General features: G+C 46.9%; 1 protein-coding gene across 2 annotated transcripts; it reads left to right on the forward strand.

The window, feature by feature from the left end:
* Positions 1–28,645: 28,645 nt before the first annotated feature.
* On the forward strand, positions 28,646–342,190 carry GRB2 (growth factor receptor bound protein 2). 2 transcript variants are annotated; one of them, XM_086930763.1, is made up of 6 exons: positions 28,646–28,921; positions 42,048–42,343; positions 186,181–186,278; positions 222,039–222,161; positions 296,688–296,856; positions 339,365–342,190. In XM_086930763.1, the coding sequence occupies exons 2-6, from the start codon at positions 42,266–42,268 to the stop codon at positions 339,548–339,550; spliced, it is 654 nt and encodes a 217-aa protein (XP_086786889.1). In that variant the 5' UTR covers positions 28,646–28,921; positions 42,048–42,265; the 3' UTR covers positions 339,551–342,190. The 2 variants fall into 2 exon arrangements, with proteins under 2 accessions (XP_086786889.1, XP_086786890.1); XM_086930764.1 differs by having other exon boundaries at positions 28,788–28,921; positions 339,368–342,190.
* The last annotated feature ends 234,526 nt before the right edge of the window (positions 342,191–576,716 follow it).

The raw sequence follows: 576,716 nt of genomic DNA on the forward strand, positions 1-576,716 counted from the left end.
TCCGGCCGCCCCCGCTGCCAGCACCACCCCCCCGGCCAACCGGGGCAGCACCCCGGCACGACCGGGATATAGGGCCAATGTCACGTGTCACCGATGCCAGCGAGTCGGCCACTACGCAAACGACCCAAATTGCCCACAGAACCAGAGCCCGAGACCCCGCCAGGTGGCTGCTGCTGCCCTGGGGGAAGAACAGATCTCCGAGGAACAAGAAGAATATGAGCAAGAACATCAAGAATGGGAGCCAGCCGCCATGGCTCTAGCCTGCTTAGGGGGGAAAGACATGGTCCCGCGGGTCCCCCTACCCGCTAACACCCGGAAGTACAGTCAATGGGTGAGCATCAATGGACGCCGGGCCGAAGCCCTCCGTGACACCGGGGCCAGTGTAACAGCCGTCCGCTGTCACCTGGTGACCCCAGAACAATTCCTACCAAATATTCTCTGCCCTGTCCGTTCAGCTGATAACTCGGAGAGTCTGTGTCGGATGGCCTGCGTCCCTTTCGAATGGGGAGGAGTCTCCGGCATGTTGAAGGTGACGGTCCGAGATGATGCTCCCGTAGACTGCCTCCTGGGGAATGACCTTGAAAGCTCTCCATGGGCAGCCGTAGAACGAAGAGAACACCTGGGGATGTTAGGCATCCCGGACTGGGCGTGCGTCACCACCCGGTCCATGGCTGCCCGTGCCAATCCCCGACCCGAGGAACCTGAATGGCCGGCGCCTCCTCCCCCGGTCGCTCCAGTAGAAGACGCCGACCGTGCCGTCCCCCCAGAACCAGCTCAACCTCCGGATCTCTCTGGCCTCGACCAGTGGCATCAAGAGGGGGGGCCCACACAGGAGCAGTTTCGCCAAGAGCAGAAGACCTGTCCCTCCCTCGAGGGACTCCGCCAACAAGCCCTCGCCCAGAGCGCAGGGGATACCTCCGGAACACATTGGGTCTATTGGGACAATGATCTGCTATACAGTGAACAAAGGATCGCGGAGTTGGGGGCCAGTCGAGTGCTAGTGGTGCCCCTCCGTTTTAGAGACTTCTTGCTAAATCTGGCCCACGATGTCCCCCTGGCTGGGCACCTGGGTCAGGATAAAACTTACAGCCGCCTAGTGACCCACTTCTTCTGGCCTAAAATGAGGAACGATGTACTCCAGCATTGCCGATCTTGCCCCACGTGCCAAGCCAGTGGGAAGAGCGGCCGCAAACTAAAAGCCCCCCTGCAACCATTTCCAGTGGTCACCACCCCGTTCGAGAGGGTCGGGATAGACATTGTGGGGCCCCTGGACCCCCGTACAGCACAAGGACATCGGTTCATCCTGGTACTGGTGGACCACGCCACCCGCTACCCCGAGGCTGTTCCCCTGCGAACTGTGACAGCCCCGGTAGTCGGCCGGGCCCTGATGGGGATCTTCTCCCGTGTGGGCTTCCCCCGAGAAGTCGTCAGCGACAGAGGCACGAACTTTATTTCACAATATATGAAGTCCCTCTGGCAACAGTGTGGGGTCACCTACCGATTCACGACCCCCTATCACCCTCAAGGAAACGGACTCGTTGAGCGGTTCAACCGCACGCTCAAAGGGATGATTGGGGGGTTGGAAGAGCCCCTCCGTCGCCAGTGGGATGTGCTACTGCCGTGCCTCCTCTTCGCATATCGAGAAGTCCCCCAGAAGTCCCTCGGCTTCAGCCCGTTTGAACTGTTGTATGGACACCCCGTACGGGGGCCGCTCAGCCTAGTCAAGGAAGGCTGGGAAATGCCCCCTCTAAAGAACCCTCCAGATGTCTTCAAATACCTCCTAACCCTCCGCAACCAGACCAGACGATTCAGGGAGATAGCGAAAGCAAACTTGGAGGCCAGTCAAGAGGACATGAAAAAGTGGTATGACCAAAATGCCTCCTCCATCGAATTTGAACCCGGCCAACAAGTATGGGTAATGTCCCCCACCGAACCATGCGCCCTGCAAGACAAGTGGACGGGGCCCTTCAAAGTAGTCGAGCGCAAGGGCCCTGTCACCTATCTCATCGACATGGAATCTTCACGAAACCCCCTCCGGGTCCTCCACGCTAATAGACTGAAACCCCATTTCGTGCGTTCAGAACTCAGCCTCCTGATGGCCACAGACAATGGAGCCGAAGAAGACTCCGAACCCCTCCCTGACCTCCTACGGACTCGGGAGAAAGACGGCTCCGTGGACGGGGTCCGACTCTCGGAGGCCCTCACCCTGGAACAACGCCAAGAATGTCAAGACCTTCTGCTGCAGTTCGCCAGCCTGTTCTCCCTCACCCCAGGTGTCACCTCCTGGTGTGTGCACGACGTGGACACGGGGGACAGCCCCCCTATCCGCCACCGGGCCTACCGCGTACCAGATCGGGTACGGGCCTGCATCCAAGAAGAAGTAACCAAGATGCTCACGCTCGGGGTCATTGAGCCCTCAGACAGCCCCTGGGCCAGCCCAGTAGTACTGGTCCCCAAAGCAGCCACCCCCGGCACCACACCGGAACTCCGGTTCTGCGTCGAGTACCGGGGCTTGAATGCGGTCACCAGAACAGACGCACATCCCATCCCCCGGGCAGATGAACTAATCGACCGCATGGGAGCTGCCCGCTACCTCAGCATTTTCGACCTGACGGCGGGCTACTGGCAGATCGGCCTCACACCCCGGGCCCAAGAACGATCTGCGTTTTCCACTCCTGACGGCCATTATCATTTCAAGGTCATGCCCTTCGGCATGAAGAATGCCCCAGCAACGTTTCAGCGACTCGTTAATCAGGTCTTGGCCGGACTCGAAGGATTCAGTGCCGCCTACCTAGACGACATCGCTGTATACAGCCACCACTGGTCCGACCACCTCCGCCACCTCCGAGAGGTGCTACAGGCCCTTCAGCGAGCTGGCCTCACGATCAAGGCCAGCAAATGCCAGATTGGTCAGGGGTCCGTGACCTACCTCGGACACCAGGTGGGAAGCGGCCTGGTGGCCCCTCTGCAGCTCAAGATCGCCGCCATCCAGTCCTGGCAGCCCCCCATCACCCAGACCGAGGTACGCGCCTTTCTGGGACTCACGGGCTATTACCGACGGTTCGTGAAGGACTATGGTAGCATAGTGGGGCCCCTCACAGAACTCACATCCAAAAATCAACCAAAGAAGGTCAACTGGACCCCAGATTGTCAAACAGCCTTCGAACAACTAAAGGCCGCCATGTGCTCCGCCCCTGTGCTCCAGGCCCCCGACTACATCCGGGAATTCGTCGTCCAGACGGATGCCTCCGACCACGGCATTGGGGCGGTCCTGTCTCAATTGAACCCCGAAGGCCTTGATCAGCCAGTGGCCTTCATCAGCAGGCGACTCCTGCCTCGAGAGCAACGCTGGAGCACCATCGAGAGGGAGGCCTTCGCCGTGGTATGGGCCCTCAAAAAGCTCCGGCCCTATCTCTTTGGCACACACTTTCGGGTACAGACCGATCATCGACCCCTGCAGTGGCTGATGCAGATGCGGGGGGAGAACCCAAAACTACTACGTTGGTCCATCTCCCTACAGGGGATGGACTTCACTGTGGAACATCGACCTGGACAAGACCACGCCAACGCGGATGGCCTGTCACGCTTTTTCCGCCTCGACGAGGAGAGTCCCCAAGAGGATGGGTGACTCTCCCCGCCTTCAGCTGGGGGGGACGCATGTTGGACAGGCCACATGAAGGGCCCGCTCCCCCTCTGCCCGACCAGGCCCGAGCCCGGTCCCTCAAGTGTTACACACCACCACTCCACGTTTTCCGTCCCCTTCGGGACCCCTGCCTCTGAACATCTCGACCTCTTGGGCCCGATCCCCTACTGGCCCGCGCGCCCGACCTGGGCGCCATCTTGGACACTGCACCACGAGGCCGCGTGGCCTCCGATCGACCCTAACCCTGGGCCTGGCCAGGCCTCAGACATCCCGGCACCACCATCCACCCAGGAGGTGAGCGGACTACTTGGCAGGTCAATGGGAGAAAGAGGTGTCGATGGCTCTCCCCCGCCAGGTACCGCTCGCCCCCAGCTTCCCCGGGCGCTGGCTCCACCCCCCTGCTGGGTGTCTGGACTCCCTCATCCTGGACCCCCCGACCTCCAAGTGCGAGGGTCCGGACATCAAAGGGCACCAGCCCTATAACTGAGGCAGCTCCAGAGCAGGAAGGCAGTTGTATCCTGGAGTCGAGAGACGCAGAGAAGAACTCATCCTTGACGGACTACTGGCGCTGCCGTAGCCCTACCTTGTGAACTATCGTCCTGCCTGCTGGCGCTGCCGCAACCTCCGTAAACCTTCATCGTCGTCGGGACCTGCTGGCGTGGCCGCGGACCGTTTGTACCACCATCTTCATCGGGACCTGCTGGCTCCGCCGCGGACCGTCGCTACCTTCAACCACCTCGGGACCTGCTGGCTCCGCCGCGGCCCGATCATCTAGAACGCCGAGCTCGAGGATTGAGAGCTTTCCATCCACCCAATTGGTAACAAGACTGTCCCGCTACCCCTTTTCCCAACCAGAGACCCGAACCGAGGGGACCCCTGAGTCCAGACCTCCTTGTATCATTTGACCGAACTCGAAGAATTGCTGATAAAGTATCGTTTAACCTTATCCTTGTGTGGTGTCCGTCTGTGGGGGGGAAGTTACTTGTCTGTACGATCGCTGGAGACGGCTCTCCCTGGAGACCTCTCCCCTTATACTCGGCCGACCCTCCCGGTCCGTCTAACAGGCCACAAGCATGCTCCAGGGAGAGAGTATGCTGCACTCCTCTTTCCTATAAATGCTCCCACTCTGAAGTCAGACGAAAGCAACATAAACACCATGCTCCCATGAAAACACAGCTTGACATTTGATCTCGGTCTTTGAATGCCCAGCAAATGTAATGAGATAAGAGCAAGATGTAAAAGCCTGCCTATTAAAGAAAATGAGTTTCTGAGGAATATTGTGAACATGGCTTTAGCATGGGGAGGCACAAATTGAAGCAGCACAGTCTAACGGAAATAAAGCAAGCAAATTGGAAGCCAGGAAATGTGAGTTGCAAACCACAAAGCTAAAAGCACGACATAGGCAGAATGAATTCATTCCCAGGTCAACTTTCTGAAAGTGCCCAAGATGTCTTTTGCATACCAGACTAAGCGGCAACCTAAGAACACCAACTGTGGTTATCTGGTTGCACTGGACCGGGACAAAGTCACAAGTTTAGATCAACCCCGATGGAGCATGGGCTGGATACAGGGACCAGATTAGGCCCGCTGAAAGTTGTACCCTATATCCAGGATGTGGGGGGTTGTGCCCCACAGCGGCAGTTCCGAGGAGCGATGGAGGGTCCTGCTTCGAGTAGAGTCATACTTGTTCAGTTCCGATGAGAAGCTGCATGGTCTGCAGTGCAAAGGCTGTGTGGAGTTGTACCACAAAACGTCAGTTTCAGTGGGGAAGTGCGAGGGCTGCAATTCGAGATCCTGAGTTTAGTTGTTTTATGCTGCTATGCCCTGCGTCAGTTTGGATAAGCAGCAGCATGGATTGCGTTGTGCAGCATCAGTTCTGATGGGTACCACAGCTGGGCTGACAGGGCACCTTTATTCCTACTCAGAAGGGTCCATGACTGGGGAGGCACCACTTGGTGGCTTAGGACTCACAGTAGGCAAGTCCAGGTGCAGAGTCCAAGGCTGTTAGAGCCCTTGGATTCCCTCAGTGGTCCTGGTGAAAAGGTGCAAGTCAGTTCTTCTTCCTTATGCAGCAGAGTAGTTGAGCAGTCCATCTTGCCGGCAAAGCAGCAGGGCAGCAGAGCAGCTGGACAGTCCATCTTGCAGCACAGCAACAGGGCAGAAGAGCAGTCCTTCATCTGAGTCTTTCACAGGTCCATATGTGATCTGAAGAGTTAAGTCTGAGGGTTCAATATTTATTGATAATCAAAAAGGTCCACCTCGAAGAGGGTCAGTGTATATCCTGTTGTTTATGGAATACACACAGTGTGTTAAAATACCCCTCACACACCAAAAGGGCCCTTGGTGTCATGCTTCATCATTGGGGTCTTCCCGCCCGGCTGCCGGACGGGGCAGTGCTGCGACAAGCGACTACGCTGGAGCACCTTTTAAATGTGGGTGCTATGTGAGTGAGTTGGAGTGAGTGTCAGTAGGGTCAGGGGTGATATTGAAAAGTGATGTTAAAAAATACCTGGCCTAGTGATAGAAAAAACTATTTAATAAACACTGGCTGGTATTAATAAAAAATGTTTGGTGTCGGAAATGTTAAGCGGGTTAATGGGCTTACTTTCCTGTGCGGGTCAACATGTTTTGGGGCGCCATGCCACTTTGTCAGGACCGGGGTCAGATCCCCCTGTCACTCACTAATGTATTTCCACAATAAAACGTGTATGTACAAAAAGTGTAGTGGTGATCTTATTTATCAATGTGTATAGATATACATTTTATATTTATACAATTCCCTTGCTAATGCTAAGATACTGATGTAGTATGCCTGAAAGACAAGAGCACGGTATTATTAATGCGCGGATCCCACAGCGCTATTCTCTAAAATACCTGTGAGAGAAAAGGGGGGAAAACACACGTACAGCAGTAATCTGGTACTAAGGATCCTCGAAGAGAATCACTAGTTTTTGTGAATATTGAAGTGATCAACTAGGCATAGTTAAACACACACAAGGTTAAGCACACACACTTGTTGTGAGCACAGTACAGTAGGTTAAACTAGAAAGGGTATGTACTCATTTTCAAATACATACTTAGGAAGGTGAGGAACAATGCCCCATGAGCCAACTCTGGACAAAAGGGTATTTGAGGGTCCAACTGCAGGTGGGAAAGAAAAAGGGAAAAGAAGGGGAAAAGGGTTTCTTGTCCCAGTATTCTGATGGTAAGTAACTTAAAAGACAAACCTGGTTGAAAAACCAAGTGTGCCACTGTTCTTTAGTCTCTCCCTTACGGCTATGCCGTACTTACTTAGCCCCCAGCCTCGTTGTGCTTCCTCCTCCGTCCGTGGCTTCCGTGATTGTGAGGATGGAAGCTTGGGCGGGGGTTTATATAGTAGCGTTAATTGGAAAAATGCTCGCTTAATTAGTTAATGGCTTGCGACTCCGGACATGTGTGCCCGAAAAAAGAGAGTCCCAAAGTTAGGTTAATGTGGTGGCCATTGTTAGCTAGTCACGGGTCTTTGTAATGTTGGCACAGGGACTGGTTGTTGGTACCGATGCCCCCCGTAGCTAGCCGCTATGTATATGATTTGTTAAAGATTAGTACAAGCGGAGCGGGAGGTAAAAAGACCATCGTCTTGGTGCAGCCGCTGTGCGGTGTGAACTGCGCATGGGCGAAGGAGTGTATTCGATCCGCGCATGCGCGGTGGAGTGTGGGATCTCCGCGCATGCGCGGAAGGTAGAGGCGCACTGCGCGGGTGAAATGAAAGACAAATGAGAGTATTAAGCGGCTCACTACTTCAGATATTTAGCAAATGTTAGCAAAATCGTGATGGATACATCGGGAAAATCCTAGTGCTGTATCTGGGAATTATTACTAGGTACAGGGTACACTGAGATTAGTCAATCTGCCAAGGAGAGCCTGCAGGTATAATAGAGATGGTGGCTACAGCTGTATTTACAAGTGTGGCATGATTGTGTATTTAGGGTCTAGGTACTTTTATACAATCTTTTTACAGGCACAAACAATGTCAGCTGATTGGGCTAATCCAGTACTGTTTTAAACACCATAAATGGGCACTGGGACTGGTCAGGAGTTCAGTTGGGACCAGGGTATATCATCATTCAGGCCAGTTTGATGTGTACCCAGCCGGTACACCCACCGTTGTTCCTTCGTTAGAAGGTCCTCGTCACTCTTGAAAACCTCAATGACCGTCCATTTCAGATCATGAATGCTGTGTCCCTTTGTCACATAGTGTGTCGCCATTTTGGTGGTGGTTTTTTTGCAGCGTACATTGCTGCGGTGTTCACCCATGTGAATTTTCACCGGTCTACTAGTCATACCTATATATTCTTTTTTGCAGGGGCAGGTGATTAAGTAAACCACGTTGCGACTGTTGCAATTGGTAAATGAGCGTTGTTCCCATGTAGTCTGATTGGAGAATGTGATGGTGCGTCTTTTTTGCGTGTATTGACAGGACGCGCATGAGCCACATGGGTGGTGGCCTCCAACTGTTGTAAGTCTGGAGGGAGCGTTGGACTCCATGTTCCTAGGCCTTGTGTGAACCAACATATCCTTAAGATTTTTGCCTCTCCTATGCGAGAACATGGGTTTAGGGAAGTCAAGGTTGCCACAGTTAAGCATTCTCCAATGTTTGTTCACAATTTTAGTGATGCGGTTGGAGTTAGTGTTGTATGTTGTTACACAGATGGGTCTTGGGTCGGGCTCTTTGTTACATGTTTCTTCTAGTAAGGCCTCACTGTTGTTGTTGCGGGCTCTTTTTTGGCCTTTCTTAACAATGGCTTTTGGATAGTTTCTATTTAGTAATTTACATTCCAAATCCGCCGCCTGGGTTTTAAAATTGTTGATGTTGCTGCAGTTGCGTCGCAGTCGAAGAAATTGCACATAGGGTAGGATGTCGCGTAGGTGTCGCGGGTGAAAGCTGTCGTAAAGTAACAGGCTGTTCTTAGCCGTAGGTTTGAAATGTGTGCTTGTTTCTAGTTTTCCATCAATGGGGTAGATATTCAGATCCAGGAACACAAGGCTCTCTTTGGAAACAGTATGGGTAAATTTTAGGAACCGATCTTGTTGGTTTAGCCATGTCATGAATAGGTTAACTGAGTCCTGATCGCCCCTCCAAATCACAAGCACATCGTCAATGTACCTCTTCCACGTTACCACGTGGTTTCTGTAGGGATTCTGGTCGCTGAGGATCTTGGACGTTTCTAGGTGGTGTACGTACAAACCGGCCAGACTAGGGGCGCAGGTGCTCCCCATGCTCGTACCGTGCTTTTTCAGATAGTAAGTGTCTTCGTACAGAAAGTAGTTTTTCTTCAGTGATAGAGAGATACACTCAAGTACCACCTGCCTTGGTGTGTGATGTTTCCAGGGTGTAGAGAAAAGAACTTCCTCTATTATCTCCAAAGTTTCTTGGTGGGGGAGGCTCGTGTAGAGACTCTCCACATCTAAACCCATTAGGAGGTGTTGTTCTGGATCGAACTGTATCTCTTTGACCAACTGTAGGACAGCTTTCGTGTCTCTCAAATAGGTATTGGTTGCTTGCACAATGGGTCTGAGGAATGCGTCAGCAAATTTTGACAAGGGTTCCAGGATTGATTCGATACCTGAAACTATAGGGCGTCCAGGTGGATAAGGGGCATCTTTATGGATCTTTGGTATTGTGTAAAAATAGGGTGTTTTGGGGTTGTCTTGAATCAGAAATTCATTCTCTTTTTTCGAGAGCCAATCATGTGCTATGGCTTCCTCGATCATTATCAGAATACAGATCCTGACCTCTTCTGTTGGGTCATCCCTGAGTACTTGGTATTGCGCCTATCTTACAACAACTTTCTACATTCTCTATCGTAGTTTGCATAGGTCTGCATGCGCAGAGATCCCACACTCCACCGCGCATGCGCGGATCGAATACACTCCTTCGCCCATGCGCAGTTCACACCGCACAGCGGCTGCACCAAGACGATGGTCTTTTTACCTCCTGCTCCGCTTGTACTAATCTTTAACAAATCATATACATAGCGGCTAGCTACGGGGGCATCGGTACCAACAACCAGTCCCTGTGCCATCATTACAAAGACCCGTGACTAGCTAACAATGGCCACCACATTACCCTAACTTTGGGACTCTCTTTTTTCGGGCACACCTGTCCGGAGTCGCAAGCCATTAACTAATTAAGCGAGCATTTTTCCAATTAACGCTACTATATAAACACCCGCCCAAGCTTCCATCCTCACAATCACGGAAGCCACGGACGGAGGAGGAAGCACAACGAGGCTGGGGGCTGAGTAAGTACAGCATAGCCGTAAGGGAGACGCTAAAGAACAGTGGCACACTTGGTTTTTCAACCAGGTTTGTCTTTTAAGTTACTTACCATCAGAATACTGGGACAAGAAACCCTTTTCCCCTTCTTTTCCCTTTTTCTTTCCCACCTGCAGTTGGACCCTCAAATACCCTTTTGTCCAGAGTTGGCTCATGGGGCATTGTTCCTCACCTTCCTAAGTATGTATTTGAAAATGAGTACATACCCTTTCTAGTTTAACCTACTGTACTGTGCTCGCAACAAGTGTGTGTGCTTAACTGTGTGTGTGTTTAACTATGCCTAGTTAATCACTTCAATATTCACAAAAACTAGTGATTCTCTTCGAGGATCCTTAGTACCAGATTACTGCTGTATGTGTGTTTTCCCCCCTTTTCTCTCACAGGTATTTTAGAGAATAGCGCTGTGGGATCCTCGCATTAATAATACCGTGCTCTTGTCTTTCAGGCATACTACATCAGTATCTTAGCATTAGCAAGGGAATTGTATAAATATAAAATGTATATCTATACACATTGATAAATAAGATCACCCCTACACTTTTTGTACATACACTTTTTATTGTGGAAATACATTAGTGAGTGACAGGGGGATCTGACCCCGGTCCTGACGAAGGGGCATGGCGCCCCGAAACATGTTGACCCGCACAGGAAAGTAAGCCCATTAACCCGCTTAACCTTTCCGACACCAATTTTTTTTTATTAATACCAGCCAGCGTTTATTAAATAGTTTTTTCTATCACTAGGCCAGGTATTTTTTAACATCACTTTTCTATATCACCCCTGACCCTACTGACACTCACTCCAACTCACTCACATAGCACCCACATTTAAAAGGTGCTCCAGCGTAGTCGCTTGTCGCAGCACTGCCCCGTCCGGCAGCCGGGCGGGAAGACCCCAATGATGAAGCATGACACCAAGGGCCCTTTTGGTGTGTGAGGGGTATTTTAACACACTGTGTGTATTCCATAAACAACAGGATATACACTGACCCTCTTCGAGGTGGACCTTTTTGATTATCAGTACTTTCGCAAGAGGAGGACGTGCCCACCTCGGTGTCACCCAGAACTACCTCTTCCTCCCCTCTTTGATTTCTCTACGGTTCAATATTTATACCTGGTTCCCACTTTGAAGTGGAAGAAGCTTTTGGAGTTTTCCCTAAAAGATGTGTGAGGAATTTCCTGCCTCCCTGCCCTGGTCCAAGTCAGTCTGGGGCACAATAGGCCAGTGTGAAGTCAGAGAATGCTGGGCCTGTGCCTTTGAAGTGTAAGTGTGGTAGGTCCCCTCATTAAGCCAGGATGGCCCGTCCTGCCAAAACCCAGATCCTCTATTGTGACACTGTGTGGGAGCAATTCACAAGGCCAACTGCTAACTACATCTAGTCATGTGGCCCAGGAACATACTTCAAGCACCAAATGGTTAGGACAAAAAAAGGCAAATTTTCTAAAATTGACATTTTCTGAATTGTGAATTAAAATCTGACTTTACCATTAAAGAGGGTTTTAAATGACAATTATTTATAGACCAAAGTTGACATTCTTACCTACTCCAAATCAGCACTTATTAAACGTAATAATGTAACCAAATGTTTTCTATGGGAGAGGTAGACTTTGCAATAGTGAAAAGTTAATTTGAGAGTTTTTCACTACCAGGACATGCAAAACTTAAAGGTACATGCCCAACATTTTAAATACAATGCATCCTGCCATGTGGGTTGTTTAGGGTCTACCCTAGGATTATCAAAACAGAGACTTAAACACTCAATCACTTGACATTACTTACAATACATAAATTGACTTTTTTCATTTTTTTTAAAATATATTTTTATTGCAGGAATTAGTACAACAATACAGTAACGACCAGCATCATATTATAGCCAACTCTTTCAAGATACAGCCCACCGACCCCCTTCCATAGTATTGCTATATAGCCAAGCGGCCCGTGTTCTAGGGGTTAGACGGTGAATGTAGCTGGGGTCAGTAGGGTGCTGGAGCTGGTCCGGATAACACACTGTCCGTCATCTGCTTTTCTAAACAAACCCCAACCCCCAAAAGGAAACCCCCCCCCCCCAACTACCAGACATTATGAAACTCCCCCCCCCCCCCCCCCACCATCAGCGCCAGGGAGTTTATCACTGTAGGATCCACTGTTTGACCCACGGGGAAGGTAATAGTGCTGTTAATGCTAGTGTTTAACGGGACTCAGGTCTAGGTGCTTCTTCGTTTTCGGAGTCGCTGGGGGTACAATAATCCCTGAGGGCCTGCACCAGCGTTTCCCATTCTAACGCGGCCTCCTGCGCCTTCTCATTGCTTTGCCTCCAAGCCAACTGATAACGCAGCGCGCTCTCACCCGCCGCCCATTTCAAAAGTTCACCGTGCCATCTGCTGCCCGTAGGACCAGCACGTGCCTTCCAATTCCTGGTCACCTCTCGCTTAGCCAGTAGGAGCCCCAGGTCTATAAATTTACTGGTGATTTTATTCCGGGGGGTATGGGGGAACCAGTGCAGTAGCCCTACCGCCGCATCGAACGATAAGTGCCTCCCCGTCACCTCTTCTAAAGTCGCCGTCACCTCCTGCCAGTAGGCCGTCAATCCGGGACAGGCCCATAGCATGTGTAGGAGGTCCGCCTCCTGAGCCGGGCACCTAGGGCATTCCGCCGAGGCTGTGGCAAAGTAACGCCTGATCTTAACCGGGGTCAGGTACGCCCTATGGAGAACATAGTAGTGGACCAGTTGGAAACGGGCACAACGCGTACCCTTCCATGCTCGCCTCACCAGCTGGGACCAGGTCGTCTCCGGGATCTCCCCACCGATGTCCTCTTCCCAGCGGGACTTCAGTGTGGTGAGAGGGACCAACCCCTCGGCAATCAGCCTGCCGTAAAGGCAGGTGACCGCCTTCACTGTTCCTGCCGACATCATTACATACTGGCCCACCTGAGACAACTGAGGTTCCTCTAGTCCGTTTCGCCAATACGCCTGGATCACTCGCACAATGGCCGAGTGCAGCAGAAAGTCGCCCCGGGGGATCCCAAAGCGGTCAATGAGATCCTGAAAGGACAGGAGCACTCCGTCCTCATACAGGTCTCCGACGAGCTGTAAACCCGACTCCTCCCAGTCCGCCAGTCGCGACCAGTCTCCTCCGTGGGGGAGGGCCGTCAGCATCCCCAATGGTATTTCAGGTGCATATGGGGTCCGCAGGTGACCTCTGTTATGAGCCCGATTCCAACAGAGTCGGATAGTCCGCTCCTCCATCGATAGGTCCCGAAGGACTAAACGCTGTCGCAACGCGATAAAGGAGAGGACGTGCCTGGCTATACCCGTCCCCCTACCGTCTTCCGGGCCTCTGAACTCCCTGGCTATCTCCTGGGTGTATGTCTGGAGCTGCGCCGCCAGATAGTACTTCTCAAAGTCCGGCACAGCGAGCCCCCCTTCGTCCTTCGGCCTCATCAGGGTATTGAGGGCCACCCGCCGCCGGCCCGTGCCCCAAAGGAACCCGATCACCATAGAACGCAAGCGGCGAAACGTAGCCGGTGGTACCCAGATCGGCAAAGTCCGAAAGTAATACAATAGTCGGGGGAGCGCCACCATTTTGAGCAGGGCAATGCGTCCTGCCACGGAGAGCGGCAGCGTGGCCCAAAAATCCATGCTGCCTCGGAGTGCTCGCATGCAACGGGCAATGTTTCCGTCTAGGAGGTCGGGCTGGTCGTGGTACACAAATACCCCAAGGTATTTAAAGCAGTCGGGTTCCCATCTGATCTCTCTACTTAGCGCCGGATTGGGGACACCCCTACGCATCGGGAAGAGGCAGGTCTTAGACCAGTTCACTCGTAGGCCTGAGACTTCCCCAAACTCCGTTAGCGCTAATTCCGCTCCCCGTAATGCGTCGATCGGATCTTCCAGGAAGAGCAACAGGTCGTCCGCATAGAGCGAAACGTAATGCGGGCCCGCCGCTGTCCATAAGCCCGTATAGTGGGCTCCCGAGCGAAGATGCATCGCTAGTGGCTCCACCGCTAGTGCAAAAAGAAGCGGGGATAAGGAGCACCCTTGCCGCGTGCCACGCTCCACCGGATAACGCGATGAAATCAAAGGGCCCGATCTAACCCTGGCGGAAGCAGAAGCGTAAAGAACTGCTGTCCATTTAACAAATCCCTCCCCAAGGCCGAACCTCCGCAACACCACGTCCAAATAGTCCCACTCCAGGCTATCAAACGCCTTCTCCAGGTCCACCGACAACACTACCGGGGACGGGGCATCCACAAACGGTTCCCCAAGCAAGCGAAACAACCGTCGGATGTTCATGGTCGTATTTCGCCGTGGGATGAAACCGGCTTGGTCCTCGTGTACTAGGGAACCCATGTGCCCCAACAGCCTCGAGGCCAAGATGCTACTCAATATCTTGTAGTCCACCGTCAACATTGAGAGGGGACGGTAGGACCCCGGGTCAGACGAGTCTCGGCCCGGCTTGAGGAGAGGAACCACCAACGCCTCACACATCGAGCCGGGGAGGCGACCCAGCCTCTTCGCCTCTCTGTAGACCACTAGTAAACGAGGGGCCAGAAGGTCAGCATAAGCTGCATAGAACTCCACCGGCAGGCCATCCAGGCCCGGGGTCTTGTTCCTCGCCATCCGTTTGATGGCCCCGCGGATCTCCCCCAAGCCTATGTCAGATCCCAGGGCGTCTGCCACTTCTCGTTCCACTGTACGGAGCTCCAGCGGGCGAAGATAGTCAACAAGCCGGTCCGGGTCGCGCGCGGAGCGACTGCGATATAAACATTCGTAATAATGCCGGAAGCAAGTAAGAATCTCCGGTTGGGTGCACACCTCGGTCCCATCCGCCCCACGCATCCTAGTCGTCGTTTGGGACTGGCGCGTAGGGTTGGCCAACCACGCCAGCAATGCGCTCGATCTGTCGCCCTCCGCTATAGATCGGACCGTGTAGGCCTTGTAATCGAAACAGCGGAGCCGCTCGACCTCCACCGCCACCCTCTCCCTCGCCTCTACCGTTCGTGTTTGCAATTCCGGGTGTCCGGGTCGGCTAATTTCGAGCTCGCGAAGCGTTCGGTCCGCTGCGTCTAAGTCAGCCAGGATAACACGCCGCATGCCCACCCTCTTAGAGATACAGTACCCCCTCACCACCACCTTGAAAGCGTCCCATTCGAACGCCCTAGTACTCGCGGAACCGCCGTTGGATGCAAAGTAATCCGTGATTTTCTCCCCTAGGTCTGCCTTGAAGACACTGTCCTCGAGGATCTCGGGGCGCATCTTCCAGGTGGGTACCGCTGGCGTCCCAGGGAACCAGCGAATGTCCAGCAGGAGGGGGTTATGGTCCGAAATGGTCCGCGATAAATACTCCGATCGGACCGCTGCCGAGACTAATTCGGACGAACCAAGAAAGCCATCGAGTCTGACATGCAGCTCATGGAGGCTCGAAAAGTACGAATAATCTCTAGACGCGGGGTGATGCGCCCTCCAGATGTCCGTCAAACCCCAGCGGGTCTGCCAATCTTGACGGCCCTTAGCCACCCGCCGGACCGGGGAGTCGGGGAGCGGGGGATGCGAGCGGTCCATGTCTACATCTACCACGGAGTTAAAGTCTCCCCCCAGCAGGAGGGGACCTGTGAAAAGGTGGGCCAACGAGCCCGATAACCCGGAAAGGAAGGCAGTCTGATCCATATTAGGGGCATACACACAACAAACATTCAAGTCCCTCCCTCCTAGCGTGCCTGATATGGCCACGAAGCGCCCCTCCGGGTCCAACACTGTCCTCGTGACTTGAAAGGGGACTCCTGCCCTGATCCATATTAGCGCCCCCCTGGCATAAGCAGAGTACGCCGTGGAGAAGACCTGTCCTCGCCACCTACGCTGAAGCGCCGCCCCTTCCGCCTTGTTCAGATGCGTTTCCTGCAGCAGCGCCATTTGCACTCCCCTACGCACTAAATAAGCGTGGACCTTGTGACGCCTAGACATAGTGTGAAGCCCCCTCACGTTCCAAGTAATACATTTCAAGTTAGCAACATCAGCCATTGTCCCAAAGTGTTCTTGCACAGTCCCCCCGTCCGGGTCCCCACAAAGAAAAAACATCATTCCTCCCAGCGCTGTCGGCGGCCATTTTCCCCAACCAGAACCAAACCCCCCAAAACCCAACAAACCCCCCACCCAACCACCCCAGAACAGGACCCAAACTGCACCATCTAGATCCCATCCAAACTTCTACGGAAAACAACCCCAAAAACCCCACTAGCCCTACGGTCGCCACCGTAGGAAGGCCTTATGGGCCAGGTGCGGGCTGAGCGGAGGCAGTGGGCCCTCGTCGCCCAGGCTACTAGGACTATCACAAGCCCCCCCGTATCAAAATCTTTCGGGGCAAGAGTAGAAGCCTCCCGACCCTCCCTCTCCCATTGTCAGCAATAAAGGACGGCAACCGCCACCCCCCTGCCGGGCCCCCACCCAAAACAAGGCAATCGATCCCATTACCCCTGTCCGTCCAGAAGGTCCTCCACCGACTTCGGTGTGATCACCGGTGTGTGGGTACTGTCTGCCACTGAGTCTTCCGAGTCCGATGGTGCCCCCGAGCACCCGGGTTTTCTTCCTCCTCTTCGATGTCTTCGCCCTTTGCTCCCGACAGTTCCGACAGAACCTCCAACACTCCCCTCCGCTCAGATGACGTCTCCGCTGTCGAGGGTCCTCCTGTGCGGCCGCGGCGGTTCCTGTCCCTTTTGGATCGCCTCCTTTGTTCCGGCTCCTCCGCCTGATGGGTCGAGGCGTTATAACCATCCTTCCCTGTTCGGTACAGTTCGAGCCAGTCACAGGCCTCCTCCGGGGTGTCGAAGAACTGGGTTTTGTCGTCGACAATGACTCGGAGCCTCGCGGGAAATAGGAGTGAATATTGGATGCCTTCACTCCTGAGTTCACGCTTAACCGCCAGGAAGGAGAACCGCTTGCGCTGCGTCTCGTAGGTATAGTCAGGGAAGATATTCACCTGGCTGTTTGCAACCTGGAACGGGCCATTGTGTCTGGCGGCATTTAGGATCAGGTCTCTGTCCCGGAAATGTAGCAACCGCGCCACCACCGGCCTCGGGGCTCGTCCCTGTTGCGGGGGTCGCGCTGGAACTCTGTGGGCCCGTTCTAGAGTGTAAAAGGAGGACAGGCCCTCCGGGACCACCGTGTCTCGGAGCCAGGTCTCCAGGTAGCGCACCATATCGCCTTCCTCAACCTTTTCCGGCAGGCCCACTACCCGAATGTTATTCCTCCTGTTTCGGCCTTCCGCATCCTCCGCCCTCCGTTCGAGGGTCTCGATTCGGGACATGGCATCTTTTATCGTCGCGGCCAGGGTTCTCTGCGCCGGTTCCATAGTTCTCACCGTGCTCTCCACCTCCTTGACCCGGTCCGAGAGCTTACCATGGTCTGCCCTAAGGAGGCCCAGGCCAGTCGCCACCTGGGCAATGTCCTGTTGTAGGGCCGACCGAGTTGCCTCTATGGCTTCCAGTACACGGTCGAATTGTTGCTGGAGTAGTGCGCCACCAGGTCTTTTAGGATCTCCATGTTCTTCCTTGTCCTGGGCCTCAGAGTCCGAGGTGGCCTGGCTGGATCCCTTGGCTCCTCTAGGTTTCCCCATGCTGCCAGGGGCTCTCCGCAAAGGTCCCGGAGTAGTCGCCTCCGTGTGCAGGTGACCAGCACGTTTTTCCCGGGATTCCGCTCTCCAGTCCAGAATGGGCGATCTCCTTCTCCAGAGCCTGTGGAGACTCCGCCGCTTCGGCTCACGCCACCGCCACGGCGTCCGAGGGCACCGATAAGGGGGCGGAGATACCCGTCTCCGGGTCGGGCAGGCCCGTTCACCCACTATAGCTCTGGGGCACGGGCCACCAACTCCCCCGGTTTCCCTGTGGCGTCCGAGCGTCGCGCCAACCATGTAGTTGGGGCGGCCAGGAACTCGCAGCCAGTTGCGGAGTCGCGGTGTCGACCACTACCTAGAGCTGAGTGCACCCGTGCCCGGCGCCCTCTAGCGCGTGGGCACCCGCCCGGACGTCCAATCGAGTATGGTCCGGCTGTAAAGGGTCTGAACCAGCCAATGTCTAATGTTTAAAACAACTGAGGCTGGTGAAGCTGGGTGCCGGGCGACACCCGCGAGACCTCCTCAACTCCGTAGGTCCGATCAAGGGGACAAAGGGGTCCGGGCGCCATATTGGGTTGCACTCCGCCACTCCGCAAACTTCGGCATTTCTTCAAAGCCACCTCCGTCCAAACTCCACCAGGGCCCTCGGGAGGGTGTCGTCGCCTCGTTCAACCGAATGCGGGGTCTGGGGTGCCCCTCAGCCTCCGATATTCAGGATAAATCCGGGCTCAGTCCCGGAGCCGAGCTCTCAGGCGACCATCGCCATCGGCGCCCAAGCCACGCCCCCCAATTGACTTTTTTCATATAATACTTTTTGTATCAACACAGATAAGGATCCACATGTAAAGCCACATAGTATTGTTTCAACAAACATGGGGGGCTGATTTCTTTTAAAAGCGTTCAACAAAAAGGATAGTTAATTTATATCATGTTATCATATTATTTTCCTCCAAGTGTGGGGTCCTACAGATACCATGAGGCCCTATATGGTTGAAGCATGGTGTTGTTTCCGTTATTTAGGTGTCGGGGAGGTGTAAATCCTCTATTTGACTGTCACTTATGTGATTATGCTTTGTATTGTATTATAAATACACTTTGTGGACTGATTAAAAAGATCCACTACAAGGAGTCTCTTTCTTTAAAAAAAATGTTGTGTTTGTCACATGTTTGCCAGTATGTCTTGAGATACATGCATGTCATGCGAGCATCAAAGGTATAGAAGTGTGAGGTGACACAGGAAGAATATCATGAGCAAATAACGAACTAAAGTTGGTAAAAAAGGCGAAGAACAATCCTGTACCCTATACATTGATCACATAAATCCATGGCACAAGGGGTACTTTTTTGTACACAGACAATTTAACGACCCCACACCCTACTGCCTCAACAGGATGACTCCTTGTCATGGCAGGCCTACTAGTAGCATTTAATTAACAGAACCTAGCACCATTTTACTATGGTCTTACGAGTAAACTAAATGTGCCAAACGGGTGTACGCCAATTTTACCATGCTTAAAGGAACAAGCATGAGCCATTTAGCACTGGTTAGCAGTAGTAAAGTGTACAGAGTCCTAAAAGTCCACAACAACGGGTTCAGAAAACAGGAGATTGAAGGCAAAAGGTTTGGGGATGACCCTGCAAAGAGGTCCAGGTGCAACAGAAGGATTGTAAGATCTTCATCAAAATGAATGCATTTTAACATACAGTTGCAAACCAAAATAAAGGTTTGGAATTTAAAATGTTAAACTTCACCTCGGCAGAGAGCAATGTCAGTTCTAAAACCTTCAGCTGCTTTTCTTTCTACAGTGGTGAATGAAAAGACTTCCCCTGAAAGAGAGCCAGAGGGGTAAGGGATAGCCAGCCGGTCTTGGTGAAGTGTCAGGGCCAGTCACGTTTTATACGTCGAGATAGAAGTGAGCATCAATGCTTTAGTTGGGAAGAAGGTTATCAGCCTCCAAATCCTCATCTTCTGCACAGCCATAATCCTTATCAAGCATAGCAATGGGATGTGGAGTCCTATCCCAAACAACGCTTCAATTTGGGTTAATTTCTGAGCCCAAGTTCAACCATGGTTTCATCACTGAAGCACACCTTTGCTTTCTTGTTATCACGCAGATAATGTTGTACCAGGTAGCTTTTGAGGGCCTTGATGGACAGGAGTTGCCAGCTGCAGCATTGTGCAGCAAGCTGAAACACCACATGCAGATGTGGTGTGGGTCTGACAATGGCATATTCCTGCGGCATATCTGATAGGGTTTTAAACATGAAATCTTTATAGGAAATATTTGAGCTAATTTGAGCTAATCAGTGTTACCAGCATACGCAAACTATAAAAAAGTGCATTTATCTCTCACACTTCTTCATCTATCACACCGTCAAGCCTGCATCCCATTTTAGGATCACTGCACCTTGATGACCATCACACGACATGGAAACGCTTCCAGCATATGCTCAAAGCAAAAACAACACACTTTCAACCACATTCCGGAATCGTTTAGTAGGCTATCCACGTGGATAATCACCTCAGTACCCCACATAAGGGTAGTAAGCATTATACAAATGCTTTAATGGAGTACGATATATGTGTAAGCAATGGGAGTGAAAACAGGTAGGTACACAATGTGTTCTCATTTTTAAACATACTTATACGGCAACCTGACCGGCTCTACTTTCTTTTAGCATAACCTTTAGTTCAACAGCCTTCTTTTTAACTGTAACTTGACGGGTTTCCATCTGTCAGTTTTAAAAATTTGGATAAAAGATGTAAATGTAGACAAGCAATTTCACAGTAGAGGACCCTCAATTTCTTTCCTGTCACTGCTCCTCTACAAATCATTTATTTTTTCACTGACAACCAACCCTCTCTAGCGTTGGCAGGGGTTGACCGTAGATTCAGTGAAGCGATAAATAGGAAAGGCGCAGCCTCCGTGGCAGGGGTTCCCATGGTGTAGCTTGTAAGTAACGTTTCTCACTACACCAAAAATTGTTGCTTGCACGGCGATTCTTACATCTATGTGTCTTTCAGTGCTACAGGGCAAGCATTTCTTTCTTTCCTTCTTTCCAGGAGGACACCGAGAAGGTTGTTCTGTTTCATATTCCTCTCTTCGGCTACTGCCTGACACTTGTTTCCTATGTATTCTCTGGAAGAAGCACCAAAGTTTCCGAATTTTTCTAGTCTGAGGCCGCAAAGTTGGATAATCTTTAAAGGCGGGTTGCTATCTCTGAAAGGGTACTGTAAGCTTTCTGCTAAGATCCCCAATGGAGTCAAGAGCAGGGGCCATCAATTGGATGCTGATGAGCTTTTTCGGAAAGCATGAACTATAGAAAGGCAGAGAAACAATTACTCTCCTCCTAATTCCTAGCTGTTAGCACTGGACCAGTTACGCAGTCTCTATTTTGCCACTGCTGATGCCTCCCCCTCTGCAGGTTGACCAAGCAATTCAATGCATGGATGTACGAACAACACAGAATTTCTGATTCTATTACAGGACCGGAGGCTTCAGATTATGCTTCTCTTTCATTTACTGTAAAACTCACAGCAGCCAATAAATATACAGTTTATCAAATTAAACTACATTAACCATCATGCTTGGCCCAAGCCACGCCTCCTTAGCCCTACAAGAGCCCTGGTAATAGTCCCAGCTTCCTCTTTCTTTGCTGCTCACAGCAAGAGATAAGTGCTCCGCTCCTTTACTCTTACAGTGCTTTACAGTGCCTTATTGCTTTATAAGAGTTTTCTTAATTATTTATTTGATTGTCGAGTGTTTAATTGGGGATTGTTTACCTGATTTGCTGACTGTTACACGGCGCTGCCGTTTATTTTCTGAGTTGTCAATCCTTGGGTTGCCTGGTGTGGAAAGCGCGCGTTCGCGCTGGTTGGGACCCGCTTCTGGGTCGGCGGTGTCAGCCGATTCAGGAGCGCTGCTGCGCTCATCTGTGGAGCCTTACTCCGGCTTCCTTCGCGCTTCGCGCCTGTACCGCCCCGCCCTGCGGGGGTCTCGCTGCCTCGGCCGGGCTCCTCCGGTTCCTGAGGGAAGGCGCAGGGCTCTCCCTAATCGCCCGAACGCCAAACAGAGCCGAGAACCACACGGCAAGCGCGTGCAGCCCAAGCCACGTCCATTGGGCTATTCCTAGTAGGATTTGGACTCGGTTGGGCTGCACACGCTTCGAGCTCGTTTTTCCACCAATTTTGACCGCGTTTATTAGTTAGAGCTGGTGGAGGAGACGCCTAACTGGTTGTAACAGCAGTTGCCTTACTTGAGAGTGTGCACACGCTCTATATATCGTATTTTCAACGGCTCTGACGCCCACTGGGCTGCAATAATAACTATACAGCTTTGCTGAGGGGGTCTGGTACAGGACTTCTGTGTGAATTTGGTGTGCAGTGGGGCTGACCCCCCCCCCCTCTTACTCCCCTTGTGTCTGCCTCATTTTGGTGGTGTCATTCCCACTGTGATTTGCAATGGAAGAGTGGGTGTATTTTGACGAGGAGGCAGTGGAAGAAGTTTATGGAGAGCAGCCTGCTGCTGCAGTTGAAGACAAGATTGTGGAGGCCTTAGACGCTTCGGTGCAGGCCTCAGTTAACAAGGCAGTCGAGAGCACAGTGCCTTCTACTGTGCATCAAGCATTGGCAAAGGCTCTTAAGCCTATTACTAAACAGTTGGAGAATTTTGCTAAGAGACATGGTTTCACTAAGGACAAGTCCACTAAGACCACTCCACCAGCTACGCAAGCAGGTAACAGTGACCAATGGCCACATTCAAGCGCTCTGCAATCCCTACCAGCCTCTGGGCAAGCTCAGGCTCTGCAGTTCATACCAGCGTCAGGGACAGAGCATGGATACTCTACAGGGGCCAAGGCCAAGAGCAAGCAACATTATGTAGACACGGACACTTCCACCACTACTGGTACTGATACCACTGATACGGACGAGGAGGCCCCACCGAAGAAGAGAGCAAAACAGGCCTCACCTTCGGCGTCCGTCCCGAAAGTTGCTACGCCTTTCACATTCGATCCTAACGAAATTGTCCATCCCAGGTCATCTGACTGGGTCCCGGCCGCTGCCGTGGCGAATTATCTGCAAGAGAACCTCAGGAAAGGTTTTGACAAAGAGGTGCGTAACCGTTTACGCTCAGAATGCCCTCGGCCTGATCTGGCCCATAAGGTGGCAGACACCCCTGAGATCGACGTTAGTCTGTTAACATTCTTGAAAAAGTTTGCCAAGGATCCGAAAAAGGGCATTGACCGCGCCTGGCGCGGCTGCCAGGATAAACTGTTGGACGTGGTGGGCCCTTTGGCCAAAATACTTGAGATGGCCCTTAAGGCCAAAGAATCCAACGTTCCCGTAGACCCTGATATCCTGGCTGGATGGACCCAGCGGGCCATCTGTTTATTAGGAAACGCTAATTGCACTCTTTCCACGGAGCGGCGAAAATCCCTACTGATGCGAATGGACTCGAACCTGACCGAATTGGCATCCGCGGAACCAGGACCCTTAGCAGAGGGCAACTTGTTTGGTGACCGCTTTGTGAAGGACGTCTCCAAGTACGTGGGGACCTTCACATCGCTGGACAAGGCTCAATCTGGAATCAAACGAGTATTCCATCAACAGGTTTTCAATAGGGCCGGACGAGGTCGGGGACGCTCGCCAGGCCGCTTCGCCAGTCAAGGTCCCCCCAGAGGCGATTTTGGTAGAGGTCGAGGAGACTGGGACTCTACCCGAGGAGGCACTTTCTACCCCACGAGAGGCAGATTCCACAAAGGCAGGTTCCACGGAGGTGGCAACAGAGCAGGCTTCCACAACCAGAACAATTCAGGTGAGCACACTCGATTGTTTTCCCTTTCCACTGGGGGGTCGCACGAGACACTTCTTTCACAATTGGGTTCTTCTGACACAAGATGCGTGGGTCCTACAAACTGTACAGGGTTTTCAACTGGAATTCTTTCAGACTCCTACGCAGAGGTCAACCCCGAGAACTCTCCTTTTTTCCCAACAAGAGATGACCTTTATAGACAGCGAAGTGGAAGAATTGCTTCAGAAACAGGCTATTGCGGTGTGCACACACAACCCGCAAGGGTTTTGCAGCAATATCTTCCTAGTCCAAAAGAAGGGAGGAGGTCACAGACTTGTGCTGAATTTGCGGGAATTCAACTACTTCCTAGTATACAATCACTTCAAGATGGAGGGCATCCATCTGTTGGCAGGTCTGCTCCGGCAGGGCGACTGGTTGGTCCGTTTGGATCTGAAAGACGCCTACCTCTCTATTCCCATTTATCCTCCTCATCGCCGATTCCTGCAGTTTCAGTGGAACGGACGATGGTTCGAATACTCGGCCCTTCCTTTCGGGCTTTCCTCGGCTCCTTGGTGTTTCACCAAGGTGATGAAGCCGGTTGTCTCCCATCTTCGGGAACAGGGTATTCGGTTAATAATTTACCTGGACGACATCCTGATCATGGCTCAGAGCCCGGATCTGGTGTCGCAACATCTGCAGACGACAATTTCGCTGCTCCAGAATCTGGGATTTGTTATAAATCAGACGAAATCCGCTCTGATTCCGTCGCAGACGACGGACTTTCTAGGATTCGTGATCAATTCACAATCTGCTCAGTTAAGCCTTCCGAAATCGAAACTGAAGGATATCAAGAAGGAGATCAGTTCCCTTCTCACCCGTCAGATGGTATCTCTCAGGACGGTCTCCAGGATAGTAGGTCTATTGGCGTCGTCAGTACAGGCAATATTTCCGGGGCCGCTTCATTACAGGTCCCTGCAGAGACTGAAAATACAGCACCTCCAGAGAGGGCTAGCGTACTCGGACTTAGTGCCATTGTCACAAGAAGTGAGGGACGAAATGCAGTGGTGGTTGCACCAGGTAGAGGCTTGGAACGGAAAAGCCATTTTTGGTTCTCTTCCCGAGGTGGTCATAGAATCAGACGCCAGCCGTTGGGGCTGGGGAGCGCGCTGTGGCGCGGTTTCCACAGGAGGACGTTGGTCCTCTCAAGAGCTAGATTTACACATAAACTGCTTAGAACTCCTAGCAGGATCCTTCGCTATCAGAACTCTCTCACCACATCAGACGTCTTGTTGCATTCTCCTCAGAATGGACAACGTCTCGGCGGTTCGTTATATAAACAAGTTAGGAGGGACAAGATTGTCCATGCTAGTACAGGTAGCCAAGGAATTTTGGCGATACTGCCTCAACCGTCAGATCACGGTTATTGCAGAATACATACCGGGACAGTCCAATGTAGTGGCGGACTGGAATTCGAGACATCTGAGGGATTACAGCGATTGGAGGCTGCTTCCCCGGATGTTTCTCTGGCTACAGGACCTTTGGGGTCCTTGCCAGATAGACTTGTTTGCATCCAGGCTCAACAGCCAACTGCCCCAGTTCTTCAGCTGGAGGCCGGACCCAGCGGCTGCAGCGACGGATGCATTTCTGCAGGATTGGACGGGGGCAGTGAACTATGCGTTCCCCCCCTTTCTACTCATTCCACGAGTAGCGTCATACATTCTCAAGCAGAAGGCGGAGGTGATCTTAGTGACACCTCTATGGAAGTCGCAACCGTGGTTCCCGACCTTGTTGGAGATGTGCTGCGACCTTCCACGGATGTTGCCCTGGTCGGAGTCCCTGCTGCTGGGTCCTCTGCAGGAGCAGCATCCGTTGATCTTGTCTCAGCGTCTAATGCTGATGGCATGGAGGCTTTCAGGCAACAATGGAGTTTGCCTGGAGTTTCAGGAGCGGCTAATGAATTCCTCAAGCAGGCTTGGGCCCCTTCCACGCGAAAGCGATACTCTTCGGCCTGGAAGGGATGGTTACGTTGATGCGTGGAACGGGATCTGGATCCCGTGGGGGCAGGCCTTTCACACGTCGTGAATTTTCTAACTGAAAAGGCGACGAGCGGTTTAGCCTATAGATCAGTGAACAATTTCCGATCTGCTATTTCGGCGGGTCATTCCCACATTGACGGGAAACCGGTAGGAGTTCACCCTTATGTGTGCAGACTCCTCAAAGGGATTCGGGCTGCGAATCCTCCCAAGCCCAAGTATTCGGGGCTTTGGGATGTTTCATTGGTCATCAAGCTATTTGATAGCTGGCCCTCTAACGATTCGCTTTCTAGGAAACAGTTATCAGCCAAACTCGCTATGCTTTTATGTTTATCATCGTGCAGGAGATCTTCAGACGTGCGGGCACTGGACCTTGCAGGTAGAGTATTTACTCCGGAGGGAGTTTCCTTTACTATTACAGGCCGCACAAAAACTATGTCTAGGATGATTGAATATAATGCCTTTCATAGTAATGATAAACTCTGTGTTGTCCAATGCTTGAAAGCTTACGAGGAGTGTACTCGTTCCTTGAGACCGACTGGTGTAACGCAACTGTTGATTGCAGTTAAGAAACCGTTTAAACCTGTGTCCTCTGCCACCATTGCCAGATGGCTTAAGTTTGTCATGAAAGAGTCGGGGGTTGATGTTCAACTGTTTGGGGCGCACTCTGTGAGGGGTGCTATGGCTTCGAAGTCATACTTGTTGGGAGCGAATATTCAGGATATTATGCACTGTGCTGATTGGTTGTCTGAGTCGACATTTAAACATTTTTACTATAAGCCGGTGGGTGACATTTCTTCTGTGGTATTTGATTCAGCGTTGAACTAAGCATAATCTGAAGCCTCCGGTCCTGTAATAGAATCAAAAATTAGCTAGCATTCGCGCCAAGAATTTTCAATTCTATTAAGCACACGGAGGCGAGGATTATCCCACCCGGCTATGTCATGTTATGATCATGCTTACCCACCCGTTGTTATGGTTGCTCCTGTCTATACAGACATTACGGGTTCTTTTATCTTTATTCTAGGTTCTGACAAGAAAAAAGAGTGATCCCTCTTCTATGGAAGACTGCAGATGGGACGCCATCCTCTATTTCCTCCAGTCGGAGATTTTCTGAAGTTGGAAGTGATTCCGGGTTATTCCACGTTGGAGTTTGTTAAGACTTTTATACTGAACTTATATTGCATGTTCGTGCAAAGAAAGAGGAAGCTGGGACTATTACCAGGGCTCTTGTAGGGCTAAGGAGGCATGGCTTGGGCCAAGCATGATGGTTAATGTAGTTTAATTTGATAAACTGTATGTTTATTGGCTGCTGTGAGTTTTACAGTAAATGAAAGAGAAGCATAATCCTCGCCTCCGTGTCCTTAATAGAATTGAAAATTCTTGGCGCGAATGCTAGCTAATTTTTGATCCTATTGAAATGACTTCACCCAGTGATTCACTGCCGAATTAGCTGGAGCAAGGAAGTGCAATATGCTTAGAAGTATGTTATAATGTTTGTGCGCATATTAGCAGCTTTATGGAAAAAAAGCAAAGTGTGCTGGCTGTGGCCATACAGCAAACTTAAAAAGTGTGATAACTAGGTCATTATGAAATTGGCGAAGAGTGCTTACTTACGGCACTTTGAAAGATTAAAAAGTGAATTTAAAGCAGACTTGTGGGAACAATGCAAAGTGATAGCTGGGATATTTTAAAAAATAGCCAGGTGTGCTAGCTGAAATTGCCAAAAAAGGTAAAGTGTGGTATATGGTGAATTTTGGAAACGAAAAGGTACGCCAATGTAAAGGAAACCGTTTACTCACAGTGAGAAACTCTAAGAATGGTATCTGTTTTTATTTTTTTATTTTAGACCTCTGTAGTGGGCTGAGGACTGCTAACAGATTTCTGGCACATCACTCTTCTATAATGGAGTGCCTTGGTCCTCCCGGTGCTGCTCCTACTACAGTGGGACTGGCCTGACTGCTTATTGTGGTCTCAGACAGGTACTGGAAATAATTTCCCATTAACATATAACCCAATGTAAGCGAACAGTGGTAGTGCAGTCAACACTGCCTCCTTCAGCTGGATCAGTTATGGGATTGCGGAACTGGATATTTTCCCTATAATTTAAAGTGATTGTCATGCAACTTAAAGCTCCACTAACCCCTGAGAGCTATACCCGTGTCACAGAAGAATAAATGTAGATTATATTTTTATTTAGAACTCATAAATAATGGACCCTGCAAGTGGATATCCCTACAGGATCATTATTGAATTTTCAGAATCTGTAGAGAAGGGTCATTGCAAAAGCTTGCTGTGGAGACTACGCAAAAACCTCTTATATTTTGATGTACTAGACTAATACAATTAATTAACAGTGTTGTCTTCTATATTTACTAGAGAATCAGTGCCCCCCACACCCCTATGTCAAAGTGATTTTTCAATGCTATCAATTTCGACGATTGTTACTGTCATATTATTTTTAAATGTATCATTTATCACAAAGTGGTAAAGTGCACCAGGGCTCTTTGTTAAATGTATTTAAATCCCAATTATGTGTTATTATATTGCTCGTGCATATTACAATGGTTATTAGTAACCTAACAATAAAGATGTAGAAAATGTTATAATTTATGCTTTTAACTCCTCAAATGTTTGTAGCAATGTTACCGATTTACTGTGGCTTGAAACTGTTCAAATTGTAACTAATGCCCCAAAAATCTATTTGTGAAGTGGCAGCTAGTGACCTTACAGAGTAGTCTTTAAATCATTCGAATATTCTCCAGTTTTATTTGCACAATGGTATTTAAAATTCAGAATGTGCCATTATTTTCCTAATATTCCTTCCGATATAATTTTGATCTCTTCCACTGGGCAATACCTTGTTTTTAAGTGAGTGTGCCTAACACACTCACTTAAAAACAGATCCCCTTAAAATACTGTTGCTTACTGTAATGTATGTGCTTTATTTATGCGTAATGTGTTTTTCATCAAAGGTATTCACTTAACAGTCCTTTTTTATACCACATCACTATCGGTATGTTCTCATTGCTGTTCAGATGGTTCAGATGTTGGACAGCAATTCGACCTTAATCGTTGCTCATTACTCACAAGAAGAAAACAGGCACCAAAGCTCTAGACTAGAAAGTAAAATATGTACTGGACATTGGCATCAGGCACGTCCTAACCACAGCCATGCTGGGGTCAGGCCAAACGTCATAGTTTCTTCCCTTTCGCCTCACGAACCTCCGTCCAAAACAACTAGGATTTCCTGCCTGACCCCAATATGTCTGTAAAGACGGGGGGTTTCAGGACTACGCCCACAGTCCTCACAGAGGCTGTTCCTATCGATGCATTTTCTGTCTTGCGCAGGAGCAGGCCGCAAGGAGGGGGAGACTGCTCGTCTCCCTTTTCCTGTGGTCTCGCGCAATCGGTCCAATTTTCCTACCAGTTCTCGCGAGAGCTGACGTCTCGAACTGTCTGAGACAGAGCGGAAGCTGCGACAAGAGGGAGCGGCGGCCGGAGAAGTGAGTCCCCCTGGGGGAGACGGTATGTGACTGTCTATGTTTACGCAGTGCTGGTGAGGGAGTTCTTATTATAGGGTAATGTGTTGATCTTAAGGGTCCGCACGACTCCTCCCAAAAAGGTAGAGAGTGCAGACTGATGGATAAATAGCGCCATGGGAGGGAATCGCGAGTGAGGGGCAGCAGGGTGATCGCGAGTAGGGACCAGGAGCTCATTGAGTATTAACGAGTATCCCTCAGAGGTGAACCCTTAGTGCCTGTTGGTAAAGTGCATTGGAAGGCGGTACGTGAATGCACCGGGTGGACGAGGAAACCGGGGGAAGGGGTGATGAGTCAGAGGAGACAGAAAGGGTTGCCGGCTTTATGAGCCAGGGCCCAACATTGAGCTTTACGTAGAGGAGACTTAACAAGATCCTTATTTAGAACCTTGCTTCCTCATGACACCCCAGCTCACACCCACGGATTCACTGACTTCCCTTGCACACATGAGCCCTCCCATTATTTCATGCCCGGCTTTAATGTCGAATTCAGCACCACTAAACTCCAGAGTTTGTGTCTCCCATCCCATTCATTGCCTGGGCCTTGATCAGTAGACCGCCACCAGTGTTTTCTTATGAGGACCAATGTTTTTAAGCCACATCGCCCCATCATGCTCTGTGATCGGTACACCCCTTGCTGTGTGCAGATTTCAAAATCGGACATGGGCCGCATATATAACCCACCCACCGGTAAGTGACCGCGGTTTATGTTCTGAAGTGATACATGTAGGTCTACCATTTACAATAAAATTAATCTGCAATCTTCGTTTATTTGTGCTTGATATAACAAGCAATGGTTGACAGTGAAATCTAAACAATTACATACTCGACGTACGTGCACGATTTGTTCACAAATCGAGACAAACGTGTGATAACGTTTTGAGTCAATGTGGTTGTCGGATTACAAATTAGAAACATTGTAAACGGGCGTAGCTCCAGAGGTGTACTTTCGATTGTGCACCCACAAATAAATGCATTCTTTGCTTGGTAGTTGGTTCTGGGGGCCCAGAATTGGGTTTGCTATGTATTTGTTGGTTTTTCCCATCGTCCCGATTTCACTACAGGTTTGAATTTTTTATTTTTTGTATCAGAAACCTAAACATATTTTGACCACTTTACTAAAAAAGTTGAAAAATCCATCAGGAACTTGTAAAGCGTGCTACTTACCTGTGAGGGTCTTAAGGCGCTGAGGGGAGGGGGTGCCGCTACTGCTCGAAGAGCCAGGTCTTGAGGAGTCTTCTGAAGGCGAGTAGGTCTTTGGTCTGCCGTAGGTGGGTAGGGAGGGTGTTCCAGGTCTTGGCGGCAAGGTAGGAGAAGGATCTGCCGCCGGAGGTTGTTCATTGGATGCGGGGAACAGGGGCGAGGCTGGCGGGTGGTGGTGTAGAAGCTGAGTCTGCTGTTCAGGTAGGCTGGTCCGGCGTTGTGGAGTGCTTTGTGTGCGGGGTTGAGGAGCTTGAAGGTGATCCTCTTGTCGACAGGGAGCCAGTGTTGGTCTCTCAGGTGGGGGGTCATGTGGGTGCGTTGACGATCAGTCGGGCGGAGGTGTTTTGGATGTGTTGTAGTCGTCGTAGGTGTTTGGCTGGGATTCCTGCGTAGAGTGCGTTGCCGTAGTCCAGTCTGCTGCGAGGGCCTGTGTCACCATTCTTCTTGTTTCGGTGAGGATCCACTTGTAGATCCTGCAGAGCATGCGGAGGGTGTTGTCACAGGAGGAGGAGATGGTGTTGACCTGATTAATCATGGAGAGGGAGGAGTCGAGGATGAATCCTAGGTTGCATGCATGGTCGGTGGGTGTCGGTGTTGTTCCCAGTGTGGCCGGCCACCAGGAGTCGTCCCAGGCTGAGGGGGTGGGTCCGAGGATGAGTACCTCCGTCTTGTCTGAGTTCAGCTTCAGACGGCTGTTCCTCATCCAGTCGGCTACGGCCTTCATTCCCTCGTGGAGGTTTGTTTTGGCGGTGTGCGGGTCCTTGGTGAGGGAGAGGATGAGCTGGGTGTCGTCAGCGTAGGAGATTATATTGAGGTTGTGTTGGCGGGCCACTTGTGCGAGGGGGGCTATGTAGATGTTGAACAGCGTTGGACTGAGGGATGTCGCACTCATATAGGTACTCCACCTTGAACTGATGGAAATTCACTACTGTCTGGAATTTACAAACATTGGCAGTAGTAGGTTTGGAAAGCCCACGAGTGTCAGGTTTCCAGACATACTACTGGCAATCAAACACCCAAAAATTAATGGGACAAATGCTTGCAACTAGTCTAACCACTGGCAATTAATCACTCTGGGTAGCATTCCAACCCATTGTTTTCCACCCACTGCACCACTCTAGACAGAGGGCCAGATTTAAGGTTTGTTAGATGGAGTGAAGGCAGACAGGATGGCAGATGGCTTTACATCAGCCATCCTGCCTTTACACTGCTTGCCATATTTAGATATATATGCTAGCCCCTTGGACATTTGTATGCATTGTTATGTAAGAAAGGTTTTATGACCGGCTCCATCAAACTCTAACAAAGTTTTTTATTTTTCAAAAACAAACTCCTAAAGTGAGGAAATTAGCCCCCCACCTTGTGCGATTTCTTCCATGGTGTGGAAGATCATTTTTCTTCAGACTTGGTTGCCGTTGTGACAGAGTTTCCTGTCCACCAAATTCAGTCCTCGAGACCTACTTAATGAAAATCAGTACAGACCTTGTCATGGGAATAGCCCATCCCGAACTTTGGTCATCTCACCCATTGACCCTGCAGCCCACTGCTTTTTTATTTGCGAGATTTGAAATTTGAACACCCCTAATCCTACCAATCAACGTCCACAAATTTAAACTACTGCTTTAGCTTCAACTTTTGTTGTATAGAGCCTTCATTAGGACACATGTTCTTAAGTTCTGTACTCTTTATATACGTTTTCTAATGGTGTTAACAGAGATAAAGAGAGAAACCCAAAGTAGTGCGTTAGTAATTTAGATCTACATGAGATAGTGACTGTGTAAGGTGGAACATTGAGGGCTGCTTTTAGTGGGCCAAGTAGATTTTAGGAATGCTGGACAGTATTGAGTTTCCATAATCCACCATTGTAAGCACCACTGATTGAAGTATAGTCTTAATGCCATCAGCATATAATGTCATCAGCATATATTTGAGACTTGATTACTCTGAGAAGTCTGATTTGGTAATGTTCTCCTTGGGCGAAGTAGTTTCTGTAACTGTATGTTCAGATTTGTGTCCCAAATAGAGCCTTCAAGATTTGACCTTCCTTACAATGAAGGGCATACAGTCGAGCATCTTTGAGATATCTAGCCAGCTGGAAACTGAATGTAGTATAATGCATAACATTAATCCTGAAAGTATTGAGAATATTAAACCTGAAAGTAAAGATCCCACTCAGTGAAGTTGCACACCTGGTTGTTGTAACTAAGTCCCAGCTGAATACACTTGCAACAATCCTTTACTAAATTACTGAGCAGTGTGAAAAGTCAGATTTAACACAAGATGAAAACATTACAGAGAAATTTAATCAGAAGATACCTTGATGAAGTAAACAGTATTTGACTTAAAATCAGAAGGGATTTGACTGAATGGGAGTAAGACTCAAGATACCATAATGCATAGGGGTAAATAACTCAATGCCTTTATGTTATGCTCTAATGCGGATCTCCCTCTTGATTGGCTATGCATTGCTGTATCTGTCACTGTTTAGGAAGAGCACTAAGATTGCATAAATTTGAATTGACTTTTGGTTTGCATTTCAGGTCTAAATCTACTCTGAAACATGGGTGCAGTTTCTTTGAGTGTATAACATATTGAGTCATAATTTGCATACTGCATCAAACTCTTGAATACGTAAAATCTACACTAACAAGTGTACTTTTGTCAGTGTGGTGTTAGGGAGATAGTATTGAAGAGAGACTTACCTCTGTCTAGATGCGAGGGTATGAATGCTTTCATAATTGTTCTGAAGTCAGTGTCATGGGGGAATGATTTTACTTTCAACAGTAATGTTCATACCAGACAGTTTTGGTTTTCTTGCTGACAAGTTATTTAAAGGATATGTAAATGTCAAAGGTGAATCCAAGGTATTTTTGCTTTAGTGTCAGCTAGGAGGTGACGCTATCAAGGTTCATTTTGTAGAGCCAGTCTATGTTTTGTTTTTGGTGAGTACGAGGACATTCAGTTCTGAATGAAATTATGGAAGTCTTGAGTTGCAGAAATTCATGAGCAGTGTAGATTGGTGAGAGCCTAGAGATGCCAATCAGGATGTTTGTTTATTTATTGTAATGAGGTGGCATATTTGAGGATGGTGTTTGGTGAATACGAGGAATTTTATCTTGGTCTTAATGAGTTGGTAGGCGTTCAACATTCATTTCTGAATGAGATTGTGGCAAGTTCTGGGTTGCTAAAATGTATAAGCTGTGTAAGTTTTGACATAGTTTTATGTTATCCACCTATTGGCGGATATTGATTCTGTGTTTTCTGAGTAGGGCTCCAGGCATTCCATGTAAAGGTTGGAGATGATGAGAATAGGATAGCCCTTGAGTGTTCTGCAGGAGGCCGGTAGTTCTGCAGATTGAGGTTTCTATTTGGATGAATTCATACTGGTTGGTGAGACCCCCTGGTATGCTACAAGACTCTGAGAAACCCATTTGTGTTTGTAAAAGGATGCAGAGAAGTAGTTGATATTCTTGTTGGCAATATGTTAAGCAGAGTTTACTTTCTGAAGGGTATCAAACTCTAAGCTGTAGAATGGTGTGATGTTGGATTGTTAATCCCGGGGGGAGTGCTTTTGCTGATCTGGTTTTGGCGTTCAAAGGAGACTGCGTTCTCATTTTGTTCTGGTGTTTTGAAGGTGGATTATGAGGTGCTAGTTAAAGAGATTGTTTGGGTTCAGAGTAGACTTCTTCGGCATGGATAGCATCTGTCCTGTTTTGAGTTTCTCTGCGAAGGTCCCTTAATTGAGGGGGTTGTTGGCAATGTTATTTCTGAGTGTAAGGGCATTTCAATGGCAGGATTTCACAGTTGGATGAAGATAGAATGCCATATTATAGGTGGTGGGCTTGAGGGAGTTAAGGATTTAGTTGAGATCGATGTGTGAGTAGAGGTTAAGTTCTGTCCATTTGGGGGTACTTTTAGGCTTGGATTGAAGGCAGAGAGGATGTCTGTCTCATGTTCTGATCTTGTTTATTTTCTGAGTGACAAAGTGATTGCTTTGCATTTCTTTATTGATTGTGCAACTAGAGTAGTACCCATCTTGGTTGTCGCTAGGTATTTTTCTGTGCATTAAGAGTTGGTGTTTGGTCATTATAGTCTTAATAGTTGTCTGCCAGCCCATGTTCTGAATTACTGTAACCAACCAGCACAGGTACCAGTGGCTAGGATTCTGTTTAGGAAGCTGAATGCTGTTCATTTATTTAGGATGTAAGTTGGTAAAGGTTATAATGTTTTCGTTTTCAGCAGTTTCCCTGCCGTTTTGTGGGGGAAAGGGAGAAAAAGAAGAGGAGAAACACAAATGTGGCTGCACACAGTCATTGTGACAGCAGACCACCTGTTTTTTTTTAAGTACTTGTTTCTCATAGCATTTCTGATTAGTTTTGCCTGCGTGTTAGAGGCAGGTCCTTCACCCCAAAGTGCCCCAACCCCCCTATGATTCCAAAGAACAAATTCCAGACTACTCTTTAATGATGGAAAATAACGTAGCAACTTAGGCTTAATTATTTTAAGAAGTGCAATGGAGGCTCATCTAAGTTGAGTAATTTGCATACTTTTTAATAGTAGTAGTCTTAGATGACCTGGTTCTTAAGATCTGCAACTGGAAGGCCTTTACAGATTAGTTTGTTAATATGCAGTGAGTTTAGTCATAATTTTAAGTGTTTGTAATCCAGTGCCAACTCTGTTCAGTGCTAATGGGGCGAAGAAGCGCTTCACAGACCACGTGTATTGCTGGACGAATATGTAGTGGTGCTGCAAATATGGGTGTGTGTGTAGGTAGTGAGTGTAATTGAAACCAGATTGAATAAATCAGGATGTAATCGCACAAGTACCGAGGCATAATGAGCGTGTGCAAGCCTGGCTTTCAGTGTTTGTGTAGTCGTTTGGGGGAAAAAAACTACGGCGTCGGCCGTGCAATATAGTGGAAACAATGCTCCATCATTGAAGTTGCCCAGCCCCCGCCCTCAGGCAGGAAGGCAAGATTGATTGCCTGTCACACAGAGTTAATCTTCTTTCTCTCCTGCTCAGTCTATTCAGGACCTATTCTCATGATCTCATTTGCATATCTCTAATAAAAAAGCCTAATTTATTGCTCCGTCCGGGAGCGAAACGCTTCTCCAAGGTTCAGTAAGTGGAAGGCAACTCTCTTATTGTATTTGTGCTTTGTGCCTGGCATCTTTCGTCAGCGGGCAGCGTTTTCATCTCCCGTGTAAGAGCCATGGGCAGTCGTTCCTAAATCGTGACCCAGTACTACTTCTACCCAGCCCTCCCCGTTGCCTAACACCGTGCATCCCAGGAACACTCTCTCCTGGCCTCCCCTCAAAATCTTCTGTCCTTTTTTTCCTCCCTGGCAACGCCCATACGATATATTTAGTAGAGGTCATAGGGCTACGCTAAAATCTATTTTAATTTCTGTAAGTGCTCGCAACCTCAGAGTATAGAGGTTGCTAATTCTTGTGTCATGTGGTTGTGCTGCAGCTGCGCCCCTCCTTATAGTGGGCACAGGGTATGTGGGTCTTAGTGGATCCTTATCTCCGAGGAGCCGTTTTAACAGCTGAGGCACCTCGACCTTAATGCAGAAATGAGATGTACATCATACTCTGGGTGTGTGGACGTTTGTGCTGCGAGCCTGGAATTCTGTATTGGACGCTGTGCTGGGAATGCCATCATTGCGTGTCTGGGTGTGCCCGCGGCAGATGCCATGTTCTTGTTCTCCTTCCATCACTTAAAAGTTGTAGCCTTGTCTCTTTCCTGGCAGCTGCTAGGCGAGGAGGGGACATCCATGTAAGCTTCTGCTCAAAGAAGCTAATCGTTTGACTTTTTTGACTGATAATTTATATTGCAGCTTTACTTGCGTCCTCTTTAATCTCTTTGCACGACCCTTGGAGTGGTTTTTGTGGTGTTTAGGCCTCCCCGACAGGCACCTTTTACCTGCAGGTTGCTGAAAGACTTGTTGTGTACCCTACCAAAACGTAGTCATCCCATTGCTTACCATTTTTTTGACTTTGTTTCTTTCATTTGGTTGCTTCTTAATCAATGATTTGTGTTTTGTCCTTCCCTGAACCATAGCCCCTTTACCATCATTTTATTGGATGTTTTTATCCTTTCACTGCTTAAATGGAGTTAACTGTTTTCTTTTAGTACTTGGAGTGCTTTTGTTCTCTTCAATTCCTTGTGCCCCCATGTCTCACTTTTCTGCTCCCCCCCATCCTTTGTGTTGCTCTCTCACTTTGACCTGTCTGCTATCTGCTCCTTCATGAATGAATGAATGAATTAATGGGAATTTGTATAGCGTGGACTAAGCCCATGGGCATCAAGGCGCTGTGAACAGACAAACCTACAGGCACAACCAGCATTACGCACTCAAACCTGTCTCGCCGGAAACAACCAGGTCTTGAGGGTCCTACGGAAGATTGAGTGAGCTTGTTGACCCGAAGGGGAAACAGGGAGAGAGTTCCACGCCTTGGCAGCAGCCTTTGAGACTGCTCTTCCACCCCATCTCATCTTTTTGTATCTGGGAACCACGAGCAGATTTTTATTAGCTGACCAGAGGTTCCTAGAAGGAGCGTACCTATGGAGGGTATTCTCAATGGCCACTGGGCCCTGTCCATAGTATGCATTGTGGGTGAGGCATAGGGACTTAAACCAGACTCTACGGTCCACCGGGAGCCAGTGCAGCGAACCGAGAGCAGATGAGGCTGAGTGACGTTTGGGGAGATTCAGCACCAGACTTGCCGCAGCATTTTGTACCAGCTGAAGGCGGCGCAGCTGACCCTTGTTAATTCCCAGATAAAGGGCATTACAGTAGTCAAGCCTGGCCAATATTAAAAAAAAAAAAAAAAAAAAAACAATATTAAGGCCACGTCCACCTTTTTACGAGCATCAAGTGACAAAAACGGGGACATTTTTCTTTTGACTCTAATAAGTCCAAAACAAGTGGCGACTATTCTAGAGACCTGACGAGATGTAGAAAGACAGTCATCGATCACCACTCCAAGATTTTTCCCATGGGAGACAGGAGGAGGACAGATACCCAGGGAATGGGGCCACCACTCGCTGGACCAGATGTCAGAGTTGTCCCCAAAAATCAAGACTTCTGTTTTCCGCCATTTAGTTTAAGGTAATTTTGAACCATCCATGATGAAACAGCTGTCATACAGTCTTTAAAGTTTTGCGCGGAGTCCCCGATCTTTTGTGTAATAGAGACCATGATCTGCGTGTCGTCTGCGTAAGACAACACCTCCAGTCCAAATGATTTCACCACCCTTGCCAGCGGGGCCACATAAATGTTAAAGAGGGTAGGGCTCAAGGAGGAGCCCTGAGGCACTCCGTAGACAAGGGGGAGGACTCTGAGTAAAAATTGCCCATTCTAAAGGTTTGAGACCGCTGACTAAGGAAAGAGGCAAGAAGGTCCAGGGCCCGACTGTGAACCCCTATCTCCTTGAGACGCTCTACAAGTCTCAAGGGAGATAGTGTCGAAAGCGGCGGTAAGGACGTGTAGGATAAGGAGAGTGGTATGCCCTGCATCCACCTGAACTCGAATATCATCCAACACCATGGTGAGAGCAGTCTCCGTACTATGAGCCTGTCTGAACCCATGTTGGGAGTCATCAAGAATCTGGTGGTCCCTCAGGTAAGCGCTCGGTGTGAGTTCAGATGGGATTCAAGGATTTTAGCAGGAAGTGGCAGAAGGGAAATGGGGCAGAAGTTTTTCAAATTTAGGGGATCTAAGGAAGGCTTTTTCAGGATGGGCCTAACCACCGCAGCCTTCCAGATCAAAGGATATTGACCCGAGGATATGGCTAAGTTGAATACAGTCGTGAGATGCGTGGTCAAAGCCACCTTGGCCATTTTCACGACTTTGAGAGGACAGGGATCCAAAGGTGACCCGGATTTGATACCTTCAAGCAAGATGTCTTCAGTTTCAGGTAATAGCATCGGAAAGGCACAAAAACTTGCCGAAGTCATTTTACTGAGAGAATTGCTCAGAAGGGTTTCGGAGGAGGCATCAGGTGTCTGCCTGGCATTCAGACTCTACAGCTGATCATAAATATCGGAGATCTTAGAGCAAAAAAAAGGAAGATAGGCAGTCACAAAGCTCCTGTGAGGGCTCCACTTTGTCAGAGACTGTAGGAGCCACCAGGTAGTTAAAGATGTTGAAGAGCTCCTTAGGAGTGGTGATATCCCCGGTGATCTTGGGGTAATATCTTTCCTTTTCCTCAATTATGGCTGCTTTGTATGCCTTTAGACATTTCTTTTGTGCCTCTCTGCCAGAGGGAGCTGAGTCCTTCCGCCAATATCTTTCTTTCCTTCCTTCTGCACGCTTGCCTAATTTTTCGAAGACGATCCGAGAACCAAGGAGTGGAAGGCGTTTTCCTGGCCGAGTAACACAATTTTTTAGGGGCAAGGAGTCCATCATAGCAGTGATTTTTTTTGGAAAGGTTTCCCGCAGCCATATCAACGTTATGAAGGTCGGATTGCTGAAAGTTGTCAAAAGTAGTGGCAACGGCTTTGTTTGTAAGCAGGGTGAGATTTCGTTTTTCAACCGCTTTCAGCACAGCCCTATGAGAGCTACCTAAAGTAGTGGCCCTCAGTTTAAAGGGAACTGCAAAGTAGTCTGACCACGAAAGCGGAAGAGGCGCGCACACCAAGATTCGGTCATCATTCCAAAAAATCCCATCGAGGGTGTGGCCCGCAATATGAGTAGGGGTATTCACTAATTGTGGAAGGCCACAGCCCTTCATACATTCAAGCAACATTTGGGTGTCATGGTTCATATTATTTTCTAAATGAAAGTTAAAATTCCTAAGGAGCGTGAAATTCATACGCTCGAGATAAGGCTCTAGGTGGTTGCTAAAATCATAACTAAACAAGGCCCTCGGGCCGGGTTGCCTGTAGCACAGAATTCCAGAGAAGCTTTCGGTGAGAGTGAAGTTTATAGAAAAATATAATGCCTGATAGGGGTCAAGAGCTGAGGTCAGCGGTTCTGACAGACAAGTGAAGGTGTCCCTAGACAGGATACCCAGACCTCCATCACGTCAGCCCTCCCTGTCCAGTCTAGTGAGGCAACATCCCGACGGAATGGCTTCTACCAGCTGAGGACCAGAAGAGTCATTAGCCCATGTTTCAGTGAGGAAAACCCAATCAGGGGCGTGGTGAAGAACAAAATCTTTAAAGGCGATATTGTTCTTGATCAGGGACCTGGAGTGGAGGAGGAAACCCTGCAGAGACCTCTGCCTTTGCGTGTAATGAGCTTCAGTAGGCAGAGAGGAGGGGCTGATCCCATCTCCCCCCTTAAGGCTGAGGCCACACCAACTACATGAGAAGGGTCCTTTCATGAACAGCGTTTCTTGTTTCAAGATGTGGGCACAGAGTGGCGGATTTCTCTTCCCAATGTCCAACAAGTCCCCCCTTGAGTACCTTCGTTTAGGTCCAAGTTCTGATAGCGAAGGGGCAGCATACCTGGCACCCGGCGGCTGACTTGGCGCAGACGGGCTTGCCTTTGGCGCGCCGGCGGCGCACCCGCTGCGCATAGCCCAGGGCATACTTCTTAAATAGGGGGGGAGGAACAAAAAAAAACACGCACTAGAGCGCTAACCCCCCAGGCTCGGCCCCTCGACCAGCCGTCCTAGGAGCAACTGACACCGCCTAAGCACCCTCTACATAAACGGTAGAGACCGCGGTGGACCGGGGTGTGCGGTAGACTGAGGCTTCCTGGAGGTCAGGTAAGCAAAAGCAGCGTAAAATGAACAGTAGAATGAGCACGTTAAAAAAATAAATTCACATCACACCATCATCAACTTTAAAAATACGTGGGGACAGGGGAAGTTTAAAAGAAATTATCAGGACACAGCAATCAGCTTTAAAATTTATATACATATTACATTTTTTTTAATAAAAATGCTGTTGTGCCGTTGGTGCATGTTTGACATTTGAATGCACATGCATCGTCACACTTGGCCACCCCAGTATCACGACGTTTAGGCATACACATCCTTGTTTTTTAAATTCTATTTTGGGAAATTCTACATGTCACTGGCAAAAGCCAACGTTAAAGCCAATGGGTAGAAAAGGTGTGACTTATTGGCTTTGTCAATGCTTGTTCTTTTTCAGGTCAACATTTTTAAATGCTTCTGGGAAAAGAGATTTAGAATGGGGGGATCTCAGGGAACTCTTAGTGCAAAAGAACAAGGTTTGGTTAATAGTGCTACCAAGCAGAACAGTTGTGCTATCTGGTCGAGTTGACAAAGAAAGCACAGTATTTTATAGCTCGCATGCCGTCAAGGTGCTGTATCTCAGCGGTTCCCTGGTTCCCAAGTACTCGGAGGTGCACTCTACTATTTCCTTTGTCATGACTACTGTTCGGGTCTGTGACACAGTCACTATCTGTCGTCCCTACTTAAGAGGTAGTCAGAATTTCTCCGAAAGGGCTAGTTAAGAGGTGGTGTGCGATCTGTTGCAGGAAGGGCGATTTTGTGATATAGTAATAATATTTTTTATTTAGAACTTTATAAACAAGTGCCATTTCTAAGCACTTTAAGAACAGACGCTACAGTAACCCGCTAATGTTAATAAATATGCCTTCTTTTGAGAGGATGGAAGGCTGATTCGACCTTGCCGGTGTTTGAACTCGTGACGTGGTGATCACTATAATTTTTTTTAGCAGGGAATGTTCAATTCACTAAGCTATCTCTCGCAAGATATTTGTGGGTGACCTATCATTAATTACACAATTGTCATTCGAGCTGATTAAAAGGGATCACTGCAATATATAGATGGTAATACATTCCATATAATGCATATGCTGTCAATGCTGACATGTTATAGATCATACATGTTCCAGCGTGCTGTAGAGGTTGTGGAACCTTATGGTCTGACACAAATCTGTTGTCGTTCCTAGAGTGACAGCATTCTGAGAGGCAATTCTGCAGATAGTAGAACAGAAAATGAGAGCTAAGTTGGTAACATTCCTGCAGGTAAAATTGTTGAAAAGCCCATACTAAGTGAAATACCCATCGTGCTACAGGAAGAGAACCACAATATTGCACATGTTACTGGCAGCTAAGAAGGTCCTTTTACAGCATCCGGCTCCACCGCATCTCCCACTGTAAGAATCTGTTTATTTAGACTATGTTGGGGTATTGAGGATTGAGAAGTATGCAGTCCGAGGCTAGGATGAACATTTCTTAAAGTCATTGAAATCACTGTTGATGTTGATGGTGCTAGACTTTTGAGATGTACTAATATACCGTATGAAAAAAGAAAATTTGAAGATCAAACTTCCCATCCAATAAGTGACTTAAAGGAGGGACTGAGGTTTCTGGGGTTGTGTGCGGGAAGATAGAGAAGCAAGTTGTCCGATCGAGAGCGCTGTTGTGGAAGAGGTGAGGAGTATTTGGCTGGCTACCGGGAGGAAGGCATTTGTTTAATTTGGGCGGTACTGGGCCCACTGAATGTTGAAATGTCATGGAACAAGTACAAGGTGGTATTGGCCATTGTTTTAGTTAAAAATATTCAATCCTAAATTTGCTGCTTTTGCGAATGTTTTTTAAGTAATTTTTTCCCTCCAAACTTTAGGCACTGAACCAATGAATGTTGATGGTGCTGGAGAGGTGCTCTTTGGCATTGTTTTAAGTAATTTTTTCCCTCCAAACTTTAGGCACTGAACCAATGAATGTTGATGGTGCTGGAGAGGTGCTCTTTGGCATTGTTTATCAGTCTTGCTAGGCTGGTGCATTTTTTTCTGCTTTAAGTTGAGATCTGGGCTCCTTATCGGGGTGAGCAGAACACACTGGAGAAGGGCAGTGTGGCCATGGACATAAGAACTTTGATCCTAGAAGAGGATCCCAAAAATAAAACTAATTTCCCAGGTTCAAGCCCCACCACCTCTCACCAGTGACTCTTTTCTTTTTCCAGACAAAACACCTCTTTTCTCTGATGTGAATCGTGCCTTGGCACAGACTACTGAGCACGAGAAGCTGGCCTAGCTGTGGACTATTCCCCAGCTAAGTTACGGAACCAAAACGGCCTTTGTTAGGAACGAGGTGCCTCTGCTGCCAGCCCAGGCTGTGGGGAGGGGCGTTGGCTCTCTCTGCCCCATCTTTGGATTTTAGGAACAGTGTAACGCTCCAAGAATGGAAGCAATTGCCAAGTACGACTTCAAAGCCACAGCCGATGATGAACTAAGCTTCAAGAGAGGTGACGTGCTAAAGGTAAGATTGTTTTGCTCAGATTGAGCCTTCCAAGTATAGGTGCTAATACAGATTGTAATTTTGAGTCGACCTACTGTATTCTAAAGTGCTCTTCAGCAAGTGACCTCTGGAGAGACCGTTTTATTCAACTGTTCTTTTAGTCTACGAATCACGTTTGTGAATTTGCATTCTTATGCCTTTTGTTACTTTGACTGGTTAGTTCAGGTTTGATATCTATCCAAGTGTGCGTTTTACCTGCTTACAGGAGTCATGCTTTGATATATTTTTGGGTGTGATGAAAAAATCATTGTACCATGATGTGAAGTGAACTTCTTTTTACACATCGTTCTTTGAACCAGAGTTCCCAACTTGTAGGTATTGGCTTACCTCTCCTACGTACGTTAGCCAGTTTGGAGTCTGTCACACACCAAACAATGCAACACAGCTTTGTGTTGGTTCTTTATAGCCAGTTCTATTTGCATCCCCTCTAATGAGTAGGTACCTCTGGACACTGACACCAAACACTGCTCCAGAAAACACCCTAGAAGGTATTTTAGTTTTCTGTATTTGTGGACATAAATTGGACCTCAGCATGCCTGATAGTATGGAGAGGTAGAAGAGCTCCCACATTTTCAAGGAAGTCCGAGCAGGTGGACCAAGTGTGTGCTCCGCCCACAGCATGAATGCACACATGGCACCCTACACTATTTCCTTGTATCATTTCCAATTTATGATTCCTATTGTATATCCGTGACTGGCCTGTTGAATATCATGTGAACTGTCTTGTTGCCCTCTATGTACATTTATATATATATCTCCAAATAGTGCCTTTTCAAGATTAAAATATTGCATACATTTTGCAAAAATCAACCAGGAAACCCTGGGTAGTTGAAAATCTTTAGATGCACTTTGCTCCTTTATATGGAGTTCATTTACAGCGCTACCAACACCATAAGACTGCTCATTCCAAGCATCTAATTTTCTAGTAGAATGTTTAAGTGTAGGGTAGGCTGAATGGCACCCACTCGGCTTGAAATGTGATAATGAATATTGTTCTTGATTTGTGAGTTATGGTTTTTATCGCAGGTGGGGCTTGTATAACGGGGATTTCAGGGGTTTTCGCATTTATTTTGGAATTATAACTGCATTTTAAATCTGTTTAAAAGTGAATTTATGTGTCTGTATTACCCAATAGCAGTTTCCACTGTGTAGTTACAGTTAGATCGAGTTTGCTCAGGAAGAGGGAGACTTCCTTCTGTTTTGCTAATAACTTTGGCGTCACTTGACAAAACTTCATGAAACTTTCCCAGAAAAGGTAATCCACATCCGCTACTTCCTGTTAAGTTTTGGGGTGATCCGTCATGTGGGGGCCAAGAAAATAGAAGGATCCCAAAACTGTGATTGCCCATTTTAACCCAGAGAGGGAATTTTGTGAAGCAAAATAGGGTAAAAAACATCAGAAAGCAATAATATCAAACTTGGTAAACATCAAAAACTTTACTCAGTCTGCTTTTTGGTGTAAATTCATTCCGACATTTTCGAAACATTTGTATTTAAACAGATGATCTGATGAGCTTGAAGAATATAAAAAGAACGTGATATTTGGACTGTTGGTGACCAGAAATGCTCTGGTTTGCCACTTTAAAAGGGGCTAGTCAATCTTGATTAACTGGCTATAAACTGAAAAAAATGCCGTGGCAGCTATTACAAGGCTCTGCAACATGGTCCCTATCTCAAAATGTACATAAACAAATATAAGGGTTAAGGTAACCACACCAAAATCCCAACAGGCATGTGGGGAGTCTTTGACCTACCACAACACCTGGACAACATGTTGTCTCCGCCATAACAGGACTTAGAAACAAGGTCCGCATTGAAATGCATTGTAGTGGTTTTGGGGGTCACAATAAAGAGACATACAATGGGTGATCACAGATTTGTTTCCACAATATAAATATTTTTTGTGGTATCATACTAATTTTATGATTTGTGGTTTGTTCTATGGTCATTTTTATCCTGTCAAACATGCCAACCCTATTCAGGGATTGGATGAACTGTGTTTGAAGGATAACTGTTTTCTCTCCTGATATTCTCATGAAGGTTATGGAAGGTGCTACATAAGCTAAAATGAGAGGACTATTCTATAAGCTGACACTATCTTCCTCAGCCATGTGTTATGTTATGTAACGTTATGTTATGACCATTTATTAAGCACACCTATCACCCCAAGGGGTCTCATGGTGCTCTAGCTGGCCGATTAGGGAAGAGTTAATAATGTCTGATATTCTGATAAAATATGCACTTCGGATAGCAGAGCAGCAGCCTATCAGTTCATTCCCCAGTGTTCTACTGCAGCTTCCTACAGAGTTCTAATGAACAACTAGAGCGTTGGCGTTCTGTTTTCATGACAAAACTGTGCCATGCCTGAAACCATCTTGGTGGAGTCAAAGTTATAAAACTTAAAATAATTTCCTTTGGAAATGAACAAAACAAGGCTGTTCTTTTTTTCATAGGAATTAAGGCCTTTGCTCTGGGAGGCTGAAATGAGGACGCATTTTCTATGAATGCTCAGATATCTTCCTCATCTATTTTAGCAAAACATTCTGACATGTAGACTGAAACTTGTACTTTCAACACCAGCTCATCTCTTGTGAACAACTGCAGACACCCATAGTGTAATAATGAAGAAATAAGTGTGCGCTCAAACAAATTAACAGGGCCACGGGTTGGTTCTGGTTCTTGGAGCCTGTGCTCGAGCATTGTCTTTAAAATATATGAAATGTAAATCATGCAACAAACAAAGTTAGAATATGATATGGTGCATTCAGAATTCAAGTGGAAGCATTTAACTTTAGTAGTGATCAGTTTATTTGAAAAGTATTTATTAAAAGTGAGTTACATTTTTAAACATAAACCGAGAAGTATAACTGCCACCCCACCACCTGCCCTGATGATGCCTACCAGTGAACTTGGCGGCATGTCAGGGGTCATGTGCATATATTGCTTAGTTTCTTATTGTAGATTAAGCAACATTACATGTTATTACATCAAACACTAGATCTTTTTGTACCCATGTAGGTGAAAGTGCTCTTATTTGTGATGATGAACAAAAATGAGCCTCAGTCAAATAATGTATTTGCCTAAGATCACACAATGTGGTAAAGTAGGGAAGCAGTGATTGATCCTAGACTTTTCAGGCTCAGACTGTGTAGTTCAGCTGCTAAATGGGTAAATCTTTCTGACATCAAAGGTTAATGCTTTGTCCTTATTTCTTGGTGGATGAGATTTGAGCATGGGCTACAATCAGAATTCACATTTTATTGATGAAACCAAAGCTGGAAAACCTTAAACATTTGTTTTAGAAATTAGGGTTGGTGCTTCCAACTATCCCAATTTGTAAAGTGGGGTTGGGTGAGGGTTTTAAGTCCTGGTGAGTTTAGGTTTTAAGTACTAGCGGCTCCTCCTGGCTGAGACCCTGTAACAGAAGGTACTCTAGGTGGGGGAGTCTTCCTTGTGTGCTCTGCTTTTGTGCAAAGTGTTCAATTTCTTTAACCAATCAAAGCAATTACGACTGATGAGTTTAAGGAAATTTGCACATCTTGGCTCACACGTTGTATTGTGGTGTGGGTCAGGACATCGTCTTCTTACACTGCATGACCTACAAGCAAGGTTGGTGCAATGATTTTTGTTGACTGGTGGACGTGTTTTCACCTGCTCATTCATACTGTAATAAAAACTCAATATACTTTGATGGCACCTTCTGCTGGTGAGTGTCCTTGGTCATTACCTGGAGTGCTTAATGGTTAAGGTTTGTGTCAACTTTGTTCTTCCACCCCTCAAAAGGCTGAATTAGCTGCTGCTGACATCATGGATTTTCCTGCAATATATGCTTTTTTTGCGCTGCCTAATTTCCTCTGCTGGTTTTTACTTCTCTTTTTGGGAAGATGAACACACAGTGTGAAACCTCCGCCTCTTTCTATGGAAACTCCCCTTTTCACTGATGCAAATCAGGCACTTCTGCACCTTTCAGGGCCCCTGAGTAGGTTTACAGTTCTCCAGCATCAGGGTGGGTGTTGTATCGAACTGCTTTCAATGTTATGGGCCCATTTTCATTGTGATCGATAAGTGATGCTCATACGTGACTCCTTTCAGAGACTCTGAAGCCTGCAGAGTAACTTCCTCTTTTTAAATCTTGCTTGACAGTGCCGCTGTCGCCAGATTTTATCAGTAAAAGCTTTACTATGCAGCACTGGGAGCGGGGGCCAATACTCTTCCCCACGTTTGCCTTCCCCTTTTACAAGATTGCGTCTGAATGGGCATAAGGAGTATGCTTCCACTGAAAAATATCTCTTCTATTGCATTCAGTACAGCAGTCTTAGTTGGATATGGTGACAGATCTATGATCAAGGCTGTAGGCCTAATTGATTTTAATGGAAAAAGCTGTGTCAAATGCCACTGGTCTGTTTATTATGAAAATAACAAAGACAGAAGGCCTGGCGTATTTATTGCAAAAAATATATATTAAAGCTAACAGTTATTTACAGGTTGCAAAACATAAATGTTAAAGCTAATGGGCATTTACGGCTGGATTGTTATTACACTGTCTTAAAGCCTATAAAGTGGTATTCGCTTACATGGAATCTCACATATGACTGTAGCAGACCTTGTCTCAAGAACAAAGGTCAGAATTCCACAAGTGATGGGATAGCCTGTGCTGTTGCATGGATATGAAAGTTGAACAGTGAAGAAACAGGGCAGGGTGAGCGCAGATACCTTTTGAATTGTGATGTTGGAGGAGAATTCTAAGAATACCATGGACATGTAGAAAAGCAAACCTATGTATTCTTGATTAAATCAAGCCAGGACATTTCCTTGAAGTTTTCCTTTAACTTTGGACACATAATGTATTAGTGATGCATGGACATAGAGGAAGAGGATGGCTACCAGCTTGGATGATGTGTTCAAACATGAATGCACCACTCAAAACAAAAAAGCCTTTTTATCTTTGGTCACCATGAATCAATATTAACTTTTTTTTTGTAATCTGTTTTTTGGCATTTAAAAAAAGTACATAGGAGACCAATATATAAATATATGTTGCCGGATATCACATTAACCCCTTGCATGCTCATGACGGAACCACGTCGTCATGAGCCACGGGCGGCGTGTGCTCCATGACGGTGTGGTTCCGTCATGCTGCTGCTGCTCCGCTTACGCAGCACTAATTAATGAGCAGGCGTGACTCATGACTGTGTGGTTCCGTCATGAGCATGGAAGCTCTGCGCACAACAATATACAACAAAACCAAAGGGAATCAGCACAGTTTGATCACGTTTGAATCATATATCATGGCACATATAGGAAAAAGAAGGCGATGTTGTTCGTACACATGTTACGCGACATTTCAAAATATGATAACCTGTTGTGAGGTGAGCCACAGTGTACTCACAATAAACATATTAAGGTACCAAATTAACTATTGGTGGGATCGTTAATCTAGTTGTGGGTAAATGTTGTAGCGTGTTCTTGAGCTGAATTAAAAACAGTCAGCCAAACCAAGTAGGGTCCCCGAATATGTCTAGATGCCAATAATTCCCAGTAAGTATTTAGTTGTTCTTGACAAAATGTAACGTCTAGGATCCATGTCGTAATGACGGGGAGGTATATTTGCCCCAGTATTTAAAGTGTATAAGGCGCAGTTTGTAGTTGGGTGTAAGCATCTCTAACTGACCACAACAGAACTGCCATTGGTATTCTGGCATAGGGATTTCCAAATCGGAATTACAACCCTCTAGGGCCTTTGGTTGTGTTACTGGGGATGTGCGTTGCATGGAGTTGTATAACCTTGTGATACGTTTGCATGGGGATGGATTGGAGAGCATTGATTCTAAGGCCGGAAGAGTGACTGAAGGGGACAGGAATATGTCATGTAGTTTGCGACATGTACCTCTGATACTGTAGTATAACAATAAATCACTTCGAAGTGAGAGTACACTGACGCCAAGACAGCTGTAGGAGGTGGAAAGTCTCTTTACAGATGGGGAGGATATTATACTTACTTGTTGTTGTGGGGTTATAGATGCCCCTGTTTTTCTGGTCATCTGCCTCTCTGCAGCTTCTACCCCCAGTTCTGCATCCTATAACTACAGTTCTGACTGAGCATTTTACTCTTCATAAACAGATCCATCTTCTACGTTATCTGTGCCTGTCCGGAGTGTGACTACCTCTGCCTTCAATTGATATGATAGAGTTAACACAATCCCACACATTACGTCTCCCCTGCAGGCTGTAAGAAACTTAATCAACCAGCAACTTGGAGAATTCGTGTCTTTTGAATACACTTGGCTCTCATATGGGACTCCCCTACAAGACTTTCTAGCCCTGACGAAGTTCCTACGGGAACGAAACGCGTTGGCTGAGGCCGTTTAAAGAATTGGAATAATAAAAAGAACTCTTTCTAAATATCACAACTCTCTTGGACTCCTACTTCTTGTGCACCATCCTTACCTATAAGAATTTGCATCTGTTTCGACAGTGGAGCTTCTCTGCGGCTAGCTCCGGATGTTCTTTGTGCACAGTGTCTTACGGACTTGCCGAGATTCGAAATTTAAGTGCGAAGCCCTGGTCAGCTGCAGTTGTCCTCTTTGAATCTAACAATAAATCAGAGAATCTGGAGTTCCCACCAAGATTCGCCGCGTGAGGACTTATAAAGTTATCATTCCGGTATAGCTTAGCGAATGTGTCCCAGCCCAAGCTGTGCGCACGCGCGTATAGTTTCCCCTATGAGTCAATATTTACTTGATGGCATCTGATGGCTTGTTGATTCCTGTTGGATACTTTGTGGGAAGTGCTGTTCAACTAAATTGGTTATTAGACTATAAGTCTGATTGGTCCATCAGTAAGAGGTATGTCCGATCCCCCAGATCTGAGCTGTTTATTATGAAGTTATGACAAAGGCAGTAGGTCTATAGAACAAGAAACCTCCTGTTCACCCCGTGTTGCTTTTACACAGAGAATTCATTCAATAATGATATGTGCTACGTTATTTATATTTATATACACAAAATGTGTATCTTTTAAAGTATTTTCTTTACAGCTAATCGTCTACACAGCCCCAAGATCTAATACCCGACACTCATGTGTTTGATGTTTGTCTGGGTGTTTTGAATGCTGGTTATTAGATCTTGGGGGCTGTGTGGAATAATTGTAAATAAAATGTTTATCACTTATTATGAATTTTATAATGAAGTATATTAAACGATGAAATGAAGATACTCATTTTTGTGATATTAACAAATAGATTTTTTTGTAAATATAAAGTAACATGTCATGGATCATTTCAAGGCTGTCTCACAGCCGTTGCAAATTGGATGCACAGTACTTGTCTGAAGCTGAAGTCAGACAAGTCAGGGATTTTAATCTTTGGTATTTTGGAGCCCCTGGATATTAGACGTTTATGGCAAATTGGCTTGGGGGAGCCTCCTATAGCTGCTGCTGTGGCAACCTAGATAAGGATTTTTCTTTCTTAGTGCAAGTGCGGTCTCTGATGGTTACTTGTTTTTTCTAATCCTGAAATCTTTAAGAAAGATTATCCAATTTCCCCGAGCTCACACACGGAAAGACCTTGTTCATGCATTGATTATGGCTAGATTAGATTATGCCAAAGTTCTATACTCGGACGCGGAAGGGTCTGCTAAATAAGCTTCAATTGATGCAGAATGCAGCAGCATGCCATATTTTGAACTCCCCCCCCCCCCCCCCCCCCCCCCCCCATCAGTGGGACTTAGAAGGCACTGCACTAGCTCCCGATTAGGCAAAGAAAACAATTCAAAGCTCTAACAATATTGCAAGGACCCTGCGGAAAAGAGGTCCTTGCTTTTTACAGAGCTCCTAGCTCTGCCAGTTAGAGACTTGTACTGATTCCTTTGATTTTCAAAGCTAGAGCATGGGGAATATCTTTTCCTGTCTGGACTACTAGGCTGTGGAATTCTTTACCCAAGAGTCTACGAGAAATTGAAGCAGAAGATGATTTTAAATCCACTCTTAAAACCTTTCATTTCTGAGAGAAGTACTCCAGTTTCAATTGTCTGCTTAGCTTAGTGCCGGGGCACTTCCTTGGTAATAGCTGTTTGTGCTCTATAAGAGACAGCTCATTCATTCATTTATCCTTATTGAATGAAATCGTTAAGATGAAACAATACAGGTTGAGAAGACGGTTTCTTGTTAGAAGTCGTAATTGCTCTTCTCACCAACCTAATCAAAATTTAGTTTGGGGGTTACCCTACGTACAGTGTTGAAAGGCAGAATGTGAGCAGAATGTCTAACTTATTGTGAAACCTTATGTTAAAAGCAGTAGTCCTTGAAGAGTAGTTTGGCATTACACCGTGCTTAAGTATGGACAGATATTTTGTTACATGGAATGACACATGTTCTTGTAGTAGGTGAGCTTTTTCGTGTTGGTTATGCCTCTTACCCACCTAGGGGATAGAACATTTTCCCTATCCTACTCCTTAGCAGACCCTTTTATGGGGGATTCATATTGTTCTTCTTTTACCAACTGTAATTATGTATATTTGTGCAATTTTATTTACAGTATTTAGCAGTGTGTGTTTTATAATGTAAAGTTATGCCTCAAGCAAGAGGCCTGACATACTTATTATGAAAAGCACGTGCTAAAGGCAATAGACTTTTTAATGGTGGATTGTTATTACACTGTTCAAAAACCTGTAGACGGGTATCCTGTAGAAGGGTGCAACATTTGCATCGTTTGATCAGGCAAATTACACAAAATGCAAATCCATCATTTAGTACTGAACTTTAGCACAAAATGCATACTATTTTTAATGAACATATTCCTTGTGAAAAACTCAAGTGCCGCAAACAAAGGGCGCATTGTTGTTTCCATGCTCCAGAATTATAATTTCGCCATGTATGGTGGTGTAGTTACGCAGTGTGGCATAATAGCATAATTGATTGAATTTCATCCAACAAGCATATAGCAGAATTCCCAAAATTCTGCAAAATATGCCACAGTCATTTAAACTAGTATTTTTGTTCCATTAACATAGTTGACAGATTTTGGTGATCCAACTGAACAAACCATGAGGGATTAAAGATTTGCATGTTGTTAATCCCTATTGGGCTCTATTCGTAGGGATTTCATATTGTTCTGCCATTAGTAATTTTGAACATATTTAGAATTGTATGTGATGTGCAAGATTGATGCCTAGTGGGAAGGCTTATGACCAACACAGTAGGTCTGAGTTGATTATTGTGGCAAGCTAATGATAACAATTATGGGCCTGATTGTTTATAATGAAAACTTACAATAAAGGCATTAGGCATTGTGAAAGCATATGCTAAAATCAGTAGGAATTTAAGGGCGGATTGTTATTACTCTGCATTAAAAATAACCAGTACATATTTCATTATATGAAACATCACACTACCTTTGTAGGGAAGAAATTTGTTTGCCCCCTCTTAAAACCCAAAGAGTTAAGTTTTCCACTGAATTACTTCTTGCCAGAATAGGAATGTCTGAGACGTAGCTGTCTACTAGGATCTTGTAATGAAATAATAAATCAGTAAATAACACATCACGCGAGATATTATATATATATATATATAGCCCGTCCCGACGTTGTCTGGGTATACACACGCCCACAACGGAGTCCTGTGAACGCTTGTTTTGCAGGATTTCCGCACCCCATTTTTGCAGAATGCTGTTGAATGCCGTGCCGATTGCTGTATGGCCACGCCCCCACATGCCCACAACAGAGCCCTGTAAACGGTTGTTTTACATGATTCGCGCGCACCATTTTTTCTGAATGCCGCTTGAATGCGAACGCTTGTTTTACCTGATTTCCGTGCTGAATATTTTTTCGAATGCTGCTTCAATGCCGCGACCATTGGCGTATGGCGACGCCCCCAGCACAACGCACATGGCCACAAAGAAGTACTAACGCCCATCGCTGTATGCTCACCCCCCCCCCCAGCACAACGCACACGCCCCCAGCAGATCACCCACGCCCACAAGGGACTACTTTGCCCCTAAGGTTCTTTTACCCTTCGAATGTATATGGTTGCCAGCTGTATAGCCTATGTCCATCTGCTGCAACTGTCCTTTCCAATGCTGTATTGGGTGATGTGATTGGTGCTGTGGTTCATGAGATTACCCGCCTCAAAGGTTTGGGCTCTCTCTTTATAAATATAAATATATATATTCACTGAAAAACCCATAGGTTTCACACATTTTATAGTTAGCAGGATATTTCACTCCTACAAAACCATTAAAATTCCCCCGTTATAGTTAGTTCAGCTAACTATAACTCGCGCGCCCGCAATGCACTGCTGATGACGTCACATATTACATCACTCATGACATGGTCAGTGACATCACTCATGACATCACTGGTGACATCTCAAATGACATCACTGAAGACATCATCCAGTGAATGTGTGAATTCTGAAAAATAAATATGTTTTATATAGGTATATCTACAGGTCGATGGAAGAATACATGTGTAAATAAGTGTCTAAATGGATGGTTTTTTTTGTAAAAATAATTGTATAACTGACTTATTAAGTGTATCTTAGTGAATACATGTATTAGCGAGTAATCCTCCGCAGCAGTGTGGGGTTTTGGACGTCCTAGCCCCTAGCCGTCATGGGTAGAATCTCCATCTCAAAGATGGTCATGCTCCCCGCATGCTATATTATTTGTTAATTTGCCTGTCATCCTCCCACAACAGATATTTAATACATTGAATACGATATTGATAAATCTCATCTGGGGATCAGGCCGGAGACGTATCAGCCTCCGAAAGCTTCAACTAGGGACTAGATTGGGGGGCCTCGGGGTGCCAGTCCTGCGCGGATATTACTATGCTCAATTCCAGTGGCTGGCGCAATGGGTAGCGGGCAGGAATCTGCACGAGATTGTTTTTACGGCAGACCGGCTGGCACAGGGAGAACTGCATTCCCTGTTATTGCCCAGAAGCAGGCTTCCTCCGGATTGCCATCCCCTCCTGCGCACAGCCCTGGTGTGCTGGAGGAAGGCACTAGCATATACATCAGCGACATTGCCCTTTGTGGAGAACGCTCCTCTATTGGGCATTCCAACACCGCAGGGTAGACTTACTCAGCGCAGACTACGGCCCTGGACAGAAGCTGGGGTGGAGGATGTGGGTGCCTTTTTTTGGGGACGATACCTTATTGGATCACGACTCCTTTATGCGGGCCACGGGTGCTCCCCAGAGGTTATACTTACTGCATGCTACAGTATCACACTACATAAGACATACCTGGGCCCCACAGAGGCTTAAACCTACGCAACACGAATTGGTTCACTTACTCTACTATATGGGAGCGGGTGGCGATTTGGTACGGTGGCTTTACACAGGGATCAGAGGACATGCATCTACTCCACTCACCACACTTAGAGACATCTGGACACAGGAGAGGTACTGTCGGATAGGGCTTGGCAAACTGTTCTTGAACATCCCAGGAAGGTATCAAGGAGCGTCAAATTTAAATTCATACAGGTTATGGTGTTACATAGGGCGTACCTTACCCCCCAAAGGCTGCATAGAATGTTCCCAGACTCTCCCCACTGTTGCCCACTTTGTAAGGAGGATGAGGCTGGCTTTCTTCACATGCTATGGGCATGCCCGAAACTGCGAAGTTATTGGGCAGGAATCTGTCAGGTACTGCGTACGGTCACTGCCCTGCCGGTGCCAGAGGATGCTCTGTTTTGTTTGGTGGGGTTTCATAAATGTCCCAAACAACAAAAGGCTAACTTGAAATTCCTAGACCTGGCTCTGTTTATTTGCAATCAGAGCTTTAACAATGAGATGGAAGTCCCCCAGATCCCCTGGAATATCATTGTGGCAGTCTGACCTGATGAGGTGGGATAGGGCGGAAGGTGCGGTGTTGAGACGGGAAGAGGAGAGAGGGCAACGGAAACATCCCATGGCACAAGATTGGGAAATGATGCTGTTAGAACTGGAAGAGATGGAATTGTCACCGTCGCAGGCAGATGGGATGTAAACTGAAGGAGAATACATTGTGTGTCTGTGTGTGTAGTCTAGGAGTACAAGAGCCCACAAACACACAGGATTTGTTTTTTTTGTAACCCTTACATTGTACCGAGTTAGCTCAACATCATCGTTAAGGAGTGGCACTTTTTGGATTTACTATGACCAGGAGATGTACAGGGTAGGGGTGGGAATGTTAGGGAGGGAGGGAAGGACCGGGGGCTTGGTCCATTCTATTCTCAATTGGATTAGGCTTGTTAATAACCTGCTGTAATGCATAACGACGTTTACGCAAACGATACCGTAACATAGCATATCAAAAAAAGAATGTGGGATATTAAGCTTTCCTATTTTTCTTTTAGATATAGTACTTGCCATGATCCTACTACTAATGACGGACGTGTTTTGTTGGGGAGAGAAAGTAAAAATGACTGTACTATGTATTAAGTGAAAGTGATATGCTGTATAGAATATTGTGCAGTCGACAAAGAGTTTAAAAAAACATGTATTTGCGAGTAATGTTTAAATACGTAAATATCTGTATCAGTGTCTCACTTTGTGTATAAGTGGCTGCATGGATTGGTGACTAGCTACATGAGTATCGATATGGGTTATTAGTTGGTTTTTAGAGTATCAGTATGAGTGTCTGTATGGTTTGGTGGGGGGTATTACTTACCACATAGATACATGAATGGGTGACTCACAGTTTGTATGTGTTTTGAAGTCCGCATGTGTGCAGGACTGTATGGGTGGATGAGTGTGTGTATGGGTGTGTTAGTGAGTGAATGACTATCTCAATAGTATCTTTATGAGTAACTACATATGTTTTAACTAGTATAAAGTGAGTATTGATGTATATAAGTGAATATATGTGAGAGCGAGAGATTGTAAGAGTTCCTGTATAAATAAGTATGTGTTTCTATAAGTGATTGTTTAATAGAGCAAGTATGTGTACGATTCTGTAGAAGTAAGTGTAGGGGTGGGTGTATAGCTGTATATGCAAGTAAATGGATGTTTGATAGTTTATTTGCATGTGTGAGTATGTGTGTGAGTAACTCTATAGATGAGTGTCGGTGTGTAATAAGATGTATAGGTGTAGGAGTACATATGATGAGTGAGTACATGTATGAGTGCCTATATAGAACTGTAGGCGAATGAGTGGATGTGTATGTAGATTTTGGAGTTACTGAATAAGTTGTTCTAACTGGTATTGGTATCTCCATTTAAAAAAAAATTTAAGTTTCGATTTTTGAATGTGTGCATCAAGGGTTATATTACGCTGAGAGGAGGTCTGCCACTCTTTCACAAGGATGATGTCATCAGTGATGTCATTTGAGATGTCATGAATGATGTCATGAGTGATGTAACTGACCATGTCATGAGTGATGTAATATGTGACATCATCAGCAGTGCATTGCGGCGCGCGAGTTCTAGTTAGCTGAAATACCTATAACGGGTAAATTTCAATGGTTTTGTATGAGTGAAATGTCCCGCTAAGTATAACATGTGTAAAACCTATGGTTTTTTTCAGTGAATTTTTAAGGTTTTTTAAATGCCAATTCTAACCATAACGTGGCTGAAACCTACGGTTTTTTCCAGTAAATTTCAAAGGTTTTGTAAATAATAATTTTTAAATGTATTAATTGTTATATTTTTTATACTGATTTACTACATTTAAAATTTATATTTAGATATTTTATTTTTTAAATTACATTACATATTTTTTATATAATTTGAAAAATATATATTTTTTAAATATTAAAATTGTAATAATTTTTTTATTACTTTTTTAAACATTTATATATATTTTATATATCAGGCAATGATATCCTATGGAAGGAAATTCAAGTTACTGGTAAGTACAGTTAAATTTACTTTTCAGGAATAGTAGTGAGCTGAAAGATGCAGCATTGAGGTCTCTCCTGATAACAAGTGAGTAAATCGGAATTCGTAGTTCGGCTGATTTTAGAGGAATTTTTTTAAGTTCCAAAACTCCACACTTAAAACAATTTCCAAGTGAAACCAGTCAATGTTAGCCTATGTAAGGAAATTCAAGTCACTGTAACTATGATTTGAATTACTTTACATGATCAGTTGTGCGCTCAAAGATGCAGCACTGACGTTTCTTGTGATAACAGGTGAGTAAATTGGAATTCGTAGTTCGGCAGAATTTACAGGAATATTTTGCTCAATAGTGAAGGAAGGGGGCGGAGCCCGAGGTAACATGTGTGCAAACACGCCCCGTGGCGCGTTTTAGATTGGGGAATTAATTCCTCTTCAGTCCTGAGGTCCTCTGTGAGCCAACTAGCCCACTAGGTACCTCCAGTATGCGCCAGGCAGCTGTGTTGCAGAGAGGTGTTCAAAGGGCACGCCCCCTTTTTACAACACTCTGCAACACAGCTCCGTGGCGCTTACTGGAGATACCCGTTGGACTAGTTGCCCCCTAGGGGACCTCTGGATTGAACAGGAATTAATTCCCCAATCTAAAACGGGCCTCAGGGCATGTTTGCACTCACATCACCTCAAGCCCCGCCCCTTACCTTCACCACTGTGAAAACGCACCCTGTAGAGTGTTCTAAGTTGGGGTATTAAGTCCCCTTGCATACTGGGGGTCCCTGGGGGCCAACTAGCCCACCAGGACCTCCAATATGCGCCAGGAGGCTGCGTTGCAGAGCGGTGTAATGAGGCCACGCCCCTTTTTACACCTCTCTGCAACGCAGCCCCCGGACACGTTTGAAGAGGGGGAACTAATTCTCCTTGCATACTGGGGGTCCCTGGGGGCCAACTAGCCCACCAGGAATCTCCAGTATGCGCCAGGGGGCTGCATTGCAGACAGGTGTAATGAGGCCACGCCCCTTTTTACACCTCTCTGCAACGCAGCCCCCTGCTCCCTACTCTGCTGTAGTGCTGTATGTCCGGTCATAAGCAGTGCGTGGCGGGGCCCTAAGTATAGTTAGCGTTGCTAGCTATATCTGGTGAATTTCAGGTTTTTAGGTCTCGTGACCTATCAATGCGCATGCGCATTGAGCGGAAGCGAGCTATAAAGGGGCCTAAACGGAGCTTACCGAGATCGGGCGATTCCATGAAGTGCCCGTGAAAATCTCGCTCAATGCGCATGTGCATTGCCATAAAAAGCGCGTGCAGACACCCGCCTCCCTCCCACAGTCATCCCCCAGCGTGCGCTGTGCCAACAAGCCTTTGAAGTGAAGCTTAGCTTCACTTCAAAGGTATCCGCTACCCCCGCCCACTGCTTCACACGTTTCTCGCATTTCTCCTCCCTCCCTCGCCCTTCAGCGTGCTAATGTCCAAAGAGTCTGCGGCTACGTTTCTCCTCAATGTCCTTTCTTCTGTTGTTCACCCTGCTCCCTTTCTTCCTTCGTTCTTTCCTTTCCTTCTTTTGGCCCATCAGGCTCCATCCTTTCTTTCCCTCTTAAGGAAACACAACCAATGGCGCTCCACTGCTTCGACCCAAATCTTGCCGCGCTCACAAAACTGCTTCTCAGCTGGCAACCGAGAGAACAAATCGTCTGTCTGCCACTGAATCCCCTAAACTTGTTCTACCTTTTTATACTTTTTGGCTCCAACATTTGCATTGTTAATTTACCATAATATGAACACCATCATAGCACAGGAATTGCAAGATGGCATTAAATGTACTTGCATGTTTCTATAACCATGAGTACAAATATGACCGACAGACCAATCTAGACGCAACTTTAATCAATGAGTGTACACATACAAGCAGACTTTTTCAACTACAGTTCAGTCTCGCTTAAGCCACTTCACCGGGGCACCCATTCGTCTGACGATGCTTCCTCTTCCCCTGCCCCCAACCGCCACTCGACCGACCCGCCCCATCTCTCATGTTTTCATTCACTCCTAACAAGCTGCTCGGCAGCCCCCCACTTGAAGAAAATTCCTCAAAAAGGACATTTATATTCCAGGTTTGCCGCTGGGGTTGCAGAATTAATGACATATTTTTCATAACTAGGGAAGCTAGAGAGGCTGTCAGAAAAGTAGGCTAAAAGCTGCACTTTCAACCCTATGTATTTATGTGCATAAGCGCAAGTACCCCCACCTTGAGACGACTCCGAGGGGCCTAATTAATTTGTGCGCACATATCTCCTACCGACTGCCTACGGCGCATGATTGAGACTTGCAGTTACAGGGGCCAGTAAACAACATGCACGTTGGCTAGCAGATTATAGCTGTAGTTCTGCATATATTTCAGGTCTGGGACATGGGCCGTATTCTAGTAATGCTCTTTACTTTTATTGGAAGGTTGGGGTGTGGAGGTGAGGTGCTCTGACCGGCGTCTTTCCTGAACTACAGGGAACTCCTACCCATCACGACACAACTTTTGCTGACTCTTTAAGTCCAGGCTCAGGCAACCGGGACGGGATCATTACCTACGAGCATCTGGGTTGAATTACCTTAGCTCACTAAGACTCGCGGCTCGAGGTCTGCCGGGACTGTGACCCTCTGGGGGACCGGAGGAATTTCTTGCCCATCTGGGGACTGTTTGCTGCTGTTTGCTGCCGTTTGCTGGCTCTGGGGAATCGGCGGGTGCGGCGGCCGGGGACTGCGAGTACCAGCATTCCCTGTCATTACCAACAGCTGGTACTCTTCCCCAGCCGGCCCCGCCTCCTGCCTGCTGCTGAAAACACCTCTCGCCGCTCCCGCGAAGCGGGGGCGACTCGCGGCTCGAGGTCTGCCGGGACTGTGACCCTCTGGGGGACCGGAGGAATTTCTTGCCCATCTGGGGACTGTTTGCTGCTGTTTGCTGCCGTTTGCTGGCTCTGGGGAATCGGCGGGTGCGGCGGCCGGGGACTGCGAGTACCAGCATTCCCTGTCATTACCAACAGCTGGTACTCTTCCCCAGCCGGCCCCGCCTCCTGCCTGCTGCTGAAAACACCTCTCGCCGCCCCCGCTTCGCGGGAGCGACTCGCGGCTCGAGGTCTGCCGGGACTGTGACCCTCTGGGGGACCGGAGGAATTTTTTGCCCATCTGGGGACTGTTTGCTGCTGTTTGCTGGCTCTGGGGAATCGGCGGGTGCGACGGCCGGGGACAGCGAGTACCAGCATTCCCTGTCATTACCTACAGCTGGTACTCTTCCCCAGCCGGCCCCGCCTCCTGCCTGCTGCTGAAAACACCTCTCGCCGCCCCCGCTTCGCAGGAGCGACTCGCGGCTCGAGGTCTGCCGGGACTGTGACCCTCTGGGGGACTGGAGGAATTTCTTGCCCATCTGGGGACTGTTTGCTGCTGTTAGCTGCCGTTTGCTGGCTCTGGGGAATCGGCGGGTGCGGCGGCCGGGGACTGCGAGTACCAGCATTCCCTGTCATTACCAACAGCTGGTACTCTTCCCCAGCCGGCCCCGCCTACCTGACCTACTTACACACTCCTTGTTCATGTCCCGCGGGACGAAGCGCGGGGCTAAGCCCGGGCAAAGGGCGGGCCCTCTAAGGCCCTCATAGGACTGAGGAGGACGGGAAGGCCACCCCCTTGGTACTCACTTTTTGGACAGTGTATTTTTCCCTGAAAGCCATCTTCATCTTTAATATATTACTACATTGTACTATGTCACGCAAGGGGACCAATAAGAAATCTCCTTTTATACGCGATCCAGGCCAGGGGATCCTGAACTTTCCAGCGACCAATCGAACACTGCCCACTCCCAGCGAAGATGCGAATGAGCTGTGACAATCGATAGTAACTAGGCAATCTCCCCCACTGATCCCGGTTAGCCCGCAGAACTTGTCTTTTTGGGAGGAAATAAATGCTCTATGTGGCACTAAGTATGCCCTAGTGGCATCTCCATCCCCCGTAAAAAGCATCAGCACTATTACCCCAATTAGGAAACCCTGTGACTCATTCCCACCATCTCTAATAGACAATACCCAAGGTATTGCCTCGTTTCAGGGCCCAAATGATAAAAGGAAGCATGACGAGACTAATGACAGCGGGAACCATTCGAAAACACCAAAACCCTGCGCTGGTCCTACATCGCCAGTCACCAACCCCACCTTAACTACGGTGGAGACTGGAACTTATGTAGACCAAGTACCTTCTCCCTATTTCCCTCTACTGTCTCAGTTAGTTACTGTTTAATTCTATCGTATCACCACTGGTAGTAAAAATTAATGCCCTGGGAGATACACTAACAGGTATCGAGAAAATCCTTCTAGCCAACTCCCCACCACTTATTAATGATCCATCTAATGTGGGAAGAGCCTTTCTGGCTACTACCATAACAAAAGAGATAAATACTAATAATAATTCTCCGTCCACCTCTAAGAAGGCAATACTCAATGGTTCTGATCTATTTACTGCCCCAAATGTTCCCTTGCCTATTAACTTAAGTAAACACGCCCAAACTTCTCCACAGCTTCCTGAAAAACCTGTCACAACTGTCCCTAAAGTCGCCCCTAAATCTGGGTTTACTAAGTATACTGCTGCTAGAGTGGTTCCAAACAGAGTAGCATCCATACACTTACCCCCAGAAGCCGCCCCATTTGTTCTTGTTCTTTCAGGAATACCGGCACCCTCCCACGGGAAACTTGAAATTCGCCAGGAACTTTTAAATAAGGTCATATTCTGGCTTTCTAAAAACAGACCACTCGCACCCAATCACGACGGAGGTATCCTGTGTGTTAGAAGGGTGGGCTGGCTAGGGTCTCTAATCAAAGACATCAGTGGGGATCTGGTCCTAGTGAAATTTAGAAATAGGAACATTGTTCCCCCTTCTACGATCCAACCCGCCCCAAAAAGGAGATGGCCCCATATCTGTCTGGGACTTACATGACTTCTACCCAAAATACACTTTATATCCGGTCAATAAGGTCAAAGGCGGATTATACCCATCTGTTGGGAAGTGGTCTCCATGCAGTCTAATGTGTTCATAAAATTACTGTATCCACAGCCAGTTTTCCTTAAATGCAATGCTATATTTATATACATTATGTATCGATTTTCTGATGATGTTGCTTTTATGATTTATTAATTCTACAAAAATCGAATCAATCTTTCTACTACTACTACTACCTTAGCTCACTACGACCTGGCTCAACTATTTCATTATTTATAGGCTCTGCTAAAGAAATTTAACAATTTCTGAGACGAGAACCGGCGCTGTAATTTTTAGGTCTCGTGACCTATCAATGCGCATGCGCATTGAGCCGAGCGAGATATAAAGGTGCTTGAACAGAGCTTACCGAGATCGGGCGATTCCATGCAGTGCCCGTGAAAAGCTCGCTCAATGCGCATGTGCATTGCCATAAAAAGTGCGTGCACAGACACCAGCCTCCCTCCCACAGTCATCCCCCAGCGTGCGCTGTGCCAACAAGCCTTTGAAGTGAAGCTTAGCTTCACTTCAAAGGTATCCGCTACCCCCGCCCCCTGCTTCACACGTTTCTAGCATTTCTCCTCCCTCCCTCGCCCTTCAGCGTGCCTTTTCCTAATGTCCAAAGAGTCTGCGGCTACGTTTCTCCTCAATGTCCTTCCTTCTGTTGTTCACCCTGCTCCCTTTCTTCCTTTGTTCTTTCCTTTCCTTATTTTGGCCCGTCAGCCCCCATCCTTTCTTTCCCTCTTCCTTGTTTCATCTTTCAGTTTACAGTAATTGGTCTAGAGCCCCTCTAGCAGTGCAGAGAAAGGGGCTGCTGCACCGAAGCCCTGTCTAAATTAACCCTTCATGTGCCATTGTTTCGTTTTTATACGAAACTTCCAATTCTTTAGACAGCGACTTGTAAACAAAATATGCCATTTAAAGACATCATTCACTTTCTTCCCATAGGAGGAACGTCTCTCTACATAGTTGTTGATGAGCTTATTTTTTTCATGCAGAATAGTTCCAAAATCTTATTTCAGTAATAACAAGGGTGGCAGACCTTAATGTATACGTGTGGTTATGGCACACATTGTAGTTGTTTGCCTAAGCGTTTGTTTTACAGTATTTTTCGAGTCTGACTTTTTACTGGTAGTAGATGCACCAGATTTGTATTCTGATAGACGGGCTTTCACCTTTTCCAGATTAATTTTATTTACAGTTTGTTCCCGTGCTAGACGGACTTTCATCTTTTCCAGATTATTTTTACAGTTTATTTATTTTTTACAGTTTGTTCCCGTGCTGTCAATAAGTGTGCGTTGTCTGGGGGATGGATTGAAGTAAACCTCTGATGCTAAGGGCCAAACCAGAATAGATTGCAATGTGACAACATGTTTATGGATGACACATATAAATGTGTATTCAAATTCATGTTAACATGTTACAGTACTCGTGTGGCCATATGCACTGTCTTTGCACCCGTCTTGGATTTCTGCAGTTTCTCCAAAGAGTTGCAGACCGTGAGAAATAAGTCTCAGGCAATGTCTTAGTATGGCTGAATCCTATTGTACACTCTTCTGTATCACATACTCCCCAGTCCCTCATTTGCTAGCCACATGCATTCATTTTTCCGCAACTTCTCGATGTCTCCCTCCAGTTTGTCTTACTGTTTCTCTCCCTTTCATTCATATTGTCTGCTGTCGTCTTTCTCTCTCGCAATCTCTCCCCACTCGTACCTTTTTCCTTGCGGGTGTGGTGGTGTGATCCACAGAGGCTTTTCAGGCTCGGGAGGGGGCCGTGTAGCCCCCCCTCCCCTTTCTAAACACAGACCCGTGGATAGGCTACCCGGGGCTTATACTAAATCAGTACGGCTACCTTTTCTTTTCTCCTTTTTTTTTTTTTATATCCCTTGAGAGTCTTGCGGGACTACTGCATTTGTTGCCTTTTTGCTTTTGTTGTTTTTGTTTAACATCGAGGGGGGATCCCTATGGGTTGTATGATAGAGGCATGCATGGCTGAACCACACACATGCCTCTACAATGCTGCCCTCACCACTAATGAGAACAACACATGCCTCTACCAAGCATGCCTTTACAATACAATTTCATGGTAAATGCATAACTGGAAAAGGGATATGTGTGGTAAAATCTGAAAGAGACCCGTTAGTGATAGATTCCTTACCTTAGAATATCCCCAGGCGTCAGACTGGATCCGGAAAGTTTTGCGTAGCAGTACCCTTGCGCGTCGGTAGGCGTCATTTGCGGCTCCGCGTCCGTCGTCGGCGTCGTGGGCGCCGTGATGACGTCGTCGGAGTATTTAGACGCCGCCTCCGCGTGCTGACGTCGGTTCTTCTTTTTTCCGCGCCAGCCAGCGCAGATCTGGAAAGAGCAGTAACTTTTGGTGATCTTTTGATCCAATTCGAAGTCTGTACGACTCCGACGGTGCTTGTAGGGATGCCCGGGTTCAAGCATTGCGACGAGTGCGACCGTACCATGTCGGTCACGGATCCCCACCGCCTGTGCCTGACGTGTTTGGGCGTCGACCATGACGACAAGGCCTGCTCCGACTGTCGGGCCCTTTCCCAGGCGGGAGCGGTCCCGCAGGCGACTCGAACTCTGGCAGTCGGCCCCGCGCTGTGTGAGGTCCCGGTCCCGCGGGATGTCGAGGGACAGGTTGCGGGGACGGAGCCGTCACAGCTCCGCGAGTCGGCACCACTCCTCCGGGTCCAAGTCGTCAGGTAAGAAGCATAAGAAGTCGAAGAGACATCATCGCCTTTCTGACTCCCCCCGACGCTCGCACGATGCGGCCGGGGGTTCGGGTGACACCGCCCACGCGGCTCCTCGGGAGTCGCGGGCGCCACGTTCGGCCCCATACCCCCCGGTCCCTGGACTGAACGCGACGCTGGAGGAGATTGAGCGTTTCCTCATGGCCATGAGGTCCCTTTCTCCTCAGACGGGTTCCGCGGCGCCTTCGGGCCCAGCAAACCCGTCTGGGGGCCCTAGTGGGTCGGGGGCTTCGACCCGACGCCATTGGGTAGTTCGGCCCCGCCGGTGCCCTCTGGCCCGGCGCCGCAGGGTACAGCGGCCCCCGCGTCGTCGGCGCCTTCCGGTCCGGCGCCGCAGGACGCCGCTGGACCTTCCTCGGGCGATGGATCGTCACTGGTGGACCTTACGACCCCCCTGGCGTCGGTCCGTGTGGTGTCTCCTTCGGCGCCGTCCTCGGGCGGCGACGTCTCCGATGCCTCCTTTCATTCGGTTCCGACGTCGGGACGACGCCTATCTGCGCCGATCTCGACGCCGTTTGGAGATTTTAGTTTCTATGAACCGACCTCATTCAATTACGACCCTGAATCTCAGGAGATGAGGGATGAGGAGGATTAGGAGGGGTCTGAGGACCCTCTGGCAGAGAGTGCCAGTCTAACATGGACTGGACAGGAGACCTTGGGGAGGCCAGTGGCCTGGACACCTCTCCAGACACTGGATTTGTCTCTCCTCCTACCGTGGCTTCGGAGGAGGGAGCTACCTATGGTGTGGTGTTGATGAGGGCTGCCAAGGCCTTGAGCTCCCCGTCGCGGCCGTGAGGACTAACCTCCTCACTGAGGTCCTTAAGCCGCAGTCATGCTCCATGGAGCCTCTGCTGCCGTTTAATGAGGCCTTGACGGACGTTCTTTTGGGCACTTGGTCCAGGCCCGCTACAGGTTTGCCTGTAGATAGGAACGTGGCCAGACGCCAACGCCCGGCCCCGGGCGACCCATGTTTCCTGTCCTCCCACCCCACCCCCGAGAGTCTGGTCATCCAGGCCTCTAATTCCCAGACCGCCTTCCCGACGGCCCCGCCGGACAGGGAGTCCAAGAGGTACGAGAACTATGGTAAGAAGATCTTCTCGTCCCTTAGCTTGGGACTGCAGTCTTCCAACACCGCATGCCTCTTGGGCCATTACACCCACTCTCTGTGGGAAACAGTGGCGGAAGTGCTGCCAGAGTGCCCGTTGGAGGTACGGGCCTAACTCCGCCAAGCCCTTGTGGAGGGCCGGGACGCAGCCAAGTATTCAATCAGGTGTGGACTGGATACTACTGACTCGCTGGGCAGAGCGATGGCTACGACGGTGGTGGTACGACGCCACGCCTGGTTGAGATCCGCCAATTTTTCGGCAGACGTCCAAAACACCCTCATGGACATGCCGTTCGATGGCCGTCGCCTCTTTGGCGACAAGGCAGACCACGCGCTTGAGCGCTTTAAGGACTCCAGGGCTACGGCCAAGTCCTTGGGCCTCTCGGCCCAGCGCCAGCAAATGGGTGCCTTTCGATCCTTTCGTGGCCAAGGAAGGGGCGTCCCCACACGTGCCGCCAGCAACTCGCCGCAAACTGTCGTCCAGCGCGGCGGCGGCCGTGGAAACCGCCGTGGAGGCGGTCGGGGGAACAAGCGGAGTCAGTTCACATCTGCCCCCGCGGCATCCACCTCTAAACCCTCCTAGTCCGTGCTTTTCGGCCCATGTGACGCCAGTGGGCGGCAGGGTTCGCCATCACCACTCTCACTGGCGCACAGTCACTTCGGACAGGTGGGTGCTGCAGATCGTCCGAAGGGGCTACTCCCTCCCCTTCGAGACGACCCCTCAAGCCATGCCACTGCAACACCACCGCGTATCGGGGGATCATTTGCGGCTCCTGCAGGAGGAAGTTTCGGCCCTCTTGGCCAAGGGGGCCATCAAGCGCGTTCCTGGGCCAGAAGTAGGACGTGGTTGCTACTCCCACTACTTCCTGGTACCCAAGAAGGGCAAAGGGGGCCTACGCCCTATCTTGGATCTGAAGAACGTCAACGGCTTCCTCCGGAAGGAGAAGTTCAAAATGCTGACACTGGCTCAGGTCTTGGCTGCCCTAGACCCAGGAGACTGGATGGTAGCGTTGGACTTGCAGGACGCGTATTTCCACATCCCCGTCCTGCCGGCCCACCAGCGTTACCTGCGGTTCACGGTAGGCCTCGAGCACTTTGTTTACCGTGCTCCCCTTCGGCCTTACCAGCGCCCCACGGGTGTTCATGAAGGTGATGGCGGTGGTCGCAGCTCATCTGCGCAGGTTAGGGGTCTCAGTCTTCCCCTACCTAGACGACTGGTTGTTGAAGGCGTGCTCGCCCCAGACAGTCGTCAGCCACCTCCAGACTACGGCGGATCTCCTGCACCAGCTGGGATTTTCCATCAATGTGCCGAAGTCACACCTGTGCCCCTCTCAGAAGCTCCTTTTCATCGGAGTGGTTCTCGACTCGGCGCAGTTTCGGGTTTATCCGCCCGAACAGCGGGCTCGGGATATTCAGGCTCTGATTCCGATCTTCGGGCAGTTATCCTGAGTTTCGGTCAGGTTGACGCTGCGGCTTCTGGGGCTGATGGCCTCCTGCATCCTTCTGGTGATTCACGCACGGTGGCGTTTGCGGGCTCTGCAGTGGGACCTGAAGTTTCATTGGGCCCAGCACCGGGGCAACCTGTCCGACCATGTCCTGATCTCAGAGGGCCCTGCGAGACAGCTGCAGTGGTGGCTCACGGACCGCGATTGGGTCAACGGCAGATCCCTCTCCCTTCCCCAACCGGAGCACGTAGTTGTGACGGACGCGTCCCTCCAGGGCTGGGGAGGCCACTTGGGAGAGGCAGAGATCAGAGGACTCTGGTCTCCGGCGGAGTCCCGGCTCCATATCAATCTGTTGGAGCTGCGTGCGATTCGTCTGGCACTGAAAGCATTCCTCCCGTCTGTCCGAGGGAGCGCAGTGCAGGTGTTCACGGACAACACCACCGCCATGTGGTACTGCAACAAACAGGGCGGAGTGGGGTCGTGGACCCTTTGCCAGGAGGCTCTGCGTCTCTGACAATTGCTGGAACATCAGGGCGTGACTCTGGTGGTTTAACACCTGGCAGATTCTCTGAACGCCAGGGCGGACGAACTCAGCCGTCGGTGCTCGATGGATCACGAATGGCGTCTGAACTCGGACGTGGCGCAAGTCCTCTTTCTGCGATGGGGAGAGCCTTGGTTAGATCTATTCGCCACCGAAGAGAACGCGCAATGTCATCAGTTCTGCGCGTTGGAATTTCCAAGGCGGCACTCGCTCGGAGACGCTTTTCTTCGCAAGTGGAGTTGCGATCTGTTGTACGCCTTTCCGCCTATTCCACTTCTGCCCAGAGTGCTGAAGAAGATCAAGCGCGACCGGGCCCAAGTCATCCTTGTGGCTCCAGACTGGGCACGAAGGTACTGGTATCCCGAGCTACTCAGTATGTCAGTCGATCCCCGGTTCGTCTGCCTCTTCAGGAGGACCTTCTGTCGCAGCAGCAGGGGACGGTCCTCCACCCGAACCTGTCCAGTCTCCACCTCCATGCTTGGAGATTGAGCGGCGACAGTTGAGGCCATTTGACTTGCCTCCTGAAGTTTGCAACATCATTCTGGCAGCCAGGCGTCCCTCCACAAAGTCGGTATACGCCTGCAGGTGGAACAGATTTGTGGCATGGTGCACAGCAAAGGCTGTGGATCCCCTCAATGCCCCTCTTTCTGAGGTTCTCCTCTTTCTTCTCTCTCTTGCCCAGCAGGGCTCCGCTCTGGGCACTGTCAAGGGCTATCTTTGAGCCTTTCTAAGGCTGCCTGACCAACCTTCTTTGTTCAAGTCCCCTATCGTTAATCGATTCCTGAAGGGCATCACTCATACCTTTCCTCCTGTTCCCTTCGTGATGCCTCAGTGGGACTTGAACCTGGTTCTAATGTTTCTGATGTGCGCTTTCTTTGAGCCACTTCACAACTGTCCTCTTCGCCTTCTTTCTCTGAAGACTGCCTTCCTGGTAGCCATCACCTCTGCCAGGAGAGTGAGTGAGCTCCAGGCTCTCTCTTGTAAGCCTCCTTTCCTTTCAGTCCATCCGGACAAGGTTGTTTTAAGGACTAGGCCCTCCTTCTTGCCTAAGGTAGTCACGGCCTTCCACATTGGGCAATCCATCACATTGCCCACCTTCTTTCCGCCTCCGCACCCCTCGAGAGAGGAGCAGAGGCTCCACCGTCTGGACCCAAAACGTGCGCTCTCATTTTATCTGAATCGCACACAACAGTTCCGGGTGGATGATTAACTCTTTGTTGGGTACGCGGGCGCTAAGAAAGGGAAAGCAGTGCACAAACGGACCATCTCTCTGTGGATTATCTTGTGCATCCAAGCGTGTTACTCCTTGGCTAAGAAGGAACCCCCTGTTCGGCTGAGGGCTCACTCCACTCGAGCCACGGCCACTACTACTGCCTTGGGCCGAGGTGTGCCCTTGCAGGACATTTGCCAGGCAGCTACGTGGGCCTCGCTGCACACGTTTGCAAGGCACTACTGCCTGGACAGTCAAGTCCGGAGGGGCGGCTACTTTGGCCGTTCCGTCCTCCGGGACTTTCTGGTGTGATTATTGGTTCGCAGACCCACCACCACGGGGATGGTATTGCTGGGGTATCTATTCTAAGGTAAGGAATCTATCACTAACGTGTCTCTTTCAGATGCACAAGTTACTACTTGTGTAACAATATATCTGTAAGAGACATTAGTTAGTGATAGATTCCTTACCGACCCACCCATCCTCCCCGTTCTGCGAACCGATATCTAGGGTTAAGGTCATCCCCTTTCAGGGCCCTAGTTTCTTGGCACCAGTGTTGGTTTTTGTCATGGCTCTGCGCTTCTGGCGCAGAAAAGCTGTGGCTAAGAACTGACGTCAGCACGCGGAGCCGGCGTCTAAGTACTCCGACGATGTCATCACGACGCCTACCGACGCGCAAGGGTACTGCTACGCAAAACTTTCCGGATCCAGTCTGACGCCTGGGGATATTCTAAGGTAAGGAATCTATCACTAACTAATGTCTCTTACAGATATATCGTTACACAAGTAGTAACTTGTGCGTTCACACCAAAGGTCCCCACCCCATCCCTAAAAACTACCCTGACCCCCCCCATCCTAAAAACTACCCTGACCACTCCCGAGCCTTGAAAACTACCCGAGCCTTAAATTCTACCCCGCTCCTGAGACCTCAAAACTTCCCCGACCCCTCCCTTAGCCCTAAAAACTTCCTTGATCGCTAAAAACAACCCCCCACCCTAAACACTATTCCCACCCCTCAAAACTCTGCCCCAGTCCCACTTTCCTCACGATCCTCTTGTTCCTGGGCCTGACCATTCCAACATCTAGGTTGCGCATATTCCTTAACCACGGATATGCGTGGTTAAGGCATAAACATGGTTGCGCTTGCGGCGAAACTGCACGCTTGGCTTAGCTTGCATTGTAAAGTCTGTTTCCTGTCTCTACGGGGCCTGGGGTGGATCAGGGTATCCCTACTTTGCCCTGTATATCTATTCTCTTTTTAAAGAACTTCAGGACAAGAGACCAAGTCCCTGAGTCCTGTAATAGCTGCCAGCAGCATTTTACTCATGTTACTGGCAGCCAATCGGAGCGCTAGCTCTCACAGGAGACTGACTCCCACAGGAGTGAGATAGATGGCCCAGGGGAAATAAAGCTCCATGGGCCAATCAGGATGATCTGTTTTTAAATTTGCACTCCCGCAAGAGATTCGGAGACTCTCACGAGCCCAACCACCAAAATATACAATCATTTGTAACTCTTAATATCTCAAGAATTGCTGAATGGATTTACACCAAATCACAAAAAGTACAACCTACGAACTAAGATCAAGCTTCCTGACGAATTTGGCAACCACCCCCCCACTCATGTCCCGTCCCACTACACCTTTGGGTCAGCCTTCTTCTGCCTTTGGTCTGTATGACTGTCATTTTTACTAGGATTCCATCCATGACACTGTATTGCCTGGGGTAATGGTTCAAACGAAGTCCTTCATTGGCCCGCTTGCTCTTTGAATGATAGCAGGTTCTCATCACAGATTCAAATCCACCTAAAAATGAATGCCCCTCGGTGTTGAGGCTATTTGGCCAGTCCCATCAGTTTTTTGTTTACCTCTTTTATAGTTAGTCTTTCATTTCTTAGCTTCTCCTGGTCTCTAACTGCCACTTGCTTGCTGCTTATTTCATCTGCAGTGCACTGCATCCCACGTGGTAACAGGGTCAGGCTGGCCTATAAGGCATTCGGGCAGTGCCCAAAGGGCTGGTGTGACAGGTAAGTCTGTGGGCCTTTTTTTATTTTGCTGTTTGTGGGCCTGTTTTGAGGTCTGCTGGGCTGGTTTTTAGGTCGAAGGCCTAAAAGGCTGCGCTTGCGCAGTCTTAGGCCGGAGATTTAATGAGTCTGAGTAGCGGCGAAGGTCCCGCCTCCGTGCCCCATCTCTCCTTCATTGGCTGGCTTCCTAAACGGAGGCCAGCCATTGGAGGAGAGATGCGTCACTCCAAACAAGCTCCGTCCTTTTCGGATTTGGGGGCGTAATTTTTGATGTTCTTTAGACAGTGACGTTGTCCGTCACTCAGAACATCAAAACCACGCCCCCAAATCCAAAAAAATCTCGGAGCTTGTGTCCGCCATTTTCGATCCTTCGCAGTGAAGGTAAGATCGTGGCTGTTTCCCTCCGTGCCTTCTTCCCCTGTCTGTTTCCCGCCCCCCTCCCGCTCTCCGTGTATTTTCGCTGTCCGTGTGTGTGTTTCCCGCCCCCTGTTTGTTTCCCGCCCCCCTCCCGCTCTCCGTGTATTTTTGCTGTCCGTGTGTGTGTTTCCCGCCCCCCTCCCGCTCGTGTGTGCATTTCAGAGCAGATACCCGCATCATGGTAGGAGTTATGATAATGCTTGTTTATTTCTCGTCTGCCGGTGAGGATCGTCATGGTCTCGTTCCCCATTTTCAATGAGCTTTTGTTAAGGAGTTATGATAATGCTTGTTTATTTCTCGTCTGCCGGTGAGGATCGTCATGGTCTCGTTCCCCATTTTCAATGAGCTTTTGTTAGGATTTCTAGCCCCTTCCCTACAGCGCCCTCCTCTGCACGTCAGCCTGTTTCGAGCATCCACCCGCCTTTCAGCCAGACACACTTCCGTTTTCCTCCAGACCAGGGTAAGAGCGTCTGCGTGCAAAGATGTTCGGAGTCGCCCGCAAAAATTAAACTGTGATGTCCGACCTATCCCTGGAGGCTCCTGTTGCTAGGCAGGTCTTACACTCCCGGTCCCGGGAGGGTGGAGAGGGTAAAATTACGGGTCAGCCTGCATAACGAGTGGGGATTATGGGTGCGGCCAGAGTGTGAGAGTTCAGTGGGGCTCCGTGAAGGTAATGTGTCTGAGGGCAAGAAAGGGCGAGGGTACAGCGCCGAGTGAGGGAGAGCGCAGCTTCGAGAAGCGCAATGTGACCGAATTAAAGCGTTGAGGGGGGCAGCGGGCATCAAGCGGGGGTGAGGGGAAATGTGAGGGTAAACAACAGGATCACAGGGAGAGAAGGGAGCGCGGCCACCCTACCTCACTGGCATATCCGCACCCCCATGACTCCTCAAAGCACCACTGTCCCGTCCGAACCCCCCCCACACCCCTCCTCATCGGGCCCGCACGGCCTTACCTCTTCTCACTCTCTAATGTCACTGCCCCCCCCCACCCCTCCCTTCACCTCACCCCGCCTCGACAACCCACGCTGTACCGTAAGGCTTTCTATCACCTCCGTCGCCTCTTTAAACCACCCCTCAGCTGTACCCTAACCCCTATTAGCGCGGCCACCCCTCCTCACCTCACTGGCATATCCGCACCCCCGTGACCCCTCAAAGCACCACTGTCCCGTCCGACCAGGGTAAGAGCGGCTGGGTGCAAAGATGTTCGGAGTCGCCCGCAAAAATTAAACTGATGTCCGACCTATCCCTGGAGGCTCCTGTTGCTAGGCCGGTCTTACACTCCCGGGAGGGTGGAGAGGGTAAAATTACGGGTCAGTCTGCATAACGAGTGGGGATTATGGGTGCGGCCAGAGTGTGAGAGTTCAGTGGGGCTCCGTGTTGGTAATGCGTCTGAGGGCAAGAAAGGGCGAGGGTACAGCGCCGAGTGAGGGAGAGCACAGCTTCGAGGAGCGCAATGTGACCGAATTAAAGCGTTGAGGGGGGCAGCGGGCATCAAGCGGGGTGAAGGGAAATGTGAGGGTATACAACAGGATCACAGGGAGAGAGGGGAGAGAAGGGAGCGCGGCCACCCTACCTCACTGGCATATCCGCACCCCCTCCGCACCCCCATGACCCCTCAAAGCACAACTGTCCCGTCCGACCCCCCCCCCCCCCCACCCCCCACCCACACACCACACCCCTCCTCACCGGGCCCGCACGGCCTTACCTCTTCTCACTCTCTAATGTCACTGCCCCCCCCTCCCTCCACCTCACCCCCTCCTCACCTCACCCCGCCTCGACAACCCACGCTGTACCGTAAGGCTTTCTATCACCCCCGTCGCCTCTTTATACCACCCCTCAGCTGTACCCCACCCCCTAAGCCCCACTAGCGCGGCCACCCCTCCTCACTGGCATATTCGCACCCCCGTGACCCCAAAAGCACCACTGTCCTATTTGACTTTATGTGACTATCTTGGAGCCCTCGCAGCGACCAGGCCCTCCTGGGCCTACGTTGGGCCCCCATGGCCTGGCGCGTCCGGACAGTGCAGTGCGTCTGTGTCTGGAGCGGGCTGGAGTCTGCGGACATGAGTGGGCTGGGCAGCGACTGCGAGGCCACTAAGCGCTCTCCAGCGAGACCGTTAGATAGGACCGGATCTTCCAGTGTTCGGTGAAAGGAGTTGTGTGACTCTTTCAGATGACTTACACTTTTGTGTGTGTGTGTGTGTGTGTGCGTGCGTGCGTGTGAGGAGGGCATGTGTTTCTTCACGGCCGCGATGACCATGTGGTACCGTGTGGTTATAGCTACTCTAGGCCAGGCTGTCTCTGATATTGAAACGGACAGTGTGAGATTTACTCGGGAAGGTGGACAGTGTGTCAGATACTTAGGCTGGAGTGCAGTGTGTCAGTTACCCGGGAGCGAGGGAAAGTGTCCGTTTCCGGGTGAAAGGGACGGTGTGTCAGTTACCGGGTGGGACAGTGTATCGGTTATCCGGAGGGAGGGACAGTGCGTGAGTGACCTGGGATTCAGGGACAGCGTGCCTGATACGGGGGTGTGCTATGGGCGGTCGGTGGGGTGCGCCCGGTACCTGGGAGAAGAGAAGGAAGGCGGGCAGTGTTTGCGTTATATCACGGTGGGCACTGTGTGCCTGCTGTTTGGGGAGGACAGTTTGTGTGTCACAAGGAGGTGACTGCGCGGTGTGTCTGTTACCTTGGAGGGAGGGACAGTGTGTGTCAGTTACCGGGAGGGAGAGACAGTGTCAGGTACCGGGTCGGAGGGACAGTGTGTCAGTAGCTGGGAGCGAGGGACAGTGTCAGTTACGGGGTGGAAGGGACAGTGTGTCAGTTACCAGGAGGGAGCGACAGTGTGTGAGTGACCTGGGATTCAGGGACAGCGTGCCTGATAGGGGGTGTGCTATGAGCTGGGCGGGAAGAGAGGGAATATGGGCAGTGTTTGTTATATCATGGGAGTGAGGGACTGTGTGCCTGCTGTTTGGAGAGGGCAGTTTGTATGTCACGTGTAGGGGGCTGCGCGGTGTGTCTGTTACTTGGGAGGGAGGCGGGAGGGACAGTTCGCCAGTTACTTAACGGGGCCTGGACAGTATCTGGGAAGGAGGGTCCGTGCGCCTAGTGGGGAGGGAGGGTTTTTGTCGGTTCTAAGGAGGGCCTGGACATTGTATCTGTAATAGGGGGTGGGGGGCGCGGGGCGCGGGAAGTTCTGCAGTGTGTGTAATATGGCGGAGAGGACCCGCTGCCCGGTGAAAGCAGTGTAGCTGGTACAAGGGTTAGCAATGTGTCTGTTATTGCTAGGAGGTAGTGTGTTAGTAGTACAGGGCTGTCCAGCGTAGGCGCAAGAGGGCTTGATCTACGCCTGATAACCACGGACTATAGACATTGTTGCATTTACCATAGACTATAGTTATTTGACTTTATGTGAGTATCTTGGAGCCCTCGCAGCGACCAGGCCCTCCTGGGCCTACGTTGGGCCCCCATGGCCTGGCGCGTCCGGACAGTGCAGTGCGTCTGTGTCTGGAGCGGGCTGGAGTCTGCGGACATCACATATGCAAAAAAAAAAGCTAATGCCAATAGAAATGACAATGCCATTTATTTAGGGATACAAAAAAGATAAAAAATGAGCAATACCAATAGCTCTACCTATAATATTGCCGAGACCATTGCATTGTAAATGCTTGTTACTGTTGATTTCCCTGATTCTAAAACCAATGTTGCTGCAGCAAGCTCAAATGCATGCAGTCTTCAATACTTCGCAAAAATCTTATGCAGCGTTTCTTTTCAAGTTCAAAAGTGCCCAGATTTTGATACATGGGCTACTTTTCTAGTTATCGGAGGGCGCTTTTATTTTGGTGCTGGGCTTATTTTTCATCCCAGTCCAACCTTGGTGCTAATTTAATCTAAACTAGGTTACTATCACGGAATAGTCGATCATAGTATATTGTTTTAGCATTCCATGATGTTTGAAATGTAATCACATGCTATGCTATTGATGGACACCCCACAGCTTTAATATAAAAATGTCTTCACGGTGGGCTTAGCAGATTCCCTACCTCGTGTTGCTCCACTTGCTAATGAACAGAGCGAGGAACCATTGCCCTCTTGATCACGAATCGCTGAATAGGGGGTGGATTAGTGAATGTGTGGGTTCCTGCGAATGAGTGTATGGTAAGTAACATCCATGTCTGGGATGTTTCTCCTCCCTGCCTTATACACATGCTCACTCCTGTATTACCCCCAACACCACCCCCAAATCTTGCTTTCTCTTTTGCTAGACTATGCTTACTGCATAGTGTTTTCTTTATGCGCTATCTATATTGGGCACCTTATCAATAATCTTGTGTATGCAACGGTAGAAAGAGCACCCCGCCCCACTTTGTTAATCACCATGTATTAATTTTAAAGCCCTAGTAAAGAATGGCCTGTGAGCTACATGGTGCCCCACCCTGTTCCTGAGATGGTGCTATATACATTTCTATGAATCTGGGGATGAGAACACTTATGTAAGTTTCATGAGATGCGGAAACAAAACTGTACTGTTTGCTCTGTCTTACTTTAAGTTCCCTATGTGAAGTGAATATAATTATTTGGCCTTGCTGTACATACTATCTGAGTAGGACCCTTGCCCACTTAATCTTTTAAGGTCAAGCCTACTGGACAACGCGTGCGCCGTCTATTGAGAGGCATATTGTGGCTTGGATTCTGCTCATTGCTTACCATTGGTTGGCTTTTCATTTCACTCTCATTTACCTGCTTCTAATTTGTGTCCCAGCTTCTCAATCTTGCCTTTGTCCCTCCCGTGGAGCATTGCCTCTTTACAGTGTGGAGTTGCCTGGTGTGTATGCTCATTATTAGGGAACAATTTTTTTTTTGTGTGAGCCCTCCTAAAGAGTGCATGTGTTTTCAGGCCATCTCCCTTGTGTCTGTTCTACCCCCTCCTCGTGCTGCTGGCAGTATCGATGTGCTTTACTCTGCACCTTCCACTGTGCTTCTCCATGTTGCATTCACCCACACCTCTTCCCCTGGTTTGCTTCCATGTCTCATGCTTCCCCATGTTTCTTCATTGACCCCCCCCCCCCACCCTTCCTCTGCTTCTATGCCCTCCCCATGTTGCTTCTGACCTGACCCCTTGTTGTTTTTGCTCCATTATTTACGCTCCCACAGCTCACTTTAAAATAAAAATAAAAATGCTCTTGCACGTTAGGTTTTGGTTTTAGTTACCGATCTGTATTTACTCCCTTTTCTACCTGCTATTTTCATGTCCAAAGTCAGCCGCAGTTGTCCTCGGCCTCTTCTTTTGATTTTGCTGCAAACAACTTGAACCTAAGGTCTCCCAAAAAGTATACAGTACTTTTAGGTATCATTACATTTTTATTTAATTCCAACAGTATAAAAGCCGTCATTATCAAACATAAAGATTAAGACTGTAACCTGTTCCCTTAACTTATGTATCTCTTACCCTAACCCTCCCACCTCTTCCCTTTCACTAGCATCCACTCTAAAGTACTCCGTCCTTTCCTCATAGTCAGTTCTCCATATCCAGTGGGATCAAACCCAACTTCTAAGGTGGAGATATACTGTCTCGTTATAGAGTATCCAATAATAATGATTGATTTAAAAAATTTCCAGGATCTTTAACACTTGCAGTCTCTTAGGGGAAGATAGTTCTTTTTGTCTTTGCTACATAAAGCAAAGATAGGGCTTTATTGCTTCGCAAAATCCTCCCACAACAGTTTTTCCATCTCCAGGAGCCACCATCATTTTTATTTTATCCATTCTCTTTAGGGGTTTATGTCCCCCATATGGAAAGGATTGTTTGCCTGCCTGCTAGCAATAGGTGGGAGATGAGGCACCCTTTTTTACCTTGTTGGGGGAAAGCTATCGACTGCTGGCCGACCCAAAATAACCACTTCCAGGTGTTTAGTCAGATCAGAGCTTGTAATTTGTTCTGTTATTGAAAAGACCGAGTTCCAAATATGTTTTCATTTGGGACAAGACCGGAGTATGTGTTAAAGTTCCATTGTTCCCATATCCCCTCTTTCAAAGGGGGTTCTCTCCCCCTCACGAGGGTGTGGTGCCACCTGTACAAAATCTTGATCATCGTTTTGCTACCGTCAGTATAAAATAAAGAGTTGGTTGTGCGATGCAAAATATTCTCCTACTAATCCGCATTGACTGCAGTGTGTAACTCTTTCACCCAAGATCGCCGGAATGTAATTTTTTCATCCTCCTGCCTAAGCATGATGTATATTTTAGAAATGAAATCAATGGCCGATGTGCTCCGAGCAAAATGGTCTGATGATAGCTGGGCCAATTATTGGTTTCGCAAAGTCTTGTCAAAGTTTTATGTCTACCGAAATGATGACATTGCTTGAGTGTGCTGGTGTGAAATTGTTGCATCCTCATGTTAAGTATGGTGTTATGCAGTATGCAGGCTCCTAAATCAATCAATTCGCTGTCATGTGGTAGCAACACAAGCATTCTACGGTGGGGGTCGGAGACAGACTTCCCCATTAATACAAACTCTCCTTAACTATGTGTTTCAGACAACCACGTAATTGACCCCTTTGCAGCCTTGCTGTAGTGCTTGCTGCGAGTGCACTTTTTTAACCCTACCCCATCATTAGCGGGCTGTAAGCATATCTTTTCTGAGGCCCGTTTGTTTTTGAGCGGGCGTTTTGTCAGTTTGATCCACGACCTGAAGTGTTGTCTTATCTTTGCGCACGCAGCACTTCTGCAGTGACGCCTCTCCACACGCAAGCACGCGCTGCTCAACAGAACAGTTCCGGGAAATCTCTCTATTCAAGAGTTAAGCTGCTCCTAGGCTTCCTGTTGAGGATCTTGCACTACAGCGGAGAGACGACCTATGTTGTGGAGGTGGGCGAACAAATGAACGGAGAGCATAGCGAAGGGTCTGGCTCGAACGTTAGAGCCCGTGTAAGAGCCGCTCCTTGAATATGTGTTATAAAATTACATAACAACCCATGTAGAGATTTCAACGAATTGTATTTATCATATGCATGTTTTGACATCAAAGGGGCGGGGCTATACAGAACTGACCTGCAAAAAAAACAAGCATTTACAATGCAATGGTCTCGGTATTGTTCAAGTTGGAGCTATTGGCATTGCTCATGACATTATTTTTATTTATGTTTTTGTTTTTATAACATAAATAAATGGCATTGTCATTTGCAATGCCAATAGCTTAATTGCTCGCAAGACCTATTGCATTTGCACCCACACAGAGCCACACACACAAAGCCACCCACACACACACATATAGAGCCACCCACACAGTCCTTCACACAGAGCCACCCACACACACACAGAGCCACACGCACACACACCTCTGCCCTGTAACGCCCTAGGGAACAGAGGCACGACAACCGGATCACAAGCGGGGCACAGAGGCACAAAAAACCGGATCACAAGCAGGGCACAGAGGCGCAAATTAGCATGCAAGAAGTTTTGCAAGTGCTAAACACGCGAGCACCGCTTGACACAAAGCCATTACAACAATCATGTATACTTAAGACTGTAAAAATACAAAACCAGGAGTATTGCTTTAGACTGATGTTTACCTTCATGATAAAAGTAACAGTTAACCACAGGTAAACAAAATTACCATCTAGCACATTGGTAGGACCATAAATGCTGCGGTGTCAACTTTCATATGCAAGTATTCAGGGAGAGAAGTGAGATAGTACCACTCGCTAAGAGAAGATCTGGCTGGGAATTAATAGACAGAAGGATCATGGTGTATTATGATGAATACGAGATAAAAGGAATAAGATGAACAGGTGCAGAAAGTTCTCGAATTATTACTGAGTTATGTGGTCTCCGTGTTACAGTTTAGACCAAAGTGTGAATGGATGCCAGAATCTGTCACCCATTTTAGCCAGAGCTATGCAAAATGTATGAAACAGACACATTTGCCATTTGTACAAGTTTATCCGATAGCCACTTTTAAATCTGTCCTCGGGAAATAACCAGTCACGTAAGGAAAAACTAATAGGATTATGACAACAAGCCTTAACTTCAACACCTTCAAATCGAGCAATAAGTGATGCGCTAAAGAAAAGATTTCAAAGTAGAGGAGGGTAAGAACAACCAGGATGTTAGCAATATGTTAAACCTGAGGCTCAAGAGCAGTTAGAATTAAATAGTCTGAACCCAAAGTCCTTCATCGAACAGTCTGCCCTCTAATTTCTAATGAAAACATTTGGAAATCCAAATTCTGAAAAATGTTAAGAAATTCATTTCAGATCGTTTACAGCTCTGTAATATCAATGCTGGATTCATGATTTTATATTCATTACATATGTCTACAGTTTCACTTAAACATTAGCATTGAAAGATAAGCCACTATAAGAAAACAAGCAACGGGGGGCAGGACAGCAAGCACAAGCAACAAGGGGGCAAGACAGCAAGCACAAGCAACGGGGGGCTAGACAGCAAGCACAAGCAACGAGGGGTCAGGACAGCAAGCACAAGCAACGAGGGGTCAGGACAGCAAGCACGAGCAACGAGGGGGCAGGACAGCAAGTACAAGCAACGAGGGGTCAGGACAGCAAGCACAAGCAACGGGGGCAGGGGAGCAAGCACAAGCAACGGAGGACAGCAAGCACGAGCAATGAGGGCGGACAGCAAGCACAAGCAATGAGGGGGTAAGACAGCAAGCACAAGCAACGGGGGCAGGGGAGCAAGCAAAAGCAACGAGGGGGGGCAGGACAGCAAGCACAAGCAACGAGGGGGCAGGACAGCAAGCACAAGCAATGGGGGGCTGGACAGCAAGCACAAGCAACGAGGGGTCAGGACAGCAAGCACAAGCAACGAGGGGTCAGGACAGCAAGCACAAGCAACGAGGGGTCAGGACAGCAAGCACAAGCAACGAGGGGGCAGGACAGCAAGCACAAGCAACAAGGGGGGCAGGGGAGCAAGCACAAGCAACGGAGGACAGCAAGCACAAGCAACAAGGGGGGGGCAGGATAGCAAGCACAAGCAACGAGGGGGGGGCAGGACAGCAAGCACGAGCAACGAGGGAGCAGGACAGCAAGCACTCACCAGAGGACTCAGCAGCTTCTCGACTTCTTCCGGCGGCGGTTGGGCAGAAATGGCGTCACAAAAGCGGCGCCATTTTCGCACTGGGTGTAATTTTTGCTGTTGAGTGATGGATGATGTCACGGCGAGAGAACGCAAAAACACGCCCCCGAATCGGAAAAAGACGGGGCCTTGAACAGTGACGCCCCTCTCCTCCAATGGCTGGCCTCCGTTTAGGAAGCCAGCCAATGGAGAAGAGGGGCGGGTTCAAGCCCCACTCTAGAAAACATTAATTCTCTGACCGAGACTGCGCAAGCGCAGCCTACGGTCCTCGACCTAAAAAGGCAACAAAGAAGGTGGACCTCTGTTGCCCACCTCTTAAGTTCCCAAGGGTCCAGCCCGAGGATTTCTTGATGACGCAGGGTCTCCGCTGGGGTGTTCCCGCTCAAGGCAGTGGCAGGAGGGACAGTTTACTTGGGTAGGGGGGAAACAACACTAAGTTTCTTAGATGTAAAGTCTTGCATCGGTCTGCTTCATAGTTGCTTATCGCAACTCAACAACTGCTTTAAATGTGATCTAAACGAATGCACATCACCGTGTAGGCAGTCATATCCTAGTGCAGGTTACACATTATCACAAAATCCCTCGAACGCGTTTCTCCTGAGCTGCCACGACGATTGGTTATTTGGCCCGCTGCTAAAGGTTTGTTTATCCCATGGTATTTCTCATCACTGAGATATAGATATAGATATAGATATAGATATAGATAGATAGATAGATAGATAGATAGATAGATAGATAGATAGATATAGATATATAGATAGATATAGATATATAGATAGATATAGATGTATAGATAGATATAGAGATGTGTGTATTTATATATCTATATATATATACACGCACCCCCCTCCGGGGATGCCCATGCTAAATATAATAAGTGTGATCCCTCCGCACTGGAGAGTGCATATGTTTCAGCCCTCTCCCTCTTGTGGTTCCCCTGCTGAATACTGGCCTCTGCGCTCCATGTTGATCCCTCCCTCGTGTGTTGGTCTCTTCGGTGTTTCTCCCTCCTGCCAGCCCCTCGCCACCCATGCTCGGTGTAGTTTTCCACCTCAAGTGAGCGTTGTCCCTTTTTGCTGGCTGATGCTGCTTTAAGCAGAGCTTTCACCTTTTTAAACATTGACAGTTGGCTGGAAGTGCTTGATTAAAAAAATATGGATTATCTGTTAGTCATATTGCATTACAGAATGGTCGCCATCTAAGGCACATAACACTTGGGAACATTTGCGGGTTGAACGATGTCCTGTAAGAAAAAGATCTCTCATTCAAAAACAAAATAGAGAAGATTTGGCACATGTTTCAATGTGGCAGCAAGTGTAGCAATGACCCTTTTATAGGGATATGGTACCTGTAGTTTATATCTCTAAGATTTCACTTTCTCCGCCGTATGTAAACCATACAGCGTGACTACCCAGGGACCATAAACAAGCAGTTGGAATGCCGGTGATTGGATTTAAGTGTTATCTGTAGTAATACCGTGGGTTCATATCAGTGCATTATGAGTGGGGTATTATTGCATCTAAGCATGGCTCTTAAAGTTGGTAAATAATCCTTTATAAAGATCCCAATTCATGGGGGGCGCTAGAGGGTGCACGAGTGGAATGGCCGCCATTTGGTGAGGCTCCTACTCCCCGGTTCAAATATCCTTCAATTATCCTCACAAGCTGGGACAAAAATGAGCTGCTACGCGCCGCAAAGCTTGCTGACCTTTTAAAGCACACTCGCTGTGAGTTTCGGAGCGATCGGATGCTGTATGCCAGCTGGCAGAGGCCCTGAAGTGTTGACCGGCTGCAGGACTGGAGCTCAGTAGGAGGTGCCGAGCGGCGACCGCACGCAGGAAAGACCGCGACTTGCCACGAGTGCGGTAGGCCCTGGATAGACGGAGAGGTTGCTGCCGGGAAAACGGCACTGGGGAAGGGCGAGGGAGCGCGGCCCTCTCGGCGCGCTACCGGACACAGACCTACGGTAATCTATGATAACCCCCCTCATACCCCCGCCTTATAGAGAGCGAGAAGGGTGTTGTTCGCACTATTCATAGACTTTTGATGCTCATCGGCGCATAAGAGCTGGGACATCCCTTGGGCGGCGCATTGTTAAAGGCGCGTTTCCAACCCCAAGGGGTGCGGTGCAGCGAGGCGAGGACATTGGCGCTGGGACCCCCGGATAGAAATACTTCCTGCATGTGGGCTGAGAGAACTGTAAATCCCCTGTGATATGTGACCCATGAGGCAAAATCCTGCGAGGCCTATTGGCGTGCGTCTCCCGACCCTGTACAAGCTGCACTAAATTGCGTGAGGCCCTTTAACCGCCGCAGTGACATTGAGCGAGAGGACTGAAGGTGTATGAAGACGTAAGGCAGCTGCCTTATCATACGATCCGGGCTATTAGGGTTACTGTCGGGGCGGAGAAGCGCCTACTGGAGAACTGCAGCAACCGCAGGGCGACAGCTATTGAAGCTCATTGGGGGCAGGTGATGGCGGACTGATGAAAGAGAGGAGCACAGGGCCAGAACAGTTGTATATGCAATATGTACCACCACCCGCCGACGCAAATTGCGATGAAACTACCGGGTGGGCACACAGATGGCGACCCGGGGTTCACTGCTAGAGAGGATACTTCTATCGAGGACTTCATACATTAGGAGTCGGCCTTAGCGGTCGGTGCCGTCCTGCCCGCCCGTCCTCCACTACTGAGCAAAGATGGGGAAGCCGGATACGCGTCAACCGAAGCTCACCTTCGATTCGGCAAAGAAAGGACCTAAACCTCCTGCTGGAAAGGGCGCCTCGGAGAGCTTGGATACACAAGGCGGGAACGAAAGTTCATCAGAGCTGGACATGCGCCAAATCTTACTGGAAATGCGGCAAGGATTTGCTACCGTAGTGGACAAAGTGGATCGTATGTCCTCTAGGATGGATGCCTAGTCCACAAGGTAGACCAGCATGATGACCGAATCAAAGAGGCGGAGAGGAGAATCTCGGAGGCGGATAATATAACAGCCGGCCACTCCACACAGCGGGCACGAATGGACAAACTCCTGCGGGATATTGCCGCTAAGAACGAGGATTTGGAGGCTCGTGGGCGACGCAACAACATCCGCGTCACGGGCATTCCCGAATCCACGGACACTGGGCGTATGGAAGACTATATCGAGAAGATTCTACTTGCCTCTATCGGTACCGACAAGTTTTCTACGCAATTCATAGTTGAGAGAGAGCATAGGTCCCTAGGCCCCAGACCAAAGCCTGGAGCCCCTCCAAGGCCCATTATCGCACGATTACTGAACTATCGAGACAGGGATGTAGCATTGCGGGCTGCACGGACCAAAAACAAGAGCTGACATACAATGGGGTTTCCTTTTCCTGGTGCAGGAACAACGGTGCAAATTCATTGAGGTGAAGAAAAAGTTGCGTGAGGCACAGATCGATTATGCATTGTTCTATCCTGCCCGACTCAGTAACACACCAAGGCAGACAGCATTTCTTTACGAACCTTCAACAGGTAGAGGACTATCTGCGGTCATGGCGGAGATGAAATAGGGGCGGATCGGCTAGAGATGCTGCACAGCAAGAACGTGAACAAGGCATGGACAATAAGGACTGATTACCACTGATGGACTGTTGGTGATAACGAGGACTGATCTGCTGTGGTGCACTGATATTGATAATTCGGATTGTAACTCACTCCCATGGCGCTTACAGTTAAGGGCCTATGCCTCGAAAGGATGCGAGGCGCAGAAGACAGCAGGCTCGAAGTAGGCCCAGTGGTAATGTATGCCGGCGAACACCTCCCCCTCCTCGATTGGCGCCTAATGGTGGTACAGGTCCGAAGGCGCGAGGGGGGGGGGGTGGGGGGGGAAGTGGTCGTGGTGCTCTTTGGAGGTTCCCCCAAAGGGTGTTCCTCCATGGGGTATTCTTTTCATTTTGAAGATGTTGGGGTAGGGAAGGAAATAGGGGTGGGGGGGAGGGATACACGAACTGGCAAGTTGGGGATGCTTCAGTGGGAGGGGGTGGTATTTTTTGTAATGAGAGGGGGAGGACCAGTTGACCATCATGGTCAGGGCATAATGCAGGCGAAACTCGAAGGTGGGGAATGGTGGGGATGTTGGGATGGTCCCAAAAGTGATGACATGGAGGATATTGGTGACAAATTGTACTAATGGATACCATAAGAGATACTAGAAATAAACTGTTGACGATACTGTCATGGTATGTTAGAGGTCTCAACAATCCTAGAAAATGTAGACAAATATTGGCTTACATTGATAGACATGGTGCGCATTTGGTGCTGTTACAGGAAATGCACACTCCTCCACATACCACTCCTTCATTTGCGAGCCGATGGGCAGGGTGCAGATACTTCTCGTCCTATTCCTCGTACTCCCGGGGAGTTGCAATACTGATCAAACGTACTGTTCCCTTCCTTTTACAGGGTGAGATAACAGATGCAGCGGGCAGAGATGCTATAGTCTGGGGTAGGTTGGGAGAGTCCACAGTTACGATAGTGAATTGCTATGCTCCCAATGTAGACACACCTGAGTTTTTTTGTACTACTTTGGGGTAAAATACTAGACATAGGGTCTGCACATGTCATTTGGAGGGGGATTTCAATGTGGCAATGGTTCCTACAGTGGACAGGGCGGATGGACTGGCACACTATCACCCTAAATCAAGAGAGGTGCTGCAGGGCATAATGTCGGAAGGTATGCTAGTAGACAGTTGGAGACCGTTACATCCCCATACGCTGGAGGGCACACACTTCACCTCACATACGGGGACCTGGGCGCGGCTAGATTATTGTCTTCTGACGCATCACCTGGCAGGCACTGTATCCGGTGCGAAACACCTGGCCCGCACGCATTCTGACCATTGCCCTGTGGTAGTTACCCTACAGGTTCTGGGCCTGGACTGCCCTAGACCGCCCTGGCGGTTACAACCCACGGCGCTTCTGGACCTAGCTTTTTGGGAGGAATTGCGTGACGACATTACTGAATTGTTTCCGCGTAATCGCGGGACCGTCGAAAGCGTGGAAACTATTTGGGAGGCCTTCAAGCTCACGGTGCGCGGATGGTGCATTTCAAAGGGTTTCGGGGTCTTACGGGACATCCAACGGACGATTAGCAGACTGGAGGGCGAACTGAGAGAATTGGAACACAGCATGCAGCGAGGTGACAGTCAGGGAGCGCAAGCCTTGTTTCGGAGTAAATTAACGGAATATGAAGCTGAGGCGGAGCGTGAAACGCGCTTCCGTAGCAAATATTGGAGTGCCAGACGATACGGGGAGGGAGAAAGGCCTGGAAGGACACTAGCCACCATTGTACCGAATGCCCGAGGTACCAACACTGTGCTGGAGATAGTTGATGGCCCTGGGGTTACGCAGAGAGGCAATGCTCAAATAGTGGAGACCTTCACTGGGCATTATACAAAGCTATATACTTCTCAAGCCGAGGGTAATATCGACTTTGATCCCTTTCTGGGAGAGTTGCCTCTCTGTTGGTTGAGCGATGTAGACAGACAATTTCTGGGCGCCCCTCTGGAAGTCGATGAAATAAAAGATGCTATTATGTCCCTGAAAAATTGAAAAGCGCCGGGGTTTGATGGACTTCCGGCGGAATTTTACAAGTGCTACATTGATATCATGGCACCGGTGCTACGTGAAGTATTTGAAGATTCACTAGAGGTGGGAGTCCTACCTCGCTCTATGCGTGAAGTGGTTATCACCTCCCTTCTGAAGCCCGGTAAGGAGCCCTCAATGTGTGATTCCTACCGACCACTATCACTTATCAATTGTGACGCAAAGATATTGGCTAAGGTGCTATCCACTAGGCTATCACTGCTCATGACCCAAATAGTACTTCCGGACCAATCGGGGTTCGTCCCGACGAGAGCTACGAGCCATAACCTTAGAACCCTGTTCTCCCTTATCAACAGAGTTGCACCGGAGATCCCACTAGCCGCAGTATTTTTGGATGCTTCCAAAGCTTTCGATTCTGTGGAGTGGAGCTACTTATTCACGGTGTTGCAAAGAATGGGGTTCCTCCCTATTTTTCAAGCATGGGTGAAACTGTTGTACACTGCACCCACTGCGAGGGTACTTGTTAATGGCCATCTGTCACCCGGGATAACACTTGTGAGAGGCACTAGGCAGGGGTGCCCCCTTTCCCCCCTCTTATTTGCCATCGCAATAGAACAGTCGGCGTGCAGGTTAAGGCAGATGCACAAAGATAGTGCTTTCCAATGTTTTCAAAGGCAGATATCTGTGTCACTATACGCAGATGACGTCACACTTTACGTTAAAGACCCACAAGTGCACCTGAATGCGTTATTGCACGAATTCCTGGTGTTTGGTAGGATCTCTGGCGTCAATATAAACTGGTGCAAATTTCAATTTTTGCCATTGACGCCTGCCGTAAGTAAATTCCCGTTGGACTACCCGATTGAGTGGTGCGATGAGGATCTGAAATACCTGGAGGTGCGAGTATCAAGAGATAGGGAAGAAACGTTGCGTATGAACTACGGCACGGCTATAACAAAGCTACAAGACCCCGTGACGCACTGGATAGCACTACCCCTGTCCATGGCGGGGCGCATATCCTTGGTCAAAATGTGGTGCTACCACGTTTTCTATATTTTTTCCTAAACATCCACTATTATCCGGGGCGCTTTTTTTTCACAACTTTAAGAACGCAGCTCATCAGACTGGTCTGGGGAGGGCGGCAGCCTAGACTTAAATGAAGTGTGATGGTGCAATCATATGCTAAGGGAGGGTTTGATATCCCTGACTTTGAGGCCAACTACCTCAGTGCCCAAGCGCATTTCCTGTACCACTGGTTGCGTCCCACTCCCTATATGCCACAACTGGCGTTGGAGGACTGGATAGTGCACCCCGCTCCCCTTAAACGGCATTGTACATGGGCCGGCTGCTGTACTGGATATGAACCCGACCACGGTTTCCTAAACAGTTGATGCGTGGCGTAGAATACTCTGTAGACTACGACTCCCATTACTGTACGCACCACACATGCCCATGACATATCACCCACAGCTGGCAGTGCTACAAGAGACCGGCTTCCAAAACTCGTGCAGGAAGCTGCAGAAGTCCAGTGGGGGGTCGTACTTCACAATGGAGTATTCTGCACTAAGTAACAGTTTTTTGACGGCACTGACCCTACCCCCCTGGAGGTTCGAGAAGGGATGAGAAATCTATTAACGGACTATCCGGCTGAACCCGAGGTTGTCCCTCCGTTGCTCATGCTGCTTAATAGCTCAGACGGTGCACATCTGTTTTCTGGCATATATGGAAGTTTACGGGCACACTCCTTGGAGGTTGGCGGGAGGGCTCGCAGCTACTGGGAACAAGACCTGGGGGAGGCTATACCTGATGCTACATGGGAATATTGTTGTACACTTACAGGTCGCATAACATCTAGCTGTAGATTTAAAATCCTCCACTATAAATTTCTCCATCGCATCTACTATACGCCTGCAAGGAAATATCGGTTTCGCCTGACAGACTCTGACCGTTGTGAGAGATGTGGGCAACCAGGGGCCGATTTTTTTCCACCTAGCCTGGCTATGCCCACAGGTTGCAGCTTATTGGGAACAGGTACACGATGCTTTGGAAAATATGTTGCCTATCAAACTGATCAGAGATCCACTGCTTTTTCTATTGGGACACACGCCGCACATACCTAGACCACACAGGAAATTTATTGATACTGCTCTTCTATTGGCTAAACGAAGATTGGCGTGTAGATGGGGGAGGGGAAGAGCCCCGAAATTCAAAGAGTGGCTCCAAGACATGCTGCATAGTCAGGACCAACACACAATATATGCTGAAACGCAACCTATGAGATCTAGACCAAAAGATATCTGGGGACCGCTCCAGGCCTACACACTACAACAGGAGGCAGACCATGAGAATAGTGGGGACCAACAGGATGCAGGAGCTCCGGAGGGTCATAGGGGAGGAGATGATGCACGAATGTCTTGAATATCTAGATGGATAACGCTCTCACCTAAGGCTATGGAGGATGATTACTGTCTCGCCATAGTGCACTTAATATTTCATGATACTAATGGATTGCTACCCTGCTAAATGAATACTAGTGTTATTGATGAGGGCTAAATAATGCATTGGTAGACTGTTACCCCACTTCCTGACGTTGTATGTATGGGACTGTCCCTTCATGTGTCACCCCACTGTATTGATTTAATCAGAACGTGCTGTAACGATGAAGTGCCTTGCTGAATGCCCATTTACTCTGTATGGAAAAATGTTATAAATAAACGTTAAAAAAAAAAAAAAGATCCCAATTCATTTTTTTCTCTTACAAGGTAAGACCTTTGTGGGTCCCGAATGTCTTTGGGTCTGGAGGTGATGGGTTGCAGAGACCGCTATGTCTAAAGCTTTTTGATTGCAGGTGACAATGGTTCTGTGGTGGAGTTGTCCTCTATATCTGGATTTGGCGATCCTGCTGTACTTGGCTAGTAGAGAGCCAGCGTATCAGAATGGCTAACTGTGCAAGGCATTAGCTTCACATACCCAAGAAGTGCGACAAGTGGTAGTACCTCTAATTAAAGTTGCAATATTTTGGGCAATTTTTACATTACTTGCTGCCAATATTCTTATATCGTGGGACACAGCGCTTCTGGGGTGGACATGGCCAATCGAAAGGTTGATTTTATGCTGTGTGTGTTTAATATGCTTAATCCAAACATTTCAAATACCTGCGCTCTAAACCGAGGAGGATTAGAATGAATGAATGAATGTAGTCTTGTAAAGCACAGACTTAGCCCAAGGGCATCAAGGCGCTGGTGCCGAGCAACCGGACCCAGGGAAAATAGAGCTTAAGAAAAGGTATCGGGGAAAAAGCCAGGTTTTTAAGGCTTGCGGAATAACAAAAGAGAGGCTTGGCCGGAGATCTCTAGAGGGAGAGAGTTTCACAGTTTGGGCGCGGCCGTGCAGAATGCTCTACCACCCCATTTGAACTTCTGAAACCCAGGGACCACAAAAAGGTTTCTATGAACAGATCGAAGGGTTCTACTGGGGGCATAATGCTGGACAAGCGACTTGATGTCTTCAGAGCCGGCATCATAAAAGGCTTCGTGGGTCAGACACAGGATCTTGAAAGTGATCATGCGGTCCATCGGAAACCAGTGCAGGCCTTGGCTGAATTGCGTATTGGGAGATTCAGTACCAGCCTTGCTGTCGCATTCTGTGTCATCTGGAGCCGGTGGATAATGCTCTTGTTAATGCCCATGTAAAGGGCATTGCAATAGTCCAGTCTCGAAGACACTAATGGCATAGTGGCCTGCTTACGTGCATCGGGAAAAAGATAGTGGGAGATCTTCCGAAGGGTCCTAATAATACCGAAACAGGTGGAGACAGTCCTGTTTACCTGAAGATCTAAAGAGAGGGCTGTATCCACTATCACACTATCACACCCAAGTTTTTCCCATGGGAGGCCGGGCAAGGGAACTCCCCGAGCACGGACGGCCACCACTCACCGGACCAGATTTCCTGATCCTTCCCAAAGATCAGGACCTATGTCTTCTCTCCATTCAACTTCAGGAAATTCTCCACCATCCATCGGGAAACAGCCTCCATACAGTTCCTGAAATTGAGGGCACAGTCCTTCAACGTATGTGTAATGGAGACCATTATTTGGGTTTCGTCCGCATATGACAACACCTCCAGCCCAAATGATCTTGCCACACTTGCAAGGGGGGCCACATAAATGTTAAAAAATCATGGGGCTTAAAGAGGATCCCTGTAGGACCCCACAATGCAAGGGTTTTAGGGCAGAAAGGAACTGGCCCATCTTCACCATCTGTTCCCTTTCGCAGAGAAAGGAGGTAAGGAGACTCCGAGCCGGACCCTCGACACCTATCTCTACCAGTCTGGAGAACAGAATATGGGGAGACAGGGTGTTGAAGGCTGCGGTGAGATCCAGCAGAATCAAGAGAGTGGTATGGCCAGAGTCAACCTGGGTGCGGATGTTAAGGACTGCCGTAAGGGCAGTCCCCATACTATGATGTCTCCTGAAGCCGTGTTGGGATCTGTCCAGAAGGTGGTGGTTCTTTAAATAAGTGCTGAGGTGGAGATTTAAATAAGCCTCCAGCATCTTAGTAGGAGCAGGTAATAAGGAAATGGGCCGAAAATGTTTCTAATCGTACATACTGTATGTTACCCGTATACATTTTGTTTTCAGATGAGTTAGTGTTATTATAATGCGATTTTTCAGTTGTAAGATAGCCACCATTTGTGCAGGACAATAATTGAGAATGAGATATTGATGGATCTGTGGCCCAGGGAAAGCTGTGAAAATGTCCTTCTGCACTGTGTTGACACCTCAGGGAATCAGACCAAGGAGAAGTCTTATTTTCTCCTTCTGCATAATTGGCAGGTGGATTTGCTTTTAACTGGGCACTACATTTGGCTGTCTAAAACCTGCTTCCTCTATTCAACAGAACGTGTTCATGCCAGCCATTGGTGATGCTTTGAACCACTGCTCATACAATACAACACCTTGCCCAACGTCACACGCTTTCTTCTCTTACAGTATAGACTTCACACAGTGTACACTATCCTCTTAGAGCAAATGTGCACTTTTCATACAGAATAATTTTTAGGTCGAGCGACCTATCTCAATGCGCATGCGCATTGAGCGGGAGCTCGATATATAGGGGCTTAAACAGAGCTTACCGAGATCAGGCGATTCCCTGGCGATTTCTTGCAGTGCATGTGAAAGCGCGTGCACAATGCCACCAGCCGCTTGCCTCGCATTACCACATCAAAGGCGGCCGCGTCTCGGGCCCCTGCTGCTTCACACCCTCATGCCGCTCTCCCCGCTCCGCCCCCTCCCCTGCCCGCCGTGTCACATTTCTCCTCGTACTTTATTCACGGCCGGCCGGCCGTACTTTCTCCCTCTCCCCATCTCCCCCTCTGCCTGCTCTCCTCTCTCTCTCCCTCCCCCCTCTCTCCCCTCCGTCCTTCGCACTCGCATGCTCAAAACATGACATTTAACTGTCACATTGGCAAAGATTCTATGAACCTACAGCAAGATATCTTCTGTTTATCAAATGTTGGCTATGTACATGCGAATGTCAATTAAAAAAAATACTAAAAGTAGCCAAAGTGACAGAATAAATTATTTCAGCCAAGATGATCTCACAAGAACGCCCACTTCTATTGCTCGTAGCTCCTTAAATGTTTCCTCTTTATTGCAGAGGCTAATGGAAACGCAGTGAGTTCAAATTACGAAACGTAGACAGGGTTCTTGGCATGGTGTTTACTTTCTGTTCTGCACTGCTTCTTCACCACTCGGGCCATGAGTATTCAGGGCAGATCTCGAGGTAAACAAACAGTAAGCCAGAGGTAACAACACCTGGTAACCCTGACGAATCTCAATTGTCGTCTATTTATGAACACAATCAGACTTTGAGATATTAATCGCATAATTCAAAGGTGCAATTTATATTTGAGGAAGGTCATGATTACGTGCCACAGGCAATACAGTGGAGAGAATGTGTATGGTGTATAGCCGTTTGAACTAAAACCGACTTCTGTGCAGGCATGTGCTTAAGAACAAGAAAGCAAAGTGGAAATGCATACTGCGAGTTAGAAGAGTGAAGAACTTACCCGTCTCATTCTCCCATTGGACATGATGTCTGCAATTCCTTTCGCTGCATAGTTTTTCTCTGCAACATAGAGGACTTTACAAATCTGAACTCTGCGAGCCTGCAACATGGCGGAGGACTGACCAAACCTACTACTACACTTAGATAAAAACCTAAACCCATAGGAGGCTAAAATCGCGGGCTGAAAGATCATCCCTTACTTAGGGGGGCGCTGCCAACTCCCACTGACTTCATGTCATATAGTACCCCTGCTCAATCCTAAATGATTCCTGATTCCTAAAACTCCCTCTTTTAGCTTATATTGCATAGTATGCTTATGGTAGCGTAGTGTACACCTCTATATCAAAATGGGATTCATTACTTTTGACCTGTCATTGCTTTCAAGTATTTAAATATTTGTGAACTGCAGCCATTCTAATTCAGTACTAACAGTCAATTCCGTCATCTTCTTGGGTCTCCATATCAGAGATGCACTGGTATTTTCACTAACACGGGCACTTGTCACCACTGCTCGCGGCTGTTACCTGCAGCACTAGATACAGAGGGGCAGCAAAGTTCAGGGCATACCCAGACACACACAACTACCCAAAATGTATTAAGGAGCGCCCCTCGTCCCAGCACACTATAACCTCAATTCTCGCAGTCACAAAAAGCGGGTAACTCTCCCTATTCCAAAACAAGGCATGCACAACCCACCATCTACCACCCTTACATTAACATCGGTCAGTGATTGGTACAAAATAAGTACCCCTCTGTATATAATAAAAATGTCATGCTACATCCACCACCACATCCACCATCACCACCACATCCACCACCACACCCACCACAACCGCATCCACCACCGCATCCACCACCACATCTACCACCGCATCCACCACCACATCTACCACCGCATCCACCACCACATCCACCACCACATCCACCATCACCACCACATCCACCATCACCTCCACATCCACCATGACATCCACCGCCACATCCACCACCGCATCCACCACCGCATCCACCACCACATCCACCACCACATCCACCACCACATCCACCACCACATCCACCACCACATCCACCACCACATCCACCATCACATCCACCATCACCTCCACATGCACCATGACATCCACCGCCACATCCACCACATCCACCACATCCACCACACCCACCACCACCACCACCACACCCACCACCACCTCCACCACCACCACCACCTCCACCTCCACCACCACCTCCACCACCACCTCCACCACCACCTCCACCACCACCTCCACCACCACATCCACCACCACATCCACCACCACATCCACCCCCACATCCACCCCCACCCCCACATCCACCCCCACATCTACCACATCCACCACATCCACCACATCCACCACCACCACATCCACCACCACCATATCCCCCAGATCCACCACCACCACATCTATGTGTGTGTGTGTGTGTGTGTATGTGTGTGTGTGTGGCTGTGTGTGTGTGTAGGTGCAAATGCAATGTTCTTGGATTTTCGTCACAATAAAATACACTGAACATAATCTTCACAAAAGTTATTTACAAACGTTTAAGCTATTTCCATTATAAATTACAATACATTTTATTTAAGTATTAATTATTTACAAAATTGAAAGCCATTGTTATTTGCAATATCAATACATCTAAGTCACGTAAATACAACACACATTGCATTACAAATGCTATAGGTGTGACATTTGCGGAAGTTAAAACTATTGACATTGTAACTGACAAAGCTATTACTTTTGCTATTTTCAAAACCAACACATAAATAAAAAAAAGTGTTATTTACAATACCAATTGCTCAAACTACCCTAATGCGAGACCTATTGCATTTCCAATGCTTGTTTTGGTAGCCTGCGGTAGGCATAGTATGGCTTAGAAGAGGTATGCTCCCCTTCTCTGTTCATTTTTTTGCTAACCTGCTCAGTTTTTTCCCACTGAGCTTTACAATCTCTTAAGTATGGTAGAGGTGCTCTGCGCTCTATTTAGATATTAATTTGTAGTGTTAAGACTGAACCGGTTAGTGAATGCACCATAAGTGTAACCTCTGCATAAAGCAGAGGGTGGCCCCAGTCCCTCAAACCAAGTTGTGGGGTGACTGATGGTTGGTGGCAGCTGAACACTAGTTTTACTAGTGGAGGTCTATCAACTACACTCCAGGTGGGACAGCAGTGCATCTACTGTCCTCTAGGATATGAGTCTTTGATTTCCTCTGGTGTGCAATTTGTTGCGTTGTATGTCCTGATGTGTATGGATCCAGGAAACAGATAGTTTGCAAGTTGAATGGGGGAACAAGGTCGGATGTGCAGCAAGTGATGGTACTCCCTCAAGCTGCCTTAGCCACCACAGGAATTGATAGCCTGCAAGCCCTGTTTTTTCACTGCGTTCCTGATCCAACACTGTAGATGACTAGTGGACTTGTGAAAGGGCATCTGATCTCTTTCCTTATCAGTTTTCCAATCGCTGTACTTCAAAGGTCAGCTGCTCTGTGTTTTGTTCTGCTGTGAGTTGCCTAGCAGTTTGTGAATTTTGCTTGATGCTTTCTGAGGCCAATCCTGTTTTTTTTGTTGTTTTTTTTTTGTTGTTTCAAATAGCATTAACTTGACCTGAAGGTGCTCATTACACGAGCACCAGTAATATTACTCTAGGTCAGATTCACTTTTTAGTCAAGGGGAGATGAAGTGATTTGCCTAGAATCATAAGCTGTTGAGCCAATGCAGAGACTGCATCCTGGTGGCCGGTTTCAAAGTTTGCTGCTCTGAGCTTAACACCACATCTATGAAACACATCATGGATGCTAGAGGGTGATGCACCAAGATAGCCGCCTTTTATGGAGGCTCAGAGGCATGGCCAAGAAATCTGCCAAAACTCTGAATAATCTTATTCTTAAAAGTTCCTGAAACGCGTTGAACTGATCTGCACTGGACTCCTGCATCTGGAATGGGACTATGCTCTTCCTGGGAGCACCTTGATTATTTAATGCTTTGCCGGGTGCTGAACTGGCTTATTGGTTAGGCAATGACCCCACCTCCTTGGGAAAATGAGTGATGAGTGCTCCTAGTTGTGGTCGTACCACACTAAGGAGGCCATCTTGTGGGAGAGTACTGCCTGCTTGGGTGGCAGACTGTAATTGGAGGCGTAGGTTGGGGTATATGCTATACTGCACAGAAGAGGAGTGTGTACACTTCACAGATCTCCCTCTTAAAGAGACTATGCTAAACCAAAGCTCCCACTAACTGAGTCACCTAAACCACCTGTCAGACGCCTCCCTTAGCTGCATGTAGTGTGGCTAGCCAGGCATAGCCTGGGTCCAGGAGAATCCAGTTATTGCTGAGTGGTTGGTACTCTCTGTTAAGTCCCTCCTGAATTACAACTCTCTGGGGGCAGAGCAGTTCTGCAGTATTCATTGGTACATTGATCATGTAAGACTTGTATATGGCCTGATGGGTCTACCTTCCAGTGGCCTCTGGTGGTGATTGCAGCGTGGCAACCTCTTGATGAAATACCAATTCATGAAGAAGGGAACGCTGGTCACTGCCTGTCCTACCCTATGAGGTTTTAATTATTTCGGCATTCCCACGAGTCTGCTTCTCCATGCTGGGGACTGTAAGGGTTACATATCTAGAGTCATATGCAGTGGTAGCACAAACACTTTATTAGGTGTATCTTAAACCTAGTTCAATGGGAATTTTTTTACAAAAATAGCAATCTAAATTCCAGTTTGCTGGCTTGAAAGGTGTTGGCAAAACAAGAAACAAAGGTTTGTGTAGGTCACAGGAGGCCGCACGGGTTTGGCCTCAAATTTCTAGCTGGATGTTAAAGCTGATGTCCTTGAGCTGGAAAAAAGTATTGGGGGTGCCAAGCTAGATGCCAAACTGCAAGGTGGATCGCATTCAGATGAGGTTGGACAAGCAAGGTGCTGGTCAACACAGACAGAATGGAACTGAACAGAACGGCAGCTGCACTTGGCACACTGCAGTCGCAAAAGATTGGAAGGCAGATCCAAGTGGAGGATCTAGAGCAGCAGTTTTTAACCTATTGTCAGATGATTGTTGTGGTGTACGAACAGATACAATTATAGTTTCGAAAAACTGTGACAGTAGACTAACATACCCCGGTACTGGAGGAATTTAAGGTGTACATAATGGGAGCTTATGTATCATCAAAGATGATGGAGTTCTCCGTAATGGCAGAGGTTGGCTGTTCACACTGGAGACTTACTTGAAGGAGTTGATGTCTATATAAGGGGTCTTGGAAACAGACTGAGTGGCTTAGGGGGACTGGAGGAGTTAAAGGAAAACGCTAAATGTGAGGCAGAATACCTGGGCCATCAGGGAGCAGTGAAAAAAAGGATATTGGGATGTAGAAAGAACTGCCCACAGAGGATAGGAACAGCACCTAACTCTGAGGCAAAGATCAAATACCACCTGATTGGAGTGTGCATGTGTGACATCTCGAGGTAGAGAGCCACCCAAGAGTCAGAGACCTTGCAGCCCAGCTGTTTGAAAATTGTCTGAGATGCAACACCTCTGCTGAAGGTTGAGGACCTGTGAAGACTTATTCCAGGACTGTGAGTGTGGAGAGCCTAAATCATCCCAGACCTGTTAGAGGCCTGCACTGATCCATGACACCCTTCTCTGTCAGTATCAAGCTTAGAGGGGCCAAGATCTCCTTTGTTTTCATCCTAGATCTTGAGATATTGTCCTATTACTACTGAGTGCCCTATGACTTTGAACAGTCCTTCAAGCCCTTATATTAACGTTGCAAGCAAACTACTCTTTAGAATAGAGGCGGAGGCTATATACTGCTGCACTGATGTTATGACCCAGAAGGGATTGAACAGAGTTGCGGGATTAGAGCCACCTCTAGCCTTCTATTTGTCCCTGATCTTATGTAGAGATTATCCTGATCCGTACGTACTTGCTGCCCTGGATGAGATGCTGTTTGGAAAGTTCTACTTCACATCCCATTACTGCAAAATGATCTCTTTAAAATACACATCTTTAACCGTTCTGGCGGCGCTATGTCTGTAAATAGTGCTATCCTATTAGTGAAAACGAGAACCCAGCTAATCTCGGCCCTCTTTGTCGACAAGCAGCCCTTCTCACACTACGGTAAATGCACACGCTCATTTATACAGCATTTCCATCTTTATGGAGAATTAGACCTTATACCAAGTAGACGTTTTGTATCCAGTTTCTTTCTGATATTCGTGCAGGGTTTTTTTCTTTACCTTCGTCTGTCTTAGGTTGTCTACGGGCATTAAAGTACTTCGAATCTTGTGTGTATTGGAAGCGGAGTTTGTTATTGGTGCTGCTAAGAACAACGTCTTCACAAGAGTGCGCAAAGGGCCTTCCGTAACATACGCTCTCAACTGCACATATGGTCTGCTGTACGCAACAGCAGTCCAGACAATTGAGAGCACCTGGCTACGCTGCAAGTCAACACCAGCTAATCCTAAAAATAATCGCCGCTCCCACATTTAACTTAATGCAGGCGGGGGGTTGGCATGGGGGCTAACACTTAAAATAATGGGGGCAGTGCCATCTTCGGAGATGAATTGAAGTCACTTGTGGGGTTCCCTTCAATTTTCTGGTACAATATCTGATATGGAGTGTCATTATTCTCAATGCTATTCGGCCAATAATGCATTTTTAGGTCTCGCGACCTATCGATGCGCGCAAGCGCATCGAGCGTAGCGAGAATTCATGTGGCGAAAACATCTTCAAACCAAAGGGCTTTCAGCCCCGCGGTTTTCATGCAGTGCCCGTGTACATGCACGCGCATCGCATCCAAGCCCAGCCCAGTCCTCCCCTAGCAGCACTCCTCCCACACCAGCACCTCCCCTCTCTCGCATTCGTGCCATCCGGCTTCTCCTCCCCTAGCAGCACTCCTCCCACACCAGCATCTCCCCCCTCCCACACCAGCACCTCCCCTCTCTCGCATTCACGCCCACCCACCAGGCTCTCCCGCCCCCATCAGGCTTCCCTCCCAATCCGCCTGCCTCCCCTCGCGCATTCACGCTCCCCCTCCAGGCTCTCCCGCCCCCCATCCGGCTTCTCGCATCGCACTCTCTCCTCCCCCCTCCCTTCTCGTATTTTCTTGTTTATTTTTTGCTGATTTCGCTCAACCTCACGTTTCCCACCTTCCGTCATCCCGTTGCTTGAGGCCATGAAAAGGACGCTGCAGGATTGCACAGCCTCGCTCGAGTTGCCCACCCCCTCCCTCTCCCCTTCCGTGACTCGTATATAACAACTGAGAACAGCACATTATTTAACGCCCCCATCAGGCTTCCCTCCCAATCCGCCTGCCTCCCCTCGCGCATTCACGCTCCCCCCTCCAGGCTCTCCCGCCCCCCATCCGGCTTCTCGCATCGCACTCTCTCCTCCCCCCTCCCTTCTCGTATTTTCTTGTTTATTTTTTGCTGATTTCGCTCAACCTCACGTTTCCCACCTTCCGTCATCCCGATGCTTGAGGCCATGAAAAGGACGCTGCAGGATTGCACAGCCTCGCTCGAGTTGCCCACCCCCTCCCTCTCCCCTTCCGTGACTCGTATATAACAACTGAGAACAGCACATTATTTAACGCCCCCATCAGGCTTCCCTCCCAATCCGCCTGCCTCCCCTCGCGCATTCACGCTCCCCCTCCAGGCTCTCCCGCCCCCCATCCGGCTTCTCGCATCGCACTCTCTCCTCCCCCCTCCCTTCTCGTATTTTCTTGTTTATTTTTTGCTGATTTCGCTCAACCTCACGTTTCCCACCTTCCGTCATCCCGTTGCTTGAGGCCATGAAAAGGACGCTGCAGGATTGCACAGCCTCGCTCGAGTTGCCCACCCCCTCCCTCTCCCCTTCCGTGACTCGTATATAACAACTGAGAACAGCACATTATTTAACAACTGGTCACAGTTGCTAATCACGCTCAATACCCAATAACGTCTGCTCAGTCGTACTTGGCACTATGCTTTATGCGATTTTTGACACAATGTATTTTGTGTTGTTAGCTCTTAGCGCCCTCGCCTTTTTCAAAACGCTCGCCATCTTCTGATGTTTGGAGTCACCGGAATACATCCTACAAAAGGAGCCCAGAAAGGCTGGGACTCCTGAGACAATTAAAGCCAGAGGCATTGGATGGCGAGCCGCAAAACAACCGGAAGACAATCGCACGTCCACACAGTGAACCCAATACTTGCACGGTCACATCTAGAAATTAAAACTCTCCTCTCGCCTGCCGTGGGATGCATACGTGTGACCTCGGCATAATTAGCCTTTGAAAACTTTGGGGATTACAAACGCTCGCGGGTCACCCCTTCCAGCTGAGCTAACAGACTGATGCGAAGCAGTGGACAGCACACAGAAGGCGGCGCTGGCCTCTCTAATTAAAATAAAAACACTTACAAGCATCTTTCAATTAACTCTTGATGTGCTGTAATGCGGTGAGTGCTTAGCGCCTAAAAGAAGCAATAGGGGTGGCTGTTTCCGGGAACGTTTTGCACGAGGAAACCTCAAAGGTTGAAGAGTAATTGCCTCCCTTGCATGACCTGAGCCGCGGCAGTGTTTTATTTATGTTTTATTATTTAAATCTCTGGTTTACTGCCACTTGGCTGTGCTTGAAGAATGGAGGGTCACGGTGATACTGTAGGTCAAATCACACCTTTCGGATTCATTAGAAACCAGGTGACTTAAGTGGAAAGGGGGTTCCTCGGAACATAAAAGGAGTTTTTCTTTAGCTATCATTAAACCAGGATTCACAAACTAACTCTGAAATACTTGCAGTTCAGGTGATGCTGCACCAAAAAAAGGCTCCTTCCCCCAGCGTGCGCTCTGCCTCAGGCCGGCATCTCTCCTCCCCTAATTATTCACTGCAGGGCCTGCGTCTCGTCACCCTTCCTCCCAGTCCCCACAAGCATGCTTCTCCAGTGGCTGCATACTTTACAGACGACATTTTGTACGTTTGGCTGGCTTCTCTTTTTTTTGTTTTGGTTGTTTGTATTGCACCAGGCATATGACGATAGTTGTGTGTCAAGTAGGTGGTTCCTTTGTGTCTTCCGTTTTTTTTTTGTGTTCACTTTAGTTCTTGGGTGCAGTTCATCTTGGCATGGTGGCAATGTAGCATGCTTAGAGCACTATTGATCACACAGGAACAGTAGGCAAATTGGTGATGGCAAATTGTAATATCGACTTTTTCATTTTCTTCTTCACTCGAGAGTAAAGAAAACGGTAGTGTCACCTATATCTTTTTGTAGTGAAACAATGGTGTCTCACTATTTTGGTAGCGACATAACAAGCCAATTTATTAATCTTTTCAGCACCTTAATGCATACATTTAGCATTAATTTGTATGTTTCTTGTTGACGCCATTTATTGTGCATGTGATCATATATGCAATTTCTGCTGTATGTAAATTATGTTCCATTTCTGGTGCCAGTGAGTAAGGTAGCTCTTCTGTTGCAAGTGAGCCCCTCTCCCCTCCCATCTTCCCTCTCTCCTCAACCTCAACCTCCCCTCCTCCCTCTCTTCTCACTCACCCCTCACTCTCTCCCCTTTCTCCCCTCCCCTCTCACCACGCTCCCCTCCCTCTCTCAAATCCCACTCTCTCCCCACTCACTCCTCTCTCCCCTCTCCTCACCCACCCCTCTCCTCTCCCTCTCACAAATCCCACTCTCTCCTCACTCACTCCTCTCTCCCCTCACCTCATCTCCCCTCTCACCACTCAACACTCTACCCTCTCAACACTCACCACTACACTCCCTCTCCAATCCCTCTCTCTCTCCTCACTCACCTCTCTCTCGCCTCTCTCCCCTCTCCTCACTCACCCCTCTCCTCACTCTCTCCAGGCCTGACTCTCTCCTCCCCTCTCACCACTCTCCCCTCTCAACACCACTCTCCCCTCTCAACACCCCTCTCCTCACCACTTTTCCCTCTCCTAATTGCATTTTTTCACGGCTGCCAGGCCGTGACACCACATCAAAGGGCTTCTCCTCCCCTAATTATTTTTTTACGACCGGCCGGCCGTACTTTAAGTTTCACGCCCGCCATACAACATACAACCACACATACAACCACACGCACAACCACACGCACAACCACACCGTCAGTGCACAGTTTCACCAGGCACAGACACCATCAGTCGTCAGTGCATGCTTTCACTGGGCACTGGGCACAAACACCACCAGCTGTCAGTGCACACTTTCACTGGGCACAAACACCACCAGCCGTCAGTGCGTGCTTCCACCAGGCACACACCACCAGCCGTTGGTGCACGCTTTCACCAGGCACACACACCACCACCAGCCATCAGTGCATGCTTTCACCAGCCACACACCACCAGACATCAGTGCACGCTTTCACCAGCCACACACACACCACCAGCCATCAGTGCACGCTTTCGCCAGGCACAAACACCACCAGCTGTCAGTGCACACTTCCACCAGGGACACACCACTAGACGTCAGTGCACGCTTTCACCTGGCACACACACACCACCAGCCATCAGTGCACGCTTTCACCAGTCACACACACCACCAGCCGGTAGTGCACACTTCCACCACAGCACCTCCCAGCACCAACACAGCACCACTCAGCACCACTACAGCATCACTCAGGGGCACCACAACATCAATATGCGCTACCAGAGCATCACTGAACGCCACAGCATCACTCAGCACACCCACAACATCTTTCTGAGCCAACAAAGCATCAATATGTGCAACAATTCAACAACTGATTCAAATATGTTCTCTCAATTTTTCAAAATGTATTAAAAATGTCACCCAAAAAATGTAATCTTTCACTTCTGTTCTTGGATTTTCATCACTATAAAAAAAATAAACATAATCTTCCACAAAATTATTTGCAAAAGTTCAAGCTATTGCCATTATATATTACAATATCTTTAATTTAACTAATAAATATTGAAAAAAAAAACATTGCTAATTTTAATATTAATACATCTAAGTCATGTAAAGACAACACATATTGCATAACAAATGCTATAGGTGTCACATTTCCACAAGTTAACACTATTAGCATTGTAAATGACAAAGTTATTAATTTAAAAAATTTCAAAACATAAATAATAAATTTGTCATTTACAATACTAATCCCTCAAACTTTACTAATGCGAGCCCTATTGCATTGCCAAATGCCAATAGGTCTCGTAGTAGGAAAGTTGGAGCTATTACAATTGCAAATAACAATGCCTTTTATTTTTGTTTTCATTTTAAAAACATAAAGGGCTTTGTCATTTACAAAACCAATAGCTCCAACTTTCCTACTGCGAGACCTATTGGCAACGCCAGTGCTTGTTAAGTGTACTGGGCAGTAAGGGTTGACTTATCATAACACGATTTAACAACTCCTCGAATGGTAGAGGTTTCCCTCAAGGCATTTTAGAAGAATGAATAATAAATGGTGCTTTGATGTATTACATATGAAGCCATTAGACTTGGTAGGTTGTGGAATTTCAGGTTCTACTTTCTAGGTCAAACAGCTGCTAATGATGGAATCTATCATACACTTTTGTAAAAAAACAATGCTTGCAAAATATTTGGGGGGCCACCACTAAATTAACACCTTGGCTGCTTCGAACGTTCAGCACCCAGTGCTGAACGTTCGAATAATGAGCGCTGGCCCGTCGGCCAACGGTCGTGCGCAGCACTGGGGAGGTAGAGCTCGTGACGACCGTTGGCCGACGGCAGCGCTTAAGGGGTTAAGTTTTGCCAAACGGTCACTGGTTAAGCACAATTTTGTACTTATTATTATGTTCATACTATATTTACCAGCACACACTACCAACACATTTGGAGGACAGATGTTAGCACAAGAATGAAATGTCTTGCAGTCAGGGGAAAGAATGCCTCTTGTCTTGGCTCAATAGCACATAGAATGTTCAATCTGTATTTCCATGTTTCCAAATGTTACTCTGGAGTTTTATATAAAGATCAAAAGTGCCACCAGAACACAGAATCAATGCCAGAACTTACACATACTCGTAAGCACTGGTAGCTGTAGAATATCAAATAGTAATACAATTGAAGAAACTATTGGGCAGCATCGCTTGAACTCATCTTCAACTCTGTAGAATGTTTGCAGATTATATAATGCATGTATGCAGCAAGAGTGATAGGACCACATAAGTAATGGAATTGAAAAAGGTTCTAGACCATCAGGTGTTATTACTGTTAGCAAAAGAGTAAGCTGCAGAAATACTATGTTTTACTGTGTTGCAGTAGACAGAGAAGTGGGAAAATATAGAGGACCAGTAATCCCTCTTCCAACTTCATTTTTTTTTCATAGGTAGAGCACTGGCACGTTTTAGCAGGAAATAAGTATTTCAAGACAATACATTCCTGCACTTTGCATCTACCCCTTTTTTTTTTTTAGAACTGCCCTGTTCGAGGCATGTGGGCTGCTGAATTCATATCTGTGCATAGATCGCCGCCTAGTGTTGGGTCCGAATGATTGCATTTTGTTGTCCTGGAAGAGTCTTCGAAGTATCACGAGGTAGGTGACTCTTCCCCTGGACTACAGTGCGCATGGGCATCTTCTCCATCCTCAGATTGTTTTTTTCCGCCATTGGGTTTGGATGTTATTCCTACACTCCAACTTCGGAATCGAAACAAAACTTTCCTAGAGGCCAAAAGGCCTTCGACTTCGACGGTATTGTTCTGGTTCGGTACCTCTTGAATCGATAAAGCTTTCCATCTTGATCCGGTCGTCGACGCGGGCCGTTGGGCCTTTTCGACACCACGTGGACCTACTGTCGATTGAAAGGAGTCCGTTTAAAAGGTGCCCACAATGCCACTCCAAGTTCCCGCATACTCACAAGCATTCAGTATGCAACAAGTGCCTTTCTCCAGACCACAAGGAAGAAACCTGCCCGGCCTGTGCCCAGTTTCGATCGAAGAAGACCATACAGAATCGACTGGCCGCTAGGCAAGAGATGCAGCGACAGGCACCGGAACCGGACAACATCTTCGATGATGAGCAGGAACTTCCAGAAACTCAAGACTCGGACCTAGAGATAGTCACCGTCGAGGACTACTCAGACTCCGATGACGAGATCCCACCGAGGAAAATCGTGAGTACACTGCCCCCGACACCAGTTACCCCGTTACCGAAGGCTTCGGTCGAGGCATCGCCAAAAGACCTTAGCCAAGATCAAAAGAAACATTGCCAGCCCCGCCATCCGGCTCGGCTCCGAAACCTAAGCCTTCAGAGACCCCAGGGCCAAGTACCCCAATCTCAAAGAAGGTTCCAGAACCTAAAATGGTTGTCGACCCGAAAAACATCGACCCGGACAAAAGCGTACAGCCCAAAAGTGGCGACCCGAATAAAAATGTCGACCCGAAGAAGGCCGTGCAGCCTCTGTGTCCGCCCCCCCCCCTTCGAGCCACACTTTGCACATTTTAGGGGCTGATATTAATGCCCAGGACACGCTAGTACCTCATCACTCTTCCCCGCTTCCCAGGTGGGGCTTGGCCGTCCTCGAGGCTTAGTTCACCGGGTCCCGGGTTGCTGTAGTTGGCGGCCATCTTAGGTTGGGCGCTATTGGACGAGCGCGCTAGTCGCTCTACATAAACGGTCAGTCATGCCTCCGCGCAGCGGACGCGGGCAGCGGACGCGCCGGACCTGCGCCGGAGGTTCGCCAGAGGTGAGCTCATCTTTGCCCATCCGTGACCATCCGGGGCCGGGGGCCAGAAACCCTGGCCAGAATGTGGTATACTCAAGGGCCGACCTACTACAACTTAATTTGGGTAAGTCCCTTCTGGAGCCGGCTACCCTACACCGGCTGGGCTGTGAGGGTCTGCTTATGTCACCTAGAGGCGCCAGAGGGCGCCAGCGCACGCCCAACATACATACCCTGAGCTACGGTCTACTGAATACTCGATCTCTGCAGAGCCATAGGTTAGAGGTATTCACACTCCTGGAAGACGGGGAGTTAGATGTCCTCGCGCTTACCGAAACATGGCTGGAGGATTGCTCAGCGCCCGACTTGGTGGCGACCCTTCCAGATAACTATTTGGCTATTCATTTTAACAGGGAGGGAGCTAAGAGAGGAGGAGGAGTAGCCCTTCTTTATCAGTCATACCTCCGTGCCAATAGGTTCCTCTCCGAAACTCTTGGAGGAGCTGAGGTTATGGGGGTTAAGCTCAGGAGGGGAGCAGTCTGTGTGGTGTTCTTGATGGTTTATCGGCCACCTTGGGCATCGCCTGACTTCCCTATCCTTTTTGTAAGAATGGTCCAGGACCTGTGTACAAGATACGATAAAATGGTGATCGTTGGAGACTTCAATTATCACTGGGAAAAGTCCCCTAAAGAAGGACAAGCATTACAGATCGAGGAGGCGGTTTCCTCCTTAGGTCTAATCCAACAGGTTAAGGGACCAACACATGAGAAAGGTCATGTGCTCGACTTAGTCTGGACCACCATGCCAGCCCAGGGTATCACGGAAATTCTTCCTTGTGCCTGGTCTGATCATTTTTTAATAAAGGGTAGACTCACATTGAGGGGCCCCCTGTCCAAACCTGAGGAGGGCTGGAAAACGGCCCGTAAATGGAGAAACCTTGATGGGGAAAAACTGGTCCACCTCTTAGAACACCATCCTTCAGACATAGAGCAGGATGCTAACGTTGACGCTCTATGCAGACATCTCCAGCATAAATTGGGGAGTGCCATTGATGTGGTGGCACCTCTCCGTAGGATGAAGAAGGTGGCGAGAGGAGCCGGGGCGCCTTGGTATAATGACTCCCTTAGAGAGATGAAACGCGGGGTGAGGAAGAAAGAACGGGCATGGCGTAAAAAGTACGACGCTATCTCCAAACAAGAATATACCTCATCCTTAGCTCAGTACAAACTAGCCATACAATCAAGGAAGGCAGCTTTCTTTGAGGAAAGAATAACTACTGCTAGAAATCCGCAAAAAGAAATCTTCCGGGTCCTGGCGGAGCTCAGGGTGAACAAGGAGCAAAGTCCCGAGTTCACCCAGGAGGACTGTCAGAGGTTCCAGGATTTCTTCGTAAAGAAGATATCTGACATCTTGGATGAAATTGCAGAAACTGCACCCCTCGAATGTCCGCACATACCTGACCTCACTGGCCCGCTTAACATTCCACCTCTAGCTGAGCTATCCCTTATTTCCAAACAGGAATTACTTAAAATCATAGGCCGAGTCAAATCAGGCTCCTTGGTGGACCCTTGCCCGCCTGACATATTTAAGATGGCAATGCCAGGATTAGAGGAAGAGGTTCTGCACCTATTGAACACCTCTCTTCGGACAGGACAGATCCCTTCAGTCTTTAAAGAGGCTCGCCTGATCCCCTTACTGAAGAAGCCTGGAGCAGACACAAAATGTCTGAAAAATTTTCGGCCCATCTCCCAGCTGCCTTTCTTGGCCAAGGTAATTGAGCAGCATGTGTTAGCTCTATTATCGGGCCATCTAGAGAGTAACAACCTGCTGGAGACCAATCAGGCAGGGTTCCGTGCTAATCATAGCACGGAACTAGTTATGTTATCCATTCTGGATGAGCTAAGGATGCGAGCTGATGTAAAAACACCGAGCGCCCTGGTACTACTGGATCTCTCCGCGGCGTTTGACACCGTGTGCCATAAACAGCTTCTGTCGCGGTTGAGATCCTTTGGCGTCGTGGGTACAGCACACGCATGGCTCACTTCATTTCTGCAGGGTAGGACACAACGAGTACAGCTGGGGGATCTACTTTCTACCCCTGCTCCGATCACCTGCGGGGTCCCCCAGGGATCTGCCTTGTCCCCACTACTTTTCAACATCTACCTGCAGCCACTAATTGCTCTCCTGAATAGGATGGACTGCCTAGTGTACAACTATGCCGATGACACCCAGATAATCATCCGGCTGGATGATGGCCCAGGAGCATCCACCAGGCTACAGGACATTTTGAAAACTACAGTCAATTGGATGTCCGAGAACTCCTTAAAAGTTAACCCGGATAAAACGGAAGTATTACCCATTTCCATCTCGGGTAACCCTTGGAGTGATAAATTTTGGCCTAGGGAGCTGGGTGTACCCCCAAAGCCGGCAGTTGCAGTTAAAAGCCTAGGCCTATATGTGGATAATAAACTATCCATGGAAAAACAAGTTACCACCGTAGTAGGCACCAGTATAGGCTTGTTAAGACAACTTAGGAAGATCGCTGCCCTACTCTCATTCTCTACCCTGAGACACGTGGTCTCAGCCACAATTCTGGCTAGGCTGGACTACGGGAACTCCCTTTATTTAGGTTTGCCACAGCAGCCGCTGGACAAACTACAGGGAGTCATGAACGATGCAGCTAGGTTGATATTTAAAAAACCCAGAAATGCCCATGCCTCTCCCCTGATGCAAGAGTTACACTGGCTACCAGTTCGCCAGAGAATTGTCTTCAAAGGGATGTGCATTGCTCACAAGGCCTTGTATGGCAAAGCACCAAAATACCTAAAATCCCGACTATCCCCTTACATACCGGGTAGGACTTTGCGTTCGTCGGACGCCACTCTTCTGTCTCAGCTCCGCTTTAAATTGACCACGGTGGGGGGCCGTGCTTTCTCCAACACGATCCCAGCTTTATGGAACAAATTGGATCCAGAGCTCAGGAAGGAGAGTAATTTACTTTCCTTCAGAAAAAAACTAAAAACCGTACTATTCAAACAAGCATGGAGCAGACCTTAGGTGTACAGCTGGTCTTAAGTGAATACAACATCTATCACGGAAATCTGGTCAGATAGCGCTTAGAGACCCCTGTGGTTATAACGCGCCATACAAATTAAATAAATAAAAATAAAATAAAGGCGTCGACCCCAAGAAAACAGTCGACCCAAAAAAGGCCATTGAGCCACAGGTCGTCGAGCCCAGAAAGGACACCAAGTAGCCAAAAGGCGCCGACACCAAAAAATACGTCGAGCCGAAAAAGAAAGCTGTGCCAAAGGTCGCCGAACCAAAGAAGGTCGTCGTCGGAAAGGGTGCCATACCGAAGCCTATAATCCGCCCGGAAAAGGCTATCGACCCGAAGACAAGTGCTCCGAAGACACCAGTCGATCCAAAAAAAGACCATCAACTCGGTAAAGGACAGCCAACCAAAGAAGCCTGTCGAGCACAAAAAGAGTGTTGAACCGAAAGACCCAAGAACACGCGCCGACCCGAAAAAAGGGCCAGAGCCAAAGAAAAGCACGAAGGCACCGAGAGTCGTCGAGCCTGAAGGTGGTATCGACCCAAAGGAGTCGCAACCAACAACCGTGGAAGAAGAACTCTTCCATCCTGACCCAGAAGACGACCAGGCAAAAATATACATTAATCCTGAGACTGGTAAAGTCACAATCCTACACAGGAAAAAGAGGCCAATAGACACTGATTCTCATTCCCCTATTCCATTGAAAAAGAAGGACTTTGGTACTTCATCTAGACCCTTCATTCCCTTCTATCCTATTATGCCTACTACTCCTTTTGCTCCTTACTCTCCTTCTCAACATGGGGATGATGAGGGGAACACTGGGGAGGATCCTCAGGCTGATTATGGATATACACAGGAGCCTGAGCCACAAAATTTCCCTTGGGAGGAGCCAACTAACCCTTATAACGCCCATCCCATCCCATCCCTGATGTCTCCTCCTATCCAACTAAGCCTTCACCCACTGATGATACCATTGTCTTCAACCAATTAAAAGACAGGGCAGCACTATACCACAATGTAGATATGCACAATGACCCTGTCGAAGAAGACTTCTTATTTGACACCTTCCCAACATCAGAAAAGAGCGTCAGAACACTTCCCATGCTGAAGGGAGTGCTAAAACACGCACATGACATTTTTAAAGATACAGCCAGGGCACGGGTAATCAATCCCAGGATCGAAAAAAAGTATAGGGCAGCCCCAACAGACCCTACCTATATCAGAAGGCAGTTACCATTAGACTCTCTAGTGGTAGCTAATGCACGCAAAAAGGCCAATTCACGGACAACGGGGGAAGCACCTCCCCCTGATCAGGAATCAAAAATATTAGAAGCCTCAGGTAAAAGGGTAGCAGCACAGGCCTCCAATTCATGGAGGATAGCCAACACACAAGCTCTGCTAGATCGTTACGACAGGGCGCACTATGATCAGCTTGAAAGCTTAATGCAACACCTACCTGAGCCTTTTAAAGCCCAAGCTGATGACCTCATACAGGAGGGAAAGTTCATCACAAACGCCTCCATCAAATGTGCACTTGATGCAGCAGACACCGCAACCTGGTCTATTAACACCAGTGTTCTACTAAGGTGACAGGCATGGCTGCGTATTTCGGGCTTTAAGAACCAAGTGCAGTCCACTATTCTTAATCAGCCAGTCAACCAAGACTTCCTCTTTGGCCCTGCTGTCGACAACATTTTAGACAAAATGAAAAAGGACACAGAAACAGCAAAGTCAATGGGAGCATTACAGTTTCAGCAACATAGAAGTTCCTTTCGACGCTCCTCATACAGGGGAGCTAAACGAGGCAATACTTCCCAGACATCATCATCATACAAAGGCTACACACAAAGTTATTTTACAAAAAACTCCAGCAGAGGAGGTTATAGAGGAAACAATAATAAGGGAAGAGGACGTGGAGGCAATAACACCAGAGCCTCCACTGCCACAAAACAGTGACTTCATCACGCTACCGCCAGACCACCTAACACCGGTCGGAGGCAGACTCCAACAATTCCTACCTGTCTGGAACGCAATTACCACGGACAGGTGGGTCAAACAAATTATCCAGTATGGTTATTGCCTGGAACTCACTTCTACCCCACCAAACGTACCACCCAGGCAGCGTCCTATGTCCAAAGAACACATCACCCTGCTACAACAAGAGGTGAAATGCATGCTGGAAAAGGGGGCCATAGATCCCGTCCCTTTGCAACATCAAGGGACAGGAGTATACTCCCTATACTTACTTATTCCCAAGAAGGACGGTTCCCTCAGACCAATATTGGACCTCAGACCTCTAAATCAATATATACTGTCAGAGCACTTCCATATGATCACACTACAGCAAGTGCTCCCATTGCTGCAGCAAGGAGACTTCCTAGCAACATTGGACCTCAAGGATGCGTATTTTCACATACCCATCCATCCAGCTCACAGAAAATATCTCAGGTTCACAATAAAAGGCCAACACTACCAATTCATGGTCTTGCCCTTCGGGGTATCCACAACTCCGAGATTGTTTACAAAATGCTTAGCGACGGTAGCAGCACACCTCAGGAGGCAACACATCCACGTGTTCCCGTATTTGGACGATTGGCTAATACAAGCGAAATCGTACCAACAGTGTGCAAAAGACATGTCCCGGACCCTTCAGCTGCTACACAGCCTAGGTTTCTCAATAAACTACCCAAAATCGCATCTGCAACCGTCCCACATACAACAATATCTGGGAGCCACTATAGATACCTCAGTGGCAAAGGCATACCCAAACTCAGCGAGGATAGCCGGCATGCAGATGCTCATTCAAAAATTTCTGCCACAACACTCTCTGCCAGCTCGAGTACTCATGCAACTCATAGGCATGATGGCATCCTGCATATCCATAGTCTTCAAACGCGCCCATTGCAAGAATGCCTAGCACGGCAATGGAACCAGGCTCAAGGAAAACTAAAAGACCTAGTGTTGGTGGACAGTCACGCTCATTACTCTCTGCAGTGGTGGAACCCACAATACCTTTCCAAGGGGCGACTGTTCCAAGAGCCGGTTCCACAACTATTACTAACAGCGGACGCATCACTGACAGACTACCTCCTTCACTACACTGTACAAGGGCTCTGGACAAACAAACAAGAGAAACTGCACATCAACCAACTAGAGTTGCTGGCGATATTCCTAGCCTTAAAAGCATTCCAGAAATACTTGTGCAGCAAGACCGTGTTGATCCGGACGGACAACATGACCGCAATGTACTATATCCAGAAACAGGGAGGAACACACTCTCCACAGCTGTCCCACTTAGCACAGAGCATATGGAAGTGGGCAATTCCAAAAGACATCTTTCTCCTAGCAGAACACCTTCCAGGGAAAGACCATCAGATGGCAGACCTGCTCAGCAGGCACAGCCAACAACTGCACAAATGGAAGATTCACCCCAGAGCTCTCCGGCCATTCTTCCAAAAGTGGGGTCACCCAGAAATAGACCCGTTTGCCACAAAAGAAAACTCGAAGTGCCAGTACTTTGCCGCCAGGTTCCCACATCCGTTGTCACAGGGCAATGCGATATGGATTAACTGGTCAAGCAGATTTGCGTACGCTTTTCCCCCAGCACCACTGATTCCGCTGGTGGCACGCAAACTGTGGCAACAGTCACTCACGCTAATCCTAGTGGCTCCTACATGGGCGAGACAACCATGGTACACAGCGTTCCTGGAGCTTTCAGTAGTTCTCATCAAAGGCTGTGTCTCGCACCCCATCTTCTAACTCGGAACCATGGACATGGAGAAATCAGGCACCCAGATCCCAATCAGATGAACCTAGCGATCTGGCTCCTGAAGTCTTAGAATTTGGATACCTTAACTTGCCTCCAGACTGCATGAACATCATTAGAGAGGCAAGACGACCAACTACTAGAGCATGCTATGCAGCAAAATGGAAAAGATTTGTTATTTACTGCAACAATAACCAAATCAACCCATTAGATACTTCCATACAAAACATTATGTTTACCTACTGCATCTTCAGAGATGCAACTTAGCATACTCTTCAATAAGACTACACCTAGCTGCTATAGCAGCATACCTTCAAAACAGGCAACACATTTCATTGTTTGGAGTACCAGTAATCAAGGCCTTTATGGAAGGTATTAAAAGGGTGATACCTCCAACACACCCTCCTTCCCCAGTCTGGAATCTTAATATAGTACTTACCAGACTAATGGGACCTCCTTTCGAACCTCTACACTCATGCGAACTGCAATTCTTAATGTGGAAGGTGGCTTTCTTGATTGCCATTACCTCACTCCGACGAGTTAGCGAATTATTATAAGCACTAACAATTCAAGAACCTTTCATGCAAGTACACGCTAACAGGGTAGTTCTTAGACCAAACCCTAAGTTCATGCCAAAAGTAGTATCAAATTTCCATATTAATCAATCTATAGAACTGCCAGTGTTCTTCCAAAATCCACAGTCAGTAGCTGAGAAAGCCCTACACACTAGATGTAAAGAGAGCTCTACTTTACTATGTGGACAGAACAAAATCATTTAGAAAAACAAAGCAACTATTTGTTGCTTTTGCACCACAACATAAAGGAAACCCAATATCAAAGTCAGGAATAGCCAGAGGGATAGTTGAATGCATTCAAATATGCTATCAAAAAGCCAAACGCACTTTAACCGTCCCCCCAAGAGCACTCTCCACAAGAAAAATGGGGGCATCCATGGATTTCCTAGGGAATATTCCTCTTGAAGGCATATGTAAGACATATGTAAGGCAGCCACATGGACCACCATACACACTTTCACAAAACACTACTATGTAGACGTGCAAGCAAAGCAGCAAGCTGCTGTAGGCCAGGCTGTCCTCAAAACTCTTTTTCAAACTGCTGCAACTGGCACAGGTAGCCACCGCTAGAGGAGATACTGCTATACAGTCTATGCACAGATATGAATTCAGCAGCCCACATGCCTCAACCTGAATATGCTACTTACCAGTATGCATCTGTTCTTGGCATGTAGGGCTGCTGACATTCATATTGCCCGCCCTCCTTCCCGGTGCCTGTCGCAGCTGCAGCATTATTTTTGGCATGGCCATCTCTTTCTTTACTATCTCCATCTCTGCCACAATGGCGAAAAACAATCTGAGGATGGAGAAGATGCCCATGCGCACTGTAGTCCAGGGGAGGATTCACCTATCTCGTGATACTTCGAAGACTCTTCCAGGACAACAAAGTGCAATCATCCGGACCCAACACTAGGCGGCGATCTATGCACAGATTTGAATGTTACATGCCAAGAACAGATGCATACTGGTAAGTAGCATATTCCTTTTTCACTCATTTCACTCAACTCACAGTTATCTCTAATCCTTGTATTTATTGTCAGCATCACCATTTCCTGTCACTAGCTCGCCTCTAGTTTTCTTTCTAACCTCCTTGTTACTTTCCCCTCCCCTCGCTGATTTTCTCTCCTGTTCTCATGCGTATCCCTTCTTTAAGGTCATTCTCTATTTATTCTCTGATGTCCTCCCTCTCATCAATTTACTAGTTATCTGTCTTTCTCTACCTCACTCTGTATAGCTCTCTTCTATTTTTTATGTTTTGCCTTTTCATCTGCAAAATTAGAATATCCGTTCTTGCAGTCTAATGTCATTGCCCATTCCTGGGCTATCAAATTCAGCAAAGCCAGAGCCAACAATTATCCGAGGAAGTGCTATTGCGTACATATTATGCCTTAAGCACATGAGCAGTGAATTTGAGTGTGCGGTGATATTATAGCTAATCATAACTGTCGAAAGACAGGGTTAAAAGTTTTGATCATAAATCTAACATTTAAAAATCACACAGGAATGTGTCATAAAATGAATTATTTATTCTTCATGATTCATGGCTATAGTGTATGAATGTTAGCCAATAAGAAGTCTAAAGGTTTGAATGGTATATTACAACACATACTATCTAGGGCATATCCGTAGTGTTGGTGTGTAACAAAAGAGCAAAGTTTTATTGAATGAGCACCTGAAAAATGTGAGGTGTGCTATGGGAAGTGGTGATGTTGAAGTTTGACAGGTCATAAAGGAGGCTCCTCTCATAGGTAAGTGTTCGTGGCACTCTTGCTTAAAAAAAAAAAACACTCAAACAAGCTTTTCTGAGAAATCCAGCATTGATCCACAGCACTTGAATTTCAGTTCCAAATTGACGGGGTTTAATAAAGAATGTTCTTCAATATTTCAGTATAATTCAGTTTAACTTGATACAACTGTGTCTACTAAGCTGCATCATCTTCACCTCTGGGGCTCCAAAAGCACAACTGCACTGTGCACACTACATGTATGAATTTCACAGAGCAACACCATTCTCACTTATGATTCTCTAGCATGATTACCTAGTGCTAGGGATCCCAGCTTGAACTAATGTAAACGGATGTCTGTCACAATAAGAGCATATTTCCAACAAAATCATTAATAACGAATTTTTCAAAATCGAAGCATGACACTCGTGTTAGGAATTCTGGGCGAAAAATCCATCCCTGCAGTTGTTGACTTGCAGGTTATTTTCCCATGGTTGGAGTCAAGCTGTCAAGACCTATCCACATACCATAAAATATGCTCAAGTAAGTCTTGACGAAAACCACCATCGGATTCATTCATACTCCACCTTCAGCAAAAACACCTGAGTGTGTTAGTGTATTTGTATCCAAATTACTCAATTTGCAGCCGTATGTATTTGTTGTTGCCAGGAACTGCTGGATTTTATCTGCAGTGGAGGCTGTCCCCCCGGACCGAGTGCATGGACTCCGATGTGGCATTATCTAGTGAAGACCAAGCTGGAAACAGGGGCCAGGATTTCAAATCGGTACATCTCTGCAACAATGTAACTGGTTGAAACACGGTTTGCAATTATGCCCTAATTGTTTCTTCACCTAATTACCTTTCAGACTTCTTCAGATCAGTAGATAGCACCAAGGGGGGCTCGAACCCTCCTAGAGGCAAAGAGGGTCATGCACTGGTTTCCCTGCAATGCTAAATAGGTCTGATCATGGTGACAGTCATGTTTGGCCTTGAGTTATGCAGACAGATGTAAGTGTTTTCACTGCACAGTACCTCTGCAGCGCATTGAGTTCGCAAAATTTCCAACAGGGCCTTATGCAGATGAGCTGTTCAGCCCTTTCTCTCTTCTACAAATTGAAGCTTCTGCAGAAGGAGGAAGAGTTGATGGGAGTGCTCTGTGAGGTGCTCTCCAAGCAACTTACAATGCTGGCCACTAATATCTTTTACCCAATGCAAGCCTGTACCAGTGTTGGACTGGCCTGCCAGTTGGCCAGGTTCAAAGGACCAATGTGAGTGTTATTCTTCTGACATGGGCTGGAAGAACCAAAAAACAAACCACACACTGGCCCCTTCAAGCTGGCCCATATGTCAATGTCAGATTGCCCAGCACTTTGGCATTGACATATGCTATGCTGCTTATGAAGTGACTTAAACAAAACTACCCTCTGTGCCAGGTTGTCTCACTCACATGGGAGCAAAAACGTATGCCCATACAAAGTGAACATATTCTACAATATGTTTTCTAATCATATGGAAACACGTTTTTAAGGGAGAATTGCAGAACCTTTCATATGTAACAGACCATTAGTCCCCCACACTGAAGAAGACCGATACAAATACATGTGCCATCAGTAGGACTCATAATTCTACTACCACCAGTTCCACAATGCCCCAAAGAGAGCACAGTAGTCATGTTGTAAATGCGCTGGGGTGTAGGACCATGCAAAAATAAGCATTTGCAATGTAATGGGTCTCGCCTTTGGGACCTTATATGTATTTAGCTATGCAGCAGCACATTAGCCTGGGTGCTGAAACATTTACTATTCTTTAACATGGAAGGAAAGTAAGCACCAAACTGCCTGACATGCCAGGTTTGGGGACACATGGAGGGAAATATTGCCTTTCAGCGGGAAATGGTATAGTCCAAAGCTCTGTTTTTAATATAAAAATGGCCTTTGGTGGTCATATCACTGAAAATACAAGATTTAAACAATATATTATTCTCTATGGGTGCTCATGGAAGGCAATTTCTATCATCTGGAATCTAGAGAATGCTAAAGTGATTCTGGTATCTTACTGGCCTCTCTCTGCTGGTCCTTTTCTATCAAGAAAGTTAAATAGAGGCAGTTGCTAGAAAAAATTAAAAAAGAAATTCCCTCAGCAGAAAGCAATTCTGGTATTTTACTGAACTCTGCTGGTCGTTTTCTATCAAGACGGTTATATATAGGCACTTGAACAGAAAAAAGTTCCTAAGCGGAAGCAGACAAGTACTAGGGATGATCTCCAGAGCCCACAAAATACATGCACATATAAGTATATACTAAAGTATATGCAAGAGGTCTCGAATGCTCGACCTTAAATAGACCGAGTATTACCAGAAAAACAACAAGGATCGGGTAGCATACACTTCAGAACCATGTAATAGACACTCTCTCCCAAGACGGACTTTCCCTTCTTGGTGACTTTAATTAAGCATATTAATTAAAGTTGTGCTCAACAAAAGACTTAGATGTATCCTCTTCTCTTTCATTTGACAACCAGATTTCACTTCTGGTTGTCCACCTATACCCTGGTACAAGTAGTGACTCTTGATTTTCTTGGATCATGGCATCTTGCACTCCTTTTTGGACCCGACACCTAATTCTTAGGGTTGTTGTACCCCCACCTCAAGGTGGGCAACATAGGCTCACATAAGGAGTGTCTCTTGGCTGGCTCATGCCCTCTCCAAACCCGCGTGGATCCTGTACACACATGTATGAATGATCATCTTGGTTCACAGCATCTCTGCTCTTCGGTGCACTATGTTTGGTGAGGCTCCTTGAGTCGCATCCTTCCTTTGCCCAGACTCTCCGAGCACAGCATAGATAGGTTACTAACAAGGCACAGCACAAATAAGTTACTCAAACAACACCATTATAAGTAATGATGGGTAGTATGGTAGGGGGACTGTATTCAAAAGCAACTTTACTTTCCAACATCTTTTCTGCTTTGTACCTTAGTTAAGTACAACAAAATATTGCCACAAGTTTGTAACATACAACTGAACACCAAAATACTTTCAATTAGACCACAATATGAAACATAGAGCCTACCAGCAAAGCATAACATGCTGAGTATATGCCATAACAAGCTGAGTATATGCTTACCCAACCACCCAGAAAATACTTTCAGGCATTATTACGGATATAAAATTGCTATAAAAATGCTGCAATAAAATACAGCAATTCAGTCATTACCAAAATCAGTTTGCTAGGTTCATTATTATGCAAAGAACATGAAATGGGCTTTACATATAGGCACTTGCTCCAAAAAATTCGGGTCAATGAATATACATTCAAAGACACAAACGTACATTAAAATAGTATCTGCACAGCACCGCATTAACAGGAGTCAACTAAACGCTTACAACTGACCTGACCATAAAAGTATCCATGTTAATTCAAGAAAAACATAAAATAATATGCATGCCTATCTGCCAAAACGATGGTCTGTCAGCTCTATATAGAGTCCGGCAGGCTGAATGTTTCCGATGGTGGTGCCATCTCTTGCATCGACTCTGCCATTGGAAACCTTGCACTGACTGCCTGACAGAGGGCTTTCAGTGCAAGTACATCAGACCATCCGTCATATTTAGAGTGGACGTCTGATTTACTTATTTTTCTGTTTGAGACCACCGTGGAAAGCCTCGTAGTCCAAAAACAGTAACAAAAAGTTACCCTCTCGCCCTGGGAGAAAATTCTCATTTTTTTTGTATTCCGGTTGGGAGTTTGTTTCTAAAAAACAATAACACTTTTGTAGAGTTCCTGCATGAAAGTGACGGCTCAGACAATTTCCACTCCCTTCAGAGGAGCTACAGTGGCAGAGGTCTTTTCCAGGACAGCGGTAATCTCCAAGTATGGTGGCCGGTAATCTGTAGGCAAGCAAATGTAAGTACCCCTGGTGGATGGTGAGCCACCCACCAAACTCTAAATCAGGATTGATGTCACTGTTAACATAATAACACGTTTCTAAGAGACAGTAGGAATGGTTCACGGGTTGTTAGTATCACTGGTAAACTTTGTCTCTGGACTCAGCAAAAGAACCTTATTTGTAGCTCCCTCCTGTGATATGGCATTCTTCGATGCCTGTCATGCTCCCCGTGGTGCAATAGGCCACAGCACATCACTTAAGATACTTTTGAATAAACTTGTTCTAGTTCCTCTGAAAACTCTTAAATAATTATGAAGAATAGCCAATATTGACAGAACATGTGTGTTGTGCGCCTGGTTACGATTGTAATACTCTCTCTATCAACCCATTGGGAAACGACCAGTAGCCCCATATCTTTGAACAAGATGGTGCCTCTACTTTAGTAAATAGTAACGTGTGTATGAGCACTGGGTAGGGTGACCAACCGCCTGTAAATTTCACGGACGGTCCGTTATTTCGGTGTCTAGTACGTTGTCGCTATAATTCTTTTTACAGACCCCTTTTGTCCGTAATTCTGTGGTTTGAAGGGATCTAGGATGACTCCTTTGAGAAGAGTGGCTGTGATGATCCCTTTGAGAAGTTTCAGGGGTTTCACAGCAGTTACTGTTGGGGGCCAGCTCGCATTTCTTTCAAGTGAGGAGGCTTTCACAGCTCCTCCCAGACTTGTCAATTAGCCCCATTGTCATCAAGTCTGTGCCGATTCTCTCATACAGAATGACAATGGGCCATGCTGCAGTTACAGCATGTGGTGTGCTATGCCTGCATCAGCCTAGGTCACCATGGCAGCTAAACTTTAGGAGACACTTTAAAAAGAAGTGACTACAATATAGCTAGCCTGTATTACAAATTAATAAAAAAATAGAATTTGAAAAGAACACTTTTAACCTCAACTGTAGTTTAAGAGAAAGGAACTATTTATAGGCAAATATGAACAGTGGCTGTGACTTTGTGCCATCGCTCACACAGAAGGGTGCAATGATAAAGTGGGGTGACCTGAAGCCCCTTGCTGTATGCTGTGGTGGGCTGAAGCAAAGTGTACATTTAATAATTTACAATTTAACAGGCCAAGGAATGATGCTGGCTCACCAAAGGCCCCTTTATGCATTTATACCAGGAGCGGCTCCTCCACGTGTGCGTCGGAGCGTCGACCCACTGCATTCTTGCAGTGCAAGAAGCAGATACGTAAAATGGTATAAATACCATTTTACGTTTCTGCTTCTCGCTCGGCGAGAAAGCAGAAGAAGGGTATGCTTGGTTATGGGTGGGCGGGTCGGAGAGGAGTGGCTAGCCTAATGTTATGGGCACTGACTGGTCGGCCCCTGGGCCGACCAAACCAGTCATAGCACTCTCCGTTAACTTCATGTAGGCTACAGCGCAGCCTGCATGAAGGAAACGGCCTCCCCTAAGACGCCTGTAAGGACGGCGTCCCAGCCAATCTCAACGCTGCCATTGCAGCTTTGTGATTGGCTTAGGGGAAGATAAGGAGGTTGCCTGCTTCTGCTTCCTGTCAGCAGAAAGTGCAGGAGATGCGACATGGGAGTCCGGGACCGGAGGTACATATTTTGATTTTATTAAATTTACTCCCCATCCCCTTGCAACCCCCCCCCCCCCCCTCGATTTATGCTGGCCAAAACTGATTTATACTACTGCACAACTTCCTCTATTGTGACTGTAAAACGTACCTTTTTATCAGCTAAGTTTTGTCCTGAATTTCGACCATGTGTACTGAATTTTTGTCCTGTATTTTGTCCCGAATTTTCACACTCGCCGTCCTAGATTTGCATGCATGCCAGTTGGTCACCCTTGCACTGGGAACGGTGTCTCTGAACCAATTGTACATCGTGTACACCCATAGCTCGAGTGGGAGGTACATGCGGGTGGACTGCGTCCATCCATTCTTTTCAGAGGGTGGACATTATCCACCCTTTCAAGAAGTTGAGCTCCACTCTAAAATATGCTGAACTCAACCCGGTGTAAGGGCGACCCTTGACCTTCCTGGTAGGTCGCTCCCCCCAACCGCTGATCGCCGCAGAAGTCGAGGCCCTCCACCACTGCAGGCTCCACATGCGCCTCATCCCTGATGGCCAGTGGTGGCCTTGGCTTGTTTCCGCTCTACTGTGCCCCTCTCTGCCTGTCCGCTCCTCTACGGTGCCCCCCTGGCCCCCGCTCACCGTTCTGTGCCCCATTGCTTGATTCTGTGCCCCGTTTTCTTCTACTGTTGCCCCCTCTGATTCTGGGCCCAGTGTTTTCCTGCTGTTGCCCCCTTTGATTCTGTGCCTCGTTTTCTTCTCCTGTTGCCCCCTTTGATTCTGTGCCCCGTGTTTTCCTGCAGTTGCCCCCTTTGATTCTGTGCCCCGTGCTTTCCTGCTGTTGCCCTCTCTGATTCTGTGCCCCGCTTGCTGACTTCCGTGCCCCCTTGATCCCTGCCCGTCTCCTTCCTGCGGTCGCTCCGCTTCCCTGCCCCCATCCCCAACACTGCTTCCCCTGCGGCCCGCGCCCATTCGCTGCCCCTGCAAACACACCTCCCGCCTCCCAGCTGCTCCTCCCTCCCCTCCTCCCCATATATGGCGGGCGCCAGAACCCCTGCCCCCCGCACCAGCCACGAAGTCCGCCTCCGCTACGACGCCAACACCCTCGTCGCTTTCAACCCAGGAAGGACCTACACCTGCTGCAAGGCCCCCCCAAAGGCATTCACGGTCCCTTCACCTGCCTGAACTGCAGCTTCTCCTGCCTCGAAGGCACCAAGACACCCGCCACGAAGGAACCCAACCGACTTAGATGCATCCTGATCAACATCCGCTCCACACACAAACACGCCATCGAGCTCTGGGACCTACTCGACACTCCATCCCCGGACGTCGCCTTCCTGACCGAGACCTGGATGAACGAAGCCTCCTCGCCAGACATCGCCATAGCCATCCCCGATGGGTACAAGGTCACCTACAGAGACCCCACCAACGGGGCCGGCGGAGGAATCGCCATTGTCTACAAAAACACCATAAGGGTCTCAACAAACACCAACGACGCCCTCAGCACCGCCGAACACATGCACTTCCCGATCCACACGGACCCGAAGACCACCCTAAAAGACACCCTCGTCTACAGACCGCCAGGACCCCGGCCTCAATTCTGTAACTCAATCGTCGACCTCATCAGCACGCACGCACTGACCTCCACGGACTACATCCTCCTCGGAGACCTGAACTATCATCTGGAGAACAACAACAACTGCTTCACCCTGATCGACAACCTCGCCAACCTCTGACTAAAACAGCTCGTCATGATGCCAACACACATCTCCGGTCACACTCTTGATGCCATCTTCTCCTTAAGCCCCCACGTCCCCTTCAGTCACGCCTCCGAACTCACCTGGACAGACCAGCACTGCATCCACTTCTCCTTCCGAAAACCCACCGCACCCTACAGATCCGCCGCTGGGGCAAAGTCACTGTGGAACAACTATAGACCAGTCTCGCACTCAACCCTCCTACCAATCCCACCAACCCCGATGATGGTGCACTCGCCCTCAAACGCTGGATGAACGACTGCGCCAACACCGTAGCCCAGCTGTAAAAAAAAAACACCAACAGAGACTCCAGCAAAAGAGCCAGCTAGTTCACCCCGGAATTTCTTGCCTCAAAGCGCACCTGCTGGAAATAGGAGAACATATGGCACAGCGACAAGACACCGGATAGCGGCGCAGCCCACAAACACGCCATCCGCAACCACCACCGCCTCATCAGGACCGCCAAAAGGATCTCCTTCACAGACCGCCTTGACAACCACGCACGTAACAGCAAGGAGCTCTTCAACATTGTGAAGGAACGCTCCAGCGCCAATGACATCCCGCCATCGCCAGCTCCCTCGCCACCTTCTTTCACCGAAAAATCACCCACATCCATGATAGTTTCAAACCCAGGACAATCCTTACGGGCCACGCAGCACCGGACCCACCGCACCCCACCATCTAAGACTTCCTGACAAACTGGGCCAACGTGAGCACCGAGGACACGATCAAGATCATGGGCACAATCCACTCCGGATCCCTGTCTGACCCTCTCCCACACCACATCTTCAACAAAGCCGGCAACTCATCGCACCCCACCTGCGCAACATCATCAACCTCTCCTTCGAGACCGATACCTTTCCTGAGAACTGGAAGCACGCAGAGATCAACGCCCTACTGAAGAAACCCAAGGCGGACCCGAGCAACCTCAAGAACTTCCGACCCATCTCCCTGCTTCCGTTCCCTGCAACGGTAATCGAGAAGATAGTTAACATCCAGCTCACCTGTCACCTAGAAGACCACAACATCCTGGACCCCTCCCAATAAGGATTTCGCAGCAACCACAGCACCGAAACCGCCCTCATCGCCGCCCCAGACGACATCAGGATCCTTCTAGACAACGGCGAGGCAGCGGCCCTCATCCTCCTAGATCTCTCTACCGCCTTCGACACCATCTGCCACCATACACTACGTACGTGCCTCCAAGACGCAGGGATCCGGGAGAAGGCCTTGGACTTGACCACCTCCTTCCTCTCTGGCAGAACTCAGAGTCCGCCTCCCCCGGTCCGGTCCGAGGCCGCCGAGATCATCTGCGCTGTCCCACAGAGATCCTCCCTCAGCCCCACGCTGTTCAACGTTTACATGGCACCACTAGCACGCATCGCCCGACAGCACGACCTCCACATAATCTACGCAGACGACACGCAGCTGATCCTCTCCCTCCCTCTCCCTCACCAATGACCCTCCACCGCCAAATCCCACCTCCACCAGGGAATGAAGGCAGTCGCCGACTGGATGAAGGAAAGCCGACTTAAGCTGAACTCGGACAAGACGGAGATCCTCCTCCTCGGGCCCAACCCCTCAGCATGGGACGACTCCTGGTGGCCAGTATCACTGGGGACCCCTCGGCCCCTACCGACCACGCATGCAACCTGGAAGTCATCCTCGACTCAAAACTCACCATAACCAAACAAGTCAACGCAGTCTCCTCCACCTGCTTCAACACCCTCCGCAAGATCTACAGATGGATCCCGACAAACACGAGAAAAACAGTCACCCAGGCCCTAGTCAGTAGCAGACTTGACTACGGAAACGCCCTCTATGCCGGAGCCTCGTCCAAGCTCATCAAGAGACTACAAAGAATCCAGAACGCCTCCGCACGGCTGATCCTCGACGTCCCGCGCCGCGACCACATCACCCCCCACCTGAGGAACCTACACTGCCTCCCGGTCGACAGAAGGATCTCCTTCAAACTCCTGATCCACGCACACAAGGCACTCCACAAAACCGACCCAGCCTACCTCAACAGCCGACTCTCCTTCTACGTACCCAACAAGATACTCCACTCCTCTGACCACGCCCTGGCAACGGTCCCGCGCATCCGTAGAACCACCTCTGGAGGCAGATCCTTCTCCCAACGTGCCGCCAAGACATGGAACACCCTCCCCCTCTACCTACGACAAACCGAAGACCTACTGACCTTCAGGAGACAACTCAAGACCTGGCTTTTCGACTAGTAGCAGCTTCACCCCCCCCACATCCCCCTCTGCCCCCCGCCAAGCGCCTTGAAACCCTTGCGGTTAAGTAGCGCGCTTTACAAATTAACTGATTGATTGATTGAATAATTCATTCAGCAGCGCCTGCTCATTAGCTGCTTTTCTTCCGAGCAGCAACGTGCAGACGGGGAGTTTTTTTTTTGTAATTTGAGACTCCAGCTGGGCCATAACAAAGGTCGAACTTAAGGGCCCATTTGGCCTTCTTTATCCTAGTATCTAGGCTGGGGGCTGGCTGCCTGTAGCCTCACACCTAGATGTAAATGCATAGGAAGGGAAACAAAAGAAACACCTTGTTAACACTTAAAAGGCGCATAAGAGAGGCAAGGTTTTGACTTTGTTCGGACCCCCATATATATTAGATATTCATGCACTGTAAGAATGTCAGATGCGTTACTCTGTCCTGGTGCAAAATAACAATTTAAATACCAGTATTTCTTATTTGTTTTACAGCACTGTTCATCCGAATGTAGGGTGCCAGGTCCCTTTACAGCAAACATACATATTAATTGTCAATAAATCACACAAATTTGTAAATCATTGTACAGGATGTTACATAAGACAGTGAGGCTGAGTGTAGGAGTCACATATCATCCTTCATAGCTCACTATGATAGAAGGATTACAATGCAACTGCATGTAACAAAAGGATCTCTGTGTTCAAGGCAGTAACCTACTTACCTATCTACATAAAATAAAATCTGCCATCTGCATCTTATATAATGTACTTTGCAGGAGGCGCATTAGCCATGTATGCTACTTTAAGTCAAAACTAGGACTAGACAAAAAAAGGATACTTACATCAAATGTGTTAACCAACAGGCAGCTAAAGCAATCACATTTACATGGAAATGTGCTGCACGTGGAATATTACGCCTGGTGGGGGTAGGCTGGCAGCAGAGTTAATTTGTCAATCGTTGGGTAAAGGAACCTGTTGCGCCGTGATGTCATTTCCTGCGATGTCACTTCCTGCAAAGCCACACACTGTGATGTCGCTTCCTGTGCTACTACCTAACTTGGAGAGTCCCCGCCGCACTTCATTTTTTTTATTTCTTTTTTTTAGGACTTTTGCCCTGTGTGCACCAATGTACGCCGTACTTATTGCGCGCCTACTCAGTATAATCAACCATTCCATTTTTCTGTTGCCACTTTTAGTCTGCGTTTGGCACAACCTTTTGGGCTGAGCATCCCTCCTCAGCCTATATATTCCAGTGTGTGCGATTCTTATGTTATCCCCAGGAATCGCAGTTTAGTTTGTGAAGTCCCCTTTAACTCTACCACACCGCCGACTTTTGATACGAGTAATATATATATATATATATATATATATATATATATATATATATATATCCCTTCTCCCTTATTATTGTACTTTATTGATCCGAAGCATCCATCTCCCCAGTGCCCTGGTAAATAATACGCTCCCAGAGAGAGGTTTATCACTGCAACGCCCTCTCGCGCCGAGCCCCGCGCTTCTTTCTGGGAATTCATCAGGAGAATTCCTGGAAAGAGCTGAGCTGCAGCCGCTAGCGCTGAGTGGAAATGTGCTAGGGAATGATGCACAGCGTGAAACGAGAACACCAATGACCAGCCTCGGGTTCCCTTCTCGCATGTTTTGAGATCTTAGCCAGAGACTTAATTTCACCGAGCCTTATTTGTCTTCATCACCATGTGAGACCGTATTCAGATGCGTGAGTTCAGGGCCTACCTTTGGGGTACATATAGTAAATGATTTGCGTTTTAGTTCACTAATGGCCATGTACTCATGGCGGGCAGGAATGTTTTAAAATAAATGTTTAAAAGCTAGATGTGTGCAAGCCAGAGAATTCAGGGGTAGGGCCGAGTCCGCGCCAATGATCTGGCTTGGCTCTACGAGCCTAAACACAATCCAAACCCGCAAATACAATGTCATGTAAATCCTCTTTTTTTAAGTCCCAGAAATGAAGCAAGGTATACTGTATAGATGTACAAAAAAAAGAGAAATAGGCAGTTACGTAGCATAAAATAGAGAGCAGCAACCTAACTTAATCAGCAGATACATAACAACAGGCAGTATGTGACAGCGGCTTCATAATTTGGACAGTAGCCATATAATGTAACATTCAGCAGCAACATACTATAACCTAGACTGCAGCTAAATCTTACATAACATAATATAGAAAGCAACTACATAACAGCTGCTTATTACTTATGTTAACATGACATACAGGAGCTTCATAGACCGCGCCTAGCTCTAAACCCTCGACTCCCGAGTGGTGCAGCAAACACTGCCACTGCACTGACCCATGCCCCTCGGTTAGGACCTTTTATCTGCACCCACTGCCAAAGCACAGACACACCAGCCTACCACGAACACATCGCAGACACCATCTGAACAAAAACACCAAGCCGCATGCACCTTTCTCAACACTCACTATGCAAACACACCACTGATATTTGGGACTTCATCTCCACCCTCTCGCCAGACGTCCTCCGTCACTGGATGAGGAAAGAACCATGATGCCTTTTACTGTTTCTGGGTGGACTCTGCCGGACATAAACTATGGCAGTACTACATGTAACACCTGCGATCCACAGCTACGGTTGATTTGGTTGTCCGTACAGGTCAGTACATGAGGTTCTGGCTGCCGGCTTTATGCCTTTTTGAACAACTCCTTCCATTGCCTAGCCTCTGTTTTGCAAACCAAATTGTCTATCCACTGAAATGTATTGTAATTGCATTTATATAGTACTTGCCACCTTTTAGGCTTTTAAGTGCTTTACAGCGAGTAGCATGCTACTGGGTAGCCAAGAGTTAGTGTTCAATTCCGTGGTGATTGAGTATTGAGATAAGTCATGTGCTTTCAAGGAATCCATTCCATGCATTCCATGCAAGTTCGTGTGAACAGTTGGTGAAGTGAGTAGATAGGCTTGAGGATACCAAGTATTGTTATATTGGAGGGCTATGTTTTTGAAGAAGGCGGGGTTGTGTTCTATGAAATGAGGTTTAGTAAATATTCAGAAATACAGTAATGGAGAGTAAGGCAGACAGGCATGCGACTCACAGTAGGTTATACTCAGACTGCAAAGCTATGACAAATGATACGATTGACAGCACCCTTTAATCGGTTTAAAGCTTACTTGATTTGAAAGTTTCTCGATCTGTCTGTTTTGTGTTAACAGAAACTCGGGCACAGAGTAGAATTAGTCCTACACGTGTTATACGATTTCATTCGTTAGTGCCCACCTAAATTGAAAGGAATTCTTGATCGGCCCTTCTCTTGTGTCAACATTACCTGTATAATGTATAACTTGCTGCACTACTATTAACATATTTTTTAATTTGTTTACTGCTCTCCCGAAATGAGCAATCTTGTTTTTTGTTTGAACATCCTAGTAGTTGTAATTTGCAGTGCTACAGGGATTACCAGGGCCCGTATTGGCTGTGTGTGTTTTTGTGAGCAACTCCACTGGTGTGAAATGTAACTTGCTGTCCGAACATGTCCTTCATCTGCACCTACAGATCATGCTCCCTTTGCCTGCGTCGCTCCCTCCAACTCCATTTTAGAGAGCTTCATTTGGCAACGTGAACTGCCCTCATTAAATACTATAATGCACTTTTACGCTGGTTCAATATGTGCCATTCTTGGAAGATCTCATCAAGATGTATACTGTGATTAGCCTACAATAATTACTCCTCTTTTCTCTCTCCAAAAGAATCCTCAAAGCATGCACGATTGTTAGGTATAGAATTCATTCTCTCTTGCAGTATTTGGGAGACTTCAAAGCAAACACCAGACTTGATCCAAACTGCTTCTCCACAGATAATAAAACACATCTGGGCACCTTCGTAGGTGCCGTAGTCTAAGGTCATACATTATTAAGATGCAGGTCGTTCCACAGATGGTAGGTATCTGAAAATAGGACCACATCTCTACTCACATTCATGCCTACATATATAAGTAGGTGCACTCACTTACATGCTTGTGACGAAAGGGTCTGAGCAGAGCAGTATAACTTTGCTTGTGTGATAGCAAAACACTTCCCGTATGGAGCACAATGTGGTCAGACTTTTCTCACCTTCAACATTTCACTGTTTAGAGCTTAAGTATTCCATTCTGCTCTACTTTTCGCTTCAAGTTCATGCACTCTGGGTGTCATGCACAATGTTATGGTTTCCTTATAGGCTACATAAGAGACACACTTTCATCAGTAGCACTCCTGTTTACCTATCCGCAAATGAATTTTGTACCTGATCTTGTACCTTGGGCTAGTGCTCTTGAAATACACAACTTGCATATAACTACTCGACAGCTATATTTTTCGGGGGTTTCCCCTAAAAAATGGCTTGATCAAGTTCCAACAAAAATGGAAAAAACAGTTCGACTCCAAGCCCTGTAGCTTTCGAATTTGATGGATTGTCATTCAGCCTATTTAGCTGTGGGGTTTGACAGCCAGCACAGCTGTCAAATATACCAGTTGATTATGATATATAGTGACGTTTGGGTCTGCCCCTTCAAACCCTTGTCTTTCTTCCATCAGCCTTTTTCATTTTTTACCTTGACTGGCAGTCACGTTTTATCGCTGCTCAGTGGAAAATTTAGCCCTCACCTAATTCTATTGGTTGCTTGTGTGTGTGTAGTTCCACCTTCACTCTCCTGCTCGCATTCAACTGCGTAATGGACTACCTCTATTTTTAGGTCTCGCCTATTCGATCACGTAAGTGATAAAAAGGACGTGAGTATAGAGGCTCAACCAAGCTCTGAAACCATTGCGGATTTCGTCGAGGGCATGTGCTCGTGCACGCGCTCCCCGAGCCGCCTGCCTCTGAGAGCTTGGCCTCGCACACCACATCACCACATCAAAGGCTTCTGCTCCCCCTCACTCACACCTCATCCCTATATGCTCGCTCCTTCCCTCCCTCCCACTCTTTGAAACTGCTTTGCCGCCCCATGCCGTGCCTTTCACGCGCACAACATGCCATGCCCGCTTTCACTTTAAAAGCGTCCCTCGTTCCTGTTAAGACGGTGCTGTAGAAAGTAAAAGCTCGACTTTCGTAACTGCTTACATGAGCACCAGTTTCGTTAGAGCCGCCATTTCTTGTCTTTGTGAAGTTGAGAGCTTGGCTGCGGTTCTTAATTAACTTCTATTGCCGTCACATTTTTGCACAACGAAGCCTATTAGTGTTCGGAACCGCAGTTGACTCAGTTGCAGCCAGTAAATCAAAGACTGAGACTTTTTCTTAATTTGACAGCTCGTGTCTCTTGAGCGCCTGCCTGCATTTCCATCAAGATAAAGTGACTCATGTCGACAACCGTTCTTAAGCTATTTCGCTGCGCCCTGCAAGCATACCTTAGATGGCAGCCAGTTGAACAGAAAAGCTGATGTCAGCATTTCCTCAGTCGGAATGTACATCGACTCTGCGGTGGCAGTCTACTGGCTTGTCTCTAGGTAAAAACGTGCTATCCACTAAATCACTTGCTACGAACGCTCATGGAGTACCACTTTTTTGCCATATTCAAAATATCATACTGATGCTGCGTAAGTGTCTCTCCCCCCTCCCCCCCATGATTTTTTATATAGTGCAAACTAGACCCCAGACATAGGGTATCACAGCGCTTCACATGAGCATCAGTTTCGTTAGAGCCACCATTGCTTGTCTTCGTGTGTTTGAAGTTGAGCGCTTGGCTGCGGTTCTTAATTAACTTCTATTGCTGTCACATTTTTGCACAACAAAGCCCTTTTGTTTGCTGTTAGCTTTACTTCACATGCTTTGTTTTCCTTTAAATGTGCACACACAAACGTACACTTATTAAATTGTTTAGCTTTGGAACTTCACGGTGCTTTGCTTTCCTTCGGTTTCCTTTAAATGTGAAATGGAACTTCACGGCGCTTTGTTTTCGGTGGTTTTCCTTTAGCACACACAAACGTATACTTATTAAATTGTTTAGTTTTCATTTGTATGTTTCGAGCTAATAAGTGTTAGCTTTCACAGCTCTTTGTTCTCCGGCGGTTTCATTTTAATGCCCAACGGGTTTCCTTCAATGCGCACAAACAAGCGTATCTTTTCCTGTGTTTTTCATTTTAATGCCGGACGGGCATTTAATGCACCACCATCACGAAGTATAGCTCCCGAGCCTAGCGCTGTTCATTAGTTTGCACAAATAGCGCCTTGCCTGTTCGGTGCCCTTCTCACTGGGCAGCACGGTATAGCCATGGTCGTCACTTTGCACCTAACTCTAGCCAAGCTCACCACTGTGCAGTGTGCCATGCTATGCTAATCGCTGTGCAGTGCACCATCACAGCCTTTCTCGCCTCGGTGCACTCAACCCAAGTTGTGTTATCGGTGTGACCCTTCAGCAGCACCTCCAACCTGAGGGCCCCCATTCAGCCCAAGGCCAATAAAGAGCTGGAAGATATGGGGGGGGCTTCTTCGCAATCAGCAGTGGCGGGGACATTCGTTTTCGTGACGCCACTGTGCAGTGCATTAGGAGTTTCTTTAAATAATTGAGAGTGTTACCCCCTAGACGTGAAAAGCACGAATGATGCAGGTTCGAGGCATGTGAGCTGCTGAATTCATATCTGTGCATAGATCGTTGCCTAGTGTTGGGTCCGGATGATCGCACATTGTTGTCCTGGAAGAGTCTTCGAAGTATCAATAATAAAGGAATCTTGTCGTGCGCAGACTTAGCCCAATGGGCGTCAAGGCGCCTAATTCCAAAAACCAGCTCATAACCGAAACCTGCAGTTCAACCTATGTAGGCTCTAGAAAAGCACCATGTTTTTAAGGCCTTTTTGAAAAGATCCAGGGAAGGTAGAGATTTGATCTCCATGGGCACGATGTTCCAGAGCTGGGGGGCAGCGACAGAGAAGGCCCTAGCTCCCCATCTGGTGAGCTTGAAACGAGGGACAACAAGCTGAAAAAGTCCCGAAGATCGGAGACACCTAGTGTGATGGTAGCGAGTAAGCAGGGAGCTGATGGCGCCTTTAGGTCCATCCTCGAGGGCTCTATAGGTCATACACAGAATCACGAGATAGGTAGCTCCTCCCCTGGACTACAGTGCGCATGGGCATCGACTCCATCCTCAGATTGTTTTTTTCCGCCATTGGGTTCGGATGTATATTGGTTCACTCTAGTCGTAATCAATATAAACTTTCTTAAGGCCAAAAGGCCTTTAGTTTTTTCGTCGGTATAGTCTTGCGTTCGGTGCCTGATTCTTCCAGCTCGGTTCCGAGCCGGATTCCAGAGAACCGCTTGCTTTCGACAGGGAAGGCCCAGTCAACGCCACAGACCCTATCGACTGATCATCATGGAACGGAGCCCATTCAAGAGATGTCCCGTGTGCAACTCCAAGTGTCCTCACATCGACGTCCACCCGGTGTGCAACAAGTGTCTGTCGCCGGATCATGATGAAGCCAGTTGCATGGCTTGTTCCCGTTTTCGATCCAAGAAGACGCTTAAGCATCGACGCGCTGCGCGCCAGGAGGCCCAGCAGACTGCACCGGCGCCTGTGGACATTTTCGATGCCGGGGATGATGAGGGAGCTGATCGGGAAGTTAGTGAGAACCTGTCGAATCCCGCGTCGGAGGTAGACTACAACTACGACGCGTGCGTTGAAATGCTCTAAGCGGAAGAAGTCGTCGACGAGGTAGGAGGCGACGATGAGGCCTTTGGGGCCATGGAAGATAGCTCGAGCGAAGAGCTAACTCAGACTGACATTGGGGCGGAAACGCTTCAAAAGGCTCAGGTTGAGGGATCGCCACTAGGCCTTACCCAAGATCTTCCAATGGGTTCTATGGCCCCGCCTTCGGGCTCGGCTACGGACATTGCTATTGAGCCGCACCCTGCAAAATCAAAACCGAAAGTGACAACAACGGTCTCGACGCAAGTAAAAGCACTAGTGCCCCCCTCAACCGAAAGTGCGCATAACTTTGGTCGGATCGAATGCCTCGGACCTGTCGGCACCGACGAAGCAAAAGGGTGTTGTTGGTCCGAAGAAACAGGTCAAGGGCGTCGAGACGAAGTCTGCCGCGCCGAAGACAAAGGTCAAGGCAGTCGAGCCGAGTAAATCGGCGCCGAAGACGGTCGACACCAACAAAGGACTCGGTGATCCGAAGGTTCTTGAGACTCAGCGTCAACAAGACAAGGCCAAGAGCGGCACAACCCACGAGTCCACGTCTAGTGGTGCCTCGAAGGATTCCGTCGACTCGGCGCGGCCGTCCGCCGCTTTCTCCTAGCAGGTGGCGGACTCCCTAAAGCGCATCAAAGAGAAGGCCTCGACTATCGGGCCGAAAGATCCCCCACCTTCAAAGCCTGTCGAGAAACCTCAGAAAGCGTCGACGCCCATTCACTTCACGTTGCCGCTGAAAGTGGCGCCGAAGGCTTTCACCCTTAGGATGGTCGCCAGCGTGCCCGAGAAGGTGCCCTCGGTGCCGAAGTCGACGACTGCGGTCCCGACCTTAAAGCATCGACAATCTTCGTTGGAAGAACAGCAAGAACATTTTATCGATGCCGAAACAGGCAGACTTTCCCTTCATAAACGGAAAATTGCCCCAGAACAGCCAATGGAGTCCTATAAAATTCCTTTAAAGAAAAAGGATTCCATTTCAACTCCTGTTCTTGTGGAACCACTTTCTCCACATGGCCATGATGTCTCACCCACTTATTCTGACGTGGACGCTGGGGAAGGTGATGATGATGATGAGTACAGCTATCCTGTCTACACTGACCCAGATGATACCAATGAACCCTGGGCAGCTGGTGCTGACCCAGGTGATCCTCACTCTACCCCAGACACAACTCTATGCTGTAAAAAAACGTCGCCTACAGAGGATTCAGCAGCGTTTAATGCCCTCATTGAAAGGGCGGCTAAAAATCATGACGTCCAGCTCCATGCTGACCCCATTGAAGTGGACTTTCTTTTTGACACCTTTTCCGTCTCGGAGAGAACTGTCAAGACTCTGACTATGTTGAAGGGTGTCTTGAAACATGCTGGGGAGATCTTTAAGGAGCCTACCAGAGCCAGGGTGATAAACCCTAGAATTGAGAAGTATAAACCAGCACCTACTGACCCTACTTACATCAAGGGACAGTTGCCTTTGGACTTTCTTGTTGTTTCTAATGCCCGGAAGAGGGCTAATTCACAAACAACGGGTGATGCTCCTCCCCCAGATAAGGAATCTAAGGTGTTTGAGGCATCGGGGAAAAGGGTGGCAGCTCAAGCGGCCAATATCTGGCGCATTTCAAATACACAAGCACTTCTAGCAAGGTATGACCGGGCACACTATGACACACTGGAGACCCTGTTGCAGCACCTGCCAGACGAATACAAAGAGGCATCTGAGATGCTCATCCAAGAGGGGAAGCTAATATCCAATGCTTCTATTAAATGTGCACTTGACGCGGCTGACACCGCGGCAAGAGCTATCAACACTAGTGTCATGCTGAGACGACATGCCTGGCTCAGAATCTCGGGATTTAAGCCAGAGATACAGACCACCATTCTTAATCAGACAGTAAACCCTGATCATCTGTTTGGCTCAGAGGTGGACACCACCTTGGAGAAGATCAAAAAGGACACTGAAACTGCTAAGTCCATGGGGGCCCTGCAGTCCCAGCAATTCAGGGGTGGTTCTTTTTGTCGCTCAAGCACTAGAGGTGTTTCCAGAGGCCAGCTCTCCCAAACCACACAGTACTATAAAGGCAACACGCAGACCACATACACCAAACAAAGTCGAGTTGGATATCGTGGCAACAGCGCCAAAGGCAGGGGTCGTGGAAACAACAACTCCAGATCCTCAGCCACTAACAAACAGTGACGCCTTGTCACTGCCCCCCGACCACGCAACACCGGTCGGGGGGAGACTTCAACAGTTCCTGCCAGTCTGGAAATCCATCACCACAGACAGGTGGGTCACACAACTAATACAGTACGGTTATTGTCTAGAGTTAACATCCACTCCACCCAACATACCCCCAAGACACTGTCCTATGTCCGCCGAGCATTTGCACTGGAGGTCCTCGTCATGCTGTAAAAAGGGGCAATCGAGCCCGTCCCTGTGGAAGAAAGAGGCACAGGAGTTTACTCACTGTACTTCTTGATACCAAAAAAGGACGGGTCCCTCAGACCCATACTGGACCTCGGACCCCTCAATCAGTACATTCTATCGGAGCACTTTCACATGCTGACCCTGCAGCAAGTCCTACCGTTGCTCAGTCAGGGGGATTTTCTCGCAACTTTAGATCTAAAGGATGCGTATTTTCACATTCCGCTGCACCCGTCACACAAAAAATACCTCCGGTTCACCATCCAAAACCTACATTACCAGTTCAAGGTTTTGCCTTTCGGGGTCACCACGGCACCCAGGGTGTTTACAAAGTGCCTGGCGACGGTGGCGGCGCACCTAAGGAGACAAAGCATTCACGTCTACCCTTATCTGGACGACTGGCTCATCCAGGCAAAGTCAGCCCAGCAGTGTGCCGCCCACATGTCCCACACCATTCACCTTCTTCACGATCTGGGATTCTCACTGAATTACCCAAAGTCCCACCTGCAACTCGCCCACATACGGCAGTATCTGGGTGCGACGATAAACACTCTGGCAGCCGCAGCACAGCCAAATTCAGTGAGGGTCAGCAGCATTCAATCGCTGATACAAAACTTCAGACCTCAACACTCGCTTCCAGCGCGAGTGTTCATGCAGTTGATAGGCATGATGGCCTCCTGCATCTCCATAGTCCCGCATGCGAGACTACATATGCGTCCGCTTCAGGAGTGCCTAGCACGTCAGTGGACTCAGGCTCACGGACAGTTGGAAGACCTAGTGTTGGTGAGCGGTCGGGCATACAACTCTCTGCATTGGTGGAATCCACAAAACCTTTGCAAGGGACGACCGTTCCAAGAGCCTATGCCACAGATCATCCTGACGACGGACGCTTCTCTCCAGGGATGGGGAGCTCATGTACTCCATTACACTGTGCAGGGACTATGGACCCCACAGCAAAGGAAGATGCACATCAATGTTCTGGAACTGATGGCGATCTTCATGGCACTGAAAGCCTTCAAAGTACATCTGTGCAACAAGGTCGTGTTGATCCGGACGGACAACATGACGGCCATGTACTGCATTCGGAAGCAGGGAGGGACACACTCTCCACAGCTGTCTCATCTGGCTCAGAGCATGTGGAAGTGGGCCATTCAGAGAAACATCTTCCTCATGGCCGAACACCTCCCAGGCAAGGACAATCAGATGGCGGACCTGCTCAGCAGGTACAGCCACCAAATGCACGAGTGGGAGATACATCCATCAGTACTCCACCCGTACTTCCAAAGGTGGGGTCATCCAATGATAGACCTGTTCACCACAAAGGAAAACGCAAAATGCCGAAGCTTTGCCGCCAGGTTTCCACACCCACAGTCGCAAGGCAATGCAATATGGATGAACTGGTCAGGCAAATTTGCGTACGCTTTTCCCCCAGCACCTCTAATACCGCTGGTGGCACGCAAGCTGAAGCAGCACTCGATGACTCTCATCCTGGTTGCTCCGACGTGGGCTCGCCAACCATGGTACACCACGTTTCTGGAACTGTCCGTGGTATTGCATCTAAGGCTGCGCCTCACACCCAAGTTTTTGACGCAGAGCCATGGCGACATTCAGCATCCAGATCCGCAACAGCTCAACCTGGCGATCTGGCTCCTGAGGTCTTAGAGTTTGGCTACCTCAACTTACCTCCTGACTGTATGGACATCATCCGGGAGGCAAGGAAGCCCACCACCAGAGCATGCTATGCGGCGAAGTGGAAGCGGTTTGTCATTTATTGTGCAGACCACAACATTAACCCGCTGGATGCATCTATTCAAAACATCATTTGTTATCTCTTACATCTGTACAAATGTAATCTGCCTATGCTTCCATTCGTATACATTTATCCGCAATGGCTGCTTATCTCCAAAACAGACAGCTCCTCTCATTTTAGGGTGCCTGCCATTAAAGCCTTTCTGGAAGGACTCAAACGAGTCATTCCTCCGCGGACGCCACCAGCTCCGGAGTGGAACCTCAATGTGGTCCTCACCAGGCTGATAGGTCCCCCTTTTGAACCACTGCATTCCTGCGAGATTCAATTCTTGACATGGAAAGTGGCTTTACTTATAGCGATTACGTCGCTACGACAAGTTAGTGAACTCCAGGCACTAACTATCCAAGAGCCATTTATTCAAATTCATTCTAACAGGGTGGTGCTTCGCACTAACCCTAAATTCCTAAGAAAGTGTCTCAGTTCCATATCAACCAGACTATAGAACTACCTGTGTTCTTCCAAAATCCAGAGTCACTGGCGAAGAGAATGCTCCACACACTTGATGTCAAAAGGGCCCTAATGTATTACATTGATAGGACCAAAGATTTTAGGAAGACTAAACAACTCTTTGTTGCCTTTGCTCCACAACACCAAGGTAACCCCATTTCCAAGGCCGGTATAGCCAGGTGGATCGTTAAATGTATTCAGATCTGCTATCAGAAAGCCAAGCACACTCTCACCATTCCACCACGGGCCCACTCCACCCGAATGTTGGGGGGCCTCCATGGCTTTCCTTGGAAATATTCCTTTGGAAGACATATGTAGAGCAGCCACATGGTCTACCACACACACATTTACAAAACATTACTGTGTTGATGTGCACTCCAAACAGCAGGCAGCTGTAGGGCAGGCTGTTCTAAAAACACTTTTCCAAACTGCTGCAGCTGGCACGGGCGGCCGCCGTTAATGGAGGGACTGCTATGTATTCTATGCACAGATATTAATTCAGCAGCCCACATGCCTCGAACCGAATATGCTACTTACCAGTATGCATCTGTTCTTGGCATGTAGGGCTGCTGACATTCATATCGCCCGCCCTCCTCCCCGGCGCCTGTAGCGGCTGCAGCATTCACACATACTTCTAGCATGGTCATTATTCACTTAGTTTCACTCCATCTTGGCCACAATGGCTAAAAACAATCTGAGGATGGAGTCGATGCCCATGCGCACTGTAGTCCAGGGGAGGAGCCACCTATCTCATGATACTTCGAAGACTCTTGCAGGACAACAATGTGCGATCATCCGGACCCAACACTAGGCGGCGATCTATGCACAGATATGAATGTCAGCAGCCCTACATGCCAAGAACAGATGCATACTGGTAAGTAGCATATTCGTTTCCAAAACGGCAATTGGTAAATGAAAAGGTCTTATCACCACAAGCATTATGTTTGGGTGTGTCTTTATACCCTGTGGCTCTCTATACCTGGAGAGTTTGTCAGCATTGCTATTAATAGGTGCAAGATCAACTACATATGATTCTTTTGAGAATAGTTGCACTTGAAGTGCCTGAGGAGTAGTTTAAATGTGGTTATTCATTTCACTTTTGTTTCTTTCGGCCAATTTAAATTCACTGTCATCACTTTTAATAATCAAGGCTGGCCACATCCTTATGCCCTCTGTTAGGCTCGTTTTTTGTGCCTTTGTGCCCTCTGCATCACCACATCATCACTCAGCGCCACCCCAGCATCACTCAGCGCCACCCCAGCATCACTCAGCGCCACCCCAGCATCACTCAGCGCCACCCCAGCATCACTCAGCGCCACCCCAGCATCACTCAGCGCCACCCCAGCATCACTCAGCGCCACCCCAGCATCTCTCAGCGCCACCACAGCACCACTCAGCATCACCACAGCGCCACCCCAGCATCACCACATCATCACTCAGCGCTACCCCAGCATCACTCAGCGCTACCCCAGCATCACTCAGCACCACCACATTATCACTCAGCACCACCACATTATCACACTCAGCACCACCACATTATCACTCAGCACCACCACATTATCACTCAGCACCACCACATTATCACTCGGCACCACCACATTATCACTCGGCACCACCACATTATCACTCGGCACCACCACATTATCACTCGGCACCACCACATTATCACTCGGCACCACCACATTATCACTCGGCACCACCACATTATCACTCGGCACCACCACATTATCACTCGGCACCACCACATTATCACTCGGCACCACCACATTATCACTCGGCACCACCACATTATCACTCGGCACCACCACATTATCACTCGGCACCACCACATTATCACTCGGCACCACCACATTATCACTCGGCACCACCACATTATCACTCGGCACCACCACATTATCACTCGGCACCACCACATTATCACTCGGCACCACCACATTATCACTCGGCACCACCACATTATCACTCGGCACCACCACATTATCACTCGGCACCACCACATTATCACTCGGCACCACCACATTATCACTCGGCACCACACATTATCACTCGGCACCACCACATTATCACTCAGCACCACCACATTATCACTCAGCACCACCACTATGCACCACTCTGCACCACCACAGCACCACTCTGCACCACCACAGCACCACTCTGCACCACCACAGCACCACTCTGCGCAACCACAGCATCACTCTGCGCAACCACAGCATCACTCTGCGCAACCCCAGCATCACTCTGCGCAACCACAGCATCACTCTGCGCAACCACAGCACCACTCTGCGCAACCACAGCACCACTCTGCGCAACCACAGCACCACTCTGCGCAACCACAGCATCACTCTGCGCAACCACAGCATCACTCTGCGCAACCACAGCATCACTCTGCGCAACCACAGCATCACTCTGCGCAACCACAGCATCACTCTGCGCAACCACAGCATCACTCTGCGCAACCACTGCATCACTCTGCGCAACCACTGCATCACTCTGCGCAACCACTGCATCACTCTGCGCAACCACTGCATCACTCTGCGCAACCACTGCATCACTCTGCGCAACCACTGCATCACTCTGCGCAACCACTGCATCACTCTGCGCAACCACTGCATCACTCTGCGCAACCACTGCATCACTCTGCGCAACCACTGCATCACTCTGCGCAACCACTGCATCACTCTGCGCAACCACTGCATCACTCTGCGCAACCACTGCATCACTCTGCGCAACCACTGCATCACTCTGCGCAACCACTGCATCACTCTGCGCAACCACTGCATCACTCTGCGCAACCACTGCATCACTCTGCGCAACCACTGCATCACTCTGCGCAACCACTGCATCACTCTGCGCAACCACTGCATCACTCTGCGCAACCACTGCATCACTCTGCGCAACCACTGCATCACTCTGCGCAACCACTGCATCACTCTGCGCAACCACTGCATCACTCTGCGCAACCACTGCATCACTCTGCGCAACCACTGCATCACTCTGCGCAACCACTGCATCACTCTGCGCAACCACTGCATCACTCAGCGCTACCACAGCATCACTCAGCGCAACCACAGCATCACTGGTTCAAATATGTTCTCTCAATGTTTCAAGCTTTATTACAAATGTCACAAAAAGATGTTAATATTTCAATTCTGTTCTTGGATTTTCGTCACAATAAAATACACTGAACATAATCTTCACAAAAGTTATTTACAAAAGTTTAAGCTGTTGCCATTATAAATTACAATCACTTTAATCTAAGTATTAATGATCTAAAACCATTAAAAGACATTTTTATTTGTAATATCAATACATCTAAGTCACGTAAATACAAAACATGTTGCATTACAAATGCTATAGGTGTCACATTTGCGAAAGCTATAACTATTGGCATTGTAAATGACAAAGCTATTAATTTAGCTATTTTCAAAACCAACACCGAAATAAAAAAATTGTCATTTACAATGCCAATAGCTCAATTTCCTAATACGAGACCCATTGCATTGCAAATGCTTGTTAAAAAAGCGATGAATACAGGACCGTATTGAAGACAAGCAGGCCTTTAATACAGTTCTTAGAAAAAATAAATAATATTTTTAGTAAACATATGCTCAGCAGCAGAGAAACGGTCATACATTGAGACTGAACGACACTGAGAACAGGAGATTCTAACCTCTGTGCTCGCCTAGTACAGTATGTTCAGATGTAAAGCAATATAATCATTTTCAGCATCAATAACTGTACCTAGTATTGCAAATCCCATAGTTCCCTAGCCCACCCACACAATCCTTTATCAAGAGGAATCCTCAGTAGCCCCTGTACTCTACCTACTGGACGCAGACCTTTTCCCATTTCTGTGGGCAACTCCCTGCTCTGAAATACCACCTTCTCGGCTGCACAGCACCAGTTAAGATCAGTTTTCTAATCCCAGCGGGGGTCGGCCCGCTCTCCAGGCCCTTGCTATATTTCTTTTTGCTTCCACAGCTGCAACCATCAGCCATATCTTAACACCATCCCTGCTGATGATATCCTTCTCCTGTGCTGGGCCATAATAAAAACGGGTGTGGTCATGACGAGCTCAGCTGGTCATGAGCACACAAGAGGTATACCTCATGACGAGCTGAGCTCGTCATGAGCATCGAAGGGGTTCAAAAATTTCGGCCATGTTACTTCCCCAGTCACGCACAGTTTATGCCATCTTGCTTTCAGTGGGATAGTCTGGCCTACTACCTCAGACATAGCCTTTGTTATCTCTCGCCAGTATTGCTACATTTTTGGACAGCTCCATAGAATGTGGAAGAAGCAGCCCACTTCCTTACAGCCCCTAGCACAGTGATCGGTGTTACAGCGGCCCTGCAGATGCATGAGGACCCTGGAGGAGTAGGATATATAAAGGATGCCGAGCTGTTTTAAGTCAGAACAGTGCCTTTTATAGCAACCTCCCTGAACCTCTCTATTGCCTCCACCCAATCGTCATCCTCCAGCATTCCCACATCTGCGTCCCGTGACTCCTGCAAAGTGCCTAGTGGGTCCGGTGTGGTGTTCATAATATTTCTACATATTAAGGTGGTTGCTTTATCTGGCATTGGGTCTAGCAAAAGCTTATCTTCCAGGAGAGTGTACTCCGGCAATTATCCGCCCTCAAGGATGTAAACCCTCAGCTCGTGCCCCAACTGCAAAAAGCGAAACTTTCCTGAGTCGTACATTTGGTATTCCGCTTGGAAATCCTCAAAAGAGATTATGGCATGTCTCCTTCAGACAAGGTGATCTATCCCAAGGAGACCCCATTTATGGAATCCATTCAGGTTTCCTGCTTCCTGTAGTAGATTACTGTTCCTTAGTGGAGTCCCCTCAGTCAGCTTGCCTCCCCACCCGAGAAATTTAGCAGCCTCCTGCCATGTGTGGACAACTTCTTGTGTATGTGTGGCAGCAGCGACTGTTGTTCCAACGTTTTGCGATACAGCACCGCAGTGTATCCCCGACGTCCTATTAAGTGGTGATCAACACTAGAGGCAGGTTCTTCCCGTCCCGCAAACACCCGGTCTTTAATTGTAACCAGTTGGGCAGCCCAGTAATAATTTCTAATGTCTGGGATCGCCAGACCCCGGCTAATGCTCCTCGCTGTAGTTTATGATGGACTATCCTGGAACTACCTCCATCCCAATAAAGTTTTTGTAATTCACTATCCACTTTGTGGGAAAAGTCAGCTGGTGTTCTGTAAAACATGCAACAGACGTGGCAGTGTCATCATTTTAAACAGGACGGCCCTTCCCATCAAGGACACAGGCAGTTGTATCCAATGTGCCACATCCCTTCGTAACCTGGCCAACTGGATTATCTACCGGGATCTCCTCACCATTCCTAGATATTAGTATGCCAAGGTATTTCAACTTATTTTCTATTAATCGGGATTGTCTGCTAGTCGGGAGGGATGGAATGGTTCCCGCTAAATGGAATAGGAAGTATTTATCCCAGTTAATTTTGTACCCAGAGTAGCTGGCAAACAATTGGAATATGTGTAGCAACCTGCCAACAGTAAAGCGGGGACATGTGGCATATAGCAATATATCAGCGGCATATGAGATTTGCTCAAATCCTACCCACCCACCCCCATGATGCTCGCCACCAATGGGTTATTCTGACCCCTATGTGGCTAGAGGAGCCACCTCGAAGAGCATAGGGGATAGCGGGGATCCCGGTTTCATGCCTCATGTGGGACAAAATGACTGAAGATCGTCCCATTTACCTGCACCCTTGCCAAAGGGTTCAAATACAGGAGCATTATCCAGACACAGAACCGTGGGCCAAAAACCAAACCTTTCTAATACAGAAAATAGGTATTGCCATTCAATACTGTCAAACGCCATTTGTGCATCCAGTGACAGCTGCAATACTTCATATAAACGTTTCAAATTCAGCCTGGTGCTTCTATGGGGCATAAAACCAGATTGATCAGGGTGTATTATGGAGCTTATCACTTCACGAAGCCTGGATGCAATGGCCTTCGACAGTACTGTAGCCTCCATATTCGATAGCGAGATTGGCCAGTATGAGTTAGTCCTCAAATGCTTGCCCTTCTTAGGAATGACCACTATTTGGGCCAACCATTGGTCCTCTGGAAGGCTACCAATTATCTTTGCCTCTTTGAACATGCTGAGCATATGCAATGCCACTGTGGCAGCTAAACCCTTGTTTAATTTGTCTGGCAGGCCGTTGGGCCCAGCAGCCTGGCCAGATTGCAATTCTCGGATAGCACCTTCTATCTCTTCAACAGTTAGATCCTGCTCCTGTTTATTACGATCGTCAATCGACAGTGTGGGGAGGCGTATGTCTCTAAGAAGTTCAGTACAATCAGCCTCTGTCCTAACCTAGGTGGATGTGTATAGCGCTTCATAGTGGTCAGCAAATGGAGCTGCAATTTATTTCCCTGGTCTATGAACTGTTCCCTTGGGTGCACAGATCTCCAGGATCCTGTTCCTTTCCCTGTCCCTTTTCCTCAACCAGGCTATCATTTTATTGGGCTTGACGCCTACATCATAAAGTTGTCTCTCATTTCTTGTTGCTTGAGCAGGATTTGATGGCTGAGTGGTCAGGGATATCGCGACTCAATGCCTGTGCTTTGAGCCGAGCAATCTCATTTTCCAGGGCCTCATATTTTAATCTCTGTTCCTTCCTCCCTCCCTTTCCCCTCCACCTTGGCTTGGGCATAACCCTTATCACTGTCTTATACACCTCCCATATAGTGCATGCCAAATCAACCGGATCCACATTGTCTTGATAGTATTGCTATGTACGCTCTTATCTTTAAATTGTTTATCCTTAAAGAACCAAGGGTCTGATCTGGGCGGCAATGTATTGTCCCTGACTGGTCCCTGTAGCAGCGCCTCCACAAGTGAATGATCTGAAATACCACGCGCCTTGTGAACTGCATTCTGGAATAAACCTGCACTAGTGGTATGTGTCAGGAGATGTTCCAGGCAGGAGTATCTGCCATGAACGTAGGTTGTGTCATATACTGACGACACAGAGATCATGGTATCCGTTCCTAAGAACAAAGGCTCGTTAGCTGAGAACGTTCAACGCTGTATGACTAAGGTGGCAGAATGGATGTCTGGTATAACTATATCATTTTCATATCTGTTTTATGATTCATTTCTCAATATTTCATTTATTGCCTATTTGCATATATATATGTTTCTGTATTTTTATCTCAAAACTTTTCAATAAAAAATTTCAACACAAAACTGAATGGGAATAAGATGGAGGTGAGGGTCTTTGGCTCAGGGGCAACAAACTGAAATAGCAGCTGTTTGCCTCGTTCTCTAGGAATGTGTCCTACTCCAGGTAACCAGGCTAAGAACCTTGGAGTTCTGATGGACCCAGATCTGAATTTTAACGCCCAAACAAACCGCACTGTCTCCACCTGGATCCTAAGGATGTTGAAGAAAATCTTCCCTCTTATTCTGCACCCGCACACAAGCAGCTTGCTCTCACCCTGGTAATGTCAAGATTGGATTACTGCAATTCACTCTACCTAGACTCGAACAAGAATGTGCAGTACAAACTCCAACTGGTGCAGAATGCCCTTGCAAGACTGGTTCTGGACATCCCCAAAAGACACTCAGCTGCCAGGGGTCTAGAAACCCTACACTGGCTTACAATTAAAAAGCGCATCAGCTTCAAATCTCTTTGTATGGTCCGTATGGCTCTCTATCTCCCCTACCCAACAAGACTAAACTCCATGTTTAGCTTGTACTCCCCTGGCAGATCCCTTCGCTCATCTTCCAACCTACATCTCCACGTACCCAGAACAACTAGGAAGAGATGGGGCGACAGAGCATTCTCGACTGTAGGCAGTAAGCTCTGGAATACCCTTCCAAAACACAAGGCCAGCTCCCAGCACCTGTACTTTAGAAAGGCTCTAAAGACCTGGCTATTTTGCATGTTGCCATCTCCTGCATCATTTTTCTCTCCGAAAAACTCTTTATGGATGGTAGTAAATTGCTTTGTCCCAGGATATGTTCACGCCATATTTCTACCAACCCCATTGCATCTACAAAGGCTTGCAGGGGCTCCGTACCTATTCCCTTGTCTGATCTTGATACTCTATCCCGTCACGAGTCCATGGTATAATTTATGCCCTCCCCATCCCCAATGGTACGGTGCCTGGCGACAGTTCCAATAATAATGCACTCAGTTTAGGTAGGGTGGCCGCATGAAGTTTTGGTGGTATTTATACCGAGCATGCCCTCACAAGTACCGTTCAGTGCGTCAATTCTATCCGACTGATCGTTCTACCCGGGGCAAATTGACGAGAAGATCTGACCAATATTCCCACCCCTTTGGAGCCCTATGTGAATCCCGCATGTGTGAGCAGTGTTCAGCCATATCTATTTAGGGCTTTATAATGGTTATCTTTGAAGTGGGTCTCTTGTAATAACACTATATCTGTCGCATGTCTGTGTAGATAATGGAGAACCACAGTGCATTTGCATTTTATCTTGTTACTAAGACCAATAACTTTCCACATCATGACTGTCAGGGTGTCGACATGGGATCTTTTATTGTGTGGTCCAAATGGGTCTGCCCTGTCATATAGATGGGTCATGATGTCTACCGTGGCAAGACCTTAATTTCTGCCTACTTGTATTATGGGTGGAGTGTAATCCCCCCATCCACCTCCTATGTCCGTTGCTGTATAGGTATGGTTGCCGAGCATAACAAAAAAGTGTGAAAAATAACGGATCCAATTCGAAATTTAAAACAAGAACCCAGATTATAGAGCTCCTCCCCGCTACACTGCTCTGTGGGTTCAAAACCTTACACCACCCAAACCTGCAGTGTGTATGTCGTTCCAAAAACGTTACCATCAACAGCGTGGGACTGCTCCATTGAGTATGCCTCACAGGCCCCCCTTCACCCACAAATCAGGTTGGAAGTGTGGTACCAGCAGTAACAATTGCATGAAACATTTCAACCCAAAGTAGAGCCAGTTCTTTCTTTAATTTATTTTCTGACTTTAATGTTGTTATGCTGTATTCGTTAGCACATTAACCCCAGGCCCATTGGCATGTTTGAGGAATTTTCTTTAGGAAAACCTCAACCAAAGGAGGTGTTCCCATGCAAAGCTATTCTTTTAATATGACACTCTTAATTAACCAGTTTTTCAGAACATTTGTCATAATCCCAGTGATGGTACTCTACTTTTAGGGAATGTTTAGTGTACATTGGTCCGCTGATGCTTTGGTGAGCAAAGTTTGTTTGTGCCCCTCAAACATCTAGTGCCGTATGCCAGTCTCTCTCTGCTGTTCTTAGAGACTTCCTACACAACACTTTCAAAATGGTCTGTACATTTCAAATTGTCCCAAAAAGAATTGTACAAAACCCCAAGGACAGTTACACTCCCCGAAATAGTTCTCTGATGTGTAGATGAGAGATCTCTGATGTGTAGATGAGCGTCTGGGTGGAGCCCCTAACGAGGGCAGCATGTGACTCCCCTGATGAGGCCTCATTTCCCCTGACATTTGAATTGTATGGAAACGGTGTGAATAGTGCACTGAAACCACAGACCTTCCTGTTTCTCCCCCAGAAATACGTTTATGCAAAAAAGAGAAAAAGTCGTTTATTCTTCCTTTCTGCTAGCCCCACCACGTACCAACGACTGAGGGGATGTAACGAATCTTATCTATGGCAGAACTAAATGTGGTATTGTTGAAAAGAGGAAGTTGAAGAGAAAAGCAGCAACACGTGACTTTGCCATGGAGTTCTCCATTTTGAGCATTAAGTTAACGCAGTCCCAGCTTAACCATTGAAGCTTTAGCGGAGACTCTGTTGCATGTTTTACTTGGTATTTGCTCTTGAGAAGAAAACTTGAAAAATTGTAGTGACCGTCCCAACCTGATTTTCTGAGTATTCTTTCTGGAAGACATGAACACGTCATCCAGATACACCAATAAACCTATCCTGTGTACCCTCAACAGACTAGTCCCCACCAGCTTGATCTTTCTTGTAATACATTGTATAAAAAACAGTGGTCCACTAGGAATGAATTCAGTTCGAATATTTAACATGCTGGTAATTTGGTTGCCAGTGCAACAAGTGCCATAAAATTGGCTGGCCAGTGCAAGAATATTTATATACAGGTTCTTACCAGATTTAGTGGGTTGACCTTGTTTACTTTAGTGTGCTTTCTTGTAAAGAATCCGGGGATCAATTAAAGACCGAAAGGAAGAGAAACTGGAAATTTGTGTGCCCCACTGAAACTGCAAGTACTGTGAACGAGAAAGCAATATTCACTATGAAATTGGAATCTTTTAAATCTAATGTCCCCTTCTTTTTGTCTTCTTGGAGGGAGTCCATCAGTAATTGATAATTTTTTAAAACAAATTTTATTAAATAGCTACTCTTGCATCTTACAAGCAGCAATGCAAATACATTAGTACACAGTTATCATTGAGGTTCCCTCGCGTCCCAGGATCCCTTCTTCCGACAGTTCTCTTGTCATGGAACCACAATTTGTGTAGTACTTCGTCTTTGTTAATGCCCCCCACTGTGCAGCAGTCCTCCCGTTATTATTAGCCTTCATTAGGACACGAGCTCTAGATTACTGCATCGCCTTTCCTGCCTCCTGCAAGAGGTCAGCAACTCCCCCTACCCAAGGTACGTCAGTTAATTGATGGCATCCATTTTGAAATTTTGTAAAGAGTAGGACCATTCATTAAAGCGTTCTTTCCCCAAAAAACAAAAACAAATCAGCTGACAAAACTGAAATGTTATCTAGCGCTACCTCTATTGTTTCCTTGTCTCACAGTTGGGTTTACTACCTGCTGAACCAAGGCCCTCTCCTATTTGGAGAGAGTTATGGGGTGGGTGGTAAAAGGGTAACCAAACTGGGTGAGTATAAAACTTGTATTTTGTACCTCTGCACTGCTTGGTCGCCCCAGGGGGTCACAGGTAATTGATCCCCATTGCTGGAAAGTAGAGTCTGCTCCTCATCCTGCTAAGAAGGCAGGAGATTTAAGTGATTGGATGGGAGTGTCCTTGCCATCTGTGGTACCTGCCATATTGTAGCTAGACTGGATAGTGTGCACATTTCACTGTATGGAGCTTGATAACCCCACTGTACATAGAATGTAAGCCTGAAAGTCCCATCACAAAAAGATTTAAAAGAGTGAGCAATACCCCTGCTGGTATCTTCAGAAACCCAGAGTCTGGACATCATCCTGTGATTTTTGTCGTATCTGTATCTAAGTAAGTAAAAGTTTGGACATGTGCAGAGATTTACTTAATACATTTTTCTGAGAAAATAAATTCAGTAGCATCTGCTCCAGTTCATTATCTACCAGTTTGGGATCTTCTGGTAAGAGAGAGGGTTGTCTTAAATCCCTTTGAACCAGCAGATGCACTAGTTTGTGAGATGCTTCCAACCAGTCCTAGAAAAAGGAGTGGGGGGACTAACCCAGTTAGGCAGTATGTAAGTGACATCCCGGCGTGCGACATCACACAACATTACATCACACCACATAACATCACACATAGAATCACAAGAATTGATATAGAAAGTGGCATCACAAGCCACAACTTTACAGGAAGTGCCATCACAAGAAGTGATATCAGATCTAAAGCCCTCACATATATGTTTAGCAGGTCTATTGTGTACGTTTGAGTGCTTTGTGAGGATAATAACACAGTGAGCTATGGAAGATGATATGTGACTTCTACATCTTACAATCCCCCAGTTTTATGTAACACATGCTGTACATTCATTTACAAACATATAATTTGTTGTACATGTAATATGCACGTGTTGATGTAAAGTGCTCGGACACCCTGCATTAGGCTGAGTAGGTCTACACAAGAAAAAATAGTGGTACTTAAATTATTTCAACCCCTCCTCAGGGGAAGTAAGCTCTATATAAATGTAATTTGCTTTGTGTAACTACTTGGAAAGCCCAACACATCCAACATTCTTACAGAGCATGGGTATCTCCTTAACACAGTAAAAAACTGCCTCTCTTAAGTATGTGGGAAGTGCTAACAAGGTGTTGGCCTTTGTTTCCCCTCTGCTTTATTTGAATCCGGTGTCAGGCTCCTGACCGCTCCCACCCAAGAGACTTGAACAAAAGGAGGCCTGATGACACCTCAAATTCAGCCTTTGTTATAGGCCCAGCAGGAGTCTTAAATGAGAAAGCCCATCCCTGCCTGCAGGTTGTTGCTCATCACCTGTGGTTTTTGCATTTGTCACCCCGAGTGGGATGGGTATGCTCAGACGTGAGTCCCATGCACTCCACACCACTGGACTCAAGCAAGCCGGGCTGAAGACGGCTGGAATGCCAGAAACCGGTCCTCGGAAGCTTGATTTCGGTCCAGGGAAGACATGGCTTGGCTGTTCGGGCTGGACTGTTCCCATGAGGCACAGGATCAGACTGATTTGCATATGGCCATATCTGAACTGGGATGGTGTGGAGTGCAAAAAAACGATGGATTTAGGCCCAGATCTCTGTACTGGGGTGAATGTATGACATTGTTCTGCATTCTGTCCATCAACTATGGTTTTTGCATGTTGCAGATGGAAAGCAGACCACATGTGCAGGCCCTGCTGAAAGTGTCCTGGTGTTTGGAAATTACGCCGGAACGAGTTCAGCACATTATTTAATGTTGCCCAAATTCTTGGGAGGGTGGACGGCGTTCACCCTGTGAAAACAGTGGGTGGACGCCGTCCACCCACGTGTACCCCCAACTCGTGCACTGCTTCCAACCCCTTCATAAACTCCATGTTTTGTATCAAAGGGCCTAGGATATCCAATATCTTGCCCAAAAAGTTTATCAATGATGGGTCTCAATTATCAGTTTCAGATAACTTGTTGTGAAGAATAGGCCAAGGGCAGTGAGACTGTAATTTATTTCTATTGGACTTTACATAGTGGTGAAAATCTGCTGCCCAGCAAACTGTGTGGAGCTTTTTACTAGGCCAAGAAGATAAATGGGCTAATGATTTTATCAAACAAAGCTGCACTAGAACCTCTTGAAGACTCATGTATGGACTACCACTCCATTTTATGTACAATGAAACCTCAAATGTTTTTAATGACATAATGTGGTGTACATACTAGAATGTTATGTTTCACATTCTTTTTTTTCCATTTCTCCAATTTACCTTTCTCTCTCTTATACAACTTTGTAATCATCCTTAGACTGGTGATGAATCAGTGAAACCATATATGTGTTCTATCAGTTTGGAGCTAGGCACCAGAGCTGTAAGACCTTGGTAATGCTGCCCTTGTTTCTAGTAACTCCTTAATCTTTCTGATTGAAGACTTATAAATGATGCTGCCAGAAGCTAAACAAATGTTTAGGTGTACATTTTTATTGCCAATTGTTATAATGAGGAACAGAGTTATAACATTATTCATATCACAACATTAGCACACCCCACTCACTGTGGTCCACGGTAACATCTGCACGGGACAATATATAGAACACCTACTGAAGTCGTCCAAGGAGACCTGTCAAGAGTGCATCCTTGAGCTGTGTTTACCACAGATTCATGGTGCTTCAGATATACTCTGCATTGTCAATTCCCCTCTTCCTCCACACATACCCATCTCACCAGGCATTCCATGTATCACCTCTGTACTACTCCTGCACAGTCCCAAGTATTTCTCACGGTGGTCTAGCGTTGGGCAGCTCATGTAACTCAGCGAGCATTGTGGGCCATGCCTGTAAATCATCCGCTAATTTATTGTCTCTACGAGAGTTCCACATGTGACTTTCTTCCGCAACCGCCCACTCTTCCATGTCTCTCAACCAGTCGAAGCCAGGGAAGATCCATCAAATCGCTACCCTACGTTTAAGGATCACTAGTCCCAGCAGTATGAATTTTTTACAAAGGTTTACTTCTTTCATACCGGAGTCATTCCACGCAAGCACTGTTTAATATCTCTGGAGATGGTCCATCCCATAGCTCCACTCAGTCTAGTAAATACAGCTTGCCATTCCGTGTCCAGTGTGGGGCATCCCCACAGAATGTGTAGGAAGTCTGATCTAGCCGCAAAACAGCGTAGACAGGAGGACGCCCACCCAAGATAAATAGCATGCTATGTTTTTGGGGAGAGATACGCCTGGTGGACTACATCATATTGTAGAATGTTAAATAGTGCCTTGATGGATGTCCTCTTCACCCCCTTGTGTATGCCCTCCCACTCCTTATCTGTAAGTGGGTCGCCCAGTATCTTCTGTCATCTACCCTGAACCTGTAGGGTGCGCAACGGTAAGTCCTTCTACAGTGTCATGTAAACATGGAAAACCAACTTTCATCCCACAGCCATATTGAGCAGTGTCACAAGATAATGGAACTCCTGGCGATGGTGGCCAGATTCCTCTTGCTGTTGCCTTAATCTCGGCAAACTGCCTAAATTGCCCCAATCCCAAGTTAAAGGCTTCCATAGCATCAGCCATTGTAGCATATTTATTATTTGGATGTAGCTCTTGCAGGGTTTCACAACCCCCAGAACGCCACTGTCGACTGATATTGTCTGTTCAATATGTGTTAAAGGGCGCAGTGTTCAGAGGCACATTTCCGATGCATAAGTAGCACAATGTGGCACCTGTTGGACTACCTTCTCCCATGTTCGACACACATGCCTGACCATGTATGCGACCAAGCTTGGCTAGCACCCAACATAAGTAGCTCTCGTAGGGGAAACTCTCCACAGGTACCCTCCAACAACCTTTTGTCCCTCTCATCGAACCAGTGAACTACATGCTGCAATTGGGCAGCCAGATAGTAGAGCTCCAAACATGGCAATTTCAGTTCCCTCTGCTTCCAGATACGATCAAGCATAACCAGACCTATCCTGTTTCTCCCCATGGCCCAAAGTAGTTTCACAATGTATCCAGTTCAGCAAAATACTTTTTAGGGATATCATACATATGACCCTGGAATATGTATAGGCAGCGTGGTAAAATTATCATCGGCGCCAATGGCCATAAAGGAGAAGCGGAGAGTGTTCCAGAATCTCAGAGGGTTGTATGCATTCCAGCACCCTGCCAATATAGAGGGAATCTAATATCTCAGCTTCTCCCGCTATCCTAATCCTAACATAACTAACAATTGAGGTCTCCCAAAGGAAGCCCACCTTCGAGAGTCCTTGTTTAGGAACCTCACCCTGCGCACTCAATGGAAAAAGCTTAGATTTAACATGGACCACTTTAAGCCCAGAGATCTCCTAAACTACGACAGGGTAACTAAAAGAATAGCAACAGAGTATTCTGGTTGATGCATACACACCAGAAGGTTGTCCACTTACAAGGAGCCCACATCTCAATAGTGATGCCCCTAACCCGCAACATTGACTGTAACCTACACACCAACAGCTCAATTACCAATGAGAAAAGCATTGGCAACAGTGGGCAGCCTTGCTGGTCCTCCTGAACAGGGGGAAGCGGTGCAACACCACTCTGCCTACACGCACACTCGCCACTGGGCAAAGTATAGCAGCTTCACCCATCGGATAAAAGATACCAGTTGAACTCCCAGGCAATGGAATCAAAAGCCTTCCCTATGTTTAGCAGCGACGTGGCGTACCGATCATCCGCCAAGATTGGGACATGCATGGCTACAGAAAAGGTTCCTCAAGTTAGTGTTTTGGTGTGGTATGAAGCCACACTGATTGTTATGAATCGATGTTGGCGGATAATCCAGCAAGCTTAATGCCAGAATCTTGCAAAGGACTTTTACATCAAAGTTCAGCATCAAGAATGGGTAATAGGATTAAACTTCCTTAACATCCTTATCCTGTCAAGGTATCATTACTTTCAAGAGTGGGACCCTGGGTGCTCTCATACCCACACTATAAGTGGTCAACAAGGGAGAATGATCTGAAAAATAGCATGCCAAATACAAAATATTGACCACATTCTGGTCCATACTACCGTACACCAAACTGTAATCTAAACGACTATGGGCCCCCGTCACCGGGGTTTAACACAAATAAGTACAGTCCTGAGGATGTCGCACCCTCCACACATCCTGCAACTCTAGTCTACGAATTACCTCCCGGGGGCACCAGTCATCGCTGGCTTTGAGTCCATCTTATTTGAGGGATCGATCTGCTGCACCATCCAACACTCAATTTAGATCCCCCGTTACCATCACCACCTGGGAACCTAAATATTCAGCAGTTGCACCTAACACTGTCCTGTAAAAGTCAGCATCGTCCACGTTGGTTACATAAATGTTTACAAGCCATATGTCCCTGGCATCCAGAGTTCAAGATACAATCGCATACCTTCGATCAGCGTCCACTTCACCCCGGCACCACCTAAATTAAGGCCTCTTGAGCGTAACTAGAAAAAAAGGTCGCAAATAACTCCCCTCTCCACCTACCTCTCAACTGTCCAACGCAGTCCCCCCATACATGTGTCTGTGGCCCATAATCACTGGGCCAACTCACAGCATCCGCTGCCTCAGCCACCCCATGGAGGCCGTATCCTCAACTTTCCTAACTGCATTGTGCAGAGGGCCTAGCATCTCACATGGGCAGCAAGGCCAAAGTGCGCTCAAACCATCCACAGGGTAACGCAGCCCTCCCTGGCTGTCCGTCAGTGGTTATCTGAAGGTCAGCAGACAGGTATAGTGCAAAGAAGCAACATAATTGCCCCCACACAGTTAAGCAACAATATATATATATTTGGCAATCCTCCCCAATTGTGCACACAGTCCACAAAATTACTGATATGCATTCTATTAGTCAACAAATTATTATCGAACCAGGAATTGGCTGTTGCCAGTTCCGTATTCCGCCCCCTGCCTACTAAATGCGTACCATTATAGTCTAGGATGGTCTACATAGAATCGGGGATCTATCACAGTATACTTACCTTTTTTTAGCCCAAATCCGTGCTGTCACTTAGTGAGGCTTGATCTCCCATGTGGCGCAAAAAGGATTCACAGGTATCAAGCACATAGTTTGAGTCCCCCCAGAGTGCCGTCCAGGCAGACCATGATCCTCCCCAACTGCCAGACACCATCCATGACCTCCGATCCAAATAATGTCTCTGTAAAGATGCTGATTGGTGGTTGGGACCCCCTGCAGAATGTCTACGAATTGAGTGCTGTTTGTTTTCCTCCGCCTGTAGTATCTATCCAGTCACCAGCCTCCCCAAGTGTAGTGAAAAAGAAAGCCTTTCTGCTATGCTGAACTTGAAGTTTAGTCGGAAAACTTAGACTGTAACGCAGGTTCAGTTCACACAATCTTTTTGAACAGCATATAGTCCTTTCATAGTTCCTGCACTTTGCAAGTGTAATCTGAGAATATCATAATATTCTGACTTTTATATTGCAGTGACCCTTGTACCCTCACATGTTAGAGGAGGGCATCGCAGTCTCTAAAATTGGAGATGAACTATAATGGCGCCAAGGCCCGATGTGCTCTTTCAGTTGTAAAAAACTTGGGGAGCTTTCTAGGTTTCAAAGAGTTCGTAATTCATTCCTCCAAGAAAACTCAGTAGATTGTACTTCAGCATGTTCCTGGAATCCTACCAATCTTAGTTTATTCCTCCGGTAGCGCCCTTCTGAATCTTCGATCTGCTCCTCCATACAAGCTGAGTGGGGCTTTAGTGTAGCCAAGGTCTTCTTTAGTACCGGCACCTCTTGCTGTAGTTCCTTAACATCCCTTTCTGCATATATGACCCGCTCTGTCATTTTTCGAAGATCTGCTTGTAGAAAGTTCCATTCAATGGCAACCGTATCAATTTTAACCAACATGAACTCCCGGCATCCCCCTATCCCCGCCAGGAGGTCTGACAATGTTTGGGCCACCACTGTCTCCTCTGGCGCCCGCTGTCTCCCATCCCCAACAGTACTGCCAGCCTGCACAAGGAAAGAGTAGCTTTTTTTGACAGTGCTGTCTTGGCGAGCCTGTCCTTCCCCCTCTCTTAGGGCAGTCAGACCTACCTCGCAAGGAGCCAAGCGCTATCTACTGCTCTCCACAGTTGGTCACAAGCCAAAGGGCAAGCTGCATTCACAGCTCTGCAGCCACCAGGATTGGGTGTCCTAGAATACTGCCACAACACAGACTCCCCTGGGCCAGAAATTATCAAATGCACAGTCTCATCACAGCCTGATTGTGTCGTGGTCCCAGGATGTTGGAGGGTTTGATTCAGCTGGCGAGAGCCATCCAGGAGAGTGTCTAGTCGATCATCTTGCGTGACCTCGCCCCCAACGCTGCCCACAAGTGGTGTATAGCTGGGCAGGGACCTCTATAATAGTATGGCCCCTGATAGTTGTGATCTTATTTCATGAGAAGGCAGAGCTCTTTTAGTATCTGAGTGACTACACCGTTCCTGCATATACTTCCATGTATACCCTCATGAATATGCTATAGTTGTTCCTTGATTATCTGAGGAAAATATGTTATTGATGTTGAGTAATGTTTCTTTTGCCTTCATTGCTTATTCCTGTTCCCACTTTGGGCTTAATTCACCCATTTTTACCTTTAAATAAGCCCATAAGTTTGTTTCTTGTATCCGTATTCTGCAATTGACCATTTTCTAAATCTACAGCTTTCTTTTCACCTTTGCAACCTTCATTGTATTGGAAAACTTCAAAACTTTCTACCCATGTATGCAAGATTTTCTGACATGTTCAGTGTCCCCATCCTGCCAATTTATCCATTTTTCTTCATGAGTGTAGGTATAATGGAATTTGTTTTTCCTTGATTACACCAAACCTTGGTGAACATTTCTACACTCATCCTCTTCATCCACAATGGAACTACCTTCCTACCAATATACCTACCTTTTGGGTCCTTAAAGAGAGCAATTCCTGTGACTGAATAGGTAGTAGTTTGTTTTATCCAGATCATTCCTTGCAGAGCACTTCGCCTCGGTATACCATTACCCTTTAGGAGTTTTAGACCCTGTATTGCTATTTTAGTCACTCTCTAGACCAACCAGTTATACTTAGGGTAATACAGGTTTGTCTTACAGGATGTGGCCACTGTCATCACCTTTGAGAAATTTCTCATATTGTCAGGTTTTAATTGTACTCTATTATTTTCAGTCCTACAAGTTACTGGTATACCTTAATCCCTGAAAATTTCCCTGAAGAAATTGATAAAAACTAATGATGATGTGGTCTGTTTGATAATCAGCTAAAAACAATGACAAACAACCACTCTGATCCATTAATATTCAGGAGATCAATTATATCCAGGTGTCACAACTTCTGGAAATGACTTTCAGGAGTGACACTGCTCAATATGGATACACCTCCCCATTGTTGCCTATTGTACAACTTATAGAGCGCCTGGTCACTCCAACGGAGTGTCCCCGAGCTAAACACCAGTTAGAACATAGAAACTGCGCCCCAGACCACCACCCACCTTGCATCCACGGCCCCCCCAATGGAATAGCTACCTATGGCCTATTTCCGGCCATCCGAAGACAGGCGAAATAGCCACGTCTTGAGTTTTTTCCTAAACAAAATCTCCAAAGGGCCCTTCCTTAGGTGAACAGGGGGGGTTATTCCAGGCTTTAGCCGCAAGTAATCTGAAGGAATTCCCACCTGCCCGTACCTTCCGAACCCTCGGCACCATCAACTTTGTCGTGCCCAGGGACCTTATGCAGCGTTCAGGTCTGTAGGCTATAAGAAGGGGGTGCAAAAAGCTAGGACCTTGCTTATTGACAATCCTGTAAGTGAAACACAAGGCCTTAAAAGTAACTGTGGCCTGTATGAGGAGCCAATGTAATTTCCTCAGAGCCTCTCCAACCGAAGCCTGCCTAGGAATGTTCAGAATTAGGTGGGCTGTCGCAATCTGAAACTTCTGTAAGATGTACATTTTTTTTTGGTTTACCCCTAGGTACAAAATGTTACAATAGTCCAAACACGACGTAACAAGTGCCCGTATAATCGTCCGTCTAGTTTCTACTGGTAAAAGATCCAGAATTTTTCGCAACATCCTCAGAATACCAGAACAGGCCCAGCCACAGCTAATATCTGTTCAGCGAATGAAAGTGAGTCATTAAACCACACTCCTAGGTTCTTAACCTTGGCCTTAGGGGTCGGGTGGGCCCATCTCCTCCGGCCACCACAGATGTGACAAAAGGGAGGGTTGCTTACCGACCACCATCACCTCCGTCTTTCCCACATTCAGCGCAAGCAGCTGAGCTTCATCCAATTCGCAAGCTCCCCTAAACAGGCCTCGAACTTGGCAGCCGCTCCTGCCTCCTCTTGCTCCAGGGTGACAATCGGCAGTGCATCATCTGCATATGATACCAGTTTCACCCCATGTCTCAGCATAATGTTTGCCAAGTGGCGCATATAGATATTAAATAGGGTAGCGCTAAGAGCCGAACCCTGCGGCACCCCTTGCGACAATGGGCAGACTCTGGATTCAAAAGGATGCTGGAAGATCTGGAAAGATCTATTCTCCATGTAGTTATTAATCCACCTCCATATCACTCCACCAACACAGGCCTCCCGCAGCCGTTCTAAAAGAAGGCCATCGGAGACAGTGTTAAACGCGGCACTGAGGTCAAGGAGGATGAGTGCGGTAGTTCTACCCTCGTCTGCAGCCATTTTTAAAGCCTCATGAGGCAAAAAGAAGAGCAGACTCGGTTCTAAGTCTGGGTCGAAACCCAGACTGAGTTTCGTGCAGTACTTGTCTCTCACCCAAGAATAAGGACAATTGATAGTTAAGGTGTTTCTCCGCAATTTTAGCCACATAAGGTATTACAGATATTGGTCTAAGGGAAGTTTTTTTTTAACCAAAACACCACCATGGCATGCTTCCAGTTACTAGGGACCTCACCATAGCTAAAAGAAGTGATCAGAAGCGAGGTAAGAACTGGAGCAATTACTTCTTTCCCTAGCCTCACCTACTTTGGATGTATTGGGTCACGAGGCGACCCAGATTTAACTGCCTCCATGAGTTTAAGAACCTCACTTACTCCAGGTAAACAGAAAGTTAAACAATTATTACTACCTAGCCCCTCAAATATAGGAGCAGGGATGTGGTTTCTACTACTTTCAGGGAAGGCAGCATAGATTATATCAATCTTGCTCATAAAAAAATCTGCAACCTGATTGCAGCAGAGGCAGGCACTGCATAGCTGTCACACGATCCAAGGAGGACAGTTCTCTTACCAACACGATCCAAGGAGGACAGTTCTCTTACCACATTAAAGAGATTCTTGGTGGAGTTTTTAGCCGCCTCAATGTATTCACAATAAAACTCCCTCCGTACTCTCCTAATACGTTGATGTTAAGTCTTGAGGGCACACAACTAACCTACACTGGCGAGATAACAGGCGTGACCTGCACATTTGTGAGGTATGTAAAACCTAATCTAACATTCTCTCCTAAAGAAAATGCAGAAAGAACGACCAGCTTCCGCTTTAATTTCAGCACGCGCATAACGCGTGTTGAGCACTTTGAAATACGGGCACCACTACGCATCAATGTTGTTGTTTTAACCTTGCACTGTTTAAAGAACACTTTTACGCTTTCTTCCAAATGTGCACAACACCACATTTTATATTACAGGCATGACACACCCACTCGTTTACAATAGAGCCGGTTTTCGAAATCAAACAGACAGCCGTAGCGCGGCTGAAAAACCATTTGCGTCTGCAGTAGCCTTGACATACTTACTAACTCCACCACCCACTAAAGATAAAGTCTGTTGTGCATGTATAGCAGAATACTTGTGCACAATTAATAGCACTACTAGTCGGTCTACATAGCATGTTAAATTAAGAAATATAAAATGTAAAACACGCAGTTCCTCTTGTCTTTCATGTTTGTCTCAGGACTAATCCCTGACGAAGGGTGATTTAAAAACCTGAAATGCATTGGATTAAATGATAGTCCGCACATAATGAATGGCAAAATCAACCCAAAAATGAAGACACAATGTATGAAGAATAAATACATGATTTAATATTGAAGAAAAAGTTTTCACCTTCATTATAAACGGAAGACTCTATTAACATAGGACCAATGTAGTGCCCCAGGGGGACACATCCCATGGAAGGAGTGCATACCGCCAGATCTTGAGGGCTTCCAGGTATAGCACCCTGTTCTCATTAAGGTAGTTCTCCCTCCAGCAGCGTTCAAGGCACTTACAGTCTGTTTTTAAGAGGGCCAGTTCCACCGAGAACCATTTAGCGGAAGGAGTTCATGGGGCGCTTTTACCTGTTTTCAAGGGAATGATGGCATCAACAGCCTCCTTGATCCACAGAGAGACTAGCCCCTCAGCTATATTTACTTCAGTCCCTAAAACTGGGATACTAGACGCCAGCTTATCCCGAAAGGCCTCGGCGCTTAACGCATCCCATTTTCGCACCAAGGGAAGCATCGAGCTCTTTCCTAAATTACAGAGGGTCTTTACCGTGTACATGATAGTAAAAGGAACAACAAAGTGGTCAGACCAAACTATGGGCACCTGTGGCTGTGCTTCCACCAGGGTACTGTTCGTAAAAATGTTGCCCAGCGTATGTCCTTTATTATGTAAATGTAAATGTGGGTGTACTTGTAAAGCGCACTGTGACTCCAAGGAGTATCCTGGCGCTGAAGTCCGCTGGGGAATTCGTCCTGGTTTTCCCTGTGAGATGGTCCCTTTTCTGGATATCTCCAAGGTGAAACCAGGCATCCCCGGCGTCTGTGGGGGGCCGTTGTAGAGATGAGGCAAGCTTAATGCCCAGAGTTGCCGAGTGTGTTCCCTGGTTAGAGTAGGCACCGAGGCGAGAATTATCGAGTCCATTTGGCCCTGGTCCACGACCCTGCCGCGTCGGGAATTGAACCCTGGTCCGGGCCGTTCTCTGCGTACGCCTCTAACCAGTGAGCCACACTACTCCACTGAGTGGGAGACTTGACCAAATTAGTTAAACCCATAGCCTGACACCCTTGAATCAGCTCCTTAGCATCTCTGTTATCTGAATCCTCCAAATGAAGATTCAGATCCCCCAACAAGATAAAGTTAGGGTAACGAATAATATAAGGGGCAGTGTCTCCGCTAGATCATTGAGAAAGGCTCTCGACTGGCCCGGAGGTCTATATAGAAGCAAGCCTGCAATAGAACTAACGCTGTTCATAGCCAGCTGGACAACGTAATTCTAGACATCTTTAACTGAAATTCCTTCCTGAATATCACGGCGAGAGCACCCGCCCCACCCACCACCCCTCTACTCAAGTCTATCGACCCTGAGAATGGCATACCCCTCAGGCAGAGCTGCCAAGACATCCGGAGCAGATTGCTCATTTAGCCAGGTTTCCACCAGGAACAACCCCACTGGTTTCTGGTCCGTAAGTAAGCCATAAATGTCATGGCTATGTTTGCTAAGGGACCTGCAGTTAAGGGAGAGGCGGAACTAAGGGTCCAGGGTATTGCTCGTAACTTTCCCACCTTGTCTGTCGTCCCTACTCACGGGAAAACGGAAGTCAAAGTGCCCACACCTCCCTACACATTCATCAGCTGCTATAGAATGGAGGCAAGTCTGGGCTACAACCCTTCTCAGGTCCAGCAATTCCGCAGAAGTATAGACCACTGACTGCTCAATAGAAAATCCAGGGATCCTGGTGCAGTCCAAGCGCGATAGACCACTGACTGCTCAATAGAAAATCCAGGGATCCTGGTGCAGTCCAAGCGCGGACCGGCGCGCCCGCTGCACAACCGTTGCACGCCCGTTTGCACATGGATTAAATAGTGTGTGTGCTGGGAGCACTAGACCGCTCCCGCAGCACCACACGTGTGACTCAGAGCGGAATTCGGAGACCGGAAGTGAGGCCAGGAGCACCGAGGAATACTCGCAGCGCCCTCCGCTCAATCGGCACCAGCCGTGACAGACCAGGGCGAGAGTATCCTCGGCGAAGCAAGCAGGGCCCGCTCTCCGTGATTAGCCCCCACCCACTGAATTAAGTTAAAATGAATACCAGTTAAATCTGCACAGCTGAAATACAATTGGTAAAATAAGTTATACGAGCAGCGCAATAATATATGTTCATTTCTCCTTCATCCTTCGTCATTTATACTCTCCTGTGACAGGGTGTGCCATCAGGATAGGAGTTGTTCATGAGCTGCAAGATTGCCCTGTTGTATTTGTTCAGCTTGGAGCTCTCTGATATTCTTAATGTTTGGAGTTTCTTGTGAGATGAAAGTTAATTATAATCTATTTTGAAAACTCAAGGAAGTGAGCTCCATTGCTTGGTGAAGTCTTCAGCGTAGAATTTTACTCTTTTAAATAACTAACGTTTCCATCATTACCACCCACCATAACGTTTCAGTCCATCTAGACTCTGTCAGAGACTGGCTCTGCCCCCGAAGAGAGAAAATCCTTTGCTTAGCAGCTAACCGGAGAGGAGGGTTAAGGGGCCCTTCCTCCTCCATAAAACATAATTGTTGTCTGCTGGGCGTCACAATAGGATAAGTTCTGGACATTCAACTAGTTCTTCCTCTGTAATCTGCTTTATTGCTGTCGGTCCTGGATCCCAGAATGACTTATTTTTAGGGCAGGACCATAAAATGTGGTTTGGTGCGCCTTCATCCCCACATCTCCTCCAGCAGTGTGAAGTGTTGGTCTCACTCATCCTTGCTAGCCGTGCAGGAGTATAGTGTCATCTGTGCAATATCTCGAGCATTTTTTTCTCTCCCTGCTGAGTGTTTGGCAAATCTGTTTGCTCATTGGAACACAAATTAGTCAGCTCTGCGCCCCATGTTGAGCAGGCTATGTATTTTTTAGATGGCGTAACAATTGCCAGAGCATGTCACAAGGTATTGCTCAAAAGGTGTCTAGGCTCTAGTAGCACTGTTTCACTTCTGGCTTTAAGAGCCATTGGCGCAACTGCGAATATCGAAATAGCTTAGTTTCAAGGGGAACAAACTTCTCTTTAGGTTTCTCATAGAGTTTGATATTAATTTCCTTCAAACATGTCCCTTAGTGTCTTACAGTCCCCTCCTACCCAGTGAATATAAACCTCTATGTTTAGACCAGGAGTAAAAAAAAAACTGTGTTCCCCCTCATAAAGTGATGGGCGATGGTAAAGAGAGAAGTTCCTTTTTCAATGGTAATCTATCCCATACCTGTAGGGTCGCTCTTGTTACTGGGGATTTGTATAGGGTGGGAGTTCTATGTATTTTATGTCTCCATGCTCTCTCCCAGAGAAAGCCTGTTGCCATATTTTGCAGCAACCCTTCTCGGTCGCTCTCCTAGTCCAGTGGACCAGGAATCTGGATGGACAGCCTAGGGATATTATGTTAGGTTTGGAATCTCCAGTCCCCCACTATGGTGTCTATGGGAGCTCTGGCGTCATGTTATTATCTTAGTCTTGCCCTGCCAGATCTAGGCACTACATTTTAATGGAAAGTTCCCTCCCAGTTCCCTTTGACTATTACTCCTCAGTGTGACTTTCCTATCAAGGAGTCAAACAAACAACACGTTCATTCAGAACAATTAGGCCTTCATTCAGTTTACAGTGTTTTTTAGAAACCCCTATGTCAACTTAAGTTTTTCTGTTACCTTTTACCTTGCTTGTTATTCCATCGCACAAATGTTATTGCACCTTGTTTTTTAGGTCGAGGCTACCGTCGCACTGCGAAGCAGTGGGAAGAGCCGAGATTTTATGACTTCTACAGTGGGGCTTAAACCCCGCACCTCTTCTCCATTGGCTGGCCTCGTAAATGCTGGCCAGCCATTGGAGGAGAGGGGCGTCACTCTGTTCTAGCCCCGGCTTGAGCAGATTCCGGGGCGTGTTTTTTAACATTTTTTAATCAGTGACATCATCTGTCACTCAGCCAAAAAACACGCCCCCGAATCGCAAAAATGGCAGAGCGTTTGTTTTGCCATTTCCCCTGGACCGCCAGCGGAAGAAGTCGTCCTCAGGTGAGTGCTTGCTGTCCTGCTCCTCCTCGTTGCTTGTTTTAACTTTAAACGCAAGGCGCGGGTGCGGCCAGTGCTTGTTTTCAATCCATGCACTTTTGAGGGAAGCGCGAGTTTACTGCCCGGCGATAAAATGAAATAAAGGGCGCCACTTTGTACAATTCAATCACGCTCGGAGGTTTACTCTCCTCCTTGCAGTCATGTTACTAAGTACGGTACCCATTACTGGAGATTTCTTGTCGAGAAATGCGTTTGAGGTATTTCTCCTTCAAATCTGACTGCAGCGCTTCAATCATTCCCTTTAGGGGTGCCGCGGGTACTCGCTGCTGAACACCTACGTTCATAGTCTGCGTCTCTCTTTGTGAAGGGCTTTCGGCCGTGTACATTCGGTGAGGAAGAGAAGGTTCTAGAATTAGGTTTGTGTTTAATGTGCGTGTCCTCAGCTTCACATTAAACCGGAGGGTGTTCGTAGAGGGGCGGGAGCTGGGCCGGCTGACATTTAAGGTTTTATAAATGCTTCAATATTTCGTTTTATCTAATACTGTGAGAAGATTATATTCTAAGTGTCCTCACTGGCAAAGCCAATAGGTCTCATCGATGAGAAGCTACTTGCGGTGGACAACGGGGAAAGTGACGGTAAAAAAAGCGCTATGAAGTGGCCAGTGCTGGTCACGTCATATCGCTTTTTCTTTTGTATATGGTGGTTGGGGGGTGGAAGGGAATAAGCTTGTTAAAATTTTGCAAATGTATTTTAAAAACTGTCTATAATGTGTTCAGTGCATGTATGTCTCCAGCAGATTGAACCTGCGGCTGGAAGTGGTTCTGTAGGAATCTCAGTTTAGACCTGTTGAGGGTTTTGAGTGTTGCTCAAAGTTCCCTGCTTGCGCCTTTGGTCGTGAAAGAGTTTGTCCTGTCCCTTGTAGCACCAGCTTCAGACAGTGATCCTCTGGCGTCACTGTAGGGCAACCACACCCATCCCCGGGGTCACACAGGCGCCCTGCCCTTGTTACACAGATAAGAGGCCTGTGCGTGGGTGGTGGATTGCCTCAGAGCCTACCAGGGGTCGGTGCATCACACCAGTGCCTGGGGCGGGGCCTGGCTGCCATGGTGGTGATGCTACAAACACATCCACTGCTCCCAGTCTAATTTTAGACCAGGGCACAAACCGGTTAGTTTACTCTGCTGTCCACAGCTCTCCAAGATCAAAGGCTGTCGCGTGCCAAGAGGGAAGTGTGTGTCTGTCCCCATTTGATTGTAAGTACTCTGTAAGGGAGTGTTTGGTGAGGGTTACTAGTGGGCTCCGTGCCAGCCGACACCCTGGGTTCCCCCAGTCCTGACCCTTTCACTTGCAAACCTTTGTAATCTCATTGTTCTCATCCTGTCTCTTCAACTGAAGTGAACTAAGCCCACAACTCCCAGAATGCAACGGGGTGTGAGTTGGATTTCCCGGACTGGAGCAGTGTGTCCCAGTGACCTGCATTGTTATGAAACCACGTGCTTGCTGCTGCTAGCTGCGTCTTGAATCCACCTGTTCTCGGACCCGGGCATACATTCAACGCGGCCCAAATGACATTGTTTGACTTTTATTTGTTAAAGCATGAATCTAGCTACTAACGTGCCCAGGACCGCTTGATGGGCTGAAACTAGTGTTAGAGCCGCAACCTCAGCCACTTGGCCACATCCCGGAACTCTCCAGATTCTGACATCAGGATTAGAAGCACCAGACCATGGTTTTCTTTGTATTCTTGGACTTATAGTCCTGAATTAATAATGGGGTAAAGATGGCTTCAAATCACAGAATGCAGATACAAAAACCTGGATTGGCGGAGCCAGTCACACAAGGTCACGTGAGGCTCGAGAGACCTGCTTCTGCTATGACCTACAGGCCATGAGTCTGAATCCCAGCTTGACTTTTTATGTGTAGCTCTGTCTGTGTGTGCGCGTGGCTCTGTCTGTGTGTGCGCGTGGCTCTGTCTGTGTGGGCGCGTGGCTCTGTCTGTGTGGGCGCGTGGCTCTGTCTGTGTGGGCGCGTGGCTCTGTCTGTGTGCGCGCGTGGCTTTGTCTGTGTGCGCGCGTGGCTCTGTCTGTGTGCGCGCGTGGCTCTGTCTGTGTGCGCGCGTGGCTCTGTCTGTGTGTGCGCGTGGCTCTGTCTGTGTGTGCGCGTGGCTCTGTCTGTGTGTGTGCGTGGCTCTGTCCTGTGTTTGTCTGTGTGTGTGTGTGCACGGCTCTGTGTGTGTGTGTGTGTGTGCACGGCTCTGTGTGTGTGTGTGTGTGTGTGTGCACGGCTCTGTGTGTGTGTGTGTGTGTGTGTGCACGGCTCTGTGTGTGTGTGTGTGTGTGTGTGCACGGCTCTGTGTGTGTGTGTGTGTGTGTGTGTGGCTCTGTGTCCGCAAATACTCTCTACTACTCTATAATGCTCACCTATTGCCATTGTAAATGACAATACCATTTATTTATGTTTTTAAAAAAAAATGAGAAAAAATGTCATGAGCAATGCCAATAGCTCTACCTTTAACAATGCCGAGACCATTGCATTGTAAATGCTTGTCTCATAAAGGTTCTCCTGAATCTCAAAAAGTTTTAGATTCAAAATACTTCCTTTGACTACTTCTTTGGGATGCCACACTCCTCCGCAAAGGAAAATAGTTTTGCTCTCTACGATGTTGTTTACAATACATTGTCTCCAATAAATATGGCACTGCTGTGCATCCACACTCCTAAATGGATTCCTCATTTGAATCTGGAGACCTCTGCTAATCTGTTGTCTACAGGAATTTATCTGCTTGAACTGCCGACTCTATGGTTTTAAAGACTGCAAATCTCAGTGTTCAGCGCAACGGATGCTCCTTGGAATCCCATGCAGCCTATCTGGGAGCCTCTCAGTATTGAGTGCGCATCATCATAGCGAAACACAACTGACATGGCTGCAACTTGACCTGCTGTGAGTTCTAGTTCAAAACTCCCCATACCTGGTCCATGTATTCTGGAACACTTTTGGAGATAAATACAATAGATCAAAGAATTGCTCAATGTAACAGCTCAAAGAAAATACGAAGAATTTTCGAATTAACCACTTAAAACAATGTGTTACTGCAGCAAACCATCTAGGTTTACCAAGCTCAGTACACCAGTCCGCTTTGTTACGTTTTGGCTGAAACCTCAGTGGGGTAAATGAGATTAGCATCTTATCTGCACATGTTATGCAGTTCTTTACCTGGCTGTCCAACCATGACCCTTACTCCAGGCCCCCATATTTGTAATTTTGCCTTTTAGGTAAATTGCATCCTGCAATATTATTCAAGGGATTATTTTTCCCAGGCTACACATTATCTCCAGCCAGACTACATTCATCCTTAACTTTTAAAAATTGTTTAGGATTTTTGGGAATATCCTTTTTCCTACTGCCTACATGACACCTTTGCTTTGACCTTTCTAAGAACTTAGTCTCTCACCGTCAACCCAATTCACCTGCACCATTCCCTTCAAGACCACAGCTGGTTCCAAATCATGATTAGCATCTTTTATAAAATCAATTTTATCAGGGACTTGTGGAGCAGGTGAGCCAGCTGCTTTGGTAGTTTTCTAGGTAAATCCATTTGAGATTCTGGTCCCCCCTCCAATTCCACTAACTATTTTACCACCACGGGAGTAGTATGTTTAGATCCGTGGTACTCAAAGGCCAAGCAAGGGAATTATGTTCAGATTGTACAGCAAAGCATATTCCCCAAAGAAAACAAATTGAAGAGCGTTATGGCCTAAAAACACGCAGGGGCCTCCATCTCCACTACAGAGTAGTTAATAACTGGCCTTATTAAGCTCTTGAGGTGAAAGCTGCACTGTTTTTCCTACCCCTACATCTTTAGTTAGGGTAGCACCCAGGCCTTTGGTACTTGAACCATTTGTTAGAATGGCACGCTTAGTTACAGTTAATGTTTTTAAAGGAGGTGATCCATGCACATTTCTTTATTTTCTTTTTTTAAATGTATCATGGCGATCTATGAACAACATCAAAAATAGAGCTCCTTCTTCAAAATGTTCATCATGGATTTTATGATGCTAGGGACACTTTTTTGTGAATTTTAAAGTAGTTTTCAGCCAGACCTAATAATTAGTTTTGTGTAGTTAGAATGTCTTTTTCACAATTTCTATTAGAACCCACTTAAGTTTCATCCCATCTTGGGAGGTTGAATGTCCCAGAGAGGTAACTGAGGCAACGCCTATTTGATCCTTTCTTCTAATGACCACCAGTCTTTTGTTGTTCACTGAACTATTATGTATATTTTAGGGTTGGGTAATGGCAAAGGTAATTTTAGGGGTTTGGGAGGTTTGCTCCAAAAAATACATTTAAGATTAAAATATAGTTTCATACTCTTAATATTTATTTGGGACCTATTAAGTCGTAGACAAAATAGAAAACCATTGGGGAGTGCATAAATCATAATCTGCCAATAAAAAAAGAAACTGAACCCATGATGCGAGTTTGACCAGTAGGGCTTCAGTAGATGTACGCGTAATTAAGTTAATACAAAATCAGCATCTGCAAGAGCCATTAAGGGAACGACCAGATCAACTAGAAAGCTGTACATGATTCCTTACTTTAGAATAATCTCCAGGCGTCTGACTGGATCTGTACCAGTGGGTGGCATTATTTGTGCCAGAAGTAACTTGCACAGTACCTATATAAGTGCCACCCCAGCAGAAGTCTGGAGAGAGCTAGTAATTTTTTGATGTACATTTTGCCAAGTTTTTTTTTTTTTAAAGACTTTTCTCCTACTGTGTAGGGATGTCCTCCAAAAACATAGTGATGTTTAATCCCTGTGAATCCTGTCACCGATAGATCCCCATCTGGTTTGCCTGTGGTACTTGGAGCCAGATCACATCTCCAAGACTTGTGAGGAGTGCCATGCCATGAACCCCATGGCGCTGAGGGAGCCCTCCTTGATACTCCTAGTCTCCTGACATCTGTAGGCTCCTTGACGCTCCAGGTCATGAGGAAGGTCCCGGGCCCGTTTGCGGAGTTGTTCAAGGTGCTGGCTGTCACACTCAGAGTTTTTGTCTAATCCCCACATAAAGTCAAAGATATCAAAGTTGTCACAGCGCTTTTCAACTCCTATGTTCCTGTCCAAATCTTTGGACAAGGTGCAGGAACTAGGTCACTCAAGGCCCTGCTTCCACATGGAGCCTGCCACCAGTCCGTCCAACTCCGTGAGTTATATGAGGCCAGGCACCTCATTTTAAGGCAGGTCAACACCTCCGGAAACCCTTGGCCCTATGGGTTTGTCGGGTGCTTCCACTTGATTTTTGATGGCGCGTCCACGCTCTTCGTTTGTTGACTCCCATGGATCCAGTGCTGGATCCGAGAAATTTTCTCAGATCGCCAGACCATCATAATGGAGCGACCTGCGGTACCTAACATTGAATACGTGCCGGACTGAATTCGACCTTTCCAATTGGAGCCAGAGCCTCACCTTTTGAGGCTGGAGAGCAGTATGATTGAGGAGGATCTAGGGATCCTTATAGTTACAACTCCCTTGAGGAGGCCAATGATAACTGGTGTGAGGAACTGGCGAATGCCAGTGGTCTGGAAACCTCACCAGTCACAGGCCTGGTCTCCCTTTATAGTGTGCTACAGAGGAAGGGAACTCCTTCACTATGGTGGTGAGGAGGGTGGCTGAGGTGTCAGCCGCCTTCCTCAGTGGCAGTCAAGACGAATGTCATGCCAGGGGTGCTTCAGCCTGGAGTCCCTTCCTCAGAACCACTTCTCCCTGTTAATGAGGCCCTGCATGGGGGCACCTTTACACAGGACAATTCCCCGCCGCCATCTCCCTGCTACTCACTCAGCACCCCACACTGGAGAGCCTGGTCGTTCAGGCCTCTATCTCCAAAGTCAACCCTGTTGCATTCCCTACCACTCTACCAGATAGGGAATCTAAGAGGCTGGACACCTTTGGCAAAAGGATGTTCTTCCGCCAGACCTACATGGTAGTCTGTGAACATTGCTTGTCTTTTGGGCTGATGCACCCACACGGTTTGGGATCGGTTGAGCAAGTGTCTATGGTCTCGGAGAAGGTCCGAGCCATGCTGCTACCGGCTATTGCAAATAGCAGAGTTGCAGCAAGTTCACCATTCGCTGCAGACTTGAAATGGCATGTTCACTAGGTAGATCAATTGAGAAGTCAGTGCCACTCCGATGTCACGCATAGCTGAAATTGGCTAATTTGTTTGGGGGATGTCCAGGCATCCCTTATGGATATGCCATTTGATGGCATCCGTCTCTTCGGAGACAATGGAAGATTCAGTGCTTTAAGGACAGCGGAGTCACTTGCAGGTCCTTGGGCCTGGCCTGTGCTGTAATAGTGGATGAAAGGAACTGCAAGTGATTTTATAAAAAGCATAAAATGCAAAATGCCCGGAGTAGAGGAGGAGAGGGAATCACACAGGCGCTGTGTAGTGGAGTCAGAATGAGGGAAGGAAAGGAAGGAAAAGAGGAGCAGGGAGCTGTGGGGAGAAGAGGAAACAATATCAAACAACCAAGAATTTGGAAGAACATTGTGTAAAACAATGTTTTGTTGACCTCAAATGAGGAAAGGAGCGGTGGTAGTGGGTCAGCAGCATACCTTGGTGGTCATTGAAGAGCAATTATAAAAGTCTGGAATGCAAGCTAAATTATCCGAATACCAAAGCTGGGAAGAGAGTCAGTCGCAAAGCCTGTTTACTCTGTGTGAGAAATATTTCGTAGGAGCTTGGAGCATGAAACAAACCACCTTAGACCTGAATTAATAAAAAGCAATATGAAAGTGCACATGATTGCAGCCGCCATCAATGACAGTTTGTTTTTAAAACAAATAGTGTTAGTTATTACTAATAAAAGCAAAATATCTCTTGCACACAAATTCTGTTTACTTGAAATTAAAAGTATCATAAAAGCACACACATGTTCATCAAAAAACAGTCTTCAGTACTGAGAAGGAACAGAAAGTTGCAGAAAAGCATCTGAGCAGAAGAGGTGGGGTAACACACAGGCTGTGATTGTGGAATGAATAATCAAGTTGACGGAGAGCACAATTAAATTACAAGTACGCATATGAAAGCACAGATACTTTCACATGAAGACTGTGGTAAAGGGGTGTGAAGCAGGAAAAAGTTGCACTACAGAAAATAAACAAGGACAGCAAAAGCAAATGAGGGAGCTAGAAACGACGTGCCTTCTCATAGAGTTCTGAAAGAAAAAAAGTAGTTCACTGAATGTGAGCAGAAGAAGAGTACAAGTCATTCAATCAAAAGGATGATAAAGAGGATATGCTCCAAGGGATGGGCACACACGAGAAGTGGAAGAAAAGTTATTGAATAAGAAGAAAGCAAATTAGAGTGACGGCATATCCAAACAATGATAAGAAATGGTTAGGCTGCTAGCTCCTACACATTCTTGATGATCACCATCACAATCTGTTGGGATTCTGGTGGACCTGAGCTGACGATTGGTAGTGGAGCAGCTTCCCTAAGATATGTCCTTTTACCCTCATCCAGCAGTGACATATACACCCACCCTAGAGTGTACAACTGAAGAAACGAGAATTCCGAGGTCTTTGGCCTCCAGAATTGTGGGCTCTTTTTTTTCTCAAACTTAATTTTATTGGCATTTAATTTATCTTCAATCAGGAGTTCTGATAGATATAGTACACATCTCATTGCATCACACAATATAACAGTATCATGTACTCGTTTATATATTCTTTCGTCTTACGAGCTCCATTCCAATTTCTAGTAATCCGTGTAAGAGCATAAATCCTGGGGCATATATGTATGTCACAATTCACAGAGGTGTAGCAGTTAGGCAGTGTATTTTGTGCGAAAATGAAGTGTAGTTTTCCGTGATATACTACTATGTATAAAGAGGTGGCCTGAAGAGGTAAATCACTCATTTTGTAAAACAGTGAAAACAAAAGCATTTATTAACTAACCAACTTGCAGGGAAGTTCCAATCCACTCAGTAGCATTGTATGAGCATACATGTATGCTGGGTGGTGTGGTGTTGTACTCTGAGAGGAGGGGTGAGCTGCAGGGCTCTACTGCTGGCCATTTGGCTACTGCCTAATATGGTAGCTATCCTGTACCTCCGGCAAACTGGGGCGGATGGTCCACCAAGGGAGGTCACTTGTCCGCTGACTAGCTGCTCGTGTGGTATCATGATATTCACCAATCTGTTCCTCAGTCCTTAGCTATGGCGTTATTCCTTTCAGGTACCTCAGCTGATAGGTTACGTTCTCCATCAGATTGGGTGCTCTCACCACTCCTTACTCCTCCACCCCTCTTGAATTCTGGGTTTTCCCCGGCTTCCAAGACAACCCTTTAGAGCTCTGCAATTGAGCGTTGCCTCAGCCCCCTCATTTCTCTGCTAGCCGGGACCCTACCCTATGCTCCAGGCAAATGTGTTACTTCTTACTTCAATGCCTCAACCTTAGGTCCAGTTACGGTTTTCCAGGCCATTGTTTCCCACCTTACGTTTAGGCGGCTGCGGGAAGAGTCCCAACAAGCAGACTTCGATCATGGGTTCTAATGCAAGCCCCACCGCCGCCCTATCTATTCCAGTACCTTTTCCCAGAACCCTGGCAGCATGGGACAACCCCAGGTCATGTGTGTAAAATCTGCGTCATTATGATTATATCTCGGACATTTACACATTTTGCCGCGTAGGCGATCCTGAACCCGTGAGGTGTCACGTGAATATAATTAAACTTTGTGTATTTTAGTCTAGTGTTGCGGGACACCTTTTTGGGATAAGATATGGCCCTACCCCATTCCGAGTCTGATAGCTCCCTATCTAAAACAGACTCCCAACGTTCACGGAGCATTGATAGGGGGTGCAAGAAATCGCCAAGAGCGAGTCGTAAAACCATTTTACGTGGTGCCTCGCAGCCCCAAAGGTAAGTGTAGAGTTCAAAACCGCGTTAGCTGTGTGTTCTTCCCAGCCCTTGCCCCATATCTCCCTAAATATCCGCACTACAGCTTCATTTACCTGAAACTGACCAGGCTGAAGGCCGAAACTCTCGATTAATTCTGCAAAGGGGGGCCAAGGCAGATTGTTGGTAGCAGTCTCCCACTGTTTCCAGCCCATCAGGCTTTCATTTGTTAAAGAATGAACGTTGTTTTGGGGTTACCGTGTGATAGGCCAACCATAGACTGGACCGGGGTATACAAAAGGATCCTTGCCACTTTGACCATACAGCGTTTCCAGCACTATAGTGTTGTAGTCTGTAACAGGGATTGTTGAGGATGACCACTGTTACATCAATTATTTTGCCCAACAGCAAATCTGTGCAGCTTCCAGAATTTTTTCATGTCCGTCCCCTTCAGGCCCGTCCACTCTAGCCATTGCTCTAAACCACTGCAGTTTGGAGGCCAGAAAATAGAGCTCGAAGTTCGGCACCCCCAAGCCACCTTCAGTCATGAGGCTCTGCAGTGTTGCTAGGGATAACCTCGTTCAATAATTCACCCAGATACGATCCCTTAGTAGTGTATCTAACTGTCTAAACCATGTGGCAGGTATGGTGGTTGGAACATTAATGAAAATGTAGCAGGCGTGGCAGTATAACCCTTTTAGACCACGAGATCCGGGCCATAATTGGTAACCGAAGGGAGCACCAGAAGAGGATGCATGACTAAAGCGATCTGAGAGCCCTTCCGAGGCTCTCCGATCACTTAGGTAAATCGTCTAGCGAGTGGAAAATATGAATCCCCAGGTATATAAAGGTGGAAGGGGCCCATTTGAGGTCTACAAGGAGATTCAGGGGCAGGGCAGTTCCACTGCTGCAGGGAATAAATAGGTTTTACTCCTGTTAACTTTCAGTCCCAATAGGTCCTCAAACTGTCCCAGGAGGTCGAGCGCTGGTCAGAACCCGCCACTTCGTCACTAAGATAGATCGAGGTCGTCCGCGTTTAGGGAGATAATGTGGGTCTATTCCCCCAGTTAGGCCTATCCCTTCACCTTCCTGTCTGAACAGTGCCGCTAGGGGCTCGATCACTAGGGCAAACAGGAGGGGCGACAGTGGGCAGCATGGTTGTGTGCCGCGGAAGATGCCTTATTGTGTGGATACTATTTTTCCTGTCTTGACATGCGCCGTAGGTTTTTCATAGAGCATTGTCACCCATTTCAACCAGCCCCCTCCAATTTCTATACGTCTCTTGGTTTCAATTAAAAATAATCCTATCTTACTGTATCAAAGGCCTTTTCCAGGTCTATCGATAGGAATGCCGCTTGTGGTGTAAGCCATACATCAGGGTGGTATAACACAGAGTACATCCTCCGTAAGTTATATGTTTTCTGGGATGGGATTAACCCATTCTGATCTGAATACAAATTAGTCCCTCGAGCAAATTATCAAATTCCAAATCATTAGCCCATACAAGACAGTAATTTCAAGTGTTCGTCCTTGGTCTTTATTTCATATCTTATATCTTGAGAAGACTTGTTTGCACTTAAAACACACTTCAGTTCTTCGATGATGCAACCAACAGCCACAGTTCTTGCCAACACGTGTTTAGTCTATTGGTAATACCCAAAGACCTCATCCGGGCCATGGCCTGCTCTATTAGTACAGATTTGTAGACAGGCTTCCACTGATATTGTAGACCGGTCTCTTCAAATCCAATTTAACAGTTATTGATAGAAGCGTAATCGTCAATCCAGCACATGTAATCTATTCTGCAAGCCCTCTAATTCCCAGTGCATCTCTCTGTGCCCCTATTGATTATCCCAGGCAATGTCCTCTTATCACTAGTTTGAACGCCTCCCATTCACGAGTCCTGTGCATGTCATTTGCGTATTATTATAAAAATAGGTGTCTATTGCAGCACCAGTGGTTTCCTTAAAGCAAGAGTCTTCTAATATCAATGTGTTAAAACGGCATAGTGGGATCCATGGGTGTACCCCTGCATGGTTGAAGGTGAACAACAGAGGGCCATGATCCGAGAGCATGCACCACAAGTATTCCGTGTGGGTGACAGAGCGGCCCAGGTTGGGGGTGCATAAGAAGGTGTCTTAGTTTGGTGTACAATTGATGTATGGGAAACTAGTACGAGTAGTCTCTGCCCCCCATGTGTTGTGTTCTCCAAATGTCTACTAGTCCCAAGTGTCTCTCCCAATCTCAGAACCTTGCTGTCGTATGATGAGCCTGGGTGCCTGGCTATGGGGAATGGGAGCGGTCTAGTGCAGTATCAGTGACACAGTTAAAATCACCCCCCAGGAGCATGTTTATCATAGCCACCTCGGCTATAGGGGCTGAGAGATCCCGGAGGAAGAGACTTGGTCCTGATAAGGGGCATACACATGGCCCAATATAACCTTGCATCCGAACAGTTTACCCTGTAATAGTACATATCTACCCTCTTTATCTATTAGTGTGTGTTGGGATTCGAAGGGTACTCCGGCTTGTACCCAAATTAACACTCCCCTGGCATATGCAGAGTATGAGATTGCAAATATTTGCCCTCGCCATTTCATTTTCTGTGCCGTTTCCCCGCTTCACTGATAGTTATATGTGTCTCCTGCAGCATGGCCATCTGAACTCCCCTCCTCCTTAAGTATCCGTGTAGATTGTCTGACAAGCTCTTTCGGGGTTTCCGAGGGGCGGGTCCTTATCCTCCGGGCTGTTTCTCGAGTGGTGTCGTCCACCCTGTAGGGCATTAGGCAAGTTGGACTGTTGATTTTCAGGTTAGAATTTGGGCCGGAGCGACAGGCTTACACGTCTGACATCGGTGGCTTCCAAGCCACTCCTCAAGTGTGGGTTCTTCACATCAACTTGATTTAACTCTGAGGTACTCGCCTGGCCGTGAAAGACTTTTCGACATCCCTTTGTGGCCAGTCTGTCCAAATCCTGATGGGCAATACATCTGCAATGTTGTATGTTAACAATCAGGGAGGATTAGGGTCTCACCATCTTTGTTGGAAAGTGATTATGCTCTAACCATGAGCATGCCATCACAGACTCTGGCTGGTCTTTGTCTAATTTTGCAGGCTCTCTGAACACCAGGTCTGAAAAGCAGGCCAGATTCGGTGTCCTCTTTTAGACCACGAGTGGCATCTCCACTCATAAATAGTCCAGCTGGTCTTTATCCTGTCCCACGTAAGAATTATTTTCACTACTTTAAAAACATGCAGTGCCCACAGTCCTATGCCCTTCGGTATCCATTGCAGGGAGCTTTGGGTAGTATATTTCAGTTGAGGTGGAGTTTTCCACTTCACTACGCGTACCCTTCTTTACCCTTGATTCCTTGGGTCTTGAGGAAGATTTGCCATGACTTTGTCCCAAGCCACTATGATCTTCTGATCTTACAAAGAGTGTGTGGTTTGGGAACTGTCTGTTACACTCTGTGTCTCCCTCGCTCACTTCCTCTCAGAGCAGATCTCCTCTGCCTGTTGGCAAGGCCGGTTCTGTACTCCAACCTCCAGAGCCTCTAACTGGCTGGAAACTGAACTGGGACACTTGAGCTCCATCCAGCTGCCATTGGGGGTGGTTGAATTCTTACTTTAGGTGTGTTGCTCGTCCATAAAATCTGTAAGGTACAGCTGTTTTGTCGCATGGTGTTCAAAGCAGAATGTGTATCCTCTGAGGGATGTCTTTTGGAGGTCCTCTATGTTTTGCCTACCAGGTTTGTGTAGTGGTCACTTTCAGACTAGATTGTGACCCTGCCAGCATGTGTCCAGGCCCTGGTCAGCAGCAGTTTGGACTACGGAAACGCCCTCTACGCTGGAGCCTCGGCCAACTTCCTGAGACTGCTCCAACGCATCCAGAAAGCCTCTGCGTGCCTGATCCTCGACATCCCTCGCCGCAGCCTCATCACACCCCACCTGAGAGACGTGCACTGGCTCCCGGTCAACAAGACTATAACCTTCAAGCTCCTCATGAATGCACACAAGGCACTCCACAACACCGGACCAACGTACCTCAACAGACGACTCAGCTTCTACAGCCCGACCGCCAGCTCCGCTCTGCGGACCTCGCCCTCGCCACAGTCCCCCGCTTCCGAAGAGCGACCTTTGGCGGCAGATCGTTCTCCCACCTCACCGCCAAGACCTGGAATACCCTCCCCATCCACCTACAGCAGACCCAAGACCTGCTGACCTTCAGAAAACTCCTCAAGACCTGGCTTTTCGAGCAGTAGCATCATTCTCCACCCCAGCTCCTTGAGACCCTCACAGGTGAGTAGTGCGCTTTACAAATGATATGATTGATTATTCCCAGACCTTCCCTGTTTAAATCCCCAATCGAGATCATATTTTTGAAGAGCTCTCTCATGTTTCCTCCTATACTTTCCTCTTCACTTTTGAGTTTGTGAAAGATCGCCTCTGTTTCGTGTGGCCATTACTTCAGCATGTCATGGCAGCAATTTGCAGGTGCAGCACACACCAGAGAAACTGGTTCAGAGGATTAAAGCAACTATCCTGTCTACTATGGTGACCCATTCCAATTTGGGGCATTTTATTTACCTTCTCACTTTTTCCCTGAGGAGAAGAAATTGCGTTGGCTAAACCCTTAGAGGCCGGTCAGTTATAGCATCAAGCGGGTGAAGTAGATCAGCTCTGATGAGCAGCTCTTCATTATGTAGGCATCCTAAAAATCAAGCTGGTCTACAAGTGGGCCGTATCACCCTGGATCATTTTTTGTATCACAATGTGTTATATCCTTGCCCATAAGGAACCTCTTAACACCATCGATGCTCATGGTATTCTGCTGCTGTGCTGCAGATTTCTAAATCCCATTGTTCATGACGAGCTGGGCTCGTCATCAGTGTTTGAGGAGGCTACACCATGACGAGCCCAGCTCGTCATCAGCCTCGAAGGGGTTAAGGCATTCTGCTCTCAATCTACCAGAGGGAAATTTTCAACTTCCACACTTGCCAATGATGTCCCCGTGGGTGAGATTTGTAGTATGCAACATGGCCATCTCTCTGTACTTTCACCAAGCATTATTGCTTGGATTCAGAAGTGAAGAGGGGTAGCCATTTGGCGCTTACTCTGATTTAGGATTTCTTTGTCTTAACTCTCCTTCAGAACCACCAACTGGTAGGAAATACTGCTTTGGTATCTATTCAAGAGGTGATTAATTTGCAGATCAAAATATCCATTGGAAGGAGAAGTTCCTTTCTTTCAGTAATGGTCTTTATTGTGGACACTCTATCTTCATGCTTATTCTTCATATCTACTTGAAGATTATTCACAGGTACCGGACACCTTACCATTCTGAAGGATGGTCGAAGGCCTTCCATTTAATAAAGTTTCAAGTTAGTCTGTTGTGCTTCACTGCCACTGGGAAAATGAAATTGTCCTCATCTCTGCCTCGAAGGGGAGAGAAAAAAATGGATGGGTGGACATCGGTGCACCTTAATGGAATAAACATCACCTACTGACGTAGGAGAGCTATGAAAAGTTTGTGAATCCAGTTTAGGAATATACAAGTGGTGAGGAATGTGCTGGGTAGATGGAGTATTCATCAGAGAGATTATTACAGAAGGTAAGCAACTTTTTCTTTTTTCATATTTACTTTAATTACAATCAAAACATTTTCTCAAATTATGTATATCAAAAGTTGTTTTAGGTTCTTGAACACACTTTGATATACATCACAAGGTTCTCATTTATTCAATCCTCCACTAGCTTTATAAGCGCTTGTAGACTTTCTTATCGTCTTTACTTAGATTATGCAACAAAACATGTTTACATAAATAAGTAGACTTTTCTGCTCCACTTACAATAAGGCACAAACAATGTGGCCCTTTCTTTCCATTGATTAATTGATTTAGCAGAATTTTTTGAAAAAAACAGCTGTTGGAACATGCTGGTTCAACAAATGCATTGATCAATGAGTGCTTAAACAAAAATAAAACAAGCATTTACAATGCAATGGTTTCGCCTTTGGAAAAGTTAGAGCTATTGGTATTGTAAATGACAAATTTTGTATTTATGTGTTGGTTTTGAAAACAGATAAATAAATGGCATTGTTATTTACATTTCCATTCTCTCGCAAATGTGAGACCTATTGTACCCTACGGACGAGCTCAGCAGACAGCAATTACTACCACACACACCCAGAGCCACACACACACACACACACACACCCAGAGCCACACACACACCCAGAGCCACACACACACACACACACACACCCAGAACCACACACACACACGCACCCAGAGCCACACACACACACACACACACACACCCACCCACCCAGAGCCACCCACACCCACCCAGAGCCACACACACACACCCAGAGCCACACACACACACCCAGAGCCACACACACACACCCAGAGCCACACACACACACCCAGAGCCACACACACACCGAGAGCCACACACACCGAGAGCCACACACACACACACACACACACACACAGAGCCACACACACACACCCAGAGCCACACACACACACACCCAGAGCCACACACACACACACACCCAGAGCCACACACACACACACCCAGAGCCACACACACACACCCAGAGCCACACACACACCCAGAGCCACACACACACCCAGAGCCACACACACACACCCAGAGCCACACACACACACCCAGAGCCACACACACACACAGCCACACACACACACCCAGAGCCACACACACACACCCAGAGCCACACACACACCCAGAGCCACACACACACCCAGAGCCACAAACACACCCAGAGCCACACACACACACACCCAGAGACACACACACACCCACCCAGAGCCACAAACACACCCAACCAGAGCCACACACACACACCCAACCAGAGCCACACACACCCACCCACCCAAAGCCACACACACCCACCCACCCAGAGCCACACACACCCACCCAGAGCCACATCCACCCACCCAGAGCCACACACACCCACTTTGCTCTTCTGAAATGTTGGCATGTATGGTAGTGAGCTGTGTGGTGAGCTGTGTGTGGTGAGTGTGTCTCGTGAGCAGTGTTTGGGGAGCTGTGTGGAGTGAGCTGTATGTGGTGTGTGGGGATCAGGGTCTGTCCCCCGCACTGCGCTGGTTTTGCCCCCGGTCGGATCCTGCGCTGCGCTGTGCGCATGCGCAGTGCCGGCTGCTGCTGCCCCTCGGAGGCTCTTTCATTGTCTCGCATCTCTCCCCGGCTCGCCCTTTCATCCACGGACCTCAGCCCAGTCACCGGAGACAACTGGACCGTCCTGGCGGGGACTGATCTGCGGAGGTGAGGTGCCCTGTGCGGCTCTACCACCCCCCGGGGGCAGCGGGGCTCCTCCTTTCACCCACGGACCCGCTCTGCCTTTCATCAGGGCCCGGGGACGGATCCTGCCCTGCAGCCCTTCAGTTGAAACACCTTCTCCCAGGCTTCTCTGTGACTTTCATGAACCAGTTTTTGCTCACTACTCAGAACTCCTAAGGTGAACACACACACTTAAAACCATCCCTAAAGCTGAAAGTAAGTGACGGTACTTGTGGAGTAACTCTGTAGGAACCATGTGTTGGTAGGGCCAGCTGTAACTAGAAGAATGTGTGCACCTAGTGACTGCTGCTGTTCAAGGGCTTTCCGGATGCTTATTACCCTTCCCATTTACACTGCCGAATTGAATTACGTGGTGTCAGAGCCACCTTGAATTCCCGTTATATATTGGGCGATAAATGGTTAACGGTAATCACTAGTCCAGTTTTTGTGAAGCTGATACATGGAGTGGTGTGCATGTGTACATCAGGTGAAAGTGTGACTAACAGAGGGCGGGGGGGGCAGTGGAGCGGGAGGGAAGCGTTTACAGTCAGGCCACAGCCGTGGGCAGGTGTCAGCGGCTCTGGTTACCTTTGTGACACAAAAAAGACGCCCATGGAACTGTAACTGGCGGGCTGAGACCTGTGCGGATCAAGACGATCGCTTGCCGTGGGCAGCCGCTGCTTTTGTCTGCGGGATGAAACGCAGCCCTTTTCCCCTTACCGGGGACTGCCCCGCAGCTGGCCGCGCGCTCCCACGCGGGTTCCCGCCTGTGACTCCGGTGCCTCGTGCCAGAGGGCCGGCAGGCAGCACTCTGATGATGACCAAATACTATCTGTCTCCTTGAAACGGCGCGCACCGCTAATGTGCGCCATGCTGGCCTTGTTGATTATGCACACGCTGGGCTGCGCGAGGGTTGTCGACCCTTGGCTGCCGTCCAGCGTCAAAGGACATATGCCGAACTCATCCCCACCCCGAAGGCTCACTGCTGGTTCCCCTTGCTGACCACTTTTAAGGCCATCATGAATGATGCCGCCACCTGTCTGTGGCTGGCAAGCTCTGCATCTTCAGTATCTCTTGTCATACGTCGAAGCCAGGACTGTGTCAGAGTAAAGGCGAAGAAGTGCAAGACAGAAGAAAAAAAAGATACGGCTGTGGAGAAGTGTGGCTCACTGAGTGGAGAAGTGTGGCTCACTGATTAGAGCAGGCAGACCCTGAAGCAGAGGTTAGACTCGGGACCAGGGTTTGATTCCCGACGCGGCAGGGTGTTGAGCTCAAATGTCCACGGACTCGATAATTCTCGCTTCGGTGCCTGACCAAATCATGGGTTCACACTATGCAACTCTGGGCATTAAGCTTGCTTAATCTCCACAACGGCCCCCCTGCGGCGGGATGCCTGGCTTTCACCTTGGGGATGCCCTGTAGGGGCTATCTCACAGGGAAAAACCAGGACGGGTTCCCAAGGCAAGCGCGGAGATACCCCTTCGGGGGTTGATTCTGGCGCTATATAAGAAATGCAATAATAATAATAATAGAGGTGCCCCGTGTGACAGCGGGGACGGGCACACGGACAGCGGGAGTCACGAGGGGGGCGAACAAAGACATGGACAGCGGGAGGGGGGACGGACAGCGGGATACAACCATGCAGGACCAGGACGATCGAACAAATGATGAAAAACATCCATGTAAAAAAAGAAAATAAGTACACGCCCACAGTGGACACGTCTTCATGACGTTGCTAAAAGCCTAAAAATCGCCGGAACGCCCACGAATCTGCTCCGGCATTGACGGACAGATCTCTGTTCCAATGGCTAGCCTCCATTTATGGAGCTAGCCAATGGAACAGAGGGGCGGGACAACACACACATACTGTACACATAAGATTTCGCCTGCGCCGAAAAGCTGCGCGAAAAGCTGCGCGGTGCGCAGCTTTCGACAGGCGAAACCTAAAAACTGGGCACATGATCAGTCTACTTAATGAAATCTTATCCTACTGTGCAGATTTAACCCTTTGAGAAACACCTCCATGACACAGAATTATTATTTTTCTTATGGAAGATTACTTTTGTAATTACTGGAGGATTTCTATGAAAGCCTCTGCAACATGTTAAAAACACGGGAGGTAAAAGTGAGAGGTACCCCTTAACAACAGACAAGGGAAATGGGGTTAACCAACCGACAAAAAGGAAAGATTCCCTTGAACAAAACTAACTTGACTGAGCTAGACAATTAAAATCATAACAAGATTCGCGTATGTAAAAAGAATTCTTACAATTTATTAATAATACAAACATTAAAAGAGTGGACAATGAAGGAACCACTCAACAACAAATTAAAACAAGAGATAAACAATAAAATAAATTGACATTCAATGTTGACCAGCAAAATTGAAACACTAAGACAGAAAACAGTAAGACATTGAACTCGTGCAATACTGGGTGTATATTCGAACTCTATTTCTGACACCTAAGTTATGTACACCACTAAATAGTGTATCAACATAAATGTCCGAGTCATGAATTATACTGAGTGGTGCGTCGACGCGTTTCGGTGGTTTTCCACTATATTATCCACCTTTATCAAGACTACTCTTGGTATCTGTCATGGTGTAGGGGTCAATATGATCACCCTAAAAAAAATGAATACACAATAAGTTATGATAGATACATGAAGATTTGCAGTTGTCACAAGCTTTTTTATCTTAATATCATATGATGAAAAGGTAACAGGTTTTTATAAGTGTATTTCTGTATACTACACCACAACAGATACCAAGAGTAGTCTTGATAAAGGTGGATAATATAGTGGAAAACCACCGAAACGCGTCGACGCACCACTCAGTATAATTCATGACTCAGACATTTATGTTGATACACTATTTAGTGGTGTACATAACTCAGGTGTCAGAAATAGAGTTCGAATATACACCCAGTATTGCACGAGTTCAATGTCTTACTGTTTTCTGTCTTAGTGTTTCAATTTTGCTGGTCAATATTGAATGTCAATTTATTCTTATTGTTTATCTCTTGTTTTAATTTGTTGTTGAGTGGTTCCTTCATTGTCCACTCTTTTAATGTTTGTATTATTAATAAATTGTAAGAATTCTTTTTACATACGTGAATCTTGTCATGATTTTAATTGTCTAGCTCAGTCAAGTTAGTTTTGTTCAAGGGAATCTTTCCTTTTTGTCACATGTTAAAAACACAACCACCCTCCTTTTATTGATCCTGCTTTGTTTACTGGGCTGAATGCAAGGGAGGGTGAGCAGCAGGCAGGAGAGGTACTTATTTCCTTTCCTATGTGGGGGGCCACTTGAATTATACGCCAGGGAGAGTGCTGAATTATGCGGCAGGGTGTTAATTATACAACAAGAAAAGGCAAACTATAGGAAGCAATACGGCACATTTTGAGGCAGTGTTGCTACATTATTTTGACATTTTTTTTATACCTGTTAACACTGTCTGGGCACAGTTCGCACCACAATAGTACCAGTTTAGCACCCAAATACAGCAATAAGCAACAGAAAGGTATCAAGTCAACAATTGAAAAGGGCATTCCATTGTGTGAAATCCCAGCCCACGACCGCCGAGCTCAGCGGCCAAGTGAAGGAAGAAGGGCGAGTTGGGCGGCCTGTGTCACCCGAGCAGCCTGCAGCTGGACTCCCGGCTACCTACCCCTGGACGGGCTCTGAGCCTGGGCCACAAAGCGGGGTGTAAGCGTGCTCTCCCTGTACCAAAACAGATAATGTGCCCCCGCCCCCCTCCCCCTTCTTGACACAACACACTGAGACTAATCGCCCATAATTGAGGGGGCGGGGCGAAGTGGTGGGGCGAGGGGTCATCTATTGTGCCGAAAGTGCAAATGGTCAGCACATGAGGCGTCACTGCCTGTGCTCCTGATGGAGAAAAGGTACCACAGGAAAAAACAACTGTTTTCTTAAGAAATCTCCAGCGAGGTACCTTAGCAGAGGAGTAAGGCGACAATGTTAATATAAATGCAAAACTCACATGTCCATTACAAAATACGTTTTGTTGTCAGCTGTTACATTTTGAATGCGACAAAACAATAAGTTATGCCAAATTTCAAACACAGGCACTGCAAATTGGTTTGTGAACATTGCAAATATTAGAAAATATAAGAAACAAACATTTCAAGTTAGCGTTAAAATATTACTCTGGTGAAAATCTAATTTGCCCTTTTCCAAATGTTTTACATATAACTCAGGTGAGGCGTGCACTGCAAAGTAAATAAACATTCTACTGCTGAGAAAAAAATTGCCAACCGAAAAAAATGTCTATAAGGCGCTACCAGCCCGTTCTACAGTCCACCAGGAGTGTGTTCCCAGTGTATTCTTGGCACAAGCAGGGCAAGGACAAATTAACAGGAACACTGTACTTGTGTAGCACACAATTTCCACAGATATAATTAAGCAAATACACAAAACACAAGTAATTTGTGCGTGCCTTTAGTCAACTTTAACGACTGCTCCTTGTTTTCTCAAATTCAGAATGATGAAAGGCAGAGCTACCTCGACGGTGTTCTGGCGTCTGTTATTTGGATGCATAAAATATCGTAGACAAACGTAGAATACCTAATTTACGAAAAACAGTGAAAGAAAAGGCACAGGATCCGGATTTCTCCAAATGTGGACATCATAAAAATTGGCATAAATATGAAGACGCATTTCTTCACGTCAGTAACCGTCTTCTATCCGTCTTTGGTCAAGATGAGGAGAAGGGGGTAGTGGAGGTTTTCGTCATACACACGGCCCTCTTCACTCTTCAGCTGCAAGTAAATGAAAGTCGAATGTAATGACCCTGCACAAATACATTGACACATTGGGCAAAAATCAAGCTAATCCACTCTAAATACAGTGCAGGTTGTAAATGACCGTAGAGGGCAAATTGCCACACTATGGCAGTCATCTTAGGCTCAAGAGGGACTCAATTCATGTCAGGAAGAGCCCCAGTTCTGTTTTTTAGGTATTTCCTAGAGATCAAATAGCATTCTAAGAAGTTAAAGAGCATTAACAGATAAGATGTTTATGCTAACAGGAGCATCCGAAACTCGAGGTGCGTGAGATGTCTTGGAGCCCTTCTTTCATAGGGTGAGGCTACCCGGAACGCCGTTGCCACGTCAGGGCGCAGACCAGCAAGATGCTCTGTGTCCCAACCAATTACCCAACAGCAGGTAGCATAGCCCATGTGTACAAGTCCCAGCATGCATCATCAATGTATATGTGGGTGTATAATTCATTTACACATGGAAACAACTCTCCTAATTATTTTGCGGCACAATTTGAAATGTTGATACTTAAAGTAACCACCTAATCATATGAACTTTAGATCATGTGGCAAAGACTGGATAAGGACTGTGGTTTTAAAAGCACATTCAGAATGTACCCACACAAAGTTTAATGTGCCCTTTGAACCTTGACGCCAGGTTCATTCTCTGAGGGCTTATTGGACCTCTTTGACGTGAGATGACTCCCCCTGCCGGTAAAATACCACAACTGTTAAGTGAACGCTTACAAAATTGTGCTCAAGTCCTGCACTCCACAGCCCCTTCCTCCTGCATCACAACGAGCAAGACGCATGTGCCCGCTTGAGATTGTAATCCACTTTACCAACAAGTATGTGTTGCACAATGATGGAAGCGACTAGGGTCTGTTTCCGGGTGGCTGCCCCGTTTAAAGAGACAGGTCACTTTATTTACTTACAGTGGATATTTTCTCAAAAAACTTGGCGAATCCTGGGCAAGTTGCCCAGGGCACTATGAGCCTAAAGAAAAAATTGAAAAGCCTTAAAATAAGCATCGATATATAAAATACCACTAGAAAAATTATGCATATTATAACGTCCTGCGCGATAAGAAAGTCAGTGCCGGGTACACTGCAGGACTGCACCCCGACTTCACAGAACCACCCCTGCCAGAACTTTTTTTTCTCCGCTCGGTGTCGCAGTGCAACCGAAAATAATCGTACAGGCACAAAGAAGTTAAATAAAAAACAGAAGCAAGCCTCCCTGGAGCACATTGTAACGCATCTCAGGAGCCTCAATCATTAGTTAGGGGGTAAAAGACCTCGACAAAGGACTGCCCTTCTGTGAGTCGGGGGAGGCAGGCTGCAGCACACACACCTTCGAAAACAGTATGAAAATGCCAGCCTGGCTGGGGAAAGGTTATGCGGTTTGAGAGTAGATCTGCTCATCAACCCCCCCCCCCCCCTTTTCGGGATAAAAAAAAAATGATTGTGCTTCTCCAAGTTCCACAAAAAAGAAGCCCAGGTCTTTTGCTTTAAAAAGAAAAAAAAATCTGCAGAAAGCAAATGTTGCAAAGAAAACAATTTTCCAATTTTGTAAGCAAAATCGGGTTCATGAGGTGTGAAGGAAATTTATATAGCTACTATTAGTGGCATTATGTTTTTCTTCATAATTGGATGTAACACGCTCAGGCCTGGAGGGTGAATAGCAGCCGCGGGAGTGGAATTCACACCGCTTACCCTTTCCAGTGCCCACAATTATCAAGAGCACACCATACAGATTATAAACATCGGGCACTTGCAAGGCGCCGGATTGAATAGGTAAACTAAGGCGCAAGCTGGTCATTCTTTTGACATAAACGTCCACGCTTCATATCATAGCCTTTCAAAGTTTACTTCCATTCAATAGCAGGAATGCAATTTACCGGAGACCCCTTTGGGCTTTTTTAATGCTACGTTTAAACAAGCTCTTAAAATAAAAGTGGAGGCAAAGTAAGTCAGGTCCCGGGCCGGCAGCCAATCACAGCGCGGCCCGCGGAATGACGTCACGGGTGTGTCCCGGGCTGGCAGCCAATCACAGCGCGGCCCAGGACACACAGCAACAAGGGGTGGGACTTAAAAAAAGTCAGAAACGCCCACGATTCGCGTTCTGAACGGGAAAAAGTGATTGACAACGATTTCTTCCAATGGCTAGCCTTCATTTATGGAGCTAGCCAATGGAAGAAGGGGCGGGTTCAAGTCCCCCATACTGTTCTAGCATTAGATTTCGCCTGCGCGAAACGCTGCTTGCGCAGCTTGCGCAGCTTTCGACAGGCAAAACCTAAAAAGTCGTTCCATAGAAGAAAGCAGAGGAAGCATAGAAGCCAGTCAGTCAGATGGTAAAGAGGCTATGGTTTGTGATAAGGACAAATGCAGGATGGATAGGCTAAAATAAGGAGATCCACCCAAATGAAAGTAAGCACATAAAAGTGGCAGTAAAGCCATCTAGTGGTTAGCAACTGGTGGGTCGCAAATCCCTTAATGTTCTCAGTAAGCCCACAATGTCTTTCGCAACCAGGCAGTTTGTGCTTTTGTGGGAGGTTAGACCTAACGACACAAACTTTGTGAAAACGTTGCAAATGAAGGGTTTATTTTAGAAGTTAGTGTAAGAAACTAAAATAAAGAAACATTCTTGTGGAAGTAGCAATGAGTTCGCAGAAACTCTTCTATTCCTTTAGATTGGCAAATGAGTCACAAGTTATTGTGGGAGAATGAAGATTTGGATAGTTACTCTTATATGAAGCAGATGGAACTCCAGTTTTATAAATCTCTCTCTTAAAATGCTGATTTGCTTCTTGTAATCTCTGGTTTTGTTTTTATGGAGAAATGCAGTACTCTTCTTCTTTCTGCATGCAACAGACTTTGAAAGTGTTGACTGGAATTAAAGCAGAATGGTACTGGGAATGGATGTTTGCTGTCCTGTCCTGTGTGGACTCGGGCGATGTTAGTTGATAGTCTAGTGTTGGTGTTTTGACATCAACGAACTAACCATTGTTTCTGGCTGGATATTGTGCTGGGCGTTTAGGTTGCAGACCATAGGTGCACTTAGTTGACTGACATACATAGGGACTGGTGTACCCAGACCTCTGCAAACAGCAGGGATCCCTGTTAATGTGAGGATCAAACAGTTGTGAGTTTGTTGGACACGAGTGCAGTACACTTTGTTCTGGAAGGTTCGTGCGTTTCGTAAGCAGTGGATGCTCTCCATTAAATGTGGTCAGTACATTTAGTGAGCAGTAACTGCTCAATGTGGTGAATGGGTTGCTGTCTTGATTAAGCTGTTAGGTGCAATTACTAGTCGGAGCATGGGACAAGAAAAGGGTGATCGATTTATGGATGTGTCAGGAGGTTGATCAAATAGCTGTTCCAAGGTGGATGGAAAGCTATTTTTGTTGAAAAATGGTAATTAACTTTAACTTTCATACATTTGATTTGCAGTGTGGTGGTTGTAAAGGGCATCTTTTAAGTTAGTGTTGTAAAGACTCTGTTAGAATAGCTTTGAAATGCATCAAATTGTTGATGTTTTGAATCAGCAGCTGATTCTAGATCAATACTTGAGATGAGTGATACATTGCCATACAGGATGGGGAATGCTGGGCTTGCTGATGTGGTAGTGCTGTAACGAGCATGAGATGGGAATAATATATGGGTGCTAAATGGAGTGTGTGGTGCACAGTTATTAGGTTTCCAAACGTACTGTAGACTTTACTTAGGGTACGCAGCATGCATACAGCTAGAACTTGAGATATTCATTACTTAAACCAGTGGGCGGTGTAATGCAGCTTGCTGAGAGCAGAAAATATAATTTGTAGCACACATATGAAGCATTGGCATGCAATGTGCGGGCAACAGTATGCAGATGGTGTAGTGCATTGGAGGCAAATGCATGAAAAGTACTCTGGCAGGGTATTTTAGAACGTGTGAGACAGTATGTGGATGTGCAGTGAGCTGTTTAGGCAGTATGATAAGTGTATTCTGCACTGCTAGGCACTGTGCTGACAGAACATTCACTTCAGTCAGTACACCATGGCACAGTACGCTAATGGCAATATGTGAAACTCATTGTAGGGTAATGGCATGACAGTACATAGTATGCACAATGCACTTATACAGTCCACTGGTGGAGGTTAGTCCACTAAAAACCATTTAAAGGTGTATCCATATGCCGTTTGTTGAGCACAATACCGGTGCAGTACATGGGAAGTACAGTGCACTCACACAAACATCATGTTGGATAGGTAGTGCACGAAGTACCTGTCATCACTGTGGAGTTGATGCTCATTATTCCTTTATTTTTCTGCAGGTTCTTAATGAGGAGTGTGACCAGAACTGGTTTAAAGCGGAGCTCAGTGGCAAAGACGGTTTTATCCCCAAGAACTACATAGAAATGAAACCACATCCGTGAGTATTAAAGGAAGATGTGACCCTCACAGGGAGTGCATGTATGCTTACATTCTCACATAAAAATCCAGGTGTCAGTGACTTGTTTTCATTTTTATTACAATTCGGTTACCCTAATAAATTTGGTGCAATTCTCTGGCATATTTGCTTGACAAAACACCCTAGAACCCGCTCAAACTATTTTTCATTAAAGGCTGTCATGTCTTCTTGTGTTTCTACGAATCACAGCAGGGACAGTTAGGCATGGATTTCCGGGCCCTATCTAGTACACATGATTTTGGTGAGCATAGCATCCCACCACATCTTTGTGGCCTTTTCTTTGGGACTTAGAACAATCTGTGTTTACTAGTCACTATCACAGTGCATCTCCTTGGTATTGTTAATTACCACTGGTGTCTCAGGGCCACATGGCTTGAATCCAATTGGATGATTGAGTTACTTCCTTTGTGCACTTAACTCTCGAAGCATAACGCTGGCAGTCAGAGCTTTCTCCATGAGGGATAGAACGTTAGGAACTCTGTAACATTTGACACTAGTAATTGCACTTAATAAGCTCAGTGTCCTCTGTCTTATTATTAGAATAAAAATACTGGTATTTTATTTGCAATTGGGATTGTAGGCCCAATGTACAAACCCATTTTGCAAGTGTAAACCCTGCAAAAAACAAAATCAGAGGGCTTGTGGCAGCAAAATGACTTTTTCCAATTTACTAAACTCATTTTGTCAGACGGAACTGCCTTTCCAATTCCCATAATGTATTTTGCAATCCTTTCCGAATCTAAATTAAGGAGGTATGAAGGGGTAGTCCCCTCCTAATGGTGAGTTGTAATGGTGCTCCCTATCAGTCAATCAATCAATCAGTTAGTCAAATTGTACAGTGTGACTAATCACCTTAAGAGGGTATCCAGGCGGTGGAGGGTCATGAGAGTTGAGTAACTTAGTTGAGCAGCCAGGTCTTGAGCGCCTTCTAGAATTCCAGAAGAGAGTTAGAGGTTCGTAGCTGCATGGAGAGGTTGTTACAATTTATTGCCACAAGGTAGGAGTAGGAATGTCTTCCGCTGTTGCTTCGGTGGATGTGGGTGGTGTGGGCGAGTGAGGTGGACACAGAACATAGTTGTCTGGTAGGTTGGTAAAAATTCAGGCGGTGGTTGATGTAGGCTGGTCCTTAGTCGTGCAATGCTTTGTAGGCGTGGATCAGCAGTTTGTATTGGCACCTCTTCTGTATAGGGAGTCAGAGGAGTTTGAGGTGAGGGGTAATGTGGGTCAGTTTGGGGAGGTCCAGGATGTCTGGCGTCTGAGTTCTGTAGATCTAGAGTCTCTGCAGACATTTTGTGGTGATCCTTGCGTAGTGTGTGTTGCCATAGTCTACTCGACTGTTGACTAGGGCCTGAGTGACAGTATAAATGGTGTTAAGGAGGAGCCATTTGAAGATTTTTTTTATAACCTGTGAAGTGTGAGAAAGCAGGAGACTTCATTGATCTGGGAATTCATGGTCAATTTGCTGTCCAGGATTATGCAGAGGTTTCTGGTGTGGTCGATTGGTTTGAGTGATGGCCCTACTTCCGAGGACCACCAGGAGTTGTTCTAAGGGGTGGTATTGTTGCCGAAGATCAGCATTTCAGTTTTGTCCGTGTTGAGCTTCAGGCTGTTGTCCTTCATCTAGTCAGCAAAGCTCTTCATGCACTCATGGAAGTTGGTTCTCATGGTGGCAGGGTCTACTGAGGATGAGAGTATCAGCTGGGTGTCATCCACATAGGATATGATATTTAGTCTGTGGGATATGACTATGCTGGCCAAGGGGCTCATGAATGTGTTGAAGAGAGTGCAGTGCGACTGAGGGAAGAGCCTTGAGGAACACCACAGATGGTGTCCTTGGGTTCGGAGGTAAACAGTGGTAGGCGGACCTTCTGTGTTCTTATAGTGTGGAAGGAGGTGATCCACTTGAGAACTTCTTCTTGGATACCATTGTGATGCAGCCTTTTGATCAGGGTTTGGTGAGATATGGTGATAAAGGCTGTGGAGAGGTCGAGGAGAATGCAAGCTGTTGTTCCTCTCTTTGGAGGAGGGCTACGATGTCATCTGTGGCTGCGATCAAGATGGTCTTGATGCTGTGATATGGTGTGGAATTGAGATTGGGAGGTGTCTAGGAGAAGGTTCTGCTCCAAATGTTTTTTGAGTTGTCGGTTGATGGGTTTTTCCAGGTCTTTGGCGCGGAAGGGGAGCTGGGAGATAGGGCAGTAGTTTTTGAGTTCATTGGGGTTGACAGATGGTTTCTTGAGTAGTGGTTTGACTTCTGCATGTCTCCAGTCTTCAGGAAAGGTGGCCGTGGTTAGTGAGGAGTTGAAGATGGTGGTGAGCTCGCTGCAGATCCTAGGGTTTCCGAGGTTGAAAATGTGGTGCGGGCAGGGATCAGTGAACGGATGGTGGTGGTGTCCTGTCGAGTGAGCTGGTCCCCCGTGGTAAGTCGCTGGTTGGTATTGGTGAATGCGTGAAGGAAGTCCGAAAGCTTGGGCTGGGGTTCGAAGTTTTTGTAGATGATGGTGATCTAGTCTGCAATTCTGTCACATAGGTCTTGAGAGGGTAGTGATGCTGTTTTCTGTGGCTGTGGGGTTGGGGAACTCTGACAATGAAGAAGAGATCTTTGCTGTAGTCGGAACTTGACTCGATGTGGTTGGCTAGGGCATTCTTCTTTTTCTCTCCCAGTAATCGATGGTAGTGGTTGAGGGAGGTCTTGATGGTGGTCCTGTCTGAGCTATCCTTTACTTATGCGCCATCTTCTTTCCAGTAGCTTGCAGTCACGTTTTGCTGTTATCAGTTATTTGTGTAACATCTGGTCTGCTTGGTGCATCTCCTGGGTCTGCTGGTCTTGATGGAGGGTGATGTCGGTGCAGTTGGTGATCCAGGAGTTGACCTTTTTGACAGCGTGGTCTAGTTTGATGCAGTGTCAGAGTAGGATGTCTTGAGGGTGTTGGCCCATTAGCTTTTTGATACTTTGCGCCTGCTGCAGTGGCGGGTGGGGGGTATGGGGGGCGCTGGTCCGCTCAGAGGTGGTGGTACGGGGCTAGAGATATCTCCAAAGGAGGTGGTAAACCCTTCACAAATGGAGAATTATTCTTAAACTCTAAGTCAAAGTCTGTGTGTTGTTGGGCGAAAGGGCACCCAGTATAACTCAAAGGTGTGAATGGAAGGCCCTGTAGTAGGTGCACGCCATCTTGCAGGGAACCAGATGCATATTTGCCCTGCTTATTGAATATCTGTCGAGTCAGCAGCATGCAGGATTTTGTCATGTGGACATGGAATAAGGGCCACAACCTTAATGGAAATCGCTGGTTTGTGTTGGAATTTCCTGTGGTTTCTACTATTAACCATGTAGTTTGCACAAATTTCCTATTTCATGTTCAGCCTGCTACAGAGTGCACTTAAACATACACAACGTAACACACGCAGCTCTAGTGGTGGCAGAAAGTAGCCGGTTATGGGAAAGTCCCTGGATTTTCCAGAGGTGAGCATTGTAGTCCCCCTCTCCTTCCAGAAGTACAACTGTTAGACTCCTTGTCCTGATGTAAGAGGGCAGTAGCCATTGTTGACTTTGTGTGGGTACACTTTGGTTGACACACTAACCAGTCAAACTTCAACAAAAATCATAGACCATCTTGAATCTACTTGTGGAAAAATGGATAGCTTATGATTGCACACATGATGCGACATATTCCTTTAAAAAGTTACCTTTATGACATTGCTTGTGACATCATAATCTTACCTGGTACATTCTAAATAACAAAACTATGGTTAGAGTGTCATTCCTTTTTGGTGTTATTTAATGATGTGTTATTTGAGGCTGATATATAGTGGGGCGTGAGCAGTATATTTCGGTGTAGAGTCACTATTTTCATGGTGGCTGTGTGATTTATGGTTTGTGTAGGTAGACTTTAACTGGCCAATTTTAAGGGGATTTTTGTTTTTGTTTTGTAACTTTGTTTTTCGAGGTTACTGTTTGAGGTACCTTTAATGCACATTTGAACATGTTATGAGCAGAAGAAATCATACGTTATTGTAAAGTTGATTTTTTTAATTTATTTTTTAAGGGTCTTTACATACATTATGCACACCTTTATAGTTTGTTTGTGCTAGGCCTTGCATTACAACCTCTTTTGCACCCAACCTCTGCTTCGATTTCAGGGCTTAGCCTACAACCCAACCAACTAAGTGTCCATCTCCAAAAACACTCATTGGGCTGTGTTTAACAGGTTCTGGGTGCAGGACTAGGCCACTATCCTCTGTGCAAGCATACTAGCTGTTTAAGGCCTATGGCACTGTCATTTCGACTCCGGGTCCCTAGCCTGGCCTGTAGCCAGGACCTGGGAGGTCCCTTGTGTCAGAACCAGCTTCACAAGGCCGTTGTTCATGTACAATAACCTCTAGATACAGTTGCTATCCCCCAGGTTCACAGTGGTGACCGCGCACAGTTTTTGCCATGTGTAGTTACACTGAGAAATATATGTTTTAATTTGTTTTCACTTATTTACAAAAAAGAATTATTGTACGTTTTGGGGCAGTGCCTGGCCCTCGAGGACCCGCCTTGCCCATCCTGGAGTTACGGGATGCGCACCCAGACACCTTAAAATCCATGTTACTTTTTAGGTTTCGCCTGGCCGTAGCACTGCACAGCAGTGCTCGCGCAGGCGAAATTTAATGTTATCTCAGTATTGGGGACTTGATCCCGCCCCTTCTTCCATTGGCTGGTTCCATAAATGGAGGCTAGCCATTGGAAGACATCGTTGTCAATTACTCTTTCCCCGTAAGGACGCGATTCGGGGGCGTTTTCGTGTCTTTTTTAAGTCCCGCCCCTTTTCTTGCCGTCATTCGGAGGTAGGCGTTGACTCATTTCCCCCGACCGCCACCTCGGGGGAGTGCTTGTTTAATAAAGTCGCCGTAACAACAATGAGTTCCCCTTTAAGAGAGTGGCGCCCGCGAGACTAATGACGTGATAGTCACGTGAGTGCAGGAGGGGAGTCGCCAGGGTTGAAGTAAGTTGCTGGTCTTAATTATCCTTGTGAGGGTACTAAGTGATACGCACCTCTGTTTAGGATAAAACACTGTTAGTACTTAGAAAAGAAGCGCGTGCATTTACACTGCCACTTATCACCTGAAACAGCAATGGAATTACCATTGGTCACTCTTTAAATTAAGTTGGCTGACCGAAACGCCGATATATTTAATACGGGGCAACATGTATATGGCAGAGCCTCATTTTGTGAGAGCGGTTCAGACAATGGCAGATGGCAGAGCAGGGGAGAACCCCGGGGAGAGCACCGAGCTCTGTGTGCTATACCTGTGACCTCTCCTCCGAGACGCTATGGCCAGGCCACCAATGCTGCTGTGTCTACACTCCCTGCTACACGGATGACAGGCGCAAGGACAACCCCAGAGGGGCCACAAGGTACAGGCGAGAGAGAGCTCGGTGGGTTCTATACATGCTGCCAAGTTTCCCCGAGTGTCACCGACCCCTTTGAATCAGCCTTTCATGCTTCTGATGTCGATCACTCGGGTAATCACGAGGCTTGGACCCCAGACCGCAAAAGTCAGATCCGATTGTTGTTAGATCTGTGGTCCGCTTAGACTTCGCATTGTTGAATAGAGGTAGCGCTGCGCTGCTTTGCAGCGGCTTCTAGTCGCGTTACTGACTGCAGGCTGAGTCCGAGCACTGTATTAAGACTAAGAGGGGACTTTCCATGGCTGTCTTTTAAAAACGTTCCTGGAGTTCGCGAAAGTTGGGACGCTATAAGATGGCTCCTTGATTAAAAAAAAAATGATTAGAGAACTTTTAGGCCTACTAAATCTTGCGTGTGTTGTAAATTGGTTATATAGCGCTTACTAGTGCTGACGAGGTGTTGGAGCGCATCGCGGCGAGTAGCACGCTACTCCGGATTCCAAAGCTATATGTAAATCGATAGTAGATTGGTAACGTGGTTCCTTTTCTCTTGTAGGATTACTTGTGGTACATCTGTTAACTTTATTCTCTCCGATTTCACGCATTTACTCCAGTATTTACTCCAGTATTTTGAACGAGGCCATATTAATCCAGGTGGATTGGTGAAGGGAGGAAGTGAGCCAATATTAGGAATGGTGGGCACGCGCAGATTGAAGGAGCGAAGAGTTGCGAAGGATTTTCGGGAGATCATTTTAGCTTGAAAGGTTAGGGATGAGTCCGAGCAGAGGCGCAACTAGAGAGCCAAATTTCGGGGGGAGGAGGGGGGGACTACTAAAAATTGCGGGAGGGGGGGCTGGGGGCTGACTCTTCTAGCAATATGCAGAGTGGAGTTGCAGTGGTTTTAGAAGAAGGGGTGAAAATCAACAAAGCCTCATTGACTCGTAAAAGGTCTTCTAAAGACCTGTGTGAAGTACTCAGGTGCGGCTGTGTGTTTGCTCAGGAAGCTGTCTCAGCTGTATACATTGCATCTATGACTATATTAAGTTAATGGGTTATGGTTCAAAGTAGTCTTGTGGTGCGAAATAGTCCCTCTTGGATTGCAGTAGCAAGCACTGGCTATATGGCAGAATATTACACTAAACAGCCGATAGCAGCAGGTGAGCGTCAAATACTCTCTTGGCTCAGCCAAAGCAACGTGTCAAGAATTGATAGCAATAGGTCTCTTTGACGGCTCCTCTTATGGCAGACCCAATAAATTCTGGGCGATTTATTTTCAGGTTACTGCCTTTGAAAAGCATCCAGAGCTCGGGCAGTCCCTGAAAGGCTGGTAGGGCTTGGAAAGCGCCATTTCCAACATGGCTGTGACAGTGGGGCATTTTGGGGTGAGTTCTTGCAGTGATTCTTGGAAAGGGCACATGGGGCGGATGGATAAATGCTGCACTTAGGTCGAGAAATACCCTGTTCTGTAAACCGCCACCGCTTCCTCAACAATACCTGTTTTAATCACTTTTTCATTTACATCCAATATTGACAGTCCTCCTAACTGTACGGTAAAAAAAAAGTTTTGTAGTGGTGCAAAGTCAACTCATGTCAGTAGACCATCGTGTCAGGGACTCCTCAGGTTGTGGTTATAATCCTGCGCCAGGGCTCTCTCGGAAAAGGTTTTTAACACTCCCATGCCAGGCCTCCATCAGGACACGTGTAAAACATTCCCACGCCAAGGCTCCCTCGAGAGGGGTTTGTAATATTCCCATGCGCCCAGAGACCTCTGGGTGAACATGCGCTTTACAAATACATGTTATGTTACGCTCATAATCTTCCCATGCCAGGGCTCCCTCAGTATACGTTCATAATCTTTACATGCCAGGACGGTGTGTGGTGTGTAAGTTTCCCCTCTCGCCATGCATTGAAAACAGGCACGTTTCGACCCCCCTCCCCCTCCGCTGCAAGCGTTCACCCCTGCCCACTCGGCATTCGAGCAGAGGAAATGGGTAAGGAGCTGTCATTTATTGCTAGTTTCATGAGCAGCAGGCATGTATTTCTGGACGAGGGACTGTGAGGAGGGCGTAAAACCAGTCACATTTCTACAACAACATATACAGAATAAATTGTCATTAACAATGAAAAAAGCTCTAACTTTTACAAAGGCGAGACCGTTGCATTGTAAATGCTTGTTTCTAGGTTGCAGGCATCGGTTCCCGGTATCCTGCAGTGGCTGCTACCACAAAACATTTCAAATTGCTGATATCCTCTGAAGGTCTGCAGATCCTATCTTGGACAAAGGAAAAAATACGTCTTCCTGAATAATAAACTTGTGTATTTCTATTCTTTCCTTTATCCTGGAAATCCTCACACAGCATCATCCCGAATCTGGTTTGATTCCAGGGCAGGCACCTTGTAATTCAACTCCAGACCGAAATGTCCTTTCTCTCAACGGAAGAGCAGAAGGCACACAGCGTGATTCCCACATAGACAAAGTCGATCTTTATTCCATACACACGCACAAAGTAGGGAGCCACTGATTAGTAACATTTTAATTGAAGTCTGCTAGCTACTTGTTATCGTGAGTGAAGAGGAAACAACCTAATCTTCTTATCTTTTTTATTTTATATAAAACATATTTTTAATTTATGAATATTTATACATTTTGAACTTGATTTTCATAACTTCTTAAAAACTATTCTTGTGAAACAAACTGCTTAAACTAATGAATCAATTGCCCTGTTCATGTACAACTGTTAAGAAGAAAACTTCTGTCAACGTTAGTCATCTAAAGTGGTATAGTAGGTTGCTAGTAGGGATCACTAGATATGTTTTAGAGTTGAATTCTGCAGAATGTCCATTCCCAAAATAAGAGGTATCCAAAAGAATAAAATGTAATGTCTGTAGGGATAACATGATCAAGGGGGTATTTCCCTTCTGTCCATTTGTATGCTGTTGTTACTTGCCACTACATCCCTTTTTCTGGTTCCACCCCCATTCTTTATTTGCAGCACCTACAGCCCCTCTGTGTCCGTTAGCTTCACCTGTGTAGCCACACTTGTGAACTGCCCCTGTCATGCTGTAGCTCCTCTGTTTCCTCTGGACCTCTTACTTATTCCTTGGCCACCAGCATTCACCCTGTCTGTGACTGTGCCTCACCCATGTAAACTTGGGGATTTATAGAGCGCAGTTGTTGCCCGAGGGCGTCCAAGCGCTAGGATAATCGTGACCTACAGAGAGCAGGGAAGGGGGAAAAAAAAGACAACGGTTTAGCAGGCAGATGTGAAAAGGTGGGTCTTCAGTTGCTTACGAAACATAGTAAGGTTCTGGGTGGCTCTAAGATGAAGTGGTAGAGCATTCCAGGCCTTAGCTGCGTTGTACATGAACGTCCTTCCGCCGGTTCTAGATCTTTTTATTCTTGGGACTACTGCTAAGAGAGTCTGGCTGGAACGAAGACTACGATTTGGGATGTAATGAGTGATCAGATCACGGGTAATGATAGGTCCCATGTCCCAGAAGGCTTGATGGCCAAACATAGCGCCTTGAACAGAACCCTCTGCCGGACCGGTAACCATTGTGGCTTTTGTGATCCCCTGCCCTCCCTGTAAGTGCCCTTGGCCACCTTGCCTGGTGCTCTTCCTGCAGCTCTGGTATTTGCCGCCCTTCCCTCCCTTGTTACATGTGAACAAGGGGCCCAATTGGATTTGGCTGGGGACTTTGGGTGCAAGTATTTTATATGCACAGTGGTCCCTCAAAAGAAGGGTAAGAATGAAAGAGTTAATATAGAAATACAATGAGATCTATATTGTATTGTCCCTTACAGCGCCAAGATGCTCCATGGAGTGATAGCTGCGCTATAGAAAAGCACAATTACATTGCATTACATTGCATTACATTACAGACAAAAATATTTTAATATTTTATCAATTCAAAGAAAACAAACCAATAAAGTGGAAACACAAACCCTGCGACAATTAAAACAAGAGAGGCTCAGGCATTTCTTGGTACTTTAAAAAAGGATCAGTAAATTATCAAGCACATATGAAGAAAGACACCATAGCACAATTCAATAATACATATAATAGTGTCAAGGTATCAAGGAGACGACATTTCGATCCCATAGGGGTGCCGTGATCATCATCAGAACATAGATATATATGCCTGAGACTGATGCCGCTTGCAGAAAAGGAGGTAAAGCCCTACTGGGGACTCAGAAGGATTAGGGCGGCAAGTGTGTACTTGCTAGAAAACCAAGCAAGTGATCCCATTTCTTAAATAAATAGGGCCAATTGATCAGGATAATACCAATAGGAGAATTTTTGGAGAGCTGGGCGACGCCTGAACCACCTTAGCAAGAACCCGCTAGAACCGGTGCAGGAGACTGTGGATGGACTTGAACACCATATAAAATACCCTGCCTTAGCAGCCTGCTTTGTTTGCTCCCACCCCTCTGACCTGCAACATTGACAAAGCCACAATAGTTCTAGCTTATAACTTAACATGCACGCCAGACCTATTGACTTCGCTAATGTTCACGGTTTTATTTCTTTTAGAATATTTGCGAGTTTCAGAGTTAAAAAAAAAGGTTTTATAGTCTGTGGATTGGTGAGATAGATATTTCATACCTCAATCCCAGGGCTCAGGTTTGAAAAATATATTCTCCTGATGTCCCGCGACATTGGGAGATAGCATAATTTTTTTTTAAAAGCTCAATTTTCTGGGCCATTAGAGGCCTTGCCTAGGATTAGTGAGTGGGCGAGTGGTGTGTAATTAGACGTTCGTATCATGTGTGGCTGTAGATAAACATCCTCTGCATACTCCTGTTGCTTGGAAGTTTGCAACTTGTTATTGCTTAAAGAAGTCTTTCGAGTCATGGAGTATGATGTGACTCATTACTTAGTTGGCAATGGCTACCTACTCAATTGTTGCATTGTTTTTCTCCTCCAGCGAGCTTGGACGTGTATTGGCGGTATTCCCGGATTTGATGTTTTTAACGTTCTCTGCTTTGGGCTCGTGTGATCGAATACTCCACTCCCTGCTCTGAGAAGACTTCCCTTTCTACAGCCTTTCCTTTCCTGCTCTTTCAAAGCTCTTTTAGAGACCCATTAACACCAAAGATAGTGTCTCAAACTAGAGGAGGATTGGGACAAAGGCTCTCCCTCCACTTTGGTTGAAATCGGCCAACACTTAAAGTTTACCTTAGAGCTGTGAGCATGGTCAAAGCTGAAGTTCATAATGCATGGTGAGGCAAAGCTCTGTCTACAAGGCGGTCAGGCATTGAGCCCCCTTGCACAAGTCACTGTCTTCTGCAGGTCATCTGCTCCCTTTGGGTTCTAGTTGGCACAGAGGCAAGGCATCGGAGCTGAGGTGGGATCCAGCCAAGTGCTCCAAACCCCTGCTGACCTTTGAGTCCAAATATGTCTGTTGGATGTTGAAAAATGCTTTTAAGCAGAGGGCCCTGTTAGTGCCACAGCCTCGTTCACACCAAAAGTAGCATTGAACATTCCCATATGGTAACGCTTCAGCAAGTGCTTCCACTTCGACAGCAAAACGATTTTATGTCTACACTAGACTTAAAAGACGCATACTTACACATTCCAATCCATCCAGCTCATTGGAAATATCTTAGATTTCTGATAGCTGGCAAACACTATCGGTGCAAAGTACTCCCATTCGGAGTAACTACTGCTCCCAGAGTGTTTACCAAATGTCTAGCAAGTAGTCTCAGAAGACAACAAATTTACGCCTTCCTGCACATCAAAGCCAGCCCACACCAAAAGTGTTTAAAAGACACTTCGACCTCGCTAAACCTACTGCACCAATTGGGCTTTACAGTCAACACGCAAAAGTCTCATCTACAGTCTTTACTAATACAATCTGATCAGGGAGCGACTCAACACTCGCACGGCTCTAGCCTCTCCCAGTGCAGCCAGAATTCACAATATTCAAACTCTGTTATTACAGTTTCAATCCAATCAAACCTTGCCAGCCAAAACCTTTATGCAACTGCTAGGAAGGATGGCCTCATGCATTGCAGTAGTACCTCATAAAAGACTATACATGTGTCCGCTGCAAGAATGCTTAGCACGTCAGTGGAATCAGTCACAGAGTCAATTAACGGATCTAGTGTTGGTTGACAGCCACACCCATCGCTCTCTACAGTGGTGGAACCCACAAAACTTATCAAAAGGGTGGCCTTTCATTGACCCTGTTCCACAGATCGTGCTAACAGCAGACTTATTTCTCACAGGTTGGGGTGCCCATCTCCACATTTTGACAGTTCAGGGTTTCTGGCACAACAAGCACAAATGTCTCCACATCAATTATCCAGAGCTTCTAGCAGTATTTCTTGGACTCTAAGCTTTTCAGTCTCCTCTCGTAGGCAAAGTTGTCCTAGTCCACACGGACAACTTTACAGCCCTGTACTATATACAAAAACAGGGGGGAACACACACTCTCCAGCTGTCACATGTCTCTCAGACCATCTGGAGCTGGGCAATTCATCACAAAATTCTATTTCTGGCAGAACACCTAGGAGTCAACAATCAAATTGCTGATCTCAACAGAAGGAGACAGCAAATACACAAGTGGGAACTTCATCCCCAAGTTCTCCTTCCATACTTTCAAAAATGGAGATCCCCACAAATAGATCTGTTTGCCACAGTGCACAACAAAAGATGGCCAGATTTCACCTACAGGTTCCCACACCCTCGCACCAAAGGCAATGCCGTATGGATCAATGGGGAAAAGATAGGTGCTTTTCTGCCTCTTATCTAAGTGCTGTGTCATGCCAAAAAGGCCACTACACCAACATGTCCTCACAGTGATAATACTGGGTTAGAAAAATTCCCATCAGCCCACCGATATTGGTGGAGTGTCGTCATGTGGGATGTAAACCATGAACCATAGTTTCTCCCAATGCACCTGATAATGATGCGGAGATAGGTTCTGGAAGGTGTTGTTCTGAACCACAGTATTTCAGAGGTAGGACCAATGGAGTGCAGTGCTTGTGCAGAAAGAAACAAAGGTGATTATAAAATTGGCTCCTGAGACAAAAAATATGTTTATTCAGTATTGTCCAAGGTCAAGAATAAAAACAACGCCTCATAGTCTTAAAAAATGGCTATGTCATGGCATAGTGCGTAGAGGTCGACATGTTTCAGCTGGGAGGACAACTAGTCCAAGCTTTCTTCAGGACCTTGAGATGTTATGCATCTGCACTATGTGAAACATAAAGTGTATTTAACATTTTGGATTAATCCTACCGGATCCCAAGTATTCCCTGGTAGTCATCCAACTGGTCGTGATTTTCCTGAATAGAAAAAAAGGGGGGTGTGTGAGAGGCAAATTGTGATATAATGGCACTTTTAAAACACAACACAACAAGAATAAGCAGGGCGGCAGAAAACTGTTCTCTGCCTTTCAGAAGCTGTTTCAGTCTCCTGATTTACAACTTTAATTAGTTACACAGTGTTTATTCATCTATGTTCTACTCACCCAACAATCTGTGGGAGAACACCTCACCTCACCCGTCACCCACTCGGGAAGAAGGAGGCCCCGCTCTGTTAGAAATGGAAAAGTGTAATGACCTCTAATGAAGATTCTATTGAGGTACAGAGTGAATATACTCTACTTATCCATATATATATACACTAACAAATGCTAGTTGATTAAAAAGAGACTCAACCCAGACAGAGGACATGGTATTGACTAGGCTAGGGGATAAGGCTGATTTATAAAGGTAGTTCTATAGGTGAGCTATAGATACTGGCTAAACTCACATAGAGGAGTTCCTTAAGGGCATGGTGTAGGAGAGACCAAAAGAGTCTAAATTGGTGCAAGTGGGGTAACAAGGCTAAAGTTGAGTAAACAGGGCTTGAAGTTGGTATTCCTAGTTGCTAGATCTAGTTACAGATGGAGCCATACCTGTCCGTCGGTACCCCAATGGCCAGCGTCCAAGTGGGAGTGGAGGTGATCTTAGCTGTGTGAGGCTCCTTTAAATAGCCAGTCTAATTGGTCAATTTGAGAGAAAAAGGAGCGAAAAACGGCACTTTTTTAAGGACAGAGCATGTCCATTGGTTCGCGCTGCCTGACTCTCGTTATAGATGGCAACACATGCCAGACGCGCATGCGCTAAAAGCTAGCACCATTCTAAAACGCTAACGCTCTGGCGCATGTTGTTTGATTGGGCAGCGTAAAACAGATCGCGCATGCGCCGTGCGGGAACGCAGTGCGCATGCGCGAAGAGACAACACCGCTCGCGTGTGTCAGCGATAGTGGCTGTAATGAATAGATTGCAAATGCGCATGCGCGAAGCAGGCATTTGTTCGTGATGTGTGTTTATCTATTCCCAAAGCTTATATTATGCCCTCTATTGAATTTGTTATTGAATTTGGTTTTTATTCTTGACCCTGGACAATACTGAATAAACATATTTTTTGTCTCAGGAGCCAATTTTATAATCACCTTTGTTTCTTTTTGCACAAGCACTGCACTCCATTGGTCCTACCTCTGAAATACTGTGGTTCAGAACAACACCTTCCAGAACCTATCTCCGCATCATTATCAGGTGCATTGGGAGAAACTATGGTTCATGGTTTACATCCCACATGACGACACTCCGCCAATATCGGTGGGCTGATGGGAATTTTTCTAACCCAGTATTATCACTGTGAGGACATGTTGGTGTAGTGGTCTTTTTGGCATGACACAGCACTTAGATAAGCGATCTGACCAGGTATCTCCTGTTTGTTTCTTCAGGTGATAAAGGGGTTTGAGCTACCGTGGTCATTAAACTTTCCCTTCTTGACCCTCCCACCTTCTTTTTTCTAGCTTTTCTGCCTCTCCCACTCCTTCCTTTTCTAGTTAGAAAGCTCAGACACATATCCCTTACACTGATTTTGGTAGCACCCACATGGGCCTGTCATCCATGGTACACCACTTTTCTGGAACTCTCAGTAGTTCCACATCAAAAGCTACATCTCAATTCCAGACTGCTCACTCTGAACCACTACCAGAGCTTGCAGCAAAATTGAAACTATCTGTTATTTATTGTAATAACAACAAGGGTAAAACATTGATTGTTACCTTATGTACCTACAGCAATCTAATTTAGCTTGCACATCTATTCGATTGCACCTTGCAGCAATCGCAGCATATCTGCAAAACAGACAGCATTTATCCCTGTTCAAAGTCCCTGTGATTAAAGCCTTTATGGAAGGCTTAAAGAGTACCACCCAGAATACCTCCGGCACCAGTATGAAATCTCAATATTGTACTTACAAGACTCATGGGTCCACGCTTTGAACCATTACACAATTGTCCTTTACAGTTCCTTCCAGGGAAAGTTGCCTTTCTCATTGAAATCACTTCATTAAGGAGAGTTGGTGAGCTTCAAGCATTAACCTTAGAAGAACCCTTCTTTCAGCCTCGTAAGATAGGGTAGTTCTTCGCACCAACCCAAAATTCATCCCTAAAGTAGTTTCTGCTTTTCATCTTAACCAATCACTTGAGTTACCTGTGTTCTTCCCTCAACCTCATTCTGTAGCAGAACTAGCTGTTCACACACTTGATGTCAGAAGAGCGCTATTGTATTATATCGAAAGGTCAAAAGATTTTAGTTTAAAAAAGCAATTGTTTGTCGCATTTGCACCGCCTCACAAGGGCAAGCCTATCTCTAAATATGACATTTCAAGATGGATTGTTAAATGCATTGAAACTTGCTATACTAAAGCTAAAAGAATTTTATACCCCCTAGGGCGCATTCCACTTGCAAAATAGGGGCATCTATGTCCTTTTTAGGTAACATTCCTATAGCTGACGTATGTAAGGCAGCAACATGATCTACACCACACACAATTACCAAACACTATTGTGTGGATGTATTAGCACGCCAACAAGCCAATGTAGGGCAAGCAGTGCTAAAGACATTTTTTCAGACAACTGCAACATCTACTGGTTAGCTATCGGTTTGGAAGAATACAGTACTCCTGGCTCGAAAGGATTGTTACTTACCCAGTAAGCATTTGTTCTTGGCATGTAGAGCTGTAGATTCACTTTTGCCCTTCCACCTCCCGGTCATCTGTAGTTGTTGCAGTTCTCCTTATTTACATTATATACGCATGGACATCTCTTTACTACACTCACTTACTCCATTCTCACCCTCTTGCAGTTGATGCCCATGCTTACTATCACCGAAAGGAGGAGCTACCTTACCTCATGACTAGAAAGATTTCTTAGAAGAAAAACAACTTGCAAACTTCCAGACCCAACACTAGATGGCAGGAGTATGCAAAGCACGTGAATCTATAGCTCTGCATGCCAAGAACAAATGCCTACTGGTTAAGTAACATAATCCTACTTACCTGTACACTGTGGTTCTCCAGTATTGATATCTTTCATAGATTCATATACGATTCACCCACCTCCCTCTTATACCTCAATGAAATTTATATATATTCACACATTTGCTCAAAATCTGAGGTATGATGGCTCTGTAGGGAAGTGGTTCAGGGGCTTGCCCCTGATTGGCTGAAGTTTATGTCTATTAAACAATGTGAATTGGTTAAAGGTCACTTGCTTTCTCGATGTTTTTTAATGTACTTGAATAGTACTGCTTATTTTAAATACAGTGGGGCTTCCACCAGGATGAAGGGAAATATTCAAGCATGTGAATCTATGAAAGATAGGAGTACTGGAGGCTCACAGTGTATAGGTAAGTAACTTGTTTTTTCCGTGCCACCAAACGCAGATCCGGAGCTACCTGTCTTCCCTTTAAGATCCTTAGCATGATCAAAAAATTGCATGTCGTATAAGGACTGTTGCAAACAAATGTCTGTAATAGATCCTCATCAGATTTGCACGTGGTGCCTGGGCTCGAGTCACAACTCCAAAGTCTGCAATGACTGTGCGTCAATGAACCCAAAGGCAATGCGACCCTTTTTGGTGAAACTCTGCATCGCCAAGCACTGGAATACTTTATGACAAGACCACTCCAAGTTGAAAGTTCAGTTGTGTTTAAGATCAAGAAATCACAGGAGATGTTCCTGAGATCAGTCTACATCTCAAATAAGTTAAAGACAAGACATCTAAGTGGGACCCAGCTCCTTACAGCCACTAACACTTCAATAAGAAGACGAGGGAACAGCACTATAGATCTTGATCTCGCTGCTAAACTTTGGAGCCAATCCCTCACCTTGTGCCAGTACAGCCATAGTTTCTATAGCTGTTCACTACTCCTAAACTGATCAAAGAGTTCCATTAGGCCATGCTCTGACTCTCTGGATCATTGCCGACTCCCTCTGGTGCTCTTTTGGGCCACATTGTGCCAAGAGGTTGTCCACTTGGATTACTGGAAGGGGTTCACCCTCTGCACCAGCTGAACCTTCCCAGCCCCCTATGGAGACACCTCTCACTCCACCCCAGGTGCCAGGGTTGACTCCAGTTTCTGGTACTTCGAAGCCAACACTGTTGATGCCGGACGATGAGGCCCCAATTGTTCTCTCTGATGCTGAATCGGTCAGTTCGGCCAGTTCGACCTCGACCGAATGACTCGACCAGGTTTGACCTTGACCGCCATTCCTTCTCTAGGTCTGCCTCCACCAAGACGAATACACACTCTACATTGCCTGTCCAGCACGGGTTCGGACAATGATTATGATGAGGAAGATGAAACTGGCCCTTATACCTCACCTGAGTTGGGGATTCTCTCACCCCCTGGTACTGTCTCTAAGGAGAGTGCTTCTCCTTAGAGACATTACCAATACCAAGTCCTTGACCTACAGCGTCACACCTTGGAGGCCAAGATCAGTGTTCTTACAGATATCCTTCAACCAAGGGGGCCGTCTTGCCTATTAACGAGGGCCCTACGGGTACTTTTTGGGTGGCATCTACCAAGCCCTGCTCTGGCTCCCCAGTCAACTGCCAGATTGCACAGAGCCACTGCCAAGCCTCCGGCGACCTTTCGTGTATATCTCAGCCCCCCTCTCCTGAAAGCTGGGTGGTTCAGGTCTCTGCAGGTAAGACTAACCCCAATGCATTCCCTTCTACTTACACTCCGATGGGAAGTCAAAACAGGTGGCGATGTTCTTCTCGTCTTCCAGCTTGATGCTTCAATCAGTGAATGCCAGCTGCCTTTTGTGGTGTAGTTTCCATGCCCTTTGGGATTTAGTGGCTCGAGTCCTCCCAGAAAGTCTTCAACCTGTCCTCACCCAGGCCGTACAGGAAGGTCGTGACAACTAAAGTGCACAATTCGCTGTGGCTTGGGCACCACCGATTCCATTGAGCTGGCCATTGAAACCAGTGTAGCCATTTGCTACTACTCTTGGCTGCGGTCTACCTTTTTTTTAGGCGATATACCATTGTCCCTCATGGGCATGCTGTTTGATAGGACTCGCTTTTTGGGATAAGGCAGACTTTGCTCTTGAACGATTCAAGAAGAGCAAGACCACGGCACACTACATGGTCCTGTGTGCCTCAATCAACGACATCAGCCCTACTGCTTTTTTCGTAGCTTCAGGAGAGGTATTGCATACAGCTAAGTAATTCAACCTACACAAGGTGCGCAGCTGTTTCCTGGTAGAGGCCATGGTGCCCATCGGTCAAGGTCAACAGGCCACCCAGTCCACTACCCCCTCCCTGCAGCTCTCTCCAGTGCCACCTGCCAGACCCTTTCAGCATGCCTTTAGTAGAACACATCCACATGGAGCAGGCAGGATCCAATTAAAAAAAAAATGTTATTGGTCTAGTTGGCTAAATGTACCTGTTGCAGGGGTATGACAGGAGAAGACCCTACTGTCTGGGTGCCTCATTCTCCACAAATCCAACAATCCCAACCCCCTTCAGGACGTCCTCCAGGGCTCCAGTCATTTCTGGCTTACTGTTTGCCCGTGAGACTCCCGGTCCAATGGGAACTGATAGACATCAATGCCCAGGCTCCACAGAAAAGACTGTAGACCGTGATGAACACTGACGAGAAGGTGCTTGAGGTCAAGAAAAAGAACAGACAACTCTTAAGCCGAAATGGTGGCAATTCTCCAGAAATTGAATACTTTGGGAATTTTGTATCCCTTAAGGAATTTTGAATCCTGTGAAGCCCTTAGAAGAAATGAGCTGGGAGGAACCAGAGGAGGTCGGGGTAAATCCACCATCAACACCAGAACTACAACAAGGATTTGCAATGCAATAGGTCTCGCATTAGGAAAGTTTGAGCTATTGGTCTTGTAAATGACAATTTTTTTTATTTATGTGTTGGTTTTGAAAATAGCTAAATTATTAGCTTTGTCATTTACAATGCCAATAGTTATAACTTTCGCTAATGTGACACCTATAGCATTTGTAATGCAACATGTTTTGTATTTACGTGACTTAGATGTATTGATATTACTAATAACAATGGCTTTTAATTTTTTTAAATAATTAATACTTACATAAGTGATTGTAATTTATAATGGCAATAGCTTAAACTTTTGTAAATAACTTTTTTGAAGATTATGTTCAGTGTATTTTATTGTGACGAAAATCCAAGAACAGAAGTGAAATATTAGCATCTTTTTGTGACATTGTGATAAAGCTTGAAACATTGAGAGAACATATTTGAACCAGTTGTTGTTGAATGGTTGCACAGATTGATGCTGGGATGGCACGGAGTGATGTTGTGGTGGCGCCGAGTGATGCTGTGGCGGTCAGTGATGCTGTGGTTGCGCATAGTGATGCTGTGGTGGCCGTGAGTGATGCTGTGGTGGCCGTGAGTGATGCTGTGGTGGCCGTGAGTGATGCTGTGGTGGCCGTGAGTGATGCTGTGGAGGCCGTGAGTGATGCTGTGGAGGCCGTGAGTGATGCTGTGGAGGCCGTGAGTGATGCTGTGGAGGCCGTGAGTGATGCTGTGGAGGCCGTGAGTGATGCTGTGGAGGCCGTGAGTGATGCTGTGGAGGCCGTGAGTGATGCTGTGGGGGTCGTGAGCGATGCTGTGGGGGTCGTGAGCGATGCTGTGGGGGTCGTGAGCGATGCTGTGGGGGTCGTGAGCGATGCTGCGGAGGCCGTTGAGCGATGCTGCGGAGGCCGTTGAGCGATGCTGCGGAGGCCGTTGAGCGATGCTGCGGAGGCCGTTGAGCGATGCTGCGGAGGCCCTTGAGCGATGCTGCGGAGGCCCTTGAGCGATGCTGCGGAGGCCCTTGAGCGATGCTGCGGAGGCCCTTGAGCGATGCTGCGGAGGCCCTTGAGCGATGCTGCGGAGGCCCTTGAGCGATGCTGCGGAGGCCCTTGAGCGATGCTGTGGTGACGCTGACATCTGTCTGCCCACTCCTGCATGGGTGGTCTGAACTTGTGTAGGGCAAAGCCAACTCCATAGTCCTTGAAGGGTTTATTTTTTATTAATTATACTGAGCCGTAAAAAGAATGCATTCTTGGGAAAGGAAAATGTCTTAGTAAAATAGAGATGGCAGTTACCGGCAGTAAATCTAAATGCCCAGTTTGTTATTACATGCTTTACACTGTTATATTACAGATTTTCATAAGGGACTAACTCTGATGAGTAGAGAAACTGAACAGTTTTGCAAATCAGAAATAATGAGGTGGTCACCAGAACGAAGACACTTCAAGATGAATATTCTGTACTTTTAACTTCTCTTTGCAAAGAAGGTTCCCCATGCCGCTTACTGCGATTTAATGTTCCACACAAACGTTTCAAATATTACAAACTTGTTTACAGGTCACCAACAATGAGCATTCATAAATCCAAACAGAAGCAACAACAAGGGTTTTGCAAGGGGGCACAAAGAATCTGTAGATTATGAATCGGGGAGATAAACTGTGACACTAGACTGGAGGGAAGAGGAACTAATGGTCATAATAATAAAGGTCAGGGGATTAATGCGCTTGCTGGTGAACTGAGTTTTGCTTGGTGAGAGGTTTTGTTTTTTTACTTCGAGAGGTGCATGGAGAGCTAATGTGCCCGCTGTAAAGATCATCATGTAACATGCAGATCACAGATGTGTATTTTATCTAGATAGGTAACAGTTTTGCAGCGTGAATCTTTCTGGATTCACTATGCTGTGCATTATTCCACGGTGTAGTGGTTGGGTCTTATTCCGAGGTCTAGTGGTTAGGTCCGGAATCGTAGTCTTTTCTTTGTTTTTTTTTTTTTTTCGTTGCCCAGGTGGGCGTCGACGTCCCACCTTTTGGTGTCAGTCCTGTGACGTCGGCGTGCTTCCTGCGGAAGCTCCCACCCTTGGGCGCCATCTTCAGATTCTTTTTTCCGCCGTTGGGTCTGGATCGTTCCCGAGAGGGCTCCAGAGTTTTGGAGAAAAGAAGAAGCAAGACTCAAGTTTGGAGAGAAAAAACATCGGAAAAGACGAAGGAAGACTACACCATCGAAAAGGACGACGAAGAAGGGGAAATTTTCGACATTCCTCGACGTCCACAGGAGAATGCGCAATCAGGGGACATCCTGAACGCAGGACATGGACAACACACCATTCAAATTCTGCCGAAACTGCCATCATAAGTACGCGCAGAAGGACCAACACCCAGTCTGTAACCTCTGCCTGCCGGTCGACCACGAAAGCAGATATTGCAACGCCTGCTCCGCGTTCACCCCGAAGACCCTTCGAGAGAGAGAGAGGCAAAGGATCGCAAACTACACCATGCAGGGCAAGAGCCAACCTCCGTCCCTTCGAGGCCTGGGACTCTCGACCGACGAGGAGGATTACGTCGCCGAAGAAGACATCGGCTACACGGTCGCAGAGACCGATAATAAGAAGACTACTGATAAGGTAGAGAATCGACGACCCAAAAAGGCCGGAAAGACTCTCGACGGTCCACACAAGACTCTCATAAAATCGAGGCCAAGCCCCCGAAAGCGCCGACGCCGAGAACTTCGGCATCCGCAGCAGCATCCAGGCCCAGCGGGTCCTCTCAGAAGGACTCCCTGGCGTCAAAGGAGGGTGACCAACCAAAGTCGTCGAAAAGCCTCCAAGAAAAGGAGCGCTCGACTACGAAAACATCTTCGAAGTTGACGACGAAAGACGCAAGACCAGCCTCGACGCCGAAAACCGCGTCGCCGCCGAAAACAATCTCGATGCCGAAACCCATCTCGGCGCCAGCTAGCGCGCCAAAGAGACAGGCACAACCACTCGACGCCGAACAGGCGGCGGAGATGGAAAGAAAGAAGAGGAGACTCGAAGCAGAGATGGAGAACATCCTGCAGCGAAAGAAAGATTTCGAAGAGAAAATGAAATCTTACACAATTCCCTCGAGGCCAAAGTCACCAGAAGTACATGTGGTCGAAGCGGAAGAGGAAGATTTCGAAGTAGAACAAGCGTCAGAGACCTTGGAAGATCTGGCATTTCAGGAAGATGATAATGCCTATTACGAGGAGGAGAGAGAGGACGAACAGACGGTGTACCAAGAATCCACATACTCGGATACACAGGAGGTCGAGTGGCAGGACGTCGACGCCGAAAGTCCAGAAGAGGGAGTGGACACATATCCAGCGAGGCCCTCGCCACCGGACGACATTGGGCTCTATAATGAATGCATCAAGAACGCTGCAACAGCGTTCAGGGTCATCACGGCAACAGCAAGAAGAAGGTCCAATGTGCCAACTACTTCGGGTCCACCCCCTGATGGAGAGCAGAAGGATGGACCTAACAGGAAGGAAGATCGAAAGGAATGCCGCTATGCACTGGCACATGGCTAATTCCAATGCACTACTCAACAGACACCATTACCAGATCATGGAGGAACTGGGCATGGTTGGTGAAACACCTACCTCAGGAGCACCAACAAAGGGCTTCGCACCTGGTAGAGGAAGGCAAGAACTTGGCAAACTCTTGCCTAAAAAAAGCACTGGACGGGGCAGACACGGCCAGCAGGCTTATGATGCTGGGCGTCACAGAAAGAAGACAAGCCTGGCTCAGAATATCGGGCTTTAAACCGGAGGTGCAACACAACATCCTGAACACTCCGTTCAACTGTGAGACACTGTTCGGTGCAATAGTGGACGACAAGCTCTCACAGCTCAAAAAGGATAATGACACCGCAAGATCCATGGGGGCCTTGCAATTCAGGGGAGCGAAGAGAGGGACCCCGTCAAGGAGACCACACGGGAGAGGTGAGAACCAGCCAGGAACGTCGCATCAGTCCTTCCAACATTCCCACCAAAGCGACACCCATACACAACATGGCCATCAAAAACAGCAATGGCAATACCAACATAGGGGCCAGTCCTTTCGCGGGAGAGCGGGCGGACGTGGAAACGCCAGGAGGGGTGGACAGCAAACGACCTCCAAGTGACTCTGCCTCATTGACAGTGCACACCCTACAAAAAACTCCAAGGGTGGAGCACAAAAGCAAAAAACTGGATTCTCACGCACCAAAACAACACGAGCACATAACACCAGTGGGAGGAAGATTAAAACTCTTCCTCCAGGAGTGGAGAAACATTACAACGGACAAATGGATCATCAACACAATACAGTACGGGTACTGCATAGAGTTAGAAAAAACACCACCAAGCAGAAGACCAAAGAAAAGAGCACTAGCAAAAAAGGAACTAGAGCTTCTTCAGAAGAAAGCAGAGGAACTGCTACTAAAGGAGGCTATTGAGCCTGTACCTCCCAGGGAAAGGAATAAGGGGGTGTACTCTACGTATTTCCTAGTACCCAAAGTAGACGAAACTATGAGACCCATCCTGGACCTAAGGTTCCTCAACAAATTCATAAAGACACAGAAATTCAAAATGACATCCCTGCAAGAAGTACTCCCACAGATTCAAACAGGGGACTTCATGGTCACCATAGACCTAAAGGATGCCTACCTACACATCCCAATGAACAGACGGCACAAACATCTGCTACGATTTGCAATCCACTCAGACCGCTACCAATTCACGGCATTGGCCTTCGGACTAAAATCAGCACCAAGGGTGTTCACAAAGTGTCTGGCAGCAGTCGCAGCACACTTAAGGAGGGAGGGGATACACGTATACTCTTACCTAGACGATTGGCTCATAAAGGCAAAGTCATACAATACGTGCAAACAGCACGCTCAGAGAGGGACCGACACACTAATCGCCCTAGGTTTCTCCATTCACTGGAAGAAATCCTCCATAAACCCACAACAGGTCAAAATATTTCTGGGGGCACAAATCAACACCATTCAGGGGAAGGTGTTTCCCAGCGAGAAGAGAACAACGGCACTGTTGAAGGAGGCGCGCCTCTACCAGAAGGAGCAAGCTCTGACAGTGAGGGCGGTGAGCAAGATGATGGGCATGATGGCCTCATGCATCCACATAATACCAAATGTCCGACTAACATGAGACCACTCCAGGAGTGGCTGGAGGACCAATGGTCACAAGCGACTGGGTGTTGGGAGGACCTAGCGGTTGTAACGCACGCAGTGCAATAGGAGATATCATGGTGGAACAAAGAAAACATAACAAAAGGGAAACTTCTAACACCACCAACACCAACAGTGACCATCACCACGGACGCATCCCAAAAGGGATGGGGAGCACACATGGAAAAACTACGCGTGAGGGGCTTGTGGACACAAGCAGATGCTGTAAAACACATCAATTACCTAGAACTAAAGACCGTTCTCCTAGCTATGAAAGCCTTCCAGACGAAGTTGTACAATCAAACAGTGCTGATCCAGACGGACAACACAACAGCGATGTTCTACATAAACAAACAGGGAGGAACACAATCAGCACCGCTGTCAGAGCTAGCGCAAGAAATATGGAAATGGGCAATACCATTGAAAATAGATCTACTGGCGATACATCTGCCAGGAAAAGAAAACGTGGAAGCAGACTGGCTCAGCAGACAGATATCGGCCTCGCACGAATGGGAGCTGAATGCACAAGAAACAAAGAGACTGTTCGACAGGGTTTGATGTGCGAGCGAGTGGGAGGGAACACCATATGGGGTTTGATTGAGAAGTGAGGTCAAGCGTTCGCTGGGGAAGCGTTGCACTTGAGTACCTCACATGCATTGGGGACAATCCTCGCTGGTTTCAAGAGTTTGTTTCAGCTACTATAGATCGACCTCTGCAATGCGCAAGCGCATTGGCAGACGTCAACCTAAAAAGAACAGGGAATATTCTTCGAGGACAAAGAGCCCGATTACGACCAGATGCTCTTTCCAGACGTTAAAAATGTTGACTAGTGGCAAGATATCAAAGCTAACTTGCAGATGATGGTAGCACCTCGTATCCGTCGAGACTTTGTGTGAGAAGTTAGCCTGGCATATGATGTCCACTATTCTAGTGGGCACCTTGCACCAGTCTAATCGACCCTTATTGATGGTGGTTGTAAAGTCAACCTTCTAGACAAGCTATCCTAGTGGTAGCATGGACCAGCAGTCTTTGGCTAAGACTTCAGAGAGCATGTGATGCAAGCTGTTTTACCAATTATAATCCCTTGAATACCAAATGAAAGGACACCACACAAGGTATATATCAAATATATATGTATTTATTCTAAACACAACCCCTCTGCACTCTTTATGAGTTCAGAGATCGAAGTACATCAGAAGTTACTCAATTAGCATAAGATAAGTTGCACAAATACAGTTATGCCCTAGGGACCACACAAACCATATACTAAAGAAGTGGTATAAGAACCACGTGAGAGTTAGTCCGCAGGCCTGGGGCCTGTAGAATCGCTGGGGCTACACTAAACAACCAAAGGTTAGGAAGTAGGAGGCCCACTGGAGACGCGTGCAGTGTCTAAACACAGTTGTGAGTTACCCTGGACTTATAATGGGAAACGAAGAAGTTACAACGTTACTGTTTAAGGACACTTCCGGATGGACTAGGATGAAACCCCTTTAGACTAAGACACTTCGAGAGTCAAGACCCACGGGCTCACCGGAGTACTCGTGTTACCTCACCCAGGGAAGCCGGGGGCATAGGTGCCTTTGGTGTTGGGTTTCGTCGTGTTTTTCTATGGAGATCTGCAAAGAAGTGCTGCAGGCGACCAGAGGAAAAGTGTCCGGGTGGATCCAAGGGTGGATCGGTGAAGTGAAGAACCTGAAAGCGTCGACAAAGCAGACCGGCAAGTTACTGGTGGTGCCTGTTTGCACAGGGTGGTCACTTCTTGACCACAAGGGAGATGTCTTCCGTCTTCTAGTCAGAATAGAATGTCGAAGGTCCAAGAGTTCTGTATCAAAGTTTCTTTCCAGGACAATATAACGTCCTGGGGACACAGCTCCTATACTTATACTAAGCTAAGAGGCTGGATTACCTGCCTAGGTCCCTCCTACGGGTGGACCTGAGAAGGGGGTTACACCCCTTTCCCTTTGTCCAGTTTCGCGCCAGAGCTGGGGCTGGAGTGCCCCAGCAACTGGTTTGAACCGGGTTATGCATGGAAGACCTTGTGTGCCCTAGGCAATGTCTAGATGCATTCACTGAAAGCAGCCCTCCCTGCCCCAATACACCTAACGCCTGCCTGGGGAGGTGCTGGTACCTCCCTGGACATGAAACCTATTGTCCAGGCCGCCCTTGCCGGAGTTTCCACCAGCACCAGGTGGTCAGACTCGGGTCTGTGGCAGCAGCATCCATTTTGTGATGCTGAGGCACTGTTTAACTTTAACCAAGTAAAGAAGTAACATACATGTCTTTTCCCTCTAGAAGGGTGGAATGCTACCCCCACCGCCAGAAGTGGCGGGGGGGTAGTATTCCAAAGTGTTTGCCACCTTACATGACACGCTTTGATAAAGCCAAACCAAAGTTAGCATTAACCGGGAGGATTATAATGCACTTAAGAGTATATGGTATGGCTATATCATAGAACAGCTATAAGGAGATGGTTCCGAAAGCTGCAGAGGGGCTCAGCTCATGCTAGGGCACCCTCTCACATAAAACCAAGCACGCTGCCTCCAGGATTGTCGAGGCCTACCATAGGAGTGACTTATAGGTGTATATGTGTCTATATGTAAAGGTAGATATAGGAATACTATATCTAAGTAAGGGGTGAATACACCACCTTACCCAGGCTGAGTGATCAGCCTGTGTTTTCAATTTGGAGGGCCAGCCAGGGGTGGCGTAATACATGCTGCAGCCCCTGGTAGGCCTTGGATGCACCTATGCCCTGGGTACCTATGGTACACTATACAGGGGCTCACAAAGGTGACCCAATACACAATCTGGTATGTGCCTAAAGTACATGGAGTCCATTTTATAGGGAGAGCAGATAGCCTGGGGCCCTGAATAGCAGGATCCCAGGCCAACTAAGTCGAAAACCAGCAAAAGACTAGGCAAAAAGTTGAGGTAACCATATAGTCAGATATCCACCTTCCTACACCTTGTTCTCCAGATGATATCACACGTACAACTTTGGTAGAGGGCAGCATACAGGTATGGACTCCAACTCGAAGGAGAGGGCACAGATGTGTTTCCTCCTTAAAACTCTTGTGCTTGCACAGAGCAGGAACCAATTTCTTCCGATGTTCTCCATCGTCCTGGACAAAAGAAGGGAGGCATTAAAGATTGATACTGAGGGAAGCAAGAAAAGAAATCTTCCAGAGACCCTCTATATATTGGAGGGAATTATATGGGAGACTTAGTAATCATGGACACTGTAAGGAAAAGAGCCAACATCCCTACTTCCACACGAGAAAGAGATCAAGAGGGTAGTCATGGGTCCGATCCGTGCCTTTCACCTAGGGAAGAGAATCCAGGTTATTCAGGCTAGGATCCTGATATTACAGCATTAGTCCCGGATTTCAGTGAGGTTGCGAAATGGAGAGAGGAGCAGGAACGCAGTGGAAGATCAAAACCTCCATCGCCCTCCTAAATTGGTATGCCCATCATCACTGGGAAGAAATGGGATACCTAATGAAGCACCTTCCAGAGCAGTTCCAAAAACGGGCAGCTGCACTAGGGGAAGAAGGTAAGACCATTGCCAACACGTGCTTAAAATTGGCCCTTGACACCACAGACAAAGTAAATAGGCAGATGGTAATGGGTACAACTCTGAAAAGGAATGCCTGGCCACAGGTGTCTGGGTTCAAAAGAAAGGTGTAGGCAAGCATTATAAACACTCCCTTCACTGTAGAACACCTTTTCGCATGGCAGTGGGTGAGACACTACAGCCGTTAAAGAAGAATTGCGAAATGGTCAAGAACTTGGGAGCGTTCCAATTTCAAGGCAACCCACGCAGAGGGGCAGGGGTATCCACCATGAGAAGACCAGCCGAAAAGGAAACCTACAGGGCCTCGCCACAGACATCCACAGACCACCCCACAAACCAACAAAAACCGATAGTGCAAAAGTGGCAGCTGCAGGCAACGCTAGCCCTTTTGTGGAAGAGGGAGAGGATAGATCTCCAGGGGGGGGCAGCTTCTCTGCCAAGTGCCTCCAGTTGCCAGCGTCCCCGCCTAATAACACCAGTAGGATGAAGAATAAAGGCCTTCCGTCATGAGTGGAGGAGGGTCACATAAGATAAATGTATCCATAGTATAATCCAATTTGGATACTGCATATAACTCATAAAGACACCGCCACCGCCAGGAGTCAAACCAAGAAAGAGAGCGCACTTTAGGAAGAAAGGCGCTGCATAGAACAGAATCTGCAGGCACTCTTGGAAAAAGGGACAATAGAGAGTGCCAACAACAGAAATCAACTAAGGAAACTACTTGGTATAATTCCTCGTGCTATAACCAGATGAGTCGCTAAGACCAATTCTCAGACAAATTTATAAAACACAGAAATTCAAAATGTGCACATTACAAGAGGTCCTCCCGCTGCTGCAGAAAAAGGACTGCCTAACAACCATAGACTTAAATGATTGATGCCTACTTGCACTAACCCGTAAACCACACGCATAAGAAATACTTTGGTTTGTTGTCAACATAGACCGATACCACTTCAGAGTGTTCCCTTTCTGAATCAGGTCAGCACCAAGGGTATGCCTGGCCACAGTGGTGGCCTACCTAAGAAGGAAGGAGATCCACATATATCCATAGCTGGATGACCGGCTGGTAAAAGCAAACCCCTTCCACCAATGCAAGAACATCAGAACTGTCATGGGCACCCTTCCCAGGCTAGGTTTGCAATCAACCTAGAGAAGTCCTCCATGAAGCCAGATGGAGAAAATACCTTTCTAGGTGCAAGGATCAACATGGTGGAGACAAATTTATTCCCCACCCTCAAAAGGGTTCAAGCAATCACTGAGCAATCTTGCTACTACTGCAAGGGTCAGTCCCTGACACTGAGGACTATGGGGAAAATTATGGGCATGGTGGCCTCCGCCATTCCCCTTATACTACATACAAGATTTCACATAAAACACCTCCAAGTGTAGATCATGAGCCAATGGTTACAGACCACAGGGAGTCTGAAAGCTCTAGTGGTTGTAGCCCAGAAAGTACAAGAACAGATGGTGGAACGCAAACAACATAGGGAAAGGAGTTGGCTTAACGGCTAGGGCGGTCGACCTCGAATGTGGGGACTGGGTTTGAGTCTCTGCAATGACGCTGAACATCCTGTGATTCTGGGCAAATCACTTAATCTCCCTGCGCCTAACAAAAATGAATGTGTCCTCATGTAATGCAACTGGTGCTATGTAAAGCGTTCTTGATACCCGATTCGGGTTAAGTTTGAGCTATATAAAACTTTGTAAAAAAAAAGACATAACAGTGGGCAGACCCTTCAGACAGCCAACTTCAAATGTGACCATCACCATGAACGTATCTACCCTTTCAGATACAAGTGAAGGTGAAGACACCAAATACAAACAGACAACACAATGTTCTATCTAAACAAGCAAGGTGGAACGAAGTTACACAGGCTGTACAAAATAGCCACAGAAATATGGACATGGACCATTCAGAGAAGAATAATCTGAATAACACTACACCTTCCAGGAGAGCAAAATAAAGTCATACAGGCTATGAATACAATCATCCATATCACACAAATGGGAGCTAAGTTGTCGGCTGCTCAAAGAGCTCTTCACACACTAGGGCACCCCAGAGATCGACCTGTTAGCAATACCAAAAAACACAACAGTGTCATAGTGCCTATATCTTTATTTTTTCAGGCGGGCGGTGGGTCTCCTTTACCATTTTTTACAGCATTGGGGTACTGTACAAAATCTCTAAAACCATATGCAAAGAAAATAGGTCCCACAGGCGAGACCTATGCTGGTTTCAAATAGGGATACTAGAATTCATGCTTACTTTGCTGTCTCTACTTTGGATTCACGTGGCTCTAGATGTATCTGTTATGGCCTAGAAACAAAAATCAAACCAATCATTCTTGAAAATCCCGGAATTGACTTCTCCGAGGATAACTTTAGCCATAGGGACAATATTATTTTTGTGAAAAAAAGAGAGCTAAACAAATGTTTGATAGTAACCCGGCCTCAGAAATTACTTGCTTTCGTTTTTTATCTTTGTTTTAACTGTTATCTTAGCTGTTATTTTCACTCTCCGGATAAGTAAAGTCTTTTTTTCTTTTCATAAAGTAAAGCCTTAGCTTGACATTTATTGCTTTAATGTTATTTATTGTGTCTTACCAAATCTGAATTTTTAACCCCTCCTCCTTCTCAAGAAAGCCTTTTCTGCTCAATTTAGCTACTGTGTGAGAGCCTAGTGTAACTTGGCTAGGCACTTCACTGTTGTCAACCTGTGAGACCATTGGTAAACAATCCACAGATGAAAATGCCCAGTGCCCTTAGAAAATGACTTGCGTCAACCATAGTCCACATATTTCAATGACTGAGATAAATAAAAGATTTTCGATTGCTTGCAAGTAAAAAGCTTTTCCTTATAATGTCTTGTCTTTTGACTTGTGTTGTTCTTGTCTGAAAGAAACAGGTTAGTGTTCGATTCCTTACTTTAGAATATCCCCAGGCGTCCGGCTGGATCCGGAAAGTCGGTAGGCGTCTTCTGCGACTCCGTGTCTGTCGTCAGCGTCGTGATCGCCAGGATGACGTCGTCTGAGTTCTTAGACGCCGCCCTTGCGCGCTGACATCAGTTCTTCTTTTTTCCGCGCCAGCAAGTGCAGATCCGGGAAGAGCAGTACTCTAGTTATTTTTTGAGTAACTTTTTTGATCTATTTTGGATCTCTTTTCGAGTCGACTTTGACTCCTGGTGCCGTAGGGATGCCTGGCTTCAAGCCGTGCGACGCCTGTAACCGCCTGATTTCGGTGACCGACCCCCACCGTCGGTGTGTCTACTTCCTCGGGGCCGACCACGACGACAAGTCGTGCCCCGACTGCCGGGCCTTGATCTCGAAAGCTAGGCAGGAGCGGTCCCGCAAGCTACTCGAGATCCGGCAGTCGGCTCCGCGCCGCTCAAGGTCCCGGTCGAGGAGTGTTGTGACTTCCTTATTGCCATGAGCACTCACTTCCCTCCGTTGAGGCCTGCCGGCGTGCCTTCGGGCCCCGCAGACCCAACTGGGGTGCTTCGGCGTGCCGGCGGCTTCGGCCCCAGCGCCGTCGGGTGCTTCGGCCCCAGCGCCGTCGGGTGCTTCGGCCCCAGCGCCGACTTCGGTCCCGACACCTTTGGCCCCCGTGGGATCCGTGCCTGGAACCCAGGTAGACGCCAGTTGACCTTACGACTCCTCCGCTGGTGCTGACCCCCTAGTGTCTCTCTCTGCGCCATCCTCGGACGACGTCTGCACCAGTTTCAACCCTGGTCCAGCGTCTGAACGGTGCCGCTCGGCGCCGTCTCTGGCGTCGATGGGTGAGGCCTTCATCTACGACCCGGCTCAGTCATTCCAGCCTGTATACCAGGACACAGATGAAGGGGAGGACAGGGAGGGGTCTGAGGACCCTCTGGCACAGCAGTGCCTGTTGAGTCAAGACTGGGCAGATGAGCTAGGGGAGGCCAGTGGTTTGGACACTTCGCCCGACACTGGATTCATCTCTCCTCCCTCCGTGGCTACGGAGGAGAATGCTACATATGGCGTGGTCTTGCGCAGGGCAGCCATGGCCTTGGCTCTTGAGCTCCCTGCGGCGGCCGTGAGGACTAATCTCCTCACTGAGGTGCTTCAACCACCAGTAAGCTCCTCTGAGCCTCTACTGCCGTTCAATGAGGCCCTCACTGACGTTCTGTTGGGCACCTGGTCCAAGCCCTCCACAGTGCCCCCTGTGGATCAGAACGTGGCCCGATGCCACCGCCCGGCTCTGGGCAACCCTAGCTTTATGTCCGTGCACCCCACCCCGAGAGCCTGGTGATCCAGGCCTCTACGTCCCAGACCGCATTCCCGACCCCTCCCCTCTGGAATCCAAAAGGTTTGATCAGTTTGGGAAGAAACTGTTCTCCTCATTGAGTTTGGAGTTGCGGTGTATCAACACTGCTTGCCTTTTGGGCTGTTATACCCACTCCTTGTGGGACACGGTTGCCGACGTGCTGCCCCAGTGCCTGGAGGAGATCCAGGCCCGGCTCGCCCAAGCCCTTGCGGAGGGGCGGGATACGGCGCGTTATTCCATCAGGTGTGGACTGGATACTACTGACTTGCTGGGAAGGGCGATTTCCACGACGGTGGCGGTTCGCCGCCACGCCTGGCTGAGGTCCGCCAATTTCTCAGGCGTTGTCCGGGCCACACTCATGGACATGCTCTTCGATGGCCGTCGCCTCTTTAGCGACAAAGCATACAGGGTGCTTGAGCGTTTCAAGGACTCCAGGTCTACGGCCTACTCCTTGGGCCTGTCTGGCCAGCGCCAGCAAACTTCTGCTTTTCGCCCCTTTCCTGGCCAAGGAAGGGGCATCCCCACACGTCCTGCCAGCCACAGGCTGCAGAGCCAGCCTCAACGTGGCCGCAGTAACCCTCGTGGCGGTGCAGGGGGACAACGGCAAGGCCAGTCCACATCTGCTCCCTCAGCATCTCCCTCAAAGCCTTCCTAGTCCGAGCTTTCAGGCCCATTCGACGCCAGTGGGGGGCAGGGTTCGCCATCACCTCCTCCAGTGGCGCTCCATCACGTCGGACAGGTGGGTGCTGCAAATCGTCCGAAGAGGCTACTCCCTCCCCTTTGAGGCGACCCCTCCAGCCATGCCACCGCATGCCGGGGATCACTTGCAACTTCTGCAGGAGGAAGTTATGGCCCTCTTGGCCAAGGGCGCCATCGAGCGCGTTCCTGGGCCAGAAGGAGGAAGTGGTTACTACTCCCACTACTTTCTGGTACCCAAGAAGGGCAAAGGCGGCCTACGCCCTACCTTGGATTGTCAAGGGCTTCCTCAGGAAGGAGAAGTTCAAGATGCTGACTTTAGCTCATGTCCTAGCTGCCCTGGACCCTGGAGACTGGATGGTAGCGTTGGACTTGCAGGACACATATTTCCACGTCCCCGTCCTGCGGGCCCACCGGCGTTACCTTCGGTTCAAGGTAGGCCAAGAGCACTTTCAGTTTTCCGTGCTCCCCTTCGGTCTTACCAGAAATGATGGCGGTGGTCGCAGCTCATTTGCGCACATCAGGGGTTTCAGCCTTCCCCTATCTCGACGACTGGTTGTTGAAGGTGGGCTCGCCCCAAACAGTTGTTTCCCACCTCCAGACTACGGCTGACCTCCTGCACTCGCTGGGGTTCTCCATCAATGTGCCGAAGTCACACCTGTGCCCCTCTCAGAAGCTCCTTTTCATCGGAGCAGTTTTGGGTATATTCCCCCCCCCCCCCAAACAGCAGGTTTGGGATATTCAGGCTCCGATTCCGATCTTTCAGCCTTTATCACAAGTTTCGGTCAGGTTGACGCTGCATCTCCTGATGACCTCCTGCATCCTTCTGGTGCATCACTCCAGGTGGCGGATGCGGGCTCTGCAGTGGGATCTGAAATTTCAGTGGGCACAGCATCAGGGCAATCTGTCCGACCACGTCCTGATTTCAGAGGGCACTGCGAATCAGTTGCAGTGGTGGCTCAGGAACCGCGATTGGGTCAGCGGCAGATCCCTCTCCCTACCCCAACCGGAGCACGTAGTAGTATCGGATGCGTCCCTCCTGGGATGCGGGGAGGGGGGGGGCACATGGGAGAGGCAGAGACAGAGGCCTCTGGTCTCCGGCGGAGTCCCGGCTCCATATCAACCTTCTGGAGCTGCGGGCGATCCGACTTGCACTGAAGGCATTCCTTCCCTCTGTCCGGGGAAGTGTAGTGCGGTGTTCACGGACAACACCATGTGGTACTGCAACAAACAGGGCGGGGTGGGGTTGTGGACCCTTTGTCAGGAGGCTTTGCGCATCTGGACATGGCTGGAACACCGGGGCATCGCCCTGGTGGTTCAACACCTGGCAGGTTCCCTGAACGCCAGGGCGGACGAACTCAGCTGCCAGTGAATGATGGATCACGAATGGCTTCTGAACTCTGACGTGGCGCAAGGTCTCTTTCTGCAGTGGGGAGAGCCTTGGTTATTTCTATTCGCCACCGAAGAGAACGTGCAATGTCATCAGTTCTGCGTGTTGGAATTTCCAAGGCGGCACTCGCTCGGTGACGCTTTTCGTCGAGAGTGGAGCTGCAGTCTGTTGTACTCCTTTCCGCCTATAACACTTCTGCCCATAGTGCTAAAGAAGATCAGGTGTGACCGGACCCAAGTCATCCTTGTGGCTCCGGACTGGGCACGAAGATACTGGTATCCCGAGCTACTCGGTATGTCAGTCGATCCGCCGATTCGTCTGCCTCTTCAGGAGGACCTTCTGTCGCAGCAGCAGGGGACGGTCCTCCACCTGAGCCTGTCCAATCTTCACCTACATGTGTGGAGATTGAGCGGCGGCAGTTGAGGCCATTTGACTTGCCTCCTGAAGTCTTTGATGTGATTCTGGCAGCCAGGTGTCCCTCCACAAAATCGGTATACGCCTGGCGGTGGAACAAATTTGTGGCATGGTGCACAGCAAAGGCTGTGGATCCACTATCTGCCCCCCCCCCTTTCAGAGGTTCTCCTCTTCCTTCTCTCTCTTGCCCAGCAGGGCTCTGCTCTGGGCTCTATAAAAGGCTACCTCTCGGCCATTTTAGCTTTCCTATGGCTTCCTGATCAGCTTTCTCTTTTCAAGTCCCCTGTTATAAATAGATTCTTGAAAGGCATCGCACACATGTTTCCTCCTGTTCCTTTTGTGATGCCTCAGTGGGACTTGAAACTTGTACTGACTTATCTAATGTGCACTCCCTTTGAGACACTTAATAACTGTCCTCTTCGTCTTCTGACTCTTAAAACTGCATTCCTGGTTGCCATCACCTCTGCCAGGAGAGTGAGTGAGCTCCAGGCTCTATCTTCTAAACCTTTCCTCTCTGTCCATCCGGACAAGGTTGTTCAGAGGACTCTTCCTTCTTTCCTACCCAAGGTGGTTACAGCCTTTCATATCGGGCAGTCCATCACCTTGCCCACCTTCTTTCCGCATCCCTTGAAAGAGGAAGAGAGGCTCCACCGTCTGGACTCAAAACGTGCGTTCTCCTTCTATCTAGACCGCACACGCCACTACCGGGTGGACGACCAGCTTGGTTACGTGGGCGCTAAGAAGGGACGGGCGGTGCACAAGTGGACCATCTCTCGGTAGGTTGTCATGTGCATCAAGGTTTGCTACTCCTTGGCGATAAAGGAGCCTCCTGTGGGGCTGCGCACCCATTCCACTCGGGCCACGGCGGCTGCTACTGCCCTGTGTCGGGGAGACCCTTTGCATGACATCTGTCAGCAGCTACATGGGCCTCGCTGCACACGTTTGCTAGGCCCTACTGCCTGGACAGCCAAGTCCGGAGAGATGGCTTTTTCGGCCGTTCCGTTCTCCAGGACTTTCTGGTGTTATCTTGGTTCGCAGACCCACCACTGGAGTTGGTATTGCTGAGGTATCTATTCTAAGGTAAGGAATCTAACACTAACCTGTTTCTTTCAGATGCACAAGTTACTTACCTTCGGTAACGATAGATCTGTAAGAAACAGTAGTTAGTGTTAGATTCCTTACCGCCCCACCCATCCTCCCCGTTCTGCGAACCGATATTTTGGGTTATGGACATCCCTTTCAGGGCACTAGTTTCATGGCACCAGTGTCGGTTTCTATCATGGCGCTTCATTCCTGGCACGTGTACAGAACTGACGTCAGCGCGCGTGGGCGACGTCTAAGTACTCCGATGACGTCATCCCAGCGATCACGATGCCGAAGATGGACCCGGAGCCACAGACGACGCCTACTTACGCGCAAGGGTACTGCTGACGAAAACTTTCCGGATCCAGCTTGACGCCTGGGGATATTCTAAGGTATGGAATCTAACACTAACTACTGTTTCTTACAGATTTATCGTTACCAAAGGTAAGTAACTTGTGCATCAACTGACTAGAACCATTTGACAAAGTTTGTAGGATACGGTTGGAGTTCAGAGAAAATGGAAACGTGAAGCATCATTTCATTCATTTGTTTTTTGTCCTTTAGGTGGTTTTTTGGTAAAATTCCACGAGCGAAGGCCGAAGAAATGCTTGGCAAACAGAGGCACGATGGGGCCTTTCTCATCCGAGAGAGTGAGAGCGCTCCTGGAGATTTCTCCCTCTCTGTCAAGTGAGTCAACTGTGAACGCCTTCCTCTACACAATTCATATTGGATATGCTGTCATTTCTATGGTCTGGTCAGGCACCTCGTCATGCACAATTCTAAAGCTACCGCATGTCGTTCCATGTACATCCGATTATCCACTACAGCACAAGACACAGCAGCATGCACAAGCTGCAGTATTTATAACTAAGTGAAGAGCGCACGTAGTCATGGAAATAATAGAGGCTTATTACTTTTGTGTGTACTAGTTGGACTGAAAGTTATGCATTGTTTTGTATTATAATCGCAATTTAGAATATGATAACTTGACTAACAGTTATTTTGATCACATCTCCAACATTGAATCTTTCATCAATTCCAACTTCTGTTTTTCTGTGGTCCTCCGCATTAAACTATGGTGTCCCAGACATGTTTTTCTTTTCGAGGCAGAGCAAGGGGCGGAGGACAAACCCCAAAGAGCAGAGGGCCCGAAAACAAAATGACGTGGCAGCTTTAAGCCACCTGTGGGGGGCTTAATAAGGGGATTCGTCAAGGAGAGGAGGAAAATAATCGCTGGCAAGTGGATTTTGAACATTATACACAGAACGGGTATTGCATAGAATGTTTACTAAAAAAAAAAACTCTGACCGTTCCACCAAAGTCAAGAGGCCACACCAAGACCGAGCTAACTCTCTTGAGGCAAGAAGTGGAGAGACTTTTATTAAAGGAAGCAATGGAAAAGGTGCTAAACTGGGAAATCGAGCAAGGGGTATACTCTGTCTACTTACTGGTACCAAACCCAAAGCAGACTGTAAGATCTGGTCTGGAGTTCAGACTTTGAACAAGTTAATTCAAACCCATAGATTCAAAATAACCATACATACCTCGTCTGAAAAAGAGAGACCTACTGGCCACCTTCGTCATCAAAGTTGTGACCTCGAAGACAACTACCTGCATATGCTGGAGAGCAGCAAACACATGAGGTTTCTTAGATTCATTGTGGACAAGGTACATTATCTGTTCCAAACATTTTCTTTTGGAATAAAATTGACACCCATCGTTTTCACAAAATGTCTAGCTGTGGAGGCAGCACATTTGAGAAGGCAGGGGATACATGTAAACCTCTACCTGGACGATTCGTGGGTAAAGGTGAGTTAGTGAACACAATGCCCGGAGAGTATAATCCCAAGTGAATGCCCTATTGGTAAACTGGTTAGGAACATTTGCTTAAACGTTTCCCCCCAGTCCCACTAATTCCTTTAGTTCTAGAAAAATGCAACTAGACACCCATTACATTAATAATAATGTCAACACAGTGGATTAAACTGACCGGATTCTCTGAACTGGTGGAGATGTCGGAGCCCATCACTACATGCTAATAATGCAGATAGGTCTGGTATACCACCCGGAATGAGCTACCCGTAGCCTGGCAACATGGCTTCTAAAGACCTAGAATTCAAACACCTAGGAGTTTTCAAGTAGTTCATACAAATTTTAACCTAAGCACACATACCTACCTCACGAATATGGTACATCGCCAAGTGAGACTGGTTCATCCTATAGTGTATTATAGAGGGATTCATTAGCAATAGGATTAATGATATCACTGTTAAATACCTTACTCACTTCTTAGATGAAAAACGTTACTTTACTAAATGTACATTTGCCAGCTATAGTGGCGTACACAAGGGGTACTATAGGAAGAAGCTTTTTTATTAACAGATTCTTAGAAGGAGCGTAGGGGGTAGCACCACCAAGGGCGCCAGCCACTCCGAGGTGGAATCTGATCCTAGTGTGGGCACAGCTGAAGAAGTCACTTATTGAACCTATGCACAAAGCAGCACTCTAACATCTAGCCTTTAAATCTACCTTTCTCGTTGCTGTATTGTCATTATGTAAAGTGAGTGTACTGCAAGTCCCCACAACAAAGGCAATTGAGGACAAGCCCACAGTTTCTGCCCAAAGTGGTTTCATACTTCCACATTAACCAGAGTATACATTTACCAACCCTTTTTCCAACAGCCAAAGTCAAAGAAAGAATGGGTACTCTTCACAATAGATGTCAGAGGAGCAGTTATATACCTGCAGGAAACAAAACCAATCGGAAAGGGAAGCCAATTCTTCATCTCCTTTGTACCTGTAACTAAGGGCTAATCAGTCAAAGAAAGGACTGATGGATAGTCCAAACAATCTAAGCATGATACAGGATAGCAGGAGTAGTGCTGGATGAAAACAAACAAATGGCCAATTCACAAGAAAAATGTGTGCTACACTGACATTTCTTGCCAGTGTCTCCATTAAGGATATCCTTGCAGCAGCTCATGGTCCTCCATACATACCTTCACAAAACATGGCTGTGCAGCCATACAAGGTAACAGAGAAGTGTAGGTAAGACAGAAGTTGCTGACACACTTTTTTGTGAATGCACACTCATCTGAACCTAACTTCCCTGCAAAAGAAGAATACTGCTAAGAAATCTATGAACAGCATTTGAAAACAGAAAAGACACATGCTGCAGAGGAAATGGTTACTTACCAGTATGAGTACTTTTGCAGCTTGAAGAATTTTATGGATTTGCATGCAACCCTCCCAACTCTCCTTGAGATAAGCGGAGTCTTAAACAAGATCATAGAATAGACTAAACACGAAGATAAATAACTTTAGCGTCACCAAAGGGGAAATAAGAATCTGAAGATAATGACCATGCATATGGGCTCTTAGTGCATATGTCAGACCTCATTGGGGGAAATGCATGTCAGCAAATGATCAGTGACCCGTAGAGGGAAAAAGACCACAACGAAACAATTAAGACCCAACCACTAGATGGCATAATAATGCACAGAATGTGAATCCAGAAAATTATCCAAACAGAAAACTACTTCTACAGGTAAGTGACCATTTACTTTCTTGATTCAGATTCCAGTGCGATGCCCAAGCTTCCTCGAATCTTTTTTGTTAGGTTTTTTATTCTTCCTCTTTACACCTTCATATGGATGTTTTGCTACCTCTGTTCCGACTGTTAATGACGTTGATCTGGAAGGAATGTAATAGTTACGTAACTGTCAGTATCAGGTCCTGTTCGGAGTTGGGTAGAATGCAATTTATTTAAGAAGTACTTTAATTTGTCCAGCCTCTTTGATCTCTAGACTCTTTATACTCCACCCTCTCTAACTCATTGTCTTTCTTTTATTTCACCTTTCCTTTAAAAATGCTTGTGAAAAAGTTTTTTTGGTGCCATTTAATTTTAAACATTTTCCTTTTTAATGAAAATAGATTTCAGCTAATATTATTTGCAAAAGGTTGTAAATCTTTTTTTGTCTTGACAAATTGACTTTCTAAAAGAAAGTGTTATCTTTATGTGTACCTTAGCTCTGAGTGGGACAATAAAGTTCTTATGACTTTAATGAAGATTCCCTTTGAGAAGAATTAAGATTACAGGTAAGTAGATATTATTTCTTTAAGGGACTATCTCCTACACCTCTGGGCTTTACGCCATGTCATAAATGTTGGCGACAGATGTGCGTAATTGACCAACATTCTGATTATTCGTTTAGCCTTCAAAAAAGTGCACAGTTGTATCCTAATGCCATTCTTGGGAAAAAACAGATTTCTTTAGATTGTGTAGGACACCTTGTCCAGTTGAGAACCCTATACAGAAGCCAGTCTTTTGATTGAAAATCAATATCCAAAAAACATAAAAGCATAAGAAAACATTCTCTTCCTGTCATCACACGCACAAAGAAAAACAAAGTAATTGGTTTGGGCCAAGTCCAGTTCCTTGTCTGGAAAGATTAGGATCTTACTGAAATTACAGCATGAACAGATAAACTTTCTTGTTCTGGCACCTAGGCCACCCGTTATGCTCCTGTTAGGCAGAAGGGCCAACCCGGTTTGCTTTGCAAATGTCTCTAGCCTCTGGAGCCACTGAACCTTTCTTGGTGCCTTCATTTACACCAAACCTTGTCTTGCCAGTTTGAGTCTCAACCCTCCTGCATCCAAGACATCAGTGCACCCAGCAGCCCAAAAAAAGGCAATTCTTTTTGAAAAGGGTGATGATTCCGACACGGCTTGTGGTGCCAGTGACTTCAGTGCAGAGTAGCACGGAGTTAATACTAAAGTCAGCAAGGAAACCTATTGCAAGGTAGAGGATTACAATTCAGAAGAAGACATGAGTGATATTAAAAAGATAACTAAATCTGATACCTTAGCCAGATTCAACAATTCAGAGAAGTCCGATAACACAATTCAGATTCCACCGCCTCTTTAGCTTGATTTCATATCCCCTTTGGTTCTTTGAGCCTTGCCCAAACAGAAATTATGCTGTGAGCATTCTGATGAAGTTAGACCTGAACCTGTTAAATACTACTAACCTGGATACATTCACAGTGGCAGAAACAGGATTTGCTATGATAATTAAGAAAGCATCTGTGATATCTGACTTACTGCTTCATACTGGTCAGGCAAAATCAAACTTCTTTAAAAACTTTTAAGTGGTTTATTTTCTCATACCCATCTCAATTGGCTGTTTTTTTTACTCTACATGCATGTACAGAAAAGCTTTTGACAGGTTCTTCCTACCTCTTTTAGAGGCCATAATAGTTGTGTTGCCTAAACGCAGATGGGGCCAACTTGATATGAGATCCTGTAAACTGCTCTCCATGCTTAAATCCGAGTATGAAATGCTATGAAAGGTCGTAGTTAATAGATGAATGCACCTAATGCAGACACCTGTTCACCCCGATCCAACCCGGGCTGCAAACTCCATTTCAACATACAGCATCTTTTTGGTGTTTTGAGACACCACAGGATATCAAGAAGGCATTCAATACCTTTCTATGCCAATATTTATTTTAAGATCCAGCACAGAGGTGAAATTGACCCTATCGTTCGTAGGTAGAACAAGCTAGTGTATGCCTTACCCACAGGTCAGAGCCAGAACTGGGAATGTAATGTCTGATCAGTAGTACTTATACTGCGAGGTACCAAACAAGCATGTCCCTTTGGCAGTTAGTTGCCCAGACTATGGAGCCATAGGCATGTACAGTGCTATATATTTCGCAAGAAAACACCGGAATGGGGCAAGTGACACTTGCGCGTGGTACGCCCACTGAACAGATTACATGAGTTCATAAGTGTGCTGGACAAATCTGGCAGCATTTCAGGATTAAAAATTCATTGATCTAAATCCTACCTCTTCCCCATTCACCCACAAGCGGTTCAACCAATGGAATCATACCTATCTGCACTACATTGGGAACTGCTGTCATTCCGATATCTAGACATCCAGATTTATCACTGTGGTGCTCAACTCTTAGCAGATAACTTGGAAAGGGTGGTGAATACAATCAAACAAGCTATCCCTTTTTTTGGTCTCGCCTGGCGACCACAGCGCGAAAGCGTTGTCCCCAGCGAGAGCTTTTGTCACTGGCTTGCCTCGGAAGTGGGACAGAAATGGCCACACGCAGGGCTTTTGGAGCTCGTGCACACGCACTTACAGCCACGCGCTGTGAACATCTCCTGTCCCCCTTCTGTCCAAGCAAGCCAGCTGCATGCAGTAACAGTGCCTCGCAAGCCTGATACAATTTCACTTTTGTTTTCCAATGCGCACGTGCGCTCAACTCACTCAACACACCATCACCCGTATAAATATTAAAGAACGTCACAATGTACAGAACGGTTTTCACAATGTGAAACCTGGCAAGCACTGTGAAAATGGGGGAACGGATGGGGCATGCGTGCCAGTGTGTAAGGGGGAGGGGGCGGGTTGGTCCTCACGCTACTTAAACTGTTAAACTCCAGACTGGGGAAGATTGCGGAATACCCCCTCCTCCCCTCCCCCCGAGAATGGCCGACCCTCCTGCTGCGGGACAAGCCCCAAGGCCTTCGGGGATCATATTAGGGAGGCTAAGGACCAAATGAAGGTGATCTACTTAACCTGTTCAGTCCAATTGACATCGTCCAACATTCCCCAGCCCACTCCCCCGCCCCTTTGATTCCGTCACTGGCTTGTGCATGTAACAGCCCCCGGGGGGACAAACCGTTTTCCCACTCATGAACCCCAGGCTAACTTACAAACATCAGGATTAAGCGAGAGGCCGGCAACTGAGGCAGACCAGAGTCTAGCGCCTCCACCAGCTGGCACAAATCGGTCGCATACACCAGACCTCTCCCAGCAACCCTCCCGTATGTCCCGGTCCTGGTCAAAGTACCCCCACTGAGTGTGGGCCAAAGGGAGTCGGCAGTCATTTCCTCAGAGCTGCACGGATTGCATTCTGCGAGCAGCTTCTGAGGTGTGAAAGAGGCGGGCACGTGCTGACGGGTGAAGCAGAGCAGGAGAAAGCGCTGTGTGAAATGCTGGATGGCGCATCACCCTCGCTCCTCACGTTATGCGGCATAAGGTAACCACCGTAAATTGCTTGTTCGTATGTCCTACTTCGGCGTTGGCTACCGCGTATGTGCGCTGCTGCTGTCCACGCACCGGGGGCTGCCTCCGGGTGCGCGCGCTGCTGCTCTCTCGCTCCGTGTCTCGCAGCAGTGGCGGTGCGCGCGCAGAGGCACTAGTAGCAGGCAGGCGCCCTTTTTCGTATCCCCGACCCGCAGGTGGAAGGCAAGCAAGTAACCTCAGCAGGAGGCGCTACATGAGCTTCTGCCCACAGCAGGGTCCCAAGCCCATGTAAAGTCAGTGAAGGAAGTCTGAGGTGCAGCACCTACAGGAGGGAGAGGCACCGCCTGGTGAGCCTTTGGGCTAGACACATTGGAAGCCCCGCCGGAGTGCTGCTGTAGGGGTGCTGTGCTGGCAGCCTCCACAATGTACATTTGGAGTGGTTGTGACCCCCTGGAGGGGTGTTTGCAGTGACGCCAGATCCATTCAGGCTCCCCTTCATGCCATCTGCCCATACTCACTGCATCTGTCCCATTAATGTCGTCTCAGGACCTCAAGTTTGATTCGTCTTTCATATCCCATTTCTTTCTCTGATAGTCCACTGCTTCCAACGACCCTACGTCCATCATATCTTATGCTTTTTCTACTCCTTTTTACTACCTCTTCCCTCAATCCGATCACCTCATTATTTCCCTGCCCTCCAATATTAGACTAGTTGCTTCTGAAATAAAGCTACTGAAATATTTTAATTGTTCCTTTTTTATGTCTAATAAAGAGATTTGTTGTTTGGGAAATACATTTAGCTGCTGTTATTTACTGGCGATTTCTCATCAGTTTTTTGTTAAGGTTTCTGAATTCAGTTTGCAGGTGCTTGGGTTATCCTCTTAAAACTGTGCTGGTAATCAATATCTCCGATTGAATTGATTGTCAAACCTATCAACACTTGGTGGATCCTAACCGTTATTTGGCTCTCATGGACTATTATGAGGGCTTGTCTCTGTTATGGATGGGAATGGTAATTATTGTCTGCGGAGTAATAGTGGCAGTGTGTTTGCCGCTATTAGATGGTAGAGTACATTTACCAAATGATGAGACACTTTTCTAGGACGACATAGTTGTTAGACAAAGCAAGTCTTCGATTGTTAGTTTAAATATCTTTCTGAATCTCCCTGGTACCTCAGCAGAAAATAAAACCATTACAATAGCTTTTAGTCCTTTAGTGAAACAATTTTAGGGTCCTCTCTGATAGGTCACCAGATATGAAAGGCAAATTACAGTTGTGTGGTTCACCTCAAATATGTTAAAGATCATCTTTGAGTGAGATTAGCATGCATAAGCATGGATCTTCCTTAGGGTCTGGGGCTTGCTTGGTTTACAGCATCGTCAAAGGATTGCTGTCTCTTCAAGAAGGAAATTGGCAAATAAACCTGCTTATCCGGAGAACTCTGTGAATAACTCATAAGGCCTCTCTCTCCTATATCAACAGGAAATGAGGAGAAGGTTCAATAGCCTGCTGTGAGTAATCAATGCACATGTTATGGGCCATACTAAATAAAAAAGGTGGTCAATCTGCAGCTTAACTAATGGTGACTCTAAATTTAAGAGCATAGTAGTTGAGCATGCAGGGTTAAGTGAATAGGATCTGCTCCAAGAGATAGCAGATTTCATATTGCCAAAAAGCTTCAAGTGATATTTATTTGTTTTCAGCCCCTACCAACAGTTATTAAAGCTGTAATAATTCAGAGAAGGTTACCAGAAAGAAATTGGTGGGCAACATACTTTATCTGGAGTAGTCCTTCGACCGTGACTGTTTTTGCTCTAGTTCGCTAATTAAGGAAGTTATCCAGCAGATCCCTCAACACAGCATCTGTGTAAACATGGTTGCCCCATGCACCATCATGGTCGGTGTCCACTAGAGACCTTTCTGTATCTCTAGTGCCATGGCAATTTACTCCCCAGCCTGCAAATCCTCAGTGTGCTTGCCTGGAACTTGAAAAGTGATCCTTGTTGCAGTATTTCACATGAGATATTAACTTTCTAGAGTATCATATCTATATCTAAATTGCCTTACTGAAAGTCAATATACTCAACTAGGAGAAGTTTAATTTCCCGTTGGTGGCTGAATTTTTGCAAAGTGCTATTGATCTTCTTTCTGTTACAGACTTCACATTTTTTTGCTAGAGAGGATTTAAATACAGGTATAGTAATATTTCAAATGGATACTTCTAACTTCAGATTCCTCACTTTGTGAAGGCCCCCAGGTGCAGACTGGATCCAGAGAATTGTCTCAGCAATTCCCTGGCACGTCAATAGTTGCCATCGTGTGAACGAGGGTCAAGTTTCCCCAGTGAATTCAGGGTGCCTACAAAGCTATCTCCAGCGCAAGCTGACATTAGTTCCTTTCTTTCTGAACCTTCTGACATGGATACCTCAAATTCTGTAAGGCTGACTTTTTTCAAAAATCTTCCCCCATGCCCCCCTCCCCCACTTTCTGTCTCTGGGCTGCAAACATGATTCGAAGTCTTGCAACAAATGAGCAAAAATGAACCTGAAGGGCATTTGATACCGTGAAGCAAAACTCTACATGATGGAACACCGGCCTAAGATGAGGAGGTTAAGAGTGTGGATGCACTCTCGGGCCGATCTCAAGTCTGGTTCGTAAGGTAGTCCAAGAAGCCGAAGCACAGCTCCTCTTTATCACGCCGTTTCCACCGTGAGAAGTCTCTTAATGACCTGGGTACCTCCAGGCCGCAAGCACAGTTTCCTTAGACATTGCCACATCTATATCCGGACCCTGATGACTACAATGAATGCCAAATCTATGACAAAGAAATTCTCTTTTTTGACTTACAGAAAATCAGATTAGATACATCCCCTGACACTGACCTCCATTCACTTACCATAGCAGCAACTAATCTGCCTTCTTTGTCACTGTTATATGGAGAGTAGTGGAGTCTTGGACCTTACATTACACACAATGAAAGTAAAAACTAATGTCCTCATGGAGCTTCTTTATCCTGAACAGACATTCAGAAGCCTCTCCTACCATTGAATGAGGCCCTTATGATATACCTCTGATACCTCAGAGCGACTTGGCAAAGCCAGGATCTTACCCCCAGTCAACAGGCAGATTGCAAGGCGACATAGGCCTGTAACGGGGAATTCTGGCTTACTCCCTCAGCCTTTACTTCAGGGAGCCTAGTATTGCAGGCCTCCACAAGTTGACTAAACCCAAATACATTTCAGACCACACCAGACAGTGTCAAAAAGCATAGAGGTATTTGCTAACAGAATGTTCTCTTCAGCCAGCCTTGTACTCAGGTCAGTGAACACTAGCTGCCTCTAGGAGAGTTACTCAAAAGCTGTATGGGACATGATAGCAGATGTTTTCAAGCTGTCCAAGATTACATCTGTCCCAACCTTCAACTCCTATCCAAGATGGCAAGAGAGCAGTTAAGTACTTCATACGCTCGGGTCTGGAAAGCAATGACTGCTTCAGTAGAAACCAGCGTGGCGCATCTGCGCTACACTTGGATTTTCTGCACCGGCTTGCCAGCAATCTCCAACAGTTTCTATGAACATGCCAATCTATGGCATGTGTCTCTTCATAGGCAAGCCGGACTCAGCCCTGTAGCACTTTAAAGAAAGCCAAGAGAAAGCACGCTGCCTTGAGTTGGCTCTGCCAATATGGTATTTTCCCCAGCAGTTTCACCAATTTCAAGCATCAAAAGGGTATTCCAACAGCAGCAGTTTCAGACCTTGACACTGCAACACCCAACCTCACAAGCGTTTCGAGGCAGAGGCTGGGAATCTGACCCTCCAGTGTCTAGGCCCCCAGGAGCAACAAGCTCTCCAACTCCTGCCCCGCCCCCTGTAGCCAATGCAAAACTGTTTCAGTTTATCCACTGTGGGGCACATTCACCCAGTAGGAGGTCATATTACCTTTTACCCTCCTCAGTGTAATAGCATCACGTCCTACCATTGAGTGATCCAATTTGTCCAGAACGGTTATTTTTTTCCCTTTCTCATCACCCCGACATGCCTTGTACACCTCAACGCCCCTCAGACCACTTGTCCATACTACAAGGCGAGGTTCAAGCTCCCTTGGTCAAAGGAGCTATTGAGAGGGTTCCGGCATCAGAGATAGGGACTCGTTCTTATTCCCGTTACTTGGTGCTGAAGAAGAACAGAGGACTTAGCCCTATTGTAGATCTTCGCCGTCTGAACTTTAAGAGGTACACAATACTCACTCTGGCCCCGGTTTTGTTTGCCCTGAATGGTGTTGGACCTGCAGGACGCCTACTTACACATTCCTGTCCTGCAGTGCCACAGACACTACCTGTTGTTTCAGGTAGGACACCAGCAGTTTCAGTTCCCATTGCACCACTTTGGTCTTACCAATTCACCTCGGGTGCTCACAAAAGTGATGGTATTGGTCGATGCCCATCTGTGGAGGTGGGAAATACCAGTCATCCTGTACCTCAGTGACTGGTTGCTGAAGGCTGGCTCGCCTCAGGCAGCCTTAAACCACCTCAAGACAATGGCCAACCTGTTGTCATCATTGGGTCTTTTGATCAACGTGCCATATTCATACTGGACTCCCTCATAGAGGCTTCTTTACGTGGGAGCCATTCTAGACATGGTGTTTCTCTGAGCATTTCTTCCGCCACAGCGAGTTGAGGACATTCATGCTATAATCCTGATGCTTCAGCCTTGGACCTGGGTCTCCATGAGTTCAGCTCTGACGCTTCTTGACCTCTTGGCCTTCTATATCATGCTTGTGGACCACACCAGGTGGCACCTACAGACTCTGCAGTGTGATTTAAAGTCTCAAAGGGCACTGTAGAATCACATCTAGGTGTTGGAGGAGATGGTAAAAGACCTGCAGTGGTGGTTGCTATACTGCATTCAGATCGGTGGCAGACTCCTCTCCCTCCCCCACCCAGAGTTAATGGTTTCGACCAATGTATCATTGTGTTCTTTGGTGGTTGGGTCATCTGGAAGAGGTAGATATCGGAGGACTCTGGTCTCCAGTGGAAGCTCATCTCCACATCAACTTGTTGGAGCTGTGGGCGATATGCTTGGCACATAAAGCATTTCTCCCATTCATTAAGGAGGTACAGGTGCAGGTTTTCACAGACCACGCTACTGCCTAGTGGTACTACATCAAACAGGGCGGAGGGGGATTGTGGGTCCTGTGCCAGGAAGCTTTGCACCTTTGGAGATGGCTGATTCATTAGAGCATCTCCCATGCAACACATGCAGAATCTTTGAATGCCAGGGTGAATTAACTCTGCAGACCTTGTCTAGCGGATTACGAATTCTGGCTTAACTCGGAGGAGGTAAAGGGCATCTTCCAGCAACAAGGAGAACCCCTTGGCTCAATCTTTTCAACACTGTAGAGAATGCACTATGTCCAAGCTTCTGTGCGTAGGAGTTCCCAAGGCAGCTGTCGCTCGGAGACACCTTTTTGTTTGGATTGGAGCTTGGGACTATTGAACATCTTGCCATCTGTACCTCTCCCACCCAGAGTTCTAAAGATGATCAAGAAAGATCGGACCCAAGTCATCCTCGTGGCTCCGGACTGGGTGAGGAGAGAGTGGTATGCGGAACTTCTCACCATGAGCATATGTTCTTTGATCCGACAGCCGCTTCGGGAGGACCTCGTCACAGTAGCAGGGCAGGTAAGCACAACCTGCACCGCCATGCGTTGCGATTGAAAGACTACATTTGATCTCCTTCGATCATCCTTCAGAAGGGAATTGATGTCATACTTGCTTCCAGGTGTTCCTCCAACAAACCTGTGTATGCAGGATTCTGGGAGAAGACCATGGTCTGGTTTTCCTCCCCCAACATTCAGCCTCTGCAAGCACAGTTAGCGGATGTTACTTTAGCCAAGCAGGGCCGTGCTTTGGCAATAATTAAAGGTTACTTGTTGGCCTTCTTGGTATTTTTAGGTCTTGCGACCTATCAATGCGCGCAAGCGCATTGAGCGGGGCGAGAATTCAAGTGCTCAAAATGCTCGTGAAACCAAGGGTTTCGTTCGTGCGGTTTTCTTTAAGTTCACGTGATTCACGTGACCAAACAAGCACGCGCATCAGCCTCCCTCCCTCCTAATTGCATTTTTTCACGGCCGCACAGCTCATCAAAGGGCTTCTCCCAGCGTGTGCTGTGCGGCTTCTCCTCCCCTAATTATTCATGGCTGGCCGCAGCTGCTTTCCGCCAGCGGCTATAGATCTCTGCCTATCTCTAGCTGTGTTTCCAGCTCTCTGCTTTATTTAATGGCTTAACACACAGTAACTGTGTCACCGTTACCCCGTTACTGTGCAACTTGTTTAAAAAGGTTGCTTTCCACCATCGCTGTTACCGGCATTTCCCTTAATACACCCTCCAACACCAATGCTGTGTTCTGACGCTCTGAGCTCAGCACGCGCCACAGTGAGCCACTTTGTAAATAATCCAGCGGAAGCTGCCTGCGAGCAGCCGGATTCCTTCTGTTAGGGAAGTCCTGCCATGTCCAGAGCATGAGCCAGGTAAACTGTTCGTTGCTTGTCTTCTTTAGAACTGCATGACTGCAGTTAGGCCTTTTCTAAGCTTCCCAAAGCTGGCAGATAAGGGAAACTGGTAGCTTGCCGAGGATTACACGATGTGGCAACTGTGGGAGTCATCCGAGACCAATTTCGCTATTTGACCTCCTCACTTAATTAGAGGTGCACTGTTCTAATTAAAGCAGAATATTTCCACACTTGTTGGTGCCTTTTGTGTTTAGAAGGACTGGGCCAGTAACAGTCACGCGTGTTTGCTCTGAAAGTTCATCAGCCCTTCGGCCTTTCTACCTAGAAGTCAGTGGAAGTTTAAATTAGAGAGATTCCTGGAAACACTGCTCAGCTTGCAACAAGAAGTTCGTTTATGTTTCTCGTAAGGTATGTAGGCGTATGTAGCACTGTTTCAGATGAACATGGGCTAGTCCATGACGTAGCCCTGAAAGGTAGAAAGTCTTTTTTTTTTCTTCATCTTTTTGCCCCCTCCCCTGCCCACTGTGTTGCATTTCTCCTCCCCCCTCCCCTTCCTTGCCTTCCCTCCGTCTTGTTCAATTAAGATATTTTAAGGAAATGTCAGCTATGATCAGTATTCGGACATATTATACCGTTTATATAAGAACGTGCAGACTTTCATTTTTTAAAAAGGTTGCTTTCCACCATCGCTGTTACCGGCATTTCCCTTAGTACACCCTCCAACACCAATGCTGTGTTCTGACGCTCTGAGTTCAGCACGCGCCACAGTGAGCCGCTTTGTAAATAATCCAGCTGTGAACCTCGCCTTAGTTTCTGTCCACTTCTTTTGTTCCGTTTTCTGCTTCTTGCCGGTGCCTTTCAGCACCGAAACTGTACCATGGCGTCTTCAAACTGTCATCTGTTCCAAGCTGCCTGCGAGCAGCCCGATTCCTTCTGTTAGGGAAGTCCTGTCATGTCCAGAGCATGAGCCAGGTAAACTGTTTGTTGCTTGTCTTCTTTAGACCTGCATGACTGCAGTTAGGCCTTTTCTATTTTGATCATCAATCAAACTACAGCTGGCTTAACGCTAGCAACAGGAATCTTCTGTACTGTTTCCTCTGCATTGCTCCTCTCGTCCTGATCATTCAATAAGCACAAATGTATTTCAAGCCATGTTGAACTTGCTTCAGTTTCAGGCCGCGAGCAATGCACCACAGAGATCTCTTGAACATGGCAACTCATGGCCAAGCAACTAATGCCTATACACGGAGTTATGCTGAAGAAGCATCTAGTAGGTAAAATACATATAATAAAATTAATTCCTTTTTAAACCGCAAATTCAGGGATTATTAGAAAGTGAACCAGCTCTGCACCTTTAGTGTTTTCGTTATCAAATGTCTTGGTTGCTTGCAAGCCATCGCCTGGCCCTCTACCTAGTGATTATAATTCTGAGGCTGGTACAAGAAACAGCAGTTATTTAATAAATAAAAAAAGTTAAATTAAGTACACACAGAGGTGCACGGTGTACAAATTCATTGTGTATAAAGTGATGGGTCCTGGTTTTTTTCTTTTTTTGACAGCCATCCAGTTCAATCACTGCGCATATGCTCTCAGCACATATGTAATTTTATGCATTGGATACAAATATTTTGCAAGGTTAAAGCACAAAGTGCGAGAAAAGAGGAGTGCACAAGGCATTGCAACAATGCTGATGCACTCATACTGTTAGCTATTTAACAACGAGGGAAAGGGGATACTGTAAGTGACAAAGAAAATTATGACAGAGAGCGTAGATTACACAGCACTGTAATTGATTGGTACAATCTCCCCTCCAACCCAGAACCTGTTTTCCAAACTTTACCCCCTCACCCTCACACCCGCACTCACCCCCTCATCCTCACCCCCCCTCACAACCCTCTCACCCTCACTCAGCCTCACACCCTCACCCTCACACACTCTCACCCTCACACCCCCTCACTCACCCTCACACACCCACTCACCCTCACACCCTCACACACCCTCACCCTCACACCCTCACACCACTCAGTGCTACAACACATATGTGTGTGTAGGTGCAAATGCAATATTCTTGGATTTTCGTCAAAATAAAATACACTGAACATAATCTTCACAAAATTTATTTACAAACGTTTAAGCTATTGCCATTATAAATTACAATAACTTTTATTTAAGTATTAATTATTTACAAAATTAAAAGCCATTGTTATTTGTAATATCAATACACCTAAGTCACGTAAATACAACACACATTGCATTACAAATGCTATAGGTGTCACATTTGCGAAAGTTAAACTTATTGACATTGTAACTGACAAAGCTATTAATTTTGCTATTTTCAAAACCAACACATAAATTAAAAAAGTGTCATTTACAATACCAATCGCTCAAACTTTCCTAATGCAAAAAGGTAAAAGTATGGGCATTGTAAATCACAAAACAAAAAAATAAAATGTCATTTAGAAAACCAATAGCTCAAACTTTCCTACTGCGAGACCTATTGTTATGTCTTACTGATCGCCCAGGAATTAATACAATTTATAAAGTGCAACAGCTGCTAGGTAATCGTAAGATGCAGAAAGGAGAGACTTCAGAATATGAGGACTGGCCCAATTTACGTCTCTAAAAGAGGTTGGTCTTCGGAAGGATCTTGAAGGAATTCCCTGAAATTGATCTTTTAACATGCTGAGGGAAGAAGTTCCAAAGTTTTGGGGCGAAATAAGAAAAGGAGCCACCTCCTGCTCTTGCTTTGTTGGTCTTAGGAATGCAAAGCAACTCATGATTGGCTGAGCAAAGTACTCTGTGCTATGATATCTTTTAATTTTATCACAGATATACGTTGAGCCTTTAATTTGAGTGGCCATAAACATTATCCCAAAGCTTTAAACTTTATTCTTAGGTTAATGGGAACCAAATACAGGATTTTCAAGCCATTTCAGGAGATCTAAGAAGCAGGACTTTGGCATAATAGAGGTTTGATGTAGTCAACACATGTGTGATGATTTTTCTGGTATGTTCCAACAGAAATGTAAGTGTCTTTGAGGTTCAAGCGGAGAAAAGCAAACTCCTATGATAGCATTAACATGTGACTTAAAGGCTAGTGATTGTCTAGTTTTACCTCCTGCATTTTGGCAGTAGTGGATGGTGCTAAGGTTGGCCCAGTTATGTAGGCCAGAGGAGACCGATCCAATATGGAGAATTAACCAAATGTTAGACACTCAGATTATTCTGAATTTAAGCACATACCGCGTGTATGCATCCGCTCTGCCACTGCTGATAGGCATCCCTGAAAATCAGCTGTGACTGATGCATCCAAATGTTTGAAGGCAAACATCAACTGGGTGTCAGCTGCTTAGGACACCACATTGAAGCCCCATGCTTGTACAACAGCAGTAAGGGGGGCATATAGATGTTAAAGAGGCTTCGGCTAAGGGCTGAGCCCTGTGGTACTCCACAATTGACCTCTCTGTAACCTGAGGTAAAAAGGGGGTGGGGTGTACTGCTTTCTTTCACTTGGAGAGGAAGAATGTGATCCCTTTCCAGATGGTACAGACAATTCCTGCATTCTCCAACCGTTGCAATAGAATGTCATGCTATACTGTGTCAAAAGCAGTAGATAGGTCAAGCAGAACCTCAATGAAGTTCGTACCCAGGTCGAGTCTGGTTTTAATAAAATCTGTTGCTTCTAAGATTGCCGACTCTGTACTGAAGCCTGTCAGGAGCCAGATTGCAAAGGATGTTAGATGTTAGTCTTCTGGATGAAACCTGTTATCTGGCAATTAGGGACTCCTGCATCTTTCCACAGACTGGGAAAAGGAAGATGAGTCTATAGATGACTGGACATGTTTTTTTTTTTAGAGAAAGGACCAATGCCTCCTAACAACACACTCGTACTGTACCTGACTCAAGGGAAAAGTTGAAGAGGGAGTTGATTTGTATGTTCAAGGATTAAGATGCCCTTTTAAGTTTATGTGGTGGACATAGGTCCAAAGGAGAGCCAGAGTGGGCTTTTTGAGTCATACTCTTGGAATCCTTCATAGAGATCTTATCGAAAGAAGAGTTTTGAGGATTCAACGTTTGGGAGATAAGTGGATGTGTCATCGTCACAGTTGTTTTAGTGTTTGTGAATTTGGAGTACATGTTGAACACCATCATGAAAAAATTCCGATAAATTATCAGCAAATTCCTGTGATGACGGAATAGATTGATTTTGTGCAGACTGAGTTAACAATTTTGAAAAAAGTTTGAGGTGCATTTTCAGTTTCATTAATTTGTTTAGCTTTTTAAAAATGATTTCCTATACTGTTTGAGGGCTAGTTTGTACCCTAGTTCATCAGAAAATTGCGCTGCCATTTCCTCATGTTTTTCCCTTCAGTTTTTCTACTGTGAGCGTAGCAGAAAATAAAGGAGCAGAAGTCCCTTCTTCTCTTACTCTCTTATAAAGGAATTATGTCATCAAGATTGGTCTTGAGGTCAGAATTGAAGGAGGAGACCACCAAAGTGATATCTGCCGATTGGTTGACCACTACTTGTGAACAGTCCATTTTTAAAGTTGAGTCAGAGCTGGCGTGCTAGGGGGTATGAATATGCTTCAGCTTTTTAGGTGCCTGTGTGAGGGATTGCTTTAAAGTCTAACTATAAGTGCTCTAAAAGACTGAGGGACCCACTTCTAAAGCCAGAATGTTGGTATAGATAACATCAAGCGTGTGCCCTCCCTTGTGCGTGGGTCCTTCTATCTTCTGAATTAAGTTGAGGTCGACAGGGCTTCAATAAGCTGTTCTGTAGCTTTACAGCTATTGTCATTCATATTTAAGTTACAGTCGCTCAAAACCCAAAAATTGTTCTGTTGTAGACAAAAGGACATGATTGCAGAAGACAACGTTTTGCACAATTTAACATCGGAATTAGGAGGACGGTAGATAAGAGCTCCCAAAAAGAAGTTATCTGAAATTTTAATGGTGAAGGAGAGTTCAACGCAGCTGAAATTAAATGAAAAGACCTTTTATATAGCGCGGTGGCTACCCTTAGGCATCCCAGCGCTGCAGAAGTCACGCTTATAACAGTGCCGATGAAAGCTACTCTGGTTTATTCAAAAGCAGGGTTTTTAGGAGTTTGCGGAAGGTGAGTAGTTCGGGCTCTGATCTGAGTGGGAGAGGGAGGGCATTTGAGAGCTTGGCGAGATTATGGGAGAATGAACGGCCTCCACACCTAGCTTTCTTAAACTTTGGTATTACGGCAAGGAAGGAGGACCCTGACCTGAGCTGTCTGGCGGGATGGTAGGCGGTTATCGGGGGGCAATTGATAATGGGGCCTGTTTCCCAGAAGGATCGATGTGCGATGCACATTGCCTTGAATTCTATCCTTGCCCACACTGGGAGCCAGTGAAGGTCCTTCAGTCTGGATTTTATGGAAACTCGTCGGGGGATTTGAAAGAGGGTTCTAGCAGCACAGTTCTGAATTATCTGAAACTTGTTTAGGGTGGCCTGGGGAGCCCCAAGATATAGGGCATTCCCAAAGTCTAAGCGGGACAGGATTAGACCTTGGTCCATTATCCGTCTGGCGTGAAAAGGTTACAGGGGGAGGATTTTGGGCAGGAGTCTTAGAAGGCCAAAGCAAGTGGCTAATAGTTTGGTCGCCTGTAGGTTAAAGTCAAGTGACTTGTCCAACCAGATGCCCAAGCTTTTGATCGAGTCTTTGGGTGCGGGGGGAGGTCCCAGGCAGGGAGGCCAGAGTGGGTCAATGGTCCTGTTGATAGAGTTGCCAAGGAGCATGAGCTCTGTTTTAGCCCCATTCAATTTGAGGCAGGAGGATGTCATTCATTCTATGACTGCTTCCAGACCGTTGTTTTTCAGGCCGTGGGGTGTGTTAGGGGTATTATTTAGAGCCACCGCTAGCTGAGTATCGTCCGCATAGGTGATGATTTTTACTCCCAAGGGGCGGACGATCTCGGCTAGTGGGCTCATGTAAACATTAAATAGGGTAGGGCTTAGAGAGGAGCCCTGCGGGACGCCACAATTCAAGGGCTTGCTGGGAGAAGTACATTCACTCTCGAATACCTGGAATGAGCGGTCAGAGAGAAAAGATCTAAACCAGGTAATTGCCATTCCTGAAATTCCCTTCCCGCTAAGTCGGTGCAGTAGGATGTTGTGGTTTACAGTGTCAAAGGCGGCACTTAGGTCGAGGAGAATGATGTCTGTCGAACATCCATTATCCAGGATCCTCCTGCCTTCCTCTGTCACTGCGACCAGAGCGGTTTCTGTCCCATGGAGGGGGCGGAATCCCGTCTGGGAAGGGTCTAAAAGTATATTGGACTCTAGAAAGTCTGTTAGAACCGTGTTGGCATGTTTTTCGAGGAGTTTGCTTAGCCAGGGCAGTAGGGAGATAGGTTGGTAGTTAGAAGGGTTGTTTTGATCTAAGTTTGATTTCTTTAAGAGGGCTTTGACCATGGCTTGCTTTCAAAGGAGTGGGACAGTACCGGTGGAAAGGGAGGTATTGAGTAGTTCAAGAATGGTGGGTAAAATGTGATGGATGACTGAGAGAAGGGTACGTGGGGGTGCAGGGCCATTTGGGGAGCTGGACTTTACCTGATACATGGTTGACTCTGGGCTGGCGGGATCTAGAGTAGGGAAATGGTCAAGTGTGGCTGGGGACGGAGGCCCGAGCTCCGAGGAGTTCTTGGGCGGGGTGTCAGGGTTGGGAAAAGAAGTGTTAATCGTTTCGATTTTGCGTAGACAAAAACTCTGCTAGGTTGTCGCAGTGAGTTTGGGCGTTCGCAAAATCTTTGGGTTCTTCAGGGAATTGAAGGAGGGATTTTGCTAAGCGGTATATTTCCTTGGGTTTTGAGGCTGCTTTGGCGATTTTTCCCTCAAAGAAGGATGCCTGTGCGAGTTTAATGCTGGCCTTGTAGGATTTGATCGCGGCTCTGTAGGCCATTTTCTTAGAGGGAGAGCAATCTAGGCGCCATTTCCTCTCCATCTTTTTGCAGATGCGTTTCGATTCCTGGAGGTCTGTGGAGTACCAAGGGGCGGTCGTGTTGCAGCGTTTGGGTTCGGTGGTTTTGATGGGAAGCACCAGGTCGAGTGAGTTGGTGATCCACTTATTATAATTCTCATTCCCCAGGGTGGGGTTGGAGGTGTTGGGTGGTTTGGTGGTTTCAAGACTTCCCAGCCATTCCGATTGGGGGAGTTTCGACCAGTTCCGGTTTTTTCAAATTGCTGCGGGCTTACAAGCTTGCTAGATCTAAGGACTGGCTGGAGCAGAGAAATTTAGATCGGTAGACTTTTTCCTAGTCTGTCTAAATGAGAGATAGATTATCCATCTGCAATGGCGAGTGTGAGGTCAGGGCCCAAACAGGGCTTGAGCCATGCTTCAGAAACAAAAATGATGTCCTATTGATTTGTCATGTAAGATGTTGCAAATTTCAATTTTATGTTTGGGAAGTGATCTTACATTGTTGAAGCATATGTTTAGTGTCCTTATTTTTAATCTCATTAGGATAACAAGACTAGACGGAGTTAGGACTTTTACTTCCTATAACATAAGGGCTAGGGTGTGTAGCTAAAGAAAAGCAACAGACCGCGCGGGCCTCCTTACTGTTGGAAATCCTCCTTATCAAGCCTGAAGGGCAACAGGCAGAATAGCTCGCACTGGTCGCAGACAGGCACAGACTGGTTTGCCTTTGGCTCGCCAGCAGCGGTTCCACGCTCATGTACACATTAAGTAGAAGGAGGTAGGAGATGGCTCTGCCCCTTCTAAACAACTAGAGCGGAAAAATGGGGAAGCAATCTCTGACTGACTTTTAGTCTGCCATGAAATGCAAAATTAAGTTCAACCACAGTGACGGTTTTCTTTTTAAAGTGGTTAGGACAATTTTATCTCGGCCTCCTTATAGTGAATCAATACCTAGCACAGTAAAACATTAAAGCAGACATCTATTTTGAAATTGCCTCTTGTGGTGCTTTCTTTAAAGACCCGATTCATATGTTCCCGCCAACACTATTTGTGATGCTGCATCTCATGTGTGCCCCAGTTGTTCCAAATGTCTCTTGGCATTAAAAAAGACATTGCTCATTGTGATTACTTCAGCTAGTTGCATGAACGAATTGCAAGTCCGGTCGGTTAAGCAGCACTATACCAACTTTTTTTTCCAGACCAACTGGTTCTTTGGACAAAGCTGACTTTCTCCCAAAATTTGTCATACCCTTCCACATAGGGCAATCAGTCACCCTACCAGCTTTCTTCACCTGTCCACACCCTTCCAAGAATTAAGAATTATTCCATTGTCTCAACCCCAAAAGTGCCTTGAGCTTCTATATGGACTGCACAAGAGAACATCGGGTGGACGATCAGCTCTTCGTAGACTATTCTGAGAGGAAAAAAGGTAGGGATACAGAAGACTACCATTTACAGATGGATTGTTTTCTGAATCAAGATCTGTTATGACTGGCCAAAAAGCAACCCCTGGAAGGCTTACTCGCTCATTTCACCACAGCGAAGGCTGCAACCACTTTACTGGTGCTGTTTGCTGGTTTTGAACATCTGCCAGGCTACTACGTTCGCATTAGTGTTCGAGGCATGTGGGCTGCTGAATTCATATCTGTGCATAGATCGCCGCCTAGTGTTGGGTCCGGATGATTGCACATTGTTGTCCTGGAAGAGTCTTCGAAGTATCACGAGATAGGTGGCTCCTCCCTTGGACTACAGTGCGCGTGGGCATCCTCTCCATCCCCAGATTGTTTTTTTCAGCCTTTGGGTTTGGATGCATTTTCCTGTACTCCAAGTTCGGAATCGTAATAAACTTCTCTAATAGGACAAAAGGCCTTCGGATTCGTCGGTATTGTTTTCGATCGGTACCGAAAAGCGTTAACAATTTACGCGCACTCGGGTCGTCGAATCAGGCCCTTGGGCCTTCTCGACGCCACGTGGACCGACGGTCGATGGAACGAAGTCCATTCAAATATTGCCCGCAGTACAACTCAAAGTTCCCGCATACAGATACGTTACAGAAAAGGGGGTTGAACCCATGCAGTCGCGGGGACCTGGGCACTATATGGTATGTGTGAGAAAAGGGTCCCCGCAAGGGAAGCGTGTTGTATGCAACACACACTAACACTGCTATGGACTAAACAAACATTAATCAAAAAGATTTTTACAGGTATTGTCCTTTATTTTGCAATACCAGATATCAACCATTATCAAATTGCATTCACATTTAATAAAAAGCCCCAAATGGGGAAGGGAAGAAAGGGAAGGGGAAGAAGGTGCTCAGGGAGGTGTAAAGTCAAAAAAGAATAGGCACATGTTAAATGTGAATGCAATTTGATAATGGTTGATATCTGGTATTGCAAAATAAAGGACAATACCCATAAAAATCTTTTTGATTAATGTTTGTTTAGTCCATAGTAGTGTTAGTGTGTCCCGCATACAGATAAGCATCCTGTATGCAACAAATGCTTATCACCAGATCATAATGAAGACGATTGCCTAGCTTGTGCCCAGTTCCAGTCCAAAAAGACGATCCGGAATCGGCGGGCGGCAAGGCAAGAGATGCAGAGGTCGGCACCGGAGCCCGAGAATATCTTAGACGAAGAAGAACTAGTAGACGTCAAAGACTCTGATCAAGAAGAGGATCAAGACTCCGAGCACGACTCTGAATATTATATCAACGAAGAAGAACACCTCGCTGAGGTCGATGAATACGACCAATACATCGTAGCTGTCGAGGACGACTCAGATGACAACGAGGGGCGAACCGTGAGTACAACGCCCCACAAAGACACTACACCTATATCAGAGACTCAGGTCGAGGCATCGCCAACAGGCCTTAGCCAAGATCTAAACACTGATTCTATAGCCCCGCAATTCAGCTCGGCTAAGAATATACAAAAATAGCCTTCTGGAACACGTAATCCAAGACCGGTTCAATCGAAACCGAAGGTCATCGACACAACAGTCTTCGGACCGAACGTCGTCGAACCAAAGGGGATAAACACAAAGGGCGCCGAGCCGAAGGCCAGCGTTGAATTTGAATTTGAATTTAAAATATTTATATAGCGCGGCGTACACCATGCGGTTTCTTGGCGCTTTGGAGGCTCAATTAGCAGTAAAAGTCCAGGACTAATAGAGAGTAAAAAAGATCAGTTAATGTTAAGAAAGGCCTGGGTAAAAAGGAGGGTCTTAAGATCTTTGCGAAAGGAGGAGTAATGTGTGGCCAGGCGCAAGTGATCAGGAAGGGAATTCCAAAAGGAGGGTGCCAAAAAAGAGAAATTGGCTCCACCCCATTTCTTGCGTCTGTACCGGGGAACCTGAAGGAGTGATTGTGTGGATGACCTAAGCTCGCGGACCGGGATGTACTCTTTAAGTAAGGAGGAGATGAAGGCCGGGGCAGTCCCTTGGCGCGCCTGAAAGACCATACATCCGGTTTTAAAGAGGGAACGCTCCCTCACAGGTAGCCAATGTAGTGCTTTCAGCAGGGGAGTAGAGTGACAGGATCGGGGGAGGCCATACACCAATCTGGCCGCCTGGTTTTGAACCAGCTGGAGCTTCCGCAGGCTAGACGCTGGGATGCCGTTGTAGAGGGCATTGGCGTAGTCCAGCCGGGAAATAACCAGAGCGGACATGATTAGCTTAAGTGCAAGAGGAGGTGCAAGCGTTGCATATAAACCTTTGAAACCAAGGGCCGTCAACTCAAACAAATCCAGTTCGACAGCCGAAAAAGGGCAAAAGTTGGTCTACGAAAGCAAAGGGGCTACGCCCAAGCCGGTCGTCGGCCCAAAAGTAGACCAACCAAGAACGGTCGAGCCGAAGCACATCGATCCGAAGAAGGGCGCCGAGCCGAAGCCCATCGATCCAAAGAAGGGCATCAAGCCGAAGCCACAGGCTCCAAGAACACCTGTACAGCCGAACAAGCTAGGACTCCCAATAAAGGTTGTCGAGCTAATAAAACCAATCGGTCCAAAAAAAGTGGTGCAACCGGTAAAAGACGTCGTACCGACAAAACCTGTCGGACAGACATTGCCCATAAAACCGCAAAAGCAGATCATGGCACCGAAAACGGTCGAACGGAAACAAAGCTTCGAACCGAAGGTCAAACCTAAAACATTGGCACCTAGGCAAAAGACTGTGGAAGAGGAGATCATCCATCCAGACCCCTCTACAGAAGATCAGTCTAAACTATATATTGACCCAAATACTGGGAAAGTGACTGTTTACAAGAGGAAGAAAAGACCAGTGCCTGCTGAAGACTTTTCTGCTATTCTACTCAAAAAGAATGAGACTGTGCAACCTCTCCTATTCTTTTCAAGCCTATCTCTCCAACTATGTCTACTACTCCATATGCACCATACTTACCTACACGCTCTGATTACAACCCAGATGTAGATCATGACACAGATGTTGGTTTTGGTTATCCACAAAACCAAATGTAGACCCCAATTCACAACCATGGGGCAGTGACCCAGACCCTGATGAGGCTCAACCCATTATAGACGCACCTGCATACCCAGCTAAGCCATCACCTACAGAAGACACGGTGGCATTCAACTCATTAATAGATAGAGCAGCGCTCTACCATAATGTAGAAATGCATGCAGATCCTATAGAGGAAGATTTTCTGTTTGATACTGTTGCAACATCAGAAAAGACTGTCAAAACACTTCCCATGTTAAAAGGGGTCCTAAAGCACGCAAATGACATATTCAAAGACACTGCTAGGGCACGTGTCAACAACCCTAGAATTGAAAAAAAATATAGGGCTGCACCATTAGACCCTACTTACATTAGGGGACAACTGCCTCTGGACTCACTGGTGGTCTCCAATGCACGAAAGCGTGCAAATTCTCAAACTACTGGAGAGGCTCCTCCCCCTGACAAGGAGTCAATGGTTTTAGAGGCATCAGACAAGAGAGTAGCTGCTCAAGCAGCAAACTCATGGAGAAGTGCCAATACTCAAGCATTGTTGGCTAGATATGATAAGGCGCACTATGACAGTTTAGAACCACTTCTCCAACACTTACCTGAGCCTTTTAAAGAGCAGGCCAATGAACTTGTACAGGAGGGAAAGTTCATTACCAATGCCTCTATTAAGTGTGCTCTAGACGCGGCAGACACAGCTGCCAGATCTATCAACACAAGCGTACTGCTTAGAAGACCCGCATGGCTTCGTATATCTGGATTTAAGACTGAGGTCCAGAACACAATTCTTAACCAGCCAATCAATCCAAATTTTTTGTTTGGTCCAACAGTTGACTCAATTCTGGACAAAATGAAAAAGGACACAGAGACCGCAATGTCAATGGGGGCTCTTCAGTCCCAACAACACAGAGGCTCCTTTCATCGCTCCAACTACAGAGGAGGAGCGTGAGGTAACACATTGTAGCAATCCTGCACATACAAGAGTAATACGCAAACCACATACAATAAAAACACAAATCGTGGTGAAATAATAACAAGGGCAGAGGTGGAGGCAATGCCAATAGATCCCCCACTAATACCAAACAGTGACTTCCTGGCACTACCCCCAGACCATACAACACCGGTCGGGGAAGGCTACAACCAGTCCCTACCAGTCTTGCTAAACATCACTACAGACAAGTGGGTCAGGCAAATTATCCAGCATGGCTATTGCCTAGAACTCCCGTCCACACAACCCAGCATAGCACCCGTACACCGTCCAATGTCAAAGGAACATATAACATTATTGCAGCAAGAGGTCATCAATATGCTGCAAAAGGGGCCCATAGAACCAGTCCCAGTAGAACATCAAGGAACAGGAGTATACTCACTATACTTCCTCATTCCCAAAAAGGACGGGTCTCTCAGACCAATATTGGACCTCAGGCCCCTTAACCAGTACATTTTATCAGAACATTTTCACATGCTCACTCTGCAACAAGTCTTACCACTGCTGCGGCAGGGAGACTTCCTAGCAACTCTAGACCTCAAAGACGCATACTTTCATATACCAATACACCCTGCTCACAGAAAGTATCCCAGGTTTACAATTCAAGGACAACACTACCAGTTCAAAGTCCTGCCATTTGGTGTAACAGCTCCACGGGTGTTCACAAAATGCCTAGCAACAGTGGCGGCGCATCTCAGGAGACAACACATTCACGTGTACCCATACCTGGACGATTGGCTAATACAAGCGTCATCGGCCCAGCAATGTGCCAGCCACATGTCAAAGACCATTCATCTCCTGCACAGTCTAGGTTTCTCGCTGAACTACCCAAAGTCACACCTACAACCCTCCAACGTACAACAGTACCTGGGAGCTACAATAGATACACTAGCAGCAAAGGCATATCCTAACACGGCACGGATCAACTTAATGCAAACGTTAATGCAAAGTTTCAAACCACAACACTCATTGCCAGCTCGAGTGTTTATGCAGCTAATAGGCATGATGGCCTCGTGCATATTCATAGTCCCTCATGCCAGACTACATATGCGTCCGCTACAGGAGTGTCTAGCAAGACAGTGGAACCAGGCATAGGAACAATTAAAAGACCATGGGCCCGATGTAGGTAAATCTTTTTTACCACTTCATAAATACCGATTCATACCGAATCGGTATTTAAGAAGTGGTAAAAAAGAGAAGGGCAGATGTAGGTAATTTTATTTTAAAAATTACCGAATCGGAAGGAATCGGTATTTACCGATTCGGTAAATACCGAATCGGTAATGCCCATTGATTCCTATGGGCATTGAAGCCCATAGGAATCAATGGGCATTACCGAATCGGTATTTACCGATTTGGTAATTACCGATTTCTGCAAGGGTGCAGGGGGTGTCACTTTGACACCCTCTAGCACCCCCAATACTGGCTTGTGTGCCATGTGGCACACAGACATGCCCTAAGGGCATGTCTGTCTGTCACATGGCATAGGTGTGCATGCACACATGTGCATGCACACCTGGATTCGGTATTTTAACACCCAATTGGATTGGGTGTTAAAATACCGAATCTGAAGGGCCTGTGGGACTGAAAGTAGTCCCACCTACATCCCGAATTTTTAAAATCGGTAAACTTACCGGTTCTGTATTTTTCCGATTTCGGTAATTTTACCGAATTGGTAAAATACCGAATCGGACAAAAAAAGGTCCCCCACATCTCAAAAGGCCAAATACTAGTCGAAAACGGCCGAATTCGGACGTTTCCGACCGGTATTGGCCACCTACATCGGGCCCCAAGTGTTGGTGACCAGTCGGGCATACAACTCTCTGCATTGGTGGAATCCACAAACCTTTGCAAAGGACGACTGTTCCAGGAGCCTGTCCCACAAATAGTGATAACAGCGGACGCATCCCTGCTAGGCTGGGGAGCCCATGTCCTGCACTACACAGTCCAGGGTCTATGGACTGTACAACAGAAAAGGATGCACATCAACCTACTAGAGTTGACGGCAGTCTTTCTAGCACTAAAAGCGTTCAAGAAACACTTATGCAACAAGACTGTGTTGATCCGGACGGACAACATGACAGCTATGTATTATATTCAAAAACAGGGAGGAACACATTCCCCACAACTATCGCATCTAGCTCAGAGTGTGTGGAAATGGGCCTTTCAAAGGAACATGTTTCTCATGGCAGAACACCTCCCAGGCAGGGACAATCAGATAGCCGACCTGCTCAGCAGGCACAGTCAACAGATGCACGAATGGGAGATTCACCCAATGTGCTCCAACCATTCTTCCGGCAGTGGGGACAACCAGTGATAGATCTGTTCGCCACAAGCGAAAACGCAAAATGCTAGTACTTTGCCGCCAGGTTCACACATCCGCAGTCGCAGGGCAATGCGATATGGATGAATTGGTCAGGCAAATTTGCGTACGCTTTTCCCCCAGCTCCATTAATACCGCTAGTAGCACGCAAAATGCGCCAACATTCGCTGACGCTAATCCTAGTTCCTCCCACATGGGCAAGGCAACCATGGTACACACGTTTCTAGAACGGTCAGTGGTGCCTCATCAATTTGAGACTCACTCCCACTCTTCTAACTCAGAGCCATGGAGAAATCCAACACCCAGATCCACAACAGCTGAACCTGGCGATCTGGCTCCTGAAATCCTAGAATTTGGATACCTCAACTTGCCTCCAGACTGTATGAATATTATCAAAGAGGCAAGAAAACCCACTACTAGGGCATGTTATGCAGCAAAGTGGAAATGTTTAATCATTTACTGCAGTAAGAACAATATAAACCCATTAGATGCTTCTACACAAAACATCATTTGCTATCTCTTGCACCTACAACGTTGCAATTTAGCCTACTCATCCATCAGGATACATTTAGCTGCGTTGGCAGCATATCTCCAAAACAGACAACACCTTTCACTATTTAGAGTGCCAGCAATTAAAGCATTTATGGAGGGACTTAAACGAGTAATTCCCCCAAGGCACCCACCTTCACCAGTCTGGAATCTAAACATCGTTTTAACCAGACTTATGAGACCACCTTTTGAACCACTACACTTATGCGAACTACAATTGTCTTACTTGGAAAGTGGCTTTCCTTATTGACATTACTTCACTTAGAAGAGTTAGTGAGCTGCAAGCCCTCACTATTCAAGAGCCATTCATTCAAATACATGCGAATAGAGTAGTTCTCAGAACAAACCCTAAATTCATGCCAAAAGTGGTATCCCATTTTCATATAAATCAAACAATAGACTTGCCAGTGTTCTTTCAAAATCCACAAACAGTTGCTGGAAGGGCCTTCCATACTCTAGATGTCAAAAGAGCTCTGCTATACTATATAGATAGAACTAAGGCATTTCGAAAGACAAAACAGTTTTGTTGCTTTCTCACCACAACACAAAGGCAACCCTATTTCTAAATCAGGTATAGCCAGATGGATCGGTAAGAGTATTCAGATATGTTACTTAAAGGCAAATCGCACCTTAACAGTTCCCCCTAGGGCGCATACTACACGCAAACTAGGGGCATCCATGGCTTTCCTAGGAAATATTCCTTTACACGAAATTTGTAGAGCAGCCACATGGTCAACCATACATACATTTACCAAACACTATTGTGTAGATGTACATCTCAAACCGCAAGCTGCTGTAGGACAGGCTGTTCTCAAAACTCTTTTTCAGACTGCTGCAGCTGGCACGGGCAACCACCGCTAAGAGAGATGCTCCTATACATTCTATGCACAGATATGAATTCAGCAGCCCACATGCCTCGAACGGAATATGCTACTTGCCAGTATGCATCGCTTCTTGGCATGTAGGGCTGCTGACATTCATATCGCCCACCCGCTCCCCCGGTGCCTGTCAAAGCTGTAGCATTCACTCTTTGCATGGCCATCTCTTACTATACTATACTCCATCTCTGCCACAATGGTGAAAAACAATCTGGGGATGGAGAGGATGCCCATGCGCACTGTAGTCCAAGGGAGAAGCCACCTATCTCGTGATACTTCGAAGACTCTTCCAGGACAACAATGTGCAATCATCCGGACCCAACAATAGGCGGCGATCTATGCACAGATATGAGTGTCAGCATCCCTACATGCCAAGAACAGATGCATACTGGTAAGTAGCATATTCCTTATATGTTCTCCAACCACTGCTGCCTGGCTAGCTGGGTCCGGCAAAAAAGGCATTTTGCCGGGCCTTTCCTACAAAATAACCCACCACCTGGGAAGGTTCTGCTTTGGTATCTATTCACAAAGTGAGGAATCTTTGATTAGAGGTATCTATCAGAAGAAAGTTACTTTCCTTCAGTAACACTCTAGTGCATACTCTTCTAACCGCAAATTCCTCACAAACTCACCCTCCTGCCAGGTCTGTGGAATGGACTCATCTAGTCCATTCTAATAAGATTCCAATATATAGATCTGCACCCTGGAACAATCTGATTCCTAAGGGCTCCGCATCCAACGGCATGAACAATGATGAGGAAGAAACTGACGTCTTTGTGCAGAGGTGGTGGCCGTTTCAGTAGCCCAGATGTTACCTTCAGGGCGAGCCGGTCCTGACATAGAGCTGCACAACGCCACCTACCGACGTGTGAGGGAATTGCTGATAAAAATCTCCCGATCCAGTCGGACTCCTGGGGATATTCACAAGGTGAAGTATCTGCGGGTAGATAGAGTATCAACCAGAAAGAGTGTTACCGAAGGTAAGTAACTGTTTGCTTTGGCTTAGCCAGTATTCTTTAGAGATGGCTTATTTACAAGATACCAGTAGTAGCTAGGTTTGTGAAGGGCCTGCAAAGCCAATTTCCCCAATCCCTTTTTTTGTCCTTCCATGAGCACTTAATTTAGTTCTTATTACTCACAAATAGCCCATTTGAATTGATGCATTCATTTTCAAAAATTCCTATCTTGCTAAATGTAATACAAGGTGAATTTGAAGAGCGCTTCCTTTTTCTTGTCTATCACTTATGCAAGAAGGGTGGGAGGGATAAGCTCCTGTTCGATCTCTCAGGCCTGCCCAGTTACTGTCTGTATGAAAGACAGAGGATCAGTGTGCGTCTAACCTTCCTCCTTACCAGTGCAAATGTTTGGGGGGAGGTTCCACCCATCTCAAATTTGTAGTGCTTTTTTTCCTCGTATAGGGATAATAAAACTCAAAAGTATTCAAATTAATCATATTCATAAATGGAAAAAAACAAGGCTAGATAACAATCAGTTTGTTGACTGTCAAGGTCCTAAACTTGGTAAATCAGAAAATCTGTTTACCAGTGGTTTGCTACAGTATCAGTAAAGGAGCCCTCCACCAATGAAAAAATGTGTAGAGCTTGGTCTTAGTGATAGCCTACAACTTCAGCTCTTCTCACCGCTGTTCTGTTTCAGTTAGATTCCCAAGCAACTGCCTGCACCTCTGTATTCCTTATCTAGGTAATAATGGGCTTTAGGGTGAGAGCAGAGCATCCACGTTTAGAAGAGCTATTCAAGCTATCTCTTTTAAAGATCAATAGAAACCTCAGCCTGCTTCCTATCAGAGGCACCTTAAGGAGTGATTCTTATGACTGATTTGTGGTGACGGAATACAGATTAGAAGAATACGTTCCTTACCATAAATAATTTTGCACTCTTAGCACCCTCTTGTCTGTGACGGCATTGGTTGGTGTTTTGCTATGATTTTCTATGTTTGACTTTATTTGGATATGGGGCTATGTCCCTAGCTGTCTCATGGTTTGGAACAAATGGCGAAACTGGAACCATGGGCGCTTGTGGTCTTCAGTTGTACTTGCTGCATTACTTCTGTTAGTTTAGGCTACAAGAGGAAAACTTCCACACTCATGACTATCATAGTCATTTTGTATAGTCCAAACTGCAGCCAATCAGGCGACAGGTCCCACCAGAATGTTCTCCCCAGAGGCTCAGGCTCTCAGATTTTCTACCGCACGTCATGTGAAGGGAGTCTCCCTGTGCTCTGCTCAGTACTTCACATTTTTTGTCTGGATTTCACTCCTTTTAGGATGTCATCTACTAAAAAATCTCTCTTCAGGCCTTGTGAATCTTGTGGGAAGCTCCAGCTTTTTTCTGAAGATCCCCACAAAAAGTGCATCTACTGCCTTTATCCAGATCATGAGGTGAGAGATTGTAAGATCTGCAGGACCTTCCCTCAAAGATAGGGAAGGACGCCTACTTCTGTGGCTACAGAAGATTAAAGACCAGGATAACCCTTCATCTGAGGTGGGAAGTGTGGTCTCAGGGTCCTCTGTATCCTCCAGAAAGTGGATGGCTGAGGAAGATTTATCTTCTACTGGGGCTAAGGTGTTGAGGAAAGTTCAACCCTCCAAGGGTTCTGGCTTGCCTTCTACAAAAAAAGGCTCCTCCACCTTCTGGACCCCCCCCCCCCTAAAAAGACTGGGAAGTCTCTGGCGTGTAAAAAGCTTCCTGAGAAGGATTTTCCTCAGAAGAAGAAGACCCCGCCGTCGACGGCTCCTCCGTCGACAATTATCATCATCAGCGCTACTTCAACGTCAAGTCACCTTCTCGTTGCCAAGGCCCAAGATAACGTCGTCAGCCTCCTCTCCGTCGCTGCTGGTCTCAGTTGCAGTTAGACCCATCTTGTCGACGAAGGAAATGCCATCTATCGTCGACGCTCTGTCAGCGATGAAGGGATGAAAGACTGGCTTGACGTCGACTACCTCACCATCGGCGAAGTCTGCCTCCTCGTCGACTGCCACATTGTCGACGAAAATTGCCTCGTTGACGAAGGATACCTCGTCGTCTAAGATATCGTCGACGAAGATTACACAGTCGACTAAATTAAATGTCTCGTTGGTGGTCACTGTCCTAGCACCACCTCCATCGACGACGGCACCGTCGACGGCAAAACCGTTGACGCCTCTTCTGTCATCTTGCACTGAACTGCAAGTATGTTCCGCCACACTTGCCCCACCGGCTACGACCGCTTCTTTGCTAGAAAGACGTGGCTCATCATTGCAAGCTCTTTCACCACTTAAATTACCTGACCAATTGCTGGATTCTGATGACTACGAGGAGCAATCGGATGTAGACAACATATTCCACACTGCTAGGAGCCGTCCGAATTGCTCATTAAATATCAGGATGAAGATCAGGACGAAGAACCGTTCTCTGAGCCTGTGAATCAAGATCCTGCTACGGTGCCCACAGCACAGATGCCTATGGCCCTTCTCAATAACTTACAATTCATGTTAGACGACTATTATCGCCGTTTCCCTCCATCTGAGTCAGGGTCTCTCCCATCAAAGCCCATGCCTCAGGCCTCCACATCTTCCTTGAGATCTGAAAGACCACCTTCTCCAGCACCATCTCACCATTCTCAGGAGGCTAACACCACGGATGAAGATAGAGAGGAAGGAGAGGTAGATGACAAATCTGTTCTGTCGGAGTGGGATGAGTACCAAATTCAGACACCATCACCTTCTGCTCCAGCTACAGCTAACTCTCCTCCAGTAGACATTGGAGGTTTCCATCTCCAATGGAGACAAAGAAAGACTATTGCTTTCTTTATGATTTTAAAGATCAACCACGAAGGCAAGTGAAAACTATTCCCATCATTGATTTGATCTGGAAGGAAGGATTAAAGATTATGGCAACACCCAAATCTCTTGCTGCTGTCTTGCCCCGGTTGAACAAGAAGTATAAGGCACCGGACAACTCTCCTGCATGCCTTATAGGACAACCTAAAGCTGATTCGGTTGCCGCCCAAGTGGCACAAAGACGAGCCAGGAACCCCTCTTCTCCTATATCTGCTCCACCAGATAGAGATGGCAGACGACTAGATTCCATCGGGGAAAAAAGTCTCCACTATGGCGGCAACAAATGTACGTGCTTCGAACTCTCTAGCGATATTAGGGAGATATGTCAGGAAATGTGGTCCGACATCTCCCCTACGTTGCAATGCTACCAGAACCTGCGAAATCTGAAGTAAGGCAAATTTTACGAGAAGGTGAGGTTACTTCTGCAGAAATGATAGACGCAGCAGTAGATGTGGCATCTACAGAATTTAGGCAGCTAGTGGGTGCAGCAGTGCTAAGAAGGCAGGGATGGCTAAAATCCACTTATTTTTGCCAAGAAGTCCAAACAAAAATAATCGACATGCCATTTGATGGCGAGTTTCGCTTTGGCCAGCATGTTGATGAGGCCCTTCAGGCTATCAAGAAGGACACGGAGACGGCAAGATCTTTGGGTAGCCTTCAGTCGTCCTTTTGAGGTTCTAAAGGGCTTGGATCCTTTTCCAACAGAGGAAGCTACAATCGGCAGAGGTCATACCAAACCTCTCAAACTAATCAGAGATCCCAACCCTACAAGCAACAGTCTTACGGACAGCGAGGTAACTCCTACGCGCAGTCAAGAAGAAAGCCCTCCTACCGTGGAAGAGATTCTACCAAGAAGCAATGAGACACGCCACCTGACACCATCTCTACCCTACCCCAGTCAAAGGTTGGAGGAAAAATATCCCAATTCTACTCGAACTGGTCCGCAATTACTACAGACAAGTGGGTCCTGGATATAGTGGCTAGAGGCCACAATTTGGAATTCATCAAGATCCCTCCAAACTCTCCTCCCAAGGGCCCACCTCCAGCTCATATCAAGGAGTTGTTTACTATAAATTAATTTGATGATACGCAAGGGAGCGATCGAAAGGTCCCTTGTTTGCGAAGAGGAAGAGGTTTTTACTCAAGATTTTTCCTCATATGGAAAAAATCAGGAGAATGGCGCCCCATCCTCGACTTGCGCGCCCTCAACAAATACCTGAAAAAGTTGTCCTTCCGTATGTCAACACTTCATGAAATCCTCCAGTTTCTTTCGGTAGGGGATCACATGGCCACCCTAGACCTTCAGGACGCTTATTTTCATGTGCCGATTCTCCCCAGACACAGAAAATTCTTACGATTCAGAGTGGCTGGCAGGGATTTTCAGTTCAGAGTACTTCCCTTTGGACTTCGGTCAGCACCCTGTGTTTTCACAAAAGTTCTAGTTCCGGTGGCAGCACACCTTCGCTTAGAGGGCATTCAAATCTTCCCATACTTGGATGATTGCCTTATCAAGGCGAGTTCTTTTGCAAAGGCAAGCGCACTCGTTAAAATATGTCTCTCGCTATTCAAGTCTCTGGGCCTCTCCATCAACTTCGAGAAATCTCATCTCATTCCGTTCCAAAGAAAATCCTTCTTGGGAGCCACGCTGGACACCCAACTCACTCCGGCTTTTGTCTCAAAGGAGAGACAACACAAGATCTGCAAGCTAGCTCGCCTATTGCAAGAAAAAGAGTATGTTTCAATACGGCTGTTCAAATCTTTCATGGGAATGATTTCATCCTGCAACCCTCTGATACCCAACTGCCGTCTCAGAATGAGACCTTTACAAGAAGAACTCAGCCTCCGATGGTTGCAGGTTTCGGGGTCATTCGATGAGGTCATTCTCATAACTCCCCGGATGCGAGAAGCCTTTCTCTGGTGGACTCGGTTGAAGAATTTGTAGGAAAGATGTGCATTCCTGGCGGAAGTACCAAATTTCACCATCACCACGGATGCTTCTCTCTGAGGATGGGGAGCACACCTTCAGGGAATGACTGTCAACGGAAAGTAGAATGTGCAGCAAAAGAAGTGGCACATCAACCTCCTGGAGCTGCGAGCCATTTTCTTGGCTTTGAAGTCCTTTCGAACAGTCATCCGAGGGGCTTCGGTACTAATTCGGACAGACAACACAACAAGTATGCATTACTTAAACAAACAGGGCGGTACAAAGTCGGCCCTGCTCTGTCAACAAGCCTAGGAGATCTGGTACTGGACACTGAGTCACAAGATCAACATTTCAGCTGTCCATGTTCTGGGGATTTCCTATGCTCTAGCGGATTCCCTCAGCAGATCTTCAATATACAATCACGAATGGGAGATCCATCAACCAACATTGGACCTAGTCTTCCGGGAGGTGGGGCCATCCTGAACTGGACCGGTTTGCAACCAGCCAGAACCGCAAATGCCCACACTTCGCAATCTGGCTTCCCCACAAAGACTTGTGCGGGAATGCGCTTTCAATGAACTGGTCTCCGATATATGCATACGCCTTTCCTCCGATTCCGTTGGTTCCCAGAGTCATCCGCAAGATGGAGAAACAGCCTTGTCGCCTCATTGCTCCCAGATGGCCTCGCCAATACTGGTTCACCGAACTTCTCCTCCTTTCGGGGTGCGATCCCATTCTGATTTCCACCAATCCCGAACCTTCTGTCCATTCAGGAGGGTCAGATCTGTCACCCGGACCCAGCATCCTTGAGATTAGCAGCTTGGCTCCTCAACACCTTCAATTCGCACACTTGGATATCCCTGCGGACTGAAGTTTTAGCCAATGCTAGAGCACCTGCCACGATTAAGACATACAAACTCAAATGGAAAAGATTTTACACCTGGTGTCAATCTGCCAATTTGCATCCAATTCATGCCAAACCAGAGCAGATTTTACCGTTCTTTCTTCAATCAGCAAAATCAGGTTTATCTCATTCCACGTTGAAGGTGTTTTTGGCAGCTATCTCAAGGTTCCGTCAGGATGGTTCTAAGTCTCTCTACTCTACTAGAGTTATTCAGCAAGTTTTTAAAGGACTATTTTGAATGTTTCCCCTATTCGGCGTCCACCTCCATCCTGGCATTTGAATGTGGTGCTCACTCAACTCATGCGACCCCCCCCTTTGAACCTATTCATAAAGTGGATCTTTAGTTCTTCTTGGAAGGTATCTCTGCTGTTGGCACTGACATCAGCTAGGAGGGTCAGCAACATTCAATCATTCGCAGTTAAGTCACCTTTTCTACAGTTCACTTCCAATTCAGTGGTGCTTCGTACCAATCCCAGCTTCATGCCTTAGGTACCTAGGGATTTTCACCTTAATGAACCAATTTTGAAGGCTTTCTTTCCAAATCCTCAAACAGCTCTTGAAAGTGCCTTACATTCCCCTATTTGTAGCATATGGAAGATTACGTCAAGGTTACTCTTTATCCAAGCAGACCATAGCTCGCTGGATGTCTGCGGCTATTAGTCTGTGTCATTAGCAGGCGGGAAGGCCTTTGCAGACAAACCCGAGAGCGCATTCTACGAGAGCAATCTCCTCATCTACCGCGCTCTTTGCTGTTGTGCCTCTTAATCAGATCTGCAGAGCGGCAACCTGGTCCAGCAGACACACCTTTACCAAACATTACTATTTGGACGCTTCAAGTGATGCAGACACGTCAGTGGGACGAGCTGTTCTCTGCAATCTTTTTAAATAAGACGAGCCTCTGTTCTCCCTCCTCCACTCTGCTCTTTTTAGACGCTTATTTACATGCTGTTATACATCCTAATCTATTAAGCTTATGTAAGCACTAATGTATTTATATATGTTTATATTATTTATGCTTCTTTAATATATATGTGTGTATATCTATATATATATATATATATATATATATATATTTACACAGTGTGATACAAGGAGCGTCTTACGAGCATTATGTACTGCCATCTACTCTGATTCAGGCATGTGAATCTATGAAAGACACCCCAATACTGGAGAAGAACAATAGTTACTTACCTTTAATCTGTGGTTCTCCAGTATTTGTGTCTTTCATAGATTCACACGCAACCCCCCCACCTCCCCTCAGAGGCTGTTAAGGCTATATGTTTTGTTTCACTCCTGTGCGAGAAAATCTGAGAGCCTGAGCCTCTGGGGAGAACATTCTGGTGGGTGCTGTCGCCTGATTGGCTGCAGTTTGGACTACACAAAATGACTATGATAGTCATGAGTGTGGAAGTTTTTCTCTTGTCGCCTAGGGCTACTTTATTTTCTGGTTGTTTATCACCAAGATTTTCTGGTTATTAGGTGCATATTATTGCTTTTTTATGTACCGTGGGACTCCCACTCCGACGACGGGGAATGATTCATGCATGTGAATCTATGAAAGATACCAATACTGGAGAACCACAGATTATAGGTAAGTAACTATTGTTCTTCGTGAGTGGAGTTGTGCAGATTCGCAGGGCACCAGTGACCTGTTATGAAATCAATTAGGATCCAGGTTGCTGTCTAGGATTTGGTTTACCTACTGAATCTGCAAGAAACTGCCTACGTAGGAGAATGAACATTACTGAAAATAAGTAACTTCTTCATATCCAGTCACCTTGCAATACAGCTATAGGTAGTCTCTGCAAAAGAATCGAAAATGAGGTATGTTTAAGCAGCACCTACCATCATGGACATTTCTGGCAGATGCTTTCCTGATTGGTTGGGAAACACTATTGGGTCCACTTTCTCTCGACACTAATCTTCAAAATAAACCATATATTATGTTAACCTCTTGAAGATCAGATTGTGCTCTGAAGACCATCTGACCTTATAGATAATTCACGGCCATTTATATAGTTGGCCAGCCTAAGAACATCACAACAAAGAAGAGCAATCAAGGTGGCACTTGATGATAGCTCAAAGTCTACCAGTTACTGTAGGTTGCCTTTAAAAAGTACTATATGTCAATACAGACACAGTAAACCGTATCTTTGTCATGAATATCGTCTACGCAAAATGTGGCAAAATATGGCTAATCATAAACAAACATGTTTGGAAACTCCACTAAAACAAACCATGCAGATACCTTGAACTCAATGTGAAGGTCAATTCTCTTTTGACCAACTAGTCACAGAAATGTCTTGATGTTTTGCCTTTGTATCACTGGTTTGTTTCTGCAGTCCCCAATCTCAGGCGATCCCTAGCTAGAAAATTGTACAGGCTCCAGTGCAGAATACTTCAAACCATGCTACTGTCATTGGCCAGATCTAAACTGGGGTGGCATTTTGAGCAAAAGAATGATGGATTTAACACATTTGTTCTGCATTCTGTCCATCAATTGTGTGTCTTTTGCTTTCTCGCCCTAAGTGCGCTAGGTATGCCCAGATGTGGGTCTTGGGCTCACTGTGCCACTGGAATCAAGCTATCCTGGCTGAAGAGGGGTGAAACCCCGAAACCTGTCCTAGGATGCTTGTTTCCGGTCCAAGGAGGACCTGGCTTGGCAATTCGGGTTGGACTGTTCCCGTGAGGCACAGGGTCAAGACTGATTTGCATATGGCCAGGTCTAAACTAGGGTGACATAATGAGCAAAAGAATGATGGATTTAACCCAGATCTCTTGACTGAGGGTCAATGTTTTGATTTATTTTCCGCATTCCGTCCATCAATTGTGTGTCTTTTACTGTCCTTGAGTTGGGCACTTGGGTGTCTTTTATTACTCCATTATGCACATTGGAGTTTGTTGCAAGACAGCATGGAGATTGTTATATCCTGATTGTATTTGTATATGTTTCCCAGCCTAGCTGTCTCCCTGCTGCTCAGCCAGAGTGAAAGCTGGTATTGGAATGTTTGTGTGACTGTTATGCATGGAATGCTTGGGTGCCTGTGTGGATGAGTGGTAACAGTTGATATGGGCTGAGCAGCAGGCAGTTTTTTTGACTTATGGACTGATGTGCATATCTACCATCCTGCAACCAATATGTTAATAAAGTTATTCTTGAAAGATAACTCTGCTACGTCTGGTAAGGCACAACAGAGATGCTGAGAAAGGTGAATTATTCCTCCACCTGTTCCATATATGCTATCAAACGAAATAGTGTCTACATCCAGCATTAAAGAAATCATTCTGTGCAGACTTAGGAATAATGAGGAAAAGTCTTGTTGAAGGATTCCTGAGGGTGCCTTGTCCTGGCTGTCACTAGGAGTCTGTGACAATGTGTGGCATGATTGTGAGTGACGTTTTGTGGTGATAGTGTTTCATGTCGGAGGAGGTTTCAACACTTGGGCGTCATTTACTGTTGCACAACCTTAGTCACAACCAAGTTGCTGCATCTTTTTTTGGTTGCACTTGAGGTTTGGGGGTCTCATGTATTGGAGGGTAACAAAATTTTCAGCGGCCCATCACAGATTTACTATGACTGTCATTGGTTGTCTTTGTGTGTCTGCGTGGTGGTTGGAGAGTGTAACTTGTTGATAGTTAAGAGAATCCGTCACTTACACATGCTAGTAATTTAGAGAATTTGGAATATTGTCCCATAAATGTATGCAAAAGGGAATAACTGATATTTGTTTCGTTGTTTCTAAGTGTGTGTAGTAGTATCCTGTGTCCACATTCCCTGTATGTCTGAGCTGGTGTCTTGTATGCTGAGAGTGAATGATGATGTAATAGAATGTTGCTGTTTTATGTGGAAACCTGGAGATTGTTACAGTTGATAAAAGAATCAAGTCCTGACTAGAAATGTGCACCAGGCGCTGCACCTAAGGGACTGGCATACAAACAAAGATCCCCTTCTCTGTGTCTCTGACTACTCCCTGATCAGTCAGTCAATTCCTTTATTCTCGATAAATTAATATCAAATAAAGACAAAAAGCACAGTCATATAAACATACAAACAATTACGACGAGATTGAGTTAAAAAATGTACAGTCAATTACAGTTACAATAGATCTCAATAAGTTTAAAAATTTCATAGAAATAGAGCAATGTTTAACTTAAAACTCATTTCATGACATATAAAATGAAGTATACATAATCAAGGCATCTATTTATCACAGATATTTAAGAGTGGTGAAAGTGTGACATTTCTCGTCCTTATTCGATTTGCTGCAATTAAAAAACAGGCAACATGAAACATTATTTTTGGTGAACCAAGTTGTTTTAGGTACACTAGTGCCGGTCTAACTTGTAAAAATCCTGCCTCTCGGAGGATTGGCAACAAATATTTCCTCCTGCACTCAATAAAATGTTCACAGAACATCAGGAAATGTAGGGTATTTTGAGGTGAAAAATTGTCGCAAGAGCAGGGGGCTGCTTGTTCAGGGGAGCACCATTTATGATATACACCCAACGTATAATGAATTAGGTTTAGCCGGAATCCGGTCAAAAGAAACCGATGATATGGTTTGTTTACTGTGACCAGATATGGTTCCGGCCCTAGGCAGGTGACCAGTGCATAATTTTCTCTTACCCTGGGTTTTCCCATCTCTATCCCTTCCCGCTCTAAAGAGAAAAGATCCAAGAGGGCTTTCTTCGTTAAGCTGATATCTTTTTTAGTTATAGTTTCTGGGGATGTAAATAAGCCAATACGCCCTATTCTCTGGAATCCAGTTCTTATATATGCCAACCAGGGGATTTTATGTGCATTGTCCAGTGTCTGGCAGTCCTTAATTATTGAATGGTTTAGGGGGATCTCATCGTTCACCCATATTTTTAGCCAGTAAATCAAGGGTGCGATTTTGATCCGATCAGAAATATACCCAAGTCCCAGTTCTGTGTGGGTTGAGAAAGTAGGGGTGGATTGGGGAACTGAGAGTACACGTCGTAGAAACTGGTTCTCCACTAATTGGAGTTTCTCTTCTCTAGTATAACCCCAAATTTCGCACCCATACGTTTCAACCGACAAGCATTTAGATTCATATACTTTTAAGATTGCCTTAATCGGTTTAGCTCCCAATCTTTTACTAAACCCCATAAGCCCTGAGACTGTTCTCGTGAATGCCACCGAGCGGCTATGATTTTGTGCCCGCCAGGTACCGTTCTGATCGAAGACCACCCCCAAGTAGGGAAATGTTGGGACTCTGGAAACCAATTTCGCCATTGCAAAAGAAAGTTTTTGCTTTGTTCTTTGATTTACTTCTTCCTATGATGAGAACCAGGCATTTCCTGGCATTTACTTTTAAATCCAGGTTCTGCATGAAGCAGCCAAAGCTATTTAACAGTCTTTGTAGGCCTACCCCGGTTTGTGATATAAGGATCGCGTCGTCCGCGTATAGTAGAACAGGTAAAACCATTTACCCCACACGCGGACTATCTGCGAAAACCTCCCCTAGGGTTTGTTCTAGGGAGTTTATATAAAGTGTGAACAGCAAGGGTGCCATAATGCACCCCTGCCTAACGCCCCTGTCTGACCTAAATTGCTTGGTGCATCTACCATCTGAATTTACTCTAATTTTGTCCGTGAGGTTTGTGTGCAGTTCTGCTATGAAGTGCACTAGGGGTGCGTCTACCCCCAATTCGAGCAGGATGTTCCAGAGTTTGGATCTCTTTACATAGTCAAATGCAGAGGAGAGGTCCATGAACCCCATGTACATGGACACCTCCCTTGCCACAGTATACTTGTTGATTAAAAGATGTAAATTCAAACATTGATCTATAGTGCTATGTTTAGCTTTAAAACCGTACTGAGTTTTTGACAGGACACCTCTATCAGCTAGACTATCATTCAATCTATGCAATAAGACCCGACCCAAGATTTTTACAGAGGAGTCGATCAATGATATCGGCCTGTAGCATGTAGGGTCCTGTCTAGACCCCTTCTTAAAAATTGGCACAATAATTGATGTGGTCCATGTAGAGGGGATACTGTCCTGTCCTATAGAATTAAAAACGTTTGTTAGGACTTTTGCCCACAATTTAGGGGCGGCTCTTAACAGGTCCGCAGGGACCCCATCTGAGCCGGGGGCCTTATTTTTGGTCATTTCCCCAATGGACCTTTCAATTTCTTCAGTCTCGAACCTTAAGCGTTGTACAGCATAATTAGGGGCATAATTCCTGGTGTTATCTCCACTCTGAGGGACACTATATATTTGCTCAAAGTGGGCGATCCAGGCCTCATCAGTGATGTTACAGTCTAACACAGTGTTAATATTGTTTTCAAATAGTGGCTGATTTATAACTTCCCAAAATCTGGAGCTATATTTCAAGACTTCAGGTGACAGCAAATCAGTCCAAGCCTCATCCCGTAGTTCCCTTTTCCGGTTAAATACGGCTTGTTTGTATTCAGCTCTATTTTGGGCTACCAATCTCTTATCCCGTGGGGTTGTCTTCAGGGATTTCAGGAGTGCGGCATGAGCCGAGGAACACTTTTTGTCAAACCATCTGTGCTCCCTTTGAGGTTTGCGTTTATCCCTAACTGTCAACTTATGGTTTATGTGTGCACAAATAACATCAAATGCATGTATTATGGTTGGTCCAAGTCTCGTATCATCTAAACATGTGTTTATCTCGGCCCCTGCGTTCGTTAAAATTTCTGCTGTAAAGGCCTCAGGGACAACTTTTCCCCATTTTAATTTTCTTCCTTGGTCCGTTGATGTGACCTCTCTTGATCTTTGAAGGGCCTTCCTCGAGACTTAACCAAATTAAGTTGACTTTGCCAGTTCAAAACTCAAACATGTGCTGCGACTTGCAAAATATAAAAGAATAATACTGTCCATTGTGGAGATCAGGCCGACAACTAGGGAACTCAAACAAACATGTATTTTCCCTGAGAGACCACATTACCTTTAATTCCAGTTGGCCAGTCACCTCTGATGGCTTTTGCAAAGGTTGACTACCCACCTTTCTGTTGCTTATTTCTGTTTTTCAGTGTCAAATTGGTACTTATAAGGTGAAACCTTTACCCAAATAGTGTTAACATGTGTACATATGAGGTAATGCTAACACAAATTGTTCCATAATTACGGCTCATAATTTGCCTTTTCTTCCTGCATATTCTAACCAACTCTGTCACTTAGTTTGGTCCTCCCTGTTGCATTATTCAAGCAACACTGCCTACATTCATGCAAACCTTTTACAATATTTCATAAGATAAGGATTGGTACAAGGACTTAGTCATAGTTTCTGTTGAACATTCTACTCAATTTCCAGTTAAATCTGACATCTCTGCCCCTATCATTGCATGAAGATAACACACCTGATGTGATAAGCCTCCAAGTGTCACTTTACTCTGGTGACTTCAAACAGTCCCAGTCTCTAGAAAAGCGGAGTGCGTACGTAGCAACCTGGCGCAAAATCCGCAATGCAGAGTCCGATTCCCTAAATGCCAACATATGGGCTGAGCTACTACGGCACCGTACGTCGCTGCATAGAGTTTATCTTTTTGAATCAATTGAAGTCCTAGGTTTGTCTGACACTTGGGAAACGTCTACAGACCTCCAGTCCTTTAAAAAAACTGGCTAAAAAATCAGCACGCATTATCTCTGCAATTGAAGATAAAGTCTTAGCAAGTACAGGGATAAGATTCTAAACATGCACTCATGGTATAGACACAGCATCTCCATTGCCAACGACCTTCAGAAACAAGGCACGCACCTAACTTTTGACACCCTCAAGGAAGAGCACAATCTACAGAGCATAGAACTGTACAACTTTCTGAAGATCAAGGTAGCAATAAGGAAGGCAAACCTTAACGGTCTAACACCATCACTCATACAACACGCCGCTAACCTCAACACACTAGGACACCAAGTGGCACACCTATACAAAGCCCTATGCCCCAAATCAACCAAACTCAACGACAAAGTCACGAATTTTTGGGGAACAATAGCGGGTAGGGTGCTAAGTGAGGACGAGAGAGCAGAGCTATGGAGATCCACCTCTAGGAAAAAGGTAACGGCAACTCTAAACCAGACCAAATTCTGGCTAGTACATAAGGCATACTGGACACCAGCCCGCCTAGCATCCATGGGGATCCGAGAGAGCGATTCCTGCTGGAACTGCGACAAGGGGAAGGGAGACCTGGAACACCTACTCTTCAGCTGTTCTAAGGTTAGGGAATTCTGGGACAAAATTGGAACACTAATTAACGATATCACAGGGGTAACCATACACATAGATTTCCCAAGCCTGGTTCTGGGTTTCACATCCCCGTCAATCACAACTATAGAAGACCGCGACCTCATCGACCTACTGCTGACTGCTGCAGTCAAAACAGTCCTAAGCAACTGGAAAGACACAGCGAAAGCCACGGGGTGCTGACAACATTACAGCGATAAACTCACCGAAAACACACAGGCAGTCGAATATGTGGGGTTCCCTAGACATCTACCTATCATCGCATAAACCCCCTTAGGCTGCGAAGCTAGGCAATCAGCGAAGCGGTACACCTCGCCGGTCTCTGTGCATACAACAGGAATGTAACCTGTAACGCTCCTTTCTGTTTCTTCTTCGATCTTTCTCTATCCTCTCTATCATCCGGGGCGTGGGACAAAGGATGTCAACCAAGCAACACAAAGGGGCGGCAGACGACATCGACAAGCAGAACTTGAAAGACTGGCAATCGGACTAACCCCAATAAGACTGGAAGCTGGCAGCGAACCTCCTCCCCCTCCCCCCCCCCCCCCCCGACCCCCCGGGCGTTTTTCTTTTCTTTTTTCCCTCTTCCTCCACCCATGTATATTCTATGCTTCATGTAAATATATATTTTTCTACAATAAAAAATTACAGAAATAAAAAAAAGAAAGTCTTCGCAAACAGAGCACACGGATGGACAACCCTGGGTGGATATGGCAAAACACAGCCACAAGCATACCTTAACATCGGGATGAAAATACAAGTCAAAGAAGAGTTTTTAAAACTACGCCTTGGCGTAATCCCGATACTGCCACACCTGCCCCCCTGGGTGAGACCACCCGTTTTGCAACAGTGTCGCCTGTGCAAGTCTGGCATGGAGGACATTGTCCACGTGATATGTATATGCCCTAGACTGAGGGACTTGAGGCGCAATCTCCTGCTTCCATCCTTTAAGTCACACGCTGTACGGGCCTGTAGGCAGGCAGTTATACTATGCTTTACCTCTAACAACACATAATTTAACTGCCAGGTCGTGAAGTTCTTTGACTCAATAAGAAAAAGACTTGATATTGTTTGAAGTTCTTCACTAGCACCTGAGGACATCTTTGATCTGTTCACAGTAATGCAGTATTCTTTTTAATCCTAATTACAGTTTTTTTTTTATGTCGCTACTGATATTTTATATTTTTGTAAAGATTTCAATTAATCATGTACAAATAAATATTACTTACTTACAGTCCCAGCCTCACTCTTGCTCCTCTCTTGTGGTTGCCACACTTCTGTGCAGGTGGTACTTGAGGGAGGGTATTACCTGGTTGCAGAGCAGAGAGACTTGTAACAAGAAAAATCATAGGAGGCCTGCCTCAGCTGATGTATGGCTTCCACCTGTCTTCCCTGAGCATGGGAGGCAGAAGACCTGGAGGGATCATTTTTGTTTTAATCTGTTACTCAGGCATACAACCGAAGGGGTCTTGTCAGGTGTCACTGAAATCTGAGGGTGTACTGTAGCCTAAAGTTTGTGACCCGTCCCCCACTATTGTCACTTCTGATTTGGATTTTGAAGGGGCCAGGCTTGGCACTAGCCTCTCCAGTCCACCCACTTTGCTCATAGCAGTCGGTCTTTATCAACCATTTGACTTCACTGGCCTCAGTCGCTTCAGCTTTCTCTGCTGATTGTCGCCCCTCAGGGTAGGTGGACCCCTTGTTGGACCTCTGCCTCATCAGACCCGGAGTAGTTGGCTCAGGAGATTTGTACCGCTTTCAGTTCCTTTGGATCTGAGCGCAATAATGTAATCCACATTTTATTCAATCTCCGTTAGTTCTTGCCTGCGTTAAGCTTGAAGATGGCCCATGCCATCTTGTTGGCCTTCGCAGTTTGGGGTCGGTTTAGTTTTTTTTGGAGACATGCATGTTCTTCCTGCATATGAACGAGTTAACTTTGTGCCTTTTCGCAAGTGAGCCTAGCCCGCTGACGTTCCAGGACTGAAAGTTTTATTTATTCATTAGTCCATATAACAGTGGTTATCCACCTCATCTTAACCATTTGAATCTTAAACAGTAACATCACAAACATTGCTTAGTGTTACTTGTGTTACTGCTATGTTCTGTGGAGGCAGGCGGCTGAGCAAGCCCAGGTCTTGTAGCCCTCTCCACCATACTCAGGATAGGGACCCAAGTCCCCAGTCGCCAGGTCTTACAGGTCAGTATCCCTCAGAGTGGCATGTGGATCTGTTCATACAGGCATCGGGTCGTATCCGTTTGTCTGCAGATCTGGGGGTAACCGAGGGGGCCCGTGACAAGGAGTCCTGTCCCTCTCGTGATAGTGTCTGAGTCCCTCTCTGAGGTGTCTGCATCGCGGAACCCTGTCAAGTTGAGCGGTTCCTTCTGAGTCCTGATAGTGGGCACCAGGGTTGCTGTTTAAATCACTGCACATTCCCTTGATGGTGCCCCAGAAGGGGGCCGTCTCCCTTTTTTCGAGGTTTCCAGGTGTGATCAGTATCCAGTTCTGGCCGCCTGGTACTAGGCATGTCATGGCCTTGTACTTCCAGTCTGGTCCAAACCTCCTCTGAGTTTTGAAGAACGTCTTGTTATTTGCTGTGAAATGGAGTTTAACTAGGTAAATCACTCAATAAGTCATGCCCAGTTTTTTTTTAGCATTGCTTAGGTCCAGGGAAGCTGAGGTATTCTTTCTGTACTTTGGCCGTATAGTGTAGGAAAAAGTGATTCTTAAGTCCTTCAAAATCCCATGGGCCGTGCCTCCTGCAGGATATCATCGCTGTCCCGGTATTTCAACAACCTAGACCCATCGGCCATGGAGGCAGCTGGTGCGCCGGCACTGTATGGGCCCTCTCTACTGTGAAGAACTCAAATTGGGTTTTGGTAAGCCCTTCTTTCATTAGCCAACCTTCCAAAAACATGTTGCCCGAGGCATCCTCCACTTGCTTTTGTAGCATCCTTGGGTCCCGACACATGGTCTCCAGCGGTTAATGTAGGGCAGAGACTGTAGGGCTCATGGAATTCTCTCCCCACTTACCTCCGCCTTACACAGAACCACCTCTCCTTCAGAAAGCAGCTAAAAACCTGGCTTTTCGATAAGTAATGCACCCTCCCTCCCTCAAGCGCCGTGAGACCCTCTGGGTTAGTAGAGCGCTATATAAATTCTTGAACTTGAACTTGATAGTGGCTATAGAGTCAGTCACCCACCCTGTCTACTAGTGTTTTGTGATCCACTCTAAGGAGGCCTACATCGATTGCTATAGCAATTTTATATTGTTCCAGCGCCACACAGGACTCTGATTGCCTGCAGTATAGTCTCCGCGTTGTTGTGCCGATGTGCCTCCCCTCGTACCCTGGTCTGCTGGGCACCTCATTTGGGAGCATTCTGCACGAGCACAACTATGGGTGCTTTTTGATGTGGACTTGCCCATACCTCCAAAGCTGCTCAAATCTGACAAGCAACCACCCCTGCCATTTCCACCTGCCAAAATGTACAGATTACAGGCAAAGGAAGATGTATTACTGGGCAGTCTGCAATGGTAGCGGCCAACACGACTCTGGAGGTTGCTTACCCGGGGCACGTGCTTGAGTCAATTTCTATCAGGAGGTGTCGGGGCATCCCAGGACCTACATCCCTGGGGAGTGAACCACTGCAGTTCTCCGTCTAGGGGCTTGGAAACACAGTACAATGATCAGCCCAGTATCCTCCACCCTGCCTCCTCCTCAGATCTCAACCAGTCTCCACCCCAGTGCGGTCCACTGTGTTAAGCTGCCTCGGACCTCCCAGAGCTGTGTGATCATTGCACAGTCCTTCTACTGACGCAGCCTCTCGCCCCCTCCAGCTGTGCTGCTGATCCCCACTCATTGATGTACACTGTGGTGGCAAGTAGCAGTTGTCTGCAGCAGGGCCGCCCTGTCCCCCTTAGGAGTATCCAACCTCGACAACCGGTCCCCCTCTGGTTGCTACAGGGCCCGCAGCAATATGTCCTGCAGCTTCAAGGCCTGGACCTCCTCCAGTGCAGCAGCACCCACCTGTGAAGTGTGCGCCGGCACCCTCCTCAGCTCAATCCGGCAGTACAATCCCCTGGTGGCAGGCGATGCACTCATCCCCTGCGTGGTCTCCCCAATCGCTTTGAAGCAGAGAGATGCTTCTAGAGGCAGGCCTTTGAAGTGCACAGGCGCCCTGCCTTCCTGACCCTGGCTTCAGACTAACTACCGGGGTATGCAGCCCTTTATGTGGAGGCATGACATAGCCTATTCACATGACATAGCCTAATCAAGTGTAAGTGGAGCTCTGCCCAGCTTCTCCCTTGCATCTTGCCAGTGATTGCCCATACAGGCACACCTAAGTTCCCTATTGTGTGTGGCTATCTATCAGCAATACACAAAACCTAACTGTCAACTGCACTCATTCATGTGACCCAGCGACCGGTTGTAGGCATTAAATGGCTAAGGCAGGAAAATGCCAACTTTCTAAAAATAAATCGTGAAATAACCGGATCCTGAAGGTGTTACTTATATGTACTCTGAATTGGTATAGAAATCTAACCTATATTGGATTAAACACATAAGACACACTTATAATAAGGTGTAACAAATATAAATCATAGAAAAGTTTTCTTTTTTATATAAATAAGACATCCGCAACAAATATCAAACATTATGCATAGTCTATTACAACAATTTTCAATCCGGGTCCAAAATAGAACATTGTAAAGAGCACAGCCGACCCACATTATTCAGAAAAAAACACTTTGTAGTGTATTTAATAATGCTCAATGGGGATTGGTATATCCACCTAACTCACTACAGACTTTCTAACCAAAGTCCATCCAAGATAGAAAATGTAGTTGCAAATGATCCAAGTCGAATGATAGACGTTAGAGAGGATGTACTATCGAAGTTTCGGTCTCTCGTGTCTAATAAGTCCACAAGACCATCTTCAGGACTGAGTGATGAAAACAAAGTCAAAAGACAGGCCACTAAGGAACCCAGCAAAATACATAAACATCATTAAAACTTGAAAGATAGTTATGCCAAAAGATATCTTAAATGTGGATCGCTCACCATAAATGTGCTATCCAAACCAAAAGTAACCACAAGTGCCACTAATCAAACTACACCAAAAATGTCTCTACATATCCAAAGCGCACAACTGCATCACCAACATAAAACTTTCTGAAGACATCATCAAACACTACACCATGACCTGTTTATAAAACATCAGTCTACCTAAATAGCAAATACAATAATAAGTATAAGTCCTAAATCCGAAATTACACCCCTACCCTGGATGTGCGATGACCAATGCTGTCTAGAAAGACCAACATTAATCTGGAAGGAGGAACAATTCTTTGTATCCTTTGCCACACATACAACCGCTCCCCAGTAACTAAGGGGACTATTGCAGGCTGGATCGCACAGATCATCTAACACTGCCACAAAAGAGCAGGTGGGCTGCTGGAACTTGATTTTTTTCACCAAAGAATGCGCCCCTTCCCCCAATAATCTCCTTCCTCTGCCTCATGCGCCATGCAAAGCTTATTGAACATGACCCTAAAGTTTAAATATGCATCAATGTATACAGCTATTCATCAAACTAAAACTTTAGCTTAATGTATCTAAAGCTCATCTATAACCCCATGGCTTCCATCCAGTTCACTTGTACTACGTTAAATACCTTTGTAAGAAAAAAAAAATGCTATGGCTGCAGTCCCTCACTGATCACATTTTAAAACGACATACATCTGTCCATCTTTTCAGATCAGTGCTGGCCATAATATGTTTAGGATTTATGATAATTCCATTTTGAAGGTCAAGAAGGCCCAATGGCTCTAAATAGTTTAGATTTTTTTTTGTGAATGTTACAAAGTGCTTTTTAGCCCCTATGAAATTTCCTTATGCTCCAACGCTCACCACCCCACTCTCCACTTAGGTGTTTATTTATGTCTTAAGAGCTTTAGAAGCTGCTGATTGGAAGCATGCAGATCGCTTCCTTTTAAAAAAAATGTAGATAATACTTGTTATTTACTGTTCTACAATGGCGGTACACCATGTTAGAATGGAAAATGACTATCAGTGTGCCACGATGCATACGTGTGCGTTGACAGCCATTACTTCTTTTTAATCGAAAACCTATTCCAAAATGGCAGGCCTTGTGTCCTAATAAGTGAGCATGCGTCACAACGCATGTTTTGTGACACAATGTCAACCATTTTTATGTGTTAATGTTGATGTAAAAAGGATTAAGAAAGCCAGTAACTGTGCGTCTTTTAGAGCCGAAACTTACTGGCTTTTCCAATTCTAGATTCGTTTGCTTTAGCTCTCCATGGGAGTGCATGTTTTTTCTTGCCTATTCCTATTTGCTGCTTCCCTCCCACACCACGATCCCCCGCCCTTTCCTTCTCTCTCATGCCCTCAACAGCTGCTGGTTGATATTTTCTCTTTCATTGTAACCTCTTTTAATAAAGGCTGACCCTCCTTTTATGTAATCTAAAATCCAATCCTTTGATTTGATAGAATGCTTTTAAGGGCGGCTTTTTCGGCACCAGTCAATAACTGGTTGTGAGAGGATTGGGCCCTATAGGCGAGGAATCCCTTTTTAATTGCCCAGTAAGTCGGTCTGGTAATGAACACACTCGGCATACAGGATACAGTGAGTTTTCTTCCTTTTTTTTTTTGTAGAAGTATGTGAATTCTCAGTAAAATGCATATAATTATTTCCAGAAGGTGATTTATACAACAAATTTTATCAATACTAGGATTCTGAGTCACAAGTGCATTTATTAGTAGCTTGTTTATTATTATTATAAGCCAATATCATCTATATGTTCATGCTAATGTCATTGTGTGTAACTTCTTAGACATGGGTTGTTCAGTTTTTAGATGAGTGAATGGGCCAATATATGTTTTGCTATTGATGTGTTTTTTTAGACTATGGCTTTCTCAAGGCAATATGGTTTTTGTGAAGTCATTTGTATGAGAGTATTGTAATTTCAGATGTATTGTAACAAATGGCACAGTAAATATCACGTTCAGTTATAGAAATAGGAAACCGATTGAAGGAGACATTGAGTCTTATTTGTGCTTCATTCTATGGGGTCTTGCACAGAGTTTATATCATTCTGTAAGGCTCACTTTGATATGGGAATCCAATGCCTCTGCCTCAAGTGTCTCTTAAATATCCGGTTTCACGAAAGATACATCCCTCCAAGTCTCTCAGGGAGCAGCTTACAGACAGAAATGATACTCATTGTTTCTCGAGGTTTCCATTAATCTTGGCTTTGCATTTGTGCACCACTGCAGATGCTCTACTTTGAAGAAAGCAATACCGTGCAAGATACATTTAATATTCACCGTTTTTTTTTAAAACAGTTTTTTAACCTCATGCGCGCTAGCGGAATTCCGCTCCTGCGCTGAGATTTTTTAAAACGCATGTTACGTGACGAGCTGGGCTCGTCATCGGCGTGCGAGGAGGCTACGCCATGACGAGCCCAGCTCGTCATCAGCGTGGAAGGGGTTAACACTTGACAAACTTTTGACGGTAAGCTTAAATAGCCCTGCGTGCCTGATGAGTCGCATTGGGCACTATTAAAGGTTGCTTATCTTTTGGTCTTTCTGTGTTTAGAGGACCAACCGTTCTCATTTAAATCACCTGTTGTGGGGATATTTATGAAAGATTTGAGACACATTTTTCCTCCTAACCCTTTATGATGCCACACTGGGACCTTAACTTGGTCATGATGTTTTTCATATGTAGGCCGTTCGAGTCGATTCATAGTTGCCTGCTGCATATACTGACCTTAAAAACTGTCTTTCACATTAGGATTACACCAGCTCGTCACATGAGTGAACTCCAGGCACTTTCAGTGCAGCTGCCTTACTCCACCTTTTTTCCAGACTAGTTGGTCTTTGGGAATCGTGCAGCATTCTTGACCAAAGTTGTAACTCCTTTTCATGTGGGCAATCCAGCACTCTAATCGCTTTCTCCGCCACCCGTCACTCCTGAATAGAGGAGTGCCCTCATTGATCGTTCGAAGGAACACTGTGTGGACAATCAGCTTTTTCTGGGGTAAGGAAAGAGAAGGATGTGCGGAAGCGGTCCCTTCCAAGGTGTATAGACCTGTGTATAAAAATGTGCTACACACTTGCCACAAAGCAACCCACGGAAGGACATAGAGCCCATTCCACCAGGGTTAAGGCTGCAACCACTGCGTTGGCTCACTGAGTGCCTGTCTTTGACATCCGCCAAGCTGGGATATGGGCAACAGAGCATACGTTCACAAGGCACCATTGTCTAAACTGTATGGTCCTGCAGGACTTTTTGACCTGAGTCCACTCCATAGACCCTCTACATGGGAGGTACTGCTTTGGTATTTACTCTAAAAAGAAGAATCTGCAGGGTGAAGTATCCATCAGAAAATCAAGTTACTTACCATCAGTAACTCTTTCTGGTGGATACTATGTTTAACTGCAGATTCCTCACTACCCTCCCTTCTCTCCATTCTGTCAAATGGCCTCTTTTTAATGTCTAAAAAGGTCCGAAGTTAGAATTCTGTACTGGGGTACCAACAATTGTTCACTCTTGGGGTATAGGGGTGCAGAAAGAGAAAAAGAAGAAGCTAATGTTAGAGGCACGGGGTAGCGCTTATATAGGGTTTCTCTCCGTCACTTCTGGTGGGGTACAGAGCCAACTCGCATCTGGATGGCACCACCTACCAGCATGCAGAAGCACTGCTGGGAAAGGTTTCTGCATACAGTGTGGTGCCTTGAGAGTCTTCTAAGGTGAGGAATTTGCCATTAGTTAGAGTATTCAACAGAAAAGGTTTATCAAAGGTAAGTCACTTGATCTTTAGGTTGCTCCTTAAACAGCCAGTGATAGCAAATTACTCCTTAGAGTGTGGAGGGTATGACTGGCAGTGGGGAATGAGGGCACACCAGACATCCTGAGCATTGTCTCCACTCCCCTCATGAGAAATTCTCCAGGAAATCCATGGATCTGAAAGAAACAGGTTAGTATTAGATTTCTTACCTCAGAATATCCCCAGGCGTCAGACTAGATCCGAAAAAACTTTTGTGTAGCAGTACCCTTGGGTGTCGGTAGGCATCGTCTGCGGCTCCGTGTCAGTCGTCTGCGTCGTTGGTGCCGGGATGACGTCGCCAGGGTACTTAGCCGCCCTCGTGCGCTGACGTCAGTTCTTCTTTTTTCCGCGCCAGCAAGCGCAGATCCGGAAAAAGTTGTACCCATAGTAAATTTTTGACTAACTTTTTCGATCCTTTTTGATCATCTTTCGAAGTCGCTTTGACTCAGACGGTGCCGGTAGGGATGCCCGGGTTCAAACCCTACGTCGATTGCAACCGGCTGATGTCGGTTACCGACCCCCATCGCCGGTGCCTTCACTGTCTGGGCCCCGACCACAACGACAAGTCCTGCTCCGACTGCCGGGCCCTGACGTCCAACGCTAGACGGGAGCGGTCCCGCAAGCGACTCTAGCTCCGGCAGTCGATCCCGCGCCGCTTGAGGTCATTGGTCCAGGAGGAGGTCGAGGGACCGGTCGCGGGGTCGGAGTCATCATAGCTCCGGGAGTCGTCACCAGTCTTCGGGCTCAAAGTCCTCAGGTAAGAGGCACAAGAAGTGGAAGAGGCGTCATCGCTCTTCTGACTCCCCCCGACACTCGCGCAACGCGGCCGGGGGTTCGTGCGACAACACCCCCGTGGCTCCTCCAAAGCCGCGGCCTGCTCCATACCCGCCAATCCCTGGGCAGAACGTGACGCCAGTGGAGATCGACGCCTTCCTCATGGCCATGAGGTCGCTCGCTCCTCCGTGGGGTTCCGCAGCGCCTTCGGGCCAAGCTGCCCCGACTGGGTCCTCAAGCCGGCCGGGTACTTCGGCGCCGTCGGGGACTTCGGTCCCGACGCCGCAGTGCCCCGCTGGATCCGGTTCTAGATCCGTGTCGTCGCCGGTGGACCTTACGACCTCGCCGGTGCCGACCCCCAGGGTGTCGCCTCCGGCGCCGTCCCAGGACGACGTCGTCCCTGGTCCTACCCTCGATTCAATTCAGCTCCGGCGTCGGAGCGGTGGACTCGGCGCCGCTCTCGACGCCGATGGGAGATTTCTATTTCTGAGACCTGGCCCCATCCTTTGACCCTGAGCATCAGCAGAAGGGTGGCGAGGGGGATTGGGAGGGGTTCGAGGACCCTCTGGCACGTGAGTGTCAGTCTTCTCAGGACTGGACAGGTGAGCTTGGGGAGGCCAGTGTTCTGGACACTTCGCCCGACACTGGTTTTGTCTCCCCTCCTACCGTGGCTACAGAGGAGGGAGCTGCCTATAGTGCGGTGCTGACGCGGGCTGCCAAGGCCTTGGGCCTTGAGCTCCCCGTCGCGGCCGTGAGGACTAACCTCCTCACGGCGGTCCTTAAACCGCAGGCAAGCTCGGCCGAGCCTCTGCTGCCTTTTAATGAGGCCTTACGTAAGAATAATGATGCCACCGGTGCAGTTTTTTAGGTCTCGCCTGTTGTCGATGCGCATGCGCATCGAGCAAAGCGAGACTATTGCGAGTTATCCACTCTTTATCCACACTGCAAGGAATCGTGGCGATTCCTTGCAGTGCACGATAAATTTAAGGTCAATGCGCATGCGCATTGAGCTTATGCGCATGCGCATTGACCTTAAAAGTCACATGCGCGTGCACGTCCGTCGTGTTTTACCCGCTCCGCCCCCTCCCGCCGTGTCGCATTTCTCCTCCCCCTCCCCTCTCTTCCTTCCGTCTAACGCCTCTCCCCCTCTCCGCCCCCTCCCCTGCCCGCCGTGTTATTTGTTTATTTTACCCGCCGTGTCTCTGCTGCTTCCCCCTGTCCTGTCTCTCCTCCTCTCTCTCTCTATACCCTCCCCCTCCTCCCCACCACTCCCATCAAGTCCCTCTGGCCCTTCCCTCCTCCCCGGACCCCTCCTCCCCTGCCCCCTCCACCCTTTCTTGTTTGTTTTAAAGACTAGACTACGTTTACCTCAGAGCTGGCTCCAGCCCCTGATTAAATTGTTAGTGGTAAGTGAAGGCCAAAAATGCCGTAACCAGACTCTCTTTTAAACAAGCCGTTTTGTCATGCTGCGTCGACGATGATTTGGTGTATTAGGAAATTATTGTTAACAAACTAAACGGCCTCGCGGAGACGGGGCCAGCCCTGTGGAGTGTTTATACCCCTCTCCCAGGATTTCTCCTAAGACAACTGGCTTCTTTTCTTTTTATGGTTTGTTTTTACAAGGCTTGTTTTAACTGAGGCTTGGCGTGACGACCTAACGTTTGGGGTCAGAGGGACATTTACCAGGGGCATGTTGTGGTTGATAAAAGGCTCCACATTTCTGCAGTCGTGGGCTGTCTTGACAGACATATTGGCGGGGCATGGGCTTCGTTGAAGAAAGACACGATAAAGAGTTCGCATTGATAAAATAGCATTGACTGATATAAGCACCCTGCCCTGATAGATGCAATCTTTAGTTCCGTTGGATTCGTGTGTTCTGGTGTCTTCAGATAAGGCGAACTATCCCCCTCCCTACGAAAAATAAAACCGCAGAACATCTCCTGCCTTCGGTCTCCTCACAAGTTTGTTTATTTGAGCCGCACCGCCCCCTCCCGCCGTGTCGCATCTCTCCTCCCCCCTCCCCTCGCGCCGTGTCGCATTTCTCCTCCCCCCTCCCCTCTCTTCCCTCCATAAAATAAAGTAACTGCTGTACATTGTCCAGACTTAGAAAAACAAGGTGCACCTATAGTCATATTTTTATACTTTGTGCTCGGATGGGCAGTGCCAACACTCTACAACTGCTCACAGGAGAAACACCTAGACAGTGCTTCACAATCACGCCCTTTCCCCCATGTCCGGGAAGCCACTCGAACACCAACGCATTCACGTTATTCCTGCCACAATATTGTGTCCTCAAAACCTACTCACCCTCTGGTTGAAGGGAGTACAAAGTCTGATCATACACTTTGAACATATAGTCATTGTTTGGCTGCTGATGAACATCTGAATGAGCAATTATGTATATTTTACTTTCATGTCAATTTGCACCAGATTTGCACCAGATCCCGCTCCTGCCTTCGGTCTCCTCACAAGTTTGACCTGGGTCTTCTTGCTCTTTACTAAAATGGGAGATGTTTTCCTCCATAATCAGTGTATCTAAGGTGGAATCCTTTTTGCACTAAAGAGTACTTGTAGGCTGCAAGAAAAGAACATTTGGGAGCCCCTCATCTTGGTTCTGAGCACGTATTGAAACATTTGCTGGCGGTTTTGCATATGTAATTTAGGGTGACTGAGCTTCAAGAAAACTAAAGTATTCCGTGAAATTGTTGACTCTGTTTGGGAGTAATTCATAGAGGTGTCTCTCACTGGAGCTCATGGCTGAAAGAAAATAGAATGATACCACTTATGCCTTTCATGCATGGACAGTGTGCCCCCACGGCGGCTCGAGGTGCCAAGCCCCCAAACAGAAAAAAAGAGCGTGAACCCCTCACCCTCACTCACCCTCACCCCCTCACCCTCACTCACCCTCAACCCCTCACCCTCACTCACCCTCAACCCCTCACCCTCACTCACCCTCAACCCCTCACCCTCACTCACCCTCACCCTCACCTTCACTCACCCTCAACCCCTCACCCTCACTCACCCTCAACGCCTCACCCTCAATCACCCTCAACCCCTCACCCTCACCCACCTTCACTCACCCTCACTCACCCTCACTCACACTCACCCTCACTCACCCTCACCCACCCTCAACCCCTCATCCTCACTCACCCTCAACCCCTCACCCTCACTCACCCTCAACCCCTCACCCTCTCACCCTCACTCACCCCCACTCACCCTCAACCCCTCACCCTCACTCACCCTCACTCACTCTCAACCCCTCACCCACCCTCAACCCCTCACCCACCCTCAACCCCTCACCCACCCTCAACCCCTCACCCACCCTCAACCCCTCACCCTCAACCCCTCACCCTCAACCCCTCACCCTCAACCCCTCACCCTCAACCCCTCACCCTCAACCCCTCACCCTCAATCCCTCACCCACACTCACACTCACTCACACTCACCCACCCTCACCCTCACTCACACTCACCCACCCTCACTCACCCTCACTCACCTTCACCCTCACTCACCCTCAACCCCTCACCCACCCCCACTCACCCTCAACCCCTCAACCTCACTCACCCTCACCTTCACTCACCCTCAACCCCTCACCCTCACTCACCCTCAACGCCTCACCCTCAATCACCCTCAACACCTCACCCTCACCCACCTTCACTCACCCTCACTCACCCTCACTCACCCTCACCCTCACTCACCCTCACTCACACTCACCCTCACTCACACTCACCCTCACTCACACTCACCCTCACTCACCCTCACCCACCCTCAACCCCTCATCCTCACTCACCCTCAACCCCTCACCCTCACTCACCCTCAACCCCTCACCCTCACTCACCCTCAACCCCTCACCCTCACTCACCCTCACTCACCCCCACTCACCCTCAACCCCTCACCCTCACTCACCCTCACCCTCACTCACTCTCAACCCCTCACCCACCCTCAACCCCTCACTCACCCTCAACCCCTCACCCACCCTCAACCCCTCACCCTCAACCCCTCACCCTCAACCCCTCACCCTCAACCCCTCACCCTCAATCCCTCACCCACACTCACACTCACTCACTCACACTCACTCACACTCACCCACCCTCACTCACCCTCACTCACCTTCACCCTCACTCACCCTCAACGCCTCACCCTCACTCACCCCCACTCACCCTCAACCTCAACCCCTCACCCTCCCTCACCCTCACTCACCCTCAACCCCTCACCCTCACTCACCCTCAACCCCTCACCCTCACTCACCCTCAACCCCTCACCCTCAATCCCTCACCCTCACCCACACTCACCCCCACTCACCCTCACTCACACTCACCCACCCTCACTCACCCTCACCCTCACCCACCCTCACTCACCCTCACTCACCCTCACCCCCTCACCCTCAACCCCTCACCCACCCTCAACCCCTCACCCACCCTCAACCCCTCACCCACCCTCAACCCCTCACCCTCACTCACCCTCAACCCCTCACCCTTAACCCCTCACTCACCCTCACCCTCAACCCCTCAGCCTCACCCTCACTCACCCTCAACCCCTCACCCTCACTCACCCTCAACCTCATGCTAAAGATTTACAAAAAAACCCATAAACAATTCTAAAAGCACTAACTCTAATGCTGCGAGACCTATTGCATTTCTAATGCTTGTTTATATATATGTTAATTGCAGGACAGATACCACTAATTATCTTTCCTAGACGCACTAAGCTATCTTCAGAATTAAATCAATCTCGCATTCTGAACCAATTTTATTCCTGTATATACCTATCCATCAAAATAATGACTCGAAAAACACTTAAAAAAATTAATTTATGTATTGTTTACCATTCTCAGTTTCTCTTATTTTGAAAACACACATATATATATATACAGACATTTAACAAATATATATATACACGTATATACAATATTTATACAAATCATAAATTACAAACATAGAAAAAAATTGAAGCGTAAATCAGGAACCTTATTTCTTGGTCAAATGCCCACAATCAGTTAAAGTCAGGGATGTCACCATCTCGTTATGTCGAAACATTCCCTGTACTGAGGTCACCAACAATAAGTATGGCTGAGCTCATGAAGGTCTAATCATTTTTCCCTCCATTGATATCAATCTCCTTTTCTGTACTTTCATATATTTAATGTCAATTATCTTATGTTGATGCCATAAAAAAGCAGTCAACGCGTTTCATCCTCTCTCTTACTCCAGGCCTCTTCAGGACTTAGGGCAATTCAAACAAATATTTCCTACGAAATTAAATACATCTAATTAATTCTATTACCATTACTTACATAATTCTACAAATACATACAATATAACCAGAGCCCTGGTTAGATACAGCAATAGTAGTTGTGTCTAGTACCTCAAGGTATATGGCAACAAAATTTAACACCCATTGTGAAAAACCAATTAACTGAAACACAAACAAATATGTGACAAACAAAGGGAAAAGTGTAGTCCACTATCACCGTGTGGGTTCCTAAAGGGCTTTTAAATACCTCACACGCCAGTGAATTCCTATCAATGTGTCCACTGGCGTCTATCACAACATACCTTTCTTCAATAACTCCCTGAGTGAATTATTCCATCATATTGCTGTCTTCGCACGTAAGATAGAACTGAGGGAGAGCATACAAAATCAAACGTAAGTAAAAGAAACGTTCTAACTCCTAGTCGGAATATCGAAATTTAATGTGAAACGGACGGCATAAATCGGCAGAATAGCTTCGATTACCATAGTGTTTATCCGCAGCTTCTCATCGGGGGACCCTCGCTCTTAGTATCAGCTACCTGGTTTCAAAAGAACCAAAACGCACTAGTGAGAATGAATCCACAAATGACACGCTCTCAGTGGTCGCAATCAGCGAGACACCTAGTATTAAAAACAGTGCTCACCTTAGTTTTACTAGCGGTACTTCTTTCAAATACAAACTCGGGAGTCGCATTACACCCCTTCCCGCTCTCGTTGCTTTTAAAGTCGCACGGAGGCACTTCCGAAAAAGAAACAAGGGACGGACAAAAGTCTCGGCCCAACTCACATTGTATTGAAATCACTCGGAGGCACTTCCTTAATAGACATAATGGATGGACAAAAGTCTCAGCCCAACAGAGGGTGACTCTGCCTGGGATTACACAGTTAGCCGCACGAGAACCATTATGGCTCTCGCAATATAAACATCCTCACGGAATCCTTCGGAGTAAGATACAAGAGACCGACATAAGGGAGTAGCACCCATTCTGCAATACGCATTTTAATAAAAAACAGAGGAACACCCTAGGAAGGACGACTATGTGCCTTTGCTTAGGAGGAGCAGGGGAATCAACCTATCTATTCCTATTAAGCTAAGACTATATATAGCTTGTTTTTTTTTGACTGATACAGATAATTATTAATCCGTTCCTAAAATACATTTAAGTGAACAAATTTATGAATTACATAAATCCAGTTTAAATAGTACTAGGTGAAAAGCAAAAATCAGTAAATTCGGCTATACTTAATAATCATGATGTATCTCAAGACCGATTACGTAAATTAAACACATCTAGTGTGAATGCATGTTCCATGAACCTTATAACCCCGTGTGTTGCCAACCTCTTAAAATCTTTCGACCATTAGTTTCTTGCGAGACATGTAAATGTTACATAATTGTGAAAATCAGAACCACAGAATTCATGACATCAAGCCTAAGAATATTTTTCAAGAAATAATTTACATTGTCATAGCAACAGGGCCCAAATCTCATCCCTATCATTCAAGCCTGTTTTTGATTTTGATATTTCTCTAGCATTCTTGCCTCGAATAGATTCAATTTAATTTTCATCTACCCTTTGCTAGCATTGGTCACATTGCACAGCACAGACCATTCAATGTCTCTTTCTGAGTGATTGTGCATTAAGAAATGACTTACTAAGGGCGCCCCTGGTGTTTTACATTTTACTCTCGATTTATATTGTAAAATTCTTGTTTTTACTGTTTGAGTCGTTTGACCAATGTAAACATTGTTACATGGACATCTTATACAATAGATTAAGTTCTTCGAATTGCAATTTGAAAAAGCTCTGAGTATGTGTGATTCCGTGTATCAAAATGTCTTTGGTGTCTTTGCTTAATTCACAAGCCGAACTATTTTGACATCTATAGTGTCCAATTACTGGGGGTAGTCCTAGGAGTTCTCTAGCCCCTTTAGGAAGTGGAGGTGTTGTGATAGTTGCTCTCACTAATTGGTTCCTAATGTTCTTGCCCTTTTTAAAGGCAAATAAAGGTTTAGGTATGCCAAGTTCTTCTATTATTTTCCAGTTTTTTTTTATTATTTTCTTGACTTTATTAGCCCTTGGGTCAAAAGTCAACACACATGTCAGAGGAGTGTCATTATCCTTGTTTTTAGGCAACAAAAGTGTTTCCCTCTGGGTATACCAGGCTCTTTTTAGAGCGGTTTTTACATTTTTTTTTGGGATATCCCCGGTTTATCAGTTTGTCTTTTAGTTTGTCTGCATTGTAAAAGTAGTTTTCTTTACTACTGCAATTCGAATTGACCATATGGTAAATTCTCTTTTAGAGTGCGCGGGTGGCAACTCGTAAAATGTAACAAAGTGTTATGATCAGTAGGCTTGGAGTATAAATTGACACATAACTTGCCCTCTTCATGTTGGATGTAGACATCCAGAAAATTAATTTTTTCCTGATCACTCGTAATTGTAAAATTAAATTCCTGTTCTACAATTAAGCCAACTATGAACTTCGGTTAGCTGAGAGTTATCTCCGTTCCAAATCATGAAATATCGTCTATATAGCGACACCAGAACTCCACATGATGTTTAAATGGGTTGGTGTCTTTCCGGTGAAAAACTGCACACCATTGCCACTCCAGATATTTGGAGGAACAAATTGTTTTTAAAGTTAAAGAAATTATTCTTAAGACAAAATTTGGCAAGGGCTAGAATGAATTTAGTTGGAACTTGGTGTGGGCGATCTCTTGAATCTAAGGCATGTTCTATTACTCCTAGTGCCTCATCCTGGGGTATGTTGGTGTATAAAGATTCAATATCAAATGTGGTGAGTAGTTGAATTTCTGGGTTATAAACTAGAAACTGATATAAACTGATATTGACTATTTTAATGAGGCCTTGTCAGACGTTCTTCTGGGCACTTGGTCCAAGCCCGCTACAGGTCTGCATGTAGATAGTAACGTAGCCATGCGCCACCGCCCGGCTCCGGGCGACCCTTGCTTCCTGTCCACACACTCCACCCCAAAGAACCTGGTCATCCAGGCCTTTAACTCCCCGACCGCATTCCCGACGGCTCCCCACGATCGGGAATCCAAGAGGTACGAGCAATACGGGAAAAAGGTATTCCCCTCCCTGAGTTTGGGGTTGCGGTCAGTCAACACTGCGTGCCTCTTGGGCCATTACACCCACTCTCTGTGGGACACGGTCGCGGACGTGCTGCCACAATGTCCGGAGGAGGTCCGGACTAAACTCGCCCAAGCCCTTGCGGAGGGTCGAGATGTGGCACGGTATTCCATCCGGTGTGGGCTGGATACCACGGACTCACTGGGCAGAGCGATAGCAACGACGGTGGCGATTCGTCGCCACGCCTGGTTGAGGTCAGCCAACTTTTTGGCTGCTGTCCAAAATACCCTTTGGACATGCCATTTGATGGCAGTCGCCTCTTTGGCGACAAGGCAGACAATGCGCTTGAGCGCTTTAAGGACTCCAGGGTTACGGCCAAGTCCTTGGGCCTCTCGGCCCCGCGCCAGCAAACGGCTGCCTTTCGCTACTTTTGTGGCCAAGGAAGGGGCGCCCCTACACATCCTGCCAGCCACGGGCTGCAGACTACCATCCAGCGGGGTGGCGGACTTGGAAACCGCCGTGGAGGCGGTCGAGAACAACAGCGAGGCCAGTCCACGCCTGCCCCTGCAGCATCCGCCTCAAAACCCTCCTAGTCCGAGCTTTCAGGCCCATGTGACGCCAGTGGGGGGCAGGGTTCGCCATCACCACCTCCACTGGCGTACTGTCACATCGGACAGGTGGGTGCTGCAAATTGTCCGAAGGGGTTACTCCCTCCCCTTCCAGCCATGCCACCGCAGTACCACCGCGTGTCGGGGGATCACTTGAAGCTTCTACAAGAGGAAGTTACTGCCCTCTTGGCCAAGGGGGCCATCGAGCGCGTTCCTGGGCCAGAAGTAGGATATGGTTGTTACTCCCACTACTTTCTGGTACCCAAGAAGGGCAAAGGGGCTTACGCCCTATCTTGGACCTGCGGAACGTCAACGGCTTCCTCCGGAAGGAGAAGTTCAAGATGCTGACTCTGGCTCAGGTCTTAGCTGCCCTGGACCCGGGAGACTGGATAGTAGCGTTGGACTTGCAGGACGCTAGGTCACGAGCACTTTCAGTTTACCGTGCTCCCCTTCGGCCTTACCAGCGCCCCACGGGTGTTCACAAAAGTGATGGCGGTGGTCGCAGCCCATCTGCGCAAGTTAGGGGTTTCAGTCTTCCCCTACCTCGACGACTGGTTGTTGAAGGCGGGCTCGCCCCAGACAGTAGTCTGCCACCTCCAGACTACGGCCGACCTCCTGCACCTGCTGGGATTCTCCATCAATGTGCCGAAGTCACACCTGTGTCTCTCTCAGAAGCTCCTCTTCATCGGAGCGGTTCTAGACTCGGCGCAGTTTCGGGTTTATCCTCCGGAACAGCCGGTTCGGGATATTCAGGCTCTGATTCCGATCTTTCAGCCGTTATCCCGAGTCTCGGTCAGGTTGACGCTGCGGCTTCTAGGGCTGATGGCCTCCTGCATCCTTCTGGTGCATCACGCCAGGTGGCTGATGCGAGCTCTGCAGTGGGACCTGAAGTTTCAGTGGGTCCAGCATCAGGGCAACTTGTCCGACCATGTCTTGATCTCGGAGGGCACTGCAAGACAGTTACAGTGGTGGCTCACGGACCACGATTGGGTCGGCGGCAGATCCCTCTCCCTACCCCAACCGGAGCACGTAGTTGTGACGGATGCGTCCCTGTAGGGCTGGGGAGGCAGCATGGATAAGGCGGAGATCAACCTTCTGGAGCTGCGGGCGATCCGGCTTGCACTGAAGGCATTCCTCCCCTCTGTCTGGGGGAGTGTAGTACAGGTGTTCACGGCAAAACGACACCGCCATGTGGTACTGCAACAAACAGGGCGGGGTGGGGTCGTGGACCCTATGCCAAGAGGCTCTGCGCCTCTGGCAGTGGCTGGAACATCAGGGCGTGACCCTGGTGGTTCAACACCTGGCAGGTTCCCTGAACACCAGGGCGGACGAACTCAGCTGTCGGTGCATGATGGATCACAAATGGCGTCTGAACTCGGACGTGGCACAAGGCCTCTTTCAGCAGTAGGGAGAGCCTTGGTTAGATCTATTCGCCACAGAATAGAACGCGCAATGTCATCAGTTCTGCGCGTTGGAATTTCCAAGGCGGCACTCGCTCTGATACGCTTTTCGTCCCGAGTGGAACTGTGGTCTGTTGTACGCCTTTCCGCCTATACCACTTCTGCCCAGAGTGCTGAAGAAGATCAGACGCGACCAGGCCCAAGTTAACCTTGTGGCTCCGGACTGGGCACGAAGATATTGGTATCCTGAGCTACTCAGAATGTCTGTCGATCCCCCTATTCGTCTACCTCTTCAGGAGGACCTTCTGTCGCAGCAGCAGGGGACGGTCCTCCACCCGAACCTGTCCAGTCTCCACCTCCATGCTTGGAGATTGAGCGGCGACAGTTGAGGCCATTTGACTTGCCTCCTGAAGTTTGTAATGTGATTCTGGCAGCCAGGCGTCCCTCTACAAAGTCTGTGTACGCCTGCAGGTGGAATAGCATTGTGGGACATGTAGTCTGGCCACAATGTACAAAAAGTCCCATGCAGCCAGACATGTCCTAATGTAGTCAATGCATCAGCCAGTCAGGGAATGGTAGCCAGCATGCATGTAGCAACCTCACATGTAAAAGATACATATAATTAATCAACGTCCCCTTCCATCACAGGTGGCGCTGATAACACCAGCAGCGACAGTGAGGGGCTGCAAATTGATGACACACATGAAGATCCTGAGGGTGAGGAAGATACATCCACACAACCAGCTCCACCTGGCCAAGCACCAGTGCCAGCAGGCGTACCACCACCTGCAACGCCAGCTACAACAGGCGCACCACCATTGTCAGCTGTGAGACCCATGCCAGTGGCATCGTCAACACCAGCAGTTGCAAGACCAGCGACACAATGCACACCTACTGTGCCCACCCAGCCCAGCAGGCAGGTCAGGGAGCTGCGCCAAAGTACACCATGCACCAGCAGGAGGGGGATGACTGTGCGTGTGCCAGGGCTCTCAATAGAGCGCCACATGCTGCGCGTGCACCAATTACAGGCACGACACCTTGCAGCTATACACCTGCAGCTGCACAATACAGGCAGGAATGTTGTCCATCTGTTCGACAGGATGGGCCGGATGACCACAGCTATGGAGGCAAACACTGCGGCCATGGTTAGCCAGCGAAACCTCACCCGCTGCCGCCACCGCCAGCTCCTCACACGCCTCTCGGCGTACACGCGCTCCAATTATGTAATTGGCTACGCCACTTCCCAGTTGTCCCGTAGGTCTTTGGCCATGCAACTCCAGATGGTCCAATGCTGTCAGGACGTGGCACGGGCACTGGAGCAGGTAACCACTGCTGTTCAGGCTCTGCAGCCAACTAGCCATGGCCATGCAGGAGGGGATGACACAAGTGAGGGGCCATCTAGTCAAGGCAGCCTGTCTTCGTCACAGGTTAGTGTTCTACTCCGCAGCAGCAGGACCCACAGCAGCATCACGTGCTCAGCCGGAGGAAGAGGTCGAGAGGCGACTGGGAGCTTCGCGCCGGAGGCGCCAATGACATTACTGTTCTTAGGGCAGGGACATGCTGCTGACATAAGCATGCCCACTACAAAATCTTGAGTAGTATGACGCAATACTCCTCAAATGTTACTGTTTGAAATAATGCCATATTATTGTGCAACCAACAATATTTATTCAATAATACTACTTCAGACTCGTGTCATTATTTCCATTGTCATGCATGAGTGAAGTGTTGGGTGAGGGGAGTGGGTGCACTAGAAACAGTTCATTGTGATTTGGTTGCGCCATCTGTGTCCTTCAGCAGGATTTCCCCCGCGTGCATGACACGCATGTGCAGGTGGGCGGTGGTTCCCTTCCGACTCACTGCCAGATATCTCTACAGGTATCCGGCGCTTGGTAGCAATGTTGTGTAGTATTGCACACACGGCCACAATGCTGCAGCAGACCTCAGGCTCGTATTTGATGGCCCCACCAGTCTTCAGAAGGCCAAATGTCCTCTCAATGCAATTTCTTGTGCGTATGTGTGCTGCATTGTAACGCCGTTGCTGTGGTGTTGCAGGGTTGAGGTATGGGGTGAGGAGGTACTCATGGAGAGCGTAGCCACTGTCACCTGTTATGTTATGTTATGTTAAAAATGCTCTTTTATAGCGCACGGCTACTCCAAGGAGTGTCCCGGCGCTTTGGCAAAGAGCCTAAGGAATAAGGAGAAACATAGCACAACAGACACGAAAAGAAAGAAAACAGAGACCAATTACTGGGTGAAAAGCCAGGTTTTAAGTCCTTTTCTAAAGGAAAGCAAATCCTCAGTTTTCCTGAGCGGAACAGCCTTGAGTCGCTAGAAATCGAAAGGAACGTCCTCCGATTCAAGTCAGGCGGATAGAGGGAGTCAAGGCTTTGAATAGAGACGCAGATCGTAGCGTCCTGCGAGGCACATAAAAAGCCAAGCATTTCTGAAGGTATTTGGGGTCTATCCGATGAAGGGACTTATAGGCGAAAGTGAGCGCCTTGAAAGCAATCCTTTTAGCGACTGGAAGCCAGTGCAATTTCTTTAGGAGCTCTGTGGCTCCAGCTCTGCGCTCTAGGCCAAAAAATGGCTCTAGCCGCAGAATTCTGCACAATCTGCAGTCGGGCCAAAAGATATTTCGGCAGGCCAAGATAGAGAACGTTCGCGTAATCCAGACGCGAACCTATCAAGGCCTGCACGATGATCTTTCTATGCTTCAGCGAGAGCAGCGGAAGAAATTTCCGCAGCATCTTTAAAAGGCCGAAGCATTTACCAGTCAGTCCAATGATCTGGGGGCCGAAGGTGAGGCCATCATCTACCACAACGCCTACGTTTTTGGCTTTAGAAGAAGCAACATCCGGTGGAAACATGTCTGAAGGCCACCAGGCCTTACAGCCAGGATCTGGAGGACATCCAAAAAAAAGCAATTCCGATTTATCGGAATTGCATTTTAAGCTGTGACGCTGGAACCAGGCAAAGACCGCTCCCAAACAGTCTCTAATCCGCGATCCGTCGAAATCCCTGCCCTTTTCAGATGTAAAGAGCAGCTTGGTGTCATCAGCGTAGGTTATGATCTGGGCACCAAAAGATTCCGCAACCGCCGACAAGGGGGCCATGTAGATGTTAAAAAGCCTGAATGAGAGGAGCAGAGGGTGAGTGCCTGTGCTGCGCAGCTACATCATCACAGTGTAACATTGTGGGGCAAGTGTACTTACCGAGTAGGTGTCCTTCACCAAAGTCTTCCCTGGCCAGTCGTGTGTGGAGGCCGCTGTGCCGGAATATGAAGAAGTCATGTGTGCTCCCCGGGTACTATGCCACTATGTCCGTGATGTATGTCTTAGCACTGCACACCATCTGGATGTTGAGGGAGTGGTAGGACTTGCGGTTGCGGTACATGTATTCCGTTTGTGCTGGTGGGCAGATCTGGATGTGGGTACAGTCAATGCATCCTATCACATGTGGAAATTGTGCAACGTTGTAAAATTGATGCTTCGTCACTTCCAATTCCTGTTGGCTGTTGGAGAATGAGATGTGGTGGTGTAGCTGGGTCAGCATTGCATCCAGGAAACTCCTTAGATAGCGGGACATGGTGGGCTGGGATATCCCCCCTGCAACTGCAACTATCCCCTGGAAGCTTCCGGAGGCCAGAAGGTGCAGGCTGCACAATACCTGGACATGTGTGGGCATGGCATTGGTCCTTTTTGTTGGGTGCTGCATCAGGGGGTCTAGGTCCTGGATTAGCTTGATGATCATTGGCCCATTCAGGCGGTACTTAGCGTATATTTGCTCCCTGGTTTGGCCCAGAAGGGTGACCCGTTGGCGGCCTTCGCCGCCTGACCACCATGTAGAGTCCTGGCATTGTGAGAGTCCTGATGCTGCAGCTCCTTAAGTGTGTTTGGTCAGGCCTGCATCTGTTGCTAATTAGGAAACGCTTTTTCCAAATACTTTTTTTTTCCCTTACTGGTTACCACCTGGTTTGGGTTCTCCTTAAATTGTGCGTCGCAAAATGCGATTTTAGGGTTTTTCGCAATTTGAGATTTATCATGAGCCCCGACCTTGTCCGGGAGCTTCTAGGCTTCCCTGACCCCCGACATTGTGCAGCAGCCTGGCCCCCTGCCCGCCCTGACATTGTCAAGCAGCTCGTCAATTTTTTAAATAATGTATATTTTTTTATTTATATAGCCTATGTCCATCTGCACACCCTGACGATTACTATGATGTATCTGGTGTATCAGGTGTGTGGATTGGCGCTGTGGTTCTCGAGTTTACCCACCTCAAAGGTGCAAAGTTCTTCCTTTATTATAGTAGTATAGATTGCGATTTATTTGCGATTTCGCAGTTTTATTCGCAGAATCAATGGTTTCTCGCAATTTCAGAATCGCTAATGGGCTTCTTCCAGGATTCTGTGAATTTTATTGCGATATCGCAAAAATTTATTTGCGAATTCGCAATTTTGGGATTTCCACTGTCTTGAATTCCTTTTCATCAAATTGCGATCGCAATTGCTTTTTCGCAGCTATTGCGATCGCAATTTGGCTTTATGAATCTAGCTGTTTGTCTTTATTCTTGTCTCTGAACGACTGAAGCATTAACCTTTTGAGCTGTTGGCCTTGTGTGACCTAAAGCTTCATTTATTAAAGACTTATTTCTTGGTGACTATACCAATGGCCAGGTTTGTAAGTGAGTTGTAATTGCTTTTTGACTCCGAAGCATTCACGATATGCCACTCGGCCACAGAGGTCCTAAGGACTCATCCAACCTACATTTAAAAGGTGGAGTAGTAAATCCTTGGCATTTTTCATATATAATTTTCAGGTTTGCATTCTCTTTGGCTTGGGAAACACTTAACAAAGTTAATGCCTTTAACCTTTGTGCACTTTTTCCTTGATGGGGCATGGATCTATGTTGTGCCAACCAATTGTGGCTTAGGAGGCAATGATGGTGGTGCCCAGCTTCTAAGATTACTATTTCCGAATGAATTCACTCATATATTAACCTTTGCTATACTTTGAATTGAGCAGGACCTCCATATTGTGTCCTAGCACACCCTGTCAGATCAGAGGCAGTTCCTATTGTGTTCACGAGGCACGTACTTGTCTGAGACATAATGCCCAGCAGTTATTTAGTCTTCACCACATTCCTTTTGGCAATACACTGCTCGTGAGGTTTTCCAGCCGAGTGATGCTTAGTTTTACAAGGTAGTTTTGCCCAATCTCTTTCCTAACCATGGTCATTGGTGGCTACCTAGCAGTGCTTCACATGTATTGCAAGGGACTCATAGGCAGCTCTCGGAAATGCCTGACAGAAGCCCTCAAGTCCTGACCTATATGAAACGTGGAGAAGACCGTTTTAATCTAGCTCACTGAAATCAAGGGTAGGTTGACAGAGCTAGAAAATGCTCACACAAATGTATGGAGGGATCGAGTGGAGGCAACCATTAGGGATGTCCCGCCATTTGTCAAACAAACTTCGGATATGTCCCGTCCTTTGGAACCACAATATCCCAGATCAAACCGCTCCCCTGCACCATTAGTGCTAAGATTACAGACAACAAAAATAGGGAGGCCCCCTGTCGGCACCAGAGTTTAAAAACGCCAAGAACAGGACACCACACCCCAGAAATACTTCACCTTCCCCCAGAGGCAACACCATACATCATAGTCTTAAAAGGAGCTCCCAAATTAACATCTTAAGCTAAAAAATCATGGATAGAATTAATAAACAAAGTGGTGCACTGGATGGCTAGTTTTGATATAAATATCAGCTCGCTCTTTGAAGAAATTACAATGGTGAGAAGTGTGAACTTGGTGTGTCGCACAGAAAAAACGTGTAATAGGAACTGCATTGTTATTAACTTCCAACACCCAGAGGTGGTTAGATCCTGCCTTAAGAAGATCGAGACAAGACAACATTATATTATAAATTGAAAATGAGTGATCGCTGTCCTATTAGGTTTTTTCTATAAACCTCCCCCTGTATTTGCTAACACAGCACATATATCTAGCAAGGGCCCAACAGTAGCTTGTACGAATCGATTCGCCCCACTCTCCAGCCTGGCCAAACCTGATTGACTGAATGAACATGGTGAGAAAGAAACAAATATGAGGGAGAGAAGCCTAAATGGCAAGAGGCATAACATTGGAGGTCAAACAACAAAGGCTATCAATATAATTAGCCAAGTAAAGCTTAGATTCTGAAACATAGGGGATCAAGAATAAGCTTAGGGATAAGGAGTGGCTAGATAGTATTAAAGCATTACACTTACTGTGTCTCCAGGAGACATGGCATATTCAAGAACCATATATCGATGGCTTTGTCATGGTCTCGACCCCAGCTACACCCTCAGTATCTGGACGAGCTAAGGGATGCCTGGCAATTTTGATCTCCATTTCAGCACCAGTAGAACTAACACAAATGTATAATGGCTCCCTTTATTTCCAACTGGATCTCTTAGCAGTGGGTAAAAATTAAAGCTTATTTTGGTTAATTATTATAATACCATTTTTAATATCACTCGATATAAGGCTGTGAAGGAGCTAGGGAAAGCATTGGCTAACTTTGTAAAGGGGGTGGACCACAAATACATATGTATCTGGGTTGGGGATTTCAACACTAGTATGTGCAGCTATTCAGGAATTAGTGTTAGTGGATTCACAGACATATCTGGGACCAATCAACGTCCTTTCCCACACGATAGCTATGGAGAAAAGCTTAATGAACTTTTGTGTAAACATATTCTTGAAGTTTTATAATCAAGTGGAGAAGAGGGCGAATTATCAAAACCAGCCTTCCAAGGTAATGGCAACCAAACATGTATTGACCACATTATAATGTCTACCAATGGCTTGAAACGCTATGGGCTCCTCCATATCGAACTCACTAGACACAGCGACCCTGCCCATAAGTGTTAAAATAATTCGGCATGAGGACAAACTACAGTTACCAACTAGAACGGTAGCAGGAAAAACAATATCGGCATTAAATGGAAGGGATAAATGAAGTTGCCGCATTTGATAAAATTATTTTGGCAATAGCCTCTAACTTAAGAAAAGATAGTTCTTTGAGTAAGTAGAAGACAAAAAGATAGTTTAATTATAGCTGCCCCCGGGCATAACAAAAATTAAATAAGGCCCTACACATAATACCTAGAGATAAGATAGAAATTAAGCGTCACAGACTAATATATAAACAGGCTTTAAAACTAAGGAAGAAAAAGGTACAGGAGGCTGCTTGGTCGAAACTGAATCCGGCCACGGATACAAGGGATTCCACTCTATTTTGGAAGTTGGTAAATTCACCAATGTGGAAAGATGAACAAGACCCGATAAGTGAATCATTTATTGCCCCCAAATGATTGGCTTACACATTTTCGTGGAATCTTTAACATATCCTTTAAAAATATAGGAGAGTCAGCCCCCATAGCTCTCATACCCTTACAACAGATCGGGCTAGAGGAGGTAATTTTGGTAATTAATAAAATGAAACATGGTAAGGCCCCAGGACCCGATGGGGTTTCGGCCGATGCATACAAAAAATATATGCAGTTATGGGCACCCATTTTAACTCGTCTGCAATGCACCCGCCAAAGGCTGCGTACCTTACACAATGGCTAATAGTATAATTGTCTCCATTTTTAAAAAAGGCAACAGGAGTGATGCGAAATGCTACCATCCCATATCACTTCTAGATTCATCAGTAAAGATCATGGGGCGAATAGTCCTTGAAAGATTGGAGACATGGGCCTATGATTGTAACATCCTAACAGAATCCCAATATGGCTTTAGGGGTTAGATGGGGACAGTAGAGCAGTGCATCAATCTGAATTTAATCATTGGTAAATGCACACTGGCCAAGGAGGAATACATCCATTTATGCTTCGCAGGCCTTAGTTCAGCCTTTGATTGTGTAAATCACCCTAAATTGTGGGAAGCAAGGATTAATATGGGCGCCTCAGATGACATTGTGTCATTTTTATCACAACTATATGCATGACTTACATCTAGAGTAAGGTATCGGAGGGAAGGAGAGTGCACCCCAAGTTTTAATCCGTCCAGGGTAATAAAGCAGGGCTGTGCTATTGCACCCCTCCTCATCTCTTTATACATTATTGGGATTGACAAAACCCTCCAAGAATTGAACACTGATGCCCCGAAAATAGGCTCTCGACCAACCCCGCTGCTCCTTTATGCAGACGGCGCAGTGTTAATATCTAGAACTGCAAACGGACTACAAAAGCTGGTCGAAGCTTTCTTCAAATACATGGAGCAAAAAGACCTAAAATTCAATCTTACTAAAACTTTTGTGATGGTCTGTGGACAGGGTAAGGCTGAGAAAAAGACTCGCTGTGAGGGAACATAAGCTGACAGAAGTCCAAAGTTTCTCCTAGTTAGGCATTTTATTCTCCTTTAATAGTCATTGGGGCCCCCATCTAGACCAGTTAAAACTTAAACTTATCAGACCTATGGAGGCCATTTTCAGATTTTGTAGCAAGATACGCAGCAGACCTATTCGTGATAAGCACAAACTATATGACAGTAAATGCCTATCAGTAGCAACCTATGGCTCTGTAGTATAGGGTAACGCCAGTGCAAATTTATTACAATCCTGTAAAAATGATTTTTTCTGCCGTATGCTGGCTGCACCAAAGTCTACCTCCGTATATCTCCTACATAAATAACTGGGATGCATTGTATGTTGTCGACCTAATACAAGCAAGAGCTTTATGCTCTTGGCATAACATCTGGTGCAAGGAGGGACCAAACTTCACTAGGGACATAATTAAGGATTGCTTAGCACTGAAACATTTCAATAAAATCCCATGGCTAGCATATGTGGATAAGCTGCTGAAGGAAATCGATAAAGACCTATCAGTGATAAGTCCCTCAGGTATTTTGCAATACGGTGAAAAGGAAATGAAAAAGATTTACATGGAGAAACAAAGCCAAGAAAGAGCTAGCAAAGAAGAGAAAAAACAAGCGTATCAAGATACATGGCTAGTATAACGCTGTTTGGTCTACCTGAATATCTAGTTAAAGTTACAAATACCCCGGAAAGATTTTAGCTGACAACGTTACATTTGGGCACTGTCCATGAACTGATAGATTTTCCAAATCCTGAAAGATGGCACAAAATAATTTACAGATGCCCATGTGATGGGAAAACTACCCAGTCTACAATGCACTTTATGCTGTTCTGCAAGTTTTGTCGAGCTATCAGGAGAACATTTCTACGGCCTATCTTTAAGGCAAAGAAACTTTTCTTTTATAAAGATGCCATGAATTTTATTTATACCCTCAATAATGAATTAGTATGCCAAGCTGTTGCTTGATATATAAGCCTGGCTATAAAAAGAAAGAAATCGCTTGCATTTTTAGATAACCTAGTCTATGAAACTGATTGAAAGATAATTTTCGACTGATTATAATTTTTAAAATTTAGGAAAACAAGATGATTTTTATTAATGAAGTACTAACTACTAATTGAATGAGTTTTAATTTTATACAAGATGTATTCTCTATTTTAGGTAAATTTTGCATCTATTGATCGAAGTTTTCAATCTTATGTATGATATTTTCTCTACGTACTTTTATTGATTGATTTTTCTGAATAAAGTTATGATGATGAAAGGTAGAGAAGTACTTCCATATCGCAAATACTAAAATATTGCTTCTGGTTCTTCTGGAACCAGCCACTCCCCTCTGTATTGACTACACAATATAGTACTACACCACTCTTCCCATTCAGAGTTCTTGAAAACTAGTAGTCACTTTAGAGTGAACATGTTTAGATAATTGCATCGTACTAACATTGCTGAGCTCTAGGATCCTACTGATGATTCGGACAGACTTAATTTTCCTGGTTGATGCAGTTATAATTTCCATCCCTCGTATCTGCCTGCTGTTTCCTCCCAAGTCGCAACTGAAATTGCAAGAGAACTTAGAACTTAACAGCCCACTTTGTTTTGCACAATAATACCATCTGACAACTTGCCATGAAGGCTCAACACTGGTTAGAAAGCAAGTTGTTGCTTTATTTTGGCCACTGCTGATATGCCATTAATAGTTCTGGCATTTCCAATATCTTTGTCCAGAAATATAAGTTCTATACATGTAACACATTTTTCTTGCTTTGGTGGCAGAGCCTTCCAGTGCCTACCCCTTGAATCATGTTGGTGTAAATGCTAGAAAGTAATGATGCCATACCTGTTTCCCCCTATTTATGGATCATAATCCTTGAGATTGTAGAGTGCTGAACCTTAAAAATGTACTACTATAGCACAGGCCACTGCTAATACCCTACCGGTGTTCAAGACTGCAGTCTATCCCAAAACAAAAGGTCTTCACATGTAACAAATTCTCCTAACTTTAGTGTCCAATCGTTTCAGTTGATCAAGGCCAGTGTAAATACTTGAAATGACAACACCCATAGACTTTTTCCTCTATTTATGGACCATAGTACTTGAGTTCATGTACCACTGAACCTTAAACATTTACTAGACTATCATTCATGAAAGCCTGTGAATTCTTTTTTTAGCAAGAATGTTAAGAACTCATAGGGGGTTGGCATGACAACTTGGGGAAAAAAATGTCAAATACGATAAAAACAATTTGTTTTTCTTGTAGATTTGGAAATGATGTCCAGCACTTTAAAGTGCTGAGAGATGGTGCTGGGAAGTATTTCCTTTGGGTAGTGAAGTTCAATTCTCTGAATGAGCTGGTTGATTACCACAGGTCCACATCTGTCTCCAGGAACCAACAGATCTTCCTTCGGGACATTGAGCAAGTGCCACAGGTAAATACTTTATCAAGCGGCAGCTAAGGGACTGCACTGCTGATAGATGTCTATTGCATGCAGATGATGTAATGTTGTGCAGAGGTAAGATCATAGATAGGTTGAATGTGGGAAGTGCTCTGTTTTGCTGGGCACAGCTTGAAACATGTAATAGAGTAGTGAATGCCCCCTCAGGGATTGATGTGTGTGCAAGTGGACAGTATCTAGTCACTGGCAAACAATAATAAATTAACTTTTCATTAAAAAAGTATTTTATTAAAATGAAATAACTGATTGATAGTTTATGTAAAATATTTAATTACATTTCAACATGGAGAGTTTTTGCATGCTTTGTGCTTTAACACCTGATGATCGGCTGATCTAAGAGTGGTCATCTGTACGTCTTTCTGACAAATCTGTGTTGAAATGAAGTTTCAGAAAGCGGGATTGATTTTCTAATGAATACATAACCACCACTGACGTCTGACAGCTTCTTTCGCTCCTTTGAGCAAACCAAGGCCATATATAAAAAATATGGTGATCCTCAAGAGGAGGACACCACAAAGGTAGAATATACTGACTGCATTACCAACTCAGTTGCACTGCTTACAAGGTATCCTCAGATTTTGGGTTCCACTTAATCACATTAACTAATAGTGTTGTTATAGCCAACATAAAGGAAGAAGTAGAGGGATCCAGACAAATGGCCAAGGATATCAGTATTAAGACACAATTCCTGGTGGAGTATCTGAATTGTGCCCAGAGATTCAAACCTAACGATTTCTTAAAAGGTACCTTACTGTTTGCCGATGACATGCTGGAAATGCTCTTTCCATATGTAGCCATTTCTATTGCAGGAACTACATTAACAGCAGAAGCTGTGACCATGAAATAGTCTACATATAATGAATGACTTGGAGGAACAAGTTTCAGAGACAGAGATAGGCATTGTACATGAGTTGGAAAAACAATTCACCTCCAGGTTATAATTTTAATTATTATAACCATAAGCGCTGAATTGTCCCCCCCACACGCATCGTCCTGGCGCACTTTTTAGAAGAACATAATACAACACACTTTTCTTTTTGAAAGCCAATTGGTAACCCATGATTCTGCATCATAGGAATTCTCACTGCAGTCATAAATGTAGAATATTCCCATCAGCATGCAGGAAGCTTGGAACAATTCTCATTATTTAACTAATACAACTTTAATTGGCGGTCGACATTTCCAAAATTCCAGCTGTGTGCCACCTACTTAGTATAGAGCAGGTTAGCATTTATTGACATTTCTTCTCTGCAATACCTAATTTAAACAGAATTAAAAACCTGCATTGGAACACCTGTCTGAAATGTTTTAAATTAAACCTCTTAGCATAGATAGGCTTTAAACTTGTGTATTACTGGAAAAATTAATGAAAGGGTGCTTGCTAAGCTAAGAGTGTATTAGGTTAAAAATGTCTGCTCCTCCTTTAAGCAGCCAGCAGCTTCTTTCTTCTAGCGTGTACTGTACTAGCATTTTGCCGCACAGCTTCAGTCGTGTTTTCTAGTTTGTGCTGACTGGATCCTTTAATGCATATGGGGGATTTCCTACCTTTTTGTTGAGGTTTTAACCCTCCGCTAATATTTTTATTTTAATTGGACAATTTAAAGTATCTTCTCCTTCATCAACCCTTTTCCCACATTTGTTAGATAGTTTCACTCTCAATGCCTTCACTATGGTGTAGTGCCCCTCCTGTGGGAGGGAGAAGGCTGCAATCAGACTTTCCCTCTTTGTGTGGTCTGTGTACCATCGACCCACTCTGGTTCAAGCTGTGAAGTCTGTCAGAAACTGACGAGAACATCATTCCAGAGCGAGGCGATCTGCCTTAGGGAATACTTGAAATACTTAAGGGCTGAAGAGGAGGAAAGAAAAAAAGAAAGCTGGACTGAGAGGTGCAGCCCCCTACTAGATCCTTTCCTTCTTCCAGAAGAACAATCTGTGAAGTTTCATGGAGAAAAAAAGTCACACATAATCACCAATGCTCAAGGAAAAAAGGTCAAGTCAGGGAATACTCCCTCTAAACTAATATATTTCCACAGATACTCCTGGCCAAACTTTGCTTAAACAGTGTGCTTGTTCTATCTACTGATGTGTGATCAATAATAAAGTTTTTTTGAAACACCACCACATCTTTTTGGTCTTGTGAGGTTCTGCTTGATTTTGCTTGTTTGAGTATAAATTATTGCCTAGGCTTCTGCTCCATATCCGACATGGAGATAGTGTCTTCCCAACTTGAAAGCCCTTTGCGGCCTGTGATGGGTGAGGAGACCCAGAGCCATCCCCACCATTCTATACACACTCGATGGTCACAGGAGCACCAGCCGGTGTCAAGACAAGCCTTTACATTGACATGTTTGCCGTCTAAGGACAGTTTAATGGCATGTATGGTGTCGCAGAAACTTTACCAGTGGTGGAGTTGCCGATGTTTAAAGCATTACCGGTGAAGCAGTCTTCGATGCCGGAGCGATAACAGTCAAGATATTCATTGTCAAAATGTTGAAGATTTACTTCCAATCCACAGCAATTCAAGTCTGAACATAAACACAGTAAAAAAAATCGACTTTAAGGCTTTGTTCCATGAGCCCCTACGCAGGGTCTCCTTCTGGATGCTTGTCCTTTTTCATACTGCTTACGCCATTATCAAATAAAGTGCTTAGAATGACCATTCCAGTTCTCATCCAGGGGATACTCATCAATAGTCATAATCTAAGTATAATCCCCGCCTATGTGCGGGACCCCGGAGCATATAGAAAATAAAAATAAATATATATGTAGATATATGTGAAAACATATATTTACAGCCTAAAACATTTCCCAACTGGCAAATCTGCGGCAAAAATACATGAATTAGCATACACACAGTAGTACTCTCCCAACCCCTAAGGAAGAGAGAGAGAGCGGTACACATTTGCATACAACAATGCTTTATTGTCATAGGAAAAACCTGTAATTGCAGGCATTTGCCAGTAGGCTGCAGTAGAGTATAAAGAAACAAAGAAAACTGACACTTTGCCTTCAAGGCATTAGAGTAGGGGTACCGTGCCTTTAAGACCGGAAGGCAACCCCCTGATCCCATGGTGCACCACATTCTTTTTTCCGTCTCCTTCTGTGAGGATCCTGGAGCTTGAGCTCTTCAGTTTTTGACTGAAATTGTTATTTGTCAGAATGCCTGCTTTATGCCGGAAGTGTCCTTCTTGTGACAAGAAGATGGCCCTGGCTGACCCACACTCATTGTGCATCGTGTGCCTTCCATCTGCACACGACCCTGACCAGTGCCATCACTGTCAGAAGTTCTCTAGGCGGACTCTTAGCGACAGAGAACGCATTAGACTTAATGCCCTCTTGGAGAAAGACAAAAGTCATCAGGTGGGTGGCCATGGAGGCCCCAGAACGTCTTCTTCAAGCAAGCATGCTAAAAAACGGCAACGTTCCGCATCTCCTGCCTCCAGAAAAAGGAAGGAAGGAAGAAGGTTGAAGTCGCCGTCGAAAAGGCGCAGATGCTCTTATGGATCACCATCGCGACGTCGAAAGTCTCCGTTGCAGCCAAGTAAGTTGACGTCGAGACGCCACACTTCGGGCACGAAGTCTGTGGCTGCTGATGTGTCCAAGTCTCCGTCGACATCGAGGCTTCCGTCGACGTCTAGACACTCTCCGCCGCCCTTGAGGGGGTCAGCGTCGAGAGTTATGACGGCTACCAGATTGCCGGCGGCTGGAGTGCCGCCGTCGAGAGGGTAGTCGAGATCCCACCATTCGACATAGAGGAGGTCGACGCCTAGGCGACGTCCAGAGGACTCACCGTTGACACGACATCGAAGAAAGTCGTCGCCGACACGACGTCGAAGGTTGTCGTCGACAGGACGCCATGGAGGTTCGCCTTCTACTCAACGTCGAGGAAGATCGACGTAGAGGTCAACGTCTTAACGCCGAAGATCGCAGTCAAGATCGCCAAGGCGTGACGATTGACGTAGAGAACATCAAGGCCTCGTTCGACGCCATTGGTCACACAAACGTCTTCGACGTCGAAGCTTTCACCGTCGAGGGAACAGGGCACAGTGATTGTGGAGTCTCCTGGCTCCAGATCGTCAGGGGACAGATCTTCATCTCCTCAGTTGAACATCGTGGAGATCTCTCCAGAAGCGTCCCCCAGATCTGCGGACAGATCAGGCAGTGTCATCTCACCGTCCTCAGGGAGCTGATTCGGGCGGTCGCAGTAGTCCGGGCTCTGATTACTCCTGCACGTTCTCTCTGTCTGCTCAGAGGACAAGCACTCTGGTCAGGCCGACTAAGTCTCCTCCACGGAGGCCACGCCCTTCACTCAGACCAAGTTCTCCCAACATATCACGCTCTCCGGTATGGCCCAGAACACCTGCCAAGCCAAGACTTTCCCCCAGGCCAAGATATCCGCCTAGACATGGGTCTAGATCCATGGGTCGGCACAGCCATCGAGACAGGTCTCATCACAGAGGACGCACTAGATCTCCAACTTGGTCCTCTTCTACGAGGTCTACGGTCCGGGACTATTCTCCGACCTTCTCCTCCACTTCTCCGTCAAGAGTCTCACCTATTGACGACATCGCAACCTTCACAGATGTGCCTGCAGGGGAGCAAAGAAGCTGAACATCTCTCTGCATACTCCTGTGGTCCCTACTTCTATAATCTTCGACACACTTCATCACCGGACAGCGCCTAGACCTCTGCTGCCTCTGGTGCCCGGCTTCCTTGAACCGGCGATGGCTACCTTCATTACGCCGAAGAAATAAAGGGAAGTCCCTATCTAGCCATAAAGGTGGAAAAAGGAATTCCTACTGAATAGTAGAGGGGGTATTCACACTCTTTGTGTACAAACCATAACCACATGAATAATAAATCACACAAATGGATAGAATCAGATAAGAAACGATGTCAAATAATATATATAGAAAAATTGTACAATTTATTCAAAAGATAATACAATCATAAAACAATTTCTTTAAAAATCAATTTTACAAAACAATTTGTGTGCCATTAGGACCAGTTAAAAATGTGACAATTCACATGAAGAACATTAAAAATCATTGTTAAAAGGTTGTCTACGCAGTGTTTCGGTTTTATGATAAGACCTTCATCAGGACAAGGTTCTAATTCAGAAAGAAACATACAGTTAAAAACAATTACTAATGTCCTCTTTTTTTGCAAAGTACATCAATAGCATGATTACAACATACAGTTAGAACGGTCAATAGATTTTTGGCACAATCAAATCTTCTTTTCATTCATTAAACATGTGGTACTGGTATTGGAAGGGTATTGGCAATGAAAGTGGATTGGCAATGAAATACTCTAACTAGGGATAGCACTTCTAGAGGGAAAATTAACTAAAGAACACATCTTTGTTAAATTCAGTCTGCCTTTTGTTGAACTAATAATGTAAAGGAATAGCTGGACCAAGTCTTTCAATTGGGTCTTGGTGGGGAATATCTTCAAGATTGATTTCCACAATTTACAACTGAGGTACAGACTTTAGTTACCTTTTGCTATCTGTAACTCGTAGATGGTTCCAAATTACCACCACACAGGTTAGTTATGTGATCAACTTCTTCCTGTGAATTGCAGCACTATTTTCTTCATGGATAGTGTGCGCATCTAAATTTAGAAAGGAATCAATATGAACTTGCTAGATGTCAGCACAGCAAAGAGCACCGTCTTCACTCTGCACCTCAGCTCTGGTCTCACCGATGTCGCTGGATGACCGTCACTGGGCCGAACAAATCTTTGTCATCACAAAGAGCCAGACTGCTCCCAAGCATCCTTAACACTTGCAGATTACCTGATAAGGCACATTTGCCTTTTTCATTCAGGCAGGCAAAGCAGCTGATAATGATCTAAATTAGCCTTCCCAGGGTAGGAGGGCTGTCTTTTTGCAGGGACAAGTGAAGCTGGGTAATCTGCGACCCCCTTTTCAGGACTCCACGACCCCACTGGGGGTCGCACCCCACAGATTGAAGACCTCTGCCTTATGGTAATGCAAGTTACAAGCTATAGCAAATGGTTTATCAACCTCCTGCACCAAAAGTAGAAGTAATCTACCCTACTATCAAAACATGTGGGGTTAGAATAGTAATTACACACTTCATTGCGTTCAATGGGGGAAGAGCGAGAGTCAGAGAATCTGCTTACACGTTTTATGCAATAGTATTTTAATCATGTGTGCTGGTTTTAATAAAACTTTCCAGGGCTTTAAGTGGGATGAAAAAACTGAAGGGGGGGTCTCGCAAAGGGTTGTGGCCAATGTAATTAAGGGTGTGGCTTAAAAACACAAGCTAAAAATTTCTGCTCAGCATAGTGTGCCACCCAACTTGTATTTTGCTGTTTCTGTCATTTCATCCAGATATATAATACAACAAGTAACATCATACCTACAACAAGTTAGGACTATTGGCTTTGTCAATGGTTGTTAGTTGCATAAGATAAATAAGCAGCAACTCTGGCTTGATGTATTTAATATTGAAAAAGCTTCCACTTAAAGCCCTGGTGACACCACAACAATGTTGCTGCTCCTGAGTCTCGAAGGGAAGGGAAATCCAGAGAGAGCATGACTCTCTTTAAAGGATTTCCCTTCCCCTACAACGCTCACCTGGCATGAAGTCATGCCGTAACTTCTCCACTAGTGAGAAGTGAGTAGTGTGAGCAGTGTACATCCATGTGCTCACCTGACATGTCATGCTGTAACCTCTCCACTAGTGAGAAGTGAGTAGTGTGAGCAGCTCACATCGATGTGCTCACCTGGCATGACGTCATGCCGTAACTTCTCCAATAGTGAGTAGTGAGCTGCGCACATCAGTGTGCCTGCTTTCCCTGCTGTCTGGAAAAAAATGAACCGCCTGTGCCAGGGCACAAAACAGAGCCCGATAGAGACCCGTTTCGAGGCCCCGGTGAGAACTGGCCCACTTAAAGCCCTGCTTATCTTACCAAAACCAGGACGCAAGGGGTACATTTCTGAAGTAGGTAAAAGAAAACTGAAGAGATGTATTGACTATAGGAGCGTTGTTTCCCTGTGCAAAGTAAATGTTACAAGCAATCAGTGAAGCAGTATGAAATGTTTTTATCATGAAGGTTTTACCATAAACCTAATTTTGGCCTCTGCACTATAGTAATATACTTGTGAATACGCATTAGTACAGTTGTTCTAAATAACCTGTTATTGGGCTGCATTTGTTTTCACAACTATGACAGAAACAAATACATTCTACATTTTATAGATAAGATTGCCATTTATATTTAATTGTAATCCAGAATTGAGAAAACTGGATTATAACGACAATAATGTACATGCGTTTATTGAGCAAACTGCTGCTCTTTTCTGTTTAAGGCACTGAATTTTTTTGTAGCCCATTGAGAGGTGCATCAAAAGAAAAGGTGCTTGCAGTTGCACACTGCTGTGAAATGACTTGGCTTGGTGTGGAGTCAATGTATTACAAATAACACCTTACATCAGATATTCATTTTAATCTTCTAGCACCACTGGTAAATGAAACTAATCTAAAAATACCATAGAAATCTCATTCACATAACTAAACTTGAAATGTTTCTTTAAACATCAATGAACGCAACGTATATAGGTAAACGTGTTTTCAAAAGTAATTAATTTCCTTCTTTATGAAAAATTACAAGGATCAACATACACTCGATATATATAATGCATTTTAAATTACAGCTTGAAAATGAGGGGAATACATTTGTATACTCAAAGAGCTCAACGCATATCCTTCCTTGATTTCTGCAAACTCTCAAAATGTATTCCCCTCATTTTAACGCTGTACAAAAACAGAACATTCATTTTTCATTTCAGGAATCCTAAATTTAAAATGTATTCTCCAATTCAAAGGGTTTCGGCCTCCCTCCCCCTCCCCAGGCCTCGTGTGTGTCAGCCCGGGCTGAGACAGCTTCCCGGGGACACACACAACCGCACCAGAGTATTTCACAGGTATTTAAAAGACCTTCTGCGTGTTAATGAGGCTTGATGTTTTTCACCCCTCTGTGAACTTATTGGTTAAGGCAAGCCACGCTCGGACAGATTTTGCGACCCCCTTCCCAGGACTCCACGACCCCCCTGGGGGTCGCGCCCCACAGATTGAAGACCTCTGGATTAAGGTAATGTCAACGCCGGCCTCCATTCCTCCGGTCTTGCCACGCATAGATAAAAAGTATAAAGCTCCTGAAAAATCGCCTGCATGTCTGATCGGACATCCAAAACTTGACTCAGTAATTGTCCAGGCTGCCCAGAAGAGGGCCAGAAATCCATCCACTGCAGTTACGGCACCGCCGGACAGGGATGGCAGACGCCTAGACTCAACCGGAAAGCGTGTTTCCACCATGGCTGCAACAACTGTTTGTGCTGCCAATGCATTGGCCATTTTGGGGCGGTACGACCGCCAAATGTGGTCTGACATCGCACCATTTATCGATCTCCTCCCTGAGCAATCCAAAGCTAAAGCACTTCAAATTCTTCAAGAAGGCCAAAGAATCTATGAAGAGATTATCGATTCAGCTATAGATGTCTCATCTACAGGATTTCGACAGTTAGCAGGAGCTGCTGTCCTGCGCAGACAGGGGTGGTTACATTCAACTTCTTTCAGGCAAGAAGTCCAAAACAGAGTTTTAGACATGCCATTCGATGGCGAATATTTATTTGGTCCCAAAGCATTACAAACAATTAAAAAGGATACTGAAACAGCAAAATCCTTGGGCACCCTGCAATTCCGCAAGCCGTCCTTTTGAGGAGCAAGACGACGAGGGACGTCCTACAATAGAGGTGGATACCAACAGCAATCCACATACAGACAAAATAACCAGCGCTATCAGACACAGCGCTACCAGTCTTATGGGCAGAAAAGATCAACCTACACCCAGAACAGGGGTAAGACAAACTACAGCGGCAAAGACAAGCACCAATGAGTTTTTTCACCTGCCACCACCAATTCTCCACCCTCACAAAAAACTTGGCGGAAGAATATCGAAATTTTATTCCAACTGGCAGTCAATAACAGACAAATGGATCCTGGATATTGTGGCCAGGGGCCATGCCCTGGAATTCGAAAAATTCCCTCCAAATGTTCCGCCAAAAGGACCGCCTCCAGCTCACCTGAAGGAGCTGTTTTCCCAAATAAAGGTGATGATACAAAAAGGAGCGATCGAGAGCGTTCCACAGAAGATGAGAGGAATGGGGTTTTACTCCAGGTTCTTCCTGATAAAGAAGAAGAACGGGGAGTGGCGCCCGATCCTCGAGCTTCGCGCTCTGAACAAATATCTAAAGAAATTAACATTCCGGATGTTGTCGCTTCAGGAAATATTACATCTTCTAACAGCAGGAGATTGCATGGTCACCTTAGATCTCCAGGATGCATATTTCCACATCCCCATTCTTCCTCGCCACAGGAAATTCCTTCGCTTCAGGTGGCTGGCAGGGACTACCAATTCAAGGTCCTTCCCTTTGGTTTACGGTCAGCTCCAAGAGTATTTACAAAAGTTTTAGCTCCAGTGGCTGCGCACCTCCGGCTGAAGGGAATACAAATTTTCCCATACCTAGACGACTGCCTTATAAAGGCCAGTTCTCACAAAACCGTTCATCAACACCTACAACAGTGTCTGCACCTATTTCAGTCTCTAGGCCTGGCAATCAACTTCAGCAAATCCCAAATGCAATCGTCTCAAAGAAGGGCCTTCTTAGGAGCGACTCTAGACACTCAAAAACTCAGAGCTTTTGTCTCAAAAGAGAGACAGATAAAAATAAGTCGGCTAGCACAAGATCTAATGCAAAGAAAGTCAGCTTCAGTCCGACTGTACAAGTCTTTTCTAGGGATGGCATCGGCTTGTATTCCATTACTTCCAAATTGCCGGCTCCGTATGAGGCCGCTTCAGGAGGAACTGACCTTACAGTGGCAACAGGTTTCGGGCACTTTCCAGGACCTCATTCAAATCACGCCACTCATGAAGAAGTTTCTTCTCTGGTGGACACAGATGAGTCATCTGAGGCAGGTGTGCGCGTTCCTTCAAGAAGCACCGAGTCTAACCATCACTACAGATGCGTCCCTCGAGGGCTGGGGGGGCTCATCTACAAGGTCTCACATTCAGCGGCAAATGGACTGCGCAGCAAAAACGGTGGCACATCAACCGTTTAGAACTGAGAGCCATTTTTCTTGCACTCAAAGCATTTTGTGCCATCATTCAGGATGCCAATGTGTTGATACGAACAGACAACACAAAAAGCATGCACTACGTCAACAAGCAGGGAGGAACACGATCTCTTCTCCTGTCTCAAGAGGCGCAGGATTTATGGACATGGGCTCTTCACCACAATGTAAATCTGCAAGCAGTGCATGTTCCGGGGACAGAAAACGTCCTCGCAGACGCGCTCAGCAGAACAACGGTCACCACCCACGAATGGGAGCTTCACCAGGAGACAGTGGACACATATTTCATCAGTGGGGTTGGCCAGACCTAGATCTATTTGCGACAAGGACCAACAGCAAATGCCAAAGCTTCGCAAGCTGGCATCCCCACGAGAACACTCTGGGGAATGCGTTCTCCATCAATTGGTCTCTGACGTTTGCGTACGCTTTCCCACCGATTCCACTGGTCCCCAAGGTTCTGCGGAAGATGAAGAAGGAACCTTGCTGACTTATCCTGATTGTGCCCAGATGGCCGCGCCAATATTGGTTTACAGAGCTCCTCCTACTGTCAGAGTGCAAGCCAATGCAGTTACATCCAATCCCGAACTTGCTGAGCATTCAGGAAGGACAAGTCTTCCATCCGGACCCAGCATCTCTGAAATTAGTGGCCTGGCTCCTGAACACTGTGAGTTCGCACACCTAAACATCCCGGAGGACTGTAAAGAGGTGTTGGCCAAGGCTAGAGCGCCTGCTACCATCAAGACGTACAGTCTGAAATGGAAGCGCTTCTGCATCTGGTGCAGTTCAGCAGGGGTTCACCCTTTTTCAGCAAAACCTGAGGAAATTCTTCCTTTTTTCCTGCAGTTAGCACAAACAGGTCTGTTTCATGCTACCTTAAAGGTGTTTCTGGCTGCAATATCCAGATATCGACAGGATAGGACCAATTCTCTATACTCAGCAAGGATTATCCAACAATTCTTCAGAGGCCTCATTAGAATGTTCCCTCCTGTACGCCGTCCGCCTCCTTCGTGGCATCTAAATGTGGTCCTAGCTCAAATCATGCATCACCCATTCGAGCCCATCCACAAGGCCGACTTGAAGTACCTTTCGTGGAAAGTATCACTGCTCTTGGCTTTAACATCCTCCAGGAGGGTTAGTGATATCCAAGCTTTTACTGTGCACCATCCTTTCCTGCAATTCACAAGTGACTCTGTGATACTTCGCACAAATCCAAAATACATTCCGAAAGTACCTTCGGATTTCCATCTCAACGAACCTATTGTTCTTAAGTCGTTCTTTCCAGACGCGCAAACACCTGCGGAAAGAGCGTTACACTCGCTTGACATTAAAAGATGTCTTAAATTCTACCTACAAAGAACATCTACTCTACGCACTTCTGACCAGTTGTTCAATACCTACGGTGCGATTCGTAAGGGGCAGGCAGTTTCAAAACAGACTATTTCAAGATGGATCTCTGCTGCCATTGCCTTTTGCCATGCACAGGCTGGGAGACCTTTACTGTCAGCGCCCAGAGCGCACTCTACAAGAGCGGTCTCTTCATCTACGGCCTTATTTGCTGGAGTCCCTCTTCAGCAGATCTGCAAAGCGGCTACTTGGGCTAGTCGCCATACCTTTACCAGACATTACTGTCTAGAATCGATCAGCGAGGCTGATACTTCTGTGGGTCGAGCTGTTCTACGGAATCTGTTTCACTAAGGTGAGCCTCTGTTTCCCACCTCCTTGTTTCTGCTGTCAGACGCTTCTTATGTTCTGTTCACACATATTTCCATGATTGTATTATGTTATGCTTTTTACGATATGTGTATTTTCACTTTGCATTGTTATATGCGTAACTGGCTGACAAGCTTGGCTTCATTAGCGACTGTCCAGCAGGGATATGTACTGCTAGCTACTCTGATTCAGGCATGTGCATCTATGAAAGACACCCCTAATACTGGAGAAGAACAATAGTTACTTACCTGTAATCTGTGGTTCTCCAGTATTGGTGTCTTTCATAGATTCACATGCAACCCGCCCACCTCCCCTCAGAGGCTTTTAAGGCTATAAGGGTTTTACCTACACTCATGCGAGAAAATCTGAGAGCCTGAGCCTCTGGGGAGAAGGTTCTGGTGGGTGCTGGCGCCTGATTGGCTGAACTTTGGACTATACATAATGACTAGGATAGTCACGAAGGTGGAAGTTTTTTCTATGGTAGCTTGGGCTACTTTACTTCCTGGTTGGGAATTAGCGTTTTTTCCAATGTAATTATGGCATATTACTGCTTTTTTATGTACCGTGAGACTCCCACTCCGACGACGGGGAATGATTCAGGCATGTGAATCTATGAAAGACACCAATACTGGAGAACCACAGATTACAGGTAAGTAACTATTGTTCTTCCTGGTCGAGGAGCCCTCACTGGAGGGATGGTACCTGAGGTCTCTGTTCACTACAGGCCAGCTGGACATTTTAGAGTCTTCTGATGACATGTAATCCAGTCAATAATTCTCCTCAAGGTTAGAGAGGGACTCATATCTATTTTGTGTTGGAATGCAAAACACATTGGGAACCTGTGTATTAACCTCTAACATGGCCGGCCCTGAAGCAATTTTGGGTGGATAAAAAAAGCCTAGTGGGAGAACGTTAATGGAATAGTTATGTAACCTAAAAGAGCCTGCCTGTCTAAGGATATGTTCCACCAGAGCAGGAGATGAAATGTTTATCACAATGCAACCCCCAGACAAGTTTTTCCTTGTTTTCCCCACCCAGGCCACTCTTCTCACCATCTTAACATTTTTGTAAAGGTTTTGTCCCAGAACTGTTTTGGTGTTCAGATAATGAAGGGCTTTCTTTTTAAGAGACACCCAATTCTCAGGCCTGCCATTTAAAACTTTTGGTAAATTAGCCAGAATAATGGTGTATGGGCATGCCTCAGGAGGGAGATGGAGAGGTGGTTCATCTGTGTGAACGTTAATCAAATTTCCCTGGCTCACAACTGGGTCTCTGGCTTTGGGCATAACTCCGGTTTTATTTAATATACCCAAGGCCAAAGTATTAGTAGATGGCCCTACTAGGACCGCTGGAGCTTTACTTAGACCGGAGCTTTGTGATATTGCGACATGATTTGGGCTATCATCAGGAGTTGATCTGTTGGTCCGAGGTGGTCGTTCTTTAAGAAAGAGCTCCTCAAGGGCCCCCAGTCTCTGTTCAATCGAGCCCAGCTTATCCATAACAGGAGAGAGTAAAGCTCTCAACCTGTCCTCCAATTGGGTCAGAAGTGCTGAAACTAAGGCACCGCTGTTCCCGTGTAGATTGAAAATTGCAGGATTATTCCCACCAACAACAGCAGGGACGGTCAGTTGGCCTTCTTCTTGGTCGTGTTCTAATCCCAACCAAGGTATGGAGTTACCTTTTTTAGCATGCTTAGCACTTTGTCTGGGGTCTTTAGGGGCACTAATTGCCTTCCTTTTCCCCGGGGGGGGGTCCCGACTCTTGGAACCTGGTGCACCTGTTAGCTGTCTGGAACGGGTGATGGGAAGAGAAGCTGTGGGGCTCACTATAGGCGGACAAGCTAAGTTAGTTAAGTTAGTAGTCAAAGCAGCATCATTTTCTAGGGAGGTAAATAGACCTGTCTTGGGCTCTGTGGATTATTACTACTCCTGGTGACCGGATCAGGGTCCATAATTAAAGGTGAGCAAAGCGGGTCGATTGAGAGCCTTCTTTCTACAAGTTCGATCTCCTTGTCCACAGCTATCTCTGCTCATTGGAGATAGGCATCAAGTGTCTCAATTCCCCCTTTACGACTGATTTTACTCATAGCTAACCTTCACTATGTGAAATTCAAAAAGAATCCCCAAAAGACAAAAGCTCAGCCTAAAGATTAAAGTACAAAGACAATGCAAACACAGGTCACTTATCTTGACTATAGTCCCAATCTCTAGCACGAGGTCTTAAGGGGCTAGGGGCTAGCCCAGCCCGGCCTCGTCTGACCCCGGATGGCCACAGACGGCCCGCCCTTTGCCCGGGCTTAGCCCGGCGCAGTACCGCGTGCGATCCCGCGACACGGGGGCTGACCTCCTTTTAATGCAAATGAGTCTTTCTGCCGCCAAAATTGTTTGTACAACATAATGTTGATGAATATGGCTATTGTGGATTCTTGACCGATGGGGCTCGTGTTTTGATTAAACTCAATACTTTCGATGTTTATATGGCTTAGAAGTGGAAGCGCTTTAAATAGTTTAAGTAAAACACTTCTATTAGGAATGCCATGCGTGCCCCTTGAGACATATTGTGGATTGAAAACCAATTTGTTATAAACTAGGGGATCGTACTGCGACTCGTTCTCTAAAGTTCCTTCCGTTTCTTTTTTCACTGCCATGGGCTGTCGAAAGATCTAGGGTAACTCTTGGGATTCCGCAGAGTTTTTTTGTGATTGGATTTCACCTCCCCTATTTATTTCCGGGTCTCGACTTACATCTGTGCCAATTTCCTTGGCCAGAGTGACCGCACCCTGGTTTGTTCACTTTATTGCCATCTTGGAACTCCTTGCTGTTCATTGTATAGCCTGAGTTTTTAAAATATATTTTTCCTTCCTAACTACGGGTTTGAATAGGCTGTACATTTTTTCTGGCGGGGTCTTTCACTTATATTGTGATTTGAGGTACTAGGCATGATAGACGTTTTAAGGATTGTGGTTGATTTCCCCTTAGAAGTTACTGCTTCCGTACTGGGTTACGTTGCCTTCTTAATAAATTCCGTTTTGATCTGATTATGCCAAGGATGAATCTTGAGCCTTGCTTATTTGTTTGCGCTTTCTGGACTTTCTCAGTCGTTTTTGCTTCAGTTTTGATAGAAGCTTAGGTGTCTTTAGTTGACTTGCAGAAGACTGATTATGTTGATCTTGAGATGTGGAATCCAGGGCGCCTAAGTTATTGAGAATACTTGATGGTTTAAGTGTTGAAGTTGTTAGTGTAGTGAGTTTAATTGATGCAGATATAGGCTCTATTTCGCTACTTTTTTGCCCCACAGAGGGTTATGGCATTCCAGAACTGGCTCCTTTAAGGCAAATTTTGATGTTACTTTTTCCTTCTCTATTGATTTTGCGGGCTTGATTAGAACTTCCCTGGTTGAACTCAATAGTTCAGTTAATAGGGTTGGAACGGAGGCTAATTTATCAATTATTTGGGTGCAGTGACAGTGGCACATCTGAAAGGATGTTTCCTGATCATGCTGCACCTTCAGAATCATCTCATTGAAGCTGTGGAGCTTTTGTTCGACCTCCTGGACATGAATTGCAAGAATATTTAAGAGGTCTACTTGTGTGTCCAGTTTGTCTGCGTGGAGGGTCATCGCTTTGCCTATTGTGTCCAATGTGCTTATCAAATGGGGCCAGACTGAAGATGTTGATGTACAACTTTGTTCTGCTGAAAGTGAGCTGGCACCATGTTCCTGATAGGGCGATTGCCATAAAGGTGGCTTACTCAAACTTCCTAAAGACCTGCTAGCTGATACCTTATTTTGGTTGAGTAGTTGGTTTGGTGGTGTCAGGAAGGCAAATCCTGGAAGGTTTAGTTGGCGTGTCGGTGCGTCATTTGAATTGACCTGGCAGAGATCCTGACGAAAGTGCTCTGCTATTTCTGTCATGTAGAAAAGTGAATCAAGGTCGACTTAGTTGTCTTTGTTCGGGTTTGCTATCTCCTGACTTATAGGCGATGGATCGAGCATGCCCAATGGACTCAAAGTGGTTGTGTTATACTGAAATACTGGGTTACTTTCAATATAATCATCTTGGACGCTTTGACCTTTGCTACTGCTGTATCCTGGTGGAGATTGTAATTGTTGGGGCTGGCGGGGCAAATCTTGGTAAGATGGATGGTTGTGGATTAATGCCTCGGTTGCCTGGAAATTTTTTCTTTGATGGATGGCCAAAAGACAGGGAGCTTTAGGAGTTGATAACTGGGGGAGTTGGATTTCTTGTTTTTATCGCTCGTGCGATCCAAACCTATGTGCCAGGAATCTTTCTTTTCCTTTCTTTCGACCTCACTATTAGTGGAACTTCTGTCCCATAGGAGGAGTGTATCGGTCTCTTTTTGTGAGGCTTTATCATTGTTGGTTTGAATAATGGAGTTAGTAGCTTTCATTACATGGCGATTCCGGTTTTACTCTGTTGTTTTTATAGCAACCTTTAAAAAATCCGTTATCAGTGCCCGTTTGCTGCTGTTAGGGCAGGAGTTGTGCCTATTGAGAGCCGTACGGGTTGCCGTTACCTTCTTACTTCCAACACACTTGGCTTGTGAGGCGGCCTCTTTAGGAATAATTTGTGAAGTTTCCAAGGTGCCTACCGCAGATTGTGAAGCATGTGTTGTAGGTCCGCACTTGTGACGTACTTCTGTTGTTTCTGTTGCTTCCATGCCCTCTATAGTTGGCATGCCCGGGTCTGCCAAGGGCATGCCAGAAGAGTTATACGTTTGGGGTATGATATCAATCAGGGCTCCTCCATTGTCCTCATCTTTGTCCTAATCTTTTGTGTTTTTTGCTGGTGCTTGCGGATGTTTGTCTTTTTTATCCCTTCCTCTTGTTTTCCCAGACTGCAGTTCTGGATTTTACCAGGTTTATTAGGACCCACACTATGTCCAGGCTGTGGGGCTTACCATGCACGGTATCGGTCAGTTGATCACTAAGTCTGAGCCAGGGCGCTAAGCTCTTGACGTTTGTAAGTCTACCTGCCAAGCTGAGTTTGCTGGAGGATGGTTGTGGTGCAAGGATCCTTAGTTATTTTTGTTAGAATTAAGCTTTTGGGGAAAGGCAAAGTTGCAATATTTTGTCCCAGAGACACGGAGTTAGTTTTTGTTTACCTTTTCAACAGCTAAAGTGCAGCTAAAAAGCAAGTTTTGGGGAGGGGGTCGAGCCAGGAGGTGGGGCACACAGCAGTCACCGGCCGCACCTGGTCTTCTCAGGCCGTTCATACTCCCTGCGACTTGCCACTTACCACTTCCCTGCTTGATTGCTGCGCTGGTCTCCCAAAACGGCCCAGAAGGGCCTCAGACAGCCAGCGGCGTCACTAGGGGGGTGCGGTGGGTGCGGACCGCACCGGGTGTCACCCCATCATGGGGTGACACCAATCAGCCTGCCTCACCTCTGCTCTGCTGCTTTATGTGGTGTTGGAGTACGAGTCTACTTTAAACTTTATTATAGTGCAAGCGCACGGTGCGCATCTGCTTATAATGCAAATTAAAATACTGCAGTCAGTGCAGTGCACGTCGCCACGCACACACCACCTATAGCGGTGATGTGATGAATGATGGTGCGATGCGCGGCGGCGTACAGTTTATGGGTCCCAGGGCCGTCAATCTTTAGTGCTACTAATGACCAATGACGGCCCTGGGACAGCCCCCGCGCGCTTTGTTCCTCTGACACGTCACGGCGTTTGCGCGCCTGCACCACGTCTGTGGAGACAGTGTCTCGACAAGGCCTGGAGTGCGTGCGCTGCTAGAATAAGTTTCTCCTCCTCTGTCGGTGTTTGATATCGCGAGCAGTGCACCGTCGTCTCCCCTTCATCCGGTAATGGGTCCGGAGGCCGAGGTAAGAGAAAGATCATTTATATGAAGTTTAGAAAAATGGCACACAATCACATCGCAATCGCATTGACTAGATGTCTTCACCTTCTCCTATTTCATGGGAACCCGCCAGAAGCTGCGAGGACCTGTCTCATTTGACTTGCAAACCAAAAGTACTTCTTTTCGGCTGTAAAGTTCAGGCTGTTTTGCAGGGCCGGAGAAGCGACTGATCCTCCAAATGCGAGGCAGAGGCTTGTTTTTCTGGGCTCTCAGTCCTGTCGAGCTGAGTGAGTAAGTAAACTCTGTCTCGCTCTCCTGCAGGCCCGGGGTGTTTCCTAGAAGCCAGTGGAGGAAAAAGAGATCGTGCTGCGTGATGTTGGAGCGGGACATGATCAAACTCCAACAAACACGCAGGACAATCTCGCCTCTGTTCGCTTGCACTACAATACTAGGAAATGCCCCCTATGCTGCCATTGCATCCGTTTCAGCGACAGAGATGCGCTGGGCCTGCCCTCGCCGTTCCTCCTCCGCCCTGGTGTGGTTCTCGAGTGCCGCTTCTGAACACAGCTGTGTTTTTGGTACTACCCATGCATGCAGCTAGTTCAATGCCGGACTAATTTCAAAGCATGTGGGCCCTTGAGGTACACGTTTCTGCATGTTTGTATATCACTCTTGGCAAAAAGAATGGCGTCAGCAGTACAGCAAGGGTCATCCATAAGAGCGAGCCCTCTGTCCCAAAACGAGGACCCCACAAAGCTCTGTACGCGGCCGCTTTGACCAGTTGTGTTGCTTTGCCCTGGGTGGTTTGGTATAGAATCAGTGCACGGGTACCTTTGAGTGCTGATTATGCTAGTAGGTTAAGTCAATATTCAACAGTGTAAGATTTCCAGAACTGGGTCTGTTTTTGTCGAAACCTGTGTGCTGCAGTTATGCACTTGAGGCATAGCCTTATAAATCAGTGGACGAAAATGAAGGCCTTGAACTGGAAGGGTGGTAACATTCCACTTGAGGTGTTAGTCTGTATTTTTCTCCGCTGCCCTCGATGTTATGCCTCATGCGCTGAAGTGTACTGTCGGTAATCCTTAGTTAATAGTCACCACCCCGCGAAAACCTGTCCCAAGATGGTTTTGAACGCAGAACGATGCTGTAAACATGGCTGGAGAAAAAGACAATTTTATTTTTCTGATTGCGTTTCTTCATTTTTTTTCAGTTGTGTAGTGTGAACACCGTTCATTTGGGGGTCAGAACGTTTTTCTTAGCATTTTTTTAGCAGATGTAAAATAGTAGCAAAGGCAAATAGACAAATTGAAGTTATTTCAAGGTAACAATATCGTAAACAAAAAGAACAAAAGATGCTAAAAAATTTAATTGAAGGAGGGACATAGGAGTATTCCCAAAGAAATGGTATAGTACATAAATATAAATTGTATGTATATTATAAAAAGAATAAATGAAACAAACCTCACTTTTTAAAATAAAGGCTAAAATAAATTATTGCTCCATCTTAAGGAAGGAAGAGATAGCAAATTTCTGATTTCTCATCTTAATAGCTTGATATCGATGAATGAAGGTAAAAAGAAATTCTCTTGTGAACTTCCATAATTCTCGCGAATACTGTATTTGCTACTACACTAAGCAGAGTTTTCTGCGTGTGGCTATTTACGTTAAAGGGGGAACTTTCCTTGAGCGTGCTGTTGCCTGCAGTTTCCTTTGGCCACAAACCCTCTGCTGAGCCAGAGAAGCTACCGCGGACCCGCCCGCCTGTCTCCCGCTGCCCGACTGCTCACCTGTCACCCAGAGCGGGGCCCCCGAGTTGAGACCGGCGAGGGGCGGACTTCACTATCCAGCAGCCCTTGCGGTGTTCCGCGTCACCGGGAAGCGCCAGGAGGCGCATAAAATCGTCACCAGACTCATCCAGTGGGGGAACTTCCCTTGAGCGTGCTGTTGCCTGCAGTTTCCTTTGGCCACGAACCCTCTGCTGAGCCAGAGAAGCTACCGCGGACCCGCCCGCCTGTCTCCAGCTGCCCGACTGCTCACCTGTCACCCAGAGCGGGGCCCCCGAGTGGAGACTGGCGAGGGGCGGACTTTACTATCCAGCAGCCCTTGCGGTGTCACCGGGAAGCGCCAGGAGGCGCATAAAATCGTCACCAGACTCATCGAGTGGGGGAACTTTCCTTGAGCGTGCTGTTGCCTGCAGTTTCCTTTGGCCACGAACCCTCTGCTGAGCCAGAGAAGCTACCGCAGACCCGCCCGCCTAACTCCCGCTGCCCGACTGCTCACCTGTCACCCAGAGCGGGGCCCCCGAGTGGAGACCGGCGAGGGGCGGACTTCACTATCCAGCAGCCCTTGCGGTGTTCCGCGTCACCGGGAAGCGCTAGGAGGCGCATAAAATCGTCACCAGACCCGTCTCGCGGGACGCCGGGCGAAGCCCGGGCCAAGGGCGGGCCCGTTTAAGCCCGTTAAAGACCGGGTAAGACTGGACTGGGCCCCCCCTCTAACATTCTTCCCTCGAGATACTGCTATTATTGTTATCTGTGTCACAAGCGTCGATATTCATTGTAGATCATGAGTACAAGGGGAAGCAGGAGTAAGACGGCCCAGGGGCTAGGTCAGATCACTGGACCGATTGATCAATTTATTACAAGGGCAAATGAGGCGATCGATCAGGGCATTATTCTTCTAGAAAGAAGAGTATCACAGAATCGGACTATAGCGCGAAGGTCCTCAATGGGCCTATTGGCTCTAGCTACAACTCCCATACAGCCAGGAGCAATTGCCCCATTACTGCTTGAAGTTCCAGTTGATATTCATACCATCCCAAACAACATAGATCTATCTGCTTCACAACTATCATTGGAGGCAGAGACAAGGGAAGACCTAGAGAAAACCCCGCTCCTGGTCATGAGCCCTACCCAAATTGTGTCACCAACTCAAATAGAATCTTTGAATAAGCATGAAAAAGGGAAGAGGGAGGGAGGGAGCCATCCCAAAACAAAAAAGTGCTAGGAGCAAGAAGGAGCATAAACATCAGCTGGCTAATGCCTCCAAAAAGAACAAAAAAGCTTGACAACCGCCTCCAAAACATAATGATGCAAATTCCACGCTTGAACCTATAGATGACCCTTCTCCATCACCACTAATTCTAGACGCGTCAGACAGGGGGAGGGTGCGAGTATTACAATTGATTCAAATAAACAACTGTTGGCTAGTATTGGGGAGTTGATCAAGATGCATTTACTTCCAATGGAGCGAACATTAATGAGCATTGAAAAACAAATAGCCAAGCTCACCACCCACCTAAATAAACCAACTGAACAAAATACATTAAGAACTACCAAGGTGAGTGGCACTAAAGTTACTACTGCACAGAAACCCTTAGGACCAACATCACTACCCAAAACTTCTACCACCACGCCTAATCCACAAACAAAACAAAAAGTGATTCAGGATTCGACACAGATAATCCAAGACACACCCAGAGGACCATCTGAAACAGACAAACCAAAGACATTGCCACCTAAGACTCCAGCTGTACAACAGGAGGGAGACAACACCAAAAAGGGAGGGAGATTTAGGCGGCCCATTAATCTTCCCCCAGAGGCAAGTCCTTTCACCGTGATCCTCAAGGGGGTCCCAGAACTTCCTGAAAACACGAGAGAATCTACCTGGTCTTTAACAAACAAAGTGCAGCAATGGCTTAGTATAAATAGACCGCCCCCCCAATTGTAACAGTAGATTCTCAATTGTTTGCAGGGTTTCCTGGATTGGGGAAACAAAGAAAAAAATACAAGGGGATTGTGTCATAATAAATTTTGATGACCCAGGCACGGTTAGATATATTTGCTCATGGTCAACACTGGAGAAAAAAGGAGGTATTGACGCTAATCGTCTGTCCTTTTTCTATCCTCCAATGTATGACTATGATCAAGAACCATTATATAACTGGAACCAACGCCCTGATTGGAATTGGACTCAAATAGACCCCCGAAACAGGAGAAGGGACTGGGAGGCATGGTCCTGGAACCCAAGAAGAGAGCAACCCTACATGGAAGGATGGAGGGGAATACCAACCAGTAAACGTTTCTCTCCTTTAGAAATGGTAGATTGACCATCATCAACCCCAAGAACCATGGAGCTCGAACCGATAAATCCCAGGCCCCCTATAGCTTCTAGGGAACCTCATACCCAAATAAATGAACTAACCCACTACTTGGCTAATCAAAAATTAGGGGAAAATAACAATGTCCCGTACAATGAGCAAATATTCTCTAGACTGCACTTATCAACAAATGATATTCTCGAAGGGATTAATAACCGGTCTAGCAACAGGGGAGTTGTTGAACCCTTACCGAATGGTACTCGAGAGAAGTCCCTAGTTCAGGGTACTAGAGCAGTAAGAGATAGGCTTCTAACTCATCTAAAAGCAGACTCAGGAATATCCCAGGCCAGTCGAAATAACTCAAGGCAAAATATATCCATTGTAACTTGGAACATTGCTGGACTCTCTAAAAAAGCGGCAGACCCAACCTTCCTGAACTTGATTAATAACTTTGATATAATATCTCTACAGGAATGTTGGGACCTGGAACCTACTAATCTAGACTGTTTCAGTACCAACTTCACCCCGGCTATTCAGACCAGCAAGGGTAGACATTCAGGTGGCCTCTGCCTATACGCCTCAAACAGGGCTAACCTAATGGTAGAGACAATGGATTTATCTCAAGGTAGATCTAAGAACAAAAAAATTGGACACTCAATGCAGGCATTCTTAGTGAAGGGAAAAGGGGCCCCTAGTTTCCTCCTAATTAACCTATATAATAATATAGTGAGGGACGAGCAAGCAGAATTCATAGATGAACTGTTAAATGTCCTGAACAGGGGAATGGGAAGGGACAATTCAGAAAGATGTGCCATAGTGATGGGCGACTTTAATTGTCATTTATGCCCCCACAGTGGCTCAAGCGTCTGTGATATAAGAAGCCTTAATGGCGAATTTACTACCCACTTTGAGCATACCCATATTGGAAATCTCATGAATAAACTGATACATGAATGGGACTTAGGCTTTTTCAATGAGTTAACTGAGCCAATGACCGATTTCCAACCTACTTTTCATGGAAGAGGGTCAAATTCTACAATAGATTTTATATTGATGTCAAATAGCCATCATAGGGATGCCATGGAATTTAGAAGAGAGGACATAGTTATGAGTGATCATTATCAGATCAGTGCCAAACTTTATGTTGGCCCTAGTATTAGCCAAACATCGGATATAACGGAAACTCTTTATTGTCACTCAATCTACCTGGCACGTACAAATGGCTATTCCATAAAATGGTCTAAAGTAAATAGAGACACCTTTTTGAAAGACTTGATCACGGAAGACCCTTACCTTTTTGTGACCTATCTTGAATACTCCTCAAATCCATCTGCAGTAAAAACTGCTTTTGAAAAAATAGCGATTACTATTAAGAAAAACCTTACCAGGAAACAAAAAGAAAACTTCAGGGTCAAGAGTATAGGTTGGTTTAATTCAGAATGCTCAAAAGCCCATAATACCCTCAAAGACACACTAAAAAAATTACCAAAAAAACAAACAGAAATTAGAATAGCTCGTCTCGCATATAAACAGTCAATCAAGAAAAGAAAAAGGGAACTTAAAGACGCAGCTTGGGAGGCATTACTAAAAGCTAGCACTTTAAGGGATAACACGGATTTCTGGAAGGAAGTGAATGCACCATTTTCTAGGGAGAGGACGGCAGATCTCCTAGAAATCGCCATCACAGAGGATGTTTGGATCAATCATTTCACAGAGCTATACAAACTAGACGAGCTGATTGAATCAAATAACCTCGGATCAAGGAGTTTACATGAGAATGATTCTCAGAGAACTCTGACAGACATATTTCCACTCCATACATATTTCACACTCCCAGAAATTGAACAGGCCATACTGGAAAGTGCAAACTCCAAAGCTCCTGGTCCCGATGGAATCCCAATTGACATATTTAAGGATAACATGCCTCTATGGGCCCCCCTTCTCACAAACGTTCTCAATTCCTATACATCGGAAGGCTTCCCTACAACATGGCAGGAAGCCATAATAATTCCTATCTTTAAGAAGGGAGATAGAATGGACCCAAAATGTTATAGGCCAATCTCCCTGCTAGATTCCATGATGAAGGTAACGGGAAGAGTATTGCTGAATCAACTGCAAGCCTGGACCACGGAAAATGGAGTCCTCTCTAAATTTCAATATGGATTTGTTTCTGGCCTTGGCACGGTGGAGCAATGCCTCAATTTAGCCCTGATTACAAACAAATAGGCTGTGGTAAAGAAGAGCAACCTGTATATGACTTTTGTTGACCTAAGCTCAGCATTTGATTGCCTTAATCACAGCGTACTTTGGACCACCCTCATGGACCTAGGAATTGACGCAAATATACTTGCTTTTATAAAGGAACTATATCGAGGAGCAGGGGATATGGTCCGCTATGGGAAAAATGGAAAATGCACCAAAAATTTTCCCATAAAAAAAGGTGTCCGACAGGGGTGCATCCTGGCCCCGTTCCTTTTTAATCTTTATATAAATAGTGTTGCAGACCACCTGGCTAACCTGGAAGTAGACTACCCAAAAATTAATGGCATGGCAGTCCCAATATTACTCTACGCGGACGACGCTGTCATAATGTCCAGAACACAGCTAGGTCTCCAGAAAGCACTGACAGGTTTTTACTCATTTATGAGCATGAGAGGACTCAAGATAAATGTGGGTAAAACCATTACTATGTGCTGTAGCTCAAAAAAAAAAACACACTGCAACACTTTCTTAAATTCCACAAAGATAAGCTTAACAAAAACTTTTACCTATCTGGGTGTTCTTTTTAACAATAGGGAAACGTGGAACACCGCTATTAATACTCGTAACTTGGCTTTCTCTCGAGAAATCGGCGCCTTAAAGAAGTTTGCTAAAAAATTAGGCGGCAAGCCGGTCCAGATCCTGCTTAATATCTACGCAGCAAAATGCATTTCTACAGCGACCTATGGCGCAGGAATCTGGGGTATGGCGGACTGCCGTGAGCTTCAAATCACTGAGAATGCCTTCTTGAGATATGTTAGCAGCACCCAGATCCACCTCTGCTACCATTTGTCATAACGAGCTTGCCCGGACTCACATCATTGACATAATTAAGACAAGTCCAATATTGCTGTGGCATAAGATATGGTCCTCGAATAAAACAGATTTCAGTAAGGATGTGATCAGAGACTGTATGGCCCTAGCTGCTTCACGGAAAATCCCATGGCTTTCTTATGTTAGCAAATTTTTAAATTCCATAGGTTACACCGATTTGTTTGAAAATCCTATGTCATGTTCCTCAATCTCGAAAAAGGCCCTCAAAGAATGTTGCCTAGGTCTACTTGAAGATAGGCGCTCTCATTTAGAGGGCAATAAGCCAACTATTGCTCATCATCCTCTCTTGTTGTACGGAGAAGGTATTCCGAACTATTTATCTCCTATATACTCCGTCTACACGAGACTATTGCTAACTAGGATGAGGACTGACTGTTTTTATAGACTGTTAACATTTCCTACCGCAAATGATTGGACGGCCAACTTGATGAACTGCCCCTGTGATAACATCTCCAAGCAATCAAATATCCATTCTATACTATTCTGTAAATATTATGAATGGGGAAGAAAGAGGCCCTTGGTCCCGTTGCTAAAAATATGGGATCCTTAGGCAATGTAGGCCAGCCTTAATCAAATTATATATGCTTCAGGATGAAATTACCGTGGTTGCAGTAGCTAAATTTCTGAAATATGCAGTTAAGTGTAGAGCGACGATGGATTGAAATGTTTTTATAAGTTTTATATAACACCCTTTGTAATTAGGCTCTTCTTTTTAATCATATAAAATTGTTATCCTGTGCATCATGTTTTAAATGAGTGAAATTACTACTGTTTTGTACTTAAATGTGCTTTTATGGTTTTTTATCTACAAAAATCGAATAAAGCTATCTTTGATGATGCTTGATGACGTTAAAATATTGACTTTTAATTTGTTTTGAGAAAAAATAAAAGCTTGCTACCATCCTTCCTGTTTTAAAATCACACAGAAATATGTTTTTAAAGTTAACTCGTGAGAACATGGCACATACGTTTCCAGAACAAATTGGAATTCTCAAAAAAATATTGGCAGTTTGTAGGGGATTTTTTTTTACTTTGGAATTAGGTGCAGGCCAGTCTCCGCCTCCTCTATCTACACTTTGTATAGTTAAATGATGTGTTTTTAAATCATATTATTATAAACCCTGGAGGTGAATCTACTGTATTTAGATGGATCTAGAGGTAAGGTCTACACTACAAAATAGTAGTCACTTTTTCAGGCTGGTGCTCAAACCTAGAGGATAGTAAGTACTTTCTAATCTAATTCTTAGCAAATACCTTGCCAAATCCTCCTGTAGCTGGTAGGGAGGGTTTTGTGTCTTATTTACAAGGGCATTGGAAGTCTTTGAAGGGAGACATACTTTAGGATATGTCTGCCACTTCCCAGGATTAAAGATGTGATGGCCATGTTCAAAACTGAGCTACAGGGACGAGAAGGTAGATGAGCACCAGAGAACATGTGAAAAGGAAAGAGAGAGGAATAAGGAAAGAAAAACATGGGAGAGGGTAACGGGGACACCAATAAATAATGGGAGGCAAGAAAGAGAATTTAAGAAGAAAGTAATGTGACATAGAATCTTTGAAATCTTGGGATACGAGCATTGGCAAAGCCAATAGGCTTGGCTTATGAATGAAAGTGCCTATTGTGTTACTGATGGGTTTAGACAGTTGACATGTCCTCATATATGCACTCTGCCACTCATATTTGAACTCATGCATTCATTCAACCATCCACTGACTCATTATTGCATTCTCCCTCTGTTATAGCCGTGATAAAACACATACACTCCTCAAGATATAAAAGATAAATTAAAAAGGATACAAGCAGAAAATTGAAAACATGCTGCTTTCTAAACCCAGCAGGCATATGCTTACAATAACAAAGCTAAATATACCAACAGTTGTCCATCTTGCAAAGGGAATGAACATATCCTATCACTTTTTAAAGCTCTGGCATGGCCACAGACAGAAGAAGGTTGACAGAAAGGCCCTCTGTATCTATAGCTTTTTACATTGATAGATTTTTGTATTACATTTTTTTTATTACAAGATATTGGCAGACAGCTAAGCTCAGCAGGTCTTCCGGAGACATTCTAACAAGAAATATTACAGTGGAAATTTTCGACCCCTAGGGTTGTCAGGGGGGCAAACAACACCAAAATCATTCCTCTATCAAGATAATCTGTGAGATTTTATATGACAAAATAGCCATCTATAGGCTTTATTACAGAGTATTAACATTGCACCATGAAATTCCTATTGGGTGTAAAGTATGCCTTACACAATCAATATGTCAGACTTACCGCTCGAAGTTAGGGCTGATGGTGAGTCAAACAATATGTGTGAATTATGAGTGCACAAACCATAGATTGCTTAAAAACAACAAGAAAATGGTGCCTTCTTAAAACACTGCTGGCATAGTTCCTTCGCCAAAACACATAACATTTCAGAGTCAACTGGATTAGGTATTTTTTGGGGGGGGGGGGGGTGGAGGCAGAACAGATTTTTTGTAAGGGCGAAAGGCTTCCTATCTTGGATCTCACTGGACATGCTCCTTGTTAGAACAGTGCCCCCTCACCAGTCTAAGGGAGACACGCAGCTAGCTGGTGGCAGCTATGACTAGTGAGTGGAACAGGGGGGCTTATTTACAAGCCCCTTGCTTGACCAGTGCGTCACTTTTAATATGGAAAAAAGTGGCGGACTGGCGGCGCAAGGAGCTTGTAAATAAAATGAGCCCCAGGGTTTTTACTGGTATCCTTGGTATCTTCAGGAGAGGAGGCAATTGACATCCACTCTGTAAAATATGCTAGACTCTCCCTTAACTAGTCATTTCCCCTTAACTAGTTTCGTTCAGTACCATGTATGTATGCTTTATTTGTAACAAGTACCTTCTTCTAACTCACGCTGTATTCTTATGTGGTGTTAGCCGGTGAGTGCAGTATAAGTTGGAGTTTATCTCCAGGTTGCCTTCTGATTTTTTCTCCCCCCCCACACAGAGTCCCTCTACAGTGCCCTGACACCCATCTTGGAGAATCCACACTCATCCCTAGCTAGACGTGAGTCCTTCCAGAGGACACAGAACCTAAACCTGTTTATGCTTGTTACAGACTTGTCTGTAGCTCTGCAGAACTTTGATCTACTGATGGTTGATTTAACTGTTATGTCTTCCCTTAAACTCACGTTATGTGGCCTGGCCATCTTTGGTCCTGCAATGACAACCCCATCAAAAACCCATCAAATTATGTATAGGATAGGATGTGTGCATTGTTATGTTACGTGAATTTGTAGAGCGTGGCTAATCACCTGATTGAAGTATCACAAGCCCAGGGATGTCGCCGAGTCCTACCTCGACATATATGTGAGGTATTAACGTGAAGGAGATGGGGAAGTAAGAGTTAAGAAGGATTTGTTTGAGTTCTCATTTTTAGAAGCTGCAAGACAGAGTTTAGTCCAGAATGTAGGTGGGATAGAATTCCAGACTCTATGTGCACAGCTTGAGAAGGTCTATATCGAGTTTTAGTTTTTTGAAGACCGCTGTGTCAAGAAGCAAAGTGTCAGAGCTGGTGAGCTGTAGAGAGTCCTCTTCCCCTGCAGTTCCGATGTTTGCATCAGGAACATACTGCCATTATTGGCTGCTACAACACAATTACTACTCTGCTGGTGCTTTCCCCTACCAAGAAATGGCAGTGAAGTGGGAAATGCCACCAGTCAAAAACACTCCTTGGTGCTGCACACGATTCCTACAGATAGTTGGAAAAATGCTGGTTGAGGTTTATGTTTCACATTACCACATGCTTCAGGGAGCTTAGTCAAGAACCTGGATGGCTTGCAGGGTACAGTCAATCAGCAGATTGTAACGTGCTCAGTCTTTGGCCAGGCAGGTTGGAAGTGCAGTGCAGCGCAGCAGAGGTGAGGCCGTATCAGGAGAGACCTCAGTGGTAGTTCTACAGGAGTAGTACTCTTTAACATACTCTTACATGCCTCTGTTAGCCAGTCCAGAAATGTCCAACTCCCAAATAGTAAACGCACTGTCCTTTCTGTTTGTGCGAATTGTGTTGAATACTCCCACAGTGTTCCCATTTATTCCACTTTTAGATGTTTTGAGGACAATTCAGAAACTCATGTCATAGTGCCTAAAGAAATTCAACAGGAACACTACTTTATGCACTCCAAATGCATTTGTGAATAGGCCTCCTAACGTCTATCTTGCTAATCGTCTTTCTATGCTAAGTTGGTGTTGGCAAACCTTTGCCCAAGGGATACAATGACTTATCTCCGAGTGTGCATGTGCCGGTTATATGTCCGTGCAGGTGGGCAAGTCGTAGGCATCTTGCATAGGCCTACATGGTCTCTGTCTTGCTCTACTATCTTGAGTAGACACTATGCGGCTGTAAGTTATTACCAAACATGGGACGTACATATACAAACGTTACTAAGGATTCTGTATGGTCCTGTTATTTGCCATCTGTGTCCACTGGCGGACTCGGAGCGGAGGAGGTCCATGCGGTAAGTCGTGAGGGTGACACCATGAGTTACCCGCACCAGGTGACACCAACCCTAGTGACGCCGCTGCAGACAGCTCTGAGCCCACATGCACGGCTGCTGCAGTTGTTTTGTGCGTTTTGCGGCGTCCTCCGTGGGGTGAAATAAGATCTGTGCACTGTTTTTGGGCTGTATGATGCTTCTGTATGGGTGCTGACGCTTGCCCCCTCAGCCGCGCTCTTGCAGTGCTCATGCGCATGCCAGTGTAGAAATTGCGGGGGCAGCGAGCAAGGAGTCTAGAGTCTGAAGCTGCCGAACCAAAAGCAGCCGGCGTCTTCCTCGCAAGCCCACGCCCTCACGATCAGCGTGAAAACACAGACACGGACACGGTCCACAGGCCTGGACCTGGAACTAGTCACTGCGTGAGTCACCGCTTGAGACTACCCCCCAATGATGTCTCCCTATGTCCGGGGGAGTCTCCAAAGTGCAGTGAGGCTCTGCAAGTGCTGGCACGGCCGCTTTGCTGTTTTGATGCTCGCTCGCTGCTTATCTGTTCAAGTCCAAGCCACACCAGCCGATCGGGGGGCGTGGGGGGACAGCTACGGCAGCACTCGAGCAGCCCTTGAAAGGCGCTCGGACGCTCTCAATCTTGCCCCCGCAACTCTCTGCTCCTTGCCTCACTGGCATTGGCTCAGCAGCGTGGCGTGCAATTTTTTCGGCAAACTGGAAAAACAAGGAATGAAGGGAACTCTGTTTCAAGAAACAATCTCTGTGTACCAATACATATTAATATATGCATCAAAGCAAACTGTTTGAACACCGAGTCTTAGCCGGAGGTGGCATTGATTCTTGCATTGTGATAAAGAACGCGCACGCCAGCTCGCACATTAAGCTCCATCACTCACCATAATGTACCACGGGTGCTGCTATGTCATATATCACCAGCACGGGGAGTCTGTTTACATATGGGCATGGTTATGGCGCCTACAATGCTTGTATTTGTCTGCATGCAAATAATCCAGATTTAGATCGCGTATTGCTTCATCGAAAACATTCACTTCTCTCTCGACACGGTTAGTTAACTGGTGTAGGTAGCAGCAAATAGATTTTTACAGCCAGTTTAAGAAAGGAAAAAGCGGTAAAATGGCTCCCACGCCCAGACAAGCTTGCCTCAGACTGTTCAAGGCAAACGGGTATGTTGGCAAACAGAACTGCCTGTTGATGAATCACACATGTTGGTATTAAGTGTGTGTTTGTCAGTACAGGGAGGGACAGCAAAGGAGACTGTGTGAACTATGCCCAAGCAGAAGAGTGGCTGCGGTTAAAGACCAAGTGAGGACCAGAGCAGCAGGACTAGACCCTGAAATGGGCACAATTCAAATTATGTGTCTCAAACACAGCCATACACCGGAGCTTAAATGGTGTCCAGCTCCAAATCATGCACGGCAAGCAATTGTGTCTCAGGAACACACTACAAGTCAGCTCGAGTCTGTACAGACTCTATTTACTGCCTGGAGCCAGTCTACCCCACCCTTCCACAACTCGTCACAGGCTGGATCCCGCCCCACCCTGTGACGAGTAAGGAAAGGGTGGGGTGACAATGCACTCCCCTTCCTGATTGACGTGGGAAGCTTAGCTCTGCAGGGCTTTCATATGAAACGCCCAGGGCTAACTTTACCCCCACGCCATCAGGGGGTGGAGACTGTCCCTTGATGCACAGTATTTGCCAAGCTGATGACCTCACAGGCCTCAGGGGAATGAGATTGTCAGCCCGGCAAATTCACATAGAATTTGAGCATGCCCTGGGGGAGGAACGCTGAAAGGGAGTCTGTCACGTGGGTGTCCCCAGTTAGCAATTGACGAAAGATCACAGCAACAACCCAGTGAGTGGGGCAGACAGTGCCCGAAGTTTTATAGCAACTTACCAGTGCAAAATAAACGGATTTTTGTATTGGTATGATTGTGAAGTTTTTGCTGCAAATGTAAAGGGAGCGGAGCCCGGCCGCCATTTGACAGAAACGGCCACTGCCCTCAAACACACCCTTGTTCCTCAAACGGCGTTCTGTGGCAATGTCAATCACTGGCGCTCCTTTTACCTTTACAATCAACACCAGCTTGTTGACATGGGCTTCTACAGGTCTCAAAAGATTCCTATAACCTGTAGAGACTCCCAGGATTCATAGTCTCTCATGTCATCCTCGACCTCTAGATTGAGCCCCTTGGGACTCTACTCACAGCTAACAATATCAAGATTCCCCAATATGCCGCAGATACATAACTCTGCCTTAAAGTCTCCTATGTTCCATAGATCGACACCTCAAATCCTGCCTGCATCTCATCAGGACCTGGATGTTCAGCGTCAAATCAAAGCAAAATTCCTTTTATTTGCCAAGAACAAGGAAGAAAAAGTACAAATATGCCTTAAATACATGAACATTGACTCTTTAAACCCCAACTTTCACTGAATGCCAAGTCTCTTGGATTCACCTGGGACAACTACTTCATCGTCACAAACACTTTGGCAGATAAACAGACTTCCTGGACCAGCGCTTTCTCTTAAAGGATGTGGAAAAGTTCCTTCCAGAACACAACTTCAGATTTCTATTTATGCCCACGTACTCTTGCATTTGATGTTGGTAGCATCTGCTCCATGGCCTTCCATACTGGCAGCCCCTAAGGATATCCTTCACACTGCAGCACATTTCTTCCAGGACTGGAAGAAATATGATCACATCAACATATGATCAGAATGATGAGGTTCCCCCCTTCTCACCCCAGTTTTGATGAAACGCCATCCCTTGATGGCTGGCACCATTTTCAATACCAGCTGCATCATTTGCGAAGCCATTATAATCTGACCACCATCAGAATGGGGACTAAAATGAAAAAAAACAATGAAGTAGGCCTTTTCTCATCTTTTCACCCAGGATCTGGAACAAAATCCCTGTTTCCATAAGGACCATCCCAACCCTGCTCCAGTTCAGGAATGCACTGAAGACACACTTCTAGTAACATTCCAGTAGTCAGCTGCCTCCATCATGCATTGACTTCTTGCTTGCCTTTGACCTGCTACAACGGTCCTCTGACTTTTTGGCTAGGTTTACAATCTCCAAATACCACATACATACATGAATATGACTGCAATGCTCATGACCTCACTGTTGATGTGAGCAGTGCTTAATTTGTAAAAAAAAAAAAAAAATCAGTTCCAGGGCGCTCGTGGGGAGGCCACTACTGCTTGCACCCGCACTTTTCCCTGCCAGCGCTGCCAATGATAATACCAACACAGCCAATAACCCTCACAGTCCTACTAGTGTGACAATTCAGACTATTCCAGGACCCTAAAGCTATAAGAACAGTTTGGCCGGCAGGTTTTGGACATTTTTAATATATATTGAATTAATAAACGACAGTTGTTGTGCACCACTCTAAATGTAGGAGGATTGAGGCTGCCTCGAATTCCTGCAAAGAGATCTTTACGATCGTTAGGGAATTCACTGCCCCACGGTCGAATGCGACCCAGACCGCCCCCACCGAGACGTGGGCGTCGGATCTTGCATGCTTTTTCACTACTAAGATTAAGCTGATTCAGGACTCTTTTCCATTGAGGCCGCTTGCTGTCTCCCCTTACTTTGAGAACGGACCAGTTCCATCGGTTCCCCAAGGGTCAGTCCTGACAGACTTTCTGCCTATTTCTACTCCGTCGTCTTTTACACTCTTGGCCAATCTCAAATCGGGCTCGCCGCTCGATCCATGTCCGGCCAAATTTCTGGCGAAGATGGCGACAGTGGTGAATCCGCTGGTGAATCCCCTCCTGAATCTCTCTGAGCCAAGGAGTGGTCCCACCGGCTTGGAAACAGGCTATGGTCATCCCCCTTATTAAGAAGCCTGGTTTGGATCCCGAGGTCTTGGCCAATTATAGGCCCATCTCTCTCCTTCCTGCATTGGCTAAGATCTTGGAGAAGCACGTGCACACTGTGCTCTCTAACTTTTTGGAATCACACGACCTACTCCATTCCACTCAATAGGGCTTTCGCCCTAATCTTAGCACTGAGATGGCTCTGCTGGAGGTGTCTGAAGCCATCAAGAAGACACTGGACTCGGGTGGCAGAGCCATGTTGATAATGCTGGATTTGTCGGCGGCCTTCGACACCGTCCCCCGTGAGGGTCTGCTTATCAGACTTCATGAAATCGGTCTGAGGGGCACGGTGCTTAGCTGGTTTACATCTTTCTTGGCTGGCCGCCGACAAACGGTCTGGGCCTCCTCTAGTTCTGCCGAGATGCCGCCATTGGGAGTCGGAGTCCCGCAGGGCTCTGTGTTGAGCCCGACTCGCTTTAATATCTTTATGACCCCTCTGGCGGCCTTGGCTGAGTCTTTCGGGGCCCAGATCGTATCCTACGCCGACGACACCCAGTTGCTCTTTACCTGTCGGAAAGGAGAGGATTTTGATGGAGAGAGTATCCGTGAGTGCCTTGGGGCTGTTTTTCAATGGCTCCAACTGAACAGCCTCAAGTGCAACTCAGACAAATCGGAGGTACTCTTCTTCGGCTGTCAATCCGATCCGGACTGGCAGGTATGGTGGCCCGCAGACATGTCTCCTCCGGTGCGTTCGTCTCAGCTGGCTAAGAATTTGGGGGTCAAAATTGACAACGGCCTGACCTTAAGATCTCAGGTCCTTGCCCTCACTGACACCTGTTTTGGTCTCCTCCGTATGCTTCGGAAGTTTCTCCCTTTGCTATCTGAGGACCACAGGAGGACTAGGGTACAGGCCTTGATTGGTTCAAGACTGGACTATTCTAATGTCCTATATCTTGGCCTGCCGGAATATCTCCTGCAACGGATGCAGGTGGTCCAGAACGCGGCAGCCCGGGCCATTTTGGGCCTGCATAGGAGAGTCCGAGTTTCTGGCTTGCTGCAGTCCCTTCATTGGCTGCCTATCCGGAAGCGGATAGTTTTTAAAACCCGAACTCTGGCACACAAGGCCCTGTATGCTGCAGGGGCTAAGTATCTTCAAAGGCGGCTTGTCTTTTATCGTCCATCTCGATCTCTGAGATCAGAGTCGACGTTTCTTGCTACTGTTCCTCGCGTGAGGAAGGCCCGTATTGGAGGTCGCTCCTTTATGTCTCGAGCTCCACAGCTTTGGAACTCTTTGCCTCTGACATTGCGCAGCACCTCAAACTTGTTGGCCTTTAGGAAGAGCCTGAAAACTTGGCTCTTTGCCTCCTAGACTTTTTTTCCGTTGATCCCGTTCTCTTTTAATCTATGTGTTGTGTTTGTCTTTTTCAGGCTGTCAATAAAGCGCCGGGACACTCCTTGAGTAGCCGAGCGCTATAAAAGACACAAAATAACATATAACATAACATAACATGTGACAAACAGCGCCACCATATGACTGTTATACATGTCGGTGTTGGCAAGTGCCGAGCACTGAAAGCCACTGGCTCAAATAAAGCACTGGAAGTGTGAGACCCAATTATAAATGTTATAAGTGATCTTGTATGTCAGATTACATATCACTATACCATTAAGACTATCAACGTGACAAATGTATTATTTCGTTTATTATTTAGTTTTAGTGTGTGTTTTATGTATTGATATTTTGCTCTTAGGTGCTACTTATAATATTGTGAGGTCATAAGCATTACATTCAGTGTGTGAGTTATGGTTGCATGGCTGTTGCGTGAGATAGCGATTGCTGAGCCATTTAGAACTCTCAAATGGGAGTAGATTTTAGATGATTTTTGTAACAATCATTTTAACTGTTTTTTCAGTGAATTCATTTAATTTATTAGGCGTTTTTTAACATACACCAAGGTGCTGTAACCAATCCTAACCATAGTTTCACTTTATCTGTAGGTTTCAGTCAATTGCTTTTTTTTTAATTATATACATCATCCAACTTCTATAAACTTATTTCCTTCCCTTCTGCGCATAGCTATTGGCCATTCCCTGTGCTTAACACATCTCAGGGGGCCAAACCCTACTGTGCAGAGCCTTTACAAATGAAAGGGCCTTGTCTGTATGGGTTTGGGAACTCAAGAGGAGTTTGCAGACCTCACAATGTAAATAGTGGTTTATATTTCGTTTGTTTGTGTGGATGGGCCTTAGGAGTCCTACTTTATGGCTTGGGGTCAGGGAGTAACAACTCTGTGTCTTTATATGGTATAATTCTGTGGTGGCCGCAAGAGACCATATTGTCTAGTTGCTGGCCTGTTGGCCCTTGGGTGTGCACACCGAGCTATAAGTTTGCAGATTCAAAGTGGACAAAGGGGTAAAAAAAGGTTCATAGAATCAGGTTTATTTTTTTAATTTGGGTTTGCGAACTGTCCTCGAAACTGGGTTCAAAGACAGTTGGATAATTAAGGGTCCCAATATCTCTAACTTAACGCTTGCAGGCCTGTTGATACATTACTGTAACACTTAGTTCTGAAACAGATTAACTGAATAAGCAGACACCTCTGTGAAGTGTTATTCTTATACCAAGTTCGGTGTAATTCTTTTAAGCAGTATCTATGGGTAACGGAGAACAAAGCTATCTAGAAGACTTGAAATGGCGAAAGTCAGTTTTGACCCACCCTTTAATGCCCTCCTATTCCTTCATCCATCAAACTCTCTAACCACTGCCATCTCCCCTCTTATATGTCTGCTCGTGAGGGCACCATTACACACCATCCAAGACTGTTTGCCTGCTGTTTGCCTGCCTACCCGGTTCCCCGGACACCCAGCTGACTAGTTCCGCTCTCCCACGCTGCCGCTCAGGACATCGCGGCCGCCGAGAGGGGAGAGCGAGGGAAAACTACACTCCCCAGCGTCCCCTGCTGTCGACGGGGACGCGAATAGCTGCGTCAGGATCCCGCGCCCGGAGGCGCTTAAGAGCGGGCTGGGGCTGCGGCCGAGGGGGGTGTCTGCTCGTGAGGGCACCATTACACACCATCCAAGACTGTTTGCCTGCCTACCCGGTTCCCCGGACACCCAGCTGACCAGTTCCGCTCTCCCACGCTGCCGAGAGGGGAGGGCGAGGGAAAACTACACTCCCCAGCGTCCCCTGCTGTCGACGGGGACGATAATAGCCGCGTCAGTATCCCACGCCCGGAGGCGCTTAAGAGCGGGCTGGGGCTGCGGCCGAGTGGGGTTGTCTGCTCGTGAGGGCACCATTACACACCATCCAAGACTGTTTGCCTGCCTACCCGGTTCCCCGGACACCCAGCTGACTAGTTCCGCTCTCCCCCGCTGCCGCTCAGGACATCGCGGCCGCCGAGAGGGGAGAGCGAGGGAAAACTACACTCCCCAGCGTCCCCTGCTGTCGACGGGGACGCGGATAGCCGCGTCAGGATCCCACGCCCAGAGGCGCTTAATAGCGGGCTGGGGCTCCCTCCTCGCAGGACGCGCGCGGGCGACGCCGGGCTGAGCCCGGGCAGAGGGCGGGCCATCTGTGGCCATCAGGGGCCAGCAGAGGTCGGGCCGGGCCACCCCTCTTGGCTGCGGGATGGGGAAGCGAAAATTACACACCAAAGAAGGGGAAGGTAAGAAGGCTAAGGTGCCCCGAAAATCGGAAACTATTATTTCTTATCTAACTTCTGCTGTGGGGGCATTAAATGATCAGATTGCTACAGTCGAGAAGGAATTGGGTCTTGACTCTCGCATTGATATCATGCCCACTCAGAATTCTGTGACATCCCCAAGTGGGGTACCCCCGATCCCATTAGTACCAGACATTGTTGTGGTTAACCCGCCTCAAGGTGCCCAGGACCAACAAACTTGTATAAACACTTCCCAGAGAGCCAGCCGAAGGGAGACTAGAACACACAAAGATACCTCAAAAGTTACTAGTAAAGGTACCAAAAGGAAGAAAACCGTTAATTTGACCAAAGGGAATGTGATCAACATTCCGAATCGTGGGCTCCCAACAAATGTTTTGGAACTAACGGAGGAACTGATTGAATCCCACTTGGAGCCTATTCTTGTGAACATTGGCAAGGATATTGTGGACTCTTTGAATCATTGCGTTGCAAACATAGTCAAGAAATGTGAAAATATTGGCAAATTTCTAAAAGATGTTAGGTCACACCTCACAGTTCTCACTGATGCTAAGGACATAGGAGTTAACCAAATCAGGACGTCTAGTCAGGTTATTGACACTGAGCCTTCTCTGGGGGAGGGTATGCAGACTACGTCGGGACATTCTAGTCATCAGATTAAGAGGCCAGTTTCTACACCTGAGGCACAACAACATTTGTCACATGATGAGGGCATACACCCAAGTTCTCCACATAAAAGTGGATATGTTACTAACCACCGTACCCCTAAATTATCTACACTACATCTCCCCCCACAAGCTGCTCCGCTAGTGGTAATACTGACAGGAATCCTATCTCTTAAAACTGGAGCTGTAGAACCTGACAACGATCTCCTGATTAGAACTAAAAGGTGGTGCTCACAGTTTAGTAGTGGGAGTGTTGATATTGCTTTAAGTATCATTTCGGCCAGAAGAGTTGAGTGGGTGGGGAAACGTAAAAAGACCATCCCAGGAGACTGTGTAGTTGTTAACTTCGACAGAGCAAATATTGTGGACACTTTGCTCTGGGATGGCTCATACCTAGATGGGCAGGGTATTAGGCCACTTCCCCTGGGCTTTTTCTATCCGCCACCCAATTTTCTACAACCTGCAGCACGTCGGCCCATAGTCCCTATGACTCCTTGTCCTATTCTGAAAGTCAATAACACTATGCGTTACTCCTACCAATCTTACCAGGCATCACTGAGGGCAGTAAAAACAGTCCGGAGTGATAGGATGGACACAGGTCTTAATCCTGACCTAGTATTAACAAACAGATTCTCTGCTTTATCAAGCCTGGACATAAATGATTGACAACTACACACAGAAACTGATAACACGTCTAACATTACACCGGATAATCCATTGCTTCCCCACTCCTCGTACAAATTAATTAGTTGAAACGTGGCGGGGCTTGGTAAAAAAATAAAAGATGCAAGATGGATACACTTTGTGGTACAACACAAGATAATTGCTCTACAAGAGACTTAGGACACAAGTGATCTTTTTCATCTAGGTGGTTATTGTAGCTTTCATGTCAAGGCCACCGCAGGACAGGGTGGTAGACCTAAAGGGGGTCTTTGTATTTTAACCTCACTTAAACTTCCAGGCTCATTTAGAAATTTGGGGTTTCTGTCAGCAAACCTACAAGGACTAGAATGGAGTCGTCCCAAATACCCTAAAATTTTAATTTTGAATTTTTATAATGCGCCAGAGAAGGTCACACAAAACTTGCACCTAAATACACTGGCTTCTTATTTAGAACATTACAAGTCAACACAAACTGCTATATTCGATACAATCTTAATGGGAGATTTTAATATCCATCCATGTGTTTGGAATTGTCTGGATAAACACAATATAGGCCCACCTGGTTCAATCTCCACACATTTCGAGCACTCACCCCAAGGCGAGTTGTTAGAAGATCTACTTGCAAACACCAATCTCTATAAAGTTGAGGCAAGCGGAGGGGAGGAAAGGGCCCCAACCTTTGTTGGTAGAGAAGCAGAAACTGTAATTGATTACATTTTCGTTTCCCCTGGTGTGGTACAGGTTTGTTCCTCAATAGAGGTCACAATTTCGATCTTCAGTGATCATAATCCTCTAATCATGACTATACATGGGGGGAGGACACAGACAACCAGAAGGCAAACGAGGATTGTAATCCTGATAAACTCATTCCCAAAGATCAGGGGAGGAGGCTCAATTGGGCTAAGGTGGTCCCAGACACTTTTATTAAGGAACTAGAGCACAAAGTTAAGGAGGACATGGCAATATGCCTAGATAACGTGGCAGATGGGAAAAAGGTCTTAAATTCTTTCACCACTATTTGCACACAAGTGAGACTTGACCTAAGATGTAACAAGAAGAGGGATTGCCCAGATCAGCCAAGGTGGTTTGATGAGTCTTGTTCAAAAGCCCATAAAGAACTATTGTTTGCTTTAAAACCAAAACCGAGAAACAAGGAAAAGGTGGCCGCACTTAGAAAAAATTATAAATTTGCTATGGCTAACCGTAAAAAATGTATAAAGGAGGAGGCTTGGGACAATCTCATGTCAACAGATGTGTTGAAGGACAGTTCTAAATTTTGGGCTGCAATAAACCACCCTTACTTTTCTGGTATAAATAACTCGGTGATGGACTCTGTGATTCCCGATGAGACATTGGTCGCCCACTTTAGTAAAATATACAACAGTGCTGAAGAGAACACATTAATGATGGACCCCTTAGAAATTGGTGTAGAACCTCTTGCGATTTGAGGAAATGGAGGTAAAAAAGGCCATTGTAGAGATGACGAAAAATAAGGCCCCGGGCCCAGACGGTGTGCCCGCAGACCTTTATAGGACCCCCCTGGAGTTATGGACTAAGATACTCACGAATGTCTTCAACTCCACAATAACTTGGGGTTTCCCCCATCTTGGGCAACTTCATCTATAATACCCGTCTTTAAAAAAGGTTTAAGATCTGACCCTGCCTGTTATAGGCCTATCTCGCTGATTGAATCTGCCGTCAAAATCTTGGACAGGGTCATTCTGCAGAGATTAGGCAAACATCTGGAAGAGAGTAAGGTCCTCTCCGAATTACAATATGGGTTCAGGTCCAAAAGGGGTATTCGTCATCAATGCCTTAACCTCCATGTGTTAATTAGCAAATACACCTTGGCTAAGGAGGGTCTGCTATATATGGCCTTTATGGACCTAACATCGGCCTTTGATCTAGTCAATCGTGGTAAACTTTTGGGCAATTTTAATTAACATAGGGATTGATCCCCCATTGGTACATTATCTAGCGGGTCTGCATCAAGATCTGCGGGCCACTATTAGAACTAATAGCGAGGGTAGAACTACAGGTTCTTTTAAATCAAAACGAGGGGTAAGGCTGGGGTGCATTTTGGCACCCCTCCTATTCACCCTATATATAAACTCCCTCGAAATAACCCTGAAAGGGTCCACTCCTGACGTCCCACGTGTGGGGGAGTACTTGGTGCCGGTACTCCTCTACGCGGATGACGCAGTACTGCTCGCCCGTACTGGGGTAGGGCTGCAGAAACTCTTGGACAATTTTGGAGTATTTATGTCCTCCTTGGACCTGCAGGTAAATAACAAAATATCACACGTTATGGTTGCAGGGAAGCGTTCCAAAAATGTAAAGTTTGGTAAGTTTCTTTGCAACGGTGAAGAAATCTCCAGAGTCCCGGTCTTCACTTACCTAGGCGTCCTTTTTGACGAAAGGGGTACCTGGAGACCACAATTAATTGCTAAAGGCTTAGCTGTCACCAGAACTAATTCTGCTCTATTGAGCTTTGCTAAACGCTTGGGTTCACGTCCAATAGAAGCATTGTTGGCAGTTTATAAATCATAAAGCCTATCAATAGCTAGTATGGTGCCTCCATATGGGGCTATCTACCACAAGATGAAGTCCAGGTGGCAGAAAATAAGTTTCTCAGATCTTTTAGTGGTCCCCCAATCAACCCCAGTATTATAAGTCCATACCGAGGTAGGTCTTGGCTACATCAGTGATCAACTACAGTTGGCACCTTTGACCTGCTGGGCCAAGACCTGGTTGAATCCCGACATCAGTCTAAATCATTCTATTCTCAAAGATTGTATGGCGCTGGATAAAGTCAATAAAATTTCTTAGCTGGCTTACATTAAAAACACTTTTCTTAAATTGGGGAGGCCTGAACTATATCTTGCCCCGAGTACCATCAAGAAGGACGATGTACTGTGGATCAAGAATAATTTCTTAGAACGTGTGATGATGGAACGGGAGGAATTAGAGGTCCAAGAATCGGGGGTTAGGGCTAACTACATACTTCAGACTACCCCTAAAGTGGAAACCTATTTGACCATTGTGACTCGTCCTTACCATCGTAATCTCCTGGTGAGATTTAGACTTAACATCATCCAGTATTCCTTGGGGAATTACCCAGTATGGGGAAAATCCGATACATCTATCCCCTGTAGCTGTGATAATTTCTCTGATCAGACACTGATGCACTTTATTACGTTTTGCGGCCATTATGATGAATGTAGGAGATTGTTTTTAATACCTATCCTGAGAGAAGCAGGGTTCATACAAGTTTGTCCCGCTCTCCGCTACTTACAACTCCTGAGTAGCATCAGAGTAATATTTGGGGTCGCAAGTTTTTTGGTTGCTGCTATGCGTGTTAAGTCTAGAAAACTGAAATTAAATAATCCATGAAATGTGTTAATAATTGCCACCTGTTAGTCTAATTATGGAATGCTCTATTTTTAATGTAAATACGTGAATTGTTTTTATAAGAAATGCTTTTTAATACATGAATTGCTGATTTTATATGTAAGGTAATTGCTTTTATGATTTTAACTAATCGAATAAAGCTCGTATTGACTTGACTTGACATATCTGCGCAAAACTTGCCATGCTGAACCCAAACAGGGTGAACTTGTTTTTTTTTAGAAAGTATTGTGCAGAATTGTCAAATGATATCAAACTTATTTATAAAAACCAAAAACATATATTCATGGGAAACGCTGACTTAACAGTAACTACACATTTGGTACAGCTTACAGTGTAATATAGGGGGATGGGTGTGTGTGTGTGTTTATAAGTACTCTGGGATCCAGCATGTATACATGACTGTTCAGTGCTTATCACTTTTATGAATATTTTCCTAAAAGAGAGCCAGGATTACAAAGAACTAACTTTTCCTTATGCGGTATACACATATTAGCTGAATGGAATGTTGCCCCACACAAGCATCCCTCCTTCAAGAGTCGTCCTTGAATGTTTGACCTCGCTACTTCCTGAAAGTGAAAGTTTTAAAACTCAGCATTTCAGTGAGTTTATTGTATTATCTGGCTCCTGTGTTGCTGATGACCGTGTAAAATACTTGACCCAAGAATAGCCTAGTTTCCATTATGTCCCATAGTATCGAGAGAGGTGGCCTGACAGGGCAAAAGGGTTCAAAGCATGAGTTGAAAAAACAAAGTTACAAGAAACGTATGTATTCCTAACTCTTAATATAAGTGCTTAAATGTCTGGACCCCTATGCAACAATTGGGCAATAACTTCTTTTCTGTCCTTACTTTACAGCAGCCAACACATGTCCAGGCCCTTTTCGACTTTGATCCACAGGAAGAAGGGGAACTGGGCTTTCGCCGCGGGGACTTCATCCAGGTCATTGACAACTCCGACCCCAACTGGTGGAAGGGCGCATGTCACGGGCTTACGGGCATGTTCCCACGCAATTACGTCACCCCTGTGAACCGCAACGTTTAATAAGTGGATCAGAGTATTTAATACATAACAGAGGAGGGAGGACCCCAGCAAAAGAAAAACCGCGTACTGTCCAAAGGATGGAGAAGCCTTCAAGTGGTGGGATCCCCCCCATCTTCTCCCTCTGGAAAGTGCAAAGGCCTCTTCTATGAACCTTTTGGGGATTCCCTTTGGAGGGGACGTTTGGTTTTGAATGCCAAAACTTACCTTTAAATTAAGAGAGATTTTTTTTATACATAGATTTCAACAGCTGCTCCTGTGCCCTGTTCCTTCTGCACATCCCTTCTCTCCTACTTCTTGTGTCTGTCTCGTTGCATGCAGTTAAATGCCATAAAAAGCTCTCACCTCCTGATCAATGATAAACTGCTGGTATTTTATCTCTATGCAAAGGGAATCATGGTTTGTCTGATTTGAGCCGAGAAGAGAAAGATGCTTCTCATGTCTTGCCTCAGCACACCCGGTGTTATGCCTTCTTCACTGAATGTTGATCTATGAGTTTCCTGCTGCAGTCTTCTGCTGGTCTTGTGTGCAGCGTGTTCCCAACCACCACCTCCCAACCCTCCAGCAGCCGCCATATTAGGCCTGGTTTGAATTTTAAGTTCAGGCATATTTCAAGTGACCTCGCTGCATTTTTTCCTCTCTTTTATTCAAAAGATGTCCAAGCACTTTTTCATTTATTTTTCCATAGTGCCTTCTTCCTGGATTTTCTTTTCATTTGTTTGTTGAATTTTTTTTTTTTAAGATGTAGCAACAGTCCTTAAAGTTTCAGGTTAACTTTCTCGACTAACGTTGCAATGTTAACTTTGTTTGTTTGTTGTACATGTCTTCACAAGGTGAGCATGTGGGAGTGGATAGTATTGGTGTAAAAATACGAGTACCTTCAGATGCGAATGTTAATCTAATACTTTACAGCACCTTCCCATTTTCAATGCATGGCAGGCACATGCGAATCACCGTTAGTCCCAAGCCTTTGCTGCTTTTTATTCCAAGAGAGGTAGTTTACACGTTGGAAAGATGTTCATGCACAACCTGTATTTGAATTGCAGAGGCAAACTAAAACAATAAGGACCTGGTATTAAAATATAGTTTGCGATAATGCCACACATACCCTGCAGCATTATTATTCAAGCCTAAAATATTCCTTCTATCACTCAGGTGAGTTATTTGGGTTGTTTTTAGAACAGCTTTACATATTAATAGCTGAACAATAGATGTGTCTGCTTCTTGATCCCAAGGCCTCTATTTGAAGTTTGAGACCTGGCTTAGGTGAATAGTTCATTCTGCCTTGTACCACAGACAACACAATACTTGGGGGTGGGAGGAGGGTGTCTCCACGTTCTACAGACTCTTCAGTTTCGGTTGTGTTAAGGGCTTGTACACACCGGCAGTGGGTTTAATGGTGCTAAGAAGATGGGAAACCAGCAGTGATCTCAAGAAGAGAACACAGCCAGGTCTTAAACAATTTTCTGAAGTTATGAAACCCTGGATTTTTGCACAGGAACGGAGTTTGAAAGCGTGGGGGCCCCGGACATGAGATGGCTCTCTGTGTCTTTCTCCACAAGCTCTGCAGTGTCAGAAGTGAAAGGCATCTGTCCTGGATCTGCAGGCACTTAAAAGTCTTGATCGTGCAGTATTATTTATAAAAGAACCGCAGTAGCTGGAAGCTCGTGCGGAATTCAGATATTTGTTGCCAATGTTTTACCTTAATTATGGCCTTTAATGCCTAAAGACGTCATAATGTCCCCACATGTTGAGTTTTAGAAAGCTCATACTTCCTGTTTTCGTTTATTTGCCTTATTTTATTTGCCTTACAGTCTGGCCTCTCCACGTAATTGGGAGGGAGGAAAACAAGAAAACTTAAGCTGGAGAAAGTATGTTTTTGTAAATCACTGGGAATGAAACATTAGATTTTCAATTACTTTGTTGAGCGAAAGCTGTTCATGGTCTGCAATTACCAATATGTCTGTTGGTTTTGGAACACTGCAGTGAGACTTTTGGGTTAGATTTGTTTCTCATGGGTGAATCCGAGGCTATTTCTTAATTATCTTTAAAATTTGTCATTTAAAAGGGGTATGAAGACTTAATATTCTTGGCAATGTTATATATCAGCAATGGTGTAGATGCATTCATTGGATGGAGCTTGCACCAGTGAATGTGTTTGCAAAGGTGTGCAGTGAGAGCTGCTGGTTGTTTATTTTTTCCATTGGAATTAGACGGGATCAAAGAGCGGTCTGGCTTGGGTTCAGCTTTTCAATTAGAGCTGGTTGGTTGCTGTAGTCTAAGAAATTGCCAAACTGTTACGACCTTCAGTTAATGCATTTCTATTTGGGGTTCCATTGAAGGTTGAAGCTGGCTGTACTTGTTTTACTTTCCCTCTCCCTATCTGTCATCGCTTTTCTTTTTTATATAGCTTCTTTTCCCAAATTGCCTGAAAGCAGTCTCTGGGATTTTTCCCTGGACATCTGATTGTTTCTTTCGGGATCGGTGTTTGTCGGACATCTGTCTTGTGTGTACATATATATAAAACAAAATCAGTGTTTAAATAAACAAAATGGCTTCTGTACGTAATCTAACTGATGCAGCATTTCCTAGATAGCAACTAATAAACTGTGAATAATAAAGCTTTTGTGCTGTGTTCAGTCATCCAGCATGTTGTATTTGTCATTTATCTGATTATTGCATTAGCTCGCAGAGTACGCAAAGCATGGGCAATCAAAGATGGAGCAAAAGTGTAACATTTCGGTTTTTGTATGAAAGAACCCTCCTACAGTGTAACTCAATTTGTTAGCATTAATTCCTGCTTTTATTTAAAGAGTTGTATTCACACCATCTATGTATGTATGTATATGGTAGATATATAGAGCAAACGTAGCCAAAGGAAGTGGATCGTTGGAAGTGAGGGAAATGAGAAAATAGTTCCTCCGTGCCACTGCACACCAAAGTCTGACATTTACAATGGAACAATACATCATCTAATTACAGCACTACGAGACAGTGGAAGGATACATCCTCCAGTCAGAGCACTACGAGCCCTAAATGCCCCTGGGCGAGAAAAAAACACAAGAATAGGGACGGAAACTATTAAATCAGGAGCAGGTGTCATGGAAAGACAACAAAGCCATCCAATCATGACCAAGAAGGTCACTCAAAGCCCACTCTTAAGTATGTTATGCATTTGAAATAATATGTCTCGCCAACAATCCAAGAAACAACAGTCATTGAACAATTTATGGGAGAAGGGAAAGGGCGCTCCTAAGTTCTGGTCCTAGATGTGACTTTTACACCATCAAGATGTTGTGTGCCTTAACAAGGCTTGTCAGTACTTTTTACGAAGCTTTTCTTGTTGCATGTATTACTTGTTTTTCCAGAGTATCTTATTACCTATTCACTGTAGGGGGTCTATGCCAAGAGTGGTCTAATCCGAGCGGGTAGACTCCAGTGCACCACATCAGTATTTGCTGCAGAAGAAACTCCTGACGTAAAGGGGAAAATGGCCCGCATATAAGTGTATGATCCAAACCGTGATTTATGAGGGTGAAGCGCTCTGAGCTCCAGTCCACACAGAGGCTTCTCTGGCTCAGATTGTCTATTGCATGTCAATTAACTTAGGAATAACCCGTTCTGTCATGGGATTCACTTTGATATCCATAAGAAGTAGAATATCTTGGTGCACACACGGAATCCCCACAATGCTATTTAAACAACATAAAAGAAAACCTTCCTACAAAATGCACCTTTGTCAATTTATTTTTATTGAGAGGCTTCGAAGATGCATTGTCTGTTATAAAACATTAATTCCACCCTGTTTTAAAGTTAAAAAAACAAACTTTATAGGAAAGGTGAATTATCGTAGTCTGTTTACATTGACATTGCTTTTTATGATTTCGAGAAGTTGCAGCCGTTCCATCATGCCGTGGTAATTAAGGCAGTTGTATTTTTTCAGGCTCTTTGAAAACGATCCCTAAACACTATTACTTGTTTACTTGTTTGTCTAGGAAATGAATGGTCAGAAAAGTAGATTTTCGTCGTTTCTTTCTGTCTCTACTCAGCCTCTTTTGAAGTTTTCTTATTGTTTTTTTCTGCATTTCTTTGTTGTGAGTGCCTCTTATTTCTAGTTTCTAATTTACTCTCTGCACCTCATCTACCGAAGGCCCATGGCAGCTCCTATATACAGGGAGAGGGGGCACGGGTATGTGTGTTTGTTTTTGTTTCTTTGAATGTCCTGATCAGAACCTTTGGCGCTGGAAAGATGAACTGACAGCTGAAGTTCATGTAAGATTTCCAATAACGTTACATCAGCCTCCTTACTGTGTAAAGTATTTGAGTATACACAGCACAATTTGGCGACGAGTGTCCCTGCTTCCATGACAGGAGGTCCCGACCTGAACCCTTAGACAACAATGAACATTTAAGTGCAGAACATTTGTTAGTAGTATTGTCAATTCCATTAGAGAAACCGCTCTGGTGATGAACTTAGTCAACTTATTGAAGAGCTGAAATCTTGTAACAAAAAAAGGTTGCTGTGTGTTGATAAGCCTCATATTGTTGCACTCTTGTAACACGCTTTGCACACTTGTGAACCTCCTCACACAAACACACACACCATCTGGTCCTTCTTAACTCTTGTCAGCTATAGGAGTAGGCGGTGGTTGCATCTCGTTTTTTGCTGCCCTGTGCATGCATCTCCTGATGTGACGGTTCGAAAAACACTACTTGAATGTGTGACACTATTAATAACTGCTACGTAAACCCGCACGTATTCAAAGGAATAGGAGAAACAGTAAGAACAGATTAAAAGAGAAGAGAACAGAGGGCTGAAGGAAGTGTGTATTTGTATGAAACAGTAAATAGTAAAAAAGACCATGGTCGAGCTTACCAGTAGTGGAAACGTACCGAGACTGGGAGACGGAATGGAGTAACATTAACAAGCATGCACAAAGCAGAATGGGAAAGCTGTTAGATTCATTATTGCGTTTTTAATTTATTCTATTAATTTATTAGAGTGTATTATTTTGTTTTTCAGAACCATGATACATGAGTAGTTTAAATAATGGAAAATATTTTTTTTGCTGACCATCAGTAGAGATCCATTCACTGGAAGCTCTTGTGTCAAAGTATTCATGTGTTGATGAGCTCAAAGGAAAAGATATTCAGATTTGGTTGAGTTTGATATTAGAACAGTAGGATATGGTGGCAAGCTAGTAGAAATAATTGGCATGTAGGGGAGAGAAATAATAAAGACAAACGAATTTACCAGCCTATTGATGTGATAAAGGAAGCACCCAGCTTGTGGATGGCATCGCTAAATGGATGCTGATATGCTATGGGCTCCAAATGCTTCTTAAAAGGTGAAGGTAATTGAAACTGACCAGAATCAATGAGGTGTTTTTTTTAGAAATTATCCTAAAGTATTTTCTAATAATTTGGGGATCCTTGAAGGATTTTTTTTCTGCTCAAAATCTTATACAAAAAAGTATACATAGACCTATTCCACATTTAATGAGAGAACCACTTCAAAAAGATCAAGAAGCGTTATTACCATATCCCATGAATCATCTGAATGGTTGGTGTCAGTAGTTTTAATTTCACAACTTAAAGCAAAGGTTTGTTAGAGAGTCTAGAGTTGGTTTTCGTGGCATTTGGGTTGATAGACCTCTCCTCAACACATTAGAGCTGCTGAGGGTGATTGGGAAGGCAAAGCATTTAGTGCCTTGAATATGTCTGGTGCATATCATCAAGTAAATCTACATGAAGAATCAAGGCTATTGGATGAATCTTTGTGTCTGTATTCTAGAATGCAGTTTAACATTTGCCCTCTGCACCTCACCTGCTGCATTTCAGAGATGTGGTTAGAAAAGTTACACTTGGATATAAAAAAAAAATCTAACACAAAAAAAGATCAGAGGAATGCTTGCAAATAGTCTAACCACTGGCAATCGTTCAGGTGGCGTTCCTACCCTTTGTTCTTTTGCCCACTATTCCACGTTAGATTCACCCCATTAATATGCAAATCAGCCTGCTCCAAGAGGAATAGTCCACCCGAACTGCCAAGCCAGTTCCTCTCTGAACCGGAACACCAGCAACCCAATTCAAGTTTCACCATTGTTGGGGCTCTTCTGTAGGTTGTTTGGTTCCAGGGGTCACAGTGAGGACAGGACTCGCATCTGGACATAACCGTGGCCACTTAGGGCATTGCATCAAACACACAAAAATGAGTAATGCTTGCAAATAATATAACCATTGGCAATTGCTCAGGGTAGCATTCCAACCCATTGTTATTATGCCCACTGAGCTACCTTAGATTAGACCCAGGCATATGCAAAGCAGCCTTGATGTAACATCTTGACTTGCCAGGAGATGCGGAGTGATTTCATGAAAATAGATACTTTTGAATTAAATATTTGTAAAGAGGCCTTTGAAAAGATAAAAGAGTAGATCTGTGTCTTCGACATCAGGGCACTATGTTAATGCAGATTATCTATCAATGCTTCCATTCTGTGATAAGTATATGTGAAAGAAAATATTGAGATTTAACCAGATTCTGCTTTTTCTTGCTGTGATGATGAAAATGTGCGATGTTTATAAGAGGAGTTCGATGTCTCATTGACAAAATGTTGCCATTGGAAGAGGGAGAATGCAATTGGGTAGTAAGCAAGGATCAAGTTAAGAAAGCAGGTCATGAAATGTGGAGTGATAAAAATGCAAGTGAAGATTCATTATGTAAGGTTGGTTGATGGAACCACGCATGCATTTACCACACATGCTGGTTCCACAAAGGCTAAACAACGAAATTCTTAATCACGAATATGCCTTTATCACGCATGCCTTTACAACAAATCATTTGTTGTTAAGGCATATTTGGTAAATACATATTTGTGGTTAAGAATTCACATGTAAGTCTTAACCCCTGACCTGAGTTCCTAAACTACCACACTCTCCCGCAGCCCTAGTAACGTTTTCACACCACCCTCTCTAGATCTCTCTAAAAGGTACCTACTAAGCCCTAAAAACGACCATGCCCCCCCTAATTCCTAAGATGTATCTCTGCCCTCCGCCCTGAACCCTAAAACACCGTCAAGCCCTGAAAACTACCCCGATCCCCCACCCACTAAAAACTATCCCAAAGCACCCCACTCCCTACGAACTACCCCAAACCCCCATCCCCTACAAACTACCAGAACACCCCCACACCCTAAAAACTACTCCAACCCACAACCCCTAAAAACATCCCCACTTACCTCACCACGATCTCTTACTGCTTCCGTCCGTCTGCATACCCTACCGCGCATATGCCTTAACAACTCCCATGCGTTGTTAAGGCATATGCGCGGTAGGTCTTGCGTAGTATAGCCTTCGATGTAAAGGCTGTTCGTTGTTCAGCCTTCGTGGTACATGCTGTTTCCCTTATGTAAATGAGTTTACTATATGTGGTTGGAAATTCCTGAGACATAACCAGGTTGTACCCTTTTGTGTTTAACCATGTGCACTATAAACTTTTGTATAAAGGTCATCCCAGAAAGAATGTGTCTAAAAGAAGAGTGGCTGTTTCCAAAGAAACTACCATGTTGTTGTATCAAGACAAAAACAAGTTGGGTGGATAAGAGAGTAATTAAAACATTATTGGAAGCTAAACAGTAAATGTATAAAAATAATTACAATTTTAGAAAGGAAGGGAAGGGTCTACAATCTGACATAAGTGACCGGAGGATTCCATGGCATATACAATAATTGAGAAGTGTAATGTAGTAAAAGTATGTAAAATTAGGAAGAGGATAATTCAGCGAGTTGCATAGTAGAAGAAAAGAAAACATTATCTTACCTCTGTGTTTTGAAAATGAATGAATGTATATATTTTTATCTATGATGGAGTAGTGTTTATAGGCTTTATAGATCAGCATTCCAAACTGCAATAGGTGATCAAACTGAAGTTTGGAAGAGGAACTGTAGAAGGTCGCAATAATTAAATAGTAAACCCTTGTCCACACAATTTCCATTTAATGTATATGTTTACACAGTGGTGTCCTTGTGTGGTGAAGAACTCCTGGAAGGATGAATATAACGTGTCAACTGCCTTCTGATCTTTCACTTCATTAAAAAGTGCACTGTCTGTTTGGAAATGACTTGTAGGAGGCTCCGGGTGACTGCGTGAGCCTTGGCATTCAGCATTGAGTAGTTGGACCATCTTTCTCTTTGTCAAGTAACTCCAACAAGGTAAGTCTTCACACTCCTATTAGAAGCAAGGCTGATTCTCCTGCCTTCCACTCACCAGTCCCTGACGGTGCCCCCAGGCCCGTTCTCATGTGACCAGGGCTTCCCTTCAACAGACAATGTTTTTGGGAACCAATCATTCAACTAGCTCCTGCTGTAGAGGTCACTTTGACAAGGTGAGCCTTGATATCAAGAGAATGCTACCCCTTTAACTCTGTCAACTTTGAGAGGTCTATACTCTGTCTAGTGAATACATCAGGACCTGAAAGCACGTTATTGAGCTACCACCATCCTGGAGTTTCAACCCACCCAGATAGCACTTCAGGATAGGAAGGTACTATAAAAATGCCAATACAGCGCAGTATTTGAACAACTGGTTAGTATAGGCCAGTTCTGAGCTGAAACTTTACCCCTTCACTGCGGCGGCTATTCTGCCGCAGTGCTAAGGGGGCGGGGCGTGAATGCAGCGGGCGCATGCTGGTGACGGAACCGCTCCGTCACCAGCGTCGGTTGCCCTGTGCTTATGACGGAGCGGTTCCGTCATGGCCCCGCTCGCTCAATAGAACGCTCAGCGCAGGCGCGGAATTCGCACTGGAGCGACGGGCGGGCCATGACGGAACTGCTCCGTCATCAGCACAGCGCCACTGCAGCTGATGACGGAGCGGTTCCGTCATCAGCATGGGAGGGGTTAACAGGACATGAAGACAGCTATAGGCCGTCCCATGGCTTTAAAGCTACAGATCAATCAATCAGCTAGGATATGTAGAGCGCGACTTATCACCCATGAGTGTATCCAGGTGCTGGGCGAGTGGATTTCTGCTGTCAGGCAGTACTCCAACCCGCTAAAAATATACATTACTTTGGAGTTAACTTGACACATCTGGTATAAGCATAATTTGAAAAAAAAATATCTATTCTCCAGAACAGTCACTCTGAAGACAACTTGGGCTTTATCGGTCAGCCAGACAAATTTCATCCCTCTGAGCAGCATTTACATGGGGAGTGTCTGTGTTCTCAGTGCTAGACTATGTATACAACCACTTAAGGCGTGCCGGGAGGATCAGTGGTCCCTTAAGTTGATGGATTGTGAGGAAAATATTCAGATGTCCAACAGAGTTATTCAAGCTCTTTGCTTCAAGGGGTTGCATTTATGAAACAACTAACTCCAACTACTATAGTACCACTCCTCAAAGGAGGGTTGGGAGACAATTGTGGTATTTCACTGTCTAGGGCAGATGGTCTAAAACACTAAAGCTGAAAAAATCACGCTGGAACAGTGCTATTCACCAATCTCTCAAATAATTTATGTAATTGATTGTAAAATAATCCATTCTTCTACAGACAGACAATATGTCAATGAATTTTCAGGCCCAACCAAAGGGTGCCCATATCCATTTTCATATCAAAAGAAGAACCTTGACACAGCACACTGGCTGGAATTATAGGAGAGACTGGGAGACCATCACCTATATACTCCCAGTGCGATGCCAAGCTTACCAGAAGTGATAGGGGCAACAGTCCAGGTATTGCGAGATGCGCTGCACCACTTCTGATGATCTAGAACTTCTACATAGAAAACGTAGCTTTGGGTGGGGGACTGGCTGAGTACCTCAAGTAGGCTTGGGACTTCAAATATCATAGGACTATCCAAATTGGGCGATGTGTTCAGGGTCCCACTTGCGATCCTTTGAGCCCTTCAAAGAGAAATGAATACGAGCTGAATACTTTGCAGTTTTATAGTTTCCTGCAAATGAGGAGAATGCTGGCCCAATGGAGGGGTTATACTGACCCCATCCATGAATGTATCCCACTCAAGGCCCAACTGATGCGGGAAGTCATCAGGACGCACAGGATCTTTGGCCTGCACTGGTCTGAGGGAGGGATCTGGAAATCTTTGTACATTTTTGATTCATTCAGCTACATTATCTACATAATGGTTATTATGTCCTGGAGCAGATGTGGAGGATGGCCGGTCGGGGTCCTTACATCTGGAATGCCCCTGGTGTGCCAGGGGCATGGGCACCTGGTTTTGTATGACTTGAGAATGCCCTAGGGTTGCACAATGCTAGGAGCAGATTAGCCCGGAATTGAGGTAGGTAATGAGCTTATTGGTGCAGCTCGCCCCTAAACTGGCATTGTTGGGTCTGGTCGAGGAGGATTGAGTTCCTCTGGGTAAGAGCAGTTGGGGATTGGGTTCATGGTGAATAAATGTGGTACAGCCAGCCGGTGGATTTTCAGGGAGTCCCTGCCGTCCGGCCAAGGACAAAAGATAAGCACCACTGTGACCTCATGGACCAGGCAAGAGGCTGTTCAAACAAACATCACAAGATCTGGGGTTTCTGGTAGGCACACCAGCTAGGAAATCCAGACGGACGCAGCTATTAGGATGTCCAGGGAGGGAATTTCATTAGGGATAAGGGCCTGAGAATGCTGTGGCAGAACCGCATCAGTCTTTTGTTTCAAGCAGACTGACCGGGTCAGAGGAAGGAACGGGACTGGGAGGGGTGCACAGAGAGCATTACACTCATGGAGACAACGCTGTTTGGTCACTGACCACATTTCACGATGGAGTTGTGCCACTTACGTGATGACGATGTGTTTCAACTTGCAAAATAAACCTTTAAATAAAAATTATTTAAATTAAAAAAGCGTGGCCGATCTGGCACTTGTCTTTAAAGAGAATTTTCTCTTTGCAGTAAGATTCCCATGAGTTGGAAGACAGACGTCTGGTAGTCATCAAAAAGCACTGGTGGGGGCTAAATAACTTCTTTCTGCAATACAAGTATCATGTCTGGGATACTTCTCAAATAGACTTGCTTACCACAGGCGAAAACATAAGATGTCTGGTTTTTGCACCCAGTTTTCATGATCTAGGAGTAATGATTTTGTAATTGATTGGTTAGGTGACCTGTGCTTTCCTCCCAATCCAATTGCTTTCCACTGTCATTGCCAAGATGATAGAATGCAAAATGACCGTGATTCTGATTGCGCCGTATTGGCTTGACAGTATCAGTGTCTGGACCTGTCTGCAATTCAAGGGATGCGGCCGTGCAGACCACACCATAGTACCAGGATGTTGGACATGGTTCTACATACCAGCTTTTAGTTAGTGACATTGACTCCCTGACTCTTGAGTGCTTACAGTAATACCACTTGAACCTACCAGAGGACTGCATTGACATCCTGAAGTCTAAATGCACCTCCACTCGGTCATTATATGTCATCAAGTAGAAAAGGTTTTGCGAATGTCAAGAAGACACTGTACTACTTTTGTCTCTTTTTTTGCAGAGTAGGGCTTTAGGTTTTCATATACTAAAATACATTTGGCATCCATCACTGTTTATTGGAAAAGTCCTTCAAGCATGTCATTCGCTATCCCTTTAAGTAAGATTTCCTGAATGGGCTTAGTAAACTATGGCTCCGAATTAGATCTCCCTTCAAAATTCACGTGCCACCCATTTACAAAGCATATCTAGGACATTTCTTATTCAAATTAGCTTTCCTTGTGGTCATACCATCAGCCCAAAGGGTGTAGGAGTTTCGGAATCTTTGCAGGGATCGTATAACACTATAGTGAAGGTGGGTTAACAACACTTCCTTCCCTCATGAGTTATCTCGAAATTCCACAGAAATCATATTTCCCTTTTTTCTGGATCATCTCTTCTGTCAGAGAGACTCTAGACTTAAAAGAAGCTCTGAAATACTAACACAAGACAAACGACAACAGAAAAACGAATAAGGCTTTGTGCACAGACATGCTTTGCACAAAACAAACCTTATCTAGATAGTATTCTTCACTTTCTGCATCACATGCTGTCAAAAATCTATAAGATTATTTCCCAAAAATCCAAAGCCCTTTACACTGTGAGGGTTTTTTGGGTGACGGAGTGGTATTGTGGAACAACTGCAAGTGCTTTCATGAGGAAAAAACCCAGACATATGAAGAACCTCTAGACATCTGCTCATACCTTTGATATACAGTTCTGTTTTCCAGAGAGGTACCTCAATCTGGTAGACTTTTCTATGTGATGTATGTACTTGAATTAAGGGTCTTTTGTCTATGCTTTTAGATACTTCTGGCTCAAAAACTTCTTTAGCTTGCACTCTAATCTATTTTACTGTTTATGGAAAGCAGAGGAGACCCCATTGCAGAGTAGGAAACTTTATCTCTAATCCTAGTGCTCTCTAATGGTTAAACTCTCTGAAATCATAAAGATAATTCTGAAAGGCACTTCTAACCACAGATTCCGCACCTTAAAAAAGTCCACCAGCATTGGACTGGATCCATAAAATCTTGACCAGTACTTTTGAGCACATATTAGTGGTGTTTGTGGCTCTGCATCAACAGCATCCATGTTGGAAGTAATGTGGAAGTGCCTACATAGGTGCCACCCGGGGGCACTGACTTCAGTTCCTTTCCATCCACACCAACAGATCAGATCCAGAGCGCCATCTCTGTCATTTTTGACCAACTTTTTCAACCCTCTGTTCAACCTTTCTGGACCAATTGTTCCTAGTGTACTAGGGACATGTCTCCCAAAAACCTACGGGTTTTAATCCTTGTGGAGAATGTCACAGGCAGATCCTCACTTGGTCTGCCTTTGGCATCTGGATATGACCATGACTCCAGAGACTGCGGCAACTGTCGGTCTATGCTCCCAAATACAATCCGGGTGCCAGCGAGGAACTTCCTAACAGCACGACACAAGGCGACTCCCTGTTGTTCCCGATCACCATCTTGAGGGAGGTCTTGGGCCTGGTCGTGAAGTCAGTTTAGCAATTGGTCGTCTTTGAAATCAAACTCTTTATCAAACTAGGGTAAGTCAAAGAAACACAAAAATAAGTTCTGGAGGCATTCATTATCTTCCCTCTCTCAACCTCGTACTTCTAGGCCCTGCTTCTGCACTTTCACTGCGGAGCCAAAAGCTCAGCCCAACTTAAGGAGTTCTGTTCAATCATGCACTTTTTGGGCACCGACTCCTGGCGCACCTTTCGTGCCCCACTGAGCTGGGAGGTGCCCTGGTTAAACTACCGTATGCTGGGCCTCCCCGAGCGCCACCTGAGCTCTCTGTATTTGCTCCCGGTTCTAAGCTGACATCTGCCTTGAGCCCAAGATCCATGCCAAAGCAAGTCCTTCGGCCCCCATGCCCAAGGTTCCCAGTGCCACCCAACTTCATGGAAGCTAATATCCTGTTCAATTCCAAGACAGCGCAGACACTGGCTTGACCTCGCCCATCCAGTTCGGACGCACTGCATCTGTCATTTGAAAGATCCAGCCCGAACCTGTACTTTAGAGGTGGTGATGACGATGGCTGTGGGTTCCCTGACCCAACTGGTGAGCAGGGCCTGTCTTACCATGAGGACAACTGGTATGAGGAGCTTGGGGATGCCAGCAAACTCGATATGTCTCCAGATTGTGGTCTGGTGTCACCACTAGAACGTGCAACAGAGGGAGGCACATCCTTCATCTTCACAGAAGTTTCAACCGGGGCCATCCTCTGTGGAGTCTCTAGTCCTCTTCAATGAACCCCACATGGATATTCTTCTGGGGGCTTACGTCCGAGCCTGCACAGGTGCTCCGTTGCACAAGAAGATTGCCCATTGCCACAGCCTTCTCCGAGAGACTCCGGTTTCCCCGAGAGCCTGGTGGTGCATGGCATCGGCTGCCAAAGTTACACCTAGAGCATTCCCTACCACTCCAGCGGACAGGTATTATCAAAGAAGCTGGATACCTTTAGGAAGACCATTTTCTCTTCTACCAGCCTAGTATTGCAGTTGGTAAACACTGCATGCCTCTTGGGCCAGTATTGTCACTTCTTGTGGGATTAGTTTGCGCAAATGCTGCCTTTAGTCCCAGAGAAGCCCAGGCCACGCTGAACTAAGCCATACTTGATGGCCGGGATGCAACAAAGTTTGCAATGAGGTGTGGATTGGATACCACCGGTTCACTAGGCAGGGCCATTGAATCCATGGTGGCAGTATGCCTCCATGGCTGGTTGAGATCAATAGGCTTCTCAAGAGACGTCTGGCCAGCATTGGTCGACATACGCTTTGATGGTTTCCACCTGGTTATGAAAGTTACCAATGATGATAGCGTGGGCAAAATGGTGAGTACCAACCAGCTGCTCCCTTTGAGATGCTTATGTGAGGTATTTTCTGACCTTTCACATATTTTTTCCTCTTGGTCCCATTTACAAGAAGAAATGCCGCTTGATGTATTGTCAGACATTGAAAATTGAACACTTGGATCCGGAGGTGACAGGCATGTGTTTTCTCAACCAGCCCCTGAGCAGAGATATTGCTAAAACTGCTCCTTGTATGTGTGAAAAAGTTGTAAACAACATAGTGTTCATGAATAATCAGGTTTTGTGGATTTGCTAAGGCAATTCAGAACAAAAACCAGAAAACCTATTGACAAGTACACACATAATGCCACTTCTTGAGACCTTTCCTAAATGTTAAATCATCTGCAACCTTCTTAAGAGTGGGGGGGAGCTCGTTTTTTTTCTTTGTTTAAAAAAAACTTTATGTAGCATTTTCTTAAAGACAACTGCAATGCTCTGAGTTAATCAAATATCGACACAAGTACGTTCACATGGTATAACTGACATTATTTTCTCACAAGCACGGTTAAGGACACGAAGTATAATGTACAATGTAAGTAGTTCTTACTTAGCCAGTCTCGAGCATCCTGTTGCTTCTCTTATCAATCAACACACCAATAATAGTGCTCTCGCCCCTGTATCCCATCATAGAATAAAATCTGATCTCAACAAACCGTATAATATGTAAGTGGAGCATATCCTATGCCATTCTAGCCTACGCCTGTCGGGACGATACCCTGTTCCTGTTGGGTGGGGGATCTCGTTGCTCTGCAGCTGGGAAGGCTCTGAAGGGGCCCCATATATCTTTAGGTCTTGAGGAGGGAGGGATAGTATTGGCATATAACTCACTCTTCATGGAGCACGATGCCAAGCTGTGGAGCCAATTCTTGATCGTAGGTGTACGCCTGCCGCCCCAGTGTATGGCGATTTCTCTTTTAGCCAACAATAAACAAATAGCTACAAACCTGAGAACTTTATGGGGAAATTGGACGTCATAGCCTAAAAGGGCAATCTCTGGTAAAGGTTCCATTGGTATCTTTATCATACTGCTTATTGTCTTGTGTATACCTGTCCAAAAAGCATGTATGCCTGGGCATGTCCAGGCAAGGTGCGCAAAATCGGCGTATGGGGAGTTGCATCTCCGACAACAATGCGGCCTTGTGGGGTCTATCCTATGTGTTTTAGCTGGAGTGATTTACATCCTGCGCAAAAATTTGAAATGGATCAATTTGTGACGACTATTAAGGGAAACCGATTTCGTAACTGCACAACAGGCCGCCCACTGTTCGTCCGTTATTGGATTACCCAAATCTGCCTCCCAGGCGCTGCGTATCTTGTCATCGTTGACTGGCATGATGACGGCACACGCTCTGTAGAATTGGGATGTGAGATGGACCCCCTACTACTGCCTATAACTATCGTGAGTGGAGGGAAAGATGCAGGCTCTACCGGATACTCCGTAAGCCCCGCCCGCAATGCGGAGTGTAGTCTCATTAGGACAAACCTGTCCATGAATGTAGTGTCGGGGAATAAAGTCTCGTCATCTGTGTCAAAAATGTGGCCCTCAGGATATAAATCACCCATTTTTGCAATGTTAAATTTAGTACAAGTCTTCTGCACTAGCTTTTCACCAGTGATGGATAACCATTTGGCGTTGGGGAGTGGAAGAGCAGAGGAGTATAGTGATGTTGCGTTTGTAATGCGTCCCAGTTTAGTCCAAGCCCAACTGGTAGTTGAGACCGGCTGAAAATCTTTGGGGATTCCCAGGAGCAATACGGTAGCCAAGGTGTCCTGAAGAACAAAATCTAATCCCGGACGCAGGAACGGAATCCTGGCATCTTGATGGTACCATGTTTGCGCAAAGCTGCATTGTGCTGCCAGATAACACAGTTGCAAATCAGGGACTCCATACCCTCCTTTATTGAAGGGAAGTGTCATGATCTGCCAGTGCACCCTGGCCTTTCTGTTGCCCCACACCAGCTTGCTTAAGTGAGAGCGAAGAGTAATAAAAAACCTGTTTGTGAGTAGGATCGGGATGTTCTGAAATAGATATAAAAATTTCAGAAGAACGTTCATCTTTATGAGGGTCACCTGCTCGGCCATGGAAAGTGGGGGCTTAAACCATGTGTCAATGTGTGCCTCTAATTTGGAAATTGCCACCCCATAGTTACGCCGAAAAATCTGGTCAGTCTCAAGGTGGACATGGACGCCCAGATATTTCACTGAGTCTGAGCACCATTCCAAGTCCCACTGGACTGTGCTAACTGTGAGGGGGAAAATCACCGACTTGTGACAAGGGAGCTCATTGCACAATTTTGAGACTAGGAAAGAAAAGGAATAACCACCACTGAGGGCGTGAGATTACCATTTTGGGTTATTTCTAATACACCATACTCACCTGGGCTCATAAACATTCATACAGTAAGCTGGCAATCCTGCACTGAGATTCAGAACTTTATCTGACTTGAGTTATAATTAACCTGTACACCTTTTTTCTTACCAAACCATAGTACCTTAGTACTTAATTTCCTCTGGTCGATAGATCAGGTTGTTCGCATAATAGGCATAGAATAGAATTTACCCTTATTACTTTGAATGACCACAGACTCTGGAGAGTTTTAAAAACTTTATCTATGCATTATTTTGTGAGTCAAATACCAATACATGTCAATCACCAAATTCTCAAGGAGAAAAATAATGATCACAGGAAAAATCTTTAAAGACTTAGTAAAATCTCTAGACATCGGTACCTGGGAAGGATGAGAAAGGAAAATGATACAAGGACATACCACACAGATTTATATTTACCTAGAATGGTGCGAGGACCAAACCCTGGCTAAGGGCTGGAAGAAAGGACTCCAGACTAATCAGGAGCCAACGGATCAGGACAGGTGCAGGACAGGACAGGTAACCTCTTCTAAGTGCAACGCCAGCGTTGCACTCCTCTCTGGTGCTACTCTCGTTCCCCTTCTATATAGACAGATTCTTCTCTGTCAGAAATCTCCCGATTCTTCTTTCATAGTGCTCGACCAGCTCTTTGAGCTCCGTGGCATCAACGATCTCCTTTAGCAAACGTTGGGTCAGTGGCAGGTCTGTGACAAGTCGGACAATCTAACTGACTAAGCCTACCTTAGTTATACTATTCTCAGTGTATGTACCACCCACCAATGTTTAAAAATGTGTGTATTCCCTTCATTCGATTAGTCAGTGGGATGGGGAGAGGTCATCACACCATACTAATATGAAGTCATTTTCTATGGTTTAATTGTTATATATTCCTGCCCTTAATTTTACTTTCCCATGCTTTATTCCTCCCAGCAACTTTCACATTATTTCATGTACAATGTATATCATTTTTATGCAATTCTTCTTCCATTCTCCGGGTCAATATGGAGAATTCAGTCACCCTCCAGGCCCAAATATGACCTAATAATAAAGTCCAAGAAGTACACGTTAGAATACGAAAATAAATTAATGCACTGTATACCACTTATTCCTACTCTAATGCCATTATTTTATTTTAAGTATAGCATTAGCATATTAGCAAGACATGCGTGGTTTAGTTTAAGCAAAAGCATATGCATTAGCATGTGAGGTTCAAAGCGACAATTTTATATACTACTGCGCAGCTGCAAAGAATTACCTTCAAAAGCAAAGGACGTCATACTATTTAGATGTAGTAGGCGCATGTGAAAAAGAGTTCCCACGTTTTCAGCAGCCATTTGTAGATCCTCGAATTACTTGTTAGTAAAGCACATTTAAAAGCTTCCCCTAGATGAAGAAAATGTTGTGTGGTGCAAATATTAGTATTCACAAAACATGTTGGTTAATTTATCACAAATTATTTCGAAAGGGTTGAGTCCGAGCAAGTTTCTTTATGTATGAAACCTTGCTCCATCACCACTCCGGCCTTTGCAAACTCTGGGAATCACGGCAAAACAAAATGTAGCAGAACGCAGAAGTCTCCCTGGACTGTAGGGTTGTAGCATACGATGGAGCAATCTTGGGCTTTTAATATTGGACACTCTGTGGCAATGAATGAGGCTTTGAATTTAATATTGTTTTCATGGAAAACCAATACAACTTGACCAGAAAGACTGAGACTGACCGATGTTTGATAATCCTTTACAATAGACGAGCTGCAGCTTTTTGCACTATCTGCAGTCTATTAAAAACAGATGTGAGATTCCTAAATAAAGCACATTTCCATAATCCAAGCAAGAGCTTACTAAAGATTGTACAAATTCTGGTAGAAATTCCACAACCTTTCTGACTGACCGCAGAGTGACGAAGCAACCAGCAGGAAGTTTCTTCCATTGTATCTGAAATGACAATTTGTTATCCAAACAAATTCCCAGATTTTTGACCACAGACGTGGACTGCATTTAGGGACCGACGGGATTGTGACCAACAGTCGGGGGACCAGTAGTTTAGATAATTTCTTAATTATCATTTCATCTGTTTATCCCTATTAAGATCTATTTGGCTACTGTAGTAAGGCTCAGTTTTAGTGCCCTGCCCTGATATGTGATTCTGGGACTTGGAAAATTATAATCTGGGTATTGTCCATGTATGAAACCAATGAAAGGCCAAATGATTGCACAGTATCTCCCAGTGGACGTACGTACACATGAAACAACATGGGGTTCAAGGAGGACCCTTGAGGCACTCCACACTAAAGAGACAGGGGCTGTGAGTTTAAAGGTTTCTCATACCTAAAACTTCCGATCTTCCAAGAAGGAGTACAACTACTTCCAAGCCAAGTGTGTCACACCTGAATTGCACCGCCTCTCTAGTAAGGTTGTGTGTGATACTGTATCAAACGTTGTGCTGAGATCCAACGGGATCAGAGCAGCTGAACTGCCTTGGTCCAGTGTCTGTTCATGAATGTGCTGTGTCCAGGCCTGAATATGAAACACAACAAGGGCACCCAAACGAGTCAACATAGGACCTCGGGGAACATATGAGTGAAAACAACAGGGGTCCTATGCAAGGAATGAGTATACACAAAGGATAAATATAGGCACAATGGATACTATATTCTCAGTTGACTTGCCCAGCCGGGCAGAGGTCTGATATTTAATTTTCAACACAGTTTTTGTAAAATACCTTCAACAATTTCTTGGAGGAGGGCACAAGCCTGTACCCAAACGTTTACAATTTGTCATGGTTAGCAGAGTGGATAGAGAGTAGAAAAGAGTTTTTAGGCAAAAAGCTATTATGTTTCTGTGCATATAGCAATAACAGAATTCGTATTCACACCATAACTTGAGTTATTGTGATTAATACACAAAACAGTATATGGTGTAGTAATTGTCGACGGCGTTTCGATCCCATTACACAGTTACAGGGATCATTATCAGGACTGAATAAAGCCTAATTATTCCTAGCCATGATAGCCTAAAGGAAAAAGGGGAAAAAATAAAGAGATTTGTCCAAGAGAGGACGCATTTTAGTGATTACTACTAGTTTACATTTGTCAATGATCTTAGTATAAGACATATGTGACATTCAGTATTGCCTTATGGGCCTATATCCTGGGTGTGCAATTTAATTTGAAGTGAAAATTAAAATCGAATAGTTTGCGACAAAACCATTTGTTTAAGGCAGCAACATTCATGCGAATGTGAATAGCTCCAATGGAGGTGCTATAATCGTGGTGACTGGTTTGTGACAAGGCGTGGGTGGCGGCGGTAGTGTTTGAGCAGTGATCAGTGATGAATGATAAAGACGGCGCGTAGAGGATTTAATAAGTGCCTAGAAAGCATGCAGCGCAAGTTCCAACATACCGCGATGGGCGGGAGGCACGCAATGATCAGTGATGAATGATAAAAACGGCGCGTAGAGAATTTAATAAGTGCCTAGAAAGCATGCCGCGCAAGCTCCAACATACCGCGATGGGCGGGAGGCACGCAGTGGGTACCGGCCGGTACACGATGAGGGCTGCAGTAGTGACCTGTAAGAGACCAGGAGGTCTATGAGCAGTATGGTACAGTGGGGAGTAGGTGATTGAACCGCGCTATGGGGCGGTAACTTACCCGTGGAAGAACGTTTGGTTCTCGAACACTCGGGCAATTGTCAAAATTGACTTCAGTGCGCAGGCGGGATTATCGAAGGGGAACAATCTCCTAAAGGGAGGGACAGCTAATAAGTGTCGGAAAATAACGGCAGAACGTGCAAAGTGAGGCGTGCAGACAAGGAGCTTACCCCGTTAAAGCATTGACGCGCCAACAATGGGCTTAGTCGTCAGAAGGAACCTGGGGGGATGAAAAGGGGGTAGGCGTATTAGAAAGGGCAAGGAGTAAAGATATCCCCGCAGAGTCTAGGAAGGGAACAGCCCAAGGCTTACCTTCACGTAGGACTGCAGACGCTTCCCGGGCCGGTGCAATGGCAAACCAGCCAGGAAGTAGGTTATAACTGCGTGATTGGTGGGGGCGGTCACATGCTATGGTAGACAAAAAGGAAGGACTTGCTTTCCGAGCCAGGGCAACCAGGAAGTGAGTAGAGACTCAGTGGTTGGATAGGGCAGTCACATGGCTGGGTGACGAAAATAAGGAAGGACATGGGGGCAGCCATATTAAGTGAGGGAGAATCACATTGAAGAGTTGTGGTGTGATTCAAGTGACCAAGTGACAGTGAGAAAAACGCACTGTATGGTGGAAAACGAGACGGACAGATTAAAGCATGCACATTTTAATGCTCCACACATTCCACTTCGAAATTAACTGTAAAAGACCCAAATCACAGCAATCTATGTTAGGTTGGTCCAGTCCTCTTGCTGGTTAAGTCCAGAGTTTGAGCTATCAGTTCGTAATATCCATTTCAATTCTTCCTTATTTAGAAGTTTGGACAAGTCTCCACCTCTTGGTGGTAGAGTAATTTGGCTGATCACAGTCCATCTCAGATCATTTTCGGTGTGCCCTTTGTCAATGAAGTGTTCAACGAGAGGGGCTTTCTAAGTTTTGCATCTGATCCTACTGCGATGTTGTGAAATTCTCAGTTTGATCTTCTGCTTGGTTTGTCCCACGTAGATCAGGATGCACGGGCACAGGATGGCGTATACCAAGTTACAGCTGTTACAATTGGTAAAAGTTCGCAAAACATTTTTCACCTCAACAAAGACAAATTCTTTTGACTCAATACAAAAATCACACACCACGCAACTACCACATTTAGAATGTCCCTTTAGTGGGGGAAGTTCCCATAGATCTATTAGTGTGTGTGCTGGTTTGGGCGAAGGAAGAGCCGCCCTTACCAGGTGGTCCTTAAGATTTTTGCTTCTCTTAAAAGCAAACATGGGGGGTTCAAGATTTAGGTCTCCAGAGTTAAGGATATGCCAGTTTTTCTTAATACTTTTGCGAATCTTATTGGACACTGCAGAAAAAGTCGTGACACATACTAGTTGGTCAGATTGCTTTTTTTCTTTAGGTTCCAAAAGGGATTCACCCGGGCAGTACCAGGCCCTTTTCATGGCATTTTTCACTAGCCGGCGTGGGTAGCCTCTGAATCTTAGTTTGTCTGCCAGTATGTTTGCTTCCCTAAAATAATCCGTCTTCAGAAAGCAATTGCGTCTCAGACGTAAAAATTAGGAATAGGGTAAGCTGTCTTTCAGGGCTCGTGGGTGACAGCTACTGTAACTCAGCAGAGTATTCCTTTCCGTGGGCTTACGGAATAAGGATGTAAACAGTAAGCCGTCTTTATGTTGTATGCAGAGATCCAGGAATGGAATGTTAGTTTTACTGTGGGTTAAGGTGAACGTTAAGCCATTACAATTGTTGTTGAGCTAATGCTGGAATAATGGCAAGGCTTCAGTCGGGCCTTTCCAGATCATAAAGACATTGTCTATATAACGCTTCCACTGTACCAGTCCCAGGTGGAATGGGTTGGTGGTCGGTAAGATGATGTCACACTCAAGCCAGTCCATGTAAAGAATAGCCAGGGTAGGGGCAAAAATTGCGCCCATCGAAGTTCCCTTCACCTGTTGATAGTATTCACCATCAAACATAAAGAAATTCTGAGTTAGGCAAATTTCAAGTAATTGAATAATGAAAAGTGTGGGTACAGTATGTGGGCGTGGTCGGGTGTTAAGAATTTTTTCCATGATCAGTAGGGCTTCTGTTTGAGGAATGTTCGTGTACAGTGATTCAACATCAAGAGTACACAGAGTTTCAGTAGTTGGATCAAATGGATGGTTCTGGATTAGGTTAATCATGTACATGCTGTCACGCACATAGCAGACTGTACAAGGCACAAAATCTTTCAAAAAACAATTCACATAGTGCCCCAAGGGTTCCAACACAGAGCCACAGCCAGAGACTATAGGACGGCCGGGGGGGGTCATCCAACCGTTTATGAATCTTAGGGAGGGTGTAGATAACCAGAATACGGGGATGGTCCACATTCAAGAAGTTTAATTCGTGTTTGGTAAGGAATCCGGTTTCAAAGGCTTCTGTCGTGACCTTTCTAATAAAAGTTTGAAGTTCTTTTGTGGGATTGGTGTTCAGCCTACAGTAGTGGTCTGTGTTGGAAACTTGACGCAACAATTCAGTTTTGTAGTTAATTACATTTTGTAGGACAATCCCACCCCCTTTGTCAGCGGGCTTAATGATTATCTCGTCCCTATCACGTAAGGATGAAATGGCATTTTTCTCATCAAGGGATATGTTATAGGGAATGAATGTATGGGATTTAGCCAAAGTGGTGGTTTCCTTGAGGACGACTTTCTCGAAGGTAATGATCTCTTTGGGTATCATGCCAGATGTGGGAGAAAAGGTGGACGGGGGTCGGAAAGGGATTAGGGCAGCTCTAGGTTGAGCAGGATTAAGGGCAAAGAAGGCACAGAGTCTTATTTTCCTAAAAAAACCCATAAGCTCAGATTGTAGATTAAAAAAAATCGGGGTAGATTGTAGGTACAAAGGAGAGTCCCTTACTTAAGATGGAGATTTCTTGTGAAGAACGATTGTGTTCGGACAAGTTAAAAATGGGAATAGCTAAATCAGAGGGGGCAGTTTCGGCTACCACTGATATAATTTGCTCCTCGTTTGTCTCTCCCCTGGGGGGTTGTGCCATCTTGCTTGCTGCTTTACCCTGCCCCGTTTGGGTTCTTCCCCTCGTCCTCTCCCTAAAAAATGTTGGTTAGGGTTGCGGTTCAGTGGAAGCGTTATATAGACGATGTCTTTATGATCTGGAAAGGCCCGACTGAAGCCTTGCCGTTATTCCAGCATTGGCTCAACAACAATTGTAATGGCTTAACGTTCACCTTAACCCACAGTAAAACTAGCATTCCATTCCTGGATCTCTGCATACAACATAAAGACGGCATACTGTTTACATCCTTATTCTGTAAGCCCACGGAAAGGAATACTCTGCTGAGTTACAGTAGCTGCCACCCACGAGCCCTGAAAGACAGCTTACCCTATTCCCAATTTTTACGTCTGAGATGCAATTGCTTTCTCAAGACGGATTATTTTAGGGAAGCAAACATACTGGCAGACAAACTAAGATTCAGAGGCTACCCACACCGGCTAGTGAAAAATGCCATGAAAAGGGCCTGGTACTGCCCGGGTGAATCCCTTTTGGAACCTAAAGAAAAAAAGCAATCTGACCAACTAGTATGTGTCACGACTTTTTCTGCAGTGTCCAATAAGATTCGCAAAAGTATTAAGAAAAACTGGCATATCCTTAACTCTGGAGACCTAAATCTTGAACCCCCCATGTTTGCTTTTAAGAGAAGCAAAAATCTTAAGGACCACCTGGTAAGGGCTGCTCTTCCTTCGCCCAAACCAGCACACACACTCCTAGATCTATGGGAACTTCCCCCACTAAAGGGACATTCTAAATGTGGTAGTTGCGTGGTATGTGATTTTTGTATTGAGTCAAAAGAATTTGTCTTTGGTGAGGTGAAAAATGTTTTGTGAACTTTTACCAATTGTAACAGCTGTAACTTGGTATACGCCATCCTGTGCCCGTGCAACCTGATCTACGTGGGACAAACCAAGCAGAAGATCAAACTGAGAATTTCACATCGCAGTAGGATCAGATGCAAAACTGAGAAAGCCCCTCTCGTTGAACACTTCATTGACAAAGTGCACACCGAAAATGATCTGAGATGGACTGTGATCAGCCAAATTACTCTACCACCAAGAGGTGGAGACTTGTCCAAACTTCTAAATAAGAAAGAATTGAAATGGATATTATGAACTGATAGCTTAAACTCTGGACTTAACCAGCAAGAGGACTGGACCAACCTAACATAAATTGCTGTTATTTGGGTCTTTTACAGTTAATTTCGAAGTGGAATGTGTGGAGCATTAAAATGTGTATGCTTTAATCTGTCCGTCTCGTTTTCCACCACACAGTGCGCTTTTCTCACTGTCACTTGGTCACTTGAATCACACCACAACTCTTCAATGTGATTCTCCCTCACTTAATATGGCTGCCCCCATGTCCTTCCTTATTTTCGTCACCCAGCCATGTGACTGCCCTATCCAACCACTGAGTCTCTACTCACTTCCTGGTTGCCCTGGCTCGGAAAGCAAGTCCTTCCTTTTTGTCTACCATAGCATGTGACCGCCCCCACCAATCACGCAGTTATAACCTACTTCCTGGCTGGTTTGCCATTGCACCGGCCCGGGAAGCGTCTGCAGTCCTACGTGAAGGTAAGCCTTGGGCTGTTCCCTTCCTAGACTCTGCGGGGATATCTTTACTCCTTGCCCTTTCTAATACGCCTACCCCCTTTTCATCCCCCCAGGCTCCTTCTGACGACTAAGCCCATTGTTGGCGCGTCAATGCTTTAACGGGGTAAGCTCCTTGTCTGCACGCCTCACTTTGCACGTTCTGCCGTTATTTTCCGACACTTATTAGCTGTCCCTCCCTTTAGGAGATTGTTCCCCTTCGATAATCCCGCCTGCGCACTGAAGTCAATTTTGACAATTGCCCGAGTGTTCGAGAACCAACCGTTCTTCCACGGGTAAGTTACCGCCCCATAGCGCGGTTCAATCACCTACTCCCCACTGTACCATACTGCTCATAGACCTCCTGGTCTCTTACAGGTCACTACTGCAGCCCTCATCGTGTACCGGCCGGTACCCACTGTGTGCCTCCCGCCCATCGCGGTATGTTGGAGCTTGCGCGGCATGCTTTCTAGGCACTTATTAAATTCTCTACGCGCCGTTTTTATCATTCATCACTGATCATTGCGTGCCTCCCGCCCATCGCGGTATGTTGGAACTTGCGCGGCATGCTTTCTAGGCACTTATTAAATCCTCTACGCTCCGTCTTTATCATTCATCATTGATCACTGCTCAAACACTACTGTCGCCACCCACGCCTTGTCACAAACCAGTCACCACGATTGTAGCACCTCCATTGGAGCTATTCACATTCGCATGAATGTTGCAGCCTTAAACAAATGGTTTTGTCGCAAACTACTCGATTTTAATTTTCACTTCACCTTAAATTGCACACCCAGGATATAGGCCCATAAGGCAACACTGAATGTAACATATGTCTTATACTAAGATCATTGCCAAATGTAAACTAGTAGTGATCACTAAAATGCGTCCTCTCTTGGACAAATCTCTTTATTTTTTCCCCTTTTTCCTTTAGGCTATCATGGCTAGGAATATTAAGGCTTTATTCAGTCCTGATGATGATCCCTGTAACTGTGTAATGGGATCGAAACGCCATCGACAATTACTACACCATATACTGTTTTGTGTATTAATCACTATAACTCAAGTAATGGTGGGAATGCGAATTCTGTTATTGCTATATGCACAGAAACATAATAGCTTTTTGCCTAAAAACTCTTTTCTACTCTCTATCCACTCTGCTAACCATGACAAATTGTAAACGTTTGGGTACAGGCTTGTGCCCTCCTCCAAGAAATTGTTGAAGGCATTTTACAAAAACTGTGTTGAAAATTAAATATCAGACCTCTGCCCAGCTGGGCAAGTCAACTGAGAATATAGTATCCATTGTGTCTATATTTATCCTTTGTGTATACCCATTCCTTGCATAGGACCACTGTTGTGTCCAGGCCTGAAGCCTGTTTGAGAAGCATGAAGATTATTCTTCTCCAGGAATTCCGACAGTTGTTTATTAACATGCCACTCCAGTAATTTGCCCAAGCGTGGAAGTTGGCCTGTAATGTTCTGCAAGTACAGGATTGAAAGAGGTGTTTTTTCAAGAGCGGTTTTACTACCACCACATGCTTCTAGGTTTTGGGGGACCTGCCCACTGGCCAAAGAGAGGTTCAACATCCTGTTTATGAGTGGAAGAATGATTCTGGCTGACCGCTGAAGAATGAAAGGAGGGGCAGGGTCCAGTGGACAGCCAGATTTTACCCTGGTCATTCGAGCCACCAGCTTCTCATCTCAAATGACTGAGAAAGCAGAAAGTGTTTCCTTGAAGGGTATTTCCTTTATCTTGAATTCATCCATTGGAGACCAACGTTCCTGGCCTTGTAAAGATACGTATATGTCCAAATTGTGGGAAAAGAAGCTCGCTAGGTCATTAGCGCCGGCTTCAGAGGATGTTACAAGGCGTATTTTACCGAGTGCTGCACTATCAATTGTTTTGTGCAGAATAATCGTCCTGAGTTTGTATAATGATTGATACTTTTTAATTGCCTTTTTATATTCCTTTCTGCTACTCACATTGTAAGATTTTCTCCATTTCCTTTCTAATCTTTTGCAAGTCTTCTTTAATTCTCTAACCTTGGAGTCAAACCAATGCGCTAACCCCCTTCTGTTTAGAATTTACTATTTTCCTTAAAGAAATCATCTGATTTAACGCTGAGATAATCCAGTTTCCAATGTTTTTTAGCTAAATCTACTATATTACCATCTGGGTTTTGTCTAGTGTTTGAAATCACGTGCTCAGACTCTACGACGTCCAATTTAGACCACAGTTGTTCGACACTGAATGCCATCCCCCCATTGCAAGGTGGAGAGAAAGAAGGAAGTGAAAGTGGATGGACTCGTCCTGGGAAGAAGACTTGTGCTGATTTCTGTTTTGCACTTTATGATCCCTTCTTGAGGGAATAATTATTTACCTATTTTTTTGTTTGTCCTTTCTTTTCTCACCACTATATTTCTAAATAAATTATTCGGTGCTCCCTCAAGTGTGTTGGTCTGCACCTGGGCATTTAGATGCAGCCCAATGATGAAGCATGACACTGCAAAGTGTGTGAGGGCAGTATTAGGAAATTAGATTTCTTTCCGCCGGTGCCCCCCTTTCTTTTCCTGTTCCAGACTAGATTATTTGAGAAGTTTGGGATGGGAACATATACCAGCATTTTCTAGAAGCATGCACATTGAAGTTTAAAAAACATTTTTTGTAGTTTTTTCAGTCCTTTCCTTTGTAGTGAGTAATAAACTTTGGAGGAGAGTTAGAGAAGGTGATTCCCTTGTCTCTCTGTATTGTGATTTTTTGCAGTGAAAAAGGAATGGCAATTGGTTGGACCAGGTCACTGGGATTGGCTGGTTAAATACCAAACGGTAGGTTTCAGTACACTGGGTCCAAAAGATTACCTTTCTTGTTTGTCGGGGAACTTCTCATTTGCACCAATTATAAGGCCGCTGGTCCACATGTACAACCCTTGAAAAAAAAGTAAGAACACTTTATTTTGTTTGTTTTAGACACCTCCTGATTTCCTTAAAGTAAAACGAGTTCCATTTGAAAAATAAAATTGCTTTATTTAAAAAGCAAGCACAGACCTGGTGGTCTGCTGTCCCCAGCAGGCCACAATCCCTGTGATATGTGATATTCCTAAGGGGTCGCAAATTGTGACCTACCTCATTAATGTTAATGAGGTAGGTCTTTAGTGACCCCATTAAGAATCGCAAACAGTGTTTGAGACACTTATACATTCCATTTTATGGTCTCAAAACTACTCAATTTCCGACTTGCAAAATGGAATGGTTGTACATCTGGCCCTCTATACAAACTGGTTCTCCAGATTCGGGCCTCCTTCATACCAAAGGTGTTGACCCTTTTCAATGTTGGCCCAAACATCAAGCTGCCTGCATTTTTCGTTCCACCTCCTCTTTCCAAGGAAGAAGAGAGACTCCATGGTTTGGACCCAAAAAGAGCAATTTCCTTTTACCTTGATTGCACCTAAGAATACCGGGTGGACAAATGGCTCTTCTCTGGGTTCTCTGGAGCGGAAAAAGGCAAGGCCGTGCAGAAGTGGACGATCTCTTGATGAATTGAACTCTGTATCAAAATTTGCTACGCATTGCCTAAGAAGCGACCTCCTGAAGACTTGCAGACTCCTCTACCAGAGCCAATGCTGCTACTACTGTGTTGGCACGAGGAGTACCTGTACTGGAAATCTGTCTGACTACTGAGTGGGCGTCACTCCACATGTTCACAAAATACTACTGCCTGGATAGTCAGGTCCATCAAGACAAGCATTTTCCCTGTTGGGTCCTCTAGGACCTTTTGCTCTGGAGTCTATTCTAAGATAAGGAATCTGCAGTTAGAAGTCTGTATCAGAAGAACAAGTTACTTATATTTGTTAATGCTCTTTGTGGTAAAGACTATCTAACCCCAGATTTCACACTGATCCTTTCATGTTTCCTGCTGTACAAACTGGGCTCTTCACCTAGAAGATCCTGTTAGATTCTGCATACTGGTAAAAAAAAAATCATGCTGACATGGCTCTGCATTTTTGACACAGTAATAGTCCCGAAAGGAACTGTGAGTGTGCCAGGGTGGCACCTATGTCGGCACCATGCATGTCACTTCTGACGTGGACGATGTTGATGCCGAGCTGTGGATGCCAGCTACTGGTGCTTAGAGGTACTGCTCAAAATTTTGCAGATCCAAACTGATGTCTGTGGAATATTCCAAGGTGAGGAATCTGTAGTTAGATAGATTCTCTATCAGAAAAAGCATTTCCTTTTTTAAAAGAAAATATATTTCGGTGAGTTTCAAAAGACTTCAAACATGCACAACTCCAGCTCCCCCTCCCACCCCCTCAACTGCAGGGACACATTGGACACCAATTGAAGCTGTTTCTTGTCGGTGTCTCACATAGTTCTTCAGACCAGGGTCTGTGTGTCACCCCACAGAGTCGTGGCTGGTTACCAATGTCCTTAGTTCTCAATGTCCTCCAGGGGTAACTCCACCACGGTCCATCAAATGCCACAAACCACTGCCATGCCGCAGAATCTCAGTCTATGCCCTCGATCTGGGCTTTCCAAGCACCCCATATTTTTGTAAAGTTGTTCGTACAGGCCCAAGCCTTGTAGAGCTGCTCTGCTCTCAAGCACCAGTTCATGTTGACTGACTAGTCCTCCACCCTCGGAAACCTGGCACTGCTCCATTTCAGCATTCAATCATGCCTGGCCACCATTATAGCTGCATTGCAGAATAAATAGGTGTATATCTCCAATGATTGCCTTCCCCAGATGACAAGCATTACTAATTTAGGTGTGAGTCCAGTGGGGGGTCAGTGCCTTCAGACACCCGTCCAGAAGGGTCGCAGCCTGGAACGATCCCATACTGTATGGAATAATGTGCCTTTCCTAGTGAAGAGCTGCGTCCTTCGTAATACACCCTATGTAGTACTTTGAGCTGAATCAGCGGTAACATTTGCCCATATCGCCACCTCCCCAGAATAGTGGCATGCTATTCCCCACTCATCATCTTCCAATTTCCCACCTGTCTCTAAGAACTCTGAGTGGTGGGGTGCTGTTAGCTAGCAATGTGCTATATACAGCTGGTATAGCATGCCAGAGTACTGGGGCACACAGCACCCTGCATCCTAAATTGTAGCAGGCTCTCATCCAGGCTCTCCTTGATCTGGTCTATAAAACCACAGAAGAGGTATCTGGTTTGCACGTACCGCAAATACTGACTCCCAGCCAATTCACACTCTGCCTGAAGTGATTCAAAGTCAACAGAGATCGCATTTACCGCCCTCCCCCTCGATTCCTTTGCAGTGGTGCCAATGCCTCGGCATCCCAGAGGAGATTTTCCAATGTAAAGGTGCAGTTCCATCCAATATGTTTTGTGGCCCTTCTCCAGGCCCTGATTACCATACTGTGGGGAAAGGGAATGATTTTAATTTCCCCTTACTCTTTAACTGCCTTTTATAGCTTCCCGGCCCAATTGTTCGCCGATCTGCGGCCAATTAGAGTTCCCTCTGCTCCAGGAATGACCAATTGTTGATGACTGCTAATTGTCATATTATAGGTGGAGATCAGGTAGGGCAAAAACTTTCCTAGTAAGTACCAACATCGCAATTCCGGGGGCTCCACTATCCCACAGTAGCAGCCTCATCGTGACTACCACAAAAGCTGTCTGTGACCTCAAAAAGGGAGTTCTGCAGGGCGTACCAAAAGTTGGCACATATATTATTGTGTAGAGCGCTGTACGTCCAAGCAAGGACAATGATCATTTACGCCAAGGGCTCATGTCTGTCCTATACTCACCCAGGAGCCTGGCCAGATTATCATCATAGAAGAGCTGGCGGTCCCTGGTCGCGCAGAAACCCAGGTATCTAAACCCTTGCTCCGCGATGGGAACCATACAACCACAACAATAGAAAATGTAAGTGTCCTTCAAAAACAAACAAGTTTAATGACTCTTCGTTCCATAAGAGTAAAGCTTACACTTTCTGAAATGATTCAAGATGCTGTGCCATTTGACCAATTAGAAGCTACATTTCCATTGACCTTTTAATGTAAGACTCCGAAATAAGTGACACAACTGAATAGCAGAGGGAGCAGAGTGGTCAAACCGGGGTTCTCATGATCCCGGAGCCGACTGGGCCCCGTTCAGAAGCCACTAACACCGTGGGATATAGAACTGCCTGGAGAACCGTCTGGAGGAGAATCGCATTGGGGGGGCTCAGCAGAAGGGGTAGATCAAAAAGCTCCAGTGGGACACTACAGATCCACTCTGCAGATGGGAGTGGAGTGCTACATGGGTGGCTCCCCGCTCGAGGCACCCTTAATGACATGCTTGAAGTAACAGTGGTGGTGACACTCCCACCCGACCCAGTTAGGTAGTGCAATCTTCCCCACTTGATGTCAGGAACTTATGCACAGTATATTGGATTGGACCGCAATCGGATAGCCCCTCCACCGGGATAAGCAAGAAGGGACCATTCCTCAAACCACCTAGATGCCCACATCTGAGCCCTGGCTTGAGAACAGAGCCTGGTGAAGCGACGCAGCTGCTTGAGGTGAGGCGAATCTAGCAGTGAGAAAGTCCTGAGATTCGGGGATTGAGACCCTGCCCTCACTTGCCCGAGTGCTTTCTCCCATTGGCCCAGTCCTAGGAAGAGGATCCTGAAACAAGTCCTGAGTGTGCTGGAGGAGTAAAGTGAGCGGTGGCCCCAAACATCCCTGGACCTGTGGCCTTCGTCAGCCTTGATCAGACTGTCCCTCTCACTGGTGACAAGGGTGGTAAAAGCATGGCTAACCATGAACAAAGACAGAGCGGTGAAACTGCCTTCCTACCAAACCCGCATGGAGCAGTACACCACAGGCAATGCGGGCACTAGTGGCATGCCCCACGAAAACAAAAACCTTCACCAGAAGGAGATCTTGCCACCATCCTTCAAGCAATACGCACCTCGCAGGACATAGTTGGAACCAAGATAGGTGAGGTGCGTGTAGATATGGCCCTCATTAGATGTCCGCAACGCTACAGCCAGGATCTCCGAGGCCAAGTCCCGTCTGTCTACCATTCAAGATGAGGCAGCGCCAATGAAAGGACAGGTTTCAAGGCTTTTAACCCACACAGCCGAGCTCCATAGATGAGCAGGGTATGCTGGAAATCATTCCCGCTGGAACAACCTTTCGTTTTGAGGGTATCCCACCGGCGACAGAGCCTGTTGAAGTTGCAGCCTTCATAGAATAGGTCAAGACATGGATGCCATCTGATCGCCACTCACCATTGTTTGTGGTGGGATGGGTTCATCGAACTCTTACGCCTAAACCGTCGCCAGGGGCCCCGCACAGACCAATCATAGCACAAGTCTTTAAAGATATAGATGCCATTTTGCAGAAGCGCACTCTCACTCTAACCTCTCCTGCCAAGGAAATAAAGTGATGACATTCCCGGACTACACTAGGCAGGTACAAGCGCAGCAATGATACTACACCGCAGTCGAGCAGAAGTTGCAGGCTCTCAATCTCTCATATCGGCTCCAGTTCCCAGCCCCTCTCAGAGTAATTTTCAACAATAAAAGCCGCTTTTTTTGACTTTCCAGAGGCGGCATGGATCTGGGCCACAGAGGAGCGTGTTCTCACCTTGCACAACACTGTTACCTCGTCCCCCACATGGGGGCACCCCAGTTAAGCGCTAGGAAAAGCAACAAAACCTCAGAGTAGATGCACCCGGCAGGGATGCAATGCCTGAAGAAAATCATCCTCATTGCCTGGAGTGGCTGCGATGAGTACGTCTGGATCCCCTGTGGAGGCAAGACAGCTTGGTCTCTCGCAGGAGCTGGAGCTAGTCACAAGACACCTCAGAAACGATCTTCGACCCCTCCAATTGATGCTTCCGGACACGGTCCAGCAATATGAGGCAAAGCTCCCGGAAGAAACGAACAAAGCCTCATGCCAGCCAAAAAGACTATAAACAATCCCATACTCCTGAAATTTTCCAAATCCTACAATATGGAGGGCTCCACCATTCCGTCCTCAAGCCACAATGGTTAAACCTGTTTTTGTTCCTACTGTTAGGGCGACAGATGCTTCAAGGGAAGAAGTATGGTGAGGGGGTTTGGTTGGGGGGATAGTTTGGGAACTTGTTTTGACGTTTTTGTCCTTTCCCCAGTTGATTATGGCACCAGACATGACATGTTTATACCACTCACCCATTTACAATGGCCTGGGGAGGTGCCACTGCTCCCCTCCAAGAAACTAACATACATGGGCCCATGAGCGCCCCGGACATGTAATCACAGTCCCTCTGTTAAGAGCACCCATGGCGTCACCCCACTTTGACCTGGAGCCCTTACGCATCCTCTCCTGGAATGTCAATGGGCTCCTGGACCGAGGTAAACTCACTGTGTTCCTGAAGTTCACACCGACCCTTCCCTAGCACCCTCATGAAGCAGGAAACCCCTTTCCTAGGTAATCACTGCCCATTCCTAGCCTGCCAAGGGTTTGATAGGGTGTTCCATGCTGGATTTCCACAGGGTTCCCAAGGAGTGGCAATCCTCCTCCGCTGCTCCTTTCCTTTTGGAGTCACTCATGATATCCAAGACCCCCAAGGACTCTTTCTGGCCCTCATGGGGAAGATAGGGGGACCTACCCTCCACCTGATCACAGTCAATATACACAGTAGTCCTCGAGCCCTCCCTCCTTGACCTCGCAGTTTTGCTGTCATCCCTCCCCTTGGGACTAACAGTGATCGGACGCAACTTTAATGCAGTCATGAACATGGCCTGCGATGCTACCGGTGCCCCCTCCCATTGTCGGCGCTCCGGTGCCAATCGGCTTTCGGAGTGGGCCTCCCAACTCAGCCTATGCGATATGTCGAAAACTTGGAATCCCCAACTCTGCCAATACACTCACACCTCCACTACCCATCACACCCACTCGTGAATCGACTTGGGGTTTATGCCTGCCCATGAATGTCTTTTTTTGCAAATATCCAAGCACTCGTTGGTGGGCCAGCATGGCGGATGTGAGCTGAGCATGCTCCATCCAGCCTTTCCTTATCCTCCAATAATGCTGCCTCTCCGGTCTCTTACTAGGTCCCTGAGCCGTCCCGTTACTGTCACCTTCTGAGAGCTGCACCCGGAGCCATCTTGGGAGCCATAGAGGACGAGGGGGCAGAGGTGCGGTGATTGGCAGCGTCAGAAGCCTACCTGTAACGAGGCTCTATCCCTCGCCGCAGGGTTGTGTGGATCCCCTGCCGCCTTGCCCAGCCACAGCCGTGGCAGCTGTGGGGTGCGCCCAGCACGGACTGCTGTGGGGCACCCGCAACAATATCCTGTGTGGGGCCAGCCTCGAAATATTGCCGGCCTGATCGGGGTGAGCTTATCATCGACGGCCTGATCGGGTTGCGGACGAAGTGGAGCGGGTGGCTGGAGTTTATTGCGTAGCCGGCGGCAATCTTAGAGCTGCGGCGTCCTCCTGGCGGTGACCTGTGTGGTTCCTGGTAGTGAGGGGGCCCGGGATCTTTGAAGTTCTGCCGAATTGAGAGCCCTGCACGTGAGAACGGCCGTGCGGCAAGGGACATTGGCCTGGCGACAGCCGGCTCACTCTGCCTCTTCGCCTCCCCCCCCCCACCCTCTCTTCTTCGCCAAATGTGCAGGCCTATTGGGGGCTTGGTGGTCTTTTCGGGGGGCGGCCTATGCTCCCGATATTGTTTGGGGGTCTGTTGTGAGTGGCATTGTACAGGGGGAGGACCCCAAGTGACGGCCCACCAGTATTCTTGCCTCCTCGCCTCCCTCCCCCCCCCCTCCCGTCCCTGTCCGGGTGTGTGAGTCCATTGGGGGACCGGTGGTCTTGTTGGACCACACCGGGGAGGGCCTGCAGTGGCACCTGGATCCATCGTGGGTGAAAGGGCTCTTGTCCTGAGATTGACACAGCCTATGAGGAGTCTCAGGGGCATCGGCGGCTGAGCCGGGTCGCGGTGGGGAGCATCGCTGGGGCAAGCGCCATTGACCATATAGACGAGACGCCAACAGGAGTGGGATTCCAAAGGGAGTAGGAGTGTCTGCCCGACGTTCGAAGGAGCGGCTGCCTATCCACCCCCTGGGGCTCCTTGGCTGGGGTCAGTGGCAGGGACTGGGCCGCATTGACCAGGGATTAGCCCAGCGGCGGCTCATCTAAGCAGAGCACTATGGACAAGTTTACAGGCCAGGGGGCTCTGGGGGCTCCGCCCGGGGGGGGGGGGGGTCTTAAAACGCTGGGACAGACAAAGCGGCCCTCCTGGCCACCATTACCCAGTCCAGGGATGCCCTAGAAGCCAAGATCGGAGCGATCAGCTCAGATGCAAATCCAGGCATCGCTCGCAATCTGCGAGTGCCGTCACCGTGGCCCGGGAGGGATCCGTCTCTCGGTCACATGTCTCGGCAGATTGACATCAGGTTGACCAGGCTATTATTTGAACTTGAATATTCTTCATAGACCGGAGAAGCGAGTCTGATGGCTGGTCTCACCGTGGGGCTCCACAGGAGAGGAGGCCAATTGACAATGGGCTGTGTCTTGTGGATCCATTGGTGTGTGAGGGGTGGGACCTTCTGTTGGGGTCAGCCTGCTCTGCCTGCCCCGACTTTTACTTCATTGTTTTGGAGGTACAGGGTGGGGGGGGAGTGTTGTTGGGTTGTGTTTCTGGGTTGTGTTTGGGGGGGGGGGGCGGGGTTTGTGGGGTTGTTGCACTGTCTACCTGGGTTCTGGACTCTTTTCTAGTATGCGGAGGATTTTTAATGCTGCCACTGTACTGTATAAGGCCTGCAGGGAATAGGGATGCCTATTTGTGCACAGGAGGCCCCTGGCCTTATTAGAGTTCTTAGTTGGAACGTGAGAGGGGCACTTGACAAGATCAAAAGGGTTGCTATCCTAACATCGGCCAAGCGTGCCAGTGCAGACTTATTGTTGTTACAAGAGACTCACCTCATGGAGACTAAGGCTCTATGCTTTCAGCGGTTTGGGTTTACTCAGGTCTTTCATTCCGGGTTTGTAAGGGGATCCAGGGGGGTTGCTATTTTAATACACCGTAGGGTTGCGTATGCACATGTTAAGACCGGGGGGGACCTTCAGGGTAGGTACATGTTTGTGCAGGGCATTTTAGATGGTGAGATCTTGGTCCTGGGGATGGTCTAATCCCTGCCTCTTTCCTGGGGGCTGGTGGAGAAAATTATGATCCTCTGGGCGGATATACCGGAGAGACTAGCGGTTGTTGGAGGGGATTGGAATGATGTGATGGATGTGGTCAGAGATAGGTGGAGATCCGGGGACTACCAGAAGCTTGCCACCACACTAAATTATACTCCTTAGTGATGAGTTTGGATTGGGTCGACCCCTGGCGCAGGATTCACGGTAGTACACAGCGCTACACAGATTTATCGTCAGTTCATAGTTCCTTTCCCCGCCTAGATTATCTGTCTGTTCCAAGGATGTTTGATAACAGGGTGACGGCGGCAAACATTCTCCCGCGGGGAATCTCCGATCACTCTCTGGTGACACTTACTATACAAGCGGGGGGCAGGTGGGCCATTCCGTGGCGCCTATCTGTCTGGAACCTTCAGAAGGAGGATTATAGCGAACGAATGGACGATGCCATTGATCACTAGCTAGCTGTCAATCTGGGCTCGGTATCTAGGGCAGGGACTCTCTGGGAGGCCTTGAAGCCCACTATTCGGGGAGTAGGCATCTCATTTTGCACTGTGGCCCAACGCTTACGTAGAGAGGTCCTGGTCCAGGTGAAAGCTACCATTATGGAGTTGGAGGCATGCGGCAGGGAAGAGGGAGGGTGATCGGCTCGACATCAGGTACTTCTAGCACAGCAGGGATATTCTCGTATTATCTTGGATGATGCTCGCAAAGCTTGGCTGGCTACTCGCAGTAGGATCTACCAGTGGGGTGACAAATCTAGCAAAATGTTGCATCGGCTGTGTCAGGGATCGCTTGGCCCCAGGCTCTCCCGGGTGTTGTGGGATCGGATGGACTACCTTTGTCTGGCGCGCCGGATATTGCACGTAGCTTTGCAGAATATTATTCTCAGCTATATACCCCCATGGAATGTCTCCAGGCGGAAGTCGTTGATCATTTCCTGGACGATCTCCCACCGAAGGCACTATCAGATGAAGTTCAGGAAAAACTGGAAGGCCCACTTACTGATGAGGAACTGGGGGCGGCCCTAGGGGAGCTGACCTCGGGCAAGGCCCCTGGGCCTAATGGCTTTCCATCCGAATTTTTTAAGAAATATTTCCGGCAGAGGGGGTCCCACTACCGCAAAGTGGTGAAGGAGGCCAGGTACTGGGGATGTCTGCCCAGTGACTGGAGGCACGCAGAGATTGTGGTCTTCCATAAGCCCGGTAGACCTCCAGAACACCACGCCTCGTATCGCCCTATTTCCTTCCTGAATGTGAAGGCCAAGATATTAGCTAAGGCATTGGCGAACTGCCTCCGCCCTCATATCGCTCTACTCGCGCATCCGGACCAGGCTGGGTTCATGCCCCAGTGTGCAACCCGTCATAATATCAGGCGGGCCCATATGGCGGTCCGGACGGTCCAGGGATTGGAAAGTGCTTCTGCTGGCGGATATGGACTGGGCGTTCGATTCCCTGAGTTGGGTCTATTTATTTGCGCTCCTGTGGCGGCTGAATCTCGGACCGCGTTTCTTGTCCTATCTAACTCTGTTATACATTGACTTGACGGCATCAGTGCGTGTTGCGGGCTTCGTTTCTTCAGGCTCTCCTATTGGGCGGGGCACTAGGCAGAGGTGCCCGCTTTCCCCAAATCTTTTTGCATGAGCAATGGATCCCCTGGCTGCCTGGGTGCTTTTTGCATGAGCAATGGAACCCCTGGCTGCCTGGGTGCGGATGGATGCTCAGGTGTCCGGCTTTCAGTGGGCACACGGGCTCTCTGATCACATCCCCCTTTATGCGGACGATGTATTGTTGTTGTTACCAGCTTGGAACGCACGAGCCCCAGATTCCTGGGTATCATGCAGATCTTTGGGGAAACGTCAAGTCTATATATGAACCCTCGGAAGTCCACCTTGTGGGTATTGGGGGGGGTTTGGGCGTGCTTGTTAATTGGGCATCATTGGTCCAGGTGGTGTATGGGGGCATGAAATACTTGGGGTGTATCTGTCTGATTCTCTTGCCACAGCTTAGGAGTTCAATCTTGCACCTGTAAGGGAGCATGTGCGTGAGGATATTAAGAACTGGTCCCATATGCCCCTGTCCATCTACGGCCGATCAGCCATTTTTATGATGGTGTCGCTCCCACGACTATTGTATCAATTAAAATAGCGGGGGAATCCATACCCGATTCCCCCGCAATGGTTTCGGCAGGTGAACTCTGCCTTAGGTTAGTTTCTTTGGGGTGAGGGAGTAGTGAGGGTAGCGATCCGGACATGCTTCTTATCTACGTATTGTGGGGGGCAGGCAACCTCCGATATCTGGTTTTATTATGTTGCATTGCACCTACTGGTCTTAAATGAGTCGTGGTATGGGGACAGAGCGGCTCCAGCCTATGCCGTGGGGCGGCGCTGCATGGGCGACCAGTCCCTACACACTCTCCTTTATTCTACCCCGGTGAGGCGTCTCTGCCGTCTGCCATGCAGTTTGTGTTTCAGCTTTGAAAGCAGGCTTTGCGGAGGACGGGTTGGTTGAATAGACTGCCTCAGGAGACCCCACTTTGGCACAATGGCCGCTTCCTGCAGTTGCTGAATCTCTCCGGGTTTCGTAACTGGGACAACATTGGGATTTTCAATCTGGGGAACATCTTGCAGTGCAACAATTTTAAAATCATTTCAAGATATCCAGAAGGAATTCCAGATGCCAAAGATCCAATTCTTCAAATATTTACAATTTAGGCTTGCTATTTACCCCAGCTTGGAGGGCCTGGACTCATTACCGGAGTTTAGCCCCGTAGAGGCTAAGGTATTTATGGGAGACCTCCTAAAACCAAAAGATCTCTAAAATGTATCAATCTCTGGTTATGTAGTGTTCTCCCTCCTTGCAGCGTCTGCGAGAGGCCTGGGAGGGAGATGTAGGTCAGATGGAGGAAGAGGACTGGACAAAAGCTTTGGCCTCCTCGCGTGGGGCGGCTATTGCAGTGAGTCTGCGACTCATTCAATTTAAATACCTTCATAGGGTCTATTTTACCAGGGTTAGGCTCTGGAGGGCGGGCTTGGTGGCTTCCCCGGTGTGTCTTCATTGTGGGCACGAGGAGGGGACCCTGCTACACACTATTTGGCACTGCACACCGTTTGCTCAATTTTTGGGGGGGGGTTTGGTCCTGGCCTGCCTTTCCGAAGTATTGGGGTAGGGGGGGCTCCCTAACTCCCCGGAACTTGTCCTCCTTCATGTGATAGAAGGGATCGGGGGCAATATCTATAAGCGCCACCTTATGCTCCTAGGCTTTACCTTAGCGAAGAGAGATATAGCTAGAGTCTGGAAGGCGGGGGTTGCTCCCTCGGTCTCGACCTGGAAAAAAGGTCTGGATTTCTGTATGGGCCACGAGATTCCGGTTTTTGAAGCTAGAGGGTGCCCCCCCCCCAAGCACTATAAGATCTGGAGGCGTTGGGTAGATTATCGATGCTTGGAATTGAAGCTGCTGCGGGAGGGCAAGAGCCGGGACCCGGGGTGACCTGTGGGCCTCTCCTGTTTCCTTCATTCTCTTATGGGTTGCCCTTACTTCCACAGCAGGATCCGATATCTTGGACACTGGGCTTTTATGTAGAGCATGGCAGTTTAGTATAGAGATATGCTGTTCCGGAATAAGGAGACAGCGCACTGGGGGGTGGGGAGGGATTGCAGGGATTGATTCTTTATGTATCGCCTTTCACATTCTCCTGTTTTAACTGAGTAAAATGGTCAAAGTCCATTTCCTTTGCATCGTACATGCAGCAGCTGTCTCTGGAATTCAGAGGTCTGAATCATATGTGTTATTTTGACAAATAAAATCTGTTAAAAAAAAATAATATCTAAGCACTTGCCCGGAGAATTTCCGACCATTCGCCCCTACTCCTTTGCCTGGGGGTGCCCACGGGCACTCTCTGCCCCATTTGGCGACTTGACGGCTGGTCCCTACAAGACAAAGACTGTAAAAAGACACTAAAAGAGAAGTTTAGGCAATGCTTGCAACGTAACGAGGGCACAGTTAGTTCACCTGGTACTCTATGGGTGGCCAGTTAAGCCACTCTTGGAAGCATCGCCAAAAGATATATCAAAATTACACACCAAGCCCGTGATGAGCACCTCTCCCAACTGGAAGCCTGTGCACTCTGACTGAAGCAGGCCACGGGGGCAGCAGAGGGGGACACTGAGTTCACCAGCTCGAGCTCATACGCAAAGAAATTAGTCATGTCTCTCTAGAATCGGGAAAGCAAATGTTGATGTTGTCCACAGCCAGAGTCTACTGATAGGGAGATAAAAATGGTAAGCCCCTATACTGGCTGACAGCTCGCCCTTTGGCTAAACGGATAATTCCCGACATTGTAAATGCAGAGGGCTGCACTCAGCAGGCATCGGAAACAATAGCTCAGACATTTGCTGTACTCTACAATCACTTCTATTCTAGTGCCTTGACACCAGGCCCAGAGCTCAGTTCCAACTTCCTGCAGGATGCCCCGCTCCCTCGGCTGCCGAAGGCTGACATTCGGATGCTTGCCCAACCCATTTCACTGGAAGAGATAGACCAGGCCATTTCAGCAGTGGCAACAGGTAAAATCCCAGGCCGGAAGGCTACCCTGTGGAGTACTACTCGATGTTCAGGGAGATCTTTACACCACAGCTTCAGGCCCTGTACGTAGAGGCAGCGCAAAGAGGAGCCTTTCCGCAAGACATTGATGTGGCCACAATTGTGGTCATCCCTAAAGCGAACCCTCACTCCACCTCTTGCTCGGACTACCCGCCAACCTCACTCATTAACAATGACGTCAAAATCTATTCCACAATTCTAGCCATCCGCCTCAAACATGTCCTCGCCACCTTAATACTTCCCAACCAGTACGGATTCATACCCCACTGTAGTACATGGCACTGCCTGCGATGCCTGAACGTTGCATTGGAACATCCTCATCTCCTTTCACCATATCTGGCGTTGCTACTGACAGACTTTGAGAAGGCCTTTGACCCTGTGGACTGGCGTTACCTGGAAGCCGTGCTTGCCTGGGCAGGCTTTGGACTTTTTGGGGCTTGTATGAGTGTTATACTCCAATCCATCGGTCTGAGTCTTGATCAACTGGATTCTCTCAGGACCTTCCCTATTCGTAGAGGAACAAAGCAGGGTACCCCTTCTCCCCCTACTTTTTTGCTCTAGCGATAGACCCGCTAGTCTGACTAATCAGATGGGATGCCGAAATCCAAGGATGGCGCTGGAACACCTCCCATGAAGAGCCTATCGCCCTCTATGCGGACGTCCTTCTTTTATTCATGACAGACCCCGGTCATACAGGCCCCCATTGTCTTTGTATCCAGGAACTCTTCAACGAAGCGCCAGATCTAAGACTCAACAGACCATATCAATTATGGTTCCCTTACACATTTCTCGTGAATGTGTGGCGTGGCAAACGAATATCCAAATTAGGTGCCTTAGCTTTCGATACCTGGGGATCTGGGTGTTAATTCATCCGGAGCTCACTTGGTCCCTCAACTTTCTCCATTACTAAAGAAGACCAAAGACGATCTTTGTACAAGAGGACGATACTCCCTCAATTCCTCTGCGTTCTGCACCATCTCCCCCACTACTGGTTTCACGCCCTAGACACAATGATGACCTTGTTCCTCTGGAGCAACTCAAGAACGTGGGTGCGCTGACCCACTGCCAAAAAGCTCTAGTGGGATGGGGATGACCAACCACTTCCTTTACTACATTGCAACACGCCTCTTGGTGATTAATGATTGGTTCTCTGGGGGATGGTCAGAACCGGCCTACCAACTAGAATTGGGGAACCTGGGGTTCTCGCAGATCCAAGCAATGCTTTATGGGTCACCAATCCCCCACACTATCCCTGCTATGACTAGAGGGGTCCTCCTTGCGTGGTGTTTAGCGCTGCTGTACACCCAGTGGGATGCTAAACTCACATATTTGTGGGGTGGTACATGAATGGGAGACGTGGCAGTGCTGGAGGGGTTCCAAAAATGGGATCTTATTGGTATTACACAGATTGGCTACTTTTGGAGGGGGTCAACTATGCACCTTTCAGGACCTGCAAGGCCTATACTCCCTCAACTTCACTCAGTTTTATAAATAGCTACAGCTCCGACACGCCATTCCTCTGTACATCCCTCCGAGTACCACCCTGCCCGAATTCAGCCCTTTAGCCAAGCTCCTCATGGGGACCTTGGGAGGAGAAGGGTGTCCCAGATCTACAAGTCCCTCATCAATAACTCCCCCACCACACTAGAACACTTGCTGGGAACCATGGTTGGAACCCCTAGAAGACGAAGATTGGTGGGACGCCTTCATGGCCTCCTGTGTGATCACTATCTCGCTAGGTTAACGCTGATCCAACACTACTATCGCCACTGTGCTAGTCTCAACTCATGCAGCAGTAGTGGCCGGCATGGCTCACGGGTGGGGGTGGAAGTGGGGATGACAGGGGGGACAGGGTTTGTATGAGGGGCACAGGGGTCACACAGGAGGTTTAATTAAAATTTTAAAAACGTTTACTTACCTTTGCTGGCCTTTCTCGCTTTGTGTCTGCTCCTCTCCTGGAAGCAGGAAGCCTCCTTCCCTAAGACAATCACATTGGGACGCCGACCAGCCAGACGTCTATGGGGAGGCCATTTTCTCTATGGAGAAAAGGCAGAGTGTGCATGACTTATTTGGTTGGGTCCAAAGGGCTGACCAGACAGTCAGCATCCTCAGCAGTGGGCTAGCCACTCCTCCCCTGGCCGAGAGCAGGACCGCCCACACACAACCAGACCCTTCTGCTTTCTGGCAGTTCGAGAAGCAGAAACATAAAACGGTATTTATAATACCATTCTATGTTTCTGCTTCTCGCACTGTAAGAAAGCAGTAACATAAAACGGTATTTATAATACCATTTTATGTTTCTGCTTCTCGCACTGTAAGAAAGCAGTAACATAAAACGGTATTTATAATACAATTTTATGTTTCTGATTCTCGCACTGTAAGAAAGCAGTGACATAAAATGGTATTAATAATACCATTTTATGTGTCCGCTTCTTGCACTGCGAGAAAGCAATAGGACGACGCTCCTCCACCCACATGGAGGAGCCACCTGTGCCAAGCAGGCTGCACTGAGTGGGGTCTCTACAGAATCCAAGTTGTGGGAAGGCTCCCGCAGACTTTTACCACATGGACCTGGTCCTGCACTGTCATAACAAAATGCTGGGCAGAGGCGGCTGGTGAACTGAATGAGGTTCTGGGATGGGAGGTCCCACTCACTCGCCTGGTCCTGCAACTGGGGGTGTTGGAAGGCATAGGAGGCTGCCAATCTGACAAAGCATTTCTGGGCACGGTCACCATGGTGGCCAAAAGAGACAGAGCGACCAGATGGAAGAGTCCTCCCCCTTACAATTTCCCAGTGGCGCAGAGGACTGAACTGGTGCGCCGCCCATGAACAGCCGGTTTATGTGGCACAAGGGTGTCCAACCAAGTATGAGCTTGTGTGGGCAAATGGCTGGGCCTTTTGGGTTAATACGCAAGAGAGGTGTGTAGTGGTCTACTCCTTCGATTTAATGTTTTTGACGTACTGTCTTAAAAATGTACTGTAAGAGCAGATTTCTCCGCATAACACACATTATTTACATCATGCAGTGCACATTCTTGTGCTATGAACTGTCGTGTCTATTTGTATCTCTTTGAAGCCCAATAAAATTGAGTATAAAAAAAATGCTTCGAATAGGACATGAAATCATAAAACAGTAAAACATCCATCATGTACATAACTCCCCAACATTCCAATCTCATCCTCTTTAGTTTGTTTCTTCTGAGCAGATGAGTATATTGTTAACTACATGTGTAATAAATATGTAGTTTTGACGTTTCTATATTGAATATGAATGATTATGATGTGTTTACCTGAGTTTTCTGTGTATAGTGTGGTGAAAGAAGTAGTAGGCCGCATTTTCTGAGCATTAAACAAGACGCTGCAATTTTGAAGGCTGGCCTGGTTTGCTTGCCGTCTGGAAACAAATTCCTTATGCAGAGGGTATCCTGGCAACAGGTCTCCGATCAGCGTCTGTTAGCAGTTGATCAGCTGACAGTTGCCGTTCAGAGATAAAGTGTCAAGAATTACATAAAATTATAACATTTTACAGTTAAAGAGAATCAGAAAGGCAAAATAAACAGTTTTAAAATGAAAGAAGGGGAAAAGACTGAAGGAGGTGAGAAAACCTCAAAAGTAGTACAGGAGGAAATTATTAAGAAATTAATTGAGTGAGAAATAGGTAGTAGGGTGCTGGAAACGGTAGAACAATTAATAGAGGAAGGAAAGAGAACGATTGAAAGCGTAGAGGAAGAGGAATTTTGGACTCTCTCAAGTCACAAAATAGAGGACGAGGAGGGAAATGCCGTAAAAAACAAAATCATAGAAATACCACTGATATTGAGACTGGTTTGATAAATAAAAAAAGCAAGTACTTTCACTTGTGGCGAGTCAATGTTTGGTGTCTGAAGCGGCTCAAAGGAGAGGCAGGTTAATCCCGGGTAAAGAGAGCGGCAGCTTAACTGGTCTGAACAGGAAGAAAATAAAGTTTTAGATGAATACATTTTGGATATGGGCTATAATGAGGAACCAGATACATTTAGCCGTCATAGAGAATTTAAAGTAAGAAAAGCATTAAAGAGGTGAAAGATCCTCTGGGTAATGCGTTATTTAATCCTGTGCAGATAAGACATCCTCAAAGGTTAGACTGGTGGCCGTTGGGACATGTAGCAGACTATATTAGATATTGGTTAAGGCGTCCCTTGGAAAGAAATGAGCGTAATTTAATGAGTGCAGCATGCTCACGGCCAGTGATAGAGGTCAAAGAAATAATGACCCCAAATTTAGACCATGACCTCATAATTTATTTATTGAAGTTGGGTCGTGATCCAAGAAAAGGGCCAGAAAGATCTTTGAAACAGTGTGAAGACAGGGTTCTAGATGCTCTAGGGCCTGTTGCTAGGATCTTCAATATGGTGGAAAAATCCTATTTAAATGGTACTATGTTAGATTTTGATTTATTGCGAGGTTGCAGCCAAACAGCTATCTGGTTTATTGGCAACGGCAATGCAGGTTTAATAGCAGAGATGTAAAGCAGTACTTTTTAGTTTAAGCCCAAAATTAGAGGATTTTGCAAAAAAGGAATCCAGTGATGAGTCTAAAGGGCTCTTAATTGGAGATAGGCCAGTAAAATCGCTAGGTGAACATATGAAAACCTTACCCGCTCTAGTTAAAGCTCATGTGTCTATGAGAAAAGTTTTGGAGTTGGAAATTTATATGGCAGGGCCGGAAGGCGGGGTAAGACTTTCAGCCGACCATATAACAGAGGCCCATATTATCAAGGAGACGGATCTAAGTGAGAGACACATCCGCCACTACCGTGATTAATGCACGGTGGGTTCTGCAAAGTGACTAATCTCGTAGCACTGTTCAGCAGAGGGAGCTAGTGAGCGTTTCCTGGTTGCCGCCCCTAGACTCTGGAACACCCTTCCTGCACATATCCGAGCAAGTCCCTCCCTGTTCACATTCCGCAAACAGCTGAAGACGTGGTTATTTGACCAACAGCCTTGTATATCTTCTTTACCCCAGTTGCTGATCCATCCCTTAATTAGCGCCGAGACGCCCACGGGTATTCGCCGCGCTCTACAAATGTCAATAAATAAATAAATGCGAGGACGCCATTCTGACTCGCTCGGCTGGCTGCGGGCTGTCTGTTTGTGGACCCGAGGTTTGGGGTGAAGCTGTTGCATTAGCCTGGCCTGGCTTGGCTTGGAGACCTGGGGCCCAACCCCTGTACCGCTGCACCCACTTCGGCGTCTGGCGCTGCCGCGCTGCCACCGCCGCCGCACCCCCACGCATTTGGCGGGCGCGGTTTTGCGGCTCTGCGGCCGGACCGAGCTCCGAGGTGCGAGTGTGGAACACGGGCGGCGGTGTGCCGCAGGCAGCCAGTAAAAGTTAAACAAGTCGGGATTTGGAGCGGTGAGCGGGGAGCTGTGACCTGGGTGCAGGTCTATGATACCGCATACCCAAAAGGACGTCTGAAAAGGGATTCAAAAACGGACAAGATGCTGCAGTGGCTCCTAAGGATGAGCGCTAAGGAGGAACGTCAATTTGCATTGCTGAAGGATCCTCAGCAAAGCCTTTTTCTTTCTTTGCTTACTCTTGGATATATTCCATACTTGCTGAATCTTGCTAGACAAACGGCACCAGTACTGGAGTAGTTTGAGTGGATTGAGGAGTTGGTGCGGAGCCCCGGGAACTGGTAGACCCTGAGGACTGAGACGGCCAGCTTGAGTGGAGGCCTCCGGCAGTGGGACGGTGAGAGGGGAACCTGGGTTTGGGGGAGGGGGCGGTGTTGATTTGAGCGGTCAGTGTTGCCACTCCCCACCCCAATGACCCCCCTAGGTGCCCTGCGCCTCCAAAAGAGAGTCTAAACAGCCATTTGTCTTGCGCCTAGAGGGTCCTTGGCGCCTCCTAACAGGCTATACTACGTTAGGTAATATTTACCACCCCAGGAAGGTGGAACACTCTATTGCCCCAAAATAAGGATATGGCCTTTAAGAAACTGAGGTCGCGAACTATTTTTATGAAACGAATGGGAACTGAAGAGGCAATCAGGAAGTCCTCCAACAAAGCGGTGAAAAGTGGACGGATAACAAGGACACCAGTAAATAATTATTTTTCCACTTTTACAATGAAAGACCAAATAGAAAGTAAACCGCAAAACGAAGGAATAAAACCCGAGCTGAAGGAGGGTGGAAAAGAGATATCGGGAGTTTTACAGGATCAATCAGGTGAACGAAATTTAACTAACCCTGTATTTGACCCCGAACAAATTATCAGTCCATCAGTCATAGAGGAATCCCCCCTGGAATCAGACTTATCCGGTCTAATTACCCCGAGTTTATTAAACATCCAATGTAGTACTGACTGTAACAACTTATGTCCAGAAAAAATTGACAAGGAGGACGATAAGAAGCTTGAACCGCAAATAAGGGCAGCGGCGATACTCAATAGTACACCACTAAAGTCTCCGGATCAAGAAGGTGACCTTGAATATTCACCAGACCTTTACATGTTTAAATCTTCCAGTATAAATAATAACAATACTCCTATGTCCAATTCTCTTTTTACCTTACAAAGAATATTAGAGTCTGTCCTCACATTCTTAGGCCATATTCTGGAGAACTCAGATCAAACTCTTGATGTTCAAATAGGAATACTAAAATTCCTAGTAGAAGAAAAAAGAAAAAAAGATCACCCTGAGTTAATAAAAATACAAGAAACGCCAGTAAACTCTCAAGATGCAATAATTAATAACAACATTATCAACTCACCGCAAGTTCAGGGAAAAAGGGACATCGGTACTCAAACGAAAGGAAGATCAAATAAGGGATCTCAGAATAACCACCAGGAACCTATTATATATTCTCTAAAGAAACTCTTCAGAGAAGATTCAATCAACCCCAACAATCAATATCCTATTTTTACAAACACCAAAAATAAATCCAAAAACGATCAATTCAGTGACTGACCAAGGAAAGAAGGCTAATATCATGCTCGATGATGAACAAGCGAGGGACACACAAAAAATCAAGAAGAACCAAGAAGGAGCTGGAAAAAAAAAGAGGAAAACCGCAACAAAGAATTACAAAGAAGAAAGCGCGCAGGCTCAAATTCCAAAAAGCAATAATCCCTTCTGCATCCCAGCATGAGCATGAAGAAATTACAAAATCACGGACTCCCACAAAGGGAAAAAATCAAAACGTGGGAGTAAATGCAGACAATAAAATTTCTCGACAAAACACCACTTTAAATCCAAGAGCCGAAGAATTTTACCTCAACCCATCAACTATAGGGTCAAGAGAGCATTTTAAAGACCAAGAAGATTACAATAAAAAAACCCCATCTGGGGATGAAATATCGTCAAAATATCTACAAATAACAGAGCTTTTTCCCATGGATAATGTCCCATTATATCGAGGTAGGATAGTCAATCTCCTCCAACATATAACTTCTTTACAGACTTTAACAAGAAAAGAGATCGACCTAGTAATATTTCCTGATAAAGAAAACATCAAAACAGCGGTGGTAATATTTCAGTCACCAGTGCTCCCAGGGATTATCCTAAGAGAACAGGAGACCTTACATAAATGTGGCTACGATCTGGTTCCAATACAGGAAACCATACTCAGCTATCCGAAAAAATTGCTTAAAGGATCCTTATGGGATAACCCCCAAACTCAAAATAAAACTATCTACAGTACAAAAGACTCAGCAACAAATTTAAAATTAAATCAAAATCTAAGAATCTTAGTAAAGAACGGAGAAAGGGAAGTTTGGAGCCATGACGCAGAAGCAAAGGAAGCAAAAAAAACGTTCCAGACATGGGCATGGATCTCGGAGTCACTGAATGGCAGGAAAAATGCTAAGTATCCGATACATTCCGTTTAGCAATGGCCTTTCGATAACATCCTGGAACATGGCAGGGAAAACCATAAATAAAATGATGGAAGCTATAAAAAATATACCGGACATATTGGCTTTACAGGAAACCTGGTCAATAAAAACTTTTAACCAGGACGGATATTTTGTCTATGATATCCCCGCACAGGAGACTAAACGGGGACACGCTAGAGGAGGGATAGCTATCCTATTAAGGGAAGAATATCGCTGGGATCAAGAGATTGTTGATACCAAGTCTAATCAATTCCAGTGTGTAAAGATCAAATCACTCCTCAGACCCCCAAAAAGGTCTATTACTCTTCAATGTATATGTCCCTCCAGGACCAAAGAACGATGTCCAATTTGAGGAAACCTTTGACGCCATTCAGCAAATAATAGAAGTACAATTTTATCCGCCATACCTAATTATGGGTGACTTCAACGGAAAAATATCAAATATCGAAATCTCCAACTGGGCAAATTGGTACAAAGATGAAGCTTTAGAAATACCTGTGCCGACATTCCCGACTAGAAGTAGGGCTGATAAAAGGGGGAAAATGCTATTAACGTCACTTCCAATACTAAACGGAATTATATTGAACGGGAACGTGGAAGGTGATATCCCTGCATCCTACACCAGACGGGGAAATAAAACCCTTTCAATCCTAGATTATATAATCTGTAGTATGGAGTCGTTCGAGTCCGTTTTACATCTTCATACCTACTTCATTGAAGAGAGTGACCATGCAATCCTGCTATTACATATGCAATGGAAAATAAGTCCCTGCTCACCTAGTCATATCATGTATAAACAAAGCACAGTCGAGGCACAAATAAACCAAAGGCGGATCTACTGGAACTCAACTATGTTAGACAAAATAACTACCTTAATCAACACAAATCATCTTTTATCCAAAGAATATTCCGCTGACCTGATAACAAATTTTGAGTCCATTATTGAGAATCTAAAACAAGTCTTTCAAAACAAATTGCAACAAGTTGCACCAGTAATGAATAAAAACAAAAATAAAACCTTGAATTCTGAACTGCAAAAAGACTAAACAAACTTATTAGAGCACAATACTTGGACCGTAGAATCTCAAGACAGGCAGAAATTAACAAATTAAAAAATCAACTTAAGCGAGAAAAGCTTCGCTTAAAAAGAATAACGCAGGATAAAAATTGGGTCGACCTTCAAATTGCTGCAAAACATCGCAACCAACGATCATACTGGTCTTTAATTGCAAAGGAAACCGGAACAAAAAAGGCCTTGAACTCCATTCCAGTTACGCCTCAAGAATGGGAAATTTACTTGACAGCCTTGTACAGAGAAAACATGGGTAATGAAGAGGCTGAAAATGATGGGAACAATAGTGAAAGAAACAACGCTCCGATCGGAACCATCTCCCAATTTTCAATAGAAATGCACATCCGAAAGGCGAGATCCACAGGAGCCTCCGGCCCAGACCAAATACCCAACAAGGTCCTACAGGCAGACCCTAAGGGTTGGAGTAAGATGCTCTCTCCCCTCTTCAATTTCATCTTTAAAACAGGATTAGTGCCAAAATCCTGGAAGGGGCGCATCATAATACCGATCTTTAAAAAAGGATCAAGACATCATGCTGGTAATTATCGCCAAATAGCATTACAAGACGCCACGGGGAAAATCTTCGCCGCTGAATTGTTAGATCAACTTAAAAATTGGGCATTTTCTCAGGACCTAATTCCCATATACCAGGCCGGCTTTAGGCCAAAACACTCGGTTATTGATAACATCGCAATATTACAAACAATTCTCGACAAATATGTTGTAGGAAAATCCCAACCGGTATATGCAGCATTCATCGATTTTTCTACCGCATTTGATCGAGTAGATAGGCCAACTCTCTGGAAAAAACTGAGGAAGCTAAGAATCCCTGAACAATTATTGCAAATAATAATTACATTGCATTCGCACACGTGGTGTCAAGTGCAAATGGGGTGTGAAAAGGGCCTGACCAACAAAATTCCAACAGCAAATGGACTCAAGCAGGGATGTATTTTAGCCCCTTTGCTATTTTCACTATATCTTAGTGATTTGCCACAGTACCTTCAACAAGTACCAAGTCTGCCTCTAAAGATCGCTGCCCAAAACGTTCACGCCCTCTTATATGCAGATGACATCGTAGTGTTAGATCTTACGCCCTTTGGCCTACAAAGAATTCTAGACTCTTTGAATAAATACACTCAGGAAAACTTCTTAATCCCGAATCTCACTAAAACAAAAATAGTTTCTTTCTCAGGGAGAAAAAGAAGTACCAAATTCAGTTGGAGACTCGGCGCTGGTACTATAGAAGAGACTGAGGAATATACCTACCTGGGCAGGATTTTTACTAAGACATTAAAAAATTATTTACAGGTTAATAACCTGACTAGGAAATCCGAGGTGCATGCCGGAGCCCTTCAAAGACTATATGTAGCTTCAGATAACAGACATTTTTCATCCCTCCTCAAAGTATATAGTTCAAAGATTCCTCCAGTTTTATCGTTTGCTTTGGAATATATTCCTATAAAACAGTGATCATTCTTGGACCAAAAAGAAGGGAAGATACTGAGGAAAATGCTGAAGGTATCACAATCCATTCCGGTGCAAGCTCTTCGCCTCGAACTCTCTATCACGAGCTCCTATGCTAGAGCTATCGCAAACGTTATCAGGTGGGCATATAATCTGCTGCACGCAAGGGATGAAACTCTCCGTTCATTACTTAAAACCGAGACCTTCGACTGCGATGCTTCAAAACAAGTATTTTTCAACAACATGACCACCGCATTTAAACTAGCTGAGATTAATGTTAATCTGTTGCTTACATGGACCCCATCACAACTGAAACTCTTTTTTAAATGTTTTACTCCCAGACTCAGTTATGATCTTGATTTTTCACATTGCGCTAAATTGACTTTGTATAAAAGCTTTGCGGAATCAACTGCACCTAAGCAAGTACAGCAATACATAGACTTTAATCTCTCGCATGGCGCTAGGAGAACAATTATCCTGCTACGGCTCGGTATCTTACCAGTGCTAACCATAACATCAAGATGGCACCCAAATGGTTCTTCTTTGTGTAACCTTTGCTACGGAGGGGAGCAGGATGTAGAACATCTCTCTTTCACATGCCCTAACCCAAAAGTAGTGGCTGCTAGGATAAAATATCTGCATCCTATATATATCAACTGCCGGATCACCACTGCAAAGGACTTGATCACCGTATGTAAATCTCCTCCAAATGAACTGGTTTGTTATAACTTTTATACATTTTTAAAATCTTTTTTAGCTTTGTATTAATATGAAATCTAACAGTATTTGTAACAGAATTTTATCGTATTAAATTTGTGGTCCTCAGTAGAGTACCAAAACAAATAAAATAAACTTGATGCACGGTGCGTGACTGAGGCTCCTATACGGAAGCAATGTAATTGGATCTTCATCTTTTGGTGCCATTGAGTTTTGAGTACGAGGTGCCCTCTCCCACACCACACCCCAGTCCTGATGAAGACCCCAAAGTAAGGTCATAATCCACCTACATTGACAAGGGGTCGAAACGTCGACTCTCCGGGTTCAACAACTTCTACCCATAATAAACAGATATTTGCTACTGTGTTCCTTGAATGGGATAGAATCCAACTATTGTTAGAAATGTATGGGGCAAGAGACATGCCCATGTGATGTCAATAATTTAAAGGTTATATGTGACCACATCTGAACCTAAAATCTACTTTACACTACCCTATTCCTCACCAAGCACTTACCACTCCCCTCCTTCTCGCCTCACCCTGTGCACATCACTAATTTGTTTAAAGTACTATATATATGAAATGTGTTAACATGAGGATGTGAATAAATAACATCCCTCATCTAAGTAGTGTTTCCAGGTTTTTGTCAAAAGTCTTGTAATAATTTGGATTTCTTGGTATATCTTGAACAAATTGTCTGGGGCCCTTATCTATGCAACATATTATCAAGGAGAGAAAAGTTCTCAAGGAAGAGGAAATTACAGAGGAAGCTCATATTCAGGAGGATTTTATCCTTAGCGAGGTAGAGAAGGAAGAAGCCGAGCCAACTATGGGAGAGCACAAGCATTTCAGTCAGTATTTCAAACAGGACAAGGTGAGTTAGAGGAGAGTAATTTTTTTTTTAACATAATATTTTATTGAGCAAGAGAAGCAGAGTAGTCCATTCATATTATAAAACATGACAGGATTAAACAGGCTATCGATTCAGCAAAAAAAAATGACAGCAATTTACAGTTCGACGCGAGGAACCAGCCCGGTCCATGGCCATCTCTACCGTTGGAGAATCACAAAGTTCACCCCGGTATTTGTTCCAATGACCTCATTTCTTGTCCCACTTTGTAGGGCAGCCCCTCAGTTTATATACTGTTTTCTCAGCCAGCATGCAGCGGTCCATTTCAGCCACCTATCCCACCACTAGCGGCTTTGTCGGAACACCCCAATTCATTGCAATGGATCGTTTAACCAGTAGGAAACCCAAAGCCTCCCATTGTAACTCTGATTCGTTCAGGTCCGTAGCCCCCCATATGTTGAGGATATTTTCTGAGCTGTGCCCCTCCAAAAATACTGTATCACTGGACAGTCCCATAGGACATGAAAGAAGGTGCCAATGTTGCCACGGCCCCTAAGGCAGAGCTCATCCGCCCGTCTCCCCAGTCTAGCCAGGAGAGGGGCGGACATGTAGGTCCTGTGTAAAATCTTCAGTTGAATTAGTCGAAAGTGGTGGTTGATCGCCACCTCCCTGGGGGACATCAAGGCTGCCTGCCACTCCTCTTCGTCTAAGCTACCCAGGTCTGTGTGCCACTTGTCTCGTAGGGACTGAAAGGGGTTGGGGAGATTGTTACATAGTTTGCCGTAAGTGTAGGATATGGCCTTGGATGGGTGGGATTCTGAAAGCAGTCTGTCCTCTAGGGGAGAGGTTTCTGGTAGTGAAGAAAGATCAGGAATAGCAGTGAGGATGGCATGCTTGATTTGGAGGTAGCAGAAAGATTCTGTGTGCGCCAGTTCGTATTTGGCCTGCAGTTGCTGAAACATCAGAAGTTTGCCCCTGTGTATCAGATTGCCAATTGTCGAAATTCCTATGGTATCCCATCTGTTGAAACCTAGGTGGAAGCAAAGGGAGCCTAGCTGTTGCGACGACCACAGTGGCGTTGCTTTGGTGAGCTTGTTCGACCAACCCATGCTTTTATTGGCCCCCTCACCATAACGTTAATGTCTGTGCCATGGGTCCTATGTATCTTTTTCGGGTCGGTTTACTGTAGAGGGCTCCCAAATATCCCTCCCGCCCAGTCTGGCATTTGTCTAAAGAAAAGGCTGGATCAAAGGGTGAGCCGTGTAGCCAGCGATTAGTGGCCACCAAGTGTGACGACCAATAGTAGAGGCGTAGGTTACGTAGAGCAATGCCCCCATCATACCAGCTCTTCGTGAGCTTGTGGAGGGCAATGCGAGCCGCCTCCCCATCCCTCAACAAAAGCCGTAGGTCCCCCTTCACAGCATTAAAGTAGGAGTCTGTGACTGGAAAGGGACAGTTTTGCAAGGCATATAGAAAACGCGGGAGCGCTAGCATTTGAAATAGGGCCGCTCTACCAGGGAGAGAAAGTGGCAGCGATCGCCAATGAGCTATGTCGCTATGAAACCTACGTAGCGGGCCAAGCAGGTTACGATCGTAGAACAACGTTGGATCTGTGGTGACAAAAATGCTTAAATATTTAAAGCCGTCATGGGTATGTTATAATTTTTATAAATTTCTAAAGTCATTTCTAACGTTATATTAATTACTGTTGATCTTATTTTTATGTAAACTTTGTGGTCCTCTGTCGAGTACCAAAACAAATAAATATTTATTTGATTTGATTTGATTAAAGCCGTCATGGGCGGTCGTAATGGAAAAACCTTGGGGCATTGGGGGCGGGGGACCATGCAATATATATAATACAGATTTGGACCAGTTGATGGAATATCCTGAGTATTTCCTAAAGTTGGTGTGTACCTGGAAGAGGCTGTTAATAGAGGATCGAGGGGAGGTCACATAAACCAAGATATCATCGGCGTAAAGGGAAATCTTGTCAGTAATCTCGTCAGTCCAGTGGAGGCCCTTAATGGAGACATCAGTTCGGATCCAGTGGGCCAGAGGCTCCAAGGTCAGGGCAAACAACAAAGGTGACAGGGGACAACCCTGCTGTGTTCCCCTATGGAGCCTAAACCGCCGAGACGTATGGTGATTGACGCGGACTTGGCCCAACAGGTCAGTATATAATAGTCGTACCCATTGGATGAACTTGGGTCCGAAGCCGAACCTAAGTAGGACCTCGAAAAGATAAGACCATTCGATCGAATCAAACGCCATCGTAGCGTCAAGGGATAGAATGGCTGCGTCTTTCTGAATGTACGGTTGCCTACTCAGAACGTTATTGACTCTGCGCAGGTTTAGAGCTGTATTACGCTCAGGGAGGAAACCTGATTGATCATCATGAATCAGGGATGGAAGTACGGCTATTAGCCGATTCGCCAGGAGCTTCGCCAAGATCTTGGCTTCCGCACTAATCAGAGAGATCGGTCTGTAAGAACCGCATTCATTAGGGGGCTTATTCGGTTTAAGAATAACTACTATGGAGGCCAACCTTTGGTCCATTGGTAAGGTGCCACTATCGCGACTATCCTCAAACATATTTTTGAGGTGTGGGATCACGCCGGATGCCATGCCCTTCAGAAATTCAATGGGGACTTCATTGGGGCCCATAGCTTTCCCGGACTTGATGGCGAAAATCACCGTACGTAGCTCATCTGTCGTAATGTCGGCGTCTAAGGTCTCTTTTTCCTCTTCCGATAGAGTAGGCAAGCGCATTTCTTCAAGGAGTTGTCTGGATTCCTCTGAAGTGTAATACGCCCCGACGGTGTAAATTTGCTCCAGGTGATCTGCGAAGGTATCGGCCACCTCCTGCGGGTCCGTGGTCTCTGAGCCATCCGGCCGTGTAAGTGATGACACCCATCTAGTCCCTTGTTCACGGCGTTCTAGCCACGCCAACATTTTTCCGGCACGGTCACCGAATTCATACACTTGATGGCGTGTGCGGAGTAGTCTGGCCTGAGCCTTTTCTAGTACTAGTGCTTTATAGTCAAGTTGACGAGCCCGGAGGCGGCTGGCCGTCTCTGCAGTAGGGGCGTCATTATGGGTTGTCTCAAGGTGTAGGCGGTCGGATTCAGCCTGGAGGATCTGTTCGTTGTGGTTCCGCTGATACCCTAGCTTGAGCGCTAGCGCTCTGCCTTTAATAACCGCTAGATAAGCCTCCCAGATCGTAACTGCAGAGCTCACTGAACCGACATTCTCCACAAAATAAAAATCAGTGTGTTTTATCAAACTATCTTTAATGTCTGGAACTTGCAAAAGCCATGGGTTAATAATTATCGGTCCTTTGGTAAAGCGGTGGTGGTACGTCAATTCCACACTAAGTGGAGAGTGGTCAGAGATGCCGCGGGGGTGACCCTTTGGGCGCTGGAAAAAACCAATGTCTGCTGTTGGACAGAAGAAATAGTCAATGCGTGACATGCTAACGTGTGCGTTAGAGTAGTGCGTAAAATGTGGGGTATCGGGATAATAAATCCTGATAAGTCCAAACCAGGCCTATGCGAACGTCGCTTGGGCTGTCTGTCAAGGTCGTCATTCATCGTCATGTTAAAGTCTCCCCCAATGAGGAGAGTGCCTGCCGAGAGGTCCACCAGTCGGGCACTCAAGTCCCGGAGGGAATCGCGGCCCAAGGCTGGTGGGAGGTATACCGATATGATGTTCAGTGGTCGTCCTTCCCAGGCGGCCTCCACGATCGCGAAGCGACCCAGGGGGTCAGCACATGTCATCGTGTGGGTGATTGCTACATTCTTTTTAACTAGAATGCCCGTACCTCGGGACCCGGAGGTGAACCCTGCATGTGTCAATAGTTTGTAACCTCCTCTTTGGAGTGCCTGGCATGTATTGCCTACCAAGTGCGTCTCCTGCAGGAGTACTATGTCGGGAGTTTGTCGTCTAAGATATTGGAAGACTATCCCTCGCTTTATCTTGTGTCCCAACCCATTGACGTTCCACGTCATTATCGTGAGTGTCTTAGAGAGGGACTGTGGCATAGCGGTGGAAATCATGAGATAAGTGCAGGTGTATCACAAGGGGAAAGGCGCTGCCTATCCGGATTGGGTGGCCATATGGATTGTGAGACACAAGGACAACCGGGCCCTCGATGAAGTCGCTATTACCAGGTGTGTCTGAGCAGTAAGGGCTGGACCTCGTCGAAAAGAAGTGGTGCAACAAGGAAAAACTCTGCATTGAACAAAACATACAATAACCAAGAACAAACCCATACCCTTCCATCCCCCCTCCCATAAACCCTCCCTGCCCCCCTGCCCGCAGACCTAGAACTATCCACACCCCAACTTGGCAGAGTGCCTGTTGCCCTTCAAGTCATGTAAGGGGTACTTGGTGAGTCTGACGTGCCGCTCTCCACATATCATCATGGTATAACAATGAACAAGATTTATCTTTATGCAAACCAGCTTGTGCGCATGAATGGGTCACACAGAAAGAGGCACAAAACAGATGTATAAGATGGTCGCCCTTCGTTAAGGACAAAAGGCTACAAACAGTGTAGAGCAGAAGGAGCCCACAGTGAAACTTTTGCAGCGGGATCAAGTTCTTCAGCCGCGGTATCTGGACTGTCCCCTTCGTAGCTATCTCAGCCAGCCAGCCTCCGTGGAGAGTATCATTGTTCCTCAGTCTCATCTTCCGTCAGCCGGTCCTGCCGCTCCACAGGATGATTACGCCGTTCACTCGGCCCAGGACTCCCGCGATTATTCCGGGTCTTTCCGACTTGGCGCCATCCCTCCAGCCATTCCCACGCCTCCTCTGGCGACGTGAGAAACCAGATCTTGCCCTCTGACTCGACGCGAAGCTTCGCTGGGAAGAGCATGGAGTATTTGATGTCTTTGTCTCGCATGGTTCGCTTGACCTCTAGGAAACTGCGCCTGCGCGCCTGCACTTTCATGGTGAAGTCTGGGAAAAACGTGATCTGGGCCTCGTCCAGGCGCATAGGGGCCCCTGTTCGGGCGTTTGAAGGATAACGTCCCTATCGCGGAAATTAAAAACTCTAGCTATTATGAGGCGTGGGGGGGCGTGGCTTAGGCGCCGATGGGGACGGTGGCATGAGCCGTTAGCTCTGCGCCTGACCCCGGATTTTATCCTGTCGGACGATCCGGATAGCGGCAACCGGCGCTGATCCGGTCATAGGAAGACCGGGGGCTCATCCCGCGACTGTTTTCGCGGCAGCGGAGGGCTCCGAGAAGACGTTTGGACTGGCCGATGGAGCAGCGGCCCGTGATGCGGGCGAGTAAAATGGCGGCGGCCGCCGTCGGCGCTCCGTGAAAATCACCAGGGCGCCTGGGGCGCGGATTCTGCCTGAGCGATCATGGCACAAAGCTACATGGCGTCACTGCTAAATCGGTACCAGACACCAGGGAGCGGATGCTGCTGATTGGGACACTTTGGACTCGGCAGCCCTGAGGGAGACCCATGATCCATCCTAAGATGGTGGCCACCGGTTAGAGCCCTTGAGAGCTGCAGCTGAGCAGGGCGTGCAGCCGAGAGGAGGATTGCCTTATCACACGGCGGGGAGCTCGGAGGATCCGTGGAGTGAGGGACCTGACCGGCTGCTGCTCTGCGGAGCCCGGATCTGCTGAACAGTGCATGCGAGGTACGGGCATGGGCTGCTGATTGCTAACTACCGACGCCCGGTGGACCCGGACGCACGGGGGAACAGACTGCCTGATCTGCGGCCAGAGCAGAATTGCCCGAGCCTGCGAGAGTGTGAACCGGAGTGGGGTCGCAGCACTGCATGCACCGGGAACGAGGGCGGACTTCCTGGGGTAAACCCTGAACGACGTAGAAGAGCCCCCACAGCGCAGATCGCCCTCCTTTGCCCCGAACCCAGATCACTAGGGGAGCGCTGGGGTAGAACGGACGAATAAGAGGCCGGGGAGAGCTGTCGGAACCTGCTCTGCACTGACTGCTGAATCACTGGCCTCACATTCTCACGCTTCTTGAGGGCTGGTGCGGTGGACTTATTGGAGGCGAGAGGAAAGTGGGGATGGCCTCCTAGAGCCCAAGCTGTGCGTACTGGACCGCGGGGGCTGTGAGAAGGAATATCAGACACACATCGCGCTGACCCTGTAGAGCTCCTATACACTTGAACGCTGATGGTGGAGGACTGTGTAGCGCTGATGAAGGGTGAAGACTCAAGATATCCGCGGAGACTTGGGTACATTGGTGATAAAATGGGAGTGAACACCGGGTACCTGAAGGTCTTCTGCCCCTAGAGGTGAACCAGGGTGTGGCTACTGAGGGCGCTCAGGGTTGAATACGTGGCCGACCTGGAGCTGTGAACCGCTGTTGAGCACTGAACTGTGCGACCTAACGCAGATTACAGGACACTGTTGACTATTCCGGCCCGGACGCTCCTTGGATACTCCCTGTGGTGAGGACAGCTCTTTTCAGTGGGCTGAACGAACTCCCTAGGCAATAATGAAGCCGAAGACTAAAACGGAGGAGGCTGGGGCACAAACTGATACCAATGATGACGGTGAAGGCTCATGGGTTTAACGCAGGCTGAACGAACGTTTGGACAAAATTCTGGAGGCGATCACGGCATCAAAAGAGTCCTTGCATAATGATATCTCGCAGGTGGCGACATGATTGGGACTTTTGAAAGCCGACCACTCGAAGCTGGTGGATAGGGTGAAGGAGACGGAGCTGGTGATTCAGGACCTGAAACCGGCAGTGGTGTCAGTGGAACGCAAATTGGAAGATGCCCTGCAGCGCCTGGCAACGCTGGAAAGGAGGACCAAAGATGCGGGAAGGCGAAACCGACGGAACAACGTGAGAGTGGTTGGTTTGCCCGGAAAAGTGGAAGGGACGGACATGGTGGCTTACTTGGAGACCTGGTTCCAAACGCAGGTTGCCCCGGAGGGCCTTTCCCCCTTTTTCACGCTCGAACGGGCACATAGGGTCCCGGCCAAACCGCCCTTGCTGTGCCGACCGCCTCGTCCTGTGGTCGCTAGGGTCCTTCACTTTAAGGACAGGGATTTATTGATCCAGAACGCACGCACGATGGGCCCTTCAAGGTCGTGAATGGCAAGGTCACGCTCTTCCCGGATTATATGCAAGATGTGCAGCGTCATAGGGCCTCCTTTCTACCCGTCAAGAAGGAACTCCGGGATGAGGGGATCCAATACTCGTTGTTGTTCCCAGCTAAACTGCGAGTCATTCTGGATGGATCGACCCACTTCTTCCTGACCCCCAACGACGCCTGGGAGTGGCTGGAATCGTACAGGGCAGGTACTGATCGCAGGGATAGAAGGGACCGAGGACAAGCGAAAGCGCCAAGGCCACGCAAATCGCAATGTATCCGGAAGTTGAACAAAAATCAACAGGCCCTTCTGCAAGCGCAACTGACAGTTGACAAGCGGGGGGCACTGGCGGTGACAGCGGCGATAACGGGGTCGCAGAGAGGGGAATCGAACGGGGGTTCCGACTCGGAGGAGGACAAGAGACATTCGGGGGCTGAATTGTCGGATGCAGACAGTACTGTGGGACCGGAGGTGACACCAAGGTCGGCGGATGATCTGTAGTCGTTATATACCATGTCCTGTCTATGGATTACGTTCTGAGGGGATGGAGCCCCTGATAACGTATCAGATTGTTATAACTGAACATGCCGCTGCTTGGGGTTGTGGGGCTGGAGGCTGGGGCCGGAGCTGCTGACTGTCGGGGCTGACCCACATCGCCATTGCCCTTAAGGCAGCCTGCAGTGACTACTGCAGGGTAGTACAAAATGTTTGTTGTAACTATTTGGATGGGGTCTGATGACTTGGGTCCTGTCCTGGGGGGGTGGGAGGTGGGGGTTGTATGGGGTGTTGAGGTTCTGGGGGTTAACAATGGTGTGGGCGCTGCTATTGTGATGATGGCGGAGGAGCAAGGCTACAGTAATGGGGACGCTACGTGATTTGAAATGCATCACTTGGAATGTGAGAGGCCTACATACCATGACTAGACGACATAAAGTCCATGCCTATTTATTGCAGAGGGGGGTACACATAGCTCTGTTGCAGGAGACACATCTTACCAAAGTGGAGGGCCAGGCATTGCAACGGAGATGGAGGGGTCAGGTCTACAGTACAGCCTATTCTGCGTTTGCCAGGGGGGTGCTCATCTGGATACGGGCAGGAGTCCCATTCCAGGTCACTAGACAGGTGTTGGACCGAGAAGGCCGATATGTAGCGATAGAGGGTAGGTTGTATGGTAGGGACGTTGTTTTGTGCAGTATATCTGAAAGAGACACGTTAGTGATAGATTCCTTACCTTAGAATATCCCCAGGCGTCAGACTGGATCCGGAAACTTTTGCGTAGCAATACCCCTGCGCGCCGGTAGGCGTCGTCTGCGGCTCCGCGTCCGTCGTCGGCGTCGTGAGCGCCGGGATGACGTCGTCGGAGTACTTAGACGGCGCCCATGCGCGCTGACGTCAGTTCTTCTTTTTTCCGCGCCAGCTAGCGCAGATCCGGAAGAAGCTCTACCCCCAGTCACTTTTTGACTGAAGAAATTTTGATCCTTTTGATCTTCTCTTTGTCGACTATCTCGACTATCGGTGCCAGGGATGCCCGGGTTCAAGCCTTGTTCGAAGTGCGGCCGACTCATGTCGGTCACGGACCCCCATCGCCGGTGCCTGAAGTGCTTAGGCCTCGACCACGACGATCGATCCTGCTCCGACTGCCGGGCCCTGACGTCGAAGGCTAGGCGGGAGCGGTCCCGCAAGCGTCTCGAGCTGAGGCAGTCGGCCCCGCGCCGCTCCAGGTCCCGGTCCCGGTCCCACGGGAGGTCGAGGGACAGGTCGCGAGGTCGGAGTCATCGACGTTCCGGAAGTGGACACCGATCGTCTGGTTCCAAGTCCTCAGGTAAGAGGCATGAGAGGTCGGAGCGACACCATCGATCCTCCGACCCGCCCCGACGCTCGCACGATGCGGCCGGGGACTCAGGCGACACCGCCCACGCGGCTCCGCGGGAGTCGCAAGCGTCGCCGCCTGCCCCACACCTTCGGGTCCCTGGGCACGGCGCGTCGCAGGAGGAGGTCGAGAGGTACCTCATGGCCATGAGGGCCCTCCCTCCTCAGTCGGTTCCCGTGGCGCCTTCGGGCCGATCGGTTCCGTCTGGAGGTCCTTCCGGGTCGGGCGCTTCGGCCCCGACGACGTCGGGTGCTTCAGCCCCGGCGCCGCTGGCGACTTCGGTCCCGGCGCCGCACGACCTCGCTGGATCCGGCTCCGGATCCGGGACCTCGCCGGTCGACCTTACGACCTCGCCGGCGCCGTCCCTTCAGGTGTCGTCCCCGGCAGCCGATGTGGTTGCCGCCCCCAACGTCTCCTACGGTCCTACTCAGGAGTCGGAAGGGCGCCGCTGGGCGCCGATTCCGTCGGCCTTTGGAGACTTTTATCTCCACGAGGAGGCCCTAGCTGTTAATCCTGGTCTCCAGGAGCCAGGTGACGAGGAGCAATGGGAGGGGTCCGAGGACCCTCTGGCACGTGATTGCCAGTCGCAGCAGGACTGGACATATGAGCTTGGGGAGGCCAGTGGTATTGACACCTCGCCAGACACTGGATTTACGTCGCCCCCGACTGTGGCTTCGGAGGCGAGTTCTGCTTACAGTGTAGTGTTGACGAAGGCAGCTAAGGCCTTAAACCTTCAGCTCCCCGTCGCGGCCGTGAGGACTAATCTCCTCACCGAGGTCCTCAAACAGCAGTCAGGCTCCGCGGAGCCCCTCCTGCTGTTCAATGACGCCTTGTGTGACGTTCTTCTGGGCACTTGGTCCAAGCCCGCCACAGGCCCCCCTGTGGACAGGAACGTGGCCAGACGCTACCGCCCGGCACCGGGCGACCCATGCTTTTTGTCCACCCATCCCACCCCAGAGAGTCTGGTCATCCAGGCCTCAAACTCCCAAACCGCATTCCCGTCGGCCCCGCCCGACAGGGAATCCAAGAGATATGAACAGTTCGGGAAGAAGGTTTTCTCGTCTGTGAGCTTAGGGCTGCGGTCTGTGAACACCGCCTGTCTCTTGGGCCGCTACACCCACACCCTGTGGGACACGGTTGCGGAGGTGCTGCCTAGATGCCCGGAGGAGGTCCAGGCTAAACTCAGCCAAGCCCTGGCGGACGGCCGAGACGCAGCACGCTTTTCTATCCGGTGTGGGCTGGATACTACGGACTCACTGGGCAGGGCGATGGCAACGACGGTGGCGGTTCGACGCCACGCCTGGTTGAGGTCCGCCAACTTCTCGGCCGATGTCCAGGCCACCCTCCTGGACATGCCGTTTGATGGCCGTCGCCTCTTCGGCGACAAGGCAGACCATGCGCTGGAACGTTTCAAGGACTCCAGGGCTACGGCCAAGTCCTTGGGCCTTACGGCCCCACGCCAGCAATCGGGTGCCTTTCGCTCCTTTCGTGGCCACGGAAGGGGCGCCCCACCACGTACCGTCAGCCACGCGCCGCAGAATGTTCAACAACGCAGTGGCGGACGTGGGAACCGCCGTGGCGGTGGTTGGGGCCAGCGGCGAGGCCAGTCCACACCTCCCTCAGCAGCCCCTGCCTCAAAACCTTCCTAGTCCGAGTTTTCAGGCCCATGTGACGCCTGTGGGAGGCAGGGTTCGCCATCACCTCTCCCACTGGCATACAGTCACTTCGGACAGGTGGGTGCTGCAGATTGTCCGAAGGGGCTTCTCCCTCCCCTTCGAGTCACCCCCTCCATCCATGCCACCTCAATACCACCGTGTGTCGGGGGATCACTTGCAACTTCTGCAAGAGGAGGTTTCGGCCCTCTTGGCCAAGAGGGCCATCGAGCGCGTTCCTGGGCCAGAAGTAGGACGTGGTTGTTACTCCCACTACTTTCTGGTGCCCAAGAAGGGCAAAGGGGGCCTACGCCCTATCTTGGATCTGCGGAACGTCAACGGCTTCCTCCGGGTGGAGAAATTCAAGATGCTCACTTTGGCTCAGGTCCTGGCTGCCCTGGACCCAGGAGACTGGATGGTAGCGTTGGACTTGCAGGACGCCTATTTCCACATCCCCGTCCTGCCAGCCCACCGGCGTTACCTGCGGTTCACGGTAGGCCAAGAGCACTTTCAGTTTACCGTGCTCCCCTTCGGCCTTACCAGCGCCCCACGGGTGTTCACGAAGGTGATGGCGGTGGTCGCAGCCCATCTGCGCAGGCAGGGGGTATCAGTCTTCCCCTACCTCGACGACTGGTTGTTGAAGGCGGGCTCGCCCCAGACAGTCGTCAGCCACCTCCAGACTACGGCCGACCTCCTGCACTTGCTGGGGTTCTCCATCAATGTGCCGAAGTCACACCTGTGTCCCTCTCAGAAGCTCCTCTTCATCGGAGCGGTTCTCGACTCGGCGCAGTTTCGGGTTTACCCACCCGAGCAGCGGGTTCGGGATATTCAGGCTCTGGTTCCCATCTTCCAGCCGTTATCCCGGGTCTCGGTCAGGTTGACGCTGCGGCTTCTGGGACTGATGGCCTCCTGCATCCTTCTGGTGCGTCACGCCAGGTGGCGGATGCGGGCTCTGCAGTGGGACCTGAAGTTTCAGTGGGCCCAGCATCAGGGCAACCTGTCCGATCATGTCCTGATCTCAGAGGGCACTGCGAGACAACTGCAGTGGTGGCTCACGGACCGCGACTGGGTCAGTGGCAGACCCCTCTCCCTACCCCAACCGGAGCACGTAGTTGTGATGGACGCGTCCCTCCAGGGCTGGGGAGGCCACATGGGAGAGGCGGAGATCAGAGGCCTCTGGTCTCCGGCGGAGTCCCGGCTCCATATCAACCTTCTGGAGCTGCGGGCGATTCGTCTAGCACTGAAGGCATTCCTCCCCTCTGTCCGGGGGAGCGTAGTGCAAGTGTTCACCGACAACACCACCGCCATGTGGTACTGCAACAAGCAAGGCGGGGTGGGGTCGTGGACCCTCTGCCAGGAGGCTCTGCGCCTCTGGCAGTGGCTGGAACATCAGGGCGTGACCCTGGTGGTTCAACACCTGGCAGGCTCTCTGAATGCCAGGGCGGACGAACTCAGCCGCCGGTGCATGATGGATCACGAATGGCGTCTGAACTCGGACGTGGCGCAAGGTCTCTTTCAGCAGTGGGGAGAGCCTTGGTTAGATCTATTCGCCACAGAAGAGAACGCGCAATGTCATCAGTTCTGCGCGTTGGAATTTCCAAGGCGGCACTCGCTCGGAGACGCTTTTCGTCGCGAGTGGAGCTGCGGTCTGTTGTACGCCTTTCCGCCTATACCACTTCTGCCCAGAGTGCTGAAGAAGATCAGGCGCGACCGGGCCCAGGTCATCCTTGTGGCTCCGGACTGGGCACGAAGATACTGGTATCCCGAGCTACTCAGCATGTCAGTCGATCCCCCGATTCGTCTGCCTCTTCGGGAGGACCTTCTGTCGCAGCAACAGGGGACGGTCCTGCACCCGAACCTGTCCAGTCTCCACCTACAAGCTTGGAGATTGAGCGGCGGCAGTTGAGGCCATTTGACTTGCCTCCTGAAGTCTGTGATATCATTCTGGCAGCCAGGCGTCCCTCCACAAAGTCGGTATACGCCTGCCGGTGGAACCGATTTGTGGCATGGTGCACAGCAAAGGCTGTGGATCCTCTCTCGGCACCCCTTTCGGAAGTGCTGCTCTTTCTTCTTTCCCTTGCCCAGCAGGGCTCTGCTCTGGGCACTCTTAAAGGGTACCTTTCTGCTCTATCAGCCTTCTTGAGGCTACCAGATCAGCCTTCTTTATTCAAGTCCCCTATTGTAAGTAGATTTCTGAAGGGCATCACGCACATGTTCCCTCCTGTTCCCTTCGTGATGCCCCAGTGGGACTTGAATCTTGTTCTCACTTATCTGATGTGTGCTCCCTTTGAGCCACTGCATAACTGTCCTCTTCGTCTCCTTACTCTGAAGACTGCCTTCCTGGTTGCCATCACCTCTGCCAGGAGAGTGAGTGAGCTCCAGGCTCTTTCTTCTTCTCCACCTTTCCTGTCTGTCCATCCTGACAAGGTGGTGTTACGTACACGACCTTCCTTTCTGCCCAAGGTTGTCACGGCCTTCCACATCGGGCAGTCCATTACCTTGCCCACTTTCTTTCCGCCTCCGCATCCCTCGAAAGAGGAAGAGAGGCTCCACCGTCTGGATCCAAAACGTGCGCTCTCCTACTACCTAGATCGCACACGCCAATTCCGGGTGGATGACCAACTCTTCGTTGGTTACGTGGGCGCGAAGAAGGGTAAGGCTGTGCACAAGAGGACCATCTCTAGGTGGATCATCTTGTGTATCCAAGCATGTTACTCCATGGCGAGGAAGGAGCCCCCGGCTGGATTGCGGGCTCACTCCACTGCAGGACATCTGTCAGGCAGCCACGTGGGCCTCGCTGCACACGTTCGCGAGACACTACTGCCTGGACAGTCAAGTCCGGAGGGATGGCTTCTTTGGCCGTTCCGTCCTCCAGGACTTTCTGGTGTGATATTGGTTCGCAGACCCACCACCCGGGTTGGTATTGCTGGGGTATCTATTCTAAGGTAAGGAATCTATCACTAACGTGTCTCTTTCAGATGCACAAGTTACTACTTGTGTAACGATATATCTGTAAGAGACATTAGTTAGTGATAGATTCCTTACCGACCCACCCATCCTCCCCGTTCTGCGAACCGATATCTAGGGTTAAGGTCATCCCCTTTCAGGGCCCTAGTTTCATGGCACCAGTGTTAGTTCTATCATGGCTCTGCGTATCTGGCGCGGAAAAGCTGTGTGTCAGAACTGACGTCAGCGCGCATGGGCGCCGTCTAAGTACTCCGACGACGTCATCCCGGGGCTCACGACGCCGACGACGGACGCGGAGCCGCAGACGACGCCTACCGGCGCGCAGGGGTATTGCTACGCAAAAGTTTCGCAAAAGTTTCCGGATCCAGTCTGACGCCTGGGGATATTCTAAGGTAAGGAATCTATCACTAACTAATGTCTCTTACAGATATATCGTTACACAAGTAGTAACTTGTGCATATGCCCCGAATACTGAGCAGGCTCGCTTCCTAGCTACGTTGTCGGGTGCGCTGGCACCCCTGATAGCTGGTCCGGCCATTGTGGGAGGGGATTTTAATGCTATCTCGAATGTGGACCTGGATAGGTCGCACCCTCCTCTGGCAGCAACATCAGTTCGGAACTTAGCTAAAACTAGATCAGATTGGCAGGACCACTGGGGACTCATTGATGTGTGGCGGGCTCAACACCCTCATGATAGAGACTATTCGTTCTTCTCATCCGTGCATGACCTACATGTACGCATTGATGCTGTGTTGTGCTCCCCCCTGGTGGCACATATGGCGGCATGCACCGAGTACCTTGCACGAACTATCTCAGACCACAATCCGATATTGATGTCACTGGATTGGCAGAGGGCGAGGTCGGCGATCCCGACGTGGCGTCTACGCCCTGAGACACTGGAGGACCAGGCGTTTAAGAGGGAGGTGGGTGAGGGTATTGGTGACTATTTTCGGGAGAATTGGGGAACAGCAAGTTCAAGGGCGGTGGAATGGGATGCCTTTAAGGTAGTTGTAAGGGGGCTATGCATCAGTAAGTATGCGGGAGCTAGGAAGTCTGTAGTGGATGACGTAGCAAGGGCGGATGAGGCCTTGAGAGAACTGGAGCAGAGGAGGCCTGAGTCACCGTCCCTACAGGAGCAATTGCTGGAAGCCAAAGAGAAAGTGGCAGCTGAAACGGAACGGCTGCGATGTTTTGATCAAAGGGGGTACCTGGCGAGAGTACATGCGGAGGGAGATAAAGTTTGCACGCTGTTGGCTAAGCTGGCTGACCCGGTACAACGGAGTGGGCCAATTATGCAGATAGCTCTAGAAGACGGCTCACTGACACACTCACAGGAGTTGGTATTGTCTCGTTTTGCCACTTATTATGAAGCTCTATACAGCAGCATGAGGGGGGATGCAGTTGAGGACATAGACTAGTATCTAGAGGGATTAGAGGAAGACGACGCTGCTGAGCTGGGACAGGATATCACGTTAGCTGAAATACATGGGGCAATTAAACACATGGCCCGGAACAAGATGCCGGGACCAGATGGGCTGCTTATCAAATTCTACGCTCAATATATTGATGCTCTGGCCCCCGTCTTGCTGGAGGTTTACAAGGAAGCGGTGGCAGTGGGTCGCCTGCCGGGATCGATGCATGAGGCCCTGATAATTCCACTCCTGAAGCCGGGATGGCGGCAGGGGGACGTGGCCTCCTATCTGCCATTATCCATGTTGTCGGTGGATTACAAAATCCTGAGCCGCATACTGGCGTCCCGGTTATTGCCGCACATGACGTCGCTGGTTCACGTGGACCAGGCGGGCTTTATCCCCACGAGGTGTACAGCTTCGAATATTCGCCGACTTATTAGAATCATGGCGGATAATCAGACAGATGGGAGCTCCGTGGCGGTGCTCTCTGTGGACATAGAGAAAGCGTTTGACAGCCTGGAGTGGCACTTCCTTTGTAAAGTCTTGGATAGATTCAGATTGGGTAACGGCTTTGTCAAATGGACGAAGATGTTGTGCCCCTCTGCCGCAGCGAGGGTAAAACTGGGCGAGGCGATCTCAGGACATTATTTGATCAAGAGAGGCACGCGACAGGGCTGCTCGTTATCGCCCTTATTATTCGCATTGGCGATCGAGCCCTTGGCGGCACAGGCGAGGCTCGGGCGATTATATAATGGACTGATGCATCGGGGCGGCCCACACTACATCTCACTATACGCTGATGACCTGCTCTTGTTTCTCCGGGAGATCGATGAGGATGTTGTCCAGTTTTGGTAGGGTCTCCGGGTTTCGGGTTAAAGTGGTCCAAAACATGCCTCTTCCCAGTGCGGCAGAGTCTGCCCCCGCCTGCTGAGCTGGGTTCCATTAAGTGGGAACCAGTGTGCATCACCTATCTAGGGGTCTGGATCTATCATGCGGACCAAGATCTGCTGGAGGGTAATATAGGCCGATGTGTTAGGGCGCTGAAAAAATGCATGGAGTTCTGGGCGACGCTTCCTCTGTCGGACATGGGCAGAGTGGCACTGCTTAAAATGGTGGCACTCCCCAGACTCCTGTATTATTTTCCGTACACTGCCGATCTGGATCCCTGCAAGAATCTTTAGGGATTTGAGGTCGCTGGTGGTGGGTTTCATCTGGGGCGGCGGTAGACGGCGCATAGCTCTGGCAACACTGATGAGGCCCAGATTGGAAGGTGGCCTGGCGGTGCCGGATTTCGAACTCTATTATTTGGCGGCCCAATTGCAGGTCTTGACGCAAAATATAGCGAGGGAGTACCGAGGCCCGGAGGGTAATTGGGAACAGGGAATCCCTCGTCATGTGCAGGCCTACATAGTTCTGCAGCAAAAATTCGACCTGAGGGACTTGACGGGGGAGGAACGGACCCTCAGACTTTGCTGGAACAGGATGCAGCGTAGGGCGGGGACGCCGCACCCATACGCACCGGAGATACCACTGGGTATGCTGACGGCACTGCCACATGGTGGGGATTGGACCCCGCTGGCGGATTGGGAACAGTTGGGGATCCAGATGGTGGGAGATCTGTATGTGAACCAGGAATTAGTGCCTTTCTCAGTGCTGCAGGAAAGGTTTGGCTTACCAGAGGGGGACTTTTTGCTTCATGCTGCGATAACATCAGCAATTCAAAAGCACTGGGAAACCGGGAAGATGGAACCGGTGGAAAACCTTGCTTGCCAATACATAGTGATGGTGGCGGGTACGGTCAAGGCGGTGACCTGCCTCCATTCCGGACTGCTCCGGGAAGGTATGCATCCCCTGGATGCGCTTAAAGCGAAATGGGAAGAAAGTATAGGTCGACAGATACCGGATACCACTTGGGGTCAAATCCTTAAACGGGCATGGAAGGGTACGCGAAGCGCCCGTTTCCAACTAATCCAGTACTTTGTGTTGCATAGGGCCTCTCTAACACAGGGGAGGGTTCGGAAATACTTCCAGGTCCAAGATGCGGCGTGCCCGAGATGTCAAGAGGATGGTGCGGAGCTAGAGCACATGCTATGGCTCTGCCCGTGCATAGAGGGCTACTGGGAGGAAGTAGGGGAGCTTTTGAATGTGATCACCGACAGACAGATAGAGTATGACATGGCCGCCTGCTGGATGCACTGGTTCCCACACACGGCCAAGACTAAGGTGACCAGCAAATTTATTGATCTAGGGCTTTTGCTAGCGAAAGGCGAAATTACCTGGCATTGGAGGGTGAGGGAGGGCCCGTCGTTTGAGCGGTGGAAGAGAGAGTTCTGTAAATGGGCTAGTTGCGAGAGTGTGGTGAGGCTCAGGCAGGCCACCCGCTCAGGGCACGACAAAGCGCTGGAGGTAGCTCGGTACTGGGAGGCCTTGGTCCAATCCCTGAAGGAGCATCAGTTGACTAAAGAGGAGGAGCAGGTTCCACATCCACTTGATTGTTAATAATAGGCTGTAGTTTTGCTGACCCAGCGTTGACTCAGTAGAGATACACCAAGCGAATTGATAAGCTCCCACACCACCATTTCTATGTAGGGGGAGGGTACTGGGGGGGAAGGGGGAGCTAGAAGGAACGGCAGTGTAGAAGTTTAGTGATAGCTCCGGGGGTAGTTTAGGTTTGTTTGTTGGGATTTTGGGGGGATAAAAGAAAAGCAGTTGCAGGAATCCTTTTATGAACCAGATGGGGTTACATTGCTGAGACATATGTACGCGCATTACAACATTGAGAACTGCCGCCCGACCTCCGGGTTGTGGGCTAAATGGCTGTGTACATTGAATGTCGATGTTTCACGGATACCGAAGCTGATTCTATAACTGGTGACGGGTGTAAATGTATAACAGTATATCTGCAATAAAAATATATTTAAAAAAAAAAAAAAGGCGTGGGGGGGCACCTGGTTTCGGTCGGCCACCCGGGACTCTGTGGGCCCGTTCGATGGAAAAATAGCTAGAGAGACGCTTAGGCTTGAGGTGTTTTAGGACGAGGTCTTCAATAAATAAGTCTGTTGCTTGCCCCTCCATCCGTTCCGGGACATCTAGGACGCGTATGTTATTTCTTCGCGCCCTACCTTCGTAATCGTCCAGGAGTTCGCCCATTTGGAGTTGTTGTTTTTGCAGGAGGGCCACTTGCTGTTGGAGGGTCGACGTGTCGTCAATTAGGGCCGCAGTTTTAACCTCAACGTCTTTGACCTTGGAGTCTATCTTGCGGAGGGCCGCTCGTAGTAGGGTGACCTCGATGTTCACTGTGTCAATGCAGCTTTCTAGGGAGGTTCTTACTCCTGCAATAGCCTCCATGACGTTGATGGAGCAAGGTGAAGAACAAGATTTTGTTCAAACTTGTGAAGTTAATCTCCCATAACAAGTAATTAAATTAATAAGCTTGTGGTGAAATTACTAATCAACTTAGTTTAAGAATACATTCATTAATATACGTGGGATAAACTAATGTGCTTTATGTTGCACACGCAAAGAAAAAAATAATAAACTAACCTTGTCTATTGTCTTTGTCAGTATTAAATGCGGCAGTTAAATTAATGGCATGGGCTTATTTTATGTGCTTATGTTATGTCTTTCTGTGATAAAGAGCTCATGGAGTTCCTGCTGTTCAAGAAGGAAAAGTAATTATAATGCTGCTTGACTGTGCTTTTGCTAGGTAACATAATTAACAGGATTAATTAGTAAAGGGGGAGGGTAACAGAATGGGTCTCAATTCTTTAATTAATTGATGTCTTGTGTTTGTTTAATAGTAGTTTCCAAAGTGAGGCCTAAAGAAGGTTCAGAAAACATAGCTGACAGAGCTGCAGACGCAAAAGCTTGTCCAGAGTGAAGTCTTACACATGCGCAGCTGTGAAGATTTTTATTGCAATGTCATCGTGAATTGAAAAGCAGTTCTTTGGTCGTGTTGAATGTGCTCACGGAGAGATGGCTCAAGGACAGGAACTTAATGTGTCTGCCAAGGCTAGGAAGTAAATGTTCGAAACTCGAGGAAAAAGTAACTTTCTTGAGGAAGCTGAAAGATGTGGAAATGAAAGACAATAGGGCTTATTTGAAGCCTGGACTTGGTCAAGAGTCGGAGATGACCTAATAATTTTATCATGGACTGACACAGGACAGCCAATGAAAAGCTCGGATTTGCTTAAAAGAATGTAAAATGTAGAAAATTTAGCTAGAGAGAAAGGTATAAAATCTGAAACTATGAGCAGGGAAAAAACTCGTACTTTCCGATTCCTGAATGACGTGACATGCTGTTGGACCATTGGCGCATGTAAGGACAGCAGACTTTAAATTGATTTTTCCTATCTAGGTGAAGTGAGAAATAGACAGGGAAATAGATTTAGGGAATGGAAACTGTTATTCTGCTAATATTTCATGTTTCTGAGCTTGCTTTGAAAATGTCAGTTTATTAATTCATTTCCTTATTAAATGCTGCTTTCTAAATTGCTTATAAAATAAAGATTCTAAAACGTAAATACATTTTCTTTATGAAAAATAAAGTTAATAATTTAGATTTGAAAAGACAAGCTGGTCTTGTTTATTCATGGTCTAGTTCCCATAAGTTGATCCAATCGCCTTTAGTAGTCTGATTAATAAATAATAAATGTTTAAAACCATGGTAAAGAAAGATAAACTGCAGTTGTATATAATTAGTGAAAATAATATGTGAATAGTTTTATTAATCACACCACCAAATTCAGTTGCTCAAAATTGTCTCATTTGGTGTTATGGGCCTTATATGTGTTTCATGATTAATGGTAAGTATTGAGGTGATAGGTAGTGTTTATGAGACAGTTTTTCAATCAGAGTACTGGATCAATAACGTCTTCCAGTGTTAGGGACTTCACTGCAGGCGAAGAGGGCGACCCTTTAGGTGCTCCTTCAGCGGTCTGTTCCTTCCCATCGCCCTTAGAGGACCAAGTAAATTTGGTGATCTGCTTTTGGGTAGCGGGTCTATTCCCCCTGTTGCCCGCCATCTGGAGGTCTGGCGGGGAGGGTCTATCAATACACCAGGGTGCTGACCGCGATGAGATATTGAGCTCTGCACAGGTGGCCAGGTCACAGGCACCTTAGCCGAGACAGTCAGATAAGCAGTGAATGGCGCTGCAGTTTAAGGTGGCCTGGCTGGTTAGTAGAGTCTTGGTGTTCGAGAGCACCCCTGGCCAGAGGAGCAGGCCCAGGGGCCCCTCGAGAAGGAGAGCAGCGACCAGGGACAGGCAGCATTGGTACCCGCCAGGGCAGTCCCACCAGCACACACAGTCTCAATAGTCGGAATTAATACAGTAGGCCCAAGCAGGAGTGCAGTCTTAGGCCTTGTAGGCCATCACAAAGATAGGAGCATAGCCCCAGTATGCGCCGACTAAGTGTGGCCGAGGAGGTGTCTCAGAGGGCTGGATCACGGTGTGTGACCCTCCCTGAGCGTCACTGGAGATGGGGAGGTCGGGCTGTTAGGCGGTGCAGCAAGCGGCGGCCAGCGCGGGAGCCCGGAGAGCTCCCGGATAGTTTTAGGGGGACCCCGGCGGTAGGCCCAAAGCCGGGGACTCGCGTGATGACTACCCTCGATACCAGGGGGTGCTGCTGCCGTCGGCCGGAGCCGCCACTCACTTGATGTCAGCAGGGCAGGGTCCACTCTAGGTTGAAGGCATCCGTCCCCCGCTGCTCCGTCGCGCTGAAATTGCTCCCAGAGTGCCACCTGGGCTCTGGTCGCCGTCCTGGAGTCAGGCACCACAGCGGTCGGCGGTCGCGGCTGCCATCTTTGCAGCACAGGGTCTGCGGAGCCTCGGTGATCGTATCACGGCCACAGGTCTTCGGGGCGACCGATGTGCAGGTCGCTCACGCACAGGTGGTCAACAGGGCATTTCCCCCGAAAATAGGGGGAATAGGTGCACAAATATCGGAGTAGTGTCGGATATTTCGGCGAGGGCTGAAGAACCACTTCAGAATGCGGCCATTCCTCTCGGCTGCAGACCACGCCCCCCTAGAGGAGAGTAATTGCTTCTATTTGGAAAAACACAAGAGGTAGATTGACATTCTTTTAATGGAATGGGAAGAGATAACAAGAGATTCCTAGGTTTTGGAAACAGTAGGAGGTTATGTGACTTAATTTAATTCAGAACCTATTTAAGGAAAAGAACCAAGAGAGATTTATTTTCAAAAAGATTTGCAAACTATTGTGGAACAAGAAATAAAAGAAATGTTGCATCACCAAAAAGAAAAACCAAATAGGGTTTGTAAGAACTCTTTTTGTGTGGAAAAGAAAAACAAGGGATGGAGACCAGTAATCAATTTAAGGGATTTGAGTTATTATGTGGTCTACAGACATTTCAAGACAGAGGGTATCCATCTCATAAGGGACATTTTTCGTGGACAAAGATTGGATGATAAAAATAGATTTGAAGGATGCCTATTCTTCAATACCAATAGCACAGGTAAGTCAATAGTACCTTCAATTCAAATGACAAGGGCAGCTTTATCAGTTTTCTTGTCTTTCATTTGATCTTTTTTCAGCACCTTGGTGTTTTTCAAAGGAGTCCAGATCAGTAGTGGGTTACTTAAGAGAAAGAGGGGTGAGACTACTGGTTTACTTAGACGACATATTGATTATGATTTAGAACGTGCAGGCATTACAAGATCACAATGATATGGTTCGGAGTTTGTTAAAGATGTTTAGGTCAAAAGAAATCAATAATGGAACTAATACAACGGATGGAATTTTTAGATTTGTGGTAGACAGTAAATGAACAATTGCAATTACCAGAAAGGAATATTACTTTAATAAAATGAGAAGTGAAAAGTTACTGAGGCAACAGGAAATGAGTTTAGGGCAGTTGGCAAGAGTAATAGGGCTTCTGTTGTCATCGATACAAGCAATATTTCCTGGCCCTTTGCATTACAGGGCTTTACAAAGAGTATAGAAATCAGGCCTAAACAGAGGTCTCTGTTATGGAGACAAGGTGAGATTTGATGTTAAAGTTCATGAGTAGTTGAGTTAGTGGTTAGAGAAATTGCAGGCATGAAATGGCTGAACGATTGTTCGAGCCAGTCCAGATTTTGTAGTGTTGACCGATGTGAGCAATTAAGGATGGGGAGTAGGATTAGATGCAGAAGAGACATCTTCTAAAAGATAGAGTATTTTGGAAGGAGAGGAGCATATCAATTGTTTGGAGAAGAGAGCTGGGGAGTTAGCAGTATGCAGCTTCAGGAGAAGGATACAGGGTGCAACAGTACTTTTGAAGATGGTAAATATTTCGGCTATGACATACATGAACAAATTGGTAGGGAGCAGGTCAAAGAGACTGTCAGAGTTGGCAAAGGATTTTTTGAATTTTTGCATGGAACACAAGATAATTTTGAGTGCACAATATCTACCAGGCAAGGAGAATTTAGTAGCAGACTGGAATTCCCGTTTCTTGAAGGATTTCAACTATTGGAAGCTGAAACCGAGAGCTTTCCGGTAAATACAGGAAAGGGTGAGTCCCTTCTGAATAGATTTGTTTGCATCAAGATTGACAAATCAATTAGAAAGATATGTGAGTTGGAGGCCGGATCCAGAGCAATAGCAGTGTATGCTTTCAGTCGCTATTGGCAAGGTATGAAAGGTTATGCATTTTTGTGAAAGCTAGCTTATACACCGGGCTATATGTATATTTCCTGAACTCTATCACACATTGTTATTATATAGATTGGAATACCATGAATTATGGATTTATAAAACTTCTTTTTAATCATTTTTTTCTCACAACTGTTATGTGGCTTTTTATCACTTTTTTTTAAATCACAATTTATACAACTTTTGACAAAAATTCATACAGGTTTCTAAACATGAGTCTATTTCTAATCACCAATATTTATAATCCATGCACTAATGTATAGGTCAACAATTGATATCCAATCCAACGCGTTTCGGCGAGTTGCCCTCATCAGGAGTTCTGTATTTTCAATTGCTGGTATGATACTTGGGTATCTGCTGGGTATATGTGCACAGTATATATATATGCAGTATATGGGTGTCCGACGGAAGGATCCTGAACAAGATTACAATCTGTTAAGTGGTCTCAACAGACTGAAGTCTGATGGCTCAATGGTACGTCACGTTCTATCAATTGATGTGTGATGCTCCCTTGTTATAAGGTTCTTAATGAGATAAAATGATTTTTCTAAATCTTGTACTTTGAATTTCCCGGCTCAGACGGATGGCTTGGCAAGTTTACATAATGCGAAAAGGGATGCTTTCCAAGTCGAGGTCTGTTAATATCTCTTTTGAGAAGCTGAAGGATGTAGCTGGAACAAAGATAGATGATTTGTATGTGCTCGCTGGTGTGGATGGGAACCTCTTGAAAGTGAAGCCGTTACGCGATTCCGTCTGGCCCGTACGTACCATTGAGCCATCAGACTTCTGTCTGTTGAGACCACTTAACAGATTGTAATCTTGTTCAGGATCCTTCTGTCAGAGTTATCATATAAATCATGGGTGCCAGGAACAGGAAAGAGATATACAAGAGAACAGAAAGTTTAGTTACGCTGGCATGTGGAAAGTGATCTGGATCCCGTTGAGGTAGTGAAATTATGATTGCTAATTTGTTGGCAGATTTGTATAAAAAGGGTTTGGGTTACAGAACAGTCAATTGTACTAGATCAGCGATAGCAGCTGATCATTCTCTGATTGACCGATTGTCTGTATGTAAAGGACTATTGTTTTGTAGGATAATGTAAGGGATTAGTTGACAAAAGCATCAGGAACTAGATATAGTACAATTTGGGATGTCAATATGATTTTCAAGTTGTTTGAAGAATGGCAAGGTAACGCGTCTTTGTTTTACTTTGTTTTATCGATTTTCAGGTAGATGAATAAGCAAGCACATTGTAAACCCCTGACTATCCCGTTTTGATTGATTTGGTCCCTCCCCGGACACAACTTGGCTACCTCACTTTTGAGGTCCTATGAGAAAGTATGCAGTTGAAGCAAATGTCCAGAGCCGCCAGGCAGGGTGAGGGTCCCAACTAGATAAGCAATGTGCAAACATTGGTGCAACAAAACACCCCCCAAACCCTCCCCCACCACCCATCCCGCCCCCGTAACAGGTGTGCTATGTCAGTAAAATGACAGATGAACACGTGAGAGGTATTGAGGTGCACCAGCCCTCAGGAAGCTTCCACCGTTTGGGATGTGTCAGTGAGTGGTAGTAGGTAAAGGTATTTTGGGCATGTGATTTCATTAAATTCTAGTGCTAACAGAGATAGTAGAGGACGCCATATAGTGTTGAATAAGGCAGTGGAGTGTGTAAGGTTGGCTTGTATACGCTCCATTCCGACGATGTACCACAACTTGTGTAACCACCCCGTGTGCGTAGGGCGGGTCTGTGTGCCCCATAGAGATAGTATGTGTTGAACAGCAACTCCCATTGCCAGTCCCATCTGTCTACTCCTAACTGAATTCAGAGGGAATGTAAGTGCGTTGGGCAACCCCAGGAGAGTGTAAGCAGGAAAGCGAGGTACTTCTGTGTCAAATTGTTTGTCTATGTCATTCAGAACTGCCGTCCAATATCCCGTCACTTCCTTTCACTCCCAGAGTAAGTGGTTTAGGGTACCCTCCTCATCACAGCCGCTCCAGCATGTCAGACTACGGTCAGGGTTGCCTCTGTTCAACCTGACTGGTGTCAAGTACCAGTATGTGGCCACGTTGACCGCTGCTTCCCTCCTTGCCGTGTTCTTAGTGGTGTGATTTGCCCTATAGTATATGTCCTGCCATTCCTTTTCAGATAGGTCTCTTCCCAATTCCTTCTCCTAGCGTTTCTGCCCAGCCAATGGCTGTGGAGGAGCTTGAGGGCGTAGCATCTAATAGAGCTCAGAGATCATCTTTCGGTCTGATTGCTTAACTTTCTACCTATCATGGGGTGCACCTCCGGCTGTGTTAACCAGTGCCGGATTTGGAAGTACTGGAACCGTTTTGGGACTGCAATATCATATAGTTGCTGCAAGTCGGAGAGCTTAAGGAACCCTTCAAGGTCAAATAGGTGTCCTGCTGATTTGCACAATGAGGCCCGCCACTGCGGGAACGTTCGCTTTTCCAGCCCAGGCTCGAATTCGGGTTGTCGAACAGCGGTGTGAGTGGGGAGGGAAAGGAGGCGAGTCCCCTCTTAGTCGCTACCCTATCCCATACTTGCATCACTGTGCGAGTGATTGGATATTTGAGTAGGTATGTTGGCCTATCGGGCCGTTTCAAGAAGGGTATCTTCCAGGGATAACTGCTCAATCGCCCTGTCCTGAAAGAGCCACCTCTTCTCACTCGACTCCATTCTAGTAAGTATCTGAGTTGTGCTGCCCGAAAGTATCTCAGCAGGTTGGGGATCCCTTGCCCTCCATCATCAGGGGGTCGATAGGATAGGCCTCTGCGCATCTGTGGCCTCTTTCCGGCCCATATAAAGTGTTGTACTGCTTCTTGCAGCTTACGAATGGATCCTATGGGGGCCCCACCAGGATGGTTTGGAAGGTGTATAGTACTTTGGGTAGGATGGACATCTCTACGGCAGCAATGCGGCCAAGAAGTGGTAGGGGTTGCTTCTGCCATCGTCACATATCCCTTTGTATTTGGCAGGTGAGATTAGCATAGTTCCGGGTGACTGTCTGCTCAGTAGTCGGGGCTAGGACTATCCCCAAATAGGGGATCGAGGCCTGGGGTTTAAGTTCCCCATATTCCAGGAGTACGCCTCGTGGCATGTTTTACTTTGAGACCCAGAGGAAGGAGCATCGATTTTCCCATATCGATTTTAAAACCGGACACACTTCTGAATGCCGATAACTCCAGCAGGAAGGCCGGCACTGAACGTTTGGGTGTTTCAAGAGCCGCCAATATGTCGTCTGCGTACAGACTAATGGTGTGCAGTTCCCCTCCGAAGGGGATGCCAGAGAAGGTAATACGTTTTTTACAATAAAACGCTTGACATGAAATGTATGATTCCGTTTAAAAGAGTTTCTGATGCAAAATCTCTGGAGGAATCAGGTAAGTTGTGTCAACCAGAGGGGGTGCTATTTGAGATAAGATAACTAAAATGATAACTGAAAAGATATTTTACCCCAGATTCAATGATCATCCAAAACTGTGTGTGGAGAGATGCATTAGAGAGTATGAAGCAAGAGTGAGTGAGTTCAGAAGTGCAGTAGTGATCAATTGTTTATCTCCTATGCAAAGCCTCATGGAGCAGTGTCTCGGAAACAATAGCAAGATATGTAGAGAACACAATGAAGGAATCAGGTGTGGATTTTGATAAATTCAATGCGCATTTAATTTGTGTAGCAATGACATCAAAAGTGTTTGATGTAGGGGAAAATCTGAGTGACATTTTGAAGGCAGCTGATTGGTCGAATGATGGAGTCTTCAGGGCTTTCTATTTCAGACCAGTTGAGCATGTTGCCAAACAAGTTTTAAATGAATATAGGGGGCGTGGCCAAGATGGCGGCTAGATAGGATGGTGGAATGTGTCTCTCCGGCCCAGCCGTCACAAAAGTGTTGAAAAGCAGCCCATTCCTGGACTCCTGGTATAGCGGGGGAGAACCGGGTGTGTTCAGAGAGCAGAGAGAGCAGCGATCCGGTCCGCCGTGGGGCTTGGCATCCTCGTGGACACAAGTGTGAGAAGCAAGAAGTGGCCTGCCTGGACTGGGCTAAAGAATAGAGGCAAGGCGGGTACGGAACATCACTGGGATGGTGGAGGTGCCCTGGTCCCCAGGAATAGCAGGCTCGCGGGTCCTGCATGCCCTGGTTTATCGGCCCTGAGCACCCTTAAGGAGGACAGGGTAATTGTGTGGACCTCGGCAGTGGCGTTGGACCCACGCCCGCCATTTTGGATGGTGGTGAAACATGACAGCACTCTGTGGAGCCCGGATCAGAGCCACACTGAGGTGTTGTGTGCGGGCTCGTCTGGGCATTACAAAGAGGCACGAGGCGATCGCCTCGCTAATCAGCGCTTCTATAGTTTCTGGAAGCCCTGATATTGAGGACAGCAGTGCTGGGCCCTGTGTGAGCAGCCATCTTAAAACAGCCGGAGGAGGGTCCTGCCACAGGCGCTGAGAGACTGCTGGAGCGACATGGAGGTTGGTGGGCAGTGATACAGAGCGAAGCTTGCGGCTGGGAACAGGTAGTGACTCCTCCCAGGTACTTAGGATCGGCGCCGGCCATCGGCGGACCACCAGGATCACAGAGCTGAGAGAGCAAGCTGCGCCATTTGCTGGTTCCAGTCAGTAGGGCAGTGAGACCTGGCAGCCCAGTACACATCGCAACATACGCCCCCCACTACTGCACGCTACAGCTTCGGCCTGGGGCCCTGTATGGTGCACCGCTGGGAGTGTCAGCAACTGGCCGAGCAGCCCCCACTGGAGCACTTTGGTTGGGTGCGCGAGGCGGTGGGGGCCTGAAGCACTACAAGCATGTGTGGGCATTCCGGTAGCAAAACGCCAGAGAGGACTGCGCGCCCGTCGATACGACGGTACACTTCGGCCTCGCATGCCTGAGAAGGTCTTCTGGCTCAGCACTCTACAGGGGCTGGCGATGAGGCAACAGAAGCTCTCCTGTGGCCTACCTGGCGCTGCGACGAGCCCTTGCGGTTCCACGTGGTGTTTGCGGACTTGTAGGTGAGATTCCGGTGTGCAGGCCTCTCAACCGCCGTTGGGGTTACGGAGCCTTAACCATAGCCTGAAAAAGGACAGGAACATAAAGGAAATGCTCCTGAGGCAAACTGGAGCCGCGGGTATGGCAAACCCCACGCCTGCAGAGGATAAACAGCAGGACGCAGGAGATGGTGGCGATGGCCCGGCCACTAAGGCCTTCATCTCGGAACTGTTCTCCTCCTTGAAAGAGGACATCCAGGAACTGAAGGGCCAGTTAACTGCAGATTTGAAGGAGCTCCGACGCGATTTAGATGAGGCGACTGTGAAGCCTCCTTGGAGGATAAGGACACGAACAGGGACGAGGATATCCATATGCTACAGCAAGACCTTCTCCGACTGCAGGAACAACATCTTGACCTACAGGCACACGCTGAAGACCTCAAGACCCGTTCTCAACGAAACAATGTTCGAATCCGAGGAGTTCCATGGAAGGCGGAGGAGGAGGATCTCCGTGCCTATGTGCTGGCGCTCTTCCGACAGGTCCTGGGAGAGGATGACACTAAAGATTAAACTTTAATTATTGGCCCACGGATCCCCTTGAGTGCACTTCCTCTAAGCAGTTTACAGAATCACTTCAATCCCTGAATTTTGTTTCTCACATACAAGTCCCCACGCACATAAACGGACATGTGCTAGACCAGGTTTGGTCTCTTAATATTTCCGTTTCTTCTATGTCCGTGTCCCCATGTCCCTGGTCAGATCACGGTCTAATCTCCTTCTCCCTCCACCTTAACCCCGAAGCAAAGGTCCTGCTTGCTAAAAACACCTGGGCGCGGAATTGGAACCGTGTCGACCTCCCTCTGTTATCATCTTCCCTCCTGAACTCTTCACCTAACCTGGCGGGCTTATCTTCCTCATCTCAAGCCACCTCCATTAACACCTGGCTTGCTGGAGGCTGTGACTCGGTAGCCCCCCTACGTCGGATTTCAACTAGACGGCCTAAGGAGTCAAATCGGTGGTTCAGTGAAGATCTGAAGGCAAAAAAGCTGACCCTTCAGCGGGCTGAGAGGCAATGGAGAAGGGACTATTGTCCTTTACTGAAAACCCACTACACCACATTATTAGGTGACTATAAAAGAGCCATATAAGGCGCCAAAACTGCCTACTTCTCAGCAAAAATTTTGGTGGCGGAGAATAAACCCAGGGAGATTTTCACAATTATTCACGACCTGGCCTTCTCTGACAGGGCTACACTTAAACCTCCCCCTACCCAGTCCTTATGTGACTCTTTGAATTCTTATTTTTTGGAAAAAAATATTAACATCAAAGCCAATATTTTACTCCCCTCCCTTACTTTTGTTGAACCCCTTCCCCCGACTGCCCAGTGCTGCCTTTCTTCGATCCCCCCTCTCACCGAAGAAGTGTTCTTGGCAATACTTCCTAAAGTAAAGTCAGGCTCCCCGGCGGACATTTGCCCGGCCCGTATTCTCCAACAGATTTACTCTGTCTGCACTAAGCCCCTGATTACTTTTCTTAACAGTTCCCTCGCCCAGGGGGTTGTGATCCCAGCACTTAAATCTGCCACAATAGTGCCTATCCTGAAGAAGCCTGGTGCGGATCCTTCCGCCCCAGTTAATTATCGCCCTATTTCACTGTTGCCCTATTTGGGCAAGGTGCTTGAGCGCCACGTAACATCGGTACTCAGCGCCCATGTAGAAGTGAATGGGGGCCTAGCGTCTCGCCAGGCAGGCTTCCGGCCTAGGCACTCTACCGAGTCCGTTGTGGTGTCGGTCCTGGACAACCTCAGGGAGGGCATGGACCAAAACAAACACCAGGCCCTGGTGCTCCTCGATCTCTCCGCCGCTTTTGACACGGTGGACCATTCCATCTTGCTTTCAGGTGTCAGAGCGGCAGGAATCGGGGGCTCGGCCTTGGTCTGGCTATCGTCCTTCCTGAGGGACCGCACCCAGGCGGTCTGGTTGGGGGATTTCTCGGCCACCCCACTTAAGGTCACATGTGGTGTTCCCCAGGGTTCTTCTCTCTCTCCTCTTTTGTTCAATCTTTATATCTATCCCCTAATCTTTGCGCTCCAGCAGCTGGAGGTCACCGTTTATAACTATGCGGATGACCTCCAGCTCATCTTTAATCTATCTTCTTCTTCCCATTCTATTTCCAACTTTCAGACCACTATGATTTTTATTAGGGACTGGATGAACCACAACCATCTGAAGTTGAACCCGGATAAAACTGATTTGGTTCTCCTGGGTGGTTCTTCCAGTCCCTGGAACTCTTTATTTTGGCCTTCTTCCTTTGGTCCCCCTCCCACTCCCTCTCCCTCAGTCAAGACCTTAGGCATCAAAATTAACAATCATCTTACCCTCCACTCACAAATTAGCTCTGTTGTTTCTTCCTGCTTTCTTACTCTTCGCACTATTCGCGCTGTTTCTCGCTTCTTTTCTCCCCTGGCACTTAAACTGATCATGTCCGCCTTGGTGATCTCCCGGCTGGATTACGCTAATGCCCTGTACAACGGCATTCCGGCGTACAGCCTACAGAAGCTCCAACTGGTCCAAAACCAGGCGCCCGATTAGTGTACGGCCTTTCCCGCTCTCACCACTCAACCCCTTTATTGAAGGCGCTCCACTGGCTGCCTGTCAGGGAGCGATCCCTTTTCAAAACAGGTTGTATGGTCTTCCAGGTGCGCCAGGGCTCAGCTCCCGCCTTCATTGCCTCTTTGATAAGGGAGTATATCCCCGCTAGAGAGCTTCGTTCATCATCTCAATCACTTCTGCAGGTACCCTGCTACAAGCGCAAAAACTTCTCTTTTTTGGCACCCTCTTTGTGGAACTCCCTCCCCGACCACCTACGGTTGGCTAAGCACTACCCTCTTTTCCGTGAAGACCTCAAAACTTTCCCATTCAATCAGGCCTTCCCTCTGTAAATTGTCCTCATATTTCTCTTTATTTGCACCAGCACCTACTGCCTCTCCTCTGCTATTTTAGCCTCCATAACGCCAAGAAACCGCATGGTGAATGTAGCGCTTTACAAGTATTTTAAATTCAAATTCAAATTCAAAGAGATTCAGATGGACCAGGTGCATCGAGTGGGCCTACCCGGAGGAAATAAGGCCCCACCACCAGACATTCTTGTGTGTGTGCACGAGTTCCAGTTGAAGGAGTTGATAATTTGCAGGGCCCGTGAGTCCCAACCTATCCAGTTCAAAGGACACACTCCCGCTTTATCTCAAGCCGTGGCAGCGTCCACCTTGTTCAAAAGGAGAGAATTTCAAGAGGTGATCTCCCACCTGCGAGAGAAAGGAATACCATATTCGTGGGGGCACCCTTTCCGCATCATCTTTAAACATCAGGGTAGGCTGCGCCAGATTCGTTCCCTCAAGAAAGCAATGCAGGTCTTGGAGCTTGAGGCCCCCACGTCCCGAGACATGATCAGGGTTCTAGAGATGCCCATCGTGCCGACCTCCACGCTGGCAACACATTGGCAGGTCTACCACGGGACTGCGTCCAGATCCAGTGATGATGGACAAAGAGAGAGAAGCAGTGCTTTCTTCGCTGAGTCAGCCAATTGATCGTCCGATCTCCCCTTGACATGAATGGTAAGGCGAGCCCGAGATGGAGTAATTGATCGGCGGCCGAGAGGCATACAGGAACAGTTCATATCTTCCCACAGAGTGGTACGTCTGCTGCTCTGGATGGATAAGGTATCTTGTTGTTTGACTTTGCCAGCGAGACACAACCTCCATGGTCTTCCGTCTGTTGACAAACTTTTGTCTGGCTCAACTTTCACTAGTTGGGGGAGGTGGGGGTTTATGTTGCTGAATCACAACAGGCTGTTTGCTTATTTGTGTTTTTTGTTGTTCTCTTTTGTTGGGTTCCCGCACCAGGACATGTCCTTATGTTTCCTACTCACTGGCCCTTGCCCGCTCAGGCTTTCCTCCAGCGCTTCACACGGCCTGACAAGTCTGTGCATCGCATACACACCCCCTTTCTGAATGGTTAAGGACCTGAAGATCATAAATCTTAATGTTTGGAACATAAACCACCCTGTAAAGAGCACGGCTATCCTTTCTTTACTAGAGCACTTCGAGGGGAATATTTGTCTGCTACAGGAGACCCACTTTGTATCTAAGGACACTAATCGCATGTGCACGCGGCGTTTCCCGTGTCAATACTGGTCCTCTAGCACAGTAAAAAAAACAGGGTGACCATTCTCCTGGGGGCAAAGTTTGAGGGTAAGGTCCTCTCCACTTTTTATGAATCCAAGGGCAGGGTCCTTGCACTTCGGATACAATAGGGGGCCACGCCTCTTACTCTAATAAATATTTACGCACCTAACTCACACCAAAAGCCATTTTTACTTCGACATGTAGCTGAAGGCCTGGCCTCCGCTGATTCTGCGGTAGTGGTGGGTGGAGAACTGAACCTGATTATGGACAATGACCTCGATTGGTCCGGCCAGCGATACGCTCAGGTGGGTGCCCTCTCCTCAGAAGGCAAATGATGGCTGGCCGACAATGGGCTTCACGATGTGTGGCGCCTGAAACACCCGACAGCTCAGGACTTCTCCCATTACTCTGCAGCTCACAAAACCTATGCACGTTTAATCTGCTCCCGGTCTCCCATAAGCTCCTACCCAGAGTTAGTGAAGCGGCTATAGGCACCTGTTCCCTTTCTGACCACGCTCCGACCTCTGTTCGCATCCGACCGGAAGGAATTAGATCTGCCCCCACCAGGTTGAGGGTGGGACTCTTACACTCGCCTAGCATTGTAGAGAGCGTGCGCTTGAAGCTCACAGACTACCTCCAGCACAATGACACTGGGGATACCTCTTTAGCAACTGTCTGGAAAACTCTCAAAGTGGTGATACGTGTCGAACCCATAGCGATCTCCTCAGCTGACAACAATTAGCGTAAGGAAGCCCGTCAGAGTCTAGAACTCGGGTAGCAGAGTTAGAGGCAATACATAAACACACGGGGCCCGAGGGTCTGATGGTCTTTGGAGAACTAGCGAATGCTCCTAAAATGCATTGACCTTGATAGGGCGGAATATACGCTGCTGCGCCTCCGTCACAAGTTCTATCTAGGTAGTGATAGGTGTGGGAGGATGATCGCGCAGAGAATACGTGCCAAAGCCGTGCCTGTAACCATCTCCTCCTTGAAGCAGTCCACAGGCGAGGAGGTCCACTTGGATTCCCAAATTGTGGAGGAGTTTAGACAATTTTACAAATCTTTCTATAGCGAGGACGTGGGTGGGTCCCATGGTGAAGGCGCTTTCTAGAGTCCAGTAAATTTACCTGCCTCTCTAAAGTGCAGGCGGAGCGGCTCGAAGACCCCATCCGGTTAGAGGAGGTTATCTCAGCCATTTCGTCGCTAAAGCTAAACAAATCCCGGGGTCACGACGGCTACCCAGCCCTGTTTTATAAAACATTCTGTAGGGAGCTGCGGGGTTCATCCCTACTCGCCAGGGTAGCGACAATACAAAATGCCTTCTACATCGCATGGATAGTGTCCATCGCTCACAGGTGGAAGGCTTGCTGTTCTCCGTCAACCCCGAAAAAGTGTTCGACAGGATGAACTGGAAATATTTATTTGACACTTTGCGGGGCTTCGGGTTTGGACCCCACTTCGTACAATGGGTGCAATGCATTTACCAAGCCCCTCTGGTGTTTGTCAGCATGAATGGAATATCCTTGACCCCCTTTGCAATTGCTAGGGGCACGAGGCAAGGGCCTCCACTCTTGCCCCTCCTATTTGCCCTGTACATGGAGCCCCTCGCCTAGAGAATCCGAGACCACCCGGGCATCCAGGGTCTTCGATTTGGGGGTGATACTCATAAAGTAAGCCTCTATGCAGACAATGTCATCCTATCCCTGGCTGAGCCTCTCCAGTCCCTCCTTGCATGACAAGGGAATTGGAGTCCTTCAGACAAATCTTCGGCTTTAAAGTTAATCTTAATAAATCACAGGTGCTCAACCTGTCCTTGCCCTAGGCACAGGTAGATGCCCTCTGTTAGAGCCTTCCTCTACACTGGTCTAGTGACTCAATGCCCTATTTGGGCATCTACCTCACCTCCTTGTTCCCACGCACTTTAGAGCTGAACTATTCGACACTGGTGGACCAGACCAAGAAGGCCTTAGATGGCTGGACCAGGCTTAATTTGTCCTGGTTTGGGCGCATTGCTGTGGTTGAGATGACGATCTTGTCGAAGTTCTTGTATCTGTTCCAGACTCTGCATCTCTTACCTCATCCCACAGTGATCCGGGCTCTGCAGCTGGCCCTGAAAAAATTCATATGGGGCAACAAGAAGGCGCGCCTCTCTGTAGCACAACTGTTGCGTCCTAAAAGCGAGGGCGGGATAAATCTACCTTTGGTCCATAGATACCTCCAGGCCGCCCACCTCCAATTTGTACTGGAATGGAATCGACCCGTCTCCGAGAAGCACTGCACCTTCACGGATCAGGCGGTAGCTGGGGCGAATATCTGGCAGGAGATCTGGCTCCCATGTCGATCGCGAGCGTGGGGTCTTTACTCCTCTCCAGTCACGGCGGGGACAATGAAGGTGTGGGATGATGTGGCGCTCTCGAGAGGCCTAACAACATTTCCCTCTCCAATGACACCGATGGTTGATAACCCTGACTTCCCCCCAGGATGTAGGTCTGAGGTCGCTCAGCGATGGCACGAAGAGGGCTGTAAACGCTTGTGCCACCTGATCTTGATGGCATCATTCCCTTGGAGAGGGTGTATCAGGACATCAGCCGTCCACGCACTGCCGAGTTTTATTACCTCCAACTAAAGCACTGGGCCACCTCCGGGGGCATGTTTACCACATGTTTCTCACAAACTTACACCTTTCGAGAACTGGACAGCGAACCAGAAAGACAATAAACACCTTATAGCGGAACTCTATGTTCTCCTTGCGCCACTCCAGAAAGGAAATCACTCGAGGGGCCAACTCCACTGGGAGGCGGAACTAGGGCGGGATCTTACGGACAAAGAGTGGGACAATATCCATTACAGAGCTCATCATATGGCATATAATACTGCTGGAGCCGAGTCTGCGTATAAGATAGCATCTTATTGGTACCTCACGCCTGCTTGTACCCATCAATGGGATAAGAACCATACAGAGGACTGCTGGCGTGGTTGCGGCATGATGGGCTCCCTTGCACATCTTCTATGGCACTGTCCGAGGCTGGAGAGATTCTGGGAGCAGGTACTCAATGATACTGATGCGGCATTCGAGACAGATTCCTCGCTTCCCAGCCTACACTCTACTAGGACACTCAAACCCAATAACCTTCCTGTTGCGGTCATTGCGAGGCAGGCAGATGGCACTAGTGCTTCTCGCCGCACGTCAAGCAATTCTGGTAAACTGGGGCACTGCTACCATCCCGGAACATACAACATGGCTTCATAGACTATGGATGACCCTTGCTATGGAACGCCTCTCTCTGGTGCAGGACCAGGAAGGCGAGAAATATGCAGAACTATGGGCTCCCTTCATTGAGTTATTATCAAACGACCTCCGTGAAGTCACTTGCCCCAAACTCTTGCAAGTCCTTCAGCTGATCCCACACACTCAGGAATAGAGTGCTCCACACCGGGGATGGCAGGTGGATCTGGATTGAGCCGGGTGGGTGGAGTCGGGTCACTTTCTAGCACCTTAGGGAGCATGGTACGGGCCCCCTTTTGCTTTTCCCCTCTTATCTTTTCAGGGGGAGGGAGGGTGGAGTTGCCTTTCCTTACCCGGGTTCCTGTTTTCGGGCCAGCACTTGCCTTTGCTGGTTTTCGTTTCTTTTCATATATCAAGCATGTTCATTAGCGCTGCCAACCTCCAGGATGTAGGCATTGTAGCTATCTATGTACATATATACTTTGAGCATCCTTCCATAGCTGCCGGCCCCCGTGGTTGTAGGCGATCGGCTGTTTAGATTCAGTGAAGTGCCATTAAAAATTAATAAAAAAGATTTGTTCCTAAGTGACTATGAACATGCATACTGTTAGCCTCCTGTCTCGCCATAAAATGTCAATTTCTGGAGGCTAACTTTATAGAGAATTGTGATTTCATTAAAGGCAAGGATTTTTTTTCTTTTTTATTTATGACGTTTCATATAGCGCTGGCTAGACCCGCAGGTAACAGAGCGCTTTACATAAAAAATAAAGAATAACATAGAATAAAATAACATAGGTTTACATAAAATGTGATATAAATAGGTTCAAGTATTAGCAAAAATAGAGAAAAAGAGACGTTAGGCAATTAGGTAGGTTACAGTATGAGGACAATTAGAAAAGCATGAATTAAGGGAGTAAATTACATATTGGATAGCTGAAGCAATCAGACAACCGAATGCCATAAAGGGTCAAGTCATGGGCAGAGTGAGCTATTGGAACACGGTTTAGTTATCATGCATGTTAATGTATTTGTTGAGGAGAAGGAGTTTCAGGTCCCTTTTGAAAGAGTAGAAGGAGGTGTTGCATCGGAGATATCTGGGGAGTAAGTTCCGTATCCTAGGTGCATTTCCAGAAAAAAGACCAAGTCATGGTAAAATTCCTTTTCAATTTGGGTGGGATGAGAAGATGTAAGTAGGCGCTTCTCAAAGTTCTCATTATTCCTGCTTTTGTAAGTTTGTTGTCTAGGTAGTTGGGGGTATGTGTGTGCAGGGCTTTGTGGGTGACGAAAGCAGTCATCCTCCTTCGATGGGAAACCAGTCAAGGATCTTGAGGGCTGGTGTGATGTGTTCAAACCGCTTAACACCTGTTATGAGCCGGGATGCCATGTTTAGGATTTATCTTAGGGAGGTGAGGTGAGTTTTCGGCATCCCAGTGAAGATGGCGTTCCCATAGTCCATTTTAGACAGAACTAGCAATTGTACAATTATCTTGAAATCATCAGGGGGAATAAATGGTTTAATTTTCTTGAGGTATTTTAGTGTGTAAAGCACTCCTTTGGCACATTTTCGGATGTGATCCTTCATTGACATGTTTTTGCCCAGGGTGATGCCTAGGGACGTTACAGGTTTGGACAGAGTGAGTGAGCAATGCAGAGCATCTGGATTCTTTAGCCAGTCTTGAATTGGGAGATGTTTACTTTTAGAGGAGAATAGAATTATTTCAGTTTTGTTGGGGTTTAACTTTAAGTGGTTGGCATTAAACCAAGTTTGTATCTGGATTAGAGTAGCATTGAGATGCAGGACATCACTGGGTGATTTGATTTTGTAGTAGAGTTGAGTGTCATCTGCATATAGGTGATATTTGACCCATGCTTGCTTTAGGATGATTGTAAACGGTTCCATGAAGAGATTGAAAAGTGAAGGGGAGAGAATTAAACGTTGGGGTAAGATGTGATCCATTTTAGGACAATACCAATGATACCAGAGCAGAGTTTCAGTGCTTTAAATAATGCTGAGTGATTTACAGTATAAAACGCAGCTGAAAAATCCGGTAGAATAAATAGACATGTGTCACCTTCGTCTAAGGATTTGTGGATATCATCTGAGATATTGAGCATGGCAGTTTCTGTGTTACAGCCTTGCCTAAATCCTGATCTGAAGGTGTCATGGAAGTTGAATTCACATACATTTTGGTTAAGTTGTTGTAGGACGCATTTCTCCGTAGTTTTGGCTAGGAATGGAAAGTTGGAGATGGGTCTAAGGTTATTAAGATTATTAAGGGCTGCCCCTGGATTTTTGAGTATGGGTGAGATTTGTCCTAGTTTGATGGAGTCAGGAACACATTCAGAGGCAAGAGATGTATTGATGATTTTTGTCCAGAACGTGACAATGATGGGATTGAGATGTTGTGTTATTGTGGAAGGGAGGGAATTCGTAGAGCGGGAAGTGGGCTTTAAGTTAGCAATGATATTGAAGACTTCATTTTCAATATTGGGTTTAAAGTCAGACCAATTGGCCTTGTTTTTCAGTTGTGTGAGATCATGGTTGGTACTAGGTTTATTTAGAGCCATTTGGACATCTGTTAGCTCTGGCGGTGAGGCTACCTCGGATTGAAGTGCGTCAGTGGGGAAAGTTAGGCTGGGTGGCAGGTTTGAGCCTTGGGTGAAGGATTGCTCCATTTTGGTGACTTTATCAGTAAAAAAGCTGGCAATGTCTTCACAGTGTTCTTTGGAGACTGTTATCTTGTGTGGGCATGTATGGATGGTTTGTCGTTTAACTACGTTGAAAAGCTCCCTGGGTCTATTCTTAGCGCGGTCAAGTTGGTTGCAAGTTGGTTTTCTCTAAAAGTGTGTTTCTCATAAGAAAGCTGTGCAGCTCTTAGTAATGCTACGTGCATTGTCGAGGGGATCTGTCTCCATACCCTTTCAGCATGTCTGAGTTGTCTCCTCTCAGTGTTAAGATCAAAGTTGAATCAAGATTTATATTGGATTGATTTTGATTGTTTTAGTTTGAGCAGTGTCACTCAGTCGAGAACTTCTGCCATCATAGTATTTAGTGGTGAGTAAGGTCATTAACAGTATAAGTGAGAGGCACCTGTAGTTGGGCACCAATTTTGGATTCCAGTTCAATTATTGTGACTGGTTTGATGTACCTATTCCAGTGCTTAGGTTTATCTGATAAGGTTGGGTAGGATCGGAGGTGGATATTAATAATGAGCAGTATGAGATGGTGGTTGGACCAGTCAATGGGTAAGATGGATCTAAGTGAGACAAGTTCATCATTAATGATAATTGCATTTAGAGTGGAGCCTTTTTTTTGTTAACACAAATTTTATTGATTTTAGTCAATAGCACCATTTAGCATGTATTAAACATCCTGTACATAAACAGCTTATAAATGTACAAATAAAATACAAGGAGTACAATCCCAATTGACATATGAAAAAAATGAGAGCAGGCCACTCAGCACTCCACCTAATGTCCAATTAATATATATTCTAGGAAGTCCTAGATCTGTGTTCAGATTCTGTCAAGACCAGTTGATCTATCTTACGTTAGTCCACAATCATAGATATGTAATGTCCAATATTTTCACAAAGCTCCAAATTCAGAGATCCAAGCCAAGTCGTTTTCTTCCAAATTTTTATTGTAAATCCATAATTATATAACAACTTCACATCTCACACTGGCTGTCTGGGTGAGCGGAGTCGACTGGCAGGAAAGTCTGCGGCTCGCCACGCGGGATATAGACCCCCCTGCCTGTGGCGGCTACGACGTTACATTCGAGCGGCAGCCTGCCGGGGATTAGAGCCGATTACAATATGCTGAGTGCAGAAACACCGCATCTGAGAGAGCAAGCATAGACTGAGGCCAACGGGGGCCTATCGCAGTACTTTTTGGGAAGATTGGAAGCCAGCTGGTGTCGCAGGTACGGGGGCACGCTACCGCTGATATTACATTTCCCAAGGGGCTGGAGGGCCTTGCATCGGCCTGCAGATAACTGCGCTTCAGGCTGTGGCTATACATACTCTGTGAGGGACTTTGGATTTGCACGCCGCTGCAGTGCCTGTTGTAGCTGTGGGACATTTCCAGGACTCTACTCTCCGTCCTTGCTGATCCCTAGCTGTGCCGTGTTACCCTAAGAAGCAAAGGAGTTAGGTCCTTGGCGGGACTGAGGGAGGGGGCTGGACCATATAAACTGTCAAAAACAAAAAAGATGCCCAAACCCTCTTATCTTAATATGGACCTTAATCGATAGAAACCAAGTACAACTTTATGAAACTTGGTAAGGTACTTTTATTTATACCTATTACTCTTGTTTTTAATTGTTTTTTTATAAGAATTTTAATTTTTTGGCAAAAATAGATACACATTTACACAATATTTTACAATTATACAGTTTTAACAAGAAAAAACAAATTTGAAACGATATCACAGTAATATCATTATGGAAATCGAGACTCCTGAGGGAGAAATTCATAGAGCAAATGATGACATTGTAGGAGCATTTAAGACACATTATGAGCGCCTCTATATCACAAAAGGTTCGAGGGACATAGATTTGAATGGGTTCCTGAGAGACGTAGCACTGTGCTGGCTAAGCGATATACATAGGAAGTTTCTGAGTGCGCCCCTGGAACTAGATGAAATTAGAGATGCTATCATGTCCCTGAGCAATGGGAAGGTTCCTGGCCTTGATGGCATACCAGCGGAATTCTATAAGTGTTATATAAACATAATGGCCCCGGTTCTTAAGGAAGTGTTTGAAGACTCCCCAGACTGTGCAATGTTGCCCGGGTCAATGCGTGAAGTGGTAATCACGTCCTTGCTAAAACCGGATAAGGACCCTAGGTCCTGTGATTCCTATAGGCCATTGTCACTGATCAATTGTGACGCGTAGATCCTGGCCAAAGTTCTGGCCACCCGGCTCTCCCTCCTCATGACGAAGATAATATTACCGGACCAGTCGGGTTTCGTCCCCACTAGAGCGACTTCGCATAATCTGCGTACCCTCTTCTCGCTTATACAAACGGTGGCCCCACACTTTCCCCTCGCTGTGGTCTTTTTGGATGCATCTAAAGCGTTTGAGTGGCGCTATCTCTTCACTGTGCTGCAGAAGATGGGATTTCCAACGGCGTTTCTAGCATGGATACAGCTGTTATATACTGAACCCACGGCCAAAATTCTAATAAATTGACACTTGTCGGATCCGATGGCAATAACGAGGGGTACGAGGCAGGGATGCCCATTGTCCCCACTCCTCTTTGCGATTGCAATAGAACCGCTAGCTTGTCGGATGCGGCAATTGCATCGCGATAGTGCTTTCCGATGCCTGCAGCGCCAAATCTCGGTGTAGCTCTATGCCGACGATGTCACGCTGTATGTCACAGAGCCCCAGGCTAGGCTGAATGATTTATTGCGTGAATTTGTGGTCTTTGGTGGATTATCTGGAGTGACGATAAATTGGGGAAAGTCGCAATTTTATCCTCTAACGTCGGCGGTGTCGGAATTTCCGCTGGACTACCCCCTGGAGTGGTGTAGCACAGACCTGAAGTATCTCGGGATAAAGATCTCAAAGAACCGGGAGGAAACGCTGAGGCTAAACTATGGCACAGTGATTATGAAACTGAGGAGCAGTGTCACGAGATAGATTGCACTCCCGCTGTCCATGGCTGGCAGAGTGTCACTCATTAAGATGGTTATTTTACCTAGGTTTTTATATTACTTCCTTAATATTCCTTATTACCCAGGGGCCTATTTCTTTAAAACGCTACGTACAGAATTGATTAGGCTGGTCTGGGGTCGTCAACTGCGGTTGAAATGGACTGTTATGACGCCACCATATGATAAGGGCGGGTACGATATACCAGATTTTAAGGCACTTTTGCGCGCAAGCCCATTATTTGTTCCATAGGTTAAACCCACTCCCTTCATGCCGCAAATAGCTGTGGAAGAGTGGATAGCTCGCCCTATTCCCTTGAATGGGGTGGTTTATGCCCTCATCGCAGCACTGGATATACCGTCAACTACGGTGACAACTACAATGGATGCGTGGCAGAGGATCTCCCGTACTCTGGGGGTCACGTTCTTATATGCACCACGTATGCCTCTTGCCTATCACCCCAGGATGGCTCTGCTGCAGGAAACTGGGTTCCAAAATATGTGCCGACATCTGCAAATAACTACTAGGGGGATCTATTTATAAATGGTGAATTTAGATCATATGAGTTGTTGTTTGGGAATACTACACCCAATCCATTGGAGATATTCTACTATATTAGGCTGCGGGAGGGTATGAAGGTGCTACTACCCCAAAGAACCAGAGTGTGTGGGACCGTTGCACACTGCATTGAATAGTGTAGATGGGGCACATTTGGTGTCGCACATATACAGTAGCTTGCGGTTGCACACACCAACGGTAGAGGGATCATCCAGGGGACACTGGAGCGAGGATCTAGAGAGAGAGGTGACTGCTGATCAGTGGCAATATTGTTGTGACCTTACAGGTACCATAACATCGAGCTGCTGCTTTAAAATTATACACTATAAGTTCCTACATAGGATATATTATACCCCTGCACACAAATATAGGTACAATCTGGCTGATAGTGATTGCTGTGAGAGAAGCAAAAGGCCAGGAGCTGGATTCCTCTATCTTTCATGGGAATATCCCCAAGTTGAGCAATATTGGACACAAGTACATAGAGCTCTGGAGGAAATGCTAAACACTACCCTTACCAAAGACCCGTTGGTGTTGCTGTTGGGAGGCACAGATGCCTAAAACCTATAGAAAATTTATGAATGTTGCATTGTTACTAACGGAGAGACGAATTGCTTGTAGATGGGGAAGAGGGAGGGCCCCAAAGTTTAAGGATTGGCTACAGGATGTATTGTACTGTCAGGAACAGGGTAAGATTTATGCAGAAACACAGCCTGTGAAGTCCAGACCTAAGGATATTTGGGGATCTTTACAGACCTATATGCTGCAGACAGGGGACAGCGACGACAGGGAAGGGACGCCTGTGCACTGAGGTTGAGGGCGATGGAGTCTACACAATGGTGGGTAGCCGATGCACAGATGAACCTCTACTGTGCTACGGACACCCTCTAGTGGATAGAACCAGACAACTTATGTATGCTGCATTAATCAACTAGTGTAAGTCCTATAAATGTGTCATGCTGCTGCCTGCATTGCCAGTGCAGTTTAATCTGTATTGATTTTATGGTGAATACTAATCTGTTTGAAGTACATCTGCTCTTATATGTGAAAAAAATAATATATATATATATTCACAGAAAAAAACATAGGTTATAGTGGATATATAGTTAGGAATTTGCATTTACAAAACCTTGAAAATTCAATGAAAAAACCATAGGTTATAGGCCATATATAGTTAGGAATTAGCATTTACAAAACCTTATTTTACTCGCATAAAACCATTGAAATTCCATATATAGTTAGCTAACTATAAGCGCTAACTATATATCGCGCACCCGCAATCCACTGCTGATGATGTCACATATTACATCATTCATGACATGGTCAGTGACATCACTGATGACATCACTGATTACAACATCCAGTGACTGTATGTTTCTGTAAAGTTAAAATATGTTTCACATATTGAAGAATGAGTGGATGTATAAGTGTCTGGATGAAGAATTTAGTAGGTGCATGACTGACTGTATGAGTGAGTGATTAAATGTGTCTCACTGAGTACATGGGTTAGTGACTAAACTGTCTTAATTCGTGCATCAGTATGTTTGTTGTTGTGTAAGCTGCTGCATGTGTTGATCAGTAGCTATAAGAGTAGCCATATGGGTTATTGATTGGTTGCCCAAATATTTGAATGGGAGGCTGAGTGTGTGTGTGGGTGGCTGGGAGGTGCGTGACTCTGTGCATAGATGTGTAAGCAGTTGATTCACTAGGAGTATGAGTTCAAGAGTGCATGTGGAAACAGCTATATGAGCGGTTGACTGTGCATGGGTGTGTTGGTGAGTGAATGGATTTCTCATTGCTACATGTGCAAGTAAGTACGTATGTAAAACACAATACATGTGAGAGTTGAGATATATAAATAACTGAACATAAGAGCCAGTGAATGTGTGAGTGGCTGTATCGATCACTGTGAGCTTGTATCAGGGATTATAGAAGAGAGTAAATATGTGTTATTATATGTTTGAATAAGTAAGATGTGTATAACTGTATAGTTGAGGAAATGGAGGTGTGATTGATTCTTTGCATGACTGACTAGGTGTGTGAGTAAGTCCATGGATGAGTGACAGTCTGTGAGTGTCTGTTTATACTGAGTGTATGTAAGGTTATATTAGAGTCTGAAGAGGTTCATTGTATTATCACATGAGTGATGTGATCAGTGATGACAAATGAGATGTCATCAGTGATGTCATTTGAGTTGTCATCAGTGATGTCATTTGAGATGTCATCATTGATATCATTTGAGTTGTCATCAGTGATGTCATTTGAGATGTCATCAGTGATGTCATCAGTGATGTCACTGACCATGTCATGAATGATGTAATATGTGACATCATCAGCAGTGGATTGCGGGTGCGCGATATATAGTTAGCGCTTATAGTTAGCTAACTATATATGGAATTTCAATGGTTTTATGCGAGTAAAATAAGGTTTTGTAAATGCTAATTCCTAACTATATATGGCCTATAACCTATGGTTTTTTCATTGAATTTTCAAGGTTTTGTAAATGCAAATTCCTAACTATATATCCACTATAACCTATGGTTTTTTCTGTGAATTTCATTGGTTTTTTAATAGCAAATATGAAAAGCTTTAAAATGTCAAGTACGTGATAGATAAAAACATTTTCGTATTTATGCACGCTGATGTGCTTTGAACGCTGCCCCCCCCCCCTCCCCTCTTTTGCCTTTGTTAGTACTCTCTCTTTGCAGATACAGAAGGGTAGTTAACGCAGGCCTTTACCCCCGTTGTAATCCGTCGTACCTCCTTGTCTCTCCATTTGATTGATTGTTGTCCAAGCATTTACTGTTTTAGAATTGGTTCTCTTTGGATCATTCTCTATTTACAAACAAGCACAAAGTCGCAATACTCTGTTTAGTCTTTGCAGATAGTGAAAAATCGTGTAAAAAAATAAAAGTAATCGAGCAAAATCAGTAGGCCACTAATTGGATCTCTTTTTGACCTCGCTAAAATAGAAATATTAGGAACAACCCTTCTTGAGAAATACGAAAATAGTGAGATGAACTGAGCTCCACACCATGAGGGCTGCAAGACAGCTCGGCTCCATCACCCATCCCGCACAAAATAATGACAAACCCTATGCAAATATTAAAAATATAGACAACACACCAGCAAAGAAATAGGGTAAAACATTTTATTAAAAAACTATTTACATAACGTTGGTTTATAAGATGATGTCAGTAGTGGACCGATGTGTGAATAGATCGAAAACAGCACAAGGCTCCAAGATCCGGATAGCAAGCTCCTGGATGTTGGGTGCCATAGTTTAGAGTTCTGAATTTCAGCCTTTTTCAATGCCTGTGCTTTGTTGAATCAAAATGGCGGCTTGACACAAAGCTGACTCAAGCGTTGTTACTGATGCTATGCAGACCAAAACTGGTTTTCAGTTTGTACATTTTTCTAGATTTTTCAATCCAAGTTTGGTTGACTTTGTAGAACGATGGCTTCAGATTTTCAACATACGGTGTGGTGGCGCTGACTGGGAGGGGGCGCTTCGCTCCTGCCCCCTCCCCAAGTAAGATTTTCATACGTGAAAGTACGTTAATGGTTTTGGTCCCCGAGATGCTTCGATGTCACTACCATTCTCAAATAGCATAAGTTCTGGATGTTGGGTGCCATAGTTAAGAGTTCTGAGCAGCGCTTGTAACACTGTCTGAAGCTTATTTCCTCCTACTGCAGCTTCACTATTCTCAAAGTAAGTGAGTGTCGTTTGTGGACCTGACTGCATTAGAAAACAATATGATATGTTACCTTCCTAAACAGCTTGACGGAGGCCCCTGAGGGGCGCTGTGATGGCCATGGACTCGGAGAAGACGCTTGGCTCCGACACCCTCCCCAAGTCTTATAGCACTGGTGTAGCCTGAGATCGCCCCCGACATAGGCGGCCGGCTCCCGGGGTCCGGCGGTACTTTTTGCCTTTTGATGACTCTTCAATTCTGGACCTTGTCCCACAATCCGTTTGACCTGAAGACAAGCTGTAGTGAGGCGCCCCTTTATCGTTTTAGTTGCCATTCCGCCCGCTTTTGCTACACTGTGCCTCTTCCGCCATTCAGCTGTTTTCCGCCCGCTCTTGCGACTACAGCGTCTCGCTCACCATGTAGTTGAGATGCGCCCGCTCTAGCGGTGCAGCGATAGGCGGCTGCCACAGGACTCTCAAAATGGCGGCCGGCTCTTCGGTTTTGGGCCTGGTCCACTGAAATGGCCCTGGGACACCTTGGAAGTCGGACGCTTGTCTGCTAGGGCTTGGATCCCATTCTCGAAAAGCGTCCCCTCAGCCGTGAAGATTCTACAAAAGTCTTGGGGGCCTCCGACTCCCGCAGGCTTCTGGTGGGGAGCGGCTGCCATGATTGCTCGTGGAATGGCCACGACGGAGCTACGAGATGGTAGTGGTCTCATGCTGACGCCAGCTTTAGTCTGAAACATCCAGAAACACTGTAGACTACCAATTCGATCAGTTCCGGTAGCGCCCCAACATGACCCGGAAGAGAAGAACTTGCCCTCCCCTCTTTGACTGATGGTTCTTGTTGCCTGTCCCCTCTGTTGTCATTTAACAGAACTTTTTGGACTGCTGAAAGGGGTTGTGTTCTGAACGCTGGTTGGTGGAGACATTTAGACTATATTCTTGACCTACGTTGTCGCGTAATGCGTTTTATGACACGCCGCGTTAGCGCACCCGGAAGTGATCCGAGGCGCGGCGCGCAGCGCGTAACGTAAGCATAACAGGTCATGTGACTTGTTAATAAAACTTTTCATTGGTTCATTTTACTTTTGTTAATTTAATGATGAAAAGCTTGGTCATATGACCTAAAAATTACGCTTTTTATTATTTTCGAACAATATTTTTTTTTCAAACATATGTTATAATATTCCAGGCTAATGTACTTTCCCGGAAAATTTACAACTGTCTGGCAAGTAAAATATATTCCTTTTTCGAGAAAAAGGGCGTTTCTTCCTTCCATGACGGAGCCGTTGAGTAAAAGAGATTCGGCCTGCTGTCTTAGTCGCCGATACGCCTGATTATCAGATTCTTATCGATCACTTTATGTTGCAGACATGAAAAACACAACTGCCCTTGACCATTTATCTTTACTGCGTTCCTACATATTATACCTTTTATCCGTCATGTAATTGGACTGCTTTATTTCACTTGCCTTTTACTGATTCGAAAACAGTCACTAAAAGTAAAAACTTTACAAATGAAAATACTACTACCGTGTTTTGTTTTAAAAACCTTTATTGTGAAAATGTCAGTATACAAATACGGGCCTATAACCACGTGGGCCGGCCACGGAGCAAACTCAAATCGTATATGATGAGGAGACATTTACACTGTAGAAGAACGTAACGAGCGGGCCATTAGGTGACAAGAACAAAGGTGTCTAACAGTTGCGGTATCGGTGGACGTACATTTTGTAATTAAAATACGACAGGGCCACTTACAATAACATTTTCTAGATATACATTTGCGGGCAAAGAGTTACGAGTCCCATTTATACCGGCGCCATTTTGGGCGAGGCCGGGCAGGTCCAAGATATAGTCAAAATGTCTCCACCAACCATCGGCCAGACCAGAACCCCTTTCGGCCCTTTATGTTACAAGATGATGTCTTCCATTCAGAAAATATTGGTGGCAGCATTTTGAAAGGAAACAGAAACAGCCGTTCTCCTAGTGAGTTTCACATTGTTACATTTAGGAAGAATGTTGAAGAGTAGTATGTGGAAAATCTGAAGCCATTTTTCTACAAACTCTCAATCAGACTTGGATGGAAAAAAAAACCTGAAGAATGTACAAACTGAAAACCAATTTTTGTCTGTATAGCACCAACAGTAACGCTTGAGTCAGCTTTGTGTCAAGCCGCCATTTTCATTCAATCAATAGCGTCCCCCTGCACACATTCAGGGACCTGGTCGTGTCTTCAGATGAAACGCATTGTAGGAAAAGAAGCAGAAAGGAAAAGGAAAAAAGTTCCGCCGGACCTAGTGAAGCTGCAGCAGGTGCAAATAAGCTTCAGACAGTCTTACAAGCACTGCTCAGAACTCTCAACTGAGGCACTCAACATCCAGGACTTGCCATTCGGATCTTGGCGCCTTGTATTTTTGTTTTGTTTTTGATGGAAGGGAAAGAACAAAAAACAGACATTGAAAAAGGCTCAACAGTGCAGGGCGCCTTGTGCTGGTTCCGACCTATTCACACATCGGTCCGCTACTGACATCACCTCATAAACCAACGGGGCACCCCACGCCGACTTTCGGCGCAGCATTGTAGGATGGACACACCAGTGCGGCAATTTGATGGATACCACCTCGGTGCCATCCAGATCTCGGCGCGTTCATTCATTCAATAGCGTCCCCCTGCACACATTCAGGGACCTGGTCGTGTCTTCAGAAGAAACGCATTGTAGGAAAAGAAGCAGAAAGGAAAAAGCAACAAGTTCCGCCGGACCTAGTGAAGCTGCAGCAGGTGCAAATAAGCTTCAGACAGTTCTACAAGCACTGCTCAGAAATCTCAACTGAGGCACTCAACATCCAGGACTTGCCATTCGGATCTTGGCGCCTTGTGCTGGTTCCGACCTATTCACACATCAGTCCACTACTGACATCACCTCATAAGCCAACGGGGCACCCCACGCCGACTTCCGGCGCAGCATTGTAGGATGGCCACACCAGTGCAGCCACTTGCTGGACACCACCTCGGTGCCATCCGGATCTCAGCGCGTTCGAGTCACTGTGCCGGAAGAGTGACCGGAACTCAGCTGAACACGCCGTCTTTCGGCGCAGCATTGTAGGATGGCCACACCAGTACGGCAATTTGCTGGACACCACCTCGGCGCCATCCGGATCTCGGCGCGTTCGAGTCACTGTACCGCAACAGTGACCGCAATTCAGCTGGACACGCCGTCTTTCGGCGCAGCATTGTAGGATGGCCACACCAGTGCGGCAATTTGCTGGACACCACCTCGGTGCCATCCGGATCTCGGCGCGTTGTGCTGCCTTCGGCCTATTCGCACATCGGTCCGCTACTGACGCCGCCTCACGTGCCAACGGATTTTCTACGCTTTTTGTAGCCCTATGTCGCATAACAGGTCATGTGACTTGTTTATAAAACTTTTCATTGGTTCATTTTACTTTTGGTTTCCTAAAGATGGAAGGCTTGGTCATATGACCTAAAAATAACACTTTTCATTGGTTTAGAACATTTTTTTTTCCCAAACGATGAAAGCCCCACCTTGTTTCTGGATCATTCAGACTGAAGCTGGCGTCAGCATGAGAGCACCACCATCTCGTGGCTCCGTCGTGGTCATTCCGCGAGCAATCATGGCAGCCGCTCCCCACCGGAAGCCTGCGGGAGTCGGGGGCCCCCAAGACTTTTATACAATCTTCACGGCTGAGCGGACGCTTTTCGAGAATGGAGCCCAAGCCCTAGCAGGCAAGCATCCGACTTCCAAGGTGTCCCAGGACCATTTCAGTGGACCAGGCCCAAAACCGAAGAGCCGTCCGCCATTTTAAGAGTCATGTGGCAGCCGCCTATCGCTGCACCGCAAGAGTGGGAACAACTCAACTACATGGTGAGCGAGACGCTGTAGTCGCAAGAGCGGGCGGTAAACAGCTGAATGGCCGCCACCTGGGGAGGCCCGTTCACGCCGCCTCCCCCCCCCCCCCCCCCGGGCCGCCGCACGCCAATTTTCGGAGCAGCATTGTAGGATACCAAAACCAGTGCGGCAGTTTACTGGACATCACCTGGGTGCCTGTCGTACATGTTGTGTCAGCCATGTGACACTGGACACAGACCGCTACTGACGAGGCCTCCCCCCGCACCACCCGGGACGCCCCACGCTGTTTTTCTGTGCTGCATTGTAGGATCCCTAAACCAGTGCGGCACCCAGGCGACATCACCTGGGTGCCGTCCAGAACTCTGCACGTTGTGCTGCCTTGGGACTATTCGCACAACAGACCGCTACTGACGAGGCCTCCCCCCGCCCCACCCGGGACGCCCCACGCCAATTTTCGGAGCAGCATTGTAGGATCCCTAAACCAGTGCGGCACCCAGGCGACATCACCTGGGTGCCGTCCAGAACTCTGCACGTTGTGCTGCCTTGGGACTATTCACACAAAAGACAGCTTCTAACCATTGTTGCTTTTTGTGTTAATAAATGTTTAAATGTTTTTAGTTTTTGTTCTGTTCATTATCGTTAAAAGTTAATAAAGTTTTATAACCTTACTTTGTTGGAGTGTTATCTATTTTTTGAAAAACGGGTGAATGGGGCCTTGAATCGGGTTATTGTCATGTGTGGGCTTTGGAAGTGTGCTGCTGCAGGATCGGACATTTCAAACTCAAATGCACGTTCTTTTTCTTACCTTTCCGAAGCATGGAGCGCAATAGCAGGCAGAGAAAGGGTGATGCACGTGTTGAACACTACCTGACCTGGCAAGTTGCTGGCAGTGCCCCCCCGCCCGCTCCTGAAAGAGGGCACACACACACCGCCGCCCCGAGTACTTCAGAAATCTTTAAAAGACCATGCGCTTGTTCATGAGGCTTAAATGGTTTATCACCTCTTCTAGAACCCCTACATCGACCCTCTGACGTTTCATGGAAAAATTACCATGTAACACAATACCAAGCCCTATCAGCTGAAACCCCCAAGGAATCGTGGGGCATATTATCAAGGGGGTTTATCTCCGCTTTTTTGGCTTTAAAAACCATGAAAGCGGAGATAAAATTATTTCCCTATTATCAACCTGTCGCTAACACCAGTTAGTGACACCTAAAAGGAGATAGCGACCATCTTGGGCCCGGCTTTGCATGTCAGTGATACTTATCACTAATGACATGCAAAGTGGCGTGCCAAGATGTTAGCGACTGGAAACAGTCCCTAACATCGCTACCTTCTATTACCAACTTTTGGAGATATTCGCACTAAGCGCGAATATCTCCAAAAGCTAACACCTGCCCTGAGCAGTTCTTAGCCATGTTATCCAATGGGAGGTGGATAACATGGCTAAGAGCATTAGGTCGATAATACATGAATATCGCTGACTTTTCTGCGATAATAGCAAGGTTTATCTGCGATAAAAATCGCCGATGTGCGGCGATAATTTTTGTCTCTAAACAAGTTATAGACAAAAATTATCGCTAGTTGTTAGTAATATGCCCCCGGGTTTTTGCTTGCAGAAATCGGGAGGCGGGAGACTAGCACTGAAATCAGTACTCACACGCCTGAATCAGGAGAATTGGCATGTCTGAATTCTCTACAGCTGGGGCCATAAACTACATCCGCAGGGGTAGGTGATAGCCTGGGACCAGCCTGGCATCTAAAATGGCTGCCGTGCACGACAAAATTGTGGCATTCGAAAAAAGGCAAGATGGCGCAGCCGCTGGAAGAGATATATCAACATATATCAGCCTCCTCAGCCACCCTCAGGAAACATAGGGGATTAGGATATGTCTCCCGCACCCCCTTATACCTAGTACTTTAATTAACGAAGCACAAAATGGCGAATTCCCGTTTCGCTACCAGTTTGCGGCCCAGTTCGCGGCCCGTGAAGCGCTTCTACCGTGAAAAATCATTTTTTTTTTATTTTCCCCACGGGACCCTTTAATAACCCCAACAACATTCCTAGGGGGTCAAGAGGGGGATACCTTGCCCCCTTTCATTAAATTCCCCCTTAGTTTTTCACCTTTTCTTCTCTCTCGATCCTACCGAGAGACAAGATGGCGGCCGCTCCGGACTGTCACGCAGCAAAAAAAAAAAAAAAGCTCACGCACAGCCGCTGGAAGAGATGTATCAACATATATCAGCCTCCTCACCCACCCTCAGGAAACATAGGGGATTAGGATACGTCTCCCGTACCCACTTATAACTAGTAATTTAATTTACGAAGCACAAAATGGCGAATTCCCGTTTCGCTACCAGTTCGCGGCCGCGCTTCTACCGTGAAAAATCATTTTTTTTTTATTTTCCCCACGGGACCCTTTAATAACCCCAACAACATTCCTAGGAGGTCAAGAGGGGGATACCTTGCCCCCTTTCATTAAATTCCCCCTTCGTTTTCCACCTCTTCTTCTCTCTCGATCCTACCGAGAGACAAGATGGCGTCCGCTCCGGACTGTTTAGAATGTTGACAGACACCGGAGAGCCAATCAGCTTTCTGCGCGCAAAGTTCCGATAAGCGAAAAGTAAGCGGACCGGATCGCTGCCCAGAGCGCTGTTACAGATATATATCTTGGTTTGAACGTTAATTTCTCAAAAACTACTGGAGCACATATATTGAGACCTAGCAAAGGCACATCGGGCTAACAGTCCCTACAATTTTGCCAAGTTTCGTGCAAATCCATTCAGCCGTTCGAGCTAAAAGTGAGTCCAACCGCCCTATGGAAAACTCAATGCAAAAAACGCGTTTTGGGACCCCCCTTTTTTCTCAGCCCCCCCTTGACGAAACCCCACCAAATTTTCAGGAGCTGCTCAGAAACAAAATGTGCCATTTTCCTGAAAATTTCAGCCGATTCCATCCACAAACGCCAAAGTTATTAGACATAGAATTTTCAAAAGTCCCATAGGGAAAAAATTCTAACTATATATACCTACTGGCGAACGCCAGTAGGTAATATATATCTGTGCTATTTGCGCCCAATATGAAGACAGTGCAGGGCAAGTCCATATCTTGTGTACAAAGTCTGCATCTGTCTCCACACAACGAGGACAGTTCGCTGCCACTGCGGGAAACATCTTGTGTAGAGGGTGCGGTGTAAGATATGCTCGTTGTGCAACCATATATTGGATAAAATTAAAGAGTGCATTGCATGAGACTGCTTGTGGGTAGGCGAGAAGGGATACCCACTCCTGCGTTAATGCTTCTCCTAGGTCCGCATCCCATTTGATACGTAGTGTAGTAAGTGGCGAGGGCATTGTCGCTCTTATACTTATACAGAGCCACTTTGTTAGGTGTCTCCCAGTCCCCATCAAATGTAACATATGCACTATGTCGTGCGTTGGAGGTTCCTGCCCATCCGGGGCCTAGGTTCTCCTAACATAATGGGTTATGCCAGCATGTATTAGAAAAAATGTGTTGGGTAGGCCTTGGCTTGTATGAAATCTGTATGCAACAGTGGAATGCCATCATCAAACAATGCTCCCACCATGGTCATTCCCTCCTCCACCCAAGCTGCCAGTTGGTGTTGAGACGTGATTCCCATTGGGATAGGGAGTCCCAGCATTGGGATATTAGGTGCATATGGTACCAGTGGTGCAGTGTATTTCAATGCTTGTTTCCAATACTGTAGTGCTACCTGCAGTAACAGCGACAGGGCAGGCTCAGTCGGGCGTGCAATATCTAGTAAGGAATGTAAAGTCCCTTGGGCAATCAATATCAATGTGAAAGCAATCTCGTGGAGGTTGCTGCCGGCCAGCACGAAAGCCATTATAACTGGCTTGCTATAAGGTAAGCCCTAAAGTCTGGGGCCCCCATTCCCCCGGAACTAGTTGGCAGTTGAAGTTTCTTCAGAACGTCCCTGCGCCTCCCTGCACCCCATATTATTATTATTATGTTTCTTATATAGCGCCTGAATCGACCCCCGAAGGGGTATCTCCGCGCTTGCCTTGGGAACCCGTCCTGGCTTTTCCCTGTGAGATAGCCCCTACAGGGCATCCCCAAGGTGAAAGCCAGGCATCCCGCCGCGGGGGGCCATTGTGGAGATTAAGCAAGCTTAATGCCCAGAGTTGCAGAGTGTGAACCCATGATTAGGTCAGGCACCGAAGCGAGAATTATCGAGTCCATGGACATTTGAGCTCAAGACCCTGCCGCGTCGGGAATTGAACCCTGGTCCCGGGTCTGACCTCTGCTTCAGGGTCTGCCTGCTCTAACCAGTGAGCCACACTTCTCCACATATTAGTTCTATCAGAATCGAGTCTAGTAATCTGAAGACCCTCAAAGGGATTATTATTGGGAGCGTAGGAAAATTATATAGCACCCGTTGTAGAATAACCATTTTCGCTATTGCTATGCGGCCGGCAACAGAGAGTGGGAGAGTATTCCAGAACGCTGATCATAGTGAAGCAATCGTGCTTTGCACGTTTCCATCCAACGTGTCTTGTTGAGTTCTGTATATCCGCACCCCCAGGTATTTGAAAGTGGTCTGGGCCACTGCTAAGTCCTCCCTCCTGAATTGATTCGTATTGGGTAAGCCGACATCCCTAAGAGGGAAACTATAGATTTATCAACATTTATGGTCAGAACAGACATTGTGCCAAATTTGGTGAATATTGGCGCTATAGAGTGGAATACACAATGCAGATCTTTGATATATAGTATAATATAATCTGCATATAATGATATTGAATGGGTCATAGGTCCAACTGGTATGCACCATTCCTCTTCTGACATGCGCAATTTTTGAGCCAATGGTTCTAATGCCAATATAAAAAGCATGGGCGAGGGGCCGTGCAAGATGGCCGATCGGACCTAATCCGTCTCGGCTCCCGGTCCAAGCGCGCTCTATGTGAAGAATAGTGCGGTCATAGGCATCTCCGACCGCCGTCCTCCGAGTTCCTGGCGTGGGAGGATGTGAGGCGCCCCCGCGGAGGACGTTTGAAGAGCTCAGCGTCGCGGGACTGGGGTGGTTTTTGCCCTGGTTGCCGAGGAGAGCGACACCAGCCCCACAAAATGGCGGCGCGGCATCAGCGCGGTGGCGTTCTCTCTGGCTCGCGCTGAGACGGCTTGGGGAGGACTCACCGCCGGAGATTGACCACCTCGCCCAGAAGCTGATCAGGCAAGAAGCGCTAGCGGTGGTGTGAACGGCCCCTAGCGCCGCTTGTATGCTGCAGCCTCCACCGGTGCCTGACTCTAAGATGGCGGCCGCCACTAGTCAAGTGGCGGACTTTTCGGGACTCAGCATCTGAGGCACCCGTTCCCCTGGCGGTTCCCATAGCTCCCGCATACTGCTGCCAAGGGTCTGCTGCATGCTAGCCTTCTGCCGATCCACCGCCCGATGCCCCTGGGGAAGCAGCCATTACGGACCACCTGGTGACCTCGCATAGCCGCTGTGTGCCCTACTGAGGGCTTCTTTTCTGGACTATTGTGCAGCTGGTCAAGGGGAATTTTGGGGCTTCATTGCTGGCCCACCTTTGGCTGTCGTGTCACCCACGCTAGTGTTGAAGATCTCCTACTAGTTCATGCCTGGGGAGCCTGACGGTCTTTGGGTCTCCTGCCTCTCCTTTGTGGCACAATCCTTGCACAGCACATGGTTTGGGGAGTCGCCTGTTAGCCTATGACGCTGCCTGGCCGCCTCTCAGCCTTTGCAAGCCCCGGCCTGTGCTCACGGCCTTCCAGTTCTCAGCCCTATGCCGCCTAAGAAATCAACGGGCAAACCACCAGCTAAGCTTTCGGACTTCTTCGCCGCAACAGAAAAGCATACAAAATTACGGGGTAAGGTAGGCACTTCCGAGATGGCCCTCACAAAGTCTGACCTCCTGGCTTTGTTTAAAGATTTTCAAGCTGAGCTGCGTAAAAATATTAGTCAAGATATTAAATCCTCTATCGATCAACTGCGCTCGGATCTGACGGAGCGCTTGACCTCCCTCCAGCAAGATGTAGACTCGGTGGGCACCAGAGTCCTAGATCTGGAATCGCAACACCAAGAGCAGCAACAACTCTCCACGGAGCTTCAGGACGATGTTCGCTCCCTCCAAGACCAGCTGCAACAAGCTCATCTTAAGGCGGAGGACCTTGAGAACAGCGCTTGAAGGGAGACTCTCCGCGTCAGGGACTTGGAGGAGGGTGCGGAGGGCTCTGACCTTGAGGCATTTCTAGTGGGTCTTTTTTCGGAAATCCTAGTCCCTCAGACCCTCAAGAGAAAACTGGATAGAGCCCATCGGGTGGGTACGCTGTCACCCGGAGAGAAAAAATGGCCATGTGACGTCCTGGTTAAATTTCACTCCTTTAAAGTCAAGGAGGCGGTCCTCCAGGCGGCTAGGAGGAAGGACTCTGTCTCTTTTCAAGATCACTCCTGTACCATCTTCCAGGATGTATCGCCGGCTACTCTTGCACGGAGGCAACTTCTCAGGCCTATTACCACTAAACTGCGAGAGGACAAAATTAGAACCGATGGACCTATCCCTTCGGGCTCTCCTTCGAATATAAGAATAAACAACGCCATATAGTTGAATTGCAGGATGGGATGGAGCTTTTAGGCCTGCCCACAGGTGAGGACACTTCTCTGCGAGGTAACTCTGGAGAGCCTTCCCAAGTCTCACATTTGGCTTCCACATGGTCGTCTGGATCGCGGAGAGGCCAACGTTAACATGCAGTCTTCTGGATTAAGATCCGGCATCTGCACCTTGCCCTACTGAATGGGCATTGAGATGTTTTTGGCAGCACTGGGGGCGCTCACCAGAGACTGGCTCTGTTTTGGCGTACCTGGCGATGAGTCGCTTGATCCTTCACGCATACACTATCACTCAGGCCTCGGTTTCTTTCTTGCGTGGTGGGGGGTGGGGGCTTGGAGGCCTCTCGAATCACGGTTACTACTACCAGCCTTTTTTTCTGCAGCCCCGTGTTTACAAACGGCAGAGGTACTCTTTGAGACTCAATTGTTATTTTCTATGCTTTTTCTAGGGGTTTGGACGATACTTAAGTGCCTATCTGGCCTGGCCTTTGACATGATCTTGTGGTGGTCTCTTGGGGCTTTTTGGCCAGCCGCACAAATAAGCATGCATCATTCCGCTGCACATGAGCGGGTGTCGACGGGGTCCTCGGACCTGTTGTTCCCCCTGGTTCCGGCGTGTGCTTCTTAGTCCCGTATTGCAGCTATTATTGTTCTTTGTACTGTTTATTTAGTTTCAATGGTTCTCTTTTGTTCTAGGGTGGGGGGGCGGGGTGGGTGGGTTTGTGGTGACGGCTTTTTTACAACTATGTTTGGTCAATGGTGGGACTCCTGGGATGATGCAATCATTGGGAGCAGACAATGTGCGGCCTCTGGGAGGGGTTTAGGAGGGGGTATTCTTGTGGGTTGGGGTATGCTGTGGGCGCTATGTAGTGCTTTGTTGTTGTCATGATGCCAATTACTCTTGGAAAGTGGAATGTCAAGGGGCTTAACTCTCCTTAGAAGCGCCATAGGGTGTGGAAATATATTGTTGATCATCAACTTGATATAGTGGCGTTGCAGGAAACTCACTTAGCCAGAGCAGAAGATACACGCCTTAAACACAAAATGTTCCCACTCATATATAAATCTTCTGCGCACACTAAACACAGAGGGGTGGCTATCATGTTCCGTTCTTCCATGCAATTTCAACCACTGGGGATACTGAGTGATAAGGAGGGTCGGTGGCTCCTGATCAAAGGGCGCCTCCGAGGGAAAACATGTACCTTTGCTGTTGTCTACGCTCCCAATACTGGGCAGACAACATTCTTTTTTGGGGAAACTGGCGGACTTTGTGGAAGGCCCAATTATTCTTATGGGGGATTTCAATTTGATATGGCAAAAGGACCTCAATAGCTCACACTCACATCGCTCCACTTTGGGCTCCTTTTCGGAGATCACGCAACAGCGCCTTCATGACTTAGGGCTGGTCGACACCTGGCGCACCCTTTTCCCACAAACGCAAGACTACACCTTCTACTCACATGTCCACCACACTTACTCGCATCTTGACTATGTCTTTCTCAGTCAATCCCTACAGGGGCTTTACAAGACGCCCACGTGTTTCCCTTAGCGGTATCCGACCACAGTTTGCCGTCTATCAGCCTCGCTTGGTTAGGCCACGATGCGACTACCCCTCGTGGTACTTCCAACCTTCGCTGCTTCGAGAGAAGGATTCTTGTGCTAAACTACGAGCTACCATTACTACTTTCTTTGAGACTAACAAGCTAGAGGACACTTCAGTGCTAAACACTTGGGATACCTTTAAAGCAGTCATTAGAGAGGAATGCATGGCGCTTAACTCTGCATTGAATAAACAGAGGGCTACCGAGTGAGAACAATTGGAAAGGGATTTGGGTGCAGTCGAGCGTTCTCATAAACGTAATCCCAAACGTCACACTTTGCCTAGCCTCACGGCGGTTTGGGGCAATCTGAGGGCTATATATAATAATAGAGTGGAATTTACCCTCCTCTCATACACCCAGGGCAATAAAATTGGCAAACATCTCGCCAGGCAGTTGAGAGATAAATGGGAAAGGGAATATATAGGAGGTATTGCGGGTCTGACCGGGGAAGTTACACATAAAGATGGGGAGAAAGCTGCTCTTTTTGGGTCTTTTTATAGCAACCTCAACACGGGGTACACTTGATTTGGAGGCTCAACGAGATTACCTTAGGACCTTGCCCCTTCCGCAGGTGTCGGAGGACTGGAATGCACTACTTACAGCACCCTTTTCCGAGTCTGATGTCCTTGCTGCTATTAAAGCTCTGAAGGCCCACAAAGCACCCGGGCCAGATGGCTACACTACACTCTTTTATAAAACTTTTGCCCCTGACATTAGTTCTAATCTTGTCTGTCTGTTTAACGCTATGGCGGAGGACGTTATAACCTCCAACACTATGGCAGAAGCTGTGATCTCAGTGATTCCCAAGCCAGGGAAGGACCCCCAGCGCTGTGCCTCTTACAGGCCGATTGCCCTATTAAATTTAGAGGCAAAACTTTATTCCTCGATCTTAGCACGACGCCTGAATGACCTCATGCCTATCCTTATACATCCTGATCAATCGGGTTTTATTAAAGGATGGCAAACACGTGACAATACCCGTAGAATTATTCACCTTATCGAAAAGGCTAATAGGCATCAATTACCAGCAGTTCTGGTTGGCTAGGACGCCGAAAAAGCCTTCAATAGGGTTGATTGGCCTTATCTCTTTCAAACCCTCTTAGCATTTGGATTCTCGACCAAATTCCTTACTATGATTAAGGCTAACTATCTTCACCCTTGCTCTAAAGTGATAATCAACTGGGTGCACTCTTCCTCCTTTCACCATTCTAGAGGCCTTCAACAGGGCTATCCCCTCTCTCCCTTACTTTTTGCCCTCAGTATAGAACCTTTAGCATTGGCGATCAGATCTAATCCTGGGATTAAGGGGGTGCCTTTCACGGGGGAATCCCATAAAATATCCTTATTTGCAGATGATGTCCTTTTGTCTTTGACTAAGCCAGCAACCTCTCTCCCAAATTTACATTCCGAACTGGAGCGTTTTGAAGGGGTTTTAGGTTTTAAAATTAATGTAGATAAATCGTTCATATTGAACCTCACCCTTCCCTCTAATGAAGTCCGTGATCTCCAAGCTCTCACTCCTCTCCCTTGAGCCACATCGTCCATACAATATTTGGGGGTTCAACTGACACCAAGACTGGAAGATCTTTCCGCTGCCAACTTTCCTCCCCTACTTGCGCGCATTCAGGCAGATCTCGCGGAATGGAAGCCCCTCTTTCTATCTTGGTTGGGTTGCATATACGCAATCAAGATGATGCTTTTGCCTAAGCTCCTTTACCTATTCCAAGCCTTACCTATTGAGCAGGGGGGTGACTTTTTTCGTAAGGTGAAGACTATGATTCTGCGCTTTATTTGGCAAGGAGGTCATGCTCGCTTCTCTTATTCTTTTCTGCGCCACCTCCGCACAGACAGAGGTGCTGGACTCCTCGACATCCAATTATACTATAAAGCTACGCAATTGGGAGTTCTGGTGGAGTGGTCGCAAAAAGAATCTGAGAAACACTGGCTGCAAATGGATCATAGCGTAACGGGCAGGACAATCTGGGATTTGGCTTGGCACCCTAGACAGCATAGGCCCAAAAACATTTATCTTAGCACACCCACTCGCACCACCCTCAAAGTTTGGGATTCTGACTCGGGTGACGATAGATGGACTACGTTTCCCTCCCCCTTAACACGGATTTACTTCAACCCCGCCTTTCCCCCAGCCTTAAGTGAGGGTCCTTCTGATGCCTGGAGGGAGGACGGTTGTCTAGCGTTGACACACCTATTCCATAATTTTGAACCCCTGACTTTTGATGATTGTCAGCGAGACTACGGTGTAGGGTCTTCAGAATGCTATCGCCACACCCAACTGATACACTGGGCCCTTCACCCTCCTGTACGAGACGCTGCCACTCGACCTCTCACACAGTTTGAAGCTTTCCTCACCAAGACCAGCTCTATGAAAGGGGTGATCTCTTTTATATACAGCTTTCTTCTCAAACCTGCTATGTTCCTGCGTCCACGGTACATGGCCATGTGGGAAGATATGATACACTGCCCTATTGCTGATGAGGAGTGGCACGCTTATGGTCTGATATTACTAGTTTTAATCATTCTACAGAGCTTCGAGAAGCCCACTTGAAAACTATGATGGATTGGTACCTGCATCCTGCCAGGTTACGACAAATGTTCCCGGCGACCTCCGATAGATGTTGGAGGGGCTGTGGTCTGTTAGGAGATTTTCAACACATATGGTGGGACTGCCCGTCTATCCGACTCTTCTGGGAGGAGATTTTGACGCACATAAAGGAGATCCTGGGTTATCCTATCCACTACCCTGGCAGGTGTCCTCTTGGGGCTTCGGGACCCATCTCTAGAACACCAGACACACGCCGATAAGACCATAATGTGGCTTTGTATCAGAGCAGCCAAGCTTACCCTGGCGACCGCCTGGAAAAGTAAGGAAGCTCTGGACATTTCATTGTGGCATTCTCGGTTGTGGCGGTTGCTCAGTTTGGAGCGCATGTCCGAAATCTTTAGAGATGACTACAAGAACTTTGAGTATAAATGGGTTCCTCTGGTTGCCTTCCTGTCGAGAGGCCTTCCTTCTGCAGTATGTCCTGCTTACACAAGAGCTTTACACCTCTCTCAATTCTGATTCAAATGCATGTCCGAAATCTTTAGAGATGACTACAAGAACTTTGAGTATAAATGGGGTCCTCTGGTTGCCTTCCTTCTGCAGTATGTCCTGCTTACACAAGAGCTTTACACCTCTCTCAATTCTGATTCGAATGTTAGTTTCATGAGTCTCTTGCACCATATGCTTGTTGCCGTCACCACAGGGTGGGTGGTGGGGAGGGTTTCGAGGGGGGTTCTTCATGAAGAAAGCCTTGGATTGCCAGTGTGGATGCTGCTGGGGAGGCCTTATATAGTTGCTCATAATATTGCCAGAATGCCTCATTTATTTCCATTTAGGTAACAGCTGTGGCCCACAAAGGGGAACGAATCATCGTTATTGGGGTTGCTGGAGGGGGGTCTCTTATTATTTTCACCAGTAATGTGCCTGCTTTATCCGCTTATATGTGAACTCTTTGAGTGTATGCCCGATAGTCTATCACACTCAATCTTTCTAGTAGCTCCACATAGTCTATACATGCCTCCTGTAGCTTCTCTGCGCTGGCTGGGGACGTGGCAGCATCTTTCTCTAGTGTTCCGAGCTGGGATTCGGTGAGGTCATGTGTGATTGTTTGTCTTGCCCCCATTACTGCACCAATCGTTGTTCCCCTGACCACCACCTTGAACACTTCCCACTCCACTAAGGGCGTAGATGCGGTGTCAGCGTTTTGGGAAAAGAGCTTGTCAATCACACCAGAGAATTGCACTTTAAAGGTGCTATCTTCAAGCAATTAGGGCTTAAACCTCCACGTCAGGACCGATGTGGGGTCCTGTCCCCACGTGAGAGAACGTGAGAGTACGTTCCAGCGGGCAATGGTTAAATAGTGTTTTGCCTAAGTATGTGGTGTCTAGTACTTGTGGTAGTAGGGTGGGGGGTGCACAGAATACGATCTATTCGCGTGTGCAATGTGTGTGTTGGGGAGTAAAAAGAGTATTCACACTCTTCTGCATTGGTGCTGTGCCATGCATTTATCATTCTCCACCCCTGCATCTAGGTCTCCAGCGCTTTGGCCTGTCGTATTGCCACTGCCCCTCGGAGTGGGGGATGCGATCTATCTAGCTGTCTTTGTAAGACTGCGTTATAATCCCCACCCAAAATCCACAGGTAGATGACCCAGTCGCTAGTGCTGCGCTTATTTTCTTTAGGAAGGCCTCTAGCTCCGAGTTAAGGGCGTAGGTGCTACCCATTACCAGTGACATTCCATCTAGCTCTCCTCTCAACAGCACATATCCACCTTCCCCCATCGATGCGCTGATCATGCATCTTGAAATCGCCAAATATTGTATTGTACAATTGTCTTTATCATTTTTTCTGTAGTTTACTGGCCTCAGATGCGTTTAAGTGTGTTTCTAGTATGAACACTATTTGAGCCCTGCATCTGCCCAGTCGTGCATGGATACATGCTTCTTGTGGTTAGAACCCATGCCCTGCACATTCCATGTGATACATTTATATGATGACAGGGTCGTCATTTGTATGGTGCATGTGCTTTAGTAATGCTCCTCACTTTTGTGCGCCCTTCCTTGGCTGGTATCATTGCTCGAATGCGTCAATGCGAGTGTGCCTTTTGTAACTCTCATGTGTATTTGTTAGGACTTCCCCAATACAACGGTCCAACCTCAAACATGTGCTTGACCAAACATTTGCCATTTGTGGCAACAATTTAAACAAAATACATGCAATCGCCAGGGGGGGGGGAGTAAACCAGCCGTGGTCAGTCTCATTCCCAAACAGTTCTGATATGCTGCACAAGAGGGCAAGGCCGAGTCGGATATCAGGAAGAACAGAGAAGAGAGGGAAAGAAAACAAGCATTGGAAATGCAATAGGTCTCGCATTAGGAAAGTTTGAGCTATTGGTCTTCTAAATGACTTTTTTTTACTTATGTGTTGTTTTTGAAAATAGCGAAATTATTAGCTTTGTCATTTAGAATGCCAAAAGTTATAACTTTCGCAAATGTGACACCTATAGCATTTGTAATGCAACATGTTTTGTATTTACGTGACTTAGATGTATTGATATTACAAATAACAATGGATTTTAATTTTTTAAAATAATTAATACTGAAATAATTAATTTAATTTGTGTCAATAGCTTTAAGTTTTGTAAATAACTTTTGTGAAGATTATGTTCAGTGTTTTTTATTGGGACGAAAATCCAAGAACAAAAGTGAAATATTAACATCTTTTTGTGATTTGTAATAAAGCTTGAACGCTTGAAAACAGCTTGAAACATTGAAAGAATATATTTGAACCAGTGATGCTGTGGTGGTGCTGAGTGATGCTGTGGTTGCGCTGAGTGATGCTGTGGTTACGCTGAGTGATGCTGTGGTTGCCCTGAGTGATGTTGTGTTTGCAATGAGTGATGCTGTTGTGGTGCTGAGTGATGCTGCGGTGGAGCTGAGTGTTAATGTGGTGGTGCTGAGTGATAATGTGTTGGTGCTGAGTGATAATGTGTTGGTGCTGAGTGATGCTGGGGTGGCGTTGAGTGATGATGTGGTGATGCTGAGTGGTGCTGTGGTGGTGCTGACTTGCTGGGGTGGTGCTGAGTGATGCTGTGGTGTTGCTGAGTGATGCTGTGGTGGTGCTGTGGTGGTGGTGCAGAGTGGTGCTGTGGTGGTGGAGAGTGGTGCTGTGGTGGTTCAGTGTGGTGCTGTGGTGGTTCTGTGGTGGCAGTGAGTGGTGCTGTAGTGGTGCTGAGTGATGCTGTGGTGGTGCTGAGTGATGCTGTGGTGGCATTGAGTGCTGCTGTGGTGGTGCTGAGTTCTGCTGTGGTGGTGCTGAGTGGTGCTGTGGTGGTGCTGAGTGATGCTGTGGTGGTGCTGAGTGATGCTGTGGCGGTGCTGAGTGATGCTGTGGTGGTGCTGAGTGGGAGATGGGGAGAGGGAGATAAAGGAGAGCAGGGAGAGGGAGAGGGTAAAGAGAGGGAGAGAGAGGAGAGAGAGAGAGGAGAGAGAGACGTAGACGGGGAGAGGAGAGGGAAGCGAGGGAAAAGGAGAGAGGGAGAGGGAAGTGAGGGAAAGGGAGAGAGGGAAAGGGAGAGAGGGCAAAGGGAGAGAGGGAGGGTAAGAAGAGAGGGGGAGGACGAGAGCGAAGGATGGAGGGGAGAGAGAGGGGAGGGAGAGAGGGAGAGAGAGGAGAGCAGGCAGAGGGGGAGATGGGGAGAGGGAGAAAAAGGAGAGCAGGGGGAAGGTAAATATAGGGAGAGAGGAGAGAGAGGGGAGAGAGAGAGGGAGAGGGTGAGAGAGGAGAGAGGGAGAGGGAAGTGAGGGAAAGGGAGAGAGGTAGACGGAGAGAGGGAGAGTGAGAGGGTGAGGGGAGGGAGAGATAGGGAGGACGAGAGGGAAGGAGGGAGAGGAGAGGGATTGGAGTGAGAGAGTGAGAGAGAGAGAGAGAGAGGAGAGCAGTGAGAGGGATATTGGAGGAGAGAGTGAGAACCGGGTGCAGCATACCAATTCATGGCAGTCCATTTATAGCTTTGAACGGTCTTAATTACAAGACAGCAATCAGATTTTAAGGTGCACAGTCTATATGCCTTTGAGTTTCAAAATGTTTGTTTTCTACATGGTATCCCTCCAATGAGGTTAAGTACTGGCCTATGAGGTTACAGGAAGAAATCACAGTTGAAAAGAGGGGCAATAAACAAACTAGCCGCAACGTACACATAACTATTGTTTTTGATTCAAGAGAAATTAATAGATTCTGTTTAGTTATATGAAGAAGTATATTTTCTACGAAAGTGGATAAAGAAATACTTACGAAGACAATACAGAAATTAGTTACCATGCAAGAAAGCTGTAATTGAATAACACATAACAGAAGCAACATGCGATACTTTCAAGCTCAGTTCTTTGAAAAGCAAATGAAAAGATGGTTTAAAAAAAATTCCATGCCACAGCTTGCTATTGCTCTCACAAATAGGAATGCATTTGCTTGGCTTTACTTCTACCTTCTTTTTTATGCATAGCAGACCTGTTGTTGTGTTGGCCCCATTACACCAAAACACGACAACTTGTCTTCAGAAAATCGTGAGCAAACCACTGCTAAAACCATGTTACTCCCGAGTGGGTAGCGCGTGTTCACAACATCAAATACATGGTGTTTGGCTCAGGTTTTCACCAATAGTGATGCAACAACCAAAATTACCGCGCAAGACAGTGAATCTTACCTTCATAAAGTATACGGCAAAGTTGCATCCCACGACAAATCACTCGGTACCAGGTAGTGGATGAGTGAGGGCTGGAACCAGGAAGTGAATAAAATGGAAGTCTCTGAAAGCTCATTGGTTGAGGACACACGTAAGAGCTGGAGCGTCAATCGCAATTGTGTTAAATCAAAAGAGCGGCAAAAAGTGAGGAAAGACTATATGAGTGGTGAAAGACTCTTTGTCTCGTACTGGTCATTAACTAAAACTGGCGATTAGGTGCCAATATGTGTGAATAAAGTCAGCCCCTATTAGTGTTTGATAGCGGAGGTACAATGCTTTAAATTGACAATTGTACCGAAACGGGCAGTGAAAATTGGGTATATTACGTAAATGTACTGATTAATTTATCATCAGCCAAGCTTCCAGTTGCGCCGAAGAAAGGAAAGGGAGAGAAGTGGAAGGGATAGAACCAGCGGTAACTAAAAAATGTTTTTTAAAAAAAAGTTAAAATAAAAGGAGACACGGCCTAGTGGCCGTGAAACTGAAAGTACGGCCAGCCGGCCGTGAATAATTAGGGGAGGAGAAATGGCTGAGTCAGAGCGCACGCTGGGGGGAATGAAAGGCTTTGATGCAGCAAGGGGCGGAGCGGGAAGAGCTGCTGGCGGCAACAAGCTGGGGAACAGATGGCTGGCTTTGATGTGCACGCGCATTGACCTAAAAAGCGCACGGGCACAGCATCAAATCGCCAGTTTGGTTGAACTTTAGATAAGCCCCTATATCTCTCGCCAGCTCGAATGCGCAAGCGCATTGGCAGGCGAGACCTAAAAAGAAAGAAATAATGGTGTTTGCCCCCCGGTGCCGGAGCCCATCCCCCAACCCCACCCCATATAGTCAATTAGGGTTTCTGCATAGATGTCATCCGTACATATAAATGTTTCCAGTCATGCCTCCCCACTGCGCCATATCAGGACAGGACATTGTTTGCTTTATCACTTGCAGGCATGAAGAGTAACCCATGCCCTGTACACAAGGATGTGCCGCTTTTCAGTGTTGAAAGGGTCATCTCTTAACTCTTTGTCTTTGTTTTATATGTTAGACCTCTCTGTTTACGCGCCACTCTTTCATTCTAGCAAGTCACAGGCTGTTTGAGGGGTAACAGATGGAAATAATGGTTGACTACTTTCAGAGTCAGTTAATGGTATTCCATCAGATGAAAAATCACGTCTGTGGGAGCCCCCTGTTTTCCTCAGTGCTGCTGCTGTTTGCAGTGCTACCCTCTTTCTTGCTATTTTTGTTCCAGGGTGGATAAGCTCTCTTCTCCAAATCGTGGTCTACCTGTGCTTCTCTGTCCGTTACGTCTTTGGCGTTGGTTCAATTTCCGTGGTGTCTGTGTTCTTCCAGTTTTGGCAGGTCAGGGAAGTTGGTTTCAATCCATGACCGGGCGGCATTCGCATCTTTGAAGAAGTGACTGGTATTTTCATGCATGACCTTGTTTTTAGTGGGGAATATTAAGGCCTAGCACAGGTTGAGTTGTTGTAGATGTTTCTTAACTCCCAAGAAGGTCTCTCTTTGTCTTTGTACTTGTATAGTATCAATCAATCAATCAATCAAAGCATTTGTATAGCGCGCTACTCACCCGCAGGGTCTCAAGGTGCTTGGGGTGGGGGGTGGGGTCCGCTACTGCTCGAACAGCCAGGTCTTGAGTTGCTTCATGAAGGCGAGGTGGTCTTGGGTCAGGCAGGGGTGGGTGGGGAGGGAGTTCCACATCTTGGCGGCCAGGTAGGAGAAGGATCTTCCTCCCGTTGTGGCTCTTCGGATGCGGGGGACGGCGACGAGGGCGTGGGTGGTCGATCGAAGCTGGCGGGTGGGATGTGTAGAAGTTCAGGCGGTCGTTGAGGTATCTTGGGCCTTGGTTGTGGAGAGCTTTGTGTGCGTGGTGAGGAGTCGGAACGTGATTCTCTTGCTGACGGGGAGCCAGTGCAGGTTTCTCAGGTGTGCGGAGATGTGGCTGTGTCGGGGGATTCCAGGATGAGTCGTGCTGAGGCGTTCTGAATGCGCTGGAGTCTTTTCTGGAGTTTTGCAGTGGTTCCGGCGTAGAGGGAGTTGCCGTAGTCCAGTCGGCTAGTGACGAGGGCCTGGGTGACCGTCTTCCTGGTTTCGGTGGGGATCCACCGGAAGATCTTACGTAGCATGCGAAGGATGTTGAAGCATGACGAGGAGACGGCGTTGACTTGTCTGGTCATGGAGAGGGAGGAGTCCAGGATGAAGCCCAGGTTGCGTGCGTGGTCTGTTGGTTTGGGTGCGCTGCCCAGGGCAGGGGGCCACCAGGAGTCGTCCCAGGCGGAGGGCGACGATCCCAGGAGGAGGACTTCCGTCTCATCTGAGTTCAGTTTCAGGCGGCTGTTCATCATCCACTCGGCTACGTCTTTCATTCCTTCGTGTAGGTTGGTTCTGGCGGTGGCGGGGTCGTTGGTGAGGGAGAGGATCAGCTGGGTGTCGTCGGCGTAGGCGATTATGTTGAGGTTGTGTTGGCGTGCGATGGCCGCCAGGGGGCTCATGTAGATGTTGAACAGCGTGGGGCTGAGTGATGATTCTTGTGGTACGCCGCAGATGACTTCGGTGGCTTCTGATCTGAACGGGGGAGGCGGACTCTCTGTGTTCTTCCGGCGAGGAAGGAGATGATCCAGTCCAGTGCCTTCTCCTGGATTCCGATGTTGTTGAGGCGCTGCACTAGGGTGCGGTGGCAGACCGTGTCGAACGCCGTGGGGAGGTCCAGGAGGATGAGGGCCGCTGTTTCCTCGTTGTCGAGCAGGGTTCGGATGTTGTCGGTGGCTGCGATGAGGGTGGTGGTTTGCCCGGAAGCCGGACTGCGAGTGGTCGAGGGATCCATTCGTCTCGAGGAAGGCGGCCAGTCGATGACTTTGGCAGGTCTTCTCGATGACTTTGGCAGGAAACGGGAGGAGCGAGATGGGGCGGTAGTTTTTGAGGTCGGTGGGGTCTGCTGATGGTTTCTTCAGTAGGGCGCTGAGTTCGGCGTGCTTCCAGCTCTCTGGGAAGGTTGCGGTGTCGAAGGAGGCGTTGATGATGTCCCGTAGATGGGGTGCGATGACAGAATAGGCCTTGTTGAAGACGTGGTGAGGGCAGGGGTCGGTTGGTGATCCGGGGTGGATGGAGTTCATCGTGCGAATGGTGTCTTCAGTGTTGATCGGGGTCCAGGCGCGGAGGGTGGTGGTGGGGGGCGTTGGTGCGGTTGTAGGGTGCGTCGGCTGTGTGCTGAAGGTGTTGTGTATGTCTGCGATCTTGCTGTGGAAGAACGAGGCGAGCGAGTTGCAGAGGTCTTGCAATGGGGTGATGTCGTTGTTTCCGGCGCTGGGGTTGGAGAGCTCTTTAACGATGTTGAAGAGTTCCTTGCTGTTGTGGGCGTTGTTGTCCAGTCGTTCCTTGAATGCTGTTTTCTTGGTGGCGTGGATCAGTTGGTGGTGTTTTCGAGTGGCGAGCTTGAGGGTGGTCATGTTGTCTGGTGTCGGGTCTCTGCGCCAGGTTTTCTCGAGGGCTCGGCAGTTCTTCTTGGAGCTTTTGAGTTCGTCGGTGAACCAGGATGCTTTCTTGCTGCCGGGTCTGCTGGGAGGTGTCTTCAGTGGAGCGAGGTCGTCTGCGCAGTTGCTGATCCACCTCGTGAGGTTGTTGGCGGCTTGGTTGGGGTTTGCTGAGCTGGCGGGAGGGTTCTGGCTCAGGGATGCGGCGAGCTGGTCGGCTGTGATCTTGTTCCAGCTTCTGCAGGGAACCTGTTGCTGGTGGCGGTGGAGCGTGGTCCTTCTGAAGCTGAAGTGTACGTAGCTGTGGTCCGTCCAGTGGAGTCTGGTGGCGTGGCTGAAGGAGATGTCCTTGCTGGATGAGAAGACTGGGTCTAGTGTGTGGCCGGCATAGTGGGTGGGGGTGGTCACCAGTTGCTTGAGTTCGAGGTTGGCGAGTTGTCCAGCAGGGTGGTGGTGTTGCGGTCGTTGTTGTTCTCCAGGTGGAAGTTGAGGTTCCCGAGGAGGATGTAGTCAGCGGAGGGGAGGGCGTGTGGGCTGATGAAGTCGGCGATGTCTTCGCTGAATTGGGTGCGTAGTCCCGGGGGTCTGTAGATGAGGGTGCCTCTGAGGGTTGTCTTGGGGTCGGTGTGGATCTGGAAGTGCAGGTGTTCGGCAGCTGTGAGGGTGTCGTCGGAGTTGGTCGTGATGCGGATGGTGTTCTTGTGGACGATGGCGATGCCTCCTCCCGTCTGGTTGGCGCGGTCCCTCCGGGTGATCTTGTATCCGTCCAGGATGATGATGGCGATGTCTGGTGCTGAGGAGGCGTTTATCCAGGTTTCCGTGAGGAAGGCGACGTCTGGAGCTGTGGTGTCGAGGAGGTTCCAGAGTTCTACGGCGTGTCTGTGGACGGAGCGGGTGTTCAGCAGGATGCATTTCAGGTGGTTGCTGCTGGTGCTCGTCTTGGCAGGTGCGGTGCAGGTCCGGATGCAGGAGAACTTGCAGGATTGGCAGGTGAAGGGTCCGTGGGTGCATCCTGGGGTGGCTCAGTGGCAGCCAGGGATTCGTCCGGTGTTGAGAGCGTTGAGGATGACGTGGTCGTAAGTCCGGCGGGTGGGCTGGCATCTACGGGGCCCAGGGGGTCGGGCGCTGGGCGCGGTCCAGGCGCGGACGGGCGCAGACGGGCTTACCTTTGGCGCACCCGCTGCGCGCACACGCGGACTCTGCCATAAATGGAGAGTGGAGGGGGCGGGGCGAGGGAGGAGCAGCTGGGAATAGGGAAGAGGGAAATCCTGACATTCTCATACATAAGAGGTGCACATTCCCTGCTTTCCGGAGGAGTGTGTCCCGGTCTTATTAGTTAAAAACTTTTGCCACCATTGGTCTTGGTGGTGCCCCAGGTGCCCCGATTCCCAGTGGGCACTCTGTGCGCCCTCTCCACACTGAACATTTTGGTCAGACCTTCCGCCACCACAGCCGCATGGAGCCAGTGTTCTACAAATTGCGTCGGGTCACATCCCTCCCTTTCTTCAGGCATACCAATGATGCGTATATTATTTCTACGTACACGGCCTTACGCATCATCTACCAGGGATTGTACTTGTTTCTGTAATTGTGTGACCGTTCCTGATTGTGCTTTGTGCCAAGGATTGATATCTGACAGGGTCATGGAGTGTTTCTGGACTTTTACAGACAGGTTTTTATGGTCTGCTCGTAGTAGGCTCACATTAGTTGTTAGTGTGCCCAGTTGTTGCTCCAGTACCTCCCTGGATTCCCTGATCTCTTTCAATATAATGCCCAGTTTGGCTGAGGGCGGAAATTCCTGGGCAGGGGTATCTGGGACCTCCTCCAGTAACAGTGGGGAGTCGTCTGCAGCAGTAGTGTTTGACTCTCCTGGGGACCATGGTACGCCTGCTTCCCCTTGGGTCTTCCCATATTTGCACTGTTGGGGAGATTCACCCAGGGACAGGAGGGAGATGTTGTTATATTTACCCCCTCGGCATCGGGATGGCAGTGGGTAAAGGGTCCTTTCTTAGATCAGGATTACACAATGCTTTCACCGCCGATACCAAAGTGTACACTCCTACGCCAGCGATCCAGTCTTAGCCCCCGCCTTAAGGTAATGGGCAGACTCTCTGTATGGATATCCATGCAGTCCGCCACACTCCACACCTTTACTTAATAGCCCATTTTGCATTGCCCGTCTCGCTGCCCAGCCCATGCTTTTTGCGGGCGAGGTATGTCTCCCAGCCAGTTTAGTTCTCAGACTTTGTTTTTGACAGCTACAGTCTGCAGAGTTTGGCCCACAGTGTTTGCACAGCCCTTCAGTATTTAGCATGGTGCAGACTGCATGGCGACTTAATCTGCGCAGTTTTCAAGGCATGAGCAGTGGGAGGAAGCCATGCCCCATAGTCTCTATTGCTGGTATGTATTTTCTCTTCTTTACAGCCGGTCGTGGCTCCTGGTAAATTATGGCTCACCTTGTGTCCCTGTGGACCTTTCAGGACCTCAGCGGTCGTCGGTACAGTAGTTTAGCTGAGCAGAGATGGACCGAAGACAGGCAGGCCCCACCCGCGTCCGCGACTCTCGACTAAGCCTCCTTGCCCACCACAAGGCCTGAGTGTTCCGGTCGGCCCCGCGCCACGGCACCTTCAGGGGATGCTCTGGTCAGCCCCCTGCCATCGCAAACAACTGCTTCCTTCCACAGCCCTAGGCAGGCTTGGTCGCTTGATCTGTGCACCTCAGTACTCCCAACAGCCGGCCAGGTCCAAAGGCGAGTCCATGCCCCCACAGAAGAGCGACGCAGCAGTCAGTCCCAGGACAGCAGCCACACGTAGCGCGTTGGCCTGCCCACAGAACGAGTCACTTTCACGGGTCTAGCTCTTCCAATGTCCATCAGGAGGCACACCGGGCCAGCGCCCACAGGTGCATGCAGGATTACAGCGGATATGCAATTGTAAGGGGGATGGAGGACAGTTACAGGCCCCGGCCGGAAGCTCCGCAATTAGACCTCCCCCAACGTCCGCGGCTGGCCACGCCCCCCCAGAGTGGAACCTTTAATATGTGTTTGTTCATTGCAGAGTTGTTTAAGGTCGCTTATTTCAAGAAGGTTTGAGAGTTTCTGGACTGTGGAGTCTTCCAAGTTGTTCCAGTGCATACTGAAATCTCCCAAGAATAAGTATTTTGTGTTCATTAGGGATACAACCGTGTTACTAGGTCAGTTAGCTCTTCTGTGAAGAGGGCGTAATCACCACGAGGGTGATAGCAGTGGCGTAACGAAACTTGAGGGGGCCCCCCTGCAAACTACATGGAGGGGGCCCCCTCCCATTCTCCGTGCCAGTCTAGAGCTCCCAGGCCAGCGACCCGCCGTATTGCAGGGGATGCAGGGTTATTGTTACGCCACTGTCACCAATACAGCTGTTATAAGTAACACTGGATGGTGGAGTTAAAGGTTGTGCTTAGTCTGCCAGCAGGCTATCATAGGTGGTGTTCCATTCATTACAGGGTCCCTGCCATCAGTAGGCCGGGGAAGATTGCCCAATTTTAGGTGGGTTTCCTGATGCAAACTACAGTCATGATATACAACATTGGGCCCACTCATCGTTCAGTTTTGACAAAAGTGCATCCACTGCTCCTTCTCGTTTATGTTTTAAACCATTAGACAATGCGACAATGCAGTATTTCAAAAGCAGATGTAACGACAAAGAGCATTTTGATAATACATTTTTATTAGTAGACAATAGCAATCTTAAGAGGCATTGTAGAGCTTCATACACACTGTGACCCCAATTCATCACAGTCTCTCTCTTGCTCTCTCTCTCTCAGTGAGTCAGTCTCTCTCTCTCAGTCAGTCTCTCTCTTCAGTCAGTCTCTATCTGTCAGTCAGTCTCTCTCGCTGGCGGTCAGGTTCTCTCTCTCAGTCAGTCTCTCTCCGTCAGTCAGTCTCTCTCTCTCTCTCTCTCTCTGTCAGTCTCTCTCTCTCTCTGTCAGTCTCTCTCTCTCAGTCAGTCTCTGCCTCTCCCTGTCATTCTCTCTCTGTCATTCTCTCTCTCTCTCTGTCATTCAGTCAGTCTCTATCTGTCAGTCAGTCTCTCTCGCTGGCGGTCAGGTTCTCTCTCTCAGTCAGTCTCTCTCCGTCAGTAAGCCTCTATCTCTCTCTCTCTCTCTCTCTCTCTCTCAGTCTCTCTCTCTCTCTCTGTCAGTCTCTCTCTCTCTCTGTCAATCTCTCTCTCTCTGTTAGTCTCTCTTGCAGTCAATCAGTCTCTCTCTGTCAGTCTCTGTCTCTATCTGTCAGTTAGTACCTCTCTACCTCAGTCAGTCAGGCAGTCTCTGTCAGTCATTCTCTCTCTCTCTCTCTCTGTCAGTCAGTCTCACTCTCTCTGTCAGCCAGTCTCTCTCTCTGTCAGTCTCTCTCTCTCTCTCAGTCAGTCTCTCAGCCAGTCAGTCTCTCAGCCAGTCAGTCTCTCAGTCAGTCAGTCTCTCAGTCAGTCAGTATTCAGTCTCAGAGTCAGTCAGTCTCCCCTCTCTCTCTCTCTACTCTGTCCACTCTATATCCACTGTCTCACTCTCTCTCCACTGTCTCTCTCTACTGTCTCTCCACTCTCTCTCTACTCTCTCCACCCTCTCTACTGTCTCTTCACTCTCTCTCCACTGTCACTCTCTCTCCACTCTCTCTCTCTCCAACCTCTCCTCTCTCGATCCACTGTCTCTCTCCACTTTCTGTCTCTCCACTCTCTTGCTCTCTCCGCTCTCTCTGTCCAACCTCTCCACTCTCTCTCTCTCTCTCCAACCTCTCCAATCTCTCCACTCTCTTTCTCCACTTTCTGTCTCTCCACTCTCTCTCTTCACGCTCTCTATCTACTCTCTTTCCATATGTCTCTCTCTCTCTCCACTCTCTCTCATTCCAGACTCCACTCTCTCTCTACTCTCTCTCCACTCTCTCCACTGTCTCTCCACTCTCTCTCTCCACTGTCACCCTCCACTCTATCTCCACTATCTCTCTCTTTAGTGTCTCTCTCCACTTTCTGTCTCTCCACTCTCACTCCACTCTCTCTCTCTCTACTCTCTCTCAACTCTCTCCACTCTCTCTCTCTCTCTCCACTCTCTACTCTCTCCCTCCCTCCGGTCTCGCTCCACTCTCTCACTCTCTCTCCACAGTCTCTACACTCTCTCTCCACTTTCTCTCTTCACTCTCTCTCTCTCTCCACTCTCTCTCTCTCCACTCTCTCTCTCTCCACTCTCTCTCTCTCCACTCTCTCTCTCTACTCTCTCTCTCCCTCCACTCTCTCTCTACTCTCTCTCTACCTCCACTCTCTCTCTCTACCTCTCTCTCTCCACACTGTTTCTCTCCACTCTCTCTCCACTCTCTCTCCACTGTCTCCACTCTCTCTCTCTCTCCAATCTCTCCACTCTCTCTCTCCACTCTCTCTCTCCACTCTCTCTCTCCACTGTCTCTCTCCACTGTCTCTCTCCACTTTCTGTCTCTCCACTTGCCTCTCTCTCTCTCCACTCTCTCTCTCTCTCGCTCTCTGGGGGAGCATGGGTAAATTACCGGCAAGGTACGCAGGCCATTATGTTGCACCCTCATTTTGGTTAATTATAATGTTTAGAGGAACAACAGTTGTTGCATAAATATGATCATTTTAGGACGTCAATCACCTTGACATAAACCATTGCTTGCTAAATGAGATAATAGATATTTCAATATATATATATATATATATATATATATATATATATATATATATATATATATATATATATATATATATGTATATCTATATATGTCATTCAGGCATTTGATTCATTTTTGAACACTCACTTTTTGTAAAACCCTTTATAAATACAACTATCAAAAGCAATGTTGAGTAACAGTGACTCAAAAGGCAGCATTGTTCTTATATAAATAACTTTTTGAAAGCAAACTGTCGTCTGGAAACATTCTAAATTCGTAAGCACAATACAATACCTCACAAATATCTATGTATTCTCAGATGGAAAATCCCTGATGGGAAATCCATCTGGCTACTTACTAATGTTTTTACTCGGGTCAGCTACAGAGTGTGAGATTTAAAAGGAAGTACACTGGAAAATACAACCCCAATAACCAGTTGCAGGATTGAAATGTTCCCCAGGAAAACATCAGGTGTCAAAAAACCAATATGGTAGCTACTACGTCTAGCAGAAACTTTTTGCAATCAGCCAACAGGGATTTTCACTAGGGTTGTGAAAAGGCACCATCAGGGTTCAATCAATGCAGAGCAGAGAGCATGGCGGCCACAGGCTCTAAAACACACACAAATGAAGCTTGTATTAATTATTCTACCTTGTCGAAAGTCACGTGCATGTGCTATATAGCTCAAGGTTAGGGGGTGGTCAGGACACCAACTGTAAACACTTTACCACACCAGGGTTTTTCAACTGCAGCTATCAGGGTATTTTGAAATGCTTTACATATGCAGGACATTGTAATGCGTGTGCAGACCAACGTGGCTGCCCATCAAATACTAACTCCACACAATATCTACTGATCTGTTGATACTGTGTGTTTGCTGGTTCTGATAGAAGCAAGTGAAGTCAATCTAGTGGATATTTGTCGGCAGTGAGTGTTGTTTGGGGGCAGCAAGGTTGATAGGCGAGTCAGAGGATATCGCAGAGATCTATTGTGACAGTGGGTACAATAAGGAGGGCTGGTTCTTGGTTGGTGATCAGGGGTAAGTGCGAGAGAAGAGTTTGGGGTACACGGCCCTGTTGTGTTAGTGAGGTGAGAATATGGTGAGGTGAGGGTCAGTAGCTTGTTTTATTCCCTGTCCTGAAAATAGAAATAGCTATTTACCCTCTAAAGGTTGGGGAAGGGTACAAGGTGAGTTTTGTACCATAGGGTATTTTGATAGATTTAGTAATTAGTAGGTGGAGAAGGAAGATGTTTTTCCACTTTGCAGGCCGTTTGGAGTAGAAGACAAAGTCGGTTTTCTTGTTGCCATTGGACACACTGTGGTAGGCATCAGCAATTACTGTTTCCGGGTGCTGTTTCAGTAGTCTGTGTTTGGAATTCTTTTTTGCATTATTGGAGATATTTTTAAGATACCTGATGCTCCATGAATTGGGTCAATATCCCACAAGTGCAGTGTCAGGGGGTTTGTTGAGGAACATGTTCAGGACCAAAAAAACACGAGTTACAGTTGAACAGTAAGCAGAGTGGGAGTAAGGAGTGCCAAGTCTTAGAAGGCTGGATGGGTAAATGAGCATGAAAATGTTATGGCATGTTGTTTAAAGTTAAGATGTGGAGGTATACAATATGCACTTCATGTGTGCCAACGGCGGTCAGCTGATCGCTCGGGTAAGCAACACGCTCACGCCCAAGTGGCGAGAAGGTGAGCCCACAGCGAGCAAGGTTGTAAATCTTGGAACCGCTAGGCATCCAGACATTGACATCTCAGGCAGTGGGCCATGAGAACACCGGGGTTTGCAGCTCGACAGAGGCCGTCTTGCACCAGCCCTCACTGTAAGAACTGGGCGGGAGACAGCGATCCGTTGCAGGGTTGTTACTCCTGCGAGTGGGTTCAGACAGATACCAAACTGTAGGGGGCAATGGGCGGCATCAGCAGGGGACCCTGGGCACTCTCTGGCCAAGAACACTGCAATAAGGGCCTGCGGTCCTCAAGTTCCAGGCCAGGTCACTGCAGGCCGAGACTGGTACTGGAATTACTGCTCGGCTGAAAGACAGGTGCTTCCCAGCTTAGGGGCCCCACAGCACTCAACAGGAGTTGATCGATGGTCGACAGAGTTCTGGCCAAGGACTCCTCACATTCAACTCGTAAGACCCTGCCAGAGGCACACCATACCCCTTGTTGGCTAAGGCTCCAACCATACCCCTTGTTGGCTAAGGCTCCACCAGCCAGGCACACCTCGATCTCCGCCAGACACACTCAAGCCCAGACACTGTTAACCCGTTGCAGCACAAAAGCACGAGCAAGTCCGCAAGGAAGGACTCTGCAGGGAGATGATCAAACCAAGGTAAGTTACTAAATTCTGCATATCAACAATATTTGCTGTGGATGGGATGTTGTAATTTAGCAGCGATTAGGTTAAGCATTAGCAGAAGACATCTTGTATTTAGAGACTATCTTGTCCATTTTGCGGAATCCATTTTGTATTTCTAGCAGGTTTTTGTTTGCCATGTGCTCGCCATGTGCTCTGTCCTACCTCCCTGTTAACTGCTCTTGAAATCTGCCTAGAGACGAGATATATTTAGCCTCTTCTGCTTCGCACACGCTCAGTTGAGCTTACAGCTGTCCTCAACTTGTAACTGTCAGGATGTGTCCAGCAGCATTAGCTAACTGTTAGCTCCTCCCACTTGTTGCTTGTACACTTTCTGTATGACCTTATATGTACTTACAACCAGCATTCTGTACTTGTACCGCCTTCATTTGAGACCCTGTGTGGGTATAAAAGGACCTTGCTCCTTCCATTCAGTGTGCTACTTCATGCATTACCGAAGGGTGCTGTGTGAATGTAGTTCCACCTCATGAGGTTTAATAAACTCTGTATTTTCTATTCCAGTTTCTGTGCCAACTTCTTCCTATTGGTCTGAGGACTTTGTGCAGAGAAGGGCGAATCGCTTGCACTGTTAGGACTTGCAGAGGCTTACCAGCACAAATTGGCGGTTCCAACGCAGGGCTCATCGGTGACTCGGATGCCCGAAGGACTGGTCAAGACGAAGGATTGGAATCTCGCTTTGGACGCAATCGCTGCCTGAAGAGACCCGAGTCTTGGCACCCAAAGCGTTTTTCCTTTCTTTCTGATCTGACCATCCAGGTGGCACCGGTCCTCGACTGACATCTCTTCTGTTGATTCGCCGTGCAGTGACCATTTGGTCGATTTGAGAACTTGGCAGTTGGAACCTGGACACCATTTGATTGGTAAGAGCCGTTCTGCGGCACTTGCTGTTGGTTTTTTGATGCCTTTGATTGGTAGGGTAGTTTAGTAACACTTACTGCGGCTTTTGTTTGTAAGATTGGCCAATATTAGTATTTTTGTTTTGGCATGGTTTTTGTAAAACCTTATTGATGTGAGAGCTGCCTGACCCTCACCATTATAACAAACATTGGCAAAGCAAAAATTGTTTTTGGTCTCAAAAAAACACACACTGCCACATTAGTTACTGGCACTGAACAAAACTACTTTGTGTGCCGATATGCTCCTTATGAAAGAGCAGAATGCTGTCACTCTCGTGAAGCAAGCCGATACAGAGAGAGACTTTTAATAAACACTAAAGGTCATGGTTAACACCAGACGAAATTAGGGGCCCAATTATTAAAGAAAGTCTCAAAAGTGCACCCTTGGTTTATGTCCTTGCATTAAGGGCAGCTATATGGCTTTCGTGAATTCACAAGAATTTACAGCAGATGGGCATGAAATAGTACTCCTAGAAAATATTTGTGAACTGCATTTTAGCATGAACAAATATGCATGTGTAGATTTGCTCCTGCGAAAACCTGAGTGTTTGCAAGCTTATTTTCCCTCCAACCACTTTTTTCCTAACTCTTGAAGAAGGTTTACGTCTGACATTGTCAGGAGTAAATTCCCAACATTTCTTAGTATTGGAAAAGATTAGAGAAGAGTTGTTGAAAACCCTTAAAACATGCAAGTTAGTAGGTTTGCGCAGACTCAAAAGGACATTCCAACCCTGGAACTATTGTTTACCACTACCTTCAGTCCCAGTATGTAGATCTGCGGAAACGTAGCAACATAAAGGGATTACTAGTATTCAAACACTACTATGGTATGAGCCCTGGCATAATCAGAGAGGCTATATAAGAGCTCCTTTATAATGAGATTGCTGCCATAATTTGTCGCGGCACAACATGGCACCAAAGGGACAAGTGGATTTTGTTACAGGACGAGTAGATTTATGAAGCAACCTGTCCCATGAACAAGTAGATATTTTAATAAATTCCACACCCCTGGGTGCAACATACGAAGAGTACCTTAAGTGCTACTTTGATTAATAAATACTGCATATTCTGAGTATTCAATGCGAAAGCATTGTAAATGAACAATAGGGAAATTAAAGAAATTAAAGAGAGGGAAGAAAGGGCGCGTCCTTATCCTATTCTTAATAAACCACAAGATGATTCTCTCTTATTAGATCGTTGTCCACCCCCGTATACTCTTCCTTCTGCTCCTTATGAGTCAGATGAGGACTCTCCTACAGACCAGGACAAAGCTAGAGAAACTCGCTCGATGTTATCTGAACGTGCGTCTCAGATTAGATCTGCTGCGCGTAACGCCGTTTGTAGTACTGCCACTGCTTCTGAACTTTTAGATAGTATAAAAGATTGGCAGGAAAGGGAGCAAATATATTTTACCGATACATTTGCCGCAGAGGTTATCGAACGGTTTAGAAAATATTCTGTAGAAATAGAGCCCGATGATATAGCAGCTGATTGTAAAAAACGACGTGAAGTTCTTTTTGTCTTCTCCTAGGTGGCTGACATGATCAGACGCTTGGTTAAACTGCGTGTTGAAGCAGCCCGTTTGCGAGAGGAGAAAAAGGCAGCAGACGCAGCTGCACAAACTTCCCGAATCAGGATGGCACGAACTTCTACTCCTGAAACAGATAAGAATGTTGTAATTAATGTGAAACCCATGCAGAAAGCCGCGCCTTTATATGTTCCTCCTAAAGGAACGGGTACAAATGATGATAAGACTTCTGTAGCTGCTAAAGGATATTTTATTTATAATTGGGTTTACACTCCTTGGAATAGAGCAGATGTTATGGCCCTTAAAAATGCATTGCCTGATCCGCGAAAAAATCCAGCAGGCTTTTATGAGGAAGTTGAGGGTGCCATTAGCTCTTGTACTATGACTTTGCCTGATATTGATTTGTTTTTTGGACTAATATTACCGCCTGATACGTGGAGAACGGTGCGTAAAGTTGATGATTGTGCGACATTTGGAGCATTGTGGAAAGATTTAGAGCAGTTAGATGCAGTTAGATGAAGATAGAGAACCTGCACAGAAACCATGTCACTTAATTTCACATCTTCCGGCAGCTATATTAGTTAAGTTAAAAACGATTATTCCCCCAAAAAAGATAGATTGGACAGTGTTAGCGTCTTGCAAGCAAAAGGTAGATGAATCAGTTTCTGACTTCTTCACACGCTTTGAAGACGCATTCCACGATTTTAGTCGCCAGTCATTGACAGATGACACGGGTAGACATCTGTTTGTCGATAAATATGTCGCAGACCTTTTGCCAGGAATAGCTAGTCACCTGAAGGCCAGTGAGAGTTCATGGACTACCTCTTCTCTGGTTTCTCTCTTAACCATGGCTCAGTATTATGAGCGACAAGAATTAAAAGCTAAAAGTAATGAGGATAAAAAGTCTAAAGAGTTGAAAAGAAAGGTTATGTTAGCTCAAGCTTATGACCCACCTTCTAGAGGTAATGATAGAGGCGGACGTGGATCTTATGGTTCATCTTTTCCTTCTTATACTCGTTCGAATTTGTCTGCTGATCAGTGTGCGTACTGCAAGAAATTTGGACATTGGCTTTCTGATTGTCCAGTACTGCATGCTCAGCAGTGTCCACGTGGTCGGGGAAAAATGAAAAATCGCACAGGATATTCAGGGCCTAGAGCAGAGGTCTTCAAACTTTTTGATGTCAAGACCCCCTTGTAAAACCTTTTTAGACGTAAGGACCCCCTTCCGACAAAAGATTCTATAAACTGGTACTCCTCATCATCAACAACTATCGACAAACATAAATGCGCCTGTTAGACCTCATCACATCCATCCATCCATTCATCATTCATCCACCCACACTTCCACACATCCATCCATCCTTCATCCATCCACCCTTTCCTCCTTCCATCCATACATCCATTCTTCATCCATCCATCCTTTCATCCTTCCATCCATACATCTATCCTTTACCTATCCACCCGTCCATCCATCCACCCATCATTCATCCACCCACCTTTTCACACATCCATCCATCATTCATCCATGCAACTTTTTATCCATCCATCCATACAGCCATCCTTCATCCATCCACCCTTTCATCCTTCCATCCGTACATCCATCCTTCATCCATCCACCCTTTCATTATTCCATCCATATATCCATCCACCCTTTCATCCATACATCCATACATCCATCCTTCATCCACCCACCCTTTCATCCATCCATCCACCCATCATTCATCCCCCACCTTTTTACACATCCATCCATGCATCCATCATTCATCCATGCAACCTTTTATCCATTCATACATCCATCCACACTTTCATCCTTACATCCTTACATCCATCCTTCATCCATCCACCCTTTCATCCATCCATTCACCCATCATTCATCCACCCACCTTTTCACAAATCCATCCATCATTCATCCATGCAACCTTTTATCCATCCATACATCCATCCTTCATCCATATACCCTTTCATCCTTCCATCCATACATCCATCCTTCCTCCAGCCACCCTTTCATCCATCCACCAATCATTCATCCACCCGCCTTTTCACATATCCATCCATCATTCATCCATGCAACCTTTTATCCATCCAAACATCCATCCTTCATCCATCCACCCTTCCATCCATCCATCCATCCATCCATCCTCCATCCACCCACCTTTATCACACATCCATCCATCCTTCATCCATCCATCCACCCTTTCATCTTTACATCCATCCACTCATCATTCATTCACCCACCTTTTCACACATACATCCATCCTTTCATTCTTACATCCATCCATCCTTCATCCTTCCTTCCTTCCATCCATCCATACATCCATCCACCCATTCATCCTTCCGTCCATACATACATCCTTCATCCATCCACCCTTTCATCCATCCTTCCACCCATCATTCATCCACCCACCTTTTCTGTGCCTCTCTCATGGGGAGGGGGGGGGGGGCAGTATCTCTCTGCGTCTTCTTCCTTCTTCCTCTCTCATGGGAGGGGATCTTTGTGCCTCCCTGCTTGGGGGGGGGGGGGGGGAGAGGGGTCAGACAGGCTGTATAAACATCTTACCGTGAAGAACAGACTCTCAGCTACATTTCTCCTGCACAGGCGCCAGGTCTGAGGGCTCGTGGGACTTGAACCAATGATTGTAATGTCCTTCTGCTCTTTACTGTGTGTTTGTAATGCGCTCTGATACCTACTGGTTAAACTAGCGCTATATAAAACGTTAAAAATAAAAAATAAACCCCACAGCTAAGTCCATTGAACTCAAAGGGCTACAGCCTCCTCCCCCAGCCCCCCCCCCCCCCCAGCTCGTGTATGTGAGCCCGGCTGAAACAGCTTCAGGGACACACACAAAGGCACACCAGAGTACTTCACAGGTCTTCAAAGGACCTTTACTTGTTAATGAGGCTTTGATGTTTGCCGTGAGCACCCTCAATCAGCCCGACGCCAGGAACTGCACTCTGGCAGAATCTGCGACCCCCTTCCCATGACTCCACGACCCCCCTGTGGGTCGCGCCCCACAGATTGAAGACCTCTGGCCTAGAGGAAGCACGAATGATCGCCCTAGGTTTGATGCAAGTACACGTGGGCAGGATGGGTTTAACACTTTTGATAGAAGAAACCAATATCAAATGTCCGACTATGTGCCATCTGATTTACAAGATTCTGCTTATGCATAGGATTGCCTAGGATGGGGTAAGGAACCAGTTGAAGTTCCAGTAGATCAGAGGGGTCCCTATGTTACAGCACATGTTTTGGGTTCTACTGATCAGTTTCTGGTTGATACAGGAGCCACTCGTAGCACCTTGTCTAAACACTTGGTTCCTAGGGCTCCCCTGTCTGGCTTAACTATTACGTCGATAGGTTTCGATGGAGCACCTTCGACTGTCTCAACCACTTGCATTCCATGTTGATAAGTTTATTGCTCCATGTCCGTTTTTGCTCTCTCCAAACACACCAGATAATATTGTGGGTCTTGATATGCTCAAATATTTCAGGGCTACGATACAATATTCTCTGGAAGGAGTACAGGTTATTTTGAATGAAAACTACCCTGTGATTGAGAGATCTTGTATTATTAAAGAGGACATTGCATTAGCTTCACTCCCTAGTACTTTGTGGGCTACTTCAGACACTGATGTAGGGCAAATGGTTATTCCGCCAGTGCATATTAGTGTCAAGGAGGGTGCTTCTTTGCCAAGACTGCCTCAGTATAAAATTTCTAAAGAAGGAGAAGAAGCACTTACACGCATTGTTCATGATTTGATTAAAGTGGGGGTTGTGGAAGAAGTTCCTTGTAATGTTTGCAATAGTCTGATTCTTCCCATTTTGAAAAAAGATACTGACACCAGGATTTATAGATTCATCATTGATTTAAAAGAAGTCAACAAGATTGTAGTACCGCACTACCCTGTGGTTTCTGACATAACAACATTACCTACCCAGGTCCCTCCGACAGCAACTACATTTTCTGTAATCGATTTGAAGAATGCTTTCTTTTCGATTCCTATTCATCCTGATAGTCAATATTTGTTCGGTTTTACTCGGAGTAATCGATCATACAGATTTTGTAGAGTTCCTCAAGGGTACACTGAGAGTCCGAGTATTTATAGTCAAGCCTTAAAGCGACAACTCGATTCCTTTACTTTGTCTGAAGGAGTGGCTCTCATACAATATGTCGATGTCATATTGTTGGCAGCTGATACACCTGAGCAGTGTGAAAAATTTACTTTGTCTTTGCTTTCTTTTCTTGCTACGCACCATCATAAAGTATCACGAAAGAAATTGCCATATTGTAGACCGAAGGTAACCTACTTAGGTCACCTTCTGTCTAAGGAGGGCCGTGCATTGACACCAGATCGCATTAAAGCAATTTTAGACACCCCAGTACCTTCCACACAGAAAGATGTCCGTGCATTCATTGGTTTCACTTTGTTTTGTAGGCAATGGATATTGGGCTTTTCACACATTGTTAAACCGCTGCTAGCGCTTTTGACTCCATGGACAGATGAATGTCAAATTGCTTTTCGTCAGTTAAGACAAGCTCTTTCATCTGCACCATTGTTAGGCACACCAGATTATACAAAGGTTTTTACACTCTATGTACAAGAGAAAGATGGATGTGCATTGTCAGTTTTAGTACAGACACACGGGGACAAGCAGCGTCCTTGCGCATACTTTTCTGCAGTTCTTGATCCTGTTGCTCGTGCATTGCCTGGGTGCTTCTGTTCAGTTGCAGCGACAGCTGTGTCCATACGTCAGAGTGAAGGGATAGTTTTGACACACAAACTGTTGGTGCTAGTACCTCATGCATTAGACGCCCTTTTGAATCAGACTAAGACACAACACTTAACTAGTGCTCGCCTGACAGGATACGAATTGACACTGTTAGCACCTCATATTACCTTGAAGAGGTGTGCGACACTGAACCCAGCCACTTTGTTGCCATATCCTGCGACTCAGTATCAGTCAAAGGAGCCTCACGATTGTATATTCCTTACTGAGGAACAGACAAAGGGTCGCATGGATTTGCACTATACGCCCCTTCCAGATGTAGATGGGGAACTGTGGGTTGATGGGTCCTGTTTGAAGTTACCAGATGGCACGACTTCACTGCTTACGCAATCACCATGCTTGAGACAGTAGTGGAAACAGCTCGCATACCTCAGAAGTCGGCTCAAGCAGCTGGATTAATAGCTTTAACACGAGCGTGTGAACTTAGCACTGATTTGTGTGTGAACATTTAGACGGATAGCCGCTATGCTTTTGAAGTGGTTCATGATTTTGGCCTACTCTGGAAGGAAAGAGGCTTTCTGACATCCCATGAGATGCAGATAATGCATGGAGAATTAGTACATAATCTCTTGACTGCACTTACATACCCAAAGAGAGTTGCTATTATGAAGTGTAGCGCACACAAGAAAATCCTTGACAAAATAGGACAAGGCAATGCCTTTGCAGATTGTGTAGCTCATGAGACTGCGATGCAGCGAAGCATTACATCCATGTACGTAGTGAAATCACAAGCTGAGCGATGGCATGATGCTAGAGAGGAAGTATTGGATATACAGAGATCTGCCTCTGTGGAAGAACTTGAGCAATGGTCTAAAGAAGGAATGTAAGACGATGAGGGCTGTTGACGTAACAAAGAAATGAATAAGTGGAAATTGCCTGCAGCCTATTTACAACCTATGATTCAAATGGCACATGGGCTGGCACATGTTGGAGCTCTAGCAATAACTAAATTGCTTATGCAAGTTTGGGAGCATCCTGAAATTGCCAGCACAGCTAAAAGAGTAGTGCAGTCCTGTTTGGTCTGTTGGCAGTATAATCCTGGAAAAGGGACACAGACTCCTACAGGAGGGTTTGCAACACCAACCGCACCTTTTGAAGTTTTGCAGATGGATTACATCAACTTGAACCGGGGGCGTAACAAACACCCCCGCAGCCCACGCATTGCGGGGGGCCCCCCAGGGTCCAGTACATGAAGGGGGCCCCCGGCCCCCTCAGCTCATCTACAGAGAGCTGGGAGAGAGAAAGGCTCTAAAGCAGCAGCTGCTGTGCGCAGCCTGCTCCGACCTCCTAGCGCTGACCCAGGACTGAAGAGAAAACAATGTTTCTCTTCAGTCACAGCGCGCCAGAACACCGGAAAAGGGATGGGGGGGGCCGCCCCAGAGAGAGCATTTTCCATAGGGCAATGCAGCCCATAAGTGAACGGACGAGGCAGCAAAATGGTCGGTGCCCTCAGGTAAGCAGAATTGCTAGACACTTGAACCTGGCAGATACATTTCAGGCTGAAAGTCCTGATCCACAGTGTGGCACCAGTTGAGGAACAGCTTTGTATATATTTTAGATGGATACCTCCCCCCAGGGTGAATCTCATGTATGTCAACTAAAGCTATACTTTTCCACTAGAGCTACTGAAAGTATTGGCAAGTGTAAAGCGTAAAGCTCTCGAACAAAAACAATTCCATTTTCTTTCTGCGAGGATCAGAGAGGTCATTTTAAAGCACCACAGTAGCGAGTTTTGAGAGGTTTTTCAAGAAAATGATGCACCGCTTTCTGCTCTAAAGGGCAGCTGTTTTAGATAGTAAAGTTTGTTTGTGTTGTACAAAAACACTCTTGAAATAACTACCTTACTTTCCGTGATGTTCCATACCCCTCAAAGCTATGTGTTACACGTTTCCTGGAACAATGAAGATTTTTTATTGTGAGGGCGTCACCTCGCTTTGGGTCGATTAAGATAGCAGACATGTACTTGCTCCTTGACTGATGTTTAGTTCCCGCACAGCATATACCACTAAAGTTATATTTCCTCTCTTCATCTAAAAGGTTTGCTTGTTGCATGAATACATATTTCTCTGTTTCAGCCCAGCAATCCGCAAAGTGTTGTCTAACTTAGCAAGGGAATGTATCATTTTGTGATGGTGTACCACTTTGTACCATGCCAAAACACAATGAATTCACCTTTTCAGTGTTTGGTAGCATTCTCTTAGGCTGCATGTGTTGATGGGTAATGATCTATATTCCTTGCCAGTACAAAAGGGGGTGGTGATGGACGGAGCATCTGAATCAATCAAACACTCACACCCAGTCAAAAGATTTGGGTTTAATCCATCACCGTTCTTTAGCCCACTCTGCCACCCCAGTTCAGACATGGCTATATGCAAATCAGTCCCCCCTTTTGTACCCCTATATTCCTTGCCAGACATATAAAACTTGTGTGACTGAAGTGACAATTTTAAACTGAGCACACAAACAAAAACGTCAACAAATAAATGTAAGCAACTTAGACAGGATGTGCGATGGATGGATGGATCATTCGATCTATATGTGCAGAATATCCGTGTAACAGTTTTTCAATGAATTCTGCACCATGTACTGAATCCATTGTCATGCAATCCATAGGCATCCAATCTTGGTAAAACAGCATTGCAGAAACAAAATAAGGTGCATATGTACATCGGGGAGCGCGGGTGGAAGAAGCTATTTGGCGTGAATGTATTCCCTGGTCTGTGTACTGTGTAAATCGGGGATGCTAAAACCAGTCGAGCGTGACATTTATATGTTGCGATATTGCAAGTAGCCCTCATAGTAAGTGCTCTAGCTTAGTGTGTCCTTCAGTTCCCTATTGGAATTTGCACACTGTGACCTTGAAGTCTGCATGGCCGCTTCGCCTAACTGTGCCTCCTTATCAGCTGGGATTGGCCCGTTTAGGAAGTGTGAACAAACACTTGTGTTTATTATTTGCTCGTGTAGCAGATATTGTGTGGAGTTAGTATTTGATGGGCGGCCACGGTGGTCTGCACACGCATTACAATGTCCTGCATATGTAAAGCATTTCAAAATACCCTGATAGCTGCAGTTGAAAAACCCTGGTGTGGTAAAGTGTTTACAGTTCGTGTCCTGAACACCCCCTAACCTTGAGCTATATAGCACATGCACGTGACTTTCGACAAGGTAGAATAATTAATACAAGCTTCATTTGTGTGTGTTTTAGAGCCCGTGGCCGCCATGCTCTCTGCTCTGCATTGATTGAACCCTGATGGTGCCTTTTCACAACCCTAGTGAAAATCCCTGTTGGCTGATTGCAAAAAGTTTCTGCTAGACGTAGTAGCTACCATATTGGTTTTTTGACACCTGATGTTTTCCTGGGGAACATTGCAATCCTGCAACTGGTTATTGGGGTTGTATTTTCCAGTGTACTTCCTTTTAAATCTCACACTCTGTAGCTGACCCGAGTAAAAACATTAGTAAGTAGCCAGATGGATTTCCTATCAGGGATTTTCCATCTGAGAATACATAGATATTTGTGAGGATTTGTATTGTGCTTACGAATTTAAAATGTTTCCAGACGACAGTGTGCTTTCAAAAAGTTATTTATATAAGAACAATGCTGCCTTTTGAGTCACTGTTACTCAACATTGCTTTTGATAGTTGTATTTATAAAGGGTTTTACAAAAAGTGAGTGTTCAAAAATGAATCACATGCCTGAATGACATATATAGATATACACACATATATATATATATATATATATATATATATATATATATATATATATATATTGAAATATCTATTATCTCATTTAGCAAGCAATGGTTTATGTCGAGGTGATTGACGTCCTAAAATTATCATATTTATGCAACAACTGTTGTTCCTCTAAACATTATAATTAACCAGAATGAGGGTGCAACATAATGGCCTGCGTACCTTGCCGGTAATTTACCCATGCTCCCCCAGAGAGCGAGAGAGAGAGAGAGAGAGAGTGGAGAGAGAGAGAGGCAAGTGGAGAGAGAGAGTGGAGAGAGAGAGTGGAGAGAGAGAGTGGAGAGAGAGAGTGGAGAGATTGGAGAGAGAGAGAGAGTGGAGACAATGGAGAGAGAGTGGAGGGAGAGAGTGGAGGGAGAGAGTGGAGGGAGAGAGTGGAGGGAGAGAGTGGAGGGAGAGAGTGGAGAGAGAGAGAGAGTGGAGAGAGAGAGAGTGGAGAGAGAGAGAGTGGAGAGACAGTAGAGAGACAGTGGAGAGAGAGTGGAGAGAGAGTGGAGAGAAACAGTGTGGAGAGAGAGTGGAGAGAAACAGTGTGGAGAGAGAGTGGAGAGAGGTAGAGAGAGAGTGTGGAGGGAGAGAGAGAGTAGAGAGAGAGAGTGGAGAGAGAGAGTGGAGAGAGAGAGAGTGGAGAGAGAGAGAGTGGAGAGAGAGAGAGAGTGGAGAGAGAGAGAGTGGAGAGAGAGAGAGAGTGGAGAGAGAAAGTGGAGAGAGAGTGTAGAGACTGTGGAGAGAGAGTGAGAGAGTGGAGTGAGACCGGAGGGAGGGAGAGAGTAGAGAGTGGAGAGAGAGAGAGAGAGTGGAGAGACGGTGGAGAGAGTTGAGAGAGAGAGTGGAGAGACGGTGGAGAGAGTTGAGAGAGAGAGTGGAGTGAGAGTGGAGAGACAGAAAGTGGAGAGAGACACTAAAGAGAGAGATAGTGGAGAGTGAGTGGAGAGAGAGTGGAGGGTGACAGTGGAGAGAGAGAGAGACAGTGGAGAGAGTGGAGAGAGTGGAGAGAGAGTAGAGAGAGAGTGAAGTCTGGAATGAGAGAGAGTGGAGAGAGAGAGAGACATATGGAAAGAGAGTAGATAGAGAGCGTGGAGAGAGAGAGTGGAGAGACAGAAAGTGGAGAGAGAGAGTGGAGAGATTGGAGAGGTTGGAGAGAGAGAGAGAGTGGAGAGGTTGGACAGAGAGAGCGGAGAGACAGAAAGTGGAGAGAGACAGTGGATCGAGATAGGAGAGGTTGGAGAGAGAGTGGAGAGAGAGTGACAGTGGAGAGAGAGTGGAGAGACAGTAGAGAGGGTGGAGAGAGTAGAGAGAGAGTGGAGAGACAGTAGAGAGAGACAGTGGAGAGAGAGTGAGACAGTGGATATAGAGTGGACAGAGTAGAGAGAGAGAGTGGGGAGAGAGAGGGGAGACTGACTGACTCTGAGACTGAATACTGACTGACTGAGAGACTGACTGACTGAGAGACTGACTGGCTGAGAGACTGACTGGCTGAGAGACTGACTGAGAGAGAGAGACTGACAGAGAGAGAGGCTGGCTGACAGAGAGAGAGAGAATGACTGACAGAGACTGCCTGACTGACTGAGGTAGAGAGGTACTGACTGACAGATAGAGACAGAGACTGACCGAGAGAGACTGATTGACTGCAAGAGAGACTGACAGAGAGAGAGAGATTGACAGAGAGAGAGAGAGAGAGAGAGAGACTGACAGAGAGAGAGAGACTGAGAGAGAGAGAGAGAGATAGAGGCTTACTGACGGAGAGAGACTGACTGAGAGAGAGAACCTGACCGCCAGCGAGAGAGACTGACTGACAGATAGAGACTGACTGAATGACAGAGAGAGAGAGAATGACAGAGAGAGAATGACAGGGAGAGGCAGAGACTGACTGAGAGAGAGAGACTGACAGAGAGAGAGAGAGAGACTGACAGAGAGAGAGAGAGACTGACAGAGAGAGAGAGAGAGACTGACTGACGGAGAGAGACTGACTGAGAGAGAGAACCTGACCGCCAGCGAGAGAGACTGACTGACAGATAGAGACTGACTGAAGAGAGAGACTGAATGACAGAGAGAGAGACTGACAGAGAGAGAGACTGACTCACTGAGAGAGAGAGAGAGAGAGCGAGAGAGAGACTGTGATGAATTGGGGTCACAGTGTGTATGAAGCTCTACAATGCCTCTTAAGATTGCTATTGTCTACTAATAAAAATGTATTATCAAAATGCTCTTTGTCGTTACATCTGCTTTTGAAATACTGCATTGTCGCATTGTCTAATGGTTTAAAACGTAAATGAGAAGGAGCAGTGGATGCACTTTTGTCAAAACTGAACGATGAGTGGGCCCAATGTTGTATATCATGACTGTAGTTTGCATCAGGAAACCCACCTAAAATTGGGCAATCTTCCCCGGCCTACTGATGGCAGGGACCCTGTATTGAATGGAACACCACCTATGATAGCCTGCTGGCAGACTAAGCACAACCTTTAACTCCACCATCCAGTGTTACTTATAACAGCTGTATTGGTGACAGTGGCGTAACAATAACCCCGCATCCCCTGCAATACGGCGGGTCGCTGGCCTGAGAGCTCTAGACTGGCACGGAGAATGGGAGGGGGCCCCCTCCATGTAGTTTGCAGGGGGGCCCCCTCAAGTTTCGTTATGCCACTGACTTGAACGCTGCAATAATCTGAAATATGTCCTAGTGGTGGTATGTGTTGGGGTTCAAGGGGGCCTGGGTCCTTCTGTCTAGTTCCCCGATAGTGATAAATCCTTAGAAGTGCCAAGTGCATATGTGAATTTATGGACGATCCCTAGAGCTTGCTTTAAAAGGGGGCTGCCAACAGGAAACAGGTGCTTGGTTTCGTTATTGGTCCCTTGCCGAGTGATTCCTGTTCCTGTGTTTCTACCTTGTTTCCCTTCCTTCGAGCTCCCTTCCAGCGGTCTTTTCTAGTGCTGGATTTTGATCCCCTTTTTTCCCTGCCATGCCCCCCCCTGCTTTCCTATTCCCTTGGGTATTTCTGAATCCTTTTTATTGGGACCTGTTTTTGATCCTTGGTGACATTCCAGGATTCGCGGCTGCGTTTCCTTGAGTTGTATCGTCCCGTAATTATCCCCTTTTTGTATCCTAACCATCTTGTTTTGCGCATTGTTTGGGTGGTTTCACGAAGGAGCTGAATAACGGCCGTTTTTGTGCTACCTTAGTGTTCTTTTTTAGATTGCAGGGGTTTTTTAGGTATCTTTCATATTCCCTTGATACCATTTTTCCCCTGTCCCTTTTTTGTCCAAAGAATTGTGAATTCCACCCCCTCAGTCATTCTCGGTGTTTCCAGAGGGGGCGTGGTTGGTCTGGGGTTACGCAAAGAAACAACCAATACGATTGCAGTGGAAGAATTCCTGTTTCGTATCAAGCTACACCCGTTTGTTATCCGGGGTAAGCGGGGAGGTCGGTGGTTTGCGTGTGTACTTGACACTGGTCATAGTAATAGGGGTGAATTTAATCTTGTCCCCTTCTTTCATTTTAACGGTCTCGTCTGTGTCAAGCTGTCAGCTGCCAAGAAGCTAGAGGAGACGAGTTGTGTTCCCAAGACCTTGGGTTCCCTTGTTTTGTTACCCACCTTCTCCCGGTGTCGTGTTCTCCACCATCCGTTTTGATTGCGGGTGTTGGGGGTCCCGGTGAGGGCAGAGGATTGGGACGTTCTTCACTCCTGCGGTGTTGGGCCTGTCGGCAACGGAACAGTATGTGCCTTCAGCAAATGGATAGAGGCATACCCAGAAACGATAATACTGCTCTCACCACAGCAAAGGTGCTTCTAATGGAGTTTTTCCCTAGATATGGTGTTTGTAAGCTTTTGTGGAGTGACAACAGACCTCATTTTATTGGGCAAGTTGTTGAGGATGTCCTGAAAGGATTAGGGATCAAACAGAAATTCCATACAGTCTTCCACCCACAATCAGCAGGATTAGTGGAGAGGATCAACGCTACTTTGAAATTGAAGTTGGCGAAAATACTGGCTTCCACATCTTTGAAGTGGCCAGATGCATTACCCTTGGCATTGTTGTCCATAAGATCTGTGCCACATTCACAATCTGGCCTCACCCCGTACGAAGTGGTCTTTGGGAGACCAATGAATATTTGGGGAGTTCCTAAGCCACGCCCCATACATGATGTTCCTTGTGTTTTGATTAATGATTATTTGGCACAGTTAACCGACAGTTTGATCTCTATTCATCAACAGGTTCGAGAAGCGCTTCCTGACAGATCTACAGGTGAGGCCCATGAACTCCGTCCTGGCGACTATGTGATGGTCAAGGTCTTCGACAGATCGAACAGTCTGGAATCGAGGTGGCGAGGTCCGGAGCAAGTGATCCTTGCGACAAGGACAGTAGTTAGAGTGACGAGCAAGAAGAACTAGGTCCATAGCACACAATATAAGCGTGTGTCGCCTAACTTGGTGGAATCTGCTGTGCTGACCGACCATCGAGAGATTCTGGAGACGGAGAAAGGTCAAGCTATCTCACCTGACGAATCTGCGGAAGTCTTTCCGGACCACATGATTCCTGGAGCATTGCGATACCACTTGAGACCGAGGAAAGAATCTGCAGTGTTGAAAAAGACTGGTTGAGCTACCGCCCTGGGTTAGTGAAACGGAGAGCCGAAGTGGCAAAGGGGTGGATCAGTCCTGTGTTAGTGTAGTGACACCCGTCTTGGCCCGTGGTGAAGAAATCAGCGACTTCCCAAGGGATGCATAAGTATGGGCAAATTTTGCAGGTCTGCGGTCCACGAATTCGCACGAAATCGCAAAAAAGTCTGCAAATTTGCGGATTTTCCAGCAAAATCGCAGATTTTTTTGCGATTTGCATCTACTCAACTGGAGTACTTTCTACTGACTAATCGGTAAGTGCTACCTCATTGGGTAAATGTATAGTGCTTTTCCTACACTGCAGCTACGTAAAGGGCCAGAAGATTTGTCTCCATTGACCATGTGTGCCTGTAACTTTGCCACCGTGCCAAAAGGCGCCGAGGTCCCTTGAGTGAGCTGTCTATCATAGTTGGGAAAGGGCGGGAAGAAGTTTAATACCGCTAGTGGGTGGTGCGGGGCTTCTATGCGTGTCAACATGCCTCTTGTGTATAAAGGGTCAGAGAGCGAGAAGGGCAGCATGTGAGGAGAAAGCAGCCTCCTGGTCACAGGAACTACACGGGGATTGCACTCGAGAAACTCAGAGATTCAAAGACCTCCCTCTGGTATTACAGCTAATTTTCAATGGCAGATATGGGGTTAAAGCACACTTGCCCAGCCTCGACAGTGCTCACTAATGTTTTGGGCTGATTAAAACGTTACTGAATTTGAGCTTCAACTCGGGCACCTGCTTTATTTATATGTATAAGTGCTTCCTGTTGAGGTTAAATTTTTGTGACAGGAGCCTCATGCCAGAATGAATCCTGCCCTGCATAGTTATCCACGAAGATGCCACCGTTTTGTGCAATACCTCTACTCAACTGGAGTACTTTCTACAGGCTAATCCAGTAAGTGCTACCTCGTTGGGTAAATGATAGTGCTTTTCCTACACTGCAGCTGCGTAGGGCAAGAAGATTTGTCTCCACTGACCCTGTGTGCCTATAACTTTGCCACAGCTCCAATTCGGCGCTGAGGTCCCTTGAGTGAGCTGTCCATCATAGTTGGGAAAGGGCGAGAAGACGTTTGATACCGCTAGTGTGTGGTGCAGGGTTTCTATGCATGTTCACATGCCTCTAGTGTATAAAGGGTCAGAGAGCGAGCAGGGCAGCAGGTGAGGAGAAAGCAGCCTCCTGGTCACAGGAACTACACGGGGATTGTGCTCGAGAAACTCAGGTATTCAAAGACCTCCCTCTGGTATTACAGCTAATTTTCGGCGGCAGATATGGGGCTAAAGCACACTTGCCCAGCCTCGACAGTGCTCACTAATGTTTTGGGCTGATTAAAACGTTACTGAATTTGAGCTTCAACTCGGGCACCTGCTTTATTTATATCTGTAAGTGCTTCCTGTTGAGGTTTAATTTTTGTGACAGGAGCTCCATGCCAGAATGAATCCTGCCCTGCATAGTTATCCACGAAGATGCCACCGTTTTGTGCAATACCTCTACTCAACTGGAGTACTTTCTACTGGCTAATCCAGTAAAAGCTACCTCGTTGGGTAAATGATAGTGCTTTTCCTACACTGCAGCTGCGAAGGGCCAGAAGATGTGTCTACACTGACCATGTGTGCCTGTAACTTTGCCACAGCGCCAAAAGGCGCAGAAGTCCCTTGAGTGAGCTGTCAATCATAGTTGGGAAAGGGCGGGAAAACGTTTGATACCGCTAGTGTGTGGTGCGGGGCTTCTATGCGTGTCAACATGCCTCGTGTATTAAGGATCAGAGAGGGAGCAGGGCCGCAGGTGAGGAGAAAGCAGCCTCCTGGTCAGAGGAACGGGGATTGTGCTCGGGATACTCAGGGATGCAAATGCCTCCCTCGGGTATTACAGCTAATTTTCGACGGCAGATATGGGGTTAAAGCACACTTGCCCAGCCTCGACCGTGCTCACTAATTTTTTAGGCTGATTAAAACGTTACTGAATTTGAGCTTCAACTCGGGCACCTGCTTTATATCTGTAAGTGCTTTCTGTTAAGGTTTAATTTTTGGCCCACAGGAAGCACTTACAGAGTTAAGGCAGGTGCCCGATTTGAAGCTAACTTTGTAACCATTTTAGAATGGCGCCAGCAAGCACTCTGGCAGCTTGCCGGCGCCATTCTAAAATGGTTACAAAGTTAGCTACAACTCGAGCACCTGCCTTAACTGTGCTTCCTGTAGGCCCAAAAAATAAATCCGCCCGCTTGCGAATTCGCAAATATTTCGGCAATTTTGTGAGATTCGCGATCGAGAAATTGCCGAAAATTTGCAAATTTCGCGAGCAGAGTGGATTTTGCGCCCATAGTTAGGGATAAGAGCTCTAACAATTGTTTTCAATGAATTTCAGTAAGATCAATTATCACTGTTGCTGAAATGAATAACAAAAGAATCATTTGTGCTGTAGGGTTTGTTGTTGCTCTGGTGGTTATGGCGATAATCACCCGGTTTGTTGAGAAAGTGGCTCCTGCTAGACAGCCTTGTTGCCACTACTCCAGCTTCAGTGGAACATCACTATTTTACACTTCCCTACTATGAGCAGAAACATCAACAGTCCTACTTAAATAACACATTCATGCAGATGTTGCATCATACACACAATGCTACGAATGCTACCAACTGTTGGGTGTGTAGAATGATACCTGCACACCAAAAGAAAGGAGGAACACCTTTTATTCCTCTACCGTTTTCCCATAATGGTTCTTGTCAAGCTTGGTATGCTCTTTTGTTTGCTTTCGGAAAGCCTTCAGTAGGAGGAATTATCTTTCGTCTTAAGAAAGTATGCTATCAAGATGAAGATGGTTATCCTCAAACTAAAGGGACTAAATGGGAATGGGAAGAATACCAACCAGACAATATTTCAACACCATATGTCTTCACGAAAATGAGGACTATCAAAGACAATGGACCTTTTGTAATTTCTGTGACCAGAGCTAAAGCAGAACTGTGTATAAGTAGTGTTGGGAGAATTCCAGTAGGACGGAGTGAATGTATTTTGACATTGACTATTGAAGGTGCTGATAACAGCAGTTTTACGTCTTCACATAATACTTATTTTGTATGTGGTAATAAAGGATACTATCAATTACCTGTTGGGTGATCTGGGGTATGTTACATATAATTTTTGTTACCACCTGTGTTCTTGGCCCCTCCATCATACCACCTGAATTTAAAGTTGTATAATGGCATTTCCAAGAATAGATATAAACGAACAATAAGTTTAGATGAAGTTGACCAGACAGATACCACTTTGCAACAATATGTCAATTTCAATTTGGGTTTGTTCTTCTTTATGGGTGCTGCATTGAATAGCAGAAAGATAAGGCGATTAACTTGTGTTGTGGAAGTTGTTACCAATCAAACAGCTATGGCACTTGGGAACATTACAGAGGAACTACAAATTGCGAGGATTGTAGCTCTTCAAAATAGGATGGTGTTAGCCGTGATTTTGGCTGATCGAGGAGGTGCATGTCGTATCATCGGTAGTAGTTGTTGTGTGTTTATACCGGATCACTCGCCTTCAGTATGTGATGCAATCTCAAAACTGCATAAGATTGCTGCAGAAATTCACACAGAGACTGGTACATAGACATTTTCAAACTGGATATGGACACTCTTTGCTACTTGGGGCTGGAGCTACTGACTATTCTATGTATACTACTGGTGATACTATTTACATGCTGTACTTGTATACAATGTGGTCCTATGCTTTGCTCCATGTGCATCACTGCTTGTACACCTGCCAAAATAAATATTGCAGATATAAAAGCACAGCAAATGTTAAATAAAGAGATTGCTGAGATGATGAGCATCAATGTACAGGATGCATATCTAGATTACCCCAGATATTTGAATGTCTTCAGCTAATGCTGAAAGGGTCGTCAGTTGTAATTTAGCAGCGATTAGGTTAAGCATTAGCAGAAGACATGTTGTATTTAGAGACTATCTTGTCCATTTTGCGGAATCCATTTTGTATTTCTGGCAGCCATTTTGTTTGCCATGCGCTCTGTCCTACCTCCCTGTTAACTGCTCTTGAAATCAGCCTAGAGACGAGATATATTTAGCCTCTTCTGCTTCGCAAATGCTCAGTTGAGCTTACAGCTTTCCACAACTTGTAACTGTCAGGATGTGTCCACCAGAATTAGCTAACTGTTAGCCCCTCCCACTTGTTGCTTGTACACTTTCTGTATGACCTTATATGTACTTACAAACAGCATTCTGTACTTGTACTGCCTTCATTTGAGCCCCTGTGTGGGTATAAAAGGACCAAGCTCCTTCCATTCAGTGTGCTACTTCATGCATTACCGAAGGGTGCTGTGTGAATGTAGTTCCACCTCATGAGGTTTAATAAACTCTGTCTTTTCTATTCCACTTTCTGTGCCAACTTCTTCCTATTGGTCTGAGGACTCTGTGCAGAGAATGGTGAATTCCTTGCACTGGTAGGCCTTGCTGATGCTCACCACCACAGGGAGGGCATCACTTGTGATTTACTCAGATTCAAGATCTGGAGACCTGGGATATCTGCCTTCTAGGGAACTGAACCACGTTTCCGCCTCTGTTGTTCTGGCGTTAATCGTATTGATGTCAGATCAAATAGCACACAGTTCTTGCTGCAACATATCCGTGTTAAATGTGGTAGATTTAGCCAGGTCATGTACTTCTGCTATTTTTTTTTAAAGTCATGTCCATGGTATTATCTGTCTCAGACTTTCCTTTAATGGGTGAGTGTGGGAGTGGTGGTATCCGCGGCTTGATGCGCTTTGAACAGTAGTGGTTGTATGTCGTGATGAATCCGAATCTGGGGTATAGGCACAGGGAAGACGCAGTGAGTGAGCTGGATTGTGGAGTGGAGGGCAAAAGGGCTCTGGTCAGAAGCGCTCAGTGAGTTGTGCTCCTTTTGACTGCCGGCTGAAGATCTGTTGGGTCAGCAGTTGCCCAGGGGGTAATGGGCGCTAGAGAATATTAATTTCTCCCCAGCGGTAGAACTTCATATTATGATATGCTTCACTAACTGCTTTCATTTGGCAATTGATGGTATACTGGTGTAATGGCAATGACGAGCCCCGAACACACAAACTGCAGGTAGTTGATAGTGTTGGTGTGGAAACTTGCAAATGGTCTGTGCTTACCTCAGGCTCAAGATCAGATGGGACCAATGATGCATATCTGTGTAGATGGAGTAGTTTCTGTCCTGTAACTCCAGTTCTGTAGTAGGGGTATCTCTGTTATAGTCATAATCTAGTGAATAGTCCCGCCCATGTGCGTGGACCCCGGCAATCAAAAATAATCTCTTAAGTTGTCAAAATAATGCAGAAACTGCAAAGACACTTAAGAGAGAATTTAAAGACAAATAATGCAGCCTATAACCACAGGCTACACTGTCCAGTACTTCAACTAGAAATTCCACCAAAAAACACTACACATAATACAGCCTGCCAGTTTCTACCATAGAGAAACTTGCCTCCCCCAGTCAAAGACTCTGGAATGATAGAGAGGAAGGTAGGGACAGACAAGCCCCAAAGGCTGCCATTATGTGGCTTAAATAGGATACTGTGCCTTTAAGAGAACTTTCCAGAACTTCTCCCAGTATCCCAGAATGCATAGCAGGCCCCTCTACTTTCAGTTCTTTTTGAAGGGGAAGCACGCCAGACCTGTCGCATTACGTACATGATGAAATATCTGGATGTACCATGTTACAACGCATACCATTACAACTACCTACCATTACAACGCGACCATTACAACGCATACCATTACAACGCATAACGCTTTGAGGTGCTGGATAGTGGTAAGTATAATTTACTATTCCAACTCCAGTCCCCGTGGACACTAGGGAAGGTGTTGGATAGTAAATTATACTTATTCCCTATCCTAGAGCGCCCCCCAGCGCAATGCGTTGTAATGGTATGCGTTGTAAAAGTTGCGTTGTAACAGTAGGTAGTTGTAAAAGTTGCGTTGTAACAGGTGTATACCGAAATATCTCTACCGGGGAGGAGGGCGGGCGCTTATGACTATAACAGAGATACCCCTACTACAGAACTGGAGTTACAGGACAGAAACTACTCCTTCTGTAGTAGGGGATCTCTGTGTATAGTCATAATCTAGTGAATAGAATGGCAAGCCCATCCCCACACCAGAGCGGCGGTGGAGAATAAATACATAACGCCACTACTGTGCGAACAAATTCCGCAGCGAAGCCTGCCCAACCTGAGCGTCTGCCCTGGCGTCAGTGTCCAGGCAGTAATGCTTAGCAAAGGTATGAACCGACTTCCAAGTGGCTGCCTTGCAGATTTCAGCAGTCGGCACGTTACGGAGCAGAGCCGTCGTGGCAGCTTTGCCCCTGGTGGAATGAGCCTTAGGCTTACCTCCTAAGGTCTTATTAGCCTTTTGGTAACATAATTGTATGCAGGACACAATCCACCTAGAGATGGACTGCTTAGAGGTCGCAAGACCCGTCCTGACCGAGCCATAATTAATGAACAACTGGTCAGACCTACGAATATCTTTGGTTTTATCCAGATAAAATTTCAACACCCTCCTAACATCCCGGGAATGTAAGGACCTCTCCGCTGGAGAAGAAGGGTTCTGAAAAAACGTAGGCAAAGTTATGGTCTGGTTGACATGAAAATCAGAAATAACCTTGGGAAGAAATTTAGGGTGAGTACGCATAACAACCTTAGCAGCATGAAACACAGTATAAGGTTCAGTACAACACAACGCCTGAATTTCACTCACCCTGCGGGCCGATGTAATGGCCACGAGGAACGCCGCTTTCCAGGACAGGTGCTGCAACGAAGCCTTATGAATAGGTTCAAAAGGCTCCTTCATCAATCTGGACAGCACCACATTCAATTCTCATGAAGGCGAAGGAAGCCTGACAGGAGGGAATACTTTCTTCAATCCTTCCGGAAAATCTTTGATCACAGGGATCTGGAAAAAGGAAGTCTGTGAAGGGCCTTTCCTGTAGGCAGTCAACGCAGCAAGATGTACCTTAATGGAATGAACATTAAGGCCAGACTGCGCCAAATGTAAGAGGTAAGGAAGGATGACATCTTCCTTACAGGTCGTAGGATCATGGTTCTTAGACTGGCACCAGATACAAAACCTCTTCCACTTGTAAGCATATGAAGTCCGAGTGGAAGGTCTCTTAGACTCCTTCAGTATGTCCATGCAATCATCGGGCAGATTCAGATGACCATATTGCACTATCTCAGGAGCCATGCCGCGGTTGGGGTGTAACATCTGTCCCCCGAACTTCGTGAGAAGGTCCGGCCTGCATGGCAACCGAATGTGAGGAAGGAGAGACCGGTGAAGTAGGTCCGTGAACCACCACTGCCTGGGCCATTCCGGGGCAATGAGTATCATCCGAGCCCTGGACCGGGCCAGCTTGATGAGCACCGCTGGAATCAGGGGGATAGGAGGAAAGGCGTACAGAAAGCTGTTCGTCCAGTCTATCCATAACGCATTCCCCAGCGTCCCTTGCTGGAAGTACCTGGAGGCGAAGTCTCTGCACTTGCTGTTTTCGGTGGTGGCGAACAAATCTACGTCTGGAGTTCCCCACCGTGCGAAGACTTCTCCTAGTACTTTGTCGTTTATGACCCATTTGTGGTTTTCCTGAACCAGCCTGCTCAGTGCGTCTGCCTGAACATTCTGCACACCTGGCAGATGGGTAGCCGTTATCGTCAATCCTCTGGCTAGGAGCCAGTGCCAGATCGTCTGCGCCTCCTGCGACAGAGTGCGTGATCTCGAGCCCCCCTGCTTGTTGAGGTAATACATCGTGGTGGTATTGTCCGTCTGTACAAGCAGAGAGTTGGTCTGGAAGGACGGAAGGAAGGCCTTCAGTGCCAAGTGAACAGCTCTGAGTTCCAGGAAATTGATGTGATACGTGGCCTCCATCGGCGACCACGTTCCTTGAATCTGTAGAGTCCCGGAGTGCGCTCCCAATCCCAGGAGAGAAGCATCCGTCACGACAGTCTGCGTGGGAATGTCCTTGTGAAAGGGAACCCCTCTGAGGAGATTCTCCGCCGAACACCACCACTTCAGAGACTGAAGAGCATGCAGCGACAGTCGAATCTTGTCGTCCCAAGATCCTTTCCTCTGATCCCACTGGTCCTCCAAGCACTCCTGCAGCGGTCTCATGTGCAGCCGTGCGTGTGGCGTCAGGAAGATACAAGAGGCTATCGATCCCAGTAGAGAAGACACCGTCCTCACTGTTGTAGATGGAGTTGTCATAAGAGCCTGAGCCTTCCGAAGGAGAGATAATCGTCTCTCTTCCGAAGGAGACACGCTTGCTGACAGCGTATTGATGGAGGCTCCCAAGTACTGTATGCATTGGACCGGAGTCGGGACAGACTTGGCCATGTTGATGTGCAGCCCCAGCTTGTTCAAGAGAATGCACGTCTTCTGGAAGTGTGCTCGCGCTTCCGAGAAGGAGGATGCCTTGATCAACCAATCGTCCAGGTACGGGTAGACGAACACCTTGTTCTTCCTCAGGTGTGCTGCTACCACCGCCGCGCACTTCGAGAATGTTCTCGGCGCAGACTTCAGTCCGAATGGGAGTACTGTGTATTGATAGTGATTGGTGCCGACTTGGAACCGCAGGAACTTCCTGTGTTTGTGTGCAATGGGCACATGGAAGTAAGCATCCTGTAGGTCTATAGCACATAGCCAGTCTCCCTGTTGCAGCTGAGGATAAATCTGATGCAACGACAGCATGCAAAACTTTTCCCTGCGAATCCATTTGTTTGCCTGTCGCAAGTCCAGAATGGGCCTGAACTCGTTCTTGTCCTTCTTGCGAACCAGAAAGAACCGGGAGTACAGACCTCTTCCTCTCTGAGACAGAGGTATGTCTTCTATCGCCCTTTTCCTCAACAGGATATCCGCTTCCGCCTGAAGCTCGCGCAGCTGAAACTGCGAGCTGACCGGTGGAATTGCTGGAGGAGGGCTGGTGAACCGAAGACTGTATCTATTGCAAACAATATTCAGCACCCACTTGTCCTGAGTAATTTTTCTCCACTCTGCCAGAAAAAATTTAATGCTTCCCCCTACCGGAGTGGGTAACAGATCCGGGGAAAGTAGGTTCCTAGGGTTCAGAACCAGCCAGGCCCTTGGGCGCCGGAGCCGACTGCTGGCCTCCTCTGCCCTTCTGGCGCTTCTGGAATGGCTTACGGAACTGTTGTTGATGTTGCGACTGTCCCGAAGCCTGGCCACGTCCTTGGCCTTGCCCACCGAACCGCCGTTGGAAGGGGCGGTATGTCTTCTTGGTCTCTTTAGGCTTCTCCAGGCCCACAGCCGTGAGCGTCTCGGCCTCCGCCTTCATGCGGGCCATCTCATCGTCCGCATGCTTCCCGAAGAGGGTCTCGCTGGAGAATGGTAGGTTGGCCACCCTCTGCTGTGCGTCCGGTTTCAGGGACGAAAGCCGGAGCCATGCGTGGCGTCGTTGGTTGACTCCATGGCAAAACCCATGAGCAGCCAACAGGGAAGAGTGCGCAGCAGCGCTGATAATCTGGTTCGCCACCAGCATCCCTTCATTCAGCACTTGCTGGAAGTCCTCACGCTTCTCGTGAGGTAAGTGCTCTGCAAATCGCTCGAGGGAGTCCCAGAGGGCGCGGTCGTATCGGCCCAACAGCGCCGTGGCACTCGCAGCTTTCATGGAGGTAGCGGAAGTTCCACAGACTTTCCTCCCCGCCAAATCCATCCATCTGGACTCCTTATCCGGGGGAACCGTGGATGACGGGGTGGTGGCATGTTGTTTGCGGGCCGCCGTCACAATTACAGAGTCCGGAGGGGGTTCCGTTCTCAGAAAGGCCGGATCTGAATCTGGAGCCCGGTACTTTTTCAGCAACCTCGATGGAGCCGCCTTCGTCACCGCAGGGGTGAGAAAAAGGGCCATAGCCGGTTCCTCCAGGCCCGGCACCAGAGGCAGGAGAGGACGAGATAGGTGTTTTTGATGCAATGTCTCAAAAATGACGGAAGTTTTAGGAGTAGGCACCGTCAAGGATATGCCCAACTTCGCAGCGCCCCTCAAAAGGACGTCATGGAACGCCACCAGGTAATCAATCGGGGACACCCTCGTGTCCGGTGACTCCGACAAGGTAGGAGAATAGTCCCTGGTACCAGAGGACCTTGTGTGGGAGCGAGATTCGCGCCTCCTATGGCGGCATCTCGACCTCGTGGACGATCTGTGTCGCGATCTTTCCCTTCTCCCAGAGCGAGAGCGAGACCTGCCAGCCCGTGGCCGCTCCACCGGTTTCCGTGGCGGGGTCTTCCTTGGCTCCTCTCGGGGTTTCGGTTTTGGGGTCCCCTTAGGAGGTACAGGCAAAGACGGCAGCGAAGTGGACCTCGGCGGAGGAACCTTCGGCTGCGGGGCGGGCCCATGCGGAGGGACCGGAGGTGGTGGTGGGTCGCCTGAAGGAAGTAGAGGTTTGGGTGGAGGATCCTCTTTAAGAACAGGAGGAGGAGTTGGCGACCGAGGCCGAGATGGTGTGTACACCTCTGAGTACACCGAGCCCGGTGACCCCTTAGGCGAAGGAGGCTGAGATCCAGCACCTTCAGCAGGTGAACGCTTCCTCTTTTGTCCTCCACTGGAAGCAGCGTGACTTCTGGGACTAGAATCCCTCTTGCGCCGTTTTGGAGAGGCTGAATGACTCCCAGACGCCGACCTCTGTCTGCTCGACGTCGAGCGTCGCTTTTCTGGCGTCGAACGACGCTTCCGTGACTCTGGCGTCGAACGCCGCCTCCGCGACGTCGACCCTCTCTTTCTCGACGTCGAACGCCGACCCCTCGACGTCGACCTCTTCCTCCGTGCCGTCGTACGCCGCCTCCGCGACGTCGAGCGTTCCGTCTTCGACGACGAACGTCGCCGTCTCCGTCTTGATGCTCTTGACGTCGAGGAGCCCCTCGACGTCGACCGGTGCCTCGACGGCGATCGACGGTGTCGCCTCGACGGCGAGCGTCGATGCTTGTCACTTCGCCTTCGGCGTCGATAGGAAGACCTTGACGTCGACGAAGACGATGACGTCGACGGTGGCTTCGACGGCGACTTCTCCATAATCTTCGACGTCGAGCCGTCACGCCGTCTCAACCCGGAGCCCCGGGTAGAAGGGGAGCACACCGCCGTCATCCCTCTCGACGTCGTCGTCGATGCAATCGACGTCGACGGAGACCGGGACCGTTTGCTGGACTTCCTGCCTCTGGGGAGCCCCCCAGAGGCCTCAGCAGAGGCAGAGGGAACCTTCCCAGCCTGCCTAGACCCACCTGCAGCCTGCAGACGCCTCTCATCAAGGCCAGAAAGCCTGATCTTCATCCTGTCCCTCAGAGTCCGAGCAGTAAACTGCTGGCAGATGACACAATCCTCAGGGACATGATCTTCAGGGAGGCAGACGATGCAGACATCATGGGGATCACTCTTGGCCTTCTTCCTCCCACATGCTGGACACTTATCAAAAAGGCCAGGCATTTTAGAGCCCTAAAACGCCTGAAACAGCACACAAAAGAGAAAGAGAACACCAAGAGAGTAAACTGAAACACTTTTAGAACACAAAAGTGCCAAAAAATCCAATAAACCCTTGAAACAAGGGAGAGCTCAATGCCAGGGTCCTGTAAGCAGGAGCCGGAAAAAAGAACTGAAAGTAGAGGGACCTGCTATGCATTCTGGGATACTGGGAGAAGTTCTGGAAAGTTCTCTTAAAGGCACAGTATCCTATTTAAGCCACATAATGGCAGCCTATGGGGCTTGTCTGTCCCTACCTTCCTCTCTATCATTCCAGAGTCTTTGACTGGGGGAGGAAAGTTTCTCTATGGTAGAAACTGGCAGGCTGTATTATGTGTAGTGTTTTTTGGTGGAATTTCTAGTTGAAGTACTGGACAGTGTAGCCTGTGGATATAGGCTGCATTATTTGTCTTTAAATTCTCTCTTAAGTGTCTTTGCAGTTTCTGCATTATTTTGACAATTTAAGAGATTATTTTTGATTGCTGGGGTCCACGCACATGGGCGGGACTATTCACTAGATTATGACTATACACAGAGATCCCCTACTACAGAACTGTAGATAACTCTTGATAAATTAATCGCCTCTTGTGTTCACCCACCATTTTAAGGTCAGGCAGGACAGCAGGCAGCTATGGAGAGATCAGGAGATCAGTTTCATTCTCTAAGTGATATCCTACTGCTCACAGGATGGGAGGTGCTGTTTAAGTCCATGGAGAGACGTTGGGGCCATATGAAAAGTCTTACTTGCCACTTATAGATCTGTTGTGTCCTGACATCGGCATCTCAGCTAGAACAGGATGGAGGCCATCTTGGACGTGTTTCACTAATCTCTGGCATTCAGAGTGCAAAAATAACAGAATACACCTGCACTTCAGTGAATAAAGGCAATACCTAGGTGCTTCAAGAATTCTGATCCCTGAATCTGCCAGTCATGTTGTGCGTTTCGCTCTGTAGGATGCGATAGGATATCGATGAAATCTGCAGAGGTGGAAGCAATGCAGTTAAGCTGCCATAAACCGTGCTATAAAACCATGTTCAGGCTGCCCAACAGGCCAAGAACAGTCTAGTACCCCAGGTTAAGCCGTGGCACCCACCACCATGGGCCTCCGAAGTGCAGGTAAGGGCGGTGGGGCCGGTATGGGGGGAATTCAACAGACGACTGCAAAGGAAATTAAATAAATAATTCATTTTCCCTCATCATCATCTGTCGAAATCCCCGTCAGGCCCCACCGCTCTTACCTCCATTAGTATTAACTTCCTTCCTTGAAGGTGGATGAGGTAAGAAGATGGTTGAAATGGAATACCTACAAAAGTGGTGCTTTAAATTAAATTGATATATTAAAGTTTAATATGGAGATTTGTATGCATAATGCTGCGTGGAACTTATTTCATTGTATTTTAATTTTGGATAATTTCAGAGTCTCAATGAATTAAGTCAGGGAAAGATGTTCGATGAAGATGGAAAAAAGGTATCAGAAGAAGAAGAGAAACAAAAGAGGATGAGATTGAAATGTTGGGGATTTATGTACATGTTGGATGTTCAACTGTTTTATGACTTTATGTTGTTCTAGTTGAAGCTTTTAAGTGCTGCTCAGAAGTGGTGAATAAAAGGTTTGCATAATGCTAGCCCTTTGTCTTTAATAAAATCACGATTCTCTACACAGTTAACCTCAGAGAATTGACATTCCTGTGCAAGAAGGGATGACCCTTATTCTGAAGATTAGAGGTCATTTTGCCATCTCTCCCTGAAACGCTGACATCTGAAGTCAATGGGTGATAATTAGTAGGGTGATTGTCTTTTGCTCGGGCAGTAACAGGTGCATTCATTCACTGTGATTATATTTTTGTAGTACATTTAGGCTTCCCTTTCTGCATTAGAATGCTGATTATCATCTTGAGGATGCTGCAGGGGCACTATCTTTTCGAATATTCTACACCGTTTCATGTAATACAGCAGTTGAAGCCACATTCATCCACACACAAGGAGCTATCAAGCTGTCAACATCACTGATCATTTCTTAACTGGCGGCATTGTCACGGAAAGAGTTCTGTATCAGATGCTGGGGCCAGTGGTTTTGCCAAAAATATTCACATGCTCTACGCATTTCATTTGATGACAGTGTTATGCTAGGTTAGTTTGCAAGTCCATGGGACACTAAAGCAGATTAACTACTCCTGGATGGTTTGCATACCTATACGTCATTAGACAATAAGGATTCTTATTTCGATGCAGAAAGCATTTTTTGTTTTCATCACTACAGACTCCACTGTATTCTTCAATCAACTGACCATTGTGAAGTGTACAATTTCACTTATTAGGAAACGCTGTTTTGTTGCAGCTTTTGTTTCAGGAAAAATTCTCCTGCCTTGATAATCACAGATGATCAGATTTATCTGATTATTTTTATTTGCAAGATCATGAATTATTGCCCAGAGTTTTAGCAACTCGGCATAAAGCTACATACTCCCTTGACTTTCTTGAATTCTTTTTAGGACAAGGGTATACATTTTAGCAGCATACAATTATAATTAAACGTTTTTTGGGCACTCAATTCTGGGGAATGAAGGGGTTTATCACATTATTTCCAGCTTATCTATATCCAAGAGAGTTTATTTTTCTCAATGGAGCAGTTTAGCAAACAACATGCACGAGTTTGGCTCCACTGAAAGATTTAAAAATTCTATCAGATCCTCAAGACAATTATATACACCTAACAGATTGGAGATAAGTTATTGGATGAAATTTAACATTTGATTTCCTGTTTCTCCCTTTCACTTCATCAGCTTTATAATTTTTTTAAAATTTTTTTTTTTTTAATTAACTTTTTCAATAAACAAGAAATCCATCTCAAGCGACATAGGTAGCAGTAATACAATGCAGAGTACAGGTTACAGAGGTACATAACTGTCTATCCACAAGAGGGTGCAGTCCTCCCACATATACATTTGGCACAGTTGATCAGCTGCGGTACGAGACATCGTGAACCACCAAAGACATAGACAGATTCCAGAATTCGATCAGTCAGGTGATTGAGCCATAAGATATGCAGTAAAGGGATCCCAGAAATCTTTAGGCCTAGAAGCCCTGGGCAGTTCTTCCCAATAACACAAAAGTTGGTCACGGCAGAAAGCCATGTCCTTCAGTCATTGCTGAAACTTAGGTGCAGGCTTACCACCCCCAATGCACTGATACCATGCGTTTAACCAATAATAGTGCCAGAGCCACCAGCTTGCGATTGCACAATTTAAGGTTCAGTACATTACCTAGCAGACAAATAGGCATGGTGCAAAGCACAGGTTCACCCACCATAGTTGTTAATGCTTCAGTCACCTTTCCCCAAAACTCTGCTACTCTACCACAGCTCCATGCCAAACGCTGAAAATCAGCTGCTTCAACCCTGCAGCGTCTGCAATGATCCGAATCTCTCAACCCATATTTAAAAAGTTGAGCGGGCGTATAATATATTTGATGGATGTATTTATAATGAATTAAACGCAAATTTCCATTAGCAGTAAATTGACCCGTCAGTTTGCAACAGGATCCCCATTTATCCTCTGTCAGGGCCTGCGGCAAAATAGCATTCCATTTATCCATCCGTCCCACCCTCACATCCACTTTATCTGCCTGCGAAGCATTACATAAACAAGCAATCATTTTCCCCTCGTTTGTGCAACATAAATATGCTGCAACGCCGCAAGAATAGGAGGTTCCGCAGGATAACTAGGATACAAGGCTTTAGCACCTTCGCTGCAGCGGCTATTCCGCCGCAGCGCTAAGGTGGCGGGGCGGCCGCGCGGCACGCCCATGCTGGTGACGGAACCGCTCCGTCACCAGCCTCGGTTGAGCTGTGCTCATGACTGAGTAGTTCCGTCATGGCCCCGCCCGCTCAATGGAACGCCCAGCGCAGGCGCGGCGAGCGGGCCATGACGGAACCGCTCCGTCATCAGCACAGCGCTACCGCGGCTGATGACAGAGCAGTTCCGTCATTAGCATCGAAAAGGTTAATGGCAGATCTCAGTCTGCTATAAATAAAAGTAGCCATGACCTAGCCGCCCCCATCACCCAAAAATGCTGGCAATCTAAGAAACTTCCCACCTGAATACATATCGCCCATAGTGCGCTTATTTATAGACTGCAAAAGTTTCACAGCCCCCATTTCACATGTCACAGAAATGTGTCCATGATGAAGCAGTGGCATTGCGGGTGCATACAATGGCAATCTCCCAGCCCGTCTCCCCAGTTCCCTCCATGCATGTCGTGTGCAGTGTATTGTATCGATCTCATCTTTCTCGAATACTGTAGTATCATTACCCACCATCGCCTGTAGTGGTATCGGGTGAACAGCACCTGCCTCCACTGCCACATGTGGCGTAAAGGGCGGCACAGTCTGCCAATATGACGCATATTGCGCTTGAGCGCACAAATAATACAATTTCATGTCTGGCACACGAAACCCCCCCGTTTCGTACGGTAGCGTCAGAACCTCCCACTTAAGACGTGGCTTTCTCCCACCCCAGACCAAGGTGATCAATACACTTCGCTATACAGTAAAGAAATTCTGTCTTAAGATAACGGGAATGTTGACAAATAAATATAGTAACTTTGGGAGGACCACCATTTTTATCAGCGCCACTCTGTCTGCAAGCGTTAATGGGAGCTGTATCCAGCGATCAACTTTGTCTTCAAGTTTACTTATAGCGGTCCCATAATTTTCGCGCACAGCAATCTGAGGGTCTTTGTGAACCCACACACCCAGGTATTTAACAGGCCCATCATTCCATTTCACGGGGTATTCCAATTGCACCTTTTTTGTACAGTCTGTTAACGCAAAAACCACAGGCTTGTACCAAGTTATTCCCAACCCAGAGTACCATTCAAATCTAATGTATTCCCGTATCAGTTTCTCTAGGTGTACTTCAGGCTCACGTATATAGAGGACCATATCATCGGCATACATTGACACCGCCAAAGCCCGCTGTTGAAAACGGAGCGCTGCCTGAGCATGCCGCTGCCTTAGGATACAAACCAGGGGCTCCAACACAATGGCGAAAAGGAACGGTGATAACGGGCAGCCCTGTCTTGTTCTGCGTTCAATCTGCATCAGCTTTATAATTAGACAAAGCATATATTCACTACCTCAAGAACAAGTTCAGATACGGCAATTAAAACATTACATTAGGCTTTGCCGACCTTTAAATAATACAGGGTACCTTGATCAATCTTTATTGCAAGTACCCATTGTATCGTACAATCTCACTTCATGACAGTGCTAATTTGTGAACATGGGTGCATTTGATTGTCTTCTCTCTGTCCAGAAAATAGGAGACACCTTTTCTCCAGGTGATGAGCTTAATCTAATGTGGTTGATACTAGGACTATTACTCTGCTCATCACTTATCACTTCCATGCATGTACATGACAAACTTGTATGGGTTGGTATGAATCTATACACAATACATAATTCTCACATTTACGGGAACTTTGTTTTTATTTAATTGCTTATGCAGGGATGCTTCTATCTTCTTTATCTTTGAAGTCAATTGTAAAAGGTGAGCATGAGTTTAGTGAGTGGAAGGTTTTATGAGGTATTATCTGAAATTTAGAATGGTTTCTAATATTTATATTGTTAATGCAAAACATGTACAATAGTTTTTCGAGCTACATGAAGGATGTGTTCTGTTATCTGTTTGGTACAGTGAGCGCATAGGATGATTCAGTCTGTAATTTATGCGCTGGATTGGATGCATGTGGTATGGTTGTGGGCACTGTATGTTCTGTTCTTTAAATGTAGCTTCATTTATGTGCTGCAGGCGTTTGGACAGTTATCTGTGCAGATATGTTCTGTTTGTCTTTGATTTTTTATTTGAGTATTTATTTTATTTACCAGGGATCAGGTAATTGTTGAGGTCACATTCTTTAAACATATATAATATGTAACATTACAAAAACACAGTATTAAGATAAAGAACAGAATATATACAACAGTTAATGCACGTCTTGAATAACAGACTTCTTCTAAGTTTCTTTATATCACTGATAATCTCAAGAATATCGTAGGAGAAAACATTTTTTGAACTATTTTTTCTCTGTTGAATGTCTTCAGCGTATTAATTCATATTCAGACCTAGATCTCTCAGTTCTTCAGTGTCCATGTTTAGGGTAAACGTGTAGAGACCTGTATGGAACCTTCAAGTTTCCAGTGGGGGGAGGAGAGAGGAGTGGTTTTAAGTCTTAACTGCATTTGACTTGTCTGTGAGGTAGGCCCTGAACTACTGTAAAACATTGCTGTCAATTGCCACAAGATTTTAAAGAGTGTTGAAGTTTCTATGGTTACCTCTATCAAATGCCTCTGCAAGATAATGAAGGACTAGAATGCAAGACTCTCCTTTGTTTATGATCTTAAAGGTATCATTAATCACAAATAGAGTACTGTTTCTGTGCTGGAATCTTTCCTGAAGCAAGTTAGGTTCTAGTCTAGAAGGCTGTTTGTGTTGATTTGATTTTTCAGTTGTGTATTATCTTCTAATACTTTGCAGACAAAGGGAAATACACTTACGGGTCTGAGTTTATTAAGGAGTTTACATCAACAGACGTTCTCTTCAACCGAGGCTTAACCTGACCTATTTGCAGGCAGTCTGCGAATGTTCTCATTTCGGGGTCAGTAAATTATCTCTTGCCATTGTGTTGAAATGTAAATATCTGTGAATTTTGTTAAAGGGTCGACTACAGGATTTCTGGTCTTTTGTATAGGGAGCCCTCAGAAATTAGATTTTAAAAAGGCAATTTGTTTGAATATATTTTCTTATTCATCATGTAGAAGAGTTTGTTTTTTGGTCTATTTCTTGCTTCATTTAGTTCATTAGGAAAGAACATGTTTTTGAAGAATATCCTTGCTATTTTTTGTGTGTTTAGATTTAAAACGTATTGCTTTTGTTGACATTTCTTTTCCAATAATTCATCATCCAAGTCTTTTTACTTTTAAGGATGCACATTGTTGTATTTTATTCATGTTTGTCTCTATAGGAACTACTTCACCTAAGGTAGATGTTGCTCGGGTTTTGAAATGTAGTGTTAATTGATTTGCATCGGTAAAAGATAACGAGAAGAGATAGAGAATTATTTGGCTTCTATATTTTCTCCCAGAGCTTATTCATCAGTATTTTTTTTTAAACACATTTTACTGACTTTTCATGGTACAATCTGGTCAGCAGCCCAACATACACATATTGGTAACAAAAATAATTGTGATGTACCAAACCTGTATACATTATTAACTGCAAAACTTGCATATATAACAACAAAAACTTTTTCCAATACCTGTGCATCTTAGGAAGTATAGTGGAGTACCCATATAGGCTATAATGAAATATAATGTGTGGTGTGGTGTGGTCAAGGAAGTGCGGGGAAATTCTCCTATCAGGGGGTCTGAGTGGGAAGGGGAGGTAGATCAATATCACAAAATGTTGCCCATCGGGACCATATTTTCCTGTTTCTGGGGCCAGCGTTGCTCTTGGAATACCGCAACCTCAGCTCCCATGCATCTAACTAGAACTTTTTGCCATTTCCCCAATGTCGGGGGAAGCCCCTTTCCATAACTGGGCGATGTCGCGCTTAGCGACAGTGAGGGCCAGGAAGGGCAGCTGCTGTTTATACCGATTCCCCCCCTATACGGTCAGTACTGTGCAGTAAGAATCATTTTGGGTCATATAGGAGATCCCTGGATAGTACCCTGCCCAGACAAGTTGAGACTTTATGCCAGAAGGGCTGTATAGCTGTGCAGCTCCAGACCATATGTACGAATGTTCCCTCGTCTCTTTTGCAGCGTATACACTGGAGGGATTGGAGGTCCCTATCCTCTAGACGGATTCGTGTATAGTATATCCGGTGTACGTATTTAAATTGGATGAGGCAATATAGAGATGATACGGCCGCGCCCTGGGCGCTAACTATGGATTCGGCCCAGTCGTCATCTTTTACGTCTGGTATGTCGTCCTGCCACGCCCCTCTAATCTTGTGTAGTGTTGCTCTGGAGTGTGTCGTTAAGATCTGATAGAACTGTCAGGTTTTATGTGCCCCCAGGTCTCCCATGGGAAGGCCGCCTTCAAGGAGGTGAAACTATGGCAAGCTGTCCAGCGTGAGAATCACAAGGGTAAGAGTGTGGCACAATTGAAGGTATTTAAAAAATTGCGTCTTGTGCAACTGAAATTCCACCTGTAACTGTTGGAAGGACTTTAGAGTAGTACCCTTCATAACAACTCCCAGTGTGGCTATACTCACTACGTCTCATTTGCGGAATCTCATAGAGCCGCCACCTGGCGTATATGGGTACCGTGCCACAGGGGAGTCGCTTGGGTGAGGCGACCGCGCCACCCCATCCGCCCAACTGTATACCTCCAAAGCCGAAAAACTCTTCTGCTGGCATGAGGTAGGAAGTCTAGGCTATGTGCACTGTATAATAGCCAAAGGAGGGGGGGCACCCTCTATTGCTGCATGCTCCAGTGCAAACGCCGGGTCCATTGGTGAGCTATACCACCATTTATTTATGATTAATAAATGGGAGGCAGCGTTATAGGAATATACGTCCGCCGCTGCAATGCCACCGCAATATGTTGATTGTGGACAGCTTTGTAGTGCCACCCAAACTGTCCCTACATTCCATAGGAATTTATTATGGATGGTATTTATTTTCGCAACCCAGGATCGTGGTATGTGATACGGGAAGTTCTGTAACTGATAAAGTATTCTAGGAAAATAGACCATTTTAAAAATCGCTGAGCGCCCATACAGCGGGAGAGAGGACCATATTGTTGTCTCATCTCGGAGACTGGCGAGAAATGGATTTATATTGTGTGCCCATGAAATCCTTGGGTAAGGCGACATGAAAATGCCCAGGTATTTAAAACCCTCTGTCGCATGAGTCAATTGGGCCGCCCAGGTGCCTCTACCCTGATCACCGCACACCGGAAACAGCACGGATTTCGAGGGGTTAGTTTGAAGCCTGGTGGTCTGACCGAAAACTCTGAGGATCTGCAGGATACATGGCCCGAGATCCATGGGTCAGTCATTAAGAAAAGGATATCATCCGCATATAATGCAATTCGGTCGGATCGCAATTGTGGCCACTTAAATCCCCCGAGCACTGGGTCACTGCGTAACCATGCCGCCAGAGGTTCTACTGCCAGGGTGAATAGAAGTGGGGAAAGGGGGTAGCCCTGTCACGTGCCAAGATGAATGGGGAAGGGGGCCGAGTGGTGCCCCGTTATGGGTACTGAGGCAGGGAGTTTTGTATACAGCAAACAAACATATGCTAGGAAACACGGGCCGAAATTGATGGCTTTGAGAAGTTGGAAGATGTACTCCCAGCTAAGGCAGTCGAATGCCTTGTAAATATCTGCGAGTAGTTTGGCCGCAGGGAGCTCGAGCTCCGGAGCCACAGCCATGGCATTATGGACCCAACGGATGTTGTGGTGGGTGGCCCGGTGTGGCATAAAGCTAGATTGATCTGGATGGATCGGATCTTGTACGCAAGCCTGCAGGCCATCGGCTAGGACCTTGCCCAATAGTTTGGGCTCAACGTTAATAAAGGAGCTGGGACGATATGAAAATGGGTCTTCCGGTGGGCCGCCTGGCTTTAGGAAGAGGACAATCTTGGCATGCCTCCAATCCCGGGGTAGCAGGCGTTGTTTGAGTGGGCCTTGCATTCCCTCTAATAAGTGAGGGCCTGGTGAGGGCCTAATGTGGGCATGTGTGACCAAAGAAATCCATGGGGAGTCCATTGGGCCGGGGGCCCCCATTGCCACTAGTGCTGCACATAATTCGTCAGCTGTAATGGGGGCATCTAGTTGGTCTCTCATCTGGTCGGTAAGTTTCCAGGGGGGGGATAACGCTAAGAAACTCTGCAATGAGGGCCTCTGAGAGCTGCTCCGTATACTGTAGGGAAGTAGTGCACAAATTCCGAGGCGACAGCCCCAGTAGATGAATGTAGAACACCATCCACCCCTCAAATAATTGGGATGGCAGCCGGGGACCTCCCCACTTCAGTATTTTTCATGCTACCATATTTGATCAAGATTTGCTTTGGTTGCTCTTTTGATATCATTTTGGTAAATGGAATGTTGGCTATAATCTGTCAGTGGCCCGGCCAGTCAACATTCACTGGGTTCTGAACATTTAGTTGGCTTTCCTTAGCTACTGTCCAGGATTTGCCTACTGTCTAGTTCAAGGTCGTTCTTATTATAGGTCAATCAATCAATCAATCAAAGCATTTATATAGCGCACTACTCACCCAGAGGGTCTCAAGGCGCATGGGGAGGGGGGGTCCGCTACTGCTCGAACAGCCAGGTCTTGAGTTGCTTCCTGAAGGCGAGGTGGTCCTGGGTCAGGCGGAGGTGGGTCGGGAGGGAGTTCCATGTCTTGGCGGCGAGGTAGGAGAAGGACCGTCCCCCTGTGGTGGCTCTTCGGATGCGGGGGACGGCGGCGAGGGCGTGGCCGGTCAATCAAAGCTGGCGTTTGGGAGCGTAGAAGTTGAGGCGGCTGTTGAGGTATCCTGGGCCTTGGTTGTGTAGGGCTTTGTGTGCGTGGGTGAGGAGTCGGAAGGTGATTCTCTTGTTGACCGGGAGCCAGTGCAGGTCTCTCAGGTGTCCGGAGATGTGGCTGCGACAAGGGATGTCCAGGATGAGTCGTGCTGAGGCGTTCTGGATCCGCTGGAGTCTCTTCTGGAGTTTGGCGGTGGTTCCGGCGTAGAGGGGGTTGCTGTAGTCCAGATGGCTGGTGACGAGGGCCTGGGTGACCGTCTTCCTGGTCTCGGTGGGGATCCACCGGAAGATCTTACGTAGCATGCGCAGGATGTTGAAGCACGACGAGGAGACGGCGTTGACTTGTCTGGTCATGGAGAGGGAGGAGTCCAGGATGAAGCCCAGGTTGCGTGCGTGGTCTGTTGGTTTGGGTGTGCTGCCTAGGGCGGGGGGCCACCAGGAGTCGTCCCAGGCGGAGGGTGAGGATCCCAGGATGAGGACTTCCGTCTTGTCTGAGTTCAGTTTCAGGCGGCTGTTCTTCATCTATTCGGCTACCTCTTTCATCCCTTCGTGAAGGTTGGCTCTGGCGGTGGCGGGGTCGTTGGTGAGGGAGAGGATCAGCTGGGTGTCGTTGGCGTAGGAGATGATGTTGAGGTTGTGCTGGCGTGCGATGTCTGCGAGGGGGCTCATGTAGACGTTGAAGAGGGTTGGACTGAGCGAGGTGGCTTCAGATCTGAACGGGGGGAGGCGGACTCTCTGTGTCCTTCCGGTGAGGAAGGAGATGATCCACTCCAGTGCCTTCTCCTGGACTCCGACGTTGCTGAGGCGCTGTACTAGGGTACGGTGGCAGACAGTGTCGAAGGCCGCGGAGAGGTCTAAGAGGATGAGGGCCGCTGTTTCTCCGTTGTCGAGCAGAGCTCGGATGTCATCGGTGGCTGCGATCAGGGCGGTCTCGGTGCTGTGGTTGGCCCGGAAGCCAGACTGCGAGGGGTCGAGGGATCCGTTAGTCTCGAGGAAGGCGGCCAGCTGCTTGTTGACGGTCTTCTCGATGACTTTTGCAGGAAACGGGAGCAGCGAGATCGGGCGGTAGTTCTTGAGGTCGGTGGGGTCAGCTGATGGCTTCTTGAGTAGGGCGCTGATTTCGGCGTGCTTCCAGCTCTCCGGGAAGGTAGCGGTGTCGAAGGAGGTGTTGATGATGTCCCGCAGGTGGGGTGCGATGACAGCGTCGGCCTTGTTGAAGACGTGGTGAGGGCAGGGGTCGGTCGGAGATCCGGAGTGGATGGAGTTCATTGTGCGGACGGTGTCTTCGGTGCTGATCGGGGTCCAGGCGCGGAGGGTGGTGGTGGGGGGCGGTGGTTCGGTCGTGGCGTGCGTCGGTTGAGTGCTGAAGCTGTTGTGTATGTCCGCGATCTTGTTGTGGAAGTAGGAGGCGAGGGAGTTGCAGAGGTCTTGCGAAGGGGTGATGTCGTCGTTTCCGGCGTTGGGGTTGGAGAGCTCTTTGACGATGTTGAAGAGTTCCTTGCTGTTGTGTGCGTTGTTGTCCAGTCGTTCCTTGAATGCGGTTTTCTTGGTGGCGTGGATGAGTTGGTGGTGCTTTCGGGTGGCGAGCTTGAGGGCAGTCATGTTGTCCGGAGTTGGGTCTCGGCACCAGGTTCTCTCGAGGGCTCGGCAGTTCTTCTTGGAGCTCTTGAGTTCGTCGGTGAACCATGGGGCTTTCTTGCTACCGGGTCTGCTAGGCGGGGTCCTCAGGGGGGCGAGGTCGTCTGCGCAGTCGCTGATCCACTTCGTGAGGTTGGTGGCCACCTGGCTTGGGTTCGTTGCGCTGGTAGGAGGGTTCATGCTCAGGGAGGTCGCAAGCTGGTCGGCTGTGATCTTGTTCCAGCTTCTGCGTGCAACCTGTTGCTGGTGGTGGTGGATCGTGGGCCTTCTGAAGCTGAAGTGGACGCAGCTGTGGTCCGTCCAGTGGAGTCCGGTGGCGTGGCTGAAGGCGATGTCCTTGCTGGATGAGAAGACGGGGTCGGTGAAAAAGGTGGAATATTGATAGAGGGTTTTGTCCTTCAGGGATGTTGGCAGTGTTTTTGCTTCTGTCAGAGTGGACTCCCATTGAATATTCGAATCTTAGTATATTGTTTAAGTTTGCCACACTTCTAGAGAGAGTAAATTCCACAGGTTCGTCTAGCAGTAGGTGTTCCTGTGGCCAAAGCGGTTTTAAAAAATATTGCTGATGATAGAAGTCATTTGAACGTTGGCGCCTGAATATCCATGCAGATCAATTGCCACTTTTCATCCCCTTTCTGTCCATTCGAAAGATGGAATATTCTTGAAACAGCAGTAAATGTTGGGAGAGACTATGAAAGCAGGTTCTGTGAGGACTTAAATGTACAGTTTCCTGAGGATCAGGTTCTTTCTCATTTCATTCACGGCTTCTACAGCTGATCTGGCTGGGTCTGAACTGGGATGGCGAAGTGAACTAAAGAACGATGATGGATTCAACCCAGATCTGTGACTGAAAAGTTTCAGCGCTCTGTCCATCATATCCTTGTGTTTGCTTTGTTTGCCCTAAGTTGGTGGAGTATGCCCAGACGTAGGTCGCTTGCTCACTTTGCCACTGGATTCAAGCTAGCCTGGTTGATGAGGAGTGTTACCCCGAGACTGGTCCCAGGATGACTGTTTACGGTCCAAGGAAGACCTGGCTTGGCAGTTCGGGCTGTACTGTTCCCATGAGGCACAGGGTAAACACTGATTTGCATATGGCTGGGTCTGAACTGGGGTATTGTATTGTATTTCGGCTGATTCCTCCAGATACGTTCATTTCTTTTGCAAGCCTTACGTAGCAGGTTGAGTTCCGGGGTATACCAGGGTGAGGGATTAACTCTCTTGATATGTCTGAGAGAGTGGGGTTTGGGCAGAATGGCGTCGAGCGATTGGGTAATCCAGGTACTGAATTTTTTGTCCCCTACTAAGGTGTCATGGGGGGGATGGGGAACGTTTTCTCTGAGTTTGGCTGCCCAGACGTCTGGTTCCAGTTTCTGCCATTGTCTGGTATACGTTCTGATTTTTGGGGGTGGAGGGGGCAGACTGATGATGTCCCATACTAGGGGGACCAAGAAGTGGTCCATCCAGGGAAGGGGGATATGGTCAAGGGTTCTCAGGTTGGGGATGTTGGAGAGAATGGGGTCAAGCAGTTGCCCTTTTTCGTGAGTGGCCTGTGGGTTTTTAAGGTCAAGGCCCATTGAGGTGAGATCCTGGAGTAGTTCATTGGCCTGCTTGTCTTCTGGGTCCAGGAAATGTACATTCAGGTCTCCTAATAATAGGTAGTTAGTAGTGGACGTGCATTTGGTGGAGGTCTGGTCAGTAATTTTGGTCGGAAAGTCTCCTAGATTGCCTGGTGGGCGATATATCAGCGTTCCTGACAACGATGTGACAGGGGAGATTATAATAGTATACTGGCAGCTTTCGTATCCCTTGATGTTGCCATCAGACGTTCTACAGGTGAGGGTGTCTTTGAAGATTATTGCAAGTCCACCTCCCCTACCCTCTGGTCTGTTCTGTGAGCACATGACGTACCCGGGGGGGAGTGCTAGAACGATGTCTGGGCCACTACTGGAGGTAAGCCAGCTTTCTGTTAAAAACAGAATGTCTAAGGCGTTATTAGTGATTAGGAGGTTCACTTCCTGTGCGTGTTTCACGAGCGACCTGCAGTTAAGTAGGCCTAGGTGCAAACCCTTTGATGCCGTGGTCTGATTGGCGGGGTCGCAGCGGTCGCAGCCGGAGAATTGAGTGTCTCCATTTAAGATGCGCGAGCAGGAGGGATGTTTGTTGGGGTTCAAGGCTAACAAGTCAGCCCGAGTATAGGTGAGGTCGTTACGGGCTGCAGAGGGCAGAGTGGCTGGGCCTAGGGCCGGCTGGGCCCGGACGGGCCCAGACGGGCTTGCCTTTGGCGCGCCTTCGGCGCGCTGACGGCGCGCCCGCTGCGCCCGTCCGCTGCGCGTCCGGTGATTGCACATCCTTATAGGTGGGAAGGGGGCGGATGGGCGTGGCCTGAGAGTAGGCGTGGCCTCAGTTCCTCGCCGTCAATGGCGGCAAAATGTTTGTTTTTCCTTGTTCGGTGCAGCGAAGGGGTCGCTGTTTAGGCGTGTCTCGAGCCCGCTGCAGAGGTGCCAGCCGGGTGAGTGCGCTATTAAAATACAGGTTATTCAAATTAGTGACACAAGAAAATTACAATTTTAAAAATCGGTCGTCTCCCGGCTTCCGCCTCAGGAGATTAGCAGGGTTCTGCTGGGTATCTGGAGGAAGGAAAAAACCGAGGAACGGTAGGAATCATTCCGCACCTCCGTAAAATCCTACAAAAAAGAGCTCCGCAACATCAAAACTAGTTTCTACGAGAACAGAATTAAAAACGCTGCCTGCTCGGCCCATGAAACCTATTCAGTTCTTAAAGAACTACTCCACGCCCCTGATCCCCCACTCAAACCCCTCGATCCCAAAGAAGCTGAAACTAAATGTAACAAATTAGCCACCTTCTTTGACGAGAAGATTCAAAACATTCTTCTTACCATACCCCCCCCCCCGAACAGGACCCCATACAGCAGGATCCTACCATCTTCACCACCAATCCTCCTTTGCTGCCAGCCCCCCAACCCTCCCTGGACGCTTTTGGTCCCGTAACAACGGAAGAAGTAGGAGCAACGCTGGCCGCAATCAAAAGTGGTTCCCCCCTCGACCCTGCCCCCCTCCGTTTCATAAAAAAAGTATCAAGTACCATCATCCCTCCCCTCACGGCCCTGATTAATTCCTCTTTCTCGGAGGGCATTGTCCCCCCCCAGCTGGAAAGCGGCAGCAGTCAAAGGTCTACTGAAAAAACCCTCCTTAGACCCGCAGGATTTCGCCAACTACAGGCCCATATCCCTTCTCCCTGGAAACAGCAAGATCGCAGAGAAGCTGGTAAATAAGCAATTATCGCTTTACCTAGAAAGCAACAACCTCTTAGCGGCCTCCCAGACAGGATTCCGTCCAGGTCAGGGCACGGACATCGCCCTCCTGACAGCAGTGGAGAAGGCCAGAAACATTCTGGACATGGGAGGATCAGTGGCAGTGATCCTCCTAGATCTCAGTGCGGCCTTCGACACTGTAGACCATCCCACCCTAATCCACCGACTGGGAGAGATCGGACTAAAGGGTATGGCCTTGAAATGGCTAGAATCCTTTCTAACAGGACGCTCCTTCCAGGTGCGGGAAAACGACAGCTGTTCATCCACCATCCCCCTCCGGTGTGGAGTACCGCAGGGCTCATCTTTGAGCCCTACACTTTTCAACGTGTACATGGCCCCACTGGAGAAGAGGGTCAGCGCGTACGGCGTGTCAGTTATCAACTACGCCGACGACACTCAGCTGGTCGTAACCCTTTCTCACCCTCACCACGCCCCATCCGATCTCCACAGCTGCCTCTCCGAAGTCCACCGATGGATGAATCTCTCTTCATTGAAATTGAATGGGTCCAAGACTGAGATTCTCCTGATGGGCCACAAGGGGCCCTCTCTACCATCTCACCTTTGGCCTAGGTGCCTAGGGGACCCTCCCGCACCCAAGGAAGAGGTCAAGATCCTTGGTGTGTGGATTGAGAAGGACATGAGTTTTAAAACCCAGGCTAAAAGAACCGCAGGGACATGTTTTGGGCTACTCAGAGCCTGCAGGAAGATCTTTCCCCTGCTTCCCGATACCGCAAGGAGGCTCCTCATTCAGGGTCTAATCCTGGCAAGATTAGACTACTGTAACGCCATATACCTGGGAGCCCCTAAAGCCACCCTGAACTCACTGCAGAAAGTCCAAAACGCCGCTGCCCGTCTACTCACGGGCACACCAGGAAGATCCTCCGCCAGGCCGGCCCTCAAATCTCTCCACTGGCTCCCAGTCAGAGAAAGGGTCGTTTTCAAGGCCCTCTGTCTGGCCCATAAAACCCTCAACAACAACGGCCCCCCACTTCTGAAAGAACTCTTAATCCCATACAAAGCAGAGAGAGATCTCCGGTCCAATGTAGAAAATCTTATTGTAGTCCCTAGAGTCAGAAAAGCCAAGACCGGTGGCCGTCGCTTTTCGGTTCACACGGCCAAACGCTGGAACCACTTACCACGAAAACTCAGGACAGAACCGAACTACCTCCAGTTCAGAAAAATCCTAAAGACCCTCCTTTTCCCGCAAATTTAATTTCATTAGTTGGCTGAAACCCTTGGAGAAGCAGGTCAGCGCTGGGATGCTCTCCGAGTTACTACGCGCTTTACAAAAACCATTAAATAAATAAATAAATAATAAATATTTCAGATTTATAGAGCGCACTGTAACCCAACGGGCATCCTGGCACTGCGGTACAGAAACTACACTTCTGGGCTCACTGGTCTCTACTCTAAGCCTGTACTCTAGGGAAAAGCCAGGTTTTAACTTTGCCCCTAAACTTCATCAGATCTTGCATCTGTCTCAGCTCAACTGGCAGACTATTCTAGAGGCGTGCTGCCGCGTAGCTAAAGGCTCTTCCGCCAGATTTAACTTTCTTGGTCATAGGTATTTTCACCACATTAGTCGAGGAAGACCGAAGGCTCCGTGTGGGCTTATACCAGTTAAACTTGGACTCCAGCGGTATAGGTCCCAGTCTGTGTAGTGCCTTAAAGACAATGCACAGCGACTTAAATTGAATCCTCTGGAGTATCGGAAGCCAATGCAGGCCCAACGGTGCCAAGGATGTGGATGACCGTCGTGGTCTAGACAGGGCCAGCTTAGCCGCCACAGTCTGTAATCTCTGGAGTCTCCCAATCAGGTACATAGGTGTTTCCAGCAGTAGCGCGTTTCCTTAGTCAAGTCGACTCAGAATAACGTTCCTTACTACGTGTGCTCGCACTTGGTATGGGAGTAACGGTAAAATCTTCCGAAGCGAAAAACAGCTTCCCACAATTCTATTAATGTGGGTTTCAAAGTTCAGGTTATCGTTAAAACTGACCCCAAGATTGCGTACCGTCTTGGCGGGTAGCAGAGGTGTCTCCGTGGGGATGGGCCAAAAACCCAAAGGGAGAGAGCAGGGGACTTTACCTGCTGCACAGCAGAGTATCTCAGTTTTTTCACAGTTGAATTGTAAGGAGTTGTTTTTCAGCCAATGCATCATTTCTAGAATACAGGCATGAAAATGTTCCAGTGAGACTGCAGGGTTTCTCTCCAGTGATACAATGAGCTGTGTATCATCTGCGTACTTTACCAAGCTGACCCCATAGGATTTAATAATCGAGGTCAGGGGGCTCATATAGGTGTTGAACAGTATTGGGCTGATTGCAGAGCCCTGGGGGACCCCATACCCCTTCTCAGTAAAGTCTGAACGATAAGGGGAAAGGGTGACCGCCTGTCTGTTTGTTAGGTATGAACGAAACTAATCCAGTGCTACCCCGCTCACCCCTATTGTTTCCAGCCTGGTCATGAGAGCTGTGTGGATAACCATATCTAATGCGGCAGACAGGTCCAGTAAGATCAAAATAGCTGGTTGTCCTCTGTCTGCTCGCATTTGAAGGTCCTCCAAGACGGTAATCAGAGCTGTCTCCGTCTAATGATCTGGGCGAAACCAAAACTGCACATCCTCCAGCTTGTTGTTACGCTCCAAAAACAGGGAGAGTGCCCTACTGACCAAACGTTCTATGATCTTTACTGGATAAGGGAGAAGAGATATCGGCCTATAATTTTTGGGATATGCTGGGTCAAGTGTCGGTTTTTTCAGCAACTGTGTGATTAATGCTTGTTTCTAGCTTGCTGGGACCTGTCCGCTGCTCAGTGATAAATTGCACAACTGTCGGAGTATTCCCAACTCTTTCCAGATTCTGGGAGGGAGGGGGTCCAGAGGGGAGCTGAAGAGACTCCTAAGGCTATCTTATTAAACTCCTCCTCAGGGGGAAGCTCAAAGTGATCCAGATAGACTACCTATTCCACCGGCTCAACCCCTCTTTCCCAGCTCCTTTGTTTACCCGTAGACGATTGTTCATCTGCCTCCCTGGATATGCCCACTTCGTCATTTTCCAGCCCTTCTATGATTTTTCTTATCTTGTTATCAAAGAATGTAGCTAAGCTATTACATAGCTCTTGACTAGGTGGGGTGCTGTTTTTAGTACATTTGGGACTAGCGATGTCCTTCAAGATTTTAAAAATAGCCCTAGTGCAGTTAGGCGCCTTCATGATAACTTCGGCGTAGTAGTCCGCCTTAGTATTCCCAATTTCCTTTTTATAATTGGCTAACTTCTCCTTCCAGAGTGCTTTGTCTGTCTCTGCATATGCCTTCCTCCATTCCCGCTCCGCCAATTTGCATTCCCTTTTTTTGTCCTTAATGTATCATTATACCAGGGAGCGGAGGGTCTCCCCACCTTCCTGATTTTCTTAGCCGGGGCAATCTGGTCAAGAGTTTCGGTGATATGTCCACAGAAGGATGCATCATTTTGTTCCATCGATTTCAGGGGGTCCAGAAGCCCATTGGTCTTAAATACCGGCGATAATTCGGCCCTCTTAAGAAGGCTCTTCCAGTCCCTGCCTAGGAAACTTCTTCTCCTTACTACATCAGCTCGCCCTGTTTTAGGGATCACCATCCGAAATTGTACCAGATAACGGTCCGACCAGCCCACTTGGACAATATTTTCCACCTTTAAAAGTTCTTTCTCTGCAAAAATCAGGTCCAGCACATGGCCCCCCTTATGGGTGGGTTCTAGAACCTGTTGCAGTAGATTTAGATTATCGCATGACTGTACAGTTTATTGTACCCAAGGTCCAGGTTCCCGTTGGTCCATAGATTGAAATCTCCCATGGCCATTACTCTGGTGTGGGTAAGTACCATATTGCTAAGTACATCAACCATGTCCTGTTGTAATTGAATACGGAAGGCCTCCGGGGTTCTATAGCATAGTATGCCTGTCCAACTAAGCCCAAAGTGAGTTAAAGAATGATGATGGATTCAACTCAAATCTGTGATTGGGGGGAGTGTCTGAAAAGTTTCAGAGCTCCGTCCATCATCTCCTTGTGTGTGCTTCTTATAGCATCACAATTTTCTCTCAATAAAAAAATTAAGAGAATAGCAGGGCATATTATATCAACCAAAACAAACATAAAAACATAACTTCATGATAACATGATTAGTACATAACGACATTCAGCACAAGACCTTATAAAATGAGACATATAAAATATATTTTTCTACAAAATACAGTTATCCAAGTTGTTCAGTGTATGAGTACACTTACCTAAAGCTGTCCGCCTAGACCTCTGCCAACCAACACATTTTATCATGTGCATCAATCTAATCCACATTGTTTGCTGACAGATTCAATTTGCCTTTTTTTCCTCTTACCCACACCAGCAGCATCATCACTACTTAGTTGTTAGGACACAACACATAAAGGCATTAATCCACAACCCTTTTTGAAACTACAACAACCTTCAATTGGTCCATCCAGCATGTTATCAAGCAACTACTCATAACACAAAGACAAGTTACTTCCGCCTATTCCACAGTTGGGAAGTGGAGTTAATTGATACAAAATCTAGGGAGTCTTCAGACTGACAGGAATCAGATTTCTAACCCACAGACGCAAATACTTAGTACAATAAGCAATAAATGAATTAGGAAGCCAGTTGGACAGCAGTCCTGACACTAACCTGCTGGGCAATCTTGTGCAGACAGGGTTTTCAGGTTAATATCAGTCCCTCTAAATACGTTCAGGGACACAGTGGTAATCCAAATGTTTTGTTTATGAATGACACAATACAAGGCAGCACTAAGAAACGGGGACATGTAGCTGAAAATATTAATTTTAAAACACTCAGTCTAGTCTACTGCGTATAATATATGGTGACCACACAGACTGCGAAAATAAAATAAGTTAGGCTTGTGACCATCAGCGATAAAAAGATGAATATTTCTAACAGTTAGCAAGTTTCTGACATCCTCACACCTAAATGCTATTCCCAAACACTATGCTTAACCTCAGTGATACAAAAAGCAATACCTGCCTTGTGAGTTTCATAGATGGATCAAACAGCATACCTTTGAATCGCTGACTGTAGCTCTTCCATATCAGACCTCTGTCATAGAAGAAGGGTATGTGCCCCAGGTGAAGGATGCCTTCAGCACAGCTTCTCGAATGAACTCTCCGACAGACAGCAGGGGCGCGGCAATCCAGCGTGACCTCTGTCGATAAATCTGACACGATAACCTCTCCTACTCTGTGGTCAAATTCTGGACTTTTGACCGCTGATTTTCTCTCATATTTACAAAATAAAACAGATTTGGTTTACTGTCAGACTAAATTAACATGGTGCAAAATGCGGCAGCTCGATCCAGATGTTCATATTAAGCCTCCATCTTTGTAAACAATAAACTCAAAATGTAAGGAGCCATCTTGTAATGGCTGTACCGATTAGTTTAAACAAAAACACGACAGCCTGTATACTTTTTGGCCTTGACACTATCAGAGTTTTTGACGTGTGCTCCAAGACCAACTCAATTTATATTAATGATAAAAGGGGAGCGGACAGCAAGCACGGATTGAAAATAGACTAACCGAGTTAACACTGTCATGGTGTTCACAATATTCCCTGGATTATGGGTTGAGATAAACAAATTTTGAGGCATATACCATACTAAAAGCAATGAACACTATATCTGTAAAATACCATGTAACACAACATTTGAAAAAAACATTGAATCGCAAAAAACATTCTAAAAGCATATTATAGTAATATGTATGAATAAATGCATAAACGCATATCTAAAAAAAACACTGAAAATATATGTGTGTTGATAAAAAGCAAACTAGCCCATAGAATTGGTTTCTAATCAATATGGCTGGGAGCAAAAATATAAGAAAGGTACAAACTGTCAATGTTGCCACATCTTGCCATTTTGTCTTGGAATAGCTGGAACAGTTCTTTTGACTGGCAAATGATTGGTCAGGTTAGTCACTTTTTCCAATCAGTGCTGGTGTCATGTAGTCACCATAGTATCTGGAGGTGTTTACTGCAGCACTTGGTGTGTTTCCATACCAGTGTTCATCTGAAAGTGATTTTTATTATCTTTTGATCTGGCATCACCTGCTGGTAAAGGATATCAACAAAAGCATCCAAAAAGCTCATGGATACCCAGAGCACCCAGGGATGGTGACATCGCTTGTGCCTTGATTTCGGTTACATCTGTTGTCTCTAGCATCAAAGTGGTTGACGCTGAATTGAACATTAAGACGTGTACATTGTACTTCAGCAAACTTCACAGCTGGCAAAACAAGGCTTAGGTATACGTTTGGTACAGCCATAACAGTCCCAGGCGTTTTTTCACGCCGATAGTGTAATTTAGGCAGTCTCTTGTAGGCAATTTATTGAGGAGCACCCATTTTATGAAAGGATAGAGTCCAGCGCTCACTTAGTACTGATTGCCATTCGTTGCAGGGATAAGAGTGTCATGGTTTCACAGCATTTTCTTTCGTTGGATAACCGAACTCTATGCTGTTAGTTGGACTGGTTTATTTGTTTAGTAGAAGGAGAATCAGAATGCCGCAGCCAATGATGAGAAGGATGGCAGGCAATCCGCCAAATACATTGGAGAACAGAGAATGGAAAAATAAAGGAACCAGTCCGAAAACAGTCTCAAAACCAGTAAATATGCCAGCTCCAAATGCTTTGAAGTGGTGCACTATGCTATTGGTATTGGAAGATAGTGTGCACGGTGGGTATCACATGGAGTCTGTGCTAGTTTTTGAATCCCTGCAGCAGAACGGTTTGCTTGCAAATAAAATGTTTCTGCCGCTGAGGTCAAATGGACCTCTTTTTGTATCAGAACTGCAATTAGTTTATTCAATGTTACGTTATATTATGTTATGTTAGGAGGAACTTAAACAGCACACATTCACTAAAGGCCTCTTGACACTGGATTATGGACTTATCAGAGGGTCATAGGTCAGCTCCGTTAGATCTCATATGTTTGTTTGAAAAGCCACGTCTTCAGACTTTTCCGAAAGAAAAGAGCAGCGGTGGCCCTCTATAAGGGCGGAGAAGCGTCGCCCCTACTTGCTGCCAGCGCTGCAAAAAGTGAAGAATACAATGGTAGTAAATTAAATTTATCATCATTTAATTTTTCCCTTTCCCCAACCCGAACCGTGTTTGGAGGCGGGGCCACTGCAGCAGGGAAGTGGTGCTCACTCCACCAGTTTTCAGTGCACATGCCACTTTGGCCAGCTGTCCTGCGATGGTCAGCTTAACATCTGCACTATAAACCCATCCACCCCGCTGTCATAGACATCCGGGTGGAGAGCAAGCACAAGCTCCCCAGTGCCTCACTGAGCCTGGGCCAGTCCGCTCTGCCAATCCTGATGCTTCTGTCATGCTACCTGTGCAGCAAGAGTGCAGCATCTTGATTGGAAGAAGGAAGTTGGCTGAGGCTCTGGGAGCATGTGCGGTTGGAGCCACTGACGACAAGACTGAGAGGAGCACCAAGGGCAGAGGCAGAAGTTAAGTAAATCTTTCAATTATTTTTTTTCATTTATTTGAACTTGCTGCCAGACACTGTGGAAAACTTGCAGTGACTTCCGCCTCAACTCCAGAGCTCTGAATCGTGTCTGAATATAAACATTGCTTAAACATTACAATGATTGAGAGCTTTGGCGCTAAGCCGAAGGGAACTGCTGTTTTTTTCAGCGCCTATCAGTGACTCAAATGTTTGTCTCGCCAGTTGTATTGGTCGGCAGCTGCCACTGGGAAACAGTATCCGTTGCATGGCAGATTGTGATCCGCAGGAATTTCCAACTAGTAGGAGCTAGAACAGAGAAGCTTTGGCCTCCTGATCTGCTCTTCTGGTATTTTGGAACAGTTAATACGTTGGTTTGTGCAGATCTCAGGTTGCATAGAGGGACACAATAGTCCTGAATGGAGCAAGTTTTCTCAACATATTTAGCAGAAATTAACAATTGGATATCACAGAGATCACTTGGATTTGCATTGGAAGATTCCCATCTATCATTACCCCAGGCTCTTGGCCGCCATTGAGGGGAAAAGGAGCTGGCCTAATTCACTAGGCCAATAGTGAAATTCCAAACAAAAGATTTGTTGTTAAGTAAGCCTACTTCCGTCTTGTCAGAGGTTAATATTAACTGGTTTAGTTCCATTCAATGAGCTGTAAATCTCATGGCGTCCTGAAAGTGTGTTTGTTCCAAATGAGTACCATCCAGATGAAATCTTAGCTGGGAATCATCAGTATGTTTATATTTATTGCAGCCTCTGATACCAGTTCCTTAGGTGGGGGTGGTGGGGGGTTATATAAAAGTTAAATAGATGGGGAGATATAGAGGGGGAACCCCACATTCCAGTTTTTTTGCCTGAAAGGTAAAGGATCCCAGTGTGACTGACTGTGTCCAATTATTCAAGCCAATGGAGTGCCCTGCTTGTAGCCCTGATTCCTTCACACAGCTGATCAATATTTTACAATCAATTGTGTCAAAGGCCACAGAAAGATTGATCAGGACCAGTGCAGCATTTTTCCCTTGGTCGACTTTCGATCTAGATCTTCTAATACCGATAGTATGACATATTCTGTGTTGCATGTAGGGGACGGAAGCCAGCTTGGTTGGAGTGCAAAAACTCCGTATCTCATAGATGTTTTCACAGTTCATAGGCACCACAGGCCACTAGAAGTTTTGCTGGAAACTGAAGCAAGGTTATTGGCCTATCATTTTGTAGTCCTTTGGATCTAATCCTTGCTTTTTCAGAAGGGGAATAACTTCTGCTTGTCTATGTGCTTGAGACTATCCCCTGAATGAGTGATTAGCTGAGAAGATTTAACAGGGTAAGATAAATTATATTCTTGAAATTCTTTAGCACTTCTGGAGGGGCAAGAGTCCCTAGGGGAGCCCGTAATGATGTTTACAAATAAGGAGTCCAAGCTATCCTCAATAATTCCTGCAATGTTTTTATGGTTTCCTTGATATTTTCCCTGTAGGGTTCAACAGGAGTTGGCGAGCACCTACGAATGCTTTCTTTAATGTTCTGAATTTTGTTGATGAAGTAGGCTTTCAATTCTTCGCAAAGTTCTTGAGAAGCAGTCATTTTAGCCAGAGGCAGTGAGTTCCTTGAGTATTTTGAATGTGTCTCTTTATTTATCTTTGCTTCCAAAATCCTGTGAAAATAGTACTTAAATTTAGTTGAGGTTAGCAATGTTTTATACTTGGCTCATTTCTCCTTGTATCATACCTTGCTTTCTTCCTGATATTTTCAGCTCCAATGTTCCTTGGATTGCCTTAGTTTAAGTTTGGCTTCTTTTAACTCTTTTGTAAACTTGTAAACTTGCAAATTTAAACTTGCAAATTTATAGAGCGCGATTTGTTGCCCGGAGGCGTCCAAGCCCTAGGATAACCAGAACCTACTGATGAGAAGAGGAAAGGAGACTGGCAGTTAGTGGAGGGATGTGAACAGGAAGGTCTTTAATTGTTTACGAAACACAGTGAGGTTAGGGTTGCCTCTGAGATGGAGTGGCAGAGTGTTCCAGGTTTTGGACGCGTTGTACACGAACGTCCTTCCGCCAGATCTAGATCTTTTTATTCTTGGCACCACTGCCAAAAAGGTCTGGCTGGAGCGAAGACTTCGGTTAGGGGTATAATGAGTGACTAAATCGCGGGTGATGCTGGGGCCTGTGTCCCAGAAGGCTTGATGGGCTATGCATAATGCTTTAAACAGAACTCTCTGCCGAACCGGTAGCCAGTGAAGGCTAGTCAGTCCGGCCCTCACTGAATGTCTAGGGAGGATTTGGAGCAGTAAGCGTGCTGCGCAGTTCTGCACAATCTGCAGTCTGCGTAGGGTGTACTCTGGGGCGCCGAGGTAGAGTACGCTATTGAAATCAAGGCATGAGTGTATGAGACCTTGTATGGCTACCTGTTTGGCTTCCATGGGAAGGAGGGGGAATATTTTATTTAACATCCTCATGATGCCAAAACAGGTGGCCGAAAGTTTCGTGGCTTGAACATTGAAGGACAGAGATCTGTCCAGCCACACTCCGAGGCTCTTGATGTTATTTTTGGGGGGTGGGGGAGACCTAGACAGGGGGGCCACAGAGAGGGGGGAGGCCAAGATCTGAAGGGCCTAGGAGCATCAGCTCTGTTTTGTCCCCGTTCAATATAAGGGATGATTTTTGCAAAAGAGAGAGCCAGTCTAGTCCTGGTAGGTGCAGATTATCTATATATTGGTGCGTGAATATCAGCAGCTGCTGTCGGGCCACAGGTAAAGTTACGTTCAGCATCTAGGGTAGACTCGCTTTCATCAGGTTGTAAGGCATGAGACCCTTGGCGTGAGTGGCTTCTGAGATATGTTGTTGAAAAATCAGACTTACCAGAGAATCCAAAAAGCCTTGCCCTTTGTTGTTATTTACTTCCAAGTAGGATCCCGAATTGAAATTACCTGGGATTAATAATTGGGAAGATTGCAACACCAAGGGACCAATACGCTCAAACATCTGCTCATTAAAGTGAGCTGTGTAGTAAGGGGGTGATAAACCAGCAGGCATATCACTGAACTTCTAATGAAGTCTATTTGATGAAAATAAGAAGAGGTCCCCTGACTCTATACAACTACATTGAAGTTGAGCTGTAGTTGTTTGCTTAAAGTGGCTGCTACACCCCTGCCCCTCTCGTTTAGCCTTCTGTTAACAATGGAGGAGAAAGAAACCCTCAGGGATTGCCTCTGCTATTTCTGTATAGCCACAACTCTTAATAACAAGGGTTTTGCGGCATACAGGAGCACAACCCCGCATTAAAGAAAAGACAGTGCATTCTAAGGAGGTCAGATGAACTGGCGACAATTTATATACCCAGATTCCACACAATCCTTTTCACAAAAACCCACTGAAACCATGTCGTTGTTTTAAGTTTACTTTTGAATTTTACACAGACTTCTTTTCCCGAATAACATAAAAACAGGTCTTGGAGAGGAGTTTACAAGTTAGTGTATTTTCAGTCAACACAGACCTCGTTTTGAAGTTTTGAATGAACCTTGTTGACAGCCTCGAGGTCAGGCATGGAAATGGCGTTGTTTACACAGTCCACCTGTGCATTGCAGCGATTATGCTCCAGGGATTTGGAGGTTTGTTTTGCTTGTGCCTTCCGGAGGAGGGAGGATGGGGGTGGAGTTCGCAGAACGTTGTCTGCTCTGGCGCCTAACAGAATCAGAGTGCCGCATGCCATACGTAATGCGGTGAAGTCAAGTGAGGACTTAATGCGTGGTGTATGCAGGTGTAAACAAGTAACACAGACGCAAGGTAAAATATATTCCAGTGAATTCCTGGTGTGGCATGGATTTAAGAGACCAGTGCCCTCCCCAAAACTGACTGTCAAAAATCTGGGTGTGAAACTGGACCAAAACCTAACCTTAAAGGAGCACGCAAATGTGATCGCAGGAGCTTGTTTCCGCACCATTGGCCTGCTCAGACGAGTTTTCCCTCTCCTACCGGACACCTACAGAAAGACCCTTGTACAGGCCCTGGTAATAAGTCGATTAGACTATTGTAACGGGCTCCTGATATTAGCCAACGAGGATGCCATTAATCGGCTACAGGTGGTTCAGAATACAGCGGCTAGACTGATTCTGAACGCTCCTACAAGAACACCTTCCAGGCCCCTGCTGAGAGAACTTCATTGGCTCCCAATACGGCAACGTGTTAAATTTAAAATCTGCTGTACCGTCCATAAGTGTCTGTTTGGAAAAGGCCCCAATTACTTGACCCAAAAGCTACAACTTTACAAACCAGACCGCTCTCTGCGTTCAAGCAATCAACTTCTATTAAAACCCCCTCTTATCAAAAAGACCAGACAAGGCGGCCGCGCCCTCTCCCTAGTGGGGCCGACCCTGTGGAACAATCTGCCCTTCAGCCTCAGACAGATCTCCAATCATCTATCCTTTAGAAAAAGGCTTAAAACCAACTTGTTCCTAGAGGAATAACTAGCTGTAGCTCTACCATTGAAACCCCAGCTCATCTGCAAAGCCCTTCTCTCACCATCTTAGCAAGCAAAGCGCAGAGATACCCCGACCGGGGTCGATTCTTGCGCTATACAAGAAATTAAATAAATAAAATAAATAAAGGGATAGAATAATGCGTGTCACCTGTTTTGCACAGATCTCGAACAACAGTGGCGGTTGCTCGTAACACTCAAATGAGTACCGTAGGCAGAATAAAAGCCATTGTGAGGGGTCTGTTTTACTAGTACTTTTATGAACAGACAACTTCCTCTTTTTTACAGCACTTTACTCACAGTAAAACACATTCGCAAGACATTCTGGTATGTGTGCATGCATCGTCACATGGCAGTGTATGTAACAAGTATCACGGGATTTAACATACCCGCTTTTTCAGTGTAGATTAGTTTATCATGCTTCAGGGGTCATGAGGGGGGCGCAATGACACTGTATTCTTATTTGTATTCGAGAGCACACTGCACTTGCTTTGTCATGAGGTGTAGTCAGTCCGTGTTGTGGTGGAGTGGCACAGTTGCGATAGTGGTGTATTGATTTAAACAACCTTCAAAGGAGGAAAAAGTGAGCCAGCACACTGGAAGTGAAAGCTGTGACTTTCAGGCAGCACAGAATATTCTAGCAGGCACGTTAACCCACAGAGCTACACCGTGCGCTTCTTAGTGTCAGGAGGACCCTGCTGAGATGTAAGTCAGTTATGATTTGTAAATACGGAACAGACAGAAATGGTGCAGAGCTCTTTACACCTGCAGGAACGCTCCTTGCGTACTGATAAAAAGTTTTGCAGAAAAACTGCGCTGCTAAGAGGTAGAGATTTTGTGGGTGCCGTCCCGTTCTCAGTTTGAGGGTGGAGCTCATCGTCACAGGGAAACCCCGGTGCATGCTCTCCCGCCTCCCACGCCAGCACAGAGAGCCGCCGCAGCCTGTGGGGAGTAGCGAAAGCGCAAGCACGCCATGCACGTGCACAAATCGCCTGGAATGAAGAAGAAAAACTAGACATCAGCGATTCGCTGTGAATTAGATTTAAAAAAAGCCTGCGAGTGGTGCGCGCGCGCGTCACTATGAGGCATATATTTTCAATTATATCGGCCGCATCTGGCCGCGATAACTGAAGACATATGGCCTATGGTGCACGTAACAGACACCAATAGGCCATGGGTGGAGCTATGCGACCACCCATGGCCTATTGCGTGTTCTGTTAAAAAGGTACACACAAGCAAAGCCCAATGAAAATGGACCTAGGAAATGCACACGCACGAGCTGTGTGGAATTTCAAGGGCCATTTTCAAAACCCCGAGAAAAGGACTCTGGCTGCGCAAACACTGCTACGCAGTACACGCTAGGCCAAGACCTAATAAATTGGCATGGGGTCCCACAGAAATTTGAGTATAAATGGTTGCCTTGGACTCAATACAGATGCCCCTTGGACTGATATGGACGCAAGCTGTGTACAAGAAACTCTGTCTGGGGCTATTTACTATTTTCTGGGGGTTGCGGAAGGAGGATTGCATTCAGTTTGCAGTTTTCTATTGGATACCGTTATGCACACTGCCTGACGCTGGAACGGGCAGCCCATGTGGCCGACGTTGTGGTCTGTGTTGATCTGTCAATCTTGTAAAACCAATAAAATGTGTTATAAAAAAAAAACATGTTTGTGTTGTATAATATACTCTTAGATTTCCTTTCTATGTTTAGCTAGGGAGCGAGCGTTTAAATAAACCAATCTAACTCAGTTAGTCTGCAAGTAGTTGTCTGACTTACCTAGAGGTAAGCTACTGCAATTACCAAATGACCTATATCGTTGCACAGACCTGCAGGACAACTCAAAAGTTCTAGTGTCTTTAATTTAGATTTGAGTTCAGGAGAGATTTGCAGTCCTGCCTGCTTTAAATTGTATAACTCAAGTAAAAAGTAGGTCCTGATTCGTGAATAGTGACTGGCCCTCGGCTTGTCTTTGGTGCACCAGCTACACGGACGTGCTGGCCCTCTCATTTTATAGCTGATAGAAGCAGGCCAATCAAGGGTGGCAGAAGCCTCGGGTACTAATCTCCACTCTGGTTAAAAAATGGCGCTGGCACCGGCAAACAAACCTCCAAGTGTAAGTGACAGGAAGGGTGGGGCCAAGTGTTGAGTGCAGTTTAACCCTCCTAAACAGTACAAGACCCAGTTTATAACTACTCATTCATGCACTTTATCAGTATCCAAGGCCAGGAAATGTTTTCAAATACCCTTCAAGGAGGGGAATACATGGATAGTACAGAACATTTCACTATCTCCTATATCCTTACCAAATATGGTTGGCCTTCTGGCCATTCCGCAACAACTTTCATTATTTAATATTAAATAGGAGACACTGATCGAAAGTGTGTGTTGGGAGGAATTAAACACGTGCAACTGATAGTGTCCGGCTCAGATCTGGCTAGTGTGCAGCTCAGATCTGGCTTCAAAGGGTTACAAATCCCGTGCAAAGTGATGGAATTGCACAGGAGTGAGTGACCTTGATGGTTTGAAAGTCCAGATGTGCTTATAGATGCAGCATTGTCCTGAGTTAGGCACACAAATTCAAACTGTAAGTCCAACACGTATTGACAGTAAGAACTATGCATTTTTTTCATACCAACCCCAATGCTTGTATTTCTGGCTCTTGTGAAAGTGAAATAATATAATGGTAAAAGATATTACACAATGCAGGAGCCATGTGAGAGGTGGGTTTTGATACTTTTCCAGACCATAATGTCTGTAATGCCAAATTTGGCTGTGTAAATACTCACAACTGAGCCTGTTCATGTTGCAGGTGATTTAGGTCCTCTTTTTGAATATCAACGGTTGAAGACAATAAGAATTAAGGAATTCACTCTTTTGGAGAGCGTTTGTATACCAATATGCATAACTTCAAATGCCATATGTAAAACTATCTCTATTAGCTTGTCTAAGCCGCTAGCACGATGGGGATCATAGTAGTGAAAAAAACTATCTAGCTTCGCTCATTGCCCTAGAAGATGCCAAGCCTACACTGTGCATTTCACATTATCCACTTCAATGCTGGGGCGGTTATTGGGCAGGCACACCAACATGTTCAATTGGCAGGGCGTGGCATGATTAGTTTCTATGGTGACATGTGGCTGGAGTAGTGTGAGGGGGCTCTAGTATTGGGCGAACTTGGCTTGCCGCAGTAATACTATAGCTCCAAATCTGTTGTGGGCAGCTCATCCAGCTCAAACAGTAGTGTGAGCACCTCCCATGGTACTCTAGGCGGCCTATCTGCCCAGGATAAGCTGATTAAACTGGAAATAAAGCGATTGAAAAAATGGATAGTGAGTGAGATGGGGGTAATTTATTCAATTTCAGCACTCTCTCTTCCAACCTCCTGAGTATCCTCCCATAATACTAACACCATAGGTTTATCTAGGTCCCTGCTTGTGCACATACCCAAATATTTGACCCTAGTGAATGACCAGCCCAGTGGGAACTCAGGGTGATCCTGCTAGTAGTCTGTGTGAGAGGAAACATGACCAACTTGGCCCAGTTTATAATTATCCCCATGATACAGTCAAAGTGAATTAATTTCCTTACTATTGGTGAGATGTTGGTCTTGACGTCCCTTACATACAGTGTGATATTGTCTGAGTAAAAGGATATTATTAACTGTCTAGTAGTTAAATCAAGTCTGCAGTGCGAGTGATGTTGGCGCAGGTCAGACGCCAGGGGTTCCGTAGCTATTGCAAATAATAATGGCAACAGGGGGCAACGTGGTCTAGTACCTCTGGTGATAGTGAATGAAGGAGTTATTGCTTCGTTAACACAGAAATATGTAGTAGGCTCCTCATATACCAGACAGATCCATTTTATGAAATGGCAACTAATGCAGATTGGCTCCAGAAGCATGAAGAAGTAGTTCCATTCAAGTGAATCAAATGCTTTAGTGGTGTCAAAAAAGATTGTGACAGCCTGCAGCTGCCGGTCTGGAAGAGTTTCGTGGTGCCCAAATTATTGGCCGTATAGCATCCCAGAACGAACCCCAAATGATCAGGTCGGACAATATCCAGTAACAGAGAAGTCAGCCATTGACTATCAATTTTGATAGAATCTTAGTGTTGATATTATCATGGATAGCGGTCTATATGATTCACATCTCTCAGGCGCTTTGTTAGGCTTCTGTATAGTATTAATTATAGCCTCTTGAATAGAGGGTGGCAATCTACTGAGTCGTAGGGCTTCTTCTTCTGACAACAAATTGGGCACCAGTATATTCACACAGTCCTTGTAAAATGAGGCTGGCAGGCCATCTAGCCCAGGCGCTTTATCTCCCGGCATGCAGCTTTTCACCTGTTCTATGTTCTCCACTGTGAAGGGGACATCCAGGTGTTGTCTGTGTGCTTCACTTAACCAAAGCAGTTGTATGGGATCGAAACAGCTATGGCTATGTTGCGAAGTAGGTTTGGCAGGGGTTTGATAAAGGTTGCTATAAAAGAATAGGAATGTTTGGGGAATTTCTGCAGTGTTGGAGTCCCACCCTGCTCATCTATGAGCTGAATAATATATGCACTAGCCCAAGTCTTGTGGATCAGCCTAGCTCATTTTTCCCCAGCCCTGCCACCTTCCCCCATATTTCCTAGCCAGCGCTTCTTTGCTTAGGATTTTCATAGTAGTCAGCTCATCATACTCAGTGTGTTTGCACTTGATGTCCACTAGTATTGTTGTGTTGCCAGATGCAAAGTATTGTAGTTCTAATGTGTGACTGTCTTTCTCTAGTGTGGCTAACTGTGTACGCAACGACTTTAGAACTCCCACAGCATGCCTGCCAAAAACACTGACTGTGCATTAAGGGAGAAGTATTCTAAGATTTCCTATCTGAATTGATGGTCTCAAAGCGCCACCCACGCGAGCCTCCACAAGAATGCCTGTGTTTGCTCACCTCTGAATGTCAATTCTAGCAATATTGGTGTGTGGTCAGAGAGCATTTTAGAAAGATGCTACCCTTGTACAGTTCTAGAGCAGATGTTTCTAATAACTAATCAGCACCCTCTATGGGACCAGGTAGTGTATGCATGTTTAATGCATGTACCTTCATTGAGATTCTTGTGTCCGAGTCTCTTTACGTCAATCAGGTCAAAATAAAGGCTAATGTTATGTAGTTAAAGGGCAGCCTGCAGGTGTAGTCATCTAGTAGTACTAGATCTGTCTTTTGTTGCATCCAGAGCACCACTGAAGTCCCACACACACTATGGGACCGGGGCCAAAGTGGAGTATGCGTCTCTAGAGCTTCAGGAAGAGGTCCGGTCATGGAGACAATTGTTATAATCAGCCCATGGAGCACCTCACTCAGGATCACTTACTTCCCCTTTCTGTATCATATCTCTTTACTAATGCACCAGGGAGTATCCCTATGGATCACCACTACTACCCCGAGCATAGGCCAAATAAGTAGCAACATGTGCTTCGGCTATCCATTCTACCTGTACCGTACTCTATGCTTTGCATGATTTGTCTATTGTAGTTCCTGAAGGAGACCCACAGCTATACAGCAGCAATTTAAATATGTAAATGACTGTCTGGCTTTTCGTGCATCATTCAGCCCTCGGATATTCTAAGACAAGAATTTCACTGTGGGCATCTAAGCATCACTGAGATGTGGCCCGTTAGCATCATGCGGAACAGAACCACAAAGGAGTACAATAGTTCATAACTAAATCTACCATTTTTAATCCATGCAATCAAGAACGATGATAATGTACCATTATGTAGTTTGACTGACTTTCACACTCCAACAGCCCAACTTTGTTGAAGAATCGAACCGCCTTTCTCCCATCGCAGCAACGCAATTAAAACAACAAAGTAAACCCTTGAACGTTCTCAGGGATACATCCCTGGGGTGACCAGATGGTCAGGAAAGCTCGCCTCTCCTAAGAGATCGGAGGCTGAGACATTTGTATCTATGATCTACCAGGAAGCAGACAATAAGGCTCCATGGGGGAAAAGTTCAGAGGAGCCATGAGGGCCCCATGGCCACGTCTCTGCAATGCCAGCACAAGCTCCACTGCAACAGCATGGGAGGAGACAAATCAGACGAGGGAAAGAATAGTCTCTGACAAAGTCATAGGTTACCAGGCATCCCAGTACATCAAAGTAGCTAATCTTGATCGCTGAGTTGGCCTCCGATTTTGCCGTCAGGAACGGACGTTCCATCAGTGGTGGTGTTGACAAATTTCTGACAGAACTTGGCAGCCAGCTAAGGATTCAAGAAGAAGCAGGGCCATCCATTTACATCCACTTGTCACTTAGCAGGATAGAACAGGGAGTATGGTACTGCTGCTTTCATAAGTAGTTATTTTGCCGGCAGAAGGTTCTGCCTGGCGACCTGCACTGCCAGGGTGAAGTCTGTGTAGATACACAAGTGGTTCCCCTGGTTGTTAAACTCTCTTTTCTCCATGGCCAGGAAAAAGATAGAGTCGCTGTCCCTTTAATTAAAGAGTCATGCAATAATATCCTGCACCAGGGCCTCTAGGGGAGGTCTTGGTCCCAAAGACCAATGGGCACGCTCTATAGAGAACTTGGGAGTAAGAACTTCTCCAAACGAGGTTCGGAGCATGGTTTCAAGGTACGTTTCCATTTCACCTATACTCAGAGAGGCACAGGATGCATACATAGTTTCATCTGGAGCGTATCTCCAAATCTTCATTTTTTTGGGGCTTTTATGACAGCTACAATTTTTTTCCATTATGAGCAATTGTTCGTTTTTGAATACCCTTCACTCCAACTAGTCTAGGCAGTGATCAGGCTTATTATTCTGCCCTTTCATGTGCTCCAATCTATTCATAAGACAATCGGGTTTGCTGCATTTCTGTGAGGTGAATCCTGATGTCTTGCTCCAGCAGTGTTGCAAGTTGATTTAGAGGGTGACCCTTCTCGCCCCTGGCCATCGTCTGATGTTCTAGTGCAGAGTTCTTCAATCTGTGGGGCGCGCCCCCCTGGGGGGGGGGGGGGGGCACAACGCCATCTTAGGGGGGGGGAGGGGGCGCACTCCACCCTAAGATCTCGCATTTAATTGTTTAACACTTAATGGGGCACGACATGCCCATACATTTGAGATTTTGAAAGAAATGTAATTCCGAGTCTCCGAGAGATGAAAGGCTTTCAGTTGCAGGCAGCGAGCCTCCTCTGCTATGAAACCGAAAGCGAACAAACAGAATCGGTGTCATGGCAGAGGAGACCCTGCCTCCCACTGCAGCTGAAGCATTTCAGCTCTCGGAATTAACCCTCCCAGGACGGTTAGATTTTCACATAAACAAGGCAAGTTTTCTCATTAAATTAAACAATAGTGCCAAAGTTTGAGTACTATATGTGACATTACCATAATTTTAGTGTAATTATGAGTCATGTTTCAAGGACTATGAGTGACATTTTCTTTTTTTTTTCAAAAATAAAATTTTATTGAAAAGAAAACAGAGTCAGTAAATCAGTCACATAAAGAATGACACAGTTAAAAGTAAGATACAAAATGAATATACAGGTACATCAGCGCACAATTCAAAATAAGGGTCCATCTCTGTCCATGTCTAATTCCAACGTCGGAGAGTCACATAATTCTCCACAGAATTTATTCCAGTGTCCCCACTTCTTATCCCACTTTGCAGGTCAGCCTCTAAGTTTATATACTGTTTTTTCGCGAGCATACAGCGGTCCATCTCCGCCATCCAACCCACCACCAGTGGCTTTTCAACAGAGCCCCATTTCATAGCTATTGAGCGTTTAGCAAGCAGGAAACCCAGCGCCGCCCACTGTAATTCAAGTTCGTTCAGGTCCGTGGCCCCCCATATATTAAGAACACATTCCTTCGGTGACAGCGGAACTGGCCTTCCCAGGGAGTCTCTCATCTTTCGAACAGTCCCCTCCCAGAATTGTTGTATTACCGGACATTTCCACAAGACATGATAGAAGGTGCCAGACAAGCCGCAGCCCCTTAATCACAGGTCGTCAGAATGCCTGCTGATTCTAGCCAATAATGTAGCAGACATCTAGGCCCGATGCAGCACCTTCAATTGAATCAATCGGAACCTATGGTTGATTGCTGTCTCTCTAGGGGACATTAGGGCCGTCCGCCAGTCCTCTTCTTCCAGAGGACCTAAGTCTGCCTGCCATTTATCTCGCAGGGACTGAAAAATATCAGGGAGGTTGTTACACAGTTTTCGGTAGGTGCAGGAGATGGCCTTTGAGGGGAGAGGTTCCGAAAGCAGTCTGTCCTCCAAGGGGGAGGTCTCAGGTATGGAGGAGACATCGGGGATAGCAGTGAGGATAGCATGCCTGATTTGGAGGTAGCAGTACCGTTCTGTTCGTGCGAGGGAGTGCTTGGTTCGTAAATCCTCAAATGTCAGTAGCTCGCCTTTGGGTATTAGGTCTCCCACCGTCGATATTCCTATTGTGTCCCACTGGTCGAATCCAAAGTGGAAGCAAAGGGAGCCCAACTTTTGCGATGACCACAGTGGCGTCGCTTTGGTGATTTTGTCCGACCAGCCCAAACATCTGTTGGCCCTATGCCAGATTGCGACTGTTTGTGCCATGGGTCCCACGTACCTGTTCCTGACTGGCTTACTGTAGAGGGCCCCTAGGTAACCCTCACGCCCCGTCTGGCATCTGTCTAGGTGGAAGGCTGGATTCAGGGGTGACCCATGGATCCAGTGATTGGTGGCCACCAGCTGTGATGACCAATAATGAAGACGCAGGTTAGGCAAGGCGATGCCCCCATCATACCAACTCTGGGTGAGCTTTTGGAGGGCAATACGGGCCGCCCCGCCGTCCCACAGCAGAAGTCGTATGTCACTGTACACAGCGTTGAAGTAGGAGTCAGGAATCGGGAAAGGACAATTCTGCAGGGCATACAAGAAGCGCAGGAGCACCAACATCTTAAATAAGGCCGCCCTGCCAAGGAGGAAGAGTAGTAGGGATCGCCAGTGGGCTATGTCACTATGTAGCCGACGCAGGGTACCCAGTAAGTTCCTGTCGTGGAATAATGTGGGATCTGGGGTAACAAAGATACCGAGGTATTTAAAGCCATCCCGAGCTATCGTAATAGTAAATCCTCGGGGTAGTCGGGTGGGGGGCTGTGTAGCATATATAGTGTTTATTTAGACCAGTTGATCGAATAGCCCGAATATTTCCCGAAGTTTGTGAGGACATGGAATAGTCTATTAATTGAGGAGCGAGGGGAGGTGACGTATACCAGGATGTCGTCGGCATAGAGGGAGATTTTGTTGGTTGTCTCGGCATTCCATTGGAGGCCTCTGATGGAAACATCTGTGCAGATCCAGTGGGCCAGGGGTTCCAGGGTGAGAGCAAAGAGTAGCGGCAACAGGGGGCAGCCTTGTCGGGTCCCCCTGTAGAGTCTGAACCGGAGAGATGTGTGATTATTTACCCGTACTTGGCCCAATAGGCCTGTATAGAGGAGCCGTACCCATTTGACTAATTTGAGTCCAAAGCCAAATCTGAGCAGGACTTCAAAAAGGTAGGACCACTCAATCGAGTCGAACTCCATCGTGGCATCGAGGGACAGAATGGCGGCGTCTTGCTGTAAAAGAGGTTGCTGACTCAGAACATTGTTGACTCTCCTCAAGTTTAGGGCCGTATTTCGTTCCGGAAGGAAGCCCGACTGGTCGTCATGGATGAGGGAGGGAAGCACTACGAGGAGCCGGTTGGCTAGAAGCTTGGCAAGGATCTTGGCCTCCGCGCTTATCAAAGAGATCGGTTCATAGGAATTGCAATCAGTGGGTGGTTTATTCGGTTTGAGGATGACCGCTATGGAGGCCAATCTTTGATCAAGTGGCAGGATGCCTTTGTCCAAGCTGTCCTCAAACATATTCTTGAGATGTGGGACGATGCTGGGAGACATGCCCTTAAGGAATTCAATGGAGACTCCGTTGGGGCCCATTGCTTTGCCAGAGTTGACAGCAAAGAGCGCCGTCGTAAGCTCGTCCGCCGTGATGTCGGCGTCTAGCGTTTCTTTGTCAGATTCCGAGAGGGTAGGTAGACGCATCTCCTCTAGGAGTTGCCTGGACTCCTCCGAGGTGTAACGCGCCCCAGCTGTATAAATATGTGCCAGGTGGTCGGCGAAAGCGTCCGCAATTTCCTGCAGATCTACGGTTGATGACCCATCCGGTCTCACAATGGACGACACCCATCTAGCTCCCTGCTCCCGCCGCTCCAACCAGACAAGTATCCTCCCCGAGCGGTCACCGAGTTCATAGACGCGATTGCGCGTGTGGAGTAATCGAGCTTGTGTCTGTTTCCTCGCCAGAGCTTTATAGTTAAGTTGTTGGGCTTGGAGACGACAGGCCGTATCGTCCAAGGGGGCAGTGTTGTGGGATAGTTTGAGACGTAAGAAGTTAGATTCAGCCTGATGGATCTGGTCAATGTGCTTCCGTATATAACCAAGTTTGAGCGCCAGTGCCTTGCCTTTAATGTCCGCCAGGTATGCTTCCCAAATCGTGACTGCTGAACGCACAGAGCCAACGTTTTCAGAGAAATAGAAATTGGTATGTTCTATCAGGCAGTCCTTGATGTCTGGGATCTGCAGGAGCCAAGGATTGATAATTATGGGGCCTCAGGTGTACTGGTGGTGGTAAGTTAAGTCCACAGTGAGAGGAGAGTGGTCAGAAATGCCCCAGGGTAGGCCCTTCGGACGCACGAAGTATCCCACATCTGTTGTGGGACAGAAAAGATAGTCAATTCGGGACATGCTGTTGTGTGCGTTAGAATAGTGAGTAAAATAAGGCGTATCTGGGTAATGGGTTCTCCAGACATCTTCAAGTCCCACGGCTTGTATAAACTCTGATAGATCAGAGCTCCGTCTGTGTGAGGCGCGTCTAGGATGTCGGTCGAGGTCGTCATTCATCGTCATGTTAAAGTCACCCCCAATGAGAAGTGTACCGGCGGGGAGGCCTTTCAGTCGGGTGCCCGAGTCTCTGAGGGAATCTCGACCCAGAGTCGGTGGAAGATACGCAGATATGATGTTCAAGAGACGTCCCTCCCAGGCGCCCTAAACGAGTGCAAAACGGCCTAGGGGGTCAGCCCACGTCTTCGTGTAAGTGAGTGCTAGATTCTTTTTAACCAAAATCCCTGTACCCCGGGACCCAGAGGTGAACCCCGCATGTACCAACATTTTATAGCCGCCCCTTTGAAGTGCCTGACGTAAATCGGAGCTTAGAGGGAAAAAATGGACTGGGTCGCCCTCCACTCAAACATTAACCAACAACAAAAGACTCTGTCCAGAGGACGCTGCTTGTGTCAGTTACTTATATAATAGGACAGTCTAAACTTACTGATAACTATTATCCTCCCCTATATACTTTTGTTCTAATGAGGGGACGTTTCACTGCACTCCGTCCAAAGTTTTCTTGCAATTTAAAATAAAAACCAAAGGCCAGACCTCCTTGACAGTTACACAGAACACCATATAAAAATGTCTGACACCTCTAGTCAATACCGGACATCCACAACATCAGTGTTAGACCAAGTTCTGTTTAGAAAAAATGTGTGAGAAACGAATGACACCTCACGGAAACACCACCAACGGGGTAACTGGTATGTAATCTCCAGACAGGCCCCTGTCTCATCATCGGTTGTCATCCGATTCTCAAAGAAAAAGAAGAAGAAAGAGTGTCCAAAGCAACAACCCAAACAGTGCAACAGTGGAAGCAGAAGAAATGTGCTAGTGACAAAAGAATTGCATAAAAAGGTGCATAAAACACAGCATCCAATCCTCTTTAATAACTTTATTCATAGAGAAATGAATGTCTGCTGTTGAAGTAAAAAGGCTGGTAGCTATTCATGCATACCATTACCTATTGCCGACATGTTTCACTGCCACAGCAATTTTGGCAGATTCATCAGGGCTGCACCATATGCTGCCACTCCACTATTGGACACTTGTACTGTGTTAACTGTCAAAGAGATAGGCACATGTAGGTAGTTAAAAACGTGCAGTCCCACCCTTATACGCTGTATGTGTGTATAGAAACTGTGTCAACGTTATTTACCCATAAGCAGCCTGAATGCTCATACCAGCTGCCTGGGGATCCAATGGGATACAGAAGGACTCCTAAAGTGAGTCTCCACCTTCACATAGATTGTACATATCAATCTGGGGGCATAAAAACACATGATAATGCTATCAGCGATATTTCAATGCCATTAGCATCTTCTTGCAACATACGGGGCCATCCCTTCTTCAATAAAACACACACTGTGAAGCGCCATAATTTCTCCGCTGCACTTCTCTTACTCGTGTTGAGAGGCTCACACACACACTCACGCTGTTGAATCGGCCCCCAATCATACTGATAACACAGGTTGCCTCGAACGTTTCTCTGATGATATACGATACCGTCCCAAGCAGTCATCACTCTCACGCGGTTTTTAGAGTCTCACACCCTCCAAATATTCCATTTTCTCTACATATGCCCCATGTTCGAGGCACATATTAAATCGCGTATTGTTTCGCCCATTAGCCGGTGCATCATGCACACACACTCAGCAACTCAACTTCTCACCGTGAAGCCGTCCGGCGAGCGCCTTGTCTCGTTTCTTATTGTCTGTGTCCAACTCCCAAGTTAATATGCCTCCGTGGTGCGTACAAAAGCCACCGCGTTCCGATCACGTGTGCAACTATCCCCACCATAGCGGCCATCTTAGAGTAGTCACTAATGGCTAAGAAGTATTCTGTACGCCCTTAACTTCATTATAGTGCGCACCCGGCAACCTACATTATTGTTCATATAGCTGATTATGTTTATAATCACCGTATACGCATTTAAGCGTTCACTTACAAGGGGTAAATCGGTATAATGAAACCCCTCAAGGTACATAGATCACGTGATCCGGTGCAGGATATGGCGGCCAACTTAGACTAGTCAGAGATAGAACTGTTAGGGATAGGACTTTGCTAGGTGCTGTACACATTACAAAAAAAACCATACGGTGATGGAACCACTCAGCATGTAGATGTTTTGTAGATCCATCTTTCAGAAAGAAAGGTCCAAGATGGTGTGGACACCTAGAAAAAGATATATTTTACCAGTCTCTTGCATCACTGGAGGATGCCTGTTGTAGTTCAAAAATGGGACATATGCGCAGCCTATTAGGACCCTGTATATCATGCTCCATTATCTGTTTCCTCCAAGAAACATACATTCCCCTGCAATGTTAAAAATCAAGAGAGATTACTCTGCATTCATTGATACCAAAAGGCAAAGGAAAAGGGCACGGAGCCTACATAGTTACAGTGTAAGCATATCCCACTATGTGTGTTGTAGTACCCTATCAAGATGAAACTACTTAGGTACACTCATTGATATGGTAGGGAATTTAAAGGGTGGGCAGATAAAAACAGACAACCAAGGGGCAATTCTCATTACAGTTTAATCCTGTTCCACTCTATAATCTCATTAAGCCCACATTGATCTGTATTCTCACTGTAAATACAACGCGCTTCTTTTGAGAGCAAAATACTCTCCATGTTCTGCGGTGTCCCTCTCACCTTTTCCAAATCCGTCCAGGTGAAGGTATGCCTCTCATTAAAACAGTGTTGCACCAATTTTGTCGTTAATTTACCTGCCCTTATAGTGCTTAAGTGCTCTTGCATTCTGACCTTGATTTTGCGTGACGTAGGACCTATGTAGTGTAGACCACATTGGCACATAAGTCTATACACCACATGGGTGGTATTGCAATTACTGAATTGATTGAGAAACCATTCTTTGCCTGAAGTTAGCAACACACTGGTGTTCTTCTTATAGAGAGGGCAGAAAGAACAGGTACCACAGGGGTAATGACCATTAGGAACAGTAGACACCGGGGCAGTTCTTTCTACAGGCTCACGAGTATGTACAAGTTTGTCCTTGAGATTACACGCTCTTTTGAACGCGAATCTCGGTGGCGGCATTTCAAATTCATTATTTGATAGCAAGGACCAATGTTTTCGAATAGATTGTCTTATTTTGGTCGCCATGGGGTCATATGTCATTACCACTGGGACACAATCTTTTCTTTGCCTGACAACTTTCTCCAAAAGGGCACTGCATGGTGTATTAACAGCTCTTTTTTTGGCTTGTTTCACAACTTTTTTGGGGTAACAATTTCGCCTGTATCTCAAAAACTGCCCCACTGGCAGTTTATCTCTCAATGCCCTAGGGTGGAAGGAATCGTAGGAAAGCAGAGAGTTCCTGTCCGTGAGCTTCTGATGTACACAGGTGTTAATATTGTCATCTCTGTATTCAATATCAAGGTCCAGATATACTGCCTTGTGTCTGTCATAGGTCCAGGTGAATTTTAAATTCGCATCTTGATCATTGAGCCAGTTCAAAAAGCTCAGTAGGTCCTCCTCCATGCCTGACCAGATGCAGAGCACGTCATCTATATATCTCTTTCAGAGACGTAAATTGCTCTGGAAGGGGTTGTTATTGGGATAGATGACGTGCTCCTCAAACTGCCAGACATAGATACAGGCCAAACTAGGAGCCATAGTGGCCCCCATTGAAGTCCCCGAGATCTGGAGATAGAACTGGTCTTATAACAGAAATAATTTCTTGTGAGTGCCAATTCAATGCATTGAAGTACAAATGCCTGGGTCGTATCATAAAACCATTCTTGGTCACCCAGGGCGCGGGCTGCTGCCACCAGCGCCGCGTCCTGGGGTATGCATGTGTACAAGGATTCAATGTCAATCGTGACCAAGGACAAAAAACTCTTGAGTAGGATCATATTGCATATCCTCCAAGATACTGAGAATATCGGTGATGTCCTTGACAAAAGATTTCTGATTCACCACTGATTCTCTCAGAAAAAAGTCTGCGTACTGTGAAAGGGGTTCTAAGACAAATTGGATCCCTGAAATAATAGGGCATCCCGGTGGTGGACTGTGGATTTTGGGAAGTATGTAAAAGGACGGAGTCCTGGAGTTGGTATTTACCAGGAACTTCGCCTCTTTCACCGAAATCCATTTCTTTTCCTTCGCTATCCCTAGCATCTCACGTATAGTTTTAAGTAGATCTTTCAAGGGATCCCGGCTTAGTGGCTGGTAATTAGTCCTTACGCTCAATAGGCGCATCACTTCAGCATCATAGTCTACAGAATTCAGGAGGACAATTGCCCCGCCCTTATCTGCTGACTTAATCGTCAGATTATGATTATTTTGTAGGCTCTTAACAGCCTCCCAGTTGTCCTTGGTCATATTCTTGTATTCAAACTTTTTTTGCGTGTTCTCAATTCTTTCTATGTCCTGCAACACCAGAGACTCAAACACTACCACTTCTGGACCAATAGAAGAAGATGGTGGACAGAACGTAGAAGGTTTTTTCAAATCTGTACCAAAATTTGCGGCTTCCTCAGTTTTTCTATTTTTGAAAAACTTTTTGAGTTTAATCTTCCTCATAGTTTCATGGAACTCAAGACTACATTTAAAGGCATCATGAGTGGGGGTGGGAATAAACCCAAGCCTTTTGTTAAGCACTCTCTCTACATTCCTCGTAAGTGTGTGATCTGAGAGATTTACTACGATACTATCCCTCATTTCTGTATCCTGCCTCTGCTGCGGGTCATTCTGGGCAAGAATGTTTGCCATTGTGGGCATTGCTGGTTGGACAGGTTGGGCTGATTGCCTCGGCCTCTGCCCCTTCCTTCCTGACCTCCCCCTCGATGGTTGTTCCTTTGGCCCTGGGACAAAAAAGACCTCAGTAAGGCACCCAAATCCTCGTTACTCCGGTCCTGTTAGTTAAATCTCACCCGGTGAGTGCCTGACAAGTGCTGCCCACCAAATGTGTCTCCTGCAACAGTACTATGTTGGGGGAGTGGCGCCGTAGGTATTGGAGGACTATACCGCGTTTGATTTTGTGCCCCAATCCGTTGACATTCCAGGACATAATCGTGATGGTTCTAGGAAGGGACCGTGGCATAATGGTGGATGCTGTGAGATCTATGGAGGAGTGTGAAGAGGAGAGCCAACCTGCGCAACTGAGGGGGCGTGGCAAGAAGGAGCGTGGTATCAGGGGGCCCTACGACCTCCCGAGGAGTCAATAACACCAGATGGGTGTAATACGCCATGATCGGACCCTGCGAAAGATGTGGCAAGTGACAAGATAGACTCTGCTGCAAACAAGAAATGTAATAACCACCAAAACTAATACAAAACCCTCTCGAACCCTCCTCCCACTCCGCCCAACCCCACACCCAGCCCGCGGACTTGAAACTATCCTCTCCTAAACTAGGCAGAGTGCCTGTCGCCCTCCTATCAGCGGCGTTCGACATAGTCTCCCACCGCACCCTAATACGCAGACTCTACGATGCAGGAATCCAGGACAAGGCCCTCGACTGGATCTGCTCCTTCCTCTCCAGCAGGACACAGCGGGTCAGACTCCCCCCTTTCCTCTCGGACCCCACACCTATCACCTGCGGAGTACCCCAGGGCTCCTCCCTCAGCTCAACTCTCTTCAACGTCTACATGGCTCCACTTGCCCCCATCGTCGGAACCTACGGACTCAACATCGTGTCATACGCAGACGACACCCAGCTCATCCTCTCCCTATCCAACGAGCCCAACACCGCCAGACGCAACTTTCGAGAAGGCATGGACGCCGTCGCCAAATGGATGAAAAACAGCTGCCTACAACTAAACACCAACAAAACAGAAGTACTCATCATGGGCCCAAACCCCGATGCCTGGAGCGACACCTGGTGGCCCACCGCCCTCGGAAACCCGCCAACCCCCACAGACCACGCACGCAACCTGGGAATCATCCTGGACTCCGAGCTCAAAATGGACCGCCAGATCAACTTTGTCTCATCTTCCTGCTTCCACACCCTCCGCCTCCTTCGTAAGACCTTCAAATGGATCCCCCTCGAACACCGAAAGACAGTCACTCACGCCCTGGTCACCAGCAGACTCGACTACGGCAACGCACTCTACGCCGGAATAAAGTAAAACCTCATCCGCAAGCTACCGAACATCCAGAACGCCGCCGCAAGACTGGTCCTCAACCTGCCAAAACACTGTCACATCTCCCAGCACCTGCGCACACTCCACTGGCTCCCCGTCGAGGCGAGAATCACCTTTAAGATGCTCACCCACGCACACAAGGCCCTCCACGGCACCGGACCAGCATACCTGAACAGCCGACTCAAATTCCACGCACTCCAAAGGACCCTACGATCAGCCCAGCTTTCCTACGCCGTGGTCCCCCGCACCAGAAAGACCAGATCGGGAGGCCGCTCCTTCTCCTTCCTCGCGGCCAAAGCATAGAACGCCCTTCCGCTCCACCTCAGACAGACAACCTCGCTCCCCATCTTCGCAAGAAACCTCAAAACCTGGCTCTTCGACAGACCCCCTCCTTGATGGAATGGAACCTGCACCCCCCCACCCCTAGCGCCTTGAGACCCTTACGGGTGAGTAGTCGCGCTTTAACAAACTCCTGATTAATTGATTGAAACATATACGGGGTGTGTAGAGAGCCATGAGTGCCCCCGCCTAGAGACTACAAGATGGTGGAGCCTAGTGCAACTTAAGTCAATGGATTACAGCAGTTGCATTTACATATTACAAAAACGAAGAAAAGACTGGACGGACCACATTGTCAGGATCATAAAGGGAAATGCCTGGAGAACAGGAGTGAGTTCAAACTAGTCAATGCATGGCCGGTCAAAGTTAAATAAGCTCTGCGTCGTGCGGTAGGTCGTGGGGCAAAAACCTGACCGACCAATGGAGGAGATCCAGACGGTTGAGAACTTCATTGTAATGTTATGTTATGTTAGTATGAATTTGTAGAGCGCACGTTCACCCCAGGGTTTCTTGGCGCTGTGTACCGCTGGGGAACCCGTCCTGGTTTTCCCTGTGAGATGGTCCCTATTGGGCCCCCAAGGTGAAGCCAGGCATCCCCAGCAGCGAGGGGGCCCTTGTGGAGATTAAGCAAGCTATTGCCCAGAGTTGCAGCGTGGGACCCATGATTAGAGAGGCACCGAGGCGAGATTTATCGAGCCCGCTGACATTGGTTCTGTACCCTGCCGCGTCGGGAATTGAACCCTGGTCCCGGGCCGACCTCTGCTTCTGGGTCTGCCGCCTCTAACAGGTGAGCCACACTTCTCCACATTGGTCTCCATGAGTAGTGTCAGTGAACAAATCCTGGCTCTCCGGAAGCGTGTCCGGGCCGGAGTGGTCGGCCGACTGTCGGCGGCGATTCTGAGTGGTACCTGACTGACGCCATCCTTCGAGCCAGTCCCAGACCTCAGCAGGGGACTCGAAGAACCAAGTCTTGCCCTCCGATTCAACGCGCAGTTTGGCTGGAAACAGCATAGCGTATTTTATGGACTTAGAAGGGAGTGCCTTCTTGACTTCAAGAAAACTGCGTCGGCGAGCCTGAACATTCACCGTGAAGTCGGGGAAGATCGTGATCTGAGCATTGTCCAGGCGCAGGGGCGGCCCCGTTCGTGTCGTCTGAAGGATAACATCACGGTCTTGGAAGTTAAACACCCGAGCAATGATGGGGCGGGGGGAGCACCCGGCTTCGGCCTACCCCCCGGGACCCTGTGTGCCCGCTCAATGGAGAAATAATTTGATAGCTGCTTTAGCTGGAGGTGTTTTGGAATCAGGTTCTCTACAAAGAGATTAGTAGCCGGCTCCTCCATTCGCTCCGGAACCCCTAGGATGCGGAGGTTGTTGCGCCTTGCGCGCCCTTCATAGTCATCAAGAAGTTCCCCCATTTGTAACTGTTGCTTTTAGAGTTGGGCCACCTGCTGTTGGAGGGTGGAGGTGTCCTCTATGAGCGCCGTGGTTTTAATTTCCATGTCCTTTACTTTGGTGTCCATTTTGCGGAGGTCCGCCTGCAGCAGTGTGACCTCGATGTTCACAGAGTCTATGCGGGTCTCCAGCGATGAGCGGACACCAGCTATCGCCTCCATCACGTCTTCCAGAGAGGGGACCGCGCTTCAGGGGGAGGAGTCGCGGTTTTAGGTGCATTCTCAGGATTCGCATCTTTATTCTCCTCTTTAGAACCCCACGAGAGTTTATTGATCTGTCTCTGATTGGAGGGCCTGTTTCCTTTATTAGAGGTCATCGTGGAATCCAATGCGGGCAGTATGTTCCAGTGGCGCGGACCAAGCGCGTGCAATCATGAGGCGGCCTCTGCCGCCCTCGTGTAGGTAAGTAGTCACCTCACCTATCAGGATGGCACCGTTAGAGAGTCTCGGAACCAGGTGTGAGTAGGGGAAAAGGAGCAAGGCAACAGTAGGGCGTACTGGGGAGTGCAAGCGCTTTACTCACAATATCGCAGGTCGCAGATCACGCACCTTGGCTCCCAGCACAGGATGGAGCTCAGTCTGTCAGTCCAGGAGGAATGAGGGGGGACACCCCGGGACCACTCCACGCCTCGGAGCTACAGGATCTGTGAAAGAGGTCACGTTGCAGGGCGAGCCTCCCGTGAGCTCTAGGGCCAGGTCCAAGGCAGTGTCCAGCTGTCTCCCGGCTACAGCATCCGTCCGGTATTCCCGGTGTAGAAAAGGCAGGCCCCCCTCAGCGTGGGCCACCGCAGCTCCAGCAGGCTCCAGAAGCTGGGGCGGGTACAGGCATCACTCGGTAGTCTACAGGTGCGGGAGGTGAGCACTGTCTCCCGCATCGTAGGACCAAGCTCCGGCCCCCTCCGGTCCCCACAGGCGATACGGCCCCACAGAGCGCCCAAATGCAGTTTGTGGCACCAACACTAGGCCACGGGGGCAATAGGCAGTCTACCCAGGCAGCGAGGTATGGAGCGACGAGCGCAGGCAGGTCAGGGCAGTCCAGAGCAACGTGGAAGTGGTCCCCGGTAGCAGGCCCAAAGCCGGCGACTCACGTAGTTAGCGTCCCGAGCACCAGGAAGGGTTTGATTCCGGCAGCTTAGATCATCGCTCGTGGGGCCCAGCAGGACGGGTTCGACAGGAATCATCAGGCTCTCGCCCCTCAAAGCACCGCCAAGGCCAGGTGGTCTCTGAAGCGGCACCCAGGCTCTCGCAGCGGCCCCGGAGTCGGGCCACACATCGGCCGGTGGTCCCGGCCGCCATTTTGAGGCCGAAGGATACCAGAGCCTCAGGAATCAGCCACGGTAAATGGGGTTCTGGAGGCAAACGGGGAGCAAATGGGCTCGTCCAGACAGTCAGTGAATCCTTACCGCCAAGCGTAGGGGTTAGAAAAGCACAGGCGCAGGATCAGTGTCAGGAATATCGGCGAGGGCCGAGGAGCCGCCTCAGAGTGCGGCCATTCCTCTCGGCTGCAGACCATGCCCCTCGAGTGACATTTTCTTGTAAGTAAAATCAAGCAATGAAGATGAGAGAAACATTTCAATAGTTATAAATTATACTTATTTGAGCTTCGAGAAACAGTGTCATTTTAGAGTAGATGTTGTAATGTGACGCAGATTTTACGACCAGCACCCACTGACTGCTGGCAGTGGCCTTATTCTGTGTTGCCAATGAATTTAATTTAAACACACACTCGGCCGTGGGTGTCTTAGTGCACTGTACACTGTCTCACTACATGCTTCACCTTATGAAAATACCATGTATCTCTATACCTTGTGGTTGCACTATTTTTTATAAGGCTCACAGTGATATACTAGGGGCCAGCATTGTTTGATGAAAGTGTTGAAGTTACTGCAAGAGTGAGTTGGCTAGCATCAGCCTCTCTCATAGCACAGCAACTCCTCCAGACTCTGAGTGGCCGATGGTGAGGGGAGCCATGATTGTTGCAGAGAGCTTCCCATCCCTGTCAGTTGGCCAGTTCACTGGTAAAGGAGGGGAGGCCTGCAGCTCTAAAGAAGCAAGGAGTTTAGATCGGGGCGGGGGGGTCACTTACCAAGAAATAAACAGACGAGAGCACAGACCATCACCAGCTCTCCTATGGCTTCACTGAGAAGAGAGACACCCGAGGCAGCAGAACAGCTGCACATGGGGGCTCAGCACCTCAACTCGGCGCACATCAATTTCTCTCTCCCATTGGCCACGAGGTGATAGAAATCCAAATCTCACTGACCTGACTCAGAACACAGACGGCGACGGGCAACAACTCCCCACTGGCCGCAAGCAGCGACTGTGCCTAGTACTATCGTTGACTGTCTCCCGCAGCAGTCTTAGACGGCCCTGATGGCACCGGTGGGGTCGGGTCCCGGTAGCAGCCGGCGGATACAAGCTCTTCCAAAGGAAAGCAATAATGGTGTGCCCCAGCCAACGTGGAGTCCGGTCCAACGTAGCATGCGTGCAAGTTGCACTGCCTGCCATATATAAAACCATGACTGCCAGCAGTTAACTTTAAACTGTGAGGCGGCCCACCAGCTCCTGCCACAGGAAGCAGGAGCAAGACCAGCCTAAACACAAATGTCAGTCAACTAACTCACACAGACACTCGGTAGCAATTCAGCTCTCACCCATCCAGGCTCCTCTGATGTCAGTGATATTGCAGCGCTGTCTGGTGTCCTTGTAACTTGTGCAGCTGAGGTGAGCTATAGCGGAGTAGTAGTGTACTTGATTCCAAAGGTTTCTGTCAGGTGGTGGGGGGGGGCCCGACATAAAAAAAAATTAAACTGGGGGGCTCAACCTAAAAAAGTTTGAAGACCTCTGTTCTAGTGGATTGTTTACTCTTGAAGAGCAATTTAGATTGCTTATGGTCATGTTTGTCCATTTTAGTGAAGTTTTCACCTCTGAGGCGTTTCCTCAAGTATGCTGCAACTGGTGAGCAATCAGCCCCCAGGGCTTGTATGTATTGTGCTGTCATAGTGAGGCCCGGGTCACGCCACGCTCCAGGAGCCAGAGGGACATGAGATGACCATTAGCTGCACATACCACTGGCTTTTCAGATGCCACTACTGGGTTATCAAGTCTTTCTGGCAGGAAGTATTGTGCAAGAAGGGTATCATTTATTCAATACTCACTTAACACTATAACTCAGCGGCAAGGCATCGCCAATCAAAATATGAATGCACAAAGGCAGCAGGTGATATGCAGAGAGGTTCAACTGTGTATTAAACTGGACAAAAAAGCGGGATATATTCCAGGCCTGATGCTGTTCACCGAAGTAGCTCCACAGCTCTGCTATTGCTGGACAGTGGGAAGGGATGAGGTCCCGACAGCAGCCATGCAGCTTTCAGCAGTTGATTCCACCTTGCAACTGTTTCCAGTGCAGGCACACATTTTTCAGTTGCCTCTCAGCCTGCAAAGTCTGCGTAGTCTACCTCTCTGGGGCGACTCAGCGCCGATCAGTCAGAGGGTCAGCCCTACCTTGCCATCCCCGCGGCCCACCACCACTCATCCCCTCACATTAGGACTTCAAACTCAAGTGGCATTGCCACCACCAGCAGTTCAGCCCCCTCACTGCTGCAGTATCAAAGAGGTTCAGCTGCGCAACATGGGCCTTCTATTCCCAGCGCTCAGCCATCTCCCCATGCTAGGCTGGGCGTTCAGTGCAGCACAGCAAACCACACAGGCCTCACACTGCCAGTTAGCCAGGAGCCCAGTTCTACGGCTAGTTTTCAGTGGGTAGCAAAACAGTCACATCCCAACCCCACCCCCGGCCATCCCTAGGTAATATGTTGTTGGCGAGGATGGGCACTCTGTACAAGAAATGCCAGATTGGAGCCTCTTCCAACAGAGACTCACAGAAATGCAGCCATCTTGCGGCCTGGCTCCCTGGCCAGGAAGAAATCACTAAAATACATATTTTCATGAATTTTGGGAAAGTGCTCCTTCACATCCGTTAAGCTGGATTGTACTAGCCATCACTGGTACAGTTTACCACACTGTATTTAGTCACAGGTGTATATTTGTCATACCTGGGGGCTGGGAAATTAGCTGAAGGAACAGGAATTTTGGAAAGAAATGTATATATCAGTATCAATAGGCCACAGGGATATGCTTTTAGGATGTAACCTAGTTGAGTTATATGTACAATTTTGAATCATAAAATTTAAATAAGGATCCAGAATGTTTTCTTTTCTCTGCCAATTTGGAAATTTTGTCAAATTGACGGTTGTAATTGATGGTGTTTTTAATTCCCTCATGGATGCAAATCTCAAACATGTGGTCTGGTGGATTGTTTTATTTAGGAAAATGATAGGTAGGGGGTAATGTAGGTTTGCTAAGGAGATCCAGAACAAGACTGGCTGCAGCATTCTGTATTGTCTGTAGTTAGAAGAAGTGAGCTGCGATCCCTGCGTACAAAGTGTTGCTGTAGTCCAGTCAGCTGGGAATGAGGGCCTGGGTGATGGTGCGTCATGAGCTTTGGAGTACCCATTTGAATATCTTACGAAGTATGCAGAGGATGATGAAGCAAGAGGAGGAGACTGAATTGAACAGAGTCATCGTGGTCAGCTTGTTGTCCATAATGATGCCTAGGTTCCTAGCGTGGTCAGTGGGAGTAGGAGTAGATCCAAATTCTGAAAGTGCTAGAAGCCTACTGACATTTTAAAAAATGTACTTCTCATCTTATACATGATAAAATTGTATCTAGGTGTTACTAAAAAAAAATACAACAAAGGCTATTGGAATGCAAACATCCATCACTTGATGAAGCTAACGACATTGTCAAGAGTATAGAATCTTCATTAGAAGACTCTAAACAATTGGTGTATGTGAAATGAAAAAAATTAAGTGACCCGTACCTTATTATTTTGATTGACAGCATTGTAATCCCATTACTACTGTATTCTGCAGCTAGAACAACAAATATTTCCATTGAGAAATATAATGAGCTTTGGTTGAACAAAGGGTTGTTACATACGGATGTCACCACCACTGCATCTGGGGGTAGTAGGATTGATTGATTTAGTATGTTATTTTTGGGCGGACATTTGTTTTTAAACCAAAACCATTCGAAGAAAAGTTTATGTACCTCAAAAAGGCAATAATGTTTTGGGTTGGTGGCACCAAGCTGACTTTGGATTAATGATTAGGCTGGGTCACAAACATCCTGTTACCCTTATCAATTCTATTTCTGAGATGAAACTTTTTAAAGAAAGATTAAAATGTGTATTTTAAGACAAGGTGGGTAGGATCAAAAATTATGTTCACAAGATTAAAGTCAAGGAGGACGTTGTGCCTGTTAAACACAATTGCGCAGTGTGCCCCGTAGTGTAAGAAAATAACTATTGTCAATTACAAAAAAAAATGCATTATGATGAAATAATTTAACCTGTGGATGCCAGTTTGTGGCTTCCTACTATTTTGGTAGCTAAGAACAAATCTGGTGAATCATGTTTTTGTGTTGACTTTAGATCATTGAACAATGCTACATAAGTAGAAAATGTTCTTTTGTCATGTGTTAAAGAATTTATTAATACTGTAGGTTAGTACAAATGATTTTCAAAAAACTGAGCGGCGTTTCATCAGGTGGTATTGGATGAACAATCTTGGCATTTTACTGCCTTTGTCACTCCTGATAGTGCATTCCAGTTTTGTCGCATGCTGTTTGGGCTGGCCTTAGCCACATCCGTGTTTCAGAAGGGCATGATGAAAATGTTCGGGAACATCTCAAATGTAGTTATATTTCAAGAAAACATTTTGATAATCCCACAAGTGTGTCGAGAGAGTGTTGTCCACTTTGGAAAAAGATTTACAAAAAGGTCAAAGATATCCTGCCGCACCTATTGATTTGATTGGGAAAACGGAGTCATACCTTGGTGCAAAAGATCAAAAGGAACCTGACCTTTAAGTTCCCCTAAACAATTATAAAAACTATCACTGTAAGCATAAACAACCTAACTCAGCACACAAGAAAAGTAAATATTGAATATACAAACAAAACTGCCATCTCTATCAACATGCGAGTGTGGTCAAGATGACTTGCGCTTCTATTATAGAGAAAAGATCTCAAAGCTACCAGTCCAATTTTCAGCTGTATACAGGTATAGAGACTTCAGACGTCCATAGTTATAAAAACAAGATCGTCGCTATCCCACTTGTAATCCTCCAACTTTTCCAGTACATCCTGACGTTATTAGTTGTATTGGAAGAACTGATTAAATTAAATAAGGCTTGCATATTAGACGTGCCACAAGTTCAGGAAGGAAAGCAAGTATGATATTTTGGAGGCAACTATATGTGTATAGATACTGATCCTAAGATACGTTGCGGCACTTGGACTCTGTATGAGTTCTGTCCTTTGGTACCGTTATTGTGAACGCTTTATAGAATTAATTTTTAACTGACCGATTTTTGGAATTATTAAGTTTTTTAATTGAGTGTTTAACGTAGTTATATTGTAGTCTCAATGATATGCTTATGAATATGTCCATTAATGTCCGTTATATGAGTATCCAGTTTACGAAAGATGTTGGAATAGAGTTTTGTTCGTACGTATGAACGCGCTGTTGCAGATCCCGATCCAAATATAACGTGTTGTTCGTATGTTTGAATACGTTGTGCAGATCCAGACATTAAAAGATGGCGTAGCTTTCCCAAACCAAGTAAGCATACATCCATCGTGATATATGGGACCCAGCACCCATAGGAGTGTAGACTTCACAGTATCGTTAATATATATAATATAACATGAGGACAATTTACTGATGTTTATGTCCGTTTACGTTAGTCTCCCATAAAGTGGGTCAAAATACGGGTGCCATATATTTAAAAATCATGTTATTCATCTGCTTATTTGGGCAGAAATATACACAATCGTAAATGTCTTTTTAACATGAGTGTAATCTAAATAATATTTTTAGGAGACACTATAAGATGGCGACTCCTTAGTCATGGGGCTGTACGTGTGCGTTGCTGCCGGGTACTCAGGTGATCCCAATACACACTTTTTAATTTCGGCGACGTGCGCATGCACAGAACCATGCATTGGGATTTAAATGGCCGCGTTCTCCCAAAGTTCGTCTTGACCATGCGAACACGAAGGGAACGCACTGCCGGCTTCGTAAGGTGAGTAACTTGATAGCGTACATGAACTTTAGCTAAAATATCCTACGTGGGGGATGTTGATTGCTTAAACAATAATATATTTACAATATACGGTAACTGGATTGGGAGGCTTTGGTACTTTGAGAGGGTTTCACAATTAGTACTTTTGCAGAATAAGACACGAGTTGACTTTGTTGCTAACTAAGGAAACGCTAGTTAGCATACCCGATAGTCTGTATAACGGACAAAATTCACCTGTGATTGTCAGTTATTTTGTACATTTTATTGGAGTTTTGGCAATTACAGGGGGACAAACTGTTAGTGTGTTTTGGTAAAATATATGAGACTGACCCCATGGTCGGTTTAAGGAAACCATGGTAATAGACCTGATATCGTTATTACAGCCTTGTGGATTTATAGTTTGACAACCATGTGGTATGTCAAACGGGGTCAATATACCAGTTTTATTTAGTATATTTCGAATTTTGCAGGTCCACCAATCTGTGTGGTATGTCAAATGGAGTTAATATACCTGTTTTATTTAGTACATTCTGAATTTTGCAGGTCTGCTGATCCGCGCTTTAAATTGCAGTTTGTGTTTAGGGTCATATTAGTGTCGAGAATTATATGTGTGGCTTTTTACATGGGGTCCCTTTTTTTACCGCATTAGGATATGATGCCTACCATGGCTTAATATAACGGATGAAGATATCACATGTTGCGAGCTGTGTCAGGCTTTAAAAAAAAAACGGATTTCCAGCATTGAATACTAGCAAATAAATACAGGGGGTAGGGTCCCTAATGGAAACCAAATTATGTTGTGCTGAGAGGGAGTTTTAATAAGAGGGACATGCCATGTACATTGTGCGGTAATGACAGAAGTTTTGGCAATACATTTAGTATAATAACAATAAATGGGATGAAAGTGCCTGCAAAATTACATAAAATAAGAATTGTGACCTGATAGGATCAGTTAGGATGTAAAGTAGTTAAGAAGATTTGATCCGGATTGTCTCTGAATTAGCCCTCTTGGAATTTTTGCTCCCTATAGGACTTGGGACTAATATTGGAATGCTTACTGAAATAAGATCAGAAGTGGTTCTTTTCACAGAAGTTAATATCTTTAATCTAAGGTACATAAATATTTATTCTTTTTTCTTGGTTATGTATTGACGTTAAAACTGCTTTCTGAGATACATATATGTATTTGAACTTCTCTAATTCTATTTGCTTTCAAACGTATCTTGCTTCTTCCCGGGCTGGTTATATATTATGAGGAGAACCCTGTGATTCTAGATTACCATGAAAGTACTGTTTGTATGCAATTGTGTTCATATCTATAAAGACTGACGGCATTTGTCTTATAAGTTAAGTTGCCTTGAGAATAACCGGAATTTAGATTTCAGAAAATCCTGTGTGCGAAAATGTGGTACATTGAACTACGAAGTATGAGAAGAGCTCTCGTAGAACAAATGTAGAATTCAGTGTACGCCTTGTTAAGAATTAAAAGACATATAGGCACTAACCCTGTAATTAACTATGAGTGGATATGAAGTGTGACATTACCCCTTCCCTTTTGGGTTTGGTGGTTTCCCATAATGTCTTGAACTGAATATAATGTGTGTGTTTTTGTGAAAAATATGGCTTTGATGATCATCCAGCCCCTTCTGCGGGGGGCGTGGCTTGGATGCCGATGGGAGAGGCAGCGTGAGCTGGTGGCTCCGCGCCCGATCCCTTAAATTATCCGGTAAAATTTAAGAAGCGAGAGTCGGAACAGCAGGGTACAAGAATCCGACCGACACTGAGGTATCCGGACACTCCTGCACGATCCAGGCGCGTGTTTCGATGCCGGAGCGGCTTGATGCTGGCGGAGGGCGGCGGGTGAGGACGAGCTGGGCCGGTGGACCTGCAGCATAACCCAACGGGTGAAATTTTGGGAGTGCCGGGCCCAGGGGAACGCAACCTGATACCCCTGAAGAGACAACAGAGACGTCGATGAACAGAGTGCCTTGGTGCCTGGAATACCCGGAGAGCTGTGGGAGAGACCCAGTCCCAAAATGGCGGCCGAGGGCTGCCTGATCCTGGTGAAGCAAGTCAGTGAAGCTGAGGGCAGACGCAGTTTAGAGCAGATGGCGGTGCGGCAGAGCTAGTGCGGTGGTGTAAAAACCCCTGAGTGCCAGCAAGGCATCGGTGGACCGGGGAAGTAAGAACACCGAGGGGCCTACCTAAGGAGCGGGGAGATCGTGGGCCTACCAGCGGGACGACCGAGAGAGCCGGAAGCCCTGAGTGACGTCGCGGTGAAGGACGACCAAAAGAGCTCTGCCTGCCTGCAAGGGAAGACGAACAGCAGCCTGCAGCGCCCAGTCATAGTGCCCGGGTAAGTGCGGTGGCGCGGGCCTGAACCCGGTACTGCGGAGGTGGGGGCAGGTGACGGGTCCGCGACACTGCAGGAGCAAGGGCACGGGTGCGCGAACAGAGGCATTGGGCTATAGGAGCAGACCAAGGGCAGAAGAAAGACGGGGCGCTGGGGAGCCGGAGACCGAGCCCAGGACACGCCGCAAACGAGGGGGAAGAGAACGCCTCGGGCACACGCATAACGCACAGGGGGAACTCGGTTGTTTCATGGAGAGCTGCATTTTGGGAACGGTCGGACAGAAGCCCGGTGCGGACTACTAAAGGAAGAGTTCATTGCTGAGAGCACTACAGTGCGTTGCGCTGAGGCCACAAGACAGCTAGTGGAGAGGCCAGGCAAGCACTGGGACCCGAGGGCTACGAAGGCAAAGCAGATGTGGCAGCAGGGCCCAGGCCAGTAGGCAGCAACAGACACTGGTATCAACGGGAGGCCGGGGCCATATAGACAGTGACTGTGGGACTTCCGTATTGCCGTGGTGTGCTAACTAGTGATTACCTCTGTGTGAGTGGGACCTGGGGAGACGTGAGGCAGCAAATCTACGGTGAACGCTACCAGTCCATTATATAATACCTAATTATCGGACCCAACAGGGGATCATGGGAAGCCCTTGAGCAAGGAGGTGTAGTTCCACAGGGCAAAATAACGACCGGCTGAACAATTTGAAACCAAAGGGCAAGAAAGAGGAGGCTGTGGAGCAAGATGACGCTCGTGGTGCGGTGGGAAAGCCTGAGGGGGCGGTGTCGGAAATTGGGCTGCATCAACACCTTGATAAGATCCTAGAGGCCATAGCGGCGACAAAGGAGGCCTTACAGCAAGACATTGCGCAAGTTGCCACTGGGCTAGGGCTCCTGCGTGCGGACCACTCAAAGCTGGTGGATAGAGTGAAAGCGAACGAGATAGCCATTCAGGAGCTGAAACCGGCGCAAGCGACTATGGAGCTCAAGTTGGGGGATTCGTTGGGACGTTTAGTGATGTTAGAAAAGAGGGCTGAAGATTCCAAAAGTAGGAACCGGCGCAACAACATACTCATAGTGGGCCTGCCGGAAAAAAACAGAGGGGACTGACATGATTGGTTACTTGGAGAACTGGCTCAAAACAGAAGTTTCACCGGAGGGCCTGTCTCCCTTCTTCACGCTTGAGAGAGCACATAGGGTGCCGGCCCAGCAGCCGCTGCCTGGCCGTCCTCCTCGGCCGGTGGTATCTAAATTACTCCATTATAAGGATAGAGATATGCTGATACAAAGAGCACGCACGGCGGGGGCCTTTAAGGTGGGAAATGGCACAATCACAATATTCCCAGATTATATCCAGGAAATACAAAGGCGCAGGGCTTCCTATCTGGCAGTTAAGAAAGAGCTGAGGGAAGAGGGGATCCAGTACTCATTGATCTTCCCAGCGAAATTGAGAGTCATTGTAGATGACATGACTCAGTTCTTCCTGAAACCTGAAGACGCGTGGGCATGGCTTGAGACGTACAGAGCAGGCACGGATCATAGAGGTCAAAGACCCTCCGACCCACCGAAAACATCTCAGATGCGCAAATCCCAACGTATCCGAAAAAGAAATAAAAACCTGCAGAAACAGCAGTTAACCCAAATAGCGGCGGATAAACTGGCAGCATTGGCAGCGACAGCAGAGATCACTGGCTCACAGAAGGCTGAATCTGCAGTGGGAACCGAGTCGGAGGAAGGTAAGGGGAGATCGGACACCGAGTTCGCAGAAACAGACACTAATAGAGGTCCTGTGGTCACGCCGAGAACAGCGGAGGGAATGTTGGATGAATAACCTATTTGAGTGAACCCTGGCAGTTGAATAGTCACCATGGACTGATTAACGCTACTATAGCGCCTGGGAGCGGCAGGGGTCGAGACTATTGCAGCATTTTACCATAATGGGGTCTGGGGCGATGGGGCTTGGGCGAGGGCTGCTGCCTGTCGGGGCCGAGTTACCCTTCCTTTGCCCTTAAGGCACCCTGCAGTGACTACTGCAGGATAGTATTGTGTGAAGTGTTGTAAAGTTTGGATGGGGGGTGATAGCTTGTTATTGGGTCCTGTTCTGGGGGGAGGGTTAAGGGTGTTACATGGGATGTTGATTATCGGGGAACTAGCGGAGGTGTGGGCGGATGTATTGTGAGCGAGTTGAGGCTAAAAGGCAGAAACAATGGGAACGTTACCTGACTTGAGATATATCACATGGAACGTACGAGGTCTGAATACAATGACTAGGCCCCACAAGGTTCATGCATACCTGGTGAGGAGGGGTATCCACATAGCCCTAGTGCAGGAGACACATCTTACCAGAGCGGAGGGTCATGCGCTGCAGTGTAGATGGAGGTGGCAGGTCTTCAGCACAGCATACTCGGCTTTTGCTAGGGGAGTGCTGATATGGGTGAGGGCAGGTGTTCCTTTTCAGCCCACGAGACACGTGTTAGATCCGGAGGGCAGATATGCAGCGGTGGAGGGCAGGCTGTACGGTAGAGACATTGTATTATGTAGTGTATATGCCCCAAATGTAGACCAAGCTTGCTTCTTAGACCGCCTATCAGGCACACTAGCGATCTACTTAACCGGTCCTGCAATGGTGGGTGGGGACTTTAACGCGATTACAGATGTTGAAATGGACAGATCTCATCCCTCTCTAGCCAACAAGCCAGTTCAGAGATTGGCCAAAAGTCGATCTGATTGGCAGGACAGATGGGGGCTGGTGGATATATGGCGCGCACAACACCCCAGAGATAGGGATTATTCTTTCTTTTCCTCCATACATGAGCTCCATGTCAGGATAGACGCAATTCTCTGCTCTCACTCGATAGCCCAGGTGGCAGAAAGCTCCGAATATCTCACGAGAACTATATCTGACCACAACCCGCTGTTGATGTCGATTAATTGGCAGCGAGTGCGGTCTGCGATCCCGACATGGCGACTGCGCCCGGAAACTCTGGAGGATCAGGTCTTTAGGGAGGAAATAAGAGAGAACATGGATCATTTCTTTCAGGAGAATCAGGGAACAGCCTCTACCAGAGCAGTTGAGAGGGACGCCTTTAAGGTCGTCGTCAGGGGACTATGTATCAGTAAGTACTCAGGAGCCAGGAAAACACTGCTTGACGATGTGACAAAAGCAGAGACGAAACAGAGATCTGGAACAGCGGAGGCCGGAGCAGCCAACGCTGCACGCGCAGCTACTAGAATCAAAAGAAAGGCTTGCGGCTGAAGTTGAGCAGCTGCGTAGTTTTGATCATAAGGGCTATCTGGCAAAAGCTCATGCGGAAGGGGATAAAGTCAGTACACTGTTGGCAAGATTAGCAAATCCAGTACCGAAAAGTGGTCCGATCATGAGAATAGAGTCAGATACTGGCCTACTGGTCCACTCACAGGCACAGGTGCTCTCTAGGTTTCTCACTTACTATGAATCTCTGTATAAAAGTAAGATGGAGGCAGGGGAGATGGATATAGAGGAATACCTGGCAGCAATCCCGCAGCCTCAACTAGAGGAAGAGCAGGCAAACTTACTAGGGCAGAGCATAACACTAGCTGAGATCTGGTGTGCAATCAAACATATGGCCCGGAATAAGACGCCTGGCCCGGATGGTCTGCCCATTGAATTTTATGCACAATACATAGATATTCTGGCACCTTCGGTTATTGGAGGTTTACACGGAGGCTGAGGAGTTAGGCCACCTGCCACTGTCGATGAGTGAAGCGTTGATAGTCCCTCTACTGAAACCAGGGCGGGCGGACATAGACGTGGCCTCTTATAAACCATTATCCATGCTGACGGTGGATTATAAAATATTAAGTTGGATATTGGCGACCCGACTCCTTCCATACATGACTACGCTGGTACATGAGGACCAAGCGGGATTCGACCAGACTAGGAACACTGTAGTACTCATCGGCTACAGCCAGGGTAAGATTGGGGGAGGTAATCTCTGCCCAATATCCATTTCTGAGAGGGACAAGGCAGGGATGCTCGCTGTCGCCACTGCTATTTGCGCTGGCGATAGAACCCCTTGCGATCGGGACTCATTTACCAAGGGCTACAGCTGTGTGGCATGCCGCAATATATATCCCTATACGCAGATGATCTGCTTCTCTTCTTGAGAAACACCGGGGAAGCGTTACAGGGAGCAACATCTTTGCTGTCGCGCTATGGGGAGATGTCGGGACTTAAGGTGAACTGGGGCAAGACCTGTCTCTTCCCAATCCGTCCTTGTTTGAATCCACCGCTGTCAATTGGTGAGATCACTTGGGAACCGGCATGCCTCACCTATCTGGGGGTACGAATATATCATGATAACGCAGATTTGCTGGAGGGGAATGTGGGGCGCTGTATAAAGGCCCTGAAGGGGTGTATGGCGTTCTGGTCGACAGTCCCTCTATCGGTGATGGGCAGAATAGCGCTACTCAAAATGGTGGCACTGCCCAAATTGCTTTATTACTTCCACACCTTGACGATTTGGATTCCGCCGCGAATCTTTAAAGTGCGGTCACTGACCATAGACTTCCTGCGGGGCAACGGGAGAAGACGAGTGGCACTGATGACTTTGATGAGGCCTAAACCGGAAGGTGGGCTGGCTGTGCCCAATTTTGAGCTCTATTATCTGGCAGCACAGCTGCAGGTTCTAACACAGGGTATAGCACTGGAATTCAGGGGACCTGAACACAGGCGGGGCAAGGGATGCAACGACATGTCCTCTCTTACATAGTCCTGCAGCAGAAGCTAGACCTGAAGGACCTGACAATGAAGGAGCGGACCCTACAGCTCTGCTGGAATAGATGCCAGCGTAAAGCAGGGGTAACCCACCCGTACGCGCCGGAGATTCCATTGGGAATGCTGACAGCACTACCACATGGCGGGGATTGGACTCCTCTGTTGCCGCTCGCCTTAGAGGTTTCACTGTGTTCCAGTTCGCTTACCGCTACAGGAGTAGCTCAACAGCCTTCCAGCTCATTGCCATCCAGGAGGGAGGAGGAATCCACTTGCGAGGCCGCAGAGGAGGCGAGAGGCGCGGCCCCGGGACTGCGAGGTACAGCGTTCAACACTCTCAGCTGTTTTCTCTTCCCGCGTGAGCCGCGCCCCCTCCCAGTGCCACGCCCCCAAGGTGTTCTTAACCTCTCGCGGCCCGCGCTTCGCGGGGGCCGCTCGCCTTAGAGGTTTCACTGTGTTCCAGTTCGCTTACCGCTACAGGAGTAGCTCAACAGCCTTCCAGCTCATTGCCATCCAGGAGGGAGGAGGAATCCACTTGCGAGGCCGCAGAGGAGGCGAGAGGCGGGCCCCGGGACTGCGAGGTACAGCGTTTAACACTCTCAGCTTTTTCCTCTTCCCGCGTGAGCCGCGCCCCCTCCCAGTGCCACGCCCCCTCTTACTCCGCAGAGTCTTAAGCAAGGACACCGACGCGCACCGCGGGACGCAGCCCGGGCGAAGCCCGGGCCAAGGGCGGGCCCGTTGTTGCCCGTTAGCGCCCGGTAGAGACCGGACCCGGCCACCCCTTTTTCACTCCAGCATCCACTCCTAGCAGACTACAAACATGCCACCGAAAACCAGGAGCACTACAAAGATCAAGTCCAAAAACGCGCAGGAGGTAGCACAAATAACCGGCCCCATTGATTTGTTCATCACCCGTACTCATGAGGTAATAAACCAGAGTATCTCCCTTTCCGAAAAGAGAGTGTCACTGGACCTTATGAACGCGAAGCGATCATCCTTAGGTACTATAGCAACTGCCACGTCCCCGATCCACTTTATTTCCCAAAACTGCTCCCTACCTGTGACTATGTCAGTCTCTGAAAACATTACAGTACCATCCACAGTAGACCTTTCTGTCACTCAGACAGAGTCTGACCTTTCACTAACCTCGGACAATCTCGAGGCAACCCCCGACTTAGCGGCCTGCCAAACCCAAACCCAGGCAAGATCCCAGTGCAACTGAGGTAATTGAAATTTTTATGGTCAAGTATGTCCCCTAACGTGTACCCCAACGTCTCCATGTACGTGCTTAAAGTACATGTAATTTCCCTCCATGACCGAATATGAAGACGCAAATACATTTGCGTCCAACGTTAACATGTCCTCTTTCAGATCCACCATGAATGGATCGATAATTCAGTTCCTAACCATGCCATGCCAACGTCTTTACATGGTACACTTTTTCGTTTTTCCTGGCTCTGCCGAGCTAGGCCCTGATGTCTGCCTTCGAACCACTTCTGTCTCTGCCTCTGAAAGCTGCAGCATGGACACGTATCCCTGACCTCTGCCTTACTTCCTGCCAAGCGAAGCGGTGCCTGGCTCAACCTGGCCTGCCTGCCAAGACAGTATTTTGCCTTCAAGTTATCTGTTCAGCCTCCTCGAAAATACATTCCTGTCTAGTGATTTAGGTAAACATCTCCCCGGCTGCAGAGCAAAGAGCAAGCCTTCCTGTCTCCATGCAAGTAATTTACAGTTCCCGTTGCCATAGTAGGCCCATGGCCCCGCACGTAGACACGTAGACACATATGCACGCACTAGCATTCAGTATAGAATAGCCTCTGCCCGAGAGACCTTTTACTCCAGATAATACATCCTCCAAACACCAGATAATACATCCTCCAAACACAAGATACTAGATATGTTATAGGTCCAGGTCGTTCTGACATCCCAGACTTCTGTCTCCTCTACTAGTGCTAAAGTTCTCCCCAGTTACACGACTATGTCACGTCATGCTAGCTGCGCGCGCATCCACACTTCCTGCTGACTCTGCAGATTACCTCTATGCATACACCCACTTATGACACTTTCTGTGACGTCCACATTACACGCCTCTGTGTACGCCTATTACACGCCTTCTTTCACGCCCCCTGCTACGCACATGTGTTCTTATCTTCTCTTTTTCACTTGTCACGCCTCCTATATGCAATGCCATTGTACAGTTTTACTATATATGCCATGTACTGTTAATAAATCGTTGAACTTCTTTTGCCATCATTGCATATCCCCCGATCCCTTGTATTTGATGGAATTGATTTCCATGGCTCGAGCCATCCCAGATTAAAGCCAGTATGACTCAGATACCACGGACTCTGCCTCTCATTTGATTGAGCTATTCTTTTACTCGTCAGTAATTATACGGAAAAACAGATACGGTAAATTATATTTACCACATAATTTGGCGCCCGAATAGGGACCCCTCCCCCACCCCACGCGCCGGCGATGAGTCGCAGGCCTTGCCCCCTGCCACAGCCGTGACGGACACCTATACGCATCTGCAGGTTTTCCTGTATCTCCCTCAGGCCTACGGAGGTGACGGAGACTGCGGTCGACAGCCAGACGAGGCGGTGAGGAGTGCGGAGGATCCCGACCAGAGCCCAGCCGAGAGTAGCAGTGTCCGAGGTATCCAGAGGCCCACCTGTTCCGAAGCATCGAGGCTCATGGGTAGTGTGCAGCAGCAGTGACGTCGTAGCAGTCCAGTCCAGTCGAGTTTCCGAGGCCTTCCGTTTCCGTGCTTCCCGGTGAGTACCGTTGCTAGGGACGCATCTAGACGGGTGCATTAGTTTGTGTCCGGTCAAGACAGGTCTGGGTACACAGTCCTGGTCCGTACGTGTTCACTTAGGTGAGCGCGGTATGACGTGTCTCTTTATGGGACCGGTCTGTACTGTTTAGCAGTGCATCTGTGCATCTAGTGATTCAGTAATTCAGTGATTCAGTATTCGAGTCTTCTAGCATTATCTCACGTGATTCCAAGCATTGTGTTTTATGTACTAGACAGTATCTGTTCGAAATGTTTTAATGTGATTTTATGTCGTGGTATGAATGACTGTTTGCTTTCTATTACTGTGTTTATTGTGTTCGAGTTAAAGCAATAATGCCACTGTTTCCAAAGTTACGTCAGATAGGAACTAGGAAAGGGATACTCGAAGAAGCAGTGCCTGTTCCGCCTAGGGACACTCCAGGGCACTTTATGTACCACAAGCACGGCTTAGATGCCATACTGTACTTAGACTTATGGGTCGATTACACCAAGCACTTAGACGAGAAATATAGATGGCCTGTTTCAGGAACATGGGATGCTGAATGCATCATAAGAGTAGAAGAAGCATTATGGAAAAAGAAAGCCAGACAGTCCCAGAAGGATGCCATAGAATTGTGGCGTAAAGAATCGCATAGAAGGACCGAGAAAGAATTCAGAAAAGCAGAGAAACATAGGGAAGATTCAGAAAAAGATAGAGAAAAAGAATTACTAGAAGAAGCTGAACGAGTTAAAGCAGAACAATTAGATCGACAACGAAATGCACTTATTAATGGCATGTATCCTCTCCTGACCGAGGGGCCTTCTAAGGCCAACCCGGAAATGCCAAGTAATTTACCGCCACCATTGGTTCCGACTAAAGTCCATCAGTCCGCAGCAGATATTTTCCTTTCTTCCTATTTAGATGGTATAGCTCCAGCATATACCAATGTAACCGTACCCCCGTTAACAATGCACAACCGCCTGCACAACAGCATGTTCAAGTCCAGGTCACGACCCCTCCACGTCACCAACTTCCTGTGCATGTTGTCACTTCCCCTGCCACAGGTCCGCCTGCCACTGTTCCCCCTGTTACTGGTCCGCATAACCCGTTTGCGACAACTGCAACCCAGAGTCCAACTCCGTTGCATGTACCTCTTCTACCTGCTATGACCACAACCGCTACACCACAGTCAGGCTATGCTCATGCTTCCGCTTCGGGAGGTGCCGTAGGAGGCCACCACCGAACCCCGCCACAAGTACAGCGACTGACAATGAGAGAATTAGCTACACAGCGTACCCCGAAAGCGGCCCCTGCTGAAAAGCTTAAAGAATATATTACAGATTGTAGATATGATCCCGTACCAGGCAAGCAAGGGCCCATGATGTTAGCCTCGTTACGTGTACCACGTGTTGCAGATTATTTGATTACACTACCAGGAATGTCAGACCATCTAGACAGGATATATCATTTTATTCAGACTGGAGAAGGTCCTGAATGTGTTCGTGAAGCCATGGCATATCAGAAAACTGAGACACAAGGGTTAATATTACGATTCTTGATTAATTGTTTGATAAGAGAACGAGATCGACCAGGTTTTGTTCAAGAGGAGATGGATGTATTGACTAAATGGAGTCAGAATATTGCAGAATGTAAGCATGACAAACAGAATTGTATAGATGCCATGTCTAGAAAAATCCGTAAAGAAATAGTAGCCATGCATACCCGACAAAATGCCGAAAGGGCAGCCGAGTCAGATAAAAACGAGTCCTCAGAGGAGGAAGAACTAGAGAGTCCGGAAGTGCAGCAAGATAGGATCGCTTATGTAGGTAGAGCAAAACCCCCTAAACAGTATCCTTTAAGTAGTCCTTTTGACAGACCCATTCGTCTAGAAAACAAGAAACGTTTCCTTTCCCCAATTCCAGAACTATGTTCTCTTGAACATGTATTCCAACAGACCGATAATATACTGAAAGAAAGAATAGGTTACTACGAACTTCATACAATGCATGAACAGAAACTGGCACGGTCCGCAGTACAGTGGGCTGGTGATAGCCACGTATATAATGATGACGCAGTAGCGCAAACATTTTTAAGCCTTTCCCCAGACGAACAGCGATTTGTTGCCATGTACATGATCCAACATCTCATTATACAGTATGCAAATCAGCATTCTGATCCAGGACCCTTATATGATTTATTAGACGACTTACTTCTGAAAAGATGGAGAGGCCTAGGTACCGATTTGATTAATACGATTCTAGAACAACGTCACAAATTCAGAACTTTCCTAACTCCATATTTTGCTCCAGTTCCACCCCCAGTAAGACAGCCATATCACCTAGACAGACAGAATCCCTTACGAGAAGTACATACAATTATGAAGCCAGATAACACGTTACAACGCGTATTCGTATACACTCCTTTGACTAAAATGGAATTATTGGAAATGAAGAAACTAGTACCTAGTCACGATAAAGATCCTGCAGGATTCCACCGCGAAATAAAAGACATGTTACTCATGGGAGATTACACATATCCCGATATTATGAAAATGTTAAAAGTATTGTTGCCAGCAGGGATTTACGAGAAACTGAAAGAGAAAGAATGGGAGGTGGGAGATAAGAAGATTGTATGGACTGAATTAGAAGACGAAGAAACCAGACGTACCCCAGGTTTAGGTCTTGGGGAGAAAACTAAAGCATTACCAGGATTATTAGTACAAGTTTTGCCTAGATTACTGACAGTTAAGAAAGAGGATTGGGATGCAATCTCAGCCTGTAAGCAGAAACAAGACGAAGACGGTAGTGATTTTTATTCTAGATTCGAGAAATGTTTTATTATTAATAGTGGCCTGAAAACAAGTAGCGAGTCATATCCACATCTTTTTGTGACCAAATTAGTCGAGAATTCCTTACCCCAGGTTAAGAACCGTGTATTGAAAGTCGAGAGCACATGGCAAGCAAATACGCCTTCCCAAATGTTGCAAATGCTACAGTATCACCAGAACAGAATTAGAGAGGAACATGATCATGAACAGAGACGTATGAAAGACACGAAAATGAAGGTTTTAGTAGCTCAGTCAGTTCCAGCTGATGGTCAGAAAAAGGGTCAGACCCAGTCCAATCATTCAACAGCTCCTGTTAAAGGGAACTGTAACTATTGTAAACAGCCAGGTCACTATATAAATGAATGTGCAGTTCTGAAACACAATATTGCTACAGGTAAAACGAAAGAAAGACCACGTCCGCCTAGACAAGAACAGGTCCAGCAACGTACCCCGCAGAATGTACAGCCTATGCATGTTCCACAACAGACCGTTGCGGTACCGCAGCCCCAGCCCATTGCCGCAACTCAGCATGTTACACAGCAGATGTACCAGTATGCACAGTCAGAGTATCCAGATTACCAACAGTATTCATGAAACAGCCTAGAGAGGGAAGTAGGTTTGCCTCTCATCGAGATTCCTGTGGATCAAGAAGGTCCTTATGTACATAGTCAGGTATTAGGGAAAGACAGAAAATTTTTGATTGACACAGGGGCAAGCAGAACTACCATTAGTCATGACGAGGTTCCAGAGGCACACCTCTCAGGCTCACAGAATGTTTCCCTTGGATTTTCAGGAAAACCTATTGTTAATGAAGTATCGAAACCAGTTCCTCTAGCAGTTGGTCCATTATCCCGTACTACAGATTTATTGCTTACGAAATCATGTCCAGAAAACTTGCTTGGTATTAAAACGCTGAAGGCTCTAGGAGCTGTAATTTGTTGTTCTCCGGAAGGAGTGAGATTGTTTTTACGTGACTTCAAGGGTCACTATGTGTTGAGAGATTTTCATCCCAGGTTACAGAATGTTCCTGCACATTTATGGGCACAATGTCCGACTGATGTAGGTTGTATGCACATTACACCATATCGTGTTACACTCAAGCCAGGAGTTGTTCTGCCCAGAATCCGACAATACAAATTGCCACCCGAGGCTGTAGCAGCCTGATTGAAAATCTTGTAGAAACTGACTCCAACGTTTGTAATTCCCCTATCATTCCGATTCTTAAACGAACTGATCCGAATGCACCTCCAGTTTATCGTCTAGTGATTGACCTTAGAGAGCTTAACAAATGTATCATACCTCAGTATCCAGTGGTCCCAGATATTTCATCCCTATTAACAGCTATTGATTCCGAAGCGGTGTTCTTTACTGTAATAGATCTCAAGAATGCCTTCTTTAGTGTTCCCATTGATCCGGAAAGCCAGTACCTTTTCGGATTCAGTTTAAATGGCCGAAGCTTTAAATTTGCACGTGCACCTCAAGGGTTCACGGAAAGTCCAAGTATCTATAGCCAGGCATTGAAAAGACAACTTGACAGTATCCACATGCCTGCTAACACTGCCCTACTTCAGTATGTCGATGATCTATTGATCACCGCCCGAAGTGAGCAAGAATGTGAACATGCATCTCTGACAGTCCTATATTTCCTGGCCGACAAGGGACACAAAGTGTCTCCTTCGAAGCTGCAATTCTGTGTTCAGCAAGTTGTTTACCTTGGTCACTTGCTGTCCAAGAGGGGGAGACAGCTAACACTTGACCGCATCCAGTTAATAGTACATATGCCACAGCCCAAGACACAAAAGGAAGTACGGGCCTTTATAGGCCTCACCTCTTACTGTAGACAATGGATTCCTCAGTACGCATATCTAGCCAAGCCCCTTATACAGTTGACAACCCAGGAGGCAGCGACATTGACTGTCCTTCCTTGGACTCAGGAACATACACAAGCTTTTGACGACTTGAAGAAAGCCCTATGTCAAGCACCTGTTTTAGCGACACCATGTTACAGCAAACCTTTTACACTTTTTGTCACAGAACGCGAAGGTACTGCATTGTCAGTACTCACCCAAGATCAAGCGGGTTCACACAAACCGTGTGCTTATTTTTCCAGTACATTAGATCCAGTAGCCCAGGCTTTGCCTGCGTGCTTAAAGTCAGTTGCAGCAACAGCTCTAGCAATCAGACAAAGTGATTCCATTGTATTGGGACACCAATTGACTGTACAGGTTCCACATTCCGTGGAAGTTCTTTTAAACCGAACACAGACTCAGCACTTGACTACAGCACGACTGACAGGTTATGAACTGACATTATTCCAACCACACATAGAAATCAGACGCTGCAATACACTGAATCCTGCTACACTTTTACCGTTAAGTACGACAGACCCTATGTCACATGACTGTGTGGAAGTCATTACCACTATGACGAAGCCCAGACAAGACGTGACAGACATCGCATTACCCGATCCAGACCTGACACTTTATGTGGATGGTTCATGTATGAGAACAAGTACAGGAGAGTTAGTGGCCGCATATGCAGTGACCACTGAAACTGAAGTCATAGAAACACATCGTATTGACACCCTGTCTGCCCAAGCAGCAGAACTCATTGCTCTGACTCAAGCCTGTATTCGAGCCAAGAACCTGAAAGTTAATATATACACAGATTCACGTTATGCATTCGGAGTTGTACACGACTTCGGAGTCCTTTGGCAAGAGAGAGGTTTCTTAACTTCTCACGGTGCCAAGATACAGCATGGTCCCCTCATTCAAGCTCTGTTAGAGGCAATACATTTGCCTACAGCAATAGCCATCATGAAGTGTAAAGCACATACCAAAGTCACAGACACTATTTCCCAGGGTAACGACCTGGCAGATCGAACAGCCAAGCATACAGCTCAGACTCATACTCATACTGATATGACAAAGACAGCAATTCCGACACCGACACATTGCATGACAGTTAGGGATCCCGCCCTAGATGTAATTGACATACAGACACATGCTACTCCAGACGAAATCAAGAAATGGACAGAACTAGGAGGGATCCAGACAGAACAGGGATGGATGACGAAGGGAAAAGCCACATGGTTCCTCCCCGACTCAATGGTTCAAGTTATCATTAACACAGCACATAGTCCTGCACATTTAGGAGAAAAAGCCATGTTAGACAGTATTCAAAACCTTTGGTTCAATAAACATTTACGAGCAGCAGCAAAACAGAAAGTGCGTACTTGCATGATCTGTTGTCAGTTCAACCCAGGTAAAGGCATTCCCGTAGAGCAAGGTGGATTTCATCCTCCCGATCACCCTATTGAAGTCCTCCAGATGGATTATATCCAGATGGAACGTTGTCGAGGATTCAAATATGTCCTCGTAGTTGTTTGTGCACTTTCCCGATGGACAGAAGCATATCCAGTCCCAGATTACACTGCCCGACCACTGCCAAGCAGTTGGTTCGTGAATTTTTCCCGAGGTTTGGTTTGCCTCGTGTCGTGTATTCAGATAACGGACAGCCATTCTCGTTCGAGCTTATGAAACAGGTTTCCCTTCTGTTAGGTTACCAATGGAAGTTCCACTGTGTTCGGCATCCCGAAGCAGCTGGATTAGTAGAGAGACACAATCAGACTCCGAAAACCCGTCTTGCCAAAGTGTGTGCGGAAAAAGGTGTAGACTGGATAGTAGCCCTTCCAGTTGCTCTCTTCTATATGCGAATGGTAGCCCATTCTCGGACAGGGCTATCCCCGTATGAGGTGGTTTTTGGCCGGCCACCGAATATGTGGGGGACGCCTCTGCCCCGTAAATTAACTGATGTTGACAGTACTATGCTGACAGATTACCTTGCTTCCTTGATGTCTGCACTACAATCATGTCGTTCACAGGTCGCTGCAGCCTTTCCAGACAACACCGAGGTGAAGCCACACAAGATCATCCCTGGTGATTACGTCTACATCCGTAATTTCGATCGGACGAGCCCTCTGGAGCCCCGTTGGAAGGAGCCGAAGATCGTTTTGATGACCACAAGGACTGTTGTTAAACTTGAAGGCAGGAAGGGCTGGCTCCATTCGAGCCACATCAAGAAATGCTATGGACTTCCGCCAAAAACTGTTTCCCAGGACTGCCGCATTCCAATCATTGATACTAAACTCCCCCTGGTAGAGAAAACTCCGTCCCAGGAGTACCGATTAAAGTTGAGGTCTAGTAAGTCAGACAGTTTAATTGTTTAAGTCCCCTCCTGGGTGAAGCGGTTAGACAGGTTCCTGACATGTATAAGATAGACCCCAATAGAGAGAGAGATAGACAGGAGATCAAGAAACAGAAATATTGCAAGAATCTCCGGAGCTATTGTATTGTAACTTTACTTGTCATGTTTTTTCTGAGTCTTACGATTATATGCCTAAGCTATGTGTTACACGTATATTTTCCTATACAAGCACATTCTTTTTCTAATGACACTGCAGAGCACATGTTTAGTGATCTGCCCCCGCATGAGCTTTCTTATCGACTTGCGCTGCGCAACAATTCATTCATCCGTATGTTACACCATTCTCACCAGACCAGCAATGCCACAAATTGCTGGGTATGTGGCCGACTCCCTCCCTACCAGAAAATGACGGGAGCCTTGCCTCTTTTTCCTTACCCGTTTACACATAATGGTTCCTGTGGTGCATGGTTTAGTTTAATATCCTCGTTAGATAGTAAGTCCCAAGTTTCCCAAGGTAATTGGATATGGGGAGACCTGAATACAGTTATGAATAAGGCATGTTTCCCAGACAAGGAGGGTCTTCCCCAAATGACAGGTACCGATCTAGAAAACGAAGTATATGGATTAGGTAATTTTACACTTAACCTCATGACTTTGAATGTCCAGTCAGAAACTAGTTCGAACTTACCCTCAATTTCAGTTTTACCACATCTCCCCGGCTGCAGAGCAAAGAGCAAGCCTTCCCGTCTCCATGCAAGTAATTTACAGTTCCCGTTGCCATAGTAGGCCCATGGCCCCGCACGTAGACACGTAGACACATATGCACGCACTAGCATTCAGTATAGAATAGCCTCTGCCCGAGAGACCTTTTACTCCAGATAATACATCCTCCAAACACCAGATAATACATCCTCCAAACACAAGATACTAGATATGTTATAGGTCCAGGTCGTTCTGACATCCCAGACTTCTGTCTCCTCTACTAGTGCTAAAGTTCTCCCCAGTTACACGACTATGTCACGTCATGCTAGCTGCGCGCGCATCCACACTTCCTGCTGACTCTGCAGATTTATCAGTTTTACCACATCTCCCCGGCTGCAGAGCAAAGAGCAAGCCTTCCTGTCTCCATGCAAGTAATTTACAGTTCCCGTTGCCATAGTAGGCCCATGGCCCCGCACGTAGACACGTAGACACATATGCACGCACTAGCATTCAGTATAGAATAGCCTCTGCCCGAGAGACCTTTTACTCCAGATAATACATCCTCCAAACACCAGATAATACATCCTCGAAACACAAGATACTAGATATGTTATAGGTCCAGGTCGTTCTGACATCCCAGACTTCTGTCTCCTCTACTAGTGCTAAAGTTCTCCCCAGTTACACGACTATGTCACGTCATGCTAGCTGCGCGCGCATCCACACTTCCTGCTGACTCTGCAGATTACCTCTATGCATACACCCACTTATGACACTTTCTGTGACGTCCACATTACGTCCACATTATACACCTCCGTGTACACCTATTACACGCCTTCTTTCACGCCCCCTGCTACGCACATGTGTTCTTATCTTCTCTTTTTCACTTGTCACGCCTCCTATATGCAATGCCATTGTACAGTTTTACTATATATGCCATGTACTGTTAATAAATCGTTGAACTTCTTTTGCCATCATTGCATATCCCCCGATCCCTTGTATTTGATGGAATTGATTTCCATGGCTCGAGCCATCCCAGATTAAAGCCAGTATGACTCAGATACCACGGACTCTGCCTCTCATTTGATTGAGCTATTCTTTTACTCGTCAGTAATTATACGGAAAAACAGATACGGTAAATTATATTTACCACACAACTCCATCTTGCTTTCTCAAGGAGAAAGGGAAGGAGCCATCTCAAAACAAGGCAGCACAAAACCTATCGATAGTGTAGCAGAAATGGCTCCCATCCCCGCTCATGCCACAGACCACTCAAATCTTGCAGCACAATCCCTCCAACAAAACATATCACTTCTTCCGGCAGTCAACACTTCCCATCTAACAACCCTGAATGAGGCGACTGCTAACCTCTGCAGAACATGCAATGTTACCTCACAAGTCCTGACTATGGTAAAAGATTTACTGTATCAGTACTTAAAACCCATTCAACTTAGTATTAGAAATTTGGAAGCCCAGATGACTATTCTTTCGGCAACACTCCTTGATACTAACACACGCATAGAAATAAAGGGCCAGCGAAAAGCCCCCCAGTCTTTCAAAAATCATCCTCATCCACAACCATCTAAAGCAATAAAACGACCAAATTTGACTATTCCACCCCCTAAAAATCAAACACAAAGTGTAATAAATCATAATTCACAAACTGTAGAGCTACAACCACAGCAGAGTAAAACCGCTGTGGTATTAGACCGGCAAACATCTAACACAGGCCTGGCTAATCAAGACACTCCAGGTCCGGTGACTAGTAAATCCAGCAAACCCCACTCAACAAAAAAGCCAGTACCTCCCCCACCAAAATCAGCGGTCCCCCAGCCTTCTCCTAAAAATAACCCCAATAAAACATCAGTTACTAGACGATCAGTCCACTTGCCCCCAGAAGCCACTCCATATACGTTAGTACTTACCGGTGTACCAGAGCTAACTGATGATACACCTGAAACTGCATGGTCTCTTAAAAACAAGGTCATGCAGTGGTTAAGTATCAATAGGCCTTTAGAACCCCACCACTCGGGAGGGATATCCACAGTCCGCAGGGTAGTATGGGTAGGCAAAACAACAAAAACGACCCGCGGAGACTGCGTAATAGTAACCTGCAGAGACCCCTCCGTAGTGGATCATATTTGTGCCTGGCCCGCACTGGAAAAAAAGGGGGGAATTGACGCTCGTCACCTTTCTTTCTTTTACCCTCCTGCACGACAACATCGTTATACTCCACCCTGGAGTTGGCACCAGACCCCTAGGGAATCCTGGCGCCAGACCCCAAGTGAGCCTTGGAATCAGCCGGAGTATACTTATGATCAGGGAGGCAGAAATCCTCCGAGAGACTGGCCAAGGCAATACTGGCAAGATAGGCCCTTACAATCTTATGAAGGCTGGCAGGGCTTCCCAACGCAAAACCGCTTTGATTGTCTGGAGATGGTCGATTGACCACCCAGGGTCGAACCCAGGAACACAAACACTTCCACCTTATCACAACAAATAAACCCTATCCAGCAGCGAGTCCCCCTGGAGCCAGTTCCTTGCAATTTTAGAAACGTACTTTCAGAAATATCAACTGTTTCCCCTACGTTCCCCAACATTGTTACCCTTGATAACTCATTTCCGGAAATGTCAACTGTTCCTACAAACACTTCTAATAAGGTTACCTACAAAACTTCCTCAGCTTTAGATGGAATCAACACCGGTTCGCATCACCAGCATATTTTAGCTCTCAAACCTCCTGCTAACCTCCCGCAGGCGGAACTCCACCAAGCTCAAGACACTTTAACTGCAAATACCCTGTTGGATTCACCCCATGTCCCTGCAGACTCCACAAATCTGAGCATCTCTATTGCATATTGGAACATCGCAGGCTTACTATCAAAAATAACACTAGGGCCATGGCTAGACACGGCTAGAGAATATCAGATATTGTGCCTGCAAGAAACTTGGTGCACAATCCCATTCCACCTTGCGGGATATAAAACTTTCTTCACCACAGCAGTACAGGGAAATATGGGCAGATCTAAAGGGGGGCTCACGACATACGAATGAAATTAATAAAGGAGTCATCAACATTTCAAATTTTTCAAATCACCCAGATGTCAGCATCCAAAGACAATAACAACTATATACTCATAAACTATTATAACAATTTAGGTACCTCGGACTGCTGGTCAAACTTAGAGGAGATCGCCACAGCCCTAGTAGCGTTTCAAAACGACAACATTAAAACCACAAATTACACTATCTGGGGTGGCGACTTCAATCTCCCTCTGTGTCCAAACTACAAAAACGGAAACTGCGGCCTCCAAAATGAACTTGGGAACCCCATACCTCACTTCGTCCACTCGCTATGCGGTAACAAACTCAATGAAATCCTATTCTCCTTAGATATGGACTACGCGAACGAACTGGTTAATCCGCAGCAGGATTTCCAGCCCACTTTCCACGGGCGAGGCTACTGTACAATCATAGACTACATAATAGCCTCAAACTCACTTAAAGGGCAATTAGCGAATTTCGAAATTGGGTCAAACCCAACAAGTGATCACTACCCGCTCAGTATAAAAATCAACATCAAACGGAAAAGAGCCCATCCCATAAAACTGAGCTCCCTTAAACAACAAACACTTTCCATGAACAAACTGAACGGGTATACAGTAAAATGGGCCAAGATTGACCCTGAAGAGGTGACACAGAGGGTCCTCGAAAAAACAGGACAGTGGTTATCCAAATGCACGTCTCTGGAGGCATCACCGCAGACGATTGTCAGCAGTTTCCAAAGCATTCAGGAAACAATAAGGGGCGAGTTATTTGTCAACATAAAAAACAAGATTAAGTATCCTACCACGAGATGGTTTGACACCGCTTGTCGGAAGGCCCTTTCATCACTCAAAGATGCCTTGCATAAACCTACCAGGGATCCCCAGGAAATTTCCTATCTGAGGAAGATATACAATTCAGTAAGGCAAGATCGCAAAAAACAAATCAAAAAAGACCTCTGGTTGCGCCTACATGACAGTGCCCAAAGAAAAGATAGTACTTCATTTTGGCAAACCATAAGATCGCCCTTCCTGGCCAACAACACAGACATTGAACACCTTGATGTGGCTATATCAGAGGAAAACTGGGTTTCCCACTTCGCTAAAACCTTCGGAACAGCCCTAGACCCTGCAACAGAAAACACAACATATGAGGTCCAGTCAACGAGCAATAACATCTACCCAATTAAGATATATTTTCATCTTAATGAAATTATAAAGGCAATCAGGGCTTCCAAACCTGGCAAGGCCCCAGGCCCTGACGGTGTTCCAATGGACCTGTTCCTCCATGATGTAGACTTTTGGTCGCAGATAATCACCCGGGTCATGTCAGCAGTAACCAAGATCGGCCTTTTCCACTCATGGTCTACTTCCATCCTTTTGCCCATTTTTAAAAAAGGAGACCGCAACGATCCCGCTTGTTACAGACCAATCTCCCTTCTGGACTCAATGGGCAAGATTGCAGGTCGAGTACTCCTGGACCGTTTACAATCTTGGGCCCGGGAGAACAACATCTTAACCGACCTGCAATATGGTTTCCAGAAGGGGCTTGGGACCGTGGAGCAGGCCCTTAATCTTGTTCTATTGGCTGGTAAATATGTACACGCTAAAGGAGGTAACATCTTCCTCGTCTATGTCGACCTAAGTGCGGCATTCGACTGCGTCCAGCACGCGAAACTCTGGCAAACACTAAGTGACCTGGGTGTGGATCCCCCGATAACAACATTCCTGCGAGAACTTTATTCAAATGCTGAAGGCCGAGTTCGTTATGGTACCAGTGGCGAATTGTCACGTCCATTCCAGATAACGAAGGGAGTAAGACAGGGCTGTGTCCTGGCTCCCTTCCTGTTCAATCTTTATACAAATGGACTTGAACAGGCTATGCTGGAAGGGAGCCAGGATCTCCCCCAGATAAATCATCGCCCGATACCCACGCTGTTGTATGCTGATGACTCAGTGATTTTAGCACGGACCCTAAACCAACTTCAGATCCAAACCAACAAGTACACAGCATTTATGGACTCACTTGGTCTCAAAATAAACATCAAGAAAACCTTCATAATGCACCTCGGCCCTAGGATTAAAACCACAAAACCAATAATGGTTGATAACACCAAATTGGAAAAAACCCCGGTCTATCCATACCTGGGTATCCTAGTGGACGATGCATTGAATTGGCGAAAGGCAATTGAGGCCAGGAATCTCCATTTCCGTCGTGCAACTTCAGCATTAACATCTTTCTCGAGGAAACTGGGGAAACCAGCCCCATCTGAACTCTTGACTATATACTATGCAAAATGCCATAGTGTGGCCACTTATGGTGCTGGAATCTGGGGTCATGGACGTATCGACCAATTACAGGTCACTGAAAACGCCTTTGTAAAGTACATTCTAGCCCTCCCTCAAAGTTCCCCGACATTAGCCTCACATCGGGAGCTTGGTATGGAATATATCATTGACACCATCCGATGCCAGCCCATTCTTTTGTGGCATCGAATATGGTGCAACCCCGAATGTCATCTAACTCGCTCCCTCATTGCTGACTGTTTAGCCCTGGAAAATTGGCGGAAAATCCCATGGTTAACCTACGTATCTAATTTCTTTAAAGACTTGGATCGTGAATCCTACTTTGAAGAACCACCCTCAGTGGAAGACATTTCCAGGAAGCAGTTAAAGTTAATGTGTCTGGACCATCTAAGGGATTTACGGAACCAGACAGAGATTATCAAACCATCAAATGAAAAAATCGGCGCCCAACAAACTGGAAAATGCATACAGCCTTATTTGACGTATTTTTTATCTAACCATGAAAGGTTTTTACTAACAAGACTTCGCTTTAATATTTTTTTCCGTTTAGTTACATTCCCTGAAATGAAAAATTGGTCGCCCAATTTGCTGAACTGCCCCTGTGACGGAATCTCTCCACAAACTACGATCCACGTAGTCCTTTTTTGTAAATATTATAAAATACCAAGGAAAAAGTGGATTATTCCGATTCTCCGAATCAGTGGTCACAGACAAACATATGCAGCATATCTTTATTTGCAATCTTTAAAATCATTGCATGAAGCCAAATTCATAGCGACCTTTCTCAAAGCAGTCTTAACAACACGTCGCAGCATTTCTAGTTAAATTAGAATTGAACAGTATTTCAAAACTTATTTTTCTACTTAAAAATGTCTTTTATATTGTGTTTCTTATTCATGTGTTTAAAAATTTTATCATGTACTTTTTATGATCATTCAACTGATAATCGAATAAAAGTTAATGAAATGAAATGACTCCTCTGTTGGAATGGGAACACCTGGGTGTTCAAATGGTGGGGGACATGTATGGCCTCCCCGAAGGGGGCTTCCTGATTCACGCAGCGGTTACAGCGGCGATTCGTAGGCACTGGCGGGGTGGGCAAACCGAGCCTGTGACTGCATTGGCCTGCCAATATGCCGTAAAGGCCGCAGGAACCATTAAAGCTGTCACATGTCTCCACTCTCGGATGCTGCATGATGGATTGCGACCATTGACGGATCTAAAAGCGAAATGGGAAGCGGGTATAGGCCGTCCAATCCCGGATACAGCATGGGAACACATTCTTAAGAGGGAGTGGAAGGGGTGCAGGAATGCAAGGTTCCAGCAGGTGCAGTTTTTCATTCTGCATCGTGCCTACCTGACTCCGGGTAAGATTAGGAAATACTTCCAAATCCAGGATGCGGCATGCCCCAGGTGTTTTGAGAATGAAGCAGAACTGGAACATATGCTGTGGCTCTGGCCGACTATCAGGAGTTATTGGGCCGAAATAGAGTCCCTCTTGAACGTAATCACTGATAGACAATTGGACTATGACATGGCTACCTGCTTGCTGCACTGGTTCCCGCACACAGCCAAAACTAAAATAACCAGTAAATGTATTGATCTAGGACTATTGTTAGCCAAACGAGAAATAACCTGGCATTGGAAGTCGAGGGAGGGCCCATCGAGCAAGCGCTGGCGCATAGAGTTCTGTAAGTGGGCGAACTGTGAGAGTGTTGTAAGGCTCCGACAAGCTAAACGGGCTGATACTGACAAGGCATTGGAAATGGCAAGAGCGTGGGAGGCCCTGGTTCAGGCGTTGAAGGACTATCAGCTAGTGGAGGGAGAAGATTGAGGGATAATAATACATGTGATCATCAAACAATGAACAATGATGTGCAAAGCTTTCTGTACAGCTGATACTGTAGCCGGTTATGATAATTTGAACATGCCCATACCACAGAGTATAAGGGGGGAGGGACTTTAGAGGGGGAGGTAGGTGTTAACATAGGACATGTTTGACGGGTATGGCTGATGTGATAAAGTTTTATACAGCATGATGGCTAAAACATACAATAAAATAGGTTTTCAAAAAAATCCAGCCCCTTCCGCAATGAATAGAGATGTTATTGAAGTGTTTTTGACTTGTGAAGGTCTCTATAGTGTAAATTAATATATATAATGTTTTACTGTTTTGTACAATAATTGATGTATTTATGTACATAATTGATTTTAAAAAGTTAACTAATAGACTTCATTGTCTATGTTTTGTAGCCCTGAAGAAGTCCTCAAAGGAGGACGAAACGCGTTGGCTTCTATGGTGCTTTGGAAGAAAGGAAATTTAAACAGAGAAATCAATAAAGGAATTTGAATAACAAGAAGAATCTGTTTTGATTGTATATTAAATATATACTTTTCTTGTGTGCTGATCAAAATTTGTCCACTTTGGAATCCAATGGAGTGACCATCAGAGAAAACAAATGTGTCTTTGGAATAAATGAAGTGGAGTACCTAGGCCATATTTTGACATCTGATGGGGTTAGACAGAGCATTGTTGGTGGAATAGTGAATGCACCACATCCTATAGATAAGGAGCAACTCAGGTCTTTTTTAGGTCATTGAGACCTTTATAAAGACTTTTGAGGATATCACTCAGTGTTCTCGCAATTGTTGAAAAAAATGTGGTATTTGAGTGGTCTACGGAATTTTAAAAAAGTTTTAATCTCATCAAAGTATTAATTCTGCTACCACAGTACAGTCTTATGTGGAAGGACATGACGTTTTTGTTACAGTCGATGCTAGTGAGTATGGTATGGGGGCTGTTTTGTCACAAGTAAAGGATGGCAAAGAAGTCACTATGGGATTTGCTTCCAGGAAAATGAAGGAATTTGAGACAAGATATCCTGTGATCGAAAAAGAAATGTTAGCATTTAGGGTGTCGAGAAGTTTAAGCCATACCTCTGGGTAAGAACATGTTTGTTTGGCAACAACATTAAGAAAGCCATGGACAGATAGTCTACAAAATTACTGTAATTCAATTCTAGTGTGATTCACACTGCAGGAGGAAAAATGTTAGAGCGGACTTTCTGTCTTGGTTACCAGTTGATTGAGAATTGTGCGAGGTGGGTGTACAAGAAGAGATTGAGGAATGTATTATTGCTAGAGTTAAAGGTTTGGTGATTTGTTCCGATAGGAAGGCCATTTGGGGAGGATGCCATAATAGACAATGTCCTGAAATTTTGTGAAATTTGGGTGGCCAAGGGAAAAGACTTTGAATATTCCTTGCAATTTTACAGCAAGGCTGTGGATGAGTTATCCTTGGAAGGTGGATAGTTGGTAAGAGGTGATAAGTTGATTCCTCCAGGATGTTCCTGCCAAAGGACTTTGGAGACAGCTCACGTGGGCCATCAAGGTATAAGTGCCACTTTGAAAAGAATAAGAAATTATTTCTGGTGGCCTGGAGTGGATGTGAAAGTAGGAAGATTAGTGAGAAATTGTGTACAACGCTGCTGTGGTGACAAACATTTGGTGACTGCTGTGCCCGTTTTATGTCCTGGTAAGGTGTGGCAGAGAATTGCAGTTGAGTTTTTGGGGCCATTCATGGGTTACCTTTCAATATGAGATACATTATTGTAATGATGGATCATATTTACAGGTGGGTGGAGGTGTGTGGTGTAGAAGAACCCAACACAAATTCTGAGGTGTTTGTGAGCAGTTCCTCAGGTGTCTATTCTCTAACAGACAATGGTGTCCATTTCACTTCCACCACCATGAAAATGTTTTTGAGCAAGTTTGGGGTGTAACATTTACGCACACCATTGTAACACCCGCAAGGCAATGGAAAAGTTGAAAGATTCAACAGGGTTCTAGTGGAGTGTATCCAGAGCGCTGTGAAATCCAGAGTAGATTGTTAAATTGTCCTCAGAGATCTGGTGTGAGCTTATAGGTCTACACCTCATTTTGTCACGGGTAAGGTACAGTTTGAGCTCATGAGAGGATGGAAAGTTCTAGCCTCGCTGTGTCCTTTTTGGAAGGTGGAGGTGATGGGTCAAGGCTGTGATGTGTCTATAGCAAATGATGATGCGAAGATGAGAGACAAACACAGTGTTTCATTGGTGCCAGAGGGAAATGAGGTGTAGGGAAAAATGTCAGGAAGGTTACATTCAAGGAAGTTGATTTGGTGCAAATTAAAGATCCCATTTTATTAACATTATCTTCCAAATTCAGAGACCCAGTTAGAGTCATGAAGGTGAGAAGTAATGCTGTTTGAGTTTCTCATGGGCATTGGTGGAATGTGGCAAGGATTGCTAGAGCTGGAAAGTATGAGGACGAAGGTGACAAAAGGATTTCTGTAAGTGACAAGCAAGTATCTGTTGCAGGGAATAGTAAGACTTCTGGGTTAAGAAGGAGTACTTGTGTTACCAAAGTGCCTAAAATAATATGTCTGTGGTTTGGTGTTATTGGTACAGCCTCTTTTGCTTCGTATACTGTTTAAGTAGATGTTTGTTGTAAACAGTTTCTTAGTCCCAATTTGAATTAAAGCCACCTGACTTTCCATCAATTTGTATTTGTTTAAATATGTACTATCTTCATCACATTTCTTTTCTCTCTGCTGAATAGAAGACTGAGCTCAACCCATATAGTACAGAAACCATGCAACTTTGTTATACTGTTAATCAGATTGAATCGGACCTATACTTGAATTTTGAATTTTGGCCCAGTGCCTAGATGGTCCAGTTCCTCCTAAACCCTATTTATATTACATGAGGCAAAAAACTACGTTACACAGGACATATTTAAAGATTCTCTGCATCCATGTGCCAAAACACCAGGCAAAAGAAGAGGTATCCCTGAGCCAGTCCCACAAGCCCATCTCGGTTTAGTTGGAAAATGGCTCTGTAGTACTGTGCCAATCACCTGAGCCCATGAGGCACTAGAAGCAATAAGCTCCTAAAGTCTGAGATCATAACTTGAATCATTCAGTTTTGAAGGTAAGACCATAGTTGAAAGAAACATGCTACAGCCATGTCCGAATGCCCTCTTGGGGGAGGGGTAAAAGATGCAGAAAGAGCACTGCTCCGTTGTCAGTTTGCCCTGGTCCTTCGTGCTATGTTAAATGGAAATGGACACAACC

The sequence above is a fragment of the Lissotriton vulgaris genome, chromosome 7 (genome assembly GCF_964263255.1).
Source record: "Lissotriton vulgaris chromosome 7, aLisVul1.2, whole genome shotgun sequence".
Taxonomy (NCBI): domain Eukaryota; kingdom Metazoa; phylum Chordata; class Amphibia; order Caudata; family Salamandridae; genus Lissotriton; species Lissotriton vulgaris.

What these genes read in the sequence shown, in the direction of transcription:
- GRB2 (XM_086930763.1), top strand. Translation starts at nt 42,266, where the DNA reads ATGGAAGCAATTGCCAAGTACGACTTCAAAGCCACAGCCGATGATGAA. An exon ending in ATAGAAATGAAACCACATCC is followed by an intron (nt 186,279 to 222,038) that starts GTGAGTATTAAA and finishes TTTGTCCTTTAG; the next exon opens with GTGGTTTTTTGGTAAAATTC. An exon ending in ACATTGAGCAAGTGCCACAG is followed by an intron (nt 296,857 to 339,364) that starts GTAAATACTTTA and finishes CTTACTTTACAG; the next exon opens with CAGCCAACACATGTCCAGGC.